The sequence below is a fragment of the Polypterus senegalus genome, chromosome 1, assembly GCF_016835505.1.
Source record: "Polypterus senegalus isolate Bchr_013 chromosome 1, ASM1683550v1, whole genome shotgun sequence".
NCBI classification, from domain to species: Eukaryota; Metazoa; Chordata; class Cladistia; order Polypteriformes; family Polypteridae; genus Polypterus; species Polypterus senegalus.
The window spans coordinates 323,835,390-324,412,105 of NC_053154.1; the positions used below are offsets into that span (position 1 = coordinate 323,835,390).

Genomic DNA, 576,716 nt, shown 5'->3' on the forward strand with positions numbered 1-576,716 from the left:
CTACAATGTTATTTAAGTTTTACATTCTTAGCCTCAAAAAGCCACAGAAAATACCAAAACAGCATTAACTTCTGATCTAAGCCCCCTTGAAAGGCCTCGCCTACATGCTACAAAGCCCCAAACTCGAAATGTTGGCTTTCAGTCCTCCCTAGACCCAAAAATGGGACTAAGGGTTTTAAAGTTCAAAACATGTCTTAATGTCCACAATAACAAAAGGAGAGAGTGAATATCCATAGAAAACCTTTGGCCAAGTAAAACAAAAAGTTCTTAAAAAATTGTAAATATTTACTGTAAAGAATTCAGAAAGAAGCATAAAAATATAAAAAGCAATCCCGAAGCAAACATATGTAAACATAGATTCCAATAGTAATGCCTTAAGACGGGGGTTCTGTGCAAAGCCCTATCATGAAATGTCACTGATTTTGAAGTTTGATTGACATTTTTGCCAGGAGGGACAAAGGGGACTGAATTGGTTGTAACACCTGCTGCTTACACTCAGCCCATCTCTAATGCTGGAGGTCCTGCCTATATATAGCGTAGCAATTTTAACTGTGTGGTGGATCTATTTTTGAACTACAGTGCATGTGTTGGGAGGACAAAGCTCATCAACTGTGTTTCATTTCTTAGCTGGACCAGTACCCATTGTTTCACGGGGGTCTGCAGTCTCCCAGTCCCTTCGATCGTTGATCATGTGTCATTTCCTCCTGTCACTTAATGCTTCACGCGATACCTTAAACCCTGGATCATCAACAGAGTGTCTAAGCTTCCTAAGGAACACATTTACAAGATTTATAAAGGTAAATTGCTCAGTTTATATTTAATTTCACGCACAGTTAAAAACTTATTTTTTTTAGTTCAGTACGGTATGTGGTTCAGTTTGTGATATTATTTTTATGAGTGGTGTAAATATAAACATTTTCTAGGGATGTGGGGTATAGAAAAGGTTGAGAACCATTGACTTAAGACAAAGCATTAGTCAAAAACAGTAAATCCAAACAAGAATCACAGGAATAGGAAGTCAAAAGAGAAATCACCAAAAACTGAACTGAGAGCCTGCCTCCTTGATCTCTATATACAGGAGACAGGGCAGGTGAATATAATAAGGCTAACTAATACACACAAACATAATACATCATTACACAATAATTAATAAACACGCTTTATCAAATAAATAAAACACAGGGCAAAATCAAAAAAAAGAATTAATAACACAATATCAAAAATTATATTTAAACAGCAAAAAGACTAAATAAGCATCAAGTAAACATGAGCAGGTCAACAATGCTGGCTGTGCCATAAAACATGGTAATTTTTAATCTTTCTGTGGAGTGATTATGCTGTGGATAAGGTTTTTCAAGTCAAGTGAAGAATGTTGATTGGATTAAGTCTTGGGGTGTGTTATGCAATATTCAAAAATAATATCATACAGGGAAGAGCACCAGTTAGGTTCATTATGCTAAGCCCTCTCAACTTGCTTCTGGTGTTCTATGATCACAAATTGATTAGACAAGTTTTAATTTTGTCTGTAAAGAGATGTCTGGGGCAAGAGTAGCACTAGGCTATCCCTCAAGGGAGCACTGTGGCCAAACAAAAAAAAAAGTGTTGGAAGAGGAAAAACCCTGAAAAACCATACAGAACCTCTGTACAAGTTAACAGCTATTAAATCTATTGCCACTGTTTCCCATGCAGGCCATACATTTAGGAAAATGTAAATAATAATTTTATTAACTTATAAAAAACACAAATTATTGTAAGATGGACGCTATATAGCGCCCGACCTGACACAGATTGACATGGAGGCACGGGTAAAATAAAATAAACTATTTATTTTTCTTCAGTTAGAGGGCACGTCCTCCCCGTAATCCCTCCAGTCACAACACAGTCCCAAGCACAAGCAAACACCACAAGTCCACACACTCTTCTTCAGCACCACCACTCCTCCTCAGCAAGCTTTGTCCTCCTTTCACCCAACTCTGGCCGCTGAGTGGTGGTCGCTGGCACCCTTTCATTGGGTACCCGGGCAAGGAGAAACCAGTGACCAAAAGGGGCTAGCAGCTCCTGCTGCAGCACCTGCGGAACCCCACAGAACTGCACGGAACTCCAACTCCCATGAAATCCTGGGTGAGTCCGAGGCACCGTTGCAACACAGGGAGGCTGCCATCTAGAGCCCAGTGGGAGATACTGGGCTTCACCACCCTTGTCCTCCTGGCAGATATGTTGAAGGGGCGCCCCGGCTATCTGTCAATATATATATATATACACACATATACATACATTTATATACATACATACACTAACACACACAAAATATATTTCCATCCATCCATTTTCTAACCCGCTGAATCCGAATACAGAGTCACGGGGGTCTGCTGGAGCCAATCCCAGCCAACACAGGGTACAAGGCAGGAACCAATCCTGGGCAGTGTGCCAACCCACCGCAGGACCAAAATATATATAGTAAATAATAAAAAATACATTTTAAAAACACTTACTTGACAAGAAATTTTGGTAATTATCTTATTTAATTTATTGCAGGATTGATATTCTGTTTAGAGCTGCTATACTTTTTATTAACCTAATTGACCCCACAGCAAAAACATCAAACTGGATTAGAATAATCAATGAGACTTCTCACAGCGTAGTGTTATGAGCAATGTATTGAATTTCAATACAGAATGCATGGTTTAATTAAACCAGATGGTGCTCTGTCTGTGCTTAATAAACACTTAAATGTTACTGTCGGCCGCTTTTATTAGACTGATAGACCTGCAGCATCAGCTGTTATAAGCAGGACTGCAATTATTCAATATTAAAATGAGAAAAAATTAGGTTTGCATCGACGGCTTTAAATTTTGTTTCTTGGAAAATGCACAATACTTAAAAAATGTTTACATTTTTTTTTAAATGAAATAAATAACTATAACAGAATATATGTATTTGGAAACTAATGTGTACTGCTATCTTTTGAGTATTTTTACGTTTATCTCTTTTAATAGGAAGCTATGTGTCTAAGGCATTAGAGAGTCTGCATTTTAGTGGTCAAAAGTTACTGTAGTTTACACCTTTAAATCAGCCCCTAACTCAGTTGGAGTTTTGATAAGTGTAGCTTCTTTGTATCAAATGCTAGTATATATTTGTGCACATAACTTTCCTTTAACCATACAAGAAAAGTTATGACAAGAACAGGCCATTGAAGCCTAAACAATCTCTTTAATTCAAATCAATACTCACTTATTTTTGCTAAAGAATGTATCTATTCTGTACCTCTGTGTGTGTGTGTATATATATATATATATATATATATATATATATATATATATATATATATATATTTACTGTATATATATCTGTGAAGGGTCAACGTGACGTCTTGCATCTCCTCTCCAGTCTTTCCCTATATATATAGATTCGAAGAATATATATACTGTCACACATATGCATCTAGGAGAGAACCTTAGGGCTCATTTAATAATCACTACACTCTGAACCTGAGAGCGGAACTGTTGCCCAATTACTTTTTTCTTCCTTCCTCTGCGGAAAGGATGACTGACAACTCTTTCATCTTGGATGTCACTCTCGGTTTCTGCCCTCCTGAACCTGACCCTTCTGGTTTGCAAACGCCCTAACTGGCTTCAATACCATTTTGAAGTCAGTTTGATGAACTTTCCCATCTGTGCAAGATGACTGTTGCTTATTTACCAAATTATTGGTTGCTTTTTTACCAACATAATATATAGAAATCACCACGGTGCTCCAACTCTTTTTGAAGTGTTCTTGTGTTTTATTACAACGCAACACACACACACACACACGTATACACGTATCTATATACACAAGCACATACATATATAAATAAACACATTTCTTGTTTCTCCCCTCATTAGTACTTTGACTGGGTTAAAAAGTAATCATTACCTCAATTTTTTCATGTTGGATAACTAAATGCTCCCTTTCTGATATTGCTGAAAAGTTAAATATTGACACTGTAACAGTGATGGGGTGTATTTAAAACACACCCAGTGTCATTCCTCTATTATAGATGTGTTCTATTCAATCTCAAATGTGGTCTCTACGATGTTACTCATTGCCAACCTGAAGCAGACACGTATTTAAATCTTCTCTTAAGTAAATGGTCACCCCTTCATGTTTCTGGTCTTGTCTATCAGACTAGCTATCACCACTTCATTATACAACCATGAACTTGAAAAGCTAGGTTGGATGGTATAACCTGGAGATGTCAATTTCTGGAAGAAAGTTTTAATGATTTCAAACATTAACCAGGGTTGACACAGCAATGGCAATGGTTAATAACCCAGGGGTACAGGTTTTTAACCCTCATAATAAAGACATTTATATACATGCTTAAAGCAAATATGCTAGTTGTTTTTCACCTGATGAACCCCTCTAAGAATCAGGTCTTAATAATACATTGGATTTTGACCCATTGTTATTTCTTTACTGTTACTACCGTTATTTCACTATCTGATATAAAGTAATTTTCAAAAATGCTCTAGGCTCTTATCTTCGTCCCTCCATATTTTTTTTTTACTTTTTGCTCACTTCTCTATGTGAGTTATCCATTCAAACACTGGGTCAGAGTTTTGCTCTCTCTTATTTGTTTTACATCAATACTACTGTATGGTTTAATAGGTTTAATTTTCTCTCTTCTTTTTTTACTTGACAATTAAAGTTTTTCTTACACAAATGGTCTCCAGGCTGAGCATGATTTTGCCTGTTTACTTTGTGCACTTTTCTACAGTCTTTTCTTCTTTATATCAGTGAAATTTCTGCATTAAGGACAAAAGAAGAGTGCCCCCCAATCTTCTTGCATATGACACTATTGTGCAAAAATTAAATAAGTAGTAAATTCACCTCAATAATTTCATTTATTGTTAAAATGTTTACAGTATAGCAAACTCAAGTTAGTGATCATAATCAAATGTTTTTCAAATTTCCCATGATATGCTCAATGCAATTTCTTATCTAGAAATATACTTCATTTTGGAGCACGTAAAATTGTCTTTGTTCCCAGTGACATTTGCCTGTTTCTAGACAACCTGGGCAGACTCTTGGAAATTCAGCTGTTCTAGGCGTACCTTTGTACAGGTGTGCTCTTATGTTTCAATCATTTGTCTTTCCTCAGCTGGGGTTCAAATTCCTGTTTTTAATTTTTTTTTATTGTTTTGTTTATGCTAATATGTTATATTAATATTTCTACTTTTGCTAATTGTTTGCATTCTTCTGTGTTTTTATTAGTTTTCTGTATAATTTTATTTATATGTATCAATGCTTGTGTTTTTAATGTGGTTCTCCATGGAGATGGGCCACCTGCCCATCACTGTCAAAGGACTGATCTTGGAGCACACACTCCATTGAAGTTCATTGAATAACTGACTCTTGGATGAAGCAAATAAAAAATGTAAAATGCTCGAACTTACATATAATTTGACCTGGATGTTGGGCCTTGTGTACATTGTCTAACTTGTTATTTTATCTGTAATGGTTGGCGTTAAAACTTGATATTTGGATGCCATCCTGGGGTGACATAGTACGTTTCATATTATTTTTTCCTTTGGGAGTTTTGGTGCATTTTCATTTGCATAGTAGCAATATGTTTGTGCTTGTAATTGCTGAACACAACTTTACTGCACTGGCATGACTCAACAGGGCTATGCACTTGCACTGGAACTTCTCCAAGGTCCAAGATAAAAAAAGCTCCTTGACCTCATTTAATCGAGTTGGAGTTGGGAGTGGAGGACAAATAAAGCTTGCCTGGGTGGAGTGGACGATAAGCAAAAGAGAAAGCGAGAAGGGAAAGAGTTTGGATTTGTGTTGGTGTTTATTAAATTAAGCCTTTTGTAAGGTAATTTATAATAATAACCCTTACATTTGCACTTGGGACTTATGTCTGTGTGGTTGTGTCTGGGGTTTGGGTGCTGAAATCATATCATTTCAAGTCTTCCACCCATGTTAGACATACACCTATATGCTTACAGGGCAAACAGGTCTAGAGAGGAGGCCATAGCCACAACTCTCCATACTGTCCTGACCTACCTAGAGCAGCAGGGGAGTTACACCAGGCTGCTATTTGTAGACTTTAGCTCTGCATTTAATACCATCCTCCCTAATGGACTGGTGACCAAACTGACATATCTAGGACTACCTCACTATATCTGCCTCTGATCGCTCCCAGAGGGTAAGAGTATTCCCCCATATCTCCTCAGCACTCAGCTTCAGAACTGGTTCTCCACAGGGCTGTTTGCTCAGCTCCACTTTTCTTCACCTTCTACACCCATGACTGCACCCCCACACACTACATCATCAAATTTGTGGATGACACCACTGTGGTGGGTCTCATCTCTGGGGGAAATGAGTCTGATAATCGGGATGAAGTGGAATGGTTATCTGGGTTGTACAGAGACAACAATTTGGCTCTCAACACCACTAAAACTAAGGAGCTGATAATTGACTTTAGGAGAAAGAAAATTAATATTAAGCCCCTTTTCATTGGAGCGGATTGTTAGGAAAGGGTCTCTAACTTCAGTTCCTGGTTATGTGCATAGATTAGGACCTAAATTGGAGTGCTAACACCACAGAGATGGTAAAGGAGGCTCAGCAAAGACTTTACTTCCTGAGGATCCTCAGGAAGAACCTTTTCATCCCAAAACTGCTCATGTCCTTCTAATGTTGCACCATGGAGAGCATATTGACTTATTGCATATGTGTGTGGTTTACCAACTTCAGAGCATCACATAGGAAAGTGCTCCAAAGGGTTGTCACCACTGCCCAGAAGATCATCGTATGCCCTCTCACATCCTTGGAAGATCTTTACAGTTCTCACAGCCTGAAAAAGGTCTTGGGTGTAATTAAAGATCCATCTCAACCTGGTCACTCTCTTTTTGAACTGTTGCCCTCGGGCAGACACTTCAAGACAATAAGAACATGGACAAATAGGAAAAAAAAAAAGTTTTTACCCAAAGGTCATGACTGCACTAAATTGTGCTTTGAAATGTGTTCTGTGGCGCTGGGTGGCTTTATGAATAAGTAAATAATGGATGCACTCACGCTGGGGAGTGGAGCAGGTGCAAGTGATTGTCTACGAATACAGCACATCTCTAGGTTGGTGCGAGGCAGTCAGCTGACCAGGCATTGCCTTGCCGGCATGTGCAGGCAGTCTGATTGTCGCATGGAATAGCAAATAAGCGATTGCACCTGCAACTCTCTGCAGTTTATTAAAGGGTAGCACAGCAGTGGAGAAGGGACGAAAAACCAGAGAGAAAAAAAGAAAACGGAAACCAAGCAGAGACAGCAGCATTGGGGTTGGTAGAGAGAACGAGCCAGCCAGCTAGTACAGGGAGAGGCAGCGCAGTCGTTGGCCACACAACGGACCGAAGGATTGGTGCCCTAGGGACAGATCATCCCCACTGATTGTTCAGAGGAGTGGATGTGATCGGAGTGCCGTCCTCACCATGAATCTGTACACTGGAGCGAGTGAGAAGGAAGATGAGAGGACAACCGACCCCGAGCAGTCTGGCTGATGCCAGTCAATGGGGAGAAGGAAGAGTGTATCGGTTGGGGGGTGGGGGGAGCGTGTTTGGGTTGGACAGGACCATGACCAGTCTCCGCCAGCTGAACGAGCAATGGATAAGCTGGGGAGATTAAGAGGAAGTTGTGCTAGGCTCGTCCAGAAGTGAAAGCAACATTGACCTAATGACTGTTTTTTTTATTCTTGTTTTAAATCTTGTTTTTAATCTGACAGATTTTCACTCTTTCATTGGATTATTTATTGACATTTGAAAGAACTGCACTTTTGCTCACTGATTTGGACTAATTTTAATAAAAGCACTAGCACACTTTTGCACCTACCCATTGCTTTGTGTGTATTTATTCTCATCTGCCAAGATCATCCTGGTCATGACTATTGACACTGTCGGAGGGACCTCATACTGTGAAACTTTAAAGGGAACAAATTAGGCAATAAATACCAGCAGAATGTGAAAAATGTCTCAATGTGTAGTATGATGTTTGTTTTGCTTTTCCACTGTCAGAATCCTTTTTATAAATCTTCATATTTATATGTTTTTTTATTTTAATATTTTCTTGCTCTTTCGCACTGATAGGATGGCATCCAATTTTGTTGTAATTATGCAATGACAACAAAGATATTCTTCATTATTCACATTACACATTTCTTTGTGCCTCAGTTTTCTGTATGTGTGAATGTATTTCACATGTGCATGCACTGAAGTGGTGGCACGGTGGCACAGTGGTAGCGCTGCTGCCTCGCAGTTAGGAGACCCGGGTTCGCTTCCCGGGTCCTCCCTGCGTGGAGTTTGCATGTTCTCCCCGTGTCTGCGTGGGTTTCCTCCGGGCGCTCTGGTTTCCTCCCACAATCCAAAGACATGCAAGTTAGGTGGATTGGCGATTCTAAATTGGCCCTGGTGTGTGGGTGTGTTTGTGTGTGTCCTGCGGTGGGTTGGCACCCTGCTCAGGATTGGTTCCTGCCTTGTGCCCTGTGTTGGCTGGGATTGGCTCCAGCAGACCCCCGTGACCCTGTATTCGGTTTCAACGGGTTAGAAAATGGATGGTTGGATGGATGCACTGAAGTTAATGCCAGAGCGGAATAATTCATTTTGCTAAATCAGCTGCTACATGCAATGAGAACAACTTATAATTATCATCAATAGTCCTTAGAAATTACACCCAAACAATAAATTCTGTAAGAAGCAATAGTTTTTCCAAGATAACACACCACTACTGCAAGTCCACATCCGTTGCCTTGGGTAGTCCATGGAGTTAGCTGACACCTCCGATACATTTAATACTAAAATCAGAAGGCTTTACGCATGCTGAGTGCTTGACGTTTCTCATCATATAATGAAGTGTCTGGAATAGGTTGTGCTGAATTTATGCTACACTTAGTACGTTAATATTTATTTGGTACTGGTACAACTGGGGAGGATTAAAGGTGTTTTGTAGTTAAGAGGACTGAAATAAAATAAAACAATTAGAACCTCAGCAGGAGAATGATAAGTTGCTCTCTAGTTGGAAGCCAATTCTTAGAAGAACAGATATGTGATATCAACAAGGAGACTGGTTGTGGGAATACTCTTTAATGTACAGGCTGTTGGAAGCAAGCTCATTAAAGATGGAATGGTGTGAGAGCAAATCTGTAAACAAAAATGTTGTTTCTACAAAGTGTGTGAGAGGTTCTGCATGCTGAAATTATAAAGATAAATTTTAGATACCTTCAATAGAATTGAAGATGAGAAGAAACAGAGATACTGGCAAATAAAAATATGTGCTCTTTAGATGTCAAGCTGCATGTGGGTAGAGCTGCAGACTATACAGGAAGTAGTTTAGGGGTGTCTTTCAAATTAAACCTTTTCCAATAATAACTACCAATAACTACCACAAGGAGCTTTAAAAAATAAAAAGAATACAGTTCAATGAAAAACAATATAAAGCAAACTGCCAACCTGAGGCGGATTTAATCTTTCTGGGTTTGTAGGTCGAAGGTGAACTCCCTTTTTGATCCTGTCCATCATTTCATCAATTGCCTGCTTTCTGAATTGATCTTGACTGCCTCCTGTTACTATGAATGAAGAAAGAAAAAATAAATTAATGAACAAGTGATTAACGTAACAAGCAAACATTTACGATAAAAATGCTGTCAAGTATGCAGAGAAACTGTTATGAAATTGCTACTAGTGTGCCTGAAGCTTACAATTTTGTTCGTGGTCCCAAACCTCCTCAAATTTCCCTGACATACGCCAAGAAGTTTGTAGGTCCTTATCACTGCACTAATAGCCATCTTTTGTTTTGCAAACAAAAACAAAAGATTCAATCAGATGAAGGCATCACCATGATGCAATCCTCACAGCTGAAGCCTGTGCTGAAGAGTTTATCTGGCGATGCAGCTGTAAGGAATTATATAGGTAATGAGATAATGTGATTTGAAATACATACATTTCATGTGTGTTCCATGTCTACAGCGAACTATGTGAATATAAGATGACAGAGGAAATGTCATCAGCCTAGAAATGCTAAGAACACAGCTAAAAGGAAATATGTTTCCATATGTTATAGTAATAAAGACAGAAAATGTTTTCCTATGTTACATTATAATGTTGATGTGAAGTGTTTGATGTGTGAAGACTGAAGCCAAAACATCCAATAAACACTTTCATGAAAGGTGTAACAAAACAAGTATGCTTTTATTCAAGAATAAAACTGAAGATAAAGGAATTGCTCAATAGACACGTTGCTGAAGCCCAACTATCAGTTGGTACAAAGTAAAAGCCTGAATGGGGGCTACGGGGTGTAGCAAGTTGCATTCTACTAATCCACACATTTGCAAAACAAAAGCGGCCTATTAGTGCAGTGATAAGGAGCTACAAGCTTCTTGGCAGTATGTCAGGGAAATTTAAGGAGGTCAGGGATAAAGAAAAAAATCGTAAGCTTCAGGGATTCTAGTGCTATTCAGCCTAACAAAGCTGGCCCATCCTATCCACTTAATTCTTACAAAATAACATCAAGTTGAGTTTTGAAGGTCCCTAAAGTCCCACTGTCTACCACACTACATGGTCACTTATTCCACGTGGTTCTCTGTGTAAAGAAAAACCTCCTAATGTTTATGCAAACTTTACCCTTAACAAGTTTACAACTGTGTTCCTGTGTTCTTGATAAACTCATTTTAAACTCACAGTCTCTATCCACTGGAATAACACCTCTCATAATTTTAAACACTTTAATCATGTGTCCTCTTAATCTTCTTTTGCTTCTTAATCTAATTGTAAATATTAAAGATATATGTTTTGTGACAGTAGGGGGTGCTGTTGCTCCTCCAAACCCGCAGACAACGCGTAAAAATAAAAGAAATAAATGTAATTATTTTCTTAAGGTGCACAAAGCACCTCCACCTCCACAATACACAAAAATACTCAACAATAATCACTAAATCACAACAATAATCCTCCTCTCCACCCAGCAGCTCTGTCACACTCCCTCCCAACTCTGGCTCAGTCTGCTGGGTTTGCCACAGTCCTTTACATAGTTTGTGACCCGGAAGTGCTTCTGTCCTTCAGTCCATGATTCAATAGTACTTCCAGGTCAGATGAAAACTTCTTCTTTTCTGCAGCCCGGAAGTACTTAATTTCTTCCGTCCCCATGACTAGGGAGTACTTCCGGGCTATAATAGAAACATGCGTGCCTCCCTGCAGCATTCCCTGGCAGCCCCACGGTATCCAGCAGGGCTGTGAAGTCGAACTTCATTGTCCATGATGCCCTGTGGAAATTTGGGGCACCTCCATGTTGCAGGAAGGACTTTAGCGGCCTGAGGGTACTGGCCGGGATAAACTGCCAGCCATCCCATACAATTTATATTTATTAGGTATACACATCATTATAAAGAACAGGATGCTGTTACATTTTATGTTTCAGACAAATGTTTACAGTGAGGGACTGAGCATAGTTAAATGAGGTCTATACTGTAATTTAGTTTTTTTCAGAACACACCTTTACTTGGCACATGGCTTTTTTCAGTTTAATGAAATATGGGACTTTTACTTTTGATTGAAAACTAGAAATAACAAAATAAATAAAAAATAATGAATATAAATTGTTCATTCTTTATATCCTGGCTTTCTATGCTGCCAAACATTGGAACAGATGATCTACTTTTGTCACCCTGCCTTTACAAACTGCTTTACCAGCAGCTACTAATCTTTTTCCAGTAGAACTTTGTACCATGCATTTTGGTAGCATATCCACTTTTGAGCTGGGTGTCTATGTGCATGTTAATGGTTAAAAGTAATGGTAATTTTGACTTCAAAGTGGTCATATCTTTTTGATGCCAGCAGTACACAAAGTCTTATATGTGCAGACTCTGCAGTGAAATGAAAATCTGTTTTTATCTGAGAAAACTGCTGGAGTACAGTAGATATAGCAGCCAGCATGCACCCTCATTCAGAGTTTAATAGGTTTTTAAAGTATCTTACCTGTGATTTTGGAAGAAGCACACTATTTATTTTTCATACTTTCACATGTATTTTTTTTTATGTGAACAAATACTGTACAGTACCATGAAGTACATCAAGGCAGGAACCGCAGGCATATATTTACTTATATTAATGTAAAAATTATGACACAAATCATGCCATGAGGTAAAGTTTAAATCAGGTTTATGGCCTTGTGTAACACAGTTTGGGCTGTTCAGCTTGCTTTCATTTTTTTTTCACTCTTATTTTAGAAAGGCAGTGCTGCCTGCTTCCTTCCACTACAAAAGACACAACAAGCTGAATGTGTATTCTTTGCTAACTGAAGGTTATCCTTATACTGGAAATACTGTGTATTTCAAAGATACATTTAATTTGTACAATGAAACCTAATACCTTGTTCTTTAGACCCAGTCCCAACAAAACTGGTGAAAAGCTCAATGGCTGTTCTGGCAGCACTCATTCTTAGCATTATCAATACTTCATTACTCATTGGCACAGTTCCTGATGCACTAAAAGCATCAGTTATCAGCTGAAAATATCACCTGCAGACCCACATACTCTTTACAATTATGGGCTATGAGGAACAGCTGGTGTCCTTACACGGCCAGGAAGCTCTCAAGGTGGAAGGACAGGGGGAGACAGTTTACACACGGCTTTGTCTCCCCCAGCACACTAGATAGCACCAAACCCAGGCTTGGATCCCTGCATGGGTGCCCACAAGGTATGCTGGGGGTTGAAGTTCCAGGGAGTAGAAGTGTTGGGTTCCTGTAGGGCTACCATAGGGAGCTGCAAGATTTGTGAGTCACTTCTTTGGAAGGCTCCAACCTCACCCGGAAGTGCTTCAGAGCTGCAGCTTCATATCACCGGAAGCACTTCTGGGGATTGGATAAAAGGAGCTGTTTGCCTGATGAACAAAACTTGCGAGGAGGAGTGGAGGAGGCAGTGACCAGTGGTAAACAGAGGAAGAAGACAAGGAGTTGCAAAGTGCTTTAATACTATGTGCATTGTAACTGTGTTTGTTGTGGGGGGAAACACTTGCCAGTAAGAGTTTCCCACTAGTAAAATTCTCTTCTTTGCTATATTTGTGTCTGAGTCTGTTTGTGTTGGGTGTTTGGGGAGCTGAAGTGCCCACTGCCGTCCACAGGGCCTATTTCAAACTTACCCTTTCTTTCCAATATACTGGAAAAAGTAGTTGCCATTCGGTATCAGTCTCACCTTATAAATTACAATTTACTTAATATCATCCATTTGAGCTTCTGCACCAGTCACAGTACAGAAATGATACTAACCTGTGTCGTAAACACTCTAATATGCTCTGCTGAAGGAAGTTCATCAGTAATTATGTTGTTAGTCTTAATGAAAAAAAAAATCATGAAAAAAATGGCAACTTTCTAATTGGATTTATTGTCCTTCAAAGGAATGGGGATATATTCTCAGGATTTAGGGTAGCTTAAGCATTAAGGTTCTACATAAATTAAGGTTTAATTGATTATTTAAGTAATGAGAATATAAGAAATCTCTCTAAGATTTCTAAAGACCCCTAGTCTGATAAAAGAAAGGAGACTATTCAATCCATTAAGCTCATTTTGTTTTTCTAACTGATAAGCTATTCCAGTATCTCACCCAGATACTTCTTAAAGGTTGTTAATGGTTAGGCTTCAACTACATGCCTTTAGTTGTTTTTTTCACAATTTCCACAACTTCTTGAGTAAAGAAGTATGTCGTGGCTTCAGTTCTAAATACACTTCCCCTTAATGTCCACTGGTGTCCTTGAGCATTCAATTCACTGTTAAGCTGAAACAATTCTGCTAGATCTACTGTATTTTATCAATGCCTTTGAAAATTTTGAAGATCTGGATTTGGTCTCCATGCAGTCTCCTCTGCTTAAACATGAACAGGTTTAACTCTCAGAGTGTGTTGGAGTAGGACATGTTCTTAAGTCCTGAGATGCATTTGGTTGCTCTCCTCTACACAGTTTAAAGTGCTGCTAAGTCTTTCTTGTAGTGTGGTCAGCAGAATTGCGCACAATACTCCAGATGTGGTCTCACTACTGCATTATATAGTCTGAGTATAACGTCCCTTTATTTATATTCAACCATTTCTATGATATAACCTAACATTTTATTTGTCTTTTTAATAGGTTCTGCTCATTTCTTAGTTGAAGAAGATGATTTTATAAAGCCCTGATTCATTTTAAGAGGTTGATTCTCATAGGTCAATGTCTCTCAGCTTGTATTTATAACTGACATTCCTTTTGCCCATGTTTAGCACTTTTCACTTTTCTACATTAAACTGCATTCTCCAGGTGTTCTCCTAATTCTGAAGCTTGTCCAGGTCTTCTTGAAATGTTCTAGTTGCCTCCTCAGTGTCTGCCATTCCTCCCATTTTAGTGCCATTTGAGAATTTCACAAGTTTACAAACTGTACCAAAACATATTTCATTAATATAAATCAGACAAAGTAATTTGAAGGACTCCATTGGGTTTTGCCCTGGGACCGTTATTTTTTTAATTTGAGTTAAATGTGCTGAAGAACAGATAATCTGAAACTTTTATTGAAATAATAGTCTTACACTTATGCAGTAGTGTAAAGAAAATCTGCAAAAAAATAATAAAGGAAGGTCTGTTAGCCTTGGGATGAGCCAAAGAATTGCTGCTTCATAATGCAAAAAGAGGCTAGAATCCAATTAAACATTTATAAAGAATTATTTACTTATTTTATCAACATGAAACACACAACAGATGAGTTTTTTTTGAGAACTGGTTTTGTAATCCATAATGCTTTATGTGTGAATGAGTTAGTTATATATATTATGAGGGACGGCCGGCAGCTCATCCCGGCCGACACATCCAGGCCGTTAGATGTCATCTTCCCTACAGCATAGAGGTGGCCCAAATTCCCGCAGGGCCCCATGGGAGATCGAGTTCAGCTTCACAGCCCTGCTGAGTGCCGTGGGCGCCATCGTGGGACACTGCAGGAAGACGCGAGGAGTTTTATTTTCCCTATAGCCCGGAAGTACTCCCAAGTCACGGGGACGGAAGAACAGAAATACTTCCTGGCTGAAGAAAATAATAAGTCTTTATCTTACCCGGAAGTGCTATGGAATCACATGGACAAAAGGACAGGAGCACTTCCGGGTCAAAGACTATTTAAAGGACTATGGGAAACCCAGCAAGCTGAGCTGGAGTTGGGTGGTAGTGTGATGGAGCTGCTGGGAGTGGAGGATTGATTTATTGTATTATTATTATTGATTATTGTGTATTGTGGTGATGGTGCTCTTGTGCACTTTATCAAAGAAAAATATTAAAAATTCTTCTTAGTGCTTTTTATCTGGAGGAGCAACAGCGCCCTCTAGTGTCGCAATATATATATTGTGGGATATGGCCGGCCTTTCATCCTGGCCAATACCCCCAGGCCAGCAGGTGGAGCCTTGCATGCAACATAGAGGTGCCCTGAGTTCCAGCAGGGCATCATGGACAGTGGAGTTTTTCATCACAGCACTGCTGGATACCATGGGGACATCCAGGGGACGCTGCAGGAAGGCACAGAGACCTTGGTTTCACCTATAACCCGGAAGTACATCTTAGTCAAGGCGACAGAGAGAATGACGTACTTCCGGGATAAAGAAGGAGAGTTTTGATCTGACCCGGAATTTCTGGGAAGTCATATGGACTGAGGGAGCAGAAGTACTTCCGGGTCAAGGACTATAAGAGACTATAGGAAATCCCCAGACGTGGAGCTGAGCTGGGTGGAAGGGTGGCAACGTGTCTGGGAGTGGAGGATTGTATTGTTGGATGTGTCTTGTGGAGAATTTAATGAGTATCGTGGAAAGGAGGGTACTTGTGCACTGCATTATAGTTCAAATAAATAATTATTGGACTTTTACCTGGTGTCTGACATATTGTCTGAGGGTTCAAGAGGACGATAGCGCCCTCTATCTGTCACTATATATATATATATATATATATATATATATATATATACTAGGGGGCTTTGACCCCTGCTTGCTTCGCTCGCTAACACCCCAGCCTGCGCTACGTACCAGTAACTTCACATCTCTGCCACTCGCATATGTGGATTTCACTTTCACCAAACTACAAATCTTTTAATTCTCGCAGATAGGACTATTCATTGGGAAGAAACACTACTTTTCCCTAATGGCAATACAAACTGCATAATCTACAAGTCTCCAATTTAAAGTTTAAAAGCCAAACAATATCTACATACTTTTGTCATATCACCTAAGTCCATATATTTGATCTCTTTTTTCGCTGTTTGTTAGCGCTAATGCAATCTTTACTATCAGTTTTTCGAGACTTTCAAATTTTAGTACTTTTATAATCTCTAACCTGCTCTGCATGTTTATCGCATCAACGTTTTTGAACCTCTTTACGATGTTCTAGTTTGTCTTCTACTCTTTGTCTTTTATTTCCGACATGGTTGTAAATGTTTGAGAGGAGGGTGGGACTTGTTAAAATCTCTTGGCAAAAAGTCTTGTCTCGCGGGACCTGAAATTATTGTCCCAGGATTTCCTTTTATAATAGATAAAAGGAATATATCTATTTTTATATACATACACATGCACACACATATATATATATTTACTGTATATATATATATATATATATATATATACACATACATATTTATATACATTTTTAAATATATATACTAAATATAAAGAGTTCCCCTACTTCCAAAAAAGTTTAAATAAAAATAGTAGCAAAATGTCCTTCACTGTTTCAATTCAGTGATTGCTCAATATGCTGTAACTTATTACTCAAATAAAATCTATTTTAATGGTATGGAGCTAACTGGTTGCACATCAAACAAATGCGTTTTTAACAGTGTTAATAAAGAATGCCTATATTCTCACTAGAGCATTATTTTTCAGTGTCTTCATAATTGGACATTTATTGAAAGGGTAAGTGTGAGGGTCTCATGGAAACCACTCCCCTCGCATTTACAAACCTGATTCTTTAAGAAATGCTTTATCCCCTTCTGTCTTGGAAAGATTGCTGCAAGGTTGTGTCCTCTTGCGAATAATGGACATGAGAGAGCTATTAAGAGTAAAGGAGAAGTCATTGTATAGAAAGCTTGATTGTACACATTTGCCATTCTAAAAGATTTTGATTTTAATCAGTTTTTACCTTGACTTATGCTTCATAACATATTAAGTATGTTTTAATTTAAATGCACACACAAAAACAGATTGGTTCTAAAGGTGAATGAGGAAGAGTATTACAAATTAAGTAAAATATGAGTTTTGTGAATGATTAAACATTGTTCAGTAAAGAATATGAGTTGCTACTCAATTAAATTCTTTAGCCACAAGGTCTAAGGACACTCACCTGAGTGGGTTGGATAAAGCTGAAAATGCGGGGGGTGGGGGAGGTGGCGGTGGGGGAGGTGGCGGGGTGGGGGAGCAGGGGGTGGCATTGGATTGACTGCCTGACGGAGCTCCTTCTTCAGTTCTTCCACTAAAACATACACACAAGGAGAAGATAAAAGCAGTTGGAAAAAAATCATCACAAGGAAACAAGCTTTATTTTTATGCATGACCTATAATTTCTTCTAGATACCACTCACAAAGTGTCCTTTGTGAACACAGACAGCACCATTTTGTTCCCAAGTAGAAGGAAACCCACTCTTCATGGTGGTTGAGAGAATACTAGGGTGACTTGGTAGCTGTGTTTGATACATTCTAAAACACAAAGTGCACTCAGATGCTATGGTATGTCTCAGGCTATTGAAGGGGTGACAGAAGACCTGCTGCATGTACAGTAGCTTGGCCTTTGGTGCACACATGGGCCTAGATTTTTAGGTGTATTTGGGGGGTGGGGGTGAAAATTTGAATGCCCCTGGGGTAAAACAACGTAGCTTTGCCTATGAGCATTGGGAGTTTAAAACTGACAAAATAAAATGAATAAATGTCTACTTTCTGTCAGCAAAGTTCAATATGATAGTGGGAGGCAAAATGTGATAATTTTCTGGAAGCTAAATGAGTTAATTTTGAACAAAACAGATGTGAAAAAGAGAAAATGCAAGAAAAATCAAATAAATGTTTCATTGTGCAGCTTCTCTATCATTTTTATTAAGTTAATAGCTTGTATTTTGTGGTTTGACAGTGATTAAACTCACGGTGGTGCTGTGAAATTACCATATAGAAGAGCATAGCTCTGAGTTTGATTGTTAGTGATTCAAAAATCAGCAGACAAGTGAGAACTCAATTAATGCATCATGTTGTCATAATGTATGGCAAAATGGCTCCAAAACTTCTCACTCAAACTTGCTGCCTCGCCTACATCTTTCTTATCAAACCCAGGTAGTTTATTTTAGGAGAGTATATGAGTGTAAAATAAGCACTCATTCTATAAGTGCTTTCTTCACTGCAGTCAGCTATAGTTCTGACCTTCCAAGATGCCTTCACTGACTTTATAAAGATTTTATCTAAGGTCTCTCTTCCACAAGCAAGGCACATGTTTTAATTTCACTGTTTTCTGCACAAGTTGTTCGAGTCAGATGGTTCTCCTCTATCTTGTATGAAATCATTTTTAAAAACATATTGTGTATCAGAACATCATGGTCAAAGGAAATGGAATGTCAATTAATCAACATTTACTTTAAATAGTGCATTTCACAATGCACATTACCAGAAGGTGCATTTAAAATTCAATAATAGTACAGTCCAAAATAACAAGATAAAGTACTGTATAGTGTAAGATAATTCATCCTTCCACACATTTGTTGAGCCCTTTAGATTCAATGTAATGTTTTGGGAACTTGAGCCTCTTCAAACAACTTAGGATGGCTACAAGGAGTTAACCCTGAAATTAAACTTTGAAAATACTCACAAAAAAAAAAAAAACAAAACCAAAATGATATACATGTAAAGAATATAACTTGACGGTACAACCCAACTTTAATCAGTTGTTATGGAAAAAACAATTACATAATATAAATGGAAGAGAGAAAAGTTGGATTTTCAAAAGTGATTTGGACATGAATACTTATGGAGGTTTATGTACAGACCTACTGAGAAAGAACAAAGAGAAGGAGCTGCTAAACTAAAGAGTTGCATAGCCATACAATTTCCAAAATTTTGGCACTGTGGGCCACCACAATGGCTTTGAAATGAAGCAATCATTATGTGACTTAAGTGTAAACGTGCAGTTTTAATTCAAGGGGTTTAACAAAAACATTTTATGAGCCATTTACAAAAGATTGTTTTTTTATACATGGTCCCCCCATTTTTAAGGGCTCAAAACTATTTGGAAAAACTAACATAATCATAAATATAATAATCATTTTCAATACTTGATTAATGACTGCCTGAAGTTCTGGATATCAGACGGCATCCACCCTGCAAATTTTCCTCCAACTTGCAGGGAAAACTTGGGGGTTGGTGGCAGGATTGGTACTCCAGTCACCGTAAAAAAAAAACTTCATGCAGCTCTTCACAGAACTCTTTCTGCTCTCCGTGGGAGTAGCTCTGCTGTAGCCACCAAGAGAAAGGCTACTAGCATTATGATGGGCCCTCAGGAGCCACATCCCCAGAAGAGTCAAAACTGCCAGAGAGTCAATGGGGCCAGGCCTGTTGGGGATCAAAACTGTGAGGGCAAATATCGAGGCGTTTGTTAGAGGAATCTGTGGGCAAGTGACACACCATCTATGGTCTAGTGACCCACTTCCTGCTTACAGAGGAATCAAAGCATTATGAACATCCAAATCTGTTCCTCGGAGAGCCGCAGTCAGGGTGGCTGATGGAACAGCCCAAGTCTTTAGATTCCTGGTGCTTCCTGTCTAGCTATATGGTTCCAAGACATGGATGCTATCCAGTGACCTGAGATGAAGACTTGACTCTTTCAGTACTGTGTTTCTTCTGAGAATCGTTGCTTGACTTTGTGTCAAATGAGCTGTCCTGAATGAGGCATATTACCTGCATTGTGAGGGAGCGTCAGTTACAGCACTGTAGTCCTGTGGCGCAATTCCCTGAGGGTGATCCAGCTCACAGAATCCTCTTTGTTGAGGACCTGAGTGGCTGGACCAGGACAAGGGGATACCCACATAACACCTGGCTGCAGCAGATTGATGGTCATTTTGGGGTTTTGGGGTGGTGGTACTAGACCACGTATCAACATGGGGGTTGCCAATTAGGATCCCGAGCTGTTTCATCATGTGGTGGGAACAGAAACGTGCTGTACCAGTGCATTTATGATCAACCTGACCTGACATGATCTGAACTGACTCATCAAAACTCTGCTGTAACAGTTGGTGTCATGGGGTAATACATGTCAAAAACTCTGTTAATTATATATCGTAACAGAATTTCAAACTTAGACAATAAACAGGAGTGAACATAAAACTACTACTGACCAAAGGGTCTTTAGGATGTTTATTAAGACTGTAAGTGTGTACATCTATTCTAATAAAAGGCAAAGCCCTCCCTCCCTCCCTCACTCACCCACTCATCACTAATTCTCCAACTTCCCGTGTAGGTAGAAGGTTGAAATTTGGCAGGCTCATTCCTTACAGCTTACTTACAAAAGTTGGGCAGGTTTCATTTAGAAATTCTACGTGTAATGGTCATAACTGGAACCTATTTTTCTCCATTTACTGTAATGGACGTTAGCTCGATGGCCATTGGGGGTGAAGCTGTGTGTGACATCATCACGCCTCCCACGTAATCACGTGAACTGACTGTGACAGCAGTACGTAGAAAAGAAGGAAGAGCTCCCAAAGAGCGCTGAAGAAAAACGCCGAATACTTTATTAGCGAGATACAAGTTTAATGAGAAAACACGAGGTATAAATGAGATTTTGAATCACTTTGTAACGGAGTTAAAATTGCTGTAGCGAGAAACTCTGAAGTGCCGGGTCTTAGCTAACATTAAATAAAGCCGTGGACATCGCGAGATCGCACGAGATAGCACAGGCACAGCTCAGAAGCTTCGATACATGTACTCCGAGCGGCTCACGTGAACTGACTATGAACGCAGTACGCAGAGAAAGCAAGACCTCTAAAGAGCACGGAGACTTTTGATCACGTGAACGTGTCTGCAAAAAGTGGCATGTCCTGCACTGCAAAAATACTACTAAGGTCGGGCAGCGTGCCGGCCTTTGAGATGCTGACTGCGCTTCTGCCTTAAGTGAAAGTAAACACTTTTAATTTTTTTCCTCCTTCCCATGAGCTATAGCCCAGACAACTGTAAACACGGGATCCCATTTCTAGACCACGGCAAACTAATATTAAGGCGCTTCGCACTTTATTTTACACGTATACGATTATGAGGTCGTCAGGTCGGATTATGAAGACACGCACAGGAGTGGAGGACCGACAGCGCCATCCCAGCCAGTTAATGGCAGGGCCATCTCTCCAGTCTACATGAGACCCACCGTGACGCTCATATCGTCAGTGAAGACCTCTCTCTACACTATATAAAAGAGAAAGGCAGGTTTCCTTTCTTTACACCTTTTTTCCTTTTATCCCAAGCCAAAGCCTTTCTCTCTTAACACTGCAGAGGACACAAAAATGATTTTCTTTAAATTGCTGGTAATGCCGGTATGGCACATTACCAGAGGCAGAAATTTGGACGTTCACATAGAAAATGTAATTTCTATACCACAGCCATTGTGTAGAGCCTTTCAAAAGGGATCTACTGCCGAGAGATGATCCATATACATTTTAGCTGCTGTTAGTACTACTTACCTGTTGTGTTACACAGTCTTTAAAATGTAGTTTAGCCAAAACCACTCAAGTAGTTCTCAATGTATTTTTACTTCTTCAAACGTTAATGTTTTACTGTTTAATAAGTTATAGACTACATTCTATTTTTTTCCCCTTGCACTCAGTGACCAAAGCTATACGCACACATATAGACACATACATATATATACACATATATATACCAGTCTGTATGTACGTATGTATATGTATATTATATATATATATATACACACACACCCCTATCTACATTATATACACACACACACACACACCTATCTACATTATATACACACACACACACACACACATAATTTGAAAACAACTTTGTGACGCTGCCGCCAAATACACAAAACAATTACTTTGACAATCATTTGTTATGTTATTTTCAAAATGTTTCCTTTTCTTTTTCTTTACTTCTTTAACACACTACTTCTCCGCTGCGAAGCGCGGGTATTTTGCTAGTTTCTAATAAACTGTGTTTGGTTACTTTGGTGTTTTACTACTATACTCCAACTATAAGAAAGCACAGGAAATTTTACAAACAAGTGAAGACAACTGACCTTTATGATTTTCTTTTGTTCTGCTAAAAGCTAAATTGTTATAACTGTTAATCTTTTAATTTTTTAAAAGTCATCTGTGAGTATGCTTTGTTTGTAGTTTGTCAAAGATTATCACAGACTTTTGTGTAAATAATTGATTCTTAGATCTTGTCTTGAATCCAGTTCTTCTACACTATTCACTATTAAACCTAAGAATTACACCAAACCTGACCTATATCAAACAAGCACATATATGTAATTTAATACGACGTCTCTTTACACTATCCCAGCGAGTCAGCATGAACTTTAAGCAAATTAACTTTTTACATTAGGCTTTTAAGAATTTAATTTCTAGTTGCTTTTAAATTTCTAAAGTGAAGAGGACAAAGTAAATACATTATACTGTATAATGATAAATGTAACAGTAATTACAACATTTTACTAATTAAATGAATGAACAGATTTACCTGTGTGTGACAGATTTCTGGCCTGCTCTTCTGACTTTTGACATCTCACCTCAAACTGTTTCTTATTTTCCTCTAATATATCCAGTTGTCGTTTCAAAAAGGTAATCTCTTTCTTCAAGTCAGAGCTTCTTAGTTGTTCCTCATATTCTTTTACCTATTGGAAGATCAAAGCTTAAGCAACTAATATGAGAGAAATGAAGATGTAACTGTAGGCTATTAAAAAGGAATTTGACATTGACACACTCAAAAGCAAAAAGAAAATATTGAAACCTGTCTGCTTCAAATAAAAGTAATATTAAGAAGCTGTAGTGTATAGGATTTTCTGCCATTCTTCTCTGCAGATCCTCTCAAGATCTGTCAGGCTGGATGAAAACCATCAGAGGACAACGCTTTTCTGGTCTCTCTGGAGATGTTCGATTGGGTCTAAGTCTGCACCACACAAAAAATTTACAGAGCTGACCCCAAGCCACTCATGTGTTGTCTTTGCTTTGTGCTTAAGGTCATTGTTCTGTTGGAAGGTGAACCTTCAGCCCAGTCTGAGGTCCAAAATGCTATGGATTTACCATTGCCCTCAACCCTGATTAGTCTCCAAGAGCTCGCTTCTGAAAAACATCCAAACAGCATGATACTGCCACTGCCATGCTTCACCTTTGGAATGGTACTGCGTAGGTGTTGAGTGACACCTGGTTTCCTCCAGAAATGATGTTCAGAATTGAGGACAAACATTTCAATCTTGGTTTCATCAGACCAGAGAATCTTGTTTCTAGTGTGTCTGAGAGTCCTTTAGGTGCCTTTATGCAAAATCCAAGCAGGCTTGCATATGTCATCTGACCACTCTGCCATAAAGCCCCGATTAGTGTGCCGTTACAGTGATGGGTTGTCCTTCTGAAAGTCTCTCCCACCGCCACACAGGCTCTCTAGTGCTCAGTCAGAGTGCCCATTGGATTCACCTCTCTTACCAAGGCCCTTCTCTCCTATTTGATAAGCTTGGCAGGGCAGCCAGCTCTAGGAAAAGTAAATGTTGTTCCAGACTTCTTCCATTTAAAAAATCAGGGAGGCCACTGTGCTTTTAGGAGCCTTCAATGCTGCAGACATTTTTTGTAGCCTTCCCCAGATCTGTGCCTCAATACAATACGGTCTCTATGATGTGCACTCAGTTAGTCTGACCTAATGGCCTGTTTTTTGCTCTGATACCTATCTATATGAGGTTCCACAGCTGACAATGTGTATGTGTCCTTCCTAATTATGTCCAGATAAACTGACCACAAGGAGGGCTCGTAATGAGACGAAGAAACGCCTCAATGATGATTGTCTTGATAACCTTTAAGTTGAGCTAAATTTAATATGGCATAGCAAAGGTTCTGAATACTTGGGTCAATGTGCTATTTCAGTTTTTTTCATTTTTAATAAATTTACAAAAAAAATCCTAAAATCCTGTTTTTTCTTTGTTATTCTGGGGTATTGAGTGTTGTTTGAAGAGGGAAACACTGAATTTAAACTACTTTAGCATAAGGCTGCAACATAACAAAATCTGAAAAAGGTGAAACGGTCTGAATACTTTCTGACACTTTCTGTACATCACACATGCAAAATGCAAGTCTTCCTTTCCAAGAATATGTGCAAGAATAAGTGTGACTGATGTATGAGGCAGTGCCTTTTGAAACAGGATTTAAAGACTTTAAAATTGATCTCAGTGTAAGAGATTTCTATGCTGAACACCTGTTACATTAGCATAACAAATTTGCAACAAAACCTACACTAAAATGCCTCTTAAGTTATTTTTCCTACTTCAAACTTTGGAAATTGTTGTTATCAGCAGTCACTGTCCCATGCCATTTTTTCAATATCCTGCTGTAATATTTGGTGTCACTGTTTAGTTAACCAAGCAGCTACTCTTAGCTATGGAATAAGAAATAACGCTCGTCTTCCCTGCTGACAAGACAGCTGGTGTGATTACTTTACCAAATCCAAATTTTATAGAGATCTATTAAAACTTTGTTTTCATAATGAATCTTCAGGCATACTGTATGCTGTGTATAGTAGCAAGATAGGTTATTCATCATCATCACTAAAAACTCGTAAAGAGTCTTTGTATCAGCTAGTAAAATAAGCCCAGAATTCCCAGAGTTATAGCTGAGGCAAAGATGACCATTATTGAAGCCATGATCCTGTAGAAATAAATTTACTCGAAAGTTCATTGCATCAGAATGGCCAACACCCATCCTGAGACAAGCCCTTTAGTCCCAGCTAGAGAATCAGGTCTATCCACAGTAGGCAACAGAAATACATTTTACAAGACTTACTTTAAGAAAGTTCACATCTACACTACTAGCTGTGAGACCTTGTCCCTAGAATGTCAGCTGTGGAGCCACATGATTTATCCATATAGAAGTAAAGGGAGGATAACCCAGATTTATAGATGTGGCTTCCAAGCAAAAGCTTTGGTTTGCAGTATCCCAAGATTTCTGGCTAAAATTACTCTTAAGGGGCCACTGAGACAGAGAGAGAAAAGAAGTTACAACTTAAATGGATCTTAAGAGGAAAATTTTCTTTACCAGCTAAATGTACAGGGTTCACTGTTATAAAATACCCCTGGTATGCTCAATTTAGTGATGCACAATTATATCAAAAAGTATGAAAACGTTTGTGTTCTTCAGCATATTTGCACATATGGATATTTGATTTTACTTTTAACAGTGTCAATAAGTAAAGGTCATCTAATTTAGCAGCATTAGTGAGAGACTACAAGTATAAAGCTCTGGACCAGGTTAGTAATGTGTAGTATATGCTGAGGTACTTAAATGAGTTTGTCAGGTGATAGATGGAGGAACAATGGGCAACTGACAAGAGCAATTCAAGGAAAGGAGAGCTGATTTAGACCAATTAATTTTATAACCTGATGCAATTTTATAAGAATTAAATAATTTAAGAATATATTTAAGAGCTGTGGACCATTAACAAAGAAAGAGCAGAATAAGCCCTTCCATATATATAAATGTTTTTGAGGACTTCATAATACTGATAGGGAATAATCAGATCCAATCAGCTCAGAGAAATTATTAAAAAATTATCAAATACATTGCACTGCAATTGTTATGTTTCATCCAGGGTTCCTCCGGTGTCTAGGTTTCAGATTCTTGTTTTATGCCCTTTTTGTTCATTTTTGAGTCTTTGGTTTATGTTAATGTTACTTTTGTTTATTATTTGCTGTATTCCTAATGTTTAAGTTATGTTACATCTGTTTATTATTTGCTGTATTCCCAATGTCTGTGTTATTTTCCTTGTGTTTTGTGGGTGGTTCCCCATGGCCAGCACCACCAGCATATCACTACAAGGGATTGTCATCAGGCCTTTATAGATATGGGGGCAACCCACAATCCCTTGTGATTCACACAAATGTGCTTGGGAGTTGGTAAGCATTTACTATGATTCTGTCTGTACTTTGGGCTTTTGTGATTGATTGGATTTTTCAACTTGTTTGTTCTGTTCTTGGCTTCTCTTTGGGTTTCGTTTTGGGTCTGTGTTTGCTTTTGATTGCCTCTGTCTTTTCAGGCAATTCCTTTTTGCATTTTGTGCTCCAGTGTGCGTCTTGTTATTACAGAGCATTTTTGTGGAGTATAAAGCGTTTTATTTATAAAGATTCTGTGTTTGTCCTTGCTGCTATTCAGGTTTGATGGTTTTCCTCTCTAGTGGGCATTTTTGAGACCTTGTGCTTGTGGTTTCTCAAGATTCATCACAGTACATTGAACAATCAGACGGCTCCTTATCCTGTTTTAATAAAGTGTAATCATAGCTGTGCTAACAGAGCATCTAATTTTACATATTGCTTTACAGGGCCATTATCATTAAGTGTACAGAGTATAGTGAAATTATTATGTGTATGTGCTAATCAATACTCTCTGGTACCATGATAAGTAAATAGAGCTACCTCACCTTAAAATTTGTTTTCCTTACTTGGAAAAAAAAACTCAGAACACACATCAGAGCTGTTATTTTAATATCTGTGAGGTGTGTGTTTCGTACAGTCTTTCTCCAAAACTGAATAGAACATTAGAATATTATAAAAATTGGACATTCAGCCCAACAAAGTTCACCAATAATATCCACTTAAGTTCTCCAAAATAACATCAAGTTGAGTTTTGAAGGTCCCTAAAATCCTATTCTTTACCACACTACTTGGTAATTTATTCCATATGTCTTTCGTTCTCTTTGTGAAGAAAAACTTTGCAATATTTCTAATTCTTTAAATCTTTATGCATAGCTCATACCTTTTAGTCCTGCAACCAGCGTCAATGCTCTTCTGTGTACTTTTGTCTTGTTGTTGTGTTATGTGTTTTTTTGTAGCCCATAAACCAAAACTGCTTGAAGTAGTCCAGATGAGGCCTCACCTGTATGTCGTTTGACTTCAATATTTAGGCATAGTATTTTGTGAAGGAAACGGTAAGTTTTAACACTAGGAAAAGAGGGCTTGATAAAAGAGGACAGAAGACTAAATTTACTCATATAGAGTACAAGGGCTCTTTTGTCATTTCACATGAACCAAGACGCTGGTAAAAGAGATTATGAAACTTCATTCTCTTTTATATCTAACCAGCAGTGGCATTTCTGCACTAAGGGCCTAACTTACTATTACAATGTTTATAGCAACCCCCAAGATTGTCTTAAGCATTTATTCCAGTTGTCCATCATATACGCGATGTAATTTCTTATCTAAAAATATCTTGATTTTTCTTAGAAGGTCCAATTGTCTTCATTCTGGGCACTGCTGGCCTGTTTCCGATTCATGATACTAGCTCCATTAGCCCTACAGTGTTCTAGGTTTACTCTTGAACGTGTGTATGCACATTTCTAATTAGCAATGGGGAGCTTCTTCTTTTCATCATTCAAATGACGGACAGCTTTTTTTTTTTTTTTAATTGGTTTGTGTGCTCCTTTGGTTAGTTTTGAGTTTTTCCTACTCATGTCTATGCGGTGCAAGCCAGCGAAGAGGTAAAAAAGTACAGTACCACTTGTCCCCTTAAAGGTAGCCACAGTCATTTGAAAAATAAAAAGAAAGTGGATCAGTATTAGGAATACATCAAACCCAAGACATTACATTGACTAGAATATGGCTGAGTGGTGCAGCAAAAACATTTGCTTCCACTTGTGGAAGGGTTCCAATTGCGGGCTCTTGTTAATCATAACTATTTTGAGTTGGTCTCAGCCACCATGGCAATATCCCTAGTGGCTTTCTTTAAATGTTTGGGTTCCAGCCTGATCTTCTGTAAAAATAAAAAGTACTGATACTGCTGGAAAAAAGCAACCAACTTTGATGCAGAATAACACTGCCTCCTATCCTTTGACAACAGCCTCATTGATGAAATCCTGATAACTGGCTTTCTTTAACTGGTGAAGTATAGCCAGTAGCCAGATAAGTTTCTTTTTCAAATCCACTTGCATCTCCCAATCCAAAGAATGATGGAAGAGGGATTCTTGGCAGTTGTTCTTGTACTAAGAACCTTATTTCTTCCCTTAAGAACTTGCCAAGTTCAGGTGATGATTCTTGCTGTCTGTTGATGCTCTGTTGGCTCACCCACTTGGCAATTTCCATAAGGATCCTATCATGACTTCATCTATATTGGCCTTCTCTTAACACTTTGGGACATCCTGTCAAATTGTTACAAAGTGTCACGCCACAAGATGGATCTTCCTCTTCCCCTAGGTCTTGAGGTTAAATGGGGTTGGCAAGATGTAAGCCATGGTATGCAGTAGGAAGCTCAACTATCCCTGATCAGTACTCAGGGATGGATCTATTATGAATTTAATGAAGCTTAAGCTTCAGGGCCCCTAATCTCAAATGGGCTCCAGAAGCGACTTCAGTCCACACTGCTTAAAAATGTTGTGTGTCATCTGTATGTGAAGGGTTGTTAAAAAAAAATATAGTGTAATTAAATACAAAATAATAGATAAAATAAAAATTAAAAGGTTATTAAAATATCACGGATAGATGTAAACAAAGAAAAAGTTCAAACTAACAATGTTTCATTCTAAATAGATTTAACAAAATAATGATAGAAATTAAAATTTTTATTAAAATTATTTATCATAGGCTAGGTATTATTGAAAAAATGAAAGCATATTTTGTTGCTTTCAGCTACTGTAAAAGACGACATTTTGGTAACTTTTTATTTAGATGAATAATCTTATAAAATCTTAAAATATACTAAACATATAATACTACTGCAATAAATAATAACAATTTTACATATGTATAGTTAAAAATAAAAGATAATGAAAATATCTTCTTTGGTAGATACAAACAGTACATGATGTGTCATAACAAAAAAAGGGATCCATGGAAAAGGCAATCACAATGCTAACGTCACTCATGGAAGAAGTGTATACACCATTGTGTCAATTTTTTGTGACCTGAATGATACATGAACTTGCACTTCTTGCTAGTCATTAGTAAAAAAGATTTGGATATTGTTAGCTAACTAAGTTAATGTTAACGTTAGACAAGTTTGTACACATAAAGAAACATTCTTGTGTGGTCCCACCAGAATTTTCATGCCAAAAATTTTGCTGCATCTTTTCAAGTTTACCAATCCTATACTCGAGGTGCTGGATTAGCTGGCACCTCTCACATATGTAGGCCTCCAGAGAGCAAGCTTCTAAAAGGTCCAGCAAACTAAAAGACATTGCATTGCCCTCCTTATTAAATTTGCTGGATGAAATGTTTAACCCTTGTTAAATGAAGAACTGAAATATACCTATAAAACAACTTCAAGCCTGCTTTATCCTTGCTGACCTCCTCTGAGCACCTGAATCAACTGTAAGTAATACCACAACAGGCCTTGGACTTTATCCTGCTGCTATTTAAGTATTTTCAAAGCTTGCTGTGCGACTGTAACTTCAATTACCTCTAAGCCTTTGATACCTTTTTTTATTATTATTGTTACGATTCCTGTTCTCTTCCCTTTGAGGTTTTGTCTCTTAACACCAAGCTGCCACTTTACTCTCTATAATATTTTGCTCTCTTTTACTTTCTAGCACAAACATATCCACCTACTGTGTACTTGATTAAATGTACTTTTTCCTGTAAATATGTGTTTTGTCCTCACTTCTTTATTTTGTATATTTTTCCTTCTTTCCATGGATACTATAGATTTACACTTCCAGTTTCACATTAAGCAATGAGGATATTGATTAATTACTTAACTTTTTGCACTGTAGGAAGTTCACTGCCTATGCCTGTGCAGCCACCATCTGCTACACATGCTGTAACGTAAATACAAGCCTCCTCAGGGCCTACTTTTCTCCTTCACATACGCAACGTTGCTCCTATGCAGCTTAAAAAAATGGCAAAACATTTCTAAAGAGAAAATAATCTGTAGAAAGTACCACACATCCTCTTTGAGGCAAGCAATTTTTAGGAGCAAATGTTACAAATATGTTACACACAGGAAAAAAAAAAACAAGCATTAACTTTCCTCAATCACAAGATTGCGATGAGATCAGCACAAAGAGCACACTCTGTATGTCACAAAAGCGAAGTTCTGATCTGTAACCAGCTCAGAAGTAATAACAGTAGAATAATCCAGTACAGTTACACAAAAGGTCACAATACCAGAATTGCTGGAATTCACTAATTTGATATTTCCAAAATTATTCGTGGACATCTAACAAAACCTCAGGTTAAGGATATAAAAGAAATGCTATCATGATCTAAAAAATCAACACCCTGATCACTATAGCTTGGTCCACACTAACATCCATCCATCCTCCAACCCACTGAATCCGAACACAGGGTCACGGCGGTCTGCTGGAGCCAATCCCAGCCAACACAGGGCACAAGGCAGGAACCAATCCTGGGCAGGGTGCCAACCCACCGCAGGACACACACAAACACACCAAGCACACACCAGGGTCAATTTAGAATTGCCAATCTACCTAACCTGCATGTCTTTGGACTGTGGGAGGAAACCGGAGTGTCCGGAGGAAACCCACGCAGATACGGGGAGAACATGCAAACTCCACGCAGGGAGGACCCAGGAAGCGAACCCAGGTTTCCTAACTGTGAGGCAGCAGCGCTACCACTGCGCCACCGTGCCGCCCCCACACTAACATGAATAAATCTAAAAACACTGTTTTAATTTCAAAAGTTTTCCATCCACACTAGTATTTTCAGATCATTTTCTAAAGGTGCATCATCCTCTCTGAAGTAGCAAGAACGTGTAATTCTCTCTTATTGAGCATGTATGGTTTATTAGCCAAGATGCCAACAGAACATGGAAAAAATATGGACCTCTTTGTGTGAACAAAAGATGAAGTACAATTTCTTTTTAAGTTTACAAAAATGTACTGTATAAGGATGCCAAAGATTTACAAAATACAGAGTGGGATTCCTGCAAAAAAATAATATAGCAAAGTGTTGAAGTATTTCAAGGCCCAGTAACCATGAACGGCTACAGATGTGCTCACAAAGGATAACACTTAAGTCAGTGCCTGACCACAAGCCAATGACATGTCTCCTTTTTAGAAAAACTTAATTTTCCCCAGATGTAGATGGCTATGCAAGACTCAGTGCTTTCAATTTTACATACTTTGGTGAACATTTTCAAAATAATTTGTTTTCAGTTGTCTAAAGTGCTGCTTCAATATAGACAAAAGTCCCAAAAGATTATAAAAGGATGCGTTTCCAAATACATCCATTTTAGTGTGGACTAGGTCTTAATCTAAAAAAAAAGCTTATGAATGTGAATGGGAAATTAATCATTTGAATATATTCAAAACATACAGCATGGACAGGAAATAAGATATAAAAATGCAACAGGTGAATCAAGGTGTCAAAACATAACACTTTCAAATTTATTTAAGCTTCTTAGTAACCCCGAGTGTGACTCTGGCTTGTAATTCTGTGTAAATTTGATTAAGCTCAAGTCAGAATTGGGGTGATGTTTAACAATCCACTTTACAGTGTTCCGCATGAATACCTCTTGGGACATTATTTTGTGGTCATCTAGCAGATAAAATAACATGATGCTACAAAAAATCATGAATATTTCTTTTGCCACTCTAAGTTAACTCATCAATATTCATTGGTGGAGCAGAGCTTTCAACCTAAACACAATGGATTGTTAACAAAAAGCATTAAATCCATTTTTAGAACAAGCTGAAACTGAACCATTAGTTGAATCAAGTGATAGTGGTGACAATGTGAACTGGTCATTATATGTTGACACAGATAGTGAAACTGAGGCATACGGCACTGTGCATACAAACCGCCGTGATATTCCGGGTGAATGAATGCTCACTGAGGTTTGAGTAGTTGCATGGCAAAAAAGGCAAAATGACTGCAATCAAGTAGAAAGACAAGAAGAATGTTAGTCCCCTAAGCACTGTTCATAATGTAGCAACTTTAATATCCATGTCAGGGGAAATATGGAAGTCACTAAGATAAATTCAAATGAATGACATCTGTCTTTGGTATACTTAATAATGTTTGCATATTTGCCAGTGATTATGCCATTTACAAAGTTGGGATAGTTACTCAAAGAAAGTAATCCATTACAAATTACTAATTACTTCTCTCATACTGTAATGGAATCTTTACTCATTACTTTCTAGAAAAAAAACAATTACATTATGGTTATTTATTTTATATACTAATTTATTTATTTTTACTTTACTCTCTAAACCCATGCAACTACATACTTTTTGGAACATCTACATATTCTGATAATATTTTAATAAGGAAGAAATAACCAGTAACAGAGAATGTAAATTCAGTAGTTAAACAAGTACATTACATGCCTTACACTAGCACTGCTGTGCCATTATTTCACAAAAAGAATTCTTAATAAAAAATACATCTAATAATGAAAAATAAAAAGGATTTAAACACTCAAATTCAAAATGGCAAAATACAGGGTAAGTCAAAATTATATTAACACTAATGGTACTGCTATGCATATACTTATATACAATTTTTGTGAACAATTTATGTGAGACCATAGTGCCCCCAAGACACTGAAGGCTGATGCATCTTATTTATTTTCATTTACCAACATTGCACTACACCTTCCAGTCTATTAGAGGTAAACTTTCTCATCCACAAAATCTGTGGGAGCTAAACTGCCCACACTAGGTACCTTGTAATAGCTTAGATACTCAGCCACTCAAGATGTACAAAATACCAAAGTTTAAAGCAAAGTGATATTTATTAACAAAAATGAATCTGCATAATAACAGCAAAAAAGAACACTACCAAAATCTGGATATTATGTTTTAATTAATAACACCCTTATTTTAAAGTCACAAAGCCAGGAATATCAAAACAACTATATCTATGAAGGCTGAAGAACAGCATAAATAATGGAGACATTTTTGCAAATGAGAGAGAGTAAGCATCATTAGGTAGCCTGTCAGAAGTCAGACTGGTGTATGGACAGTGTGCTGATGTCCAGCTGGATGAGCCCCTTTATACTGTAATTAGAACTCAGCAATGAGCGATCTGTTTTTATATTTTCCCATTATGCATGGTTCTGGACCACGTAATGTTATTCACAGAAAATAAATAAATAAATAAATAAATAAATAAATAAATAAATAAACACTCCGATGATGGACAGCTCTATCTAAAAGCTTTGATCATGAAATTACATGCTAAATACCTCATCTTATTAAAAGTGTTTGTTTATGCTATATCCAATTTTCCAATTTACTCATTTACCAGCCATTCTCAACAAAGATTATAATGTGTAATAAACGCAGACAAAAAGAAAAAAAATGTATAAACTTAGACAAATGATGAATCAAAATATAATCCAGAGACCCACATCTGTTACTTTATGCAACACACATGTCTGAGTAAAAGTTTACCTTGAAAAAGCTTGCCTAAATAACTTGCACTGAAAACGGTTTACTGAATTTTTTGAACAAAATGTCTGCACTCACTAAATGGTGATTTGTCTCACAGCCGTAATGGCTAAAATACACCTTACTTAGTTAAAAGACTTTACATTTTGGACTAGCATTAGAGCTTTGGTAGTTATGTATCAGTGTTAATGTATGTGTATTTCATGATTGTTGTTTTTGATAATTTTGAATTATTATTTTCATGAGTTTATTTTATTTCTGATAGTTTCAATTGTAATTCTGTAACTGTGTACTGTCCTGTTAAAAGTGCTTATGTTCCTTGTGCTTTCTGTGTGGAGCCCCAGGAGGCATGGCCACCTTAATTCACTACCCCTGAGTCTGTCCTCTGACTATAGAAGTCTGCTGTAAAATTCAGGTATTGGAGATCATTTGTTTCTTATGGAGTAGTGCAAGTATTTATTTTCCTGTCTGTATTTACTGTTGTTTTGATTATTTTTTCATCTGCTCTTAGATGATCTTTTTTGCTTTCATTTTGGGACTTGTTTGCTGAGACTGGTTATGATTCAAATGTCCTTCTATAGCTAAAAAGAGAATGAGGCCTCCTATAATGACCATAAATACAGGGGCTTTAACCTAACCAGCCTCCCCATGGAGACTCACCCCATATCAAGCTAGCCTGAAAACTGCTAACTTCAAGCTTCTGGCCTAGAAAACCCCAAACAAGGCAGCTGACAAAATAACAGCAAACATCCCCCAAAAAATATCAAAAGCCCCAGAAGAGAAGGATGACTGAAAACCTTGGCTTGTGCATTGAAGGGTGACAAAGAATCTTTATAAATGAAAAGGTTTAATATAAAAATAGAACAAATAGAAAAATGCAGCAAAAATATTCAAAAAAGCAAACATAGACAATGCAGTTTCAATGACCTTTTGTTTGCTGCATTCACTGCCTGCACATTAACACCACTCACTTGCGGTTAGGGGTAACTTCACCTGCATTCACGTTCACCAAGTCCTTCAAACCAGGATCATTCACCAGTGGCCTCATGCTAAGGCTAGTAGCCTCAAGCAGTGGAAAGGGTCCAATAAGTGTTGTTCTTTAAGTGCTTGATCATCCCTCTCTTTCTTACACACACACACCTTCCTTTTATGGCTAGCTTCTCAGGATAGCTCTACCCATGTTCACAATTAATGAACACCTTTGCTGCATCTTTCTCCCAGGACCTTGGGGCACCCCTACTGAATCTTCAAGCCAAAAATACCACTGCCTTTACCACAATTAACCTTTGCAATTAACCTCTTCACATGTATTGGAAGACTACTGTGGCTAATCAGAACAAGTAACAGAATAAGACTTTATTCCTGATAACTATAATATTAAGACATTTACATTTTATTACTAGGTTTCTTTTCATTATTTACCTTCTGTGCATGCTCAATTCTTTCTCTTTCTAAGGTTTGAGTTACAGAAGCAATGTCTTCCAAAGCTTTCATAAGTTGGTCACCTGGTGATACAGATTGCATCAATAACTGGCTTTGCCTCTTGAGTACTTTCTGCTCCACAAGCATCTAAAATAAAATATACACAGCAATCAAAAATCTCACAGTGGGTATTTAGTATCAGAAATATTATTAAAATGTATTATTGTTAATTAAGATAAAGTAATGATATAAGGAACTTAAAAATGTGCAAATAAAGCAGCAAGATATTTTTCAGTCATTGAATATTTCATAATTGCAATTATTGTACTTTTTATGTGGACAGAAACCTTGGTTGACGTAGCTTTATCATCAGAAATCACTTAACATTTTCCAGGATCTTTAATACATCTGCCGAGAAGCTGCAGACTGCCCAGTTGGCCACAGGAATTTTGGTCAGTGAATGAGGATAATAATGGTTTCACAACTTCTCTCCTTAGGAAGCTTGCAGGCAATTCAGCATCAACACAGACATAATTAGCTTCATGTCGGCAAGAAGAACAAGCCCAATTTGCAAGCTGCTTTCAAATCTCAGTATTGGGCTGCATGTGGGATCCTGTGACGATGAATCCTATGAAATTCCCATTTACTCATAATAGTACAAGTAGAGATTGGAGGCAGATATTTTAAAGCTTTCTCTGGCAAAGTGTTGGACTACTTACACTGGACTCTTCAGTGATACGAAAAGTAATGGCATCACTAAGTGCACTTAGAGGAGAATAAACTGGGAATTCTCAAGTTTGATGGGTAAACAGTAAGCCATTTTAAAGTAGATTTTGGCCAACCTTTCTCACATTTCCCATTTATAAAATTCAATAAAAATACACATGTTAAAGGTGGGGTACAGTAACAGCACATAGTAAGCAATAATGTCAAGTAACCTGATATTCTAAAATGTACAGCTTTGGACGCCTGTAGGAAGCAGAGAGTGAGATTATTTATAACAGACGATGCAACCAAGAGAGATCTTTACAAAGAACTAGACATTACTTTCATGTAACTGAAGAGTGAGCCTATGTTGGCTTTTCAGTTAGTCCGGTGGTAGCATGTAGCTATTTAACCAAACTGTACTGTGTTAAGGTTGCCTTACTATTCAACACAACTGACTACATGCATCCAGGCAGGTAGAAGAAAATCCAAAAGTAGAATGTCCCAGTTGTTATGATGCATAAGGTTTCTTGGAGGAAATTACCACAAGATGAAAACAAACAGGAAAAAAAGATTGAGTAACCAAAATCAAATGACTGAGCAAAAATCTAAATTCGAAGTTCTAAAGGAACTTTATAAACATGACTCTAAGTCCTGCTTGAAAAGAAACTATCACTAACATTCTTTGAGAGATTCTACATATATCCACCTAGGGATAACGAGTGTTGTGGCCACTACCATATTATATTATCAATCCTAGAGATGTCAGAAGTGTGACAGTGTTGATCACATGACATGACTCTGAGTGTCATATAAACAATAAAAGTGAGACGTAACTCAAAATAAACTTGTTCGAAACATGTTACATTAATAAAAAAATTCACGATATATTTACTATCCTTGATGTAAAAAAACAAACTAAATAAAAATTATACATATAAAATGTTAATAATCCTATAGCAGTAACTTTCTGAGGTGCTGCTGTAGAGTTTTTCAATCAAGACTAACAACATCAGCGGTTTGATTAAAAAAATGAAACACAGAACAAGATATGGTGTTAGTGTTAAGGAAGAGGGCGTTCACAATAGGAGATAGCTCTGTACCGTGATGAGGCTGGAATAGTGTATGGAAAAATTCAAAGGGCTGACCATCCACAAAGTGTACAGTTAGTTGAGCGCAGACTGTACTTTTGAAGGTTTTGGGCAAATAAGGAAGATCTCAGATTGGGCGAACATTATCCAAAATAGAAGAATTATTGTTTTGCTTTTTCAGAATAGGAATTCTATTTCCATGACAAATTGTAGTAGGAACAGAACAAGCAAAAAAGGGCAGGTTAGTCATGGGCGTTATAAATACAATATGCAGTGTTTGACTTTATTAGACAAGTGCGCTTTGGATTCACAAAAATGGTGGCTGGTATGGAACAATTCCAATTCAATTCATACTCTATAGAGACAACATCTAGGCACAGGATACTAGATTCATGAAGATATAGTCTAATAACATTATAACAAAGATATGGCCTTTTGACACAAAATACGGCCAACATCATTACTGAGGAAAATAAAATTCTAGCTAGGTGGGGTTCACAGTTATTCATAAGCTACAAAGCCACAGGTCTAATGACAGGCCAACTGGCTTAACACCTACATGGCAATTAATAATATCACAATTACATGCTGGACCAGTATGAAATGAAGATTATGTCTAACTGACTTCAGTTATATCTTTTAGACATTCTAGAAACACCTTTCGGTACTACATATTGTGCCTGGGCACCACTGTCTGCCAATCTTATCTAGAACAAATTAAACAACAAAAACGTCCATTTATTAAAATATAAGTTTTTATTTGAACACACAATCAACAAGAGGAAGGTTAATTATGAGAAATCAGTGTGGGACACCACATTGTTAACATAACCTAATTCTGAAAAAAATCCCCTCACTATAATCCTTTATTCCTGTGTTTGAACCAATTTTGTACCATTCTACATATTGAGTCCTTAATTCATATTTCATTTAGTTTGATCAATAACCTTTCATGTGATACCTTATCAAAAGTCCTCTGAAAATCAAGATAAATAATATCTTATGCATCTATTTTATAATAACCTTTTGTTGCTTACTCTTTTAATTCCATCATATTAGTGAAACACAAAATGCAGTCTTTCAAACCCATATTGAGTATTTGCTAATATATCTGTTCTTGACGTGCACTGCTCGATTTTTTCCTTTATATAATTTACTTATAATACACATTAAGCTTACTGGACCATAGTTAGATAGATAACCTCGCTGTGCCTTTTTTTTACAAAATATGTTTATTGTTAACATCGACTGGGGGTGACTGTAAAGGACATCACTGACCTAAGATAAAAGGGATCTCTTACAGTATATAGTTGGATGCTGACTTCTGTCAGTTGCTACTGTGACAAGTCTTAGACTAGCTGTGACAATATTTGGAATAAGAGGGATCAGATTAGAAGGATTAAAAAGAAAAAAAAAATTATCAGGCTATCTACTTCTTAAAAAACATGGCTAAATACATTTTCACATTCTATAAACCAGAGAAGCCATACCTCATGAGCAAAGGACTCTGCTTTATTCCGAAGATCAGATTCTAGTTCCAGTTTACTGTGTATTTCATCATATTCTTCTACAGCAAGCAATGACACTGCAGATAATAAAGATTTTGATTAGCAATATCCATGACAGCTCACTAAAATCAATAATTTTCAAAACTTGTAAAGTGTTTCCTTTTTAATTAGAAAAAAGAAGGGCAAAGCAGAATCAATTATATATAAGGCATTGTATTGGAGAACTGAAACAAACATACTGGACCTCATCAATTTCTTCGAACAGGTAATAGATACACTGGATGGGAAAGAACCATATTATTTACAAAGACTTCCAAAAGGTACTCAACCTACTGTCTTATAAAAAAAAATACTAGATGGACTATTCTCTTCCCTCCCAGATGACGGCAGCCCACTACTAATTTTCGGGGACCTGAATATCCACCTGGACAGCCCTCCTGCTGCTGACTTTTACACTCTTCTTTTCCTCCTTCAACATCACACAGATCCATACCCCATCGACTCAAAAGGCTGGCAATCTGCTTGATCTCATTCTCTCACGCAAATGTGCTTCCACAAATGCAACGTCTGACCACTGTTTCATTCAGTTCTCTCTGTTGCTCCCTCTTCTAACTCTTTTCCTTCCCCCACTGTATCCTTCCACTCATACCTCCACTCCATAATTCCCAGCCATTTCTCTTCCATAGTCTCCTCTGCTCTTCCTCCTCCTGACCACTTCTCCTCTCTTGACACCAACACTGTCACATACACCCTATGCTTAACTCTAGCATCTTGTCTTGACAATGTTTGTCCCTTTACTCCTAGGCCTGCATGCTAAAGATCTTCCTGTACCTGGTTTTCAGAAGAACTCCACAATCAACGGACCAACCTCAGGATAGCCAAAATGAAATAGAGAAAGTCAAAGGCTCAGACATACCTGGCTAAGTATCAGTCCCTTCTTGCATCCTTTTCTTCTGTCACCATCAACACTAAGGTAAAGTTCTATCAGACAACAATTAACCACACCACTGACACACGTATCTGTTCTCCACATTCACTTCCCTTCTAAACCCTCTTTCACCTCCTCCTGCAACATCCCTGTCTGCTGATAACTTTGCCACCTTTTTTCAGGAAAAGGAGGCTACCATCAACAGTCAGTTCTCATCCTCACTGCCAGCCATTATGCCTCCTTCCAAACACCACCCAATATTCTCCACATTCTCTCCACTCTCTGCCACTGATGTTTCTGTCCTCTCCAATTACCCCACTACCCGTCCACTTGACCCTATCACCATACATCTCCTGCAGGCCATCTCCTCCTCACTCATTCCTGCAATTACAAAACATCATTAACACCTCATTCGGCTCAGGCACATTTCCTGTCATCTTCAAACATGCTCTAAAAACCCCACTTCTCAAAAAACCAACACTCAATCTGTCCCAAGTGAACAATTACAAGCCTCTCTCTCTACGGTTCTTTTCTTTCCAAAACACTTGAACATGCCGTTTCCATCCAGGTCTCTTCTTTCCTTGTACAGAATGGATTGCTTGATACCAACCAATCAAGCTTCAAGAGGAACCACTCGACTGAGACAGCTCTACTAATGGTGGTCGACCAGCTATGACTTGCTAGAGCTTCCAAAATGTCATTGGTCCTGATCATTCTACAGGGTGGTCCTGATCTAATTATGCAAATCCAGATTGACTGGATGACTTTGATTTATGTGGGGACGATTCTTCATGTCTGTCATCAGCTCGCACACTTCTCAATGGTCCAGGATTTTTCAGGTGATTTTCTATGTAATAAACTTAATAAGTTATAGAGTAAAGAAAATTGGATAATTAGATCTGGACCACCCTATATATCTCTTTGACACAGTCAACCACGACATCCTTCTTGGGACACTATCTTACACTGGCATCACTAGAAATGCTCTCAGATGGTTTGTGTCCTACATCTTGGGCAGGTCCTGGCAAGGAGAGTTGTCAAAGGAACACCAGACATGCACAGGTTTACCCTATTGATAGGTGCTGGTTCCTCTACTTTTCTCTCTGTACACCACCTAGTTAGGTTCTAATATCCAATTCCATGGCTTTTCTTATCAGTGCTATGCCAACGATACACTGGTGTACCTGTTGTTCCCTCTGGAGGATAATACGGTATCAGCTAGAGTCTCTCAACCTGGGTGAAGGACCACCATCTACAGTTTAACTTGCCAAAAAGCAAGCTTCTTGTGCTCATGGCCAGCCAGTCTGTTCAGCTCCCCATCTCTGTACACCTTGGGTCAAAGTTGCTAACACCTGCTAAGTCTGTACGTAACTTGGGTTGGTGACTGATGAGCAGCTATCTTTTTCTGACTACGTTTCTACTGTTTCTCGTTCATGCAGGTCCATGTTGTACATCATCCGCAATATCAGACCCTATCTGATGGAGTATGCTGCACAAATTCTGGTTCAGGATTTGATCTAGTCATATCTGGACTTCTGAAACTTGCTTCTGACAGGAGTACCCAAATGTGCTATCAAGCTGATTGCAGATAATCCAGAATGAAGCGACCTGTCTTGTAGTTAACCAGCCGAGACAGGCACATGTCACTCCTCTCTTCAGGTCACGACATTGGCTCCCTGTAGCAGCACACATTAAGTTTAAATCCCGGATGCTTGCATATAGAGTAGTCAATGGGTTAGCACCTGCGTAAATGGAGACACTGGTGAGGTGTTATGCTCCTTCTAACCTACTCAGGTCTGCTAGTGAATGGCATCTGGTGATGCCACCTCTGTGTGGTATCAAGTCTCAATCCAGACTCTTTTCCCTGTTGGTGGAATGGGCTACCCACCTCCATGTGTATTGCTGACTCCCTCAATGTATTTAAAAAGCAAATGAAGACCCATCTGTTCTATGAATATTTGTCTAATTGAGTGAAGAGAAGAAAAAAAAAAACTAAAGCAAAACCTATGTTCTGTGATCTTTTATATTGTTGGTTCATTTGATATTTAAGTTTATTTGCTTTATCGATTATAATCTATGATTATAAATTATTAGTTATTACATATTTTCACTTCACCTGTCCTACACTAGCTGAACAAACAAGCCCTGGCCTAATGTTACTCGATTAGGTTTACTTCTTTTGTAAGGTAAAAGTTAAAAGTGTCTGCTAAGCAAATAAATGTAAATGTACTGTAAATACTAATTATGCAGGTAATGTGTTCTGGTCATGTCAGGTTGGGGAGCATGCATGGGTACAGCACATCACTACAACCACCACACAATAAAACAGCTCTGAATCCCATTTGGCAACCCCCCAGGCAGACACGTGGTCCAGTCCCACTATCCAGAAATTACCATCTACCTGTCACAGCCAGGTGTAATGTAGGAGTCTCTTGACCTGGTCCAGCTGCTCGGGTTCTCAACAATAAGGATCCTGCAAGCCGGATCACCTTTAGGGAATCTCACTACATGGCCGTAGTGCTGTAACTGATGCTCCCTCACAATGCAGGTAATGTGCCTCATTCGGGACTCCAAAGCGACATAATACAAAAGGAGTCCAGTCTTCATCTCAGGTCACTGGATTGTGTCCATGTCTCACAACCATATGGCAAAACAGGATTCACCAGGACTCTAAGGACTTGGACCTTTGTCCTTTTGTAGTGATATCAGGAGCATCATACGCCCCCTTTCAGCAATCTCAATATCCCCTATACTCTCCCAATCCGTCTACTGACTTCATAGGAAGAGTCACCAGAAACATGAATGTCATTGCCGAGGTAAGTAAACCTCAGACACGGTTGAAGTTCTCTCTGCAGACAGACAAACTGCTGATGGCTGTGTCCAAATGGTCATTAAAGGCTGGATCTTGGTTTTTACCAGGACACTCATAAGCCCAGATATTCAGATTCCTCACTTAGTCTCTCGAGAGCCCTGAGGAGAGCCCCAACTGACTCAGCGAAGATCACAGCATTGTTGGCAAAGTCAAGATCAGTGAATCTTTCAGATGCCCAACAATTGCTGGACCCCCCAACCCTGCCCAATACCTAGTCCATGCAAGCACTGAACAGAGTAGGAGCAGAACACACCCCTGATGAAACCCAGAATCAACTGGGAAACAATGGTTCTGCCTCCACAGGCCGGCCTTGGCATCCAGCAACTTCAGGAGGATTCTGCAAAGTCTCAGAATGTCCCAGAGGGGCAGCTTGATCAATTGAGTTGAATGCCTTACAAAAATTGATAAAAGCTTCAAGAAACTCTGCTGATATTCATGTTTGCGCTCGATGAGAACCCTCAATGCCAGGATGTGGTTGATGGCAGATTTCTTAGGTGTAAAAGCAGACTGCTCTGGTTGCTGGTAGGTGAGCAACTGATCACAGATCCTACTGAGGATGACCCTAGTAAGGACCTTAACCAGCACCAAGAGCAGTGTTATCTCCTTGTAGTTGCCATAATCTAGCTGAACTTTTTTCTAAAATAATCGGGGGCGACTTTAAAGCAGAATCTGAGATAGCAGCGGCTTACTGCGTACGCGGATCAAACACCGTCAGACCCGACCAAGATCTTTTATAGTTCGTTTTGAACGATTATCATTTAAGCTAGAGGTGATGGCACTCCTCAGAAACAAGGAAGATATTATATATGAAAATAACCACATTCGTATCTTCCCTGACTTCTCTCCAGCAACAGCTATTAAACGCATAGCCTTCTATAATATTAAACAGCGGCTACGGCAAGCCAGTGTCAAATACAGCCTCCTGTATCCGGCAAAACTGAAAGTGGAATGGCAAGGTCATTTCTATGTCTTCGCTAGCAAGGAAGAAGCAGAAAATGAATTAAGAAAGCTGATCCCGGGACTATTCTGATACGTAATAGTGAGTTATGGTGGTAAATGATAAATGATAAAGCTAGGATTAATAATCTACTGTCTGATCTATTCGTTTTAAAATACGGGTTTTTTATCAGCATATATTCGTATTATTACTTACTATTACTAGGGCGCTATCTGTTTATGTTTTATTGTGCTTAATTACTTTTTTCTCCTTTTCTAATTATTTCATGTGTACCATAAACAAGACTGTTCAATATCATACCCTTGGTTTACTGTTATTGCTATTACTGCATTAAGACTTGTTATGCTTATTTTGGACACATCTTTAACACCATCACCCAGGTTTATTATCTGGGTGTACCATCCTAATGCACTAAAATTGCTGAAGACTATATATATATATTTTAAGTACAAAATTTTTTTTTTTTTTTTTTTTTTCTCTTTTAAAGACTATATTGGTAACAGATATCTCTATCTTTTAACCATAAAGTGCCACTGCGCTTGTTGTGCTTTGGACGTGCTCTGTCTCTGGGTATGTCAGAGGACTGGGACTGCGTGAAGTGGGTTTTAGCCTCACTTGGGGAGGCAAAAAGGGAGGGTGGGGGGTTAAGCTGCATGGCAACAACTCTTGGGGAAATAGGAAATTAAGACCTAAACTATCTCACTTCCAGTTAAGACTATAAAATGACATCAAAAACTCAGAATCAGTGTCTCCATGATGGGACAGTTAACTTCGTAAGCTGGAATGTTAAAGGCCTGAATCACGAATTAAAGAGAAAGAAAGTACTTTCTCACCTAACAGGTCTAAATGCTAAAATAGTATTTTTACAGGAAACCCACTTACTAAGCAAGGATCAGTTCCGGCTGCAAAAAGACTGGACTGGCCAAATGTTCCATTCTAGTTTTACAAAGAAAACTAGAGGGTGGGAATTCTCATACATAGAACAGTACCATTTGTAGCATCAGATGTAGTATTGGATCCTGAAGGGAGATATGTAATGGTCATGGGAGACTTATCTAACTGTAAAATGATTTTGATAAATGTTTATGCACCTAATGTTGATGATAAGGAATTTATACAAAATTTATTTGCATCCATTCCCAATCTGAACACTCATAAAGTTATAATGGCTGGGGACTTTAATTGTGTTTAAATCCACTTTTAGATAGGACTTCCTCCACAGGGGGAACGGCAACTAACACCGCAAAGATAATTACAAAGTTTATAACTGATCACAACTTATCAGATCCCTGGAGGTTTTTAAACCCAAATTCAAGAACATATTCTTTCTACTCACCAGTACATCATTGCTACTCAAGGATTGATTACTTCTTTATAGATAATAACTTCTTGCCTAAGATTAAATCTTGTAAATACGATGCTATTGTTATTTCAGACCATGCACCTATGATCTTGGAGCTGAAATTACTAAGCCCCATACACTCACCCCAGATGGCCTCAACCGCTTCTATTAGCTGGCGAGAATTGTACTGAATTTATATCCAAACAAATCAAATTCTTTCTAGAGACAAATACATCCCCGAGATCTCTGCAGGAATACTCTGGGAAACTCTTAAGGCCTTCTTAAGAGGACAGATTATCTCATATCTTTCCCACAGAAATAAATCCGAAGAAGAAAGTAGCAGAGATAAAAGCGAAATTACTAAAATAGATGAAGAACATGCCAGACTACCAAGCGAGACTCTACATAGAGGAGGCAGGCTCTACATTCAGAATTAAACCTCTTGACAACTAAAGAAACTGAACAACTAATTTACAAATCCAGACATCATTATATGAACATGGAGAGAAGCTAATAAGCTTTTAGCTCAACAAATTCACAAGCAAGAAGTGCGCAACGCAATCTCGGTAATCACTAACACGAACGGAGATAAAATCATCGAACACAAAAATATAATGCACACTTTCAGAGACTACTATAAATCCCTATATACTACTGAGTTTAAAGAAGACAATATACAATCTAATGCATTTCTGGATACATTACAGATACCACAAATTGACGCTTTTAGTGTGGAGGAACTTGATAAACCTCTGTCATTATCAGAATTACTAGATGCTATAAAGTCACTCCAAGGTGGAAAAGCAGCAGGCCCTGATGGCTACCCTGCAGAGTTTTACAAGAAATTCTCCGCTCAGCTAGCTCCCTCCTATTAGCAACATTTACAGAAGCCAGAGATAACCAATCTCTTCCACAAACCTTTAAGCCAAGCACTAATCACTGTCTTTCCAAAACAAAATAAGGACTTATTACAATGTGCATCATACAGACCAATTTCACTTCTGAATAACGACGTTAAAATACTCTCTAAAATCATAGCTAGAAGGATGGAGAAAGTGCTCCCTCGTAATATCACAAGACCAAACTGGATTTATTAGGGGCCACACTTATCTTCAAATCTTCACGCCTGTTTAATGTAATATACTCACCAACTAAATCAAACACCCCAGAAATATTATTATCATTGGATGCAGAAAAAGCATTCGACATGATTGAATGGAAATACCTTTTACTATTGGAGAAGTTTGGGTTTGGCCCAACATTTGTGCATGGATTAAATTACTGTATACTAACCCAGAAGCTTCAGTTTGCATCAATAACATTTGCTCAGACTACTTTAAACTAGAGCGTGGCACAAGACAAGGATGCCCTTGTCACCGCTGTTGTTTGCATTGCCATTGAACCACTGGCAATACATTGTCGAAATACTGATCAGATAAAGGGGATTAGCAGAGAAGGACTGGAACAGAAAATCTCATTATATGCAGATGACATGGTACTGTATATATCGGACCCAGAAAATTCTGTGCCTGCAGTCTTAGCAGCACTCACAGAATTTCAAAAGATCTCTGGTCTCAGAATTAATCTGAATAAAAGTGTACTCTTTCCAGTGAATTCTCAAGCATATAATATTAGATTAGACACCCTACCTTTTATCATTGCAGAACAGTTTAAATACCTAGGGGTAAACATCACAAGTAAACATAAAGCTCTTTATCAACAAAATTTAGCGTCTGCATGGAAAAAATTAAACAAGACTTGCATAGATGGTCAACCCTTCATCTCACACTAGCTGGAAGAATTAACACTGTTAAGATGAATATTCTTCCTAAGCTCCTTTTTATTTCAAAACATCCCAATATACATTAATAAATCATTCTTTAAGCAATTAGATTCAACAATAACCTCATTTATTTGGAATTCAAAACATCCACGCATCAAAAGAGCGACCCTACAAAGACAAAAGTCAGAAGGCGGCATGGCTCTACCTAGCTTTCAGTTTTACTACTGGGCGGCAAATATACAGGCGATAAGAACCTGGACACAAATAGAAGAACATACACAGGCTTGGACCGCAATAGAAGTAAAATCCTGCAGTACTTCTTTGTATTCCTTGCTCTGTGCTCCAATAAACACACGTTATCGGCAATACACTAATAACCCAATTGTGCTCCACTCACTTAGAATCTGGAACCAATGTAGAAAGCATTTTAAGACAGAGAAGCTTCTATCTGTGGCACCTCTGCAAGAGAACCACCTCTTTCAACCTTCACAAACATATGCAGTTTTAATATCTGGAAAAATTTGGAATTAACTTGCTTAGAGATCTTTATATAGACAACGTCTTTGCATCCTATGAACAATTACATTCCAAATTTAACATTCCAGCTACGCATTTCTTTCACTATCTTCAAATCAGGAACTTTGTTAAACAGAACCTTCCAGATTTTCTTCATCTTGCACCCTCATCCACGCTGGAAAAAATATTGCTCAATTTCAAGGAGTTAGACTCCATCTCTACAATATATAAAATCATTTTACAATCCCTTCCTTTCAAAGATCCAAGAGGACACTGGGAAAAAGATCTCTCAATTAATATATCAGAAAAGGAGTGGAAAGTAGCAGTGCAGAGAGCTCAAAATTATATATCGAGCACATCTGTCTCGACTAAAACTCTCCAAAACGTTTCCAGGGCATGATCCAACCTGTGAACGTTGCAACCAAGCCCCAGCCTCACTGGGTCACATGTTCTGGGCCTGCACCAAATTAACATTATTCTGGACAAAAATTTTTAATTACCTTTCAGACAGCCTTGGACTCACAATCCCTCCTAACCCATTAACAGCTGTGTTTGGGGTTCTTCCAGAGGGGCTTAAAGTGGAGAAGGACAAACAAATTGTGATTGCATTCACTACACTCTTGGCACACAGACTTATTCTGATAAACTGGAAGAACCCAAACTCTCCTCTTTTAAGTCAGTGGGAAACCGATGTGTTATATTATTTGAAATTGGAAAAAATCAAATACTCAGTTAGAGGATCCGTACAGACTTTTTTCAAAACATGGCAGGATCTAATCAGTAATATTTTAAAATAAGTTTATAAAGCACAGATAATTTATTAATTTAGGTTTATAAGCCTTAAATTTTACGCCGTTTTGCTTGCTCTCTCTCTCAGGGGTGGGGATTGATCTGTTCTTAACTCAATTCTTCTTTTTGTAAAAACTTGATTGCTTTGTATGGATTGTAATAAAATTAATAAAAAAAAAAAAAAAGAAAATGTGAGATCATGGTTTGAATTCTTAGGGAATTGTTTTAGGGCTTTTTTATTCACCAATGATTGAATCTCCTTATGCCATTTCATGGTGTTGGGGGACAAAGCATTTCCCATCAGCATTGGGTACAAGGCAGAGAACCAGCTACTGACTCATCTGTGCCAGTCCCAAGCCTGGATAAATTGATGAGGGTTGACATCAGGAAGCACATCCAGTCATAAATGTCTGCACCAATTCACCCCAAATGACTACCAAAATAAAGCACAGCACAAAAAGGGTGATGTTGCAGCTTGCAGAACTGGGGTTGCCTTGAAAAAGTAAAGATACTCAAACAGCTTTGCAGCCTATGGAACCAGAGGTTGCTTCGGAAAAAAAAATCTACTGGAACAGTGAACAAAAGCACCTGAGGTGAAATTCATCAGAAAATATGGTTTGCAACATGTTGATAGTATGACTGTAAAATCTGAAATATTGCTAGAAGTTCTAACTTGAAGGATGTGAGGAGAGGTCGTTGGTGCAGTGCAGTTTTTAAATAAATAATCGCATCATGGAAAATGCAGGCTCTAATCGGGTGCAGGTTTTTGCGACCGCACTTCACTCTGGGTTGGATAGGGGTGCTCAGATGATTGTGCATACACATGCAAATGCGAGTGGATCAGTCAGGTGTCTCTTTCACATATCAGAGTGTGCAAAGCACTAAGATCTGTGCCCAATTAAGCAGGATCAAAAGGAGCCTACACGGTAGAGGTGGGTAAAAAAGATGAAAGAAAAAAACAGTGAGATGAAGGTTAAAGAGAATAGAGAGAAGGGCAGGAATAGGATGGGGCCAGTGCGAGACAGAGGGAAAGCAAGTGGATGGGAAAGTGAGTCCCGGGAATTTAGCATGTGGCCAACTCTCAAGAGTGGGCTCCTGCTGAGCAGCCTTTGAGGAGTAGTGACCAAACCACTCCAGGACGACTCCTCTGCCAGGCCAGCAAATGGCAGCAGGACTTGAAGGAAGAAATGCTTGGTGTGACGCCCTGTACATGCCTGCTGGTTGACGTTTCCTCGTTCTGCAGAATCCAAACAGGGTAAAGTTGGGCAGAGGTCGGATTTTAGAAGGCAGCACTGAGGCCCAGGGTTTTTTAAGAAAACATTTGCTCTTGTGTTTTAACCTCTTTTTACGCAAATATTTATTTGGACTTTTAACCACTGGACACTCACTGATTTTATGGATTGTTTATTCACCAGATACGTGTGGGTCTTTGGGCCAAAAAACAACCCGAAGACTCCCCAGCAGTTTTACTATGTTCGTGAACTTGAAGAGATGTCAGCTAACTCTTACAAATTACCCTGGGCAGAGGACATGGACCTACCTGTGCTTGCTGCCCCACTGGCTTTTGTAAGAACACACTGGCGATACCATATCTTAGCTGTATCGCTAATCTTTGTCTCCAGAAAATACCCCTAGATAGACAATATTTTATTGAAAACTTCAAGCCTAGCAGAATACCCGCGCTTCGCAGCGGAGAAGTAGTGTGTTAAAGAAGGTACGAAAAAGAAAAGGAAAAATTTTAAAAATAACGTAACATGATTGTTAATGTAATTGTTTTGTCATTGATATGAGTGTTCTCATATCTATCTATATATATATATATATATATATATATATATATCTATCTACAGTATCTATATATATATATATATATGTTGTTCTCATATCTATCTATATATATATATATCTCTATCTATCTATATATATATATACTCGCGCTTGGCAGCGGAGAAGTAGTTTGTTAAAGAAGGAAAGAGAAAGAAAAGGAAACATTTTGAAAATAACGTAACATGATTGTCAATGTAATTGTTTTGTCACTGTTATGAGTGTCGCTGTGATATATATATATATATATAGCAAAATACCCAAGGCTTTCAGAGCAGATGTCATGTGTTTAAGAAGTTATGAAAAGAAAAGGAAACATTTTAAAAATAATGTAACATGATTGTCAAAGTAATTGTTTTGTGTATTTAGCGGCAGCGTCACGAAGTTGTTTTCGGTAGCTGCATCAGAAAATGTACCACGACGTCTGACACGCCTCCTTTTTACTGTTTTCTCAAAGCTTGGATTGCTGCTGTCATATATATATAGACACACACACACACACATACATACATATATATATATACACATATATATATACACATACATATCTTCATATCTATATATACACATATATATATACATACCTATCTACATCATATATACACACATACATACATACACACACACAAATTATATATATGTGTGTATGTATGTATGTATGTATGTATGTATGTGTGTGTGTGTGTATATATATATATATATATATATATATATATAATGTAGATAGGGGTGTGTGTGTGTGTTATACACATACATACATATATATACACATATATGAGGTGATGACCTCATAATCGTATACGTGCAAAAAGAAAGTGTGAATCGCCTTAATATTATTTTTCCGTGGTGTAGAAAAGGGGTCCCGTGTTTGCACTTGTCTGGGCTATAGCGCAGGGGAGGATGAAAAAATTAAAAGTGCTCACTTTGACTTAAGGCAGAAGCGCAGTCAGCGCTCAAAGGTCGGCACAGCTATGCGCGCCAGCTGGCTGCTCGACTTTGCTGGGCAGGAGACCACAGTTTTGCAGACACGCTCATGATATCAAAAGTCTCAGCGCTCTTTGGAGGTCATTCATATATTATATATATAGCAAAATCCCGCGCTGCAGCGAGAAGTAGTGTGTTAAAGAAGTAATGAAAAGAAAAGGAAACATTTTAATAATAACGTAACATGATTGACATTGTCATGAGTGTTGCTGTCATATATATGCCTGCCTAAATAAGTCACCCTCGCTTTGCTCTTACTTTATTTACCGATCATTTAATCATGGCTAGTGGCGGAAAAATTATAAAATGGAAGGAGGATGGCTTTACCAAAACAATTATTGATGGCGAATCGATTATTCATAAAGCTTGAATTGGTGATGTTTTTCTGTGTTAACCTCATATTTTTCAGACTTCTTCTCAAACTAAGGTGGTGCGAGGGTAAAATGAATCAGGATGCGCTTGATCAATGTAATCCGTGTACCAGGAAATCATGCATTGACAAAAGCTCCCTTGCTTGTAATGCAAAGTGTGATTAAATGCATTATTTTTAACGCTATATGGAGCACATGCATCGAAGCTTCTCAGCTGTGCTTGTGCTAAGAAAAGGAAAGATTTTAAAAATAACGTAACACGATTGTCAATGTGACCTTTTGTAAGTAGTGCCTGGAGGATTCAGTGTGGAGAAACTCGAGATAGCGTGTATTAACTTGTGGATTTTTCTGTGAGTATTTGGTGGCAGTCTGACGGTTGCTTCAAAGACGGCATTAGCCGCTGAGCTCAGCTCAGAGCGAAATGAGATGAATGGGAGGGAGATGATGACGGACTCCCCACCCGCCTTTAACTGTCAATCCCCACAAACACAGTCTCTGGAATTTGCATAAGCACACCCCTTCACCTACAATTTTAACTTAGTTACAAAGTGATCAAACTCTTGTTTATATCCCAGCCTCTCATTAAACTTGTATCCCGCATTACCTGTGGGCATGTGAAACGCCAGCGTAGCCTGTCTATGAACTTAATTTTAAAGTTTAGGTTTACACCTTGCTTTCTTTCCGAGGTAGCAGCACTCATGAATATGGTAGTATATGTCACTCGCTCGCTTCTTATTGTTTTTCGCTGCCTTCTCAATTATATAATGCATGTTTTCTTAAGCGCTTTTGGAGGTCTTCCTGGTTTTCTACGCACTGCGCTGACAATCAGTTCACGGATTACGGGGGAGGCGGATGATGTCACACGAAACTCCCCCACGTCATTCCAGCTCAACTCCATTACAGTTAATGGAGAAAAATACCTTCCAGTTATGACCATTAGGCGTAGAATTTCAAAATGAAACCTGCCCAACTTTTGTAAGTAAGCTGTAAGGAATGAGCCTGCCAAATTTCAGCCTTCTACCTACACGGGAAGTTGGAGAATTAGTGATGAGTCAGTGAGTGAGTGAGTGAGGGCTTTGCCTTTTATTAGTATAGATTATGTCTAATCGGGGCGTTTGAATGGATTGTACTAGTTGCACTTTGTTTTTTTGGATTGATTTTAATAAAAGCACTGACAGGTTTTGTACCAAACCTTGTTGAATGTGTGTGTTTTCATTTGCCCAGTTCATCTCCGTACATGTCTATCTACATTTACAGGTTGAAAAGGCTCCTGGAAGTGACAAGGAATTGTGGAGCCAACCCAGACCATCACCAGGAAAACCAGTATCTGTTATGTACAAGAGACTCATTGGACAGACAGTGGTACTAGAAATTTTGGGATGGATGGGTATGTGTGCAAATTTTTCTGGCAAGGAAATGGTGAAGTGATGGCAGGTGTAGGTATACTTGTGTCAAATTATGGATACACAAGGTGTTTGGAGTAAATAGAGTATGTGATCGGATTATTATAGTTTGACTTACAATGGCAGATCATTTAGCAAACTATCTTCACCTATGCTCTCTAAGTTGGACTTACTGGACAGGAGAAAAATCATTTTGAGATAAGCTAACTGTAATTGCTGGAGAAATGTCGAATGAAGAGTTGATATTCAAAGGCGGAGATCTAAATGGAGATGTTGTCACATCAAGTGATAGTTATGACGTTGTGCATGGTGGGTTCAGCCATGGATCCAGAAATTAAAAAGGTTTTCAACTGGTGTTGTGTAACACAATGTGAAAAAAGGAAAAGAACAAGTTGTTTACCTTTAAATCTACAGAAGCAAGAACAATCATCATTCATTCGAAGTGAGACACAAAAATAACTGGACTGGGCTTGGGGCTTAACTGGAAAACTGTCTGGAGGTCGGCCGGATGTGAATCATAGAACTATACACCCTCCTACATGCCCTTTCAAACCTCTGACCAACTAGGTATACCCTGTAACTAGCCCAAGTCAGTATTTGCACAACAATCGCTACACAAGTTGCCACGATAATGTTGGGTAAAAAATCGAATAGCGAAACAACTTTAGATTTCTTGGGAATTTTCTCTTTTTCCAAGTGATTTTTACTTGTTCCCGAAAATCAAAAGTGACCTAAAGGGAACACATTTTTCTTCAATGGATGAAGTGAAGACAAAAACGGCAAGCCTGTTGAAAAGCCTCAAGCAAGAAGACTTCCAGCACCGTGATAAGTATGGAGCGACGTAGAGATCGGGAGGGAGAGTATATAGAAGGTGACAATGTTTAGAATGCTGCAATTCATCAATAAATATATATTTTTTTACCAATCCAGTTATTTTTGTGTCTTACTTTGTATTCTGGTGAGATGGAAAGACTGCAATATGGTGGGAATGTAAGTAGTAACTTGAGAAATAAGACAAACAAGGTTGAAGAAATGCTGGATTGATGAGGTGAGGTGATGGATACTGGCTAGCTTCAAACGAACTGTAAAACTGAACTAATGAATGGGGTAGTTGTAAAGCACCTTCAGCATGGGAATGGCACTATATAAATAAAATGCATAATAATTATTACTATTATCACTATTACTACTACTACTTTGGTCATAATATTGTGCAACATTAGTGCAAATGCCTGTCTTTAATAATAGACCTTAAACAATTAATAAAAACCATCATTTAAAAACTGCATTTTGTGTTTACTTGTGTTATATTTGACTAATGGTTAAATGTGTTTGATGATCAGAAACATTTTGTGTGACAAACATGCAAAAGAATAAGAAATTAGGAAGGGGGCAAATAGTTTTTCACACCACTGTACATCAGCAAATCTTGGTGTCTCAATAATGCTGTTTGAATCCTCTATAGCTTCAGATATATAAATGCAAATTGTTTTTAGTATTTTAGTAATAGAATTTTGCATCTGCTATTCTGACTGAAGTTTATGCCTTCCCCCTAAAGTTACTATTAATGATGCAATGAAGCTTTTAGCAAATTATGTCTCAGCACAGCAAAATATAAGCCAAGATTTTATAGTCATTACCATTTCTCCTTGGTAACTGAACTCTTCAAATATAAGCTGGTAAGATGTTCTACTAGACAAGCAAAAAATTACAAACCACTGAGGACTACTTATGATGCTTGCAATGCTACTTCATGTGCTCTCTTGAGTAAGTCAAATAACATGGTATTTTAAGTCTATTCTTGCTGACAGCAAAACCAGGAATAAATACAGTGTACAAATGAAGTAGTGAGGCTACAGAATCAATTCAGGATGGTCTGGATTCAGCACTAAGAGTGTTCACAGAAGCCTGCATTGGATTAAACGAATATATGAACACATTCAAATCCTACAATATTTTCTGCAAAGAAAAACTGTATTCCCATCAAAAGTTGGGAATACAGTTGCCTTTCTTTAAGGCAATTATAAAAAAAAAACTATGGTTTGCCAAAGAATGAAACTTAGTCTTGTGAAAATAAAATATTTCATGATACAAAAAGCCAAATATCAGGAAGTCATAGAAGTTAAGAATGACAGATGTTTGGGATAAGATATTTCACTTTAGACCTTCTATGTTGTGAGTCCAAAACATGCTGAACCTTGAATTTCCATTCGTTATCCACTTGAACAGAAACTGGAGGATAAACAGGTCAGTAAAAAAAAAGACTAGAATGGACCCATGTCAACTGTAAAACATTAAACACTGGGAGAATGTTAAAATGAGGACGAAGGGCAAGTTTGTAAGAGACAGGACCCATCCATTTGTTACTGGAATATAGTCCTATAAGTCTTAGTACAAGGTTACGGGATGAACCGTACGTTGTACATTCTAAGCAGGGAGCCAGTTTTTCTGCCTGAGCCTAAACTCAAGGTTCTTATGACCTTTAGGGTCTATGAACAGTTTAGCCCGGGTTTCTGACCTCTGTAGGTTCTACTTGACCACTGCCCATGGTTTATGTAATTTAGCTAGATACTTATCCAGGTTAGGAGTTACAATTTAAATTCAATAAAGAAGGTTTGAAACCATTAAGATATTTAAAAGGAGACGCCCCAATAGAAGAGTGGTATAATACATTACATGTGCATTCTGAAAGTGGTAATAAAGATATTCAACTGTCATAATAATTGTTAATAATACAATGTAGGATCTTTTCCAGATACATATTTACTCTTTACTGTTTAAGGTTAACTCCTCCTTGAACCGTCACCTTATCGTGGTGGAGGGGTTTGCGTGTCCCAATGATCCTAGGAGCTATGTTGTCCGGGGCTTTATGCCCCTGGTAGGGCCACCCAAGGCAAACTGGTCCTGGGTGAGGGATGAGACAAAGAGCGTTCAATAAACCTCCAATGAAAATAAAACTGTGGACAACGCTTTCCCTTGCCCGACGCTGGTCACCGGGGCCCCCCTCTGGAGCCAGGCCTGGAGGTGGGGCTCGATGGCGAGCGCCTGGTGGCCGGGCCTGCACCCATGGGGCTCGGCCGGGCACAGCCCGAAGAGGTAACGTGGGTCCTCCTCCCCATGGGCTCACCACCTATGGGAGGGGCCATGGAGGTTGGGTGCAATGTGAGTTGGGTGGTGGCGAGGCGGGACCTTGGCGGTCTGATCCTCGGCTACAGAAACTGGCTCTTGGGACGGGAATGTCACCTCTGAAGGGAAGGAGCCTGAGCTAGTGCGCGAGGTCGAGAGGTTCCGCTAGATATAGTCGGACTCACCTCGACGCACAGCTTGGACTCTGGAACCAATCTCCTTGAGAGGGGCTGGACTCTCTACCACTCTGGAGTTGCCCCCGGTGAGAGGCCCGAGCAGGTGTGGGCATACTTATTGCCCCCCGACTCGGAGCCTGTGCATTGGGGTTTACCCCGGTAGACGAGAGGGTGGCCTCTCTCCGCCTTCGGGTGGGGGGAAGGGTCCTGACTGTTGTTTGTGCGTATGCGCGAACAGCAGTTTGGAGTATCCACCCTTTTGGAGTCTCTGAGGGGTTGCTAGAGGGCATACCTTCTGGGATTCCCTCGTTTTGCTGGGAGACTTCAATGCTCACGGGCAATGACAGTGAGACCTGGAAGGGCGTGATTGGGAGGAATGGCCCCGATCTGAACCCGAGCGTGTTTTGTTATTGGACTTCTGTGCTCGCCACGGATTGTCCATAACGAACACCATGTTCAAGCATAAGGGTGTTCATATGTGCACTTGGCACCAGGACACCCTAGGCCTCAGGTCGATGATCGACTTTGTGGTCGTGTCGCCGGACTTGCGCCATATGTCTTGGACACTCGGGTGAAGAGAGGGGCGGAGCTGTCAACTGATCACCACCTGGTGGTGAGTTGGCTTCGATGGTGGGGGAAGATGCCGGTCAGACCTGGTAGGCCCAAACGTGTTGTGAGGGTCTGCTGGGAACGGCTGGCAGAGTCCCCTGTCAGAAGTAGCTTCAACTCCCACCTCCGCAGAACTTCAACCACGCCCCGAGGGAGGTGGGGACATTGAGTCCAATGGGCCATGTTCCGTGCCTCTATTGTTGAGGCGGCTGACCGGAGCTGTGGCCGCAAGGTGGTCGGTGCCTGTCGTGGCGGCAATCCCCAACCCGTTGGTGGACACCGGCGTGAGGGATGCCGTCAAGCTGAAGAAGGAGTCCTATAGGACTTTTTGTCCTGTGGGTCTCTGGAGGCAGCTGATAGGTACCGCAGGCCAAGCGAACGCTGCTTCGTTGTTGCTGAGGCAAAACTCGGGCATGGGAGGAGTTTGGAGAGGCCATGGAGAACGACTTTCGGACGGCTTCGAGGAGATTCTGGTCCACCGTCCGGCCTCAGGAGGGGAAGCAGTGCAGTGTCAACACCGTATATAGTGGGGATGGTGCGCTGCTGACCTCACTGACGCTAGGGTCGGTGGGAGGAGTACTTCAAGACCTCCTCAATCCCACTAACATGCCTTCCACGAGGAAGCAGAGCCTGGGGACTCTGAGGTGGGCTCTCCCATCTCTGGGACTGAAGTCACCGAGGTGGTCAAAAACTCCTTGGTGGCAGGGCCCCGGGTGGATGAGATACCGAGTTCCTTAAGGCTCTGGATGTTGTAGGACTGTCTTGGTTGACACGCCTCTGCAACATCGCATGGACATCGGGACAGTGCCTCTGGATTGGCAGACCGGGGTGGTGGTCCCCTCTTTAAAAGGGGACCGGAGGGTGTGTTCCAACTATAGAGGGATCACACTCCTCAGCCTCCCTGGAAAAGTCTATTCGGGGTTCTGGAGAGGAGGGTCCGCCGGATAGTCAACCTCGGATTCAGGAGGAACAGTGTGGTTTTCGCCCTGGTCGCTGAACAGTGGACCAGCTCTTCACCCTTAGCAGAGTCCTGGAGGGTGCATGGGAGTTTGCCCGACCGGTCTACATGTGTTTTGTGGACTTGGAAAAGGCATTCGACCGTGTCCCTCGGGAATCCTGTGGGGGTGCTCGGGAGTATGGGGTACCGGACCCCTGATAAGAGCTGTTCGGTCTCTGTACAACCGTGTCAGAGCTTGGTCCGCATTGCCGCAGTAAGTCGAGCCCGCTTCCAGTGAGAGTTGGACTCCGCCAGGGCTGCCCTTTGTCACCGATTCTGTTCATAACTTTTATGGACAGAATTTCTAGGCGCAGCCAGGGTGTTGAAGGGGTCCGGTTTGGTGGACTCAGGATTGGGTCACTGCTTTTTGCAGATGATGTTGTCCTGTTTGCTTCATCAGGCCGTGATCTTCAGCTCTCTGGATCGGTTCGCAGCTGAGTGTGAAGCGGCTGGGATGAGAATCAGCACCTCCAAATCCGAGAGCATGGTCCTCAGCCGGAAAAGGGTGGAGTGCCCTCTCAGGGTTGGGGGAGAGATCCTGCCCCAAGTGGAGGAGTTCAAGTATCTCGGGGTCTTGTTCACGAGTGAGGGAAGAATGGAGCGTGAGATCGACAGGCGGATCGGTGCGGCATCCGCAGTGATGCGGGCTCTGCATCGGTCTGTCGTGGTGAAAAAGGAGCTGAGCCGTAAGGCAAAGCTCTCAATTTACCAGTCGATCTACCTTCCTACCCTCACCTATGGTCATGAGCTATGGGTAGTGACCGAAAGAATGAGATCGCGAATACAAGCGGCTGAAATGAGTTTCCTCCGCAGGGTGTCTGGGCTTTCCCTTAAAGATAGGGTGAGAAGCTCAGTCATCCGGGAGGGGCTCAGAGTAGAGCCGCTGCTCCTCCACATCGAGAGGAGTCAGATGAGGTGGCTCGGGCATCTGATCAGGATGCCTCCTGGACGCCTCCCTGGTGAGGTGTTCCGGGCACGTCCAACCGGGAGGAGGCCCCGGGGAAGACCCAGGACACGCTGGAGGGACTATGTCTCCCGGCTGGCCTGGGAACGCCTTTGGGATTCTCCCGAAGAGCTGGAAGAAGTGGCCGGGAGAGGGAAGTCTGGGCCTCTGCTTGCTGCTGCCCCCGCGACCCGACCTCGGATAAGCGGAAGAGAATGGATGGATGGATGGATGTTTAAGGTTAAATTCACATAACAATCCACTTTGTCACAAAATAATCACTAGATTGTAAAATAAACTAAAGACTGACCCACACAATCAAATTAAGGGACCCATGAAGACAAAAGACTGTGGTGGGTTGGCACCCTGCCCAGGATTGGTTCCTGCCGTGTGCCCTGTGTTGGCTGGGATTGGCTCCAGCTGACCCCCGTGACCCTGTGTTCGGATTCAACGGGTTGGAAAATGGATGGATGGATGGATGAAGACAAAAGATGTGAGAAATGAAAATACCAGCTATTTTCTTTGCAGTGGGGAGTTTCTTCAAAGGAACATGGTACATTTAGAAAAATGATCAACAACCACAAGGAGGATGATAAACTGATGAGAGAAAGAAAGATCAGTGGTAAAGTCAATGCAAATGGATTTGCATGATCTGGATGCAACAGCAGTTGGTTGAAATAAACCAACAGGCAATACCTAGATAGGTTTCACTATTTCTCATAAAAAAACATTCATGTCACAGAACTGGTTTGGGCATAGTTAGGGACTCATTTGATTCAAACATGCAAGATAGAATGGCTCCAACTTGTTATTTAGCAACCCAGTCAATTGTTGGATTGTGTTTAGCTAGCAAAGGGTAACCAAGAATTAGCAAATGTTACTGGTTATAAAAAAAAATGTAAGCCATTCCGTACGTAAAACACCTATTTTCATATTTACAATACTTGTGGCAATTCTAACTGTCTAGTCCCAACATGTGCATCACCTAAAGTTAAGATTCTATATTTAATAATTGAGGGTATTGTTTTGATCTATAATTCATTGAATAAGGCTGAATTAAGTAAGTTTCTGCTGCTACTGAATGCAATAAAATATGAATTTTTTGCCAAAAATGGTTATTGGAATGAGAACTGAAATATTATGCAGGGTTTGTAGGCAGCCGTGAAGATTAACGATAGTATAGATTACACTCATAGCCTGCTTATTCTTTCATAAACAATGCATATTTTTATTTCTGATTATTTTTTTCATTATCATTGTGTAACAGTGGTTGCAGTTTTCTTTTTATTATGTTTTTCATGCCTTTATTTTCATTCTTATGCAACATAATTCCATGAAAAAGCATGTTTTAGGCTCTGCTGTTAGAAAGTCAGAAAAAGTTGTTTGTTTTGCAGAAACTTATACAAAAGCGGTGGGAAAACTGATTGGTTTATTGTATCAAAACAATATTATCCAAAATTTACAAAAAGCATTAGCTCACCCTGTCATGTTAAGACACTATAACTGCTGGACCCCAGACAGGCTGGATGACCACAGCTGTTGATCTGCTGAAGCCTGAGTTGCTACCCACCATACCTTTGTACTCTTCTATAACATCTGGGAAAGACAACAGCTGAAGCACTAAGAATCTAAACCTGACTACTGCACTCATCTCTGTTAACTTATTATTATCTTGGGTCTCTCAACAGAGCCTGTTTGTAGATTTGTATTGTGAAAGATTCCTTAACTACAAGAGAAGTATAAAATTATTATTTGTATAATGACTGCACTGTGCTGTTATGGTTATTTTGTCACCATTCTAGCTCTGAGGGAACGCTGTAAGTGGATAACCTTACTACAATCCGAATATAGCATCAACCGATATCCAACCAAGGAGCTAGCACTCCCTTCTACACAGAGTTTGACTACACATGCCCATTCTACCAACTCTTAAGAAGAACTGTCTTCCGGAAGCTTCAGGGAATTAACAACTACAAGCCCAGAGTTCCCACAATAAAACCAAAGCTTTCTTGGGTGTGTGAAAGACACCTCACAAAACAATACCTCCAAGCACACATTAGCAGCAGTTGTAGTTGATTTGATGACTGCCAAGTTGTGGTTGAAGGTGGCCTTCCAGTTCAGATGTAACCTGTCATGGAGGAACAGGTCTCACCTGGTTCAAAAGAAGTCTCAATGCCCCATAAACCTATACCTTTCTACTCTGCACTAAGATTTGAGCCACATGTTAAGCCTTCTAATCTCTTCATTCTTACCTGGACTGGTGCATGGCACAGGCAGAACTTTTGAGAAGACTAATACCCTAATACCCTTCTTCAGGGAACTACTAATAGGTTACAACTTAAGAGATGTTCTGCAACAATTAAAGTAAATTGAGCCTTGCAAGTTGAAGCAACTTCGAATGATTACTTAAAAATGCTCTGTCTGTCTTAAAGCAGAGTTGAAACAGACTGTGTTACTACACCCTCTGAAGTACTACTTGGACAATATTCCACTGATAATGGGAAGAAAATGTCAATTAACAAATGAAATGAGACAGAGCATTATTGTCCTTAGAAGTGTAGGTCATTTGTTTAGGGAAACTGCAAAAAAAATTAAAGTATCAATGAGTACACAATTGTCATACATTATTTGAAGTCAATTGGAAACTGAAAGAAACCTAGATAGGAAGAGATCTGGCAGACACAGAGTCACAACCCATTCAGAAGACAAGTTTCTGAGGGTCTCCAGCTTGCGTGATATGCGCCTCACAGCAGAACAGCTTCAAGCACAGCTTAACAGTGTTCAGCAAAAGCAAGTATAAGTTTCTACTACGAAGAGGGGACTTTGCCCAGTCTGCAGTAGTCCACAGCTGGTATTTCAAGACCCTATTTTGTCCTGTAAAGTATGGTTTTGTTACCACCACTCAGCCTGTCAAACCTGCAGCACAAAGTAGAAACTGACACTTGCTTAACTACTGTTAAGCTTTGCTCGAAGCTGTGTTGTGCTATGAGGCGCCCATCATGCAAGCTGGTGACCCTTAGAAACTTGTTTGTGTGTGTGTATATATACACTTTTGTCTGCATCAAGCAAACTGGTAAAATTGGTAGGTGACACCCACATTAAATGGATAAAAAGTATTATCAATTCTAAAAGCAAACAAAATCATCCATTTACAAAACAGTTCTTAAAGGATATAGTTGATTACATATAAAACATATAAAAACCTTTACCCTCTATGTTTTTCAGAATCTACTAAATAGCAAGAATATTCCTAATGACGGGAAGAGAGCAAATAATACATAATCCATTACATAAAAATGTGAATGGGCCAGCCCTGATAACTGTAGGCTTGTTAGTTTAATGTGCAGCACAGGAAAAGTAATGTAAGTATTAACAAATGGAAAAAGAACCAGACATTTGGTACAGGTATGTTAGTGAGTAACAAATGTATTTAGATGGGAAGATCAGATTTCACAAATATTTTACAGTTTTATTAGAAAGTAAAAAAAGGAGTTGATTTTAGAGGAGCCTAAGACACCTTGACCGTCAAAATGCTTTAACAGAGAGCAGTGTGCAGTCTGGGGTAGAATTTGCTGAAACATGAGTGACACTAGGGTCAGAAGATAACCGTTTGGTCTGCTTATGCCAAGCTAGTAAGTCTCTTTGCCTGAGGAAATTGTCCATATGAGGGTATTCCATATACAGTATGTGAAGTGCTTTAAATTATATTACACAGAAGTCTGATTTTGTTTATGGAAACTGTCCACATGCAAGTAAAGCTGTAAATGTCGGATGTGACAAAGCAGATATACCCAACATTCATAAACACATAATATAGTTAGCTGCGTCACTGTAGTTTAAGTAAAGCAAAAGAACAAACAGAGGAATTCCCATGATTACACAGACCCTCAGTCCCCTTTTGAATAGGTGGGAGCCGAATTGCACACCATTGGGTAGAGGTTAGACAGAACAGGTGGAGCACGCTGTGAAGAATTCCCAAATATAGTGGACATATGCTCCATCAAAGAAAGCAGTGACAAAAGGATATTGTGAGATTGGGTAGATTACTGAGAGCCAGGTCTAAGTGGTGTCTGAAAAGCTACACAGTGGCACAGACATAAGAAATGGATAAGATTCAAATATAAGTTCTATGAACAATGGATTTTATGGGAGTATCTTTACTAGTGCATTTCTGCAGTAATTCATTAATGTTGGGGTGTAGGTCTATGTTTTCAAAGGAAAAGAAGAGAGTATATTCTAATTACTTTCCTAGCCTCCGTGAAAGTCTATTTAAAGGCATTTAGAATTTGTTGGACGTCAAACCCAGTGGGAAAAATGTGGATTCAACCATGGTCATGGAGCAATGGAGAACATTTTCTCCTTGCTTAGCTATTTTAGAGACAGTGAAAGTATATCAATGTTGGGTGCAAATATTTAGTAGCTTTGAGGAGCTTCTATTGCCGAGTGGCTGCATTAAAACATAGGATTCTAGGGTCCCTGCTGTGTGCCATTCATTTCATGACTGTATCTGACCAGCAAAAGTTGAAGTTACATACAGCACAGCCCCATTATGGTTTACATCTTGTGCTATCAGCAATTGATTTTTCACTTTGGCAGAATATTAGCTACAGCACAAACTCTTGTGGTTTGCATCAGTACAAGACACAATTAAGATCAGCACCTCCAAATATGAGGTCATAGTTCTCTCTTGAAAATAAAGTATAGGTGAAGAGGGGGATGCTCTCCCAAATGGAGATACTCAAACACTTTGGACAATTACAGACAATAAAGACAATGTTAACAATAACAAAAATATAAATGCAGTAATTTTGGAGTTGCACTAGACATCTTTGGTGACGAGTCAGTTATGTTCTTGGAAAAAGCATTTAATTCATTGGTGAAACTACATCCTTATGCTCACAGATAACCTTTTTGGTAACATAAATGCAATAACACGTATAAGGAGCCAAAATGAGGTGCTTATACAGGATTCTCAGTGGAGTCTCTAGGATAGGGTGACAAGTTCTGCATCTTGATGCCACTGTTATCTTCACCAAGAAACATTTAAATTTCTTTTCAAAAGTGTAGCAAGAAAAATATGTTAAACCATATTCCTTACACATTTGGTGCAGCTCTACAATTTAACTACCAACTCAGTTATTTAAATGGAATAGTAAATTTGAGATAAGACAAGCACAAGTGAGATGATGGCAAAAAAAAAACAGAACTGGAAACCCAAAGAAATGGCAAAAAAAATACATAAAATATTTCTGTGCTTTATTTATATTTCTTTTGAAAGAAAAAATGTTTTCAAGGTGAGTGGTATCATTTATTTGAATTGACAAAACAAAAATGCATTTATTTTAAAAATAGGCATGAAAAATTAAAATAAAATATGAATCATTCCAACCTATATTCATAAAAATGATGACCTTGGAGCATTTTTGTAAAGATATATTCGGCCCCCATTCCACCAGCTCTCTGGAACAAGGACAGAGAGTAGATACAGTACTTAAAAATTAAACTCAAACAGAAAAGATAAAAAGAAAAATCTAAAATCTATAACAGAAAGAACTTACTATGATGTGGGATGGCAAATTTTGTAATCAACCTTTATTCCACATGCCAACTTGAACATTATGTGAGTATAATGAATATAGTTCATTGAAAACATTAATGTAGCAGGAAAAAATTTAAATTTGCAGAGACATAAATGTAAAATTAACTAAAATACTTGATAGTGAGGAACAATAAGTTAAGCTTACCATATAATCCATACATTCTTCCATTTTCTTAATGCAAAATAAAGGGTGCAGGGAACTGCATCCTATCGGTGGTAGCATCAGAAAAAAAGGCAGGAATAGACCATGAGAGAGGTGTCAGTTAATTTCATTTCACATTTAATGGGAATTGTTATGATTTGGTTTTGTTTTACTTTTGTTTTCACTTCCTGTTTGATTTGATTGTTTTGGTTTACGTTAGGGATTTTTTGTGAAACAGGAAATTCATTCTATTATTAACTTTTATTTTGGTTTCAATTATTTCCTGTCTTCCCGTGACACTATCTTTGTTTTCTGTGGGCGTCACCATTTTTAGGCCAGTTGTGTTGCTACCAACAATGTAAGACATCATCATTGCAACTGTATAAAGGTCAGTGGCTTGCACCTGCTGATTGGCCATGATCGTGGATACTAAACGATTCAAATTACAAGTGTTAGTCATAGCTCTTCAGTTTACATACAATAGTTTCTTGCTGTTGATTACAAGTTTTCATAAGCATTTTGTGTTTGATATTAATTTTTTTTTCTGGTTAGGCTTTGGGAAGACAAAATCATTTAAGTTTCTGGGTACTGTGCTGTGACAAAACCTTAAGTGGGACAATAATCACATGCATTATTAAGAAAGCCCATCATAGAATGTTCTTTCTGTGCCAGATGATGAAATTCAATCTCCCTCAAGCAATATCGGTCCAATTATATACAGTACACCCCCGAAATTCGCGGGGGTTACGTTCCTAGAGCACCCGCGTATTGTGAAAAACCGCGAATTATGGATGTGGTTAAAAGAAAATAATAGTTTAAACCCTAAATATGCCCCCAAAACACTTTAATTTCATTTCAACCTCAGTTTAATACATTACCTAAAAAAAGAATGTAAAGGTAAACCCGTATACTGTACAGTACTGTACTGCTATGTCTCCCACAGTGCTAAAATGTAAAATACTGATGTTACCACGATATGTACTGTAATTCATGAAAGCGCGTTTTCAATGCCAGGAGCCTTATTAGGTGTATGGAGTTTCTACAGCTTCGTGGGGCTTTAACCCTTAAACTGCCACATACTTGAGGGTTAATACTGCACTTTTTAAGTAAACGTCACAATTCACAAAGAAAAACTGAAATTTTAATGGAACACTTTTTTTCATGCAAAGAGCATCACAATTACTGCAACACTGATCACTTTACATACTTTTAATTAATTGTAAAAGCTATTTAAAAAACTACTGGAACAATATGTACAAGGTGCAACTGACGGCACTGATGAAATTCAGTAAATCACCGAGCCAACTGTGCTTGAACTGGCTGCACGCAAGCACACAGAGGTAAACACTGACAATTGCAGGCTAGTCTAGTGCAGCGGCTCAATCCCAGAGACAGTGAGGCTGCAGTGCTGCAGGGGCTAGTAGTGGTCATGAGCTGGCTGCTCAACGGCACTGACTGACCAGCTCTGGTGTGCTGGTAAATTGCACTGGGAAACGACTATAGCCGGTTGCGGCGGTTTAAGGATTAAGAAGAACAAAACAGAACACACGAGAACACTCAGCTGGAGATGCGTCACAGGGCAGCAGTCAATAAGCAGCAAGGAGAAATGAATAATGCTGTAGCAGTCCAGTGCCGCTAAGATTCACACCGTTGAGAAGACGGTGATTTATTTATTTTTATGGTTGAGATTCCAGGGATGCACCCAGCCTTGACCTGACCCGCACACACTAATAAACAGAGACAAAAACAAAGCAAACTTGTAATCAAACAGCAAATAAAGAATGTAATGAAAACAACCGATACCATTTCTGTTCCCCTTATGGTGATTATACATTAAATACAACAAAGCACCAACAAAACACACACAGTAAAGTCCATGAAAAATGGCAACGGATGAAATGTAATGATGAAGATAGATAGTCCAAAGATCCACATGTTGAATGGGAACGTAAAGATAGTCCTACCGGTAGTTCCTGAAATGGTGAAGACGGGTGGACAGGTTTAGGAGCATTCCTTTCTTCACAGGATGGCAATTGATCCACTTACAGTCCTCATCTACACAGGCAGACAGCAGACAATCCAGATGCCAGCCGCGAAACGATCCAGGACAAAACGAATAAGTACAGGTAACCCAACAGAAGGCAGTTAGAGAGACAGGAACTTGAAACACAAATTACAAAAACTTTTTTTTCTTTTTGTCACTGGCCCCCTTTTTAAAAGCTGCGCTGACATCCTTTGACCCCAACAGCCCCTGCACCCTCAGCAGAAGAACCAATTAAAACTACTGCAGGGACTGCTGGGAGTTGCAGTTTCAAATTCTAGTAGAGTACAATGCTCTCGGATTGGCTACTTTCACCATCCCAAGCTATGTTTTCCTCTATGGTTGCTTCTTGTTCTCTCTACAGTGCAGTATTGCCGCAAAAAAAGCCATGAAAAACTGTGTAGGATATTTGTGGTTTCGGCTATTAGTTAGGTTCTAAGGAAAAATCTGTGAACGACTGAGGCTGTGAACCCTGAACTGCGTCTTCGCGGGGGTCTACTGTACAGCCATCATAGAGTTCATTCTGATATCATCTGTAACTGTCTGGGTTGGTGCTGCCTTCATTCAGGCTAATGCCAATCGTCAATGCATCATCAAAGCCTGTGAAAAGATCATAGGCTTTAATTTACCTGAAATCCTGTATCAGTCCAGGGTAAGGAAGAGGACCTCTAAGAATATTGCTGATCTGACTCACATAGAAAAACATCTTCGTGTAGTGGAAGCTAAAGCAACACGTCACCTAAACCGTTTTTTTTTAATGTGCAGTTATTCTTACTAATTATGTCTGAGCTTCTAATCAGCATCTATGTATACCTGCACACTAGACTGCCTGGGCATTTTAATCCTACTATCTTTTTATTTATTGTATTTCTCTTGTATGCTGAATCATATTTTATCATTTTATATTTATTTTTTGTATTCTGTGTTATCCTTGTACTTTGCACCAATATTATCAAGACAAATTCCTAGTACACATTAGTGTATCTGGCCAATAAAGTGAATTCTGATTGGCTTTGGCTAGCATTTTTGATGAGTTCTTACCTACCTGATGTTCTGATCAGGCTTTTTGAAGGTCGATACTGATCAAAAATATTCATGTTACTGGATTGGATTGGATTGGATCAGCCAATTCTGATATTTTTTTCTTTTTCTTAAACAAAACGTTTACACTAAGCTCCTGCATAACCAAACATCAAGAAGCCTTATATTAAAGTGTTCACTTCTGTATTTTCATAATAAAACTATGGAACACACTCTGTGGAGCATAGGTATTACCTATTCAATTTTTATTAACAAAATGAAATTCTGCATGGTTATTGTTCAGTGACCATAAAAATACTAAAATAAATACAATTCCCTTAAGAGACATATTTTAACTAATAAAATATAGAGATATTTATCCATAATACATATCATTAAAGAAAGTGAAACACTTCTCATAATCACAGGCTGTCATATTGTTTAATTTCTATACATAAATATATATATTCTATATATATAATATACTAGGCTGACCGACTTTTAAGTTGACCACTTCTTAAGGCAATTCAATATGTAGAACAATTTGATATTTTATACAAACTCATTAATTTGATTATATTGCATTTGAGCGGTATTACTTTAATACTCGTAGTTTCTGTTATTTTTGTAATGAAATTTAAACTTTTTTTCTATATTGAGGTCGCCCTTTTGAACCCCCTTGATATTTACTACGCGGTGAGGTATTTGTACTCCATCAACATTAATTATTTCCAGAGACATAATTTTGTCTATTTTTCCAGCGCATCGCGCACAAAAGCAAGGAGAACAATGGGAGCACCAGAACTCTGCTCACATCATGTTGCTTCGTACCGCAAGCTACAAGTAGTAAGTCTGTGATAAGCGGAATACCGCTACGCTTTCCACTCATCCACAATCCCGACCGCTTTTACTGTACAGTCAACCCTCGTTTATCGCGGTTAATCCGCTCCAGACTCTGCCGCGATAAATGAATTTCCGCGAAGTAGAAACCATATGTTTGTATGGTTATTTTTATATATTTTAAGCCCTTATAAACTCTCCCACACTGTTAACATTATTAGAGCCCTCTAGACATGAAATAACACCCTTTAGTCAAACGTTTAAACTGTGCTTCATTACAAGACAGAGATGGCAGTTCTTTCTCACAATTAAAAGAATGCAAACATATCTTATCTTCAAAGGAGCACAATCAAAAAATCAATACGTACTTTTAAGTATACAGAAGCACCGCGATAAAGCGGCATTTTGTAGAGGAGCGTCCTATCTTCTAGGCAAACAGCTACTGTGTAAACAGCCCCCTCTGCTCACACCCCCTCCGTCAGGCAGAGAGTGAGAGAGACAGAGAGAAGCAAACAAAACAAGCGCGACGCGGGAAGCATATCTTTTAGCATTGAGGAGTTTTAGTTAATATGTAATACATGCTCTGATTGGGTAGCTTCTAAGCCATCCGCCAATAGCGTCTCTGGTATGAAATCAACTGGGCTAACAAACTGAGGAAGCATGTAGCATAAATTAAGACACATTGTCCGCAGAAAGCGGCGAACCAGCGAAAAATCAGTGATATATATTTAGATGTGCTTACATTTAAAATCCGCGATAGAGTGAAGCCGCGAAAGTCGAAGCGCGATATAGCGAGGGATTACTGTATATAGTAAGAAAGAAGAAGAAGATATCGCACAGTCTGGAGTAGAAAATCCTGGAAAAACGAAACTACAAATCCCATCGTGCATTGCAAAATGGACAGGCGTGTGTGAAACTCCGCGCCTGTGTAGCACTCACGGGACGGAAGGACAATCCCGACCGCTTTTATATAGAAGGATATAATATATATATATATACTGCTCAAAAGAATTAAAGGAACACTTTTTAATCAGAGTATAGCATAAAGTCAATGAAACTTATGGGATATTAATCTGGTCAGTTAAGTAGCAGAGGGGGTTGTTAATCAGTTTCAGCTGCTGTGGTGTTAATGAAATTAACAACAGATGCACTAGAGGGGCAACAATGAGATGACCCCCAAAACAGGAATGGTTTAACAGGTGGAGGCCACTGACATTTTTCCCTCCTCACCTTTTCTGACTGTTTCTTCACTAGTTTTGCATTTGGCTACAGTCAGTGTCACTACTGGTAGCACGAGGTGATACCTGGACCCTACAGAGGTTGCACAGGTAGTCCAACTTCTCCAGGATGGCACATCAATACGTGTCATTGCCAGAAGGTTTGCTGTGTCTCCCTGCACAGTCTCAAGGGCATGAAGGAGATTCTAGGAGACAAGAGAGTTACTCTAGGAGAGCTGGAGAGGGCCATAGAAGGTCCATAACCCATCAGCAGGACCAGTATCTGCTCCTTTGGGCAAGGAGGAACAGGATGAGCACTGCCAGAGCCCTACAAAATGACCTCCAGCAGGCCACTGGAGTGAATGTCTCTGACCAAACAACCAGAAACAGACTTCATGAGGGCTGCCTGAGGGCCCAAATGTCTACTGCGCCCTGTGCTCACTGCACAGCACTGGGGAGCTCAATTGGCATTTGCCATAGAATACCAGAATTGGCAGGTCCACCACTGGCATCCTGTGCTTTTCACAGATGAGAGCAGGTTCACCCTGAGTGTATGTGAAAGACGTGAAAGGGTCAGGAGAAGCCGTGGAGAATATTATGCTGCCTGTAACATCGTTTAGCATGACTGGTTTGGTGGTGGGTCAGTGATGATCTTGGAGGCATATCCATGGAGCGACTCACAGACCTCTACAGGCTAGACAACGGCATCTTGACTGCCATTAGGTATCATGATGAAATCCTTGGACATATTGTCAGACCCTACACTGGTGCAGTAGGTCCTGCTTTCCTCCTAATGCACGACAATGCCCGGCATCATGTGGCAAGAGTATGCAGGCAGTACCTGGAGGATGAAGGAATTGAAACAATTGAATGGCCTTCACGATCCCCTGACTTAAACCCAATAGAACATCTGTGGGACATTATGTTTCGGTCCATTAGGCGCCGCCAGGTTGCTCCTCAGACTGTACAACAGCTCAGGGATGCCCTCATACAGATCTGGGAGGAAATGCCACAAGATACCATCCGTCGTCTCATTAGGAGCATGCCCCGACATTGTCAAGCATACATACAAGCTCGTGGGGGCCACACAAGATACTGAAAAGTATTTTGAGTAGCAGAAATTAAGTTTTTGAAAAAATGGACTAGCCTGCCACATCTTCATTTCACTCTGATTTTAGGGTGTCTACACAATTGAGCCCTCTGTAGGCAGAAAACTTTTATTTCCATTAAAAGACTTGCCATCCTTTTGTTCCTAAGACATTGCCCTGTCGTTATTTGTATAGATATCCAACTTCATATTGAGATCTGATGTATCTAATGTGTTTCTTTAAAGTGTTCCTTTAATTTTTGTGAGCAGTGTATATATATATATATATATATATATATATATATATATATATATATATATATATATAGTCAATCTGGACGTAAGACAGACTGGTACTGTATATGTATTCAAACCTGACTGTATGTATAGTACTGTATAATAAGTCCCTTAAATCATATTGTGTTCATTCTTAGCACATTGTGGAGATTTCTACAATTTTATTTCGCTATTACTGCTGCTCGCATGGGTGACAAACGTTTAACAGTTTCACAAATCCTTTTTTTGTCTGTTACGTCATCAGTGTGAGCCTCTCCCAGTGTTCATAGTGTTAACTGTGAGAGGAGGAATTGTACCAGCAGAGTTTGAGCACTCACATGTTTTGTATTTTAACATTTCAGCCAGTTAATAATAAACTGCGGTACACTGTGAATCTTAATGCAGAAGCTTCAGAGGTTAGCTGGATATGAAAGCCACAGCGCAGCAATACAGAGTGTGCAATGAACACCAGTTACAATGAAATAACTTAAAGTCACATGGGATTGAATACACTTTCTTTTCTCCCTCAAACTGCTTGATCATCTTAACTTTTTTGTTGAGATCAATTGCCTTTTTTCCTGTAATCATAAGACAAATGTAACTGAATGTAGTCAAAACAGCTGCAGGTAATAAACTGAGGTCGAGATGAATGAGTCATGGCATGCAGAGCTGGCATGGCAAAAACTGTCATTTGCCTGTGAGACACGGTGGTGGTTGTATGTCGAATGGTCGTAAGATGTATAGGTTGTAAGTTGATGACTACCTATATACACTCATACATTGATTCTAATAATTGACATGGGCAGTTAAGCACTGCTTAAATGTAAGTATACATGCACTTATAGGTTTTAATCATTAATCGAAATAGAGCTTTTTTTAATGTTAAAATGCTGTATACATTTACTACATATATACAGTTTTCCTCCTAGGATGCCAGCTATACATTCCTAATTTTTGAGCTGTAATTATATATATGGATTACAGTGTTAATTATGTAGTACTTGTTTCTTCCCAAAACCTAGACACACAGTGTTTATTTTACTTAAAGGACAAAATCAAAAGGTCCAAATTTATTACTGTAGTTTTTCTTGCCATTTCTCTAATTGCACAGGATGACTCCTCTGGCTCCTTTTTCTCAATTTATTATTCCACTTTCTTTAACATAAAAGTTTCAGTCTTCTCTTACTCTGGTTAAGCCTGCCTTGCTGCTCTCTGTTTACACAAAGTTCAAAAGATATAAGTAGTAACTATTTTAATACCTCGTGCGAAGAAGTACTACAACTAAATTACCGTTAAGCTTTGAATGGCAGATTCTAAAAAAATTGCTTCATGACATCAGACAATTTATCAATCCCAGTCTGAAGTGAAAAATGGCCAATTTAGATCACTAGATTTATCTCCCAGTCCTTTATTCACTTGTGCAAGTGACTTGCCACATTTTCTTTCTTTGGCACAATAGAAGAAAAATATTTGAATACTAAGAAAAAATGCTCTTAGAAGAACATGAGAACCACAAAGAATAAAGAGGTCAGGATTAAAATGCAGTCACCAGGAATTATCAGCCAGTAACCCAAACCACTGTGCCAGTACATGACCATTTGCTATTTAATATACGATAATTATAGAAATGTCACAGTGTATATGTATATTACTCTTTAGATTACATCTTTCAGCATGTAAGGTCAGAATGCAAGACCCAGGGAGTCCTGGACTTTACTTGCTGGGAAGGAAGGTTACATGACATGTTATCCCAAACTCCCTGTGTCAGAATCCTCATGCAGGATACAGTCATAAAAAAACAACTGGAGAGAGTATTAAGTATATAACTAAAGAAAAATGGAAACACACTCAATATTGCATAGGCGAGGGACACATAGGATAAAATGATAAAGACCTTTAGAAAGCTTCCATCAGCATCTCTGTAGCTCCTAACTCTATGGCACTCTAGAAAGGGAAAGGGAAAACAGCTTTCACCACAGCAAGAGCTGTCCAAGCAGCTCATCTTCACACACTGCAGGCAGCTACTTTGAAATTGGCAAAAATTCAAAGTAAACAGTGGGTCCCACATTTGAATATCTGACAATCCTTAAGAACCTCCAAAATTACCAGATCCACTTCTTTGAAACTGACCTGGAAAGCACGTAGCTCAGATATAATCTCTGGGTCCCTGTGAGTGAAGCAGTTTGCCTATAATCCTCTTTTATCACAAGTTAAGTTTACAGATTTGAATAAGGAGTATTTCACAAAATTTGGAAAATGCATGGTGTAACAGTCATGGGCAGTTGGGGATTTAGTTAACTATTGTGATAGTTTGTGCATTTTTAATTTTTTAACTTCTTAAAAAAGGCACTTATAGCATTTATATTTACTGAATATTTTTTTTAATGATGACTCATGTATTTCTGTAATTATCATTTTAATATAATGCTTACTCTGTATAAACTCAAGAAAAAGAGAAGATTTTATGATGACTAAACCTTTAGTTTTTGTGGCTTAGGCAATTGTTTATTTAGATTTGTTGCTATTTCTCCGAGTACCTCTCTAGCTTTGTAACATTGAAATCAAGGTTAAAACACCACTTCTTCATTCAGAACCGTTCTTGTAGCATCTCTTATCATGCTTTATTCTGCATAGTATTTCTGTTTCCACACAATACATTCTTTTATATTCTTAATCTTAGCTCTTCTCCAAACTTGTCCTCCTACAATCTGTCAATAATCATCTACTACAGTAGAAAATTTAGCCTACTAATAAATGTGACAACATATTTTTAATTTTGTTTGCCCTGAATTACACTTTATGATGGTGTATGTTGGTAATGGTGCAACACAAATATTAATCAAATGTTTTAAATACTTGAACTGAAATAAAGTTAATGTGACAATGCCTGATTTCATCATCGTCATTTCAACAAATTCACAATGCCATAAAGACGCACAAACAAACCGAAGCTAAGGAAATAGCCAGAAACCAATAGTATATGTGCAGCAATATTGAAAAGAAGCATTAATAGTGCAAGGTAAGAAATTCATTTTTAGGTGCATTTACATATAATGTAAAAAAAACTAACTGCAGTTTCTGTCTATCTGCACCTCTGTCTGTCTACATGAAACATCTTGTCACATAATTGACCAATTTTATTGAAATCTGGCACACTTCAAGGAACTCCAGTTTTTTTTAGATGTCTTGGAATACATTGTGCTGTCCAAATTTAAAAAAATCTCTGAATTTGTCTATCTTTAAACAGAGAAGCATTCTATGGGACTTTGACAACAGATTAGTTTACTATTCCAAATCGTAACCTTAGATCTTCAAATGAGTGTCTCCTTATAATTCCAAAAGTTAAACTTAAAAGAAGTGGTGAGGCGGCCTTCTGCTGTTATGCACCCAAAATCTGGAATAGCCTGCCAATAGGAATTCGCCAGGCAAATACAGTAGAGCACTTTAAAACACTGCTGAAAACACATTACTTTAACATGGCCTTTTTATAACTTCACTTTAACTAAATTCTGATACTCTGTATGTTCAATTCTTCATAATAACTATTCACAGTGGCTCCAAAATCCATACTGACCCCTACTCTCTCTTCTGTTTCTTTTTCCGGTTTCTTTGTGGTGGTGGCGCAGGCCGCTACTCAAAGCATCATGATGCACCAACATTGATGGACTGAAAGCCAGAAGTCTACGTGACCATCATCATCAGGTCCTTCCATGAAAACCCTAAATACAAAGAAGACTGTTTGACTTATGTTAGGTAGATTGCCCAGAGGGGACTGGGCAGTCTCTTGGTCTGGAACCCCTACAGATTTTATTTTTTTCTCCAGCCTTTGGAGTTTTTTGTTTTTTCTGTCCACCCTGGCCATCGGACCTTACTTATTCTATGTTAATTAATGTTGACTTATGTTTATCTTTTATTGTGTCTTCTATTTTTCTATTCATTTTGTAAAGCACTTTGAGCTACATTTTTTTGTATGAATATGTGCTATATAAATAAATGTTGATTGATTGATTGATTAATACAAATTTCCCTTGAGAGAGGTCATCACTTCAACTTGTATTCTTTTACTCATTTGTTGGCCACTCCTCGCAGCAAAACAAATCCCCAGTACAAGTTAGTCAAATGCCAGTGCAGGGGCAAGCACATGCAAGCCACTTGTATACCAGCTCACTTCTCCTGCTACTTGAGGGAAGGCTAACCACAGACGCAAAAAAGTCACTTAGCTAGAAGTGAATATAAGCCAAAAGGAATTAGGTAAAGTGCTGCTCAGTAAGCACAGACCATACAAATATCTGCTTAGTATTCATTGTATGTAAACAATAAAAACAACCTAACAGCTGGCAAACATTTACTCGAGCCGGTTAAAATGTAAAGATGTCAGTTTTGGTAAGTTCAAGTCCTTTGAGTATCTCGCCGTTGTTATCCATGGAGATTCTCAAGTTCTAGTACTATCCATGTATAGACCTCCAAAATTTAACGCGTCTTTTTTTGAGGAATTCTCTGACTTAATGTCAATTTTAATTACTAACTATGACACACTCCTAATAGTTGGCGACTTTAATTTTCATATAGATACTCAGTGTGACCTAAAAGTAAAAGAATTTATGAACCTCCTGGGCTCTTTTGAATTGAGACAGCTCGTTAATCAGCCTACACATAAAGCAGGTCATACGTTAGACTTAGTGATTACTACAGGACTTAAAGTTGATATAAAGCAGGTCATTGATACTGGTCTATCAGACCATTTTCTTCTACTTTTTAATATAGAAATAATGATAAAAAACACCAATGAGAAGCATATTGTTAAAAAACGCTTCTTTGACTCATCAGCAGCTTTAAAACTTACAAACATTTTAAGCAATCAGTCCGTTTATAGTGCCAACTATAATAGCAAGGATAATGTAAATAGTAAGGTGGAAAGATTTAATACTAAAGTGAGGGCTGCTCTTGACATAGTTGCACCTGAAAAGACAGTTAAAAAATCTTCTAGCATTGTTATACCATGGAAGACCCAAAAGTGTCGGATTTAAAGAGAACATGCTGTGGAGCTGAGCGTAAATGGAGGAAGACTAAACTGACTATCCACTATGAGATATTAAAAGTCAAAATAACAGAATACAATAACACTGTCCATCTTGAGAGGCGCTGCTATTTCTCTAAGATTATAAATAACAATGCTAGTAATCCCAGAGTCTTATTCTCTACGATTGATCATCTGCTAAACCAGGTAACTCAAAGGAACGCCTCCTAAGTACTTCCAGTAAAACCTGTGAGGCTATTGCTATATTTTTCAACCAAAAAATTAATGATATTAGAAATAACATAGTATATCTCCCCAACACTAAGGATACTCCTAAACCCCAGCATCCTGTTATAAACAAATTAAACTCTTCACTAGGATAGATTCACCTGATTTACAAAAAATAATCTCTCAATTAAAACCCTCCACATGCGTCCTTGACCCAATACCAACAAATTATTTCAAAGAAGTATCGGGCGTGCTAATTGATAATGTTCTTGACATAGTAAATTCGTCATTAGATATGGGGGTCTTCCCAGACTGTCTTAAGACTGCTGTAGTTAAACCCCTTCTTAAGAAACATAATCTTGACCCTCGGCTCTTGAAAATTTTAGACCCATTTCTAACCTGCCTTTCTTAAGTAAAGTTCTGGAGAAGGCAGTCATTATGCAGTTAAATGACCACCTCAATAAACATGCTATTATTGATAAATTTCATTCGGGTTTTAGAACAAATCATAGCACAGAAACTGCACTTGTTAACAATGCATGAAAAGAGCTGTATCCAGACAAAAATCTCCGCTAAACTCTACGTTTGCCAGATGTATGAGGTAGAGGGCTTGGAAAGGTAGCATGCAAAAGGAAATTTTGTGAAACAACCAGATACCTTACGTATGTGGATGTATACAGGAATCAGTGGAAGTTTCAAGGAATCCTCACAGCTAGCAATGAGGTGTGATGGCTGTGAGGTGTAAGAGCCTTTCATATGTTAATGACTATCAAGTAGAGGTGTTGTCTTTGTTATCATAGCCGGGTGGGGGGATTAGCAGCAGGCTGCATACTGCTCTTCCCGAAGAGGCTATCCAGGGTCCTGATGCGCTTGAGCGCAAGTTCAGCGAGCAAAGACTGCAGGAAGAGTCGAGCCATGCGCTTAAAAGAGTCAAGAGGGTGCATAACGTGGGCATTGCAGTAAGTTGAGCTTTATGCTAGCCGACAATATAGTAGAAAATTATACGTCGCCAAGTTAGCCTAAGTTAGCGCTTGGCTACACATCTACTTTTGTTCCTTGTGTCTAGCTTATTTAACAGTTTGTCACGTCCAAATTATACGATGTTGTTTGAAAATTCTTTGTTTCTTATGCATGTATGCGTGTATCTACTAAAGCGTTTTTTATTCAATGTTACAGGAAGCTGTAAGGCGCCTCCATAATTCGGAAAACAGCCTGCATTAATATGATCCACAAACTGGGTAAGCAGTGTTTTTTTTTATATGTTATGTATGGGGTTTTATGTAATCATTTTAAATGTAATTAATGACACTGCTCTCTTTCCACATAGAATAAGTTCACCTCATAACCAGGCAGTAATGACATATCTGCTGGAGGAATTGAAGATGACTTTTGCAGATGCAGACCCTGAGTGTATAAAGGGTAATTTATACACTTAATATTTGTATATAAAGGGGAATTGTTATTATAATTATGTTCATGTCCCCTTTATTGTTGTCCCTCTAATAATTTGAATTGGTTTTGTCACTTATATGAATTATTTTTTTATTCAGCATGCTGTAGGACTTACTATGAGACATTGCGGAGGAAATACTCTTTGTCTCAGCCAGGAAAGACCCCGCTAAGAGACTCCATTAAGATAGGGGCTAAAAACCGACACAGGAAAAGACGAGTAAGTGTACACATTTATATATATATATATATATATATATATATATATATATATATATATATATATATATATACATACATACATACAGTACAAGCCAAAAGTTTGGACACACCTCCTCATTCAATGTGTTTTCTTTATTTTCATGACCATTTACACTGGTTTATTTCAGGCGACTACCTGTTGAAGCTCATCGAGAGAATGCCAAGAGTGTGCAAAGCAGTAATCAGAGCAAAGTGTGGCTATTTTGAAGAAACTAGAATCTAAAACATGTTTTCAGTTATTTCACCTTTATTTGTTAAGTACATAACTCCACATGTGTTCATTCATAGTTTTGATGCCTTCAGTGAGAATCTACCAATGTAAATGGCAGCCAACAATGTGGGAGGTTTTGGGATGGGGGACCCAATGCCGCCTCACACGGTGACCGAGCTGCAGGCTATGGACGTATATATGTATGTAAGTAGGATTCAGTTTGCGTTGGGAACCCGCGTACCAGATTTCTTGAAGATGGGCCCATAAGTAACAAAGACCGTTGAAAAGTTCAATATGGCGGCCGACAGTGGCATCATACGACCGAAATAAGTACCAAATTTCAGCCTTCTACCTACACGTGAAGTTGGAGAATTAGTGACATTGGAAACTTCAATATGGCGGCCGACAGTGACATCATACCACTGAAATAAGTACATACATCGGTTTTGGTTAGCGCAGGAAAGCCACCTACCAAATTTCGTGAAGATGGGGCCATGAATAAGAAAGTTCAACATGGCAAACTTTGTCAACCGTTATGACCGTTACGCGTAGAATTTTTAAATGAAACCTGCTTAACTTTTGTAAGTAAGCTGTAAGGAATGAGCCTGCCAAATTTCAGCCTTCTACCTACACGGGAAGTTGGAGAATTAGTGACGTTAGAAAGTTCAATATGGCGGCTGACAGTGGCGTCATACCACTGAAATAAGTACGTACATTGGTTTCGATTAGCGCAGGGAATCCGCCTACCAAATTTCGTGAAGATGGGGCAATGAATAAGAAAGTTCAACATGGCGGACGTTGTTGACCGTTATGACCGTTATGCGTAGAATTTTGAAATGAAACCTTTTTAACTTTTGTAAAAAAGCTGTAAGGAATCAGCCTGCCAAATTTCAGCCTTCTACCTACACGGGAAGTTGAAGAATTAGTGACGTTGGAAAGTTCAATATGGCGGCCGACAGTGGCGTCATACCACCGAAATAAGTACGTACATTGGTTTTGGTTAGTGCAGGGAAGCCACCTACAAAATTTCGTGAAGATGGGGTCAGCCTTCTACCTACACGAGAAGTTGGAAAATTAGTAACGTTGGAAAGTTCAATATGGCGGCCGACAGTGGCGTCATACCGTCGAAATAAGTACGTACATCGGTTTCGGTTAGCACAGGGAAGCCGGCTACAAAATTTCGTGACGATGGGGCCATAAATAAGAAAGTTCAACATGGTGGATGTTGTCGACCGTTATGACCGTTACGTGTAGAATTTCGAAATAAAACCTGCTTAACTTTTGTAAGTAAGCTGTAAGGAATGAGCCTGCCAAATTTCAGCCTTCTACCTACACGGCAAGTTGGAGAATTAGTAATGAGTCAGTGAGTGAGTGAGTCAGTGAGGGCTTTGCCTTTTATTAGTATAGATATGAAGATGTATATATATATATATATATATATATATATATATATATATATAGAGAGATATATATATATATATATATAGATATGTGTATGTGTAGATATGTGTATATGTAGATATGTTTATATTTATTGTCACACACATGCGCATGGGAGGCAGCTAAAGGGCTCTTTTTCTCACTTCCCTGCAGACCATTCCTGGGAGACTCCACCTGGCTCTCTTGACATCACTTCCGGGACCGAACCAATGGAAACAGACCTTACCAGCTCCGGCCCCCCTGATGTCACGTCTGGGCCTGATCCAATGAGCGATGAACACATGCCCGATCCTTATGGCCTCACTTCCTGTCTTCCCCTTTAAAAGCCTGCCCTTTTTCCCTTTTCCCTCAGTCTTGTCTTGGACTCGTTGTATGCACTTCAGTGCTGTATCTTTATAAAAAGAACGACTTTGCAGCCAGGTTACAAGATTATACGGGTGGCTGCCCCAAACCTTTTCTTGAGTATGTCTCAGCTTTGTGACAGTACAGTAATCCCTCGCTATATCGCTTCGACTTTCGCGGCTTCACTCTATCGCGGATTTTAAATGTAAGCACATCTAAATATATATCACGGATTTTTCGCTGGTTCGCTGCTTTCTGCAGACAATGGGTCTTTTAATTTAGGTTACATGCTTCCTCAGTTTGATTGCCCAGTTGATTTCATACAAGGGACGCTATTGGCGGATGGCTTAGAAACTACCCAATCAGATCATGTATTACATATTAACTAAAACTCCTCAATGCTAAACGATATGCTTCCCGCGTGGCGCATGTTTTGTTTGCTTCTCGCTGTCTCTTTCTGCCTGACGGAGGGGGTGTGAGCAGAGGGGGCTGTTTACACAGTGGCTGTTTGCACAGAGGACACTGACGCTCCTCTACAAAATGCCGCTTTATCGCGGTGCTTCTGTATACTTAAAAGTACGTATTGATTTCTTGAGTGTTTGCTTTTCTTAGCAAGCGCTCTCTCTGACATTATCTGCTCTTCACGGTGCTCCTTTGAAGATAAGATATGTTTGCATTCTTTTAATTGTGAGAAAGAACTGCTATCTCTGTCTTGTAATGAAGCACAGTTTAAACGTTTGACTAAAGTGTGTTATTTCATGTCTAGAGGGCTCTAATAATGTTAACAATGTGGGAGAGTTTATAAGGGCTTAAAATATATAAAAATAACCATACAAACATGGTTTCTACTTCGCGAAAATTCATTTATCGCAGCAGAGTCTGGAACGGATTAACCGCGATAAACGAGGGTTGACTGTATATATGTATATGTATATATGTTTATATGTGTGTGTGTGTGTGTGTGTATATATAATATGACAGCAACACTCATAACAGTGACAAAACAATTACATTGACAATCATGTTACGTTATTTTTAAAATGTTTACTTTTCTTTTTCATAACTTCTTTAACACACTACTTCTCCACTGCGAAGCGCGGGTATTTTGCTAGTATTTAATAAAAAAATGATAACTGACTCAAGTAACTAACAATATATAAAACTACCCAATGTTCAGATCAATTGACATAGTCGCTGAATGCACCTGAATGTTACGCCAGGCATACATTTTTAACTTGTTTCCTTTTTTAAAGTAGCCTAACTCTCAGTTCTATTACTGGGCTGCAAATATTCATACAATAAAATATTGCCAATTGGTAAAAGTCTAGTAAACTACACCTTTTTGGTTAGGTGTGAAAAGCAAATCTTATTCTCATTCTTCTTTGCATGTTTTTCTCTGTGTTACAGTCAACATTAATTATTGTCAATTTACTGGTAAGCCATTGGTTCACCATTTATTAAAGGTTGAGGACATTTTACGGAAGAAGCTCTCATCTACTGTATTGCCTCTCCAAACTATAAGTAACAGTTTCAGCCTTCTTTAACTGATGCCGTATTCAATCCATGTAAGTCACTAGGGTCTGCAATATTTAGAAATCTTTACATTGATAACATAATTTAATCTTTTGAGCTACTGTAATTCAAATTAAACCTTCCAGTGACATACTTTTTCTTCTATTTACAGATTACAAAATTGAGGCATAAATTCAAATATGCTCTACTGTAGTTCAATAAGCAGTAAGTATGCCATAATATATTTTGTCTAAAATGTACCAAAGACATGGTCCAAGTTAGGTCACGTGTTTTAAGAATGTCCTCTACTAAAACCGTTTTGGTAAAAAATGATGGCCCTGGAGTGAAACACTCCAAATGGAGCAATACTAGATGGGTAAAGGGGTGCCATGAAATATCACCAGTAATATTCATACCATGATATTTCTCCCAACTCGAAACAATATCCCAATCCACTTTCTCAGAATTGTTTTTATAAGGACCTGTCCAAAACTTTTATAGAAATTGGAAAGAACCTGATTATTTTATGGTAAACATGCCAGGCCTGTGCTGAGCAGAACCTTTTGATTTTATTTCCTTTTTTATCTCATACTATTTATCTTATATAAAGAACCATTTTAGAACCATTTTTTACTGTGTCTCACTAATTATATAACACTCTAGGTTGGTTAGAGGTTGATGTCAGGTTTCATTGGTTGTCTTCACAATATACAGATGTATTTTCTGTGTTTGTTTTATTTTGGGTTGTGTTTTGTTATTATATTTTGCTTCTTAAATAAAGAAAATGTCTACACAACAGCTTATCTACATGATACAGCAGTTTATTCCAGGTTTCCATAGCCCCTGCTTGCTTTCTAGCTTAAATATACCACCTTATAATTTTTATTGTTGTCCTTCAGTTCATTATTCATTATGTAACAGAAGAACTTTGCTACATCAGCTTTACTGATCCCTTTGAGAATTCTGTAGATCTGGATTAGGTCCTCACTTAAAATCTTTGTTTAAGGCTAAAAGATTTTACTTCCCTTTCCATGTCAAAGTAGGGCATGTCTTTTAATGCAGGGATGCACTTGCTCTTTCGTCTCTGTGCTATCAATGAATTTGAAAGCAGTTTTGTAAGTTACGTCAAATGCCAAATGGCTTCTAGCTTCAAAATTAGCTTTCAGTGGGAAAATGTAGCAAATATACTTTGAAACTCTAACTAATTTATGTCATATGCTGTGGTCTTATCTACTACTTTGAACAGCTGCCAGTTCAAAAAAGTCGATTAGATTAGCAGAATCTTACTCTCATGAACTCATACTGGTTGTTATTTAGTATATTATTTCTTACAAGGGTTCTTCTGATTTATTTGTGTATTATAGTTTCTTCAGTCTTAGACAGGATAGAAGTAAGGTTTATTGTTCTGTAATTGCTGGGATCCATTTTGTGACACTGGCAACTTTCCAGGTTTCAGGTGTTTCTCCAGTCTGTATTTTGACAGAATGTAATTATTACAGTTTTATAGTTTCTTTAATCTTTGGTAGGAAAAATGTGAGGCTTATTGGTCTATAATTACTGGGATCCATTTTGTCACACATCTTGTTGATTGGTGTCACACAAGCAACTTTCCAGTTGTCAGGTACTTCTCCAGTCTGAAGACAGCTGGAATATAGCTATTAAAGGTTTATTAATATCATCTTTCATTTCTTTCAACAGCACTTGTAAAATTACATCAAACCTGGCATGAAACACACCTGACTCTACCAGTTTAAATTCTGTAAATACTGAGCTTGTTTTGACTTCTTCTTGAGGGAGGCCATTTGTTTCTACTTGTATTCAGTACTTATATTAGTTTATTTACTATTTCCTGTTCATTTTGTTGCTTTTTTATTTTGCATTTTTGTGACTTCTTAAGTTCCCTTTTGCATTTTTATTTTACTAAAGTTCAATAGTACAGAAAATAATTTGTAACTGCATCAACAGCAATTCTTTTTATCAGTTGTTCTTCTAACCATTTAAATGCTACTGTGATCACTAGATGCAGTTTTCAGTACTCTTCTAGGCCTAAATGTTTCAGCTCTTTCTTAATTTTCATGTACAGTCTTTTTCTGTCTTTTCTGTCTTTGTTAGTTGTGGTAATTACAACTCAAAGACACATGATATTCTATATGGTGTTCCACAAGGCTCTATCCTGGGTCCGCTGCTCTTTTCAATCTACATGCTTCCGTTAGGTCAGATTTTCTCAGGTTACAACGTGAGCTACCACAGCTTTGCTGATGACACACAGCTGTACTTATCAATAGCACCTGATGACCCCGATTCTCTCGATTCACTAACACAATGTCTTACTTGTATTTCTGAATGGATGAATAGTAATTTTCTCAAGCCAAATAAAGAGAAAACTGAAATTTTACTGATTGGCAATAATGGATACAATGAAGTTATCAGAAATACACTTGATACATTAGAATTAAAAGTCAAGACGGAGGTAAAAAGCTTAGGGGTAACTGTTGACTGTAATCTAAATTTTAAATCGCATATTAATCAGATCACTAGGACAGCATTTTTTCACTTAAGAAACATAGCTAAACAAGACCTCTTATATCATTGAAAGATGCTGAGAAATTAGTTCACGCGTTTGTTTTCAGTCGGCTAGATTACTGTAACGCACTCCTCTCAGGACTACCCAAAAAAGACATAAATCATTTGCAACTAGTGCAGAATGGAGCTGCTAGAATCCTAACTAGAAAAAGAAAATCTGAGCACATCTCTCCAGTTTTCATGTCACTACACTGGTTACCTGTGTCATTCAGGATTGACTTTAAAATTCTGCTTATCTATACTAATAAAAGGCCAAGCCCTCACTCACTGACTGACTGACTGGTCACTAATTCTCCAACTTGCCGTGTAGGTAGAAGGCTGAAATTTGGCAGGTTCATTCATTACAACTTCCTTACAATAGTTGGGCAGGTTTCATTTCAAAATTCTACGCATAATGTTCATAACTAGAAGCTATTTTTCTCCATTTACTGTAATGGAGTTGAGCTCAAAAGCCGTGGGGGGCGGAGTTTCGTGTGACATCATCACGCCTCCCAGCTAATCACGCAGTACGTAGAAAACCAGGAAGAGCTCCAAAAACCGCTGAAGAAAACATACATTATATAATTAAGAAGGCAGCGAAACAATTAGAAGCGAGCGAGTGACATATAAAACCATATTCAGCGGCTCACGTGAACTGACACAGTGCGCAGACAAAAAGCAACAGTTCCAAAGAGTGCTGAACAAAAACCGAATTACACTGCTACGCTCAAATAGACAAACCACACGCCGTGGCTCAATAGTAGAGGCTTCGCCTCTAGCGCCGGCGTCCGAGGATCGATTCCCGAGAGGGGATGCACTGAGTATGTACGCGCGATTCCCGATTCATTTTAGCCTTGCATCCCCTTGGTTTGAGACGTATGAAAAAATATGCGGTTAACGCAGAAAGACAGATCACCAATTGAAGCTTTATGAATAATGGATACTTTATTCGCAATCAATGATTGTTTTGGTAATGCCATACTCAGTGTATTCATTAGATGAAAGGTAAAAAAGTAAGAGCGAGGGGAGGGTAACTTATTGAGGCACGCAGGCAAAACCACAAAAGCACACGGGCTCGATGTACTGTAGTGCGCGTCAACGCGATCACATTTGAAAAAATATATCTTTTCAAGTTCTATTTAGTCCATATGTGTCAAACTCAAGGCCCGCAGGCCACGCCCAGCGTGTAATTATATCCGGCCCGTGAGATCATTTTATATATTATTGTTATTAATGGCCCGGGGATATGAAGCGCTGGTAACACAATAAACTACAGATTCCATAATGCAGCGCTTCAGCTGCCTTGCCGAACACTTACCGCGTTAATCAAGTCTAGATTATGATGCTGCAAGTTATTGCGAAGCTAGCTCACACAATGCTGAAGAGAAAAGTTGATTCTGAACATAGAGCCTTTAAAAACCGATGGGAGGCTGAGTATATGTTTACTGACATTGCCGGTAAACCCGTGTGTCTCATTTGTGGAGCTAATGTGGCTGTAATTACAGAATTTAATCTAAGACGGCACTATGAGACAAAACATCAAGATAACCTGAAAGACCTGAATGCAATGCACAAGATACAGAAAGCAGAAGAGTTAAAGAAGAATCTGACACTTCAGCAGACGTTTTTACCCGTGCAAAATCACAAAGTGATTTCAAGTGAAGCTACTTTTATGGGAGACACAAATGCACCAGTGCAACTTGCCCCACTTTCCCTGTTGCCAAGTAATGTTGAACCAAGTCGGCATTACGGTGTTCCCAAATACACACTTTGCTGATAAACTGAGCGCACTGAGTTCGCACGGCGCTTTGGTGACTTTGAAGAACAAAAAAAGAATTTTGAGTTGTTTCGCAACCCATTTGTGGTCGATGTGGAAACTGCACCTGTGCAGATTCAGATGGAGGTGATTGAGCTGCAGTGTAATGGCACACTGAAGGCAAAGTACGATACTGCACGGCCCACACAGTTTATTCACTCCATTCCCGCAAAAATGCTCCAGCTCCGTCTACCTGCGGCTCGAACCTTGAGCATGTTTGGTAGCACATATCTGTGTGAGAAGCTCTTCTCAGTCATGAAGACTAACAAAACATCACACAGGAGTCGCCTCACTGATGAGCACCTGCAGTCCATCCTGAGAATCTCCACAACACAGAACCTCACAGCAAACAGAAACGAACCTGTGGCCAAAAAAAGACGCCTGGAGCCCAGCTCTGATAAAAATGACATATGAGCAAAGACAACTGAATGATTTGATTTGTTATTGCTGAAAAGAACAAATTTTATTTATATTTCCAGGTTTTGTTATGCACCATGTTCATATTTGAATTTGTATAATTTTGACAGGATATATTTTTACGGAGAGCAAAATCTTTTGGGATATTTAAAATTTAAGTTTATTGTTTATATAAAATTACATAAGAGTAAAGAAATTTGAATGTTTGTTCTTTTAACGTTTACTTTATTTCTAATTTGTATAATTTAGATAGGATATATTTTTATGGAGAGCAAAATATTATAAGTTATTTAAGGTTTGAGTTGATTTATTCCGGAATAATATTCTGTCGACTAAATAAAAATTCCTTCTATTTAAAATTTAAATAGAACTTGAACAGATACGATAGTTCATAATATCCAGGCAGACTTGCTCGTAAGAGCGGTGTGTGTGTGTGTGTATATGTATATATGTAGATATGTATGTATATATATGTTTATATATATATATATATGTGTGTGTGTATATATATATGTATGTATTTGTGTGTATGTATATGTATGTGTGTATATGTAGATATATATATACAGTATATATATGTATATATATGTGGATGTATGTGTATATATGTATATTATCAGGGATGCCGGGGGCCATTACCCGGCCGGGAAGCCATGAGGGACCGGATGTGGGTCTGTGCCCACCCTGGATCACGTGGGTGTCGCCTTCCTGGTTGCTTTGGGGGCCATGGGTACAGGGCATGGAAGCACAGCCCTGTAGGGGCCCATGGTCACCGCCAGGAAGCGCCCCAATGCCTTGGGGACCTGTTACCCCAGCACTTCCGCCACACCAGGAAGTGCTGGGGGGGAAGAATTAGGACGGCGCCCGGAGAGCTGCCGTCACTTCCGCCACGCTGGGGCATGGCCAGAAGAGGAATGCCGGGAACACCTGGGGCTCATCCGGGGACTGTATAAAAGGGGCCGTCTCCCTTCATTCGAGGCTGGAGTCGGGAGGCGGAAGGACAAAGCTCAGGAGAGCTGTGGAGGCGGCCCGAAGAAAAGGCATTGTGGCCAGTACTGTGTGTGATTGGGGTAATTGTGCACGTGACTGGGGTCTTTGTGACCAGTATTTGTAAATATAACTGTAAATAAACGTGTGGTGGTGTTTTACCAACATGTCCGCCTGTCTGTGTCCGGGCCGGGTTCACAATATATATATATATATATATATATATATATATATATATATATATATATATATATATATATATATATATATATATATATGTGTGTGTGTATATATATATGTGTATATGTATGGATATATATATATATATATATATATATATATATATATATATATGTGTTTATATGTGTGTGTGTGTATATATATATATATATATATATATATATATATATACAAAAACAATTACATTGACAATCATGTTACGTTATTTTCAAAATGTTTACTTTTCTTTTTCATTGCTTCTTTAACACACTACTTCTCTGCTGCGAAGCGCGGGTATTTTGCTAGTGGTTTATAAAGCCTTAAATAATCTTACCCCATCTTATATATCGGAATGTCTGACACCTTATATTCAAAATCGTAACCTCAGATCCTCAAATGAGTATCTCCTTAGAATTCCAAGAACAAAACAAAAGTGGTGAGATGGCCTTCTGCTGCTATGCACCTAAAATCTGGAATATCCCGTCAAAAGGAATTCACCAGGCTAATACAGTAGAGCACTCTAAAACACTGCTGAAAACACATTACTTTAACATGGCCTTCTCGTAACTTCACTGTAATTAAAATCCTGATACTCTGTATATTCAACTCATAATAATAACTATTCATGGTGGCTCTAAAATGTGTACTAACCCCTACTCTCTCTTCTGTTTACTTTTCCGGTGTCCTTTTGGTGGTGGTTTGTGCCACCACCATCTACTCAAAGCCCTGTGATGTTCCAACAATGATGGATGGATTAAAAGCCAGAAGTCTGTATGACCATCAACATCAAGTGACTCTGTGAGAACCCTAACTACAAAGAGGACTGTTTCATTTAGTTAGGTAGAATGCCCAGAGAGGACTGTGCAGTCCCATGGCCTGGAATCCCTACAGATTTTTTTTTTTTTTCTCCAGCAGTCTGGAGTTTTTGTTTTTTTTTGTTTTTTCTGTCCAGCCTGGCCATCGGACCTTACTCCTTTTCTATGTTAACTAATGTCTTATTTTAATTTATTTTGTCTTTTATTTTTCTTTTCTTCATTATGTAAAGCACTTTGAGCTACTTTTTGTATGAAAATGTGCTATATAAATACTAGTTGTTGTTTTAGGCCTTTTCTTTTGTTTTATGATTTTGTTCTTGAAATATTTGTTATGAACATTGAGTAGAAATTTCTCATGTAACATCATTTACTATTTATGCTGGCAGAGGTTTTATTTTTCACTGTTGTATCATCTATAGTAGGTCCTTTCTTATTCAAAAGATGCTTTCTTTCTCAAAATTATAAGTCTTTGTTATGTTGCGTATTTTAAAAGATAATTTCAAATATAAACATTTTTTCACGGATGCTTAAAGAATCAACCCATTCTGTTTCTCTTACTTTATCTTTATTATTTAAAAAAAAGATGAGATCCAGTCAGTTCCTGTACCATGTTGTGCTTAATGCAGAAAAAGTGAGGAAACTGACATTTGCTAAGAGTATCATTTCTATTTTTACAAGAGTTAAATGATCGGAATTCGAAATCCTAGATGGTCACCGAATCTTCTTTAGTGTCGGTATGTGTTATCTGATTAAATAAAAATGTTAAAATGTTTTGCCTTTAGATATCAGTACAGTCATATGAAAAATTTTGGGAACCCCTCTTAAGTCTTTGGATATTTGTTTATCACTGGCTGAGCTTTTAAAGTAGCAACTTCCTTTTAATATATGACATGCCTTATGGAAACAGGAGTTTTCCAGAAGTGACATTAACTTTATTGGATTAACAAAAAATATGCAATATGCATCATAACAAAATTAGACAGGTGCATAAATGTGGGCACCCCAACAGAGATATCACATCAATACTTAGTTGAGCCTCCTTTTTCAAAAAGAACAGCTTCTAGACGCTGTCCTCCTATAGCCTTTGATGAGTGTCTGGATTCTGGATGGAGGTATTTTTGACCATTCTTCAATACAAAATCTCTCCAGTTCAGTTAAATTTGATGGCTGCCAAGCATGGACAGCCTTCTTCAAATCATCCCATAGATTGTCGATGATATTTAAGTCAGGGGACTGTGACAGCCATTCCAGAACATTGTACTTCTCCCTCTGTATTAATGCTTTTGTAGATTTCGAACTGTGTTTTGGATCATTGTCTTATCCAACCCCTGCGTAACTTCAACTTTTTGACTGATGCTTGAACATTATCCTGAAGAATTTGTTGATATTGAGTTAAATTGATCCAACCCTCGACTTTAACAAGGGCCCCAGTCCCTGAACTAGCCAAACAGCCCCACAGCATGATGGAACCTCCACCAAATTTGACAGTAGGTAGGAGGTGTTTTTCTTGGAATGCGATGTTCTTCCTTTGCCATGCAAAGCGCTTTTTGTTATGACCAGATAACTAATTTTTGTCTCATCAGTCCTAAGCACTTTGTTTCAACTTGAATCGGGTTTGTCTAATTGAGCATTTGCATACAACAACCGACTCTGTTTGTGATGTGAGTGCAGAAAGGGCTTCTTTCTCATCACCCTGCCATACAGATGTTCTTTGTGCAAATTATGCTGAATTGTAGAACGATATACAGATATACCATCTGCAGAAAGATGTTCTTGTAGGTCTTTAGAGGTGATCTGTGGGTTGTCTGTAACCATTATCACAATCCTGTGCATATGCTGCTCCTGTATTTGTCTTGACCTGCCAGACCTGCTGGGTTTAACAGCAACTGTGCCTGTGGCCTTCCATTTCCTGATTCCATTCCTTACAGTTGAAACTGACAGTTTAAACATCTGAGATAGCTTTTTGTAGCCTTCCCCTAAACCATGATACTGAACAATCTTTGTTTTCAGATCTTTTGAGAGTAGCTTTGAGGATCCCATGCTGTCTGTCACTCTTCAGAGTAGAGTCAAAGGGAAGGAAGCACAACTTGCAATTGACCACCTTAAATACCTTTTACCACTCATGACTGGACACACCGGTCTATGAAGTTCAAGGCTTAATGGGCTAATCCAACCAATTTTGTGTTGCAAGTAATCAGTATTGAGCAGTTACATGCATTCAAATCAGCAAAATTACAAGGGGACCCACATTTTTGCACAGCCAGTTTTTCACATTTGATTTAATTTCATACAACTAAATGCTGCTTCACTAAAAATCTTTGTTCGGAAAACACCCCAGTACTCAGATGTTCCTAGGAAATGAAAGATATACCACTGTTATCTTTTTTGTTGAAAGTAGAGTACATTATTATGCAGGCTGAGAGGGGTTCCCAAACCTTTTCATATGACTGTACATGATGGCATGAAGAAAACTAAATGAATGTTTCTGATAAGTTCACTTCTTTTCAGAATGAATGGCATTTTGACATCTAGTAGCACTCATCCTCCTTTTCAGTCTTGTCTGTCTAACTCAACTTTTTTGAATATACAGCCACTGGTATATTTATATCATTATTATTTAGTAATAAGAGAGAAATTTCAAACTGAGTCTCAGACAAATAATTTTGCCCTTACCCCTTGTATTTTGTTAAAAAAGAATTGTAGGCTATCTTCTGTGTTTTGGCCAAATTTCCATTAAATTGGATTGTCCCATTCTTTTTATAATTGACACCTAATTCTTACTCCCAAAATATTCGACTCTTTTTCTTGTTTTTAAAGGAAATGTTTGGATAAAATGCATCCCAGTTGTCAGAAATGTACCTTTGTTTTGTTGTAGTGTTCATGTTTTGTGAATCTTGTTCCTTTCACACACTGCCGTACTTATTGATTGTTCACATTTTGCCTTATATATACTACCAGACTGCTTCAGTTATTTGTTGAGTCATCTACCTTTCTGGTAGCATTGTTGTTCAGCCCAATGATTTGCTTTGTTATTGTGAGTTTTTATTGGTCTTATGACTATTTTCTATTGCTCTTTGGCTCGTTGTTTTTTTGCCCTCTTGGAATTTGTAGACTTATGTTTGTTGTTGTGTGTTTTTTTTTTTTATTTTCCTTTTTATTTGGCTTAACTGTTTTTGTAATTCACTCTTTCTTTTTTAATTTTTGTATTATGTTTTTAATGTTGACCTTTTGGCTTCTTGGTTTGCCATTTTGTCATCTCAGATGAATTAGTCAGTCAATACATCATCTCCTGTCTTGACAAGACAAAGAACCCCTAAACTGTTCGAGTTATTGCCAAGTTTTCTGTCAAGCTTCTTGCTCAGCACTTACTAACTGTCATGCATAAATTAGCACACCTTAACAAAATAATCTTTTATTCAAGAACATCACTCAGCCACCATATGTTGCCTTCTTTATTCATATAATGTAGCCCCTATTTTATTCTCACTGTCTTCCTATTTTTAGACACTGAGTAAGGCATTTCACAACATTAACTGGGCTTTTCCCTGGCAGATACTGGGACAAAGTGTAAATTGATACTGAGTTTATAAATATTATTAAAATTGTTTATTCATTTCCATCAGCAATAATCATTGCCAACTCAGATATACTATATCTTAATCCCTTCAAACCCTTACAGGAGTTAGACAAGATCTCTTTTATCTCTTTTACATTTCAGTTTCTACCATGAGGTTTTGGCCATTTTTTCTCTTCAAAGCAATAACCCTTATAAAGAGACACGGCTATCCACAAGAAATTTCTTTACAAGCAGGCAACCTCCTGTTTTTCTTAAGTAATGGCCCTGCTGTCTCATTTACACTCTTAAAAATAATGGTTCTTTAATGGTACTGTGGTTCTTTGAAGAATCATTGCTTGACAAAGAACCGTTTAATTCTGGATGGTTTTCTTATCAAATGAAATTGGTTCTCTGGGCTATAAAAAGGGTCCTAATGTGTGGACAAAACAGAAATTTTTAAAGTATAGTAGGCTACCTGGCAACATACTAACAGGTCAAGAAAATCTGAACTTAGCCTGTGTTATTGTATAAAGCAAAAATCCTTTTAAAATCATGAACCATTGATATTTCAAAAATCAATTGTCATTTAATAATGGTTGTTTATGGAACTTGATACAGAGCCAAATAAATAAAGATTCTTTATGGAACTTATATGTGGATGGATCTTTTGAGAAGCAAAAATTGTTTCTTTATGGCATCAGTCTGAAGAACCACTTTGGCACCATGAGTTTTATGAGGGTATGTAAATTGTTTAGCACCTATGAAGCAGTTTCAAGGTACACAATTAAGCAGTCCAAATGTTCTTCCTTAATCAGATATTTCTGCATTGACATTTCCAATCTGGTTTAGAATATAGTTGCTTCCAGTTCTCACTGTGCTTTTAGAAATATCAAAGATTAGCTCTCTGCTAGGCTACACATCTCTCTATCTTAATGCTCATGTTTGGCTATCACTGAAAGTATTTTCATTCACTATCTTTGTTAGTTTAGTGCTCCCTCTTTTCCATCCTATCAAATATTGGTCTGAAGTAAGATCCCTCATCTATCAATTTCTTTGGAATGGCAAGAGATCTCATATTGGGCATGCTGCCTTAATCTGAGACTGGTCTCTAGTTCTCCAAAATTTACTCTTATACACTTAAGACTATCTGGAGCTGATGCCACATAAGGTTAATCCTTCTTGTAGGTTTTCCATTGAACTTTAAGACTAAAGCCTCTTCTTGTACCTCCGGCCCTTTAATCTTTACAACTTGAAGACGCTATGGACATAGCATTTATGAAAAGAAGCATTTATGTTTCACCAGACTGGCATTTATACAACTGTTTTTCGTAATAATCTGTAAACATTACATCTCCTTTCCACCAGCGTCACTTTTATGCACTAATACCTTGGGTGATGTCTTTGATGATTCTGTACTTCAGACATTCCATTTCATTCATTAAGATCCAGGTTTCTCAATCCTCTTCTCTTTTCTTTTATCTTTAACTGAGATTAATTCTCTGGATATGTAGAGTTCTGCTTATCCTTCCTGCCTTCTGCTTCAACCTCTTTGTGTTTCTTTTAAATTTTTACTTTGCAAACTGGAGTTTGTTTTTGGGATTTATATTATTCTTTGTAATGTTTCTGATGGTAGTTTATTTTATTGAATGGGCACAGCATTATGTTTACTGATTGTTATGATAACCATCGTGAGACACCTGCCACATGGCAACATGAATGCAATGGTCAGGCCATTTGATTTCTGAGTCATCCAAGATTTACATATTAGCAAGGGGTTTGCTTCAAGTAGATTTTGTAGTTAATAAACTCCTGGCTCTGATTCTCTGACTATATCTTCGGTTCTGATATTTTGGCATTAAAGAAACATAGGACAGATTCATGTTTTCTTATTAGGCTTGGATTTTTGACATATCTTTCATCTTCTGGTCATGGTATCTACACTCAGACATTACAGCAATTAGTATATTTTCTCAGTTCTTTGTGTCACATAAATACCAGATGCCGATTTACTGCATTGCACAAAGTCTCTTACAACCCCTTGCTTTGTATTCAATGTGGCAAGATAACCTTCAAATCTCAATCTATAAACTTCCACCATGGTGAGTGCTGAGCTGACACCTCTCTGGTAGATGAGCTTAACAATTTTCACACACACTTCGATGTGAATTCTACTAACGTGAGCCCACAGGCCAATACATCTGCAGTAGGAGAACCACAGAGTCAGGAAATGGTGCTCACTCTGTCAGAACACAACCTAAGAAGAACTTTTAGGAAAGTGAACACCAAGAAGGTAGCAGATCCAGGCAGCATACTAAGATGTGTTTTAAGATCTGTGCTGATCAGCTTGCACCAGTATTCATGGCAATATTTGATCTCTCCTTAACCCAGTCTGTCATACTTTCTTTTAAAGATCCACCATTTACCCTGCACCTAAGAAATCACGTATGATCTGGACTATCATCCTGTTGCACCTATAAACAGTGAAGTATTTCAAGAGACTAGACAAAAATGACACATACTCCTCTTTGCTAAAATAACTAGAATTACAGATCACATATTGCTCAAGTAGATCCACCGAGGATTTCAATACCTTGAACCTTCATACGGTACTGGTATACGTGGATTATGAGAATTATGTGTGAATTCTATTTACTGTACATACTATAGTTCTGCATTTAACACAATAATCCCCTCTAAACACATCACCAAGCTCAGGTACCTGTATCTGAGCACTTCACTCTGCAACTGAATTTTTAACTTCCTGACAGTCAGGTGCCAACTGGTTCAAGTGGGTGGCCACACTTCATCATCCCTCCCTGTCTACACAGGCACTCCACAGGGTTGTGTTCTGGACCCTCTGCTGTACTTCCTCTGCACACAACTCTAACATCATTGTCAAATTTGACAATGACAGAACTGTGGTAGTCATGATCTGTAACAAGAAAGAGCAGGCTTACTAGGATGAAGTGTAGAGTCTGTCACACTGGTGTCAGGACAACAGTCTACTCCAGAATGTGAGCAACACAGTGGAGATGATTGGGGACTTTGGTAGAAAACAATAGAGGCTCTACCACCTCCTCAATATTAATAACACCCAGATAGAGAGGGTGGACAGTTTCAGATACCTTAGTGTCCACATCACAGAGGACCTTGACTTGGTCTATGCACATTGACACCTTGGTGAAGAAGGAACAACAGCAATATCTTTACCACCTTAGCAACCTCAGGGATTTCAGACTGCCACCTCACTTACTAAAGAATGTGTTTAAATCCACCATGAAAATGATCCTGACAGGAAGTATTATTGTTTGGTTTGGGAACAGCAGACAGTCAGCTGAATGTATAACTGGGTTTGTAGTCTCTAATTTCCAGGAGATCTACATCAACCAATGTTGGTCCAGGGCAAAGAAAATTTCAATGACACCAGCAATCACAAGTAGTACATTAAGATAGTTAGTGTCAAAAGAGGTGTGAATTTAATTGATGACTTTAAGCCCCGCCCCCAAATAATGATGGATGATATTAAGCCCCGCCCCAAATATGAAAATATGAAAATATGGAAAATATGAAAATATGAAAAATGAAAATATGATTTATGAAAATATAATTTATGTAAACATGAAAATATAAAAATATGAACTATACCCCGCCCCTGGGGGGTTGGACCACCGTCATACTTGATCATCTCTAAACCCCGCCTTTTAGGGTGGTTCTTTCGTAAACCGGACACTTATCACTCCCCATTAACAATACTCACGCCCCCGAGTTACGCCTTTATCTCTCTATCCGCCTATAGGGTTAGGGAGAGGCATATCGCTCCACCCCTTCCCAACCCCGACTGTGGGAGGAAATGAAAGAGTTCTTGTATAAAATTCTACTCACTTAGTGAAAACGCTACGACACACAAAAGCAGACAGAATGGACGGTCTTGTGAACGCTCCTAAGAAACTGAAAGCCAACAGGGCCTTACGGGAGTTACGGGAACCACGCTTCAGCTCTGTCTGGTACGATTCTAACTGTGCTTTGTGCCGGGTAGAGGTAAAAAGAAATGCAGAGGGCCAGCTCACGGTTGCCGTTTCCAAGAAGGAGCCTATCCTACCCGAATATAACGATGCCGGTCACGAAGAGGAAGATAAAGAAAATGTGATAAAGGATCGAGTGAGTGAAATTAATTTTTCTATAAAAGACTGGAGTTTTTTTAAAGCTCTTATGCCAAATATTGATGAAGCTATTTATCAAGGAAAACTATCCGACCAGATGAAAAGAATTAAAAGAAAATTGGAGGAGGAGTTTAGCATGTTGAATAATTCATGCTCGGAGGAGGAGGAAGAAAACTGGGAGTCAACCGCCCCCTAAGTGAGTGGAGATAAATACAGAGGTCTTTTCCATAGTCTACATTAACCTAAAACCTTATCGAGATGTCTTCAACTAACTACCCTTCCGAAGCTGGTGCTAGCTGGGCCGGTCGTCTCCCTGTTCTCTCGGCCTCTGAGGTGGCAGAAGTCCTCAACATTTTGATGCGCCGAAGAACCAAGCTCCAGGGGTATGGAACATACGTCCGCCGCTGACTACCCGTTTTGGCCGGCTAACCTTCAAACCAACACCGCCTACTCTACTCCCGACGAAGTGAACGACCCTAACCTACAGACCGGCTACTCTGCGGCAGACCAGATGCTGACAGACAACGATGTGTTTTGGGCGGGTAACAACCAGCACCCTGCCGGCTACGTACCTGATCAGGTCTGTTGGTCTACGGAACAGACAGCGGCAGTCAACGACCTGTTTTGGCCCGACGACATCGTACCTAACTCCGGGTACTCTGCTCCTAACAACTCACCTTCAGACCCACCGTCTTGGCCGGATCTTCTGATGCCCTCGAATGACCAGATCTATTGGCCCGAACCTCAGTTACCCGCTCCTGATGATATGTACTGGCTGGACAGTCTCCTGGAGAACCGTACAGGACCTGACTTTTTGTCCCTGCTGAGGATACTCTGGGAGCCTGACGGGCGCTGAGGAGATAGCCATGCAGACCATGCATCAAGAAGAGACTGTGGACGACTTGGTAGAGGCTCTGGCCTCTTGGAAGCCATCGTCCCAGGATTCTGATTATGAGGGCATGGACATTGAACAAACTGACGGGCTCTGGGTGAAACACTTGAAAGACTCTGAAACTGATCAAGAGTTTGATTGCGGCTCTGCTGGACATAATAGTCGATCGGGACCTAAAAGCACCTGTCAAGGTTGTTTCATAGATCACCCCAGCCAGACGCAGCATACGTGTCTGTTTGAACCGGACTCTGTTTATCGGGCTGGCCGCTTTCAAGAGGTTCTGACAGTTTTCCGCAAACCGTGGCTCAGGAGCCTGGTCATAAAGACTCTGGGCTGCTTTAACATCTTTCCGCCTTTTCACAAGGTTCATTCATTTGTTCAAAATGCTGTAGATGAACTGGAAAATGAACATTCTATTAGCGAGGCTATTGTACAGGCCTTTCACAACATGGACGATCCATCTTACTCTAAAATACGTGAAATAGCCGATGCTTTCTCTAAAAGGCATTTTTCTGTACCAGACATGACCGATGCACCTTTGGGGTTTTACGGGAGTATGATATAGAAAAATCAGACGAAGTGTCTGAACTCAATGTGCCTGTACTATGAAATGTTTTAAATGTTTTAATACTGCTGTTTTGAAAATTACCAATAAATCCTCCTTTGATTTTTAAACCATTGACATTTTTCTTTCACCGTCGGCGATGGAGGGTTACTTGAAAAAAGTTTATTATAGCCCGCAAATCCTGGTAGCTTTGGGGAAAAGACTCTTTGAAAAGAGCTCTTGAGGTTTGGGTCAGAAAAGTAATGACCAACAGGTGTCGGATTGGTTATCCGGTCAATATGCTTATACAATTCACAAACCCGCTAGAAGGCATTTTAGGAGAAATAAGGTTTATGTATCCGATATAGACTCACAATGGCAGATGGATTTAGCGGACATGACAAATGTGACCGAGCATAATCGGGGTTATAAATATTTGTTAACATGTATCGACGTACTTTCTAAGTACGTGGGTACGACCCCTGAAGAACAAAACGGGTAAGGAAGTGACGAGAGCCTTCCAAGACATTCTGAGCGCCGGGCGTACTCCAAAGAAACTCCAGACCGATAAGGGGAAAGAGTTTTTCAACCGTGATTTTCAAAAGCTGTTAAAGAAGATCGGGATAAAACATTTCACCACTGGAAACGAATTAAAGGCCTCCGTGGTGGAGAGATTTAACCGGACATTAAAATCTAAAATGTGGAAATATTTCAGCGCTTATAACACGAGAACCTACATCGATAAATTGCCTGATTTAGTATACTCTTACAACAAAAGTTATCATCGAAGCATAAAAATGGCTCCTTCCGATGTAAACACGTTAAATTCTTGGAAAGTTTTCAAAATTTATACGCGTCCAACCCCCAGGCCCGCCATTGTTTAAGTTTAAAGTAGGAGACACGGTTAGGGTGTCTAAAACAAGACATCCTTTTGAGAAAGGTTATGAACAGACATTTTCAGATGAAATCTTTACCGTATCTGAACTTGTACCTAGGGCCCCGGCGGTGTACAAACTGAAAGACTACGACGGTGAAGAGATTGTAGGTTCCTTTTACGACCCCGAATTACAGAAAATTAAAGTTGGGTCCACAGACGTTTACAGGATCGAAAAAATACTGGCCAGGAAAGTTAAGAATAAAAAACGACTCATTTTAGTCAAATGGCTCGGCTGGCCAGAAAAATTTAACAGCTGGATACCGGAGAGCCAGGCCCAAGATGTTCAATAAAATCCACAGGGCTCCTAATCGACTCTTCATTCTCTAGCGGTATACGATGGAGCGCAAAAGTTTTTTTGTGACACTTCCGAGCAACGCTTCCTCAGACATTTTCCCTAGCAACACCATTTCCAATTTCACGACGAAGCTTGCTAAACCCATAGAATTAGAAGGTTCTTGGGAAGTCGGTCTAGCAGAAGTTCAGTACCCACATACGTGGAATACCATAGACAAGCCAGATAATGAATTCTACGTTTCGGCCCCCGGTGTAAAAAAACATTACTACATTCCATGCGGCTATTACGAAGGTATTCACGACCTACTGTCTTTTATGAATTCGACAACCTTAAGCCTGCCCACTTTGACCGATGTTGCAGCTGGATTTGCCCCTTCTGAGAACCCTGCGAAATTCAGTTATAATGCTGTGGAACGAAGAGTCTACGTGGTACCGGGTGAAAAGGATGAAACTATACACTTAAAAGGACAGCTGGGTCGAATATTAGGAGCGCATCCTGATCAGACTCGGGGTTTAACTTATAAGGCTCCTTTCCCCGCCGACATCAGGGCCGGCTTTTACACTTTGTACGTGTACGGAGATATGGTATCTCATCAGAGAGTCGGAGACAGCTACGTACCCCTTTTGAGGTGTGTTCATATAGAGGATCAGGCGAATAAAATTACAACCATCACATATGACAAACCGCATTATGCCGGTCAGCAAGAATCATTTTGACACTGTGACTATTGAAATAAAGACGGACCAGAACAAAAACGTGCCATTTCAGTTTGGTAAGGTGATAGTGAAGTTGCATTTCAGACCCGTCAGGCATTGTATGCACGACTGATACAATGAGGTCTTACCAGGACCGACACCTTACATCCAATATTATCAGACCCAAGCGGGTAACGGCTTACCGGGATTCTCTGGATCCCCTGTAATGTATGGTGGGGGGATTGGAGGTATATTTCGAGGACTGTTTAGAAGAGCTTTACCTCTCCTGAAAAAAGGCTTTGACATCGCAAAACCACATATCAAATCCAGGCTAAAAATATTGTAAAAGATGTGATCACCGGGCTATATCCAGTGCTGCAGGTGGAGTCCTAGAAAACAGGAGGGAGCGGGCTTGATGGTCATGAGAAAGACAAAACGCAAGAGACCACCGGGGTCGCGTCAGCCCCCGACAGCTAAAAAGGCCAGGCGCACTATTTTTGCAGCATTCTCTAAACGTCGTCAGAAGAGGAACAAGAGTAAAGCCCGCAAAAAGAAGAGAGACATTTTTTAAGAAAAGATGGCTTTCGTACACAGAATGTCGAAGAGTGTGTCAAATCTGAACTGGATCTGTTTACGGTGCCTTTCACTCAGACGAGTGTAGATAAAAGTATATACGTTGAAGTCCCACCACTCTCAGCCCTCTCTGAAGTAGCCCGCTAGAATTTCTCATAGCGGAAATGGGGAAGATTACCTGGATTTGAATAACACTCTTCTACACCTAAGGGGAAAGATAGTGAATGCTGACGGACTAACATACCTGCCGGGCAAAGGTCGGATTTGTCAACTACCCTATAGCCAGTTTGTTTTCCCAAGTTGATGTCACCCTCGGGACCGTCTAATATCCCAGAGTTCAAATTGTTATCCTTACCGAGCTGTCTTAGAAGGCCTGCTAAATTACAGCCAAGAGACTCTTCATTCTCAGTTTGCTACAGGACTTTTTTACAAAGATACACTTAACAAATTGGAAGAGACAGACCCGACGGAGAAAACATCGGTTTTAAAACCGCGCCTATACAGCCGGTAGCAGGACTGTTGAACTTCTGGGGCACATACATACAGATCTCTTTTCCAGGAAAAACTACTATTGAACGGTCTAGACGTGAAGATTAAAATGGTTCGAACAAAGATGAATTCTGCTTAATGTCCGGTGATGCGAGCGTTACAGAGTAATCATAACATCGGCCTCCCTGTTTGTAAAAAAAGTAAAAGTTTCACCGGCCGTGAAATTAGGACACGCTCATGCCCTTACCTCAGCCAATGCTAAATACCCTGTGGAAAGGGTGAATATGAAAGTATTCAGTATGCCTGCGGGGATCCGAGTATGCAATCAAGAAAACCTGTTTCTGGGCCAACTACCAAAGTATGTGGTGATTGGCATGGTAGATAATGAGGCCTTTTCGGGTCTTATACACGGAACCCGTTCAATTTCAAACACAATGATGTAGAGTTCCTGGCTCTGTACATGGACGGTGAACAGATTCCTGCCAAACCCTTTCAACCAGACTTTGTAAGCGGCAATAGTGCCAGAGAATATTATAACCTGGTATTGGCCACTGGTAAGCATTTGAAGGATCAAGCTCTGGCTATCAGCCGTTCAGAGTTCTCGCAAGGATATACTCTTTTCGCTTTTGATCTAACCCCCGATCAAGAATGCGCGATCATTTTCATTAGTTAAAACTGGAAACATGAGATTTGAATTACGCTTCGCGTCCCTCTCCCTCGGACCGTCAATCTAATAGTATATGCGGTCTTTGACAACATCATTGAAATCAACCAGAGACGTAATGTTCTGTATGACTACTAATAAACACCATGAATACAAAACAATTAACAGAACTACTGTCCCAAGACCCCTACACGAAAGATATTTCCGCGTGTGTTGGCGTGTGATCAACTACCGGAAAAATAACGGCTTGCCGCCATGTTTGTAGTGAATACTCACCGTCAAACCCAACCCGGAGAACACTGGCTGGGGATTTACCTCACAGAAGACGGAAAGGGGAGTTTTTTGATTCCTATGGAAATCCCCTGACTTTATCTACTTCCAAAGACATTTACCATTTCTTAAGCAAAAACTGTAAACAAATCATTTACAATAACCGACAGCTTCAAAGTTGGTTCTCGGACAAATGTGGTCATCACTGCCTCTTCTATCTGCATCAGAGAGGAAAAGGTCTCCGTACACCTCTGTAATAAAAAGTATTCTGAGGACGTGAACAGTAATGACTCTATGGTCTCTAAATTTGTTCGTTCCTGGCTTCCTTCACGGGACTCTGTTTTATCAGTACCCTTGCATGCAAAGATCCGAGACCTATAAATATTTCAATAGACGGTTAAAGGATGACGACACTCTGTAATGATATAAAATTGTATTTAATAAACAAATAATTTTACAAATTAATAAGCAATCCATTCCAGTCTTTTTTTTCTCGGTTTCAGTCGGTAGGGGCTAACTTCTGTTTGATGAGCAGGGAGGGGGGCGGCGGCGGGTGGTTTAAAACTTTCAAGGAGTTCTCTCGTTTCATCATTAGGTACGACAGAAAATGGAATGTTCAAACCGGCCATGGCGTTTACAAATTCCTTCCACCACCGCAGTCTCCTATGTTCAGGTATTGTATGAGAAGCGGTCAGATTACGGACCAAATCCACCATGTTGGATCCGACCAAAGGTTTACCTTCTAACAACAGCTCTCCACGATTATTCCAGAAGGCGTAATGGGGATTAACGGACATTTTATGTAAAACAAATTCAATATTTTTCTTTGATTTTACAGGCGCGCTTCTCAAAACCTCTTGCCAAACCTTGTCCTCAGACACCTTGACTGTTCCGGGGCCCCCCTCGCCACTTTCTTCTTTTGGTAATACGAGCGTCAGACTGCCAGCTTCTTTATCGGCCTTTTTAACTAGAGTCAGATATCTCTGCAAGATGGAAGTGTAAAGCTTCACCTTCTCGTCAGCCCCTATATCACAGCGTTGCAGGATGTTTCTCATTTCTTTGTCCAGTTCAGTTTCCGTGGCACTCAAGAGTTCGTTCGGGGTAGCACTCTTTTGCTGAAAAAGAGACATTTGTTGCTGCGGGACCAAATACATTTTTTGAGCGTATTCCATGTTTATGCTCTAGAAGCTAGTAAACTGGATATGAATGGCACGGCGACGCTTAAAAGAGCTCCCAAAAAGCCTCCTTTCTGGTTCAGAATAGCTTTCTTCTTTTTTAAGGTTAGTTTTTTGTCACTTATTTTTCGGACAGATGTTTTATGCTTCTTGAGTCGCTTAAACTGTTTGGGGGAAAGAGGTATATTACCTTTTAAAGTATTACAGGCTATCTCGGACAAAGCATTAATTAAATCGTCAGAAGAGGCGTTGATAAGATTTTTACGGCGACAAGAACAACGGAGTAAGACCTTGAGAGGCTTTAAGTTTCTGCTTATTCTGGCCGACATGCTGACGGAATATGTAACTTTGACTCAGAACACCTTCTTTTATCTTTTCACGGTGTACACGACAGGCCAGTCGGGCGGGAACAGACCTGTTCTTAATCGCAGTTCGTCGGGGGTCTGCGCCTTTAAATCCACTAAGAGATAGCCGTACGGTAGTTTTGTAGCATCTTCGAAAGCCTCCAAAAAGAACTTAACACGCCTCGGATACATTTGACGGGCCAAGGTAGTAATCTGCAATTTGTCCCTGGGGTTTTTAAAAAGAGTAATATAATTGGCGTTAAGATTAATCGTTCGGCTTTTCTTTCCTTGAAAAAATAAATTTTGAACCAAGTAAATGATAGACAGATTCCGATGATGAGTATATTTTGTGAAAGCTTTTTCTATTTCCTGGCTTTCGCTAGCCGCTTCCATCAGATCATCTATAATGACCAAATTTATTTTCTCAGGAGGGAGAAGTTCGTCGTCGCATAAAGACTTTGGGAGCCCCTCAATAAATTTTAATTGCTGAAATTTAGCCGACAGCTCGTCGTACATTTTCTGCCAACAACTATAAAACCAAACGATATTTTGAAAAGGGTGAGACACGACGTGATTCGAATGTTCCAATAATTTTTTCACATAATAGGATTTACCGGAACAAGAGGGTCCAGAGATAATTTTAGCGAAGGGGTGTTGAAGGCGGCGTCAAATTCTCTTTTAGTAGCCATAAGGTCTTGTGTTGTAATCTTTTAGGAGAACCCTCTTGTTATACACCACTCTGAATTTCTTCCTGAGTGGTCTGTTTTCTAAAGTGAAAAGTTTTTTATTTCGACGGATCTGCTTACCGTGAACCAGTAACTCTTGAGTAGGGGCTTCATGAGACGTCACAAAATTCTGAACTAGATTGGTTAGTGACTCGAGGTTTATAATTTTACCGGTTTCGTGATTGATGGTGATACCTTTTACCTTCATACATGTTTTGCCTTGTGCCGTTTTATACCCGTCGTCTTTGGACCGCCTGAAGCAAATTCAGTAATATAATCACCAGGATTTAACTCACTGGTGAGCTCTCCTAAATAGTCACCCAGAGGAGGATTGTACTGACCAGGCTGAGAAGTAAAAATGACCGAGTCGGTGTCGTGGTACAACACCCTTTCTCCCAGACTGTCCAGTAAATCGCACAACTCTAACCGTGCATAGGCCGTGGTGAAAGCAGCAATGACAACATTAACGCTACCAGGTAGGGTATACTTTTCATCGGTGTACTTCCATTGTATTTGAGCAATCTCGTCGCCGATAAATTCAAAATAAGAAACATTATACTGTTTGGAGAAAATGTATTGCAAGAATTCCTCACCGTCCTTGACTAAGCTAGTAGTGAGATGGAGAGGTTTTTGCCCAAATTTACCCCAAAGAGAATTTAAAAACAACTTTGAAATCTGCCTCTTGGCTGGATTTACTGGCGATGTTATCGCGTCCAATCGTACACCTTCCTTCTGATAATAATCTAAAATATAACGATCGGAAGCTTCATCCGTACACCAGGCAGGATAACCCGAGGCCTCCTGCTTGCCTTTTAGATGAAGCTTGATATAATCTGAGAATAACTCAGAAGTACGTTCGGGGTAATGCCAAATCTCGTATACTTTTGAAACTTTATACCCTTTGTCAATGGCCTTTGCTATTTCCACACTGCACCAAGTACCGGTTAAAGCTCTCTCATCCTCTGTGTGACGACAGTCCACAATCTGAGCTTCTGTCTCCGCGCAGGTGCGACAGAGGGTGAACATTAATTTCCCACAAAACCTGAGAGGCAGGACTGGAAAATTGAGACCACGTGGAGGATGGACGGTGGCTTTAATTAATCCAAAATACTGCCCGAGATCCCCAAACTGCTGAAAAATGATAGTGGGGTGACCGACCGGGTACATTTTTGTTTTATTCACAAACGGGTACAAGCTAGTGAAATCATAATAGTGAATCTGTTCGGCCCCACCGCCTTGTGGTACAATTTTATGGCGTTGGTACGTCCACAACAAAGAGTCCCTGGGTTGTATACGTTGAGGGAAATCACAGTGTTTTAAGAAACTTTGTAGCCTGAGGTCTTGTTTTTTCATACTCTCCCAAGAATGCTCCCAGAGTACGCGCACATCTAGATTAAATTTTGTCCTAAGTATTTCCAATTTTCTCATAAACTTTTGATACATAGCCGCACAAGTCATACCGGTTAAAGGATGGGTACTGTTTAAATCATAACATTCGGGACAGCCGTGATAAAAACAACCAGCAAATACAAAGGCGGTCGGAACACCTTTAACTATGGAATAGCCGTCAAGATGAAAGGATCCCTTCTTTACTTCCCCAAGGTTTAGAGCGTGTTGAATGTTCAATTTTTCTGTTTCACAGAGATACAATAACCATTGAATAGAGGCGTTCGAATAGTTTTTCTGACTACTACTGTAATGGTCAGAAGGAATTATACCTACAGACTTTGGAGGCATGCAGTTTTGCCTGTACATGGCCATACATAGAGATGCCAGGGTCATGCATTGAAACGGGTCAATGTTGCCAATTTTGATGACCTCGTCTCTGAATTTAATGCACGCTGTTCTAAGAATTTCGCGTCATTTTACAATAAAAGCCATCTCCTCTTTAAAATTAAAAACACCATGCTTGACCCGTCGTACAGGTAAAAATTCTTCCTTTTCTTTGGTCATCATGCTCTGAATACCGTAGCATTCAGGTTCGGGTAGGGGCGATATAATTCTGGTTTTCAGCCGTATTGAAGAAATGGGGAAATAGCCTTTTGTGGCTTCAAACCCCATGGCTTTAGGCATGGCACTCAATTTCATTGTTAAAAAATTCAAAGAATCTATAAAACGTAATTTATAACCATCATCTGTGAAACACATCAGCTTATTTCCTTGAGTAGTAACACTAGGGTTCACACCATTTTCAAGCAGATACTTCATTAAAAAGTACCCATCGTAACCTTTTGAATTGTGAGCTATGAAGGTATAGCCATGATACTTGGGGCGACGGTATCTGGCAAAGAACTGTTGTACACAATCTTCACCCGCCCAGAACCAGGATTTACCCTGTAAGGACTTACAGTATATGTAATTAGGAATGTGCACCCCCGTTTCTTGCCGACTTTCAAAATCATAAAACACGTATTTCTCACAACGATCCTCAGACTTCAAGGTTTCTATAAAGCACTGATGGTTTTCCGCATCATTTTCAATTTTTTTTTACAAACACGGCATTCTTTGGGCCGACATTTATGGGGTTTTGAGGCGGCATTCACTGTGTAAGTTTTGTAACACAGGGGACACATTTTTGCAGTGTCACAGGCCGCTTCCATATCGTTGGTCTTGTCGTTAAATTTAGGAATCGTATGCTGAATAAAACAAAATTGGGACCGACAGTAACGGTTGCAATCACCACACTTGACAAGTTCTTCAGGGATCGGACGGCAGTCGGGGGAGAAACACACGTTGCAATGGCCTTCACAACGATGGCTAAGGACGGAGTGGTAGCTTGTGTAACAGTAATCGCACAAGTATTTAACCCCCAGGAACCCCTTTAAATTCAAAATACCATAGTAATGGTTGTCGTGTAAAAACATAAAATAGGTTTTGGGGTTTCTACCTCGGGAGCTTTCAAATTTTAAAAATTTATCATTTCTTAGACACCTGTACCAGACAACAATTTTAATACCCAGCAAGTTTTCAAATTTATGCAAATCCGAAAGGACACTTTTTCATGCTCAGATAATCCAGCCCTGCTCTGAAGTTTATACGCTTCACGCATGCATAACTGGGGGCTTTGCCTGTACCGGTCTTCCATTAGGCTAAGCAGACAAAAGGCAAAACAGAGCTGATTCCCGTAATTATAAGAAATAATTAAATGCTTCATTTTCTTTCTAACTATTTCATGGTTGAGTAGAGATGATACCTTGCGGGCGCCATGAGCGCCCCCACTAGGTGACCGAACAATCTGAGTGACTAGCATCGTTATATTCGGGTAGGATAGGCTCCTTCTTGGAAACGGCGATCGTGAGCTGGCCCTCTGCATTTCTTTTTACCTCTACCCGGCACAAAGCACAGTTAGAATCGTACCAGACAGAGCTGAAGCGTGGTTCCCGTAACTCCCGTAAGGCCCTGTTGGCTTTCAGTTTCTTAGGAGCGTTCACAAGACCGTCCATTCTGTCTGCTTTTGTGTGTCGTAGCGTTTTCACTAAGTGAGTAGAATTTTATACAAGAACTCTTTCATTTCCTCCCACAGTCGGGGTTGGGAAGGGGTGGAGCGATATGCCTCTCCCTAACCCTATAGGCCGATAGAGAGATAAAGGCGTAACTCGGGGGCGTGAGTATTGTTAATGGGGAGTGATAAGTGTCCGGTTTACGAAAGAACCACCCTAAAAGGCGTGGTTTAGAGATGATCAAGTATGACGGTGGTCCAACCCCCCAGGGGCGGGGTATAGTTCATATTTTTATAGTTTCATATTTACATAGTTCATATTTTCATATGTGCATAAATCATATTTCCATATTTCATATTTTCATAAATCATATTTGGGGGCGGGGCTTAATGTCATCCATCATATTCACACCTCTTTTGACACTATCTTAATGTACTACTACTATCACAAAACAGCCTCTTTCTGTGTTGCTTTCAGGTAAATGCTATTGGTGCCTAAAGTCCAGTTCAGAGCGAATGAGGAGGAGCTTTTGTCCACATCTGCATCTTAAATAAGGAAAGTCTCTAGAATTACATGATGCCCTATTGCTACAAATTTACAAATTAGGTTATTTTAGTTAGGTTATGTATTTACTTATAATGTATCATTTATCACATATCTCTCTATTATAAAAAGAAAATCTGTCCTGAAAGGCAAAAGCAACGCTACAATATGTGATCTTCTCAGAAGACATTTAAAAGACACGCGAGATGAAAGAGACTTGCCACGGTGCGTCTCATGGGAACATAGAACGAAATTCTTGCAAGACACGCCCTACTTACAAGCAATATCAACAAATAAGACCACAGGAAGAAAAAACAAATCAATAGTGTAAAGGCAGTCATGCAGCACACACAGCTCCAGGGCTCTCAGTGCATATAAAGTGCATAAGGTCAATACGGTAGAAATGAATAGGGTAGAAATTAAATGAATAGGGTAGAAATGAAACGTCAACGACTAAACGAAGAAGAAAGAAAAGCGTGGAGAAAAGATACCCAAAAGTGGTGGAGAAAAAAAAAATGCTAAAAAGAAAAACGATAATCTAGGTGCAAATTTAGAAAATAAGGAAAGTGATAATTAGCCCGGAACAAGTGGTGTAAAGGGAAGCAGCACACACAGATACAGGTGTCTCAGTGCACATCATTCAATGCACAAAACGTAGATTTACACAATAATGGAACATACACTATGAGAATCTGTGGACCCGCAACAGTTAAAGCAACGACAAGTTTAATTTCAAAGAAAACACAATTCGGTCAGGTGTATATTTATTATGACGCAGAAGCAATCACAACGCGAGCCGCAGAGACACAAAGTAGGAAAAAGGACAGCGGCTGTAAAGGCTTTAAAAAGATTGAAGGGCAGCGTGACGGCAGCACCCAAACCACCCCCACCCCCACCCCCAAGGTATCCAGGACTTAAAAAAAAATCCAAATCATATTATATGATATCATCTAATGTGAAATTCTACTTCGTACTTCTAGAATTTTAATTTTTATACTGTATTGAGGATTTATCCTGTTCTATGTATTGTACTGTATTGTATTGACCCCCTTCTTTTTGACACCCACTGCACGCCCAACCTACCTGGAAAGAAGTCTCTCTTTGAACTGCCTTTCCCAAGATTTCTTCGACTTTTTCCCCACAAGGGTTTTTTTTTTGGGAGTTTTTTTCTGGTGGTCTTAGAGGGTCAAGGCTGGGGGGCTGTCAGGAGGCAGGGCCTGTTAAAGCCCATTGTGGCACTTCTTGTGTGATTTTGGGCTATACAACAAATAAATTGTATTGTATTGTATATCCGGTAAACCAAACACGGGGGTTGGCAAGTGAAGCGAGCAGGGGGCGAAGCCCCCTAGTTTATAATTATTTTAATGATTTTTGATACTACAAAGTCATGTATTATTGTTATTGTTCATTTATATTCTCCTTAAAGACACAGTTATTGGAGTTGAGCAACTAAGCATTTCACTATATATTGTACTGTATATTTAATTTGTATGTGACAAAGAAAAATGTATTTGATTTCTATCAGTTTATCTTGGAAAATCATCTTTTAGAGTATCACTCTGTTCTCTTGGAACTCCAGTTATCAGTATATTCTGGTTAATTTTGTCCATCTCTTATATTATACCCTACAAATCAAAGGCACTACCAACTGACCCCCTTTGCGATTTATGCTCCTTAAATGATTTTACAAATTTTCTACACATGTTCCTCTGTCACTTCCAGTTGAATTTTTACCTCAAACTCTATTGTATCAATCCTTGCTGTCCAAATTACTCTTACACCCCACATTTTACTTTTTCTGGACCTTTCCAGGCTATCTCTTAATCCAATACAGGAAGAGTTGCTTTATTTATTACTGATGCCAAAGTGACCTTGGGCTCTCTCTGGAAAGCCCCTCATTCTTTCTCTATTGATTCTTTGAGATCTTCTTTCTATAACCTGATTCTTCTTGAGCTGCCAGCATTGAGAATCAATGGAGAATCCTCCCCAATATCAGGAATTAGCTCTTGGTTACCATTTTTTTGGCTGAATGGATATCTGGTGGCCAGTGATATCAGAAGCTCACTGTATCAGTGGCATTTTTTTCAGTGAGGCTGTGGTCAGCTGCCCTCCGTGTTTCATCACACATTTTATTTATACTCTTATCGTCTTCAAGGATGATGGAAACAACAGGGTGGCTGTTTGTGTGCAGAATTCTCACCACAAAAAGTACCATACTATTACTGCCCTTGACCCTAAGGCTGCTGACCACAGATTTTAAAGTTTTTTGAAATGTGTGGAAATTGAACACAACTAACAACTGCAGTGATATTCCTATGTCATTAAATATCTGTTCCTGATTACACCCTGTGGAAATTTCTTGCATGAATGTCAATTTGCACATGCTTCAGAGTGGCGATTTCAGCAGCTTTTGCACGCTAACGAAGCTTAATTGATGATGTCTGGAATTGTACAGAGCTGGGTGCTGACAGGTTAATAGTCCTATTAGGCATTAATGTTTACAGACAAGTAAATGTGTTGAGTGGCTGTTTTCACCTTCCTTACAAAATACTATGCATAAATGTCCAATTTAAGAAATGAATGAGAACCATAAGATGCAAGTTAATTCAGCTTTTTGGTTTCATTATGCACGCCCTTATCACAGGCTCAGTTAAGCCTGAGGACATGAGGAACCCCTTATTGATCATTTCAACATTAAGCCTTTTAAACCAGGTGTGAAATACTCATTATCAAATCACACCAACTCAACATAAAAACGGCTGTTCCTTAATCCACAGGAAGTATTTGAACTGGCTATTTGAAAACACAAGATGACATCTAAATAATGTACCATAACCAGGATTAATTAATACAATTCTCATAGCAAGAACAAAGGCGTGAAATGTGCAATGAGGGGGCATCTTGTAATGTTCACCTTTCACCTTATTCTTTAATTGCTTGTATCAAGGGCCTGTTATTTGAACATTAATGGGACAAGACATAATTAGCATCAAAGAAAATAGGTGACATTACATAAAACACAAACAACAAAGTACAGAAATAAACAAAGAAAACAGCATCTGGAATATGCTTAATGTATATATATATATATATATATATATATATACAGTATATAAATCTGTACATAAACTGTAATTGTTATTGTGTAAGAAGATTATAAAAAAGTTCTCAGAATGTGATACTATTCAATACTACTCAAATAAACACTGCGGCTAAATGGCTAAGGCATTAGAATGCAAAGTATCTCTGGGCCCACAGTAATTGGAAACAACAGTACTATACTCTGAATCTGACATTTCAAATGCAATGGCTAAATAAATCAAAAGAAATGAGAAAATCTGATAAAACTGTACCCATACTGATTCTTCCCAAAATCGAAAGGTCTACTGTTAGGATAACTGATGACTCTAATGTGGCTTAATGTGAGCAAGTACAGGTATGTACTATTGTGTACACTGCAAAGACCAGTATGCTGTCAAGTGTTGCTTAATGTCTTGCACCTTTGTAGCTCACGCCAACCACAATGATGTATTTAAGAAAGCAGGTCCCACTAGCACCTCCGAGACCTGAAACATACAAGGCTCTTGAATTTTTTTTGAATTGGTGTCTTAATATCTCTAAGCATTTAAATATGCTTTATATTATTTCTGATTTGTGCAAAGCAATAAAACTAGGCATTTTTGTTGCAATGAAAATATTTAAATATATGCAATTTAAACTAGAATGAATAACTAATGCTTTAAGGCTGACAGTAAAAAAATTGCAGACCCCAAAACCTTCTGCTGGAATGTACAGTGCATATGAAACTGTATTAAGCAACTGTAATACTTCAAGTAGGCATTAACACTTCACATGGCCTTGTGCGGAGATCATAATTTCAGTTGTATGGATGATAAAATCAATCTATAAAGAACACTGTGAAGTGTGCTTCTTTTATGTTATCATAGTTTGATAGAAAATTTGTAAAAGTTTATTAATTTTAATTAATTTATTAATTTGTTCATTACTCTGTTTTTAGAAATGTGACTGACCTATGACTTCAATAGAAGAGAAAGTGGGCTGTATCCTCTAGTTGGCTGAGCTAAATTCGGTCATCATGGTCCAAAGATAGAAAATTTAGAACCCCTTACAAGAAAGATGCACCGCACAACTAAACCATGTTCTTTAAATGAACGTGAACTATGATAACTAATGTGATTAGGATATTACTGAAAATCAAATGCAAAATGTATTTGTAGAAGTTCAGAATCACATCATAATTTGTATACTTGATGATGGTGGATATGTTGAAAATTAACAATTTCAAAAACACATCTATGTAAAAATATAATAAACTATTTTACTTGCCCTTTTAACAGATTCATTTTATCATTCACATATCATGCACATGCAGTTATGATTATTTAATACAGCACAAGGACTTTATAATGATCATTTATATAGATTGTCACACACGCGTGTCAGTGGAACACACACCTGGCTTATCACAGGTATGCAATACATCGCTGGGGTGAGAGGGGAGACGCTGTAACTAACAGCCTCATCTTTTTTCTCTTCTGTTGCAACAGCAAGAAGATACCTCTTGTGGGAACACAGCCCCGTCCCTTCCTGCCATAGGACTATAGAGATCCGATGCCTTCTGATGTCAGCCTCTTATTTGGTCCCGGAATTAGTAAAAGGACAGAGCTGGCTATGACTGACCTGCTCTCAAGAGCAAACCTTTCCACAAAGCCAGAAAGGCTGCTTTATTTTGTTTCTTTTTTGTGCCCATAAGCACTGATTTTGAGCTATATTATTTGAGAATTAAAAGTGGCAACCCAATTGGCATCCCAACACTTTTGGGATTCTCCCTAAAATTATTCCCCTGTCCAAAAGAGACAGACTGGCCATAACATACTGTATATGTGGAAAGAACCTGTAAATAACATGTATGGTTTCACGGTTCATGTATACATGTAACTAGTGTGCTTAAATTTTTGCTGTATGTATACTTGCATGCTCGGGTAATTCCTTGTTGAATTAAATAACATATTTAAGCAGAAAATACTTGAGTAAACACTCTATCTTCATTGGGAATTAGATTTACTTACCTTTTCTTCTTTGGGAGTTAGTTTATTTAACTTTTGCAATTGAGATTATTCTAAACCAAGCTTGCACATTTGTAAAAACTGTCAATGTATTGTGTATGCAGATTGTCCAAAATGGAGTTTCTGGTGTGTGCTTATTACTATCTACATATTCAATGCCTTCATTCCAGAAGCTGAATACTTTCAAATATATCATGCTGGGAATATATATATGAGATTCAATTTTGTGAAATATAAAGTGTCATCTGTGAGTTGTACATACATATAAGAATAATTAATTAAATCTCTTCACAGTGTTGAACATTTCAAATAAGCTATGTAAATGAAAATATTATTTTGCAAATGTTAATATAATCAATACAACAAAATGGTTTCTTTAATTTTCTTTATGAAAGGTGCTACACAAAATAATAAAGCAGCTTGCTTCACTTCACTTTTACAAAAGACATACATTTGAAGGTCATTAGTACCTGTTTCTGCTAAACAAAAGAAATCTAAAGAGGATTAATACGAAGAAAGGATAAAAGTCAAAACAGTTTTAAGCATTTGTTTTGCAGTGATCTTTTATAAAAGCAGCATGCAAAACAAGCAGCAAGAGTGTTGCCGTCAATTTTCACGCCTCAAAACTAAACTAGCATCAAGCAGCCATAACTTTGAATTGTCTCTGTGTGCATTTGTGTTTTATCTCGATTTATTTTGTGTTTGAGCTGATACAATTGCAAGAAGAAAGGAGACAAACCAAAGCCAAATGCAATAGTGAAAGGTCCGAAATGGAAGTTGCCCAGGAACTGAATGTGAAGCATTTGTGTGAGATTTTCGCGACAACTAACAGTGCTTTAGTGATTGCAGAAAAGTGTGACTTTAACTTTCAATGGGCATGGGTCAGATTTGCAGGATGATTTGAATGCCTATAAAGAACTGTATGATAGAAAAATCCAGAAGGCTAAGCAGTCAAGCATACTGTTGTATTTCAAGCCTTCTACGTTAGCCACAGGAGACAATGAGCCTTGACTTTTGACATTGAGGCAGGCAGGCAGACATAGAAGAAGATATAGACATTAGTGCCCTGCCTGCCCAGATGGCTTCAGATGATGATGAGATGTTAATGGATTCTACACTCTAGTCTCCTATACTTCCCACAACCTAAACTCTGACTGAGCCTATCACACCATGGTCCTTACCACCTATCCACCTTCCATGGTACTAGCTTTCTGCACAATTCTTGTAAGTGAAACGACATTGTATAAGCACTATTTGTAATTTATACATGATATGAATTATGTATTAATAAATGTCATTCCCACTTCTAATATTTGTTAGTGTTATTTTAGGTTTTATGTGATATTTAGTATGGTTTGGTAGGTTATTTTTGGGTCTGGAAACACTATCCCATTTAAAATAATGGTAATTGCTTCTTTACTTTATTCCATTTCAGTTTGTGAAAAGTTTGACAGGTATGCTCTACTTTTGATTAGCATGGGGAAACCTATATATGCAATGGTTGAATGTCATTGCAAATCTTCATTGACCTATATAGAGATAGCAATGTCTGATGGTGTATGTACATTACCTGAATCCAATTGTCAAGCTACTATTCAGTTGTATATGCTCTGTAGTTGCGTCTTTTCCGGGTAACCATAAATCTGTCAGCTACTAAGTTGGCAAGATTGGATTCAGCATGAGTAAAATGAGTAACAAAGAAATCTCTCTGTCCAAAAGACTTAAAAAGGAACAAATCACAAAAATTCAGAAAAAGGTTAATACACATGCAGAATAAAGGCCAAAAGGTTTCTTCTCTATTTCACTACAGTCTTAAATTTCTCATGTAAATTTCAGTTACTTTCTATTCTTAAAGTTGTGTTATTTCTCTATGGCAAACTTACAAAGGCTTAACTTTAGTACATTCAATGCATTCTGTATGTACGGTAAGTTCAGTTACAAACTCTTTGCCCTCCATGCCTCCCAAACTGCATGGCAGATGATAAACTGCAACAAGTCTGTAGTTAGAGGGACAAAAAATGATTAGAATATTACATTTACTATTTAGCTTGTGGGGGTTATAACAGAACCTCCAATTGACTATGCACTAATATATAAAGTAGACAAACACTTTAACATAACTAAGGGAATACCCCTATCAACTTAATATAACAAGCTCAAATTAATATATTTGGCAAAATAAATGGATAAATAAATACTTAATCTCAGTCACACACTATCCTGTTTGCAAAAATATATTACCACTGAGTTAAATGCCATCTCAAAACTCACACCTCAAATAAACTGACAAAAATATAATAACAGTAGCCTCAAGTGATCCAACCGTCAAAAATAACATCACCTATGGTGTTAGTATTTGCTTTAAAAATATATTTAGGTTCACAGTTCAGTTTGGCTGAATGAAGATTTCACTATTCTGTTTACACCGTTCACATCTGGCACACAAGCTTGTACTCTGTATCTTTCAGGCCTTCATAGTAAAGTGTTAAAAAATGATTATATTGGAAATAGCAAGTTGACACTTTCAAAAGAGAAGAGATGATTACTAAATTGTTTCTGAAAGATTAATTAAAAATTGTTTTACTAAAAAATACCCAGTGGAAATTTCTTTAAGCAACACAATATTTAGGTTTTCTGTGAATTATTCCTTGGAAAATAATTATACATACAATAATTTTTGTATAGCACATTTTGTAGCAATTTACAAAACAACAAGCTCATAAAAACTAGAAATAATTAAGTCATTTTACAAAATAATTTAAAATCGAGGTGAATTGCTTGTAAATATTGAGACATTTTGAGTTTGCAATCATTTTGACATTTTAAGAAAGAGAAATAAAAACAATCAATAAAATGTACATACAATGTCTATAGAAATCAATGGAAAATAACAATGGGAACAGCACAACTGGGGAGTTTCTTAGAATCTTAAAACCATCAGGACAAGAGGCAGCAGATATTATTTGCAAGAGAAAAAATGTGTGGCTCTTCAGTGCCATTTTGAGACATGTGAATGAAAATTGACAAATCTAAAGAATGTTATAATATACCTGTAATTTAATTTTTTTCTGTTCTCCTGTATTCTTCTGGGGAGCTTTCTGTTGCATGTATTAGAGTTGAATGTTCCTATTTGAAAGTTTTTTAAGTACTTGATTTTTTTTGTGTGTGTGTTTACTTTTTGATGCCATCTTGTGGGTACCACCATCTGGAGGAGCAGTTGCTACTGTGTTTCTAAAAAAATGACCTGGAAGTGGTGTCAGCAGCAGGTCTGTACTGTAGAATTCCCATTAAATTAGGAATATTTCAGGTTCTTTAAAGGAAGAAATTATGATACCCATTTTGACCAAGATTTTATTTACAAAGTGCTTGGGGAGTCAGAGGTTCAACATTGGGATACACCATTCAATGTAACTCAAAATGCCTGTCTAAAAAACAATATATATAGACAAGCGATTTGAGTAGCTAAACAGGTGGTTATTTGTACATTGAATAGAATTATATTACTGTCCTGAAGTTGTGAGATAGACTATTTGAGCAAACACTGACACAGTAAAGGATTGATGCATCCTAATACATAGTTTCCTTACACCAATGGTTAAATCATATTACTGCTTCACAGGAGACAGTAAACAGGGTGTTTCCTTATCTGTTTTTACATCAAACAGTTAAATCACATTGTTTTATTACTACATTACTTCTGCAGTACAAAAGTCACTTCCTTATCATTTGAGGTTACGGAGAAAAGAATAAAGAATAGCTTAGCCTGTGTTTCCTAGAAAAATTACTTTTATGTAATAAATTATGATTTGATTATATGGCCGTGTTCATCTGATTTCTATAGTTACATATATTTACTTCTGTTTTAGTTGATGTCTTTTTTTCTGGCCCCTTATGAAAATAGTCACTGCCCATACTACTTGTGGTAGTACAAAGACACAGGACTATGTAGTAGAACCAACAAAGTTCAATGAGCATTAACTAAGGCTTCTGCAGTTTAGCCTTAGGCTAGTGAAAAGATCATGTCAGAAGATCTGAAATGCCTCAAGGGAACTATACTGGGTAACCGGGAAAGCAGGGATTGAGCTAGGCTGGGATTTGTGGCCACCTAGACTGGGTGCGTAAATTGAATGATAATTCTGAATTGGACAAAGCCAGTTGAGGGTGAAGATTTGCATTTCTGTAGTATTATGCTATGAAGACTTCATTATTAAAGCTGTATCGACAAATGCATTTTTTAAAAGAACATCAAAAAATGATGACAATTTCTGATAAATATATTATTTTCCTTTGTCTGGTTGTCTGGAGATTGCAATGCTGCTTGCTGAGTTTTTTAAGGAGTCTTTCAAAATTATTTTGATAATATGTTTCTTTCAATTCACATCCATCTGGCAGGAAAATTCCAAAAACCTACTAATCCAGCACAAAGCTCCGCCATTCTAAAAGTGCAGTACAAGTAGAGGCAAACAATGATCAGTAGAACCAGTTGTATGAATCTTGCTGACTTTTAAATACATCATTCATTTTGCATAAGCATATTGTCATAAGACACAACCGCGGTGAACTAAATGGAAGCCTAAACTCCAATTATTCTCTTTTTGACAACAGTAATTCATTTAGAATGTCAATGGGTTTGTTATTTGTGACACACATTTTCCTGTGCGCTACCTTGTACATCAGCAGGAATATTCTCTAATTTATTGTTAATAATGGGCTTTGTTGATAGATTGACACATCTATGGAATGTCAGGCTCAAAGAACAAGAAGTTTAACGTGTCAAACTGATTTACAAAAAAAGTAAAATAAATAAATAAATAAAAACAATGAAAAGGTGGAATGAATTTCTTACCAAGTAGTAAATCCTATTGAAAATAACACTGAAACTGCAATTCCACTTTGCACCGTTAGGTAATTCTCTAGCATTACCTTATTTTGCATGATCAGCCATTATTATAACTGTCAGACGTTCATTTACTAGAATTTGTTTTATGTAGCTCATTAAAGCTTGTAGCAGATTAATGTTCAAACTTTCCAAAGATTTTTTAAATCTTCAGGACCCCTCCACCATTCTGGATGTTACATTTTTTTTTAAGCACAGACCTGATTACTTTAGTTATCACATCTAGCTAAACAGAGAGAGGAGAGCAAAAAAAAAAAAACTTGCAACATGTCCTGTGCAGATTTCTGGTAGTCTAATGTGTAAATGCTTGTCTAAGGCTGTGCTGAACATCAGTCCATGCTGTAGGCTATGCTAAGTTGCTTTCCTTACAGATTTAGCAGATAAGGACAAAACACAAGCTGTGAGCCTTTATACACTGAAAATGGATAAGGCCAAGAAAAACTATACAAATGCAAACCTTCTGCTTGAAGAAAGGTCATAAGCTTACTGTGGCTGCAAATAATGCCCAAAAGAAAGGTTATTTCTGAACAGGTTTGTAAAAAGGTACAAACAGACAAAGAAAAGAAATACAGCCTGCCCTTGAGGCAGACAGCATAAGCAGATTGGAAGCACTGGATTCAAGTGATGTCTGATTTGATGAAACTTATAGTAAACAAAAAGCACCCTTTATTCCTTCAAGTCCCTTAAATACATTGTAGACCTCTAGGTGGGCACCGCCACCTCAACCTGACAATAGACAAGCATTGGACAGAAGTTTAAGGCACATACGGGTTTAATTTATTCCTTTTTCCCATGTGGTAAATGTCTTCACCCGTTTCCCACCAGTACAACACAGTCACAAGCACAGTACATAACACTCCTTCTGGCAAGCTTAGTATCCCTCCTTCCAACTCTAGTTCTTGGAGTAGTGGCTGTTGGCTCCTTTAATACGACACATGGAAGTGCTCCAGTTGCTTGTTGGCATACTGTATTTCCGGCAGCTCTTCCGCCACACCCGGAAGAAAGGAGCCACCTGCTGCAGCACCCCCTGGAGGCACCCTCGGATCCCAACAGGGCTGTATGCAACTCCATCTCCCATGGAACCTTGTGGGAGTCCAAGGTACTACTGCAACCCAGGGGGGCTTCCACCTAGCGTTCCAGGGGAGGTTATGCCAGGTCCGCCACAACATATAATAAAAGACACTGTCAATTTATTCTCAGGCACTGTGTTTTGGTGACTAGAAACTGTGCTGCCCATCATAAAGCTAAACTATACTTCTGGTAGAAAATCTATTATGACCATAACTATGATAGGACTACAAACCCATTTCTAAAGGTCTGGGGCATCCATGGTACAGCAGTCAGAGATCTTTGAGATAACAGGGAATCTTCAGGCCAAAATCATGATGAGAGCATGGCATTAATTAATCATCAAAGTATCAAAGAACCCTAGGGACCCTCTATGTTAAAGTTAGTTTTGATGACTACACCATAAGAAAATGTATAATGAAAGAAGGCAGAAGCACTTGCTCAATTGAAACACCTACAGCAGATGATCCTTAAGGCCTTGGTTTATAAAAAAAAAGTTATGTTACAGGGAGGCCCTGGTTTGTTTTTATTTTCCCTTTTTTTGTATTGTGAAGTATTCTTCATATTTTCATGCTAACATTATTATGTTTATTTATTGTTTACTGTTAATGTACAATAATTTTAAATTATTTGCTATATCTTGTGTTTTGTGGGTAGAACCTTAAGGAGCGATGCCACCTTGACATCACTGCTGCTGGTTCCTCCATCTGACTTTATACTTAGGTTGGACAGAGGACCTTAGCAATGTTTACTTTTTCATTTTCTGCTTTTTTGATTATTGGTTCTGTTCTTTGATTACTGATTTTGTATTGTGACTTATTTTCTTTGGATTGTTTTTTCAGACAAATCCTTTGTGTCCTTTTTACCTGACTTTTCTAACTGTATGCTTCCTTTTGCTCTTTTTCTAAAAAATTATCAATTTTGAAAGATTCTTGTCAGGATTTATTTCATCTAGCGAGAGGTTACATGATTTGTAGGGCATTTTGGTATTCCTTGAACCCTCTAAAATTATATTTTTGTTAGGATCCTTTTTAGGCCTGTGCATGCTAAAGCCTGCCTGTGGTGGTGGGGGGCTAGCAGCCTGCGGCAAGCCCATATCTGGGCTGAGAAGATAAGGTCTTGGCATACTTTTAAGCACTTTTAGCAAGCCTCACACCCTTTTTCGTCCTGTATGTGACATCTACATAAAACACAGGTGATTCAAAAAAGGTACATCCAGTTGGTGAACTGAAGGATGATTTGTTTCTCACATATGTACATTGAATATCAGATGACAGCAGCTACTTACTTATTGTTTACCCCTTATTTACTATTACAATGTAGGCAAAAAGTCATAATATGCCAATTTAGAAATAAAATGACCAATGTTTTACAGTAAATATGTAAAATCTTAGCAACTATTCCAACAAGAAAATCTCTATGAAAATGTTATTACATAAAATAAGAACAGGTATCTGTTTTTGGACTGGCGAGTAACTGTTTTAGCTACAACTATCTAATTTCACATGCAACCCAAAAAAAAAGTAAAAACTCACCTCTGTTGTAAGTATTCAGTACTTTTTTTTGTTTCAGTATTTCTGCAGTCAAAACAATGTTTTCTTGTTTCTCTTTCATTAGCTATTACAAAAAAAAGAGAACAGTTAGGGGAAACTGTACTGTACTGTATAATTTTAATATACAGTAAGTGATTCAAAATACACTTTACCTGTTCTGTGACATCTTCTAGCCTGTCTTTTAAAGCCTGTAATTCAATGGCAACGTTTTTCTTTTCTTCCTCTGCAGACAGCAGTTTCATGTGTAGCTCTGCAGAATTATATTAAAACTAAGTAAGCATTTCCAATACAACAGTGTCATAAAAAAATAAAGATAGAAGGTAAAATAGAAAATTACAAAAATGATAGGCTTTTCTAGACAAATACAAATCATTATTAAAATCACAATTTAGTTCTAATCTGAATTGATAACACAATTCTCTTTGCAGTCACATACTGTAAAAGGTATACTGTACAGTATTTTGTTTCAATAAAGTATGTAGTCTGGTTTAGTTGACTGTGAAGCAGCAGTGTATAAATGAATGAAATAATTCTTTCTATCAATGTGCAAAGAAAAATCCTTTGAGCATTATTGTTTAAGTCATTCAAACACCGGAATATCACATATGTTTTCATGTATATAATTTTTAAGCTCCAAACTAGAAGGAAAAATAACTAGAATAAAAAACAAGAGGAAGAGCTTCTCCCACAATTCCAGTAACTATTATGTTTTTGTGTGCTTGTTATATAAGACTGTGACAGGCAACTGGTGTCCATGCCCAGCCGGGACGCCCCTGCACACTGTATTCAGGGGACAGTGCAATACCTCCCCCTGGACGCTAGATGGCCGTCCCCCTGGGCTGGTGTAGTGCCTCGGTTTCCCACAGGGCTCCCTGGGAATTGGAGTTGGGGGCAGCCCTATTGGGTCTCACAGGTACCGCCAGGGGGTGCTGTGTTTGGGACTCCTGAGCCCGTGTGGGCAACAGACTCATCACACCTGGAAGTGCCGCCAGATCTTGGTGATCAAACACCTGGAGCACTTCCAGGTGACCTATAAAAGGGAGCCAGCAACCACCACTCATCGGCCAGAGTCGGGTGGAGGAGGACAAGGTTGCGAGGTAGGAGTGGTGGTGCCAAGGAGGAGAAGAGTGCTTGTGCTGTACTGGTGTTTGAGACTGTGTTGTGGCTGGGGGGGGTATGGGGAAGACGTGCCCTCCGGCTGAAGAGTAATAAAAAGTCCTTCTATTTTACATGTGCCTGCTGTGTCCAATCTGTGTCGGGTCAGGCGCTATATAGTGCCTTTCACAAGACGTATTTAGTATTTTTTTCCCCATATTTGGATAAAAGGAAACCCTATTTTTGGTTTTAAGAATCAATGATTATTTTTTAGGTTTATTCCTTTTTACAACATATAGTTTAGGTTTTATTCAGACCATTTCAGTCACAAGTTTGTTTATGTTACAATTGTTGCCATTTTGTTTACCAGTCATTAAGATGCAGCCGCAATTACTAGGGGTGGAGTCTCAGAAGTTGCGACCCTGATACTTACTGCACAACGGGATACAACGTCACCTTTCGCTGACTTAGCTGTGGATATATTCAAACCTTTGCACACATTCCTTGCTTAAATCTATTTTCATGTCAAGTACCTTTTGTCTGTGACTTTTGTTTGTATTTTTGACATAATAATAAAAATACTATAATTTATGTAATTTTTTTGATTTATGTTTTGGCTTGGTCATCAGGTTGTTCAGTCTTAAAAAGTGATCTGCTTAATAAAAACTTGGATGTGTTTGAGCTATTCCAAGTTGAGCCTTTCCAACAACATGCAGATAACTGCAGGGGGAGGCAAAAATAATGAACAAACTGATGACGGACTAACCCAAAATATAGATGCTACAAGCAGTCCTCGGCTTGGTGCTAGTTACAGTCACGCCAAAGAACTATTGATTCCATATTCTGTTAAATATGCAGATGATGTTAATAGCTCTAGAGGTTTCCTAAAACAATGTAGGATAACATTTAAAAGACGGCTTACAATATTCCCTAATTACTGGACACATATTGTATTTATTATGTCCATACTTGATAAAAAGCATTTAGAATGGGCATCCACTAATCCAACATGAATCTACGTGTTGTTTTTCACTAGTAGCACTAGTGAAAAAAAAGAAAAAAAAAAATTAGGGCAATATTTATTTTTACTTTTATGATAGTAAATAGGTGTGTGCACCATAAAGACTGTGTTATGTACACAGAGGTTTGGCACTTATGTTACTAGGGTGCGCACGCTTTGGGCACTGTGGGGGAAATGGCTGTCAAAGTCCAGTAATAGTGTTTGCATGCTGTCATGTGAATGGCGCCATATATGAAAGGTCAAGAATGGAATGCAACTGCTTGTGGTTAACAAAAGCAGCTTCATTCTTGCCAAGTGCCCTTATTCAAAAACGAGTGCAGTCAATTACCTTAATTATGTTAAGAAAACCAGGCAAATTGCCCTTTTATGTTGACCTGTACACAAATACCAGACGGAAACTGAATGCAGCACCGTATCAGTCAGTTTATGGCTTACAGTGCAGTAAGCATGACGACACTGAAGCTTGGTTGAGGTATTTCTGGCCTGTCGGTCAGTTTCCTCTGGTAGATGCCTGTTGCCAGAAAGCCAGCTCTTGTTAAAGTTAATGTTTATTAACACTGGAACAGAAGTAATTCACTTTGTATTAATATTTCATTGAGTGAGTCATTCCAACCTTAGAATATTGGTGACCTACCTGGGGGACACTGGAACAAACAAACTTCAATTAGTATGATCAACCTGTGATCAACAAACTGGACCTGCTCTATTTGAATGTCAATGCCTTTAAACGAAAACCTGCACTACAACTGAGCAGATCTGAACTCTTAATGCCACCTACAAGCCTGTGATCGACAGCAGCAGCTCTCTTAATCAAGCCATAAGTTTTAATGTGTGGATATTTTTTTAATACAACATTTACTGTATATTCTTCTTGAACCTCTATAACTGAGCATTTTACTACTAATTTGCACTATGTGCATACTTGTATGTGACAAATGAAATTTGAATTGAATTAATTAAATCAGTAACTAGTTGCACTTAAAATTTCTATGAAGCAAATTTACATTTTTGGGTGGCAAGAAGGCACCACGGCAGCACTGCTACCTCACAGTTGGGAGGGCCAGGGTGTGTGCCCTCGGTCCTTCCTGTGTCTGTGAGGGTTTCCTCTGGGTGCTCCGGTTTCCTCCCACTGTCCAAAGACTTGCAAGTAATGTGAATTGGTGACAATAAATTGGCCCTAGTGTGTGTTTGGTGTGTGTTGCCCATGCAATGGACTGACAACTCCACAGGTGTAAATGGGGCCACGACAGCTGGTGAACTGCTGTTTCCTTTGTCATTTACATCTCATTGTAAATGGGCAGCTGGTCAACAAAATAAAAAGCAACTTAAAACAACACATAAAGCTGTGTAAGACTAAAAAAACAATTAAGGGGCAAGACTCTTAATAAACAAACAATTTAAATAAAATTAAGCACAAAAAGGCAGTTTGCGCAGTAATTACAGTGTAATTAAGGTTAGGAACAAAAACCTTTAGACTCTGCGTCCTCCCGGACTTAAACATGACCATTCCTGCTTTAAGTCACGCATGGAAGCACCTGGAAATACTACTTCTGTTTTAAAGTATCTCCTATGTTGCACCATACTTTGAGTAAATGATGTACCACTGGGAAAATGGCGATAATTAGTGTTGACAGGAACAGAGAACAAACCATTAGCATGGCCATTTTGCATTCTAAATGAACTGGATAACAAGTGTACACATTTTTGAATATTTTTTTTTTATATACTGTATGTAAATACTATGAGAAATATTGAACTTTGCAAGGATATTCATTTTAGCAATATTAGTTTTCCCAGCTAAGGTACAATGAGGAGATGAGCAGCTAATGACTGCTTTGATACTTTCTATCAAATTGAAAAAACCTTTAAGTTTTTCTGACTGTAAGTGCAGGTGAAAACCAATGCTATGTAAGATAACATGCAAGACTGTTCACTTGGAATATTATGCTTTTATTCAAGTTAATCCTGAACCCAGAAATATTCAAAAATTCCACCAGTTGTTTCAATACATGTGGTAGAGATGAGCATGGGTGAGAAATGTACAGCACCATGTCATTAATTTTGCATTTTCTCTTATATATGTTTGTTTTTCTTTCTAGATTGAAGGTTTAGTATGTTAGTTGAATTGTTGAATCTTATCCTTAAGTGTGCCCTGTGCTGCACTGCTTCTCCAGTTTTGGTTCCGGACTCATGCTGATTCTGTTGGGATGGGTTCTGTCCACTGTACCCTATAATACTGGTTCTTGCTATTAGCATTAAAACATAACATACAGCATGGATGCCCATCTTCTATTCTGGAGAGCTACTGTGGCTGCAAGTTTTCATTCTAACCATTTTCTTAATTATTGAACAGTTTTTTGATGTTGCTAGACTTCTTTTGTCTTATCTGTAATTGACTTGATACTTAAGACTCAGACCCTCTCTCTTGTTTCTTTTTTCCTTATTTAGCGGCCAAACAATAATGGAATACAAAAAGAATCAACATCCACAATATCTGAAAATAAACACAGGTGAAGTTTTTAATAATGATGACCTCTTCAGGTTCACAAAAAACATTTTGGAAATGTCTGTTGTTGCAGAATGAGAACACCAACATACCAAGGAATTAAATAACAAGTTTAACTAACAACAAATACCTGCTTTTTTTTTTTTTGCATTTTATTGATTTTATTAAAATAAAATAACATTCCATACAAGCAAGTCAAGTTTAACAATAAATATCTGCTTTTAATTGAGAATCTGATTGGAGTTTGAGGTTCTGACTTAGCTGGTCATCTGTTGGCTCACTTCACACCTCATTTTTGTTTGGCAGCCATTTAAGAAAAAAACAATTCAGAGGACTGATTCTTAAAAAAGACACATCAATTAAAATGAAGGGAAATTAAGTCAATTAACAAGAAAAATTGGTCATTAATGATGAAAGTGGTAAAAAGAAAAACCTGCAGCCACAGTAGCCTTCCAGGACTGGAGTTGGACACCCCTGCCATATAGGAGGCTTTTATTTTCTCCTAATTCCAACATAATAGTTTCGATCTTTGACTTTTCTTTGTAATGACTCCTTCTTACAAACTAAAAGAAAAACATAGAGCTATTAAGTTTTGATGGTTTAGTATAATTCATAAAGTTGAACTGAACAGTATCTAAAAGGCATGTGAAAAAAAAATCAACATTTCCATTATTTGTATTTGTAGTGCTTTAGATGTTGATATTTCACCTTTCTTTTGTTGCTGACAAGAAACAGAGGTGCATGTTTTACAATCATCATTTTCTTCTCCGTCATCAATGTTGATTTCTGCAAGAACTTCAGGTCCCAGCTTTGCCATACACTTCATGCTTAGCCTTTTCAGAGACCTGTTCTGTCTGTTCAGCTGAAAAACACACATATATTATCAGGATGGAATACTGAGAAAAAATTAACTTGAAGATTTTTACAGAATCTTCGGCTTTTGAAGTATTCTAAACTAAATTTCCCATTTTGTCCTTATAAAACTAATAATGATGTTGACTTTAACTAGATGTCTACTAGAAATGATATTCCATTCTTCAGAAGGAATTACAACAGCTGCCTAAAGTAGAAAGAATAATTTTAAATGAAACTTCAAATTAAAATCCGTTTAAAAGAGCAAAAGAAAAGGGATTGACACAAATAAGCACCTGAACTTTATCATAAATAACGCCAATAAACAACTAAGAGGGCAAGACAGTGAAACTGATGTTTTTTAAGCTTGAAAGCAATGCACAGTAATGTGGCAATATGGCATTAGGGGACACAATCACAAACAACTGGATAGGTGAAGGAAAAATATGTGGGGAATTTGGTGATGTCTGTATTTGGAAGTCACATTACAGTAGACAGTTTCAAAGTAAGCAGTAAAATTGTTTGAGAAATAGTAGGGAAAGACCAAGGTAGGCAAATAGCTGATAAAGTAAAAGATTAATACTATTGGTGTAAAACTATTGTAGACCGTTTCACCTAATCAAACTGCAAATTAGCAAAAACCGGACCAATACAAGAAGGGAGCAAGCCTTTAACAGGAAATTGGAGTAACTAGTCCATGCACCTTTTTGATAGTGATACCCATTAAGTGGCACACGAAGACAGTCCAGTTTACAGAGGGATTAACTGATGGACCACTACTGGAAGTAAGTGCATGGTGGGAGGTACACACTATCTGGGGGGTATCAACCCCAGAGTTTGAGATGTCCAACCATTTTTGGGACATTTTCACAACCTCCAGTATACCCTGTTAGGAGCCCACGGTACCTTTCGGTTAATGGTCAGCATCTTATTATTTATGTGATTACCCTTGTGTCCTTTCCAAGACTGCAAAAGGCAAGATCTGTTTGTACTGATGTAAAGCCATCTATATTTTGAAAGGCTACTGTCCATTTCCCTTAAAAAATTGTGACTATTGGGAAATTCAAGCCATCTCATGTGATCAACAAGCTCTTAAATATTTTAGATCATTTTCCCAGAAGTGCCAAGTCCTTTCAATTGAAAAGAGTTATCTGCTGCATCAGTGTGCAGTGTACATTTCATAAAATGACTCAGCACTGCATCAGCATTTCTCAGGTCTTGGAGGCTGACTAGTAAACAGTCTAATGCTACTATGTTTTCTCACCTTTCTAATCCTAAAATTAGCTCTGCCCAAAAACAAAGAATCACTTTTAAATGTGTCTTTGATGCTCTTTGAATTTAGCTTGGAACATTCTCTGACTTGCTTGTGATGTTGTCCCTTCACTGCACTTAGGCTTAATGAACAAATGTGCTCTTTGCCACTGGGATGAGTTGAAGCAGAGGGACACAAGTTCGAGTGAGATAACAGAGAGTAGTATTAATAAAAATATGCTGGTGTTGTGTTATCAGCATTATCCAGTATAGTTTGCCAGATCACAACATAGGCAAAGTCCACCTCCTTTTTTAGTTTCAGCTGACCTCCCTGAAACACCTGCTGGCAAAATGGAAAGTTGCCACCCGCATGAATGGGGTAGTTAAAACAGGAAATACGTATTTATTCAGGAAACTGTACTGAGAATTAATGATGAAAGTAAAAGTAACTATTATCAAACAGAAATGTTAAACCATTGACATAGTTAAAAGTGAACAGCTGGAAGTCAGTTGCCAAAGTCAAACACAAAACCCATAATGAAGTAGAAAGGTGAGCCACCATTAGTCAAAAATCAGAAGACATGCTGTCACTAGAATTAGATTTAAAACAGTAAACTGAGCCAAGACCTGAACTGCTATGAGATAAAATCCATGTTACCTTCAATACCTGAGCTTTGGACAAAATATATATGGTTTATAAGGTTTTGAGACTCAAGAAATTAGATTTTGATATTTATTTTTGTGAATAATACACCTTGACAAAGTTTAACATTTAATAATGTCTTATTGTGATGTAATTTTGTTTTCCACAAGGGTGCCACTATTTTTAGACACTCGTTTCTGCCATCTGCATGGTGATCCTTCACAGAATTCCCAAGGATGAGGTAGTTTATAACATCATTTTAGCAGCTGTAGGAAGGTCACTATGAATGTTTCAGGGTATCGAAGCGAGACAGATAAATGCTAGTTTCAATACGTTAAAAGATTATTTCTTTAGTCCTTTCTAGTTTTCGAATCTCTGCACTTGTTTTTGACTGCATAATAAATTTGATGAAAGATCTCTTTATCTCCCTTATTTTTGACAGTAAACTTGTTCTTTCATCAACAAATCTCCTGTTCATTTTTGCTTTTCATTTACTATCTCTTGCGAGCTGGTGCAAAAGTTTGGATCGTCACAATGAATTTCCCCCTGGATTTTCATGATGTTCATAGATTACAGGGGTAAGTAGGGGAGCAGCATGTTAATATGACAGAAATTGATTCTAACCTGTATGATATGTTTGAGATTATCATTTTACTAGCGAGTGAAATACAGAAGGTTAAGAAAGGGTGTAAAAAGTTTAATGGAATCCAAGATTACATTGAAAACAATCAGACACAACAGACAGAAAAAAGAAAATTGTGTTTTAAGTGTGGAGAATAACAGCATTGGATGTTTAGTTGCCCTTCAAGGGAAAATAGCCTTGTGACTCCTGCTAACATGAAAGCTCGTGGGATAGGTCTTACTAGGCAAAATCTGTGCAAGAAATTTGTATTAAACACCATATTAAAAGGTGGCAATTGATTTTGGAGCAGCACAAAATTCCGCTAGTTCTACCTTAATTAATAAACTGGAATTACCCAAACTTTCTTTATAATACAAGCCTGTAGTCCTTTCTATAAATTCTAACCCAACAGGCTCTTGTTTTCTGTTGTATGTCACTTCTGTAACAGTATAAATGGAGGTTTTGCATCAGTAGAAAACTACTTATTTTGTTATTCAATCTTCCATTTCTCAGATTATTTTTGGTTTGCACTGCCTTCAAAAACATATTCCTACTATTGACAGGACATTAAAAAGTTACAGTACAGTAGATAATTTTTCTTAAAAAAACGCTGTCTAAACAAGCTGTTACCAAGCTTAGTTTGCAATATAACATATACAAACCCACTTCTACCACCCTCAAAACATAAGGACTTCCTATATGTGTTCAGTAAGAAGCTAACTCTTAAGTTACCTCCACATTGTAAATATGACTGTGCCATTGAACTGTTTGTTGATGCACCCTTACCCAAAGTGAAGATCTGCACTTTATCCAAACCCAAACAAAAAGCCATGGAAAGTTAAATTCAGGAGCATTTAGGTAATAGGTTTATTGCACCATCTAACAGTCCTATAGGCTTTTCTTTGTTGAATAGAAAGACGGGGACGTTATATTGATTACTGTGAATTAAAAGACTTACTGTGGAAAGCAATTATTTTCTTTATCTCATCTTGTCTTTATTTAATCAAGTAACTAGGTCAATGGTCTTTATGAAATTAAATTTACACAGCAACTATAATCTTTTTCGCATGCATGATTGAGACAACTGGAAAACAGCCTTTAGTACTGCTAATAGACATTATGTATATTGTGTAATGACCTTTGGTTTAGTCAGTGCAGCTGCAGTTTTTCAATCTTTTGTCAATGACATCTTATGAGATATTTTGGAGCTTTATGATTTGGTTTATATTGACAAAATTCTTATCTTCTCTAAAAATCTGGACATTTTTATACAGCACATTATATTAAAGAATTTTTTAAGAAGTCTTAAAGACCATAATTTATTTGTGAAGTTAGAAAAATGTGAGTTTTACAGAGATAAAGTAATATTTTTGTATATGAGATAACACACAAGGAATTGACCATGTACCAGTCTAAAGTAGAGGTCATCCTTAATGGGAATGTACTAGAAAATATAAAACGTGCAGATTTATTTGGGTTTGCCAATAATTACCAATGATTTAATATAAAGTTTAGTTTTGTGATTTTACTAATCACTGCTTTGAAAGAGTCATTTATTAAAAATGTGTATGGACAATTGAGTATCAGGCAGCATTTGAAAAATTAAAACACCTGTTCAGTCCAACAAACAACAACAACAATTTAACTATCTCAATGGACTTTTGGACTTTAACAGGCCCTGTTTTTGACAACCCCCAGCCTTGACTAGACAGGAAAAAACAACCAAGAAAAAGTAAAAATATTTGGAAAGGAAATTAAAAGAAAGACCCCCTTCCAGGTAGGTTGGACATTTAATGGGTGTCAAAAATGGGATAAATACAAGACATAAAACAGTCTATCATTGCCACCTCCAAAATATAATATAACAGTACAAACTACAAGTCAAAATGAAAGAATGGGTTATACCACTCACTAAATGCAGGACTATCAAATATAAGGATACAGATTTGTTCAAATACACCAAAAACAAAGGTGAATACATTTAAAAAACTAATAAACAACAATATCTTGTGAAATCAACTATTTATAGAACCAATTCTAGACTGTAGAAAAGGAGTCAGACAAGCCAGACTCAATCAGGATCCTAGAGACCTCAGCCAACTAGCTGCCTTCCCGCTCTGAGCCATTCTACAGCTGAGCCAGTACTGGGCTGGCCAATCTGATGAAAAGACCCTTCTACCCAATGATTCCAGTGCTCTTTTATCCGAGATGACTTTTCCATAGGCAGGCAAACAACTTGGCAGTAGAAGATTGGTATCAAATGCCACATGAGAATACCGAAAAGAAAAACAGAATGGAGGAGGGTTAGTGACAGTTTATTAGTATCATATAAGTTATATTTCTATACTAGTGACTAACAACACAAATGCAGTATTCACAGCATAACAGCAGCTCTAATCAGGGTATACTATAATGAAGTAGTGATTCTTCAGCCCGGATTTAAAAGCTGAGACTGAGACTTATAGTAGCAGGCAGACCACTCCACAGCTTTAGTGCCCTGTAGCTAAAAACTCAAACTCCCACTGTTATTAATCTTTAGAATCACAAGCAGGCTGGCATTATGAGATCTTAATGTGCACTCTGGTTTGTAACCAATGATAAGTTCATATAAGCAATCAGGGCTTTGGCAATTTACTATAAGGCTTTATATGCTACTGAAATCTGCCCTAACCTTAACAGGAAGTATGCGTAAGGACTTAAGAACTGGAGTTATGCGTTCATATTTTCTTGTGTCATAATTATTGCAGCAGCATTTTGAATTAACTAAAAGCTGTATAAAGAACAATTTGAACACCCAGTTAACACCGCATTGTAGTTTTCAATCCTACTAGAAATAAATGCATGAACTAATTTCTCAGTATTTTGCATATTTAGAAAATGCCTTAATTTTCCAACATTTTTAAGATAAAAAAACATGTTGTGGACAGTTTTTTAATGTGCACTTTAACTAACATGCTAGTTTCAAAGATAATACCTAGATTATGAGCCGATTCAATAAAACTAATGGTAATTCTAACAGAGCTAAATAACAGTAATTAACACTTATGTTTTGTGTTCAAAGACAAATAGTTCTCTTCACTTCTGTAACTCACTAACACATCTAATTAAGGACAATACTGAAGAAACATCATCAGGTGTAAAAGAAAGGTATAACTGTGTGTCATCTGTGTTGTTATGTTTTCTTATGATAGTTCCCAGAAGTAGCATGTACAGTAAAAGTAGTACAGGTCTGTTCAATGCTGCCTCAGACACCCTAAGACACCCTGATACATACCAGAATTTATGGTGTCTAGTATTGGGGGCAGAAGCAATTCTTTTCCAAAGATTTTGTGATACAAGTTTAATCCACCCAAGCATCTGTTGTCACACACGTGCGAGTAGGAGGCAGCTAATGGGCCTGAGTAATTGTAATAGCATCACCGACCAGGGGGTGGTAGAGTGCTGACTGTCTTTCTCAGTTACTTGCAGACCATTCTCGGGAAATCCTGCCAGGTTCCGGCAACACCAATGACATCACTTCCGAGTCTGGCCCCAGAGATGATGCCACTTCTGGCCCCACAGACTGCACTTCCAGTTCCGGCCCTAAAGATGACGTCACTTCTTGAGCGGGCCTTTAAAGCCGCCATCTTTCTTGCCTTAAGTCAGTCCTGTTTTGGACTCAGTCATGTGAACATCTCTGTTCAACAATTTCAACTTTTGCAGCCAGGATATATTATATGGGTGGCTGCCTCAAACCTTTATCATGTCTCATGGTATTCTTTATCACACTGTTTATCACAAAAACTTTCATCCATGGAAAAGAATTATGATGTATAATAAAAATGGTAATGGTGATGCTTTTTCACAAATGTTTGTTCTTACTGAATTTACATTTGATTCTGAATCTATTATACTACTAGATAAATTCTTGAGAATAACTATCAATAGGTCTGGGGGTAAGAAAATATTTGAACCTTTGAAACATCGTAATAGAATCCTTGAATGGGGTCATGCTTCTCCCATGATTTTGTCTGCCTGGAATTACACAAACTCTAAACACAATTAAGAGATATTTTCACTGGAGAAACATGACTCTAGACACTTGAATATATGTATGCAAAGCGTGAGAAATCTGTAATAGGGATAAATCTGCTCATGGGTTCCCATTGGGGTTACTTCAGTATATTCTGCTCCCTCTCAGCACAATTGATTTTATCACTGATCTTGCTCCACCATATTTGACTTTGTCGATCACTTTTTCAAATTTGCTAGTTCACCAGTGTTTCTCATATCCATATCAGAGATACAGTACTTGAGCTTCACAAACCATGGTCTGTCCAACTGTCTTTCGGTCGGGGGTCTTCTCAGACTGTCTTAAGACTGCTGTAGTTAAACCCTTGCTCAAGAAAAATAATCTTGACCCCTCTGCTTTTGAAAATTTTAGACCCATCTCTAACCTGCCCTTCTTAAGTAAAATTCTAGAGAAGGCAGTCATTATGCAGTTAAATGACCACCTCAATAAACATGCTATTCTTGATAAATTTCAGTCAGGTTTCAGAACAAATCACAGCACAGAAACTGCACTCGTTAAAGTAGTAAATGACTTGCGGGTAAATGCAGACAGAGGCCATTTATCTGTTCTCATCCTCTTAGATCTGAGTGCTGCATTTGACACCATTGATCACAATATTCTTAGAAATCGCCTTAGTCAATGGGTGGGCCTCTCTAGCTGTGTCTTAAATTGGTTTGAATCCTACCTGGCAGGGAGAAAATTCTTTGTTAGTTGTGGTAATCACATCTCAAAGACACATGGTATCCGATATGGTGTTCCACAAGGCTCTATCCTGGGTCCGCTGCTCTTCTCAATTTACATGCTTCCTACAACGTGAGCTACCACGGTTATGCTGATGACACACAACTGTACTTATCAATAGCACCTGATGACTCCGACTCTTTCGATACACTAACACAATGTCTTACTGGTATTTCTGAATGGATGAATAGTAATTTTCTCAAACTAAATAAAGAGAAAACTGAAATTTTAGTAATTGGCAATAGTGGATTCAATGAGGTTATCACAAATAAACTTGATGCATTAGGATTAAAAGTTAAGACGGAAGTAAAAAATTTAGGGGTAACTGTTGACTGTAATCTGAATTTTAAATCGCATATTCATCAGACCACTAGGACAGCATTTTTTCACTTAAGAAACATAGCAAAAGTTAGCCCTCTTATATCATTGAAAGATGCTGAGAAATTAGTTCACGCTTTTGTTTTCAGTAGACTAGATTACTGTAACGCACTCCTCTCAGGGCCACCCAAAAAAGACATAAATCACTTGCAACGAGTGCAGAATGCAGCTGCTAGAATCCTAACTAGGAAAAGAAAATCCGAACACATTTCTCCAGTTCTGATGTCACTACACTGGTTGCTTGTGTCATTCAGGATTGACTTTAAAATACTGCTTATGGTTTACAAAGCCTTAAATAATCTCGCTCCATCTTATATATCGGAATGCCTGACACCTTATATTCCAAATCGTAACCTTAGATCTTCAAATGAGTATCTCCTTAGAATTCCAAAAGCTAAACTTAAAAGAAGTGGTGAGGCGGCCTTCTGCTGTTATGCACCTAAAATCTGGAACAGCCTGCCAATAGGAGTTTGCCAGACTAATACAGTAGAGCACTTTAAAAAACTGCTGAAAACACATTACTTTAACATGGCCTTTTTATAACTTCACTTTAACTTAATACTGATACTCTGTATGTTCAATTCATCAAAATAACTATTCATAGTGGCTCCAAAATCCGTACTGACCCCTACTTTCTCTTCTGTTTCTTTTTCCGGTTTCTTTGTGGTGGCGGCCTGCGCCACCTCGACCTATTTAAAGCTTCATGATGCTCAAACATTGATGGACTGAAAGCCAGAAGTCTGTATGACCATCAACATCAAGTGACTCCGTGAGAACCCTAACTACAAAGAGGACTCTTTCATTTATGTTAGATAGAAAGCCCAGTGGGGACTGGGCGGTCTCATGGCCTGGAATCCCTACAGATTTTATTTTTTTCTCGAGCCGTCTGGAGTTTTTTTTTTTGTTGTTTTTTCTGTCCACCCTGGCCATCGGACCTTACTTATTCTATGTTAATTAATGTTGACTTGTTTTTATTTTTTATTGTGTCTTCTATTTTTCTATTCTTCATTTTGTAAAGCACTTTGAGCTACATTTTGTTTTGTATGAAAATTTGCTATATAAATAAATGTTGTTGTTGTTTGGCTCTTGCAATTCACTCTGTATAATATTTACAAGGTCAGGCCATATCTGACAGAATATGGAGAACAACATCTTGTTCAGGTATTGGTCTTGTGACATCTGGACTACTGGCAGCAGCACCTGCATGTGCTACCAAATCCAGTGCAGATGACTTAAAATCCAGCAGCACATTGTGTGTTCAATCAGCCAGGAAAGCTGCATGACAAGCATGCATGACACTGGTTCCCTATAGCAGGACATATTTAGTTCAAATCCTTTATGCATGCCTACAGAGTAGGCAATGGGTCAACACCTATGCATATGGAGACACTTGTGAGGTCCTAGGAACCTTCTTGCAGTGTCTGCTGATTCCACATTTGCTTGGCATCAGATCAAAATTGATAATAACTAAAGAAAGTTTATCCAGTTCTTGAGTTGTGTTTGGTTTAAAGCACAATTTTGTAACCATTTACTGTAACACTTGTTTCAGAGCAGTCTCCAGAATGACGTTTACACAATTATGTTGACCTCTTTTGTATGTCGCTTTGGATAATAATGTCTGCTAATCAAATAAATGTAAGCGTAAGTGAACAGACATGCTAGAGTCTTCTATTTAGATCCCAGCCAATGCTCTGATTTCCCAGTCACTCAGCTGTTTTTCACCCGACAGTTCAGTTTTCCCTCTATCTGGCAATATGAATGAGATGAGTGGGGTATATGATGGGGTTGGGTCAGCTTGTACCTTGAAAGCAATTCTGCAAAGGACTTTTCTTTGCTATCATAAACTGGACTATGCATGTGTGGCAATGTATAAATGGATAGTTAAAAAAATATATATACTTCCCAGAAACTTATCAAATTCATCTGTAAATTACTTGTTTATTGTTTACCCTTACTCCAAGAAAATTTAAGACATAGGGATCAGTCATATGATCAGTAAACTGCACACCACTGTGGACAATGACATAAAAAACACAGCCACCACATAAAAACACTAAATTATCAAGCAGAGTTCATACAACAAAATATATTCTTACCTTTTCAAAATAAATTACTTACAAAAAGATGTGATTTCTGCAAATTTAATGGAGGTTTAAGCTACAATAATACTTTTAAAGGCATGTCTTTCTTTTTATTGCTGCATTTCATATTTTGCCCAGCACAGTTCAAACAGAAGCCTGAAGTAATCATGTTTTGACAGCCATATGGTTTAGAATGTATTATAATTAATGAAACAGCTAAGTAAATATCTCTAAAAAAGTAAATCACTAATGCATGTAAATTAAAAAAAAAAATCTTGATGTGATTTCTACATTATAGGAAGACACATCTAGCAGAAAATAAAGAGAAAAGAAAAACAGGGCATATATTATTAATGAAATCTAGCCTTCCAAATTGCTGCAATCCATTTTCTGATGAGGCTTCCAGAATGCATTTCATACGCAATCAACAATACATAATACAGAGATAAAAACACTCTTTGATAATAATGCACTATTGATGAGACAAAATATAGGAAATTACATACTCTGTGAAATCAGCAGCCCACAAGCGATCAACAGTAAGCATCAGAGGTCACCATTAAAAAGTCAAGGCCTTCATCTTCTTTTATGAAACATCAACACAAATGTCATGTTTTGGGTAGCTGTTTGATTTGACTGGTAGCAAAAAGGGACTCTTATTAGTGTGTGTGAGTTAGAGTGTGTGTGTGTGTGTGTGTGTGCATCTGTTTTTAATTTCCAGTGCTGGAAATGTGGAAAAAAATTTGATTATGATTACTTTTCTATGCTGGCAGGAAAATTGCCATTGAGAAACCAATGAAGTACTTTAATATTAAACAAAGGTTGTCAACAAATTCATTTTAATACAGTCTTATTTATTTCATTTTACAGGTTATTTTTGATTCATTTGAACTGAAATTGTTTCACATCAAATAGTTTAGATTTTACACTTGCAATGGGCAATTTTCTTATGCTAATTTAGGGTTTGAGTTGTCTTTTTCTAAAAGGATATACATTTATTTGGAAGACTGTACAGAAAACTCATCCTATTTATACAAACAACAAAACAAACAATTCATACGGAGCATGGTGGCACAGTGACTAGCACTGCTGCTTCTGTCATCCAACATCCAGGTTTTAAACGCCATGACCTTTTCTCTGTGGAGTTTGCATCTTTTTTCTGTGTCTCTGTTTTGACAGATGGCCAGGACCATTACCCGGTTGGGACACCAGCTGGGTGGAAGAACTGAGGGAGAGACCGTATTTGGGACATTAGCTACTCCGAGATGCTAGACTGCAGTCCTCCAGGGTTGCTACAGCACCACGGATCCCTGCAGAGTTCTGTGGGTGCCACCAGGGGATGCTGTAGGTGCAGCTGGGTCCTTGGAGGAACCTCTTCTGCCGCACCCAGAAGTGCAGCCGGAAGAAGGTCAAGAAACACCTGGAGCACTTCCTGGTGTGCTATGAAAGGAGCCGGCTCACCACCAATTAGAGAGCCAGAGTCAGGTGGTAGAGGACAAAGCTTGTGAGGAGGAGTGGAGGCAAAGAAGAGAGAGAGAGAAGAAGAACAAGAAGAAAGGAGTGTGTTTAATTGCATTTGTTGCTTTGTACTGTGTTGTGAAGTGAGAAGCAAGAGAAAGATGCTTCCCCACTGAAGAATAAATGTGTGCTGTTTTGAACTTGTGTCTCAGCGTGTCTGTGTCGGGGTTTGGGTACCAGTATGCCCCCTGTAGGACCACACTGTGCAGACCTTTTCTACACATACCCCAGTTTTCCTTATACATTTCAAGCATTTCTATGCTACACTGACTGGTTATTCTTCACTGGCCCCATGCAAGTGTGATGGTGGAAGTATATATGTGCGGACCATGCCATGGACTGGCATCCAGACAATATTTGGTTCCTGCCCTGTGTTTAGTGTTCCAGAATCAAACATGTTCCACCCTAACCCTTAAGTGGATCTGGTGGAGTTTGAAAATGTTATATTATTTATGTCAGGCATTGCCTAATAAATTATCAAATAAAAAAATTTTACCTTTCTGAAATTTTATGTTTAGTGTAATCTTAAATATCCAGGGACATCAACCACACCATCATTAATTCACTGTATGACTTACTCTGCCACAGTAACTATCCCATTGCTTCTTATTTAAAATTTTATTTACTAATAAATTAACAACAAAACAAAGTTCTGAAACAAAGATACATGATTTCATGTAGCTGTTCTAATTATTTAGTTTTTGAATAAGGTAAGAGACACTACCTTGACTACAGTACTGAGATTGGTCTCATTCTCCCACTCCACTCACTTCCTTCTTAAATGCATCTGCTTATCAACAGTGAACACCACAGCAGGATTCATTATTTAGGCGACTAAAATGTGATAGATTCACTTTGTCTCTTTTAAGAATTATGAACTTTTAGATTTAGGAATACACTTTATTTTTGATTACAATAAAATATTCGGCCAAAAGTAACAAAAAATGACACATTTTGCATTTGGCTGAATTAATAAAAAGTGGAATGTATGGCGGAATGTATGACACCACTCCCGCTGCTGTCCTAAGATAGTTGTGGATGACACTTTCAAATAGCACCTCTAATTCTACAGGGAAAAAGTTATATTTCCCAAAATATAGCATTGTGGAGCATGACTACTGCCTTTAGAGGATTGGACCGGTTTATTCACATCAATGAAGTTGAGCAGTAGTGAAAAACTGCAACAAACAGCAACTTTTTCAAAAGCAAAAGGGCAAAAGAAATTAAAAGGTGTAGGAATCATATGGGACAATCTATCTGTCTATCTATTATATAGTGCCTTCATTCTATCTATCTACAGTTCAGTCTTTTTAACATATCATCTTTGATAATAGAAGTATTTTTTATTAACTCTGAGTTTTACAATTCACTTTTATTGAATAGCATAAATCAAAAGTAAAATTTATTTAATTTAGATCTTTTTCAATTTCACTTAAGTGAAACTGATACAGATGAGGCTTTATGAGGCAATGGCACAAAAAGAAATGGGTAAATATTAAGTAAAGAAAGTATACAGTTCTGAGTATTTGGCTTCAGCTAAGAAAGAAGTTTCATTTTGGTGCATCACTACTTAGGTTAAGTCCAAACAAATTTTGCACTGCTTAAGAGTCAAGAGCATTAGATTCTGTATGTGTTAGAGTGAGGCATATTCATTCATCCAAGCAGGCACCTGTTGCTGGCTTAGATTGTTTTTTGTTTGATAGTTTTTAATTTTATTTCTTTATATTATTTCAAAGAAACTCACACATCATAAGTGTAGAAGTATTGTTGTCATACTTCTAAAAAATGAAATTAGTTAACCTGGCAGTCATATTGAATTGACGTAGTCATACTAAATCAGCATTTAGAAGGTTACATCTAGTGCTTTTATTTAATTAAATGATCATTTTATATAACCACTCTCTGTATGAACTACATTCCTCTCAACTTTACAGGTGTAGTATGTTTGTTTGCAAATTTCTACAATATGCCATTTAGTCAGGGTAATTGTAGAAATATCCCCCAAGGAAGACAGGAACAGTTCAATCAATACGTCTTTATTCAGTCACAGATGAGTATGTGGATTCCACGTTGCAAGGCAGAAGAGCAAAGTTCCTCTATGTCATTCAACTTTTAATCATTTTCATCCATCTATTATCCAACCCGCTACATCTCAATTACAGTGCCACGGGGGTCTGCTGGAGCCAATCCCAGCCAACACAGGGCGCAAGGCAGGAAACAAACTCTGGGCAGGGCGCCAGCCCACCACAGGGCGCACACACACACACTAGGGACAATTTAGAATCGCCAATGCACCTAACCTGCATGTCTTTGGACTGTGGGAGGAAACCAGAGTACCCGGAGGAAACCCACGCAGACACAGGGAGAAGATGCAAACTCCACACAGGGAGGACCTGCTACCCACTGCACCACCATGCCGCACCCCCCTTCCTCTTACTTATCAACGAGCACAATATGTTTATCTAAGCATGTCATCTTACATTGTGTGATTCGGCTAACCGTTTCTGTTTTGTGTACTCATACATTACAAAAGGGGTCCTAAAGAAGGAAAAGTCATCTTTTCTGTGTCTAACGGATGCATTCTATATAAAGCTGTCGTCCTTGGTCAGGTTACTGCAACCTGTCTTATGACAGACGCCTGTATGAGTAACCTGCCATTATAAAAAAACAGCTTTTAACCCTTAGTAGCTTGCAAGCAGTTAAATTTTCTTTCACATCATACAATAAGATGTTGCCTGGAACTGTACTGGCAGACTTTTGTTTTACAGTTCATTTTTTCAGACGCTAGTTTACTAATTCTTCATACAAGTTATTTTGTCATCAGCATTATTATTATCACAAGTACTATTAATACATTTTGATTTTCTTTTTGTACTAATATAATATTACACATCTAGGAACCATGAGACACTTTTTTGTGATCACAAGTTCAAAAGACAGAGCACTTCTTTGTTTCCAGCATGATTATTTATTGAGTAAGCTAATTTGGATCACTTTTGATTGATTGGTGCCTTGTCCAGGGATTGTTCCTGCCTTATGCCCAATGCTTGCTGGGATAGGCTCCAGAACCCCATGGCTCTGATCAGGATGAAGTGGGCTTAGAAAATGGTTTGTTAATGGAATTGTATGATATAGTGGATATTAATTTAGATTACCCCCACAGCCACTCATTAAAATAAATAACCACTAACAATCAACATTTTTGTATGTTGTTGGTAAAAAGGCATTTGATTTACATTATATTTTTTATAAATGTTTTGTCAATTTTTATAAAAGTTGCTTCATCTCAAAACTTCAAAACTCTTCTAAAATGTTGTGTAATTTCCAGATTTGTTACAATCGGTCATTTTTTCATACTATTTTAGATTTTTTGTTCTGAAGAAATGCTTTGTTTACAATGAAATCAAAGCAACCTAAAAGAATACCATGCAGATAGTCGAATACTGAAAGGTAAGCGAAAATCAAGTTAGAGTGGGGAAAGAGATCAAGAGAAATAGCAGAAATAGCAGACAAGATGATCACACCATTTTCAATACTACATAGAAAACATCACGAAGCTCTAAGCAATCCACTGTATAAAAAATCTTGAATCTAAAAATGTTATTTATTTAATGTCATCATATGCTGCCTTTACAAAAAGAGTGAATAGTGGTGTCTAAATAAATTGCTGTATGTTAACAGGCAGCATTTTCTGCCCTACTGAAGATCATTTGGATTTGTCTTTTGTATATTTTCTGCAAACAGAACACACCTAGTTCTCCCCTTCCCCCATTTTCATACTTCTTTCCTACATCCACAAAAAGTACATTCATTTAAAATTTAGAAATGGAAAAGGCAAAGGCCAAATGGGTTTAAGATTGTAACTTTAAAAGCCTGCAGCTGATTCACTATACACGCAATGTGGGAATCATAAAAACACTATGAAATACTGAGAGTCGGGGATGCTCTGTAAGAGCTGGAGAGCACACAGTGTTTAATTTACCCAAGGAGCATTTTCACTATCAGCAGTCAAAATGGATTGCTTTGTTCTGTGGGCTCCTCTTGGCACATAACAACATAATGAGGAGCAAGGTGTCTCGCTGCATGAGGGAAAAGAAAGCCATTAACTAGCACTTCTTCACAGCAACAGTGACCTGTGGCTCTGGGGGCCCGCAGGCAAAGCAGAAGAATGGAGCAGCAATGGCACAAGGCTTAAAGACTCATAGAAAGACACATGCTGAGAATAATGAGAGGCAAGAGAAAGAGAATGGATAGGAGAAAAGACCAAAGTGACATCACTAAACCACGCTGGAGACATGGTAAAACATAATGACCGCAGTACTAGGCGATGACTTTTTTCGTTAACATTTTCTATGCTTTTCATCTGTAAAGGGTTAGGATTACAAAATCATGTTACCTAGCTTCATAAGACATTTATTCAGAGAAAGGTTATTACAAATAACCTACTAAACATTGTAAGTAAATAGATAAAACACAAAAATCCACACTAAGTTTGAAGCTGGTATGTTGGTAGAGGAGAAAGCTAAATTAAGGATGACAAAGAATGGATTGCAGTAAACAGATCTAACAATGACACTTGACTGTTACTAAAAAACAGTCCATGTTTAGTATCAGAAAGTAACAATTATCAGCTGTAGTAAAAACATACAAAATGGTTTGATTTATATTTACTTTTCTTCTTTTCTATATACATTTAAAATAGTATGCTTGATTGTACCCCACTGGCTACTGGTTAAGAACAGCTGTCTGATGAAAAAATTAAGGCTGCAAAAAATTGATCTTAGGACAAGTTAACATTGTACCAGACAACAATAATATTCTTGACTATGGCAGCATAGCTTTGGTGCAATTTTTTTCTATACATTATGTTAAAGATAGCAATAGAAAAAGTGTGTTTTTTTCTGATTGTTCATCCTTTACTTTATACTGTGATCTACTGAGTAAAATTGAGCATAATCCTTCAAATGTGTAAGACAGTGATAACAATAAAAACACTGCCATACAGCATATCATTATAACTCTAGCACTGCCATCATGTGTTGGGTGTTCAGTAGCTACTGAAACTAGAGAACTGAACATTTCAAACAAGTGAGTCTGAAACAAAAATGCCCCTTCCTAAAAAAAAGTAAAAGAGGAGCTCACATCAAGGTAGTAAAATTAAGCATCACTGAAGCATTTGAAAACACTGATGGGAATCTGATCTTCCATTAAAAATTGATGTTATTATTTGAGTTGATGCTAATAATGCTACTATTTAAAAGGTAAATGAAATTGTGATTTCTGCAACAATAGTAGGCTTATATGAGCATTAGCTTTAAAGACAGTAATTTACTAGCAGATTATGTAGTGTCACACACGTGCGAGTAGGGGAATGTTGTGTGGACCAAGTAAAGGCAATTCCACGCCCGGCCAGGGGAAGGCAGGGTGCACTAAACCTTCTCCTGTTATCTCTTCAGACCAGCCGTGGGAAACCCATCTGAACCAAGAACGTCACTTCCTGTTCCGGCACCCAGAAAAAAAAAAAAAAAATCACTTCCGGTCACCCCACATCACTTCCAGTGACCCGACATCACTTCCTGTCTGATCACTTAAAACCGCCATCTTTTCCATCCTTCATCAGTTCTGTTTTGGACTCTCTACAGTCAACTTCATTGTTGCTTGAAAAACCAAACCTTTGCAGCTAGGAATATTATACGGGTGGCTGCCCCAAACCTTTTTACGCATGTCAAGTCTCTTTCTTTTTACAACAGTCATATGAAAAAGTTTGGGAACCCCTCTTAATTCTTTAGATTTTTGTTTATCATTGGCTGAGCTTTCAAAGTAGCAACTTCCTTTTAATAGATAACATATCTTATGGAAACAGTAGGATTTCAGAAGTGACATTAAGTTTATTGGATCAACAGAAAATATGCAATATGCATCATAACAAAATTATACAGGTGCATACATGTGGGCACCCAACAGAGATAATCAATACTTAGTTGAGCCTCCTTTTCAAATCTAACAGCCTCTGGACACCTCCTATAGCCTGTGATGAGTGTCTGGATTCTGGATGGAGGCATTTTTGATCATTCTTCCATACAAAATCTCTCCAGTTCAGTTCAATGGACAGCCTGCTTCAAATCATCCCATACATTTTCGATGATATTCAAGTCAGGGGACAGTGACGGCCATTCCAGAACATTGTACTTCTCCCTCTACATGAATACCTTTGTAGTTTTCGAACTGTGTTTTGGGTCATTGTCTTGTTCAAATATCCAACCCCTGCGTAACTTCAGCTTTGTGACTGATACTTGAACATTATCCTGAAGAATTTATTGATATTGAGTTGAATTCATCTGGCCCTCGACTTTAACAAGGGCCCCAGTCCCTGAACAAGCCACACAGACCCACAGCATGATGGAACCTCCACCAAATTTGACAGTAGGTAGCAGGTGTTTTTCTTGGAATGCAGTGTTCTTCCTCCGCCATGCAAAGTGCTTTTTGTTATGACCAAATAACTCAATTTTTGTCTCATCAGTCCAAAGCCCTTTGTTCCAAAATGAATCTGGCTTATCTAAATGAGCATTTGCATACAACAAGCGACTCTGTTGGTGCTATGAGTGCAGAAAGGGCTTCTTTCTCTTCACCCTGCCATACAGATGTTCTTTGTGCAAATTGCGCTGAATTGTAGAACGATGTACAGATACACCATCTGCAGTGAGATGTTCTTGCAGGTCTTTGGAGAAGATTTGTGGTTAGTCTGTAAGCATTCTCACAATCTGCACTCCTGCACGCTCCTGTATTTTTCTTGGCCTGCCAGACCTGCTGGCTTTAACAGCAACTGTGCCTGTGGCCTTCCATTTCCTGATTACATTCCTTACAGTTGAAACTGACAGTTTAAACCTCTGAGATAGATTTTTGTAGCCTTCCCCTAAACCACGAGACTGAACAATCTTTGTTTTCAGATCTTTTGAGAGTTGCTTTGAGGATCCCATGCTGTCTGTCGCTCTTCACAGGAGAGTCAAAGGGAAGCACAACTTTTATACCTTTTACCACTCATGACTGGACACACCGGTCTATGAAGTTCAAGGCTTAATGGGCTAATCCAACCAATTTTGTGTTGCAAGTAATCAGTATTGAGCAGTTACATGCATTCAAATCAGCAAAATTACAAGGGGACCCACATTTTTGCACAGCCAGTTTTTCACATTTGATTTCATTTCAAACAACTGAATACTGCTTCACTAAAAATCTTTGTTCGGAAAACACCCCAGTACTCTGATGTTCCTAGGAAATGTTAGACCAGGGGGTCCTTAATCACAGACCTGGAGTGCCGCAGTGGCTGCAAGTTTTTGTTCTAACCCAGGTGCTTAATTAGAAAGCAATTCTTGCCAATAATTTCATTTCATGGCTTGTTAGTGCTTTAACTCTGCTATGTCATTTTCATATCCTAGATTTTCTTCCTCTTTCTAAGGATATCATCCAAATGATTTGAAGGCTGAAATGGATGAGTAATTCTCAGTCCTTCGCTTTTTTCTCTTCACTTTCACGCACTAAATACACACAGGTGTACTGTAAATGGTAGCAAGCTAAATGGAGAAATGCTGGTCTCTTTTGTCATTTGCATGTTATTGTTAATTAGGGGCAATTAAAAACCAAGAATACAGCTGCTTAAGACTAAAAACAACAATAAGGGTTCGAAATCTTAACAAGCAAGACAACTAAAGCAAAGCAGAAGTGTTACTAGAGCAATAATTGCTTCTTATTAAGCAACTGGGTTGGAGCAAAAACCTGCAGCCACTGCGGCCCTCCAGGACCGTGATTGAGGGCCCCTGTGTTAGACATACCACTGTTATCTTTTTTTTTGAAAGTACAGTAAATTATTATGCAGGCTGAGATGGGTTCCCAAGCTTTTTCATACGACTGTATTTAATATTATCATCATTTTAAGATCTGCCTTGCAAAAGTGTCGCTAAGTTAGCCAGGAACGCATCTTTGTTTTTTTGTAGTTTGTTGTTTTTCATTTTCTTTCCTTTTTTCAGCTGTGTTTAACATAAGCACAGAATAAATGCCTTTTCACATACACAAAAAAAACACTTTATACAGAGCGTGATAACCTTACAGAACCTTCGTTGTAGGTGTACCCGAGCAAGCCATGTTCTTCCAATCAGACTACTTGGCCCACCCATGTATACTTTTTAATGAGGAATAAGTATGCATTTGCATAAAATATACATACTTCACAAAGAACACAATATGTGATTTTTTGATGGATACGTGATTTCCTAGTGAGTATAACTCTAGAGCCCATCATTTTCAAAAAACTACATTAAAGATATTAGAATATATCTGCAATTGCCTCCTGCCAGTTTATCTGGAAACTCCCTGCAGTGGTGAGAGAATTCAGGTATCAAGATGTAAAGAGGATCAAGAATTCAGGTATCAAGATGTAAAGAGGATCAAGAATTCAGGTATCAAGAGCAGGAGTTGTACTGGCATTAGCTGTGAAGAATGTTTAGGGCAAAGCTGGCCTGAATCACATGTGCTAAGGTTTATCACTATGGATGACTTGGACAAGAACAAGAGAAAAGGGCAAGGACAACCCCAACTTACTTGTACTTAACAAATACAGAAAGAGCTCCACATAGGGAGCACTAGGCAAGGTGTTATATACACGTGTGCTGTCTGGCTTTGTGATGCTCTATTCATGGGTTAAGTGTATCATTTAATATAGTCGGCAGAATTTGATTAATTTAATATCAGATTGATATAGTCCTATGTTATGCCTGCAGCGCTTGTCATGTTCAAAGCCAGCCATACAGTTATTGCCTGGTTACATTTTTCTTTTGGTGGCCAGGGCTTAATGCTTTTCTTTGGTTAACTGCATTGGATGATGATTGAGAAAGAGGATTGTTCTGTTGATGTGAGCTCAACTGCTGCTTACAGTGGCACAGACCTCTTCCGGCTAGCACTGACTGATTAGTGCATCAGTATTTTCACCTTTCATTTAATTTCAATTGTGTTACAACTGTTTTTGTTTTTTTTTTATAGTTTAACAGGATTGATTTTAATTAAATTGGAAATTCATTAACTAGCGCTCAACCACAGAAATGCATATCTTAAGATTTGCCTTGGGTGACTGGTATATAAATATACAAAAATAATTGCTGGTTATACACCTCTCTGCAGTGTTCAGAAACAAGATTGCATTCAATCAAACTAAAGGAACATTCCTTTAGCTCAAGTTGCTTACGTTCTTTTTCACTGCAAGAAGCGAGAATTATCTACAGTATCAATGATTGATCCCTATTGTATAGAAGATTGTTCAGCAGAAATCTTAATTTAAAAATAATAAATACAATTAATTACAATCTGAATCAGCTTTCATCCATGCTCCTGTGTCTTTTCTGAAATCCTGAGTTTAAACAACTGGCATCTATTCAACTTATTTCTGCATAAACATAATCTTTCACCACAAAAAGAATGTATTAACAGTATTTTATTATATTATGATTGCTGGTAATTTTTTTGATATTAGCTGAGGTCTCACAACCCTGAATTGGACTAACCAGGTTCAATAGTGGATGGTTGCTAATGGTATAACAACTTTAACTTTTTGTCACGAGTGCTACTGTCAACTACACTACTTTACAATATATTCCATTTATTCAGTAGTCCTCTATTTGAAGAGAAACATCCTGACATTTATGCAACATTTACCCTTAACAAGTTTCCATCTATTTCCCCAGGTTCTGACTGAAGAAGTCATTTTAAAATAACAGTCTAGATCCATTGTACTAATTTCCACTGTATTTTGAAACACTTTGATCATGTCATCTCTCAATCTCTATTTGCTTAAACTGAAAATGTTCAGCGTCTTCATTCTTTCCTCTTAACTGTGGAAATGGATTTGCTCTTCTCTGGGCATTTTTGCATTTCTAATACATCTTTTATGTAGCCTGGAAAGTAAAACTGCCTGTTGTACTCCAGGTTAAGTCTTACCAGTGTCTTACATAGCTTAAGCATAACCTCCTCTGAATTGTAGTTTACACATTGTGCTACATAACCTAACATCCTATTAACTTTCTTGATCAGTTCTGTACACTGCATAGATGTAGAGAATTTTTAATCCACTACAACTTCTAGGTCCTTCTCATGAGATGTACTTTTAAGCTTCAAACTGTTCAATGTACTGTATATTCAAATCTAAAATGTTTAATTCCTATGTGTAATATCTTACAATTATTTACATCAAATATCATTTGGCACACATTTACGTAAGCTTTTATTCTGTCCTAGTCCTTCTGTAATTATTTGGTTGATTGTATATTATCTGCCATTCTACCAAGTTTGCTGTCATCTGCTAACTTAACCAACCTACTTGGATCTGCCCAGTCAACCTTTCCATATTACAGGATAATATTTACTATATTCTAGTCTAGAGGAATTTCCCCTTTGTGAAGGAATGTTTGAAAAATACCCAACAAAGACGTATATATGCACTCACTAACCTCCTTAAGCATACTAGAGTAAACATCACCCAGTCAAAAGTGATATTTTTGATTTCTGGCTGTTTAATTCAAGCAGCACTTCCCTCTCTGCCAAATTATTAAGTACCTCCTTGGCCAACCCTGTTACTAGAGGATATTCACTTCTTCACATCTGAAAACTTATGAAAATGCAAGTTGTTACAGCATTTGGTATTTCATCTGTTTTTGTCATCTTTTGTCGTTTCTGTAATATCTCTCTCTAACTGCATTTTACATTTTTTTTTAACAGTTGCTCTCAAAAAGTATGCCTACAGTTATTACTGGAGTCATTTGTCTTGTACGCTGTATAAAGTTTTTTTCCCCCTTGCAGCTTCATTTTAATCTCATTATTTACCCACTGCAAGGATTTTCTTTAATTTCTTACTGCCTCTGAATTTCAGAATGATTTTGTCCTGCAACCAGGTGTAATAAAATTTAGGTTGTTTCACTGTTCTTTGACTATCTCCACTTATTAAAGCTTATCCCAGTTTGTAGTTTTATAATTTTTCCACATCTGCTCAAAATTTTCCCTTTTAAAGTTAAAATTAATGGTTCATTCAACTCAAGCTCCTAAATTCTGTACTAAGTACTAAATTTACACAGGCTTGTTGGTATTTTACATGTAAAAACTGCTGCACATATACCTTGTAAGGTTAGCCTAGTTAACGTTTAGCTAATGAAAATTCTCCATGACAATAATATCCCGCTCTAAACTCTTTGAAACTACTGTCTGAATACACATAATACATTCCAAATATGATGTCTCTGTCACTAATGATTTCTAATTGAACCCAAACACCTTCAATGAGATATGGATCACATTACCCAATTGAAGGCATGCATTTAAATGATGTTTTCCTTAATGACTAACTCCTTCCTTTATTGTTTTGCTTATATTGTGTAAACATTTGTTATTCTCATCCCAATCTCAATTTTTAGCCACGTTTCAGTCATTGCTATGATATGACAATTATGCTAAAGTATATTTCACTCCAAGTAACTTATTTCATTTTTGATACCCCTAACATTAAAACAAGTAATTTTAATGTACTATTAATGTTATTTTTGGCTCTTTAAGTATGGGCTGGAAATTTCAAAATTACATTTTTATTTATAGGCCTGCCTTAAACTATCTGCTCCTGCCCCAGCCACTTTGAACAATCCTCAACTCACTTAGTCATGCACCTTTCCAATTTGTCCCTCTGATTTAAATGCAACCCATCACAGCAGGACAGGTCCTATTCAATAAACCTTCTAATTTTCTCAGTCTTGCATGACACAGAAAGAACGTCAAGGAAAACCACTGTGTCTGTATCTGATGCTTAGCTTGGCACCTAACATTTTAAGTTTGAACTGCAGAACTAACAGCTTGCCCTCATATATGTTATTTGTTCCAACATGGTCAATGACTACTGGAACCCATCTCCGCTTTAGCCAGGACCCTATCCATCGTTCCAGTGTGGTCTCCAACCTGTGCAACTGGAAGGCCACACCTCATGTGAGACAGTTACGTTTTCCACTATCACTACCTCTCTGTTATTAGATACACACTTTATGGTAATCTATTGGGGACACCATAACTGCCTACCACCTCAGAGTTATCATAGTCACAGTCCAGCTCTGCAAAGTCCTGAAAAAGGTTTGGACTTTTAGCTCTGAGGTTGAGGTGCATCCTTTGTTTTCCATATATGTTTAACTGTGCACACTATCTCCTTAAACAACACCTGGGGAAGATCCACTGATTATCTACAATAATGCAGGCAAACCACCTCACCCTCAGAACCTGACCTTGAGCTTCTAAACCAGCTGGCATCTCCTTCAGACCTAGCTCTCAATGATGTACAACCTGTCCAAGCCACCCATCCAAAATAGCCCAACATCAAACAGGACTTCCATTGTACTACCCTCATTATTACAATTTGCGTTAGTTAACTACTATTTACATTAAATTATTTTAATAAAGAAATTATAATTTAGTTTAGAGAAACTACTGCAGGCATGTAATACTTTTTTCCCTTAAAATTTTATAATCTCAATCCTGGACTGCCTGCTATGTGCCTTTGTAGTTCCTAAACTTTAGATTTCTCTTATTTGTTTCTCTAGTTGACTATTTTCTTTTGCAACCTAAATTACAAGTCAAATGAAATCCAAATTCTTTGTGCTTAAATTAAATGTTTCCTCCCAATTAATGTACACTTTTACCCTCATTCTCCTACAAGTATTAACACTCCTTGGTATGTAAGTCATGAACTGCTTTACCTAGTAATTGTCACAAGGTAAGCAAATCTATTTAATACCATTCATCATTATAATACTGTATATTGCATTCCTAGTGAACTGAATGGTGTAGTGGCTAAAGGTTTTGGAGTTTTGGAGTGTAAATCAAATGTCTGAAGATTAGATTACTATATTGAACACGTCGACTGAATGTAAAGTAAACAAAAAAAAAAACATACATATATTATATATTATATATATATATATATATATATATATATATATATATATAGTGTCACACACATGAAAATAGGAGGACATTGTATGGACCAAGCAAAGGTAATTCCACACCAGGTGAGGGGGTGGCGGGCTGTACTAAACCTTCGCCTGTTATCTCTGCAGACCAGCCATGGGAAAACCTTCAGAGCAGATGACGTCCCTTCCAGTTCCGGCGTCCAAAAGAATGTCACTTCCGGTTCCGGCACCAAGAAGAATATCACTTCCGTCACACAATCTGACATCAGAAGAACATCACTTCTGGTTCCCTTATGTTACTTCCTGTCTGATCCCTTAAAGCAGCCATCTTTGCAAACCCTCAGCAGTTCTGTTTTGGACTCCATACTGAGAACATCTCTGTACTATTTAAAAGCTTTTTGCAGCCAGGAATAATATACGGGTAGCTGCCCCAAACCTTTTTAACCTATTCCTTTTACAGTGTTGTAGTCGGCAGGAAGATGACCTCCTGGAGAAAACGGAAGTCAGAGCAAAACATAGACTTGACACACTATACACAATGCAAGAAAAGTCAGAAGTACCGTTCCCGAATCGCCAAGTTGGTGTCGGTTGGGATGTGTAGGGGAAATCTTGAGTATGCTTTGACCCATCACCCTGATAAAGGTCCGGGGAAGAGTAGAACCAGGACCCACAGGATAGAGCCTGGTGCATCTGGGAACACATTGGGGACTTGTTATGGTCTCCCGAGTATGGGGACTGCCCCTAAATATCCCACAAAAGGCAAGCCTTTCGATAAAGGTGGAAGAAACCCAGGCTGGCAGGTGAAAAACCTAATGGCCTGGACATTTAAACCTGCTAAAGCAGCGAAAAAACAGGCAATGGCTTTATGGGCTTAGGTGATTAGTTGGCTCCAACCACATAAACAATCGAGCTATCAAATAGCGGAGCAAGTCGCTTGTGTTTTGTTCCTCTGTGCCCTGCCTGGAAAAATCAGCCAGCCGGCCTGGGGCTATACTGATACTGTCTCGCTTGCCGAGGCAATAAGACATCTCAGCTTGGGAGTATCAAAACAGGACTCGTGTGAACCTGGGTGTACTTGCATCCCTAACATAGAGTCTCATAGCTACAAAGCGAACCGTACTTGAGTGGAACCTGGGGCACGTTGGCTGGCTCTGCGAAGTGACAAATGGGTCTGCAGAGTGATATGGGGGGAGGCGCAGTGTGCGCTTGCTAACCTTCTGGCCTTTTCGCATACGGGGGAAGTGCTAGTTAATGGAATTAAGGTTATATCCTTATTTGATTCTGGCAGTAACATTTCTATTGTTGCTCGCCATCTGGTGTTACTGCGACAGTGGCTAAAGATTAAAACCCAAATTACCTGTGTTCACGGGGATGTCCGGTATTATAGATCCGCCAACTGTTATATATGTCAGGACGGCATAGTAAAAAAGTTGATGGTGGCGATGAAGAATAATCCACCCTTCCCCGTGATATTAGACAGAGATTGGGTAGACATTAATAGCGGTAACACGGATGCTTCTTCCCCAAGATCACTAGGTCTAGTCACAGACGTGGAATCAACGCCCTCAACTTCCTCCACGCCATGTATACAGCCGGCTGGGGAGCGGAGTTCGGCCACTGGTGATGACGGGGAAACACCTGGGATCATCAAGCGCGAATGAGTCGACTCAGGCTAATACAGTGGAGCACTTTAAAACACTGCTGAAAACACATTACTTTAACATGGCTTTCTCATAGCTACATCTTAGTTAAATCATGATGCTATGTATATTCAATTAATTATCATTATTATTCATGGTGCCTCCAAAATCCCTACTAGCCCCTACTTTCTCTTCTGTTCTTTTTCCGGTTTTCTGTGATGGCGATCTGCCCCACCACCACCTAATCAAACCACTGTGATGTCCTTACATTGATGGATTAAAGGCCAGAAGTCCACATGACCATCATCATCAAATTCTTCCATGAGAACCCTGAATACAATCAGGACTGATTGAGGTCATTTATGTTAGGTAGAATGCTTAGAGGGGGCTGGGCGGTCTTTGTTTTATCTGTCCTCCCTGGCCATCGGAACTTACTTTTATTCTATGTTAATTAGTGTTCCCTAATTTTAATTATTTATTCTGTCTTTTTTCTCTTTCTTCATCATGTAAAGCACTTTGAGCTACATTGTTTGTATGAAAATGTGCTATATAAATAAATGTTGCTGTTGACTCAGGATGAAAACCCACCCTTGAAGTCGAATCCGATCCCCTCATACGCCTGCAGTTTCAATTCAGGCAGACCCTGGCTTCATTTAAAAAACAGCAGTGGAACGATTACTTAAGTTTGCAAAGAATGTAGTCATTCTGATAGATGGCCAACGCACATTACATCTGATGCCACAAGGTCCTCACTTTGTGTTAAATAATGACCTGTTGTACCAGGTGGCAGAACATGAGGGAGAGATTAGGTCAGTGTTGTTAGTGCCATGGACTTACCGGCGACAAGTCTGTGAACTAGCACATACCCATCTCCTGGGAGCCCATTTGAGACCTGAAAAAACACTTGAGCGGATTAAGCTCCGATTTTTTTGGCCCGGGATTAATTAGGAGGTCCGCTGCTTTTGTAAATCCTGTCCAGAGTGTCAATTGAGGCAGATTCCTAGGAGGGACCGTGCTCCTCTAGTTCCATTACCCTTAACAGATGTCCCTTTTGAGCATATTGGAGTCGACCTGGTAGGACTCCCAGAACCCTCAGCCAGAGGTCATAAATATATCATGGTCCTGGTAGATTATGCTATCTGGTTTCCAGAAGCTGTTCCGCTGCGCTCAGCCACTTCACACGGGAATTAGTAGCGGTCTTTGCGTGAGGGGGCATCCTTAAAGAAATCCTGATGGATCAAAGGATGCCTTTCTCCTCGCAGACATTCAGGGAAACTCCCTAGCTACTTCAAATAAAACATTTAAAAACCTCGGTATAGCATCCTGAAACCAACGGTATTGTAGAGAGGTTCAATCAAACTCTCAAACAAATGTTATGTAAGGTAGTCAACGAGGACAGAAGGAACTGGGATCAGCTCATCCCTCTCATTGTTTTTGCATATTGGGAAGTCCCACAAGCCTCCACGGGGTTCTCACCTTTTGCATTACTATATGAACGACAACCCCGGGGTATATTAGACATTTTAAAAGAAGGCTGGGAGGAAGAGGCCCTCCCGTCAACAAATATATTGGAATATATCTCGCAATTACGTGATAGATTTGAGAAGATTAGACCTATATTGAAAACATCTGATATCTGATGGCGCGAGTGGACGACCTCCTCGAATGGCTAGGTAATGCAAAATTCTTGACTACATTAGATATGACTAAGGGGTACTGGCAGGTTCATTTAACGGTCTCTGCTAAGGGCACTGGCAGTGTCATGTTCTCCCATTTGGATTGCACAGGGCACCTGCGACATTCCAATGTCTGGTGGACAAAGTGCTCCGTCCTCATAATTCATATAGTGCTGCCTACCTGGATGATGTTGTCATCTATTCCAGCACCTGGGGGGAACACTTACAGCAGGTTCGACCTGTATTGCAGTCACTAGCAAAAGCTGGTCTTCATATTAATCCGAAGAAATGCAACTTTGGGTTAGTCAAAGCCAAATATCTAGGCTATCTAGTTGGCCGGGGTATGGTGAAACCACAGTATTCTAAAATAGAAGCCATTTTAAAATTGACCCGTCCGATAAACAAGAGGCAGGTTCAGGCCTTTCTCGGCTCAGTGGGTTACTATTGCCAGTTTGTACCCCGGTTTTTTGAGAGAGCTACTCCCTTGAAAAACCTCACAAAGAAGAGGAGAGCTAATCACGTGAAGTGACCTGAAAATGGCCCTTACGTCAGCTCCTATATTGAAAGCGCCTGACTTTTCTATGCCTTTCATCCTCCAAGCGGACGCTTTGGACACAGGTCTTGGAGCCGTGCTGAGCCAAAGTGTCGATGGAGTTGAACACCCCATTATGTACCTCAGCCGGAAACTGCTGGATCATGAAGCCAGGTATGTGGCAGTAGAGTGGAAAGCTTTGACTATTAAATGGCCGATTACTCAGGTGAGATAATACCTCTTGGGCTGTGAGTTCACTCTTGTGACAGACCATGCGCTATTACAATGGATGGCCTTGCATAAGGAGTCCAATCCACGCGTCATGAGGTGGTTTTTAGATCTACAGCTGTATAAGTATTTGGTTGTTAATCGCCGTGGTGCACCGCAAACCAATGCCGATGCCCTTTCTCGATGCCGCGACTTCTCGTACAGGTTTTACCCAACCAGATGGGTTTATGGGCATGTCACACACATGCAAATAGGAGGACGTTGTATGTACCAACCATAGGTAACTCCATGCCAGGCCAGGGGGTGGCGGGGTGCACTAAAGCTTCACCTGTTATCTTCTCTGCAGACCAGCTGTGGGAAAACCTGTCTGATTCAAAGCAGAAGACTTCCCTTCCAGTTCCGACACCCAGAAGAATGTCACTTCCAGCACAGAATCTGACATCAGAAGAACATCACTTCCGGTTCCCTTACGTCACTTCCTGTCTAATCCCTTAAAGCTGCCATCTAAGCAAACCCTCTGGCTGCCCTAAACCTTTTTAAGTATGTTGAGTCTATTAATTTTACAATTGTTAAACAGCTCTAATAATTTGTCTTTGCAAGACACCTTAAAATTATTACAAACAAATTACATCATTTCACAATATAGACAGCTTAGATGTCATAATATATATATATATATATATATATATATATATATATATACATATACAGGAGATTATGAATTATTGTTCAAAAGTAAGGAAAAATATCTTAGTATCATTGTAAACTTTCACTTGAATAAAAACAGACCTACCTTTGAAGCCAGCGCTTCTGCACTTTTACGGCAAGTTGTTTCAATATCCAGATGGCCCTGTATGGCATTAACTTCTTCTATAACCTTGTGTGAAACTATGGAAGGAAAAAAAGATTAAAATAAATATCTAAAGTTTAATATGTTTGTCACATCAACGCACATTATAATAATGGCCCAGTGATGAATTATTATATGTGTGAGTTGCCATTTAGATGGTTTGGTTGCATTTCCCTACTTGATCAAAAGTGTCCCACAGATATACTGTATTATTATGTATATGCAAATATCCCAAAACCCGAAAACCTCCAAAATCTGAAATACTTCTGGTCCCATGCATTTATGATGTCATTTTGCAGTCTTAACTGAAAGTTAGACAGCCTTGACCTTAATTTTCAATTTTCCCAGGGGTTATTGCCATGCAGTCTGTTGTTACGTTGGTAATTATAATTATAAGGATTAAAAGGATAGATTAGAGATTGCTTGCTCTCTTTCTCTTTCTCCCTAGTCCCCCCATCCCTCCATTTTGCCTCCCCACGTGAGGCTGGAACCCACTTCACAAAGTCCCAGTTCTCTGACATACCTAGAGACAGAGCACGTCCAAAACAAAACAAGCCCCCCAGCAGTGGCATATGAGGATTAAAATTGAGATATTTATTGTTGATACAGTCTAATAATAATAATAATACATTGTATTTATATAGCACCTTTCCCTAAATACTATAAGCATAAAAAAACAATCTTCAATAGTCTTGAAATGTTAAGATAGTAAAACCAGGTAATGGTGTTAAAAAGTGGTCCTGGATAAGCATAATAAACCCTAATACAATAACAACAACAATAAACCAAGGGTATGATGTTTAACAGTCTCCTTTAGAATAGTAAAGATAGAAAAAAAAAGTTACTAATTTTATTTCTTCCACACATACATACATAAACATGTATAACTGTAATTAAAACATAAACAGATAGTGACCAAGAAGGGAAAAGGATGTATAATTATGGTACCAGTGTCATTGCAAGCGGATCAGACAGCCGGTGATATCTTCTTTGCGATGCCATGATAGGGTGCGACTCACAATTGTATTTCAGGAAAGTGGCGGGATAAGCTTTCTTAACTTTTTATCTGCTCCCTCCGTAGTGGTAAAGATGTAATGTTTGCCTTGACTATCCACTTTCAGTTTGGCAGGATATAAGAGGCTGTATCTGATATCGGCTTTTTGTAAGCGCTGTTTAATATTATAAAAAGAGGCACATTTAGCAGTTGTTGAGGGTGAGAAATCAGGGAAAATACGAATGAGGTTACTATTAAATATAATCTCTTGTTTCTGTCTGAGAAGTGACATTACATTTAATTTAGATTGTAACTTCTCGAAGTGCACAACAAAAGTCCTAGGTTTAGATGTGTTCGATCCCCGTATGCGATAAACTGCTGCTATCTCGTGTTTGATTTAAAGTCCTCTCCAAAATTTTGAAGAATAGTTCAGCTACGAATTTCACTGGGTTTGGACTTTCACGATCCTCAGGTATACCTTCATTTCTAATATTATTCCTGACAGCAAGTCTGTCTCAGAGTTTTTAGCATTCAGAATTTGCAGCTGTTGGTTTTCCATCAGCGGTGTATGCAAAATTTTCGGCTGTTTCAATTTGAGTCGTGAATGTCTGCCTAATGTCTTCAAGTTGATCAGCAAGTGCTCTCAGTTTAGAGCATTATCCTGAATGTGCTCCTCAATTTTTTTTCCTGCATACCTTTAAAGGCCGCCTCAAAGCGATTATATACGCGTTTCTCCGAGTCTTTCTTATTTTGTGCAGCTCTTGCAGCTCCCACCGCAGCTTCTCGCTTGCCTTCTTGCTTGTCTTGAGCATACCATTTATACCATGTATTTCTTTCTTTAAATCTTTCTTAATTTCTTGCTTGGGCTCAGTGATCATTACCTTCAGTTCAGATAGTTCATTTCTGCTTTGTGCACCGTAGATGAAGGGGCAAGCTCTATTACAGCTGCTGTTCCCAGTTTGCAAGGAGTAGATGAAAGCACGGACTGCAAGGCCTTTTCCAGTTTCAAGCGATCTTCTGGAATTGGCGAGCTATTGTGATCTGCATCACTTGCACATTCGCTCTCAGTTCTAGGTCAGTTTCTGAAAGGCTAAGCTTGGATGTAGCTTTAGGTTTCTTTTCCGTTTCTTTCTGAGCCCCTATCTTACCAGTCATGTTTATATATGCTTGCATATGCTATAATAGAATCCTCGGGTTAGGTAAATACAGGATACCTTGGGATAATAAGAAATAATAGAAAAAATAACATTGTTGCTAACAGAGCTCCGCTTCAGACGTCCATCTCCTGCAACGGACAAGACCAATCCCATGCATTTCTGTTTAGGAATACTCAACCTGCAGTATAGGGATTAAAAAAAAAATAACCAGCTCCAAAATCTCCCTATAAATTCCGCTTGAACATGTTGACGCCAGTCATATTTCTCGAACAGCTTATACTATAAATGTGTATTTTTGTTTCAAATTAAAATAATCAAGGTGAACTTGCACACTCAATAACACCAGTAACACAATTCTACCCAGCAAGATTGGTAGAGTATCTTTTCACTATTTAGTTAAGAATTTGTATGCAACTTACATTTTTTGCTCTATGAAGAACAATAGAGCAAATAATGACTGAGAGACAAGAAGGTATACCCTTCTTAAATTGAAATCTGCTAAGGTGACCCCAACGATAACACACACACACACAACCTCTTATAAATGGAGAGGTCACTCTAATGCCTTATGTACCAAAACAGGTTAATCTTGTTAAAAGGGTTAAGAAAACAAGTTACTGCAGTGTTTCTAATGAGTGTTCTTGGACCAGCATGTTTCGCTACTTAATCTATGTGCTACTTCATATTTCCTGTTTGGTTGCAGATTTCTAGCTAAACTACAGAAAGAATCTAAAAATCCCAGGGTGGCAAACATCCTTGTCATGTATGTTTTCTGAAAATCTTCACCATTTACACAAAGATAAAATAGTTGCCTTTAAAATAGCTGTCAACAGAAAAGATAAAAGGTCTAGTCTTTCCAACACTTTTAAAAACTCTATTCAGCCAAGATCTCAATTAAATAAAATATAGGCGGATTACTGGTTTTCAAATGACCGTCACACACTGGAATCAAATTCACTGAAAATGCTTCAAAGATTTTCTGCAGTTGTGCCCTTGAAATGAAAGCCTATATTGTTTTTTTTAACCAGTCTTTACGTAAATTAACAGTTCAAGTTACACTTTTTTCACTTTCTTTTATTATGTTCCATATTGCTGCACCTAGTTTATTTTTGAATGTCTACAATAGACAACTGATATAGTTCTCAGTTTTATCTGTGGATAGAAGTACTAGAAGAAGAAAAGCAGCAGCAGCAGCTTTAAATTTGCAGATACATTTTTTAACTCTTAAATCCGCAGTGTTCTGTACTATATTCAAAATCTTGGCCTTTGGTCCAACACTCTGTTGAGGTGAAGTTCAATACACAAAATAAATATCTTTAAGGTCATTTCAAAACAGAAAGTGTATAGTTATTATATTAAAAGGGCCACGCTAAACCATAATGAATAATTTAAATAAATACTGGTTCACATTCTTTTTGGTAGATTTTCTAGAAATGATTAATGCACTGGGAAGAAAGATGTTAGTGCTGTTTCTTTACAACTCCAGCATTGTGTGTTCAAACACTGGTCCAGGCACTGTCTGTAAGGATTGCACACATTTAACCTATGTTTGTACAAGTTTTCTTTCAGATCCTATGTTCATTTACCATGACTGGTGACTCAAAACTGACTATATATTTGAGTACAGGTGTGTGAATACACTAACATCTTATTCTATGCAAGATCATTACTTGTTGTGCACCTGCTTATTTGATCTTGTAGTATAATTAGCGGGTGCAGAAAATAGGTGAAAAAAAAACAGTGATAAAACATAAACACCAAATATGACACATAAAAACAATCATAACTTACTATGCACAACGATCATTTGAAGTAATTTGATACCCAATGGGATTGGCTCCAGCAGACCCCCGTGACCCTGTGTTCGGATTCAGCGGGTTGGAAAATGGATAGATGGATGGATGGATGTAATTAAATTTACTTTTATACATCGTGGTTATTTCCAGCACTTTGGGTCAGAGTACTATGTGACTTGTAAAACAGTAGAATTATCAGAAAGCACATAAAAATTGAAAAAAATTCTAATATATATAACAACATATTCAAAACTTAAACATATGCCTAGATAGTAGCAGAGAACAGAAAAACTAAACTTGAGTGTAATTAACATTTGAGTGTAGGTATGTGAGTGATTGTGCATTGTGATACATTCAAATTCCTTCTCATTTATGGTAATTTCCTACTGTGTGCCCCACTTTGACCCCATACTCAATAAGTCAGCATAGAAAATAGGTGAACATACAGTATGATCTATTAAAAAAGAAAAGCATATAAGATATACATCAAAACCTGCTTTGTGTAACCGAGTCCTTTAACACTAGAATTACCAGAGCCTACGAAAAAACTTGTAGATCCGTCCCACCTTAAATCGCTTCTCACCTCTCCGTCAGTGTCTTTTGTCCTGTAAATGTGTGGATAAACAGCAAGCAGCCTGCTATCACATCTCCCCACCCCGCACAGTTTTCTCAGCTCAAGTCTGTTTACCTGCGTGTCAGTTGCTTAGAGTTGTATAGAGTGAGAAGTCAAGCAAAATGACACCTTTTATAAATACTATATTGTTATTTGGAACATTTGCATTTCATGTGTGTTCCGTGTCTACAATGATCTATGTAAACACATTGTTAAAACAGAAACGTTTTTTATGTTTTAGTAATAATTGACAAAATGTAGACATGAAGTGTATAATGTGTGAAGCCTGAATTCCAAATATCAAAGAAACACTTTCACAAAAGGTACAAATATAACAGAACAAGCGCGCTTCTATTCAAGAATATAACTGCAGAAAAAGAACCTGCGTTAGGGTGCGACATTGACACGCATTTGCTACAATCACTTCCGTGGCGCAATGGTATCAACTGTTAACTGGTAATCAAAACTTCACGTGTTCGATCCCGGACGAGTCGGTTTTGAAAAGTGAGTTGCACGTATTCTTACTATTTTAGAATAAAAACATAAATTTGATTCCAGTCTGTAACAGCCGGCTGGTGTAATTTATGATACTTGTAAAGGTTAGCTTTGTTTTTTTTTTTATTCACTTTTATTCTCTCAGTTCACGATCCCAACACACACATTTGACACTGCTGTTTTCACATAGACGTGCTAGAACAGAGGTCAAATCAGATCATAACAACGGTTCTATATCAGAGCAAGAATGCACTTTTGCCATCGCTGTACTTTGTATATGTACATGGGAGGCTCTGCACTCTACTTGTAACTTTACGCTGTAGGAAGTAAGTAAATCAATAAAGGTAAATAACATTCAATCTGGCTCTTACATACAAAGGACAGTGTATGTAAGGACGGTGCATGTGCCCAAAACATTAACATTTATGTGTTACTTACATAAAAGCCAGATCGAATGTTATTTACCTTGAGTTATTTACTTACTTCCTACAGCGTAAACTCACAAGTAGAGTGCAGAGGGCATGGTCAAAAAATATGTGTAATGCCACGAAAAGTGCAAGAACTCTAAGCAACTGACATGCAGGTTGTTGGGGATGTCATAGCAGGCTGCTTACTGTTTGCTGCTTATCTACACTTTACAGGACAAAAGACGCTGACAGAGAGGTGAGAAGTGATTTAAGGGGAGACAGATCTACAAGTTTTTTCGTAGGCTCTGGTAATTCTAGTGTTAAAGGACTCAGTTACACAAAGCAGGTTTTGATGTATATCTTATATGCTTTTCTTTATTAATAGATCATACTGTATGTTCACCTATTTTCTATGCTGACTTATTGAGTATGGGGTCAAAGGGGGTCAAGTATATCCTGTTCAGTTTATTTTTATACAAACAGTAGTTTCTACGCAAAACAGACCAGAAATTATTCATAAACACATATAATTTATGTACTGTATAATGAAATTAAAGGATAAACTACACCTCAGTGAAATTAGCATTTGGAGAAATGGGACTCAAGAACAAACTAGCCAGACATGGAGATAAATTAGGAACCTGGACAAATTTTAAGAAGAATCTGGATGAGGACAGTATAGCTATTAGCTAAATAAATGGGACAGATGGACTGAATTGTCTCCTCTCATTAGTCAAATTTTTTTATGTATTCTTATGAAATGTCATTAAGGGCTGTAAATGTTAAAAGCAAAATGTAAAAATCATTTGGGTAGAAGCTAGTGTAGTCACTTAAAAACTGGAGGTAGAAGACGGTGTTGAAACTTCTTAGCTGTAGTTATTATCCTTGCTTTTAAATTTACCATACATTACTAAACAGATAATCTGAAAAGACTGTCAAAAAGATTTTGAATAGTCTTCAAATGAAAGGGATGAATGAAATAGTTCCAGACCCTACAAATTAAGAAACAATCCTAATTCCTAAATTTGTGAAATTAGACTTAATAAAATATAAAAAGGGTTTACCAAAGGGTGAAGCAGTGTCAAACATGACCCCTAAACGTAAGTGTATTCACCAAAACATTAAAATGTAAAGTATTTGAGCTTGAAGTAGAGTTAGGCAATATATAAAATATTTTATTTGATTCAATATTGAAAAGGGCAATATGCAGAAGACAATATTGCAAAGGCCAGCACATTTATTTAATTTTCCATAACCTCTACTGAAAGTAAAGCAAAATCCATGTGTGATGCTCTATAAAAGTGACTACAGCAAGTTTGCCCATGCTGCATAGTGGTGGTGATGAGCATGAAAACAAAATGGAGAAACAGGGAGGAAAATTTTAGAAAAGGCAGTGTAAGCTCTGTTATTTGGAAATAATTTGGCTTAACCTGGGAAGACGAGGTTGGCAACACTTCAATATATAATGGCAAAATACCTGTACTGCAAATATAAATTATGCGAAATTGTAGCTTAAAGCTAGAACAATCGTTTGCTTCCACTGGATATACTGCACAATGCCTCGACAACTGGTCTCCTAGGAGTTTCAGCACCTACAGCAAAAGTGCTTAATAGAATAAACCAATTCTGTCTCTTCATTTGGATTTGGTCTAGATATTTGCACCTTAATGAGGTTACTTTATTTAAGCCCAGAAGCCTCTGTGGAAATAAACAAACTAAACTCGGATTATTTCAGCATAGAACATGGAATCCAACCAGGCTGCCTACTATCACAGATGCTTTTTGTAACTGCTATTGAATTGCTGTCCTTTTGTCTTCATAAAAAATCAGAACTAAAGGGAATCTTACTGCAAACAGCAGCCTATAAAACAGAAAAAAAGTAAAAACGTATAACTGTTTATAAAAATTTATCGCAAAAAACGTAAACTCAGAAATAAAAAAAAAAACTAAAGCATATGAATGTGGATGTTGTGGTCAATGACAAAGAAGCAGAGGGCAAAATCAGATCAAAGTATTAGGAATAATGAGTTTAAATTTTGCCCACAAATTAATTTTATTTGGCAATTTAGTAACTGGCTTTTTTAAACAATGCTAGCAAATAGACTATTTTAAAGTTTTCTGTCTCTGCTTTATCCTTTGGTTTGAAACCAAAATGAAGCCAAAATGTGCAACTTACTTTTGATTTTGAAATATTATCAGTCTTTAATGTCACTGGTTTTCATCTGGTGAGCATGAACACAAGAGAGTTGTACTAGGTTCAGATCACTTAAGGAGAATTCAGACACAGACATGGGTCCAGTTCTAGTTAGCCCATTAGGTGACATAGTTGGCTGTCCCGGTTGCCATCTTCTGGTGGGGCTTTGATTTAGCCAGCTAATTTTGTTTTGTCTTGGACAGTACATGTCATGCTCTATATGCTCTTCATGCCTTTAGGAATGTGTGCCCTCTGCGGTCAAGGGACAGAAAAGCTACTTGATATGGAGGAATGGAAAAAATGTCTAAGTAACCTAATAGTGGCCTTGACATGTCCCATCCCTCCAACCATCCCCACCAAATAAATACATTTAAAGTAAAGTGGTGACATGAGGATGAGGACTTATCAAAGTTTTTTAAAATGAAAAGGCAAGCGTCATCTGGCGCTCAATTATCTCAAAATGAACAGGAAGATGAGGAGAGGTACACTAAACACAGAGGTACGAACATTCTGTCATTGTGTAAATTGTGTTAACACTGTGTGTGACAGTGTCACTATCACTATTAGGACAAATGGAGGCCAAATAAGCTCTCTATGCCAGATGAAGGATGTGAAAAGTTAGGATGCAGGCTGTTAAATAACCGCTTGTACTTAGCTGCCTGTATTTTATTTCCTTCATATGTATAATGGTCCTATCTAGATATCATAGACATCACCAAGTTCTGTAGTGGTTAGAACGGTTTTAAGGAAAAGGCAGGACATTCAGCCTGCAGTTACTGTGATGTCATAATTATTATCTAATTGCTAATTGATCCTACTATCTAAGTGCACTCCTTGGCCATATTATGTCTACAGGAAATACACCCCAGGGCTTGATTGTGTTTACATGCCTGATCATTTAATAGCTACAATCAGTGACATGGGCCAGTAATATTAAAAAAGGGTATCAGCGGCAACTACTTAGGTGTATACTGCATCCATTTATGTTATTTTAGAATCACTTCTACAACATCTTAAAGTCACCCTCAACAAACATATTTTTCCTCTGGTGTCTGGGACAATGTCAAGTCAGTCCTTAAATTTTACTGAATGTCAGTCATGAAACTTCTGCAATATAATCAATTATCTGATATAATGTATAACATATATAATGTAGTTCCAAAGACAATTGTGTTTTTAAAATTTATCCTTAAATACATAGATTTTAACTATGCAATTACTTCAAAGCACGTTTGATATTATTGTTATTATTATTATATACCAGTAACGGCGTATTGCTCGATAATGTGCAGTGAATACACTCGACGTGAGCATTCCTAGTTTTCATCCTCTTTCTCTGTTTAGCATTCATTTGCTCAGAGGTTGATGCGCTTACTGCTTTCTGAGCAGCTCTTCTTTTCTCCATCCTAGAGGCCCACTGCTTCTCTTCTTTCGTCGGCATCTTTTTGCGTTAAACTGATTAAGTTAGTTTTTGTGTTGCAATAACTTAGTACGTTTTCTTTAATTTTTCACTTAAACTGGCACTTAAGCATTCAATCTGCCTCAAGAATGATTAGCGAAGGTGGTAAGGAATGAGAACGGCACCCATACGCATGCGCTGCACGGCCGCCCTGCTGTGAACTGCTGAGAATTGATTCTACAATAAAATAAAATAAAAAGAGTAATAAAAATCATCACCCGAAAGCGGATAGTAGATATCATGTAATATATGTGTACCAAATTTCAAGTCAATAGGTAAAACGGTTTGTGAGCTGCAGGTGATTTAAAATCCTGGACAAACAAATGAACAGCCACGGTAGCGTATTATATAGGAAGATTACTTATAATTACTTATTACTTATAATTAACTTGCATGCACTTTGTAAGCAGAGTTATCAGGACTACACCACAGAGAAGAGAACATCCCTACCTCCACAGAAGCTAAGAAGAAGGAAAACAGGCATCTGAAGATAGCCCTTAAGACCTGTGGATATCCCAAGTGGGCCTTTAACAAGACAGGATCCTGTTCCAGAAAAAGGACAACAGAACAGTCGGGGTTCCAGGGCCAACAGAAGAACCTGGTTATTCCATACATGGCTGGTGTGTCCTAAAAAGGATTTTTGGAAAACATCACGTTCACTTCAAACCCACTAACACACTGAGACAGAGACTCATCCACCCTAAAGACCGGATACCAAAACAGAAGAAGAGCAATGTAGTATATGCCGTTCAATGCAGCAAAGAGTGCCCTGAACTGTACACTGGAGAGACCAAACAGCCGCTACATAGGAGGATGGCCCAGCACAGAAGGAGTAACACCTCAGGGCCAGAATCAGCTGTGTACCTCCATTTGAAGGACAAAGGACACTCATTTGAGGACATTAACTTCCAGATATTGGATAGAGAAGACAAGTGGTTTGAGAGGGGGTTGAGGGAAGTTTTGCACGTGCAAATCAGCAACCCCTCACTCAACAGAGGTGGAGGCCTTAGGCATAACTTGTCCTCAATTTATCGTGCTGCCCTTTCATTCATCCCCAGGAAAATCAGGCCCAATTCACATCTCCACCAGGTGGACCACACTTAACGACCCACTCTATGGGGGTAGGATGGGCTGTTAAAAAGACGTGACTGTTACATCGACCCACACCTTCCCCTTCCTTTGTTTTACACAATGAGCCTATTCAGGGCAGGTGTGAAGTGAAACTAACCTGGAGGATAAATTTGTGGTCTCTAACAACATTCCTCAGACTGAAGAAGCTGCTTGGATGAGCAGTGAAATGTATCTACTTAACAAGAACAAAGTCCAGTTGCCATGACTCAACTACCAGATAATTTCACCTGGATGACGGAGAATATTCACAGACATGCACTTGTTTAGTTTAGTTTATCACTACTTTGGTCAATTTTATTAAACGAAGGCATCTGTGTTTTTTTTAAATCCATTTTTTGTTCATTTATTGTGTCCTTTTTTTTTGTGGAGTGCTACCAATGATTCTTCTCTAGGGCTGCATATGGGCTTTAAATGGCACTATGTAGGTCACATGGGAAGAATTATATTTCCCCAAGAGCAGCTGGAGACTGCTGCTCTTTTTTCACTTTGTCTATAACATTATGTTGATCTCCTTTTTCTTCTTCTTTCTTTCTCTTCCATCAATTTGTTGCCAACGATGAGGTCCTTTTTGTCACCTTACTTGTATATTGGCACAATGATGGCTTTACCCCAATTTTTTGGACACTTTTTCTTTTTTGCTAGAAAGTATGTACATCAAGTATATAGTGCTCTGTTCACTGGTTTGTATCATTTCAGCCATGACATTATCTAGTCCTGGTGCCTGTCCCTTTCTCAGTGCCATAATTGCCGTTTTCACCATCTTCAAGAAAATTCTCCATTGTTTGGCTCTCATTTCTTGTTATCATCTTGGTAAGAACTGCTACATCTACCAGGTTTTGCACATTGCACAGTTCACAGAAATACTCTTTCCAAACAGCTTCTGTTTCCTATTCCTATATAATAATTATTTCTTGTATAAACTGTAAAAATATATGGTACATTCAGTATACTGTACTTAGACTTAGACTTGGAGCCTCCTGCATCGCTCAGTGCATAGGGCAGCAAGCTTTCTCCAACGATTGCTACTGGCTGAGGTAGTTGCAGTTTCTTTCCAATTAGTTTCAACTGCTTTGAAGTCTTTGAATCAAGCAGCTCTCCAGGTCTTGAAGTGGTGGCCCTGTGTTCATTTTCTGTTTCTTGGTTTCTAGTTCACTGCTCTCTTGGGAATTCAGTGATAGGGTAGTATGAGGAAATGGCCTGTCAGGCACATTCGACAACCAGAGACTGTGTCGTCCAGTTTCAACAGACAGAATACTTTGTCATTGATGATGCAGTCAAGGTAGGAGAAGCTTAGTACTTGCCATATGCACTTTGGTGGACTACTGGAAGACTGACATTGCTTGACCCATCCTTCAGTGTACATACTCATCTCCACCGCTGTTCCTCGCAATGGTGCTACTAAGATAGGTGTATTTGGTCACTTTGTCGACTTTGTTTGCCTTTCCTCCAGTTGTGACATATATCTTGGTGGTTCAATAAATTTTCATAACCTTTGTCTTCTTATTGTTTAGTCATACATGGATCAAGCCGGGTGGTTGCATGTTTTTTAGCTAGTCAGGTCTTAGCCAATAGTGCCACATTGCCCATGAAATCCAGACCATTAAGATGGCCTTGATCAGCCCACAGGATGCATTCTTGGGCACCACTTGTTGCCCTTCACATGGCAAAATCCAAACTGAAAGTAAACAGGAAGGGCAACAGGATACATCCTTGTCATACTCCAGTTTTGATGCTGAATTTGTCCAAGAACCCTTCTTCAGTTTTGATGTTAATTCAATATTCAGGGATGCCATAGTTGCCAATGATTTTCCATAAGGATCCGTGATGAATGCTGTGGGAGTCCTTAATGAAGTTGATGAAGCGAAGTCCACAACATTCTGTTCAATGATTTTTTTGCAGCATGACAATTTGTTCACTGCACAACCAGCCTCATCAAAGCCAGCCGGCTGTTTTCTGTGTCATGTGGTCCTTGCAGCAGAATGATGCAGAATACCTTTTCACGAGTGGAGAAAACCTTAATCCCTTAACAACTGTTGCAGTCAGTGACATCGCCTTTTTCTGTATTTTGACAAATACTCCTTTTTGCCACACTGATGGAAGTTTCTCTTCTAGCCATCAGTTGTTACATAGCTTTACTAAGGCATCTTCCAGACTATTACCTCCATATTTCAGAGAGCTCCACTGACATTTGGTCTTTACTGAGCTCTGGACATGGAAAGAAATGTCACATGTTGCAGTGGATGCAAGTTGGTTAAGTACCTCCTTGATGTGGTCTATTCATCAGGCATCCTTAGCTTCTCTTGCAGATAGTATCTTGCTATTTTTGTCTTTGATGGGTCTGCTGTTTCTTTCTGCTCCTACACGCTCACAGACAATATGGTGTAATGTTTGATGTCATTCTTGACAGCTGCTGGAGATTCAGCACCTTTCTTTTCCAGCCATTGTCTCTGGTGTGCCCAACAGCTGTGCTTGACTCTGTTGTCAAACAGGCAATGAAGCTCCTTGGCCACTTCCTTTTCCTCATGGGTCCTTGGCTGGTCATGTTGTGACTTAGCTGCTCTCCTCTCATCGATGAGCGTCCATGATTGGTGTTGTGTTGCCCCCTTTGGCATCGATTCACCATCTCACTGTGCTCACTATGACCGTTTCTGAGTTGATCCCATTGGGTGTCGATGATTGTGTGGTCTCATATAGTTTAGAAAAGTTTTGCAGGCCAAGCTGAAAACGCTTTATCATTGCCTAGTCTCTTACTTCTTTACACTGAGAGGACTTGCAGTCTCGTTCTTCTTATCGCATCTGAGGAGTCAAAGTTTAAATGCTGGCTCTAAAGAGGTGCTGCTTGGATCCAATATCTGCACCTCTTTGCACTCTCACAGAGCTGATAGTTGATCTCTATTGTCTAATAATACACATATAGTAGATTTCAGTCTGGATGCAGCCATCGGGATGATTGCCAGGCTTTCAAGTGTATCTCTTTATGTGGGTAAAAGATGTTGCCAATGCAGCCATTGTTGGTACCATGCAGAAGCAATAGGTGTTCTTCATTATCATTTGTTCAAGCTGGTGATACATTTGGTCCAATCACATGGTTAAGTTTGTCTCCATTGCAACTAATTTGAGCATTCATGTCACAGACTAACAGTGTCATGTCATGACAAGGGATGTCTGTTAGGGCATCTTGAAGTTGGTCAGAGAATGTGTCTTTATATGCTTTATCAGTATCTTCCATCAGCACATACACATGGATGATGGACATCTTGGTATGTTTCCAATGTAAACGGACTGTGATGACACGATCACTGATGGGATTCCAGCTGAGCAGTGCACCAGCTGCCTCTTGCAGCGGGTCAGACTCACGCTTCACATGTACTGCCAATATTTTCGGCATAAAGAATCATAGTTCTCTCGATGATCTTTCCACTGCTCATTCAGCAATGTTTGTTTAGATCCAATATCTCCATCCAATCATTTTTTCATTTCCTGCAATAGTTGTGCCAGTTTTCCACATTGATGTAATGTCCATACATTCTACATTCCAATTTGGGTAGTTGTTTTGGAACTTGAGATGTTTGACACAATCAAGCTATGCACACCCATATAGATTTCTTCCAGCGTTGTCAACAACTGGCCAATGTTACCATGCAATCTTAGGTTTGAATTTCGGTTTTGTAAATTTTGCAATTTGGTTTTTACAGGCTGGGTTGCTGACTTAGCACTAATCCTCTACTTTTCACTGCCGGGATTGTGAATGGCAGAGTGCTAGACTTCACTTAATGATACAGTATTCACTCCTGTTTAAACTATTGTCTCTAGTTTGTGAGGGATATGCAAGTAAGAATTACATTATACTACAGTATATACAACTAACAATAAACTTGATGACTAAGTGGAAGGTTGGGTTTTGCAATATATCCTTTTGTTTTTCTTGTAAGACTTTTAAAATCTTCCTTTTTAGGTTTTATGTTAAGGACGTTGATTTATCCAGTAACAGTTTGTGAATTCCATCTTCTATATTCTTCATTGCACACTTTCTAATAATATACTTGGCATACAGTGGAAATGCTAGACAATACAATCTAATCCTTTCCAATTTTGAACCATTCTGTTTTTCCATAATAAGGGTCAAGGGTAGTGTGTATACACATATATATTTCTCACCATCAGCTTGGTTCTTCAACATGTAGATTAAATTAGTATATTCTATGCCACAATCTTACTACTAAAAAAAAGAAAGAATATTAAGGTTAATGTTTTCATTCAAATTTTCTTTTCCACACATTTTTGCCATGTATAACTTTTCTTTCAATGCTCATCTTAGGCAATCATAAGATAAATGTTTTTCATAGATGCCATTGTTATAAAAAAAAAAAAAGTACTTTTTTACATTAAAATGTTTTTTATTAGAATTCCCCCTAGGTCTTACAACAGCAACTCAAATAAATTTAAGTGTGACAAGGCCACGGAAAACAATGAATTTCTTCCACATCAGATATTCTGGGTGTAATTTGTTTTGGCATTTTTAGATCTTTATCCAACAATTTATGCATTTATTTGGGGGTTTTAACCCCAGAAATCCATTTTTTTAATTTATTTTTTCCTAGAGGCTTCCAGAAAAAAATTTATTGCGTAATATCATTTTGTTTAATTACACCTACAGCCATACTTCACATTTTAGTATTATGGTTTCCTTGGGAATGTTTCTCAGAAGGCATCCGGGGCACGAAGAGTGCGAGATCACCTGAGTTACCATATCAAGGTTGGCACATATATCCCTTACTGTAAGAATGCGAGATTAGATAAACAAAGTACAAGGTGGTGTTGCTTTTCTTTGAGTTTATAAAATAATTCTACTAGTTTATGACTTTAAATCTTATGTAATGTTTTGGCATACATGGAAGACAGTATTGATTCCTGGATCCCGGAAACTCCTGGTTGTCTTTCATAAAATATTCCCTGTATCCCTTCAAGATCAGGAGGACATCTCTGTTTTGTATTTTATGGTGCACTATCAATTCTTATTCTACTTCAGGTGCTGGATATATGGTCACTCAATTTTTTTCTTTAATCATCCAAGGGAGAAATTAATGCTACACACAGTGACAGCAAAGCTCTGACTCCCACCATTCTTGACAGTGGTTATCAAGTAAGACTCTTTTAAGCAAAGGTTGTGTTTGTTTTACATACCAACAAGACTTCCATTATGATGAAACACCATCACTTTTAACTAATCTTTCCAAACCACATTGTTTATAGGTTTGTATTAACTGTAATTATTGTTTGTCAAACTAAACAGACTAGGATATTCTGTAATGATGGCCATTTTATTCCTGATGGCAGGCACTTCAAGTTTGGCTTTAACATTTACATTTACTTGCTTAGCAGACACTTTTATCCAAAGTGACTTACAATAGAGGTTAACATAATCAAGTAACATCACTGTTTGGGGTCAAGTGTAATAGGACAAGGGTACAACAATGATCATCCCAAGTGAAGAGTTCAGAACAAAATATAAGTGAGTTGCAAGTCCCAGATTTACAAAATCTAACAGCTGTTATCAATCATTTTTTGATTTCTCGATTATTGCAATTCGCTGTATTCTGGGATTAACAAATCTCTGACACAAAGGTTACAGCTGGTCCAAAATGCTGCTGCTCGCTTTCTGGTTGGGGCAAGGAAGTATGACTCTGTTTCTCCTATTTTAGCTTCTTTACACTGGCTGCCTGTCAGTTTTCAAATTGATTTTAAAATCTTGCTGATAGTTTTTAAATCTTTACATGGGCTTGCTCCTGCCTATTTATCTGAACTGTGTGTTTTACACCAGCCATCCAGAGTGCTTAGATCTTCTAGTCAGTTGTCTCTTGTTGTCCCTTGTACCAAATGTAAAACCAAGGGGGACAGGGCCTTTGCAGTTGCTGCCCCTTGCCTGTGGAACTCTTTAGCTCATTATATAAAGGAGTCGTCTACAATTGAACTGTTCAAAACAAGATTAAAAACTCACTTCTTTTCACTTGCATTCAATGACCTTCAGTAATACTGATGGTTTCCTCTTTGTGATCATATAACATTATTTCTATTTATTAGCTATCTTATTTTATGTTCATATATTTTATTACTATTTATGTTTTATTGTTTTTGTTTTTTCTTTTATTCTATTATTGTAAAGCACTTTGGCCGAAGCATTACTATGTTGTTTTAAATGTGCTATATAAATTAATTGACATTGACATTTGGACAGAAATTCACCAAAAAAGGAAAGTCTTGAAAAGCTTCTTGGGAACCCTGTTTATTTGGAGATGGCAAGTTGTTCCAAGTTGTTAGGTAATTTCTAGGTGCAGGAAACAATTATTGGAAGGTATTCAAAGAAATAGATTTGTACTGCTTTTGACTTTTATCTGTATGTAGCTGGCTTTTCCAATTGTGGAGTGAGAGATATAATGTTGTATGACAATGACTTTCTTATCCTTCTTTGATTAAAAAGCAGATACATTTGTTTTTCCAGTGAACTTCCTAACAGCAAATTTCTTTTGATACACTACGGTATGAGCATGAGACATACAAAAAAAAACAAATACTTTACTTTACTAAAAAATATCTTACTTCATATCCACACATCATTTCCTAATGACCAACTTTTTAATGTTTGAGTGCTACTTATTCTAATGGGCGGCACAGTGGCGCAGTTGTAGTGCTGCTGCCTCGCAGTTAGGAGACTCGGGTTCGCTTCCCAGGTCCTCCCTGCATGGAGTTTGCATGTTCTCCCTGTGTCTCTGTGGGTTTCCTAGTGTCCTAATTAATAATAAATTAATAATAAAAAAGTAAAATATTTTTCAAATGAGTTCACTTCATATATTATTAGGAAGAAGTGAATGACGACATTAAAACAGAAAATATTTCTTTCTCCATCATATAGCAAACTTTACCTTATCAGACTTCACATATTTATTGAAACGTTTTAGTTCCTACAGTGCATTAAAAAAAACACATTAGGTAAACAGTTTTTTTTTTAGCAATGTCAGACCTATTTAATCCAGTTCAGGACTTGGGGGTCCTGGCAGCACTTGGTTCAAGGCAGGAAACAGCCCTTGATGTGGTATCTGACCATCACAGGACCCACTCATGCACATTTGCAGAATACACTGGCAGCAGGACCTTCTGCATGAACTTAGTCACAAATAGTCATCCATCTTTCTTAATGCCATTTATAAAAATGATGGGAATATGGCAGTTTTTCATCAAGATCACTATCAGAAAGTGAAAATAAATGTAATAAACACTTAAAAATCCACTTATTGAGCTAAAGTGGTAAAAATAACACAGTTACTAGGCTACCAAACAGTGGGCAAAAACACATGGTTAGATGAAGCATCTGCCTTGTCTTCGCTGAGTCCTGGTGATTCTGATGTGTTGTTGAGTACAAATTTAATAGCATAGGTTGAGTTGGGTGTAGATAATCCCAGTCCAGGTGGGCCACAGTGGCTGAATCCCTTATATAATAAAATGTGTCAGCCTGTTCTAGCTTTTTATTTGCCCTTTCAGAAAATTTTCCTAATTTGTCTTTTCCTTATCTCTGAAATTCAGAATGGAGGTTACTGCCATCAATTATTTTAATGTACAGCTGTCTCTTAATTTTCTTTCTCTTTTAACTTTAATTCAATGCTTGTAAAGAATTGTTTCTTTTCATTTAATTGTAAGTCAATTAGCCACAAGTGTCAAATAACAAGGAAGAATCAACTAAATCGGTTCCATTTTCACTTCTATGTTTGTTCATTATTAAATTGAAGCTTTTAATGCAATATTTGAAAAAAAAAATGTAAAGAAGAAAATCCTCAGAGACTTATGGATTCTTTCATTTTACAATCAATTTTACAGATTCTCCTAGTCTAAATATTGGCTGGATGAACAGAAAAACAAAACAGATTAACATACTCAAGGAGTAAAATATACAATTTAATTGCATGCATTGCAAATTTAGTTAATTGCCTGAACAAAACAAATTGTTTTCTAATTACTGTTACAGAACCTCACAATTAAACCAGTTTCTTTTACAGTTAATTAACAATAGAAGGATAACCATTCCAAACTGACACATTCTCCTTACCTTGAAACATTTCTGTCTTGATGGCAGTGTAATCTTTCAAGACAAAGTCTACACCAACATGACACAGATTATCAAGTAATGTTTATAAAGACCAAGAACACAAAGTAAATAAAATAGAATTAATAAAAAGGGTGTTTTCGGCTACCAGACCTCAAGCAAGTCATGCAATTATGAGGTATTCTTGAGCAACTCCTTGGGCAGATTTTTTTCCCCTTTACCATCAAAAGAACAAATGATTAAATCCTTCATAGAAGAATGATGCTATATGGTTTTTATGATACCAAATTTTTAAACTTCAAGGGAAAACCAAAAAAAGTATTGAAATTCAACACCCAATACACTATACAGGGTGGTCCAGATCTAATTATGCAGATCCAGATCGTCTGGATGAATTTGATTTATGCAGGGATGATTCCAGTTTGGTGCAAAGACGATTCTTCATGTCGTCAATTCGCACACTTGTCGATGGTCTGGGATTTTTCAGTGATTTTCAATGTAATAAACTTAAGTTATAGCGTAATGAAAATTGCATAATTCCAACAACAACAACAACATTTATTTATATAGCACATTTTCATACAAAAAGTAGCTCAAAGTGCTTTACATAATGAAGAATAGAAAAATAAAAGACACAATAAGAAAATAAAATAAGTCAACATTAATTAATATAGAATAAGAGTAAGGTCTAATGGCCAGGGTGGACAGAAACCAGACCATTAGACTGCCCAGTCCCCTCTAGGCATTCTACCTAACATAAATGAAACAGTCCACTTTGGATTTAGGGTTCTCACAGAAAGACTTGATGATGATGGTCACGTAGACTTCTGGCTTTTGGTCCATCCATCATTGTTGGAACATCATGATGCTTTGAGTAGGTGGTGGTGGCGCAGGCCACCATTAGATCTGGACCACCCTATATAATGTAACTCGATAAAAAATGTATTAAAATGAATTGTAATTCTGTATGCATTAAAATCTTTACATTGAAAGAAACTAGTAATAGAAACTTTAATCATTAAATGCAAGTACTTCAAGTGGTGCAATCTTTTGTAAAAGGTAGGAGTAAAGTACTGTAAACAATAAAAAGTCTTCTTCTTCTTCTTTCGGCTGCTCCCATTAGGTGTCGACACAGAGGATCATCTTGTTCCATATCTTCCTGTCCTCTGCATCTTGCTTTGTCACACCCATTACCTGCATGTCCCCTCTCACCACATCCATAAACCTCCTCTTAGGCCTTCCTCTTTTCCTCTTCCCTGGCAGCTCTATCCTTAGCACCCTTCTCCCAATATACCCAGCATCTCTCCTCTGCACATGTCCAAACCAACACAATCTCGCCTCTCTGACTTTGTCTCCCAACCATCCAACCTGAGCTGACCCAATGCACATCTTAACATCTTTAAATCTGCCACCTCCAGCTCCGTCTTCTGCTTTCTGGTCAGTGCTATCATCTCCTGCCCATATAACATAGCTGGTCTCACTGCCGTCCTGTAGACCTTCCCTTTCACTCTTGCTAATACCCGTCTGTCACAAATTACTCCTGACACTCTTCTCCACCCATTTCATCCTGCCTGCTTTCTCTTTATCACCTCTCTTCCACAATCCCCGTTACTCTGTACTGTTGATCCCAAGTATTTAAACTCATCCACCTTCACCATCTCTACTCCCTGTATCCTCACCATTCTACTGACCTCCCTCTCATTTACACACATGTATTCTGTCTTGTTACTACTGACCTTCATTCCTCTCCTCCCTAGAGCATATCTCCACCTCTCCAGGGTCTCCTCAACCTGCTCCCTACTATCGCTACAGATCACAATGTCATCAGCAAACATCATAGTCCACGGGGACTCCTGTCTAATCTCGTCTATCAACCTGTCCATCACCATTGCAAATAAGAAAGGACTCAGAGCCAATCCCTAATGTAATCCCACCTCCATGCTAAATGCATGTCACTCCTACTGCAAACCTCACCACCATCACACTTACCAAGAAATTAAAATCTGGTCAATGGTTTATTTTACACTGTATTATACTGTAAACTAAACAGTATAAATAAACATATTAAAAGAAAATGTTAAATAAACATTCAAGTAAAAAGAACATTAATGTGGTCTTTTGTAAACAATTGTTCATAAAAGTAATGCACAAAGTGAGAAATGCATTTGTGCCCACTTATTATGTGGCCAACAGAGTACGTTCAAACACCAGGAGCTAGGTCTCCATGTCATCATACAGGCATAGCAGGAACAGTATTTGTGCCAGGCACTGGGATGTGAGCCCCTCTCAAAGCTTCAGCTCCCTCTCAATGTGCCTCTGCACGGTCTGTCTGGTATGCTGCCATCTGCAATTGCATATGGGTGACTTGCTCAGTGAGCTGTTGCACTGTCTCTGTGAGACACCAGGTCACTCATCTCAGTAAAGGCTACTGACACTCTGGAGTAAGTTGGGGCACCAATGTGGTAAAAATCGATTTGATTATGAGCATGAACAACAGGAAATAAAGTGTTCTCAGGAGACAAAAGAAACATCGGCTACAATAGTCCAGGGTAACTGGAAATTGACTTTACACAGAAGCTCCATCACGGCGTAAGCCTGGTCTCAAAAGACACCTTTTTCCAGTTGGTTTTCCAGTTACACAAGGCCAAGCCTGGAAAGGGGTGGGGCTTACGCTGAAAGTCACAGGAGGTACTATGTGTCCTCACTGGGTGGGATCTCCAAACTGTGGGTAAAAGGGAACAAGCTGTAAGCGTGAGTGCCCCCTGTCATCCCGGAGTGATGTTGCTTACCTCTGTCAAGCCTTTAATGAGATCCCTGGCGCGCATGTGTAACAACACACATATATATATATATATATATATATGAACAAAGAAACATCTGTTTGACAAGCAAATCAAAAAAGATATTGGTCTCGCAAAAAAATGGAATGATTGGTTTAATCATAATTCACACATTGATTATGAACCTAATAAAAAAAATCTTATACGTTCCATGAATGTTAAATGTCTAAATTGTTGTGTAATGAAAACGATGAACCACGTGGAATGTGTTGCAAAATTGGATAATTCAAATTATAACCTTCTGAACCCTTGCTAGGGCCTATTAAAAGTTTAGTATTTGGCTTACACCCAGACTCAGCTCTAAGTGCTATAACAAAATATAATAGTGTGTTTCAAATGACATCATTTGGTGCAAAACGAACAATCAAAGGTAAATTTATGCCAAATTTCAAAGTACAAGGATGGGTATACCATTGCCTTAGTGAAATTTTCAAAACAAAGCTGTCATTTAAGTTTCCCACTAATACTAGTATGAAACTTGCCATATTGGACTAAACAGACAAAGTGAAAATGATAAGCAGCTAGAGCCTCATTTACGCACTAATCCAAAACTTCAGAGAAGAAAAAAATGTAAATTTATGCAGGATACAGCCTCAGTCGGGTTTAACAAAAAAAGAAAAAAAAAACATGAACAAGATAAACTTTACACTGTATGTGTTAAGGGATAGTCAATGCAGGTTTATACACCACAGAACCAGTTTCACCAGATGGCATGCTTAAAGCTGCTTAATCCAGTACAGTTTTATGGTGGGCCGTAGGCTATCCTATTGACATCAGGCCCAAGGAATGGTGCCAGCTCATCAAGGGAACTCTCGCTCACACATCCTGTGCAGAAGTGATCCCCTGCTATATCGAGGTTCAGTTATCGCGCCCCTGCTATATCGCAGATTTTTCTGTGGAACATATCTAATTTTATACGTACATTGTACACTAGGGTAGACAAAGAGCTTCGCGTTTCAGTACTTAGATGATTTCTTACAAGAGTTCTTTGCGTATCTTGTACCTTGCTTGTGGTCTAATTGTTGTGAGCAAACTTTTTGTGAACTTTTCATTTTGTTGTAAGCCCTATGATGGCTCCCAAGAGTCCTGCATCTTCTAAGCCTTCTGGTAGTAGTGAGCCTAAGCCCCAGAGGAAGACCTTGACCATTCAGGAGAAGGTAAAACTCCTGGATATGCTTTGGGAAGGAAAGCGTTACGCAGATGTCGCTCAGCATTGCAAGTTTACATGTGTTTAAAGTGTGTGGGGGGGTATTTTAAGGCTTAAACTATAAAAACATGTTTATTTATATGGTCTTTTTATATCGCAGATTTTCACCTATTGCTAATAGGTCTGGAACAAAACTTCTACGATAGGCGGGGGATCACTGTATTGTTTACATGTATACAAATGAACATTTAAAATATGTGTGGTTACATAAATTTAAACTGTCATTAGCTTCATGTAAGATCATGAATGTTTCACAATAAATATATATTTTCACAATAAATTATTAAAATGTAATAATCACTTAAAACATGTTGAATGATAGTCCCTTCTCAAATACTGACAAATGGCCAATTTCAAATGGTCCACTTTAATTAACAATAGGTGAAAAAAATCCTGTGGTATTTCCCATGCCCTTACTTTTCAGTTTTATTTTAACAATATGAGATTTATTTTCTTTAGCTCACAGAGCTATGTTACAACTCAGGCCATATCCACACTTTTGCCAGTCAATATGTGAGCAAACATCATGTCAACAAAAGCTTGCAAAACAATAGTCAAATGTCACAAGCAATTTCAGGTAAGATTAATTCCCCACTTTCTTGTTGGTTACATATGTCCTAGCAAGTATGGTCTCAGGGTACTTGTTTTTTAACATGGCTTAAAGGGTAATTATTGTCACTTGTACAGAGTACAGTGAAATTCTTCTTACCATGTGCTAATCAGCATGCAGCATGTTCGACAAACTACAAACAAAATGACAAGCTGCATGTTTCATATGAATTTTTTTTTCCTAAACCCTAGACTGGCATTAGCGCCATCAGTAGAAATTAAAAAATACTAACTTTTGTTCTGCAAGTACCTCTAAAAGGTTTTGTTTCAGCATTCTAACAGATGGCACACTACAAATGTTAGCACTGATATAACATTCCATACATTTAAATAGCATGAAAAAAGTAGAAAAATTACAAACAATATTCCAATGCAGTCAGTCCTTCCTATACAGAGTTCCTCATTCATTGATTCAACCAACCACAGATCGTAAACATTAAAAATATGTATTGTAAGCTGGAGGGGTGATTGCACCCCAAGAGGCCACAGACACCCCTGGGAAAACCCCTGAAACACAGTCTACCTTCACATTGCTCCTTACCTTCACACTTGCGCTATAACGCGTGATAAACCCCTTGTGCGGTACTCCGCTTACTTAAAAGGCTTGTGCAGAGCCTGTCAGTTTTGGAATTGAATTGATTTGTTTTGCTTTCTCACTCTGTTTGTTTGCGGTGTTTGAATAAAATTCTTCTTGTCTCTACAACCTCCTGTGTCTCTGTGCAAGTATATGACCCAAGCGTGACAAGTCGTACCAGGAATGGTTGCACAGATGGATGCCGCCGAAGAGTTATTTTGAATGGCAAAGAATGTTCCACTTCCTTACGATCTGGAGGATGACACACTTTCTATTCCTGAGCTAAATAACCGTCGACGATATATTCCTGATTTGAATGTTCCAATTCATAACCGTCGACAGTACATCCCTTTACCACCACTACCTGAAAATGCAAAGAATGTGCTGACGAAGATACGCCCATCTGATGACCCAGAGATGTTCCTTTTAGCCTTCGAGCAAGTTGCAACCTTGCTGGGATGGGACAAACGACACTGGGCCATTAAAATCACACCGTTTTTGTCTGGGGATGCTCTTCTTCTAGAGCCCCAATTAGATATTGAACTCGATCTCTCCAGCGAGACGTAGGACACCCCCGACAATTTTCCAGAGTGACAGGCTGGTCCTTCTACATCTTCTCAGATTGCAAACCGAGCATTAATGAACAATCAGATTTTGTGCGTTTGCAGCATACTGATAGCTCATTAGAATATCCATTTAAACAAGCCCGCTCTGCCAATGACTCTTATAACCCAGAGCGTGATTCCGGGGGCTTGAAAACCCTGCACTTTATAGAAAAGGAAGGTTGCCTTTTCAGAGTGATCTCAGATCATTTAATGGGGGGATTTATTGAACAACTGGTTGTACCTGAAATACATAGGGGAAACTCTTTTGCATCTGGCCCACTCTCACATCTTGGGAGGGCACTTGGGTGCTGACAAGACCAGAGAGCGGTTATCAAAACGATTTTATTGGCTGAATATGGGAAATGATGTTGAACGATTCTGTACTTCTTATCCTGACTGCCAGATCGTTTCCGCTTATAAGCCTCCTTGCACTCCCCTTTGTCCTATGCCCATTTTAGAAGGGGATTAGATATTGTAGGCCCTTCACCTAAGGCTAAGAATGGGAACCAATATTTGCTGGTGTTGGTTGACTATGCAACACGATATCCAGAGGTGATTGCCCTGAAAAAGGCCAACTCCTCTGCTGTAGCCAAAGCTCTGTGATATTTTTACTCGTGTTGGCATCTCTAGAGAAATCTTAACTGATCAAGGCACACCTTTTACTTCTCGCGTGATGAAACAATTGTGCGACAGCTTTGCTATTAAGAAACTGAGTACCACCATTTACCATCCACAAACGAATAGTTTGACTGAGCGATTTAACAAAACTTTGAAACAGATGATCAGGCGAGTCGCTCATAATGATCCCACAACCTGGGACTCTGTTATGTTATGTTGTTATGTACGCAGTGCAAGAATCACCACAGGCGTCCACTGGCTTGAGTCCGTTCGAGCTGTTATTCGGCAGATGGCCACGAGGCATCCTGGATGTGGTACGAGAGGAATGGAAAGGAAAAGAAATAACAGCCCAAGGACCAAGTTTTGCAGATCGGGTAATTTCATTGCAAGACAGAATTTCTATGCTCTCCTCTATTGCTGTGGAGCATCAACAACAAGAACAGGAAACTCAGAAGCGTCTTTACGATAGATGCAGTAAGCTCCGTGAATTCAAACCTGGTGATCGTGTTTTGGTACTGGTTCCGTCCGACCCACACAAATTCTTAGCTAAATGGCAGGGCCCCGCCATTATTGAAGAGCATACGAGCAGGGCTGTGGAGTCGGTAGATAAATGCTCCGACTCCGACGTTTCTAAATCTTCTGACTCCGACTCCTCTGTATGTATATACTATGCTAATGTATTTTCTACATCCATTGAAGGAAAGGAAGGCAACATACATGTCATTTCACCACAGAACTACTGGCCAGTGTCACTCACCGGCCAGCTGATCAGCAGAACGAGCCTCTGTTGGAGACAGGTAGGGAGATCTGTGTTCTCGGCTCCTTCGGCCCCCTTCACTAGCGCATAGCGAAGGGGAGCCGATGGAGCTGAGAACACACCAGATGATTTTTCAGGCGTTTGACGCGTGATGACTCGTTGAACGACCGAAAAATCGGCAGTGCATCTGTAAATGTATGGGGGGCTTTAGGCTAGGTTCACAGTTCCCTGTAACAGTGGAACATGACACAATGGAAAGCGGTGCCGCACCTTACCTGTGCATTACATCCCATATAGTGACACATACAGTCAATGAAAAGCATGCTTCATGGTTACTTGACATGTTCATTTTGTGGTAACATTATGCACTGCATGCATTGGGCTTTATTCTTACAGCAGAGAAGTAGTTCATTATGACTGTTTGTGAATTGGGACATTTCAACTTACTTTTTTAATTCCCATTTAAATTTAGTAGGAGTCGGAGTCGGTTAACTTTTTGCCGACTCCGACTCCAGGTACCCAAAATTGTCTCCGACTCCGACTCCACAGCCCTGCGTACGAGTCCCGTAAATTACAAGGTTAAAATACCAGGCCAGCGCAAACCATTCCAGATTTTACACATTAATCTCTTGAAGGAGTGGCACGACCGACAAGAGGTTAACACTTCCTTGGCTGCTGTTTCTCAGACTGATGTTGCCATTGGCAACGATCTTACTGACTCACAAAAGACAGAACTGTTATCTTTGATCGAACGGAACACTGGTGTCTTTTCAGACTTACCGGGCAAGACTATCATTACACAACATAAAATCACTACTGAACCTAATGTTCACGTACAGATGCGGCCATTCCAGATTCCAGAAGCACGACGAAATATTGTGCGCAAAGAGGAAAAGAAGATGCTGACACTAGGTGTAATTCATGAAAGTAAAAGTGACTGGTGCAGCCCAGTCATCAGTCCCAAAGCAAGACGGTTCGGTTCGCTTCTGCATCGATTTCAGATGCTTGAATAAGGTCTCTAAATTCGATGCTTATCCAATGCCCCGTGTCATCGAACTGTTGGAAAAACTGGGTCAAGCGAGCTATATCTCCACGCTAGATCTCACGAAAGGTTATTGTTAGGTACTTTTAGAGGTTAGCAGTTGTGAAAAAACAGCATTTGCGACTCCTGACGAACTTTATGAGTTTACAAGACTCCTGTTTGGTCTTCATGGGGCACCTCTAACTTTTCAGTGTATGATGGATCAAATCCTGTGTCCTCATCTATATATATAATTCACTAAGGCAAGACACCCATGGAAAGCACGCCGGAAGGGGCGTGGATTCACTAAGCCGCCGACAAGTAAGACACCTATGGCGCACGCAGGAAGGAGCCACGCCCACCAACTCCAAGACCTTTGGATACAATGACAACTCGCAGAGCCACGCCCACCAACTCGGACGCGACGACACAGAAGGAACGGCGTCATTTATATTCGTCTGTCGTAGAGGCCTCATGTACCTCCGAGCCACCTTGACTGTTCATAGAGGCATGTTTCTCGCGGAGGTGAGTCACCATATACAGCGTGTAAAACGGTTTGCGAGGGGGTATCCCATGGGATCCTTAAAACAATCCTTTACAACTGAGGTTAAAACACAATGAAGTAAGTAGTCTTTAAAAACGAGTTTTCGGTTACGACGCACGCGACGCGCACCATAGCAAACTGTTTTACACGCTACATACAGCAATTCGCATTCGCGACAAACATGCGTCTTCTTCACTCACGGACAATTATATGTTGCTCTCTCCAGAGTTCCATCTTTTCATTCACTTTCTGTTGTATCCTCAAACCCTTCCTTTTTAGACAACTGTGTCTTTCCAGAAGTGTTCAACCATCAATAAATAATTATGCGGCGTTTGTTATGCCACGGGTTCACTATTGTGTTGTATTTTGTTCTCTGCAGAGTTCCATCTTTCATTCACTTACTGTTGTATTCTCACACCAACCCGTTTTAGACAACCGTGTCTTTCCAGAAGTGTTTAGCTTTCAATAAATAATTATGCATGAGATTGAGCGTGTGTCTAGATAGATAGATAGATAGATACTTTACTAATCCCAAGGGGAAATTCACATAATCCAGCGGCAGTATACTGATACAAAGAAACAATATTAAATTAAATAGTAATAAAAATGAAAAAAATGGCGTGGGTAAGCCGTTGAACCCCATTCGGGCTGCAAACCGTGGAATTCCCACTAAGTGCGACTCATATGCTCCCACTGGTTTCATCCCCACCCTTTGTAGACACCCCCTCCCACCTCGCTACTACCGTGGTCGGATGTCTTGGTGGATTATATATAGGAAAGCAGCCAAAACTGCACAGAGCAATGAAACGTCTATGTCAGTCACAGGTGCATCTGGACTGTGTAAAGACGACAACGACTCAAGTGACGAGTTGGAGGTGGGCACATGAGCGGGCAGTGCATACTGAACGGGATATCAGCAGACTAGCATGACGGAGCGAGCTGAATGGACATCCTTCTCCTCTCTCCTCATCCCGTTCCACACTCCTCGCCATGCACCCCCATCCCTCCGTCTGGCAAGGTGCGATTGCGGTCCGCCAGTTTTCAGTCACGGACGATTGTGTGTTGGTTCGTTCCGTGCATTGTTACAATGTTGCTTTTCTTGCTGATTTATTACATTACCGATTTTTCAAATGTTAATTTTCTCCCTGTGCTTAAAAATCACCGGCCTGATTATGCGGCGTATGGTACGCCGCGGGCTGACTAGTTCTGAATATTACGGGGCATACCTTGACGATGTTGTGATTTTCAGCAATGATTGGCAAACACATTTAGAGCAACTTCAAGCTGTTCTTGAAAGCTTGAGACAGGCTGGCCTTACTGCTAACCCTAAGAAATGTAAACTGGGCATGTCCGAGACTCATTACTTAGGTTATTCTATGGGCAAGGGTTTGCTTAGGCCACAATTAAGGAAAGTGGAAGAAATGCTTGCTTACCTGAGGCCAAAAACAGGTGCGCGCTTTTCTGGGGCTTGCAGGTTACTATAGAAGGTTCATCCCAAACTTTGCACACAGAGCTGCTCCTCTTACAGAACTTACTAGAGGCAGGAAAAACCAACCTATCTTATGGACAGAAATTTGTGAATGTTCCTTTAGCGATTTGATAACTGCTTTATCTTCCTATCCGTTTCTTAGGAACACGGATTTCATCCTACAAACAGACGCAAGCGCATTTGGTGTAGGCGCAGTCCTGTCACAGATTTCTGATGGAGAAGAACATCCAGTCACATATTTGAGTAGGAAATTACTTCCTAGGGAATATAATTATTCTAAAGTTGAGAAAAAATGCTTGCCGATTAGGTGGGCTGTGGAAGCGCTTCGTTATTACTTGTGGGGTCAAAATTTCACTTTGGTAACTGATCATGCTCCACTTCAATGGTTATACCGACAGAAAGGTACAAACTCTCGCCTTATGAGATGGTTTCTGGGCTTACAACCTTACAGTTTTATAGTAAAACATCGCACAGTACTTCACTTACTTAAAAAACTTGTGCAGCGCCTGTCAGTTTTGAAATTGATTTGTTTCTCTCTCTCTCTCTCTGACTGTCCCTGCTCCTGGTGTGTACTCCTTTGAAGAAGAAGATACGTAGGCTTACCTTTAATTGATAGACAGAACTGTCATCTCTGTTAAGGAGCAATTTTTCAAAATCTTTTGAACAGACAAATGTTTGTTTGCGGTGTTTGAATAAAATTCTTCTTGTCTCTACGACCTCTTGTGTCTCTGTGCAAATCTGTGACCCAAGCGTGATAATATATTCAGAAAGTTCCAAAAAGAAAAAGTTGAATGTGCCCTGTGCTGAGCACTATGCTAAATCCACATGAATGAAGCGATGTGCAGGCATACCCTACTGTAGTCTCCCACCTACACCTGGGATAACGACATGCCTACAACCAGTGCGTAGTTAAGGGTTAAGGGGGCAGTTGCTTCACAGCATTTAGAAAGCACTTTGCTCACATCTCTGGCTGCAACAACCCATCGAGATTGAACACCAGCAATTTTCACATTTGGATCTGGGCCTTGTATCAGTTCACAGAATGACGGGGAAACAGTGTGGCATGTGGATCACATATGAGTTGCATAGTAAAGTGGAGTCGGACAGCATGCATGTAGTTACAATAGGAACAAAGCACAGTTGGAGGTGTGTGGCATCTCTGAAGATCTGAGCAGTTGGCATAAACTAAAGTAGCCACACGGTCCTTTTTAGGGCCATTCATCAGCAATCAGCATAAACAGGCTCATTCTTTTCCTCTGTCTCTTGCAACCTATGAATCAGTAGTATTACTGAGCGTCCTCCAAAGTGTCAATGTCTGCAACAGTGTGTGTGTGTGAGAAAGAGAGAAAGAAAGACAGAATACATTTATACTTTCTTAATTTATAATTATATTTTCTATATGTATTTGTCTTTTAAATATTATGTGTTTTATTCTATGTATTTCTCTTTCAGGTCATTAAACAAAAGCAATCTGTAAGTGTTGAAAGAAAGAAAATGTTATATTGCTGTTAACATGTACTATGCAGTCAGGCATACTCATGGTTGTGTGCATCATGAACATGTACAGACTTTTTATTGCCTTTATTCCCTAAACGATACTGTACTATATACAACTATTTACATATCATTTACATTGTATTAGGGATTAAAGGTAATGTGGAGAATGATTTAAAGTACACAGGAGGATGTGTTTGGGATATATTTAAAAATGATGCCATTTTATTTTATTTTATATAAGGGACTTAATCATCTACAGATTTTGGTATCTAAGGGGCTCAGGCTCCTGGAATCAAATCCATGTAAATACGGAGGGCCGACTGTATTTATCTTTAATATGTCGATACAAGTAAAAATGTAGAAAATATTACTGTCTTCATCCACCTGTTTTCAGAGCCATGCTTTACCTACAAAAGGTCACTGGGAGATGTAACAACCAAATTCATTAAACCTGTAGAAGAGAATCAATTAGCTGCTCTGGCAAGGAGACAGTTAAATCATTACTAATAGATCCATGTAGAATTCAGGTACATATTAAGATTACACAAAAGAGAGAAAATATTAAAAATACTTAAACATTTGTGGAATTGAGCGTTTAAGCAAGAACTTACTACATATTTTGGTAGTCTTACTGAATTCGTGATTGTTTGGCATTTGAGTGATTAAAATATATTTTAAAAAGTTAATATACACTGTTATTTCAAGGTCAGATTCAGGGAAATGCTACTAAAATTGTGTGTATTTATTCTGCCTAAAAATGTATTGCAAAGCAACTGGCATTTGATAATATTACAGCTGTTTTACATTTATTTCTACAACTGGAGTTCTGAAAAGTAAAAGAGTTTTAGCAATGCACTAGCAGCATTAACTTTTATGCAATATTTTACTAGTAAATGCCATAATAGATAGATAGATAGATAGATAGATAGATAGATAGATAGATAGATAGATAGATAGATAGATAGATAGACAGACAGACAGACAGACAGACAGACAGACAGAGTGAGTGAGTGGCTTAAACACACACCAGAATGACTATAAAGCAAGAAAATTAAAAAGAAAGAAAGGTTCTGACTTGACAGACCCAGTCCCAGGGAAGCATTATGTAGACAAATTGCTTTTGAAACAGAATAAAGGAGCCCCCAGTCTTGTTTCTTGACACATTTCTGCTGAATAATTTGTTGGCTAAAAGTACTCCATGTCAATGTGTCAGATAGAGAATGCGCAGCATTGTTCATAATGGGACTCAACTTTGTTTAAATTTATTTCCTTTGTTATGACCTTAAGGCGGTCCAGAGTGCATCCTATAACTGAGCCTACTTTTTTAATTATCTTGTTGATTTGGTGGGCCTGAAACCTGCACACCACCGCACAAAAAAATCACACTGGCCACCACAGAGGTGTAAAAGAAGCGAAGGACATCACTTTCCACATTTAAGGAAAAACAGCCTGCTCTTTCCTTTCTTGTATAGTTCCTTTGTGTTCCAAGACCAGTCCCACATCTCATTAATGTTGACCCCAAGTAAATTGTAGAAGTGGACCACCTCTACATCCATTCCTTAATTTTTTCATATTTCCACATTGTGACCACTGACAGGTAGGGCTGTAGATTGAATGTCACTATTCAAATATAATTCAGCATAAAAATGTCTTCATTATAGGCAGAAACTGATATCTGAATGTAAAGGAATAGGTGTATACTTTGGCAAATTTGACTTTTAGAATCACATTATGTAAGACACACTAAACAGCGCTGCTGCAGTTCAAAGATCTGTTTTACAAATCACTTTATACAGTCAACCTTTTCATAATTTTGAATGATTAACTCACAACATCTTTAGTAAATATGAAAGATTTCTGCATTTTCTACACACTCCATCATAATGCATTTTAGGACAGATTTTCTTCTATCTCAATGCTCTGTTTTAAGATCTACAGTTGTACAAAGTACAGCTTCTTAAATACTTCTCTAGGACCCCAAAACTGTTGTTCTGCTCCTGATTCTCTTCCAGTTCAGGCCTGAACCTGATATTCCTTACTTACTGTTGCTGCATGCTAGAACTGGTAATCATCCATAACTACAACTAAAAGCTGATTTCCTTTATCATTAATAACAACTGAAAATAACTGCCATTTTTCTGATCTTCCTTTTAATACTAGGATTTAAAAATTTCAATTTTAAAGAGCCCCTCAGTGTCAGGAATGTTCATTTAACTACTTCAGCTAACACATTGTTTCACAAGCAGACTGAGTTGGAGGCTGACTTGACAGCCATTGCTTAACAGAATTAAGGGTAATTAAATATATACATATTTATGTCCCCTGTATTACATTCTTGCTACAACTGTAGAAGGGAAAAAAGGAAAGAAATTCAGTTTAGTTTAGACCCAGTATGTTATTCTCTGACTGATTGCTCCACCTCATACTTTACAGAACTGGATCCCCGTCCTAAAAAGTATCAAGCTGTGTCTGCCATAACTGATCTGCATTTCTTGTACTTTGCTTTAAAATTTTGGTCTGTATTGTTTGTTAATATTATAGTTCCAGATGAGCACATCATTTTTACACATGTTGCAGTGAATAAAGCCTTTCACTAAATTAACAATTATAATGTGAAGGAAATAGTTAAGGATCATTATAATGCAACATTAAAAATATTCTGTCATTTAATTTGTGAAAGCTGTATAGTCTCACAGTTCCTTACCATACAAATACAGTATATATAAAGAGAGATGGGGCAGTCACACTACATCTTCTGACTTCCAGAAGCCAAAAAGAACAAACCTGACAAAATCAACAGTAACATGTTTGAATAGTCGTGATTTTTTTTTTAAATTCTAATGTGAATTGCATTCCCCTCTCATCTTTCTCTTTAGCAATGTCACTTGTTTTGTACAATGTGAATCTTTTATTGTTGAGGACTGTATTTTCAAGTGTGACATTTGCTCTGAGTTTTCATGTATGTCTTTAAAAGCAACAGTGCACGATTTTAAAGCACTTAATATTGTACATCATGTATGATGATATTAATAGCAATGATATAAATATAAAAAAGCACATGAAGCAGCAAGAATTTTAACCTAGGGTTTAACATATTCAAATATTTACGTATTTTTAATATAAGTACTTAAACCTTAATTTTTGGCTAACTCAACAGCCCTGCTAGCTGGTTTTGTCACCTGCCCACAGTTTCACTCTAAGCCAGTGTCAATGATGGAGTCTGGAAATCTGTGATTTTACAATGAAATGTAAGTCATTCATAATGAAATCCATTAAAATGTAATTCATACATGAAACACAGAAATTTGCACATTTCTATACCTGGAGTTCAGGATCAAATAAGGATTTAAATATTGTCAACTGGCAATTCAACAATTAATGGATAGATATTTCCAGATTGCTTTGTTTCCTGTCTGTGTCAACCATCTGTGACTTTAGGTATACTCATGTAACTAGTGATTCATAAAGTTTGTAATTTTATCTACCTGTAAACATGACACAGATCTCTAAGCCTGCACACACTGTGAGAGCATTATACAATAAAAATAAACAAAACTAATTTGAATTGAAATGGTGGGGACTCAAAACCTTCTGTTTTATAATTCAATTGTTGGATATTAAAGGTCACATTTTAACAGCTAATCAAAACAACTGCCATGAAAATCAACTAAAGAGCGAGCCATTCTCATTTACGGACGAATGGTCCTATGTTATGATAGAAGACTGATTAAGCAACCCATCTTTAGGCCCAAATCTAATTCAAATTAAGTTTTTGCTTAAAAGCAACTGCTGGATATTAAATAATTAATTTCTGACAAAATAATTCTTCCACAGTGAAACACAACAGTGTGACTCAAAATAAAACGCTGAGGATTTCCTAGCTGTATTTGATCCATTGGCCTTTTATGATAAATGTTTTTCTTAAATAACTGTATGAACAAATGCCTAACTAACCAAGTAAACTTCTGCAAGGAATAAAACCATTCTAAATCAGAGAGTTCACTCTCAATGACAAGGCAGGCAGTGAGGCATAGCGGCTATGGCTTTGGACTTGAAACCTTGAGGCTGTGGGTTCAAATCCTGATCCTGAAATTGTATTTCAGATGTTAGAAGTTGCCTTGGATAAAGGTGTCAGCCAAATAATAACTTGAGAGTAGGTACTAATAACAGATTTTCCTACTAATAACATATTTTCCTATTTTTCATTTGATTTTAAGAACATTTTCACAAATGTGTATATGGGGACAAAATACCCTGTGAATCATTATAAAAGGAAAATGATAGCATCAGTAAAAAGTGAGAAAATAGCTAAGAGACAAATAGGAAGGTGTAAGAACAGAGGTGACAGTATATGGGAAATTGTGTCTAACGTATGAGGCAGAGGGACACTTAAGTAACAAAGTAAATACCAGAATCAGTAAATATTTTGTAATAGCTCTGCCTGGGCAACATCTAGTACCTTTATACCATGACCTGTACTATCGTTGCTCTGTGATAAAAATCTCTATATATAATTCACTAAGGAAAGACGACCATGGAAAGCACGCCGGAAGGGGCGTGGATTCACTAAGCCGCCGACAAGTGAGACACCTATGGCACACGCAGGAAGGAGCCACGCCCACCAACTCCAAGACCATTGGATACAACGACAACTTGCAGAGCCACGCCCACCAACTCAGACGCGACGACACAGAAAAAATGGCGTCATTTATATTCGTCTGTCGTAGAGGCAACATGCAGCTCTGACCCACGCTGACTGTTCATAGAGGCATGTTTCTCACGGAGGTGAATCACCATATGCAGCGTGTAAAACGGTTTGCGAGGGGTATCCCATGGGATCCTTAAAACATTCCTTTACAACTGAGGTTAGAACACAATGAAGGAAGCAGTCTTTAAAAACCAATAAGCCCTGTGCCTCTGTTTCATTGCCGTCTCACCTGCTTCACCAATGCAGGCCCCGCAACAGGCGATCCGGCGGTGTCATTCCCATGACCCGCCGGGCAGCCAACCGGGTAACCAAAGACTTTGGGTTCAGGGGGGAGTATGGTTACAAAGCTGAAACTTAAAGGAATTGACGGAAGGGCACCACCAGGTGTGGAGCCTTTTGCTTCATTTGACTCAACACAGGAAACCTCACCCGGCCCAGACACGGACAGGATTGACAGATTGATAGCTCTTTCTTGATTCTGTGGGTGGTGGTGCATGGCAGTTCTTAGTTGGTGGAGCGATTTGGTTGGTTATTTCCGAAAACGAACGAGACTCCCGCCTGCTAAATAGTTACACGACCCAACAGCGGTCGGCGTTCAAATTCTTAGAGGGAGAAGTGGCTTTCAGCCACGTGAGATTGAGCATTAACAGGTCTGTGATGCACTTTATGTCCGGTACTGCACGCGCGCTACACTGAATGGATCAACATGCGCGGGGAGGCCGTTGAACCCCATTCGTGATGGAGACCGTGGCTTCCAATTGTTCCCCACGAACGAGAAATTCCCAGTACTACTCTCTTTTCTGTTTCTTTTTCCGGTTTCTTTGTGGTGGTGGCCTGCGCCACCTCCACCTACTCAAAGCTTCATGATGCTCCAACAATGATGGACGGATTAAAAGGAAGAAGTCTACGTGACCATCATCATCATCAAGCCCTTCCGTGAGAACCCTAAATCCAAAGAGGACTGTTTCATTTATGTTAGGTAGAATGCCCAGAGGGGACTGGGCGGTATCATGGTCTGGAATCCCTACAGATTTTATTTTTTCTCCAGCCGTCTGGAGTTTTTTTGTTTTTCTGTCCCCCCTGGCCATTGAACCTTACTCTTATTCGATGTTAATGTTGATTTATTTTTTATAATTATGTCTTTCATTTTTCTATTCTTTAATATGTAAAGCACTTTGAGCTACTGTTTTGTATGAAAATGTGCTATATAAATAAATGTTGTTGTTGTTGTTATACGCTCGCACTGATTATGTCCCTGCCCTTTGTAAAGCCCCCCGTGGTCGGGTGACTTGGTGGATTATATATAAAAAAAAAAAGCAGCCGGAACCGCAAAGAACAATGAAAAATCAACATGTAAACCGACTGAGGCGGTGTTTGGAAAATTAACAGTCAACGTGACTCACAGGTGCGTGTGGACTGTACACAGACGAAAGCAACTCAGGTAGGGAGTTGGGGGCGGGCACATAAGCGGGCAGTGCGTACTGAACGAGCGCCGTTCAACCCCGTCCTTCGCTCTCGAAGGAGATAGCGCGACGGCGCTCCTCCGGTTTTCAGTCACGGACAATTGTATGTTGGTTCGTAGCGTGCATTGTTGCAATGTTACTTTTCTTGGTGGTTTATTAAATTACGGATTTTTCAAATGTTTATTTTTTCCTCTGTGCTTAAAAATCATTTAAAAAGTGGCCTGATTATGTGGCGTATGCTACGCCATGGGTTGGCTAGTCAGATTTAATGGCCTTATTACATTTTTCTATTAAAAGGTCTGTCCTTATACTTTCTACCTCACAACTTGAAAAAAGAAAAGAAAAATGCTCACATATAAAGATGAAAAAATGCTTACATTGGTTATTCTGCAAAAAAATATTGTACTTAATATTTGGCAGGTAATTTATGTATTTTTTTATAAATGTAAACAAGCTATAGAGTATACCTTGTTTAGATAATGTTTATATTATTTTCATGAATGAGTATTATGAGGATATGCTAGTAATTGTTTTTATATAGAAGTCTGAACTTTTGTTTATAAAACAATTAGGAAAAAAAAAAATCTTATTTTAGTGAATGATTAGAATGCAGAAGTGTAATGTTAAATGACCATACCCTGACACATTTTCTATATGTAATCATGAACTGCAGCAGAGCAACTTAATACCACTTAACTAATTACCAGTTGCAGTCAACAAGAAAACATGAATCAACACAGTTATTACAAGTGGCGCCTATGAGTGGCATCTAATTATAACTCGAAGAGCATTATCTTTGCATTATCGAAGTAACCCCAGCACCCTACTGGGGACTAAAAGCTACTGATGGCACGGATGGCCAGGCCTCCTTGTTGCAACAGCTTTGTGATGCCCAACAATATTGCTGGCAGCACCCCTTCACACTAAATGACATGTTAAGGGTAATTACTGGTAGGCAGGGTAAATAAACAGGATTGGAAGTGAAAATTGTACAAGTACATACCAAGCCGTCTGACACATTGGAAGTGGCAGTCTTAATTGTGAGTTTCTTTGACTGCTCAAGATCATTTCAACCAGGTTTCTCAGAGGACAGTGATTATAACTGTGGAGACGGCCAGCATAATGGTATCAGCGGCACTGACAGAGCAGTGAATTAAATTGTATCTGCTGTTGTGCTGAAGCCTTGATGAGAGGTACAGATGCCTTAGTGGTGTTATCATTATAACACAATGGTCATGTTGTCATCAACCTTGCCATCCCCAATTGAAAAGACATGATTGTGAGTTGAAGCTTTTTTCTGTCGTTTGCACTGAATAGAAGCAATTTTCCAAGAGCTATGAAATCACGTAATAGGTCTTAAAATGCAGCTGCTTGGCATACAAACGGAGGCCTATTAAAGTGGAATCTCACACAATATGTGTTTATGCCAGAAGAACAAATGGGAGCTGAGCAGAGGCCAAGTTTATTCAGAGACACAAAGCCTGTGTACCACTTCATCAAAATAACTGTCTTTTTATATTGTACTTTAACTAAAGCAAGTCATTGTTTCCCCCCCTCCAGAAAAGAAACCTTAATACTTCTTTACTGTCTTTCAACATGGATATAAGGATTATTCATGCAACAATGGCTATATTTAATCAAATTAAAATGTATATAAAAAATTGTTTTATCAATACACAAATTAAATTTTATAGTACATAGAGTTGTGATAGCTGAACAAGTAAAAACAAATATACCACAAACATTACAGTAAGTTAAGTTCACATGTAGTAAAGACATCCATAAATATACCTTTGTCTCAAAGTATTTCAACAATGAAACCTCCACAATGTTGCCGCTTAACACTTGGAATCAATGCTTAAATAAGAAAAGCAATATTTTAAGGAAAGTGAAACCATTGCTAACTGCATTAGGCTTCAAATGTCACACACAGAATGATAATATTTTTAGGACAAGGTTTCTGTGTATCCAGTAACATTGTGATAATAAGTGGTTTTCATTCACATACAGCCCAAAGTCTTATCAACAATGAGGGGTTTCTGAATGAACTTATCTTCTTTTTTTACTGACCTGCAACCCCTATTCAATTTTTTATGACTACCAGTTGCCCAAGACACAGTATGACAAAAAGGACTTCTGTGCATCTTCACTGTCATGAATCTCTAACTATAAATGGGAAGGTACTGCTAGAAAAACTAAGGAAGGGGAGCAAATTCTTTCTTTGACCCAAAACAGCTTCTTTCAATTTTGTTTTATACACCTAATTGCAGAACATGCCATAAGAAAAGAAATGGTGGCACAATGTGGATTAATTCAGCCTCACTGAATGAGAATTGCTAATTAATCACCCATGTTAGTAGATCACTGTAACAAACACAGGCTAATTTACCAATCATGAACTGTAGGTTTCTTTTTAAAATACCACAAGCCACTGGGAGATATGGAGAAATGACATAATTATTCACTTGTAGATCTCTAGGCTGACAGAATGGCCTTGATAATGTTGTGTGTGTGTGTATGCCTTTGTTTATAAACAACCAATAATAATATATCAGTTACAAAATATAGTAAAGTGACAATATGTCTGCAATATTTACATTTTTTTCTAGAAGTATTTTAATAATTTCAGACTAATTTATGCATCTGTGTATTATCGCTGGGTGAACAAGGCTCATTAGATTAATTACGGGTTTGTGTAATTTTGTGCAACCTAAGCTTGGCACACTGATTCAGAAAGATTACACACACCATATCCACTTAAGTACTGTATATGAGTGATCCTCACTCCTCAAGAATGGGACTAACAAAATTTGGCTTAAGCAGACCAAGCACTGGAGACTGATACACTTTAGTTAATGTCACTAACCAAAAGTGCACGGCACATTACATGCTGGTCACTAGTTAGGCTGTCTGTCCTCAGCTGCTAACTGATGGGAAAGAGGTGGAAATCTATCCACAAAAGACACTTTGTATTTACTTTTTTACTTCGATCACTCAAGATGGGCAGACACCATATAGAAATTTAAAACAAAGCAATATTTATTAATGAAATTGAAAAACAGCAATAAAAATTAATAATAGCAACATCTGGGTATAAAGAACTAAATGTACCTTTGCTTCAAAGTCAAGAAGCTTAACACATATTTTCTGTAAGAATAAGAAAGCTGAAGAATAGCATCAAAGGAAGCATCTCTGTGAAGAAGAGGGAAAAGAAGAGAGAGGGAAGGAGGCTCGTCTTCAGCCAGTGGTTCTTGATTCAGAAGTTAAGCTGATGCACTGACATTGTCTCTCAGTGCCAGCTGGATGGAGTCTCCACCTCACCCTCATCTTTATGCCAATATCTCATGTGGGGGTCATGACACAGATAATTGGCAGCTTGTCTCTGAAATTGTGATCACAAAACAAATGTGCAAAATACTTTATCTTGTCAAGAGAGTTTATCTATATAGTTTCAGATCTCCATGGTATAGATTGTTTTACCTGACATATGAGTTATAGACCAAGCAGTCATACTAACCTAAGATTAAATGTGTGTTATACACTGAGATGAAGTAAAAGGAGCATAAGTACAGACTTTGACAAATTATATAGGACTAGACATTAAGCCCGTTAAAATAATGGGTGCTAGAACAGTAGTGCATAAACATTTGTATGAACCGTCTATATTAAATGGCAAGGGTCCTTGTATGTGGCTGTAATATGTGTCACTGTATTGTGTGCCTTTAATTTTCTGTCTCTGTAATACTGGTTTGTATTTCCATAAAATGCCTGTAATTTTGTCTGACAGTAATACAGTTGAAACTCGGTTCACGACCATAATTCGTTCCAAAACTCTGGTTGTAACCCGATTTGGTCGTGAACCGAAGTAATTTCCTCCATAGGATTGTATGTAAATACAATTAATCTGTTCCAGACCGTATGAACTGTATGTAAATGTATATTTTTTTAGGTTTTTAAGCACAACTATAATTAACTATACCATAGAAAGCACAGCGTAATAGTAAACTAAATGTAAAAACATTGAATAACACTAAGAAAACCTTGAACAACAGAGAAAACTAACACTGCAAGAGTTCGCGTTGTAGCCTTATGACCTGCTCGCTAAAAACTCTTTTTTTAATGAGTTTTAAGCACAGGGGAAAAAATGAACATTTGAATAATCTGTAATTTAATAAACAACCAAGAAAAGTAACATTGTAACAATGCACGCGTGTGTGTGTGTCTGCCTGTCTCTCGCCTGTGTGTGTGTGTCTGTCTATCTGTCTCTCACCTGTGTGTGTGTGTGTGTGTGTGTGTGTCTGTCTGTCTCCCTCTCTGCACAGGGAATGCACAGGAAGAGACTGAACACGTGCTGTGTGGCCCCGTGCATGCGCACTTCTCCAGAAGACACACACACACGGACAACGCACGCGCCTTTGTGTGTGTGTGTGTGTGTGTGTCTGCCTGTCTCTCGCCTGTGTGTGTGTGTCTGTCTATCTGTCTCTCTGCACAGGGAATGCACAGGAATGAGACTGAACACGTGCTGTGTGGCCCCGCGCATGCGCACTTCACCAGAAGACACACACACACGGACACCTGGACGCACACAAGGGTTTTATTAAAGAGGATTATGAACTAAAACATGAAATGGAATTAACAGAATCTGTGAGGAAACTTTTAGATTTGTAGGTAAAAAAAAGAGTTCAGAGTTCAATTGCAGTTGACTACAACTCATCTGAGCAAAACTTGCAGCAAAACACAGTCCACCATGTTTTCTAAGCAAAAATGGCTGCATTCACAAAAGGTCCCTCCAGGAGAGGCAATCTGTAACATAAACAGTGATATCTCTTTATTCAGGGCAAATGGGCACTGTCTAACCCCATTGCTCAGCAGACGGCACTGTTTGAAAAACAATTTCTATTATATGTTCAATGCATTTTTTTATTTAGAAAAATACTTCTTTTTAGAATATGTAAAATTTTATTTGTGCTTGGCGCCACTGGCTTGTTTCTGCGTTGTTATGATAAGCCCTTGAACCCTGCATCATTCTTGCTATAGTTTGCTCAAATGTGTGTATGTGTAGCCTGAAATCTTCAGTTCAGCCATGGGGTTTGAAGCAGGGAATCCTTTATAGTTTCTACCGGGTTGATTTTTTGGTAACACAATTTAAAACGTGCATGAACTTGAACATCACTCACCAACTATGTTCCCTCTAAGCTGCATGGCCACACACCTCTTTTTTTTTTTTAAGAGGGCCACATGACATTTCTGAACTTCTGTGCAGCTATTATCATGCTGATCACACTCTTTTTGCACAGGTGTTATCGCAGCCTCCTCATCATCAATCTCAACATATCCTGGTGCTTTGCAGCAAGCAGTCACTATCTCACAGGGTACTTCATCCACTGATGTAGTGGTGAACAAATTAGTTGTAAATGGTAAGTATCAGCTCCTCTGTTATTAACAATTGCTCATCAGTTAAAAAAAAAAATTAGTGGGATCATTGGTCATCATTATTATTATGAATAGCAACAATCACTTACACACAATATGAATCACAACTTTGTCCCTCAAATATAAACTGAACATTTATGAATACTCATTTCTATTTGTGGTTTCGTTATTATTTCATGTTGATGCTGACATATCTTTATATCCTGTCCTTTGTTGGTTGCACTGTATGACAATATGTTGATAGATCTTTATTTTATGTGATTTTTATGGCATTACTCAGATTTTATTTTAAGTCTAATACAATGTAAAACACCACTTTTCTCCCTCTATCCCTCCTGCATAGTTCACAGAGAGAAATTTCCTTTCGTCAGCTGCTCCCTGTGTCGTTGCTGACACTGGATTCTTCCATGGCTGCTCCCATGCAGCTTCATTTACCTTTCTTCTAGTCACTAGAAGTTGCTTCTAGTACATCCCTTATCTGCACATTTAATGCCATGATCAGAGGCAGCAGCATATGCACTGTCTGTCACCAATTCAGTAGGCAGATGGAAGCCAAGATCCTTCTCAAAACTTGCAGTGAAGCAGGACTCGTAAATTTTGCCCTTTAAGTGCTTGATCATCTCTTTCTCTTTCTCGTTTATTTTGCACGGCATGTCAGGATGGCTCACTCCATTTCGACAGCATATACTTTCCAAATTCACATGGGCTCACAAGAATATAAATGGTAAGTACACCACTAATCATAAAGCTATTAAATAAAATTATTTTATTTAAACTGACTTTTATGTTGTAATTTTACAAACCTCAATCCTTCTATTTGGTGTAGTGAGAGGTCTGCATCCTAATATTATGCATTATTTGTACAACAAAAAAATTTCACATCATACCCAAGGACATGGTGTGTATAAAGAATAAAACCAGCCAGAACCCAACTAGTTTGACCTCCAATACACATAGCTTCTGCACCCAATTTCTCGGCAATCAATTTTACATTTCCCATGCTCAAAGAATATAATTTTATATTCTCTCTATTTCTTCTTGCATTTAAAAAAACTTACCTCATCAACATTCTTGAGCTTTTCTGTACCAACTTGCGACAGAAAAATAGTAGTCAACTATCAATATTGTACAATCTATTTTCTTCAGTTGTCTGTTTGCTGTAAAGTTTTCCTTTTTTAGTCATTCTTGTGTGTACTTGTAAAAGTGTACGAGACAACACACGAGAAAGAAAAAATGACGCAACGAGGAATAAAAAGTAGAGGGGACATGAAGATCTCTTTTTCGGGCAGAAGTTTAAACCAATTTGATATATATTTTTTTTTTTTTACAGATAAAACAGTGGCTCTTAATCTGAAGATTTTATAAGAGTAATGTCTTGAAAATGGGCAAGGTGATGTTTTGCAAAAATCTATTCTGTCATGGAGAATCTTTAAAATAGTCCACTAAGACGATCTTAACAACCCATCTGTAAAACTAGTCGGCACCAAAATCCTCCAGCACAAAAAAAAACAGTCTACTTTATACATATAGGTATACTGAATCTACACTTCTAAAAAAAAATTAAGGGAACACTTAACTGATACATTGGAAAATCTTTCCTGAGTAATACTGTGTAATTCAACAGTCAATGGAAACCAAAATCACCAAACTATTGTAGGCTGCATTCAACATCATACTGAAAATAAAAGTCAAAAATTGAACATGGGCTGATCCAACTTGCATCAATTTTACCACGGCAACTCATAATGTGGCTCAGTAGAGTGTATGGCCCCCACATGTCTGTATGCACGTCCGACAACGTCTGGGCATGCTCCTGATGAGACAGCAGATATTGTCCTGGGGGATCTCCTCTCACACCTGGATCAGGGCATCAGTGAGCTCCTGGACAGTCCGTGGCACTACCCTTCAAGGTATGCCTCTCCAGACCATCACTGACCAACTGCCAAAACAGTTATGGTGGGTGATGTTGCAGGCTGCATAACATTCACCTTAGCGTTTACATACTCTTTCAAATTCATCACATGTTCTCAGTGTGAACCTGCTCTCATCTGTGATGAGAACGGGGCGCCAATGGCAGAGCTAATTTACTGCATGGTTGCCGGTTATGAGCATAGGTCCCACTAGAGGATGCTGGACTCTCATGCCATCCTCATGGAGTTTGATGCTTGATTCCAACAATTTGATCAAGAACATAATCACCAGTAGTCAGCTGGAGGTCATTTTGTAGGGCTCTGGCAGTGTTCCTCCTGTTAACTCCTAACACCAAGGTCCTGCTTCTTGTGAAATAAACCCTGCCTTTCACTCCAAAGGTTCAGCAGCACAACAGCTGTCTGACAGTAAAGGCTGTTTTCAACCTTGAAAGATTAGTGAAAGCTGCTTATACCACTTGTGATAAAAGTCTACCTTCTTTTTTCGGTCGCAGAGTTGGTAATCAGGAAAAAGTTTGGGCTCCTAAATTTTTTAAAATATATTACATTTTTTCTCTAATATAATGTTTGTTTTTTTTATTTTAAACCATCATCTCTCAAAAACTGGATGTAATAGGGCAATCCTGTTGCCCGATTTAGATTCACACGTCAAATCTATAAAGAACACATAACATTTTTAACAGGAGCAAAAAAAAAATTTTTACAGACAAGTGTAATTAAACATAATTATTTTGAAGTGTCAATGAGCAACACCAAGAGCTGCAGGTGTTAAAATTACACACTAATAATGGAGAAGAATCCTCAAGCTGTAATCGCGTTATATTTTGGTATCATTATTGCCACAAATGCATACTGAACATAATGTACGGTAGCCAAAGGAAACTCTCCTATCTGAACTAAAACTCCTCTTATTCCTGTGTACAGTGAAGGGTGTCTAGCTGCGTACTGTCAGCTCCAATAGGAGGAGATTATTCAACTAGTGGAGAATGTCTGTGCTATTTGTTTTGCCATGTGTATAGAATGGTAAGCGGGTAGGGTGTCGATTTTATGGATTTTTATTGAAATGAAAAGGACTAGTGAAGTTTAGATAAATCATGAAACAAGATAAATAAGGATAAGTAATACTCCCCTAACTTTAATCTTTACCCCAGAAAGAACATTTAAGTTTACTCACATGTCTACTGCTGACATTACATTAGGCATTCATGTGGTATATAGATAATTTCTGTAGCATTCATGTGCATTAGGAGTCTAACTTGTATTTTTAAAACAATCTGTATATCTGCATATAAATACAGATATAAATACTACATGCTCTTTATTGTCTGTAATTTTCATTTTTTGCTACACTAATATCTGGGCCAGCTTTGCCATTTAAGTGAAGTCAGAGGGGCAGAGTTTCAAAGTAAAAGCAATATCTGAAACTGGCAAATAAACAGACAAAGTTAAAATTGGCAGAAATTCGGAATCACCCAGAAATCCAAAACTTAAAGTTTGTGTTCTTTTATCTATTATAAACTATGTTTTCTCTGTTGCAGATGGTACTGGCATTTGGCATACAATTCTTAAGGAAGAAGCCAACTAAGGACCTGTAAGATGCCTTTCTCAAGCTACACACTCTAATATCCTTACCCTCTTGTGCAGTTGTATATTTGGGATCTCTGCTTCGTTTAGATGCAGCTCGCTCTGTTCCCTTAAGGCAGTAGGTGACATTTTACATGAAACCCTTCACTTACTTGACAATTTGTTGCATGGAATAACATCTGCTTTGCAAAACAACAAAATAATGATGACAGCTCTTTGATTTTGGTCATTTCTGAATCCAGGATTAAACTTTACGAAAGCCAGTAACTAACAAACTAAGAAACGACAGTTGACTTGCTTTATGCAACAGAATACAGTAACAGGTTTCAGCCACAATAGAACAATTACAAATGTTTCTCTAATGACCAATTTACATTTAAACACAATTAATTGCTATCACTTTAGTTTAGATACTGCAAAATGCATCTATTACTCATCTACTATTATGTAACAAAGGATTAACACTTCATAACACTTACAAAACATCAGTAACCTTATCAGTGGAGAGCAAACTAGTCCAAACAATGGATTTAAAAGAAATTGTTTCTGTGTTTGCATTTTTTTTAAATAATTTTTAAAGAACTTTAACAAAAAATATTAATATCATTATTTACTTTTTAGAAGTGGTATTGTAATTATAAAATGAAACTACCATTAAGCAATTAACCTATTTATTATGCACCACTTTTATATTATTATACCGTATGTGTTTACACATTTTGTAAATAAAACATACTCAATTCTAAAATGCTAGGTCAAATTTACAGTAATTTACTTAATATCTGTAGTAAACTCAGGCTTTTGTTGGCATCATTTACCAATTCATTAAAGTACATATATGTTGTATTTATAGTTTCAATAAAATGTGTACATGAATGTGAGTTTATAAATCAGTTCATAATCATTTAAACAGCCATATTACAAAAAAAAAAAAACAATGAGAAAACAGAAGGGTGGATGTTACATTGTTAATTCTCTATCAAAGAGTAAAATAGCAATAAACCTACATTTATGAATAAGTTATATCATGGGGCTATCATTTAGAGCTTCACCTAGAACAGGGATGTCAAACTCAAGGCCTGCAGGCCAGATCCAGTCCTTGGACCTCTTTAATGCATCTATGTGATCAATATTCAAAAAATGCTACAGTACATACGGCCGAAGAAGATTGTAAATTATGCATTTCATATAAAGATTCTATATGTAATTGACATTTACATATTCTATATGTAATTGACGTTCTATATGTAATTGACATTTACACTTTTCCAAATTTACCAAAGCTCTGCAGCTCTTAATTTGCTTCATAGGATGATTCAAGGCAGAACAGTTCACACAAAAACAGAAATAAATTGGTATTAAAGAAAAAAAAAAGTCCTGTTTAAGGCTTTTACATCTTGTTTTACTCTTTAAGTTTGGTCATACAGTCGTGCTTGTGGCACGTTAGGCAAGTTAATCACATTAGACATGTCAAACACCGTCAGACAACTGTATGCCATCTTCTGTTCTATTTGCAATCATATTGAACAGTCCATGCTAGCAGTAATTAACACTACAATATTACCAAGAAAGTTCTATCTTATGTTAACTCACAGGGGGTAAAAGGCTATAACATATTCTAGGCAGCTATGAGAAACTGATGTACTATAGAAACTAAGCACACACTTATATGAATTTAACATTAACTTTCTAAGATTGGCTCTTACACTTGCCATTCCAAGTTCTCTCTAGTGGGCTATAATTAGAATGATAATGGGATGCTTATAATGACCCAACAAAAAAACTGAAGCAAAAGTGAAATGGCCATAAATAAAATTTACTGTTCTAAGAAGATACAAAAGATGTGACTGTTTTATGAAAGAAATGCTAGCTCCCACACACACATACATTTATGATTTTAATTAAACTTATTATTATTATTTATGTTTTAAAGCTGGTACTTTGCTTACAAAGCGGAATCACCATCAATCAATTAACTTATATATTATATTATTATATTTACATATTATTTGCATTTATACATTTAGCAAATAAAATATACACAGTTTCTTAAACGCTAAAGCCAATTTATATTCATTTACCTAATATCTGCAGTAAACTGCTAGTTTTCTTTGGCATCATTTTTTTAAAAATGGGGAAAGGGAATTGGACAGAGGTCATTTACAGCTTTGCTTGGGGTAGCAAAAATACTAGACCTGAAGTTGCTGTCATTTTTTCCACTCAATGCTGATTTAGGCGCAATGTCCAAGAAATAAAAAGCTGATAAAGAGAGAAGGCAGTTTCAAGAGAGATGCGAGCCAAAGTATAAGATTGTAATGGACAGAGAGGTACCTGTAAGTCTTGTTTGTAAAGATATGTGGCGGGACTTGTTTGTTGATATATTCCAGCTCTCGTCGGACATAAAATGTTTTATTTTTTCTCTCAATAAAATTGACACCCCTGACATAAAAACATTCTAAATCAAGCACTGAATGTACTAGTACAAGTTGAACTATGGTAGACATTAAATGTAAGTATTTTTTTCTGTTTTTCTAAAATATTCCTTTAAATTTATCTTCCTGTTGTTATCAAAGGCTTGACTTAATACTCTTCACAGAGAAAAGCAGCCAAATAATAAATTCACATGAAGCAGTGAAATTTTAATGAGAAAGCACCAGTGTGTTTGGTTGAGCATTAATTAGTATCCCTCACTCACACTGGTAGTTATTCAACACAAGTAATTATTAAGCAAATAATTGATCCGCATGAAACTGACCCAGGTAGTGCAAGTACAGTCCTCAGATTTAAAAAGCAATATTTGTAATAATAATTTGGAAATAATTTATTCACTAAAGTAGGCTGTTTTAAATTCAACACCATGACTCCATGCTGAGGATTTGGGTAATATTACAAAAGTCTCAGAAGAGGTCCAAAACACTTGCAGTCAAAGTGAATTTGTGAAGATTGTCAATGACAGCCTGATGCTATTAAGATGACAGTATATTGCTTATACAATTTAGAATCACATAAACTAAGATTTATTCTGCCAACTCAGGGTACAAGGCATGAAGAAACCAGCAGATCACCAGTTTAAACCAGGGCACATTCACTCACCCACCCATACTCAGTGTCATATGATATATGTGAGAAATAATTCAACATTCTTAAGTGATTTACATTAAGGTTTTGCATTACACAAAAAAAAAAAACACACAATATCAGCAGGTCACAATAATCAGAATCAAAATTCACTTTATTGGCCAGGTACACTAATGTGTAGTATAAATTTGTTTTGATAGCAATGGTGCAACATACAAGGGAAACACAGAATAAAAAAGATAAATATAAAAAGATGAAATATAAAATGATCAAACATGATGCACAATGGATCGAGGAGAGGGAGATCCCTATTATCCTCACTGCAGGATCTCGTTCTCATAGACTTTTCTGTTCCCAAACCACACAGTGATGCAGTTTGTCGGGGTACTCTACACAGTTCCTTTGTAAAAGGTGATAAGAATTTGCTTAAGTGTCTGCAGAAAAAAAAGGCGTTTTTTCTTCTTAACAGCAGAGGTGGCGTTGATTGTTCAGGAGAGTTCTAAAGAGATATGTACACCAATAAACTTATTTCTACTGACTCACTCCACTGTAGAGCCACTAAAGAGCAGTGACGAATAGTCAAGTCTTTTGTCTTATCGACATTTATTTTTACTGCATCACCTCTCCAGATGTCCAACCTCTTCTCTGTGAGATGTGTTATTATCGTTGCTGATGAGCTTCACTATAGTTGTATCATCCATGAACTTGACAATGACACTGGACTCAGATGTAGTGGTGCAGTCATGGCTAAGCAGCATGAACAATAATGGTCTCATTACGCAGCCTTGGACAGCACCTGTGCTCAGCCCGATGGTGTTTGATACAATACATACTGACTATGTCCTTTCTATCAAAAACTCCAGAAATCCATTACACAGTGGAGTGTCCAGGCCCAGCATAGAGAGTTTCCTCACCAACAACTCGAGGATGATCGTACTGAATGCCAAGCTGAAATCAACAGACAGCATTCTGACATACTGTATGTATCCCAAGTGTTCAGGTTAGACAGTATAGTGTGCAAGATGTAGGGAATGGCATCATCAGTGGAGTGGTTCAGACAGTAAGCAAACCGGATTGGGTCCAGTGAGGTGGGCAGGATGGAGTTCACGTGTTTATTGAGCAGCTGCTTAAAGCTCTTCTTCATGATAGGAATCAGTGCTATTGGACGGTATTTATTAGGTCATGTCACCGTTGACTTCTTCAGTGCTGTAATAGCTCATGGAGAACACATGTAAGAGATGTTAAAGATTTCTGTAAGGGCATCAGCCAGGTTGTCAGCACAGTCTCAAAGTACACACCCTGGAATATTGTCAGGCCCTACACCTTACTGTGGATTGATTCTACTTACATCAGCAGCGTCAACATGGAGCACCTGTTCCTTGGGATGGACATGGACTTATATGCCCTTATGTTGTTTTGAATCTTGTATCATGCGTAGAAATTATTTAGAATGTCAGGCAAGCAAGGATCAGTGCTATTGGCCTGTAGTGAGATTTTAAAATACGTTAAGGGCCAGATGCCATGCCACACGCACCTAGGATCTTTAAAGTCACAAAAATTGTTGTTAATCTTTTGTGGATACTGACACTTGGCTTTACTGATGAACTTGGGAAGTTTAGCCCATGGTAATCTGAGAGACACTTCTCCTGACCTGAAGGCACATCTCTTGATCTCAGCAGGGCCCAGACCTCAACTGTCAGCAATGGCTTCTGGTTGGTATGTATAATGATGATTTTTACAATAGTGACATCTTCAATGCAGTTTCCTAGGTGCCCAGGTGTAGAGTCAGTACGCGCCTCTATATAAATATTCTGGTCATAGGTGGCTCCCTCCTTGAACATATTCCAGTCTGTACAGTCAATGCAGTCCTACAATGCTGAGTTGGCTCCTTTAGGCCAGATTCTGACGAATTTTTGTAATGGACTAGATCAGGCATGTCAAACACGTGGCCGGCAACAGAAATCTGTGCGGCCCGCATGACAGATCAGAGTTAGCACTGAACTTGTACAAAATCATTACTATAATTTGTGATTGAATCATTCTGCATCTTCGGCGTTACTTATCGACTTTTCTTACTTCTGCATTCTGACAAAAACGCATTTTCCCATGGCATTACGGTACCGGAAATGTCATCTTCTAGTATAGCCACGAGCCTTGACCAAAGTTAATGAACCACAACGTCACAACTGAAGTGCTAGGCTGCAGCTGCGGGCAGCAGGGGCGGCCTTAGGCATGTGCAAACTGTGCACCTGCACAGGGTCGCCACGCCAATATACTGTATATTGAATATAAAACAGAAAGAGAAAATAACGACATCGTAGCTGATGGCAATGTGGCCGAAAAACATTGTGTTTCTTGTTAATTAGTACACTGTATTTACTAATGTCGCTAGAGTCGGAGCAGTAATCTATATGTAGTATTATAACGTTCTGCGGTAATGAGAATATCATGGGCCGCCACTTGGTTTTCAAGTTACAGACACACGCGTATAGAAGCGTGTCATGAGCACGAGGCAGCTATGCAGTGTCCGCAATGGACGTGGCCATCCGCTGTGCATAAGATACCATACTGACATTGGTGGGCAAAGGGGCCACCATTCTTTCTCTGCCCAGGGCCGCCACGAGCCTAGAGCCGCCCCTGCTAGGCTACACTACTGGCTGGGCTGCTGAGACTGGCCACTGGGCAGAACTGACCATTACGAGTAGTAATAGCCCGCATACTTTCACATTTTTTTGCTCTAGTTTTATGTAATTTTGTGCTAGTATTGTAACGAACAGTTAGTGCAGACTACAGTTGAAGATCTGAAGTGGAAGCGAGAAGTTGTTGAGTTGTTTATTAATATATTTTTGTGATTTTGAGTTTGTAAAATTAGTGTAGGTCAGGTGGCTTTTTGCATATCGGCTTATTTTACAATATAAACTTTGAAGTAAACTTGGATTTTTGGAAATTTGAAAATTAGATTTTTTCCACCTTGAATTACTGAGCAATGAATTCAGTGAGCATTTTCAAGATTTAAGTACACACGAACAGGACTTTACGCTGTTCTTTTACAATGTTGAGAATGCGCCTGAGAATATCCAAATGGAATTGATTGAATTGCAGTTAGCTTCTATTCTGAAGGCAAAATACAACGAAGTTGGTGTGCCAGGCTTGTATGCTTACCTGCCACCCTCGTATGTGCAGATCCGTAAGTTGGCTTCGAGAGTACTGTCTATGTTCGGAAGCTCTTACTCTTGTGAGAAATTGTTTTTGTTAATAAAAGCTACCAAAACCCCACATCGCTCAAGACTTACTGTCGAGCACCTTTCATCCCTCATAAAAGTTGCAGCTGCTCAAGATTTGAAGCCTGATATTGACGAACTGGTTACTAACAAGAGATGCCAAGTGTCGGGACAAAAGAAATAGATCTCACACCGTAAGACTCCTATATAAGCAATGAATATAATATAATAATATAAGGACCTAGCTAAGAGACTAAGTCTTTAATTGTACACCGTTGTACGGAGAGTGTATGGAAATAAATTGCTTTTCTTTAAACTTTAAGTGTTACATTTTTTAAAGTTTTCAGTATTGGAAAGAAAGCTACAGTAACTTTGTATAATAGTATTTGTTACAGTGCAGCCTGCTGACGCACATATGGCAGTCTAAGCGGCCCACCAATGGTAGTGCGTTTGACATTAGCTTAGATCGTTTCAGCAGTGACCCGTATGCTGGGAGCAGCATAGCACAGAGGTGGTCTGAGAATCCCAAATGGGGGCAAGGAACAGCCTTGTGAGAATCTTTAATGTTTGTATAAAATAGGTCCAGCATATTATCTCCCTTTGTGGCGAAGTTCATATTCTGGTAATGCTTTGGTGCTGAACTTTTTAAGTTGGCATGAAATCACCAGCAATAATAAAAACACTGCTAGGATGGGCTGTTTGCTGCTCTCTGATGACAGCACCTCGTTAGCATTAGTATTAGTGAGAAGCTCAGACCTGATTAGTCAAAATAACTGCATTTGGTAAAAAAACTGTTTAGGTGATGTGTTGTTTTATCTTTCACTATATGAAGGCTTTTGTATAGGTGATGTCCTGGGTGAGTCGGATAAGCAATACTCTTTGTGGCACACTCCCTTACTCAGGACTCATAGAACACTTGAATGTGTGGTAAATTAGAGCCTATGATCTTTTTCACAGGTTCTGATGGAGTGCTGCAGACTGGCTTTAGCCTGAAAGGAGGCAGCACAAAATCAGATAGTTATAGATGAGGTCAAATTGACTCAATGATGGCTGTGTAGAATTTGACCAATATTGTCTGAGGAAAATTGACTGTCCTCAGCTGATGCAAAAAAGAACATTCTCTGATGGGCTTTCTTAATAATACAATGTGATCTTATTGTCCCACTTACGGTTTTGTGACAGCACAGTGCCCAGAAACTTAAATGACTCTGTTGTCCCAATGGCTGAGCCATTTATTGCAAGTAATAGGTGAGCTGTTACCTTAACTCTACAGTATATCATCCCCTGAGTTTTTTGAATGTTAAGGTTCAAACTATTAGGCTGCAAAATATTGTCAGATGTTCTAGCTGGCAGTGATATTTGGATTAGCAACATACTCAATTCATGTCCAATTTTCTTTCCAGATTAGACAAAGCTACTGTATTAACCTATTATTCTTGAAAGTAACAAGTACAGCAATACTATCAAATAACTTACCCCTCTCAAACTCTTTGAGTTGCTTGACAGCCTCATCTCTCTCATGTTGTATTTTTGCACACTGTGAACATACAAGAAAAAATATTTTACAGAACGGTTGATAAAAATAATTTATTTAAGCTAGGGATATGTAATATGGATAAGTAAGAAATCTGTTTTCATAATAATAACATATAGGAAAATAATGCTTGATGCTAATGTACACCAAAGAAATCATTTTTCAATTAAAGTTTAATGCAAAAAAAATGCAAAAAGAATCACAAGATTTCACCAAATCTTAATAATAAATATAATAAATAATTCTGAATACAAAAATGTAATATTTGTATGCTTTCATCCTTAGCAGTGTACCTGACACTCCCAGTAAATTGCTATGTGGTAAAACTTTGCTGTAAAGTGGCATTGTATTCTGTATATGAGTCACAATTTACTTGTGCTTAGTATGTTGGGAGCACAGAGAAAACATTCAAAATTGGGGTACAAAGAACTGTGAATATTTCAGTCTTCGTTCTGCTCTAGTGCCAGATATTGCCCAGAAGGAAAACAAGGTGTTCCAAGGACCCAAGACAGTCCATACAATTCTGAAATTAGTGGCAAGAAATGTCCCTTTTCAGTCACATTATTTCAAGAAATTATAATAGAGGACCAGAAGAAAGCATGGAAGTTAATCTATGGTTATGTCACAGGACTGCACTATGGCTGACAGATCTCTCCGGTACTGTAATTTGAAAACAAAAGTTTAGTCTTTCAATTCTGCTAAAAGGGGACAGACAGTGGACATTCAAATTATCGACTGGGTAGGTAAAATTTGGCCTAAGCAGTTTATATAAAGCAATATCTGTCTAGAAGACAGCTGTCAGATTTACTTTGTGTAAAACTAATTTTCTTCATTTTAAATTAAACTGAGCTCTTTATATACAGTATAAAGTCTGTTCATACCTTAATTAAAACCATTAGCCAACCTTTTTCTTAGTTCCTTAGTCACTTCATTTAAATTCAGTTTTAAGAATTTTGCTCCATGAAGATAATTTTCACATCCATTCATTATTCAGCTCACAAAAACAAGTTCTATATTGCTGGAATGTGCAATTTGGCACCTTGACTTCCAACACACTAACCCTCAAAAAACACTGAGGCCCCTGCTGTGTACCTTGTTCAACTGTGAGAGTGTGGCCAGACAACAATTTGATAGCACAGCATCACAGGCCTGGTCAACAACAGTAATGAGACCACTTACAGAGATTTGCCTTCTGAAACAGGGTGTCAGTAATGTCAGTAAATGTAAATTATTACACATAGGAAGTAAAATATAGGTTTGAATACGCAATGGGCGGTCAGAAAATCAAGAGTACACCTTATGAGAAAGATTTAGGAGTCATAGTGGACTCTAAGCTATCGACTTCCAAAGAGTGTTCAGCAGCCATTAAGAAGGCTAACACAATGTCAGCGCCCTGATGTGCGAGTAAAAGTCACAGGAGGTTCTGCTCAAGCTTTATAACACACTGGTGAGGCCTCATGTGGAATACCGGGTGCAGTTTTGGTCTCCAGGCTACAAAATGGACACAGCAGCACAAGAAAAGGTGCAGAGAAGAGCAACTAGGCTGATTTCAGGACTACTGGGGATGAGTTATGAGGAAAGATTAAAAGAGCTGAGCCTTTACAGTTTAAGAAAAATGAGATTAAGAGGAGACCTGACTGAAGTGTTTAAAATTATAAAGGGAATTAGTCCAGTGGATAGAGACTGTTATTTTAAAATTAGTTCATCAAGAATATAATTGGAAACTTGTTAAGGGTAAATTTCGCACAAACCTTAGGAAGTTTTTCTTTACACAAAGAATGATATACACTTGGAATAAGTTACCAAGTAGTGTGGTAGACGGTAAGACTTTACAGACGTTCAAAACTCGACTTGATGTTTATGTGGAAGAAATAAGTGGATAGGACTGGTGAGCTTTGTTGGGCTGAATGGCCTCTTCTTGTCCAGATTGTTCTAATGTCAGCAAAACCAAAGAGGTTACAATAAACCTCAGAATGGAGTAGGCAGACAGCACTCCTATTCAACACTGAAGAGGGCAGGCAGCTTTAAATTCCTTGAAGTCACCAACAATGATGGGTACACCATATAAAACAAAACCTGATCTATATAATGTAAATTGATTTGTGTCTTCTGGTAGCTACAATTAAAGAGTTTTTGCTTTCAAATTAATACTGCAACCATATCGGAACATATTTAAGCAATATGAATAAAGATACACAAAAAATCATTGTAGAAAGAGAATGTCAGGCTCGAGATAATGAATTGTCTGAACAACAAAAGGCACAATTAGAAAGAGAAGCTGTAGCAACAAATACAGGAAGAACAAATCTAACCAACGAAGAACCTACGGTCAGTATACAATGAAAGTGAAACAGCTGCACACAAATTACAATGTCCAAAGTATGATCATGTCTTGATATCCAGAATTTACTTCCACACTCAGATACAGATTTACCTTTCAGATTAAGACATAGACAGTTTTCTGTGCTGTGCTACATTTTTATGATTATTGACAAGTCTGAAGGACAACCCTTAGATAAGAGTTTTTTCTTTTTATATTCTCCTATGTTTGGATGTAGGCAGCTATGTGTAGCTTTCTCATTAATCAAAAGGGCATCTGATTTGAAAGTATGATTACAGACAGTCCTCAGGAAGGAAGATAAGTGCCAAACTGGGAGAAGGTGTTCATTTGATATTTTTTTTAATTGTGATCTATTTGATATCTGACAGTAGAAAATTTCAAAAATTTGAGATAGGCTGTTAATTAAAAATAAAAGAAGCTAGCAGCAGAATTCAATAATGTACCAGAATTGCTTTCTAAAGAGGGATCCTTGGGCACCATGCAGAATGGGATCCACATCCTCTGTTCTCTGTAGTCCATTTGAATTAACTGATTTTTCTGCACCAAGTGCTGGAGCAGCAGTCCACAATTTATCGTGAACCCTGCCAGCTAAGTATTTATATTGGTATATGACCATCAGATAGTATAGTAAAACCTTATGGTACACATTGTCTTGTATTTACCCTATTTTTTTGACATCCATTGAACATCCAACCTACTGGAAAGTGGGTCTTGCTTTGAATCGTCCTTCCTAAAACTGCAAGGTTTTTTGAGTTTTTTCTTGCCTGCTGGGAAGCTGTCAATAAAATGGGACATTTAAAAGCCATTTGAGGCATTCTCTGTGCGATTTTGGGCTAAATAAAAGTAAATTGTTGCTGTTGATGTACAACATCTGCTCAGGTCAAAACAAACTAAAGAAGTTGGTAAAGTCGTCAAAGTATAGTACTGGTACACATCTCCCATCTGAGAAAACCAAGCAGTATTTTTAAAACAACTCAGACACCCTGCTGACTTGAGTTTTCTCCATCTTTCATTTTCTCAAAAGTTACACCCGTTAGCACTCAACACCAGATTCTGATTTTTTCCCCCCTCAGGTCATAAGCCTACTCAACAAGTTGTGCAGATTGACTACTGCAGGAGCATACCTGATGTGTTTTACATAATATACTGTCCAGTATTTCATTTATTGTTTGTAATTTCTATTACACTGTTGTCACTATTCTGTAAAAGGTTAAACAAATAGTATTATACCATGGACATCTAACTTCAACTTAAACAAAAATGAGACCATATAATGCTTGAAAAAATAAGTTTAAGAAAAATTACAAATTTTCCAAAAGCTACATCCAGGGATGTATTGACTCAATTATCTATTTATTAATTTTTCTTATTCACTGTTTTTCTGTTAATTGTTTATCTGCTAATTGGTTCCTTTAACTTATTTGTTTTAGTATTTATGTAATTATTTTGTTTGTTTATTGATTTACTTTTGACAGTTTTTGATTTCATTGTACTCCACATTGGTTTACACTTATGGTGCTTTTTTAAAATTGTGCTTTATAAATAAATTTTGATTTGATTTGACTCTGTCAATATAATAAATTATATACGTAGTTCATGAATCTACCATCAGGAAAAGACTGAATGAGTACAGCTTTCATACGAGTATACCTTCTCTCCAAAAAGAACACTGTTGCATGGATTCTGTTTTCTAAGTTGCATACTGTCCTCTGAGCTGAAGGGAACAAATTGAATTATTTGTGTTATATGCAACACAATATATGTTGAAAACTAAATATAGATTATGACCAAAAGAACCCAATATCAACCCTCAAGCACAATGGAGGATGCATTTGCAGCCAAAGGAAATGCATGTTTTGGAATTAATAAATCCACCACAAAAGTCCCATCACATCAACAACAACATTTATTTATATAGTACATTTTCATACAAAAAGTAGCTCAAAGTGCATTACATAATGAAGAATAGAAAAACAAAAGACACAGTAAGAAAATAAAATAAGTCAACATTAATTAACATAGAATAAGCGTAAGGTCCAATGGCCAGGGTAGACAGAAAAAACAAAAAAAACTCCAGACGGCTGGAGAAAAAAATAAAATCTGTAGGGATTCCAGACCATTAGACTGCCCAGTCCCCTCTGATAAGAAAATGACAGCTCATTTATCTACAGTCTGTCTATAACTGGATCACACAAAATAACAATAACAACACAAGTAAATCTAGGACAATAATCTGAATAGTTGACTAAAAAATGGCAAAGCCCAGATCTCAGCCCCAATCAGACACTGTGGCAGGACCATGAGACAGACGTACGGTAAAAAAATGACTGGAGCAGTGTTGTACAGATGAGTCTGCCAAAATACAATGGCAGAGACTGATAAGCTCATATAGAAAATGATTACTTCAAGTGACTGCTTGGTACCTTCAGGTTACTGTTACTGTACAAGTTACTGTATGAAGGGGTGTGCTAATTATTCGCACATGAAGCAAGTTACTTTATTTCATGATGATCAAAAAAATAATTATTAAATAAAAAGGGTTTTGTGGTGTTTGACTCCTGGCATTAGTCTCATACAATTTTAGTAATAAATTAAACATATTCTGATATGTAAAATAATATTTTTAAGCTTAAAAGATATTAGATTTCTTGTACAATGTATTAAAGTGTTTTCGCTTAATTAACTATGTTAAAGTTGGAATTAGAAACTTTTGTACACTTCAAACTACTCTATCTTATCTGAAGAGAAAAGGGACTGAAATGATTAAACGATGCCAAAGGAGAAGAAGTTTGAGTGAAAACAGCAATGCTGGCCAATGGCCATGTACAGAAAACAAACTGTGTAAGATAACCTATTTCACTGACCATTAAAAAAAATCTCCAGTTGCAGTAACACTAAAGCTCCTAGGACATATGCTTCCATTGTGAGGTCCTCCTGCACCAGTCCTCTAGAAACCCATCCTAAACAGCAATAGCATTTTGCTTTTCTTATCTGAGAGGCAAACCACCTAGCTCAGCTATAAATCAAGATAAATCTGGTAAAAACTGAGCCTTTAACTTCCTCTCTCGCATTTATTTGCACATTCAGAGAATAAAAGAGAATCTGGAAACCCTGCAGGCAAAATTAACCCAATCAGAATGTGTCAGTAATTATCAGTATAATAACATACATCATTGTTCATTTGGTAACTTTTTAATCATAATACAATGTTCATTCATATCTGTGTTAAAAATCACTCAATACTAATTGGCAAAGTCAATTTACTAAATAAATAAATAAAATAAACTATTGATGTAATCACAACAGTAGTTACAATTCAAATCATCTTTGATTATTTGGAAGCTGTATTGTGCATCTGTTGCAAAACAAAACTAGGCCGAGTGCAAACAGAACATAACAAGCAATTTGCATAACAGGAACTGAGGAGAGGCTCTGAGTGGAAACAATGGGCAAGGGCAAGAGCTGAAACCAGAAATGAAAAACAGGCTTTATTTCCTAAAGTACTAAATATGTTTAGCACAAGTACTTTCAACAGCTTGCAGTCCATCACACAGCTGTACATGAAATTAAAAATAACATCTGTTTATAGTTAGAGATAATTTTCATCTGCTTGCCACAAAAGGCTCACGTACTGCTTGAGACTGCATTAAATGAGAGTATTGAATACAAATCCCTAACAGTCAACAAGTTATTAATACACAGACTGAGTTTTTATTAATAAGCAATAAAAAAAGAACAAAAGTTCCGGGAGAAAAAACTGAGTTGGGACTTTAACCATTTCTGTATTGTTCAGCTTGAGTATAACATTATAATAGCTGATGATTTCTTTGTTATTAAGATTAAAAAATTATTATAACATTAAAACAACTTAGACAACAACAAGCCATCCAGCCCAACAAAGCTCACCAATCCTATCCACTTAATTCCTCCAATATAACATCGAGTCGAGTTTTGAAGGTCCCTAAAAGTCCTACTGTCTACCACACTACTTGGTCATGTGTCCAAGGTTCTCTGTATGAAGAAAAACCTAATGTCCGCACGAAATTTACCCAGCTATGCCCCCTGGTTACTGTTGAATTCATTTTAAAGTAACGGCCTCAATCTACTGGACTAATTCCCTTCATAATTTTAAACACTTCAGTCAGGACTCCTCTTGGTCTCATTTTGCTTAAATTGAAAAGGCTCAGCTGTTTTAATCTTTCCTCATAATTCATACCCTGCAGTCCTGGAATCAGCACAGCCGCTCTTCTCTGGACTTTCTCTAGAACTGCATCAAAACTGAACATGGGACTTCAGATGAGGTCTCACCAGTGTGTTATTAAGCTTAAGCATAATCTTCTTGGACTTACATTCCACACATCAGGGCATTACATAACCTTACATTTTGTTAGCCTTTTTAATGGCTTCTGAACACTGTCTGGATATCAGGGCTTGAAATTCATTTTTGAAATTGGGGGTAAATCCCTGTTAAATTTAACACAAGGGGTAGTTAAGACTTTGTAGGGGGAATGAGGGTCAAAAACCCACAATTTAAAAATAATATTTTAGACATTTTTGAATGTCATAACTTACTTTTTCAAATATTTACAGCATTTTATGAAATTTTGAGTAGATAAAGTTATCATGCAATCTTTCAAATAATTTGTTATGTCTGCTATTTTAACTTTAAATAACTTGTTTTATTTTATATGCAGAGATTTCCACTCATATTTAGTCAAAAAGCCAGACTTTCCATGGAAAAATCGCATCAGTATAGTAAAACAAAACAATCCACAGAATGCAAAAAAATGCTAAGACAAACATGTATTTTTTAGATTTTTTTCATCTATAGCATACTGTTTTTCCTGTTGGAGTATAATTAACTGTACTTTTAAGACAGATGAGCAGGTGGTAAATGTAAATGTAGTCAATTTAAGAAATTTGAGATATTCAGTTGAAAGATAGTTAAAATATTCATTGCTTAGATAGCACAGTAGTGCACAACGATCAGCACTGCCATTTTACAGATCCAGCATACTATGTTAAAATCCAGTACCTTATTGTCTGCATGGAGTTTGCATGTTCTCCATGTGCTTCTATGCTGTTCTTCTGGGTACTTCAGTTAACCTCCAACATTTTCAAAGCCGTGCAGGTTTGGTTAAATGGTTCCAGTGCAAGTGTGATTATGTGTGTGAGTGGACCCTGTGATGAACTGGTACCCTGTCCATGGCTTTTTTCCTGCATTGTGCCCACTGCTGCCAGGGCAGGCTCTTGCTCCTTGTTCCTCTGAATTGGAGTGTGACAATAATAATTATTATTAGTTTGTCAGTGATCATAAGATTACCATGAACTGCTGACAAAACAAAATGATGTTTCTAAAAATACTATAAACTCACTTCAAAGTGGAAAGCAGCTGGCACTGGTGGCAATCTAATGAAATTTTATAAAAAAAAATCAAATAAGTTAGCTCCACTATTATTAGTAATGTTTATAGACGCTAAAGACAACAAAAAATTCTACCTCAGACTTTTCGTCAAGTATTAATTTCTGTCTTTCCTAAGAAAAATAAAGACTTACTTCAATGTGCATCATATAGACCAATATCACTCCTGAATAATGACGTTAAGATACTCTCCAAAGTCCGAGCTAGAAGGACTGAGAAATGCTGCCTTAGGTAATAACACAAGAACAAACTGGATTTATTAAAGGCAGACACTTAGCTTATAATCTTCAATGTTTATTTAATACAATATATTCACCCCTTAAATATAACACCCCAGAGATCTTACTGTCTTTGGATGCAGAAAAAGCATTTGATATGTTTGAATGGGATTACCTATTCACCACACTGCACAAATTTGAGTTTGGCCCAAAAATATGTTCATGGATCAAATTACCTCTATACTAGTCTCGAAGCCTCATTTCATATTAACAACATTATTTCAGACTACTTCAAACTAGAACGCTATACTCTGCAAGGTTGTCCCCAATCACCATTGCTTTTCATAATTGCCATTGAGCCATTGACTGTTTACTTCTGAAATACATCAGAGATAAAGGGAAATTTCAGTGAAGGACTTGAACAGAAAATATCACTATATGCAGATGATATGGTACTATATATAATGTATCTGACCAAAAAATTGGTAGTAGTCCTAAAAACGCTAGCAGATTTTCAAAAGATATATTGACTCAAAATTCATTTGAATAAAAGTGTGCTTTTTCCAGTGAACTCTCTAGCAGACAATACTAGACTAGACACCTTCCCATTTATTTTAGCAGATCACTTTACATACCTAAGGGTAAATATCACAAGTAAATACAAAGCTTTTTTTCAACAAAATTTTGCTGTCTGCGTGAAAGAAATTAAACATAATTGTGACTTGATGGTCCATCCTTCATCTCAGATTAGCAGGGAGAATCAACCCTGTTAAGATGAACACCCTTCCCAAGCTTCTTTTTCTCTTTCAAACCATCCCCATATACATTAAGAAATATTATTTAAGAAATTAGATTCAATCATAACCTCATTTATTTGGAATTTGAAACATCCACGGATCCAAAGAGAGACTCTACAATGACCTAAAGCAGAAGGGCGCACACCACTACCTAACTTTCAATTTTATTACTGGGTGGCAAATATACAGGCCATAAAGACCTGGACATCCACAAAAACTGGTGAACATAAACAAGCCTGGTCTATAATAGATTTAAAATCTTGCAGTACTTCTTTATATTCCCTGCTCTGTGGTCCACAAAATGCAAACTACCATCACTACACTAATACACCAATTGCCCTTCATTCACTCAGAATATGGAACCAATGTAGGAAGAACTTGAAGCTCTTATCTGCTGCACCTCTACATGACAACCACTTTTTTCAGCTTCTCAAACATACACAGTATGTATAGAAAACGTCTGGGAATAAAACATTTAGAGAACTGTACATAGATAATGTTTTTGCATCCTATGAGCAATTAAACTTCAAATTTAACTTCTCATCAACAGAATTTTTCTGCTGCTTTCAAGCTAAAAACTTTGCTAAACAGAACCTGCCCAGAAGAAATACTGATCAGTCTTGAAGACTTAGATAGCATCTCTATAATTTCTAAAAACATTTTAAAGTCCCTTGCTTTCAAAGATCCCAGTGTACAATAGGGAAAGGATCTTTCACTTAATATTTCATACAAGGAATTGAAGGCAGCCATGCACAGAATACGCTCTATTTCCATATGTGCAGAGCATTGAATTTTCAACTTAAAATCTTCAAGCACATTTACAGTGGTGTGAAAAACTATTTGCCCCCTTCCTGATTTCTTATTCTTTAGCATGTTTGTCACACAAAATGTTTCTGATCATCAAACACATTTAACCATTAGTCAAATATAACACAAGTAAACACAAAATGCAGTTTTTAAATGATGGTTTTTATTATTTAGGAGAAAAAATCCAAACCTACATGGCTCTGTGTGAAAAAGTAATTGCCCCCTTGTTAAAAAATAACCTAACTGTGGTGTATCACACCTGAGTTCAATTTCCATAGCCACCCCTAGGCCTGATTACTGCCACACCTGTTTCAATCAAGAAATCACTTAAATAGGAGCTGCCTGACACAGAGAAGTAGACCAAAAGCACCTCAAAAGCTAGACATCATGCCAAGATCCAAAGAAATTCAGGAACAAATGAGAACAGAAGTAATTGAGATCTATCAGTCTGGTAAAGGTTATAAAGCCATTTCTAAAGCTTTGGGACTCCAGCGAACCACAGTGAGAGCCATTATCCACAAATGGCAAAAACATGGAACAGTGGTGAACCTTCCCAGGAGTGGCCGACCGACCAAAATTACCCCAAGAGCGCAGAAACGACTCATCCGAGAGGTCACAAAAGACCCCAGGACAACGTCTAAAGAACTGCAGGCCTCACTTGCCTCAATTAAGGTCAGTGTTCACGACTCCACCATAAGAAAGAGACTGGGCAAAAACGGCCTGCATGGCAGATTTCCAAGACGCAAACCACTGCTAAGCAAAAAGAACATTAGGGCTCGTCTCAATTTTGCTAAGAAACATCTCAATGATTGCCAAGACTTTTGGGAAAATATCTTGTGGACTGATGAGACAAAAGTTGAACTTTTTGGAAGGCAAATGTCCCGTTACATCTGGCGTAAAAGGAACACAGCATTTCAGAAAAAGAACATCATCCCAACAGTAAAATATGGTGGTGGTAGTGTGATGGTCTGGGGTTGTTTTGCTGCTTCAGGACCTGGAAGGCTTGCTGTGATAGATGGAACCATGAATTCTACTGTCTACCAAAAATCCTGAAAGAGAATGTCTGGCCATCTGTTCGTCAACTCAAGCTGAAGCGATCTTGGGTGCTGCAACAGGACAATGACGCAAAACACACCAGCAAATCCACCTCTGAATGGCTGAAGAAAAACAAAATGAAGACTTTGGAGTGGCCTAGTCAAAGTCCTGACCTGAATCCAATTGAGATGCTATGGCATGACCTTAAAAGGCGGTTCATGCTAGAAAACCCTCAAATAAAGCTGAATTACAACAATTCTGCAAAGATGAGTGGGCCAAAATTCCTCCAGAGCGCTGTAAAAGACTCATTGCAAGTTATCGCAAACGCTTGATTGCAGTTATTGCTGCTAAGGGTGGCCCAACCAGTTATTAGGTTCAGGGGGCAATTACTTTTTCACACAGGGGCATGTAGGTTTGGATTTTTTTTCTCCCTAAATAATAAAAACCATCATTTAAAAACTGCATTTTGTGTTTACTTGTGTTATATTTGACTAATGGTTAAATGTGTTTGATGATCAGAAACATTTTGTGTGACAAACATGCAAAAGAATAAGAAATCAGGAAGGGGGCAAATAGTTTTTCACACCAATGTATCTTGATTAAAACCATCTAAAATGTTTTCAGGGAAAGATTCAACATGTGAACATTGCAATCCAGCTCCAGTCCCACTGGGCCAAATGTTTTGGTTGTGCACCAAATTAAGATCATTTTGGTCAGAAATCTTTGAATGCTTATCAGACGGCCTTGGCATCACAATCCCTCCCAACCCATGGGCTTAAAGTGGAGAAGGAAAAACAAATCGTAATTGCCTTTACCTCACTAATAGTATATAGACTTACAGTATCTTGCTCAACTGGAAGAATCCCACCCCAGCATTTTTACGTCAGTGGGTAACTAACATCCTATACTATTTGAAATTGGAAAAAATCTAATTCTCACTCAGAGGATGTGTTCAAAACATTTTTTAAAATATGACAGGATCTAATCAACATTTTAGAATAAGCTTCTATATTGGGGCAAAGGATACTCTTCCTTCCTTGTTGTTTTTAAACACTGGCTTTGTTAGCTGGCTCTCGTCCCTTTCTGTTAGGTGGGGGCCGAATTTTGGTTTCGTTAAGTTTGATTTGATTGTATGGATTGTAATTTGCTTTTAGTTAAAATCAAATAAATAAATAAACCTCAACTAACCTACTGATATGCCTCCACAACACTTTGGTGCCCCTCCAGTTTAAATGCAACTCATAATGTTGAACAGGTCCCATTTGTTCCAAAAAGAGTCCCATTGCCCCATAAACATATATCCTTTCATTCTACACAAAGATTTGGGCCACAGATTAAGCCCTCTAATCTCCTCAATCTTACCTGGACTGGTACGTGACACAGGTTGAACTTCACAAAAAACTACCTTGTCAATTCTGCTCCTCTGGCTGGCACCTAAATCTTTCAAGTCTGGATTGCAGAACCGCATGTCATTTTTCCAACATGGACAATGTACAACTGGATCCACCCCTGCTCTGGCCAAGACCCTGTCAGCTTTTCATGGGACGTCACCAATCTGTGCACCCAGAAGGCAACACACTGTGCAAAACTGTCTTTCTCTGGAGCAAACCTGCACTTGATTCTCCCTCTATCCCAACCTATGTTTTTCTAGGGATTGGTTTTGAGGCAGTGCATTGAGGCTCTTCATGCATGCCTACCTCAGCGTGTCCAGGGAGACCATCCAGAAGAAGAAGGTTCAAGAAGAAATTAAAACCAACCATGTTTCATGTGTGTAGAATCATAACTCATCAGAGTAAATATTGTGTAAATAAATAATTCATAAATACAGTGTTCCCAAGAATAAGTTAATATCCAATAAATAACAATAAGAATAAAATCAGAGCCTTTGAGATTATTCCCCAGTACATCTCTCTTTCTCTCTCTCTCTCTGTCATCTCGCCTTGCTAAAACACTGACGGCTGCAGTCCATAAAATGACTCCTGTCCCAGCCACCTTCTATCGGCATCAGCCAGGACATTCAAAGCATGTCTACCTTATCCTGCCACCTTTGTCAGAGTTCAAAGCACTGAAACCAACTGTTTTAAAGCATTTGATCTTTCCTGTTTTTAAGTTCAACAGGAGCAGTCCAATCCATTCCTGGAGCACCACTACCTATGCTCATCAACAGGGCTTGACCAACCACTCATTACCTTCCACCTGTACTGGCTCATAGTCGAACCTACTCTTTTCTTTTCCTGATTTCTTTCCTCTCAATTCCCTTGATCCTGATCTTTTATCCACAGTGAGTACAGGTGAGCCAAATGTCCTGTGGACCCTACAGGAGGAAAAGCTGCACTAATAATAATACATTTTATTTATACAGCGCTTTTGCATACTTGAGTGCAATCAGCAAATTCTCATCAAGTTCTATGGTTTCCTCCTGTACACCTAAACACATGAGGTCTGCACTGCCTCACTCGTTTTATTAAAAACTAAAAAGCTTTCGCTGCCACAGATCCCTAAGGGTACTTTGCCACAGAGAACAGGCTGATGTCTCATTCAAGTGTGGTTAGAACATGCAGAAAAGTCTGGAGACCAGATGTCCCAGGTGCTGAAGCATCTCCAGTGTCTGTTGGAGGTTTTCAAAATGCCAGGTGTGATAAAACATTTTTGAACTTTAGGATAACACTGTCATGGTATAATAAACCAGTCAATTTCTAACTGGGAGCTTCACCACCTTTCCTCTAGAGCTCTTGCAAAACAAAAACTTTTCTCGATATTTCTCTTGGTAGTGCCAAAGAAATTCTTTCTCATAGATTAATATAATCAAAGAATAAAATCAATGTATAATAAAAAAGAAAAGGAAGCACTAAAAACACAGTGATAATAGCATATGAAATAATATTCTTTAAACAATACACAGACCACTATTATTCTTCACTACTGCCTACATTTGGCTATTGGTATGGTTCTGAATTTTTTTCCACGACGATCAAGAACTCCAAAAATGGCATTAAATTTACATTGATCATCAAAATAAAAGTTAGTGTTTAAAATATTATCCAAAGAAACACAGCTTTGGCCATGAGTTTACATCCGCAAAATCAGCTATAATTAATCACTGAGCACAGTGCAAGCAGGAGCTACAAAATGTCAGTGAAATGGAACAATATTTACTAGTAAACAATCTGCACAGAAAAATTTACATGAGTCCTAACATGTTTGATGCCTGCAGAGTAATTTAAGAAAAATTGTCAAAAATTCCTGTCAATTCATGTCCACTTTTCCGATACATTTATAGAAACAACAACAAAAAAAAAAATCAGATCATAAAGAAATGGCAGATGTGTTGTAACAGGAATATTCCATTAACTAAAAATGTGTTAATGGAGACAGTGGTAAGTGCAGGGGCATAACCAATTAACAGGAACCATTTCTTAAAAGCAATGGGAGGTTGTTCTTTATCAATCCCATTAATAAAATCAGTCCATTTTTATAAAATGCCTGGTATACTGCTTGACTACTTAGTATAAACTTATTAATGAGTTTCTCAATGTCAATAGCATCATTAGCACATGACTCGCAATGTTGGTGTTTTATGACGAGCCAAAACAGAGTTCCTCTGAAACATGTGGTGGTTTACAAAAACTCTGATATCTATCCTATATTTTGTTGCACACCTTCCAGGCTCTGATGATGTAAGCAATACCACCCTGGGATGAGAGGGAATGCTGACACTATCTTCTTGTTTCTTCCACACAATCTATAAAAAACACCCAAGAGAGACACCTGATCCCACCTCCTTACTGAGAAGCTCCATCACTTCCAGTCCTCAGAGTATAAGAGTAGCTTGTTCCCGGTAGGTGGCATCAGATGCTAACCTTATATATATATAAATAATATATAAATTATTATATTATATATATTGTGACAGGGGCTTGGCGTCCTTACCCAGCCGGAATGCCCCTGCACACTATATTCAGGGGGAGCAGCCATAGACATTGCGATACCTCCCCCGAACGCTAGTTGGCCACCTCCCTAGGGTGGAACACTGCCTCGGGTTCCCGCAGGGCATCCTGGGAATTGGAGTTTGGCGCAGCCCTGTTGGGTCCTGCAGGTACCGCCAGGGGGCGCTGTATTTGGGACTCCTGAGCCCATGTGGGCAACCAATTCGTCACACCCGGAAGTGCAGCCGGAAATCAGGGATCAAGCACCTGGAGCACTTCTGGGTGAACTATAGATTCACGAGTACCGATTTTGGTAGTGATCACTTCGATGAATGAAACCTGTTATCTTTACAACGATTGACAACGAAGATGAGATGGTCAGGGATAGACTAGACAAACACGGAATGTTACTTGAACACAACACATCCTCCAAATACGAACCTGATTGAAACAAATAATGATAATCAAATCCTTGATGACAGCAACACTCATAACAGTCACAAAACAATTACATTGAAAATCATGTTACGTTATTTTTAAAATGTTTCCTTTTCTTTTTCATAACTTCTTTAACACACTTCTTCGCTGCAAAGCGCAGGTATTTTGCTACTATATATATATATATATATGGAATGTAAAGCCTTTTTTGTCTGATTAGTATCTAATACCTGCACTTGTCATTTAGCTTTATAAACCTGGACAGTATGAGAGGATGGGGATCCATGTGATTTAGACCTGGAGATAAAGTATTTTAGATATCTTGTTGGCAGAAACCCAGCCTTCATTTTGAAAAAAATAAATATGGAGGGTCGGAAAAGCATCCAGCAATAAAAATGATGCCGAAACCTAATATAAAACATTGACCCCATATAGTAGTGGGAAAAGATGAAGAGGATCCACATTTAAATAGAGCTTAATTTTTTACTATCTATAGGCTATTTGAGAAATCTGCTTAATTTTAATGCAATTTGTTAAGGGTTTTATAATTCTGTCGGGAACAGGTAGCAGTTATAAAAGTTTCTAGGATTACTTAAGCCCTCTTCAGATAGGTTATGCTGTATTTGACTAACTATTGTGAGGAAGAGAAAAACAACTAGGTTTCTTTCCTTTACCACTGTGGGAAGCAGCCCGGACATCATTTTTAGTCCAACACACGTTTATTTATAATACTAATAAAGTGCACAACCCAGTGCCGCAGCACCAATCACCCCAATAGTCCAGGCCTCTGTCCACAATGCCTTTCCTCTCTTTAGGCCGCCTCCTTCTCTCTCTCTATCCAGACCTCGTCCTCTTCCACCCGACTCCGGCCCCTTTTATAATCACCCGGACGTGCTCCAGGTGCTTCCCAGCAATGTGCCACCGACACGCCCCTGTGTGGCAGAAGTGCCGGCTGTATCCCCGGAAGCACTCCGGGTGTCCCTGCTCCTCTTCCCCCCAGCACTTCCTGGTGTGGCCGAAGTGCTGAGGTCCAGGGCTCCAAACGCATGGGGGTGCCTCCTGGTGGTGACCACGGGCCCCTACAGGGTAGAGCTTCAAAGCTCTGTACCCATGGCCCCCAAAGGAACCAGGGCGGTCGCCCCCAGATGGTCTGGGGAAGGCGCAAGCCCTCCTGAGCGTCCCGACCGGGTCGCCACCCCAGCCACCTCTGACACCACTTAAACTGTCACTTTGATTGATTAAGATGATACCCAACTGTTTTAGCTCTTGGTTTTATCTCATTCACTAAGTTAAGAACCCTTGTGGTTTACTTATTTTTTCCCAGAACAGCTAATGTTTACTTATCCATTTGTTTTTCCATTAAATGAATCAAATAATTGAAATAACACATACATAGAGTTTTGGAATATCAGCTTTTTCTTTGAGGAATGTAAGGGACTTAGAGAAACAAAAAAACATTCACACAGCATTGTATATACATATATATACGCACATCTCTTAAAGCTTAAAGGGAGCAAGCCTGTTGTAAAACATAGACACACTCACAGTCAGACAACAAATTAGTCAGCTGAATTGAAGGAAATCACCATTGACTCAACCTGCTCTTTCCATACTCTGTGGTAAGTGAGGACCAAAGTTTATGTCCCAGGAGCCCAGTGGTGACGTGCTATAAGGGGAAGTGAGTTACACATACTTATACTAGTTTATAAGCATATGTTTAAGAGAGATACTTGTCTAGCTTCTAACTATTGCTCAATTCATGAAGGCAAAACAAATAAGTCAAGAAGAACTGAGTAACTTTTAACTTATAGTGGAAGGCGTTGCAGTAACATACAGTATTTCACTGCAATAGCCATGACACAATTGCAATTGTGCCATAGTATGTATGCATAGATTTAAGCCGTCTTTCTCGTTAAAAGATGTGACGCCATGCTCTATATGAATACATCCTCAACTCCATTCTTTGAAAATGCTATGAATTATGATATAGTAGCAAAAGCTTTTCAAGGCTAAACATTCACAGAAAGAGCTCACTGCTCTCATTCTCTATCAGTCGATCAAGAGAGCTGAATTATGTTTAACCAAACTCTCCTTAGTTCTATGGTAAGTTAATTTATTGTGTGGAAATCAAAATGGCTTTAGGCTGAATGAATAAAAGCCTTCCCACAATATTAGTGCACCACCACCTCTACTGTAACACATCATGGTAGTAATAAGCACCATTTGTCCCAAACTTAACCGAAAGCCCAATAAATCTGGGGCCTCTCCAGTTTGCAATAAAATTTATGCCACATGTTAAAACGTCTGATCTTCAATATCTTACTTGGACCAGAGTATGACACAAACAGAATTTCTGAAGAGTTTATCTTTCCAGTTATGTACCTAGGCTTAAAACCTAGCTTTTCAAATGTGTCATGCAGAACTAGCTGGCTATTCATAAAGATAATCCAATAGGAATTGGCACTCCAGCCACCATAAAAAACCTCACACTGTTCCACTCCATCTGAACTAGTGTGGTGCTGAGGTGTCAACCATTGTGGCTGCACTAGGGTCCTAATCTGGATCCTGAGCTGGTTTGTCGTGTGGTGGGTGCGGCAATGCGCTGTGTGTGCTCCTAACCAACCAACTCTATTATTAGTACCTAACAGAGTATCAATCCAGCTCAGCACATAATCAAAATGGTTTCATACCTTGATATCTGGGGCTGATGTGCCTGGGCACTGTGCACGTCTTATCTTGTACTTCCAATCTCCTCTAATGGCATTTCTGAAGTACAAACTGACTAATGAAAGGATGTGTTTTTAGAATTCTGTAATACAATAACGGCTAGCTGCCTTCTTCTTAAATTTAGCAAATTTGAGGTGCTAAATCACTGCAAATCTCTCAAAGATGTAGGCTTCATGGAAAGTCTGGTGTTGGCCTTATTTTTGAAATCCATTTGGATGAAACTGTGGTAACCCTCTTTTCAAGATTCTAAATTAAATGTAGACTTTCAATTCATTTGAATATACTGCTCTTTCCTGAGTACAGACTGACCGCACTTGTACATAATTACAGCCATAATCTATTACTAGTAAATTACTTAACCATGCAATATTTACAAATGAGCACAAAGCAAAACACAAGTAATCTCAATGATTTAAAACATCATGACAATAAAATGCACTTAAAACTCTTACTGGCATACACCAAGTTAACAGTGGAAGAGAGAAAAACAAAATTGTAGCCCAAAGTAATCATGAAGATATTGTTTAAATGTGATATGCAAAGTCACACTGCTGATAACCTAGGCCAACAAAGGACACCAAAACTAAAGCCAATCATTTACAACTATTACTGCTCTCTTCCCATATTTAAAATTACAGAAGTATTTTTATGGCTTACTGAGGAGAGAAGGACAGCTGGCTAGTAAACAGGTAAGTGATTTTAGTATACATTTATACACATTTTTACCGTTCTGAACAGTTTCTAATAACTGCCCAGTAAATGTTTGTTAAATGTTAATACATTTCTATATTTCTGACTTACAGATTATGGTTTAAAGGTTGCTCTGACTGTTACATACTGTACTTCTTCTTTTACAGTATGTGTGTTCAATGCAATCTGTCCCTCTTATCACTTTGAGCTTCCTCTAAAGCAGTGGTTCCAAACCTTTTTTTGGCCATGCCCCATCTAGGCCTCCCTAAAATCATGATGTCCCCCACTGTAACATATACCTTATTTTTATTATTACCTATTCAAAAAGTGAACTCCTACTCACATGGAGGAAGCCCATAATGTCATTCATTTGGTCTAAACCAGCTTCCAAAGAACATGGAAACAAAAGAGGTAAAGGACAATTGAAGTACTGACAAAGAAATCACTAAGAAATTGTGAAAAAAAATAATATAATATGAAGTAATATGAAAATACAGCAAATACAGTTTTGAAAACATATAATAGGAGACGTGATATTCATAAATATACAATAACTTTAATGACAGATTTTTCTGTAATATTTTGATCATTTTATATTTTTGTCATATTGCAAAATTTTATAATCATTGTTACAATTCATATTATTTTAATGGTAAAAATGATTTCTAAGTAGAAAAACCCATGCCGGTTGTAAAATCATAAATTAAAGAGTTCTTCACCATCCCTTCTATGTTTATATAAATATATAAATGTCTCTGTAAAAAATAAAAATAAAAATAATTTATTTATTTCTGTCATTTTTAACAGTGAATTTCTGTTTTTTCATTTTATAAATTGTTTAATGTACCTAAATTCTCGAATTGCCCCACGTTGGGAATCACTATAAAGTAATACTAATGTTTGTTACCCGTTTCTGTTTGTAGCGAATTATATTTGTCAGCTGAATTGATGTCACCCCTTCACTGCCTGAGGAAAGCTGTTTTACCCATGGGTACTTTCACATGTATCAAATGGTCTGAAAAATGTCTAATTACTCACTTCAGGCTGGGAATTCATTAATACATATTACCATTCTTTCTTGTGGATTAACTTTATAGTATGACTCTGGCCTTCCATAGCCCACTATTGCACTCATTACCTCAAACTCTCTGGCTTTTACCTGAATTTTAGGAGAAAATGGCAAAGCAAAAATAAAAATAAACATGTATATAGACAATATACCTTGCACCCTTAAACAATGCCTAGTTCCAGTAAACAAAAGACCCATTACTCTGAGATACTGACCATAGCATTCTACTACACAGACTTGCACTCTTAATTGGACTGCCAGACGCTATTCTTAGCTGGATTACTTCACACTTACCAAAATATTTTCTAATAGCTGAGGCACTCTGCATTACCTGGGCTCATTTAATAATTATAAAACAATGGCTTAAGGGAAGAAAAAAATATTTATGTGTTTTTGAAGTGTTGCCCCTTTTGTCATTGCAGCCTGAAATTCAAGTATTTCATCCATCATGTACATTACCTGTCTGATAACTATCCGAGTGCTCTCATGAGTGGTTTGTTTTGTGTGTGTGTGTGTGATGGGATTCCACAATTGCTGTATTGCCTTGCTGGGTTGGACCCATGAATGCTACTTCTTTGTATTACCTAGCTTTGCGGGGTTAGATGTTTAAACCACATTAACAATGTAGGTGGCTTGTTGAAAAACTGAACTCATGGATGATGGAAAGCACCAATAGTAAAAAGGCCGGAGGGGACGGAAGTTCACAGACATTGCTACAAGGAGAGAGCAGCATTGACAGAATTCAATAATGTTATAAAGATGATTCAAAGCTGATTCCCGATGAGCACAAATAATGACACTGTATTGGCATCAAAGCCTAAAATAAGTGCTTCATCATAAAATGGAGTTGAATAAATGTCTACAATCAGCAGACAGTAAGATTTACTCTTGCCATCCTCAGTCATTTTCTTTCTACCATATTGTAAACACATTTTCTTGTAGCTAATAATATGCAGGTGTATGATAGCGTGGGCTTTCTCAAAAATGTAAGGTTTTGCTTTGATTAGAAACATAGTGTCTGTAGTTCATTTGAGAGTTTTTGGTGCGTGTATGGAGTGCAGTAAAATTCCCACCTGCACGGTTATCCTTCACGAAGCAGGTCACCGCTGACCTTGTCTAATAGCCCAAAATTTGGTCCATTGGGTATGTATAATAAAACATCACAAAAATAACAGATAGAGGTGAGTGAAAAGTGTGAGTTTATTTTTATACAGAGTTTCACAAAATTGATGCTAACATGACAGAATATCTTGCATCCTTGAACAATGCCTACAGTATATAAAAGATCCATTACTCTGAGATGCTGACCATAGCATTCTACTACACAGACTTGCACTCTTAAATGGACTGCCAGACACTACTTTTAGCTGGGTTACTTCACACTTATCAAAATATTTGGACTGCTTGCAATCTCACAACCAGAAAACTCACTAAAATGGGTGTTTTGCAGTTTGAAAAGTTTTTTGGGGGTTAAAAAAAAAAAAGAACTTGCTCCTTAATGGTTAGTTAACACCATATACCCCCTTTGGACCTGTATACTTCTCAGAAAAGGGTCTAGATGAAAATGAACAGGGAAAAACTGTCTTTTGAAAATTCAACATGGCTAAACACATTAGAACACTCTAGATGAGAACAGGCCATTCAGCCCAACAAAGCTCACCAGTCCTATCCACTTATTTCTTCACAAAAAAACATCAAGTCGAGTTTTGAAAGTCCCTAAAGTCTTACTGTCTGCCACACTACTTGGTAATCCCATAAAGAGACAAAATAACGTACTCTTAAACAAAGCTTTAATGCAGTGAGACAATAAAATTGTCCATTATAGTACCTCTCCCTGATACACCGTATTTTAACATAAACCAACTGCAACACATATACAAAATTTTGTGAAAATCAGTTTAACCATTTTTGGCTGATTGGTGAACACACAGAGACTACAATTTTTTTACATAGACAAGTATAGAAGCCTCAGGATCGTAATGGTTAATATCAGGTAATATTCTAGCTTTGGTTATTATAGTTATTATTCCAGATTTGGTGTTTTGGAAAAATATTTCATTTTGTATCAGTTCTAGCTACAGTGAACATTTGAATGTGTTTGCATCTTTACAATTCACTATCCACATAAAAGCAAACATAACTATTTTAAATTTAAGAAAGTATTTAAATCCAGAAATAGGACAACATAATTCTGATCTAGAAACGAGTTCAAGATAAAGAAAAAATTTGCCTCTGGCAAACAGGATATTGTTACTTAAAAGTAACAGAAATTCATATTATCTGGTGACAAAATCCTTTAGCCCACAGTTGGGATGTACCAATGATCGATGATATCGTCCATTGCTGACTGACTGGTTACATCATCGGTGAAAAAAACAAAAATCGTTGATTTTGAAAAAATTTCCTCAAAGTACCAAACTCTAGTTGTCACTTAATTTTTTAGAAATTTTGCACACCTCATATTCGCAGCAGGAGGTGTTTTAGATACCTGTGCTATGCTAACTTAGCAGAAGTGCACCGTAGCTGAGGGAAATCAACCTGATCAGTACATCAACACACAAACTCTGAATGGGAAGAGTGCAGGTACATGTGTAGCACCGCGCCACTGTGGTGCTTGCAGACTCAGAGTGTCCATGGTTTCTCACAATTGACATTGTTCCTTTAATTAGCTCACTATCCTTAAAATGTGAGTTGGATTTTTTTTGTCACTTTGGCAGGTTTACCCCTTTTAAACAGTCCTCTGAAGCTGCTTATTGGTGATATGGAATGTCAGCTCATACTGTGGGTGGCTGATCCCCATGCTAATGCAACTTCTCAGCAATGTTACAATATTTTTTATTTATCGTCCATTTTACTAACAGGGCAGCTGGAACCTATCCTTGTGGTGTTATATTTTATATAGCTTAAGCAGCAAGATTTGGTAGCTGGACAAGAAAAGTGGTGACATGGTGGTCTTTTTGTAGGCAGTGCTTGAAGTGGGCTGGTAGCAACGGACCTTGAAGCTTCTAAGGGACTCCCCCTAAAACCACAATCAAATGTTAGCACAGCATTAATAGAATCAAGAGAACCCCACCTCTTGATATAATGTGCTCTGTGCTCTGACCTCCAAGTGGCTAGATGGGGGGCTAAGTTAAAGTAATTACTAACTTATAGTTTTCTGTTGGCAGACATTTATTCAAATCCATTTTAAGATGAAGCAGATCAATTTTTACAGTTACATGCTAATACGGCTTTGTGATTTGTAGCAATTTTAAATTAAATGGAAAGGAATCACCGTTGAGTCATCGTAATAACAATACCGAACTACTGCCATGTACAGTATGCTGCATGGCAGCAATCAGTAAGACAACAAAACTATTGCATCCCGATCTAAAGTGCCCATGGATCATTCCCTCATCAACCCACTGTCGTACCCGAATGGGGGTGGTACCCAGCCAGAACGCCCGAGAAGACAGGAGGAGGGTTCGTGCCTCCTCCAGACCTCGAGGGGGCGACCGTCCTGGGGGACGCGGGTAAAGAGCTGGGAAGCTCGACCCTGTAGGAACCCGGGGTTACCGCCAGGGGGACCCCAATACCTGGAAGACCCTGGACCTCAGCCACTTCCGCCACACCAGGAAGTGCTGGGGGGAAGAGGAACAGGGACACCTGGAGTGCTTCCGGGGAGACAGCCGGCACTTCCTCCACACTGGGGTGTGTCGGTGGGAGATGGCCGGGAACACACCTGGAGCACATCCGGGGTCTTATTTAAAGTGGCCGCCTCCCTTCAGAGGGGGACAAGAGTCGGGTGGAAGAGTGACAAGGTCTTTGGAGGAGGCAAAAGGTGGCCTGAAGAAGAGATAGAAAAGGCATTGGATTGGCCTGGACTGAGGGGTATTGGGGGGTCTGTGAGTACTGAACTGTGATAAATAATGAAGAATAAACATGTGCTGGGTGACATGAGTGTGTCTGCCTGTCTGTGTCCGGGGAAATGTTCACACCACGTAAATGCTTTCTGTGGTACATGGGTAGAATAGCTAATTATTTGTATTCTATAAGCATCTCTCTTCACTCCCCAGAGGTGATAGTATCATATATCATCTAAGTTTTGAAATGATGATGAGACAATGGGATCTTTAAGCACATCGTACAACCCTAGGCTATAGCTATGTCAACTACCTACAAGTGTGAAAAAGATGCTTCTAACATGAATGTAAAACAATTAAAACTCACAATAATTTCTTTCGCAAGCTTCTATTTTCATTTTGCGAGGATAATATGTCAAATGCAAATATTTTAAACATGCAGACATGTCCACCTAATAACAATGTAGCTTAGGAAAGCATACTGTAAATCAGGAACATATGCAATAGAACTGTTTCCAGAGAGCATAGTATTCAATTCCAAGTCACTTAGAACATTCACAATATCATTTTGAATTTAATAGGCCATTTAGCTAGTATACAGTGTCTAAAGTTTAATTTAATTTAACTTCAAGTGTGTAGTGCATGTTTGGAATTTTCAATGAATTTGAGCAGTGGGGATTTAGTTAGTTTTCTATTTTCTATGGGCCAATGAAAAGAGTAATCATGATTACAAGCACAATAGACAAGAACATCCTGTCATCAAAAAATAGTACTCAACTCAAGAAATCTTAGTCCAAGTCAAAATGAAGTCATTACTCATTTAAACACAAATTTCTTTTTGCTTTCCTTATCTTGTGCTAGGTTTGCATCAGTGCTAGGCTATTTCTGGACTTAATTTTGAAGGTTCCAAAATTCAATGCATGCCTTTGCATGTTACCATCATTTTTTTCTTAGTACTCCTATAACAGCACGGGTAATAACATATTTAACAAATATTTTTTTTCCAAATTAGTAAATTAACCGGTATCTCTAGTTGCAAAGCTTTGGATAATGTAGCCATTTAAACTTTACCTCACATAACATCATTCATTATATCTGATTTGTATTATAACCTAGTATAAGAGCAAGGCAAAAATAAGAGTCAATTAGCTTTTTATAGATATTTCATCACTATCAAATAAACCTAACAAATGGAGTTTTTTTAACTGCTGAAAAATATCCAATCTTGGTAATGGGCACAGATTACCTATTATAATTGTTAATATGCACAGTTTTATCACATAGCATTGTAAGTCCTTGATACTGTTAGTCTTTTAAGCGTATAGTCTGTCATATATGAACAATGACATGGTGAATTGTCACCTAAGAATAATGAATTATTTAAAAGACATGGATAAATTAAAGTTAAAAAAATAAGTTAATCAAGGACATGCTAAACAGAACTGAACCTTTTCAGTTTAGCAAAAGAAGATTAAGAGGTGACATGACTGAAGTGTTTAAAATTATGAAGGGAATTAGTACAGTCTGTTATTTTAAAATGAGCTCATCAGGAACACAGGGACACAGTTGGAAACTTGTTAAGGGTAAATTTCACACAAACATTAGGAAGTTTTTCTTTACACAGAGAACCACAGACACTTGGAATAAAGGACCAAGTAGTGTGGTTGACAGCCGGACTTTAGGGACTTTAAAAAAATAGACTTGATGATTTTTTAGAAGAATTAAGTGGGTGACTGGGAAGCTTCATTGGGATAAATGGCCTGCTCACATCTAAATTGGTCTAATGCTGAAATTAAACGTTTTCATGTGTATAAAACCTGTTTTTGCAAAGGGAAGTTGCCCTTTCTTGAAGTTTTATGAAATGTGATAACTGCACTGCATTATTTCTTACTAACAGATTTGAAGGCAAGGCTGAGAGTGTGAAAGCAAACTTGACCAACTTGCTAAATTAACATTATTTTAAATTTACATTCTTTTGAAGTGAAAAAGTCTAATAATTCTTTCAACATTGCTTTAATGTAATAATCTTAACTAGCCAACCCACGGCATACCATACGCCACATAATCAGGCCGATTTTTTAATGATTTTTAAGCACAGGGAGAAAATTAACATTTGAAAAATTGGTAATGTAGTAAATCAGCAAGAAAAGCAACATTGTAACAATGCACGAAACGAACCAACACACAATCGTCTGTGACTGAAAACTGGCGGACCGCCATCGCTCATGTGCTCACCTCCAACTCGTCGCTTGAGACATTGTCGTTTTTGCACAGTCCAGATGCACCTGTAACTCACATAGACTTTCCGTGTTCCTGCAGAAGCATCTAAGAAGACGCACGTTTGTCGCGGATGCGAATTGCTGTATGTAGCGTGTAAAACAGTTTGCTATGGTGCACGTGGTCGTGCGTCGTAACCGAAAACTCGGTTTTTAAAGACTGCTTACTTTATTGTGTTTTAACCTCAGTTGTAAAGGATTGTTTTAAGGATCTCATGAGATACCCCTCACAAACCGTTTTACACACCGCATATGGCGCTTCACCTCCGGCGTGGCTCCTTCCTGCGTGAGCCATAGGTGTCTTACTTGTTAGTGGCTTAGTGAATCCACGCCCCCTTCTGCCGTGCTTTCCATGGTTGTCTTGCCTTCGTGAATTATATATATAGATATTTTTAAAGTCTCTTAATTGTGAGTGGGACATGTGGCCATAGTAACACACACAGCACACTTAAATAAAAGCAAAAGTCTTATAAATCATGAAAGTTAAGTCTAAGTTTAACATCTGTAGCAGAGCGACGGGCACTAAGCAAACTCCTGTCAATCATGAAGAATCCACTGCATCCACTTAACAGTGTCATCTCCAGGTAGAGGAGTAGCTTCAGTGGCAGACTTTTGTCACCATCCTACACCACTGACAGACTGAGGAGATCGTTCCTTCCCCACACTATGCGACTCTTCAATTCCACCTGGGGGAGTAAATACTAACATTCAAAGTTATTATCTGTTTTTACATGCATTTTTATTACTCTATTACTCTTTAATTTATTTATTTTTTTTTGTATCAGTATACTGCTGCTGGATTATGTGAATTTCCCTTTGGGATTTATAAAGTATCTATCTATCAGTCTATCTGAAAGTACACTTCTGCTTTCATTCTGCTTACTTCTGCTTACATGCATTACAAAGTGTCTATTTACCCATATAATAGCAGGATAGCATGTGGGAGAACAGTCTTGTAGCACAATGTGGTGATTTAATACAATCAATAATTGCCCAAAACTGCATTCCATAATATATGATTTTTAATTGTAATTTACACAAAGCCTTATACTAGTATGTACCAGAATATTAGTATATACCAGAATTAGAATTAACTCATGCAGTGAAGTAAACTAAAATGTTTGTAAAATCACTCAATACACATTAAACTGCACTGCAAAACATTTTCAAAAGAGAGTGTCCACAATGACAGCAAGTTTAATGTCTCCACGTAGTTGACAGTTGAGTCCCACGCAAAGATCTGGAGGCTTTTCTAATAGTAAGGATATTCAAGAGCCAGCTGGCAGGAAAAAATCTTTTCTGCCCTGCGGCAATATGAGGTATTGTGTATAAGTTGATGAATATTTTGCATGCCTTAATTTGTAGAATTAGCATTTTACTTAATGTTTAAAGAGCATGAAAAAAATAACAGACCAGTTTTTCTTTAACCCCGACACTCAAGATTGTTTGTTTGAAGGTTGCTGATAAGAAAAAAAAATACTTGAGGTGGGGGGATATGCACAAGCTATTTCATTGGTGAAGGACCCCGTAAGGTATGTTTGCCAAAAGCTGCACATGGACAATAAAGACAGAAGCTCTGCATAGGCATGCTCTCTCTGCCATGTTACATCCTGACAAAAATCAGTCCAGATTATGACCTGAAGAAAGCAGTCTCCCTGGGTCTGTGCAGATGATGAGCTCACAAGGAAGAATCAAAAGCAACTGTAAGTTATTGTGTCACCTGAAATTACACATCTAGAATTATCAGGTTGTATGGTTTTGGTTTACAAATCCACATTCTATGTGCTTGTTTGGCACTAGTTACAACAAAATGTACAGGTCAAATCCCATTATAGCGAATACAGAAGTAACAACATTTTTAGAATAACAAATACTTTTTGTGGGCCTGGACAAAGGTTGATACAACATTATGTTTGATTTCATTTTAATGAAATGTAAATTTCAGTATAATCAATGTTTTTTCAACCAAAAATGGCCACCGAATATAATAATGCAATGCAAAAAAATACTTAATGCCACACCTATGCTTGTTGCTGAGTCAGGAGAACCCTATAACCGGCTAGCTCTTTCTTCTTAGCCCAAAAGAAAGTGACAATCTGTTGCGAAATTTCCAGTCTTGGGCAGTCTCGGCCAGAATGTAGACACATCAGTTAGTGCTCCATCGCGTACCCACATGGATAGTTGTGTAATGTACAGATACGGTACTGTTCTGTATTCATACTTGTATTTCTACAAAAAAAAATACATCTAATGTCTCATTTTCATTCTATATTCTTACCTGTGATTCATATAGGTATTTTGAAGCATCCTCTGCACATGTCCAAACCAATGCAATCTTGCCTCTCTGACTTTGCTTCCCAACTGTCCAACCTGAGCTGACCCTCAAGTGTACTCATTTCTAATCCTGTCCATCCTCGTCACACCAAATGCAAATCTTAACATCTTTAACTCTGCCACCTCCAGCTCTATCTCCTGCTTTCTGGTCAGTACCACCGTCTCCAGCCCATATAACATAGCTGGTCTCACTACCATCCTGTAGATCTTCCCTTTCATTCTTGCTGACACCTGTCTGTCACAAATCACTCCGGACACTCTTCTTCCGCCCTGCCTGCGCTCACTTTTTAACTTCTCTGCCACTCTCCCCCGTTACTCTGCACTGTTGATCCCAGGTATTTAAACTCATCCACCTTCACCAACTCTACTCCCTGCATCCTCACCATTCCACTGACCTTCCTCTCATTCACACACATGTATTCTGTCTTGTTCCTATTGACCTTTATTCCTCTCCTCTCCACAGCATATCTCTGCCTCTCCAGGGTCTCCTCAATCTGCCCCCTACTCTCGCTACAGATCACAGTGTCATCAGCAAACATCATAGTCCATGGGGACTACTGTCTAATCTCGTCTGTCAGCCTGTCCATCACCATTGCAAATAAGAAAGCGCTCAGAGCCGATCTCTGATGTAAACCCACCTCCACGTTGAATGCATCCGTCACTCCCACCACAGACCTCACCACTGTCACACTTCCCTCGTATGTATCCTGTACCACTCTTACATACTTCTCTGCCACTCCTGACTTCCTCATACAATACCACAACTCCTCTCAAGGCACCCTGTCATAAGCTTGCTACATTTCCACAAAGACACAATGCAACTCCGTCTGGTCTTCTCTATATCAAACAACAATAATCTTTGAAAAATTAATGACATTAAATAATCTTTTTAAAATATACAAACCAGAAAAAACAAATCAAGACATCACATATTATGATTATCATGGGGCTTAACCTGATTAGCTAGTTGCCTACTAAATGTTTTTCTTTGCTCTCCTCAATTCTGAATATATGTACTTTTGGTTGAGTACCAATATTTCCATATCAGCTGACACAACCTCTAACCATGTCTTTTTTGACATCCCTCATGTCCTCACCCCTTTCATCTCCATCTTTAAATCCAATCATTTCCTGCCTTTCGATTTACATGCCAATTTAATGTTAATCTGTTTCTCCTCTGCACGGCACGTATTGCCCGGCTCCACACTAAGTCTTTCTCTTAACTCAGCTTTCATCTTACTATTATTCCATGACATTCCACATATCCATTTAATTATTCCCATCACAATTCTTTTTAATTTATTTCCTCTTCTGCTTTCACAAGTCATTGGCCATCTTCACATACTGTAGCATATTATTTCTCACACAACTTTGAAAAATTGTACCCTTCAATGCTAGAAAGACTCCTTTATACATAGCAGTAGACAGTGTGACAGATAAGGGCGCCGTCGTCCCCTTGAACCCTCACAATAGACGCCAGACACCAGATAAAAGTCCAATAATTTGTTTTATTCCAATAATAAAGTGCACAAAGCACCCTTCACTCCACAATACTCATATAAATCACTACAATATTAAATCAATAATCAATCCTCCACACTCCCAGACGCGTTGCCACCCTTCCTCCCGACTCAGCTCGTCCGTCTGGAGTTTCCCAGCATCCTTTACAGTCCATGACCCGGAAGTGCTTCTGAGCCCTCAGTCCACATGATTATCCAGCACTTCCGGGTCAGGTGAAAACTCCTTTTCTTCATCCCAGAAGTACATCATTTCCCCTGTCGCTGTGATTAAGACACACTTCCAGGTTATAGGGTAAATAACAGTCCATGGACCTCCCTGCAGTGACCCCTGGTGGCCCCAACGTTATCCAGCAGGACTGTACAGGAAAACTCCATAGTCCACGATGCCCTGCTGGAATTCGGGGCATCTCCATGTCGCAGGGAGGGATCCCTCTGGCGGTCTGGGGGTATTGGCCAGGATGAATGGCCGGCCATAGTCCACAACAGATTCTAAATTTCTTCTCACCCTTGCTACCACTGCTGCATTTGCACCTTCTTCTGCACTCAACACGTCACCAACGCAGCAAAACTCACCTACATTGTCCAAGACAACTCCATTACTGACATCTAAATTTAAACCAGCTAGATAACCATTCTGAACCCCTGTTACGGAGTGGACAATCATAATTTTGGGACCATGGGCAATATATTAAAAGCAGGCTGAAATCTGCTTTCTTTTAGAAGTTCATGTTCAGATGGACTATGATGACCTACAATTGAACTCTCTAGACACAGAGCAGTGCCGTGAAATCCTGTGAAGAGCAAAGCTGTGAGTGCCACTGTAAGAATGTTTTCTGTTTTTGCTTTAATTCTATGTGTTTCCTCCTGGGGCTCCAGTATCCTCCCACAGTCCAATAACATGCAGTCCAATAACATGCAGGTTAGGAGAACTATAGTTGGTATTTTGCACCTGATATGTGTGTGCATTCACCTACAATGGACTTGCACCCTGTCCAGGTGTTGCTCCTGCCTTGTGCATGATGATTGATAGGAAATGTTCCAGCTGCCCATGGCCCGGGATAAGATGGTTAAGAAAATCAATGGAAGGATGAATGTTATCTATAGAATGACCAGACTACCGATAATATAAATTTTAGATGAGAATAAGGGGAACTGGAGCTACAATTGATCAGTCCCTTTGACAAGATAAAGTATTTTGTACATATTTTCATTATCAAAGCTTTTAGACAGAGATGTCCATCTCCATGGAAGCAAGCCAATTATCTGTGTGTAACATCACAAGGTCTGCAACCCAGTATGGCCATTTGGCATAAAAACATTGATTGTCTGAGAAACAAACGAGAGAGTGAGAGAGAGAGAGAGAGAGACTCCACTCCACCAGAGAAACTCCATCCACCTGGACAAAGATGCCATTCAAGCATCATTTTGACTGCTGAATCTAAAATCTGCCTAATGACACTCCTCCCTTAATATGGATACTATCTTTATCTTTACATTTAAGTTTTCTTACTTTTAAACAACATTTTATTTTTGATTAGGACTTTATTGGCAGACTTTGAATGAAACAAATACCTAAATGAATTGTTATTCACTGTTTTCTATTATTTATTTCAATTAGTTCATTTCCTATCATTTTATTCTTAATAAATACTGCTTTACTTTACGATTTTTATACTTTGTCTGCATATATTTAATGACTGAAATGATAAAAATATATATACTGTACTTGGTGTGGGGAGATTGCCTCTTTGTTTCGCACAGGGCTGGCAGGCTGAGGTGGGAATCCCCAATAGAGGACACCACAGTGTGAGTACAGTAATCCCTCCTCGATCGCGGGGGTTGCGTTCCAGAACCCCCCCCGCGATAGGTGAAAATCCGCGAAGTAGAAACCATATATTTGTATGGTTATTTTTATATATTTTAAGCCCTTATAAACTCTCCCACACTGTTAACATTATTAGAGCCCTCTAGACATGAAATAACACTCTTTAGTCAAAAGTTTAAACTGTGTTTCATGACAAGACAGAGATGACAGTTCTTTCTCACAATTAAAAAAACACAAACATATCTTCCTCTTCAAAGGAATGCGTGTCAGAAGCAGAGAATGTCAGAAAGAGAGAGCGCGAGAGAAAAGCAAACAACCAAAAAATCAATACGTGCTGTTGGGCTTTTAAATATGCGCACCGCAATAAAGCGGCCGCAAAGAAGAGGGCAATGTGAAGGTAGTCTTTCAGCATTTTATACAGGAGTGTCCGTATCCTCTAGGCAAACAGCCTCTGTGCAAACAGCCCCTCTGCTCACACCCTCTCCGTCAGGCACAGAGAATGTCAGAGAGAGTGAGAGAGACAGAGACAAGCAAACAATCAAGCACCGAGCGAGAAGCATACCGCATACCATTGAGAAGTTTTATTTAATACGTAATACATGTTCTGATTGGGAAACTTCTAAGCCATCCGCCAATAGCGTCCATTGTATGAAAACAGCACGTACCATAAATTAAAAGACCCATTGTCCGCAGAAATCCACAACCAGCAAAAAATCCATGATATATATATTTAGATATGCTTACATTTAAAATCCGTGATGGAGTTAAGCTGCGAAAATCGAAGCACGATATAGTGAGGGATCACTGTAATACATTATTAGTTGATAAGTGGCATTGCCCATAGGCACATCAGCCTGGATATCTCTAGGTTATTCTTAGGAATGAGGTGTGTCAGCCTTTAGGTCTAGGTTACAATATATCCCAGGACACCTCTTTACTGTTCTTGTTAAAGCTAGTTAAACCCTATATTGAGTACTAGCAAAATACCCACGCTTCGCAGCGGCAAAGTACTGCCTTAAAATTTTTATTAAAAAGAAAATTAAACCTTTTTAAACTGAAGGAAAATATGCCAATAATTATTTGTTAAGGATCTCTTTGTATACCACATTGTGAGTTCGGCCCTCCGGTTGTAATATGACCAAGCTGTGCGCTGACCTTACTCTTGAGCATGCAACGTACAGTTGGCCATGTGAACAGTAATCTTGTTTCAAATCTCACAGCTTGGACTGCTGCTGTCATAATCAGTTTGAGTTTCATGGTTTGTTTCAATTACGACAGTATTTGTAGGACTTGTGTTGAAGAGACATTCGGCATCTGTCAAGCGTTGTAAGCATACAACCGGTTTCATTGATAACTTCACATCCAGCTTTTGAGAGTTTAAACATTCATAAACATCAAAGTGTCCACTACTGAAATCGTCACCTGTGAATCTAAGATGTTTAAGAGGCATTGGTGGTTGTCGAAAGGTGTAAAATATTTGGCCATTTCGGTACACTTGAAAGCGACAACCGAACAATTCAGCGGCAGCCATCAACTCACATGCAGAACCATAGGTGAAGGGCTTAAGCATTTCACTCTTCTAGTGCTCCTATGTAGTATAATTATTTCTTGTACCGTCATCAGTCCACACCTTAAACCTGTCCCAGTCATTCAATACATAAGACACAATGTTCCTCCGGATATCAAGAGTGAGCCTGATATGCCGTTCAATATGTAACACAGAGAATGGAAAAGGTAGGTGCCATCTCTGGGCATGGAAACCACTTGGTAAGTGACAATTCTTTGATCGATGGTGATCACCTCGATAGACATGTTAATGGGGGTATGGTTGGAATGATAAAGGAAATGGGTACCTGAACAATGTAAAGTAAGTCTAAAATACCTACACAATAACTATAATTAAAATAAACAAACAATAAAACAGCGGAGAGCCGTGGATTAAATAAAAAGGCTGTAGTTATCAGCAGGGAGAAGTGAATCCCGTGGCGAAGCAAGGAAGGCAATGTAGAGACTGGAGTGACGGACGGCCTTATATAGGCAGGCAGCCAACAACGTGGGAGGCATTGGGATGGGGGACCCAATGCCGCCTCACACGGTGACCGAGCTGCAGGCTATGGACGTATATATGTATGTAAGTGGGATTCAGTTAGCGTTAGGAACCCGCGTACCAAATTTCTTGAAGATGGGCCCATAAGTAACAAAGACCATTGAAAAGTTCAATATGGCAACCGACAGTGGCATCATACCACCGAAATAAGTACGTACATTGGTTTTGGTTAGCGCAGGGAAGCCACCTACCAAATTTCGTGAAGATGGGGCCATAAATAAGAAAGTTCAACATGGCGAACGCTGTGAACTGTTATGACCGTTACGTGTAGAATTTCGAAATGAAACCTGCCCAACTTTTGCAAGTAAGCTGTAAGGAATGAGCCTGCAAAATTTCAGCCTTCTACCCACACGGGAACTTGGAGAATTAGTGATGAGTCAGTGAGTGAGTCAGTCAGTCAGTCAGTGAGGGCTTTGCCTTTTATTAGTATAGATATATACATATATATATATACACACGCACACACAAACATATATATACATATACACACAAATATACAGTATATATACATATACACACACACACATATATATACAAATATATGCATATACATATGTACATATATACACATTGTGACAGATTAGGGCTTTCTCGCACCCTTGTACCCTCGGACCACTCGTCAGACACCAGATAAAAGTCCAAAAAATTATTTATTATAATAATAAAGTGCACAAAGCACGCTCCTCTCCACAATTCTCCAATAAACCAATAACAATAATCAATAAACCAATTCTCCACTCCCAGACGCTTAGCCACCCTGCTTCCCAATTCAGCTCGTCCGTCTGGGATTTCCCACAGTCCTTTATACTGCTTAACCTGGAAGTGTTTCACCCTCTCTGTCCATGTGACCTGGAACACTTCCAGGTCAGATAAAAATTCCTTTTTTCTTCACCCAGGAAGCACATCGTTCTCTTTGTCCATGTAACTATGACGTACTTCCTGGGCGTAAGGTAAATAGTCTCTGGGCCTCCCTGCAGCGACTCCTGGCAGCCCCCATGGTATCCAGCAGGGCTGTGAATAAAGACTCCAATGTCCATAATGCCCTGCTGGTCTTCGGGGCACCTCCATACTACAGGGAGGGCTCCACCTGGCGGCGTGGGGGTATTGGCCGGGATGAACAGCTGGCTATGCATCACAACATACAGTATATATACATATCCTCATATATATATATATATAGAGGCTTTGTAATTAATTAATCTTGATTCATCGCATGTAATCGCACACGTAAATTTGCCCCAAAGCGCAAATGTTTTTTTTAATTTAAAAGGGTTGGAAATGAACATGGACATGAATATTGTAAACTCGAGCTCTTTTAATTTCTGAAAAAAAAAATGCATTTAAACTGCATTTCAATTCAAATCAGAATCATCTTCCGTGGCTAAAATTGGGCAGACTTAAAAATAAAGTGGTATTCTAAGTACTTTAAGTACATGTTCAGAATGGTATTGTCTTTAAATAATAATAAGAAAAATTGCAACATAAAGTGCAGTTTTTCATCTTAAAAAAATAAGGCAAAAACATAAAAGTTAATTTGACCAGCTTCACCTTTAAACTCTGAGTAACCTTAGCCAAAATTATTTTGTACATTAGGCTAAAACAGTGTGATCATTGGACATTTTGTAATTAGATGTAATTAAAATTACTAACGGTCACGGAAGTCCAATGATCCCCAGTAAGAGCCACAAAGTCCATTTCTGTAATGCATCTAATTTTGCTTGCTTTTCAGTGTCATAAAGCTGTTGAATTTTACTTGAAATAGTCTTTCGGCACGGCAGTTGAAAAGTTGGATCACCCGACGCTAACTGTAGCACATTTTCTAACCCCCTATCTTCCACCACTGTTAGTGGTCTATAGTCCAAAGCAATCCATTTTGCAAGAGAATTTGTAAGTTTGACTGATGTTGACTTACTAATTTTGGTCCTGAAGCCAGTCATTTCATCAGTTTTGGGCTACCGACACCTTTTGTTGGTACTCAAACTCGTACTGCTAGTGCTAACAGCATACACAGTTTCTGTGTTTGCTGTAACATGTGCATTTAGATGGTACCGTAAGGTTGAAGTGCCTCGGTGTTATGCAAACTCCTTTTTGCACAGTTTGCACAAAACCACGCTTTTATCAAGGCTTCCGTCGAAATGAAAGTTTCCTCCAATCAGTCCTAGCAACGCGCTTTCTTCCAACTCTTACATTTTTGTAGCTCTGATGTGTGCATCAATGTAATCGGTGTACCGATCATGCATTGAAAGAAGTTCCCCTTCTTTGCTTGGAATGCAAAGTGTGATTAAATGCGTTATTTTTTAACGCGTTATGGAGCACATGCATCGAAGCTTCTCAGCTGTGCTTGTGCTAAGAAAAGGAAACATTTTGAAAATAACATAACATGATTGTCAATGTAACCTTTTTTAAGTAGTGCCTGGAGGATTCAGAGTATGGAGAAACTCTAGAGACTGCATGTGTATTAACTTGTGGATTTTTCTGTGGGTATTTGGTGGCAGCGTGACAAAGTTGCTTCCGCAAGACCACGTTAGCTGCGGAGCTCAGCTCAGAGGTGAATGGGATGGGAGATGATGATGTGACTCCCCCACCTGCGTCAACTGTCAATCCCCCCACAAACAGTCTCTCGGAATTTGCATAAGCACAGCCCTTCACCAGCAATTTTAACTTAGTTACAAAGTGATCAAAACTCTCATTTATTCCCTGCGTCCTCGCATTAAACTTGTATCCCGCATTAGTCGTGGGCATGACAAACGCCAGCGGCAGCCTGTCTATGAACTTAATTTAAACTTTAGGTTTACACCGTGCTTTGTTTCCGAAGTAGCTGCAGTCATGAATATGCTTGTATGCGTCACTGTGCATGACAAACGGCAGTGGGAGCGTGTCTATAAACTTAATTTAAACTTACGGTTTACACCGTGCTTTGTTTCCGCAGTAGCTGCACTTATGAATATGCTTGTATGTGTCACTCGCTCGCTTCTTATTGTTTCGCTGCCTTCTCAATTGTATAATGCATGTTTTCTTCAGTGCTTTTTGGAGCTCGTCCTTGTTTTCTACGTACTGCGCTCACAGTCAGTTCACGTGATTACGTGGGAGGTGTGATGATGTCACATGAAACTCCGCCCCCCACGGCCATCAAGCTTAACTCCATTACAGTTTATGGAGAAAAATAGGTTCCAGTTATGACCATTACGCGTAGAATTTCGAAATGAAACCTGCCCAACTTTTGTAAGTAAGCTATAAGGAATGATTATAAAATTTCAGCCTTCTACCTACACAGGAAGTTGGAGAATTAGTGATGAGTGAGTCAGTCAGTCAGTGAGTGAGTCAGTGAGTGAGTGAGTCAATGAGGGCTTTGCCTTTCATTAGTATAGATTAAGGAGTGAAAGACTATGCAGGTATCAAGTGGATAAGCTCTGTGGGTGTGTCTTTCTGTGTGTGCCTTAAGCTCAGAGCGTGAGATTAGGCCAACTTTTAGCAAACTCAGTTAGTTCCATTAACTTCACAATAATACAGCTCCTCACACAGTTTCTACAAATAAAGGGGACATTCACAACCTGTGGACTACCATTCATAGTAGTAAATTTTTTATGCACTCACTTCAGGCACCTTCTGCATTTTGATTGACTATTCTCCCTCCACCAAACATGTCACACTGCTATGCACAATCCTCTTCCATTCCTTTTGACCCTTCACCTCTGGTCATCTTGGTTTTTCCTAGATTTATCTTGAGGTCTATTGGTTCTAAATGAGCTCTCAGTATCTTTTACTTAAATCCCATCTCACTTTTCCTGATCAATATGAGATCATCTGCAAATGAAAGATCCCATGGCAAATGCTTTATGCACTTCTCTGGTCACCACCTCCATCACTATAACAAAAAGCAACAGACTCAAAACTGACCCTTGGTGCAGACCCCCCTTCACCTCAAAGCTCTTGATGCCCATCCGCCTCATACCATAGACATTAGCTATTCATCCACATCTAACTTTCTTTATGCTCACCTCAACACTTCTCTTGGCACTCTGTTATATCTTTTCCCCAGATCTACAACCGTATAATGAAGCTTCTTTCATTTTTGCCTGAGGCTTTTTCTGTATTTGCTTGACATCAAAGATTGCATCTGTTTTTTACTTCCCAAGAACATAAAGTACATTTCACTAGCTTTCCCTTGATCCCCAATTCTTTTCTCTAGAACCCTATCACCCTCCTTCATTACTTGCTCCAAAAGATTGATCCCTCAATATGACCCAGACTCCAATGAATCACCCTTCCCTTTGTATACTTGAATGAGCACACTTCTTTTCTAGCCTTCCTGAGTCCTCCCTTCACTCAAAGTCATGCTGTGTAGGTCTTTAAATCATTCAAATATATAATATTTTAATGCCTTCAATGGTTCCAACACCTCTCTTGTGGGTAACACTCCTGAACCTATCTTTGTCTCTTTTCCATGCATTTGCACACTCCTCTTTTGAAACTTACAGTTCGGGCCTTCTGTTTTTTCACAGTGAACATCATTATCTCATTCATTTTCCTCATTTACTAATTCCTCTGTGCACTTCTTCCAGGTATCCTTAATATTATCACTATCAATCATAATTTTCTCTTCAGATATTGAGTTTTTACTTTAAATTTTGTTCATCCGTTATATCTCTGACCATAACACAGAATCTATAAAGATAAACCATATGTTACTATATTTCTGTAAAAGGAATTTTAAATAGAAAACCTTGATGTTTTGTATTCAGTTTATTTTGCTCTACGTTGACTGACATCTTAAGGGTGTTTGATTCAATCATCAAATATAAAAGAAACAACTTAAAATTGTTACTTTTGTTTGCTTCACATACTTTCCAATATGTTGACGAACTTACGTTCATCATCCTAGAATTAAAAGATAATATTTATTGTTCTCTAATATCCAAACCAATGAATGGTACAAGCTGTAACACTTTCAACATTAGTAGACACAAGAAAACAAAATATCACTTTTGAAGCTAAAAATACAGTACTGAGCCAAACATTATCTATATATATAATTCACTAAGGCAAGGCACCCATGGAAAGCACGCCAGAAGGGGCGTGGATTCACTAAGCCGCCGACAAGTAAGACACCTATGGCGCATGCAGGAAGGAGCCACGCCCACCAACTCCAAGACCATTGGATAAGACAACTCGCAGAGCCACGCCCACCAACTCGGACGCAACGACACAGAAAAAACGGCATCATTTATATTCGTCTGTCGTAGAGGCCACATGCACCTCCGAGCCTGGTTGACTTTTCATAGAGGCATGTTTCTCGCGGAGGTGAATCGCCACATGCAGAGTGTAAAACAGTTTGCGAGGGGTATCCTATGGGATCCTTAAAACAATCCTTTACAACTGAGGTTAAAACACAATGAAGTGAGCAGTCTTTAAAAACCGAGTTTTCGGTTACGACGCACGACCACATGCACCATAGCAAACTGTTTTACACGTATTACGTCCCTACCCTTTGTACACATCCCCCTCTCACCTCACTACTACCGTGGTCGGGTGTCTTGGTGGATTATATATAGAAAAGCAGCCAAAACTGCACAGAGCAATGAAAATTCTACGTGAGTCACAGGTGCATCTGGACTATGCAAAGACGACGACGACTCAAGTGACGAGTTGGATGTGGGCACATGAGCAGGCAGTGCATACTAAATGAGAAATCAGCAGACTAGCATGACGGAGGGAGCGGAATGGACGTCCTTCTCCTCTCCTCCCGTTCCACCCTCCATGCCCGAGCACCATCCACCCCCATCCCTCCGTCTGGGAGGAGAAGGAGCAATGGTGGTCCGTCTGTTTTCAGTCACGGACGATTGTGTGTTGGTTCGTTCCGTGCATTGTTACAATGTTGCTTTTCTTGCTGATTTATTACATTACCGATTTTTCAAATTTTACTTTTCTCCCTGTGCTTAAAAATCATTAAAAAACCGGCCTGATTATGCGGCGTATGGTACGCTGCGGGTTGGCAAGTGTTTATATATTTCTACAACATTAGTATTCACACGCAAAAAAAGTCAAATCAGGGATAGATGTTAATAATAGGAGGTGACTTCATATACTGTGTGAATTGAATTGCTATGGGCTCACACCAAGAAGCATCTCAGTTTGAAGATTTGCACTGTGCTGAACTGTAGGTGGTGAGCTGCAAACCTACGTTCTCTGGCTCAGAAGCAATCATTTTGCAATGTGAGCTAAATGGAGAGATCCATCGGTCAGCCGCACAGAGCCCGTCTCTGACATGTGCGATGGTGACATCAGCTGATGTTTGTCTGTATAAGCCTCCACCTTTTTTCCATGCAGCATCACCACTATAATCTTCCAATCCACTGTGCAAATCCCACACTTTTCACCAACTGAATTGCTGCAGGTTCACACCACAATGCATCTCAGTTCGAAGATTTGCACTTTGGAGAATTGTCAGTGGTGAGCTTTCTCTGGCTCAAAAGCAAGCACTTTGCAGCTCAGTCGTACAGAACTGTCTCTGAACACTGTGAGTGGTGCACTTCCCTGGTTGACATTAGCTAATTTCTCTCTTTGTCAGCCCCTACCTTTTTGGCATAGTGTCCCCACTAAACTGTGTAATGTGAAATACTGTATGTAAAATACTGTACATATTGTTGTAAACAGCTCCTTTGGACTATAGATCTTTCTGCATTTTGTTATAAAAGTTAAGATGAAAAGATTGTCACAATGCAAATCCCCAAAATAAGTTTCAGAAAATCCTTCTTATTGATCAACAGCACTTATCTTTTATTTATAATTAATGTCCCTTTTCCAAGCATGTTGCACCCTACACTTATCTACAGTACATTAAACTGTATTTTCCAAAGATATGCCCAGTTTTGAACATTGTCAGTAAATCTCCATAATTTTTAAAGCTCTTTTTCTCAAAAATCCCATTACTTCTCCCAGACCTGATCTCCCATATCTTTTAGAAAACTGATATCCCATTAAACATTTCTATTTTCTTCACCTTATTACAACTTACTGCTGCCACATCTTGAACACTCCCCATCTGACTGACCAAAGAATGGTGGTGTGTCCGTCTAACAGCACAAATCAATCACAACATAATAAAATGATTATGTTCAATTTGTATTACACAAGCTTTCAGACATACAAATTCACAGTCAGGCTCTATAAGAAGATAAAAGTCAACAGAAGTGAACACAACAGCGGAGGTAAACTTGGTGCTCCAGCTGTTGTCTTCTCCAGATGTTATGGGAGAGTACAGATGTTTGGAGTGTGGAAGGTTAAGACAGCAGCAACACAAAAGATCTCAGGTTAAGCAGAATACCAGCACCAGCACATCTGGACTCTAGCAGTGGGGGGCTCTCAAAATTTCACAAGTTGTAACCTCTTTGTAACTTTACGATAATATTCTTTTGGTACAATAAACCAATCAGTTTCCAATTAGTCGATCTGACATCCCATTTCTGCCACTTTATGGAAACTCATCAATATTCATAAGTAGGGTGGAGACTTCAACCCAAAAAACAACTAAAACCAGTTTTAGAACAAAGTGAAACTGAGCCATTGCTAGAATTACAATCATCATGACGATATGAATTGGCCATCAGTAGATTGGCATTCAGTAGATTTTAACTTCCCAAGTTTCAGTGATGTTCATATTTTTGGTCGGCTTCATGCTACTACTCACAATCCTACACCTCCTCATTGCACATTTACAGGTAATTGTGGTATAAAGATGTCTGTTGATGATGATTACCTGGACTATTTACAATTTGTTGATAGTCTCGTGGAGAGCAAAGTTGTTGAAACGAATTGCTATGTTAAGCAGTGTCAGAAATGTCACAGCAATCCATTTGCTTGTTGTGGGCGCTGGCAGCCTCTGACTGTAGAGGACATATGAGTTTTTTTTTTCAGTCTCCTGATATTGCAGGGCATAGCACGTAAACCAGTGCAGAGATGGCACTGGCCCATAAATCTGTTGTTGCAAACATCCATTTTCAGTGAATTTATAAGTGTCATTTTTCACTTCATATAAAATACCTGCATTTCTCTAATAACATAGACTATGACGAAGCTATTCACCAAGCACCAAAACTGCACAAACTATGGGATGTGTATCAGGTGATCTTAAAAATGTGCAGAAATTGCATGTTTCCGATCATAACATAATTATTGACAAATGCCTCATGGGTTATAGTGGAAGGCTGTCATAAATACAGTCCATTGTATCTAAACAGGCACAACTCAGTATGACGATCTACATGTTGTGCAAAGTAAGCTCTGGGTACATCTGGTACTTGATACTTTATACCAGTGCAAAAACCAAATGAGATGGCAAGTACAGTCAACAGAACTGTGTCGATCTGGCACTGACATTCTATCGTCATGAACAGACAACAGAAAAAATATTCCGAAAAATCTTTCGACATCTGCTCAAACAGTGCCGATTTCAAAACCGACTGTTTTAAAACATATCACATGGAGCACGTATACTAAATTTGCAGCAGTACAGCAGCGGATACTAGTCATACCTTCCTTACTGTGACTACATTGACTTTTTAATATTTACATGTTTTTGTTACATATAATAACATTTATGCTGTTGAAAAAAAAAAACACTTTTGGCTCTTTTTCCTGGAGTTAAACATTAATGCTAAGGAGTTTAATTGTATCTAACTTGTTATGTGTATGGATGTAACACCTAGACAAATGTCCAAAAACTACGTTGTCTAGCAATAAAGTTCAAGTTCAAGTGAACACACTATAAAATGGAATGGGTTTGACTTTCTTGATTATACATGCTGCATATTCTTTGATAAAATGAAATTTTAATGATGTCTTACAAATATTTACTGGAAAATACATAAACTATGGTATTACAGGTTTTGCTAAAATAATTAAGCAAAATTCAAACAGTTGTTTTCAAAATGCTCACCTTCTAAAAGGGAAAGTTTAATTTACTCAAATTTTTTATAATTTTTTTACACTGAAAAAATGTCCAGCTAGAATACTATGAAAAAGAATCATAATCAACAAAAGAAAAAATAAATATGTATACAAATAAAACTAATGGACAAGTATGTGTTACTTTGATACAGTATATAGGTTATGTAAATGCTTATGCATGTATGTATTGTACACTTTCATTCATTGTCTATAAAATATAAAGATTCTTACACAGCACATAAAAAGTAAAAAGAGGAAAAAACCTAATGATTCCAAACATTGATGAAGACTCAAAACATTTAAACTAAATGTGTTTTAACTACGATTAAATACCTGCAACTTGTCAAAGAAGAGGCAGTATGGCTGTTTTAGTATAAAATTCTACTTTACTTGACCTAGCTGTTCAATGAAGGATGTGTGAGAGGCTAATTAAGGTCACAGTTCACTTGGGTGGGCTTGTTGTCCTTTAAAAGAGGTGGAAGAGACGACAGAGAGAAACTGAGGAAAAATGAGTTGATAAATGCACAGGCAAGTGACCACTGAGGAAAATAGAATCTAGGGTTAGGGATAACAAATGTCATCCTTTTGTAGAGTCTAGTAACAGCACATATAGTATAGTGTAATACATACACATGGAAACTAAACATATACTGTGGCATACGGCGGCGCTACTCTAGACTTTAAAATACATGGTTGTCAGCTGAATGACAATAATAATAACATGAGAATAAACTTCCAACTTCATTTATAAACCAGAGCAAGTTACTTAATCTGCTTGTGCAACTACGGTAAAAAATATACGCAATCGATTGTTATTTGTCCTGCTCTTCCAAATACTTCCAAACTAAAGAACTTAGAGAAGAGCTGCTTCTGCAAAAAGATTATATGAAAGTGAAATTCCATCCATTTTCCAACCCGCTGAATCCGAACACAGGGTCACGGGGGTCTGCTGGAGCCAATCCCAGCCAACACAGGGCACAAGGCAGGAACCAATCCCAGGAAGGGTGCCAACCCACCGCAGAAGTGAAATTCCATTATTCAAAATAATAAAAAGATAGGTATTATTAGAAAATCAATGCTCTTGAAAGTTCAGAACTGTTTTATTCCGGCATGGACAATCTCCTTTAACTATACACTGTATTTATATTCATATCTACAAACAGAAACACTAAATATGCCAGTGTAGAATAAACTGAAAATTAACGTCAAATACATACCTTTAACAGTTTCAGTTCAATTTCAAATGATGCCATGATTTTCAGTTCTGAATGCTTCAAGTTAAACTTTAGCTACAATAAGCAACATAAGGCAAACAGACATAATAGCTTTACTGAAATGTTAGGCCCTTTTAGTCAGGTGATTAAAGAAAAATTCTGCAAAGAATTTGCAGTCCTTAAGCGCTTAGGAGCTGCAGATTCATTATATGCAGTTCTAAATGCTAAATCAAAAGGATTTTATAAGTAGTTTTTGCTGCCACCACTAAGAGCATAACACTCAAGGCTAAAGTTCTACTTAAATAAAAAAACATCTGATAAAAACTAAAGATTACAATAAATGGAACTTTAAAGTGGTTTACTATGTAATTAGACACAACAAATAGCCCTGCTGTTGCATAGCAGTCAAGTATTCAAATCAGATACTTCAGTGGGTTTACTGGTATTTCTAAACCAAGTACATATTCAGTCTTGTGCATTATACACCCTGTCTGAACAAGCAGCAAGAAGATACTAGTCTGTGATGTGGAAATATAAGTAGACTGTCATTGCTACAAAGTTGATATAGGTGTCTATTTTATGCAACCATAACGGAAATAAACAGCAAATATGCCGGTGTCGTGCTAGTAAGAACTACAGCAAATTTGCTCCCAGATTTAATTCACTGTAACACTTGAAAAATGTAATAATTGGAAAGATATTTTTTTATTTCATGATCATTTTAATAAACAGATCTTTTATATAAAAATTAATTAAATTAATTCTAGAAGCTTTAATATTGTTTTGCTTTTTGGAGGCTCTACAAGATAAGTGCGGTATTATTAAAGTCAAAATTGTTTTTTCACAATTGTGGTAAACATTCATTTATCCCAAACACTTATATTGTTAAATGAAGCATTATTTATAAATGACAAGTAAACAACAACTTGTATAATAGAAGCCATGATTCAAACTGGGAGCAGTGCAGTAGAACATGACAAAGTAAAGAATGTGTCTGGGGCTATTTAGTGCGACACTGCCTTTTAGCTAAAATAGTTTGAAAATACATATCCAAGTTATGAAAATATAAAAGAGAGAAATGGATTGTCAACATATTCCTCAATTCCCTTAATGAAGCTCTGATATTAGATTTGAACACCACAATGGAAAGTTAAAATATGTATGTTCACGTTCCACACTATCACTTGATGCTTTGAGGCATCACACCTAAGCAGTATGTTTTTTACAGTAAACTTACTTTAACGAAAGCTGACCATTTAGTTCTTCCGACTTCCGATTATTTTTCTCCAAAGTAATTATGGAAAATGGAAAAATGTCTCTATGATGTTATAATTTGATAGCTGGAAAATCAACCTCAACAGGAACTACACGGCAACGAAGTGGGACATATTGTGCACTCCCTGGACATGTCCATTTTTTCCAGTCTTGGAAGCTGTAACTCCCACTTGACTACAGCAAAGTCACTTGAACTCAACAGGCATTCTTTTACATTGTATACATCTACACCACCAACTGACAGTTGTCCAGACCCTCGTTGCAGCTTAAGTTTTTACATTTTCATCCTTGCTCTCTCCTATTTTGCCTTCTTTCTCTCATCTTCATTCTGCTGCATCTTTTAATAGGTGTATTCTAGCTCAAACAAATTAGATTCAGCAACGAGGCTAAACACTTCCTGATATTCACAGTGAGACATTATAATTTAATATTAAATGAGAGTCTATTTGTTTAAATCCTTAGAAAAATGTAAATTTCACTGTAAAATCAACTATAGCTCGAGTGTTTAAATTTCCTTTAAACTACAGTTACAACTACAGAAATCATCAAGTAACCAGTGATCACACCCCAGAAATAAAAGTTGGCCATAAAGAGAGAAAGCGAATAAAGTGAAGAAAACAGATGGACGTCTTTAAAAATAAGAGTCTTAGAATAATAAAAAATATTTTTGTAATAAGAATATCAACACAAGCTTTTCTGACATGGGCAGCATGGTGGCGTGGCGGTACTGCTGCTGTCTCGCAGTAAGGAGACTAGGGTCTGCGTCCCTCCCTGCGTGGAGATTGCATGTCCTCACTGTGTCTACGAGGGTTTCCTCCAGGTGCTCTGGTTTACTCCCACACATCAAAGACATTGACGATCCTAAATTGGCTCTAGTGTGTGGCTGGAGGGTTTGTGTGGGTATGTGTATGCCCTGCAATAGACTGGCAGCCTGTCCAGGGTCCTGCCTTGTGCCCACTGCTAGCCGGGATAGGCTCCAGCAGACCCCCGTAACCCTGTTCAGGACTAAGCGGGTTAGAAAATTACATTTCATGGCATTTCATGAAACTAATTAATATTAGGGAATATCCTTTGCTTCAAAGAGAACTCTTCTTGTAAATGTATAATTAATGCTTCACGTGGTAAAGAAAGGTATACTACCACTGTAAAAGAAATGTCTCACTACGACAATGCAAAACTTACCCTTAAAGTTAATTTAGAAACAAAAATAACTATTATTCATTTTGTTCTACCAATCAAATTAATGGATTTCTGAAGTATAATTTTTGTGCGGGAATGTTTTATTCAGTGTTACTTTGCTTGTATGTTATTACCAAGACATATATTTTATAAGATTTGGAAAGTATTACAATTAAAGTAGTGGTTATTGATTAAATAAACAAATTCATTCTCACAGCAATATTGCAACTGTAATCAATTAAAGCAACACCATATCATTAAAGAAGGAGCGTGTTTAATTTGTTTACATTTAGGCCTCTAACTACAACTGTTTCTGTTACACTGATACCATGCTGTTTAATGACATTACTACAATTAACACTACCTTCCTGTCAGATGAACAATAGATTTTACACAATCTCTGAAGCACCCAGCAGCAAGCATTCCATTACTTTTCAAACATGGCCTTTCAGCTTCAACAGAGTAAATAAAAGGCAATGTACATATTTTAAAGGAATACTCTCCAAAATGATTTTTTATATATGTTCCTTACCCCATGTAGTTTGTAGTTATGGCCGAGAAAAAAATTTAATGTCATATTTTCATATTGAGTGGAAAAAAGAAATGTTCTGGTGAAATAGGTGTCTGTGGTGACCTACACCAAACAGTAGCAAACAATATCAAAGGGTCCATAATAAAAAGTCTCTTATTACTTGTGTCACTTAGGCCACATGTCAAGTCATCCAGTTGTATGTTCAAAGCACATGTATTTTTATTAAGAAATTGTAAAATAAACCACTTCTGGAAAACTCTGTCAAGAACAAGGATGGAACACGCTCAAATGTGAACAAGAATTTCAATTGTAGACCTAACTGTCATTGTCACTTTAATAATCATAATCATAATTGTTGCACCTGAGGATTCATTATCGGCAGTCTGTAAAAATGAACAAGTGAATTGACTTTCTTCTTGTTGGAGCACTTTGAAATGCACAAGTTGAAGGCAAATTCTCTTCCAGAAAAGGTTTTACCTCACTTTTTAAATCTTTGAATCTTGTTGTATTTGTATCTCACTGCATTTTGCAGTGTTGATATAATGTGAAGTGTGATGTTAGCCAATTAATAAGTTGTTACTGTCCAGGACTTGTAACCAATGAATGGTGGATTGGCAAGTGTTCAATTCAAATGCTTGGTCACAAGGGCTTTTTCTGGAAGTGATTTATTAAATATTTTAATAAAAACAAATGTGTGAGGGACATTGGGAGCACATGACTAGATAACTGGAAGGTAGATTATGTGATATGAGCAATGTGAGATTTTTTCATGAACAATTTTTCATATTGTTCGATGTTGTAAATCATTGGTCCCCATAGATGTCTACTCCATCTGAAATTGTATTATTTTAGTTCTGCATGAAAACATGAGATTAAAAAAAAATTTTGGCCATCACTACAAACCACACAGAGCAAGTAATAAAAAATATAGCATTATTGGGTGGAGCAGCAAAGCAGTTGATCCTAACAATGTTTTCCCTCACATTGCCAAAACATTTCTAGCTTAACTAGCTGCTGTATACTGATTTTTCTGCGATCAGTTTTTTATTAATAGAATTAAAAAGAGTAACTCAGACAATTTGTTTCAAAATATCTAAAAACAAAAAGGAACCTCCTATCCCCCAGGATACACTCTCTACTCCGAGACACCTAAGACAATAAGAACTAGCTTAAGCACTCTATGGAAAAGAGCAAGTAGCAAAAAGAAAGACCAACACAGAATTGACAAACTATGTCAGGGTGTCACGTACAATCCCCCAATATGCCCTTGGCTAAGCACATGGCATGAAGCTAATTTTAGAAGAAGAGTTGTTGATCTAGGACAGTGTTCTTAAACTCTGGTCCTGGAGGTTTTCATCCTAACCCTTTTCTTCATTAGTGACCTGTTTTTACTGATAATTATCTTCTTTTGAATTAATTTTAATTGACTTGTTCTTGAAGAATCAAACCCCTCAATTGTTTCTTTTTCCTTAATTAGCTGCAAAACAATAATGAGATACAAAATGAGCAAAAACATTATTTGAAAATAAAGAAAGGTGAAGGTCTCAGGAATGCTGATCTGCTCAGGTCCACAAAACATTTTAATAGTGCTCTATGAAAAGAGAAAATCAATCATTTTGGAAATGTATGCCATTGCACAATGAGAGCAGCAACAAGCCATGGAATTAAAGAGTGGTTTTAATTAACAAGAATCTGCTCCTAATTAAGCAACTGGTTGTAGTGAAATTGGATGGAGTTTGAGGCCCTAACTTAGTTGGTCTTCTGTTGCCTCACTCACTTCACAATACATTTCTGTTTGGGTGTCATTTCAGGAAAGAAATGAAGAAATTCAGAGGAACGATGAAGAAATTCATGGGAGCAAATTTAAAAAAGCAAATCAATTAAAATGCAATAAAAAGCAAAAACTGGTCACTGATTAAGAAAAGGGTTAGAATGAAAACCTGCACCCACTGCGGCCCTCCAGGACCAGAGTTTGACACCACTGATCTAGGATATGGAGAAATCAAGGAGGACAATATTACAGAGTAAAGGTTACCAGAATGAAAGAGTAGCAAGCCCAGGACATTTCCAACTTGAAGCTAATGGCGATATAACCTGGCAATGGACAAAAGAAAACAGGAGAAGGATGGAGTAGAATCAAATTGGACTTTACAGACTGGACTTCACAGTCATTAAACAGACTGAGAACATTGGAGAAATTAGCAAGGGCATTGGAAAGAAAACTTCAAATTTCCCCAGCATACAGAAGGACGTTTTGAGGGATATCTATAATCCATATGAAAGTATTTTGGTCTGAATTGTGAGTTGTGGAGTATAACTGCAAGACTTTATAATGATAGTATTAAGAGATATTTCTCCAAGAAATGTACAAAAAGAGGGGGAGGACATATTGACCTTTATTAAAAGAAATGAATGGGACAGGAGTAGAGTGCCTGAATCATGTCAATTAAGATAGGACCAAGTCCCACTCTAGCTGGGACGATGCAAAAAAAGAATCCATACTGCTAAATGCCTCCTCTGCATTTGGTGGAAAAAAAGCAGTGCAGGAATGTGTGGGTGCATTAGGAAAGATACAATAATCAGCATATACTGTATTATCAGCTGCATGATTGGACTTGAAAATAATCCAGTTTCAAAATCACTGTCTGCAGTCGTTGAGCAAGCACATTCAACAGCAGCTTGACAACAGAATTCATTAACTATAACTGGCTGAAGAAGTCAGTGGGGTCTTTAACTTGTTTTTGTGCATTAGCATAATCAAAGCCAAGTGGCAAGACTCTTGACCAGTGAATGAGGGGGCAGATGGGTCTTTTAATTTAAAAGTGGGACCCCATGTGATAAGCCTTTCAGTTTGTGGAATACTTTCATTTTCTTGAAGTATTTATTTACTAATATTTTTGCAAAAAATGTGGAGGTATGTATTTTGCATTTTGTGAGCATTCAACTGGATGGTGTGACATGTGGATTATGTGTTAAGGGGAAATGGGAGATTCTCTTCATGGACATTTTGGATACTGTTTACTGTTGTCCAGTGCTGGTTAGAAACATTGTTTTCTCCATTATGCACAAAAATATGAGATTATCTTTTTTGTTACCTCACCACTACAAATTACACAGGGTAACATAAAAATATCTATAATTTTTATATTCCTTTAATGTCCATCCATAAGAAAGCAAGGTAGTGAGTTGATCCAACATTAACTAAAACAAATAATTCAAACTTTGAGGACAAATTAGCATTATAGTTTGAATTCTGGAAAATGTCATATTGAAACTCATTTGTGATGCAAGAGGAACAAAACAGAATAGTAACATTTGAAGCATAGTATACTTATGAACTTAGAGACTGGCATCTGTAACTTCACCATTGGCAACTTTATGGGAGACTGGCCAAAAGAACCTGTTCTTAAAAAAATGCACATAGAGTTTCCCAGAAGACACATGGAAGACTTAGACGTCAGCGGGAAGACAGTTCTGTGTTCTTTAGGCAGATTTACAGCCATGTCATACTCTTTCCATTTCATCATGATAGAATACAACTTGGGATATTTTATTGTCTTCATCCCCTGACTTGTGATTTTCACTCCCCTTTCCATGGAGTTGCTTGGATTGTTCTTTTGTCTCCATTGTGTGGCTACCATACTGACTCCCATCCATATTCAGGTGCATTTATACTACAATCAAATGAAACCCAAGTCAGTTTATTTCCACTGAACTAACTATGGGACCTTTCTAAACAACTGGCTGCGTCAGTGATTATTTAGGGGTGTCATACTAAAGGGGGGAATGCTTATTCAACCAATTTTTTGTGTTTTATATTTGTAATGATGTAGACTATTTTGCAGATATCATTAATGAGTCTTTTTCTGTTGATCAACATCAAAAAAGGCAAATTGAATCTGTTGTGATTCAATGTTGTATAACAATAAAATGGGAAAACTCCCAAGGCATTGAATACTTTTTACAGGCACTGTAATTAGACCAATTCTAGTGTGAATATCAAGTTAAGAAGGCAGTGGATAAAGACATATCTGTAAACCCCGATTAATCTGACAAAATAGATTAGGGTGTGATTTACTGTTTATAGATTTGCATTTAATACAATAATTCCCTCTAACTTGATCTTGTGGGCTTGTGTAGTTCCATATACAATTAAATGCTAGATATTTCTGATAGAGAACAGAAAATTATACCTAGTTTTAAACAGTACAAAATCAGCCACACACTTACTCTTTGCACTAGTGGATAGTCAATTACAGTAAAATCAATATCATTAAATTAGTAATTAGATTGCTCAACAACAAAAAAGATGAGGAGGCAGATATGAGAAAGTAGAACAGAAATAAAAATTGGTGTGGGATGATGAAAAAATAACTCATAGTAGATTTTACACACCACAGTAAGCACTAGCAAGGCTGGAAACTATTATGATTTTTGGCGTTTCCCTAATACTGTATTTCTAGCACTGGTTTCCTGCTGTGTCACTTAAACATATGGTGTGATTTATTTTTAATTATTGCGATACATTTAAAAAAAAAAAATCTGCCATAGTAAAGCCTGTGCCACTCATTTTGGGCAAAAACTTATCACCTCTACATGATGAAGGCTGGTACAGCAGAACGAAAATTAAACAAAAATATTTTTCAACTCATCCAGAACTTTTAAATATCACATTTGTGAAATAGGCACCATTATAATTTTGACTTTATTATATATTATACTGCTTCAGCATATTCAGCTCCAATTGGTACAGTGTATAGCTGCATTATCCATCCATTATCCAACCTGCTATATCCTAACTACAGGGTCACGGGGGTCTGCTGGAGCCAATCCCAGCCAACACAGGGCACAAGGCAGGAAACAAACCCCGGGCAGAGCGCCAGCCTCCCGCAGGGCACATACACACACACACTAGGGACAATTTAGGATCGCCAATGCACCTAACCTGCATATATTTGGATTGTGGGAGGAAACTGGAGCAACCCGAGGAAACCCACACAGACATGGGGAGAGCATGCAAACTCCTAACCGCGAGGCAGCAGCACTACCCACTGCGCCACCATGCCGCCCATAGCTGCAATATCCCTTTTTTATTTCACTTCTTAATTTTTTATTTTTTGCCAAGAGAAAAAGCACAAATAAAAACTAACATATGCCAGTTAATGTTGGCGAAAGCACAATGCACAATCATAGCAACATGAGACCAGGCTCATATCCTGGTAAACCACTATTTGTATGGAATTTTCAAACTCTCTTCAAATCTGTATGGGTGGTTTCCCCCTAAAGTTTTCCTCCAACATCCCAAAGACATGCATCCTAAATGAAGTGGAGAAAATAAGTTAACAAGTGGCGAGTGCCTTTCTCCTAACTCCTATAAGATATGGTCCAGCTCCCTGCGACTCTGTTCTTGAGTTGTAATATACAAAGAAGGATGGACAGTTACATATAGAGACTTAAACTGGAAGGTGGAACTAATATCAATAAATATTAATCATTATATATTCAAGATTCAAACAATTTCATCTGAACAGAAAACAAATGCTGATTGCAATGTAGCTTTTTAATGGATTAATAATATAACATAAGCAACACATAGAAAATTTGACACCAAGTCTAACCCGGTAGCACAAAAAAAGTCTACAAGCACAATGCAAATCACAGACTTTAAGCAAAACTAGGAGTGAAAAACACAAGATTTTGGGGAGCAACAGGAAGTGTCAGAACAAGACACCAAAAGAGAACGTTATGAGCAAGCACTTGTAAGTAGACCAAAGTTTACATAAAGACAAGTTCATTAAAAAATATGTTTGTGAGTGTGTAGTAAGTCCAATAGGATAGCAATAAGAGATTAGAAAAGCTGATTCTCGGGGACAGCCAGAATTTAAACATGCAGATGCAACAGCCACGACAGGCTCTGCAACAGTCCATTTCCTCTTTTGTTGCTGCATTTTTTATTTGTTCATGAAGTTTGCCAAAGTAAGAAAAAAAATATCCTGTATAAAAAAACAGTTGTTCACAGATCCTTAGGTCAACTAGTTTGCTCCATGATTTAAGAAAAAAATATACATACAATATACAGACTGGCATGCCAAAACAAAATGCAAAAAATAGAAGTGCTCAGACTTATATTCAATACTATCTAATATGGAAAAACACCTTCTTAGAGTGCACCTCTCTGTTTCAGAAAATAATAATACTTATGTATCATAAAAATCCTAGCTTTAAAAAGTCCCAATTTAACAGGGCACAACGAGCAATAACATCTTAGGATTTGCTGATTTTTTTCACCCAACAACATAACTGTAACTCTAAAACAGACAAAAAAAGGAGTTTGTGTCTCTTTGAAAATAATATCATATGAAAAACATAGCAAACTTACCTCATCTTTTGTTTTTCTGTGTTCATTTAAAAGATTTTCATATTCATCAACAGCTAAATAAAAAAGAAACAAATAAATCAGACACAGCCCAGTGTAGTATTCACTTGTTGCTCATTTACGATTAAACCATACTATTAGCTCACTCCATGTTTAAATTAAGCAATTTATGGAAAATGGAAACGCATCATGTCTCCAAAGCTATGCTGACTAAGCAATTGGAAACAGTATGTATTCATTACAAGATATTAAAATAATGACTGGTCCTTTAATCATATGAAAAATGTTGTTAAATTGTGAAGATATAAAAGAGAACATGACACTATTTCACATATGATAAAAAGCATAAAGTTACATTGCATCTGAAATTTAAAATTCAAATAGGAATATTTCATTTGTCTTAGGTAATACTTTTAGAATTCAAAACCAAACAATAAAACACCAGAAATAGTAAATTAAACTTCACTATGATTCAGTGTGTCATCGATTTATAGTTGACATTTACTAAATGATAACAAAATGTATATATTGTCTTTATAGTTCTGATAAACTAATATTAGGCCTGGTAGGCTAAAGCCAGCCTATGGAGTTTGGATAAAGGAGATCTGGTGAAGACCCTGCTTGTGAATTTTTTGGAAGCCTACACTATTGTGCTACTCAAGTCTTTATATATAATACACTACAGTGATCCCTCGCTATATCACGCTTCGACTTTCGCGGCTTCACTCTATCGCGATTTTTTTCTCATACACGCTTACGTCACTACGCATGCGCTTTCTGAGAACTTTTATCTAAGCCCTACAATGGCTCCTAAACGTGCTGCTTTTTCTAAGCCTTCTGACAATAAAACTAAACGCCGGAGGAAGATGCTTACTATCCAGGAGAAGGTGAAACTCTTAGATATGATTAAAGATGGCAATACCCTACAAAAGACTCCTCATGCATATGAAAAGACAGCGCCAGCAACTGCCTATCAAGATGTTCTTCAGCCGCACACCCAGACACCCACTGCCTACTCCTAGTACTCCTTCAGCGGAAGAAGACAACAACGCACCTGCTGAAGATACTGCACCACCTCTGAAGACTCTCCTACTGAGGTTGTGCCTTCATAGGTTAGTGGTTGTGTGTAATTAAATGTACAGTACAATAATCTACTATATAAAAGCGTTCGGAATTGTTCTTCCATCCCGTGAGTGCAAAGCGTAGCGGTATTCCGCTTATTACAGACTTACTACTGGCGGCAGAGTGCAGTGGCGCGATGTGAGCAGAGTTCTGGTGCTCCCATCGTTCCCTTGCTTTTGTGCGCGATGCACTGGAATAATAGACAATATTATGTCTCTGGAAATAATTAATGTTGATGGAGTACAAATGCCTCACCGCATAGTAAATATCAGGGGAGATGGTGCTTGCTTATTCTCATCTATAGCTTATTTAGTGCAGGAAACTCCGTCTTTAGCGGTACAGATTCGGGCTGACATTGTACGACTTTGGACAGGCACTTGAGGGGATAAAAAACTTTCGGGAGATGTTATGAATGGGCACTTTGATGTTCTCATTCCCTACACTTACATGCCTGATGTACACATGGAGCGCACAAAAATTGAGGATAAAAGTCGGTCGCCTTAAAAGGCGAGTGTGCCTAGTAATATGATATTTGTAACGTCTAATATGTCTTATTTTCTCTTATTTTGTCTAATATATTGGGTAATACGAGTGTAATGGTGACTAAAGGGTGTTATTTTCATGTCTATAGGGCTCTAATAATGTTACAAAACGTATTTAGAAGGTCGTAAACAGGTTTTCTATACTCTAACTGCGAAAATATTCGATTTATAAACAAAGAATCCTACTTCGTGAAAATTCATTTATCACGGTAGAGTCTGGAACGGATTAACCGTGATAAACGAGGGTTCACTGTACTGTGGCTGTTCCTTTGTCTGTCCAGGATTTTAAATCACCTGTAGCTCACAAACCGTTTGACCTATTGACCTGAAATTTGCTACACATATACTACGTGATGTGTACTATTCACTTTCGGGGTGATGATTGACCTCCAAGGTTATTCCTCTTTTTATTTTTATTTTATTGTAGAAACAACTCTCGGCAGCAGCAAGCAGGGAGGCCATGTGGTGCATGCGTACGGGCACCGTTCTCATCCCTACCACCTTCGCCGTCACTTCCCCTACCTCTTCATATCTTAAATCATTCTTGAGGCATATTGAAGACTTAAGTGTCAGCTTAAGTGAAAAAAATTATGGAAAACGTACTAAGTAACCACAACACAAACACTGACTTAATCAGTTTTAACGCAAAAAGATGACGACGAAAGAAGACAAGAAGCGGGTGTGAGTGGAGAAAAGAAGAGCTGCTCAGGAAGAAGCAAACGCATCAGCCTCTGAGCAAACTAATGCTAATTGTACAGAGAAAGAAGAGAAAAACTAGGAATGCCCAAGTCAAGCGTATTCATTGCTCGTTATTGTGCAGTGTGCCGTTACTGGTTATCAAATAATTCCTTGTTAAATTTCCTAGGTCACATATTTCACAATAGTTAAAAACATTAGGACAGTTTAGTAAGGAGTCACACTGTGCTGGTGTGGTGCTGAAGTGTCACCCACTGCACTCGGGTCCCAATCCAGGTGGTTCGACGTGTAGTGGGTATGGCAATGCGCTATCAGCACATAATCCCAATCCTGCTAATGTCCAAAATCATATTTTAGATTGGTATATTATAAAAGTTTACCAAACAGATGTAAAATAATCAATACTAATAAGGTCACAGATTCATTGTTACTTTGCTACTTGAAGTTAATGTAATTCAAAGCAAGACAAACTGACAAGATGTTAATCTTAATTTTGCTTGTTTTAGTCCTTTCTTGGATGGACACAGACTGTTATATTAAACAAACCAGCTTATACAGCAAAGAATAAGTAAGCAGAGATTTTTCTTCAATATTCAGACTACTTTATTTCATGGTATTGACTAAAGCTACTTAAATTAAATCTTTCTATCTAAATAACAATTGTCGTGGAAAATGTATTGCCATAATTTGTTAGCAAATATACTATCTGAAAGCAACATTTTGCTAAAAAAAATAAAATATTTTTATATGAGATTAATTTAAAGTAAATGGTTTATAAAACATACTTCCAATAATTATTACACAGCAAAACAAAAAAAAAAGGCTAAACCATATTTTTTCATATATAGAATTTCAGCCCATTGTACTCACAGAAATATTTTATATTTAAACAAGACTATACTTTATACATATATATAGGCTTCCATACTGTATATACAGGTAGTCCGCAGGTTACGGACAGCTGACCTACGACATACAAACGGGGCCGCAGCGGTGTTGCATGCACCTCAGTAACTGCCGCTCCATCATCTTCGGCCTGGGGACGCTGCAAGTGGTGGCTGGACGGAGGCTGGAGGGAGCGATTTTGCTGCCCATGCAGTGCAGTGTCCCTCAGGCGGCTCCCAGCGGCAAGCGGTTTCACTGCCCGCCCACCACACACACCTGCCCTGTTCATTCTTGGTGGGCGGCTGGTAATGCTGCAAGCGGCGGCTGGATGGAGGCTGGAGGGGGGCGATTGCATTGCTCGCACAGTGTAGTGTCCCTCGGGCGGATCCCAGCGGCAAGCGGTTTCACTGCCCGCCCACCACACACGGCTACTCCGTTCGTTCTTGGTGGGCAGCTGGTAATGCTGAACATGGTGACCCGGTTGTGGCTGAACGGAGGCCTTTGAGGGTGAACGGGGCGAAGGGGGGTATCATTGTAGTGTGAGAATGAGTGTGTGGCTGTGTGTGAATGTGTCTTTCAACAGTAGATCCAAAAGCGCAGAAATATACTGAAACTATTTTAGAGAGTAGGTTAGGGGGAAGTAGGTTGGGAGGTGTGGGGGTGGAGTTGTGGAAAGCTCAACAAAAGGATTTTATTAGTAATACACTTTGATTTTTCACTGTCCCTGTCATACTTCTGACTCTTTTCAAACAGTGCACTTACTGATGGTTGAAGTAGATTTGGTTCACTAACATTTTACAGTAATGCTTTTTACCACATTGTTGTAATACTGCATTCACGTGCTCTCAGATTATTCAGAGTTCTGAGTTTCACCTTCCTACTTCAATGCATTCATGTAGACTATTTGGAGAAATGTGAAGATACTGTTGACTTGCTACATGGTCTGCAAAAAAACGCAATTTTAGATAAACAGTATTTTTGTTGAAATAGAGAGCAACATAAACATATTAAACACGTATCACTTCACTCCATATGGAATTTAACCAAAAAAGCTGACTGGGTTATATATTTTGTATTAAACAATTGACTATGGTGAAAGGTCAGCATTACGCAATAACATTGCTCGAACAATTCAGGTAGTTGTCTGACTTATATTTCCGAGTTCGTAGGGCATTCACATGGAATTTCCAATTCAGCAACTTGTGTATATATGTGTGTGTGTGTATATATATATATATATATATATATATATATATATATATATATATATATATATATATATATATATATTGTGACGGCTGGCCCCGGCACAGACAGACGGACATCATATTGTCACCACACACCATTTATTTACAGTATTATTTACAAAGTTTGTGCTCACGTGCACCCCAGTGCCTTCTGACCGATCTCCCCAAGTCCAGGCCCACAGTCTTTTGTGCCTTCCTGGCCGCCTCCCGTCCTCTCTCTCCAGTTCCGTCTGCTTCCTCCCGACTTCCACCAATGACTGGAGGGAGGCGGCCCCTTAAATAAGGCTCCCGGATGAGCCCCAGGTGTTCCGTCTTTGGCCACGCCAGCGTGGCGGAAGTGTCGGCTGTCTTCCTGACAGCTCTCCGGGTGCCACATAAAGTCTTCCCCCCGGCACTTCCTGGTGTGGCGGAAGTGTCGGGCTCCCGGGATAATTAGGCACTGGGGCGCCGCCTGGCGGTGGCCACGGGTCCCTGCAGGGCTGGGCTTCCATGCCCTGTACCCGAGGCCCCCTGAACCAGGACGGACGCCCCACTCTGTCTGGAGGAGGCACTCGCCCTCCTCCTCGTCCTCAAGGTGTCCCGGCCGGGCTCCAGCCCCAGCCGCGACCGTCGGGATAAACCGGCATCGGGCGCCGCCTGGCGGTGACCACGGGCCCCTACAGGGCTGGGCTTCCATGCCCTGTACCCGTGGTCCCCAACAGAACCAGGACGGACGCCCCCTCGCGGTGTGGAGGAGGCACAAGCCCTCCTTTCGTCCTCCAAGGCGTCCCGGCCGGGCTTCAGCTCCGGCCGGCGACTGCATGGGATCAACCGGCATCGGGGCGCCGCCTGGCGGCAACCACGGACCCCTACAGGGTAGGGCTTCCATGCCCTCGACCCGTGGCTCCCAATAGAACCAGGACGGGCGCCTCAGCGGTCTGGAGGAGGCACAAGCCCTCCTCATGTCCTCCTGGCGTCCGCGGGCTCCAGCCCGGCCGGGGCCACAGTGCCCCACCGCTAGCGAGGACACGTGGGTCGAACGGCACAACCGAAGGGCAGCACGTCCCGGTGAGGGTCCTACTATGCCCCCAGGGTCCAACACGGCACCCTGGGACATCCGTCTTCGGCACCCCGCCGCGCAAGCGCGCCCTGTGGTCTCGCCGCCTCGCCCCGCTGTTCCCCGCAGTTGGGACACTCTTGGCCTCTCGGCGTGGAGCCCTCCCGCGGAGCGGCCCGTTTCAGGAGGGCAGGTCCCTGACGACGTCGTCCTCAGCGCTCGTCGGGGCTTCGGGCCTGTGGAAAAAGGAAAAAGAGGGCCAGAAGCACTGCCAGGACACTCACCCGAGTGTCCTGCCGGTCTCCGTACCCGCAGTGCTCCCGCCCCCTCCGACAGCCCCTGACTTGCCTGCTGAAGTCCTCCGTCGCAGGTTCCATGCCCGTCCGCCTGTTGTCCGCGGCACAGCTCTCGCAGGCGGCTCACCCAGCCGCCCAGGGGATCTCCTCTGCCCGCACAGAGGACGGCCCTTCTCCGGACGCGCGCACCCAGCGCCGCGCCCTCTCCTATCGGAGGAACCGGCATTCACCCTTCGGTTCCTCCTTCTTCTCTTGACGCGCTGGCGGTCTGGGTCTGAGCACAGCAAAGCTCAAATCCAGCCCGTCTGCGTCCAGGCAAGCGACAGGAGACAGCTGCAGGCTTGGGCGCAGGGCGCTAGGACCCAGGGCACTCAGCAGCCCCGATCCTACCAGCCCCTGCATATTCAAGCTCCTCGCCGCGCTAGCTGTCTGCACCGCCGCATCTGCTGTCGGGAGGTTGCTTACTTGGAGCTGATCGTCCCGTAAACGGTCACAGCCATGTTCGGCAAACCTCCCGCTTGCTTTACGGGGGCGGTAATACTCACCACCCCGCGTGTTCTGCCGGCCTCGGTTCCAGCGCCGCCGATCCTCCGTCTCACGCGGCGTCTCTCCCGACGCGACCGCCTTTCCGTCAGCTGCTCACACTGGCGGCGAACACGTAGCAGCTCCTCTAAGGACGGCTTGGCGGGCCGAAGGGACTCCTCCGACACACGCCGAGCGCTGGTGGAGAGAGAGACAGACGTCGGTGAGCTTACCTGTCGATCGGCTCCACGCGACGCCTGCCTCCTCTGGGCCACTCCCTCTGGCCCAATCGGGTCTCGTTTTGGCACGAGATTGGCGTTCCTAGGTCCCGCCTCCATCCAATCCTCGGCGGGCACACTAGACACACCAGCCAACCCCGTGCCTGTCAGCGGGCGGGACATCCGCCCCGCGGGCATTTTGGCTCTTTCCTCCCTAGTGCGGCGACATGCTGGCTCTTCAGGTTGCAGCGTCTCCCTTTCAGCAGCTCTCCGGCTGCTGCGGCGCTAACGAGGCACCGCGGTTCGACAGGCCCCTGCCACCGACAAGGATCCGGGCGGCCCCTGCCTGTTAAAGAAAAAACAGACGCGGGCCCTTCCCCTGCGAGCAGGAAACTTACCTCCCGGGTCCTGTCTGTCCGGGGAAACGTCCCGGCATGGCCTCGATAAGCGGCCTGCCGTTCGGCGCCTTCTGCCACGGCGTGCTTGCGGAGCCCGCTGCACTCCAGCAATGCCCATGGTCCTTCCTCCGCACCTGGGAAGCTCGGCCACAATGCGGTCCGGCGGCGGTCTCCGGGGTAAAAGCGCTCAGCTGGGCTGTGCCGGGCCGCTCCTGCGGCCAGTGTGTGGGGTCCGCTGCTGCGCCGGGCCGTTCACAGACATTTTTGATACAGGTCCCCGCCTTGCACCAGGCGGAGCATCCTGCCGACTACGCCACTGTGAGGCTGGCCCCGGCACAGACAGACGGACATCATATTGTCACCACACACCATTTATTTACAGTATTATTTACAAAGTTTGTGCTCACGTGCACCCCCAGTGCCTTCTCGCACCGATCTCCCCAAGTCCAGGCCCACAGTCTTTTGTGCCTTCCTGGCCGCCTCCCGTCCTCTCTCTCCAGTTCCGTCTGCTTCCTCCCGACTTCCACCAATGACTGGAGGGAGGCGGCCCCTTAAATAAGGCTCCCGGATGAGCCCCAGGTGTTCCGTCTTTGGCCACGCCCAAGCGTGGCGGAAGTGTCGGCTGTCTTCCTGACAGCTCTCCGGGTGCCACATAAAGTCTTCCCCCCGGCACTTCCTGGTGTGGCGGAAGTGTCGGGCTCCCGGGATAATTAGGCACTGGGGCGCCGCCTGGCGGTGGCCACGGGTCCCTGCAGGGCTGGGCTTCCATGCCCTGTACCCGAGGCCCCTGAACCAGGACGGGCGCCCCCACTCTGTCTGGAGGAGGCACTCGCCCTCCTCACGTCCTCAAGGTGTCCCGCCGGGCTCCAGCCCCAGCCGCGACCGTGCGAGGATAAACCGGCATCGAGCGCCGCCTGGCGGTGACCACGGGCCCCTACAGGGCTGGGCTTCCATGCCCTGTACCCGTGGTCCCCAACAGAACCAGGATGGACGCCCCCTCGCGGTGTGGAGGAGGCACAAGCCCTCCTTTCGTCCTCCAAGGCGTCCCGGCCGGGCTTCAGCTCCGGCCGGCGACTGCATGGGATCAACCGGCATCGGGGCGCCGCCTGGCGGCAACCACGGGCCCCTACAGGGTAGGGCTTCCATGCCCTCGACCCGTGGCTCCCAATAGAACCAGGACGGACGCCTCAGGGTCTGGAGGAGGCACAAGCCCTCCTCATGTCCTCCTGGGCGTCCAGCGGGCTCCAGCCCGGGGGCCACAATATATATATATATGTCACAGGCGGCTGGGGTAGAGCCCAGCCGGGACGCCCGAGGGGACCAGAGGAGGGCTGGTGCCTCCTTCCGACCATGAGGGGGCGACCAACCTGGTTTTGTTGGTGGCTTTGGGTAGGGGGCTCGGAAGCCCAACCCTGTAGTGGCCTGTGGCCACCGCCAGGCGGCGCCCCAGTACCTGAAGAACCCCGGAGCCCAGCACTGAGGGAAGAAGAATGGGGACACCCGGAGGGCTTCTGGGTGCGCAGCCAGCACTTCTGCCACACTAGGGCGAGTCCGCGGAGGAATGCCGGGAAGCACCTTGAGCCCATCCGGGGTGTGATAAAAGGGGCCAACAGTCGAGAGCGGAAGTCGGGTGGAAGAGGACAGAGCTGGAGAGAAGACTGGAGGCGGCCAGAAGAAGGGCAAGAAAGACTGTGAGAGGCCCGGACTTTGGGGGAATTGGTGCTGGAGGCACTGGGACGTGCACTGAACTGTTTGTATATATTGTATATAGTTGGGTGAATAAATGAGTGTGCTAGGTGATAAACCGTTTTCCGTCTGTCCGTGTCCAGGTCCCGTTCCACAATATATATATATATATATATATATCGGCAATCTCATGTTCCCTTCTTCCATCTCTCATGAACATGATCCCAAGATAACCTGAACTTCTCCATTATGGGCAGTTTTACTCCCTTACCTAGACAGAGCAATTCACTCTTCCAAGTGAGCCTGCTGTATAGACTCTGTCTCTTTACATCACATAAACATTTGTATCACAGCCTAGCTCTAACATATACTCTGGTGCTAGAATGTGGACCCCAAACATTTCATAATTTATTTGTTTGTTTGTTTTTTTACATTTCAAATTTAAAGACACTCATGATGTAAATTATACATTTTTTCACAGTGTCTTAACTTTCTTACCTTTAGTATGGGTGAAATAATGTTATTTCATATTTTAATGACACTCTTCATTACTTTAATTATTTGAACTCTGAATAAAAATAATATTCATGATGAGTTATCTCGAGTTTGAAACTGGGACACATTTTTCTCTATTTTTTGCTGTCTCAATATACTTTTTGACACGTCTACGGTACCTACTCCACTAGATGCCATCTGCAACAAGCAAACACAGGCTATGTACTGTATAAAACTGTCTGTGTGCATTTTTGGCTGCACTATTGTACTGAAGGGGGAAGAAACACTGTGGTGCCACAAATAGCAGACAGAGCAATTCATGATTAAAGGGCATAGGAAGGAGAATATAATATCTTTTTTTCTTCCATAATGAATCTTTGGATATCTGGCATATGGAGACTGGAGAAAACTAAAAACTGAATGCTGATGTATCCCTTTCTTGCTTTCCCAGACACTTTACAGAACTCGCAAACTCTTTCTTCTTTATGAGCTATTCTATTATTGATGTGACTCAAAGTATTGACCATTTTTCCTGTTTTCAACTTTAATTGTCAGTTCAGTTTCATCTTTTTGTCAGCTTACCCAAAATTATACTGACATATTTCATGATACATTGTAGAATTCTTGGCTAAAGAAGCAAATTAATACCAAGTGATAATGCTCCTTTTGGTTTACACTAGCGATGCAAGTTAAAACCATTTGGGCATTTAGCTGATTTTGAGATTAAAAAATGTTTAGGAACTTAAATTAAAAACAGTTACCATCTAAATCTTACACCTTACACCTAGTCACAATGCACTTTACATAGAAAAAAGAAACAGGATTTCAACATACATGTAGTCTCCTTGACAATATGCAGGTTAATTCTATAATTCCAATTTGCACAAGAGAATCAAATCAAGTGTTATAAAAAATTAGTCATTGGCTGTTATACGTGAACAAAGAGTTTTGGAACCCTTCCATTCTACTCGTCCTTATTTTGCATGTTCTACAGATGAGCACAACGTAATTATAAATATAGTAAGTGTTCTCGCACAGGCAGTTGCACCTTCAAACAGGCATGTAAACAACAGTGAGGATAAGATCAAGATAGATAGAAATATAGAACTTTTTTTGTCCCAAGGGGACAATCTGGCTTTTTCTTTAAATAAATAATAGACAAAACAGATAAATAAATATTATATACATATATATATATATATATGGTGTGTGTACACAATATATTGTGCATATGTAAATATATAATCTTTTTTAAGTTTGAATCACAATCTTATTATTAAGATTACATGTACATACACATAATATGGTCTCAACACACAGGAGAATGACGAAAAAGAAAGAAACTATGAACAGAAAGAAAACTTCTGACTTGGTAGTCACAGTCAGGCATTATATGCCTTGAGAAAACAAAGTAGAGAGAAAGCGTACTTTAGCGTGACCGAGATACTGAAGTATGTAGGAAGGCACACTAAAAAAATGAAGTGTCAGAACTTTCTCAGATCAGGACAAAATACGGAGAGTACAATAAGCAATAACCTCATACTGTATGTAACAATAGTCAGTGTCAGTAAAGACTTGCTGGTACAGCCATTATAAGAAATGATAGGGTCATTTGCAGCTGGGCAGCATTTCCTACTTACAGGAATGCAGAGTGTTATTCAATATTTTAATTTTCGTAAAAGAAAACTATGCTAGCTTTTAAACATTGTGCTTACAACTGAAGGGCTTCAATTGTTAACATTTTGACTTTCTTTGTTCCTATTGGAAAGAGTCTTTCCAAATGCAAGCATCTAAGAGCCCATGTGTACTTTTTGTGTTGTTTTAGAACTTTTTTCTTTTTTAAAATTCTAAAGACTTAAAGTAAGTACACTCACTGTTGTTTTAAATGCATGTTTTTAATGTTTTATTGTTGCACAGGAGTGTCCCTCAATTTCCAAATTTGTAGCAAATTAATCATTTTAAGTGTAACATTTGTAAGTGTATTCCTTCCTTACATGGGACAATTACTTCTTGGAAATTACTGTAAGGGAGGTGAGCGTACATGCTAATTAATGTTGTAATTGACTTTCATAAATAGATCTTATCTAGTTAAATAAAGTTACTAGTCCACCATTCAAATTCCTCTTTTTACTTAATTCCATTATTCACATGTTGAGTGGAAATGGCTAAAAAAGATCAGCCATAACATACTTTACCTCTTTCTTAACATGAAACAAACACGAGAGAAAATGCACTGCAAGGGGGCAAGAATGGGAAAAAGAGAAAGGCATTCCAATGCAAACAGGAGAACACATGCTGCACATCTGAAATCCCACCTCCTAACATCCAGGCACCAGCCAACAACAGAAGAATAAAAGTTAAAATATATTGCTCAGCCTTTCTGTTATGCAGACAAACATTTAAGAGTCACAGTGTATGGAACTATATCTACGTGAATATTTTCTGAATATTTGTATACATAATCACACTGGATAATTAGAATACAGTATGCCCAGAAATGAGAATGTATAATATGATTAAGCATTTTTTTTAATTAAGCACTTGTTTCACTATGTAATTCTGCACCTTTTTATATATAAACGTCTATGCGTGGAAATCTGTGTGACTGTCCGGCATAGAAGTGAGGGGTGGAGTCAAGATAAGGGCTCCACCTTCAAGGAAACAGAAAACTTGCTTAGCCGCTAATAACACAAGCGGGGCCAGCATGTCAGCAAAACAAAACCTCAGAAGAAAGACAAAGTTACTTAGCCACTGACATCGGCAAAACGATATCCCTTTTACTTTTCCTCTCGTCGCTAAAGCACAAGCGATGCAAGCTTGTCTCTACATTTCAAATTTTTTTCCGATGATTTCAATAGTTTCTAGGACCCCAGGCTTTTTACAGCACGGGCTTACACAGCTAGTATAAGATATTATTTTAAGCATATTGTAATCTCACCAATATTGTTTAAGCACTGTTAAGCACTGAATGGCATTGAACTGTCAGATAAGTAAAATACGGGAATGCGCTGATAAATACTGAGTCTGATACTCCACCAATGAACTGATACCCTGAAAACCAATGCCAAATACAAGGTGGAGGATTAGTAATACAAAGGGCATGGTTTAAAATCCAGACAGCAAAGCCAGCTTAATGCCAAGAGAAGCTAATCATTAGCATAATGAATAAGGGGCATGGATGGACAGAAATTAATGAGAAGTGGGCATGACTAAAGAGTGATTGCACAAAAGTGGCAAGATTCCATTATGTGCTCTCCATTAATAAAGCAGGCATGTCAAGGTATCTTATCTATTTTTTTTTTTTTAAATTGAATTAATTTTATTGCAATCATTCCATACAAATCAATCAATTTTTACAAAAAGTAGGATTGAAAACAAGTCGACCCCCACCACTGGGAGAGAGAGCATGGCCAACAGAGTAAAACTTAAGGCTTGTAAACATACCTAAATTGATGAGTTTGATAAGCCAATAGAGATGAATGGAGAAGAAAAAGAAATACAGAAATAATTGCTTCCTCTGTGCTTTAAGAGCTTATTCTAAAATATTACTGATTAGATCCTGCCATGTATTGAAAAAATCTGTACAGATCCTCTAAATGAGTATTTGATTTTTTTAATTTCAAATAGTATAAAACATCGGTTTCCCACTGACTTAAAAGAGGAGAGTTAGGATTCTTCCAGTTTAGCAAAATAAGCCTGCGTGGCAGAAGTGTAGTGAATGCAATCACAGTTTGTTTGTCCTTCTCCACTTTAAACCCATCTGGAAGAACCCCAAACACAGCTGTTAATGGGTTAGGAGGGATTGTGACACCAAGGCTGTCTGAAAGGTAATTAAAAAGTATGGTCCAGAATGATGTTAATTTGGTGCAGGCCCAAAAGATGTGACCCAGTGAGGCTGGGACTTGATTGCAGCATTCGCAGGTTGGATCTTGCCCTGGAAACATTTTGGAGAGTTTTAGGCGAGACAGATGTGCTCGATATATAATTTTGAGTTGAATAATTGTATGCTTTGCATATGGAGCTCAGTGAATTCTCTGCATTGCTATTTTCCACTCCTTTTCTGATATATTAATTGAGAGATCTTTTTTCCCCAGTGTCCTCTTGGATCTTTGAAAGGGAGGGACTGTAAAATAACTTTGTATATTGCAGAGATGGTGTATGAGTCCTTGAAATTGAGCAATATTTTTTCCAGCATGGATGAAGGTGCAAGATGAGGAAAATCGGAAGGTTCTGTTTAACAAAGTTCCTAATTTGAAGATAGTGAAAGAAATGTGTAGCTGGAATGTTAAATTTGGAATGTAATTGTTCATAGGATGCAAAGAATTGTCTATATAAAGATCTCTAAGCAAGTTAATCCCAAATTTTTTCCAGATATTAAAAACTGCATATGTTTGTGAAGGTTGAAAGAGGTGGTTCTCTTGCAGAGGTGCCACAGATAAAAGCTTCTCCATCTTAAAATGCTTTCTACATTGGTTCCATATTCTGAGTGAGTGAAGCACAACTGGGTTATTAGTATATTGCCTTTTGCATTTATTGGAGCACAGAGCAGGGAATATAAAGAAGTACTGCAGGATTTTACTTCTATTGTGGACCAAGCCTGTGTATGTTCATCTATTTGTGTCCAGGTTTTTATAGCTTGTATGTTTGCTGCCCAGTAATAAAACTGGAAGTTAGGTAGAGCCATGCCACCTTCTGCCTTTTTTTCTTTGTAGGGTCTCTCTTTGGATACGTGGATGTTTTGAGTTCCAAATAAATGAGGTTATTGTTGAATCTAATTGCTTAAAAATGATTTATTGATGTATATTGGAATGTTTTGAAATAAAAAAGGAGCTTAGGAAGAATATTCATCTTAACAGTGTTAATTCTTCCAGCTAGAGTGAGATGAAGGGTTGACCATCTATGCAAGTCTTGCTTAATTTTTTCCATGCAGATGGCGAAATTTTGTTGATAAAGAGCTTTATGTTTACTTGTGATGTTTACCCCTAGGTATTTAAACTGTTCTGCAATGATAAAAGGTAGGGTGTCTAATCTAATATTATATGCTTGAGAATTCACTGGAAAGAGTACACTTTTATTCAGATTAATTCTGAGACCAGAGATCTTTTGAAATTCTGTGAGTGCTGTTAAGACTGCAGGCACAGAATTTTGTGGGTCTGATATATACAGTACCATATCATCTGCATATAAGAAATTTTCTGTTCCAGTCCTTCTCTGATAATCCCCTTTATCTGATCAGCATTTCGACAGTGTATTGCCAGTGGTTCAATGGCGATTGCAAACAGTAGCGGTGACAAGGGGCATCCTTGTCTGGTACCACGTTCTAGTTTAAAGTAGTCTGAACAAATGTTGTTGATACAAACTGAAGCTTCTGGATTGGTATACAGTAGTTTGATCCATGCACAAATGTTCGGCCAAACCCAAATTTCTCCAATGTAGTAAAAGGGTATTTCCATTCAATCATGTCAAATGCTTTTTCTGCATCCAATGATAATATTATTTCTGGGGTGTTTGACTTAGTTGGTGAGTATATTACATTAAACAGGCGTCGAAGATTTGAAGATAAGTGTCGACCCTTGATAAATCCAGTTTGATCTTGTGATATTACCGAAGGGAGCACTTTCTCCATCCTTCTAGCTATGATTTTTGAGAGTATTTTAACGTCATTATTCAAAAGTGAAATTGGTCTGTATGATGCACATTGTAATAAGTCCTTATTTTGTTTAGGAAAAGGTGATTAATGCTTGGCGAAAAGTTTGAGGAAGAGTTTGATTGTCTCTGGCTTCTGTAAATGTTGCTAATAGGAGGGGAGCTAGCTGAGCGGAGAATTTCTTATAAAATTCTGCAGGGTAGCCATCAGGGCCTGCTGCTTTCCTGCCTTGAAGTGACTTTATAGCATCTAGTAATTCTGATAACACCAGAGGTTTATCGAGTTCCTCCGCACTAAAAGTATCTATTTGTGGTATCTGTAATGTATCCAGAAATTCATTAGATTGTGTATTGTCTTCTTTAAACTCAGTAGAATATAAGGATTTATAGTAGTCTCTAAATGTGTGCATTATATTTTTGTGGTCGATGATTTTGTCTCTGTTCGTGTTGGTGATTACTGGATTGCGTTGCAGACTTCTTGCTTGTGAATTTGTTGAGCTAAAAGCTTATTAGCTTTCTCTCCGTATTCATAGTGTGACAGTAGAGGGCAGTATCGCTCCCTTGAACCCTCAGGTATCACGCCAAACACCAGGTAAAAGTGCTACAATAAATCTTTTTATTATAATAATGTGCACTAAGCACCCTCCACTCCACACTACTCATTAAACAATCACAAATACTCAATAAACCAATCCTCCAGCTCCCAGACGCGTTGCCCTCCTACCACCCAGCTCAGCTCGCCGTCTGGGAGCTCCCTTAGTCCTTTTATATTCCCCGACCCGGAAGAGTTCCCAATCCAACAGTCCACAAGTCCTTATTCCTTCCGGGTCAGGGTAAACAATGCTTTCCCTCACTCCGGAAGCCCGTCGCTCTTCCTGGGATGAACTTCCGGGTCATAGTGCGCAAGCAAGTCCACTGGCCTCCCGACAGCGACTCCCAGTGGCCCCCAAGGTATCCAGCAGGGCTGTGCATAAAAACTACATAGTCCATGAGGCCCTGCTAGAATTCGAGGCCCGTACATGCTCTCGGGAGAGCTCCTCCTGGTGGCCTGGGGGTGAGGGCCGGAATATGAAACCGGCCATCCATTACAATTCCCCCTTAGCGTCAGTCGGGCTTTGTTCGTGTGTTCCAGGTCCCCAAGAGAACCTAGGGGGAATGGTGTAACGGTTGTTCCTCCCTTCTGTTGTTCTCCGAGGACAAGCTCGCCAAACGTGTCCCGACTGACGACAGTTGTAAAACCGCCGTCATCCTCCCGGTTGTCTTCCTTCCCGAGACCAAAAACATCTCAGGAATTCTGTTAACACCTCCTGTCCGTCAAGGGAGGTGTTACGGCTGCCTCGCAGCTCTCGACCCGTTTTCCCATCTTGTCAGGAGACCCGCGCTTTACTTTGGGGATCTCCTGTTTACTCTGGGGCTTGGACACAGCTGGGGACTCTCTACCAGAAAGAGAGAGCCCCTTTGCGGTCTGTACGCCTATTGATTTATGTTTTTTGGGAGGCGGTGTCATCAGCGCCGCATCGCTCCGGGTAACAGCACTGTTGAGCTGTACCGGTACGATCGGTGCTTCCCCCGCCCCGTATGTCATCACGCCCCACTCTCTTGTTGGGCACACTGTGCTTTGACACTCGCTACTTATTAACCGCGGTGCCGGTTCGCACTGTGTCCCTTTATACTGTACAATACGGGCCGGACTCGCCTGTATTCCCGCATCGATCATCACTGGAGCCTCCCGACCAAAACACTGTAGATAATCCCATATCCTTTTCAGCGGTGCTTCGGCCGTCGCTCCCAACTCTTCCACTTCTTTTTTAACGTTTGTTAATGTCTGTAATAAAGCACATACAGGCTCGAGCAATTTCTCGAAATCCTGCAGTTCAAAAATTTATTTAATTCAGCTGGAGGTAATTTTGCTTCTGCCTTCTCCTTACCTGCCGGCCGGGAGCCAATAAGCACGTCCTCTCCGGGCATGTGTTCTGCTGGGTCTTGCAAAGGCTCTTGGGATTTGGAGTTTCTTAGTTTAGAGGGCCGGGGTGGCGCCACTGGCCGACTGCGATCTGCCTTTTCTATTTTATTGGCGGACCATTCAGTCACGTCCCGTCCCTCATTACTTTCATTTAGAGCTGGCGCTGCTTCGCCTGCCTCCCCCTTCCCCTTCAGGGAGTTTGATTCCATCGAGGAAGCGACGACCTCACCTATGCACGATAGTGGACCTTCTCCTTCCCACAATCCATCTGGGGAGATCACGTGCCCATATTCGGCGAATAGGACCGTCTCTTCCTGGTCAGTTGACGCCATGTTTTGTCTATGGCTTACCCGTCCTGCCCCAGGATAGTCCAGGTGACTATCGTCAACCAATAGGCTTAGCCCCTGAAGAGTCCTAGAATGGCTCGATTTTTTTCTTATCGCGGCCATCTTGCCTGGGTGTGAGGTAGGCGTCCGACTCGTCGTTTGTTTTCCGAAGCCAGGCCTCTGCAAAATAAGACAAAAAAATCCCTGACGCTTCGGGCATTTTTTCGGCACGTACCTCCGAAGTTAGAAGACTTGTTCCCAGTTCATCTAGGGAGTCTGGCGTGTCCAATATCCGACAATGCTCCTGTCATTGTGCCACACGGTTTTGCTCGGCCCTGATCAGCGTCCTGTCCTCCTCACTCCCAGTCAGGTAAGTCCAGGACATCTCAGCTTCAGTTAGGCCTTGTACCCAGCTGGTATTGTCCTTCTTTTTTCCTGACTTCTTCCCCATCACGTAATGATGTAAGGCAAGGCTTTCTAATGCAGTATCGCCTGTAGAGGGTGGCGTTTCTACCTCTCGTGCTCTTGGACGGGACCTTCTTAGGGTTTTCTGCCCACACAAATTTTACAAAACAGGTCCTCTGCCAAATCGACGGCCAGAGAATCCTGCCGACTACACCAGTGTGACAGATGGGGGCACTATCGCTCCCTTGAACCCTCAGGTACCACGCCAAACACCAGGTAAGTGCACTAAGCACCCTCCACTCCACACTACTCATTAAACAATTAGAAATACTCAATAAACCAATCCTCCAGCTCCCAGACGCGTTGCCCTCCTACCACCCAGCTCAGCTCGCCATCTGGGAGCTCCCTTAGTCCTTTTATATTTCCCGACCCGGAAGAGTTCCCAATCCAACAGTCCACAAGTCCTTATTCCTTCCGGGTCAGGGTAAACAATGCTTTTCCTCACTCCAGAAGCCCGTCGCTCTTCCTGTGACGAACTTCCGGGTCATAGTGCGCAAGCAAGTCCACTGGCCTCCCGACAGCGACTCCCAGTGGCCCCCAAGGTATCCAGCAGGGCTGTGCATAAAAACTACATAGTCCATGAGGCCCTGCTGGAATTTGGGGCCCGTACATGCTCTCGGGAGAGCTCCTCCTGGCGGCCTGGGGGTGAGGGCCGGAATATGAAACCGGCCATCCATTACAATAGTAATGATGTCTGGATTTATAAATTAGTTGTTCAGTTTCTTTAGTTGCCAAAAGGTTTAGTTCTGAATGCAGAGCCTGCCTTTTCCTATGTAGAGCCTCGCTTGGAAGGCTGGCATGTTCTTCATCTATTCTAGTAATTTCGCTTTTTAGCTCTGCTACTTTCTTGGTTTCTAATTTATTTCTGTGGGAAAGATATGAGATAATCTGTCCTCTTAAGAAGGTCTTAAGAGTTTCCCAGAGTATTCCTGCAGAAATCTCTGAGGATGTATTTGTCTCTAGGAAGAAACTAATTTGTTTGGATATAAATTCTGTACAATTCTCGTCTGCTAATAGAAGTGGGTTGAGACACCAACTGCGAGGTGAGTGTGTGGGGCTTAGTAACTTTAGCTCCAAGATCAGAGGTGCATGGTCAGAAATAACAATAGCATCGTATTTGCAAGATTTAATTGTAGGCAAGAAATTATTATCTATAAAGAAATAATCAATTCTTGAGTAGCAATGGTGTACTGGTGAGTAGAAAGAATATGTACTTGAGTTTGGGTTTAAAAACCTCCAGGGGTCTGATAAGTTGTGATCAGTTATAAACTTTGTAATTATCTTTGCAGTGTTAGATGTCGTCCCCCCTGTGATAGAAGTCCTATCTAAGAATGAATTTAAAACACAATTAAAGTTCCCAGCCATTATAACTTTATGAGTGTTCAGATTGGGAATGGATGCAAATAAATTTTGTATAAATTCCTTATCATCAACATTAGGTGCATAAGCATTTATCAAAATCATTTTACAGTTAGATAAGTCTCCCATGACCATTACATATCTCCCTTCAGGATCCAATACTACATCTGATGCTACAAATGAGACTGTTCTATGTATGAGAATTCCCACACCTCTAGTTTACTTTGTAAAGCTAGAATGGAACATTTGGCCTGGCCAGTCCAGTCCTTTTGCAGCCGGAACTGATCCTTGCTTAGTAAGTGGGTCTCCTGTAAAAATACTATTTTAGCGTTTAAACCTGTTAGGTGAGAAACTACTTTCTTTCTCTTTAATTCATGATTCAGACCTTTAACATTCCAGCTCACAAAGTTAACTATCCCATTATGGAGACACTGATTCTGAATTTTTGATGTCATTTTATAGTCTTAACTGGAAGTGAGACAGCTTTAACCTTAATTTCCTATTTCCCCAAGAGTTATTGCCATGCAGCCTATTGTTACGTTGGTAGTTATAATTATAAAGATTAAAAGGATAAATTAAGTATAGATATGGCCTGCTCTCTTTCTCTACCCCCCCCTCTCATTTTGACTCCCCACGTGAGGCTGAACCTCACTTCACACAGTCCCGGTCCTCTTACATACCCAGAGACAAAGCACGTCCAAAGCAAAACAAGCCCCCACGCAGCGGCGTTTTAGGATTAAAAAATAGAGATATCTATTACCAATATATTCTAAATACTATATGCCTAAATATAATCATTAACAAACTATGAACTTAAAATATATATAATCTTCAGAAATCTTCATGTATTAAGATAATAAACCCGGATAATAAACCCGGGGAATGGTGTAAGAAAGTGGTCCAGAATAAGCATAGTAAGTCTTGATGCAATAATAGAAATAACAATAAACCAAGGGTATAAAAAAAAAAAAAAAATTAAGCACAAACATCTATAACTGTAATTAAAACATAAACAGATAGCGTCCAAGTAATAAAGAGGATATTTAATGATAAAAACCTGTATCTTAACAAATAGATCAGACAGTAGGTTATTTATCCTTGCCATGTCATGACAGGCTTTTCTGCTTCTTCCTTGCTGGCGAAGACATAGAATTGACCGTGCAATTCCACTTTCAGTTTGGCAGGATACAAGAGGCTGTATTTGATATTGGCTTGCCGTAACCGCTGTTTAATGTTGTGGTTATTTTCATATATAATCTCTTGCTTTTGTCTGAGGAGTGCCATCACCTCTAGCTTAAATAATAATTTCTTGAAGCGAATAATAAAAGATCTAGGTCTAACGGTATTTGATCCGTATACGCGATAAGCCGCTGCTATCTCAGAATCTGCTTTAAAGTCCTCGACAATTATTTTAGAAAATAGTTCAGCTGCGAATTTCACTGGGCTTGGACTTTTTCAATTCTCAGGTAGACCTTCGATTCTAATATTATTCCTTCTGCATCCATCTTCCAAAGCAGCAGTTCTGTCTCTGAGTTTTTTGCATTCGGAGTTGGCAGTTGTTGCTTTATCTTCAACACTGGCAGCTAGATTTTTGGCTGATTCAATCCGAGTTGTGAATGTTTCCTTGACATCCTCCAGTTGATCAGCAAGTGTGCTCAGTTTAGATGAGGTTTCCTGAATGTGCTCTTCAATTTTAACCACCATATCTTTAAAGACTGCCTCAAAGCGAATACATATGCGTTCCTCCAAGTCTTTATTATCCTGCTGCCGCATCTGTTGCAGCTTCTCATTTAGCTTCCCATTTGCATTTTCCCTTGCCTTCTCATTTGCCTCCTTGCTTTTCTTTATATCTTTCTTTATCTCTTGCTTGAGCTTGCTTGAGTTCAGTGATCATCACCTTCAGTTCAGACAGATCATTTCTGCTTTCGTGCACCGTAGGTGAAGTGGTGGGTTCTATTGCAGCCGGTGTTCCTGGCTCGTGTGAAGTAGTTGAGAGCTGAAGTTGAGGGGGAGTATCTTATCTATTTTAAGCTACTGCATGTATAAAAATGTCCTCAGGCTCAGGGACAGCAGCTCTCTCTGTGGACAGAACACGGCTTTTTATTATCTTTAAAAAAATATCTAAACTTTAATCAGAAGGCTTTTGGGCTCTGTGTGCTTTCCGGGCTTTGGATATTATTGGTTTGGGATTTTATTCTATGACAAATGCAGTCTACATGACCTTCTAGTGATCAGCAGAATACACAAAAAATAGACTGAAAATTAAATCTGTCCGTTCTGAATTACTGTAATTTGACACTGATTGCACATATTTTCATATAAAAGTTTACATGTTGCTGATTTTTTGTATACTGTATATACTCACATATAAGTCAGGTCTTGAAACCCGAAAAATCGATCATAAAATCAGACCCCAACTTATACGCCTTGCCTCCTCTAATCTCATATCAGTTTCTCAGACGCATCGAATTTTGTTGCAGCAGCTTAGTTACCAATTTCTTTTGCTATTTAAACAACATTGAATTTAAAACTACCTTCATATTTTCTTCTGATCGATCGCTCCATCGTAATACAGGATACTCTTACGATGAAGGTGTATGAGTGTGTGACATACAGAAAACACAAATGAGTGCAAACATTGCTGCGGAATATTTCAGGTATTACCGTGTGGTCGTGTACATAGAAAAAAAAGTCAGTATGCCCCGTGGTTACTCTCTCAGGTGGGCGTTAGCATATCATTATCCCTTGGACCAATAACGTGAGTTTTCTGCATTCGACTTATACAACCGACATTATAAAATACCAGAAATTATACGATAAAATCAAGTCTCGACTTATCTGCGAGTATACAGTATATGGTAAAACATTTTCCAGGTTTCATAGCTTTGACATCCTTAGTTTACAGTATGACACCTGACATGGGGCAATATAACATAAATCCAGAGAATATTGTTTCAGATGTCTTGTTCTAAATCCAAGACATTTCTAGCAAATGTAGATGTGCATTTTTGCTTTTCTTTCAATCTCCCATGTTGCCAAGCTGAGCTGCTCAAGCTGCCTTTAATGATTTGCTAATCATTTGCAGTTGATTTGGTGCTACTGTGGCAATCTGTAATAAGCAGAGGACAAAATGAATAATGTAGTGTTTTAGTATTATTTGTAAAACTACTTTATTGGTAGCATTAAAATGGGAACTGAATTCCAAAGTCTTAAAATACAAGAGATGGAGTTTCTCACCAAACGGTATAATGATTGGTTTTCAAGTCAAAATAAAAGTGAATAACTGCTATTATTAAAATATTGAGCTAAAGATTATACATTATTGATAAAGAATACAGAAACTGGACTGGGCACAACATTGAGTTGGAGGGTATATTGTTGTTGTCTAGCAGTGTTTTAACACCAGGCTGAACCAAGGCCATTGTGCCCTAAATAATGCTTATATGTTATCCCCTTGTTCAAAGATATCAGTGAGAATAAGCTAGTCTAGTGTGAGTATGTACCAAAACTGTGAATAGATGAGTAGACAGAATACTACTTAAAATCACAGCACACTACAATACATAGTTCACATTTAAATCATAAGGAAATTAAACTCAAACAATGAGCCAGTTAATGTAAATCAGACCTGGCCATCAATGTATCTAAAGCAATTTTGAGCAAGTGTATTAAAAAAAGGATAATGAGCAGAGATAAATCAGGATTGCTGTAATGAGCTCTACAATTAACTGTTGGACAAAGCACAACACTATTATATTTGAAGAGGAAGGAAATAATGCAATGAAAATATGAAAATAAGTAAAGTGACTAGGTAATATGCAGACATAATTAAAAAAAAAAAAACTACAAATAAATGAGCGATCGCACCAGCAGGTGAGAGGAACATACAGTAAAAGGTGACAATGTCCCCTGGTAAGGACAAGACTCATGTCTGACCCAAACAAAGTTGCTTACAAAAAAAAAATAAATCAATAACAAAGGCAACTGGGCTTTCCAATAATAAAGATTTGCCAATACATAATGTAGTAAATTCACATCTGACACGTAGGAAAGTACAAAATGTGAGGGGAAGGGCCCTTTGCTGGTATACCTAATTGCAGAGACAGGATACTCACACCAGTTCACATGCAGACGTGACTAACAAGACCACTGCAGTCAGGGACTGAGCACAGATTAGCCAAACAGTGACATCTTTTAAAAAAAATACCATATTTAAGAACACTTACCTGGCTTAATACGCACTTTTTCAAATAAGAAGCATGTGCTTGAAGCATATAGTGTTTTTAGTACTTTCTAATACTCTTAACATTGTAACTCATTTGCATGGGACCTTCTTTCCTCAAATCACTAAAAGTGCTATGCATAATTGTATTTAATATAGAAAAAGTTTCCAAATGACACTACAGATGTCTAGATTGCAGATTTAATGCAATAACTCCCCTGTTAAGTTGCTGCTCTTTAAAATAATTGACAACATACATTTTGCACGCTGATAATACGCACAAATTGTCTTTTAATGTCAATTTATTATTTTTTGCACTGCAGTAAAACACTTTTAATCTCCAGGTTTGCTGTGGGACATCAGCACTTCAGACATGCTAAAAGACAGTAATTAATACCAACCTATTCAGTTTAATGAGGACTGTTTGCATTACGGCTGCTAACCACTTGTGTACCAACTTTGTTTAAAAGGGTCAGCAGATGCATTAATGTAATGCATAATTTTAAATATGGCATCTACAAGATGAGACTATCAATGCAGGGTGCACAGTAGGAGGTGCGGCCTTAATGAAAGACCTTGAACAAACTAGGCTATTTTAGAAATAGCACAGATTTTTCTCGATGGCTTTACGCTTAATAAATGAGTTTCTTTTTTTATTAGTCTAAAATTAGATTTGAAAAGACATTCGCCACAAAACACATTCCCCTGCTTGTCATAAATGTGATTCATAGTCAGTCATTTGTTACTGAACGCCGGCTCATTCAAAACTAATTCAATACATTAGAAAAATTACTTACAATTTAAAGCAGCAGCCACGGTAAAAATAAAAAATGAAAAAAAAAAAAAAGTATTAAACATTATATATTTTTTCTGGTGGACTGATATCAAGGGTCAAGGATGGTTCCCTTATACCAGATGTGGCCAGGATAGATTTTGGCTTCCTGTGATACAGTGATGGTAAAGTGGTTTAGGAAAACTGAAGGAAGAATCTATATTCAAAAAACATATGGCAGATGGTGTTAATAAAAAAAAAATGATTCAGCTATCTAGTACTGCTGTGCTACCAGACATTCAGCACAACTTTAGACACAGGACAGCCTATTTAAATCACATATTTGAGTATTTAAAAAAGTGAATAAAGTACCAGATATGAATACAAGCTATATTATTGATGTTGACTTTAACAAACCCTTTTTAAGTGGAACCCCATGATAAACCATCAAATGACAAAAAGCAGGAATTCTGGGTGCAATGTACAGATTGTTATGGCAGAGTTTATGTTACATTTTTTCTCTTGTCAATTCCATCCTTCTTTGGCACCAGAAGTATGGAGTTGAAATCAATTATTGGGTTAATGGAAATGGAGTTGGAGTCTGAAAAACTGTACCGACTCCAACTTCAACTAAATGTAAATTTTAATATAATGTGTTAAAATTTCCAATTTTTTGATAAAAAATACAACCTCTTTTTCAACTTTGCAAGTTTGGTCTTTTGGTTAATGTTACTCAATGTTTATAACTTCTATAATACAGTGGTGTGAAAAACTATTTGCCCTCTTCCTGATTTCTTATTCTTTTGCATGTTTGTCACACAAAATGTTTCTGATCATCAAACACATTTAACCATTAGTCAAATATAACACAAGTAAACACAAAATGCAGTTTTTAAATGACGGTTTTTATTATTTAGGGAGAAAAAAAATCCAAACCTACATGGCCCTGTGTGAAAAAGTAATTGCCCCCTTGTTAAAAATCACCTAACTGTGGTGTATCACACCTGAGTTCAATTTCCTGATTACTGCCACACCTGTTTCAATCAAGAAATCACTTCAATAGGAGCTGCCTGACACAGAGAAGTAGACCAAAAGCACCTCAAAAGCTAGACATCATGCCAAGATCCAAAGAAATTCAGGAACAAATGAGAACAGAAGTAATTGAGATCTATCAGTCTGGTAAAGGTTATAAAGCCATTTCTAAAGCTTTGGGACTCCAGCGAACCACAGTGAGAGCCATTATCCACAAATGGCAAAAACATGGAACAGTGGTGAACCTTCCCAGGAGTGGCCGGCCGACCAAAATTATCCCAAGAGCGCAGAGACGACTCATCCAAGAGGTCACAAAAGACCCCAGGACAACGTCTAAAGAACTGCAGGCCTCACTTGCCTCAATTAAGGTCAGTGTTCACGACTCCACCATAAGAAAGAGACTGGGCAAAAACGGCCTGCATGGCAGATTTCCAAGACGCAAACCACTGTTAAGCAAAAAGAACATTAGGGCTCGTCTCAATTTTGCTAAGAAACATCTCAATGATTGCCAAGACTTTTGGGAAAATACCTTGTGGACTGATGAGACAAAAGTTGAACTTTTGGAAGGCAAATGTCCCGTTACATCTGGCGTAAAAGGAACACAGCATTTCAGAAAAAGAACATCATACCAACAGTAAAATATGGTGGTGGTAGTGTGATGGTCTGGGGTTGTTTTGCTGCTTAGGACCTGGAAGGCTTGCTGTGATAGATGGAACCATGAATTCTACTGTCTACCAAAAAATCCTGAAGGAGAATGTCCGGCCATCTGTTCGTCAACTCAAGCTGAAACGATCTTGGGTGCTACAACAGGACAATGACCCAAAACACACCAGCAAATCCACCTCTGAATGGCTGAAGAAAAACAAAATGAAGACTTTGGAGTGGCCTAGTCAAAGTCCTGACCTGAATCCAATTGAGATGCTATGGCATGACCTTAAAAAGGCGGTTCATGTTAGAAAACCCTCAAATAAAGCTGAATTACAACAATTCTGCAAAGATGAGTGGGCCAAAATTCCTCCAGGGCGCTGTAAAAGACTCATTGCAAGTTATCGCAAACACTTGATTGCAGTTATTGCTGCTTTTTCACACAGGGCCATGTAGGTTTGGATTTTATTTTCTCCCTAAATAATAAAAACCATCATTTAAAAACTGCATTTTGTGTTTACTTGTGTTATATTTGACTAATGGTTAAATGTGTTTGATGATCAGAAACATTTTGTGTGACAAACATGCAAAAGAATAAGAAATCAGGAAGGGGGCAAATAGTTTTTCACATCACTGTAAATAATATAATAAGGCCACAATAGCATCGCTACAGTTTTAAACTAAAAACATTAACAGGTCATGGTGCTAAAAAGCCTGATGATTCACTATGGCAGTGATAAAATGCCGTAAATCTTGTATGTTATGTGCGTTCAATCAACATAGTAGATATAGAAGTCTAATTACAAATAGAGGAATCGTAATCAAAGTCGGTGGTACCATAAATTGAGGAGTCGGAGGCGAAGGATGTATGTACCAACTTCACAGTGCTGGGATTTTCTGAGGATGCAGATTCTTTATCCATTATCTTTTTTTTGTTTTAAACTAGGGGGCTTTGCCCCTGCTTGTTTTGCTCGCCAACCCCCCGGCCTGCGCTACGTGCCAGCCACTTTGACCAGGTAACAATCAGTAGGTCATGCTGCATGATATCATGGGTTAAATATATAAAGGTTGACAAGGACAACTTCTGTTTATCCAAGTATGACAGATACAAAGCAAAGCATGTATTTTAAAGCAGTTTGGTTAACAGTTTTTCCTATTTTCTTTTTTACAACATGTTTACAGCAATGAATTTTGACTTATGGTATTCAATTTCTGGTTTCTACTTAGTTTTGTTTCTGACTATGCCTTTCTCCCGGTTTCTTTTAGAAATATTATTGATCTGAATGTGCCTCTTTGCACATCATAAAACAGACAGATGCAAGAAATGGCAGTACCTCAGAAAAGTATTCACTGACCACCAGTTTTTCATATTTTGTTGACTCAAATTTTGAATTTGAAACAGATTAGATGAGGATTCTGCCTGTGATTCACCTAATTAAGGGGAATGAAAAAAAAACACTTCAACAAAGAAATGAATGTCATTAAGCTTAAAACGTATGCACCACATCTCTAAATACAGGCATAAATTTGGCAGCATATATCTCAATAAGAGAAGTGACACAATTTGCAGTTGGAATCTATCTTTGTGGTGAATTAGAGGATTAGCTACTTTAAATTAATCTGTGAAGGTAAACCCATTCTCTCTCTTTCGCTTGTTGCCACAGTAAGGCAGAGACAATCAAAGAAAACTACAATTTGAAAGGAAGAAAGTATTCAAAGCAAGTCAGAGATCTGATTCTAAAGAGGAAAAGGCATAGAAAACATAGAAAAGCACTTTCAAGGGCATTAAACATCCCTTAGTACTCGGTGAAGACCACTGAATAGAAGTAAAAAAAAAAATACAATAAATAAAATATAAAACTAACTCCACAGTGCCTAGATTTAGTCAAACCTACAAACTAAAAAGCCAGTTACAAAAGTCAATGGCTGTAATTAACGATAACTGTAATGGACAAACAAAATAAAGATTACAGGGGATGACATTAAATAACAGGACTAGGAGTCAGATGATCAACTTTGATGGTACAATGGCTTGTAAATGTCTTGCTGCAGTCTATAAACTGTAGTCTGGCATGTTCATTATCCAGGTGTGCCAAAATGGTTTTAACTGCACAGGACAGGGCATCCTTTGTCAAGTGATGGTAAAGACATGCAAAGTAGAGGTGGTCCAGCACACTACAATATTACATTTAACGAGCCCCAGCAACAGTCTCTCAATTAATCATAATGAGAGTGAGTGAATGCCACTGGTCTATAATCAAAAAGGACAGTCCGCTTTTGTTCCTACAGCACAGGGACAATTATTGTCTTTTTAAAGTAGGTGTTTAATAATGCTCGTTACCCACAGAAGAATAAATCAAGCAGTACTGCAGGAAATCACATGGATTTTGTTATTGAGATCAGCAGTGATGCACCAAAACTGTCATGTTTTAGCCAGGGTGTGTTCCCTGACTTTGTGCCTTTGTTTATTTTAATGGACTAACTAGGGGGCTCTGCCCCCAGCTCTCTTTGTTTGTCAACCCCCAAGCGGGCGCTACACGCTACCAACTTTGCGGCTCTGCCACTCACGTATGGGGAAGTGGATGTACAATTTAAACAGATTGTTTGTTACATATGCATAATACAACTAACTATTTTACATTACTGGAATAATTACCCATACTAAAAATAGTAAAACGTAATAAATTGAAAGAAAATTGTTTCATGATGTGTTAGTGGTATTCGTTATGTTATACGTTTTCGTTCTGTTTGGCTTTGAAATTAACACGCAAATACTTTTTAAACTTACACTTTTACAGTAAAAATACAATATAAAATTTCATCAATATCGTTTTGAATTTTGATTCCATTTTTGGACTTACATCGTGACAACACAACGTATAACTGCCTATGAGTGAATATCATTTCTTTCTCTCTAATAAATAAACCGACTTTTTCGAAAGCTTGTCTCTGTGATTTGTTAATTGTTATAGCAAAAGCTATTCTAACGGGAAACTAAATGTTTTAATAAGAATGGCATATCAAGATCTCCTTTGGTGTCTAATGTTATCCGCAGAAGATGTACTACATTACCTTTCCTGTCGCTTGTTAAACTTTTACATGTTACAATTGTTCGACCAATTTTGAATACAACTAATTTTGTCCTATTGCATAGCCCATCATTCATACATAAATTACACAATAACAATACGATACATCCTTCTTTCAACAGTAATTCGGCCAGTGGAAGACCAGATGGTGTTAACGGTTGAAGATATTCTTTGTGATATTGTAAGATGATGTTTTCAACTTTCACACCATCACCACCAACTGTTTCAGTATAGTCTATTGATATGCATTTAACCAATTTGCCGAGTTACCGATCGACAGTTTTCACGTCAATTCATTTGACTTCATCATTTCTCTGTGCTACGACTGCCCATGTACTAATTTCTTCTGTTGATAGCCCTTCGGGATAAAATTCTTCAACAAGATTTGGACATAATAAGTCTTCTTTTATTGGGAATTTAAAGTGAGGAAAATGTTAAAAATTTATAAGAGCTGAGAGTGCAGGCATTGTGTCTGACAAAAGCATTCACACGAATGAGGGATGAGAGGTACATGGGCGTGGGTCGTTAACCGGAAATGGTTAAGAGGAGGGCGGGATCCCGTCTACCAACTTGAAAAAATCTCTTGCCAATAGTCTCGTCTTGTCTCAAGTTTTTCTTTTATAATAGAGAGATGTGTTTTTGTTAATATTACCTTGTAGAATTATTATTTAAGTTTCTATGTATTTTGTGTACTCCTATGTTCCTTGTACTTTGTGGGTGAAACCCCAAGAGGCAGGGCCACTCTAAGATTATTGATGAAGGATTGTCCTTAGCCTTTAAATTCTGAGACCAGGAGCAGATCCTTCAGTGCATCATTGATTCATAGGGTGCATTTTCTAAGTAGGTATTGATTTTCAGCCTTTTGGATTTTGCTTCTGTTTTGTGGATTCTCACTAATGAACTGTAATTTAGGGTCTGTCTGCTTGGGGGTATATTTTTGGCAGACCTTTTTGTCAATTTTGTCCTTTATTACATGTATATAAATAAACACCTTTATTTGTAAAGATTGTGTTTTGGTCTTGTTCCTAGCTAAAGGTTTTTAGTTCCTCTGTCAGTAAGGGCCCTTTTGTGTATTTTTGATATATTTTAAGACTACTATATAAATATTCTGATCTTTAAAAGTCAGACCCTTTTACAGGCCTGTGTAGGCCAAAGCCAGACTGTGGAATCTGAGGTAGGGGGTCTGGTGTTAGGCCTTCTTTGTGGATAGTTTTGCAGGCCTTCACCTCCACAGTATTCTCTTTAAGCCAGCATGTCTGTGACGTCATAACACCTGATTTCCAGAACACACTCCTTGACAATGGACTATCGCAATGTTGCTACAAAAGGAGAGTTAAAACATAACAATTTTTGATACTTCTTAAAACAAATGTTACAAATTAAATGTTATTATAAAAAGATTCTCTGATATTACAAACCCCAAACAGATATAAAAAGCCATAGAAGGAGTCAATACACAGTACGGGTACCCACTTTTATAAGAACTGGACTTAATGGTCTAGGCATACAATACAAGAAGGTGCAAAACTTTAAGGTGGCTGGAAGTAAATCAGAAATTTACAGAATCAAAGAAATTTTCTTCTCATATAGAAGATTGGAAAAGTATGTAGTCACGGAAAATCTTAAGATATTTTTTTTTTGCTAGAGAAATGAGGACCCCAGCTATGAAATACAATTCTTATTAAACACATTATTAAGACTTTTACGTCCTGCAATGTCATATACAGCAATATATGGAAGTGTTTTAGGAACACAGTGGAGAAAAAGAACCCTTGAAAGTTTGACTTTCACCTCATAGATAATTTCAAATCCAAAGAGGATATGTTGTTACACAAGACATGGTGTTCACGGTTCATCACAGCACATATGTGGTGAAGGCAGCTGATCAAGCTGATTAACCTTGGCGGCATGAAGCACTGGTGGGCACAGCAAATGAGAAGAAGGTACACTATCACTCACAAGTTCTAAATGCTAAAACTGAAGATATACAGTATTGTAATTCATGGCAGCACAGATGGCTTCAGACACTTTGTCCTGTGGTTGGAAGCACACGCCATTAGTAATGATCCAAAAGTTGCTGGAAACTACTTTATCTCAAGAGTTTCAAGCTTGAGAGGTGACTACTCACAGACAGAGACATGGAAAACGGACATGTGGAACATAGGCTTCTGTTTTTGTGAGGAAATCACACTAAAAGTGTCACAGGAGAATGGAATTGCATTTATAGGCTCAATACTGAAAAACAACACATTGAACAGTTATGGGTATAAAAGATGCTTGCACGTACACGTTCCAAGCATGAAGTATAAACCGGCACTTACAGGGTGTGCAGTTTGTTATCACCAAGTAACCTGAAAGTCTTTGGAGAATGCGTGTGAAAAACAGGGGTACTCAGCACTTGAGCTGGGCTGCTGGGTACTCACCAGAACTCCACATTGGCATTTCCTCGTTCTGTCCTTATGAGTAAAGGGCAATTAATGTAAGCACGCCAGTGCATACCTGCACTTCCCCCAGTACCAACCCGTAATTAGAAACTAACAGTATATTCTTTCAATAAGTCTTCACACCTCTAAGGAGGACACTTTCAATTGTTACCAGCTATATGTGTGAATATCAGTGCTCTCAATGGGGATACTCACCTAAGTGCTTTGTCAAAGTGCTCAAAACCCCAAAAGTGACACACCCCATCCTGCTCCTCATCAACATCAACAATCAATATGCTCGAAACCCCAAGAGGGAACAGTTTATGTTATGCCTAGACACCCAAAAAAGTGATAACAACCCTAATACAATCAAAACTTAGAAATGCCTCTGGACACAGAATCGACTTCAAAACCACGATTAGCATTGCCAGATACTACAGTAGCCAAAGGAGGACACAGAAAATTGGAAAGGAGAACAAGGGAGGACACACTATAAGTTTCACTCAGGGGTTCTCCTAAGCAGTACTTGAAGAGTAAACAAATATGTTCCTGCATGGGGAGGGGAGGTGGTGGCCCATGGCTTTTCAATTGCTCTAAAACAAAGAACAGGAGATGGAGTTCAGACTGTGAGGTGCCAGTACTGAAGCCCCTTAATAGTGCCAGTACACCAAACTCAAACTCTAATGGATACTATAGGCATGCAAAAGCCAGACAATTTGAATCTTTTTAGCCCTGGCTGCCATATGGAGGACATGCGGACAAAACCAGACATCTTGCAACCCTACCCAGGATGCAAAGTTCACGAGGTGAGACTGCTACCTACTGTACTGCCCTCATGCTAGCAAAATCTGTTAACTTCTAGGGTCCTGCTCAGCATTGCCAAGTCCATGGTTTTCTTGCCCAGTTGGCCTGTTTTTGATCAGTGGTAAAAATGGACTTCGTGGGTTGCATTTTTTGAGCTATGCATTTAAAAACAATGTGGTATTTTAGGCATTTTTACAATATTTTTCATCTATCTGGCACCGCTTCCACTGCTATTTGTACTTGTACCAGTATATGTTCTTCATCTTTGTAAAATGAATGTGATGGTATACACCCGTTCTAACACTGTGAATTATCTCTGAGGGGTCACCTATAACACCCACTTCCCCTCCAGGGATTCGATGGTTTGATGGTATGTTAATAACCCTCTCATTCTGACTCCGCCCCCCGCCTTCCCGTGTCTCATTCTGTGAGTTGGGTCCAGCCGCAGACCTCTGTGGGCAGCCAATTGGATTGCAAGATTTTGACACTTGGTTTACTTGACTTGAGTCAGATAACCCTCCCCCCAACCCTATTCTTAATCTCAGAGCCACGACCTCCTCAATGGAGCGGAACTCTGGAGGTCTGCAGGTAGAGTCTATCTAGGGTAGGGGGGTCGTCAATTTGGCTATTTTTAGGCTCTCCTTGGAGTATATTTTTTTAAGGATCTGGCAAACCTGTTGGAGTCTACCCGAGGTGCATTTCCCCTTGGGATTAATAAAGTATCTATCTACTTGTGTCCGAAATATGCGTCGATTCCTCATGTTGCACTGTTAAATCGGTAAACTGAACAGTTGTTACCATATAAGGCGCGGCTTATGATTGTGCCATTAATGGCGCTGTAATAAATCAATCCTTATTAACACCGATGGGAGTAAAAAAACTATGGCTCGTGCAAAGTATTAAAATTGTAGATTTTAAACATTCAACTACTTTTTGACAAACGCGACTCTAAGTGTACACCACCAAACAACAGACGGGGGTAAAAACGTTTACTTTCTAAGTGCTTTACTTCGCAATTTCTCCTTAAACAAACTTTGTTATACAGCTTTGCGTTTCAGCATTGCCTCAGAAGGGCACTCAAACCTAAATCTTATTGTATCAAATAACTTCTCGCCACTTTCGGATTGCACGGTAACGCTGAGACGTGTACAACGGACGAAGCGTCCACTCTCGAGCGTGACATCTGACTGGCAGAGAAACGGACCGCTATCGACTGTTGGCGTCCCGAGTCGAGCACCGCACGTAAGGACCGGCAGACAGGAGCCATCCACCTCTCAGCTTGCACGAAGGAGCCACCCTTACCTTGATTTGTAAGTCTTGTTAGCGTCTCCATCTTCCTTTTTGCTTTATCCATGACTGCAGGCTAGAACAATGTCCACAACTTTTGCTTGAACTTTTACATTGATTTTTTTTTTCTCGCCTACCGCAGGATAACCGGAAGTAGTCGACTACCTGAGCGCGCGCCTGTGACGCTGAAAGGCGCGGTCCGCCAAAGAAACACCTGGAAAGTAAACAGCAGGCCACGAAACGGGGCAGGGGTACGTATGAATGCAATCAAAGTTCACTTTTCGAAATCTCCACAGCAGGGGTCTCCAACCTTTTTGTCCCTTGAGAGCTACTTTTACAGAATGAAAATGGCCGAGAGCTACTCGTGTTCTCTAACGTTTATTCTCATAGCTTATTTCAACCCAAACAAACTGAATAAGCTTGTCTTGCCTGAACATTTACAAAATGTTGGTGTCCACAACTCACATTTTGCATTAAAACACCACAAGAAATATTTAGTTCACCTGCAAGTTCATTTTGTATGCCTGTACGCATGTTCTAATGTATCTCATACTATTGAATTAAAACATGAATGCTGTCAAAACAATTGCAATACCAAACCCACAGATATAACTTCTTCATTTATCATTTTGTCACACGTCACTGTGTCACTTGTCCAGTTGCATGTGTGATGTGTTGTTTAGTTAGTCAGATGACTCAACAAGAGAGGTGTGTGGTGGAGTGGAGCCACTGAGGTTCACTCCTATGTAGTCATTTTAATGTTCGTCTGTCCGTCGCGTTCTGAACTTTGATTTCATGACATTCACATCAGACTCACAGAGGTATGGAGACCCAAACAAAGCAGACATTTTCAGAGCTGCTTGCTGAAGATTCTTCTAGTTATCTGGCTCTACTAAGCTCCAGAAACGCTGAGAATGCTGTTGAGACTTTAACTGTGCATTATTTAGAAGGTTTACTAATATATAATATAGTGCTGGGGGGTATACTGGTTCATACCGAAAACCGTTTATTTTTGTTATGATATGGATTTTTCTTATACCGCAAAACTGATTTAAAAAGCCTAAACAGTGTTCGGATGTGGAACCAAACAGCTATTTACTACAAATGCTTAGGAGCTAAAGTTGTCGCCGGAGGCAGCAACAGAAGCAATTTGCTGTACCACCTTAACCGCAAACATGTTTTGGAGTACCATGAATGTATGGAACTAAGATTGGGACCCTCCACGTCCTCCGGTAAAACTGAAAAAGCTACAAGACACACGAGTCAGACGTCACTTGTAGACCCGTTTGCTAGAGGTAGTGCCTACGACAAAAAAACCAAGCGGTGTATCGAACGCCATTACAATCCATATAACTTACGTGTCCGTGGACAGAGATTTTAACATTAACAGACAGTGTAGTTGGTTTACAAATCATATTTACTATTTATTCCTTTTCTAAGACATGTTCAGTGCAATACAACTTTTGACAAGCACATCTGGATATTTTACTAAGTCTAAATGCTTCTTTGGATGGTTGAAAATATGTTGTCAAAATTATAGTTTAAGTTGTTTGCAAAATTTGTTCAATAAAAAGTTTCTATATTTTGATTGCAACTGTCATACATTGTGATTCCTTCTCTTCATTAGTGCCACCCTCTTGACAACTATCACTTTATGGGGTCATGCAAACCTGTATTGATACATGTGTGCACATTAAAATGATTTTTTTGTACAATGTACAATTCTCATTACAGTGGAATTCTTCTTAGCCAGTCTTCTACAGAAATTGCAGTGGAAAATGTGGTTAACATCCACTCATGCATGGGGTAAAAAATACCGTCAAATACTGTGAAACCGGTATAATTCTGAAAAATACAGTGATATAGAATTTTGGTCATACCGCCCAGCACTAATATAATACATACAATCCAGTGTCTGTCTGTCCGCTTTTCACGAGAGAACTACTTAACAGATTTAGATCAGGTTGTTTTCTATAATTTCCTTGAACATTCTGGTTTATTTTGCGACTTCTCTCATTTCGCTATGTATCAGAGTTTGCTTGTGGTACCGATTTATTTGTGCGAATCCAAGAGAGATGCAGCGGGCCGAGGGGAGGGGCCTTCCTCATTCACGCACTAGCTTAGGGGGGCGCGTTCCTTAACTCCACTTAGCTAGCGAACGAGAGAACAATTGAATTCAACTTTTTTGATATTTAAAATAAACTGTTACTTAGATCTTGACAAGTTTGAGTCCAGATAGGCTCTTAAGTGTCTGCCACATTGAAAAGAGATTGCAATTCAGATTGTGGCTCGTGATTTTGTGTTAAAAGGATCGTGATATGATTTTTTGGAAAGATCTCCCACCCCTAATTTGACTAATCAAGTTTTCAAATTTATGTAGGATTCATGAACCCTTTGGCGAACTACTTGGAAAGGGGTTATGAGCAACCGGTAGCTCACAAGCAACGTGTTGGAGACCCCTGTTCTACAGGAGTTGCATTGCTTTGGAAACAATAGTTCCATCGTTCATTCAGTTTTCGTTTCCTCCATTATACAGTCAGGGTAAGGCAGTAGCTCTACTGCTTCATAGGAAAGAATGTATTAGATACAGTAGATAGAACTTTATTTGTTTCCAGGGGGAAATTTTGGGTTTTTACAGAAGCTTATTACATACATAAATAAATAAATAACTTACTGTGACGTGTCTTGCCACTGCATGAGCTGTAGGGAGTGGAAGCAGTGCAAGCAGTGCAGTGGGTGGAGTCTTGGGGCACCTCCCTAGAGAGAGAGAGCTGAGTGACAGGGATCAGGGTTAATTAACAGTGCGTGGAGAAAAGGGGAGGGGCTGGTCAGAAGTGGTAGTTGTTGGATGAGCGAGAGGAAGACAGAGTCATGTTGAGAAGGGAGTGAACAGTTATATAGTGGTGTGAAAAACTATTTGCCCCCTTCCTGATTTCTTATTCTTTTGCATGTTTGTCACACAAAATGTTTCTGATCATCAAACACATTTAACCATTAGTCAAATATAACACAAGTAAACACAAAATGCAGTTTTTAAATGGTTTTTATTATTTAGGGAGAAAAAAAATCCAAACCTACATGGCCCTGTGTGAAAAAGTAATTACCCCCTGAACCTAATAACTAGTTGGGCCACCCTTAGCAGCAATAACTGCAATCAAGCGTTTGCGATAACTTGCAATGAGTCTTTTACAGCGCTCTAGAGTAATTTTGCCCCACTCATCTTTGCAGAATTGTTGTAATTCAGCTTTATTTGAGGGTTTTCTAGCATGAACCGCCTTTTTAAGGTCATGCCATAGCATCTCAATTGGATTCAGGTCAGGACTTTGACTAGGCCACTCCAAAGTCTTCATTTTGTTTTTCTTCAGCCATTCAGAGGTGGATTTGCTGGTGTGTTTTGGGTCTTTGTCCTGTTGCAGCACCCAAGATCGCTTCAGCTTGAGTTGACGAACAGATGGCCGGACATTCTCCTTCAGGATTTTTTGTTTAGACAGTAGAATTCATGGTTCCATCTATCACAGCAAGGCTTCCAGGTCCTGAAGCAGTAAAACAACCCCAGACCATCACACTACCACCACCATATTTTACTGTTGGTATGATGTTCTTTTTCTGAAATGCTGTGTTCCTTTTACGCCAGATGTAACGGGACATTTGCCTTCCAAAAAGTTCAACTTTTGTCTCATCAGTCCACAATGTATTTTCCCAAAAGTCTTGGCAATCGTTGAGATGTTTCTTAGCAAAATTGAGACGAGCCCTAATGTTCTTTTTGCTTAACAATGGTTTGCGTCTTGGAAATCTGCCATGCAGGCCGTTTTTGCCCAGTCTCTTTCTTATGGTGGAGTCGTGAACACTGACCTTAATTGAGGCAAGTGAGGCCTGCAGTTCTTTAGACGTTGTCCTGGGGTCTTTTGTGACCTCTCGGATGAGTCGTCTCTGCGCTCTTGGTGTAATTTTGGTCGGCCGCCACTCCTGGGAAGGTTCACCACTGTTCCATGTTTTTGCCATTTGTGGATAATGGCTCTCACTGTGGTTCGCTGGAATCCCAAAGCTTTAGAAATGGCTTTATAACCTTTACCAGACTGATAGATCTCAGTTACTTCTGTTCTCATTTGTTCCTGAATTTCTTTGGATCTTGGCATGATGTCTAGCTTTTGAGGTGCTTTTGGTCTACTTCTCTGTGTCAGGCAGCTCCTATTTAAGTGATTTCTTGATTGAAACAGGTGTGGCAGTAATCAGGAAATTGAACTCAGGTGTGATACACCACAGTTAGGTTATTTTTAACAAGGGGCAATTACTTTTCACACAGGGCCATGTAGGTTTGGATTTTCTTTCTCCCTAAATAATAAAAACCATCATTTAAAAACTGCATTTTGTGTTTACTTGTGTTATATTTGACTAATGGTTAAATGTGTTTGATGATCAGAAACATTTTGTGTGACAAACATGCAAAAGAATAAGAAATCAGGAAGGGGGCAAATAGTTTTTCACACCACTGTATTTTAGAGGTGTCCCCTGTGACCCAGACAAAGGGCGGCAGTAGGGCACCGTTTATATCACAGCATATACAATTAAAAGCCAATCAGCATTTGGAAGACAAGCGGCTCCCGAGTGTTTTTATTTTCGAGGAGACATCACAATACACTCACCAGCCACTTTATTAGGTATATCAATTGAACTGCTTGTTAACACAAATATCTAATCAGCCAATCACATGGCAGCAACTCAATGCATTTTGGCCTGTAGACATTGTAAAGATGACCTGCTGAAGTTCAAACTGAGCATCCGAATGGGGAAGAAAGGGGACTGAAGTGACTTTGAATGTGTCATGGTTGTTGGTGCCAGACAGGCTGATCTGAGTATTTCAGAAACTGCTGATCTACTAGGATTTTACACACAACCATCTCTAGCATTCACAGAGAATGTTCCGAAAAAGGGAAAACATCCAGTGAGTGGCAGTTCTCTGGATGAAAATGCCTTGTTGATGCCAAAGGTCAGAAGAGAATGGCCAGACTGGCTCAAGCTGATAGAAAGGCAACAGTAACGAAAATATGCGCTAATTACAACTGAGGTGTGCAGGAGAGCATCTCTGAACACACAACACGTTGAACTTTGAAGCAGGTGGGCTACAGCAGCAGGACACCACAGCTGGCGCCACTCCTGTCCGCTAAGAACTGGCAAATGAGACTACAATATGTACGGGCTCACCAAAGCTGGGCAATAGAAGATTGGGAAAATGCTGCCTGGTCACGATTTCTGCTGTAACATTCAGATGGTAGGATCAGAATTTGTCATCAACAACATGAAAGCAGAGATCTATCCTGCCATCTATCAACGGTTCAGGCTGGTGGCGATGGTAGAGGGTATTTGAGCTCTTTTAATACCAATTGAGCATCATTTAAATCAGTGCCGTAGCTAGGGGCAGTCCTCCCTGGGCGGCACATTTTTCTGGACAGTATGATTGGCCAAAAGGCTCAGTACAATTCGTGTGTAAGCAGCAGGGTTCAGAAAAATATCACTCATGAATGAAAAAAGTAAAATTCTCTGATTTTTATCCACAAATGCTTCAAAAGTAATTTTCAGACTGTTCTTCTGTGACGGCATCAGACACAGCAGTTGAAATTTATGAGGCAATATCAAAAATAAACATAAACATTACACCGATGATAATTTCTAGGAAGATAAACAACTAATTTACAATTTATAATTTCTTTTCATTATCAATCCGAATGCGTTCTTGCTCTTTGCAGAAAACATCCCCACCTATCACTTGTACACTACACCGGTTCTGGTTTTTGCAGCGTAATTATATTAAACTAATAATTAGAACACAGCTTATCGGTATATCTATACTATATTCTTGTCTAGTTGATGCTTATAAATAATTATACGTGAAAAATGATTGCTGTTTCTCTATACAGTATATAAATAAATCTATACAAAATGTATCTTAATTTTTCTCTATATGTCATTTTAGTAGGTTAACATATTCAGATATGTTGGAGGGCAGCAAATTGAAGCAACGCCCCGCCCCAAGTGGCGCGAACTTGAGTTACGTCGCAGGTTTAAATGCCACAGCCTACCCGAGTATTGTTGCTGACCATGTCCATCCCTTTATGACCGAAGTGTACCTATCCAATGATGGCGACTTCCAGCATATTAACGCGCCATGTCACAAAGTTCAAATCATTTCAAATAACAGAGGTATAACATTGATAGATAAGGCTCTATATACTAAATAGATACATGAACAAACAAACTTTATTTGTCCCCAGGAGAAAATCTTTTTTTTTTTTTTTTTTTTACACACAAGCTTTTTTAGTGAGTATAACTATTGTGGACCCGGACCGGACACAGACAGGCGGACATGTTGTTTATCACCACCACACGTTTATTATTTACAATATTTACAATAGTTTTATGTGCACCACAAACCCCAACACAGTCCTGGCCACTCAATGCCTTCTCTTCGGGCCGCCTCCACACTCTCTGCTCCTGCCTTGTCCTACTTCCACCCGACTCCAGCCTCGAATGAAGGGAGACGGCCCCTTTTATAGGGTCCCGGATGAGCTCCAGGTGTTTCCCGGCATTCCTCCCTGGCCACGCCCCAGTGTGGCGGAAATGCCGGCTGTTCTCCCGGAAGCTCTCCAGGCGTCCCTCTTCTTCTTCCCCCCCAGCACTTCCTGGTGTGGCAGAAGTGCTGAGGTCCAGGGTGCCCAAGGCATTGGGGCGCCCCCTGGTGGTGACCACGGATCCCTACAGGGTTGGGCTTCCAAGCCCTCTACCCGTGGCCCCCAAAGCAACCAGGATGGCGGCCCCCACGTGATCCCAGTTGGGCGCACGCCCACTTCCGGTCCCTGAAGGTGTCCCGGCCGGGTCGTCGCCCCTGGGATCCTCGACACTATCTTACATTGAAACTTATGTCTTTGTTAACTGAAAAAATATATCTCAGAACTTTTACTATCTGTCACTAATAACACCAGTGGAATAAGGACATTTATAATATTGTTCAAATACTAAGTGTTTTTATTGCATGTCTGAACTCTAATTTCCAGATCTTCTTGTGTTCATCACTCAGCTAAACCAACCTGTATAAATTTTTATCCCTGTGCAAAAAGGTATGGAGAGCTGAATTAACATTTTAGAGCTACCACCAAATGTATTTCAAGATATCTCAAATAGATCTGAAGACATCTTGACATGACACACTGTTCATTTTGAGGTGTCTCTAATGTATTTCAAGGTATCTCAAATGTAATTTGAACTTCTGACTTGACAGCCAGGTGTCATGCAAACATTTTTATTAAATTCCTGAAACCTGTAAGTGTACAAATTGTATGCAGGTGGGCAGGTACCACTGCTATACAGTGGGTTATTGCTGCTGCCTCACAATCACAACGTTTTGGGGTTGATTCCTGGTCTCCCTTTGAAGTTTGCACATTTTTCACTTATCCATATGCAATTTCTTTCCATCTGACAATGACACACATGTTGGGTTAAATGAAAACTATGAGCTGTAGTGAGTATGAATATGTGTGTGAGGTGACCTGAGATTTGATGGATGGACTGACACCCTGTACAGCAATGTTCCTGCCTGGCACTTAGTTTTGCTGGAATAGGCACTGGTACCCTGTGACTGTGGATAAGTGGGATAGACGGACAGATGACTGTAGATGTGAATTATGTGTGTGGAGAGAGAAACATTTACTTTATCGTGTTACTGATTCCACTAAACTCAGTAGTATCTGAGTATCTTATAAAGCAGTATAGTCCATAACTGTGGATGGAGTGCTTGGCCATCACAGGACACATTCATGCCAACATGGTATCTACAATGACAAGGCTTGACTTTTCTCTTTCATCACTACTGTAGTGATATTTGAGTGTTGACGAAGTGTGGAAAATTAAAAAATATGGACCTTATATTTTGTCTTAACTGGCAATTTTTTCTTTTCAGGTCTGCTAGAGCTATAAAAAACAGGAAAATGCTGTTTCCTTTTTTACCTGCCTTAATAAAAAAAATACCCATTGTTTAAAAGAACTGAAAAAAAGGATATATGAATTGAGCTTTTCTCATTCTGTTAACGTACATGCCTTATAAGAAGTGGTGTATGAACATCCATTCCTTTCTGTTAGGGAATTGAATCACGTCTTTTAAAGGCGTTATAAAATAAAACATCTTGTTTTGTAAATTATTACTGTGGCTTACTTTTTCTCCCACGTGGATGGTGCATAATTTGTGTGAATCATGAGCTCCGGTATCTCGAATTTTGAGAACAATGCACTCTGGAATGCCAAAATCTAAATGTAAATATTAATTTTAATTTTTTATGTTTAAATAAAGTCTATTACACAGATTTTGTTTAAACGTTATGCAAGAACCCTAGTTACTGTTACGCCTGTGAAAATACATCATCAGGTCAGTGTAGCAAAAAGAAGGCTGGTTCTGGTGCAGCGGGTGTGGAGGCTGACATGGAATTTGAGAGATAAAAGGAAAGGGAGTGCGACGTTGGGGACAAAGAGGCATCCGAAGAGGTGGAAGGGAAGGAACACTCCAATATGAGTGGACAGTAGAACAAGTTAAGGTTACAAGATGTCCAAATGTGAAATACTAATTTGTGCATGCGTGTAAACGGATCAAATATCATTTGTCACATACAGATTATATATACAGTACAATATGTAGTGAAATACTTAGTTTAAACTCCAACACTGTGTATTTAAGAATATAAAAGGAAAAAATACAATAATGCAGGGAGATTCACTCTAAAGAGACCCCCTAATATTCTGTAATAACTCTCGCCAGAACGAAGCAATCTGAACAAAACAACATGCAATGTGCTCCTCAGTATATGAAGCTTTGAACGTTTGAACGTTCTGCGTCGGAACGATGAGATAGGCGCCGGACAACTGTCGCGACATTTAACCTCCGTTTGCAACTTCTGGGTGCATACCGCCTGTTCCCCTTCACTCAGTCACTCGACTTCTCAGCAGGATGGTGATGTATAGTATTGAGCAGCGCGTCTTCACGGTGCGAACCTATTGGGTCACCAATTCGTTTAATTCGATGTCAGAATCAACTGAATGATCATGAGTTAAGGGAAGGTTACTTCCAGCAAGATGGAGCAAAGTGTCACACATTGGCAAGGAGCGTGGCAGACGTTGAGTCCTTTGGCAAGAGTAATTTCAAAGGGGCTTTGGCCCCCATGGTCACCAGATCTGACACCACCAGACTTCTTCCTTTGGGGTCTGCTCAAAGGAAAAGTCTACTGGAACGAGCCTCTCACTGTGGAAGATCTGAAGGAAAACGTCCAATGTGAAATTGCTGCTATTACCCCCCTGAGACGCTTGCCGATACGTTCAGCAACATGGAGCGCCGCATCGAAGTGTGTCTGGCAGAGAACGGAAACCACTTCCAGCATCGCATGTAATGCAATCGATTACACAAACGTTAAGGTATAGAGCATATTTTTTTGGTTCAGATCGCTTAATCCTAACGAGAGTTACAAAAGAAAATTCAGGGCCTCTTTTGAGTGAATCTCCCTGTACATATATACTCAGCAAAAAAAGAAACGTTCCTTTTTCAGGACTGTGTATTTCAACAATAATGTTTTAAAAATCCAAATGACTTTACAGATCTTCATTGTAAAGGGTTTAAACAATGTTTTACATGCATGTTCAATTAACCATAATCAATTAACTAACATGCACCTGTGGAATGGTTGTTAAGACCTTAACAGCTTACAGAAAGTAGGCATTTAAGGTCACAGTTCTAAAAACGCAGGACACTAAAGAGACTTGTCTACCGACTGTGAAAGATGCCCAGGGTCCCTGCTCATCTGCGTGAACGTGCATTAGGCATGCTGCAGGGAGGCATGAGGACTGCTGATGTGGCTAGGGCAATAAATTGCCATGTCCGCACTGTGAGACGCCTAAGACAGCGCTACAGGGAGACAGGAAGGACAGCTGATCATCCTCGCAGTGGAAGACCACGTGTAACAACACCTGCACAGGATCGGTACATCCGAATATCACACCTGCGTGACAGGTACAGGATGGCCACAACAACTGCCCGAGTCACACCAGGAACACACAATCCCACCATCAGTGCTCAGACTGTCCGCAATAGGCTGAGAGAGGCTGGACTGAGGGCTTGTAGGCCTGTTGTAAGGCAGGTCCTTACCAGACATCACCAGCAACAACGCCGCCTATGGGCACAAACCCACCTTCGCTGGACCAGACAGGAGTGGCAAAAAGTGCTCTTCACTGATGAGTCACGGTTTTGTCTCACCAGGGGTGATGTACGGATTCGTGTTTATCGTCGAAGGAATTGAGCACGTCTGGGACCTGTTGGATCGCAGGGTGAGGGCTAGGGCCATTCCCCCCAGAAATGTCCAAGGAACTTGCAGGTGCCTTGGTGGAAGAGTGGGGTAACATCTCACAGCAAGAACTGACAAATCTGGTCCAGTCCATGAGGAGGAGATGCACTGCAGTACTTCAAGCAGCTGGTGGCCACACCACATACTGACTGGTACTTTTGATTTTGAGCCTCCCTTCATTCAGGGACACATTGTGAAACATTTTTAGTTTATGTCTTATGGTGTTGACTCTTTTAGTGTTCATACAAATATTTACACATTAAGTTTACTGAAAGTAAAAACAGTTGAAAGTCAGAGGACGTTTCTTTTTTTGCTGAGTATATATATAATGAATGCAATATTATCCATTACTTGTATAATAACATTCTAAAATATGTGATAAATAAATAACTTAAAGTAAAACAGTTAACAATAGGGCATGATGTAGTTCTGGACACTTTCCTCATTCAAGATGCAGAAGGACTGTGGACAGGAAGTCCTCCATAGTATCCCTTATAATTTTCTTTGGCCTGTATTGACATCACTTGGTGTAGATATCCTGGAAGTTGGAGAGTGCCCACCTAGTGATTCATTCAGCTGACACCACCACTCTCTGCAGAGATGTGTGGTTTCCAAGCCAGGCAGCAAGGCTTACTGTCAGGATTTGTTTGATGGTGGATGCGTAGAAGTTGTTTAGTAATTGGGAGGGCAAGCTGAAATCCCTGAGGTGTCGGAGGTGGTAAAGCCATGCTTTTTTCACCAGGGTGTCAATGTGCTTGGACCAGGTCAGGTCCTGTGTGATCTGGCAGCCTAGGTAAATGAAATTTGTCATCCTGTCTACCTAATGCTGGAGGATGTGAATTTCCCCTTGGGATTAATAAAGTATATCTATCTAAATGCTGTTAATACTGAGAGGCTGGCAGCGCCTCTTCTGTTTCCTCCCAAAGTCCCCATTCAGCTCCTTTGCCTTGCTGACATTCAGGAGTAAACTGTTGTCCTGACACCAGTGCTGACAGATTCTCCACCTCGTCCGGATAAGCCCGCTCATTGTTGTTTGTTATCAGGCCTACCAGGGCTGTGTCATCAGCAGACGTGACAATGATGTTAGAGTCAAGTGCAGCCATGCAGTCTTATGTGTAGGGGGAGTACAGCGGAGGACATGGCATGCAGCCCTATGGCGAGAGTGAGGGACAGTGAAGTGTGGCCAACCCAAGTGAACCACTGGAGTCTGTGCCACAACGTTAAAATTACCCAGCTGCACAATAAAGTGCTCAGATGCAGGTCCCTCAGTTTTGGTGATGAGCTTAAAGGTGTTTATTGTGTTAAATGTACAACTATAGTCTATAAAAAGCATTGTTGTCCAGGTGAGCAGTGCACTATAAAGGATCAAGTTGAGGGCATCCTCTGTGGATCCACTAGAAGGATATGCCAACTGTAATGCATTCAAGTCTCTTTTCATTTTTGAGTAGCTCTCGAAACACTTCACTGCTATAGGTGTTAATCATTCAGGTAGGTTGGACTGGTAAGTAGAAGGACAATGGTGAATCTTTTAAAGCTTGTTGGTAGGTCAGACTTGGTTATGAAGAGATTAAATATTACCTTGAACACTGGTGCAAGCTGATTAGCAACACTTAAAAAACACATCCTGATTTGTCATCCGGACCTTCTGCCTTCCAGGTGTTTACTTTCTTGAAAGCACACGAGACACCATGTTCTGACAAAGTGAGCACTATTTCCTTATTGGGCAGTGCACCTGACTCAAACGCGTTATATAGTATGTATCTGGCAAGACGTCATTCAATGTTAACAGTGTTGTGCTCTGGGTGTCCAATTTGCCATTGTCACTACACTCCAGTTTTGCTTCCAGGCAGTCGCTATGAACCAGAGGTGGGTAGAGTAGCCAAAAATTGTACTCAAGTAAGAGTAGCGTTACTTCAAAATAATATTACTCAAGTAGAAGTAAAAAGTAGTCATCCCAAAAAATTACTCAAGTAAGAGTAAAAAAGTATTTGGTGAAAAGACTACTCAAGTACTGAGTAACTGTTTGAACATAATAAATTATTTATTTTATAGAAATGTTGTAATAAGACAGACAAAAATATAAAATGTGCAAATTCTGCTATTTCCAAATAATAAAATAAAAAAAATGAGTAAAAATAAATAACATCTTTACAAAATTAAGATGCACAAATAACATAAAGTTCCAAATCTCAGTTTTTCACAACAAAGCTTTTGAAGCCGATACCTACAATAGGTAACATGTATGTTTGAACAGTGCAGACTACTTACAGTGACGAGATATCCTGTACACTGACAGTATAATACTGCATATTCACTTTGTGGTGTAGCGGGTCCGCGGCTTCAAAAAAAAAGAAAAAAGGGCCAGTTTCAAATCCATAACACCGTGTCACTCTCCGTAGGCGCAACTGCACAACCGCAAGGAGTTACTGACGTAGTTGGAGCAAGTCGCACTTGCACGTACGGGTGCGGTCGTTCTCAATTGCTTCATTGGCTTCCTGCTGCGTGTGATTAAGGCCCGCGGAGATGGGAATGTATATATACGGGTCAGCACAAAAAAAGAAGGGGGAAACCAAAGAAAAGAGGTTAAAAGACATGAAAAGCAGGCTTGGGAACGACGATCTGGCCACTTGGATGGAGGATACAGTGCGAGCTAGGGCCCCATGAAAGAGCGTTAGCTGTAGCTCTCTAGGGGCTAGTTCGCCCCACTGAACATTCGGGTGGAGTGTGGCGGGCGAGCAAGGCAGGTGACATCCCTAGGCTTCCAAGGTGCGACAACGTGAGTGCAAAGGAAGAAGGGAGGAGAGCCAACCTCAGACAGTCTGGCCGTAATGCCTGGAGGCAGCCAAGATGGAGTCTCCGCCAGCTACGTGAGCAATGGGTGAGCCAGGAGAATGAGAAGAAGGTGGGCTGAGATCAGGAGGAGTTAGTCTGCATTTTAACCTTAGAGTATTAACACATTTTTTTTTTTATCCTTTTCACAATGATTTTTATGGATTTATAGATGTACTGTTTTTTAGAACACTGCACCATTGACACTTGTCGATTTTACATTTGTTTTGACTGTTTTTTAATAAAAACACTTTTTCCACCATCATCTGGCCTCATCAGTGAATTATCCTCATATGTCAGCTCATTTCGGTCGTAACTATCGCCGGTGTGGGTTCAGCAGACTCCCATGTGGGAAGAGGGAGTCCGTAGGGGACCGGCGTCATCACACACTTGCCCTCCAAATAGCACAGCTGATAGAAAATAACATTAGAACAAGGCAGCTTGTGCACGTCCAAGAAGTCTCATTTTACCTCGACTGTCTGTGTCTGTACTTGTTTGGTTAAAAGGTGCTTGTTGTTCACTCAGTGAAGAGATGGTTACGCTTCAGCAGGAGTTGGCTCTCAAGGTTCCTGCAGTGACGCTGTGACCGTTTAGCAGTGAACAGGAGCCCCGCCTGACTAAAAAGTCTCTCACAGGCTGCAGACGCAGGAAGTTTGTGTGTGGCCATGTGACTGCATGGCTACGTCTGATTGGTGAAACGGAGTCATGTGATTATTGTTGCCACGTCTGATTGGTGAAACGGAGTCATGTGATTATTGTTGCTACGTCTGTTTGGTGAAACGGAGTCATGTGATTATTGTTGCTACGTCTGTTTGGTGAAACGGAGTCATGTGATTATTGTTGCTCCATCTGATTGGTGAAACAGTTATGCAGTAGATCCACTGGCGACTTCTCTCTGGCAAAAATATAGTGTAATGTGCAAGTTGAAAAAAGTAACGATTCGAGTGTTGCCCTATTTAGCAGAGTAAGAGCAGCGTTTCTTCTTCACAAATGTACTCAAGTAAAAGTAAAAAGTATGGTGCAGTAAAACTACTCTTAGAAGTACAATTTTTTTTAAAGAAGTTACTCAAGTAAATGTAACGGAGTAAATGTAACTTGTTACTACCAACCTCTGCTATGAACGAACCTTGGATGGGGCACAACAGTACTTATTCATTCAGGACAAAAAAAGATTCACCACTGACCATGGCAGAACATCTTAGAACCTCATAGGTAAACCACATGAGCTTAGGAAGAGCATGCAGACTCCACACAGAAAACACTCCACCTGAGAGTTCAAACCAGGTAAGGAGTCAACACTACCATTGTGCCTTCCTACTCTCTTAAATTGGAACTACTGGTTCTTTAATGGCACTTTACTGGGTTGTGTGGTTCCTCAAAGAACCTTTGCTTGACAAAGAACCATTTCATTCTGGGAAGAATTTCTGGGAAATTGCATCTTTGGCCATTCAAAAGGTTCCTAATATGTGGACAAAACAGAAATATTTCATGTCTGATAGGCTACCTAGAAGGAAACCAACAGATCAAGAAACCTGAACTTAGCCTGTGGGATTGTATGCAGAAAAAGTCCTTTTAGAATGATCTGTTATCTATTCATTGTTATTTTTGAGTCTATGTATCCAAATAAATAAAGGATCTTTCCTGAACCTTCATTTGGATGGTTCTTTGAAGGATCCAAAAATGGTTACCCATTAACAACACTCTGAAGGATAATTTTTACATTTCCTTATTCAGCTGACGCCTTTATCCAAGGCGACTTACAACACGTATGATAAAATTGTCACGTTTCTTTTTGGTTTTCCAATTGGAACCCAGGCAGGTTAAGTGACTTGCTTAGGGTCACAAAGTGTCAGTAGTGGGATTTGAACCCACAACCTCAAGGGTTTGAAGTCCAAAGCCTTAACCACAACACCACACTGCCTAAGTCCGACTCTTTAATTTTAACAGTGTCAGATAAAATAAGTGTTGTACTTAGATTTTCATGTTTATTACATTGCAGAAGACAAAGAATGGAGAGGCTGAAAAACTTAATAAAAAAAAAAAAGCCCCCTATGATGCCAGTGTTTGCAAAAATGAAAGGATTTAAGCAACCATAAATGCCTCGTGTGACAGACATGATGTCAGGGTGCAATTTGAACTCACAAAAGCTGCACAACACTGTTGATCAGACGTTGCTTAGAATTTTGTGTTTTTACTTCAGTAAAAGTGAGGAATTCGGAGGGTTCTAATCGATTAATTTTGATTTCTTCTGTTGAAGTTTGCTTGTAGTTCTTCCCACAGTTCAATGACATGCTCCCAGACAGATTAGTGACTATACTGTCCATGTGGTTCAAACCAGTAGAGATGAGCCTTAGGAATTGAACTGTTCATTGGCATGTCCCACTGATCGGGTATTCCATTGTTGTGATCATGCTTTTTTTTTTTTTTTTTTGCAGGTTCCAGAAGCAAGGCTTGTAAGGTAGGAACTGATCGTAGATGTTTGTCCATCTATGGGTACAAACACGCACACCTACAAGTGCTAGAGAGAAAAAAAAGAACCGAATATGTTTGTCTACATCAAGGTTTACTAAACATTTAAATAAGAAAATTGACACCATACTGGGACACAAGAAAAGGATTATTACCATATTGATGATAGCAGAGGCATACACAGAGAAATAATTAATCGATGCCATTTACAGTGGTGTGAAAAACTATTTGCCCCCTTCCTGATTTCTTATTCTTTTGCATGTTTGTCACACAAAATGTTTCTGATCATCAAACACATTTAACCATTAGTCAAATATAACACAAGTAAACACAAAATGCAGTTTTTAAATGATGGTTTTATTATTTAGGAGAAAAAAATCCAAACCTACATGGCCCTGTGTGAAAAAGTAATTGCCCCCTTGTTAAAAAATAACCTAACTGTGGTGTATCACACCTGAGTTCAATTTCCTGATTACTGCCACACCTGTTTCAATCAAGAAATCACTTAAATAGGAGCTGCCTGACACAGAGAAGTAGACCAAAAGCACCTCAAAAGCTAGACATCATGCCAAGATCCAAAGAAATTCAGGAACAAATGAGAACAGAAGTAACTGAGATCTATCAGTCTGGTAAAGGTTATAAAGCCATTTCTAAAGCTTTGGGATTCCAGCGAACCACAGTGAGAGCCGTTATCCACAAATGGCAAAAACATGGAACAGTGGTGAACCTTCCCAGGAGTGGCCGGCCGACCAAAATTACACCAAGAGCGCAGAGACGACTCATCCGAGAGGTCACAAAAGACCCCAGGACAACGTCTAAAGAACTGCAGGCCTCACTTGCCTCAATTAAGGTCAGTGTTCACGACTCCACCATAAGAAAGAGACTGGGCAAAAACGGCCTGCATGGCAGATTTCCAAGACGCAAACCACTGCTAAGCAAAAAGAACATTAGGGCTCGTCTCAATTTTGCTAAGAAACATCTCAATGATTGCCAAGACTTTTGGGAAAATACCTTGTGGACTGATGAGACAAAAGTTGAACTTTTGGAAGGCAAATGTCCCGTTACATCTGGCGTAAAAGGAACACAGCATTCAGAAAAGAACATCATACCAACAGTAAAATATGGTGGTGGTAGTGTGATGGTCTGGGGTTGTTTTGCTGCTTCAGGACCTGGAAGGCTTGCTGTGATAGATGGAACCATGAATTCTACTGTCTGCCCAAAAATCCTGAAGGAGAATGTCCGGCCATCTGTTCGTCAACTCAAGCTGAAGCGATCTTGGGTGCTGCAACAGGACAATGACCCAAAACACACCAGCAAATCCACCTCTGAATGGCTGAAGAAAAACAAAATGAAGACTTTGGAGTGGCCTAGTCAAAGTCCTGACCTGAATACAATTGAGATTCTATGGCATGACCTTAAAAAGGCGGTTCATGCTAGAAAACCCTCAAATAAAGCTGAATTACAACAATTTTGCAAAGATGAGTGGGCCAAAATTCCTCCAGAGCGCTGTAAAAGACTCATTGCAGGTTATCGCAAACGCTTGATTGCAGTTATTGCTGCTAAGGGTGGCCCAACCAGTTATTAGGTTCAGGGGGCAATTACTTTTTCACACAGGGCCATGTAGGTTTGGATTTTTTTCTCCCTAAATAATAAAAACCATCATTTAAAAACTGCATTTTGTGTTTACTTGTGTTATATTTGACTAATGGTTAAATGTGTTTGATAATGAGAAACATTTTGTGTGACAAACATGCAAAAGAATAAGAAATCAGGAAGGGGCAAATAGTTTTTCACACCACTGTATCTACCTTGTCTTAAATAATAATTTTTGAGAAATATTTTTCAAATGAGCTACACCATTAAAACCCACATTCTGAATGAGCTTGCAAACTGTTCAGTATATTCTGGTTTTCATTTAAAAGTTAACTAAATTAGGTACAATTTAACTCTTGAGTTGTGTATCTAATTTTTTCCTAAAAATGTAGGCAAAATGTTTGTTTTATTTTTTATTTCATATAGTGGAATAGATCTTAATGAAGAATTTGGCGAGCAGTTGAAATTGTTTAAAATGTTTTAACGCTGAATGACCGAATGTCAAAGTCTACTCTACACCCTTTAGATATTTTCTAGTGTTCTTAGAGTTCTCAATGGTCCAACAAACATGCCCTTCATGCTGTGATGGTGCGGGACAACTCCATGATATCAAAGCATAGAACAAAGAAACAATTGCAAATTAAAGCAATAAGTCAAGAAATCATTAGGCAGACAAAATTTTATTGAAATCATCAAAGTAGCAGTCTTTTGATTCAGAATGCCAGTCACTCTGTGCAAGTCACCAACAACTCTGCCTCCAACAAAAGAACCCCAGACCATCAAATTTTTTCCCCCAGGTTTGACAATTGGTGTGACCCACTGAGGAATCTTCCTTTCACCAACTCGACAGCATACAGACACCCTACATGATGAACTGAAGGCTTCAAATTTTGATTCATCGATCCAGAAGGCTTTCTTCCAGGCTTTTCTTCTGCAGTAGTCCACAGCCAGTATTTCAGGGCCCTATTTTGTCCTTTAAGGAATAGCTTTCTTACTACCACTCACCCTGTCAAACCTGCAGCACAAAGTCTCCACTCCACAGTTGAAACGGACACTTGCTTTTTTTTTCCGGCCTGCACTGTTAAGCTGTGCTTGAAGCTGTTGTGAGGTGCCTGTGATCTCAGAAACTTGTCTGCAGCTTGAGTTGTGACTTTGGCTCTGCAGATCTCTTCCTATCTGAGTTTTCTCCAGTTTCCAGTTGCCTTTGGATTGTGTAGGGCACCACCATACGCACTGACAGTTTGACTTTTTTGAAATTCCTCTAAATGAGAGGCCTACACTTCTGAGGGTGACAATGCTTGCCTCATTTCATTTGTTAATTGCCATTTTCTTGCCATTATCACTGGAATGTATAATTTTCTGCAGTGTAATATTGTCCAAGTCGTACTTCAGAGGGTGTAGTAACACAGTCTGTTCCAACTCTGCTTTAAGACAGGCTGAGGGTTTAGAAGTAATCAACACAAGTTGGGACACCTGTACAAATTGTTTGCTTCAACTTGCAAGGCTTCGTTTACTTTAATTGTTGCAGCCTATTAACCTATCCGTTGTTCCCTGATGAAGGCCCATTTGTAATATTCAGAAATTTCCTTTTTTTGTTTCCAGTTTTTGCCAACCTAAACTTTAAATTTAAACCTCTGGCAGTTTACTGCTTACCTCTTCATCATTTTAGGTCATTCACTGTATTTAAACTTATTACATTTGAAGAAAACTGAGGTATTCTAAAATTTCTGACCAGTAGTATATACTCCCACCATACTGACTTATCTCACATTAGTCGTTTTCATTCCGGCACTTCAAACTAGCACCATAGCCCCTCCACCTTACAAGCTTGTCTGTGTCTTTCCCTCCTCACTCTATCCCTTTGCTGTCAGTCATCTCAGTTTGAGTGTTTCACAGGATGGTGTCATGGAGAATATCCAAGTTTTTGTACATAGTGAGCTGTCTGTGATGCATCAACAGCATTGTTTATAGGATACGTCTCAGATCACATGCTACTGCAATAAATAGTATGCAAATCCAGGGCGGTATACCTCTTGCCAAAGAATTCCCATTTCGATTAATTTGGTTTATATTACTGCATAATCATATGGTGACCCATCACTAACAGGAAACTATGTCTATTCTGTTTTCACAGGTCCCCATTATCATGCTATTTTTAATATACAGACATATTACCCATCAGCAAGATTTATGTCACCATATTTTGTACCACACTGCAGTATTTTTATCATAGTAAGTATTGGAGGGCTTTACTGGATAAGCTGGACTTCATATCTATAGAAACAGATTGTGTATGAAACAAAACAAAAATCTGCCTTAAGGGGTTAATATAAAGTACATAAAAATAGTTCCTCTCTATCAAATCAGTAACTTCCCTGTTGGCCTACTTCCTAACCAGAGTTCACTGTATTCATATCTTTTCTTGTGATCAGATGTCACTTTTGGTTATTGTGTGACAGTTAAAGCAGATGACCCCTGGACACACTCATTTCATCCATGGTCTTCAGCTTCCAGTGCTACTCTCTCTGCTTTACATACCCCAATAGTATTTCACTGGGCCTCGGTATTGGCATAGTTCATGTACATGGTGGAACAAAGTATATCAGCACAGGTACATGCAGAACTCTTTGACAGATCACTTGTGAACTCCACACAGAAACATCTGATGACTCCAACCCAATGCTGGCCATTTAGATAAACAAAAATAGCATAAAAATCTCATCAGTGCACAGGCTGCCTTACACAATCAGTCACAATTTATTTAAAAGAAAAGTTAACCAAATCAATACTTTCAAAAATAAGAGATTAACATTTCTTTTACTCTTATGTTTTCCATATAAAGATCTTTAAGATTTTCTTTAATTTCTCCATTTTTTTTTTTTTACATTTTTTTCCAGCTCATTAAACAACCTGTCACTGTACATTAACATTTCTATGAAAGTGCCATAGTTTGTTTGCTGTCACAGTTGTACTTAATATTTTTTTTACTTCATATGTGAACAAAATATGTAGTTTGGCCAGGGTGTCCAAACGTTTGCATGAAGCTGCGAGTTTGTGATTTTTGAAGGAAGCATACTGTGACCAAGTGCTTGTTTTACTTCCACACAGCATTCCTGTTCATATTCTGGTGTTCTTTACAACAAATGGCTGACAAAATGGGAGTGCGACTCAATGCACATCTTGGAATCGGTGTGACAGCTCCTAAAGAATCAGTTCACTTGTAGCGACAGCTCCATCAATTTTAGCAGCTGCACGTGCCTCCTTTATAAAACTCACTGGGAGTTGTTTCAAGAGGTAAATCTAACACTCCCTTTAGGCAAAAACATGTTCCTTTGCCACCCTTATAGCAAATGTAACCTCAGAACTCAAACTCTCTTTCAATAATTTACCTTATAATGCAAAACAAACAATAGGATTTAGATCTCCAACTTAATACAAGTCAGAAAATATAATTCAAATAAAAAGGTTGTGACCTTTTTGTGGTTATGCTTGTATTGTAAATCAATTTAAAACGTGTAATGTTTCTCTTTTTCATTGAACAAAAGATATTCTTTGTATTATTTAATTATTTTTGTAATATTATTTATCGGTGTGACTTCATTAGGAATGGACAACCAATTACAGTCAAGAACTAACAGAATCCCTAATAAAAAAATAAAAAAAATCTAGGGGATACACTAAAGTCCACATAAAATTGGACCACAAAGACCAGAAGCCTAACATCACATTTCTTTTTACCCAAGGGGTGGCACGTGGGGTGAGGCAACACTTGGGTAAGAGCAGTACTTTTTTTTTTTTAAACATTACAGAACAATGATACAAAAAGACTGTGTGGAAGAAATATGAGACTTGGGGGCCTTTTACAGGTAATAGTTATTGTGCATAAAATGTTTTGGTATGCATTGCACATTAAAATATAGCATCCATCGTTGAAGTAGTATAAAAGGGTTAACAAACGTTAGAATCTTGTTCAAGTATATCAGGAAACCAGCTAAAGGTCAAGTAAACAACAAGAACAAGAAGGTCCTCGGTGATGGTTCAAGAAGTTGGCTCACTATCATGTACTCAGATGTCACACACAAAGGAACTCAAGAGAGTATTGGAAAGTATTGTAAGGACCAAGAATATAGTGAAACAAGACTTTTATTTTGGGGTATGTGGGCTGTGTGATGGTCTTTGCTAAAACACCTCATGTCTTTAAGCCAATCGGAGTGAATGCACGTCAGTGAACCAATCAGCATAAGCATTAATTTAGCACTGCTATGTAAATTCAGTTATCTATAAATACATCTCTGTGTCTTTACTTTGGGACCATTCCATCACAAGGCTGCTGTGATTCCTCTTCATGATGAGAAAGAAAAAAGGCAGTGGACAAGCTTCCTCCTGCCTGGTTCTTTGGGTTAATTGTTTATAGACAGCGATACTGTAGATATATTAAAAATTTCTTCCACAAGTGTTAAGTGTAAACCTTAAAAATTACATCCATGCCATGTTTGTAATTGTAAGAAATTTTTAGTTTTGAATTATACAGACCACAGTTCACTGCCTTAAAGGACCACAATCACATGCACATTTGAAAGCTATAAAGCAGCACGGAATAAAGGTGTCGAATTGTGCATATATTCTCTTTTTTTTTAGTAAAAATTTGCTAACTTCTGGAATGTTATTAAGGTGTTGATCATGTTTACAATGTCTGTTAAATGTCTTTAATATTTGCACCATGTGTTTAAAAAAAAATGGCCATTGCCTTTTAGCTTACAATTTTGGACTACCATGGCATTTAAGGAAACTGACAAAATGAGCAAAGCAGCCAAGCTTCACTTCAAATTCAATTGCAGAAAAAAAAAAATCAATAAAAATATTCTTTTAGGCCAGGCCAAGCAGAAGCAGTAAATGATTTACATATTTTAATTGTTTTTAATGCCTATTTTGTTATTTTATAAGTAAGTAAGAGCTCTGTGGTATCAGCAAGAGTGAAAGGGAAGGTCTACAGGACGGTAGTGAGACCAGCTATGTTATATGGGTTACAGACGGTGGCACTGACCAGAAAGCAGGAGACAGAGCTTGAGGTGGCAGAGTTAAAGATGCTAAGATTTGCACTGGGTAGAAATGAGGACATTAGAGGGTCAGTTCGAGTTGGACAGTTGGGGGACAAAGTCAGAAAAGCGAGATTGCGTTGGTTTGGACATGTGCAGAGGAGAGATGCTGGATATATTGGGAGAAAGATACTAAGGATAGAGCTGCCAGGGAAGAGGAAAAGAGGAAGGCCTATTAGAAGGTTTATGGATGTAGTGAGAGGACATATGCAGGTGATGGGTGTAACAGAACAAGATGATATGGAACAAGATGATCCTCTGTGGCAACCCCTAATTGGAGCAGCTGAAAGAAGAAGTAAGAGCTCTGTGGTAACTATCAAGTTTCAGAATAAGTGTAATAAACTGAAATGACGTCATTACAAAATACACATAAAGTACAGAACTATAGTGTAGTGAAATGAGGAATGTCCCTTTTCAATAAGTAAAATGACTGTCAAGTGAAATAAGAAAACTGCAGATATTTCAATACAACTATAACAGCTCTGCCTTTTCTTTTGTGTTGAAATGTATTGCCAGTCAACTTATAATTACCAGCAAATTCTCTGCATACCAAGGAGGCTGCAGAAGACATCAGATAACTGTGAAGAGCATTTTTAATAAGGATGACTGCTGGACTAGCCCCCAACAGTATATACTATACATGATGAGGCTCGTTGTTTCCAACAAGCTAAAATGCTACTTGTGTCGAGTTGCAGAGGTGGCTTAGGCCCGTGGTGGAAAAGCCCCATCTGCAGGGCCACAGCAACTGTAATGTTAGGCTGAAAATGAAGACAAATCATTAAAGCAGACTAATGGCTGTGGCCAAGTTTCGTGTTTAGCAGAATTACCACCTCAGCTCATTTTGCATGAAGACAAACCAGACACGATTCTTCATTATTTATTTTTTTTTTTTTTGAAGTTTATTAGCCAAGCTTTATTTATATTTAAATATTTTAGACAAGAACTATTCAGTTTCAAGTTAAAAGCGAATCATTCATTACTGCCAACATGAAGGTATGTTATGACATGTTCTAGTGGGAAATTTGTTTGCATCTGCAGCTGCTCATCAGACGCTTCTCTCTGAAAAGTCCCATTACAACGTAGTATCCATTAACTTAAGTTGCGAATCGGGACCCATACTGTGAAAGTGGTTAACATGAACACCTGCAGCCACTGTGCAGCCACAGAGTTCACTCATCTCTCTCACTTAGGGATTGGAATGGCAGAGATTAAACCAATCAACGGCAGACATATTTGCATTGCTACTTAAATAAAAGACAGCTGTTTAGCTAGCATCAACCCAAAGATAACTGCAGTAGGCACATACGTAGTGATCAATTGGATAAATGATATAAGCCAACTGTGACCTTTTATTTTTGTGGTTTAGAGACACACACAGTTGAATAGTTAACTATTTTCATAAAAACACAAGTGTCTTATATGTGAGAATGCCATTGATGTGCCTAATTCTTACATATCCTCATAGTTGCTAATGCTCAACTGAATGTGCTCTGTTTCCTTATAACCTTACACTTTTCAAAAGAAAAAAAAAAAATCCATTAATGCTTTCTTATACTGCATTTTTTTCCTTCTCGTTTCTCATTAAATGATTGTCTACCTGCAGAAGTAACACACCCAAGTGCAGAGATAGCCAGAGCTAATTAATTAGCTCTAAGTATTCCAACAAGTATTTTATAATTTAAATAGTCTTATGCAAAAATAGATGTTGTTAAACAGTCAACTAAAGAAGAAAAGAATATTTTTCAAAAATCAAATTATTGCCATTTTCTCTTTCAGCAAATACCCATTTGTCTCCTCTTTCAAAGCCGAGTGGCTGAATCCCTTGGATAAAATTCAGCAATAGTGCTTTGTGGGATACGCTTGAGCATCTCTCTGGGGAAAATTCGAAGTAACTGCCAACCAATGTCTAAGGTTTCATAAACTGTTCTGTTGTCGTAGGCACCTGTGAATGGGGAAGAGAAAAAGAATTCATCTACAGAACATTCAAAAACTGGAAAAAAATGCACAGAGAAAACAAGCCACCCCAGGTATCACTTTTGTCTTTATATAAAAAAAAAAAAAAACCTTAATTCTTTTTTTTTACATTTGTACCTATTCCTAAACTTACAGCGGCGGCTTGACACAGCCCACCATAAGATCCTCTAAGACTATCAAAGCAATTCAACCCAATCACCACCACTTTAATACCCATTGAAGCTTTGTAGTATAAAAGCAGGTGGGCTACAGCAGCAGGAGACCACACCAGATGCCACTCCTGTCAGCTAAGAATTGGCAACTGAGGTGACAATTCGCACCGACTCACCAAAATTTTAATACCAAATGAGCATCGTTTAAATGCCACAGCCCACCTGAGTATTGCTGCTGACCAAGTCCATCCCTTTATGACAGAAATGTACCTATCTAATGATGGCTACTCCATAATGCGCCATGTCACAAAGCACAGATTTTCTCAAACTGGTTTCTTGAACATAACAATGAGTTTGATGTACGCAAATGGCCTACACACTCACCAGATCTCAATCCAGTAGAGCACCTTTGGGATGTGGAGGAACAGGAGATTCACATCATGGATATGCAGCAACTGTGTGATGCAATCATGTCAATATTAACCAAAATCCCTGAGAAATGTTTCCAGCACCTTACTGAATCTATGCCTTGAAGAATATGGACAGTTCTGAATGCGAAAGGGGGTCCAACCCGGTAATAATAAGGTGTACCCAATAAAGTGGCCAGTGAGTGTATAACACTTTTTTGGAGTATTCCTTTAATGTTTTAAAATAATCCAGTGGGAGAAGTCAACGAAGAAAGACAATCACGTAGGGCTCAGTGAATGTTTGCTCATAACAAAGCCATCCTCTTTCAGTGCTTTTGAGACTACTATGGATCTTGCAAAGCTCTTAAAGCCAGAGTGGCTGACACCTTTGAGCAGGAGATGTGCAGATATCTGACCTGATAATGCAAGCCCTCAATATTACGTGTAAATGCCAGGCCAGTACTGGCCTCAAGAGATCCACGTCTACTGTAAGAGGTGGATTTCAACCTGAAAGCTCCCAGGTGCCAAGGCTTTCACACTGTGTCTGTCAGCTGAAGTGTGAAGATGCTTGTCAAAACATTTCAATATCTTTTTTTGAAACTGAAGATTTTTTTCTCCCTCCCCTAATTATGATCTTTGGTTATTGTAGCAAGTACATTCAGCACCACAGCCTTTCCTTTGCCTCATATGATCAGTTAATACTAGCCACAGTACCAGGATCATCTAAAAACGTTTTTTTGCTATCTCTTGCCTTACATGTGCCTTCAGTGTCTTCCCTCTGTATTTGCGTATGTGGATGTCTCTTAACCTGTGCTCACTCTCTCTAGTGTGCACCTGTAAACCCTGCTTCTCAGACTCTGTCATCATTTTCGAGATGTGTCTCTCCCCTCCTGCCCAGCTTTACACTTGCCATCTCTGAAGGCGACTCTCTCAGCAGGCCTCATACGCCATGACTCCTCCTCGTGCCTCTCACATTTGAACTTAATCATTCCTTGCATCACCAAAACCAAACTGACCAATTAGATTGCTTAGAAGAATTGGAAACACAGACCTTGGTGTTTAATTATACAGTACATAGATGGTATCTAATTATTTAGTACTGCCATGGACCCTTATTAATAAATGAATATTAATTTATTAAATTAGAATATCATTGAAAAGTTCATTTATTTCAGTAATTCAATTTCGTATTATATAGATTCATTATATATTTCATGCATTTATTTCTTTTCATTTTGCTGATTATTGCCTACAGATAATGAAAACTCAAAATTCAGTATCTCAGAAAATTCGAATATTGTGAAAAAGTTCAACATTGTAGACTTGTGGTGCCACACTCCACTCGGCTAATTAACCCAAAACATACGTCAGGTCTGCTCGAGTTTCAGAAGACATTTACTCAGCCCACTCCCTCTCAGTGGAGAGTTTGCCCAAATACAGAAATAGGGGAAGGAGCTTGTCGGATGGGGCTATGGTGCTCAGTCAGGTCTTGGGTGGTGGGTGGCAGGGTGTAGGACTTTGCGGCATGACTATATGTAGATACATTTTTTTGCCTTTTTATATTTTTGAACTCTGTGCTACAGTGTCTTACCTTATCTTTCATCCATGTTAAGGGAGATCTTAAACTATCAATTAATATCATACAGTGGATATATTAAAATTGTACACACCCCTGCCAAAAATCACAGATTTTGTGTAATAAAAAATGAAACCAAGATAAATTCTGTCAGAATTTATTCCACTTTTACTGCAGAACTGCAACCTATATAAAGAAGGTGAAAACAAATCAGAAACTGTTTAGTGAAAAATAAAAATTTTGGTTGCATTAGTGTGCACTGCCCCTTATTAGGCTTAACTTCCATTCTGTGTGTGTCTCTGTCTTTCTATATTCGTTACTATATTACTGTACATTTTGCTTAGTTTGCGATCAATTATTTCCATTTATGGCATAATTTAAATAAATCTATTTTTCACACCTCACATTTGATATCAAGAATGTTGCTTTGTACAAGACAAGGCAAAGAAATATAAAACCTGACTATAGTGCCATTGCTATTCTTAATCTCTAACACCTGTTTTCACATTTAGCTTCACCTCTCACATGTCCTATCCTGATGAGCACTTAGTCTGTCAGTGTTGTATATTTTTTAATACGTATTACAAACTCATAATTTGCTCTGTGAAGTACCAGGTTACTTATAAAGAGCTGCATAAAATAAACATTGACTTGCCTAATTGAAACAGTGGTCTGAACATTAATCAGCCATGCTCAGTAATCCGCCATGACCGAGGATCTGCTTGCATCCAAATTAAATAAACCCGATATCCACATAGCATATGGCAAACATTCATTAGAGAGAAACAGCTATAAAAGCGCAGAGAGTGCCCCACAGGTATAGACGTAACATTTAAACAGAAGAAAATGCTTTAATCCACAAATGTATAACTCACTGGGCTATCTTCAAGTTGAGTGACCTTTTACTTAATGCACGCTTGAATACTGAAAGCACTGGCAAAACCACTAATGAATGGTGTCAGATATCAAAATGGCATCTGTGTCATAAGTGGACACTGTCCCCGATTTCAAGTCAGCAGAGTCCCTTGATGGGTTATTGACCCTTAACCATTTTCTTAAATCCAGTACAAGTCTGTTATTTTCAACAAAGAGCCTTACCCTGGGCAATAAAGTTTCTTTCAAACTTCTGTAAAAACTCTAAGTAAAGGAGATCATCTGGTGTCAGGGCCTCCTCTCCCACCACTGCCTTCATAGCTTGGACATCTTTACCGATGGCATAACATGCATACTGTTTAAAAAAAAAAAAAAGTTTACAAGTTAAAATTAGAAGATCTTAAAAGCATCATGTAATCTCAGTGATCATGCTAACCAGAACTATCCTTAAGAAAAACATTTACATTTATTTATTTGGCCAACACCTTTATCCAAAGCAACTTACAACATTTATGATACAATTGGTTCCATTTCTTTTCTTTTTCCAGGTGGCGCACAGGTGGGTGAAGTGACTTGCTCAAGGTCAGACAGTGCCAGTGGTGGGATCTGAACCCACAACCTCAGGGTTTGAGGGTCAAAGCCTTAACCACTGCGCCACACTGCTTCAAAACAGAGCACAGACTAAAAGAAATGAGGCAAACATAAACCTAATCGAAATGAAACGCTATCAAACGTTCACAGATATTAACAAAACTGAATGCCTGCTGCCCCATTTCAACCATCGCCTGTTAGTATACAGTAAGGTCTCTGTATTCACTGTGGTTACGAGTCAATACCACTCGCTAAAACTGAAATCCACAAATATTATAAATATGCAAATGTAAATATTTTTTACATATCCCACTAGTGTACTGTATTTAAAACAGATGAACAAGATCTTAAATCTATATATATATATATATATATATATATATATATATATATATATATATATATATATATATATATATAAAAGCCAAATACCACTGACTCACTCATCACGAAATCTCCTGAACCATGAGTACTTGAAATTTGGAATGTAGGTTACCCTTGGCCCATAGGTGCTCGCTAAGAAATGGTTTTAAAAATTTTGTGGTCCAAGCGCGTTCTGTCTGTATGGCTGCCCACTTTTCATGAGAGAATTACTTAACGGATTTAGATCTGGTTGTTTTCTATAATTTGCTTGAACTTTCTGGTTGATTTGACGAATTCTCTCATCGTGCTAAGTACCTTAGTTCGCTTGCAGTACCGATGTATTTATGCAAATCCAAGAAAGTGGCGGTGGGCCGAGAGCAGGGGGGCAGGGCCTTCCTCATTCAATCGCCAGCCTCTGTTCGAGTTAGTCTACGTCTCACCACATGTTGGAGCGCACCTTGCCTCAGCTTAGCTAGCGATATCCGTTTGTTCAACAGTTATTATCATCTACAGATTGTTCAGGAGTAACACTGGATGTTTTTCAGAGAGAGATCAGAGCTCCATGTGTTTTAGAGGGTAGCTGCTGATTTCACGGTCATGTGCTTTTCTCCCCATGCGAGGAACGCTCTCCCGTCAGAGCTGAACACAATCAGATACAGTGCCAACGTCTATTGATTTTTAAAGTTTGTCCTGTTTCATTACTATGAGGGTGCAGCCACGGGGTACAGCTAGTGTTATATAAAAGAGATTTAGATCTGTAATAACATATATATTTAAAATAATTTTTAATAGATTTATATACATAGAACAATAAAAATAGAACTTAATGCTCGTAAAATTTACACAAACACAATTTAAATGAATTTAGAAAAAACATGATGTAGGGAGAAAGGTTAGTTCGTTATTTTTCCCCAGGAGTAAATTTGGCTTTTTGCAGAAGCTCATTAAATAAATAGATAGGTAAATAAATACACATACAATAACATTTATTTATATATCACATTTTCATACAAATAATGTAGCTCAAAGTGCTCTACATGATGAAGAGAAAAAAAAGACAAAGAATAGTAAAAATAAGACAACACTAATTAACATAGAATAAGAGTTAGGTCTGATGGCCAGGGAGGACAGAAAAAAACAAAAAAAAAACTCCAGATGGCTGGAGAGAAAAAATAAAATGTGCAGGGGTTCCAGGCCATGAGACCGCCCAGTCCCCTCTGGGCATTCTACCTCACATAAATGAAACAGTCCTCTTTGTATTTAGGGTTCTCATGGAAGGACTGTATACTGTACACACACCAAAATGACCAAAAATAAAGTATATTAAAAAGAAAGAATACATCCGATTGTCACAGTGCGGCATTATACAGATGTATTGCTGGTGGTATAAAGTAGCCCCCTTAGCGTTTCTTGACACACTTCTGCTGAATGATTCGTTGACTCTCTCTTTGCTACTGGACCCAGGGGCTCCAGAGTGTACCCCATAACTGAGCCTGCTCTTTTAATCAGTTAGTTGATTTGTGGGCCTCTCATGAGGTGATGTTACCAGTTCAGCACACCACTATTTAGAATACTGCACTGGCCTTCAGACAGTTGTAGATGTAAAGGGCGCCACTACCTGCATTAAAGGGACACTGTCTCCTAAGGGAAAGAAGTCTGTTCTGAGCTTTCTTATTCATTTCTTCCTGTAGAAGTTTCTATTCCTGTAGATGAAGAAGGATCAGTTGAGGCTGAACTATTTTTACATTGCAGAAATATCATGATAGGTAGTTGACTTTTTAATTTTCTTTTATTTATTACGTAGTAGCACTACATGAATTCCAATTCCCAACAGCGCTGACATCACTATGCCACTGGGCAACTTCGGTGTTCACTCTGGGGCTGCTGGGAGAAAGAAGATGAGGTGTTGGACTTTAAAAGGGAGCCATAGGATTGTGCTTTTTTTTGTTTCTCTGTTATTGTGTCGTTTTTACAGCTGCAGCAAAACCATTCATTTGCAATACAATTAACTGTTGATTTGCATCCCGTGCTTTCGTTTGATTTGGAAGTCGTCGCTAAGGGCTGACTAAGTGATGTCAGCCGTCTTCTGCAAATACTCGTATCCCTGTATACAGAGACCCGACCATAGAATATGGAGATTCGTACACTTCAGTTTTGAGGGTCTGGGGAGCACCAAATTACTGCCAGGATCTAATCTAACATTTTGAAAACCGGACTTTTGCTTTGGACCTCTACATTATCCATGCATCTCCTTTGGTCCAGTTTATGTACTCACCTCCTTGTATTTAAATCTTTTTGTGCATTTTATTAAAGTGCTTGATTATGTTTGGGGAAAAAAAATCTATTTCACCATGTAGCAATTTCAGACTACTACTACGGCAAAATGATTACATTGTACAAAGAAAAATAAAAACTAAATGGTTGAAAAGTAGTCTGTTTGGAGAAATGTACACAACACATTCATTTTTCTTCCATCTATATGACTATTTTAGTCATTCTCTTTAAACATCATAACAAATTCCTTTTTCTTAGTAATCTAAAAGAAAGCACAGGTATCTCCTTTTCTTCACTGAACTATAGAGTGACAAATGTACAGTGGAACCTCGGATCATGAACATCTCGGACCACGTACAAATCGGGTTACGACAAAAAGTTTGCCAAACTTTTGCATCTGTTCACGACCACACACTCGGGTGATGAACAAGCCAGTTTCCCTTCCGGGGTTTGCACGCGCCGATGATTTCCACACGTGTTCAGTCTCTCCCTGTGCATTCACTGTGCAGCGAGTGAGAGAGCGTGAGACAGAGAGAGCGTGAGAAGGCAGATAAAGAAGGCACCAGGCTTGTTTTTAAAGAGACTGCTTTGAGCATTGTTGTAATCTCGTATTTAATGAAGACTTTTTTCTATTGGATTTTAACCTCCACTTCACTTCTGTTTTCAATGGGATCATTTATTTATTGAAGGATTCTGAAAGCACTGCACTGCACTTTATTTAATTTGGACTTTGTTTTTGATTATTGTTTTGTTTATTTTAATAATAGCACTTGCCACTTTTTGCACCATCCGATTGCTCCATTGTATTGCCTCACTGTCGTGCTCATCGGTAACATTACCAACGGGGACGGGTTTAAGGGCTTCTGGAAGCGAGATGGGAGCATGCAGTGAATCCACATTGTCACAGACTTTACCTCAAAACTGTAATCTCCTCTCCACCCAATTCCTCCTCACTTCCTTCATGCCAGAACTCGACTCATGCAAGGTTAGTTTTGTATAAATTACGGATTTTTCAAATGTAAATTTTTTTTTCCCTGTGCTTAAAATTAATTAAAAAGTTTAAATTGGGTTGGAATGAAAACCTGTAACCATTGTGTCTCTCCAGGAGCGACATTTCCCACCCCTGTTCTATGCAATCAGTTATTTTGTTCTTTATATTTAGAATTACTTTAAAAAACTTTGCAGAAATCAGTTTTCACTCTATCTGTTGACCACTATCAAAAAGAAAACAAATTAAATTCACAATAAAATGTGACAACTTTCAAAGGGGTGAATACTTCTTATAGGCACTATAGGCACTACACTTAAACATAATGTAATTTTCTCAGACCTACTTCAGGCACTCTCTAATCGCCAGTCCATCCCTGCACATAAATGATGTGCTGGTCCATCACTAAGCTCAACCATGCACATACCCTATATGAGGCCAGTTTAGAAAATACCCAATTAACCTAACATACATAACATTGGTGATATGACAGAAAACAGATATACAGTAGCTGGAAAAACAGCCTATGCAACATAAATAGGATGTGAGCCCTGACCATAAGACCCATGAGGAAGTGTTGGTAACCACTGCACCACCATACCTATCACCCAAGGCCTGCACTTCCTATACAGTATAGATTAATAGGTGACTTACCAGTTGGTTAGAGACATCAGCATGATCTTTGCGAGTCATCCCTTCTCCAATAGCAGACTTCATCAGTCGAGAAAGTGATGGAAGTACATTGATAGGGGGATAAATCTGTGAAAAAATTTAACATTAAGTTATTTTATTAAGAGGAAGAGGTCCCAGGATGTTTTGGGGTTTCTGTGATCTAGCCATTACATATTTAAATGTCTTTAGTGCACACCTAAATATTTAAACACCTACGCAAGCCCATGCACATTTAATTACACAGTACATACCAAAAACAGCAAATATTCAGGTCAACGACTCATATTAAAGTGCGTCAATAGTCAAAAAAACATGGTGTGTAAAGAGCATGAAATATTAAATTTTCAAGTACATCTCTGATCAGACTTTTCTATACTTTATATAAAAAAAAAATTAGTGATACAAGAAAGTTGTTCAGTGGCAGTATGACACAGTGGCTAAGGAACTGGAACAGGCTGCTGGTTCAAACTCTTCTTCTGATGCAAGGAGTCTTGGTGTCATTTTTGATTCCTCCCTTACTTATTCCGCCCACATAAACCGCATTAAGAAACTTTTACTTTCATCTCTGTAACATATCCCGTGTTCACTCACTCCTCTCCTTTTTTAATGCTGAGAAACTTGTCCATACTTTTATCACATCCCGCATCGATTATTGTAAATCACAACTCCAGTTGATTCGAAACTCTGCTGCAAGCAACAGCGAGCACATCACACCCAACCTGCTTCGCCTTCACTGGCTCCTTGCGTCTTACAGGATTGACTAAATTCTATTAATAACCTACAAAGCTTTAAATGGCCTCACACCAGACTGACTACATCAGTGACCTTCTAAATCACTATGCTTCTGTTCGCCTACTAAGGTCCTCTGATTCTGGTAATCTTGTTGTGCCTCACACTAACCTGCACTCTATGGGTGGCAGGGCCTTTAGCTCCATAGCACCCAGACTTTGGAATGACATCCCGAAATTAGATCACCTGACTCCATTCATTCTTTTAAAAAACAACTTAAAACTCATCTATTCAGGAAGGCTTTTAACTTAACATTCTGCCCTTTTTTTTCAGTTTACCTCGCTGTGCAGGTGCTCAGGATAATTTGTGTTGTCTGTTTTATCACAAATGAGGTTATTTGTTAGGTTTGCTTTTAGTACCAAATTTAGTATTTTACTCTGGTTTATTGTCCTTTATTCTATTTAATGCTTTGTTATCTGTGTCATTGTTCTATTCAGGAATACATTTGTATCCAATGTTTAAAAAAAAAAAAAACACAGCAGGGTTTATCTAAGACTCTGTAAAGCGCCTTGAGCATGGGAAAGGCACTATATGAATAAAATGTATTATTATTACTTCTATGTTTTTACACAGTCAGTTCCATAAGTATTTTGGCAGTGGCACAATTTCATAATTTTGGCTCTGTATGTCACTACACTGGATTTGAAATAAATCGATTGTTTTGTGACTGAAGTGTAGAGGTTCAGCTTTACTTCAAGGGGTTTACCAAAAGTATTCATATGAGCCATTCAGGAATGCCAGCTGGTTGTCTGCATACCCTCCTCCTTTTCAGGAGCTCAACAGTATTTGGATCAATTGACTGACAAGCTGTCCCATAGTCAAGTGGGAGCAGGTCCCAAATTATATCATTGACCATTAAGCAGGTAAAAGGTCTGGAATGGATTCCAAGTGTGGAATTTGCATTTGGAAGCTGTCGCTGTGAACTCACAATATTAGGTCCATAGAGCTGTCCATGCAAGTAAAACCAGGACATCATTAGGCTGAGAAAACAAAACAATCCCTTTAGAGAGATAGCAGAAACACCAGGGGCCTCATTTATAAACGGTGCGTACGCACAAAAATGTTGCGTACAAACGTTTCCACGTTCAAATCAAGTTCTTCGCTTGGTTTTACAAACTGGCGCCACCCAGCGTCAAAGCAGTGCTACACTTCCAGTGCGGTTACCCTTTCTTTAATAGATCCACATCCCTGATGCGACTTTATAAATACACTGAAACTAACCTCATATTGTTTATTAGTTTAATGCATCGGATTGAGAATTATCGGTATACAGCATCAAGCACACGCTGCCTCAGCCATGCTGTCTATTTGAACTTCTCTCACACGGCAAACGCTTCACAGCCTTTCCTGTACAGACCTCGCGGTTCAGAAACAGTTTCATCCCAAGAACTCTAAATCCACTTAATCAGTCCATCAAGTGCTCCTTGTAGAACTGTTTGTACTTAGAAGTACAATTACCTCACTGTAAACTTGGATAGATTTTAAGATGAAGTTTATGATGTTCTACTTTAATGACAAAATAAAGTTGAAATTTCGAGATTACAGTTGACACTTCGAACTTTTTTACCCACTGTGTGCCTATTTTTTTTTTCTTCTCTGTACCCTATTAAGCTTTCATATGACACTCAGATGGTGGGCTACGAATTGCCTTTTTTACGGCGACTTTGATATCTGACAACTTCTTTTTTTATTTCGGGCACTGTGCGACTTTGTGAACTTGAGCTTTCAAGTTTCTCCAACACTCTATGCCACTCGATCAACTTCCTTTTGTTATTTATACCACTTGTTTATTCCCCTGTGTGTTTGCCATTGCCTTTTCACAGAACGCTGAGCTTAAGGGGTATTTATATTGATTTTCATATTCAAAAGAGGTGTAATTCTTGGAGGAGTTTAGGAGTGGCAGCAGGCACGTGAATGTGCGTTACTTTTCACGCTGACTGGGATTTATGTAGCGGAAGAACGTGGAAGTTGGCGAACGCACAGATGCATCTGGATTGTTTTGTGCGTACGAACATTTCCGCTTTTGTCTGTATGCCATGTTATAGTGTGAACTCTATGCACGGTGTTATGCATGAGGCCCCAGGAGTGATCAAATCAACCATTTGGTAGTTTCTTAAAAAGAAGGAACACACTGATGAACTCAGCAACTCCTGAAGGTCTGGACAACCAGTGACGACAACTGTGCTGGATGATTGCAGAATTCTTTCCTTGGAGAAGAACCCCCACAACATTTAGCCAAACTAGGCCCACTTCTGGGAGGTAGGCCTATCAAAGTCTACAACCAAGAGAAGACATCATGAAAGTAAAGACAGGGGGTTTACCTAAAGGTGAAAACCATTTGTACAATTTCAAGCACAGGAAGGACAGATTCGACTTTTTTAGAAAGTCAAAACATTTTTTAGAAGCCTGTCCAGTTTTCTTGGACAAAGGAAACTAAAATCAATATGTACCAGAATTTTGCAAAGAGTATGCAGAAGAGAACATGCTCATGATCTGATAAATACTGCATCATCTGTGAAACATGGTGGAGGCAGTGTTATGGCATGGGCAAGTGTGACTGCCAATGGAAGTGGGTCACTAGTGTTTATTGATGATATGACTGCTGGCAGAAGTACCAGAACAGATTCTGAAGTGTACAGGGCACTATACTATCTGCACAGATATAGACAAAGACTGCAAAACTGAGGATGACGCTTCACAGTACGGATGGACAATGAGCCAAAACATACTCAATTGGATTCAGGTCTGGGGAATGTGTGGGCCACATAAGACCGGGCACTGTACTTATGCGCCAGCATAAGGACTGACAAAGGATCTGAGGATTTCATCCTGGGATCTAACAGCAGACAGGGTACCATTGCCTAGCACATGGAGGTTTGCGTGACCCTCCAAGGATATGCCGTCCCAGGCCATCGCTTGCCTACTGCCAAACCAGTCATGCTGGATGATGTTGCAGGCTGCATAATGTTTATGATGGTGTCTCCAGACTCTTTATACATATGCTCAGTGTGAATCTGCTTTCATTTGTGAATTGAATGGGTCACAATGGTGGAGCTACCAAGTGTGGTATTCTCTGGCTAATGCCAGTTGAGCTGCAGGGTGATGGGCTGTCCCACTAGGGGACGTCAGGTCCTTGTGCCATCTTCATGGAGTCTGTCTCTGACAGTTTGGTCAGAAACATGCACAAAAGTAGCCAACTGGAGGTCTGGCACTGGCACTGCCCCTCCTGTTCGTCCTCAAACAAAGGAACAGATACCAGTCCTGCTGCTGGGTTGATGCCCTTCTATGGCTCTGTTCAGCTCTCCTTGTGCAACAGCCCATTTCCTGGAGACACAGTAAACCTTGCAACGGCATGTATGGATGTGCCATCCTGGAGGAGCTGGACTACCTGTGGAACCTGAATTGGCTGCATTGCTTCAAGCTACCAGTAGTGACAAGGACACTAGCAAAGCACAAAACTAGAGAAAAATCAGTCAGGACGGATAAGAGGAGAGCAACTGTCTGTGGCCACCATTCCCTTTTTGAGGGGTTGTGTTGCTGTTGCCTCTCCAGTACCCCTGTTGCCACTTTCATTTGCACCAAAGCAGGTGACGTTGATTCGCTTATGCTTCCTAAATGGACAGATTGATATCTCTGAAACTTCATTGAATTGGTGTTGCGCTGTGATATTTCATATATATATTTTTTTTTTTAACAGAGTACATATCATTCAAGTGAAGGCCATGGTGGCAACATGCAGAACTCTTAGGTCACCCTATCCCTAGTAACTTACCTAGTTCCGTCTGGTTTTCTCTGCCCCAAGCTATCCTCCAACACATTTTTTTCAGTTATATAAAAATAATGTGGAATGTCCAACTTCTACAGTAATATCAGGCACATGCACAGACGTTGAAAGGGACAGATGCTGAATTTATGTTAACAAGGCAAGCAAAGAGTGGGAGAAAATTTCTTAACGAAATAGAGCAGATAGGAGGGCTCTTCTTCAGAAGCAAGTGCTCAGACTCTCTCTCTCTATATTTTATTATATATATATATATATATATATATATATATATATATATATATATATATATATATATACACACATACATACACACACACACACAGTGGGTACGGAAAGTATTCAGGTATTCCGACCCCCTTCAATTTTTCACTCTGTTATATTGCAGCCATTTGCTAAAATCGTTTAAATTAATTTTTTTCCTCATTAATGTACACACAGCACCCCATATTGACAGACAAAAAAAATAATTTTTGAAATTGTTGCAGATTTATTAAAAAAGAAAAATTCTCCTTGTGCAACAGGTGCAAAGGTTTTTGTCCAGGATATCCCTGTACTTGGCTGCATTCATCTTTCCCTCGATTGCAACCTGTCATCTTGTCCCTGCAGCTGAAAAACACCCCCACAGCATAATGCTGCCACTGCCATGCTTCACTGTGGGGACTGTATTGGACAAGTGATGAGCAGTGCCTGGTTCTCTCCACACATACCACTTAGAATTAAGGCCAAAATGTTCTATCTTGGTATCCTGGACAAAAACCTTCTCCAGAGTGCTAAGGACCTCAGACTGGGCCGAAGGTTTACCTTCCAACAAGACAATGACCCTAAGCACACAGCTAAAATAATGAAGGAGTGGCTTCACAACAACTCTGTGACAGTTCTTGAATGGCCCAGCCAGAGCCCTGACTTAAACCCAATTGAGCATCTCTGGAGAGACCTAAAAATGGCTGTCCACCAACGTTTACTATCCAACCTGACAGAATTGGAAAGGATCTGCAAGGAGGAATGGCAGAGGATCCCCAAATTCAGGTGTGAAAAACTTGTTGCATCTTTCCCAAGAAGACTCATGGCTGTATTAGCTCAAAAGGGTGCTTCTACTAAATACTGAGCAAAGGGTCTGAATACTTAGGACCATGTGATATTTCAGTTTTTCTTTTTTAATAAATCTGCAACAATTTAAAAATTCTTTTTTTTGTCTGTCAATATGGGGTGCTGTGTGTATATTAATGAGGAAAAAAATTAATTTAAATGATTTTAGCAAATGGCTGCAATATAACAAAGAGTGAAAAATTGAAGGGGGTCTGAATACTTTCCGTACCCACTGTGTGTGTGTGTGTGTGTATATATATATATATATATATATATATATATATATATATATATATATATATATATATATATATATATATATATATATATAATGCATCCGGAAAATATGTACAGCGCATCACTTTTTCTACATTTTGTTATGTTACAGCCTTATTCCAAGATTGAAAAAAAAAACCTCAAGTAAACTTTTTTCACATTGTCATTATGGGGTGTTATGTGTAGAATTCTGAGGAAAAAAATGAATTTTATCCATTTTGGAATAAGGCTGTAACATAACAAAATGTGGAAAAAGTGATGCTCTGTGAATACTTTCTGGATGCACTGTATATCATCATTACTGATCAACACTGGAAAGACATCTTCAAAGAGCTAAAACCAGAATAGCCCAAGTATAGTATAGTCAACAAAATAGTTTCTTCATAATTTGCCGTCAGGGACAATGTCTGATATTTCTCCAAAATACATCTGAAAAGATTAGGAACATATGCCAAAAACATCTTGCAGCTTTAATTAGGGATTCAGAATACACAGGGATCTACTGCATATGAGATGAAGACACGTTGGTTTCACACCCTGATGTCTAGTGGAAGGAACATGCAGTTATAGGCACACACAGTATGTATGGAATGACAACCTTAGAAGTTATGTGCTGTTCATAAACTCCAAAGGAATATTATATGGACACAGTAAAATAATAAAGCACAAGATACCTCTGGTTTTGTTATTTCAAGGAGAAACAACATCAACCAGAATTCTAAATAAGTTCAAAAAGATTAAGGAAAGTTAGTTCACAATGCTGTTGAGAAGAAACATAACTGTGCACCTGATGGCAACCATGATAAGAAGCAGGGAAGAGGTAAAATGTGCAGGCAGGCAAATGTCAAAAAGGCAACCCCAATCATCAAATGTCCTCCTGATTTTTGCATTAACTTTGTTGCTCAGAATGTACTGTAGAGAAAGGTGGGATTTCTTTTATGTCCTGATTGGAACAAATGTATTTCAAAATGCTATTAACCAAAATGTGACAGCTAATGCAAAAAACATTACATCAGCACAATACAGGGTTCATAATGGTAAAACATTACCTGTAAAAATGATGGGATTAAAACAGTAGGATACAATTATTGATAAAATGAACCTTCTTGCATTCCAGAAAGATTTTTCATGGAGGTTTTTCAAAATGTTTTATTTTTTTTTTCCTATCTATTATAAATAATGAAGAATTCAACAAAGAATTAGAAAGCCTTCACTGACACATCAGATGTGGACAAAACAAAAGGCCTGTGATATTGGCAGACATTTCAAGCCATGCACAGAACACAGATGGTGTACCTTGAACCAAAGACAGCCCAGGTAAGTGTTTCTTTTGTATTAATTTCATTTTCCATTATGTTCACATGCATGTATATAGTTTATACTTCTTGCCTCTGTAACTATTTTCCAATGCATAATGATCTTTGTGGATAACTGAGCATTCTGATGTATTTCTACAAAGCTCGCTTATTTGATTAAATTAATTGTCCCTTTCTATTAGCCTTTTCTTCACTTGTGTAATTTAGTAGAAGTGCTATACAAATTCAATTCAACACCAAACCATAACAAATGCTATCTGTGTTTTATTTTTTACCTGTCGGTTATGTAGCTGCCTGTCAACGTAAACTTGTCCTTCAGTGATGTATCCAGTCAGGTCAGGAATTGGATGGGTGATGTCTACAAAAATACATATGATATATATTAACTCCCTTTTACAATAATAAAATTATATACACATATTAATATGTTTGTTTTTTATTTTTTTGACCTATGTGAAATACCCGTTTTATCAACTCAAAAAGCAATACTCAATAACGAGAACTTCTCAAAGGGGTTTCTGTGAAGTTACTGAAAAATGCTACAACATGTACTATTCTGTTTTCTTGATTTGACGCCAATATAACAGACATTGTGAAATGCAGATAATACAGAAGCTCATTTATTAGAATTAATGCTAAAGATGATAAAGATGACAGTTGATAGGGTATTAATGATGTTATATAGTTATTTATTATCAAATGTATACTTTACAAACTGTGATGCTTTTGTGTTAATTTTTCTTCTTTTGTATTAAAAAAATATTAAATATTAAGCCCATAAATGAATCTTCATTAAACTGCCCAGAAACGCATCCAAATTTGATAAATGTCTTGTTTTATAAATACTTTTAGCCCATCATGAAGTAAATGATGTCCATCCCCTTTTCCCATTCCCAAAGTGAGCTCTGAAGATTCAAAGTCAAAACACTGGCCACTGTGCCACCAGACCACACTGTTTCAACAAATCTGTTGCAAACAGCTGAATGAAAATTAAAATGACACTATATTAATAGGCTTCGGTTACTGGATTGCACACAGCACACTTTTTGTCTGCTTGGCAGTGTGACTGAGTCCTGCAAAAAGACCAGCATCCACCATGTTTGCTTCTTGCCTTATACCCAGTGGTGCTGCGATAATCACTGGCTCCCTGTGACCTTAAACTTACCCCTCAGCACATGCAGAATTAAATGTCTACTGTCATAGACGTGTGTCTAGGGATCTGTTAGGGTATGCAGTACCACGATGGGAAGTGGTGGGCACTCACACCAACGGTTCCTCACTTTCCACTTGCAGCCCCGAAGGCTCTATAAAAGAGGTGGTCTGTGTTTTGGACCTCAACTTGGTCTGAAGGAGCTCCTTCGAGAAACCTGACACTCCGTAACAGGTACCGTTTTTGTTGAACTAATCCTTTAATAGTGCCATCAAGCACAGTTTTTGTTTGTTATTTTGTATCAACTAACAGCCGTTGCCCCAGCATTTCAAATCGGATCATGCAATTCTGTCCTCTTGGTAACATTACTTATTACTTTTGTTTAATTCTTTTCACTTGATTACAAGCTATTCACATACGTATCCTCTTTGACAGCCAAAGCATGTGCTTCAATGATATTAGAGACAACAGCAGAGAGCAAGCTTGTGAAATAAGCTAGTTATTTTTTTTGGAGTGTCAGATTACCTGTTACTTTAAAAAGTAGTCTACGTAATAATAAAAATAATTCTTTACATTTATATAGTGCTCTTCTAACTACTCAAAGCACTTTAGTGAGTGGGGAGTCACTTCTATCACAGCTAATGTGTAGCATCCACCTGGATGATGCAACCGCAGCCATTTTTGTGCCAGGTGTTAAAGAGATGAGAGAAATGGGTCATGATTAGGGAGCTAGAATGACTAGGCCATAGTGGGCAATTTAGCCTGGACATCAAGATACACCCTTCTTTATGAAGAATGCCCAGGGATCTTTTATGACCACAGAGAGTCAGGACCTCGGTTTTACGTCTCATCCAGAGGATGGCACCATTTTACAAAACACAGTGTCCCCATCACTGTACTGGGGCATCGGAATCCACATTCAGACCACAGGGTAAGTGTCCCGTGCTGGCCTCACAAACACCTCTTCCAGCAGCAACCAAAGCTTTTTTCCTAGATGGTCTCCCATCTAAATACTGGCCAGGCCTAAACATGCTTAGCTTCAGGTAGATGACTGCTTCTGAAGTGCAGGTGGTATGGCTGCTGTAATACAAGTTATTTTTAATGTCTTACCCCAACACTGATGGGTAGTAATGGCAAAAGTATAAAATGTTTCATATACAAGCACGGTAACTCGGGGCCCCTTCTTCAGGCAAGATGTAATGATTACATCTTACCTGAAGAAGGGGTCCGAGTTGCCTTGAAAGCTTGCATATTGTAATCTTTTCAGTTAGCCAATAAAAGGTGCCATTTTGCTTGACTTCTCACTACATGCATAATGGCTAACACGGTACAACACCCTACTACTATACAAGTACGGTATAACTTGTCATGCAACTGCTACAGAACATTAATGTTTCAAGCATTATTCAAAGTTTAGCATATACCACAAATATTAATAAAGCACACCTGAAAACAGGCACCACATAACAGAATTGTATGTTTTTATTGGTATGTTGGTACTCAAATGATATTTTTGTCATAACAATAAATCTAAACACTGAAAATGAACTTGGCAAAACATCATCATTACTGTAAAGTCAGTAAGTGGCTGCATGTGATATATTAAAAAAGTAAAACGCAGTCTTGTAAAACTAAACACTTGACCATAAGCAAAGCTTTTGACAGCTGAGATTCTCCTGAGCACACATTAGAAGATTAAACAGGGCCCACCATTTCACTTTCTAACATTACACTTCAAGCACAAAGCACAGAAACAAAAACAGAGTGAGCCATCAATCTGGCTGTCTTCCAAATCCACTTATCTAGAGTGGAGCTGTGGGGAAACTGGAGACTATCCCAGCAAGGCTAGGACACAAAGCAGGAACAATCCCTGGGCAGGATGCCACTCCATCACAGGGTGATCACACACAGGCAGGCACACATATAAGGGGCCAATTTACAGCGCACTCCACTAATATTGGCACCCTTGGTAAATAAAAGCAAAATGAGCCATGTAAAAAAAGATCTCATTATTTATTCCCACAATCTTTTACTTAAAATATTAACAAAATTCTAACCTTTAACTAGTTAGTTAAAATAGCTGTAAGGTAAAAGAACTTCAAATTAAAACACACATATTTTCTCCATTACATATGTGCCACAATTATTGGTAGCATTAGAAAGTCATACAAGTAAAATGTATCTGAAGTTGTTGAAGCAGGCTGACACGGCAGGGGCGCTCTAAACCCCAGTGAAGGCACTCGACTTCTGAACAGACAGCAGAATTAAGCTTTATGGTATGGGTGGGCATACAGACTCACTTAAAATGGAACAATGAGCCCCCAGCAACAGGCACCTTTTACTGTTATTACAATTCTTATTATTTAAGCCATTATTCTTCCTCATCTGACTTGTAGCATTCTATTGCTTTATTCCTGCCTCTAATTGATTCCACCAATAAATTTTAGTTAAGGGGGTGTCAAACCCACTCTATTTGATAAGAACTATTCTTGCTTGCTACTGTAATTTTCAGCCAAAGAGTTCACATTTTCTCTCCAATCGAGGTGGCCCATATTTCTCCAGCTCTCCTGCATGGCTAACCTTTGGCTTAATAAACTATTGGTGGTTTCTAGCTCATACATAATAACAAAAAATATGTAGGCATAAGTCTTTTTAATCGTAACTCTTACATCTTAATGCTTAGTAAAATACAGTGTCTACTTTTTGCATGTGCTTATACTTTTCTAACACATAGAGATTACCAGTTTTAAGAATACAATTTTTCTATAAAGTATATTCCAATTCATATTTTACATTCTGAAGCTCATCAGAGTGAGTAGAAACACTTAAGTGGCCAGCCACAACTTGCTGTTTGAATGGAGTGTAAATATGAGGGGACACACAGGCCAAATTACCTTAGTCATACCTTAGTCATGGGAAGGATTCAAGAACACAGTGACGAATTTAGACAAAAGGTTGTTGAGCTGCACAAATCAGAAAAATGCTGTTAGAAAAAGACTAAATCAAGACAATAATTAATATGTTTAAAGCCACTGGAAATGCCACAAGTTGGCCTGGAACAGGACATGTGCCTACACTGAACCTGTTCACAGTGAGACGGATGGTTCGAGTTTCCACAGAATCCCTAAGGATTACAGCTGGAGAAATGAAAATATTAGTTGGACCTTCAGGCCAGAAGGTCTGTCTCATACATAACCTCAAGTTTTTATGGGAGGGTTGCCAGAAAAAAAAAAAACATCAAACAACATATTCATCTACTGTTTGTCACATGTTGCTGGAACTTTCAATGGGAATGAGCTCTATAGTCAGATTAGACATACATAGATTTTTTTAGGCCCTTTCCAGACCTCCTTCTCACTGTGAAATATGGAGGTGGATCGTTGATAATGTGGGGTGGTTTTCTGCCAGAGACGCTGGAAAACTTGTTACAATGAATGGTATCATGAGCTCCATTAAATATCAGCAGATATTAAATCAAAAACACACTGCCTCTGCCTGGTACACTTTATAATGAGCTGTGGCTGGATTTTCCAGCAGGACAATGACTCAAGGAACACACTCAAAATCAAAACAAATATTGTTCAGTGACCACAAAAAAAAAAAAAAGAAAAGGTTTTGCCATGGCTATCTCAGTATCCTGACCTAAACCCTATTAAAAAAACCTGTGGGATGAGATAAAGTGGAGACTCCACAAGCATAGATTCTAAAGGATCTACTGGGATTCTATATGTAGGAACCAGCAGCCAGAGTGCTGTCTTCCACACAGTGGTAGTGTTTTTAAATGGAGATGCTACTCACCAACCAGCAGAACATACAATAACTGACCAGCCACCAGTCAAATTACCAAATACCAATCATACATGACTAAATGTTTATAATTATAGAAATCACAGAGGGTGCTCTAGATCAGGACATTTTGAAGCTAAATAATATTCAATTGAACTTCAACACTGACGGTGTGGTCCAACACTGCAGTGCCTTCAGTGTTGTTCATCTGGAGGCAAAAGGCAAATTGTTATGCGAGATAAACACACCAGGCAAAATCTACACTACACACTAAGAGTGACAAACTGCTTACCATCATTTGGCATTGTCAGTATGGGAATCTGAGTAATAGAGCCACCTCTTCCTTCTACTCGTCCAGCTCTCTCATAAATAGTGGCTAAATCAGTATACATGTAACCGGGAAAACCTCGCCGACCAGGCACTTCTTCTCGAGCTGCGGAAACCTGTAAAGAACAATATTTACATTAATAATGCCATCAATTTCTGTTTTTTATTAATAGTAATGATTTTATTCACTTTTCCTCTTCGTATATTGGTTCATATTCATTATGATCATTCCATGCTACATGACACATAACATTTATACATAAATAATCATTTATATACATAAAGTATACACAACTCGTCAAAGGTTTTAGAACACCTCTGATTTTCCAGTTTTTATTATACACAAAGTATACACAACTGGCCAAACGTTTAAGAACAACTCAGATTCTCCAATTTTCTTCATCTTTAATCAAATGAAATGCAATAGATTACTTAAAATGGTGAAAAGGTAAGCAATAAATTGCCAGACGTTTCAATTTAAAAGTTAAGGTTAGCAAAAACTGAAATTTTAGAATATTACAAAAAGGCCTTCTTCAGAGAACAAATAAATTACAACCTACAGATGTTCTGTGGTAATTAAATTAAGCCTTGCATGTGGAAGCAAACAATTTGCACAGGTGTTCCAACTTCTGTTGATTACTTAAAAACCCCTCTGAATGTCTTAAAACAGAGTTGGAACAGATTGTGTTACTACTCCCTCTGAATTACTAATGGACAATAGTAAACTGTAGAAAGGGGTAAATTCCAGTGATAATGGCAAGAAAACTGCAATTAACAAATGAAATGAGACAGAGCATTATTAATCTTAGAAGTGTAGGTCTTTCATCTAGAAGAATTTCAAAAAAGATCAAAGCGTCACTGAGTGGAAACTGGAAGGATCTCTAATAGGAAGAAATCTGGCAGACCCAAACTCACAACCCAATCAGAAGAGAAGTTTCTGACGGTCACCAGCTTGTGCGACAGGCACCTCACAAAACAAGAGCTTCAAGCACAGCTTAGCAGTGCTCAAAAGAAAGCAGGTCTCAGTTTCAACTGTGAAGTAGAGACTTTATGCTGCAGGTTTGACAGGGCGAGTGTCAGTAAGAAAGCCATTCCTTAAAAGATAAAACAGGCCCTTGAAATACTGGCTGTGGACTACTGCAGACTGGAAGTCTTATGAATTGACTAGCAAAATACCCGCGCTTCGCAGCGGAGAAGTAGTGTGTTAAAGAAGCAATGAAAAGAAAAGAAAACATTTTGAAAATAACGTAACCTGATTGTCAATGTAATTGTTTTGTCACTGTTGTGAGTGATGAGTGTTGTTGTCATATATATTTACACACACACACACATAAACATATATATATATACATATCTATACATATACACATATATACATATACAAACATATCTACATATATACACACACAGCTATTTCGTATCAGTGCAATACGCTGTTTGTTAAAACGGTTGACTCCCGCTCTTACGTGCAATAACAAATCAAATCATTCAGTTGTCTTTGCTCATATGTCATTTTAGAGCTGGACGCCTGGCATCTTTTTTTGGCCACAAGTTCGTTTCTGTTTGGTGTGAGGTTCTGTGTTGTGGAGATTCTCAGGATGGATTGCAGGTGCTCATCAGTGAGGTGACTCCTGTGTGCTGTGTTGTTAGTCTTTATCACTGAGAAGAGCTTCTCACACAGATATGTGCTACCAAACATGCACAAGGTTCGAGCCGCATGTAGACGGACTTTTTTTGTTCTTCAAAGTCACCAAAGCGCCGTGCAAACTCAGTGCGCAATAACTGTAGTAAGCGGTAAGTGTTCGGCAAGGCAGCTGAAGCGCTGTATTATGGGATCTGTAGTTTATTGTGTTACCAGCGCTTCATATACCCGGGCTTTAATAACAATAATACAGTATATAAAATGATCTCGGGGCGGATATAATTACACGCCAGGCCAGATGTGGCCCGCGCCCTTGAGTTTGACACATATGGACTAAATAGAACTTGAAAAGATATATTTTTCAAATGTGATCGCGCAATTCAGATAGAGTTGACGCGCACTACAGCCTGCATGCCTCAATAAGTCATCCTCTCCTCGCTCTTACTTTTTTACCGTTCATCTAATGAATACACTGAGTATGGCTTTACCAAAACAATCATTGATGGCGAATAAAGTATCCATTATTCGAGTATGTAGATCGGTATATATATATATACATATATATATACCCGTATCGCAGCGAGAAGTAGTGTGTTAAAAAGGTAGAAAAGAAAAGGGAACATTTAAAAATAACGTAACATGACTGTCAATATACAGTATTTGTTTTGTGAGTGTTACTGAGTGTTGCTGTCATCAAGGATTTGATTATCATTATTTCTTTCAATCAGGTTCGTATTTGTAGGATGTGTTGTGTTCAAGTTACATTCCGTGTTTGTCAATCGTTGTAAAGATGACAGGTTTCATTCATCGATTCGTTTCTTACTGCATCAATAAACAGCTTGTCTTCTTCTTTATCTGAGACCTGACACACTGCATGCACGGGTTTTTTACACTGTCTTCCTTTAGCGGGACATTGACTTTTCCACCGTGTGCTTTGTTTCCACAGTAGCTGCATTTATGAATATGCTTATCAGACGCTTCATATTTTTGCTGCCTTTTCAATTGTGTAATTCGTTTTTGTTCAGCTCTTTGGAACTGTTGCTTTTATCTGTGCACTGCGTCAGTTCACGTGAGCCACTCTGTGTACTTGCATCGAAGGTTCCCAGCTGTGCTGGTGCCATCTCGTGCTATGTCCATGGCTGTATTTAATGTTACCTTAGTCCTGGCACTTAAAATTTTCTCTCGCAGTTTCGCTGAGTTTGTGTCAAACACCACCCTGACCATCTCATCTTCCTCTCCATAAGCACAGTCCTTCACCCGTGAATATTTACCCGTGGCAGTTTGCTATTGGATTGCCGCTGACGGACGGCCTTATATGGGCAGGCACTAAATTACAAACGCCAGCGGCAGCCTGTCCATGAACTTAATTTAAAGTGTAGGTTTACATCGTGCTTTGTTTCCGAAGTAGCAGAACTCATGAATATGGTTGTATATGTCACTCGCTCGCTTCTTATTGTTTCGCTGCCTTCTCAATTATATAATGCATGTTTTCTTCAGCGCTTTTTGAGGTCTTCCTGGTTTTCTATGTACTGCGTGATTACGTGGGAGGCGTGATGATGTCACACGAAACTCCCCCACGGCGTTGAAGCTCATCTCCATTACAGTAAATGGAGAAAAACTGCTTCCAGTTATGACCATTACGCATAGAATTTCGATATAAAACCTGCCCAACTTTTGTAAGGAAGCTGTAAGGAATGAACCTGCCAAATTTCAGCCTTCCACCCACACGGGAAGTTGGAGAATTAGTGATGAGTCAGTGAGTGAGTGAGTGAGTCAGTGAGTGAGGGCTTTGCCTTTTATTAGTATAGATGAATCAAAATTTGAAATCTTCATTTCATATGCAGGGTGGTTGTACGCCGTTGAGTTGGTGAAAGGGTGGTTCCTCTGTGTGCGACATCAACTGTCAAACATGGAGGAGGAAATGCGATGGTCTGGGAGTTGGTGACTTACACAGAATGACTGACATTCTGAATCACAAGGGTTACCACAGTTTGGCTATTATATCAGCAAAAGGTGGCTATTCTGAGGAATCAAAAATTTGAGTATAACTTTATACACTTAATCATTCCTTGACTTGTTTTATTTGCCATTGTTTATTTGTTCTATGCCTTGATTTCATGAAACATCAAGACATCAAATTGCATGCATTTCCATAAAAACTGAAAAAACTGAGGTGTTCTAAAACTTTTATCTGGTAGTGTATAAGCATAAATGATCATTTATATAAATATATATGAACTGTACTTCTGGGTAAGTGCTCAGAGGTTTTCAGCTCTTGCGTAAACAGAGCCCGCCCTAAACTTAAGGCAAAATCTTGTTGGGCTGATCCTCAAACTGGTCAGGCCAAGTTGTAGGATATGTTAAATTTCATAACTGGTGATCAAGGGAGCATGTCAAGACTGAGTATATAAATAAACTCTGTGACTGAAAATTGTTGGAAAAGACATGTGATGTTACATGGCCTTTACAGACTATTTTATTGAGATCAAAGTCTGCATGACAGAGAGCTTTCTTCAGCTTAATGAAAACAAAAGTTAGCCAACTGCTTTTTGTGAACTCCTGAAAGCACCTCACTTCATACTGCATTACTCTTCTTTACACATAATATATCTTGCATAGAGGTTATAGTTCCTGTTGTGTGGTGGGAATACAAAACAAGAAAGTGGCCCAGGGCCTATACTGTACAAGAACTCATTGGTTCCTGAAAATAAAGTTTTACAAAGTGGGAAACATGTACTATTTATGCCTCAATTACCTCACAGTTAGGTTACTGCAGTGCATTTTACTTAGGTTCTAATCAGTCCGTGTTAGTGCAGAATGTGGCTGCTAGGATGTTTACTGGTAGAAAGAAGCTGCATTGGCATCTTGAGACACAGGCTCTACATTTTCTGGCTCATTGTTTCCTTAATGAGTTTCTTTAATCCAGTATCAGCTTCAAGATCTTTAAAGTTCTCCAGTCAGTCGATTTTGACTATTCTCCATTCTTGTCTCGACATCATAGGGAATATATACCTCTTCTGTTCATTAGGACCTTTAAGATCCACCTTAAGTCTTTTTGTTTTCTAAGGTTTCCTTGTGTTTTATTATGCACAATACTTGAGTTTAATTTTCGTTATTGAAAGCTACTGTAAAAATAAATTTATAACTGATACTGACAGGGACTGTCCAACACAGGAACCAAACCCACATGGCATTTCAGTCCACTACTGGGCGTATTAAGTCACAAAAAAACACCAACTTACACAAGTTAAATTTAGAGTTGCTCAATAACTAATATGCAGATCTTTGACATGCGGGAAGAATAAGCAGAGAAAGCCATGCAAATTGGAAAAGAACATTCAGAATTTGCAGAGAAACCACACTTCTCCATGCTGATGTCTCTGAAGTGGTGAGATAGCAGCAACCAGTAACTCCACCACCATCAATTTACTTACAATTCTAGATAATTCACAACGTATCTAAAATTAAATCAATTCACTCTTTTCTATTAAATGTCGTTAGATTATTTTTGCAAGAAAACAAAATTTTAGCAATGACTATTTTTCAGTTTGAGATAGAACATAGTTTTATTTACAGCAAGCTATGCTTTACTTAGTGGCATTTATATATTCTACATTAGAAGGCTCATATATAGTGCCTATCAAAATTATAAGAATACTTTTTTTTTTTTTTTAAAACGTTTGCATTTTGTGGAATAACATTCTGAAACTGACATACTGAATAGTACCATGGGTAACCAATGATTTGCTTATGGCAGCAGACTCTGGAAAAACCAGCATATTCATTCTATTAATATAATTTGCAGCATTTGACACAGTCAGATATGACATTCTACTGTCCAGAATGGAGAACATGCTGGGAATCTCTGGCACTGCCCTCCAGTGGTTCAAGTCCTATTTGACTGATAGGCAAGAGTTTGTTAGATCCAGCTCAGCCCCATTCACACAATGAGTTCCTCGGGGCTCTGTCCTCGGCCCTCTTCTCTTCTGTATTTATATGCTTCCCCTTGGCCATATTATTCGTAGCGTTGGACTGGGTTATTTTTATGCAGACGATATTCAACTCTATTTCAATGTTAAAAGTGGAACTTCATCAGAGCTTTCTCAGCTCACAAATTGCCTCAGTGAAATTAAAACCTGGATGGAGCAGAACTCTTTAAAATTACATTGCAACAAAACTGAACTCCTGCAAATTGGGGCTAAAGTAATAAAATGAGCTCCTTCCCAGTCAATCTTGGTGGTGATCTCATCAGACCTGCCTCCACTGCAAAGAATCTTGGTGTCATTTTTGATTCCTCCCTCTCTTATTCCGCTCACATAAATCACATTAAGAACTTTCTTACTTTCACTTCCGTAACATATCATGTGTCCCTTCTTCCTCTCCTTTTCTGATGCTGAGAAACTTGTCCATGCTTTTATCACATCCTGCATCGATTATTGTAATTCCCTACTGGCAGGTGCCCCTTCTAATCTTATATTACAGCTCCAGCTTATTCAAAACTTGGCTGCAAGAGTCCTTATTTGAACCAGCAGCAGCAAGCACATCACACCCATCCTGCTCCGCCTTCACTGGCAATAGCATGCTGCACATCTGAAACATCACCTTACAATACCTAAGCACCAACCATCTACAGTACATAAGCATAAAAAATGGAATAAATTGCAGAGCCTTTGTGTCATGCCAAAAAACATTCAGGAGGCACAGTGTATCCATGTGATCTACCAATTTTCTTCTTCCTCACCTGGCTACTCCCGTTAGGGGTCGCCAAAGTGCATCATCTTTTTCCATATCATCCTGTCCTCTGCATCTTGCTCCGTTACACCAACCACCTTCATGTCCTCTTACACCACATCCATAAACCTCCTCTTAGGCTTTCTTCTTTTATTCATACCTGGCAGTTCCATCCTTAGCATTCTTTTCCCAAAATACTCAGCATCTCTCCTCTGCACATGTCCAAACCAACGCAATCTCGCCTCTCTGACTTTGTCTCCAAACCGTCCACTCTGAGCTGACCCTCTAATGTTCTAATTTCTAATCCTGTCCATCCTTGTCACACCCAGTCCAAATCTTAACATCTTTAACTCCACACTGCCACTTCCAGCTATGTCGCCTGTTTTTTGGTCAGTGCCACCATCTCCAACCCATAAAACACAGCTGGTCTCATTACAGTCTTGCAGACTTTCCCTTTCACTCTTGCTGGTATCCATCTGTCACAAATCACTCCTGACACTCTTCTCCAACCATTCCACCCTGCCTGCACTCTCTTTTTCACCTCTCTTCCACAATCCCTGTTACTCTGTACTGTTGATCCCAAGTATTTACAGTAAACTCATCCATCTTCGCCAGCTCTGCTCCCTGCATCCTCACCATTCCACTGACCTCCCTCTCATTTACACACATATGTATTCTGTCTTGTTCCTACTGGCCTTCACTTCTCTCCCATCTAGAGCGTATCTCCAACAATCTAGGTTCTGCTCAACCTGCCAACTACTCTCGCTATAGACCATGTGACCTACCAATGCACATCAGAATACACCAAAAATAAGAATAAAGTTAAATCTGTCAATTGTGAGTTGCTATAATTCATACTTCATTGTGGCAAGTTCACATTTCTGTGATAACATTTAAATGTTGCTGATTCTTTATGCAAAACACTGACCAGATTTCACGGATTTTAACATTCCTAATAAATTCAGATTGAAAAACAAATGCTAATATTTTTCATAAAATCTGTTAAAAAACAAAAATACACACAGTAAGTGCAAATACTTAACAACTGTTGTTATGTTCTGTTATACATTGCTTAATTTCATGTTGCATAAGACAGTGAAGATCAGTCCGGGAGCCCCTATGTTTGCAGGTATTCATCTCAAACAATAAGCTTTTCATTGGCATCCGACCTTAATAAAGCAAGCTGTTTCTTTCTAGTTTAATGTTTTTACTTCCATGTAAATGTAACTTTAGTGATGGGGACAAAAATTCACTATCGAGTTAAGTTGAGATTTTGATTCTACTATGTTGAAAATGCTGAGAAAAGGTGATTTAATGATGTCTGTACATATGCCTGTGACACTGGCCTCCGACTGAACATCAAGAAAATAGATTACATGGAATGCAGCGTGCAGACTGGCGGCACCATAAAGATCAATGGCCAGTAACTCAAGCTGGTCACCGAATTTCAATACCTTGATTTGCTCATCTGCAACAACAACCAAAGTAGCCTGGTTGAAGGGGCGGCATATTACCAGGATCCTCTGTGGTCACAAGGTTCCAAATTACCTGAAGGTGAACATCTACAAAGCAGTCATCCGCTCAGAGGCCATATATAGGGGTCTAATGTTGTTCAGCCTCCACCAAGCATGAGCAGGTGCTACACATAATGGAGATGCACATGGTGGGATCTCAGCCTAACTATATTTGACCATGTCACGAATGAAGACATTCAGAAGATCATGACTGTGGTGCTGATTGACAAGAAGATGTGCAGTGCATGTTTCCAACAGTACGACTATGTCATCAGCAGCAATTAGAACTCAGTGCCCAAGATGGCTTTACAGTTCAGCCCGCACAGCAAATGGCAACGTGGACGACTAAAAAAGTGCTTCCTCGACATGATGGCCAAATCAAGTAAGATATGCGACAACAGTGTTGCCCTGAAGATGTCCTTGATCCAGACAAGTGGCAAAAGTCCTGCTCAATAGCGGACTCTGCATGAGAGTGGGATAAAAGCTAGGAAAAAAGAAGAAGAATCTATATGTATGCCTTTACTCTGAATAAGGGCAGTGCGGCTTCACAATGGTAGCGCTGCTGCCCCGCAGTAAGGAGACTGGGGTTTGCATCCTGGATTTTGCCTATGAATAGTTTCGGTGTATTCCCTGCGACTGTGTGGGTTTCTTCCTCGAAAGCCATGCAGGTTAGGTTAACTGGTGATCCCAAATTGGCCCTAGTATTTGATTGGGGTGGGTGTGTGTGTGTGTTTGACAGTGTTTGTTCCTGCCTTGTGCCCTGTACTAGCTGGGATAGGCTCCAGCAGACTCCCATGATCCTGTTCAGGACAAAGCAGGATGGAAAATGACTGCCTGAATATTCTGAATAAATTCAATATTTAAATAAAAAAAAGTGTTAAAATTCTGTGAAAAAGATGCAGTAAAATGCACGAGTAATAAGAGTACCTATATGTTATGTGAAATGACCGAGGACAGGTTGATAATTATGGTAATTTAAACAAGAATTGTTACCATATTAGGCACACATTTACGACTAAACAACTGTCTCTTTCACCTTTTTGTTTATCAAATCTCATATACCAGGTTGCTGGGAAATGAAACAACATTCACAAATCCACTCAAACCAGTAATTGGGGATGTTTATGTTGAATGAAGCCTCACCTGGAATCACTGCACAAAGCTGGAACAAACACAGGATGGCGTGTTAGTCCATCCCAGGGCCCAACCATACCTACATAAAATATGCCGCTACCCCACCAACACACACACACACAATGTCACTAAATCATACAATATAAACCTTAGTTTGGCTCAAATTAGTTTATAATTCCAGATTTCATAAAAAATTTAATCAGACAAAGACAGCAGCAGTTATTTGCAAGCATTTACTTTTTTTATCACCAGTTAAACAGTGAAAGACCATGACATTGATGGCAAGTGCAGCTGAACTTGTGAATAACTGTTTAACAAATAAAATGGGGAAAAAGCACACACACACAGAATACTGAAAACAAAATGAGGAACCTTGGGAAGTTTATACATCATTACCATGCAACAATAGCTTATTATTAATATTTGGGTACATGTTAAATAAAAACATCCAGGGTGTACACAAGCCCTTTATTATTCTAGAGCTGAAGTCAAGGATTTACTCATGCACAATATTACAGAAGTAAAAGTCAAGGTCTACTACGCTTTCATAGATGTATGACTATTTAAACACATCTATTTGTGCAGCCAGTGTGCTATCTACTCAGATTTAATTTCCTTGTGATCTTATTGTGATTCTATTAAAGAATCCCTCATCCAACAACAGACAGTTTACTCTGAAGAAGACAGCAAGGTCTATCCAATGAAGAAGAGGTCTTTAATGTGAATTACTCTAAATATCTGCAATCTGGCTTAGTGCTCCTTACAAAAATAGCCTCTACAAATGAACAAAGCAAAAAAAAAAAAAAACCCCACAGTAAATAGAAAATAACAAAATATAATATACTGCTGTTTATCACCTCCTTTAAAACTCATGTCTTAGGATAATTTAGCTAATTAAAGAAAACTATGGATACCTGTATTTAAGTATTGCAACATAAATTCAAGCAAAAATGAATTGCTCAACATAGCATTCCTATGTGTTTCCTGGCAGTATCATAAAATAAATTTATCATGTACATAGATTAGATAAGACAGACAGACTGATTTGCATATTTGTAGTTGGAGTTCCAAAAAGGAAGAAAATAAGTTATGTATCTTAAAACAGTTTTATATTCCTAAGTGTTCAACAACTTACTATCAGAGGAAAATGAGTAGACATTCAGGAATCAAAGGCAATATATAGCGAGTGAGTTGTAATGGATTAATAAGGTGGGGTTCAGAAGGCTTTGGTCAAAATGTCTATTTATTATTTGGAAGTTCTTCTTTATATATTGGTTGTTTTCTTGTTTTATATATATATATATATATTATATATATATATATATATACCTGTTAAAAAATTACGTGTTAAAAAATATTGTCACATCCACATGCCTATTTTTCTTTTTTTACATTAAGAAACAATAATACAAAAAATGTAAGTCTGAACATAAAGAATTATATACACACCAAGTATCATATCTTCTTATATAATATGATACTGTGGCTGTACGTTTGTCTGGGCGGGATTTTAAATTGCCTGTAGCAAGCAAACCGTTTCACTTATTGACTTGAAATTTGGTACACATATACAACGTGATGTCTACTATCCGCTTTCGGGGTGATGATTTTTATTACTCTTTTTATTCTTATTTTATTTTATTGTAGAATCAACTCTCGGCATTGTATAGCAGGGCGGCCATGCAGCACATGCGTATGGGCGCTGTTCTCATTTCCTATCACCTTCGCTAATAATTCTTGAGGCAGATTGAAGACTTAAGTGCCAGCTTAAGTGACAAGTTAAAGAAAACGTACTAAGTAATTGCAACACAAAAACTAACTTAATCAGTTTAAACGCATAAAGATCCACACAAAAAAAGAGAAGCAGCGGACCGCTAGAGTGGAGAAAAGAAGAGCTGCTCAGGAAGTAGTAAGTGCATCAACCTCTGAGCAAACGAGTGCTAAATGAACAGAGGATGAAAACTATGAATGCTCAAGTCAAGTGTATTCACTGCACGTTATCATGCAGTACACCATTACAGGTTTATATGTAATGTTTAAAAATTATTTAAAAGTTTCAGATTACATGTTTCACAACGCTTTCCCACATGTCAGTACATGGTACTGGTGTTCATTTCCTTGATTTATACATACCTACATAGGTGCAGTGGAGTGGGAAGAAGGGGGTTTATGGTAGGTAGTATGTAGCAAAGATAAAAATTACACATTCCATGTCATGTTTTTGTGAGAAGATCGACTAAATGTGATATCACGTACATGCAAAATATGTTTTCTTTGAGTGGCACTAAAACCAAAAAAAGTCTGTAGTACCTCTGTATTTAATTTGCCAGTCTGCCAGGTAGTTACAGTACTTACTGCCCTAATATAATGATACAATTTTGTGAAAAACTAATTTAATGATTATTCCTACCCATTATTCCAGTTTGCAGTATCTTTACTAATTTATGTAAAGAACACAACATAACCTCCCAAGTAATGCATGGTGTCAGTTTTTAAGCAAGACAGGAGCTACAGAAAAAATTTTTTAGTGTGCCAGGAGCAAAGGTTTTTTCTCCCACTAGTTGTATATGGTGGCACACTTTTTATAACCAAAAAAAAAAAAAAAATCACCAAGGAACCCCACAATTCTGCCAACCACAAAAGCTTTAAATCTACACACTTGCTAAACTGTCCCAAGGGGCAAGACTATCAGAGACACCAGTAAAAAAAAACCAAAAGCATCACTTAGTGATGTCCGCTCATACCATGCTATCCTATATGGCACACCTAGGCAGCTCTCATTGCACATCGGCTGAAAAACACTTTTTTAGAGTATAATTATAAAGTTGTTGATGGTGATGAACAATTGAGGATGGCACAGGCAGAGTTTTAACAAAAGTTTTAATGTACACCCATTTAAGAGATGCTTATTTCAATTAAGTCAGTCTTTAGTAGTGCATTCAAACTCTGCAGTCATTTCGATCGTTTAATTTTACTTTAACATGTCTGTGTCTCACATGCCATACCAATTTGAGAATCAATACATTGGCCTCATTTTCTTATTGCCTTCTTTTAAATTTACCTTTTACGAAGGCATTTCAATTCTGGTTGTACTTGCACAAGTATTATTTTGTTGAATGGTCAGGTTTCAGGTCATTGTTAAAGTTTTAACTATGCCTTTAAATGTTAAAAATCCCTTTGTGTTAATTCTACATTAATTTGGTTTTTCAGTGTATATTTAATTCATGATTTTTGTATTTATCCCATACAATTATGTGATTACTTTTTTATAATCGATTCCCAGCAAGAATATATACACACACATATAATAACACATATACATACAATATATACAGTGGGTATGGAAAGTATTCAGACCCCCTTCAATTTTTCACTCTTTGTTATATTGCAGCCATTTGCTTAAATCATTTAAATTAATTTCTTCCCTCATTAATGTACACACAGCACCCCATATTGACAGACAAAAAAAAAGAATTTTTGAAATTGTTGCAAATTAATAAAAAAGAAAAACTAAAATATCACATGGTCCTAAGTATTCAGACCCTTGGCTCAGTATTTAGTAGAAGCACCCTTTTGAGCTAATACAGCCATAAGTCTTCTTGGGAAAGATGCAACAAGTTTTTCAAACCTGGATTTGGAGATCCTCTGCCATTCCTCCTTGCAGATCCTCTCCAGTTCTGTCAGGTTGGATGGTAAACGTTGGTGGGCAGCCATTTTTAGGTCTCTCCAGAGATGCTCAATTGGGTTTAAGACAGGGCTCTGGCTGGGCCATTCAAGAACAGTCACAGAGTTGTTGTGAAGCCACTCCTTCGTTATTTTAGCTGTGTGCTTCGGGTCATTGTCTTGTTGGAAGGTAAACCTTTGGCCCAGTCTGAGGTCCTTAGCACTCTGGAGAAGGTTTTTGTTCAGGATATCCCTGTACTTGGCCGCATTCATCTTTCCCTCGATTGCAACCAGTCGTCCTGTCCCTGCAGCTGAAAAATACCCCTACAGCATGATGCTGCCACCGCCATGCTTCACTGTGGGGACTGTATTGGACAAGTGATGAGCAGTGCCTGGTTCTCTCCACACACTGAGGAGATGCAAGACACATGACAGCCCGCATGGAGTTTGCTAAAAGACACCTGAAGGACTCTGAGATGGTGAGAAATAAGATTCTCTGGTCTGATGAGACCAAGATAGAACTTTTTGGCCTTAATTCTAAGCGGTATGTGTGGAGACAACCAGGCATACAAAACTGTTTTATGATGTACAAAAAGAAACATATCTAACATGTTTGGTTTTAAAGCCACATGATGAAAATATCATTATAGGCTTATATCTTAGGCATTTTTGGTATTGCATGACTCCACTCCCCTTGTCCATGCCTTTCTCCCGCTCAGGGCCTGATTAAGGTGGGTGCTATTGATGCTGCAGCATTAGGCCCATTCCTGAAATAGGCCCAGATCAAAACAGACGAGAATTTTCCGAAAACTGAACAGTTTTCCTTTGTTATATTAACCTCAAAATAATTCTAAGAATGAAATTTGGAGTCCAACTTTCGGACGCCTAGACACAGCATTACTTATTATACAGTTACTATTGTTCTTTGCGCTGTGACGTAACTATAATGTCGTGTTTATTGTTAACCGACGATTTCACGTTAATGTTATCAATTTTACGTTAAACAGTTTACTTAGTAATTTAGCTGCATTTTTTTTGCAATATCTTGGGGATTCTTGCCACTTTATTATTGTTCAGTAAGTGCCATGTACAGTAAAAATCGCTATTTAAATGGCTATTTAAATGGTTATCTGTAAAGGTAAAACTAAAAGCTGGCCCGTGGGCCCGGCATGGATGTTTAGAATTTTTTTTAATTCTTGACAGGATTCTGGTCTATTATGAAATTTAAATCGTGGAGAAATTTTACCCTCAAGAACCTGAACCGAGTCACTTTGACCCAATGTCTCTGCAAATTCATTTTTTCTTACTTTGTTTTGTAAGAGAATTGTGAAAGTTTGTGTATTTCATTGTTAGGTTTTCTGCATTAAGTGCACTTTTCAGACAATTGCTATTGAATGTTGATGTTACATAGTTTGATGTCAATCTCGAGTTGTTACGATACTACGTCATTATTATTCATGTTCAATAAAGGCTGACTAGTTGCGTCGCAAGCAATTAAGGCTCCTTGGTCGGTCTGAGTTCGCATGTACGGTGAGCGTTGAATGCACCTGCACCAATGCCGAGAAAAAACAGGCCTTTTTTGCACTGCAGCATCAGGCCCAATTTCGTCTTAATCCCAGCCCCGCTTCTATATATTTGTTTAAGTGATCCATCCATCCATCCATTATCCAACCAGCTAGAGCCTGCTGGAGCCAATCCCAGCCAACACAAGGCAGGACACAAATCCTGGGCAAGGTGCCAACCCACCGCAAGGTGAGCACACACAAACAACACACGGGACAATTTAGAATAGCCAATGCATCTAACCTGCATGTCTTTGGACTGTGGGAGGAAACCCACGCAGACACGGGGAGAACATGCAAACTCCATGCAGAGAGAACCCAGGAAGCGAACCCAGGTCTACTAACTGCAAGGCAGCAGCGCTACCCACTGCACCAGGCCAGGAAGGGTGAAATGCATGATACATCCAGGCAGGAATTAATACCTTTATAGATGAGTAACTAGTTCAGCATATTTGTTGAGTCCTGTAGGACTATTAGAACAAACATCACTAAAAAAGTTTTATTTAAGAGTAGTTTTTTTTTTTTTCTTTTCCTCATACTAATTTTGCCATTGTGTTACTCCAGACATGCTATGCTGCAATACTTCTGTATTCTGTATCACTTCCACAATTACCGTTTTGGTAATTTTTGCTTTGCACCCTCCCCCACCATAACCTGTTGTCTATGGTTGAGGAGCGAAAGCTTTAGATTCATCAAACATTTCAATCTCAGGTTTTTGACGGATCTCAATGTTTTAGTGTCCACTGATACAGAACACATTGATATCTCGAATATAGTGTGTCTGTGTGTCAATTTCTTGAGGACGCTCTAGAGCTAAAACGGCTGGATGGAAAAATAACCAACTTAAAACTTAAGCCTGTTTGTTATAAGTGAGATGGAGGGTAGACCATCTATTTATGCAAGTCTTGCTTTATTTTTATCCATGAAGACAGCACAATTTTGTTGATAAAGAGCTTTATGTTTACTTGTGATGTTGACCCCCAGGTATTTAAACTGATCTGAGGTGATAAAAGGGAAGGTGTCCGATCTAATATTATGCGCTTGAGAATTCACTGGAAAGAGCACAATTTTATTCAAATTAATTCTGAGACCAAAAAACTTTTGAAATTCTGTTAGGGCTATTAGGACTGCAGGCACAGCGTTTTGTGGATCGGTGGTAAATAATTACTGAAATGTTATAGAATAATTTAGGTAACTTGGTTCTTGCTGCTCATAGCCTACTGACGCTCACGTCTGAATTTTTAATTGTTAGTTTGTACCATCATTTAAAAAAATGGACAGATTTTTCTACCTACCGTACTGCTCTGGTTTGTGATTAATGAGTGTTATCAACAACAGGTTTTGAACACTTGCCCAGTGATGTTTTTATAGTCAATAAAAAGTAAAATACTCTGTCTGTGAACATTAATTGTCCTGTACAAATTATATACAGTAAATGTATTTAATGAGCCTCTGTAAAAAGCCAAAATTTTCCCATGGGGACAAATAAAGTTTGTTCGTTCGTACTTTATCGCTCTCTGTATTTATCTCTCGATCTACCTATAAACAATGTAAGCTTAGTGCCTGGCAGAAAAATTACATTTTTATAGATAGTCTGATACAAAACGATATTCATCTTACTTTAAGTACAATTCAATGCTGCAACAGACAAAGAACAGAGTCCACAGAAAGCTGTTTATGAATGCAGACTCCCTGTCATTCCTAATGTGCTCTACTACGTTATCACTTAGTTACAAAAATTTGTTTGGTGGGTCATATTCAGGCAGTCCTTCATGGCTTACTACTGATGATGCACTGCTAACCCCTTATTTAATGCAGTGGTAATACTTGTCATCTTGAGGGCTGCAGTGGCATCAGGTTTTCGCTTCAGCTAATCTGATGATCGAAAGAAAGAATGCCCTGTAAACAAACCTTTTGCATAGCTGAACTTCCTCTTGTTTTTCAGTTTTGTAAAAACGTAAAGCAAATATTTGCAAAGATTTATCTTGTTGACATCACTATTCTGTTTTTTTTCTTTTCTTTTTAGATCAGACCCCTTCTTTTTACCAAGCAGCAAATTCTTTTTCTGAGCAAGTCTTGCTATGAATGATAAATTATTAAATAACTCTTGTCCTTTGTACCATTTCTGCTCATCACAAGTGAAAAGATTTAGAATTTAATTACAGTGAAACAGAATCTTTTATTTACAACCGACCTTCCTTTATGCAAAGGCGTGATCTGACTGAAACCGAGTAGAGCAAGATGCACCCCTGTGGCAATGAAAACACAGTTACCAAACTGTGCATGCAGAGTGGAAGCAAAAAGGGTTTTTTTTCCCCCATTTACATGCAAGAATAGAAAAATCAAAGAATCAAAGAGAGTTCAAAGCTTCCATCACAGGCTCAGAACTGCACCTGAATATAAGGCTAGATGTAGAAAATGTACCCTCTCCAGAACAGATATCTTAGACACCCTTGAAATAGCAGTTTCAAGCACAAAGACACATCCTGTAGCAAGACGAAAGAACAGATTTAAGAAATAAGACAGCCTCATCAAATGTATCTATTTACCTCTCTTAAGGCCTCAGCATAAGAACTCATATCAGTCAAAATAACCAGTACGTGCTTTTCACACTGGTAAGCCAGATACTCTGCTGTGGTCAGAGCAAGACGTGGAGTAATAATGCGTTCAATGCTGGGAAGGACAAAAACACACATGCACTGATAAGTAACTGAAAAAACAAACATTTTGAACATTTTAGTTTCATTTTATTAAAGACATGCACAAAGCAATAAAAGGATTAAGTGGTAATGAATGACAGAGCTGCAAACCAAGTTTCTGGAACAGCAAAAAAAAAAAAAACCCTCAAAGCATCTAAAATACTCTAGAAAAAGAAAGTTTTACTTACGTGGGGTCATTTGCAAGGTTTAGAAACAGACAGACATTATCCATGGACCCATTCTCCTCAAAGTCAGATTTAAAAAAACGAGCAGTTTCCATGTTGACCTATGATAGAAAATAGGACTGTCAATATAAACTTTAAAGAAAATAAGCTTTTAAGCAATCTTCATTAGAATATTAGAAGAACATTGACAAGAACGGGCCATTCATGCCAATCCTATCTACCTAATCTATTAAAAATACAATCAAGTCAAGTGTTGATAAAAGTTCAGATGTCCACTACATTACTTGGTAATTTGCTCTGTGTGTATGGGTTTGGGGTGAAATGGGTTGTGTAGGGATGGAACTTTAATATTTGTTCGAAATTTACCTTTAAAATGAGTTCAACAAAGACATGAGTGACAGTTAGAAACTGAAATGAACAGCCTGGATCCACTGTACTAATTCCCTTCACAATTTTAACAACTTTAATCATGTCACCTCTTATTTTCCATTTGTTTCAACTATACAGGTCCAGCTCTTTTAATCTTTCCTCAATAACTCATACCCCGCAGGTTTGAACGTAGCCACATGACCGTCATCATCAAATTCTTCCATGAGAACCCTGACTACCATGAGAACCGATTGAGGTCATTTATGTTGGGTAGAATGCCCAGAGGGGGCTGGGTGGTCTCGTGGCCTGGAACCCCTGCAGATTTTATTTTTTTTCTCCAGCTGTCTGTGGAGTTTTTTTGTTTGTTTTTTCTGTCCTCCCAGGCTTTTACTCTATGTTAATTAGTGTTCCCTTATTCTAATTGTTATTAATTTTGTCTTTTTTCTCTTTCATCATCATAATGTAAAGCACTTTGAGCTGCATAATTTGTATGAAATTGTGCTACATAAATAAATGTTGTTGTTGTTGTAGCCTAGTCACTCTTCTCTACACTTTTTCTAAAGCTGCTATGACGTTTTTGTAGCCTGGACACCAAATCCCCACATAGTATTCCAGGTAAGGCCTCACTAGTGCAGTATAACGCTTAAGCATAACCTCCTTTGACTTGTACTCTACAAATCGTGATATGTAATCTAATATCCTATTAGCCTTCTGAACGTCTCCTGTATATCGTCTGGATGTTGATAGTGACAAATCCACTATGAATCCTTGGTCCTTCTCATAAGGGGTATTTACACATTTCAGATCTCCCATTGTGTACTGAAATCTGACATTTTTACTTCCTTTGTGTAACACAAAACAGCCAAGCCTATATTTTGACCAAGTCCCTCTGTAAGGATTTGGCTCATTCTAAGATTATCTGCCATTCCACCTACTTTGGTATCATCAGCAAATTTAACCAGCTTGTTTGTTCATACTCCAAATCAGATCGCTTATGTATATTAAATATAGTAGTGGCCCCATGACTGGCTCCAGAAGGAGACCACTGTTGACATCAATCAATAATGATCATCGCAACATAACCCTCTGCTTTCCTGTGTTTGAGCCAATTTTGCACTCATCTACAAATTATGCACTGAAATCCCACTTCTTTGTAGTTTATGTACTGAAAGTAATGTTGAATTTACTATAAAAGCTGGTGACACCAAAAAAGTAGGATTACCTAATTCAACTACTTATTTCTGGTATACCTTTGCAGGTATACAGTATTGCTAAAAATTAGGAGCACTGCAACACTACAAACTGGCAGGAGCAAAACCAATTCAACTTAGGATTTAAACAGAATACCTATAATACTCTACTTCATCTATTTTTACATTACATTTGTAAAAAATGAAAACCTTATATGTGTGCCACTTCTATGGAAAATCACTATGTGAAAAGAAACTGACCTGTTTCCTGCATGAAACATTGTAATTTTTCTGCAAATTGTAATGATATACTGATAATATAGCATTTGTAAACCTTTCAATCCAATTAATGGCTGGATGTGTTATGGGGGGGGGATATGCAGTCTGAAGTGCTAGCACCAGGTGTTTGGCAAAAATTACCCCTGCACCAGATACCATTTCACTGTAGGACTGAAATCAGTTGCTTAATGGGGTGTCTTCTAATAAATTGGAATGTTTAAAATAGAGAATATTTACAAGTGAAGAAACCATTTCAAGTTTACCCATTTTTGTTCAAGGTGAATATGAAAGCCTAACCGTTTCACTTATCACAAAACATTAGAACACTCTAGATGAGAACAGGCCATTCAGCCCAACAAAGCTCACCAGTCCTATCCACTTATTTCTTCCCAAAAAAACATCAGGTCGAGTTTTGAAAGTTCCTAAAGTCTTACTGTCTGCCACACTACTTGGTAGCTTATTCCATATGTCTATCATTCTTTGTGTAAAGAAAAACCTCCTAATGTTTGTGTGAAATTTACCCTTAAGGTTCCAACTGTGTCCCCGTGTTCTTGATGAACTCATTTTAAAGTTACCGTCTCGATCCTCTGGACTAATTCCCTTCATAATTTTAAACACTTCAGTCAGGTCTCCTCTTCGTCTTCTTTTACTTAAACTGTAAAGGCTCAGCCCTTTTAATCTTTCCTTCTAAATCATCCCCTGTAGCCCTGGACTCCGCCTTGTCGCTCTTCTCTGGACACTTTCTAGTGATGCCGTGTCCTTTTTGTAACCTGGAGATCAAACTGCACCCAGTACTCCAGATGAGGCCTCACCAGTGTGTTAACACCATCCAACCTCTGCCCCTTAGGGACAAGCTGACAGAGATGGGAGTAGATTCACACCTGGTGGCATTGATCGTGGACTTTCTTAAAGACAGACCTCAGTATGTGCGTCTCGGGAACTGCAGGTCTGACATTGTGGTCAGCAACACAGGAGCGCTGCAGGAGACTGTACTTTCTCTGGTCCTGTTCAGCCTATATACATCAAACTTCCAATACGATTTGGAGTCCTGCCACGTGCAAAAGTTCGCTGACGACACTGCTATTGTGGGCTGCATCAGGAGTGGGCAGGAGGAGGAGTATAGGAAGCTAATCAAAGACTTTGCTAAATGGTTTCGACTCAAACCGCTGACACCTGAACACCAGAAAGACCAAGGAACTGGTGGTGGATTTTAGGAGGCCCAGGCACTTCATGGACCCCGTGATCATCAGAGGAGACTGTGTGCAGAGGGTGCAGACCTATAAATACCTGGGAGTGCAGCTGGATGATAAATTGGACTGGACTGCCAATACTGATGTTCTGTGTAAGAAAGGTCAGAGCCGACTATACTTCCTTAGAAGGTTGGAGTCCTTCAACATCTGCAATAAGTTGTGGCAAGCGCCCTCTTCTATGCGGTGGTGTGCTGGGGAGGCAGCATAAAGAAGGACACCTCACACCTGGATAAACTTGTTAGAAAGGCAGGCTCTATTGTAGGAATGAAGCTGGACAGTTTAACATATATGGCAGATAGGGCTGTTCGATATAACGATATATATCGGATGACAATATGAAAACGTCTATCGCTGCACATTACGCTATCGTTTGTTTCGTGGTGTCGCAAAATAAACTGTTTACGGCAATATTTTTTTCATTGTTTTGATGGCCACCACTTGGATGCAGACACACTAGCATGGCTGATGAAGACGAGGCAACACCAGGTAGCTCCACACAGAAGAACCTTGTTCCTAAACGAGGGGCTACCTCTGTAGTATGGAGATGGTTTGGATTTGAAAAGTCTGACACGGACCAGAATACGGTACTGTGCAAATTATGCTGCAAACCGATCGCTACCACAGACTCCAACACGACAAACCTCTTCTACCACCTCCGCAAAAAGCACGTGAGCGAGCATGCAGAGAGTTTACAACTGAGAGGCAGGCCACGTAGGATATTACAGTTGTAAAGGTACTATTTAAAACGAGCATGCTAAAAGCTTGGAAGATTAATTGCTACCAAAACAATTTGCTTAAGGCATAATTTTCCCTGCAGCGTTTGCTGTCAGCGTTAATCTTGTTAAAATTACGTTTACGCCACAACTGCATGCGCGCAAATCTCCGTTAACGAGTTACCGCGGATCGCCCCGTGCTTGGGGCTGGACGGCATCAACACGTTAGCGCCATCCAGTCCCACGCATGGGGCGATCCGCAGTAACTCATTAACGGAGATTTGCCACACTACGATGTGCAAATTAACATTTTACTAGAATGTAGCCTAAAAAATATTATATTTAATATTATATATTTAATATATTTTTGTCGTAAGCCTTATTGCTGCTACAGTTTGAAGTACAATGTTTACATATGGTTTTGACAGTTAATGTTAGACTTGTATTTATTTTGTTTAAAGGGTTTATTGGCCTTATATAGTTTAGTTGTTAGTGCTTTGATCCTTTTATATTTAATATATGTTGTGAGAGTTATTGCTGCTACAGTTCACATTTTGTTTATGTCAGGCATTTTATATAGCAGTATTTTATATTGGGCCTTTAGTAATTTGTTTTTGAAAAGTGTTTTATATTTGATACATTAACATTTTATGTTTATATTCTAAGTCAAACATTTGCTCAAATGTTCTAAATAAAAGAACAGAAATAATTACAAGTTGAGTACTTCTCATTTTTGATTTTTTTAATTTAAATGAAAAAAAAAAAAGGAGTGGTGATTATATAAACTATTCACTGAATACAAAGAAAATGTACTATATCGTGATATCGGGATATGAAATGAATTATTGGGATATAAGATTTTGGTCATATCGCACAGCCCTAGTGGCAGAGTGATGGGCACTGAGCAGACTCCTGTCAATCATGGAGAATTCACTGCATCCACTGAACAGGATCATCTCCAGACAGAGGAGCAGCTTCAGTGACAGACTGCTGTCACCATCCTGCTCCACTGACAGACTGAGGAGATCGTTCCTCCTCCACACTGGGCGACTCTTCAATTCCACCGGGTGGGGGTAAATGCTAACAATAATCAAAGTTATTGTCTGTTTTTACATGCATTTTTATTATTCTTTAATTTAATATTGTTTTTTGCATCAGTATGCTACTGCTGGATTATGTGAATTTCCCCTTGGGATTAATAAAATATCTATCTATCTATCTATCTGTTAAGGTTGAGCAGAACCTCCTGTGACTTGTACTCCACACATCAGGACGCTATATAACCCAACATTCTGTTTGACTTCTTAATGGCTTCTGAACACTGTCTGGATGTCGACAACTTAAGAGTCCACTACGACTCCTAAATCCTTCTCATAAGGTGTACTCTCGATTTTACGACTGCCATTGTATTGAAAGCTAACATTTTTACTTCCTATGTGTAATACTTTACATTTACGGACATTAAATTCTATCTGCCACACATCTGCCCAAGCCTGTATGCTATCCAAGTCCTTCTCTAATGATATAACAGATTTAGACTTATCTGCTAATCCACCTTGGTAACATCTGCAAACTTAACCAGCTTGTTACTTATATTCCTATCTAAATCATTTATATTTATTAAAAATAGCAGCAGCCCTAGCACTGGCCCCTGCTGGTCACTACTCTTAACATCAGCCAGTCCTAATGACGTTCTTCACACCATAACCCTCTGCTTCATTTTATGAGCCAATTCTGCACCCATCTAAAACATCACCCTGGACTCCCACTTCTTTTAGTTTGATGCCCAACCTCTCATGTGGCACCTTATCAAATGCTTTCTGAAAGTCAAGATAAATAATATCATAACATTACAACAATCTAGAAGAAAACAGGCCATTTGACCCAACAAAGCTTGCGTGTCCTGTCCACTTAACTCTTCTAAAATAACATTAATTCAAGTTTTTAAAGGTCCCTAGAGCCCTAACGGTCTACCACACGACTTGGTCACTTATTCCATGCAACTGTGATTCTCCAAGTGAAAAAAACTCAATGTTGGCGTGAAATTTACCCTTAACAAATTTCCAACTGTGTCCTTGTGTTTTTGATGAATTCATTTTAAAGTTGCTGTCTCGAACCACTGGACACGAACTGTACTGTTTTCAATTAGTCCGATAAAAGCAGTTCTAAAGTTAAACCATTACACACTTTGTGATTCTGTTTGGCTTCAATAATCAAGCAATTGTATAATGATACAAAGATACACTGTGTTATAAAAAAAAAAAAAAAGTGTAAACACTTTAAAGTAGTATTTATCACTGTAAGAAACACTCCCCGGCGACCCTGAATTGGATTAGCAATTTTGAAACTGGTAGACACAATGTCAAATAATGACTGTTTATCAGAGTCAAGGCACGCTCTCCAATGGACGTACCCAAAACCTGCACAGAACAACAGAACTGAACCTAGAAATCGCTGCGTATAGAAAGTATAGAATAGCACAAATGACACTGAAGAAACTCTGCAAGTCTACAAAACAGTTTTGAGTATATAGTAATAGAATACTTGTAAGAGTTATCAGGAGGAAGCCTTTTTTCAACCATTTGACAAATATCATCCTCAGCTTTATCAAAGTATGCAAAAGTAAATCTTGAAAAGTCTGACGCTTATTAGAATAAAATTCTTTGGAATCTTGAAAAAAAAAAAATTAAGCAGGCAAGCCAAAATCTTTGAACACAACTGTATACCTTTAGGAGTAGGATGCACTTGACAACTGTCTATCCTAGAGGTGCACTGAACCTCCGTTTTTTACTCTTGTAGCAGCTCATGAAACTATTTTATGTCCGTAAATACCCTTGTAAAAGTGGTGTGGATTACGTGTAAAAGCACATGCTTTCAAAAAACACCTCGGTTAGATGTTTTTGAAATACGAATAAGAATGTTTTTATTTTTTATTGCAGACGATCTTTTCTAAATCAATGAATAGAATTTCTTTGAAAATTCAGATTTTTTTTTTTTGCTAACCATTTGCATGGTTATGAATACCCTGCTCAATACAATGCAAAATTGCTATTAGAAATTTTATTTTCTACAAGGCCTTATCAACAGCAAAATGAAAGAAAATATACTGCTCACTCTTCTACTTTCCAGGCTAGTTTGTGTTACACCAAACAGCAGAAACTAGTCAAACTGTGTTTTTATTTATAAATGTGGATTCTGCAATGAATTTAGCCATTGGAGTAATCACAGATAAACTGCATTCAAATGGCATCATACCTAATGTTTCACAGCAATGAGGATGAATAGACAAACATGTCAGTTTACACTTCTTTGTTTTTTTAAAATAAACGTAAAGATTCAGAAATATCCCTTTGGCATCTGAGTATTTGTGTAAAAAATGAAAAACAAAATCAAATATAAACATTTTATATGGCGTCTAAAAAATAACTGATATGATTAAACTTAAAGGAATAGTTAATACTTCTTGAAAGAATGGTAGATGTTTAATATAAAAACAACTATACAACCTCTCGTTACATAACAGAAATAAAGAAAAAAATAAATACAGAGAAGCTACATAATGTCATCATTTAAAATTCCTATTCTGATCTCCAAACATGCTATATACAGAGGAAAGGCAAACAAAAATATGAACAGTTAATGAACATAGCCATTTACAAAGTATTACTAACATCCCAGACAGTGGAATGTGTGTGTTTGTGATAACTTTTTACCCACCTACCATTCGCATTTCAACGCAGAGACCCCCATATTCACAAATTTTACTTACACCCATTGCCGCAAACACAATGGCAAAGTTGTCTGCGCTGTAGTCGGTGACATCTTTAGATTTCTTGACCAAGCCAGCCTGACGGCATATTTGGGCAGCAATCTGCAAGGAAATGGGGGAGGGAAAAAAAAAAGCTTATTTCTTTAGTTAAACTAAACATATTTAATATGAACAACAACATAATACATTGGAGACAGAATATAAAATTTTTTATTCTACTTTCAATCAATCAAATTAAAACAGACAAAAATAATCTTTCCAAGTAGTGTCTATCTCCTATCATAATCTTGCTGTCTACTGTTTAAAAGCAGGGGTGTCCAACTCCGATCTACGAGGGCCACAGTGGCTGCTGGTCTTCTTTCCTACAACTTTCTTCATCAGGGACCAATTTCTGCTGTTAATTGACTTTTATTCCCTTAGTTTTTTTAATTGCCATGTTTTTAAAGACTCCATCCTCTGAATTGATATTATTTTCCTTAAATGGCAGCCAAACAAAAGATGAGATGCGAAGTGAGGCAACAGATGACTAGCTAATTCCAGCATTTTTCTCTCCAACCAGTTTCTTAATTAGAAGACAATTTTTGTTGTTAAACTCATAATTTACCTCCATGTCTTTCTGGTGCTGTCATTCTGCCATAGCTGACATTTCCAAAACATTTTACTTTCTCTTTTTAAGAGTAGTTTTATGGACCTGGGCAGAGGCGAGTTGGTCATGTGGTGGCTCGTTTTGTGCCTCATTATTGTTTGGCTGCTAATTAAGGAAGAACAACCAACTAAGGGGTCTGAGTTAATTAAAATGAAGGCAAAAGAAGTTAATTAGCAGCAAAAACTGGTCACTAATTAAGAAGATGGTTAGAATGAAAACCTACAGCCACTATGGCCCCACAGGACTGGAGTTGGACACCCCTGGTTTAGAGCAAAGCCCTGTGAAATATGCTCAGTTAAGAGGGACTTAGGGCTGTGTCTGTGTGCATTTAAAAAAGGGAATGATCACTATAAAGGGGAATTATTAGCATTAATTTAAACTAAACAGTCAATGAACTGCTATTAAAACATATTTGTGCTTTTCTTCACGTTGAACACAACTAATACAAGCTGTTAACTCCAAGTTGAGGTATTCTACATATGCTAGTGGTGCTGTACACCTAAAAAAATTTCCCCTTGGGGGAAAAAATGTATGCATGTTTGTATCCAACTGTCTAAAATAATACCAAGAAGATAACTCTAACTGACAAATCATATACACAAAAATCAGGAGTTGTCTCCCCTAGACTTTCTCGTATATTCAGATATGTGGATGGATATTTGAGGAGTAAACCGCAAGACAATGATCATACTTTTATATTTATATACATTAAAGAACCATCAACAACAAGTTAAATCAAATTAATAATATATTGAACAATTATTATATAAGTAATTAATTGGACTAAAACTGAATAAACAAAAAGTACCACTTCCGGTTAAGGGAAATAGCTCAAAAGTTGATAGAAATCTACATTTTGTACCTAATACTTGTATGCACATACTCAAGTTATCAAGTTTACATATATACACACACACACAGACATGGTTCCAAAAATGGTATTTTCGGACACAGGGAGGTCTAAAATGTCAAGATTCATAAAAATCTCGAAATAGAATTTTTGGAGGATTATAGTACTTTCCCTATACTTTGTATATGAGAAAGTAAAAAGAAATCGAAGTTTATAAAAAGTACAAATAAATTGCCCACTGATGATTTTGGCCATGAAAATAAAGCAAATGGGTAAAAAATAGGGGCGATATAGAAACCAAATAAAGAAAGATCTGTAAGTAAATAAATATACATACTGCGTGTGTATATATATGTGTGTGTGTGTGTGTCAAGAGACAAAGCTCAGGTTCACAATTAAATTATGTATAAAGTCAGGAAACCGTCAAAATAATAAAAATAGTCAATTTATAACAATTTCTTATTTGAGCAAAACAATTATGCAGCCAATACTACCACTGGCATGATGTATTACCCTTGTTTTCAACCTTTGTCAACATTTTTATATGAAGTACACAACTGTAAGTCATAGTCGGGCTGCAGCACATTTTCATTAAGAGAGAACAATATATAAAAAGGGAGAGAACCCCATCTTAGAGCGATCAGTCCGGGGAAGTGAGAGAATCCCTCTGGTGTTTAGAACAGTATAGGATGGAGGTACAGTATGTCTAATAGTGCTTCTGGTTATATAAATGTAATGAATGAAAGAATTTCAGTGACGATGTGTAGAAAAAGGTGGTGGAGACCACTGAGGACAAATGTGTTACTTTATGTTCTTTAATTAAGTTGGAAATTGGGGGGCTTTGTGATTTTTCTTATAAATCAAACTTCTGAAAATCCAAATTATGAAATGTGGCTGGGGATGAAGTATATGTACCTGTATGAAAAGGTAAAAAAACAATTTCCATTTTTACACAATAAATATTTTTTACAGCCATTAGTAGGTAGGGACCCATATCTCCAGATTCTGTAAAATCCTAATATAAAGAAAATGTACATAAAGATTAATTTAGTGAAAAGAAAAAAAAACACAACACTACTGTAGTACTTAAAAGTGCTCTGACCCTCACCCCATGGGAACCCAACAGGTCAACTACCACATACAGTAAAAGTGTAGTTTGATGATTCAGTTTCTCTGCACACTTAAGTACATTTTTATGTTATTTATTAAAATTAAAACTATCAATCATTATTTCTTTAGACAGCTTTGAATGTTCAGAACATGTTCTTTATATATTTAAATGGAATGTACTGTAAATGCTTATTCTACAATGTATTATTAAGGCTTTTCAATAATAAAAAAGTTGAATGACAATGATAAACAATACTGAACAAAATATTGAACAAAGAACTAACAATATTCATGTAAAAAGGCACACTAAAGGAAAAAAATGAATTACTAATCTCAATACATTCCTATCGTAAAAGCTTGTGTTTACCAAAGGTCTTGCTACAGGATGGAAAACAAATGCGTAATTTCACTTATAAGGAATTCAGATGAAAACTAAAACGCATTGCGAATGAAGTAAACAATGCTTATAAGACACAAAGATATAAAAGACAGCCTTGACTGGGTTTGATACAAGGTTCATCAACGTACACTTATGAAAAAGAAAAAATGCTTTTAGTTTTAATGAAAGAGGCAGGCGCAAAACAACAAATTTCAACGTAAAGATCTTCCTTTAGTAAGCTTCATGGAAAGTGACAGGAGATCCCTTCTATCACACTGCACTTATCTCCATAAAGAGAGGCATTAACTAAGAGCAACATATTTTAAATCTACACAAAATAATAAACTATAAAACAAGTCTGCGTGCACACCCCCTGACAGTCCTGAAAAACACAAATGCCCAAAGTAATCATTTAGGAAAATATACAGCCTAACACACACCTACTAGAGGAGGGCTGTAAATTAGATACTACAAGGTTTTCAACGTGAAGACTGAACACTGTGGAATTCAGTAGATAGATCTAAAATGAATAAAGCAAATGGACAAACTACACAAACCTGGAAAACAAAAAAGAATCTGGCATTTAAAAACCCATTAGTCACTAGCTGTGATGTTGCCAAGCACAGAAGATGTACTTTAACTGCAAGCAATGACCTTAGCTTTCACAATTTCTAATGAAGCGCAGTGAATGGCTTAAGCAAATATGGGAAAGGAGGCATTAAAGCTCTGACCTGCTGATAATGGACTTTAAGTCGACGCTGTTCACTTCAGTTTTTAAAGCAAATGCAGCTAGCTTCCTCTGCCTTAATATTACTAAAGATTGTTAAATGTTATTAAGGTTATAGGCTTTTGTGCTACGGCATAACTAGTCATCCCATTTGTCAGCTTCACTGTTAAGCATTTGCTACATTTAAGGCCTCGGCGTGTGGTAAAAACCCAATGAAGTTTTATGACCAATGAAAAGCTGGGAAGAACAACTAGGTCGAAATGAATTTACAAGTTTTCACAAAGATGTGTACCTGCATAAAATAAAAACAAGCTGTTAAAGTCTAAAGAAGAATTCAACACTTACTTACTTACTTAGCAAAGAATATCTTGGCCTTCGTTGTAAATCACTTGGGAGGAAAGCTTCAGCCAATTCAAAAATGTTACATATAAATAAAATTTCTCCTAGATAACGGTTTGAGTTCAATTGAAAGCACAGTACAACCTTAAAACGTAATGAATGTGTGTTTCCAATAATATCCCTCACAATGCAAGTAATGAGCCTCATTCAAGGACCCCATGAGCAACAGTCCCTACAAACACAAAGTCAAGCCAGCAGTACCCAAGAATTCTCCAAAGAGAGATAATACTCTGTTGGTGAAGAGAGATTCATTGATCTTGACTTTGCTGACGATGCTGTGATCTTCGCAGAGTGAATGGAGGTTCTAATCGGGGGCTTTCGAGTGACTGAGTGAGGAGTTTGAGTGTCTGGGCTTGCTAGTGTCCTGATAAAAACCAAGAGCCAGGCCTTTAATGACCTCTTAGGCACAGCTATCAGCAGTGTGCCTGTCTGCAGAGAGAGTGTCGACCAAAAGTAGCGAAACTATATAATATTTACAGTGAGTATTGCAAGTCCCTAAATGAAATAAAAACAGTAAATGTATATTGACACAAAACAATTGGTAGTCTTCTCGAAATCAGAAAAAATTGGGACAGTATGGAAAAATGCAAAAAAAAAAAAGATTCTCAATTTCCTGTGAATTTTATTTAATTGCAGACAGTATCAACCAACGCATGTGAAAAAGATTGCATATTTCTCTGTCTACAGTGTCTGGAGGAATTTCAGGCTGTAGAAGGCAAGGCCGCAAGCCTAAGCTGAAGACCCATTATCTCCATTCCCTCAGACTGCATGGCATCAAGAACCGTCACCCATAAATAGCGGATATAACCACATGGGCCAGGGATTACTTTGGCAAGCCTTTGTCAAGCACTACATTATGGAGTTGCATTCATAAATGCCACTTAAAGAAGCCTTATGTTAACCATGTCCAGAAGCTGTGTCAAATTCTCTGGCCTCAGAAGCATCTGGGATGGACCATCACACAGTGGAAATGTATATTGTGCTCAGACGACTCCGTATTTTAGATCTTTTTTGGAAGAAATGACACAGTGTGCTCTGGACCAAAGATCAAAAGGACCATCCAGACTGTTATCAGCAACAAGTCCAAAAGCCAGGGTCTGCCTTGGTATGGGGTTGTGCGAGTGCCTTGGCAAAGGTCATTTACAGTGGGTATGGAAAGTATTCAGACCCCCTTCAATTTTTCACTCTTTGTTATATTGCAGCCATTTGCTAAAATCATTTAAATTAAATTTTTTCCTCAGTAATGTACACACAGCACCCCATATTGACAGACAAAAAAAATAATTTTTGAAATTGTTGCAGATTTATTAAAAAAGAAAAACTGAAATATCACATGGTCCTAAGTATTCATACCCTTTGCTGTGACACTCATATATTTAACTCAGGTGCTTTCCATTTCTTCTGATTAACCTTGAGATCACCTTCATTTGAGTCCAGCTGTGTTTGATTATACTGATTGGACTTGATTAGGAAAGCCACACACCTGTCTATATAAGACCTTACAGCTCACAATGCATGTCAGAGCAAATGAGAATCATGAGGGCAAAGGAACTGCCTGAAGAGCTAAGAGACAGAATTGTGGCAAGGCACAGATCTGGCCAAGGTTACAAAAAAATTTCTGCTGCACTTAAGGTTCCCAAGAGCACAGTGGCCTCCATAATCCTTAAATGGAAGACGTTTGGGACGACCAGAACCCTTCCTAGAGCTGGCCGTCCGGCCAAGCTGAGCTACCAGGGGAGAAGAGCCTTGGTGAGAGAGGTAAAGAACCCCCCCAAAGATCACTTTGGCTGAGATCCAGAGATGCAGTCAGGAGATGATTGACTTTCTACAACTTTCTCCCATCACTGCAGCCCTCCACCAGTCAGGGCTTTATGGCAGAGTGGCCTGTCGGAAGCCTCTCCTCAGTGCAAAACACATGACAGCCCGCATGGAGTTTGCTAAAAGACACCTGAAGATTCTCTGGTCTGATGAGACCAAGATAGAACATTTTGGCCTTAATTCTAAGTGGTATGTGTGGAGACAACCAGGCACTGCTCATCACTTGTCCAATACAGTCCCCACAGTGAAGCATGGCGGTGGCAGCATCATGCTGTTGGGGTGTTTTTCAGCTGCAGGGACAGGACGACTGGTTGCAATAGAGGGAAAGATGAATGCGGCCAAGTACAGGGATATCCTGGACAAAAACCTTCTCCAGAGTGCTAAGGACCTCAGACTGGGCCGAAGGTTTACCTTCCAACAAGACAATGATCCTAAGCACACAGCTAAAATAACAAAGGAGTGGCTTCACAACAACTCTGTGACTGTTCTTGAATGGCCCAGCGAGAGCCCCGACTTAAACACAATTGAGCATTTCTGGAGAGACCCAAAAATGGATGTCCACCAACGTTTACCATCCAACCTGACAGAACTGGAGAGGATCTGCAAGGAGGAATGGCAGAGGATCCCCAAATCCAGGTGTGAAAAACTTGTTGCATCTTTCCCAAGAAGACTCATGGCTGTATTAGCTCAAAAGGGTGCTTCTACTAAATACTGAGCAAAGGGTCTGAATACTTAGGACCATGTGATATTTTAGTTTTTCTTTTTTAATAAATTTGCAACAATTTCAAAAATTCTTTTTTTTTTGTCTGTCAATATGGGGTGCTGTGTGTACAATAATGAGGAAAAAAATTAATTTAAATGATTTAAGCAAATGGCTGCAATATAACAAAGAGTGAAAAATTGAAGGGGGTCCGAATACTTTCCGTACCCGCTGTATTTTTCTGTGTTGGCAGCATTAATGAACAAAAGTACAATGAGATTTTAGAGCAACATAGAGCTGCCTTCAAGATGATCTCTTTTCCACGGACGTCCATACATTTTTCAACAAGACAATGCAAATCCACATTCTGCACACATGACAAAGGCATGGCTGTGGAAGAAGAGGGAAAGGGCTCTGGACTGGTCTGCTTGCAGTCCTTACCTGTACACAACAGAAGAATGTGTGGAGAATTTTGAAGCGAAAAAAAAATTTGCACACTTTAAGATGTGTTTGAAGAAAGAATGGGATAAAATAACACATGAAACGCTTCAGCATTTGGTATCCTCAGTGCCAGAACATCTTTTAAGTGTTGTGAGAAGGAATGGCGCCACGCCTGAAACGTAGGAATGGATGTATATTAACAAATGAAATGCAGTTGACCAGACAAAACATCAAATATCTTGGGTTTATAAAATCTGCAATGCAATAGAAGTCAAAGTAAATTTAAGAATCATGGTGCCATCTCTCGCCTTTACGCCTGGTGCAACTGTATTGTTCTTATATGTGAGTGAGTGGACAGTTCTTGTGGGGAGGGCTTCTGTTTTCTTTCTCTGATGTAGAACCCTCATCCTCATCTGAGATCACCTCTGTTACAGCACGTCTTTATTTGTCATTATTATTATAACATGAAAAAAGTTTCTGTTTTAATTACATGTTCAACATTTCTTGCCTCGCATATCCTGTTGTCCTACATTGTAGACACGGAATACACATAAAATTCATGTGTTCCTAATGATGCTGTATTATTTACCCTCTACAATTCCAGGCATCTGACAACTAAACAAACAGACTTGAGCTGGGAGAACTTCAGCTGCATCGGTAGGGGATGGGATAGCAGGCTGCTTGCTGCTTGTGCTGATCGACACATTTACAACATGCTGAGACACTGATGCGGAGGTGAAGGGAATTTAAGGTGGCCTGGCATTACAACTATTTTCATAGGCTTCAGGGATTCTAGTTTTAAATTACATTGCAGCCACGGAAAGCGTACCCAAAACATGCTTCAGCTGGACAGGCCAATCCATTCTCCAGACTTATTATAGTAAGTTGCTTTTTCTTTAATTGTATCTCGGTATTCCATTCCCTGAAATAAAGCATGCATTAAATCAACGCTTCACTCTTCTTACTTTGCAGTGGCAGGTAGCCATGAGGGCAGTGATGTTTAGACTGGGCACAGGTGAAGTCCAGTAGGCCTTTCCCAAACCCATGTATAACCAGCAGTGTCCTGGAAGTTGCAAAATTTAAATATTCACAGAAGCGCACGCTCGCACTTCGACTGTTAAAAAAGCCAAGTGCCTTTATTGTTCCGAGTATAAACTGTTTTGTACTAGTCTTAGAACTTTTTCCTTGAAATTGGTAATGCCAGCCAGGCACATTACCACACACCCTCCATTCAGTAGTCTTGATACTCCGAAACTGTACCTTGTAGCACTTTAATAATCACTGTAATATACGTAAACTGTCTGTTTAGTGCTTCTGACTTCAATCATTTCTTCCAGTTTAAGATCAGAAAAGAAAAAAATGTATCCAGAACTACATGAATCACAGCCCTGGAAAATAGTTCCACATTAGAAACACAAACGTTGGCATTTCTCCCCTGCAGATACTATATGTCTGCACTTTACAGTGATAGCAAGGGTAAGTCCCACTGTTTGAGGAAGATATTATTTACTTTACCAGCTGTAAGAATTAAACTTTCTTCTCTTTTTCTATCATTTTAACCCTGTTACAGCTCATTATTGGTATATTCTAACTCAGAGATAAGGGCAGTTTTGTCACTTTCATAGTCAAATAAACTAATGTTAGAAATTCTCTTATTTTTTTTGTTTCATCTCAGAACTTAGTTCAATGAAAATTTAACTTGCATGACAGCAAGCAAATTTAAATAGCCTAATAAGTGCCTTCAGAAAGTATTCAGACTCCATTTTTTTTCACATTTTGTAATGTCGCAGCCTAATGCTAAAATCGTTTAAATTCATGTTTTCCATCAACAAACAAACCTCTGTACTCCAGGGTGACAAAGCAAAAACAGTATTTAAGAATTTTGGCAAATTTATTAAAAAACTGAAAGAAATAAAAAAATGACAAAGGCACAACTGCCCCTTTGCTATTACACTAAGTTTGGCTCAGGTGTATCCTTTTCTATTGATTATCACCGAGACGTTTCTAAATCTTGTTTGGGGTCCACCTGTAGTCTGTTCAATTGACTGGATACAATTAGGAAAGGCACACACCTATCTATTGAAGGTCCCCCACAGATAATCTGGATCTGGGCGGGTAATTCAAAAGTTGCTGGTTCAAATCCCGGCAGTGACAGTCGAAATGCTACTCCATTGGACAATTGCTCCTGGGTCACTGTACAAATAGCTGACCCTGCGCTCTGACCCCCCAAAAAAACTGGTCTCTGGAGAGTAACCTGGGTTATGCGAAAAATGATAAATTCTTAATACAAGAAATTGTATTTGCCGATTAATGGTTAAAATAAAAAAATAAATCAGAGCAAAACATCAAGCCATGTTTAAGGACTTGCCTGCAGAGCTTATAGACAGGATTGTCGGATGGGCTACAAAAAATTACTGCAGCTGTGATGGTTCTGAATAAGCACGGTATGATGGTCTTCATAATTCTTAAATAGAACTCTTTCTAGACCCAGCTGCCTGGTCAAAGTGTGCAACTGGGGGAGACGGGCCATGGTAAGTGAGCTAAGAACGCAAAGAACACAAGATCCACAGAACCTGTGTAGAGAGATAAGAAACTTCAAGAAGATCAACCACCACCGCAACACTCCACTAATCTGGACTCTATGGTAGAGTGGCCAGACAACAAATGAAAGCCTGCTTGGAATTTGCAAAAAACTACTTAAAAGACTCTCATACTACGAGAAACAAGATTCTCTGGTCTGCTGAAACCAAAATTGAACTGATTGACCTCAATTCTAAATATCTACTATAAACCAGGCATTGCTCGTCATCTGTGTCGTACCATTCCAGTGGTGATGCATGATGGTGGCAGCATCATCCTCTAGGGTTGGTTTTCAATGGAAGGGATTAGGAGACTAGTGAGGGTTGGGGGAAAGCAGAATGGAGCAAAGTAGAGAGAGATCCTTCATGAAAATTTGATCCACCATTGTCTGGACCTCAGACTGGGCTGATGGTTCACAGAACAGTGATGTTAAGCACAAAGAGAACACAGGAGTGGCTTGGGATCCGCTCCTGGGATGTCTTTGAATTGCTTACCCAGAGCACAGACTTAAACTCAAACATACATCTCTGGTGAGACCTGACAGTCTTCCTCCAACCTGACAGAGCTTGAAAGGATCTGCAGAAAAGAAAATCCCGAAATCCAGCTATGTGAAGCTTGTTGCGTCAGATCCAAGAACACTCCAGGCTGGCTTAGCTGCCAAAGGATCTTCAACAGAGTACTATGTAAAGTGTCTGAAATACTTGTGTCATCATGGTATTTAACTTTATTTTTTGTTTTCATTTGGTCATACTGGGATATTGAGTGTTACTTGATGAAAGAAAATGTAACTGATTTTAGCCTACGGCTGTAACATAAATAAAAGTGTAGAAAGTGAAGGGCTCTAAATACTTTCTGAAGGTGGCACTGTAGCTCTTGTTCTCTGATCAGTATCAAAGTGCAATTGCAACTGCACAATTCCTGATCTGGCTACCAGTAATCACCTGTGTGCGAGTACAAGGTTGTTGCATACAGAGAATGCCGTAAGCAAGGACAACTTGAAAATGTTGGGTTTTCATAACAATGTGAAACATGCACATTTTTGAAAAAGTGATATGGTGCAATCTCCAGATGTCAGTCAAAACACAGGAATATTTTGGGTTTGGAATTGAACATATTCAGTAAGTTCTAAAGCTTTGTTTCACATTTTTTTATTCTCCCATTGACCATCGCATTTTTTTAAAATTTTATGAATACAGATTTACTTAGCACAAGTTTTCAAGGTAAATGAATCTATATCAGGATTGTGGAAAAAATATAACAGATGGCAAAACAGTCTAGAGGAATAAATCCAAAGATCATTCAGATTATCCAGTAATCGTGTTCCTGAACTATTCAGTGTTCGCATGAACGAGGTCTTGAAGTATTTAAACTATTTTTCTTAAGAACTTAATGCTCATGAATAAAACTCAAAACTGAGAGTCATGTCTACAGTACTTATAAGAAACCATGATGAGATTCTCTTTTCCTTTTTGCCACTCAAAAGCCTCCATATGCAACTTTTTCACCGATACCTCTTCGCTTGGTAGCACAACTTGATGATCTCACCAGTGAGGACTTTCTAAGGCCAATTTTTTTTAAACCTTCAATGTCAGCGCATATTCTGCGACTCTGTTTTTGCCACAATAATGATACTGCATATCATTATTTGCTGCACTGTCCAGTATGACTTTCATTCCTTGCATTTTTTTATTCATTTTTTTGATCCAAGTGCAAAATTTAAAAAATAACACTATATTAAATATTAGCAAACTAGAAGGTTTGCAGTTTCTTAATAAAGAAAACAAGTAATAAAAACAATGTCTTATTTCTGATAACCTCATTGTGGGGTAGGCCAGCTGCTGAAAAAATGGGAATTTTTTGGCCTCTAGCGATGCTGTTCATTCCATCAATAGCGGATATGCCAGTCTGAATCATCTCCTCTGGGTAGATACGACACTGTGGGTTGATTGGTTGGCCTAAAGGATAGAAAAAAGAAAAAAAAACTGAATAACTAAATATATAAATAACAGACATACGCAAAATTACAGATCAAACACGTTATGTTTTGTGCATGTTTTAATCTTACACTCCATGGCAAATGCCAAAAATAAGGCGAAGTGTTCAAGTCAGTGGGATATACAAACTCAAGCAAATATACACACAATATAAAATTCAGGTGTAGTCAGAGACTTGGTTGACGGCTTTGAAAGTTGGAGCTTTTTAAAATTTTCTAGTCACTTCGAAGAGTTTGCCATCATAATTTTGTTTATTTACTTATTTGTGTAACAGTGAGCTATATTTAAAAATAACAGCAATAATATAATGTTAATTAACAAGAAGTAACAGTGCACAAAAACAAGTTTTTAATATCATTTTATAATTTCTTGTGGCCGACATTTCATTCATAAATTACAGATTCCAAGTCCAGTGATGGAAAGATTTGTGTGTGATTATTAGTTATTGCTGGACATGGAGTGTACGTGACTAATTGTAGTTTTCAAAGAAACACACAATGGAGATATAAAATCTGTGATGAAGTCTCAACCTAAAACTGTTGGCTCTATCCAGATATGACAGTTAGTAGATCACTGTGGTGATCTGACAATAAACTGCAGCATCAGAGAAATACTAAAGCATTATAATTTTTACATAACACATCCACAAGGTTTTTTCTTAGTGTAACAGAAATATGGAGTACATGTTTAGTCACTGTAGTATAAAGTGTCACTAAGGCATCTTGTATACATTTCTATAGATTTATTTTTACTGTTATGGGCATGAACATCATGTCAATTATTGCCTTTGATTTCAAGAAGCAAGAGAAGTGAGCTGCTGTGACTGAGGTTTCCGTGCAGACACAATGAAAAGTGCAGGATAGGGCTGAGCCAAAAGACAGACATTTAACACATAACAAGACCTGCCCCTGCATTCTGGTACAGAAAAAAAAAAAAACACTGATGGATAAACAAACAATATCATTACTACTGTATTGAATAAATAAAGAATAAGATTGAACTTCAAAACCTGAGGTTGCTGGTTCAAATTCTGCTACGAACACTGTGTAACCATGAGAAAGTCACTTGACCTGCCTGTCCTCCAATTGGAAAACCAAAAAGAAATGTAACCAATTGTATTATAAATGTTATAATTTACCTTGGATAAAGGCATCAGCCAAATAAGTAAATGTAAATAAATAAATGCACATCTAACACCATTCCTTCCTTATATGGTACTACTCGCTCAGGCTATCCCACTTGCATCTGGCCCTGCCCCCATCAACATGTCCTGCACCGAGGTCTACTCATTTCAGTTTACACAACTGCAGATGTTTTATAGTTTTGCCAATAGGAGTGGCTCTTGGACAAAGAAAGAAAAAAAATAAACTTAACAGTTGAAGTAGCCGCGTTCAAGGTAAAATTTAGAAAGTGAACTAAGTTGTAGATGCACAGAATGTTTCTCAGTTTTAAGATACAGGAGTCTCCAAATTCACTACTGCTTTTCAATGGGAGATTTTGAAATTTCAAAAATATGTAATATATGCAACACTTGTACTGTCCGAAAAGCGCTGTACCTGCTTTGATACTGGAAAGGTATTTGAGATATCTCAACAAAAATTGAACTGTCCTGACAAATTTGAAAGCTAAATTTCAACAAAAGTTTAACTGGATGATTGGTTGTTTTATGCAGACTTGTAGGTAGGCAGACAGACATTGCTTTTGCCGTAGGTGCTTTTTCTTTTAAAGTGTCAAGAGTTTCTTGAAGGTGCTACCAAAAATTTAGGAAACGTGTACAAGGGTATGAGACAATGACAGAATGAGGAATCAAAAAACTGGAAATGTTATTGGGGGGGAAAAAAATAACAGTCATGGGACACCTACAGACTAATGCAGGGTCCACTAGTTAAATGACAAGTCAAGCAAAGGAGAAAAAATGTCCAATATAGTTTTTTGGAAGAATATTGGATATAGAGATCTGGAGTTACTGCAAGCTTCAAGAAAACAGTATTAGATCAGTCATGTTCTAACCCGCTTAGTCCTGAACAGGGTCACAAGGAGCCTATCCTAGCTAGCATAGGGCACAAGGCAGGAACAAACCCTGGACAGGGTGCCAGTCCATCGCAATCGATTTGTCTAGTGGTTTTTTATCTCCTGTTTGTGCTGGCTAAAAGCAGCCATAGATTTTGTTCTACTAGATTAAGGCTGGAACAAACTAACATGTAATTTAACTTCCTAGTGGATGGACCTATGGATTTCTTGAGGAACAGAGATTTCCACAGAGAAAGAAGCCATTACACCAACTAATAAAAAATTAAAAAAAAAAAAAAACTACACCTAAAAGTTAGTGCTTTTGGGCTTTTTGTTGGAGTTTTACTTTATTACAAGTATTCTCTAACCTTAATTTAGAAGCAGGAACACCAAACTAAAGTAAAACTCTACATTTGCTTTTAGTATTAATGCTCCCGTTTCTGTGTACTGTACTTGACAATAATATCCAGTCTTTCAGAATTTGTTTACAAGCTTATATCATATCTGACTGGCAGGCTTTGTTGGGCTGAATGACCTGTTGTTGCATAGATTGTTCTATTGTTCTAATGTACATAATACTGGTAAGAAAGTACATGCTGCCCTGGTGATCATGGCACTGGACATTTACAGTAAAGATACCAGTTCAGTTCTCAGTCCTGGCTCATTTTATGACCCAGATTGAGACATTTAATCTGCCAGTATACATTCTATAACAATATGGAGACTACCATACCCTTTTTTTTTTTTCTTTTTTTAAATGTTAAAATTCATTCACAAATATCTTCATTAAAGAGCTCTCAATACAGTCCTTCAAATACTTCTCATAACCTGCAGGGATATTAGTTGATTAAAAAGAGATCCAGTTTAAATGTACACCTTTCCCCTAACCCTTCACTATCCATCTCTGCCAGTCTAACCAGTGATGCATCATCTCATTTAGAGCTACAGAAACTAATTGCAGTTATTTCTTTAAAGGGGAATGCTACTGGTTAGGGGCCCCAATAATTTTGTCCATGCCATGTTAATTTGTTTTTATTATTATTATTATTATTATATTTAAGCCCGAATTCAAAAGTAAAGTGTCTGCTCTATGGAATAATGAATAAAGAAACGTGGATGCCAAGTACTTTTGTCAGTTTCAACTTGTTTCACCAAAAAAATAATCTTAATGTTTTTAAATACTGGAAAGGTGATAAGAGATTTGGCTGCATTCATCAACACATGACGTCCTCAATATCCACCTCGCTCTCTTGTGGGCTACCTTTGGAGCTGCATCGTGATTCACAAACCCTTTTGATGTTGAAGAATTAATGTGTTAGGATGTCAGAATTAAAAAAAAAAAAAAAAAACGCTGGGATGTTAACAAATGAAATATAATATGCAAATAATTTAAAAATTACTTAATGACATTACATATCTCTAAAACATTTTCATTTTGCTTCAACTTTCCATTGCAATGTTTCACTAGGACGATGCAGCAGATAAAAAACAGCAGATCTGCATTTTAAAGCAAAACTATAAAAGCAGATTTTTTTGACTTTAGGGGTCACTAGTAATTCATGCAGCTGAAATAAATGTAGTATTAGCAGATATACTCGATAAGTTAACCCAGGAGCATGTAAATGAAGGTTAAAACATACTTCTGGCATTACGAAGGCCAACAGATGCGCAAAAAGACATGTTGGAATTCTTGTCATAGTATGAAAAAGCAGAGCTTCTACAGCAAGAATGATTATCAAAAGGATAATAAAACTAAGCGGAAAAGAAACAGTGTCAGTATTAAGTACCTAACATTTTTATGAAAGCTTCTAATAGCAGGAAAGACATTGTTACTGACTGTAACTGACTCCTACAATGAAGGTGTTAATGGACAACATTAAGGTGCATAACTGGTAATTAATGACCTTGAAGGGTGCTTGGAGCAGAGCTGGATTATACTTTGTGAGCGGCAATGCCAACATCATCCGGCACATATACAGCAGGTCTTAAGAGCCAGCTGGTTGTTAAATGCAACAAAATTGACATTTTAGCAAAGAGCTTGGTGCAAAAACATGTCCTGATTTATTTCATACCTTTTAAGTATCAAAGGTGCAGTATCAGTTTTATAAGTAATGTGGTATATAAGAACTACAGAACAAGAGCTTGACAACTGATCACTAAATTACAGCACATTTTATTATGCAAGGGTGGGATGGACAGAGACACATGGACAAACAAAAATTTTGTAATGCTACACATAAGCCATCTATCCACCCGTTCCAATCAAAATTTGCTCCACCTCCCCAGGGGAATGGAGCATGTAAATACTAGAAAGTATGCTGAGTACTTCAGAGCCTGTTTGGGGACAACAAGTGCAGACATTCCAGCCATAGCAACAGGGCAAAAGGCAAAAATTCCACCTAATTAAAGAGTTCCGCCCCAGCCCACACGCAGCCAACACGGCATTTCTCGATTCCTATTCATCCTCTTCCAAACCCTTCCCCACGCTGCCTGTGGCTTCCAATACACCTTGCTATTGTCATTATACTGTGACAGTCGCTTCCTAAGCTTTTGTTCTAAAATGAATGACAGTATCTTCTCTGTCAACAGGTTTTTGTACAACATCATCTGTATTCCGGGATCCGGCAACTGCCTGTTCCTATCAGTGGGTTATTTCTTGACAAAAACGGAAAACAAAGGCAATGCACTGTTTTCCGTTCCTATTCTTACACCGCCATATGCTACAGTGGGCGTTGGCTATCTAGTTACATGTAATATTACATTTAACATACATAGCTGTCACTATTGCGACAGACTGCTGTCACCATCCTGCTCCACTGACAGACTGAGGAGATCGTTCCTCCCCCACACTATGCGACTCTTCAATTCCACGGTTGTGGTGGGGGGGACCGTTGGTCTGTAAACGTTAACATTATTCAAAGTTATTGTATGTTTTTACCTGCATTTTTATTACTCTTTAGTTTATCGTTTTTGTATCAGTATGCTGCTGCTGGATTATGTGATTTTCCCCTTAGGATTACTAAAAGTATCTAACTATCTATCGTACTAACACTACATTTAGTTAATTTATTTTTATATCTTATTCTATGTTTTTTATAACTTCTCCCTCTTCCACCTTCGCTGATCACATAAACATTCTAATTCATAAAATGGACCACTTTGTTGCATGATTATATACTGAGAAAATTGCTGCAAACAAGAACAACAATAAGACCACCACCAACCAGCCCAACTCCCATAACTATTAAGTGGGTCAATCTACCAGTCATTAAAAAATGGAAGTCAGATTAACCCAAAACAGTAATGCATGCTGATAAAATACCTTAAATATATTAGTTACATGTATCTGTATTTTCACAGATCAGCCAGTTTTCTCCTCACAGTACTGACAACGCTGCTGGCGATTTCATTAAAGGCAGCAAAAACATAAAAAAAAAAAAATGTGATTTTCTAGTACTTAATGAAGTGTCACATGTCTACATCTGGTGAGTAATGTTTACATTTTTTGAAGATGAATTATAAATGAGTTACATTAGCATACCAAAATGGACATATATTTTAGTGGTTCTGAAAATGTGGTACATTGTCCACCCGCAGTACACAAATGTGTATCAAGTGGTCTATGAGGCGTCAGCCACCATTTCACAGCAAATGACTTTTAAATCACCCAGATATGTAATTCAATTATATGCTTACCTTAGTATTTATTTAGAACAATGAAGCTGTTGCTCAACACCCACACAACAATGTGAGCTTTACTTTAACTATCATGACACAAGTCACCTGACTTCTTCAGGATGACAGTTAGTGTTTCATTTGCTGTGCTTTGGCACATGGAAAAGGTGAACAAATAGCCAGCAGGGTTAATGAAGTTGAGCGATTTGTTGAAGACCAATAGGAACTCAGTGTGCACACTGCTTTCACTACTTGTTACACAGGAATCACTGCACTAACACCAGTCACCAACCCACTTTATTGTACCCTTTTAGTAGGCTGTACAATACTATACTACAGCTCATGCACTATCGGTCAAACATTTTAAAACACATCCGTTTTCCCTGTTTTTCTTCTTTTTTTAAGAGAGAGTTGAAAAGCAATGAATGATCTAAAATTGTTAAAAGGAAAGCAGTAAACTGCTAGAGGTTTAAATTAAAAATTTAGGTTAGCAAAAACTGAAAAAAAATGATATTTACAAATGGGCCTTTGTCAGGGAACAACTAACAGGTTACAATGTACAGGTGTTGTACAACAATTAAAGTCAATGAAGCCTTGCAAGGTGAAGCAAACAATTTGCACAGGTGTCTCAGCTTCTGTTGATTACTTAAAAACCCTGTCCGTCTTAAAACGGAGTTGGAACAGACAGTGTTATTACACCCTCTGAAGAACTCCTTGGAAAATATCACACTGTAGTAAGTCGTAAATTCCAGTGATAATGACAAGAAAGTGGCAAATAAATGAAATGAGATTATTACCTTTAGAAGTGTAGACCATTTATTTAGTTTTTTTTTTCTTTTTTGCAATTTAAGTGTTAGTGAGTACAGTGGTGTCCTACACAATCCAAAGGCAATCGGAAACTCAAAGAAACTCCGATAGGAAGAGATCAGGTAGAGCCAAAGTCAATAAGAAGTTTCTAACGGTCACCAGCATATGTGATCATAGGCACCTCATAGCAGAATAGCTTCAAGCACAGCTTAACAGTGCAGGTCAAAAAAATAAGTATCAGTTTCTACTGTGAAGAGGAGCCTTTGTACAGTCTGCAGTAGTCAGCAGCCGGTATTTCAAGGCCCTATTTTGTCCTGTAAGGTATGGCTTTCTTACTGACACTCGCCCTGTCAAACATTCAGCAAAAATTCTCAACTAGATTACATAATAATCTCATCATACAAAAAACATCCTTGACAGAAGCAAATTTAACAAAAATGTAAAAGATTGCACACCCTCATTGTCAGGGCAGGATTAAGCCCATGGTAAAATCTAGGCATGGTCACTGAAAGCCAGAAAACACAATAAGGAACTCCTAGACCAATACAATATAACAACAAATAAAACACCTTTCTTTTTAAATGTAATAAACTGCATATATGCAATTGTGCCAAAGATGCCAGAAGATATACATTGGGGGAAAAAACTCAGATTCCTACAAGGACACTAGCAGCAGATCATCAATAAAACATTAGGATAAAAAAAAAAAAAGACCTACATAGAATTGGCAGGTCATTTTATCCAACATGGTCCCAAAGCACTGATGATTGCATGCTTGGGCACTAACTCTAATAGGACAGATAATAAAAGGAAACAAATAGAAGGAATGGATCAGAGGGCTTAACACAACCTTCCCATTTAGACTAAATATGAGGAATATGTAGGTGGATAAACACCTAACTGAACAACGAGATGGCAAAACGCACTTTGAGCACCCAGGAAAACAAAAACACAACGCCACAATTAAGAGATGTGAATGGAGCTCATGGGAATTCTTTCCTCCAGGTAGTGATCTAGCCCAGTGGAGTTTGCTTTATCATGAAAATGTTCAGCCAAACTTGAAGAAATGCATTGAAGTCAACAAGGAAGGCCAAACTGAACTAACGGTGTGAATTATATTGGTCCAATGATCTTTCAAGTATCTCTGAAGGCTAGGAAAGGCTCTGTTATCAAGACTGGACCAATTATCGTGGCCAAAAATGTCGCCCGAGTTGTTTGGCAGCAGTGTTGACCACTGTTCCACCAAGACGTACACAGAACAGTAACCGCAAACAAAACACAACAAAAAGTCACAAACTATTAAGTAAATATATAGAAATTTAATTTGAATGAAATGGAATTTGCACATGGTGTAGTCTTTCAGCGCATACAGTTGTGCTTGAAAGTATGTGAACCCTTTAGAATTTTCTATATTTCTGCATAAATATGATCTAAAACAGGGGTGGCCAACCAGTCAGAGACCAAGAGCTACATTTTTTACTGTGTTACCGCAAAGAGCCACATCATACACATGCGCACACATGAACATCACCCATCCCTTCCTCTGACACACACACACCCCTCTGCTCAGCCAGATTTATTGTAAATGTCACATAACAACATGATAATGACAGAAATTGACTCCTACAGTACTAAAATCACAGGCCAGTCATTTTCAATAATGAACATTGTGTGCACTGTCTCACACACACAAACTCTCAGTTCAACCAAGTCCACAAACAAAAATATAATAATTTACAATAGCGCTTTTCTTTTACTATGCATGTTGCTTAGTGGGACTTCTGGCATTCCTTGCCTTCAACAATCTCTTCAAATCTGGCTTGTATTCCGTTGTTGCCACTCAAAGCAATTCTTTCACATGGGTGTCAGTCAGAACAGATCGATGCTTTGATTTCACGTGTTTCAGGGTAGAAAACACAGACTCGCAGACGTATGTTGACCCAAACATTGACAGTATCTTAAGTGCAGCCATTTGACATTGGGGCATTTTTCCATTGGCACACTTTTCCAGAACTCAATGGTCCCTTCCCTTAAAGCAGGTTTCAGTTGGTCCTTCTCACAAAGATCGATCATCTCCAACTCATTTGTGACTAGCGGGGCTTTCAAACAGTCAGTCTCCGCATTAAATGGGTCGACGAGTAACGTAATCTGTGGCCTTTTCAGTTGTAGATCACGGAACCTGGTCACAAAGCTTTCGTTTCTCTTTCCTTATTCAGGGCGGCTCTGGTGACTTGCCCGCTGGCTTTTAGCAGAGTGGGAAAATGCTTTAAATCTCCCTTTTGAATATGCGCTTTGAACAGCTTCAGTTTGTTGACAAACGCAAACACACTTTGCACCAGGTCAGACAGCATTTTTAACTTACCCTGCAGGGTCAGGTTCAGTCTGTCCAAGTGACACAGCATGTCGACCAAAAAGGCCAGATCCATAATCCACTTGAGGTCAGAGAGATCGGGATAGTCCTTGTCCTTCTCTTCCATTAACAGTTTCACAGCATTCAAAAGCTCAAAGAAGCGAGAGAGTACTTGGCCTTTTGACAGCCACCTCACAGTGCAGTGCAGTGCAGCGGCAGGTCACCTGGAAGCCCTTGGTCCAGCTCAGCGATGAGATTCTTGCAATGCCTGTGGTTAAGCGCATGTTTGACGATTTCCATCACAGGCTTCATGACGTTGTCTAAATTCAATGATTTAGACACGAGTTGCTCCCTGTGGATGATGCAGTGGAAATTCAAAAACTCTGGAAATGTTTGGTCAGTGTTGCACAGCCCCACAAGCCCGTTCACAGATCCGATCATAGCTGGCGCTCCATCCGTGGCTATTGCAGTTATATTCGGTATGGGCAGATTTGCTTTCGCAAATACAGCCATCATTGTTTCTTTTACATCTATGCCAAGGGTTCTGTCTTTTAATGGCACAATATCAAGGAGTTCTTCTTTGATCACACAATCGTTTGACACAGACCATGTAAATATTGCCAACTGAGGCTCGTCTTGTATGTCACAACTTTCATCCAATGCGACACTAAAATACTCACATGCTTGAAGGTCAGTGTGCAACTGTGATTCAATAGCCGTGTTAATGTCCGATTCTGTGATCAACAGTGTGGCGGGACAGTTGGACGTCTGATACCATGCATTTTAGTTTGTCGTTTTCAGGAGACAAGATTTCAACAACGTCACTGATGCATTTTTTAACGAACTCCCCTTCATTGTATGGCTTTTTAGCCCATGCAATGTTCCAAGCCAGTTGATACGATGCAAGCGTTACGGTCTCTGAGCGCTTCGTAAATTTTCGCAAAAACTGTATCTGCTTTTCTGCCTGAGTTTTCAAAGTGACCAACTCGTGCTTGCGAAGTTCAGTCCCTTTTGGAAATTCCTGGTCGATGTTAGCATGGAGTGAGCTGAAGTGGCGCTGAAGATTTGAGGCTTTGAAATGCGCTAATGACGCCTGACATATAATGCAGAATGGCTTGCCATTACGTTGAACAAAAAATAAAAACTCTCCCACTCTGTTAAAAACGTCCTGTGTTCATCTGCAGATTTTCGTTTTGCTGTGCATTTTTTCCCTGCCATTTTCAGAGCGAACTTGACACAAATTGTTTACTTAAATGATCTTGTCCCTACTAGGAAACTTTGCGGTATTTTCATCTCACGCACATGCACATTTGACAAAAATACTGTATTGAACTCAAGCGAAGCGAACACGAACATTACAAAAAAAAAAAAAAAACACACAAACTTCGATATGAACGTAAGAGCCGCATGAAACCAGGCAAAGAGCCACATGCAGCTCGGGAGCTGCAGGTTGGCCACTCCTGATCTAAAACATCATCAGATTTTCACAAGTCCTAAAAGTAGATAAAGAGAAACCAGTTAAACAAATGAGACAAAAATATTATACTTGGTCATTTATTTATTGAGGAAAATGATTGAATATTACATATTTGTGAGTGGTAAAAGTATGTGAACCTTTGCTTTCAGTATCTGGTGTTACCCCCCCTCACATTAACTGCTCGCTTCAGGTCCTTCCACAACATTTCGATTGGATTAAGGTCAGGACTTTGACTTGGCCATTCCAAAACATAAACTTTATTCTTCTTTAACCATTCTTTGGTAGAACGACTTGTGTGCTTAGGGTCGTTGTCTTGCTGCATGACCCACCTTCTCTTGAGATTCAGTTCATGGACAGATGTCCTGACATTTTCCTTTAGAATTCTCTGATATAATTCAGAATTCATTGTTCCATCAATGAGGGCAAGCCGTCCTGGCACAAATGCAACAAAACAGACCCAAACCATGATACTACCACCACCATGTTTCACAGATGCGATAAGGATCTTATGCTGGAATGCAGTGTTTTCCCTTCTCCAAACATAACGCTTTTCATTTAAACCAAAATGTTCTACTTTGGTCTCATCCGTCCACAAAATATTCTTCCAATAGCCTTCCGGTTTGTCCACGTGATCTTTAGCAAACTGCAGACGAGCAGCAATGTGTTTTTTTGGAGAGCACTGGCTTTCTCCTTGCAACCCTGCAATGCACACCATTGTTGTTCAGTGTTCTCCTGATGGTGGACTCATGAATGTGAACATTAGCCAATGTGAGAGAGGCCTTCAGTTGCTTAGAAGTCATCCTGGGGTCCTTTGTGACCTCGCTGACTATTACACACCTTGCTCTTAGGAGTGATCTTTGTTGGTCGACCACTCCTGGGGAGGGTAACAATGGTCTTGAATTTCCTGCATTTGTACACAATCTGTCTGACTGTGGATTGGGGGAGTCCAAACTCTTTAGAGATGGTTTTGTAACTTTTTCCAGTCTGATGAGCATCAACAACTCTTTTTCTGAGGTCCTCAGAAATCTCCTTTGTTTGTGCCATGATACACTTCAACAAACATATGTTGTGAAGAGCAGACTTTAATAGATCCCTGTTCTTTAAATAACACAAGGTACCCACTCGCACCTGATTGTCATCCCATTGATTGAAAACACCGACTCGAATTTCACCTTCAAACTAACTGCCAATCCTAGAGGTTCACATACCCTTGCCACTCACAAATATGTAATATTCGATCATTTTCCTCAATAAATAAATGACCAAGTTAATATTTTTGTCTCATTTGTTTAACTGGTTTCTCTTTATCTACTTTTAGGACTTGAGTGAAAATCTGATGATGTTTTAGGTCATATTTATGCAGAAATATAGAAAATTCTAAAGTGTTCACAAACTTTCAAGCACAACTGTATAGCTGTCAAAGCAGACTGCGAATGCAAAACTCAATGCCAATATCTTGCTTCTTTTTCCTGGTTAAAACTCATATGGAGCTCTAGGGCTTTATCCCCTTGTGGTGCGTGGCAGCCAGTATTATTAGACTTCGAGGTTTTATGGGTGAATCAGGAGTCGACCTCTGTGTCCAGAGCACACACCCCTTTAGTTACTAAAAACAGTACCACTCAGTATACAAAACACAGACAACCCAGAACAATTGCCACTTGAGTTACATAAATATCACCACTCTGTGTCCAGAGAGCCTTCCCCTTAACACTCATAAACAGCAACCTAGAAATCGTTTCTCAACTTGTAGGCCACAATCAACCCTGATTACACCTGATTCACTGTGAATAGAGAAATATAAAGAGTTGTTCTGCCTTTTGTTTTGCTGAGTGCCCCATGTAACAAACTGCTTAAACAATTTTTTTTTTTTTTTTAATTTTTATTAATTTTATTACAATCCATACAAAGCAATCAAGTTTTTACAAAAAGAAAAATAAGTTAAGAACAGATCGATCCCCACCCCTGAGAGAGAGAGAGAGCAAGCCAAACGTGTAAAATTTAAGGCTTGTAAGCATACCTAAATTAATAAATTCTCTGTGCTTTATGAACTTATTTTAAAATATTACTGATTAGATCCTGCCATGTTTTGAAAAAGTCTGTACGGATCCTCTAACTGAGTATTTGATTTTTCCAATTTCAAATAATATAACACATCAGTTTCCCACTGACTTAAAAGAGGAGAGTTTGGGTTCTTCCAGTTTATCAGAATAAGTCTGCGTGCCAACAGTGTAGTGAATGCAATCACAATTTGTTTGTCTTTCTCCACTTTAAACCCATCTGGAAGAACACCAAACACCGCTGTTAATGGGTTAGGAGGGGTTGTGAGTCCAAGGCTGTCTGAAAGGTAATTAAAAATTTTTGTCCAGAATAATGTTCATTTGGTGCAGGCCCAGAACATGTGACCTAGTGAGGCTGGGACTTGGTTGCAATGTTTGCAGGTTGGATCATGCCCTGGAAACATTTTGAGAGTTTTAGTCGAGACAGATGTGCTGATATATAATTTTGAGTTGTATAATTGTATGCTTTGTGCATATGGAGCTCGAGTGAATTCTCTGCATTGCTACTTTCCACTTCTTTTCTGATATATTAATTGAGAGATCTTTTCCCAGTGTCCTCTTGGATCTTTGAAAGGAGGGATTGTAAAATGATTTTATATATTGTAGAGATGGAGTCTAAGTCCTTGAGATTGAGCAATATTTTTCCAGCATGGATGAGGGTGCAAGATGAGGAAAATCTGGAAGGTTCTGTTTAACAAAGTTCCTGATTTGAAGATAGTGAAAGAAATGTGTAGCTGGAATGTTAAATTTGGAATGTAATTGTTCATAGGATGCAAAGACGTTGTCTATATAAAGATCTCTAAGCAAGTTAATTCCAAATTTTTCCAGATATTAAAAACTGCATATGTTTGTGAAGGTTGAAAGAGGTGGTTCTCTTGCAGAGGTGCCACAGATAGAAGCTTCTCCGTCTTAAAATGCTTTCTACATTGGTTCCAGATTCTAAGTGAGTGGAGCACAATTGGGTTATTAGTGTATTGCCGATAACGTGTGTTTATTGGAGCACAAGCAAGGAATACAAAGAAGTACTGCAGGATTTTACTTCTATTGCGGTCCAAGCCTGTGTGTGTTCTTCTATTTGTGTCCAGGTTCTTATCGCCTGTATATTTGCTGCCCAGTAATAAAACTGGAAGTTAGGTAGAGCCATGCCGCCTTCTGCCTTTTGTCTTTGTAGGGTCGCTCTTTTGATGCGTGGATGTTTTGAATTCCAAATAAATGAGGTTATTGTTGAATCTAATTGCTTAAAGAATGATTTATTAATGTATATTGGTATGTTTTGAAATAAAAAGGAGCTTAGGAAGAATATTCATCTTAACAGTGTTAATTCTTCCAGCTAGTGTGAGATGAAGGGTTGACCATCTATGCAAGTCTTGTTTAATTTTTTCCATGCAGACGCTAAATTTTGTTGATAAGAGCTTTATGTTTACTTGTGATGTTTACCCTAGGTATTTAAACTGTTCTGCAATGATAAAAGGTAGGGTGTCTAATCTAATATTATATGCTTGAGAATTCACTGGAAAGAGTACACTTTTATTCAGATTAATTCTGAGACCAGAGATCTTTTGAAATTCTGTGAGTGCTGCTAAGACTGCAGGCACAGAATTTTCTGGGTCCGATATATACAGTACCATGTCATCTGCATATAATGAGATTTTCTGTTCCAGTCCTTCTCTGCTAATCCCCTTTATCTGATCAGTATTTCGACAATGTATTGCCAGTGGTTCAATGGCAATTGCAAACAGCAGGTGACAAGGGCATCCTTGTCTAGTGCCACGTTCTAGTTTAAAGTAGTCTGAGCAAATGTTATTGATGCAAACTGAAGCTTCTGGGTTAGTATACAGTAATTTAATCCATGCACAAATGTTGGGCCAAACCCAAACTTCTCCAATGTAGTAAAAGGTATTTCCATTCAATCATGTCAATGCTTTTCTGCATCCAATGATAATAATATTTCTGGGGTGTTTGATTTAGTTGGTGAGTATATTACATTAAACAGGCGTCGAAGATTTGAAGATAAGTGCGGCCCCTAATAAATCCAGTTTGGTCTTGTGATATTACGAGGGAGCACTTTCTCCATCCTTCTAGCTATGATTTTAGAGAGTATTTTAACGTCGTTATTCAGAAGTGAAATTGGTCTGTATGATGCACATTGTAATAAGTCCTTATTTTGTTTTGGAAAGACAGTGATTAGTGCTTGGCGAAAGGTTTGTGGAAGAGATTGGTTATCTCTGGCTTCTGTAAATGTTGCTAATAGGAGGGAGCTAGCTGAGCGGAGAATTTCTTGTAAAATTCTGCAGGGTAGCCATCAGGGCCTGCTGCTTTCCACCTTGGAGTGACTTTATAGCATCTAGTAATTCTGATAATGCCAGAGGTTTATCAAGTTCCTCCACACTAAAGCGTCTATTTGTGGTATCTGTAATGTATCCAGAAATGCATTAGATTGTGTATTGTCTTCTTTAAACTCAGTAGTATATAGGGATTTATAGTAGTCTCTGAAAGTGTGCATTATATTTTTGTGTTCGATTTTATCTCCGTCGTGTTAGTGATTACGAGATTGCGCTTGCACTTCTTGCTTGTGAATTTGTTGAGCTAAAAGCTTATTAGCTTTCTCCATGTTCATAATAATGATGTCTGGATTTGTAAATTAGTTGTTCAGTTTCTTTAGTTGTCAAGAGGTTTAATTCTGAATGTAGAGCCTGCCTCCTCCTATGTAGAGTCTCGCTTGGTAGTCTGGCATGTTCTTCATCTATTTTAGTAATTTCGCTTTTATCTCTGCTACTTTCTTGGCTTCGGATTTATTTCTGTGGGAAAGATATGAGATAATCTGTCCTCTTAAGAAGGCCTTAAGAGTTTCCCAGAGTATTCCTGCAGAGATCTTGGGGATGTATTTGTCTCTAGAAAGAATTGATTTGTTTGGATATAAATTCAGTACAATTCTCTCAGCTAATAGAAGCGGTTGAGGCCATCTGCTGTGAGTGTATGGGGCTTAGTAATTTAGCTCCAAGATCATAGGTGCATGGTCCGAAATAACAATAGCATCGTATTTACAAGATTTAATCTTAGGCAAGAAGTTATTGTCTATAAAGAAGTAATCAATCCTTGAGTAGCAATGATGTACTGGTGAGTAGAAAGAATATGTTCTTGAATTTGGGTTTAAAAACCTCCAGGGATCTGATAAGTTGTGATCAGTTATAAACTTTGTAATTATCTTTGCAGTGTTAGATGCCGTTCCCCCTGTGGAGGAAGTCCTATCTAAAAGTGGATTTAGAACACAATTAAAGTCCCCAGCCATTATAACTTTATGAGTGTTCAGATTGGGAATGGATGCAAATACATTTTGTATAAATTCCTTATCATCAACATTAGGTGCATAAACATTTATCAAGATCATTTTACAGTTAGATAAGTCTCCCATGACCATTACATATCTCCCTTCAGGATCCAATACTACATCTGATGCTACAAATGGTACTGTTCTATGTATGAGAATTCCCACACCTCTAGTTTTCTTCGTAAAACTAGAATGGAACATTTGGCCAGTCCAGTCTTTTTGCAGCCGGAACTGATCCTTGCTTAGTAAGTGGGTTTCCTGTAAAAATACTATTTTAGCATTTAGACCTGTTAGGTGAGAGAGTACTTTCTTTCTCTTTAATTCGTGATTCGGGCCTTTAACATTCCAGCTTACAAAGTTAACTGTCCCATCATGGAGACACTGATTCTGAGTTTATGTCATTTTATAGTCTTAATATAATTATAAAGATTGAGAGGATAGATTAAGTATAGATCAGGCCTGTGGTCTTTCTCTCCCCCCCTTAACCCTCCACCCTCCCTTTTTGCCTCCCCAAGTGAGGCTAAAACCCACTTCACACAGTCCCTGTCCTCTGACATACCCAGAGACAGAGCACGTCCAAAGCAAAACAAGCCCCAATGCAGCGGTGCTTTAGAGTTAAAAGATAGCGATATCTCCAAAAAAAAGGAGTTTTGCACTTAAAATATATATATAGTCTTCAGTAATTTTAGTGCATTAAGATGATACACCCAGATGATAAACCCGGGGAATGGTGTTTGCTTAAATAATTTAAAAGCAAACAGTATATATACAGTGCCCCCATAATGTTTGGGGCAAAGACATATTTTTCCTTGCTTTACCTCGCCTCTGATGCACAGTTAAAAACTAAGAATAACAATTCAGACGTTATGGAAGTGCACAAGGCAGACTTTCATTTAGATGGATTTGCATACATTTCAGTCACACAACACTTTTTCTATATGGGTCCCCTCATTTCAGGGCACCATAATGTTTGGGACAATTGGCATCACAGGTGTTTGCAATTACTCAGGTGCGTTTCATGGATTCATTAGGGCAGGCATAAGATACCTTGGCTTGCTTCTACCAATAGAAGCATTTAGTTGTCATTGTTCAATATAAGGACAAGAGTTGTGGTAATAAAAGTCAAAGAAGGCATTATGAGGTTTAAAAAGCAAGAATAAAACCAATCGAGATGTCAGTAAAATCTTAGGATGACCTAAATCAACTGTCTGGAATATCATTATGAAGAAAGAATGGACCGATGAGATCTGTAATCACACAGAGGTGGCTAGGCCAAGCAAGACCATCACAGCTGATGAAAGAATATTTGCTATGGTAAATAAAAAGCCCCAAATGCCTGCCTGAGAGATCAGAAATAGTCTTCAGGAATCTGATGTGTGTGTGTATCAGAAACCACTAGATAACCACAAAAACAGGAAGGCCAGATTACAGTTTGAGAAAAAGGATTTAAGAGCCTGTAGAATTCTATGAAAAGGTCTTGCAGACAGATGAGACAAAGATGAACCTCAGAGTGATGGCAAGAGCATGAAGATGAAAAGGAACTGCCTATGATCCAAAGCAGACTACTCATCAATTAAACATGGTGGTGGAGGTGTTATAGCTTGAGCATTTATGGCTACCACAGGTCCTGAATGGCAGACTACTGTTGATTGGTGATGGAACTGCTAACGGCAGCCACAAAATGATTTCTGAAGTGTAGAGAAACATTTGATCTGCTCAAGTTCCAGTAAATGCCTCAAACTCAATGGACAGCATTTCATCCTGCAACAAGGTAATGACCCAAACATAACACTGGAGTTTTTCCAAAGCTAAAAAATGGAAAATTCTTGAATGCCTAAGCTAGTCACCAAAATTTAAATCCATCTGAGCAGGCCTTCCATATTCTGAAGAGAGCTTAAGGGGACAACCCCTCGTAAGCAGAAGATGAAAATAGCAACATTTGAGGCTTGGCAGAGGAACAAGATCCTGAGCACCAGGATCCTAAAGAGTCCTAAATATGACAATGGCTTTAATAGACTTCCCACTGATGTGTCCCAAACATTATGGTGGACTGACATGGTGGGCCATGTAGAAAAAGTGTTGTCGTTTCTACATGCTGCGGCCAAAATATGCAAATCCCCTTAAATAAAAGTCTACGATGTGCACTTTTAATCAAGTCTGAATTGTTTTATTTGTAATTTTAAACTGTGGAGCAGAGCACAGGTAAAGAGGGCACTGTATACACACACATTATATAAAGCTCTTGTTCAAAAGAGTTCTTGACTGTTCTATTACCTTACTACATTTCCCAGTTAACAAAAATTACCTGACTTTATTTTATCATGTCAGGGTGCTGGTGCCTTCAGCACATGATGTCATCTGCTAACCCCAGACATTATATGGAGTATATTGGATAAACTGCCTGCCTTATTGTGCAGAAAGAAGCCACAGCCCCCAAAAGCAGAGATTAGGAGGTTTTAACGTTGGAAGCATGCTCTTTTAAAATGGTGCCTTTTACATTCATGCCTTACCTCTTCTTATAATGCTCTTCATTTTCCTCGCATTTCTGCCAAATGGACAGCCTACCATACCAAAAATGATACACTGTAAATAGTCCAAGAGACTTACCAACACCAAGATGGACTGGAATTTGCACCAGATAATTGAAATAAACTTTTTTTTTTTTTTTTAATTTTAGTTTGCTTGAAAATGAATTCTGGGAAGACTGGGACATTTTTGAAAAATTTCTTGATTTATGATATAGGGTTTTCTTTGTGAAATTATGCTGCAGTCTTTTCTCTGGCCACGGACTTAACCTTACACAACCTGGTATTTTATTTACTACAAACAACATTCAGCTTTAGATTTTATTTTTTTTAGTAGATAAAATTGTTTATATTGGTATAGGAATACTTTATTAAATTTTCTACTCACTTTTCTTACTAGCTCAGCTGTCATACAAATAATGTACAACATATAATCTAAGAACTCAGCTGCTAAGAAAATAAGCTAAACAGAGAGAGAGAGAGCGCGCGAGAGCTGCCTATTCACCCGCAGATTCTATTGCATTGTCTCTGGATTGTCTTTGCAATAACTGTAAAGTGAAAACGTGCAAAAATGCCTTGACCCTCCTACAATAGGGTACTACACTTACTACAGATTGCCTTTTTACACATACAAATTCCACAATGTTTCCAATAAATCTTCCATGCATATTTCTGAAATTTCAATATCTATTCCTTGGAGATTATGACCTCTGTGATAAGGTTTTAATTTCTGTATTTATAAAAGAGTAAAATGTATGATTCAACCCAAATGAAGCAATGCAATTAAAATACAAAATTCAACTCTGACCTCCCACTGGCCTTCTTGAATAGTAAAGACAGATTCAAAACTCCTATACTGTCACAAACCTACCTGTATGTTAGGATTCCATGAAATTACAAAACATACACTACTGGTGAAAAAGTTCTAAAACACCTCAGTTTTTCTTCAAACTTAATCAACTGAAATGCAATGTATGACGTAAAACGGTGAAAAACGTATGTAGTAAACTGCCAGAGCTTTAAAATTTTAATTTCAGAAAAACAATTCTGAATATTACAATTGGGCTTTCTTCAGGGAACAACTAATAAGTTACACCCTACAGACATCTGGTACCAAATGAAGTAATTTAAACCTTACACGTTGAAGCAAACCATTTGCACAGGTATCCCAACTTCTATTGATTACTTAAAAACCCTCTGTCTGTCCTGAAGCAGAAGTGGAACAGTCTGTGTACTACTTGGACAATATTACACTACAGAAAGTTGCAAATTCAGGTGATAATGGCAAGAAAACTGCAATTAATTGAAATGAGACAGAGCATTATTACCCTTAGAAGTGTGGGCCTTTCATTCCAAAAAATAATCAGTGATAGGAAGAGATCTGCAGACTCAAAATCACAAGCCAATCAGAAGATAAGTTTCTGAGGGTCACCAGTTTATGTGATCAGCACTTCACAGCACAACAGCTTCAAGCACAGCTTAACAGTGCAGGTCGAAAAAAGCAGGTCTCAGTTTCAACTGTGAAGAGGAAACTTTGTGTTGCAGGTTTGACAGGGCGACTAGCAGCAAGAAAGCCATTCCATAAAGGACAAAATAGGGCCTTGAAATACCAGCTGTGAACTACTGCAGACTGGAAAAAAAGTCTTATGGACCGATGAATCAAAATTTGAAATTTTCGGTTCGTATGCAGGGTGTTTGTACGCCGTTGAGTTGGTGAAAGGGTGGTTTTTCAAACATGGTGGAAGAAGTGTGATTTTCTGGGGTTTCTTTGGTGGAGGCAGAGTTGGTGACTTGCACAGAGTGGCTGGCATTCTGAATAAAAAGGGTTCCCACAGTTTGGCTGTTAAATCAGCAAAAGGTGGCTACTTTGATGAATCAAAAATTTGAATAAAATGTTGTACACTTAATGATTCCTTGTCTTTTTTTGCCATTGTTTATTTGTTCTATGCCTTGATTTCATGAAACCTTAGGACATTAAACCGTGCATTTCCATAAAACCTGCAAAAACAGAGGGGTTCTGAAACTTTTGACCAGTAGTGTATAGAAACTACAATGTGATGTTGTGGAGCAGTGCTCGCTGCTGTTGCCTTAAAGCTTTAGAGTCCTTGATTTAAGTCCCAACTCAAGCAATGTATGATTTCCCTCTATCTGCAGGGGTTTTTTTCTAAGTGTTAAACTTGCCCTCCCAAATACTTAATACATACATAGTTAATTAATCAATGACTCTAATTTAGACTACTGTGAGAGAGTATGGGAGCGTGTACAACGTCCAGGACAGATATAGGGGATGTCTCAACCCGCAGTTTTTCTATCATCGAAAATTCAGAAATAAGACAAGCTAAATTCAGTCAATCACAGTGAAATCTAGTAAGCTAGTGAGGCACATGTCTTTTGAAATTAGTAAACTCCCACTTTCATTAACATGCTTATCTTTTTTTTCGTAATGGGCATTTAAAACTACATTTTAAAAAACGGGAAAAGGTAATGGTGCCTGTATGACATAAAATGTAACAATAGAAAACTTTTTCTAAATTTTCATTCAGTTTACCACAATTATCCAAGTATTTCAAAATTTTTCCAAAATGTTTTGAGAGAATGTGGTACTGGGCCTGCTGTCACTAGGTATTCATTCCCTGTACAACTGGAGCAAAAGCTTGAGTTACATGGCTAGCAGTAAGTGAGCCTCAATTCTGCTGACTTTGGGACTGGCCACTGCTGCCTTCTGTCGATTCTCGTCATAATTTTTATGTAAAGAATTTCAAGAGATGGCCAAAGGGTGGAGGGTTTCAAATTCGGTGACTTCAGGAGCAGATCTTTGCTTTTGCAGAGAATTTGTTCCTGTTGGCCTTGACCTTAGACGTGCAATGGGGCAGACTGCAGCCAAGTCCAAAGATGCTGCAGTGAAGTTTGTTTCCTTAGAGTCCAAGGTCATCGTTCTCTGCTGGAAAAGGGTGGAGGCACCCTCTCCAAGTTGGGGATGAGGCCTCAATTGGAGGAGTTTAAGTATCTCGGGGTCTTGTCTATAAGGGAAGAAGGCCGCGGGATATCAACAGGTAGATCGCAGCAGAGTCCGCATTCAAGAGGATGTTGTATTTGTCAGTCGCTGTGAAGAGAAAGCTGAGCCAAACAGGTCAATCTATGTTATTACATTCGCCCATAGTCATTAGTGGGTAGAGATTAAAAAAAAAAAAAAAAAAGGAGATCAGGGATACACGCAGCAGAAATTAGTTTCCTTCACAGCATATCTGAACTCAATCTTAGAGACAGGACGATGAGAATAGACATTCGGGAACAGCCTAAAGGAGAGTCGCTGCTCCTCACATTGAAAGGAGCCAGTTTAACTGGTTTGGGCACTTGTCCAACTAGGAGAAGATTGGCATCCCCCTGAAGTAGATGGAGGTGGTGGCAGGGCAAAGGGACGTCTGGGTATCGTTGCTTAGAGTGTTGCCCCCGTGACTTGGACCCAGATAAGTAGCAGAAAATGGATGGACATTTTAACTCAAAACTGAACTTTAGAAAGGCCAGGACCTTGCACCTTGAGCAAAGACAATTTACCTGCTTTATGAAACAGAATAAGATGCTTTCCCAGCACTAACACAACTACAAAGGTTTGTTTAAAAACCAATACACATAATAAAGTATGAATTAAGAGTTTCCTATTTGGAGAATAGAGGAATGGCTGCTGAAAATGGGGTTTTGCAGTCATATGTAAATAATCTACATTGTTACCTTGTTTGTCTGGTTCTTTAATTGAAAATCATGCAAAAATTGCTGAACTAATTTTCATTACATTTTGAATGTGTATTACCATTGGTCCAATTTAAAATATAGGCTACATGGGAGTATTGGTGAGATGAGCCATGATGGAGGAAGGACAGACCAAAAATCAGTGCCAATCTGGGGACTAACCACCATCAGGCAGCATGACAGTGCTGGGGCTGATGGGAGGACACAGTTACCAGAATGTAACAAAGTTCTGTACCAGCCAAAGCGGGATCTCATTTAACTTCAGATGCAGCACTATCCTCTCAGTAAATTAAGATAACAATTGTATTATCTCAATGAATTACAGCTTTTGTCTAATAAGCTTAGCATCTATGCTGCAAAACCGTTTATGAAAGGAAACTTGCTTGTTTCGCTCAACACTACCTGTTATTTTCTGATGTTATACATAAACAAAGGAGCAAGATTCAGCCTGCTGCATTTTGGTCAAAAATGCAGATAGGAATTTCACTGAACTTTGTACACATAACACAACACTATCATATACCTACATATCATTTTAAGTATGACAAAGATAAGCTGGGATGAAATAAAATTAAACAAGTTTTCAGTGCATACCAAGTCACCATTATGTCATGGTAGAAAGAGAATGACTGAAGACGGCATTAATAACTTTTAATGTTTCTTGATGGTAGAGATGAATTCTAATTCATTTGTGATAAGATATCATTTTAGGTTTGGATGACAATACAGTGTTGCGATATGTAGAAATTTTAAAACAAGATTAAGTAAATTGAATTTGAATCATCCTTATAATTTTATTGAATACCACTACATGTACTCACTCCTGTTACAGCAGCACTCTCCCTCTTCCTTTTTTGGTACAACCTACTATTTTTATAATTAACCATTTTAATTATTATTAATGATAATGTTAAGATATAGTTTCTTGCTTGTGACTGTTAATCATAAATTAATTTTTTAAATTGAACATTTGTTGTGGTCATCGCAGATGCTCAGGTAACTTTGAGATCAAAGCTGATTGTTGCAATTTATCGAGAAACAGCTCATCCAAAGATGAAAAGAATATAGAGCAGGGATAAAAGTAAGGTGGAAAGAACTTGGAACTGACCTGTCTCCATAAATTTGGAATGTTCAGTTGCTTTTAAATAAGTTGGATAAACGTTTTTTTACATGTTATGGCAAGTCACTGACTGTTCCTTGTACAGTGGCATTTATTTATTACAGAAAAACAGCTTAAATGTATTTTGGATGCTTTTTAAAGCTGGACAGTTTTCATCTGATATGATCAGATATAGTGGTGAAAGCAGGAGAGGGTCTAGAGACTTATAACCGAGATGCAGGAACATTGCAATTAAAGCTGATCAAGTGTGATGCAGTCATTGAAAAATTACCTGAATTTCTCCACGTTACAGCCTAGGAGCAGTTTCATCATCCTGCTGATGTTTATTTTTAAACTTGGGAACAGAACAATCAGTAATTCTGAACAAACTTCTAACAGAACGATCTTTTTTTGGACAAAACAAGTTGGACCTGTTTTATTCAACTGTTAACACATTCAAATAAACATCTGGACAGGTCGAACCATCTTACTGCTACCTGCAGTTCTCCAGTGTCCAAGCCTTAAGTTCTTATGTCTGTTTATGGGGTTGTTGTTTGTTTTATTATTTATAAATTTCTGTCTCTTTCTCAAGCTTCTGTAAAGTTCTTATATGTATGTATGTATATATATATATATATATATATATATATATATATTTGCAGCTGGAGATCCACAAAGGGAGAAAATGAATCACGTATCATTAAGTAGTTTTTATCCCTGAGCTTTCAACCCCTGCCAGGGGTCTTCATCAGAGGATAATGCTTAGACTTACAAGAATCAAAGGCAATATATAGCCCCAGACACAGACAGGCAGACATGGTATTATGCACCACCACACGTTTATTTATAGTATTTACAGTTACTAAGTGCCACACAACCCCAAGACTTCCCCAAAGTTCAGGCCTCTCACACACTATGCCTTTCTCTTCAGGCCACCTCCACTCTCTCTTGTCCTACTTCGTCCTCTCCTCACCCGACTCCAGCCATCATATGAAGGGAGGCAGCCCCTTTAATACACACTCGGATGTGCTCCAGGTGCTTCCCAGCAATCTCCCACCGACACGCCCCAGTGCGGCAGAAGTGCCGGCTGCGTACCCGGAAGCACTCCGAGTGTCCCCAGTCTTCTTCCCCCCGGCCCTTCCGGGTTTTGCGGAAGTGCCGAGGTCCAGGGCTACAAAGGCACGGGGGCGCCACCTGGCGGTGACCACGGGCCCCTACAGGGTTGAGCTTTTAATCTCTGTACCCGTGGCCCCCAAAGGAACCAGGACGATCGCCCCCACATGGTCTGGGGAAGGCGTAAGCCCTCCTCCGGTCTTCCTAGGCTTCCCAGCCGGGTCGCCAGCCCAGCCATCTCTGACACTGGTTCAAATTAAACAAAGTTTTAGCGATTTCACGTCCCAAGTATTTGGCTTTTGCCCTGCTACCAACACACACACACACATACATTTATAGATATTTTGTTGTTACTTACCCATTATATCCAGATAATCTTCGGCAAGTACAATAGGCCCTCTATCAATGGGCTTCCCAGAACCATTAAAAATACGACCTAGAAAGTAAAGGAATAAATAATTTAAATATTAGTGTTTTTTATATATATATATATATATATATATATATATAAAGAAACAATAAAGAACTTTGTAAATTGCAAGTGAAAAATTATTCACTGCAGATTTATTCTAATTTGGCAGACAGACTCTTTATTCTAAAAATGTACAAAATATAAGCCAGTAAACTGTGCTAATAATTATATTTTAAAATGAACAAGTTAGCAAGCATCATTCCCCACTCAACCTTGTCAAACACCTCTTCTAAAGGGCGCAAGTTATACTTGAGCTAATGTAATGGACAGACATTCAGATACCGGTGGCGGGGGAGGGGGGGGTGTAGAAGAAATAGCAACAAGAGATTTTCCAACGTTATTCAAGTATGACTCATAATTTGCATCAAGTAATTCAGATCTCACTCAGAAATTGTGAGGCGAGTTACCCATTATCAACCAACTGTTCAGATGCCCGTTGATGACAAATCTGATCACAAAACGCTTCAAAGCTCCTTAACATGTTCTCCCCTCCATATCCTTTTCTTACCTACTCTGGCTTAAGTGAGCCTTTGTCTTGTGGCTCAAGAAAATAAAATACAGAATTATATGTCATCAAAACAAAGATGCTACTAGTGCTGATATTCAGACTTAAGATATTAATATTTTGTTGAGTTACCTTTTCTCCCCATCAAACAGCATTACCCATTTTAGCAAAGATGTCTAACAGTTTTGCTCAATGATCAGGAGTGGTTTTTTCCCCCATTCCATTTAACAGATTTATTCAGGCTCAGTCAACTTTCTAAGACAATACCAGCAAACATCACATTCCGAATGAGGCAACAGATTCTCAGGATTCTAGTTGAGCTACCCAGACATTCACCTTTTTACTCTTGAACTACACATAAATTTGGCCTTGTGCTTCTTGATTATTGTGCTGCTAAAACCAATGTCACATTACATGAGTTTTTGTTCCATGCCAATAATCCAGTGCACTCAACTTCTATTTTTCTCACAGTCAATAGCTTGCTGCCTGATGGACATGCTGTTTGAAAAGTAAACAGCTGCTGGGAATTCAGCAGCAGTCCCTGTGACGATGCAGGTTCCGCTTCATGCTCCCATCTGGCTTCCGGGAGCTCTTGAACCTGACACCATCGGTAATGTAACCAGATGAGCTGGACAGTGAGGATACAACGAAACAAAGGGATGGTGCAAAAAAGGAGCAAAGTGCTTTTATTAAAACAATAAAACCAGTGTCCAAAACGGTGCAGTGGTACAAACGTGATTAAATAAATAATCCAGAAAAAGATAAAAATCCAAAACGTTTAAAACCAGGCTAAAACACGAGCATAAAAACCTTTAGCAGTCATTGGGGTCACACCAGCCAAGCACAGCTCCTTCCCAGTCTCTCCAGCTCACCAAAGGCGGGAGAGACATCAGCTGCCGGGGTCCTCACACTACCGACCACTGCCAGACTGTTTGAGGTCGGTTGTCCTCCCGTCTTCCTTCTTGCACTCGTAGTCGTCCCTCAGATCCCTAGGGCGGACTCCTCCACAAATCGTGCCCACTCTCCCATTCAGTGAGCACGATCCATCCCTTGAGCGCTGATCCTTCCCTCAGTCCGAGACCCCTAACCATGCTGACCTCTCTTTTACTGCTGGCTGCTGGTTCGTCCACTTTCATTCGCCCCTATACTGCTCTCTCGCTCTCCAAGCCTTTTTTCCTTTCATTTACGTCTCCCCTCCGCACTTGTACTTCTCCTATTTATAATGGGGACGTGGCACAGGTGTGGCGATTAGCAGCTCCCAGTATCAATTACGAATACAGATGATTCCTCACCTGTGCACTTAAGTGAAAAAACACTTGTATCATGCAGCATCAAAGAACCGCTCCTGCCACACTACCATGCCCCCTCTTTAAATTGCGAGTACAGTGACTTATTTATTTAATGCTGGCCTTTTCTACTAAGTCGTAGACCCGCTATATCACAAGCCCTGCTCTTTAACTCTTTATTTCCATTTTGTTATGATATGTAAAATACGAGACCAGACAGATGAGATTCTCTTCTGTTTGTGAGGTTTAAAACATCTGTGTTCCTTACTCCGTTGCTACACTGCATTGCATTTTGGGATGAGCATTCTTTGCTTAATTCGACTGTCAGCCCTCCTGCATATGCAGCCCACCCTTTTGACTAACAAGAAAATCAATATTTCTGCACCTGTTGACCTCTTGGGATTTCCAAGCATAAGTCTCTAGAGTTTACTCAAAATGGTGTTTTTATAAAAAAGAAAAAAAAAAGACAAAAATATAGACAGAAATGCATTGTTGATGAAAGAGATAAAAGGAGAATAGCCAGACCGGTTCAAGGTGACAGAATATACACATTATTTTTATATAGCCCAAAATCACACATGGAGTGCCGCAATGGGCTTTAAAAGGCCCTGCATCTTGACAGACCCCAAGCCTTGATTCTCCAAGAAGACAAGGAAAAACTCCCAAAAAAACCCAGCAGGGAAAAAATGGAAGAAACCTTGGGAAAGGCAGTTTAAAGAGAGAACCCTTTCCAGGTAGGTTGGACGTGCAGTGGGTGTCAAAAAGAAGGGGGTCAATACAATACAATACACAGAACAGAATAGAAGAAATCCTCAATACAATATACAAATAAAAATTTTAGAAGTATGTGGCAGAATTTAACAGTAGATGATATCACATAATATGATTTGGATTTGTTTAGAGTCCTGGAGACCTCATCCATCAAGCTGCCTCCCCCATTTGGCCATTCCACAGCTGAAACAGTGCTGGGCCAGCCAATCTGATGAAAGGACCCATCTTTCCCACGATTCCTGCGATCCTCCATCAGGGATGACTTTACCTTAGGCAGGCAAAACAACTTGGCAGGTTGGCTACTCTAACTCACATAACCACTCTCTACAACTGTTGTGAGCAGAAAAGAATGCACAACATGTTGGAAACTAATGTGGATGGACTACAACAGAGGTTCTAATCTTTCCAGCAAAGAGCAGAAAGCGGAGGCTGCAGAGATGACAGGCTCATAAAAACTGGACAGCTAAAGTCTGGTACAATGTAGTCTGGTCCAGTGAAGCTTGATTTCTGTTAAGACACAAAGCTGTCAGGTTCAGAATTTGGCAGCAATGCCATTAATTGATGCAACCAACCTACCTTGCATCAACAGTCCAGGTTGTCGGTGGTGGTGGTAGTGTAATGGTGTGGGGAAAGTTTTCTTGGCACACTTTGGGCTCATTAACATCAATCAATCGTGGATTTTAATGCTAGGTCCTATTTTAGTATTGTTACTGATAATGTGTATCCTGTCATAGCCACAATTTACCCATCTTCTAATGGCTTTTTCCAGCATGACAATGCACCATGTCAAAAAAAACTGTCAAAAAGTCATCTCAACCTGCTTTAAAGAACATGACAATGAGTCCAGTGTTATTCAGTGGTCTTCCCAATACCTGGATCTGAAGTCAAACAAACACCTTTGTAACGTGGTGGGATGTGTGATTCACAGCATGAATGTGCAGCCGACAAATCTACTGAAGTTGCACAAAGCAATCCAGTCAGCATGGACCAGACTCTCAAACGAATGCTCCCTGCATCTTATGCCACAAAGATTTGAGGATGTTTAGTCAGCATGGATATCAGAGGGTAGTATTCCTAATAATTTGCTCAATGAGGTCATAGCACTTTGAATATTTAACAAAAAAAGCTAAAAATTTTAGAGACATCTGACCAAAAGATCTTTCCCAAGATGTAGCTGGTTCACTTTGGAGTTTTCCAAAAACAAAAGACAAGCCTTAAAGTTGTATCTTTTTTGAGTAACTGTTTCCTTCTTGCTGTATTTATATATATGCCAAATTATAGTGCAGCAGAATGTGTTCTCTTTACTCCACTTAATTGTGTTACTGCCAACTTCTCTATGATTTCCCTCACAGGTCATCACCGATGCTGAGCAGACACTTTCTGCACAATGAGAGGCTAAATCCTTTTCTTGATTATTGAGCCAACCATTTCCATAGAATGTTCTTTAGTCTTGCGTTTACAAACCTTTTTTTGATTCACTGTGTAACTGGAAAAAGCAAAACAGATGGAAGCTGTACCTAAAAAATGTGGCACTGGCAAATGGCAGTGGTATGGGAATTATATCCTTATTACGGTCATTTAAGCGTCCCGAGTGAAAGCAGCTAAATATTTTGCAAACATCAGATTTGTTTTATGAGATGGCATATCTTTCTTCTGTGCATAACTTTTTCTTAATTTGGCATAGGAGTTTGAAACTTGTTTAAAAGTGTTTGATATATTTGGGATGTATTTATTTCAATAGCAATCGTTTTAATGGAGAAATACTGTTTTTTTTTTTGTTTTTTTTCCAAAAAACATTTAATAGTTTTTAAAGCATGAAAGGGGTCTTTGACAATTTCTCTGTGTACAATTTTCCACTTCCTGGATTTCATTAGATAGGATTACGCTCATCAGTTCAGTCTCACTCAGAAGTTAAGAAGTTTCATACTGTGTTAAAAATATTTAAATTATGCTGTTGTGATTTATGGCTTTACCCTTGTTGGGTTCAAGGGTGGCTTAATGAAGCCAATTCTGACAGTTAAGGTGTGTTTAAGCAGTTTATTTTCAATTTGCTAGTGTACAGTATTACATGAAAACGAGATTATAAAACGGATTGCAGGAGGGAATCATATTCAGTGCAGTTTAAGTAAATGAAGGATATCTTTCATAGTAACTTCTCCTAAGTCTTAGAAAATAACAACTTGGCACTGTAAAGTGCAACTGATAATTACAAATATTTTCAATTTTGGCAGCCAAAAGCCAAGCCTGACAAACCACTTTGGAAAGTTAGTGCCCAGCCCTGTCAACTTACCCAACATGTCCTCAGAAACTGGTGTGCGAAGAATGTCACCTGTAAACTCACAAGCTGTTTTTTTTGCATCAATTCCAGATGTCCCTTCGAAAACCTGGAGAAGAATTAAATAATCATATAAAAAGCATCAATGGTTGGTTGGATGGGACTGTTGGAACAGTACAATTATATAAAAACACACATATACTCACACATACAGTGGGTACGGAAAGTATTCAGACCCCCTTCAATTTTTCACTTTTTGGTATATTGCAGCCATTTGCTAAAATCATTTAAATAATTTTTTTTCCTCATTAATGTACACACAGCACCCATATTGACAAACAAAAAAATAATTTTTGAAATTGTTGCAGATTTATTAAAAAAGAAAAACTGAAATATCACATGGTCCTAAGTATTCAGACCCTTTGCTCAGTATTTAGTAGAAGCACCCTTTTGAGCTAATACAGCCATGAGTCTTCTTGGGAAAGATGCAACTCATCACTTGTCCAATACAGTCCCCACAGTGAAGCATGGCGGTGGCAGCATCATGCTATGGGAGTGTTTTTCAGCTGCAGGGACAGGACAACAGGTTGCAATTGAAGGAAACATTAATGCGGCCAAGTACTGGGATATCCTGGACAAAAACCTTCTCCAGAGTGCTAAGGACCTCAGACTGGGCCGAAGGTTTACCTTCCAACAAGACAATGATCCTAAGCACACAGCTAAAATAACGAAGGAGTTGCTTCACAACAACTCTGTGACTGTTCTTGAATGGCCCAGCCAGAGCCCTGACTTAAACCCAATCGAGCATCTCTGGAGAGACCTAAAAATGGCTGTCCACCAACGTTTACCATCCAACCTGACAGAACTGGAGAGGATCTGCAAGGAGGAATGGCAGAGGATCCCCAAATCCAGGTGTGAAAAACTTGTTGCATCTTTTCCAAGCAGACTCATGGCTGTATTAGCTCAAAAGGGTGCTTCTACTAAATACTGAGCAAAGGGTCTGAATACTTAGGACCATGTGATATTTCAGTTTTTCTTTTTTAATAAATCTGCAACAATTTAAAAAATTATTTTTTGTCTGTCAATATGGGGTGCTATGTGTACATTAATGAGGAAAAAAATTAATTGAAATGATTTTAGCAAATGGCTGCAATATAACAAAGAGTGAAGAATTGAAGGGGGTCTGAATACTTTCCATACCCACTGTAAATATTCATACATATCTATTTCTATCGCTATATATACATACACACACACACGGTTAGTCCCCAGGTTATGGACTTCCGACCTACGACTTACGAATGGGCCACACCTGCGACGCATGTGCATTAGTAACTGCCGTTCCGTCATCTTCGGCCTGGGGACACAGCAAGCAGTGGCTGGATGGAGGCTGGAGGGGAGAGATTTTGCTGCCCGCGCAGTGTAGTGTCCCTCAGGTGGCTGCCGGCAGACAGCGGTTTCACTGCCCGCCCACCACACATGGCTGCCCCATTCGTTCTTGGTGGGAGGCTGGTAATGCTGCAAGCAGTGACCCGGTTGTGGCTGAACGGGGCGGCGGGGGGTAGCATTGTAGTGTGCATCGGATGGCTGCCTACTGAATGGGGGTGATTCACTACCCGCCTGTGGCTGCACTGTGTTCGATTTTGGTGGGCAGACGCAGCAGGCAGCATACTGTAGTGGAGGAGACTGTGAGGTGGGCTGGTGATGAATTGTCCATCGATGCCCCCATTCATTCTCAATAGCAAGCCTACTTGTATTGTTACGTACATAGCAGGAAGTTATCTCTTGTCAGCACATCATACGTGTTGACGACTGGTGCCTTCCTGCTGTGATTGTGTGTACAGTGCTGTGCAGAAGAGCTCATCTTAATCTTTTGTCTTCACCCTTCAACAATGTCTCTGAAACACAAATCTGATGCTGGTGATACAGTAAAGAAGAGAAAAACCATCACCATTGAAAATAAAGTAGAAGTAATAAAAAGGTCAGAGAGGGGTGAAACTCCATCATTCATCGGCAGAGCACTTGGTTACAGTCAGTCAACAATAGCATTTATTAAATTTATGTACCTGTTCCGACTTACATACAAATTCAACTTAAGTACAAACCCACAGTCCCTATCTCGTACATAGGGGACTACCTATATATCATTTACAGTGAATGATGATGAACCCAGGGATCATTACTGACTTGCAATTAATTCTCCTGTGACAAATTCTATAATATATATAATATATATCTCCATCCCTGTGTCAATCAACTTTGTCCAATACAATGGCATGGGAACCCAGAATTTGTCACAGGAGAATTAATTGAAAGTCAGTAATGATCCCTGGGTTCATCATCATCATTCATTGTAAATGAGAGGATTAGCAGAATTGCACGCGGTCTATCAGACAAAACAAAACACAAGCAAAACACACATGGACAGCACCATACGCCAAATGTGTACTCCAATGCAAGCTGTTGATACAACGCACTAGTAAAAGATGGATAACAAGGAACCAGGACTGTATGCAGAATAAGAAGTCAGTTCTAACCTTCAATACAACATGGTCTTGTCTGGTAAGCAAGTACAGTACAGAGCAACCTTGCAGATGGACAAAAGCAGAAACTCCAAAAATGATAACTTTACCATAAAGCATCTCTGTCTTGCCATATCAGTTAGGCCTTTCAATTTACTTTTACTCAGAAGCATATATTTATAAAGACATAAAATAATACATTACACCATACACTAATTTTCTACTGAATTCATCCTACTTCTCAAAGAAAGGGAAATCAGGCAATTTACATGTAGCCAGTGACAAAGATCTCTCCAACTTACTGGAGAAGTGTCGGTTCCCTATCGACTGATACATATATAATTGCCACATGCCTGAAAATCGGTGTTTCTGCACTCTTCTCTCAAAATTCAAAAAACTGACTCTGCTGTACTTCTAAGACTTATTTCTATGCACTGCTTACATAGCAGGGGTAACTCTCATATTCTGGGAAATATGCATGCTGTACATTGATAAACATATATACTGTACTGTATACACAAACAGACACATATAAATTAAAAGCAGGATATCTGCCATTATTAGTATTAGTCCAAATAAAAGGACAAGAGTGGGGATGAGAAAAAGGCCAACTGATTCCAACTTTAATAATCCTGATGTGCTTTGGCACTACATTCCACCTTACATTTGTAAAGGGTAAATGAACTCAAGTCACAAGAGCAGGTCATGACTCGCCTCAGCATATCGAATGTTCAGCTAATATTTAAGACTAGCTGTGCTACCCATTTAAAATGGGTTGTAATCTAAATAATCAATGTTAAGAAGTTAACTTTTTCAACACACAATCTGTTAAAATGTATTTTGTAATGCATGTAATTAATAAAATGTATTGCATTTGACATTCCAGCAGATGGTGCATGACAAGATTGTTACTACAAAAGTTTCGCTGCACCATTTATTGTAATTGACAAATGCAATGCATGTCCCTGTTATATGCCATTTGGTATGGGGCTCATGAAAGGAGTGTTAATGTTTGTGATGCACCATCAATTGAAAAATGACAAATTCTATGCATTTTATCAGTAAAAATGTTTTTGATATGCCATCTTTTAGAATGACAGAGACATAGCAACCAGACTGACACACAAATACAGAGACACGTATCCTTTTATTTAGGTGGATAGCCATCCTTTATATACACTTAAATGAAAGGTTACAAATCCTGACCAGGTAAGACACCACATAAAGCACTGCTCATCTACTACCACAACACTCTATGTTAATCTCCCATAGTAATTTGTATTTCTTTAATAATGATATTAAGCTTTCAGTTTGAAATAAACACATTTCACAACTAATAATTGGATGGAATTTTGTTGAAGTGCTGAAATGAATCCAAGTAATTTACACTAGTAGTCATTGCTTAGACATTTAATTAATGATAAATGGAATTTCTGTGTTTAGATCTGTTGGAAAAAATCCAACTATAAAATCATAAGCATAAACTAGACACCTTATGCTTTTGTGAATAAAGCAAAATGAAGGCTTAAAAACAATAATGAGATTTTTTTTGTGTGCATAAATATAAATTTCCAAGGTTCTAAGAATGTACACCCATTTATAATAATGGAGAAGAAAATATATCTTGCATTTAAAATTGAAAGCTACGAAAATTCAATGTAGGTTAAGCAAATTCTGCTCCACAGAACTATTAATTAATATAGATCTTAAGACAAAGTCACAAAAAAAAATGCCTTTTATGATCTATAAAGTAAATAAAAGATTAATAGTTTTGAGTGGGGAAAAAAAATCAACTTAGAAACAGCAAAACATTTTCAATGCTTTTACACAAACAATTTAGAGGTTTAAACAGTGTTTTGTAAAATCCTATGACTACAGTAGGAGAGCACTAAGGATTATCTGTGTGAAGAATTTAGTGGGGTCCAGTCATTGACACCGTAGCACAACAGATGAGAGTGCGAGGATGGGACACAATCAAGGGTGGGTGCAAGATCTTGGATACTGTGGATAAGTTCCATTACCAGAGCCATGCAAAAGATTCAAACTCATACTAATGATATGATATGTGCATGTCATCGCCAAAATCTCCTACAATTGTTTCAAATGTTTGCCCTCTCAATTAGGCTAAATAAGTGGTTAGTGTTGCATCCTCACGATTAAGGTGATCTGTATTCAGTACTATAAGAGTGAATGTGCTGTTCCATCCAGGATTACCAGCTTTGCACTTCATGCTACAGGGATAAGCTCCTTGTTGTCTTGTTATGATATATGACTCAGGCGCCACCGCGAGTGGAAGCCTTTCCAGCAGTTTCATGTATAACTTTATCTTTCTACCTTTTTCACTGATCACTCCTACCACTTTCTTTTATGTGGACTTGTTCCCTGGACACTTTATCAGTATGCTGCTGCTGGAGTATGTGAATTTCCCCTTGGGATTAATAAAGTATCTATCTATCTATCTATAAACTAAGCGGGTTCTGAACATAGATGCAAGGACCTGCTAATAGTCTGGATTTTTGCACACTTAAGCCAATGTGGTAAATTCTCAAGAAATATATTAACATTTTAGCTGGGGAAATGCAATGTTACATTTCAAAATGTACCGTGTCATCTCCAGGTTTCACCTGTACATGACTTTAGTACTAAATTACTGGTATAATGGGACTTGTATGACCCTAAGCTAAGGAACTCACTTAAAATTCCCATATTTAAGTTCTTAAAAGAGATAAGTGAACACCAAGTTAACAGAAAATACTTTTTAAAATCAGATGTGGCATTTAAAAAGGCCTTACCTGGACAACGGCTTTGTTTCCACTGACTTCCAGCACCTGCCCACTCCGTTTGGTACCATCAGGAAGCGTGAGGCGCACTATCTCGGCATATTTTGGAAACTTTGAAGGGTGGTAGGGAGTAGCAAGAGTGAAAAAGAGGGGGAAGAAAGCAAAATTTAGAAACTTGACTTGAAGCACATGGAACGTTAGCCGAAAGTATCTTAAAGTATCTCATTAAATAATGCTGCACCAAGTAAAGGCACAGATATTTGATAAAGCTGTCAAACTAAACAAGTATTTTCTTGTTCTGTTGATCTGTGACTGACAAACACTATTTGTGTCCTCCTTCACAAGTCTCTATTCAAAAGGACTCGAGACATGAATTTGTTTAACAAATACACCCAAATGCTGCCAGTCAGTAAGATAGAGCTAATCTTCTAAAACCCCACAGTTAAAATTTGACATAAACAGACACACAATCCATAAAGTTCAGTTCAATCCAATGTGGCTTATTGAGAACATAAGTCAACATAAGTCAAGACTTACCTTAACATGGTCCAAAATTACAAGAGGCCCATTCACCCCTGATACAGTAGAATAGGCTGTGGAATAAAGGAAAAAAATATATAAATATATATAATTTAGTTCATTTTCTATATATTTCACATATCAAGTATAGTGTAGAGACAGCCTTAGAACTTTTTTTCAGAAGACAAGCATTCTTCATTTTTATTTTTTCACATGCTGTAACATGAGCAAAACAGATATTCAAGTACAAAGTGAGGAAATGTTCCCCAAAATCATCAAAACAGCAATTTTAAAAGAAATCCTAACTTTCTTTTTTACTTCAAATTGTTTGATGTAATGCATAGCTTTCTCACTTATGCAATTCAGCCTGAATAGGAAAATAGGCCGCGAGTAATTAGTAAAAGAAACAAAGAAGCAAGCTGATGGATACAGCAAATGATTCTACAAATAGACACTGCATTAAATGGTAGCTTACAACGCAGCAAAAAATCAGATGCATATTCGTGCAAGAAACAAACTGAATTATAATTATCAGTGACAGATCAAGAAAGGTATATTTATTTATATGGCATATAAAAGGTTTCCAAGAAAAAAAGCAGAGAAAAAAACAGCCAAAAGCTTGCACACCCTAAGAATGGGTCACAGTTCAATGCATCCTTCTGCATATCCATACTGAAATGGATTCTGTTAATTGCCAGTGGGGATTATTTTTAAATCTTATCATACGGACGAGTACCTCATAACACAATGCTAAATGCACAGCTTCTTCAACTTTTCCAAGTCATTTTTTACTCAAAAAATCTCACTCCTTGGCTCTCCACACACTTCCCAGCACTAAAACGTATCATCACATCATAGTTTTCAAAAATCATTTCCCCCTCATTACCAATTTGTCTGTATATTATTAACCAGTAAAGCCACTCTAATGTTATAACTGATAGTGGTTCATCTTCTACACACTTATGCCATGACATTTTGCCCTTTTTCTATTTGGAGCTATCTTTATAAGTCATGCTGCTTTGGAAAGATCAATTCGTACATGGCCAATGTTACAGCAATTCTGTTTCTTTAAGAATCTTTCCTCCAATACTTGTACAATGCACGGTGTTTTTTCTTCTTTCAAATTCATTTTCCTTAATGTTCCACCTCACTATGTTCAAGTTTAGAAGCTAACAGAAGTGCAGAATCCTTGATTTCATTTTATTTATCAAAAAAAAAAAAACAAAAACAAAACTACTCCAAACTACTACAATAATCCATCAATAAGTGGAAGCGGCTAACTGTTTACAAAAAATAGTCAATTTCACACCATTCTTATTTTTGTTACACTATCTATGATACACATAAATAATACAAAATTAATAAAAATAATAAACACAAAGTATAAAACTAAGTCTGGCTCCTCCTGCAGTATATCTTTGCAGATCAGCCATCCTCTATCAGATTAAATAAAGCTTTAGTGGCAATAAGTTTAGTAATTCCCTTACTGCCACAAATAGACTTGTTATATTACACTTAATTTATTTAGGCCATATTATTATTACAAGTTAACTGTGAATTCATGCGTCTCCTTTATAACCTGCTTAGCCAGTTCACGGTTGTTGGGAACGACACCCCTTTCAAAAGTCCACTCCAGGAAACGCAAATTGGGCCTGCATAACGTGAAGAGCACATTTTTGAAATAGAGAAGGAAATACTGGAGAACACTGACTAACATCCATACAAACCTGTTCAAGAATATTTCAATTTAATATTAGTTTTGTTTATACTGTACTAGGTGTCCCCCTAAAACTAACCAAGCAGAGGCAAGGTGCGCTCAAAAATGTGGCCAGAGGTAGACCGATTCAAAATGGAGGCTGGCGTGTCAGTGAGGAGGGCCACCACCTGACATCACACATCCCCCTGTGTGTGTGTATGTATATATCTATACTAATAAAAGGCAAAGCCCTCCCTCACTCCCTCACTCCCTCACTACTAATTCTCCAACTTCCCGTATTGCTAGAAGGCTGAAATTTGGCAGTCTCATTCCTTACAGCTTCCTTACAAAAGTTGGGCAGGTTTCATTTCGAAATTCTACACATAATGGTCAGAACTGGAAGCTATTTTTCTGCATAAACTGTAATGGAGTTGAGCTAGAAAGCCGTGGGGGGCAGAGTTTCGTGTGACATCATCACGCCTCCCACGTAATCACGTGAACTGACTGTCAACGGACTACGTAGAAAACCAGGAAGAGCTCAAAAACGTGCTGAAGAAAACATGCATTATATAATTGAGAAGGCAGCGAAACAATAAGAAGCGAGCGAGTGATATATACTACCATATCCATGAGTGCTGCTACTTCGTAAAGAAAGCAAGGTGTAAACGTAAACTTTAAATTAAGTTAATAGACAGGCTGCCGCTGGTGTTTCTCATGCTCACGGGTAATGCGGGATACAAGTTTAATGAGAGGACGCAGGATATAAACGAGAGTTTTGATCACTTTGTAACCAAGTTAAAATTGCAGGTGAAGGGGTGTGCTTATGCAAATTCCGAGAGACTGTGTTTGTGGGGGATTGACAGTTAAGGCGGGTGGGGGAGTCACGTCATCATATCCCCTCCCATTTACCTCATTTCGCTCTGAGCTGAGCTCCGCGGCTAAAGCCGTCTTCCGAAGCAACTTCATCACACTGCCACCAAATACTCACAGAAAAATCCACAAGTTAATACACACGCTGTCTATAGAGTTTCTCCACACTCAATGTATTCCTTGCGTCCCCTTTATACCCTCTGATCTCCCATTTCAATTCAGATGCCTCCAATTTCCAGTAAGGCTCAGCTGCGAGATGACAAGTAATAAGTCTCAAGAACAGACCCTATAAAACGATGCCATTGATTTCAGGCAAGATTTCTTTTCTCCTGGACAACTATACTTGCATTCTCAAAAGTGAGCTCGCACAGCTTCGTCATATTACAACCGGAGTGCAGCCAGAAACTTTTAAGTTCCGAGTCTTAGATAACATTAAATTAAGTAGACATCGCAACATCACACAAGATAGCAGCTCACGAGAACTTACTGAACGCAGTAAGAGTGATCACTTCCATACATCAAACCTGTTCAAAAAACGCATTACACAATTGACAAGGTGATGGCTTTATATGGCATTTGTTTATAAAGCAGCAAAGAGGCTGTGTGAAGGCAACTACACAAAAAAAGCAGAGCGCCACACTCTGAATGTATTGCTGGCATCACCGTTATACCCTCTGATCTCCCATTTCAATTGAAATGCCTCAAATTTCCAGTAAGGCTCTGCTTCGCGATGACAATAAGTCTCTGGGACACACCCTACAAAAGGTTACCATTGATTTGAGGCAACATTGCTTTCCTCCTGGACAAAACTATAACTATATTCTCAAAAGTTATATATATATATATATATATATATATATATATATATATATATATATATATATATACTAATAAAAGGCAAAGCCCTCACTCACTCACTGACTCACTCACTAATTCTCAAACTTCCCGTGTGGGTGGAAGGCTGAAATTTGGCAGGTTCATTCCTTACAGCTTCCTTACAAAAGTTGGGCAGGTTTTATATCGAAATTCTACGCGTAATGGTCATAACTGGAAGCAGTTTTTCTCCATTTACTGTAATGGAGATGAGCTTCAACGCCGTGGGGGCAGAGTTTCGTGTAACATCATCACACCTCCCACGTAATCACGCAGTACATAGAAAACCAGGAAGAGCTCAAAAAAGTGCTTAAGAAAACATGCATTATATAATTGAGAAGGCAGCGAAACAATAAGAAGCGAGCGAGTGACATATACAACCATATTCATGAGTTCTGCTACTTGAAACAAAGCACGATGTAAACCTACACTTTAAATTAAGTTCATAGACAGGCTGCCGCTGGCGTTTGTAATTTAGTGCCTGCCCATATAAGGCCGTCCGTCAGCGGCAATCCAATAGCAAACTGCCACGGGTAAATATTCACGGGTGAAGGACTGTGCTTATGGAGAGGAAGATGAGATGGTCAGGGTGGTGTTTGACACAAACTCAGCGAAACTGCGAGAGAAAGTATATATATATATATATATGTGTGTATATGTGTATATGTGTATATATATGTATGTGTGTGTGTGTATATATATATATATATATACATATATATATATATATACATATATATATATATATATACATATATATATATATACACATATATATATATATACACACATATATATATACACACACATATATATATACACACATATACATATATATACACACATATATATATACATATACACATATATATATATATATATACATATACATATATATATATACATATACATATACATATTATATACATATACATATATATTATATATATATATATATATATACATATACAGTGGTATTATTTAGGGAGAAAAAAAATCCAAACCTACATGGCCCTGTGTGAAAAGTAATTGCCCCCTTGTTAAAAATAACCTAACTGTGGTGTATCACACCTGAGTTCAATTTCCGTAGCCACCCCCAGGCCTGATTACTGCCACACCTGGTTCAATCAAGAAATCACTTAAATAGGAGCTGCCTGACACAGAGAAGTAGACCAAAAGCACCTCAAAATCTAGACATCATGCCAAGATCCAAAGAAATTCAGGAACAAATGAGAACAGAAGTAATTGAGATCTATCAGTCTGGTAAAGGTTATAAAGCCATTTCTAAAGCTTTGTGACTCCAGTGAACCACAGTGAGAGCCATTATCCACAAATGGCAAAAACATGGAACAGTGGTGAACCTTCCCAGGAGTGGCCGGCCGACCAAAATTACCCTAAGAGCGAGACGACTCATCCGAGAGGTCACAAAGACCCCAGGACAACGTCTAAAGACCTGCAGGCCTCACTTGCATCAATTAAGGTCAGTGTTCACGACTCCACCATAAGAAAGAGACTGGGCAAAACGGCCTGCATGGCAGATTTCCAAGACGCAAACCATTGTTAAGCAAAAAGAACATTAGGGCTCGTCTCAATTTTGCTAAGAAACATCTCAATGATTGCCAAGACTTTTGGGAAAATACCTTGTGGACTGATGAGACAAACGTTGAACTATTTGGAAGGCAAATGTCCTGTTACATCTGGTGTAAAAGGAACACAGCATTTCAGAAAAAGAACATCATACCAACAGTAAAATATGGTGGTGGTAGTGTGATGGTCTGGGGTTGTTTTGCTGCTTCAGGACCTGGAAGGCTTGCTGTGATAGATGGAACCATGAATTCTACTGTCTGCCAAAAAATCCTGAAGGAGAATGTCCGCCATCTGTTCGTCAACTCAAGCTGAAGCGATCTTGGGTGCTGCAACAGGACAATGACCCAAAACACACCAGCAAATCCACCTCTGAATGGCTGAAGAAAAACAAAATGAAGACTTTGGAGTGGCCTAGTCAAAGTCCTGACCTGAATCCAATTGAGATGCTAGGACATGACCTCAAAAAGGCGGTTCATGCTAGAAAACCCTCAAATAAAGCTGAATTACAACAATTCTGCAAAGATGAGTGGGCCAAAATTCCTCCAGAGCGCTGTAAAAGACTCATTGCAAGTTATCGCAAACGCTTGATTGCAGTTATTGCTGCTAAGGGTGGCCCAACCAGTTATTGGGTTCAGGGGGCAATTACTTTTTCACACAGGGTCATGTAGGTTTGGATTTTTTTTCCCCCTAAATAATAAAAACCATCATTTAAAAACTGTATTTTGTGTTTACTTGTGTTATATTTGACTAATGGTTAAATGTGTTTGATGATCAGAAACATTTTGTGTGACAAACATGCAAAAGAATAAGAAATCAGGAAGGGGGCAAATAGTTTTTCACACCACCGTATACACACACACACACATACACATACACATATACACATATATTCACACACACACACACACATATATACACATATATTCACACACACACACACACATATATACACTTTTTTTTATAAATAAAGAGTTACAGTTGGTTCCTGTTTTATGTCAGCAGCATTCATTTTCTGATGTTAGGTCAAAAGGACATTCAAAACTGGCCCCTGTGAGTGAGACTGGCCATACACAAGGTGTGTATCCACTTCAGGAAAGGTTCATTGCCTTGTACCCAGGGATAGGCTGCACAATCCTGTTAGCACATGGTAATAATAAAATGTAATAAAATATAAAATTCTATTCTCATGCAAGCGGAGTGAGGTTTCACCAAATCTTACCATGCACATATCTGTATTTGTAACTAAACAGATTTTACAGGTGACTATTTAATATTAAGACAAGTATAAATTCATGATTGCATACATAGGCATGCTAATTTTAAAACGCACACACACTAAATGAGGAACGCAACAGAACATCACTATGAAAGAAGAAAATATCGGGGAGGTGTGGGGGCAGTGGTCGAGGGTGACAGTGAAGGTCTTAAACCTTGGCCTTTTACTTTCTCTGAGAAAACATTAGAGATTCTGACATTGGAGACAATTTGACCATGTCTGCCAATTGTTTCTGGTCAGCTTTCTTGCACATCTGTGGTATCTAGAAGCAAGAGGGGGCCATTGTTTCACCAAGGCCTCAATCGCGCTTTTGCTTTTTGTGCAAACCGTCAATCTTTTGGCGGATATCAAAGCCGTGAGGAAATCAGAACAGACTGGCTTTACTGCAAAGCACTAAAGCTTAGCAGGGTGCATCCACTATGCCACTAATTAGGCAGTAGCCAACAAAATAACCTGTCACTGTGCAATTGCCATTTCCCACACACACCTGCATTTCATACCCTAATAAGCATACAAGCAGGGCAAGAAAGACTGCCTGCTCAAGTGTGAAAAACGGACCAGATAGAACAGCGCTGCACAAACTTCTATTCTTGGAGCACATCAGCTGGATTCGTAGCAACAAGAAAACACATCTCTAAACTTCTATACACTCCAAATTGGTTAGATTTTACAAAATTGAAAATTTTGTTTGCTTCCAGCAAGTTCTATTTCCTATCAGTTAATTTAGCTACCTTGTCCATTTTAAAATGCTGGTAAAATAAGATTTCTGTTATTTGAACAGCTTTTCATCATCCAAGAGAGAGACAAGAAAGGTTTCCCTATGTGCTCATTTACTTGGGCAAATGTACACCATTTGCATCTACTACTGTGGCCGACTTTTTTTGGAACCCTGTCTCACAAAAAACGCATTGTGAAATGTGATCACTGGGTTTGGTGTATGTATATATATACATATGTATATTATATACATGCACACATACGTATACTATATACATACACACACATACGTATATTACACACATGCACACACACACACACACATAAAGTTCTACAAGAGGGGCACTTTTACATTTTATTCTGTACCATCAAAACTCCTGAAACCTTAGCAAGCATGTCAAGGCCAAAACTGGTAAATTACTATGTGTTTCTTCTCACACAGCATGATCAGTTTTTAAAAAACGCTGACCTGGAAAATAAAGTTAATAAAATCTACATAACTACCAAGTGGGGCACTACAGTTCAATTGAGTATTTTAACATTGTGAAGGGTATAGTTAAATGTATACTTCATTACAAAATCAACAGTCCAGACAAGATTATTTATCCTGAAAGTAAGAGCTCAAGGAGACAAACAGAGCCAGTGAGCTTTTAATAAAAAATGAAAACCAGTAAATGTGTTTCACTTTTGATCCCAAACTGCATCAAGTGATCAGGCATGAAAAAGCAGTGTGAAACTCAAATTCCCATTTTTTTTTTTTTGAAGGCTATGGATATGGACTCTCTTTGTGTAGCTATAAACAGAAAAAAAAATGCAGAAATAAAACTAAATCGAATAAAGGTTACAAATAGTTCAGTAACAGATAAAAAGCTACATGCTAGAAAAAAAATAAACAAAAATGACATAGTAAAACTGTAAAAGGTAATATTGTGTCACTTTAAACTCCAAATAGTGCATGCAAGTCCTATTTAGTGCTCTTTCAGAGTTTATTAATAAAACGTCTCTTTTAAGGTGGAGGAGAAAAAAAGAAAAACCCTTGGGTTTTAAGAGACCCTGAACTGCAAAACTCCCTCTTACCTCACACTATATAAAGTAGCAACATTTTCAATTTTCATTAAAAAACTTTCTCCACCCTTGTCCCACTTGAGCTCAAGTACAGAATCTCCCTGTTTGGCATGCAGCTCCAGAGCAGGTCATCTGGCCGCCTGTTCAGCTGCCAGTGTCTTTTGTGTACAAAGATGTTAATTGGTCCTAATCCCCTACTAGAAGCTGTTTTGGTAGCCTGACCTAGCACCCAGAAGGACACCTTGGTGTGAAATACTAAAGGGCCTATTCATGGGAGTGTGAAAAGAAGCACTGAGCATTCCAACACATTTTAATTTCTGGGCTGAAAAGGGGAACACCATCATTCTAACACTGAACAAATCTTACAAAGCTGGAGTAACAGTGAAGTATGTCACATATTCACGATGCACAATAAAGAAGGGTCTACTAAAAAAAATCTACAGCTTGGAATACTAATTACAATGCCATTGATTAGCAACCCCCATCCAACGTCCAAAAAAAAAAAACTACAACATAATGCATAATACAAAGTTATATTTACATTATATATATATATATAGATATATAATAAACATATACAATTAAAAAAAAGAGACAAAGATACGATACACACTACATTACTGAAAGTGAGAAAGGCTCAAATACGCCCTTTTTTTCTAATATACAAATAAACACGGAATTAATGTCATAAGCATGTGTGCACATAATAAAACTAAAACACATCTAAATGCATCTAGAGCTCCAATTTCCTTGAACTGAAATTAAAAATTAGTGAAATTTTTAACTTGGCTCATACATATAAAAATATGCTGACCAATAAATAACCATATTTAAAAATTGCAATATTTACATTAGCAAGCACATGTAACTATATCTGAGCAAAACAACATCTTTAATATTTGGTTAGGGATTTACTGATGGCAACATACAGAATTTGTAACGCCACCATACTGCTTGGCAAAACAGTCAAAGAAAAAGCAATAAACTGCCAGGAGTTTAAATTTAAAGTTGAGGTTAGCAAAAACTGAAAAGAAAGTAAATGTCAGAGCATTGCCAATGGGCCTTTGTCAGGTAACAACTAATAAATTACAAATTAAGCCTTGCAAGTTTAAGCAAACAATTCACACAGGTGTCCCAACTTCTCTTGATTACTTAAAAGGCCTATATCTGTCTTAAACCTTCAATAATAAAAGTTATAGAACATAGTTACGTTGTATTTATTCCATACTATGAATGAGCATCTATGTATTTGGTTATTTAAAATGGAACCTTAATATCTCATACATACACACATACAGTAGTATACATGCACTATATACACATTAGGGTGGTCCCCAAACCTATACAAAGAGTTGATGTTTGTAGAATTATTTCTCCATAAGGATTATTTTTGGTCCACTTGAAAAGCAGCTTGCTTACCTGTGAAATTTTGAACCGATTGTTAAATATTTAGAGGTTGCTCAATTCTGAACAATTTATTTATATTGTTACTACATGCGGGGTTCTTAACTGGCTAAGTGTTTACTGAGAATAAAATAAAAACAATGAAACAGACAACATTTTAGTACTAAGGTGAAGTTCCCAGAACATGCAAGTATTAAGTACAGTGTCAAGAACATTATTGTAGTAAGAAAGAATTGGTATTTTAGCCCCAGAAACAAAGGCCAAACAAAGGAGAAGATGGTGCAAAGCCTTCAGTGGCCACCGTTACCAGAACATTCCTCAACATCTTAAGCTAACAAATGAATCTGAACAGCTGAAGTTGGAGGATTTTGTAACAGAACATCAGCCTTCTTTGATGTCCTTTTGAAAAAAGGCAAATAAAGGTCTCAGCTGCTTATCAAGAAACCACCAGTACAGTGGACAGATGATCTGATTTTCAATGACTTTTGTGAGCTGTCTGCACACATGGTGAAAGTAAGCAACGCAAGTTAAGGAGGGATAAGACTCATTGAAAACTACAACATACTGACAAAAGGACGAGGAACAGAAACAGTTTATCCTTCAACGGGTCGTAAACCATCGCAACAATTTTCCAGTCCATGTCATAGTGTGAAACAGTTGTTCGGCAAAAGCTTATGGTGAACATGAATCTGGTACTTTATTTTTGGATTTCCTCAAACACATATAAAAGAACATGTGTGCATTTAATAAATACTAGCCACACTAGAAGTGGAATAATTTAAGAATATTTGCTATCTCTTGCTCTACATGTTTCTTCAGCTTTCCTCTGTTTCTGCGTGTATCTGAACCTCATGTCACCAGTGTTCCCTCTCTCAAGTGTGTTCCCATAAAGCCTGCTACTCAGAATATGTTATTTTCAAAGCACATTTCTCGTCTCCTGTTGAGTTTTCTTCTTCCTGTCTTTGCAGGCGATTCAGTCAGAGCCTCTTGTGCCTTGTCTCCTTCACGTGTGTCTCACACTCATGCTTCCTCTTTCAATCATCTCGCCAAAGCCAAAGTGACCAATCAAATTGCTCTGAGGAACTGGACACACAGAGACCTTAGTGTTTTACTATATAGTAGACCCGGCATATATTCTGTTTAACATATATTTTCCGTATGCAATGAACACACACACACACTTATCTCACAGTACAGGAAAATCCTGGGAAATGTTTTTTTAAATTAAAACACGCATAGCATAATGTCAGTAGGTTGTCCCTTTCATTTACATTTGCCTTATTTCAAGTATGTTGGTATCACCAGGTAATCAATGTTCATTATCGGAAGTGGCAGGCAATGTGGCGCAGTGGTTAAGGCCTGGACATCACACTCTGAGCTTATGGGTTCAGATCTTACCACTGACACTGTATGACCCTGAGCAAGTCACTCCATCCACCTGTTCTCCAAATGGAAAAAGAAATGTAACCAATTATATCTCAAATGTTGTAAGTCGCTTTGGATAAAAGCGTCAGACAAATAAGTAAATGTATAATCCCTAGGGAGCACTTAATTATGGCATTACATAAATAGTTCAGTGTATGCCTGTTACATTATGAAATTCCACACAGTTATCCTGCCATGTTATATTTGTCGATAAAGAAAAAAGTTTATAATAAAAAGAATATATGCTGGTAACTTTCTCACTCTTGTGATGGTTTCAATTTGTGAATTTTAAATCTTGCATAGAAAGAAACCTTTCTTTGGACACAAGAAGAAAATTTCAGTGCTTTAATATGATACCTTGCTAGTTAAGGAGTAAAAGTAATCAACATAATACTCATACTAATGTGGCACACTAAACTGCAAATAAGACATTTTTCATTTGAAAGAAATTTTGCCTTTCATCACGGATTTTGGGCTAATGACTACACAAAATTCAAATTATAACACAAAGCAAAAATTGGGAGTGGTCTCCCCTAGACTTTCTCGTATACTCAAAATATGGGAATGGATATTTGAGGAGTAGAACACAAGACAATGATTATATTTTATATTATGTACATTAAAGATCCGTCAACATCAAATCAAATGAATAATATATTGAACAATTATTCTAAAAGTAAAGTTGAATAAATCGCATTTAGCAGAGGCATGGAAAAAAGTACCAGTTCAGGTTATCAGAAATAGCTCAAAAGCTGATAGAAATCTACGTTTTGTACATAATATTTGTATGCAAAATTTGGTTGACCTAACTGAAAGCGTACTCAAGTTATCGTGTTTACACACATACACACACACATAGACATAATTCCAAAAATCGTATTTTTCGACTGAGGGAGGTCTAAAACGTCAAGATTCATCAATGGACGATTACAATACTTTCCCTATACTCTGTATATGAGAAAGTAAAAAGTAACACATTTTAAAGCATTCCGTATGTTTAAAAAAGCGCAGGGCATTTATGGCTTTTTCTAAAACATCAACAAGACCTGCCTGAAAGTGGAGAATCCAGGCCTTTCAAATACGTTTTTAATGATAAAATTAAATCTTTAAATGAAAGCATAGACATTTTAGACTTTTAACACCATCTGCTTAGCTGAGTCATACATTTAACAGGATACTTAACTCCTGTAGATCTCATTATAAAAGGTCAAAAGTCCACAATGCAAATGGAAGAATACTTTTTGATGGGCCGTGGATGTAAAACTACATCCTTACATACAGTACACAATCACACACACACACCCCAGAGTTGTCTTGGCACTATTGCAGTTGACATTGGTGTGTAGCATGTAATACTTAAAAGAAACAGATAAATGAGGTCATTTTCTCAAACCTCAGACTCTGATGTAGCAGTTGGGCACTGAGACTTGCACTTCCTTTTTCTATCCTGGTTAATTCCAGTTTGCCATCTTCTCTTGACAGCAGTAGAAACCTTTGTATAAAATATTTAGTTTCTTGGCGATCCGTCACAATGTGCGACTTGCCACAACAATACATTGAGGCATTCCTGAAGAAAGTAGATTTAAACTGTAGGAATGCCAGGATCTTGCATCCCACTGAAAGACAACCGATTTGCATTACTGAACAGAATAACAGGTTTTAGCTCAGCTAACACAATCAACAAGGTTTCCCTAATGTTAGCATTTAAACATGATTCATTAAGGATGAGCTACTGTAAGAGAATTTACCATTAGAACACTGAAGGAATGGCTGCTGAAAATGGGGCTTTACACAAATACATGCTTAATCAATAATATATTTCTTATTTGAAGCAGTAATAAACATTGACAACATTAGTAATGTCTTGGCCATATTTTTAAATAAATTTAATGATACTTTATTTAAAAGAATGTATCAAACATGAAAATTTCTGGATGAATCAAAACATTGAAATGCCAGTACAGTAATCCCTCCTCGATCGCGGGGGTTGCGTTCCAGACCCCCCCGCGATAGGTGAAAATCCGAGAAGTAGAAACCATGTTTCTATGGTTATTTTTATATATTTTAAGCCCTTATAAACTCTCCCACACTGTTTATAAATATTCCCTGCAGTGTTATACAGCATAATCTCTTTGTATTCTCTTAGATATTAGGTAAGATTCATTGAAATTATGTATATAAACACACTGTTTATATATAGTAAAACCTAAATATTATTTTAAAGATATTGAGTGTCTCCGATATCTCATGTTACAGCCATTATGATAGACATGCCACCAGCAATAAATACGTACAATGCAACAAAAATAGTACACAGTAAATGTGTGTACAGTGACACTAAACGTACGTACATGTACTAAGTACTGTAAGTAGAAAATTAATTATGGTTACTCACCAACAATGACACGATGACTTGTCCGATAACAATGAGTTTTATTTTACTGCACAACAAAAAGAGAGCGTTACAGCCCTTAAAGGAGCCACTTCAGGCGATTGTGTAGCACTGCCGTTGTTCTTCTTCAATCCAAATCCCTAAAGCAGATTCCATCCAGATTACTGCCTTATTACATCCACTTACAACTTGTTTTGCACCCTGGTTAAAAGGACACTGCGGCCGTAGATCTTATATTCCTTTCCTACTTTTTAAATAAAAGGAATCATAGCCTTCAACAAATCCAAAACGTTTACCTTTTCGGCAATCGTTAACATCTTCCGTTTGCGCTTGGGCACGGCCCCTGAAGCAGTAGCAGATCGTTTTGGAGCCATAATGAAGGGCTTGACTATGCACAAAGATAAACACAAAAGAGCACAACTCTTTACACAGCGAAACACGTTGATGCTGAATGAGCGAGACGAGACTTCCTGGTAAACACTGCATTCAGCAAGCAGGAACTTAACTGCGTGCTCTGATTGGTTAGCTTCTCAGTCATCCGCCAATAGCGTCCCTTGTATGAAATCAACTGGGCAAACCAACTGAGGAAGCATGTATAAGGAAGTAAAAAGACACATTGTCCGCAGAACCTGCGAAGCAGCGAAAAATCCGCGTTATATATTTAGTTATGCTTTCATATAAAATCCGCGATAGAGCGAAACCGTGAAAGGCAAAGCGCGATATAGCGAGGGATTACTGTATATATAAAAAATATGCATCCTTTAGAAAAGTATTCTCAATTTTAGCATTGTTTATCTGAATTCAAAACAGCCGCTCATTAATTCTCTTAATGATGATATGATATGAATTTTATTTTTAAGAATTTAATTCTAAAATAAGTAGGCAGGGCTGCTATACAATTTGCAGGTGTTAATCAATAAAAAGAACCATTATCGATGGAGCCCTCTTGTTTGTTTTGTTCAGTCTGGTGGAAACAGAGTGCAGAGGTTCATGTATATGAACTTTATCTATCAATAGTCTTGCTACCTTCTTTTTGTTCACATTGTGTTTTTTGTCATATTCTTTTCCTTAAATAAAATAATAAAAAACGGCATATTTTAGTAGCTTAATGTAATAAATTTGACGACTGGTGGGGATGCATCATCTGCACACAGCTGATGTACTTCAACATCCAGGAATAAACTGTAACAAAGTCAGCTCTGTGCAGTATTATTTCTCACCATTAGTGATGGTTACTATATTTTAATCCCCATCACAATTAGTGGCCTTCATTCGCAAGGAAAAAAAAAATTGTTTAATGTACTCATTTGTATCTGCGGAATATCTTTAACCCAAGATCCATCTGTATAAACTATGATATTTTATTTGCTCAAATATCAACAGTTAGACTGAATTATCCTAAATGCTCACATGGTGGTTTCCCATTGGGACTTTAAATTGACTGGCTGTGCATGCTTTGTGAATTTAGGCAGAAATGGGAAATTAAAAGAAAAGTATCTGGCAACTCACTATCTAATAATTAGTACACCACACACAGGAAAACAATGAGTGTATACAGTTTCACATATATTTAATAAATCCCTTGACTTCACCTTTGATCCACTTTTCTAATAAAGATTGTGGTTGCAATATGCCAAGCTAAACTGACCATGTCAATTTCAACAATAGTCTACCACACAATCTCACGTCCAGACAGAGATATTAGTCCTATATAGTGGTACGTGATACACTGGTAGAAATGAATCACCGGTAGAAATTTGTCAACTCAGGGAATTCTTTTGTATATTATTTTGAGCTCAGTGTGACTGTGAAGAGGGAAAAAGAATAGCATGCTTTCTTTGTGAAAATGGAAGGACCAATGGAACATGGTTCTTGGCCATTAAAGAGGTGAATTTAAGGAAAAAAAATAAGATTGAAGTACAACTATACTGAAATTCAGACACACGTACTGAAATACATACACACACCTGCACGTGCCACTAAAATATGAATTGCAGTCTCACTCTCCTCCAGACAACTATACAGTAATCTTAAAGAAAAATATCACTTACAATAATCATATTTTTCTGTACTTGTGATAAAAAAAGATCATACACTAATATGGGGGGTGGGGGAGGGGGGACTTAATCAGTGCTCCAGTTATTTCAGTTAGCTGAAAAAAAAAATAAATAAATCAAACTCACCAGAAATTGAATTCCTGTTATTTCACACACTTGAAATACAGAAACAATCTGACAAGAGGAAAGGAGAACACACGAGGTGGCACACATGCCGTTTTCTTTAAATGCTTCTCATTCTGTCCACAATATGCCACCTCGTGTGTGTTCCTCTCCCCATGTCTAAAAGGTGCCGACTTTGTACTTCATTTGCTGCTCTCACACACTTCGCACACTTTGATGCCGACTGTGTACTCTGCATTCTAGGTTGTGTGAAAACGTTACATGAGGCGACGCATGGTGGATTTTCTTCTTAATATCTGTCTGGCAGCAGATTTATTTCTTATTCTAAAACAGCATGTATTATTTGGTAAATTTGATCTGTACTTGATTTTGTTTTTAAATAATTGCAATTTGCAGGACTGTTCAAGTTTAATAAAACTAAATCTTGTTTGATCTTAAGTTAAAAAAAAGACTCCAGTAATCATTTTAACATAAATTCATAAAGTCAGAATGACTTCATTTTGTACACTTTTAGATGTATACCATAAAATATAACCCTACCATCCAAAATTTTTTAAATATCAAGAAAGATCATTTTGCTCATATCTCTCACCCTTATGAATCCTCTACTGCTGTCCTGTAAAGTCTCCTTCCCAATGGGCTGTTTGGTATAAACCTGGAGGGTAGTGTCCAGGGGGGGGTATCCTAACTACACGCCCAAAATGCCCCCAACTAACTTCTCTAGATTCAAACAAACAGGAATTCAACTCTGTGATTTGCCTGTATCCATCTATCAGGAGGGGCAAGCCCAGCATTGGTGTGCAGGGACTTCATTTAAGCAACCTGTATTCAGAATCTCATTCGTCTGATCAGATCACCGGCCTCCCTATATTTATCAGCTCTAGATAGTAGACTGGCCAGTAGATTGATAGCTTTAGCCAAGAACCTAACACCTTTTTTTACCACCTGAGTTTAGTAGACTCTCTTTAAATCCTACTCCAACTTTTCAACAAAACCCTTACCTGCAGAGAACAAGCCACTCTTTTCCAGAAGAGGACCATCTATGGTTTATTGGGTCCCCTGCTCACCAGGTGCTCAACAGAAAATACCGTCTGTATGTTGATTAATGCATGCCCAGTAGTCCTGTTATGGGCATGCGTTTCTCAGACTTGTTTCTCATTGATTTTGTATTTTGCGATTGTTCTTTGTCTGGGTCCAACCTCAATATCAGTGTGCCATTGGCAAGTCTAACAGAAGCACAAATCTAAGGATCATTGAGACACACAAGCTCTTCCAAGACACCAACATTAAAATTCTTTCACTGTTACTTGGAGGGTCATGGAAATTTGATATTCCTCCCTATGTGTGTTTGTGGACTTGGAAAACTCTTTTGATTTTATAATGGATCTTGCTAGTGGAAGGGCAGATAATGTAGAATATGCTAAGTTATTACAGAAGGACTTGGACAGAATACAGGCATGGGCACATTTGTGGATGATGAAATTTAATGTAAGTAAATGTAAAGAATTACAAGGAGGAGGTAGAATTTCACATTTGAATACACAATGGGGGCCTGAAACTAGAAAGGGCACTTTATGAGAAGGACTAGGAATCACAGTATACTCATCAAAGTCTACATCTAGACATTCAACAGAAGTGATCAAGAAGGCTAACAGATGTTGGATTATATACTGCTACTTGTAGCATACACGTCAAGAGAGGTTATGCTTAAGTTACATAACTCAGCAGCGAGGCCTCACCCGAAGAACTGCATGCAGCTTTGATCTTGATATTGCCAAAAAAAAAGACATACCAGCGCTAAGAAAAGTCCAGAGATGAACACCCAGGCTGATGGAACTAAGAGGTATGAGCAGAGACTGAAAGGTATGTAGGAGAGCTGAACCTTTTCAATTTAAGCAAATGGCAATTAAGAGGTTACATGACTAAAATGTTTAAATTATGAAGGAAATTAGTACAGTTCCTTACAGCTGTTACCATAAAATAATTCATCAACTTCATGTTTAGGAACTTGTTAAAAGCAAATTTTGCATAAATATTAGACAGTTTTTCTTCATGCAAAGAACAACAGACATATGGAATAAATGAAAAATTGGGATTTTAAAAGGCCCTTCAACCTGATATTAATTTTGGACAATCTCAGTGAACAGGATGGACACGCTTGCTGGGCATATTGGCTTGTCCTTGTCACAGTTGTTCTAATGCTATTTGGTCTTACTTTAAGGGCAGCAGCAATAAATACATACTTTGTTTTTTATAACAAAAAAAGCTACAAGATACATTCTTGCATCTACTATACATACCTACACTCACACATTTTATGCCAAGCTGTAGTTTCAAGTGAACATAATGTACCTATCTTTGAGATGTAGACAGGAAAGAATTTCTACAAACATGCAGAAAAATGTGCATTTCTACACAGACGGTGATGAGCCCAAGACTCAATGCCATTTACTAGATGGGGAGTTTGTAGCACAACCACTGCTGAATACTATCTTTCCAGTCAGCACAAGCCAGCATCATATTTGTCCCCTCATATGAACACGGAACATAGGAAATTTGGAAAACAAGAGGAGATGATTGAGTCCAGCAAGCTCGTTTGTTTAGTAAATAGCTAAACCAGGGGTCTCCAACCTTTTTTCTGCCCTGAGAGCTATTTTTACAAAATGAAAATGGCCAACAGCTACAAACAAACAAATTTGCTTGTTTTGCCTAAACATTTACAAAATGTTGGTGTCCATAACTCTCAGTTTGCATTAAAACATCACAAAAAATATTTAGTTGACCTGCAAGTGCATTTTGTATGTCTGTATGCATGTTCTAGTGTATCTCATACTACTGAATTAAAACATGAATGCTGTCAAAACAAAACAATGCAATTCCAGATCTACAAAATTTGACTTATTCATTTATCATTTTGTCACTTTATTCACAGGTCCAGTTGCATGTGTGATGTTTTTTTAGTTAGGCAGATGACTGGCACTGTATGGAGTCAACAAGAGAGGCACATGTCTGGTGGAGTGGAGCCACTGAGGTTCACTTTTATGGAGTCATTTCAATGTTCGTCTGTCAGTCTTGTTCTGAACTTTGATTTCATGACATTCACATCAGACTCACAGAGGTATGGACACCCAAACAAAGCAAACATATTCAGAGTTGCTTGGTGAAGATTCTTTTAGTTATCTCGCGCTACTAAGCTCCAGAAATGCTGAGAATGCTATTGAGCCTTTAACCGCACATTGTTTTGAAAATTTACTAATATACAATATATAAAATCCAACATCCATCTGCCTGTCTGTCCACTTTTCACGAGAGAACTACTTAATGGATTTAAATCAGGTTTTTTTTCTAGAATTAGCTTAAACATTCTGGTTGATTTTGCGACTTCTCTCATTTCGCTATGTATCATAGTTCACTTGTGGTAACGATTTATTTGTGCTAATCCGCGGGGATGGGCCTTCCTCACTCACTCGCCAGCTTTGGGGCATGGTCCTTAACTCCGCTTAGCAAGTGAACGAGAGAACAATTGAATTCAACTTTGTGCGATATTTAAAATAAACTCATCAAGACCTTAGTAACACTTTAAGTCCAGATATTCTCTTAAGTGTATACCACATTGAAAAGATAGACAGCAATTCAGATTGTGGATCGTAACATGATTTTTTGGAATTTTTCAAAATTATATAGGATTCATTAACCCTTTGGTGAGATACTTGGAATGGGGTGATGGAGTGACGTGTTGGAGACCCCTGATCTAAGCTGTCCCAGCATCTCATCAAGATACTTCTTTATAAGAGCGTAAACTACAGAAGTCTGGTGCAAAAATAGCAGAATATTGGGAATAGCAATGGAAGAAGAGGAGACCATTAAGACCATGAAACTCATTTCTGTGTCATAACTCATGGGTTATTAAGAAGTTTTCAGAATGAATTGGGCGACTTAATCACATTTGGTGCCGGCATTGAAAAGTCCACTCTGATTTCCGGGCATGTTTAAACAGAAGGTGAATAATGAACTGACAATATTTTTCCTAAACCCATTTTTTCCAAAGCAGGTTTGCAAGGAAGTAGAGCAGCATATTCCAGCAGAAAAAGGAAGAATGCTTTTGTGTGTTAGCAAGTTGCGATGACTCACTGCACAAGCTATATTGCTGGTCAGAAGGCAGCTTCATGTGAAAATTCAAAAAATAAAATTAGAGGTTTATTGTTCCAGAAAATTCTCTCTTTTCTCCTCTGGTATGTTTATTTCTTCACTATTGCTTTAGGTAATAAATTTTAAGTATTTTGAGAAATAACATAACTGGTAAGCTTGAAATGGCGTAACATTTGAACAAGTTGTCGAAAGACCGCTGCCGTCATACACCTTGCCTGAAAAAGTGAAACACCCTAAATGGAAGAAGTGCTGGGATGCTTTGTATGTGAGGAATTCATTAAACATATAAGGAAGTTTACATAGAAGAGGGGACAATTCAGTCCGTCAAGCTTATTTGTTTAGCTAGTACCTAAGTTGCCCCAATATCACTTTCTAAAAGATGTCAAGAAACCCACTTGAATAAACAGCTCCCATAACCCTTCATGTGAAGTTCCCAGTGAAGAAAATGATGGAAGGGTACTTGGCTACATACTTTTAAGCACATCAAATCAGGCACAATAGCAAACACAGAAAAAAGAAAATGGACGATCTGAAATGGATTTAGAGAGCCATAAGGAGGGGGGGGGTAAGGGGGGCGATGAAAAGCTTCAAGAGGCTTCCATTGTTAAAAATCAATACCACAACACATTTCACGGTGTCAATGACATTAGCATTAGCTCCCCCCTTAGAAACGAATGCAGAACTGTTGATAGTCATAATCGAGGATAAGCCAATCAAAAGGTAGGTGTGAAATGCTTATTGCTTTGTTTCATAACAGTCAGGTGTTCAAACACTAAAAGTGCAAACAAGTACAGTGCTCCTTCAATAAATAAATAATCCAATAAAACAGGTAATGTGGTGGAGACTAAAACCAATAAACAGATAAACCATTAAAACTAAGGTTAAAATTTTCTTGCAGTTTCAAGTCATCGATCCATTAACACATAGTGCTTCCTTTTAAAAAACAGACGTCTTCTCTGCTTACCCTGAGGGCGTCTCCACAGAAAGATGAGATGTCCACCAGCAGATGCAGTCAACCATTACATCAGGCTTAGGTCCTCGACTCAAACCTTGCTCTTTCATCTCCCACTGCCAATCCTCAGCCTTACATGGGAGCCCTCTCTGAGCACTTGGGATGCTCAGCAGGAGTGACGCCAATGCCATTCTGAGCGTCGGCCACATGCTCCTCTATGGTTGCTCACAAACCTGATCGCCCATCTGCCTCCACTCATCATCTGCACTGGCTCCACACAGATTCTGCCATGACTTCCACTTTGGTTTCTTTTCAATCTCCTGTTCTCTCTTTCCTTCTTTGCCGATTGCTCTCCCTTGAAACACCTTCTGGAGATGCAGGTGTGCTGGTGCCGATTAAAGACCTCGGTGGACTGAATCACAGGCATCTATACTGGAATGCGCAATCTACTAATCGGCACATCAACCTCTCGAGCCGCTCCAGCACACTATCACGCACGCATGCACCCCCATCCAAGCCAGAGTGCACTTACATTTGTTTGTTTAAAAATCACACCAATGATCTCTCTTGTCATAGCAACCCTGAACTAATCACTCTATACAAAACTATTTACATTGAAAAGTGCCTAACAAAAAGTGTTTCCCCAACTGTATATTATACGGCCAAAAGTTTGTGGACACCCACCATCACACCTATATGAGCTTCTTAGACACCCCATTCCAAAACCATGGGCATTAACATGGAGTTGGACTCACTCTGCAGCTAAAACTGCTTTCCACACTTCCACAAGATTTTAGAAGCATGTATGTTGGCCTAAAGTTTAGGTGCCGATGTTGGACAGGAAGACCTGCCTCAAAATGGACGTTCCAATTCATCCCAAAGGTGTTCAATAGGATTAAGGTCAGGGCTGTGTGCAGGACACTCTAGTTCCTCCTTTTCTTTATGGACTGAGCTTTATGTACAGTGGCACAGTCATGCTGGAACAGAAAAGCGCCTTGGCTAACTGTTGTTACAAAGATGGAAGTGCACAATTATCTAAAATGTCTTTGTATGCTGTAGCATTAACATTATGCTTTATTGTAACCAGGGGGTCATCCCTAAGCAATGCCATTACCCCTCCTAAGCCAAACTTGTTCCTAAACAATGCCATTATCCCTCCTAGGCCAAACTTTACAGCGAGTACTGTGCAATCCAGAAGATAGCGTTCTCCTGGTATCTGTAATACCCAGACTGGTCCATCACACTGCGAAGACGGTGAAGTCTCATTCATTGCACCAGAGAACACATTTCCACTGCTCTAGAGCCCAATGGTGGCATACTTTTATATCACTCTGACAGATGCTTGGCAGTGTGCAAAGAGATCTTAGGCGTGGGTGCAGCTGCTGAGCCATGGAAACCCATTTCATAAACCTAAAGATACACAGTTCTTGTGCTGGTGTTGATTCCACAGGCAGTTTGAAACTTTGTCGTCAGTGATGCAACAGATGATGGGAGATTTCTCTATGTTGTGTGTTCCAACACTGTGAGTTTGCATGGTTTGTAGCAAGACTATTGCTGCTCCTTGATGGTTCCACTTCACAACAATAGCACTTGCAGTTGACTGGGGCAGATTCATTTAAATTTCATGTACTGACTGGTAGCATCCTAAGACAGCGCCACATTTAAAGTCACTGAGCTCTTCAGTACAACCATTTGTCAGATGAGTGTCAGGAGTAATTTGTAACAGACAGGTATCAGCAAGAGTGAATGGGAAGGTCTACAGCAAGAGTTCCCAAAGTGGTCGATACTGAACTTTCTAGGGGTCGATAGTTTCAATAAAAAAAATTTGGGGGTCGACCACAGCAAATACAGACCCCCTGACTACTGCTATTTGTTTGTTACTTCAAAATATCTATGATTCCAATAAGTAAAATAATAAAGAAAAACACATTACATACCAAACTTGCGAATGAAAAGGTAAAATGTGTCATTAAAAGAGTCACACATAAGAATGCATGAAAATACATGTAGCACAAACATGTCTGTGCATTGTGTTATTGAACGCATCAAAGCAAGTGCGGACATGAAAACCTGCTGCATGTCCGCGCACTTGCTCGCGGTGGGACGAGACGACGGATGCTCGATATTAGCAGAATCTATCAGTCTTGTACGGTCATGCTTTCATAAAACACTATGAAATTGGTTTGTTTGATGTGACATGTACTTATTTGTGATTTGAACTTTGAATATAATTATTTATTGAGGAACAGTACTACGAAAAAGAAAATCAGAGGACACAGTTTATTTATTCGAGTTTGAACAAAAATCTTCTGTTTCAAGTAAGTACATATTTTGTTTTTTTTTTTAATCACAGGGGCTGTCGAAATTGTTTGTTAATAAAAGTTTTTATTTCTTCAGATAATATGACTGAACCAAAAAAGAAATGCAGACAGTACAGCTTGTACTATTTTCACTTATTTTGAATTTATATTTATATTTTATAAATGTCAAAAATGTAAAAAAAAACTCATTTTTTTGCTTTAATTTTCGTTAGTGCAGGTTTTGATATTAAATGTTGCACAAGATAATGCCGTATTCCGTAGTCCTTTTATCTTTTTCAATCATTAATTACAAGTGATTAAGATGAAAAGTTTGATATCTAGTGAAATATTTAATATCGAGTACTGCACAAATTTATTAATTTGAGTAAGTAAAGTAAATGACTAGGGGTCGACGTTTTTAAAAGTTTTTGGTAAAAAAAAAAAAAAAGTTTGGGAACTCTTGGTCTACAGGACGGTAGTGAGAGCAGCTATGTTATATGGGCTGGAGACGGTGGTACTGACCAGAAAGCAGGAGACAGAGCTGGAGGTGGCAGAGTTAAAGATGCTAAGATTTCCATTGGGTGTGACGAGGATGGACAGGATTAGAAATGAAGACATTAAAGGGTCAGCTCAAGTGGGACAGTTGGGAGACAAAGTCAGAGATTGCATTGGTTTGGACATATGCAGAGGAGAGATTCTGGGTATATTGGGAGAAGGATGCTAAGGATAGAGCTGCCAGGGAAGAGGAAAAGAGGAAGGCCTAAGAGAAGGTTAATAGAGACAGACAGACAGATGTACTTTATTAATCACAAGGGGAAACTCACATAATTCACATGCAGGTGATGGGTGTAACAGAGCAAGATGTAGAGGACAGGAAGATATGGAACAAGATGATCTGCTGTGGTGACCGCTAACGGGTGCAGCCAAAAGAAGAACAAGAAGATATGGCTGTGTGTTTGATGTTATGCACCTGTTAACAGTGAAACACAAGAACCCAATAATTTGGAAGGGCATCCACATACTTGTAAACATTTAGTGTATTATTTTGGAGAGTTAAACATTGTGATTCACTCAGTCTTTTAATTTTGCAGGCAAACACGCTACCAAACACGAATTCACCCTTTGGAAGTTTCACATTTTATTTTTATGCAACACTAGCCTTCCCTGGCGACTCTGCAACGTAGTAGTGAAATAGGACAGTGAGGAGGGCCCCACCCAGCTCCCTATTCCTGACGTTACGCATCCCCCTCCACTTGGCCGCCTCTGTCTCGGATTAGCACAAATATATCGCTCCTGCAAGTGAACTATGATTCTAAGCAATGAGAGAATTCGCAAAATCAACCAGACTGTTCAAGCAAATCATACAAAAAAACCCAAAGTAAATCTTTTAAGTAATTCTCTCATGAAAAGCGGACAGACAGACGTTGGATTTTATATACACTGTATAGAGATGGAATCACGGTGGATTCACTTTGTTTTTCATCACAATGATCAACAGAAAAAGACTCTTCAATGTCAAAGTGAAAACAGATCTCTGCAAAGTGTTTTTTAATTAATTACAAATATAAAACACCACATAATTGATCTACGTTTTTAAATGTATCTTTTAGTGACACATCGCACATCCATATTACCATGTGAGTTACATACTTTTGACATTAAAGATTCTTATTCTACTGATCAGTGCCACAAAAACAAAATTCACTTCAGTGTGTGTGATTCAATGTTCTATCATAATGAAATGTGAAAACTTCCACGTGACAATCCAGCCTTGCCTTTTATGTTCCCATAGCTCTAATCAATTACCTTATTTAAGGTGTAATGTTTAAAGTGTTCACCATACCACATCACTTTATGGGTACAGGACAAATAATGGGAAGCCACACCTGGTGCTGGACTTCCATGCTGTCTGCAGACTTTCATGTAGGGCACTTTCTTACTGATCCTCTAAATAAGAAACCACATGTGTATGTATCCTCCATGAAATCCAGAAAGATTCTTTTGTTTTCATATAGTTTAGTGCACAGAAGTCTATTTTCTTTCCTTTTAACTTCAATACAATTTACTCTAATATTAGGATTCCTAAGGTCTTGTTTTGTTCCCCCTTACCCAGCAACCAATTAAAGGTGAGGTACAAATTAAAGGATAGTCCTCCACTAACCAACTCTCAATGAATGTTTACCAGGATGCAGCTGTTTTAATAAAGTACAATAATTGAAAAGAAATTATAGTGAGAAAAAATATTGAGGACTCAGGGGAAAAGTAGTTACTCTGTTCTTTGGAACAATTACAGGAAAAAAAAAAAACACGAGTTGAAATATGTGGCGACACAAAAGCTGTCTAACTGAAAGGCAGGCTCCATTAATAGCAAGAAAAGGCTTCTAACTAAGAAAATGGTTAATAAGAAATCCAGCAGCAACACCAGCAACTCCAGGCTCAGGGCTGCCTATCCCAATATAGAAAAGCTAAAGGGTGAAGTTACTAACCTCATGATGTTCGCTAAGCTTTAACATTGGCAAAAAGCTTTTTATGGTTCTTAGAAATTCAAATGAAACAAGTGCAGTGTTAAAACACAGGCTTTGTGACTTTAATCTATACAAAATATACAATAAAATCCTAACCTGCTGGTTATTGGATGTATCAGGGAGAGGAGTTGTAATAAGGGCAAGGGCAAAGCAAAAAGTAGTGCAAAAACAAGTTTCAAATTCCCATCAGGCAGTAGGAGCTCACTGGAGCTGATGGGAGGGCACCATTACAGCGAGCATTATGTTTTGTGCTAGCCAAAGAAGGATCTCATCCGAGACTACTTTTTTTTTTTTTTTCCCCTCAACTAACCTGGATAACAATTTCATTGCCTCACTAATTTACAGCTTTTGTTGAAGATGGTTTCATTATGAGGGCGGCACGGTGGCGCAGTGGTAGCGCTGCTGCCTCACAGATAGGAGACCTGGGTTCGCCCTGCGTGGAGTTTGCATGTTCTCCCTGTGTCTGCGTGGGTTTCCTCCGGGTACTCTGGTTTCCTCCCACAATCCAAAGACATGCAGGTTAGGTGCACTGGTGATTCTAAATTGTCCCAAGTGTGTGCTTGGTGTGTAAGTGTGTGCGCGTGAGTGTGTGTGTGCACCCTGCAGTGGGCTGGCACCCTGCCCGGGGTTTGTTTCCTGCCTTGCACCCTATGTTGGCTGGGATTGGCACCAGCAGACCAACCCCGAGACCCTGTAGTTAGGATATAGCTAGTTGAATAATAAATTGATAGATGGATGGTTTCAGTATGTCTCATCTCGGGTCGTATTTAGCCATGCTGAACTTTCAAAAGACAGATTATCTATTTACAGTATGTTTATTCAGACCAGAGGTTATCAAACTTTTTTGGTTTGTGACCCCATTTTAAAATTGGAGCCCAGCTATTTGAAACATTGACATTCACTTCCTATTCAGCACATTGTTTAACGGTGAGTTACACGATTTTGCGTTTGTTGTGAATATTTATTTTCAGGATTTGGAAAGCCTACACAGTCACGAAATCTCTCCATTCGTCTTACTTATTTAAACAAGCTGGGCAAAGTGAAGAAATTTACAAGCAAAAAGATAAGATGGCTCTTATATCTGTGTGACATATTTCAAGCACCCTAGTTTTTAAAGTTTTAAAGTATATTACATTTGAAGGTAATAATGAAGTAATCTTAATTAAATTTATTTGTTTATGTTTAATGTTTTTCTATTTTTAAATATTTTCTCGTGACCCCATTAGCATATCAGGCGAACCCAAGGTTTTATTGTGTGATGTTATCTTTTACATAACCAACAAAGCAAGCTTCAGGCTGATGGACAAGGACAATGGTGGCCTCGTCCAAGTTGGACACACAGAGACAGGAATTTTGTTGCACTGTGTAAACATGACAAAAACCATGGAATGAACGAATGACAGTTTCTTTTTATGAAATCAAAATCTTACATTTGCAAAAAACGCGAATGCTATTGTAAACTTGCATACAGTTATTAAGTGCAATAGAGAAAAGCCGCAATGAAAAAGAATATTTTTAAGTGCATGCCAAGTTGCTGTTTGGAATATGGTAGAAAGAGAATGATTGAGGATAGTGTTAGCAACTTTTACTATTTCTTGATGGAAGACATTTATTCAAATCCTTTTAATGTTGAAGCACTTATAACTCTAAGGTTTGATGGTAATACAGCATTGTGATTTGCAGCAATTTTAAAACAATATTGAATGGATCGACTTTGAATCATTATGACCTTAATGAACACCACCACTGGTGCTATCGCCTGTAGTAAAACGGACACTTTCATCAAAGTCTCAATCCCCCCAGCCCTCTTACTATAGATGCTTTCTGCAGCACATGCATTCAATCAATCAACAAGCCATCCAGTGTATTCTTGTAGGATTAAACAAAAACTAGAAAATACAAAGTAGTAGTATTAACAGTTTAAATCCAGAAAGGAGTTACTACCATTATGGAATTTAGACGTACAGTCATGTGAAAAAGAAAGTGCAGCTACTTTCAATTGAAAGGTTTTATGCAACAGGACATAATAAAAAAAAAATCATCTGGGACCTCATGTATAAATGGTGCATATACATAAAAATGTTGCGTACACACGTTTCCACCCTCATGTCGAAGATATATAAAAACTAAAATTGGCACAACACCACCCACATTTTCACGGCAGCTTCAGACCATGCATATGCACGTTTCTGCTTTGTTTTGTAAACTGGCCGTACCCAGCAGCAAACCACTACTACTGTTTTTTTGCAGTTTCCCTTTCTATTTAAGATTTGTATCAATGTAGTAGGCTTAATCAAATACACTGAAATTAATTGCATATCCTTTACCAATTTAAGGCACTTGATTGTAATCAATCTGTAACAATATGATGGTGCACGGAATGGCCAAACTATTTCAACTAACATGGCTGCTCTAATGTTGTGAGATGACATCACAAATGGAAGAATCTACAGATCATACTGATTTCTTGTCCCTTGATGACAACCGACTTCTAAGCTGAATTTAGATTTCCAACAGTTATCCTCTTGGCGCTGGTGTGCTGAACTGGTGCCAGCTTTACAAAGGCAGACTTTGAGAAATTGTGCTCTACCTGCTCCTTTGCAAGTTCGGTCCACCCTCGGGTTTTTAGCCACAGCAACAACAACATTTATTTATATAGCACATTTTCATACAAACAGTAGCTCAAAGGGCTTTACATATTAAAGAATAGAAAAATGAAAGACACAATTATAAAACAAAATAAATCAACATTAATTAACAACGAATATGAGTACGGTTCAATGGCCGGGGGGACAGAAAAAACAAAAAAAACTCCAGACGGCTGGAGAAAAAATAAAATTTGTAGGGATTCCAGACCATGAGACCGCCCAGTCCCCTCTGGGGACACAGGAGCTTTTCAACATGAACTTGCCGGCCGATCGGCTATTTCTCAGTCATCACGGAGTGGTGCCATCCTAGCTGTATGAGATGGTAATATCTGCTTGTCATCCAGATAAGATTTCCTTACACTGTGGTTGAATAGGCAAACATCAAAGTGGAATTTGCAATGACTCCCGGATTTCCAAATGCAATCTGAGCGTTTGGCTGCACGCATATTGCTATAATGTTGCCTTCAGAGAACGAATTTCCTTATGTAAAGAGAAAGCATTTCCACTCTATTAATATGAAAATTACCTGTAATGTGAAAATACCTCTAATTAATGTTGCGGTAAGATAGCATGGCTCAACTCATGATTCATTCATTCTAAAAAATAGCGTAGGGAACAAACGTGAAAATGGTGTTTTGTTAGACTTTTCGGTAAGATAAGAAATTTAATAATATTCCTTTGGTCAAAATTTTAAGTTAAGTTATCTCTATGATGTTACCATATATAGTACAATTCCTCTTAACTGGACACCTTGGGACTGGACCCATGGCTGGTTGCCGTTTTGGCCAGTTAATCCGATGCATACCTATTTTCATGTAGAAAAATATTTCTAAGGTATGTACCGCGCCTCTTCGACGTTCCAGAAGAAACCATATCCACAAGGCTTCTTCCACGATTTCGCACACAGGTTTTTTTTCTTGTACAATGACTAGACAGTGTGGTGTAGCGGTCCACAGCTCAAGTCAAAAAGGCCACTTTTTAAATAAATAATCGCCACACTCGCGGCTTAGTGAGGGGGCGTGGTATTTGTGGCCGATCGTTCCTGGGGAATTCGTGATGCTGAAGAAAGCGGTCGCTCCAGCTGAGCGATCACGGAGCTGGAGTGATCGGTATTGAAGACGACTGGCCGTCGAAAGGCAGCGGCAGTCGTGGATGCTTTGGGCTAGTTTAGCCCCAGTGTGAGCGCCCTGGCCACTAGGGAAAGAAACCAAGTCTCGGTCCAGATGGAGCCCAGCGTAGCCAGGGATCGGAGGGCTACCAGAAAAGTGTGGAAGGCAGCTTCACCTGCAGATAGGGCGACTCCCCAGTTGTGAAACCCGATGGGAGAAGCAGGGGAGCCGCCAGGTAGAAAGAAAGCGGCACCGTGCTTTGGATTTAAAGAGACTGTTTCCAGCCATTGTTTTAACCTCGTTTGCGTTGTTTTTAAAGGACTTGTTTATTTACTAATGGATTTTAACCACTAATTCACTCATTTTAATGGAATATTTATTTAAAGAAGACTTTTGATACACTGCGCTCTATTCAATTTGAACACTGTTTTGTTGTTTGTTGGTTTTAAAATACTTCTCACCTTCCAGGAAAGAAGGAAGTGCATACATATAATATAAAGAACAACTCAGGATTAAAGAAAAAAAGGTTTTTAATTTTAACAGGCCGGTTACTGCGAGGCCAGTTAACAGGGACTGTACTGTAACAGGATTACTTAAGTAACAGCGGCTACCCGCTGAAGACATGGCTTCTCACCCCACTTGCCAAACCACTGACTGAACAAGAACGATGTTATAATAACCTCTATTCTCAGATTCAGGTTGTGGTAAAATGCCAGTTACAAGTGTCTCACCAATAATTGCAGCAGCTCGCTGCTCGAGCAATGTGAGCCAGTCACTCAGTCAGTGGCGCCGACACTCAGACAGGTGGGCTGCGACACGCATTTGAAATTTTTTTATTTTGGGCACTGTGCAACTTGCTGAACTTGAATGTCCGAGTGCCTCCGCCACACTGTGCCACATCAGTTTCCTTTTGTTGCTTATGCCACTGCTTAATCCAGCAAATAGTATGTTTTCCGTTGCCTCTACCTCACAAAGTAGGACTTTTATTTCGCATTCACTGAAATTTGCCATATTTACATGTGCTTTTGCCATTGTCTTAACAAAACACTGAACAGAAAGGGCTATTTATATTGATTTCTATATTCTAATAGGCAAAATTCTGGGAGTAGTTAGGCTCTTGCATGTGTGTTAAAAATTCACATTGACTGGGATTTATAAAGGGAAAGTGCATGGAACTTTGCTTATGTACAGTTTTATGCATCTGAATCTTTTTGTGCATAAGCACATTTCTAGTTTTGTTTGTACACGTTTTAGTGTGAATTCTACACAAGGCATTATACATAAAGGTCCCTGGTCCTCAGAGATCTTAAAATTAGATACATACTGTACAACCTCAGATGAACAATACAATATGACATATTACACTGTCTCGTTATTTATTTAGCAATAACTAAGCCAAAATGCAAAAGTGGTGTGTTAAATATTAGGTGCACCTTTACTGCTTCCATAGGAATTAAGAAGGTAAGTAGCAGCCAGGCGCAGCAAAATCAAATGCACACAATTCATTGGTTATCAGCAAGTGTGACCATCTCAGTTAAAGCAGAAGTTTTGGCAGTTTGCTGGTCTAGAGCATTCAGGTGTGTGAGCACAATGCCAAGGGGGAAAGACATCAGCAATGATCTCAGAGAAGCATCTGTTGCAGCCCAGCAGTCTGGGAAGGGTTATAAGGCCATTTCCTAACAATTTGAACTCCATCACTCTACACTGAGAAAGATTATTCACAAGTGGAAAATATTCAAGACAGTTGCCTGTCTTCCTAGGAGTTGACATCCCAGCAAATTCACCCCAAGGTCAAACTATGACAGACTCTAGAGACCTCAGTTCATGACAGTACAATTACAAGATGACAGAACAAGTATGACTGGTTTGGAATGGATGCCAGGAGAAGGCCTCCTCTCTCTAAAAACAACATGGCAGGATGGCTTAGGTTTGCAAAGCTGCATCTGAACAAGCCAGATTTCTGGGAGAATATCAATTGGACAGAAGAGACCAAAGTGGAGTTGTCTGGCCATAATGCACAGCACCACATTTGGTGAAAACCAAACCCAGAATTTCCTTTTTTTTTTTAACATTTAATTAATTTTATTACAATCAAATAACATTCTATACAAGCAAGTCAAGTTTAAAAAACTAGGTTTGAAACAAATCAAACCCAGCATTTCAGCTCAGACACCTCATACCAACTGTCAAGCACGGCTGGGGAGGGCTGATGTTTGGGCTTGTTTTGCAGCCACAGGACCTGGGCACCTTGGAATTATTGAGTCGACCATGAACTTCTCTGTTTACCAAAGTGTTCTAGAGTCAAATGTGAAGCCATCTGTCTGACAGCTAAATCTTGGCCGAAATTGGGTCATGTAACAGGTGTGATAGACAGCCGGCAGCTCAACCCGGCCGGGACGCCCTGAGGATGGAAGGATGGGGGGAGGCAGCTACCTTTGGACACTGCCTCTGCCAAAACGCTGGATGGAAGCTACCCTGGAGTGTAGTGGTGCCCCGGATTTCCGCAGGGCATACTGGGAGTTGGAGTTTGGTTTCTCAGCCCTGTTGGGTACCGTGGGTGCCGCCAGAAGGAGCTGTGAAAGGACCGGAGAAGCCATGCCTCATCCATAGCCCAGAAGAACTCACAAATCACAAGGACAGAAGCTCCGAAGTACTTACAGGCTGAGGAAAAAGCCAGTTCTCCATCTGACCCAGAAGTGCTAGCAAGTCACATGGGAGGAAGGACAGAAGCACTTCCAGGTTGGACCATATATAAAGGACTGCTGAAGACCCAGCAAGTGAGCCAGAGTCGGGTGGAAGTGGACAAAGCTTGCTGGGAGGTGTGGAGGAGAGAATTGAGAGTATTGTATTGTTGAGTTTATTGCCTATAATATTGTGGTGCTGGAAGGGAGCGGTTTAAGAAGAAAATTATTAAAAGGCTTCTTATTGCTTTTACCTTGTGTTCTGAGCGTCTGTCTGTTGGGGTTAAAGGGGCACAGCAATCCCTAGCGTCTTACAGAGGACAATGATCGCAAGCACACCAGCAAATCTACAACAGAATGGCTAAAAAGAAAACAAAGTTGTTACAACAGTCCGGTCAAACTCCAGACCTCAACCTAATTTGAATGCTGTGCCAGAACCTTAAAAGAGCGGTGTATAAATGAATGCCTGCAAACCTCAATGAACTGAAGCAACGTTATGAAGAAGAGTGGGTCAAAATTCATCCACAACAATGTCAGAGACTGATAAAGTCAAACAGAAAATGATTACTTCAGGTTACTGCTGCTAAAGGTGCTTCTACAAGCTATTGAATCATGGAATGTATTTATTTTTTCCCCACATATGACTTTTCCATTTTGACTTTATTTTTGTTAAATAATTACACAGTGGAATCTGTTGTGTGCTGTTTTACACCCGAGGTTAGATTTAAACAATCTCTGAGCATGGTAAGAACCAGGTTATTTTTTTTTTATTATTATTATTATGTACCGCAAAACCATACAACTGTAAAGAGAGTGTACCTTCTTTTCCACATGACTGCACACTAGAATAACAAATTCTCAACACACGAGAATAGAAAACTTGATAGGAAGTAGTGTAGGCGACAGGTGGGACAGCCAGATAAGACAGAAGGTTCAACATTTGAAAAGCACATAAATATTTCCTCTCTCACCTAAACCCATTATACAAAGGACAGTCAAGCAACAGGGCACTATAAACCTATTGTGTAGTGGGCGGACGTCGAGTTTTGTCGAAATTCAGGGGTAGAGAACAGTACTCAACTATAAACTGTGACAAAACTCCCAGTTACATTTTAGTGCAACTTTGTTTGTTCGAAGGAAAGTTAGCTTATTTGTGATTTGACCTCAATTCCCATGTACAAGCATGAGTTGCGAAAAGCAAACCTCTGAAATGGCATGGACATCTAGCAAGAGACCAAAGCAAAAAACGCAAAACAAAATACTCTCTGGATGACGTTTTGCATATTAATCGCCGAGTCAAACACTAACTAGTTGGACTCTGCTTTTGATGCAAGTGATCTGGAGATGACCATCGAAAACGCCTACAGCAACGTTTGCCTGGGAGGACCACCAGTTAGAAGTACAAACCACTTTGGGTCGCACTGCCAGAGACACCAAACAGGTCCTGACAGCAGCCACAGCATGCAGCAACGGACGTTTTAAGTTGACTCATGTGTGAATCCATTGTTTTGTGTGCTTTTCAGAAAACACACAAAACAGAGTATTTTGGAAATGTTCTTTTTTTATATTTCCACAGAGTGGGCACTTGCAATTGAAAATTATTTACTCAGGGTAGCCGTGAATTACTGAAGCAGACTAATAAAACAAGTTTCTGCTTACAGTCCAGCATCTAAGCTAGTGTATAAGGGAGTCATATGCAGTAAATTACAGTCGTAATATGTAATTTATTGAAAGTGGCTTTTGCAGTTGGCAAACATTCATTTATTTCACTTGCATTCTACAAAAACAAAATTTCCTGTCCTACAGGATACATACTAAGATACATTTTCAATAAAACACTAGTTTAATAAAGTCCATCAGGAATATACCAGTCTATCAAGCACTGAGCTACATATTTTTTGCTTGTGCACACTGCTATTCTTTGATTACAGACTTGTTGCAAAGAAAAAACAAAACAAAACAAAAATCACACAGTAAAGTTCTTGAAATTGCCACCGAGGCAGATTAAAGATCTCACTGAGGGGTCAGAGAGATCAGAACCTGTGACCCTATGGACTTATGCTCAGCTCACTGACTAGACCACACTGCTTGCCCTAATGAGCCCTTTCATGATCACAGATTAACCTATCTTGCATGTCTCAGAGGAAAAACCAGCCCACAAAGACACAGGGAATGTGCAAACAGCTAAATATCCATGAAGGTAAGGCATGAGTTCAGAGACAAACCTAGGACTTTCTATGTGACAACAATTCTAACCACTGCGCAACTTTGATTAATTGCTACCTATAAAATGTCTCCAAACGAGTTATATGTGTGCCTCGATGGACTAATGCCTGTGAAGAGTTGGTTACTACTTTGCCCCTCATGCTTACAGGATAGTCGCCATCTCCCCATGACCCTGAACCAGATGGGATGGCTAGAACAAGGACAGGTGATGTGATCATTTGTGTACACTTGGGCTTCTTTCATTGCCAACTGAAATCACTCAACAATATAGAAATCTGTTGGAAAATGTTACTTGCAACTTCTCTAGGCTTTTGGCATAACAGCTGCTGTTCAAGTTCAATAAATCCCCTGCATCATGTGAGCTGGTGGTGCATGACTGTCTGATGATTAATTAGCAGCTTAAAAAAATATGTATATTTAGTACATGTCGAGTCTAAAACAAAGCCAATGACATTCACTCTGACATAATAACTGCTCTAATCCTGACATCTGCCTTGACAGTGTGAAAGATGCTCTACTGTATATTCCTAGCATTCATCAGACACTAGAAAAGAAATAATAGTTAGTACTGTCTAGCAGCACGCAGCTTATACAATTCAAATTCATTATTTGTAGGAACTAAAAAGAACATGAAACCTCGTCTCACATGTATACATATGCCACATACATTCACAGGCCACTTTATTAGGTACACCTTGCTAGTACCAAGTTGGACCCCCTTTTACCTTCAGAAATGCCGTCATTCTTCATGGCATAGCTTCAACAAGGTGCTGGAAACATTCCTCAGGGATTCTTGACCATATTAACATGATACCATCATGCAGTTGTTGCAGAATTCTCAGCTTCACATCCACGATGCGAATCTCCCATATCAACACATCACGAAGGTGCTGTATTGGATTGAGATCTGGTGACGGTGGAGGCCATTTGAGTACAATGAACTCATTGCCATGTTCAAGACACCAGTTTGTGATGACTGCCGCTTGTGACGTAGCATACTGCCCTACTGAAGTAGCTACCACAAGATGGGTATACGGTGGTTATAAAAGGATGGACATGGTCAACAAGAATACTCAGGCAGGCTGTGGCATTTAAACAATGTTTAGTTGGTATTAAGGGGCCCAAAGCATGCCAAGAAAATATCCCCCCCACACCATTACACCACTAACCGGAACCACTGCTACAAAGCAGAATGGATCACTGCTTTCATGTACTTGAAACCAAATTCTGACCCAACTATCTGAACCTGGCAGCAGAAATCGAGACTCATCAGACCAGGCAACATTTTCCCCATCTTCTGTTGTCCGAATTTGGTGAGCCCGTGCTTGTTCTTAGCGGACAGGAGTGACACCCGCTGGGGTCTCCTGCTGCTGTAGCCCACCTGCTTTAAGGTTTGATGTGTTGTGTGTTGAGAGATGCTCTTCTGCATACTTCGGTTATGTGAGTTACTGTTGCCTTTCTATCAGCTCAAACCAGTCTGGCCATTCCCCTCTGACATCAACAAGGCATTTTCACCCAGAGAACTGCCGCTCACTGGATTTTTTTCCCTTTTTCTGACCATTCTCTGTAAACCTTTGAGATGGTTGTGCGTGAAAATCCCAGTAGATCAGCAATTTCTGAAATCATCCAACCAGCACATTGGGCACCAACAACCATGCCACGTTCAAAGTCACTTCAATCACCTTTCATCCCCATTCTGATGACCGGTTTGAACTTCAGCAGGTCTTCCTGACAATGTCTACAGGCCGAAATACATTGAGTTGCTGCCGTGCGGTTGGTTGCAAGCAGTTGAACAGGTGTACCTAATAAAGCGGCCGAGGAGTGTATGTGTAAGCATGTCTTGTGGTGCACAGATCTCACTCCAGGTCTGAATCTTATTTTGTCCAAAGTACTGTCAGGATATATTTTCACCCCCATGTGACCTTGGCCTAAGTGAGTTTACAAAATGAAGTGATGGATCAGTGGATGCATAACACACAGTGCTCATAAAAAAAAAAAAAGCATTCACCCCCATGGAAGTTTACACATTTTACTTTTATATAACTATGAATCAGTGTCTATTTAATTTGGCTTTACTGATGCTGATCAACGGTAGAAGACTCTTTAATGTCAAAGTGAAAAAAAAAATTGGTCCCTGCAAAAAGACTGAAATTGACTACAAATTTAAAACACAAAACAATTCAGAGTGTATAGTAAAATATTCAGTCCTTTAATATGATGCGCCAAATCATTACTTGTGCAGCCAATTAGTTTTAAAAATAACATAAGTCATTCAATGGAGGTCACCTGTCTGTAGTCAAGGGGATTCAATTGATTTCAGTAAAACTGTCTCAGTATCTGGAGTGACCAACTTGTGGTGAGTCAATGTGGTGGTCAAACCCACACGATGAAGAAGAGGAATCAGGGCGTTTCCAAGCCGGGGATGGAGACAAGAAAATATCCAAGTCACTGAATATCCTATTAAATCAATCATGGAGAAACGGAAAGAAAATGACATAGCTGTTAATCTGACTGAGCAGGCCATCAACAAAGACAACCAATGAGGGAGGCCACCAAGAGACCCCTGAAAACTTAACAACAACAACATTTATTTATATAGCACAGTTTCTTACAAAAATGTAGCTTAAAATGTTTTACAAAATGACAATATAAAAAGTTACAAGAAGAGAAAACTATTAAGATTAACTAATCCATCTCTTTATTATAATAAAAAAATCTTGGGACGAGACAAGACTAATCCTGCGACAAAGACTTGACTTTTTGGGGAGACTTTTTTGTAAGGACTTCCTGTGAGATGGAGACTTTTACCACGAGATTCTTTCAAGTCACGCCTACTTACACCTATTTTCAATCAAGACCACGGTCATCAGGTGCATTCCAGCACTTAACCTCTACAGACATCAATCCATTAAAGGGCTTACTTATAAACACACACACACTTACGAAGATCTAGTTTAGAATCACCCATGCATCTAAATATGGCAGTGAGAAACGAAGTCAAACGAATTAACATGAAAATCGGTTACGCGGCAAATTGATTAAATCTGTATCAATAGACTACGCTGAAACAGTTGGTGGTGTTTGTGCGGAAGATGAAAACATCAGTTTACAATATCCCATAGAATATCTTCAAGCGTTAACACCGTCCGGTCTTCCACCAGCTGAAATACATTAGAAAGAAGGATGTATCGTAATGTTACTGAATAATTTATGTATGAGTGATGGACTATGCAATTGAACAAGATTAATTGTATTCAAAATTGGCTTTACAATTCTAACATGTAAAATTTTAACAGGTGACAAGGTAATGTAGTACACAGTCCGCGGAAAACAGACACAAAAGGAGATCTTGATATCCAATTCGTATTAAAACTACAGTGTTCCGTAAGAAAAGCTTTTGCTATGGCAATTAACAAATCACACAAACATTGAAAAAGCCAGTTTATTTATTAGGGAGAAAGAAACGATATTCACTCACAGGTAGTTATACGTTGTGTTGTCACGATGTAAACCCAAACTCTGAATCAAAATTCAATATGATCTTGAAGAAAAGTTAATTCCAAATATTGTTTTAATTGAGGTTTTAGAGTAAAAGTGAAAATAATGTATTTTTAAGTTCCCATGAAAATAAAAAAACTTTTTAAATTGTATATACAGTTAACAAAACCCAGGGGTTGGTGAGCGAAGCGAGCAGGGGGCAGGGCCCCCTAGTATTAAAGAAATAAATAACAACAAAACAAGGTAAGGTCAGATGGCCAGGAGGACAGAAAAAAAAAAAACTCCCGTTAGGCTGGAGAGAAAAAAAAAAACAAAACAAAAAAAAAAAAATCTAAATCAAATCTGCAGGGGTTCCAAGGACAAAACTTTGCCCAGTCCCCATTGGGGATTGTACCTAACATCAGTGTTCCTAAATCAAACCTCTGAAGAAGTTACAAGCTACAGCGGATGTGACTGGAGAGAATGTGCAGACAACAAATGTTGCCCAGGTGCTTCACCAGTACCAGCTTTATGAGAGAGTGGCAAAGATTATATTATATTATATATATTATATATTATATATATTATATATTATATATTATATATATTATATATATATATAAAAAAGGATATCTCATCTAGAGTTTACCAAAAGACACTTGGATGAGACTGAAGTCAGTAGCAAAAATGTTCTATGGTCCATTGAGACCAAAATTAAGCCATTGGGCCATAATGCAAAACACCATGTTACACTGCACATTATCAAAACACACTATGCCCACTGTAAGACATGGCATGAGAAGCAGGCCCTGGAAGGCTTGCGAGGGTAAAATGAATGCAGCAGAATATGGGGAAATCCAAGTCTGCAAGAAACCTACGCCTTGGGAGAAGATGATTTCTTTTCTAGCAAGACAACACCACCAAGCATAAATACAAAGCAACACAGGAATGGATTAAAAAGAACAATGTCCTGAAGTGGCCAAATTTGAGTTCAGATCTCAATGCATTTGAAATCTGTTGCTGGACTTGGAAAAAGACCGTTTACTCACAATCCCCATGAAACCTGATACAGCTTCAGGAGTTTAGCAAAGAAACAATGGTGAAAATTGGAAACAGGGTTGACTTTAAGACGGGTTACAGAGGCTGCTCTAAAGACCAATTAGTGAAGGCAATACTTATGTTCCCCATACATTTAAGGTACATTAAAAAATTACTGCATTTGTGGATTTGTCAGAACTGCAGGATAATATGAAAGGTCGTGTCACTTTCCAACCTGCTTAATGCAGACCAAGGTTCCAGCGAGCATAGAGTGCAAGGCTGAAACAAACCCTGGACAGGGGGCGCATGGCCATTACAGAGTGAACCCACATACCAAACACACACTAGGACGAAATTAGTGTCACCAATTCATCTAACCTACACCTCTTTGGACAGTGGGGAAAAAACCAGAGCACCCAGAGGAAACCCACACAGACCTGGAGAGAACTCCTGACAGGGAGAACCTGGGAGGAGAACATTGCTCTCTTTACTCCTGCCACTGTGCCACCCCAAATATGAAATGTTGTAACACAAATTTGAAACACTATCTAGCCGAGTAATGGGTGTAGAATTCGTCCGCAGATCAGAAACCTAAATATACTGTACATCCTTTCTGCACGCATAGCAGAAAATGGGAACTGGAAAAAAAAAAAAAAAGTCATTGACAAATGGCAAAACTGCACAAGGGTAAGAGCAAAGCCGATACTTTCAAGAGAGACGTTTTAAAATTAGTAACAGCTAATTTTAACATTTAAAAAATTCCTGACTCCATCTCAACCAAACCATCCCACAGCATCCCCTGACACAGGAGCAAGTTAACATCCTCTAGAATACAGTTTGAGTCAAAAGAACCAGAGCTTTCCACCACCTTCACTCCATTGTTACGCGCTGCTGTGCCCACACGGACAGGTTAAGTATAAAGGAAGTATGAAAAATATCTAGTACACACTCCTAAAGGCAGAAAATTACAAGCCAAAACTGTGCAACTGTGCAGTTTATCAAATCAGAGTTAATGCTGAAGCAGCTCAAGAACAAACCGACAATTTCATCAAAATCCTAACTCTAAAGTTTAAAATGATTTCACAGACTCCCAAGTTTGTGTCCAGTAAGATAATATAAAACACACCTAATCAAATTTAGCCTGTCCTAGTAACATCAGGCGTAAAGGTGGAACCAACCCTGGACAGGGTTCCAGTCCACCGCAGAGAAAAAGAAACACGCATGCACTCAGCAGTGCGAGATCAACTTGAAATATCCACAATAAACACATCTTTAGGAAATAAGAGAAAAACCAAGCAGACATGAGAAGAATGTGCACAGATTCATGAGGCAGAAGTGCTAACCAAAGTGCCACCCAAGCTTAAAATATATTTTTTGTAAAATTGTTACTAAACCACTGAATTTTAAGTCCTTGAGAGGACAGAAAGATATGGAAGAAGATGATCCACTGTGGCAACCCCTAATGGGACTAGCCAAAAGAAGAAGATGAGGCGACACAAAAATACATAGATTGTTCAAAATCCAAAAAATACATGTCAAGTGAATAAAGCCTACATGAGGAAGGTGTCTTAAAATTTCAGAGTGTGTCACCACTGTAGTATCTGCACTGCGGCAACGTCAAAAAACTAAAACTTTGCAGGAGGTCAAGCTGAGAAACATTCTATTTTTTAAGATAAGCCCTCTGGCTGCCTTGAAAAAGAAACTAGCAGAAAGGCTTCGGATGATAAAGAACAAACAACAAGTTTACAAGGCCAGTGCTGGAGACATCACGTGGCTACATGTTTTAGTTCTCCTTTTAAGTGGACTCCAGGCCTAATTATGTAAGCTGTTATTTCTCAGTTTCTGTGTTTTGGGGTCAGTGAAGAAATTATAAAACTAAAAAGTTTGCTAAATGTTTATTACAATGAACTAGGCATGTATGTATGTTACATGGGGATAGTTTAGAGATTTTTGTAAACTAAGATTTTCCTTATCATGATTTTTTACTTAACTGCCAACTTAAGTTGAAAATTAATGAAAATGTACTAAGTAATTGTAACACAAACTTGAAAAGATGTCAACGGAAGAAGAGACAAAGCAGGCCACTAAGGTGGAGAAAAGAAGAGCTGCTCAGGAAGCAGCAAGCACATCAACCTCTGAGCAAACGAATGCTAAACGTACAGAAAACTAGAAGTCAACTGTATTCACTGCATGTTATCGTGCGGTGCGCTGTTACTGGTTTAATAATAAGCACATTAGTGGATCTGTCTCTGAAGTTCCTGCAGCCTTTCAGCATTTAGCACACCTGGCTGACTGTACTGCTCATTGTTATTTGTCATTATAAGGAAGAAAACTAAACAAAAAAGGCAAATTAACAGGAAAACAAAAAAACGGGATTGGTCTCCTCTAGACTTTCTCGTGTACTCAGATATGGGGATGGATATTTGAGGAGTAAACTGTTAAGATAATGGTTATATTTTTATATTATGCACATTAAAGAACAACAATCAAATCAAATTAATAGTATATCGAACAATTATTATAAAAATAAAGTTGAATAAAGTGGACTCTGCAGTTGCATGAATATGAGGTAAATTATCACTTCCAGTTAATGAAAATAGATTTCTATCAACTTTTACTTGTATGCAAAATTTGGTTGACCCAAGTTAAAGTGTATTCAAGTTATTGTATTTACATACACACACGTCGAGATTCATTAAACTCTCAAAATTGAATTTCTGGAGGATTCTAATACTTTCCCTATACTTTGTATACAACAAAGTCAGGGAGGTCTAAAATGTCAAGATTCATCAAAAATTTCAACATCGAATCTTTGGATGATTACAATACTTTTCCTATACTTTGTATACGAGAAAGTAAAAAGAATTGCACATTATAAACGCTGTGACAAAAATACAAGTATTCGTAAATCCACCTAAATAAAAGGATGTCTGTGTGTCCATCCAGTTGCTTTGCCTCTGTCATTCCAAAAAATGGTGCATCACAAGCACTTATAGTAATTATATGCATTACATTCCTCATTCCAACAGGTGGTGCAACAAAAACAACATTGCTTTTACGAATCCTATACAAAATGACATACAATAGAGACATATGTATTGCATAGTGCACTGCAAATGTTAATGCTGAGGCATTATACGAGTAAGCACAGCTGGTGTCTCAAATGTAAAAATCACACAGATGTGCTTTTTGTAGTACAGAGAACAGAAAAAAGACCAGCTAATTAATTAGGATTAATGAGAAGTATTGTGATACTGGTTGAAACAAAAACCTGCAGCCATGTGGAATCTCCAGGACTGAGTCCGAGAACCACTCGACAAAAGTCAATATCAGATTATTACACAAATTAATATGAGGAAAAAGTATCTGAACCCTTTGAATTCTGTGAATTTCCACTTAAAAAGATGTTAAAATGTGATCAAATCTTCAACTAAGTAAGAAAAGAAGGTAAAGACTGTCGGAATAAGTCTGTTCAACATGTATGTACTAAATCCAGAGAATCTAAAGTTAATAATACGTGTTTAATAGACCCTGTGTTAGATAAGTCAACAACAGCCACAATCTCATCACCAAAAACTGTCTGTCACATTTTAATCAAGATCAGGACTTTTTGGACCCATGGAGAATTCTCATGTCTTCATTCAATGCAATATTCCTTTCTTTCATACATCATAGCTCTTCAATAGTTAACGACAGTCTCTTCTTGTTTGTAAAATCTTGTAAATATGACGCAATCATCATGAAGCATTCTGTAATTTTGAAATGTAAATCCCTACACTCTTCTGATACAACTCATTACTTTTGACTACCCTTTAATTTTAGAAGAAGACTTCATTATGAGCACTATGTCGCAAACAAAACAAAGTCACACAACAAGCTAACCAACCTGCATTTCCTCTAGTTAGGAGGACTCTGAGCATCCAGAAGTCTTGTAATAAAGACAAAGCCCTGTCTCCCAACCGACCACCTCCAGTCCAGGGTATATGTAAATGAAGTAAATCTCAACCAGCAACAGACAAGACATGACGGTGCTTCAACTCGAAGTATAAAAACAAAGAGAGACAAGGCTCAAAAGCCAGCCAGATTAAAAAAAAAAAAAAACATTACAACGGGTTAACTAATGGTGCCCCAATGCTCTGAATGCCTTATTATGCTTTACTTCAGGCCACTGATTCACAATTATATTTTCAAAGAGATCAATGGATCCATCTGCAGTTTATTGGCTGCTACTCGAAATCGATGCTTGCGGGTCCTGTATTTATGTACTATATTATGCTGATTTTACTCTGTACCCAATGTTGTGTATTTGTTTCTTTTCTCTACTTTTTCTCTGTTTATTATTATTACTTTAGCTGATTAAATTGGCCCATATGAAAAGAAACATCACAGTACAGCTACACACTGTTAACTAATGAAATGGGACCAACAGAAGCACTTATACTGGATTAATTTTGAAAAGAATATCAACATACAGTGTGACATACACCGCAATCATGAGAATTTTTAATTATATAGTGATACTAGGGGGCTGTGCCCCCTGTTTGCTACGCTCGCCCCTCCTTCAACCCCCCCAGCCCCGGGACACTTCACATCTCTGCTGCTCACATTGTGAAGAGGGGGCTAAACACACACTAAGGAGATGTGGTCGGATCAGCTGCTGCTGCCGAGCTGCGTGTTCTGCTTGTCACACTTGGTGTCGATCATTTAAACGCCTGTGCAGCAGCTGTCCTTTTGTCTCATGGGACGTTAAAGCGTCTCTGTGAAAATCACGTATCGTCTCCTTCCAAGATTGTTTTTTTATAATAGAAAGATACATTTTTGGCCATATCACTCACCCTTACTATGATTCATCGTTTAGTTGGAGAAAAACGAAAAAAAAAAAAAAAAAATCAGTTGGATCTACTTAATCAATGCCTGTGTGGATTTTCAAGACCTTGATAAGGTCCCCACACAGTCTCCTCTGCTCGAGACTAAACAGGTTTAATTCTCAGAGTCTATTACAGTAAAGCATGTCCATAAAAAAAGCACTTGGTTAATCTCCTCTGCACAATTTCAAATGCTGTTATGTCTGTCTTATAGCATGGTGCCCAGGACTACACACAGTACTCCACATGTGGTCTCACTGGTATATTATACTGTATAGTCTCAGCATAACATCCTTTGATTTACATTCAACAAGTTTGTTTTTTTTTTGTAACACAACCTGTCATTCTTTTGCCCTTTCAACTGCTTCTACACATTGCTTATTGGCTTACATGGACATTCTCATCATCCAAGTCGCTTTCAGAGGTTACTTCCTATATGACAGTGTCGTCCATCTTGTATTTAGAATTGAAGCTCCTCTTGCCAGCGTGTAGCACTTTGCACTTTTCTAAGTTAAATTGCACTCTTCGAAGTGTTTGCCCAGTTCTGAAAAGTGTCAAAGTCCTTTTGAACTGTTTGTGCCTTTGGGGTGAACATCCTGCAAAGATCACTCACAGCATTACATGCTGCACATTCCATATAAATGAAATCCCCTTCAATGTTTCTTAAAAGGCGTCAAGCAATGTATATCACCTATACTTTAAAAGGGTTTAGCAAAGGAATAATAAAGTTAGAGCCACGCCACAGAATGACTACTAGCAGCAGACTTAATAACTGTTTGCACAAAAACAGAGTACAACTATGATCATTAAATGTTACAGCAGGGACAAACAACTTGTTTACACACCAAAACCAATTCCTGAAATCACCCTGAAAAGACTCCGTGTTGTGAACCCTCTCCCCTTGCTTATTTTTCTAGGATCCTCTAATATTTCCTATGACCTCGTGAACGTCTACAAATATACATAGAGAGGCACTGTTGGCTGAAGAACAACACAGAGTTAGCCTTGAAAGTAATTACCTAAAGCCAGTGACAGTCTAACTAACGTAATCCTTTAACCAACTAAACACCACAGAAAACAAAAATATGACAAAAACAGAAAATGGCATCCAACTGAGCTCAACTTAATTTTTTTGTTTACCGTGAACATGGGTGTTGTGTGTGTGCGCAAGAGTGGTCCCATGGAATTGGCCTTCTGTCCAAGGTCGGCTCCTGCTCACTTCTAATGACCCTAAATTGGATTAAGTAGGGCTATGTTTAGTTCTGCTCACAAGCCATGAGAGGCATACACATCAATAAATACAGTGTACTTAAAATACAATGTGCCAAATGTCCCTATACTCTATATACATATACTAACAGTTAAAAGCTGTAGAACTCAGGGTTTTTTTTTTTTTTTTTTTTTTTTTAAAGTTTTTTTCCTTCAAATTTAATCAGTTGAAATGCAATGAATGACCTAAAAAGGTGAAAAAGTAAGCGGTAAACTACCGGTGGTTTAAATTTAAAGGCAGGTTGGCCAAAAGTTAAAAAAACAGGAAATATCAGAATATACAACAGGCCTTCTTCATTGAACAACTAATAGGTTACAACATGCAGACAGTCTGCAATGATTAAAGTAAAGTAAGCCTTACAAGTGGAGGCAAACAATTTCCACAGTTATCCCAACTTCTATTGATTACTTAAAAACACTTCTGTCTGTCTTAAAGCAGAGTTGGAACAGACTGTATTACTACACCCTCTGAAGTACAACTTGGAAAATATCACGCTGTAGAAACTTGGAAAATTCCAGTGATAACGGGCAAGAAAATGGCAATTAACAAACGAAATGAGACAGTGCAGAGAAGTGTAGGCCTTTCATTTAGAGAAAACTACAAAAAAAAAAATAAATCCAAGTGTCAGCAAGTACCGCGGGGTCCTGCACAATTCAAAGGCAACTAGAAACTGGAAGGAACTCTGATAGGAAGAGATCTGGCAGAGCCAAAATCACAAGCCAATCAGTGCACAAGTTTCTGAGGGTCACCAGATTCAAAAGCACAGCTTAACAGTGCAGGTGGAAAAAAGCAAGTCTCAGTTTCAACTGTGAAGAGGAGACTTTGTGCTGCAGGTTTGACAGGGTGAGTGGCAGTAAGAAAGCAATTCCTTAAAGGACAAAATAAGGCCTTGAAATACCAGTTGTGGTCTACTACAGATTGGAAGAAAGCCTTATGGACCAATGAATCAAAATTTGAAATGTTCAGTTCATCACACAGCTTATTTGCACTCCATTGAATTGGTGAATGGATGGTTCCTCAGTGTGCAATGCCAACTGTCAAACATGGAGGAGGAAGTGTGATGGTCCGGGGTTCCTTTGCTGGAGGCAGAGTTGGTGAACTGCAGAGAATGACTGGCATTCTGAATCAAAACGTTACCACAGTTTGGCTGTTATATCTGCAAAAGGTGGCTACTTTCATAAATCAAAAATCTGAATACAATTTTGTACACTCAATGATTCCTCGACTTTTTTCATTTGATCTATGCCTTGATTTCATGAAACATTAAGACATTAAACTGCATGCATTTCCAAAAAAACTCAGGTGTTCTAAAACTTTAAACTGGTAGTGTGTGTGTGTATATATATATATATATATATATATATATACACACACACACACACACACACACATATACACACACACTACCAGTTTAAAGTAATAATATATATTATATATATAGCATACACACACAATTATATACTTAAATTGGCTACAGAATGCTCATAAATATTAATAACATAAATGAATGGCAAAACAGTGACAGTTGAAAATGGAAAAAAATATACAATTTCCAGTTAAAAAGTGCATCATTCAAGAAATAACCAAGTACAAAATGATTCATGAACCCGCGGAGGTTTCTTTCTTTCGCATACCAGTACAATCATCTTTGCCAGTGATGATAAAAATGTCTACATGCCTGAATAGCCATGAAACTGTTACTGAAGTTCATGTGAAAGAATCGCATGTCCTGTGCATAATTTCCACATGATGAATATTTCAGGGTCTTAAGGAGAAAAATATTTGACAACACGAAAATACTTAACATTAAAAGGGTCAAAAAGATAAATGTGTTGCCTGCTGTGACGGCTCAGGGAAATTAATAGAATGTACTCAATTTGTTTCTGGAAATTTATATTCCTTTATTCAGTAAGCTGTCAACTAGACTGCTTCATTCCTTAATGTTCTGGCCACCGCAAAGTGCTAATGTGAAATGTTACACTGCGTGACTCTAAAAAGTACTTAGAATGACACATTTGTGGATTTTTTTTTTTTTTTACTTTAATGTAAAAGCCAGAATGACTGAGTGTATTAAAAAAGCAGTTTCATTTTGTGCCTAAAAATCTAAATGCCTCTGTTGATGAACTTGTACTGTGTAGAGAGGACAACACATTATTGCAATATCTTTCAAAATTCAAAATCTATAATGCATACAAGTCTCTATTACTCAGAAAACAGTAACATTGTGCTGAAAATAAAGCATATTGTGATCAATTGTAATGTTTTTTTTAGTGTTTGTTATCCAAGGACTATGTATTCATAGTTTACTTCTGGCCAGAATAATGCGAAATGAATTATTTCACAGTATCTGCACCATTGTAATACCAGTCCTGGTTAAATTAAAAAAGGGAAGACAAATTTGTGCGAATCTTTAACGAAGAGAAAAAGTGTTGTGTTATATACATGCAGTCTGAAGGACTTGAACTTTATAGTTTACCTGTCAAAGTTCACTTGGAAGGGGAAAAAGTACAGTTAATGTCTGCTTAAAATTAACTTACAGTGCCTGTAAAACGTATTCCACTCTTGAAGTTTTCAAATTTTATTGTTATAAAACTGAGTTCCAGTGGAAATTTGACTTTTTTGGCAATGATCAACAGAAAAACCCCCTTTAAATGTCAAAGTGAAAACATATTTCTGCAAAGTGGTCTAAAATAATTATGAGATCAACTATGGTATGTTTCATATTTATAAAAATTCTCTCCATGAATAAGGCACCCAAAAAACATTACATGTGCAGCCCACTGGCTTTAGAAGTCGCAAAATTACTTCAAGGGAGGGCACCTGTCTGGTGTTTCTGTTGTGCATATTCTAATATAGGAAGGACAACCTGTGGCGAGTCAGTATGGTGGACTGACCTACACAATGAAGACAAAAAGAACAGACCAGCAACTCTTTCAAAAGCACAAGTCAGGGAATTGGAGACAAGAAAATATCCAGTGCCTTGTATATCTAGTTACATCAATCATAAAAAAATGGAAAGAGTATGGCAGAGATGTAAATCTGCTATAGCAGACCATCCACCAAATCTGAAGTGGGATCATGCAAGAAGAAGGTCAGCGAGGGAGAAAACCAAGAGACCTATAGGAACTCTGAAGGACTTAACAAGCTACAGTGGTTCAGATTACAGAGACTGCAGACAACAACCGTGCCCAAGTACTTCAGCAGTCACGGCTTTATGAAAGAGTAGGTAAGAGAAAATGCACAGGACAATCTCGGCTAACTCTATCATAAGGAACACAGGAGACTATGAAGTCAGCTGGAAGAAGGGCCTTTAGTCTGATGAGACCAAAACTGAGCTTCTTAGCGTTTAGAGGAAAGACCACATTTGAAAACTGCTCATTATCAAAAAAACACACCAACCCAACTGTGAAGCACGGTGGTGGCAGCAGCATCATGCTATGAGGATGTCTCTCTGCAGAAGACACTGGAAGGCTTCCAAGTGTAAAATGAATGAAGCAAAATCCTGGAGTTAAACCACATGTAGTCTGCAAGAAACCTGCACCTTGGGAGATTTTCTTTCCAGCAAGAAAGCCAAAAGCTACACAGGAATGGCTGAAAAACAACAATGTTAATGTCCTGAAGGGGCAGAGTCAGAGTTCAGATCTCAGTCCAATGAAGGATTTTTGGCTGTTCACTTATGATCTCCTTACAGGCTGACACAGCTAAAAAAGAATGGAAAAAAAACTGCAGGGTCCAGATTGACAAAGGTCATAGAGAGAGACCTATGCTAAAACTCAAGGCCATAATGGCTGACATCAACTTCACACTGACTTAAGAAGGTGAATACTTATGCAATCAATTATTGTGTCTTTTGTATTTGTATAATTTAGGCCCATTTGCAGAGATCTCTTTTCACTTTGACATTCAAGAGTAATTTTCTGTTACCATAAAAGCCAAATTAAAGCCACTGTGATTCAATGTGAAAACTTCCAAGGGGGTAAATACTTTATCTAGGCCATTATAAAGAAGAGTTTGAACAGCCACAGCTAACCGAATTCCATGCAATTTCACTTTGTCCGCTTCCCTCCACACTCTCAGAATAAGTAGACACATAGTAGAAATGGAAGACAGGTAGTGTATGTTATATTGCATTGATTTATTAATCCATGGTCCTGTCGGTGACACTGATGCATTGCACCTGTTCATCCATTAATCTATCGTCTAAACTCACTTCAGATAAGTGTATAATCACAGGAGGAGAAAACTTAACCTGGCGGCAGTGCAGGAACAAGTTATGGATGGTGCAGCAGTCACACCACATGCGCTTCAGAACAGGCCATTCACCTGACGTTAAGCATATTTGGGCCGAGCCAGTACTTGGATGGGAGACCATCTTGGAACTGCTGCTGGAAATGGTGCTGGCGAGGCCAGCAGAGGGTGCTGCTTACCCTGTGGTTTGAATGTGGATCCCAATGCAGTGACAGGGATACTGTGCTGTTAAATGGTGCTGTCCATCAGATGAGAAGTAAAACTGAGGTCCTGAGGTCATTAAAGATACTTGGGCAGAATTCATAATGAGTGGTGCATATCCCAATGTCCAGGCTAAATTGTATACCAAGGGTAGTCATTCTGGCCCCCTTATCATTCCCTGTCTCTAATTGTCTCTCTCTCTCTCTCTCTAAACCCTTCCCCCCACCACCAAATAGCTAATGTGTGGTGAGCATACTGGTGCAAAAATGGCTACCTTTGCATCATCCAGGTGGATGCTACACATTAGTGTTGGTTGAAGTGGCTCCCCACTCACAATGTAAATTGCTTTGAGTAGTGAGAAAAGCGCTACATACATGTAAAGAATTATCATTACTACTAGGGGTCTGCTCCCTGCTCGCTTCACTCGCCAACCCCCGGTCCGGCCCTACGCACTAACCACTTTGCGGTTCTGCCACTCACATATGGGGATGCGGGTGTACAAGTTAAACTTATTTTTATTTTCCTGGAAATTGTTACATATACATAATAGAACTAAACTATTTTACATTACAGCGAGTAATTAACCATATTAAAAAATAGTAAAACGTAATAATTAAAAAGAAAATTATTTTTCATGTTACGTTCGAGTTTTACGTTGCGTTATATGATTTCGTCCGGTTTGACTTTTAAATTAACACACAAATATTTTTTAAACTTAGTTTTACTGTAAAACTTCAGTAAAAACTATTTTTTGAATTAAATTTTTGTTAATATTGCATTGAATTTTGATTCTGTGTTTGGACTTTCATCGTGACAGCGCAACGAATAACTGCCCATGAGAGAATTTTGTTTCTTTCCCTCTAATAAATAAACCAACTTTTTCGAATGTTTGTCTCTGTGATTTGTTAACTGTCATAGCAAAAGCTATTCTAACGTGAAATGGTTAACGTTTTAATACAAATGGCATATCAAGATCTCCTTTGGTGTCTAATGTTATCCCTGAAGATGTCCTACATTACCTTTCTTTGATACATTCTTCTCTCAACAGTAATTCAGGCTGTGGAAAACCTGTAGAATATCTACAAGTGTTAACGCTTGTAGATATTCTACAGGATATTGTAAGCTTATGTTTTCATCTTCCACACGATCACCAACAACTGTTTCAGCATAATCTATAGACACGTATTTAACCAATTTGCTGTGTAACTGATCGACAATTCTGGCATGAATTCGTTTGACTTCATCGTTTCTCGGTGCTAGGATTGCCCATGTACTCATTTCTTCTGTTGATAACCCTTCAGGGTGAAATTCATCAATAAGATTTGGACATAATAAGTCTTCTTTAATTGGGAACTTAGAGTGAGGAAAACGTTAAACTTTATAAGAGCTGAGAGAGCAGGAAATGTGTCTGTCAAAAGCATTCACACAACTGAGAGGTGAGTGGGCCGTGTGCGTGTTTCAATAAGGTTGAGAGAAGGGTGTGACTTGAAACAAACTCATGTCAAAAGTCTAATCTCGCAAGACTTGAAAAAAATCTCTCAAAAAAGTCTCGTTGCAGGATTTCTTTTATATAATAGAGAGATTATTATTATCCGTTGTTGCATACGGCTGGGGGTGGAGCCCAGCCGGGACGCCCAGGAGGACCGGAGGAGGACTTGTGCCTCCTCCAGACCACGAGGAGGCGACCGCCCTGGTTGTGTTGTGGGTCATGGGTAGGGGGCTTGGAAGCCCAACCCTGTAGGGGCCCGTGGCCACCGCCAGGCGGCGCCCCGGTGCCTGAAGAACCCTGGACCTCAGCACTTACACCACACCAGGAAGTGCTGGGGGGAAGAAGACTGGGGACACCCGGAGAGCTTTGGGATACGCGGCCGGCTCTTCCGCCACACGGGGGTGTGTCCGCGGGGGATTGCCAGGAAGCAGCTGAAGCCCATCCGGGTTGGGATAAAAGGGGGCGCCTCCCTCCATTCATTAGCAAGAGTCGGGTGGAAGAGGACAGAGCTCATAGAGAGGAGTGGAGGCGGCCAGAAGGAAGGCATCTAGAGACTGTAAGGCCTGGACTTTGGGGGATCGGTGTTGGAGGCACTGGGTTTGTGCACTAAACGAATTGTAAATATTGTAAATAAAATGAGTGTGTTGGGTGCAAAACCGTTTTCCGTCTGTCTGTGTCCGGGTCCAGTTCCACACCGTCTAACACAAGGCATGCTTACACCTATATAGCACCTCTGTCAAAATCTAAGAACACAACCAACTGATTGAAATCTGAAAAGCTGTATTTCCAAACTGCTCACTGTCTTAAAATGTACTAACAAGGTTCAACTGAAAGCAGAGCTCTAAAAAGAAAAAGAAATAACACACCTCCTTGAGCTGAACCTGATGCATGTTTGAAAGAGACTTATGTAGGAAATATTACCTGAACATGAAAAATGGACATAAACCAACAGGACTCCAGATAAAACTATCTTTTAAAGTGTGCCTCTCTTGCCTGAGCTAAATGAAAACACACAGCAACTTGGGCAAACGATATGCCAACTTGGCCACACAAATCATTAGACAGAGACATAAAGAATTTGAGACTAGAAAGACTAGCTGAATACATCACAAGGAGAGGAAAGGAAATGCTGATCTATCTTCACATTCAAGTGCCACAAGTGCATCTTTTGTTTCCAAAAACATCTGTACATACATTTTTTGTTGATGCAATTTTACACAGTGACTGGCCAGAGCAATTTACACAGCAAACGAATGAAAAAGAAAAAAAAAAAAAAATCTACAAAAGGTTCCTTTAATTAACTACAAACAGTGCTTATCAGCAGGCCTAACATACAAATACTGACAAATATTGTTTCAATTTTCTTTTCAAGGGTGAAAACACAGGCAAGATTCTGTAGGCAGCTGATGATTTTCTCATCCATCATTTAATTGGTAAATTACTGTTATCACTGCAAAAAACAAGGATGACAATATTAATAAAACAAAACTAAATTTCAGCAAATCAAAAATTTAGAAGCTAAGCGCCAAATGAAAAACTCCTAGGAGCGGCTCCATCTAATGACAGGCCGACAAGGAGATGGGAATCAAACATCTCACTTCTCTGCATTGAGGAGATGGAGGTAAGACAACAGGTGCAACAGCAGACTTGGCAGATGTTTAATACAGTCACAGTGCTTTTGTTCCAAAGCAAAAAATAATTATTTAGATGTGCGTTTCCTTTGTTAATTGATTTTTTTTTTATTTCACATTGAGCTCCAGGTGAGATTTTGAATCCTATTTTCTCCACAGTCTGGAATTTGCCAATTGGAGCATCTGCCTGCTACTAAAACTCGTTTAGTCTGGTTAAATTTCTAACATATTAAAAACCCACACACACACACGGCTAGAAAAGGGAAGCAAAGCCGATTCCAGCTCAGCTTATCTGCAATTTGTCAAACCATGTGACTGAAAAATGCAACTTCCATGCAGAGTGTAGAACATATTTAAATAATTACACTCTGTCTGGTCTTAACTTCTCAGGATACGGAATGGCCAGATTTAACAGCATTACTGGTTATGTGGAGAGCCTAATCACTTCATAAATGTGAACAACTAAAAAAAACTTAAAGCTTCTCAAGGCCCGACACAAAAAATGAACCAAACCTTTGTAGGTCTCACTGAGAGCCAATACCTTGATAACATTAAGAAACTGGCAGGTACAACTTTCCACACGTCATCCCTAACCCCCATGTAGGGTGCTTCATTACAGAATCAGTACTCTTATAATCAATTAAGTGAGAAAAAGCTGATTCAAAGTTAAACAACTAGCTCTAGCTGCTCTGAGAATCCCTTTGCACATCTACTTACTAAGAGGAAGCGAGACTAGACGGGAGTGATTAGCAGAGGATAATAAAGCACAATATTATACATATTGGATTCCACTTTGAAAATGAAAGGCTAGATCTGTCAGGGATAATAAAACAAGGGATTAAAAACACTTTCCATTTGGACAGGCTATCTAAATAAGCACACACTATTCAACTTGGGCTTTCAATCGCTTTCTAATCTCATTTTAAAAACAAATATAATCAAGCAACTGGATGAGATGAGGGGATTGAAGTTTTTAAAATTTTGAAAGGAATAAGTACAGTGGATACCAGCTGTTAACTTCAATATAACTTGTCACTTGTTAAGCGTCAATTTTATAAAAATCTTGGGAATCTATTTCTTCACACAGAGAAACCTAGACACAATGAATAAATTACCTAGCAGTGGGTTAAAAACTAGGACTTTCACAATCTGCAAGTCTCAAATTAATGTCACTTTGGAGAAATCAGTTAGAAAGGATTGGCACACTTTATTGGACTGAGTGGCCTGTTTTGTCAAAAAATTTCTAATGTCCTAATTCATGAATAAGGCCCTAAGATACTTGAACCACTACTTGAAGCAGGAGTCTGTCAGGGAAACAAAACAAGGGTTTTTTTATGCTCTTTCCATTTAGACATTCTATCTAAATAAGCAAACAACAATATTCAGCTTGCACTTTCATACATTTTCTTTACCCACATTTGCAGTTACAGGAGCCAAGAGCCATGAAACAGATAAAAAAAAACAGCACAACGGTCCATTAATGAGCACATTCACTCTCTGCAGGCAATTTAAAGTTGCACATTTTCTTGTAGTAACCACATGATAGAAGAGTATTATTAAACGAGTAATACTTGCATATAAAAGTAAGTTGTGACAGTGCTTGGTGTGAAAATAAATTTAGACAGACCAACTTTAGTACCGGTGACTCCCCACATTTTTCCTTCATTCGATAGGTTTGGACAGATAAAGTACTATTTTCCACAATTGTTTTTTCTAACAAGTCAAGTCAAGCTGGGAAGCATGCACTGGTACTGTGTGTTGCTGCACCCACTACACGATTAAACAACTCAGGATCCTGGCTGGCAACCCCCCAGGCAGACATGCGGTCCAGTCCCACCTTCCGGAAATTACCCTCTATCTGCCGCGGCCAGGTGTTATGTGGGCGACCCCTTGGCCTGGTCCAGCCACTTGGGTCCCCAACAATGAGGATCTTGCAAGCTGGATCACACTCATGGAAACGCGCCACATGGTCGTACTGCCGTGACTGACGCTCCCTCACAATGCAGGTAATGTGCATTCGGGACTCCATGAGCAACATAAAGTCAAACCAATGGTAGACCAGGATTTTCTGGCGAGACACAGAACCAAAGGAGTCCAGTCTTCATCTCAGGTCACTGGATAGCGTCCATGTCTCGCAACCAAATAGCAAGACAGGAATCACCATGAGTCTAAAGACTTGGACCTTCGTCCTTTTGTGCCACACGCAACCTTTCCATTGACCTCATGACCCCCCCATGCTCTCCCAATCCGTCTACCGACTTCATAGGAAGAGTCACCAGAGACATGAATGTCACTGCTGAGGTAAGTAAACCTCTTGACAAGGTCGATACTCTCTCCACAGACAGACACACTGCTGATAGCCGTGCCCAACAGGTCATTAAAAGCCGGGCTCTTCGTTTTTATCAAGACACTCACAACCCCAGACACTCAGACTCCTGAGAGCCCCAGTCAGAGCCTCCATTGACTTCACGAAGATCACAGCATCATCAGCAAAGTAATTTATAATTTTCTAACAAATCATAAAAATAGATATGGTAGTTAAACAGTATAAAATGTAAATTTAAAAACTGAAATCCTAACAATGAAAAACTACGGGAGGATAAAAAGGAGACAAAAAAAGAAGCTGAAGTTCCACATCAACTATTCATTTTCCAGATCGACTCTAATTTAGATATTTAGGCAAACCCGGATTGCTCAAGCAGCTCTCCTCAATGTTTCCAAAGTCAAATGTCTTTATGAATGTGACACATTCTCAGCATGCTTGCACTAATATTTCCCAAGCTCAATGAAGCAATAATGGAAACTAAAGTGGACACCGTCCACCACATTGTGACAAATCGGAAACAGAAAAAACTAAAACAATCTACTTGGGGAAGTGAAAGAACATCCAAGTTTACGCACCCCTCCCTTCTCATTAGCGCTTATAACTGTAACTCTGAAGGACACACAGTGAGTGCTGAAGAAAAAGCCGAGGAAGCTTACAAAGCTAAAATAGAAAACAAACTCACTTAAAGTAACAGGACAGATGTCTGGAATGGACTGGGCATAATTGCTCAATTCCAGCAATCCAGGGCTCAGGTAGTAGAAAGTGAACAAAACGAACATCCTGAACCTATTTTTTAGGTAGATGTCCCTCCCAATACCACCTTCTTCCAATGATCACTGTCACCACAATATCCCTATTACACGAACAACTCCTACAACTTCAACTGGAATGGACAGTGATGAGTCCACCACTGACCATCAGTAGGGGCTGTCCATAACTACACACAGGAAAAGCTGCGGGATGAGATGGAGTTAGTCCTGAAATTCTTAAGGCCTGTGCCGGCCAACTTTGTGGTATCATCTGTCACCTGTTCAGTCTGTCCCTAAGGTTCAAAAAAGTGCAGCTGCTACAGAAAACACCCTACATTGTTCCTGCTCCAAATAAGACATTCACCACTTCACCTAATGACTACAGACCAGTGCCGCTTCTGCCTCACACCATGAAGACCGTTGAGAGGTTGGCCCTGGACTATACAAGTCCTCTTGTGGTAGATGATTTGGACCCACTGCAGTTTGCCAGTAGGACAAAGATTGGAATGGAGGATGCAAGTATCTGCTCCACAAGGCTTATCCTCACATGGACAAAGCTGGCAGCACTGTGAAGATTTTTTTATTTATTTTTTTATTTTGTTAGTGCCTTCAACACAAAGCTGTCATCCCAGTTAAGGGGTCAGCTCAGAGATATGCAGGTGGGTGAGCCTGTGGTGTCCTGATAATGGACTGTTTGTTCAGCAGACCACAGTTTGTGAGACTGAATGACTGTGAGAGCAACACAAGGAAGTCCCGTCTCCTTTTCACTTCACTTTGTACACCTGAGACCATAAATATAACAGCAGGTCATGCCACTTGTAGAAATTCTGAGACAATTCTGCACCTATGGGGTATATAAGGGGACTGAGACCGAGAAGAGGAGTCAGGTGGAGAACTTTGTTTCTTGGCCTACAGAGAATTGTCTGCAATTTAACATTAACAAAACCAAACATCTGGTTAATGAGTTTTACCGCACCAAACAGCCGCTATCTCTGGTCACTACAAGGGCTGGATGGAGAGGTTGTGCACTCCTACAAGTACTCTTGTCCACATTAATGACTGGTTGAACTAGTCTCGTAACACAGAGGAACTAGAGAAGAAAGGGCAAAGAAGACCTTTTTTCTTAAGAGACTGTATTCCTTAAATGTGGGAACTGACATCCATCACATCTCCTGCAGCTGTCATGGCCAGTGCGATCTTATACACTGAGGTGTACTGGGCTGATAACATCACATTAAGAGAGGCCCGCTGAATTAACAAACTAATTAAAACAACAGACTCAGTTACGACGCACTCTAGACTCCCTGGAGGTATAGGCTAAGAAGAGAATGAAGACATAACTGAGTGCCATTATGAACAGTGCTGCACATCCACAACAGAAGTGTATCAAGAAACACTATTGGGGCTCCTTCATACCAACAGCAATACACCTGCATCATGTTTCACTGTAACTGCAAAGTCAGAAGTTTTTTCTCTTTTTAATTTTCGTTCTTTTTATTTATTCTGGTGTGTGTGTATATTTATTAATTTAATAAGCTTAACTCTTTTAGGGCGGATGTCAGTGTTTGTTGATACGTTGCTCTGGGGGTGGACTAAAGTTGATATTCGGGGCAAGGATGAAAAAAAAACTGTAAACATCGATACAACTCACCACTACTTTATAGGCAGACCCTCTTTGCTAGGATGACTGTCAGACTTGTTGACTTGACATCGAATCCCTGCATGTGCGTAGAGAAAACAACATCTAGAATGGCATCAACATCCAGAGAGAGAGAGTGAAGTGAATGCGCAAAGCAAAATACTCCATGTGTATTATTTATTTGTTTATTTATTCTTTCAGTATTATTGCTGAATCGGACTCTGACTTATCGAACTCCGATTTTCATGCAAATAATCTGGAAATCGAAAACAAAAGACAGGGACCTGCATCAGCTGACCATAGTGCTGCACACCCTTGTGTAGATGACTCGCCAATGGCAACGTTTGTCCTCGGAGGACTACACAGACGTAGATCCATGGGAGGCAAACTGGCAACTGGACTTCAAACAACACAACATGCTAGTGAACACTATGAATTACCAGCCAGTTGACTGCTTCAAGCCGTTTTTTTCCGGAAAGTACCTTGAAGCTTATGAGGGATGAAACAAACAATAAGTATGTGAATTTACAAACTGTTAGGGGCTCATGGAACACAAAACTGAGTGACAATTGTCATAATTAAGTATTTTATGTTGATTTATGCGTGAAACAAAGTTATTTAGAAAAATATTTAGCCCTGGGACAAAAGTGAAAAAAATTAGCCTCAAAAGAGTCAAGTTAAAAGCCAAATTTCCTCCTGGGGAAAATAAAGTTCTACTTATCTATCTATCTGGGTTACACAGGATGTCTCTACTAGGCACCTGGAAGCGAAATGAAGTTGGCACTGAGACCATCTTAGCCAGTTGAGGCAGAAAGAAAAGAGAAAAAAAAAGGAACTTAGTCAGCTCTGGTGACTAATCTGTCTCTTGTTACATTTGATATAATACAGTATGGCTCTCTGTAGCAGCACACGTCTAATGCTGCCTTTCCTTAGTGAATCCAAGTGATGGCAACAACTTAACCAGGTTTTTATTTTTTTTTTGCTTAAGTGGCACACCCCAAATCGGTCATACACACTCCAGACTCTTTGAGAGAGTTGACAACAATAGTTATGGCCACTGAATATCATATGCAAACAACTGACAATGACATGTTTTTTTGCTAAGCAACAATTCTACAAGGAACCACAGAGCCAAGTAAGGTGCCATTTTAGAACCATTATTTTAAAGAGTGTACCACAATTCATGATTAAAGCCTTCAGATACTTTAACTCTTCCACTTGGAGCAGCTGCTCATCCCTTCCCTACAGAGCTCAAGCCACTCGTTTCAAGGAGTGGCCCATAATCTTAGAACTGGGAGTGATAATTCTCATCCCAGGTGTATCACACTTGTCTGATAATCTTTGCAGGGCACCCTTGACAGAAGGGTAAATCCAAGACGATAACATTAACTACAGAGATACAACCCTTGGGTTCTCAAAATGGATACACTCAAAAACTCGGCTGCACGTGAATATAATGTTCCTGAAAATCATGAACCGAAGATGAAGGAACAACCTCACAATAAACAGCCTTGACTTAATACCAAGGATGTAAACAAAGCTCTGGGTCTGCTAATACAGACAACAGCAGCCCCTGGACCCCATTTTCTCATCTTCAAGAAGATACCATGGGATATACAAGGCCACAAATTGCATGTACACAGGAATGGAATACAGGACAAACTGTTCTAAATCTTCTTCTTCTCCTTTTGGCTGCTCCCGTTAGGGGTTGCAACTACCGGATCATCTTGTTCCATATCTTCCTGTCCTTGTCATCTTGCTCTGTCACACCCATCACCTGCATTGCTTCCCTCACCACAACCTTAAACCTTCTCTTAGGCCTTCCTCATTTCCTCTTGCCTGGCAGCTCTATTCCCAATATACTCGGCATCTCTCCTCTGCAAATGTCCAAACCAACATAATCTCGCCTCTCTGACTTTGTCTCCCAACAAACTGTCCTAAATAGCCAAAGCAAATTCAGTAATAGGTAGATGGCTGAACTGAGCTCTACAGTAATCAATACATTGTGTGTTTCTGCTGATAATAATTCATGACTGCCTCATGGGCCTGAATTGGCCAGCGTGACCTCTCTGATATTTACAGCTGTAGCTGTGCTGTTTGGGACTCATCCAGCAGATGCCACAACACTGCATCATGACAAACAAGTGCTGAGAGATGGACAACGCCATACTGGAAGTCATAAAATAAGGTATAAGAACTATGTGAAGGCCCTTCTGAAGTGGTGTGGATTCCAGCGCCCCTGGAATCAACAGCTTATGACAGAGATGAAGTAGTATTCTGACACTTACTGTGGAATCACGCACCTAGAAGTGGACTTACTCAGAAAAAGATCAAAGACAAGGGGCAAAAGAAGACGCCATAACGAAGCAGGAAGCACACCTTCCTGGTGTACCGTATATCTGCCCCACATGCAACAAATCCTGCAGGTCATGCATTATACAACTGACAGGAACTAAACTGAGAAGTGGAGTGATGTCCCTATTGTTAATGATGGAATGCAGTAAGCATTCACATATATTAATTATTAATTACTAGCCAACCCGCGGTGTACCATACGCCGCATAATCAGGCCGGTTTTTAATGATTTTAAAGCACAGGGAGAAAATTAACATTTCAAAAATCGGTAATGTAATAAATCAGCAAGAAAAGCAACATTATAACAATGCACGGAACTAACCAACACAGTAAAACAGTTTGCCATGGTGCACGCGGTCGTGCGTCGTAACCAAAACTCGGTTTTTAAAGACTGCTTACTTCATTGTGTTTTAACCTCAGTTGTAAAGGATTGCTTGGAGGATCCCATGGGATACCCCTCGCAAACCGTTTAACACGCTGCATATGGCAATTCACCTCCGCGAGAAACATGCCTCTATGAACAGTCAAGGTGGCTCGGAGGTGCCAGGAGTTGGTGGGCGTGGCTCCTTCTGCGTGCGCCATAGGTGTCTTACTTGTCGGCGGCTCAGTGAGTCCACACCCCTTCTGGCGTGCTTTCCATGATTGTCTTGCCTTAGTGAATTAATTATATATATATATATGATATTAATTGCTGTTTTCATGTTGGGTGCAGATCAAAAATCTTTTGCTATCATAAATATTAGAGCTACAGTAGGTCTTCTAAGAATGCCTTTTTTCTTTTAATAATGCTAAGACTGACTGAGGCTACAGAGAAGGAATACATGATTAACTATTTTTTGACAACAAAATATTGAAATATTACAAATACCTATATTTAAAACCATTTTAACTTACTGCTATAAAAAAATCTTTATGGTTTTAAGGCTTAAAAAAAAAACAAAAAAAAAAAACCCACACGCTACTTATAGGATATGCAGTTGCAAATGCCAACATGAACAGAGCTCCTAAAATGTGTATTCTCTCCAACCTGAAAACAGATGTGACCAAAAGCTCCAAAGAAAAAAAAAAACATTTGTCAGCTGTACTGTGTGATCAAAGTGCATCACTTCATTTTGTAATTTATAACTCCATGCTTGGTACTACAATCTTTACATCCAGTCTTCAGTGGTGTACTAGGTCTTTGCACTAATTGAAGAAAGCCAAATAGAAATAAAATGGACAGTTTTTAAGAACAGACTAAAAAAACGTGGTTCCCTATCCTCATTGGTTTTCTCTGCAACTGTCCCAAAAGCTCATGTTCTTGAGGTGGTCTTTCACTGCCAGCCATTTTAAACATTTTAAATAAAATTTGGACACTTTTTATTACTTATTATTTTATCAAAGTCAGCATACAACATCTGACAGACAATTCGTTCCATTTCTTTTGGTTTTCCCAATTGCAGCACAGGCTGATGAAGTGACTTGCTCAGGGTCATACAGTGTCAGCAGCGGGAGTTCAATCCACAGCCTCTGTGTTTGAAGTCCAAATCCTTAACCATTACAATTTACTTTTGTATCGCCCAAAATCACATAAGAAGTGCCACAATGGGCTTAAACAGGCCCTGCCTCTTGACAGCCCCTTAGCCTTGACACTCTCTAAGAAGACAAGGAAAAACTCCCAAAAAAACCCTAGTAGGGAAAAAAAAAAAATGGAAGAAACCTTGGGAAAGGCAGTTCAAAGAGAGACCCTTTTTCAGGTAGGATGGGTGTGCAGTGGGTATCAAAAAGAAAGGGGTCAATACAACACAATACACAGAACAGAACACAAGTAATCCTCAATACAATATAATTGTAAAATAAAAATATTACAAGTCCAGAGCAGAATTTAACAGTAGATGATATCACATAATATAATCACACTGACCGTCTTTTCTCATTAATATCCTTTTTATCATTCTGCCTTTACCAAAGCTAATGTATCTGTACAAGATACAAGAGCAGCCTTTCTGTAAAGATAAGAATGGACTTAACCAATCCGGGCAATGCTGATCATGTGGGCTCTTCTCCTTTTACATGTTAAAACCTACAATGAGCAAATAATTTGCAACTAACTAAAAGTAGTTTAACTCGCTGTGCAAACGTTTCCTGTTAATTACTTGTGTCACTTGATCCCCTCGGGCGTGGAAAATAGGTAGTTTTTTTTAACAGTGCCAATTCTTCGAGCGTGACCTTAGGAGAAGAACACACGATGGGGAGTCAAGCGACCACCGCGTCACGTGACCCTGTCATATGAGTCTCAGTCACATTCATTTCCCTGACCTGCAGCTACTACCCGGGGTTATTTACTGCATACAAATACATATAAAGAAATAAAACTAGCAACTTCCATCACCAACCAAAGCAGCGTTTCCAAACGCTTTGTGTTAGTTCCAACCTAACTTCTCCAAACGTATCCTCGTCTCACTTTAAACCGTGGGGTGTTTACGTTCCTAGAAGTTCGAACCGAGTAATGAGTTCTCTAAAGCTGCTCTCTGCTACTCATTCATTCTCAAAAGTCAACGTTACGGCGCGTCACCTGCAACAGCTGAGAAACCAAAGATGCCGCGTGGAATACTAAATAATTCAGAAACAGCGGACAGAGTTAGACAGGAGAATAGCCAAGCTGGCAAGTACACAGGTTAGAACTTAGCATACTTAGCCTCGGCTGCGAAAGGTAGTTTCTGCTGACTGCCTGTGCGTGTTGCCTTGCCGCGGCGTCTGGCCCGTTCAGAGTGTCAATGCTTCTGTTGTCCACCATCGTCGCCATCGCTGCGCTGTTAAATCAACTGCCCCAATACAACACGAGCCCAGAGCCAGCTATCAAAAGTCCAGCAGGGAAGACAGCAACAACCACAAGTAAGAAACTCAATACCGGAAGCGAGCACGCGCAGGAAGCCGCAACGGGACTGTCTTACGTACGTACAACGTGCGCGTCCCCGCCCATCACTCGGGAGGGTCAAGTGTTTTATTACTTCTGTGTGCTTGCAACTTTGTCTATGGGGTCCTTTCCGTTTGAGGCAAGTATTTGAGGAAAAATATTTTTTTAGGTAAACTGGATAAGCTGCTTCCATTAAAAGAGTGTTGCTGCTGAAGTTAGGAGTTTAAATTTTGTCCAAAGATTTGGCATCCTGGGCACCAACTCCATAGCGACTTAGACAAGCGACTTAAAACCAGACGGATTTAACTTCCGAGGAATTAAAAATATATTTAAGGAACTCGGCGGTTTGATTCATGATGCCGTTGTGTGGGGAAAAAATTAACTCAAGCACAGTAATTTGATAAAAAAAAAAATGTTTATTCAGTAGTTTCCATTTTAGGTTATTTAGGATAGCCCCACTATTTTAATTCACTTTAGCAAGTATATGCTGAAGAAAATAAGCGCAACATATACATCGATAGACAGAGACAAATAAAGACAGTTTAACGCAAAAGAACATCATTTGATACCTCTGTACGGTCTTAAAAAAGCTAGTTCTTTAGTGTTTTATTGGGTTGTGTGGCACTTCGAAAAGCCATTGATTGACAAAGAACAGTTTTATTATTCTGAGGATTCTTTGTGTGTAAAATTGGTTCTTTGTTTTTTTTTTTTTGAAATGGTTCTTAATACGTGGTCAACAGAGGAATCTTAATGTCTAGTAGACTGCCAAGCAAGGGCTGTCTTAACGCATGGGCACGCTGGGCAGTTGTCCGGGAAGGGTGGGGGGCCCATGCTAATCTATGTATGTTGTGACTTGCTGAGTGGTTGTGTAGGTAGGGGCCCCAGTGCACTGCTTTGCCCGGGGACCTATAATGCTGACCACCCTGTGCCTAGCAGATTACAAACAGACCAAGAAAACCCGAACTGAGCCATTGTTGTTATACTCCGTGAGAGCCCTTTTAAGATCAGGAACCCACTGGCATTTTACAACATCTATTGCCTGTTCATGGTTTTTTTTATAGGACCTGTTACGGACCAAAATAAATAAATAAAGGGTCTTTCTTTAACCTTCATGTCAATGGTTCTTTTTGGGAACCAAAAAGGCACCGCTTTGAAGAATCACTTTAGTACTTTTATTTGTGGTGAGAAGTTAAGCAAAATGATGAATAACTTGAAAGACTGAATCTTTCTAGTTAGCCAATAAAAGGTGTCTTAGCCTTTATAGTTAGCCAATAAAAGGTGTCATTTTGCTTAAAATCTCACCATATCCATAATGGTTAACATGGTACAACACCCTAGCACTTTTATTTCTAAGACTATACATGGCTTTAAAGGATTTCTGATAATAAATGCTTGACACATCTAGAAAGTATAAGATGGGCCTTAAATCCCTGGATTCAGTTTTAATTGTCAACAGCCAATGTGTAACTTATACTTACTCAACCATTCACATTCCTAGCGTCTGATCCAGTTTGTAATTTATGCTCTCTTAAAGTGCCACCAATTAATGGACTTCAATTTCCATCTCTCATTTTTTTTTTCATTTTGAATGTCTTTATTCCTTCTTCTCACCAGCTTTTTTTAACTTCTTTATTTTTCATAATACTCTTTTTCACCATCTAATAAGAAATTGATTGCTGTTAGTTCCATAGCTGCTAAGGTCCTCCTGGCACCTCGCTGGAAAAAGCAAGACCATAGTATTGTACATTCCTGGATGAACCTATTTTAAAATTTTCTGCCGCCCATATCAATTTCTGATTTCCATCCATTATATCAGCGTTTCTCAACCTTTACGTATTTGCGACCCGAGTTTTCATAACCGTTTTAATCACACCCCCCTAACATTTTTTTGAAAGGAGCCCACTAATACCAATTTGTTCTTTTTTAATTAATGATAAATCATAGATATATCATTTTATTTTTTTCTCCAGCCGTCTGGAGTTTTTTTCTGTCCACCCTGGCCATCGGACCTTACTCTTATTCTATGTTAATTGAAGTTGACTTGTTTTATTTTTCTTACTGTGTCTTTTATTTTTCTATTTTTCATTATGTAAAGCACTTTGAGCTACTTTTTGTATGAAAATGTGCTATATAAATAAATGTTGTTGTTGTTATTTTATTATACCTACTTAACTTTTATCGACATTTATCTAACTCTGTATTTATTTTTCTAGCATCTGAATGTAGTTTAAGTTAATTTGTTTTAGTTTCAATAGATGTATGTTTCATATTTTCGATTCTTGTTTTCTTTTTTTCACATATTCGCACCCCCTTTTTTGTTACTTCGCACCCCCCAAAAGGGAGGCCCACCCTACAGGTTGAGAACCACTGCACTATATCATCTTTAGAAAAGCAGTTGCACTTTAATTAAAGATCACTTTAATTAAAGATCACTTATATTGCTGTAATCGGGATGTGTAAGGCATGCTGCTAGCACTTTTTTTTTTTCAACCATCTCCGAATAGGGTGGGGTGGTTCTTTTTGATATTTCTCTTTTCTTATTTGGTTATCCCAATTTCTCTTTTGTCTTTAAAAATAATTCTCACTTAAAGCTACAAACTGCAGTAATAACACAGTTACAATACAGAAAATATAACGCAATGGCACAGTAGTTCTGCCACTGTAGTCACTTAAGTACTGTGACTGCATTACCTGTCCCTGCAGACTACATTGAGGCATTATATACTGTATGTATACATCCGTAAAGGTATAGGCATAATGCTACAAAACATCTAGAAAGTATGCACCAACATGAAAGTGTTCACATTTTATCATTACACAACATTAAATCACAGTGGATTTAATTTGGCATTTTTGATGTAGATCAACGGAAAAAGATTATTTGATGTCAAAGTGAAAACGGATCTCTGCAAAGTGCTCTAAATTAATTACTAATATAAACAATAAACAAAATAATCACATAAGTTTTGAACCCTTTTAATATGACAGGACTAAGTCAATTCTAAGAAGGCTCATGAAAATCTAGAGATTGTAATATAGAATGGCCATCTTTACCACTGCCATGCCAAGGCATACTTTCAACTTTTAATGTTATGAAAATGGTCCCAGGGCCTACATGAATAGCTGTCACTCAAATCCAAGACATATAATCAGCTTTAAAGTGATTCCTGCCTTCCTGTTTTTGACTTTATGTAAACCATAAAATTTGTCCCCAATCTTAAATGTGTAATTTGTTTTCAACATAACAGAAGAGTCAAAGCTTATCAGGTCCCACGGGAATACCTGTAGCCCCTCTCTGTCCTTTGTCACTAGACAGACCACATTAGCACATGTAAAGGTCACACATCTCGCTGTTAAGCAGGGGTGGGCAGTGTCGGTCCTGGAGGGCTTAAGTGGCTGCGGGTTTTTGTTCCAACCCAGTTTTTTTAATGAGAGGTCAGTTATTGCTGATGAAGCACATATTGCTGAAGTGACATTTTGTTTCTTCATTTTAGCGGTCTCACTTGTTGAAGTTCCCCACCTTTAATTGCTTATTTCAGTTTTTAACAGCTGCATTCACTTTTTTTAATGGCTCCTTATTAGCAGTAAGATGCAAATGACAAAGGAGCCAGCAGTTCTCCGTCTAACTTGTTTCCATTTACACCTCTGTGTGTTCATCATTAATTGTTTGGTTTAATAAAACACATGAGAGAAAAATGTGACAGACTGAAAATGATCCGTTTTAGGCTTTAAATCATTTGGGTGATATCCTTGGAAAGGAAAAACTCCACAATAAGACAACATGACATTTCAGACGAACAAGCCGAAAACTTAAATAAGGTCTGAGATTGGAGAGGATTGGTTTCTAATTAAGCAATTGGACTCAAACGAAAACTGCAGCCCACCAGGACCGATGTTGCCCACCAAGCATGGGAAATGTCTAGCAAAAATGACTGTTTTGATATTTAAAATTTTGACCTTTCTCTAAATCCTACTTTTCTTTCTTAAATGGAAAAGGTTTTCTTTGCAAGTCTGTATTTACAGCTAGTTTTATTTGATTAGTTGATGCAACTGAGGTCAGAAGTTCAAGTAAAATTCAGCTAAAAAGTGTAAAAAGTTACAGTTCCAGGTTACACGTATTATCCAGAAAATGCTTTTAAGAATTTATTTTTAGAATGAAAGATACTTTTTTTCCCCAAACATGTACATAAGTTGGATCCAAACTCAAATTTACATGGTAAAGAGATAACCTCACAAAACTCCATAAAATGCTGTCTCCCCAGCATATCCAGAGACAGCAGAACCTCAGGGGGCTCAATGGTTGCTGAAGAATATGTTATGCACAGCATTCATTGAGCGTTAGGTGACATTTGCTTTGCTTTAACCTGTAATAGTATCAATGGTAGATATTCAAGCAGTGGCGTAACTAGAGTTTTAATAAAACATAATACCTATCATACAAAAAATGAAAACAATGAAAATTTTGACTACATGTTTAATTATTAATTATGATTGAGATATTTCAATAATACCCCGTCGTTCTTTTTTAATACTTCTTCACTTACCTTTTTCTTTTTTTGTAAAAGCAGCACCACTCCTTTTCGTTCACTTCATCTTGAGATTGAGAAAATAATAAAATATTAATAGAGAGGCTGAAAGTTTCGTCCCTTTTGGTCAGAGCAGATCGGCGAACTGGCCAAGATTCGCATTTGTATAACTAGGGGGCTTTGCCCCTGCTCACTTCGCTCGCCAACCTCCCCGGCCTGTGCTATGCGCCAGCCACTTCGCATCTCTGCTGCTCACGTATGTGGATTTCACTTTCACCAAATAACAAATCTTCTAATTCTCACAGATACGCCTCTTCATTGGGAAGAAACACTACTTTTCCGTGATGGCAACATAAATTCGGCGATCTACAAGTCTCTGACTTAAAGTTTAAATCCAAACAATATATTCGATCTCTTTTCACTTTTCCGTTATTTCACTGAGTAATAGTTTACATTTGTTTGTGCTAATGCGATCTTTACTGTCATTTTTTTTGAGACTTTCGAATTTTAGTACTTTCATTATCTCTAACGTGTTCTGCATGCATATCGTGCCAATGTTTTTGAATTCTTTACGACGTTCTACTGTTTGTCTTTTATTTCCAGCCCCGGGCTGGTTAAACCCCTTGACACAAAGCCTCATCTCACAGGACGTGAAAGTGTCTCTCTGAGAAAGTCACGTCTCATTCCAGGCTAAAAAGTCTCGTATTGTCCCAGGATTTTTTTTATTATAATAGAGAGATCTAACTTTGCAACATCTGTATTTGTAACAGTTTTTAAACTTTAAAAATTGAGTCTTTTTGACATAGACAATACACATTTGCTTGCAAAAGTTTAGTTTTTATCCATCAGCAATAAAAGAACTAAATTTACACCCTTTACCCTTCACGTCATTACAATAATTCTATTTTATGTGCAATATCATTAATGAACTATTGTGTAATAACTGCATAAGTACCTTATTAATTATTTATTTTTTAAAGTGGGTGAAAGTGGAATGTATGATGGATGTATAGTTTTTCTTTTAAGAGCGGACAATAAATTTTGTGTTATGTTTTAAATGCAGTGACAATAAAGGCATTCATTCAAAGCCCCATCACACAGATTTGTCAAAAAAGTCTAATAACTGTAGTATTAAATTTTTTTAAAGCATTCAGCTTGGGGCGAACTGCCCCCAGATACCTCCAAAAGCTACTCCATTGTCTTCAAGTTAACTCTGATTTCTCTGTATTGTTGTGTATCGCTAGTAATGAGCAAAAATATTTGCACAAAATTGAATTTGCTATGAAACTCTGTGTTACCTTCACAAATAAAATTAGCAAAGCCAAATAAGTTTGTCTTCCAGTGAAACTTGTGGCATTGACTGAAGAAGAAAGGTGCTTAGTCCCGACTGAAAGCATTTACAGGCATTCCTTTTATATGCATCTGCATATCATTTAGTATTTCAGTAAATCTGGTGAAAATATGGTCAATGTGATTTCTTCCTATCAAGTGCCCAGATGCATTGTGGTAGTACAATCCCTACTTTGCCAATTATAATGACAATCTTGGAGGTTGCAATCCCAAAGCTGGATTGGAGACGGGAAAGAAACTTGATGCTCAACAGCGTTTGAAGAATGCATATCCTCAACATCTTCTGCAGGCATCAAAATAATAGGAAAGAATGGCTGCTAGGTAATGGAAGAGTGAAGGCCGGCTTCATGTCTATCAAACTTTTTCTGTGGAGAAAACAAAGTAATGTGCAAGATGGTGCGTTTTAGTGCGTCTTTGTGTGCAAAATATGCTGCATGTTACGTTTTTTTGATAACACAAAACACTCCTCCACTGTGATGTGAACAAGAGGCTTAAACAGAATTGATGTACTTGTGTGGTCCTGAGAATAACTTAAGACAAAGTGGCAATTAATACTCCTATTATGATCAGCAGTTTCTATTTTTTTTTTTGGGTTCCCCTAAACTGTATTAAGTAAACTAGATAGATAGATAGATAACTATACATCTTTTTAGGAATTTGGAACCCAAGGATTGTGAAAATAACATTTTTTTTTCTACAAGGCCAAGGCCCAGATTATATGCATTGCACATCTGTAGCGTAGAACCCAGGCAAGGAAAGTTTTGCTAAACTGCGTGCCAATCGAAGCTTCCTTTGTTTTGCTCATCACTGTAAACAAATCCAAATCATATTATGTGATGTCATCTATTGTTAAATTCTGCTACGTACTTGTAAAAGTTTTATTTTTATACTGTATTGAGGATTTGGTCTGTTCTGTGTATTGTATTGTATTGAACCCCTTCTTTTTGACACCCACTGCACGCCCAACCTACCTGAATAGGGGTCTCTCTTTGAACTTTCTTTCCCAAGGTTTCTTCCATTTTTTTCCTACTGGGGTTTTTTTGGGAGTTTTTCCTTGTCTTCTTAAAGAGTGAAGGCTGGGGGTCTATCAAGAGGCAAAGCCCATTGCGGCACTTCTTGTGTGATTTTGGGCTATACAAAAATAAATTGTATTGTATCTGTCACGTGTCTTCTCCATTCACACGCACCGCTTTCACTTACTTTGGTCATTTCTATTTGCAGCAAGTTGACTCATTAAACAATGGCTGATCTGCATTTAAGCTAGTTAAGCATTTACATTTTCTCACAACACAAACTTTAAAAGAAGTGTGCTAAAAACCAGACTGCAACTATGATAAAGCATGCATGACAGATCAATATGAGCAAATTTACCTCAAACATTATTATTAACACAATGAAAGAAATATTTGTCTGGCAGTTACCATATGAAGTCCTTAACTCCAAACGGCCCTATCATTTTCATTATGTTCTTCAACCCAGAGAATGGAGCACAAAAACTAATAATAATCTATGAGATTTTCTTTATGCTTAGTGAAAGTACATTTCCTCCTTGCATAGTTTTTAATAGCAGCTCATTTTCTAAAGAATATAGTTAAGCTGGCAAAGCAATGCTGCTGCCTTTTAAAATTCACTAACCAGCCACTTTATTAGGTATACCTAATACTGCATTGGACCCCCTTTGCCTTCAGAACTGCTGTAATTCTTCATAGCATAGTGCTGGAAACATTCCTGTGGGATTTTGGTTCATATTGACAACATAACATCACACAGTTGCTGCAGATTTCTCGGCTGCACATCCATGATGCGAGTCTCCTGTTCCACCACATCCCAAAAGGTGCTCTATTAGATTGTGATCTGATGACTGACTGTGGAAGCCATTTGAGTCCAGTGAACTCATTTTCATGTTCAGAAAACCAGTTTGAGATGATCTGAGCTTTGTCACATGGCATGTTATCCTGGTGGAAGTAGTCATCAGAAGATGGGTACACTGTGGTCATAAAGGGATGGTCAGCAACAATACTCAGGTAGGCTGTGGTATATGAACAATGCTCAGTTGGTACTGAGGGGCCCAAAGGTTGCCAGGAAAATAACCCCACTACACACACCATCACACAACCACTACCAGTCTGAACCGTTGATACAAGGCAGGATGGGTTCATGTTTTTCATGTTGTTGACACCAATTTCTGACCCTACCATCCGGATGTCACAGCAGAAATTGAGACTCATCAGACCAGGCGACATTTTTCCAATCTTCTATTGTCCAGTTTTGGTGAGCACATGTGAATTGTAGCCTCAGTTGCCTGTTCTTAGTGAACAGGATTGTCCCCCGGTGTGGTCTCTTACTGCTGTAGCCCACTTGGCTTCAAGGTTTGACGTGCTGTGTGTTCAGAGATTCTCTTCTGCCTACCTCCACTGTAACGAGTGTTTATTTGAGTTCCTGTTGCCTTTCTATCAGCTCAATCCTTTCTGCCTATTCTCCTCTGAACCTCTGGCATTAACAAGGCATTTTCACCCAGAGAACTGCCACCCACTGAATACTTTCCCCTTTTCGGACCATTCTCTGTAAACCCTAGTGATGGTTGCATGTGAAAATCCTAGTAGATCAGCAGAATCTCAAATACTTCTACTGGCCCGTTTGGCACCAACGACCAGGCCACGTTCAAAGTCACTTCAGTCTCCTTTCTTCTCCATTCTGTTGCTCAGTTTGAATTTCAGCTGGTCATCTTGACAATTTCTAGAGGCTGAAATACATTGAGTTGCTGCCATGTGATTGGTTGGTTAAATATTTGCATTAACAAGCAGTTGAACAGGTGGACCTATCAAAGTGGCCAGTAACTGTATAACTGTGCCCAAGAACTAAAATGTTCTTACTCAGCTCAAAAATATAGTAATATAAGCACAAGAAAAGGGGAAGAGTGTCGTTCATTGAACAGTAAATAAAAATGAAAGTACGGCACTAAAGTTTAGGTTTTACCAATCAATCTTTATTTTAAATAAGATGCATGTAGTGAAAGGTTAATTCAGTGTACTGTACATGTGCAAAAGGTAAATGTTATTTCCATGCTGAAAAAATGGAACTGAATGTTGATCTAGCTGAAATACTGTGCAGTTAATCTTCTTTCTGTATAGCCATACAGCCGAAGTATTGTGTCTCTCACCTTCTTTTGTATTTTTTTTTCAGCGTGGGAATAACTGTTGCCAATTTTTATATTGAGCATTCACACAAGGTATTCCTGAGCTAAATGACAGTTTACAGTCCATTCTTTTCAGTTTGGTATTGTCTAACACTTGTCATTAAGGGTAGGCACAACGCACTGCAACAAGTTCTCAGGAAAAATCCAGGTATTAGTTTTAGAAATTACTAAATACAGAATCAGTACACATAGAGACATAGCACAAGTCCTGAACTGAAAAAAAAAACATAGTTGAGTTCATTATGTATCCTGGATTCTAAAATACATGGATATGTATCTATTTTTAGCTTATATCTGCCTGATCTGATTCTTTAAAAGTGCTTGCAATACCACAACAGTCCTATATGTGCATATCCAGAAATCATGTGATGAGTTTCATACCCTGATAAGATCAAACAGTAAACAACCTTAGGGCCACTGTTGTCACTTATGGGTACTCAACAACAACTCCTACATCAGAATGTTATTTGTTGATTTCATCTCCGCGTTTAACACCATCATCCCCTCCAATCTGGTAAATGAACTCAGCAAGCTTGGCATCAGCATTTCTCTTTGTAATTGGACTTTGGACTTTCTGACCCACAGACCCCACACTGTCAGGCTAAACGATCAGACATCCTCTACCCTGGTCCTGAATACCAGCATTCCTCATGGTTGTGTGCTCAGCCTGCTCCTCTACTCCCTCTTCACCAATGACTGTTCCCCTTCCCAGATGACATCATGTATTAGGACAGATCAATGACAATGAAAAGTCAACCTACAGAGAGGAGGTTCAGCACCTGGCAACATGATGTGCTGAAAATAACCTCACCCTCAACACCAAGAAGACCATGGAACTCATTGTGGATTTCCGGAAAACTAAAGACAGCAGACACATTCCCATCCATATAAATGGGGCTGAGGTAGAGTGTATTTCCAGATTAAAATTCCTATGTGTTCACATCTCTTTGAACAATAAACACGTCCAGTCTGGTTAAAAAGGCACAGGAGCAACTTTCTGCCGAGACTAAAGAAAGCCTTCCTGTCTCCTCAGTTTCTGTTGAACTTCTACTGCTGCACTGTTGAGACCATATTGACAAACTGCATTATGAAGTGGTATGGCAACTGCTCTTTAGCTGACATTTAGGCCCCGCAGTGGGCGGTGAAAACTGCCCAGCACATCATTGGCATCCCGCTGCCGACTATTACTGACCTGCAGCATGCACTGTGTCTGCGACAAGCATACGGGTGCCGGTCATAAAATTAGAATATCATGACAAAGTTGACTTATTTCAGTAATTCTATTCAAAAAGTGAAAGTTGTATATTAGATTCATTCATTACACACAGACTGATTATGTTTATTTCTTTTAATTTTGATAATTATAACTGACAACTAATGAAAGTCCCAAATTCAGTATCTCGGAAAATTAAAATATTGTGAAAAGGTTCTATACTGAAGACACCTGATGCCACACTCTAATCAGCTAATTAACTCAAAACACCTGCAAAAGCCTTTAAATGGTCTCTCAGTCTAGTTCTGTAGGCTACACAATCATGGGGAAGACTGCTGACTTGACAGTTGTCCTAAAGACGACCATTGACACCAAGGAGGGCAAGAAACAAAAGGTCATTGCTAAAGAGGCTGGCTGTTCACAGAGCTCTGTGTCCAAGCACATTAATAGAGAGGCGAAGGGAAGGACAAGATGTGGTAGAAAAAAGTGTTCAAGCAATAGGGATAACCGCTTGTACCCTGGAGAGGATTGTGAAACAAAACCCATTCAAAACTGTGTGGGAGATTCACAAAGAGTGGACTGCATCTGGAGTCCATGCTTCAAGAACCACCACGCACAGACGTATGCAAGACATTGGTTTCAGCTGCCACATTCCTTGCGTCAAGCCACTCTTGAACAAAGGACAGCGTCAGAAGCGTCTCGCCTGGGCTAAAGACAAAATTGCTGCTGAGTGGTCCAAAGTTATGTTCTCTGATGAAAGTAAATTTTGCATTTCCTTTGGAAATCAAGGTCCCAGAGTCTGGAGGAAGAGAGGAGAGGCACAGAATCCACGTTGCTTGAGGTCCAGTGTAAAGTTTCCACAGTCAGTGATGGTTTGGGGTGCCATGTCATCTGCTGGTGTTGGTCCATTGTGTTTTCTGAGGTCCAAGGTCAACGCAGCCGTCTACCAGGAAGTTTTAGAGCACTTCATGCTTCCTGCTGCTGACGAACTTTGTGGAGATGCAGATTTCATTTCCCAACAGGACCTGGCACCTGCACAAAGTGCCAGAACTACCAGTACCTGGTTTAAAGACCATGGTGTCTCTGTTCTTGATTGGCCAGCAAACTCGCCTGACCTTAACCCCATAGAAAATCTATGGAGTATCATGAAGAGGAAGATGTAATACGCCAGACCCAACCATTCAGAAGAGCTGAAGGCCACTATCAGAGCAACATGGGATCTCATAACACCTGAGCAGTGCCACAGACTGATCGACTCCATGCCACGCCGCATTGCTGCAGTAATCCAGGCCAAAGGAGCCCCAACTAAATATTGAGTGCTGTACATGCTCATACTTTTCATGCTCATACCTTTCAGTTGGCCAACATTTCTAAAAATCCTTTTTTTGCATTGGTCTTAATTGATATTCTAATTTTCCGAGATACTGAATTTAGGACTTGCATTAGTTGTCAGTTATAATCATCAAAAATAAAAAAAATAAACATTTGAAATACATCAGTCTGTGTGTATTGAATGAATCTAATATACAAGTTTCACTTTTTGAATGGAATTACTAAAATAAATCAACTTTGTCATGATATTCTAATTTTATGACCGGCACCTGTACAACATCATCAACAACAACAACATTTATTTATATAGCACATTTTCATACAAACAGTAGCTCAAAGTGCCTTTACATAATAAAGAATAGAAAAATAAAAGACACAATAAGAAAACAAAATAAATCAACATTAAATAACATCGAATAAGAGTAAGGTACAATGGCCGGGGGGACAGAAAAAACAAAAAAACTCCAGACGGCTGGAGAAAACATAAAATCTTTAGGGATTCCAGACCATGAGACCACCCAGTCCCCTCTGCGCATTCTACCTAACATAAATGAAACAGTCCTCTTTGGATTTAGGGTTCTCACGAAAGGGCTTGATGAAGATGGTCACGTAGAGTTCTGCCTTTTAATCCATCCATCATTGTTGGAGCATCATGAAGCTTTGAGTAGGTGGAGGTGGCGCAGGCCACCACCACAAAGAAACTGGAAAAAGAAACAGAAAAGAGAGTAGGGGTCAGTACGGATTTTAGAGCCACCATAAATAATTATTATGATGAATTGAACATATAGAGTATCAGGAATAAGTTAAATTAAGTTAAATTGAAGTTATAGAAAGGCCACGTTAAAGTAATATGTTTTCAGCAGTGTTTTAAATTGCTCTACTGTATCAGCCTGGCGAATTCCTATTGGCAGGCTATTCCAGATTTTAGGTGCATAGCAGCAGAAGGCCGCCTCACCACTTCTTTTAAGTTCAAATTCAAGGGTGGATCCCTCACACCCCAACCATGGAATGCTGACCTTCCTTCCATTAGGGAGGTGCTATAGCAGCCTTCGGTCCTGCATCAACTAGTTCAGGAACAGTTTCCAGTCACCATCACCATTCTGAACTGTGAACTCTGACCACTCCATAGCTGACCTTTCTAACTATCAATAACTTGAGTATAGTGTACTTTATGTATCATTTCTCTGGTTTACATATACCTATTCTGTACATAAAAATATTTCATATATCTATATTTATTCATAACTTGTATCTGGTCTTACTGATCATTATTCATATGCACAGTATATGCACTTCCTTGTATATGCTACTTCCTGTAAATTCAAATGTCATTTAGATGTATATTCTCATTAGTATGCTGCCTTATCTCACCTTACTGTCAATTGCACTTAAATGTACTGTTTGCACCCACTGTCTGTTGTACCTTACTCTACTATTTGCACTTTCTGGTTAGATGTTATACTACATTTCATTGCACCTGTACAATAACAATAAAGTTGAATCAAATCTAATCTAAAGTCTAGTTACAGCTTGTTTGCTTTGAAGGATCAGCCTTGTACCTGCTCAGAACTGTAAGTTTGTGCCCTCATTTTGCGCATCTCATAACCAGTGGTTTAGATAAGATGTTTCAAGTAAAGGATTTTATCCTTTCATGACATGTGTAGCGTGCTGTAAATATGATTATTAAGCTCAACTGTGAATTGTGATTTCATTATATGTACAGTGTCACACAAGTGTACATAAGACATAGTTGAAGGGCTCTAGTGAATGCAATTTTAGAGGATGGCACTGTGTCTTAGTGCCTTTCTCTTTTCCTTCCTCTGCAGACCGAATAATTGACGGGGCTATAACACCCATGATGTCACTTCTGGGTTCCACCCACGTGGACCCACCTCTTCCTGTCAGAAGAACACAAAAGCAGAAGCTCTGCCTTCTTGGGATGGTTCTGTTTAGAATTTGTATTAGTAAAGGTGACTCTGCAATAATCGCATGTATTTTGTTTATTATTCCAAAACCAATTATACAGGAAGGCTAGGCTGGTACCCCATCTCTTTATCGTTGTTATCTGTTTCTCTTACACCAAATGAGTATCTAATTTGGGTATATTTTAGGACATTTGAACAGTTGTGATGAAAACTGAGAATTTAACTCAACAAGCTCGTCCATCTTTGTCGAGTTTTAAAGATCTCTAAAGTCCTACTGCCTACCACAGTATCTTGTAATTCATTCCACATGTCTGTGGATTAAAGACCAAACAATCAAAGTTAAGTATTCATTTGGGTAAAGTATTACAGTGTCAGGACCATTGCTTCAGATTATTTTCATGACTCTTGTTTAACGTTTTGGTTTTGCCATTTGGTTTGTTTAATTCTTGTATTTTTTGATTCCAGTCTGTTATTCTGCATTTTCATTCCCCTTTGTTTCATGGTGAAATACCATTTCTTTTAAGCAAAAATTACTTCCTGTGATCTCCTTGCCCTTTAGAGCAGTCACAAGAGATAGCTGAAACTAATAAAATGACCAATGACTGCACATTCTGGCAGGGATGTAAAATCTGGCTGATATTCACTTCTCAATCCACTAGAATCAGTCAACCATTAAAGCAGATGACAGTTTTTCAGCTCAAGAACCTTTTCCTGCACCACCATGACAATGTATTCCTAACCCTTTTCACACTACAGACCCTTCTTGTGATTGAGTTCTTTTTTTTTTTTAAAGTGATGGCTTAGTGTTTGAGGACCACTCTAACCTTTACGCGTCGACTGTAACTCAGCCATTTGTCTTATGCTCATCCATTCCCTGACCTCGGTGACATTCCCTAGGGCTACCAGGTGAGAAAGATTTAAACCCACATAGATAAATTCCTGTAGAGCCCTTTACAAATTATGTTGAAGAGCAGCCAGGTGATTGACTCCTTTCTTAAGTGGCATCTTGCTTTTTTTTTTTTTTACCTACATTGGCAGCCAGAATTTCACAATGATGGAAATCTCACAGTTGCTGCCCAGGGGACTGACAAATGCTGCAGCTGCCTAGTGGGCCTGAGCTCCGGTGAGACGCGCTTTAAGCCAAATGTTAGCAAATCTTACGTATTCTAAACCTATTAGGCAGTGGAAATATCAAGCATTAATATTATAAATTGTGCTTATTGGATTTTGTTGTTTTTCATGTGTGTTTAGTGTGCAATTACAATTTTTTACCTAATAATTCTCATATAGTTTTTCAATGTCAAAGCAAGTAACAGAACATGAATGTCACCTCTCCTTGTAATATGCTTCAGAGCATACAAAGCACAATGCAAATATGTGTGCTTGTATTATTTGTTTTAGAATACTGGTTGAATAGTTGATGCACCAGGAAGCATGAAATAAATGTACTTAAATAACATTAAATAATACTAATAAAACAAGGGAATCAGACACCTCCTTATTTCATATAGTGCCTTTCATAGCACGGACCACTTCTTTATCATGGGGTTAGTGAAACTTACAAAGTTGGTTTTGAGTTGGCCTATTCTCACACCCTAACCTTAACACAGACAGAAAGACACACACGCACACAGAGATCCATGGTTACCGGACCTCCCATATTTATGATTGCAGTCATGTATTTCTTGCCAAATTTCAGTGTCCCGATTTATTTCTTAACAATTGCCATTAACCCATTGTTTTAAAGAGAACTAATTTGTCACTTGATTTTAATTTGATGGTCTGTATTAACCCATGGTGGGCAATTGTCTTTTCACATAACCTTAGGGGTCAGCCATTGTATAGTGCCCTAGGAGTAATTTCTAGGTTAAGGGTCTTGCTCAGGATTGCTATGGAGTAAGGTCCCTCCTGACAGTAATAGGACTTGAATCGGCAACCTTCCAGATACCAGCACAGATCCTTAGCCTCAGAGCCACCACTGCCCTATAACTTCATCAACAGAGCAGTATGCAAGTTGTTATAGAATGAATACTTGGCACATGGTCCTTCCGTGAGAACCCTAAATCCAAAGAGGACTGTTTCGTTTATGTTAGGTAGAATGCCCAGAGGGGACTGGAATCCCTACAGATTTTATTTTTTTCTCCAGCCGTCTGGAGTTTTTTTTTTGTTTTTTCTGTCCACCCTGGCCATTGGACCTTACTCTTATTCTATGTTAATTAATGTTGACTTATTTTCTTTTCTTACTGTGCCTTTTATTTTTCTATTCTTCATTATGTAACGCACTTTGAGCTACTTTTTGTATGAAAATGTGCTATATAAATAAATGTTGTTGTTATTGATACATTTTTCAATGCATTAAAAATCACCAATCATATCAATCCTATTCAAACAGGCAATATCAGATCAATGAGATATTCTGTATTTATGAAGCAAAGCTGACAAACTGAGAAGTGCACAAATTAAATGTCGAGACACTTAGCTTTGAGACATGCTTAATCCGTCAATATGACTACACGCTAGTGCTCGTTTAACAAAGAACCTAAGGGATAATTTAAATTTAATGATGAAAAACAATGATGACTTTGGTTCTGAACACAACAAACTTGATATGCCAGGTAGATGTTCATGAAGGACGCAGAGATATTGCTCTGCAGATCAATACCACAAAAACATAAAGATGCCTAAAAGAATATGTGTGCAAGGTAGTCCAGACCTTGAAGCAGACACAATTTATACAAACGTAGAGTTGGTCACATTCACCATAATAAGTAAACCGCCATCTAAGTTGCCATATAGGGCTTTCTAATTTAACTGAGTTCTTGTATGTGCAAGCATCATGAAAGGGGTCGTAAATAGCATTGTGAGATAGCAATACACACCCAGCAAGTGCATAATGCGTTGTTTAAAGTACACAGGTTGTAAAGTACCTTATTATAAGTGTGGCGTTGAAGGCTGTATGTGTTTGGTTTTATTCTTTTGTGCATATGAGCAGTGTAAATTTGTTTGTATACAGCATTGTAAATCCTGTATAGAAAAAAAAGTGATACTCCCAGTTTCCCCTCCCCAATAACCCCTTGTTTTCCCAGAGCAGCCATCCCTTATTGTCTCAGGAGGAATCAGGTTGACCTAAACACCAATTATGAGTGAAGGGTCCATGGTGCTCCACATAGGGACTCGCCAGCTTCAGCATGTCCCCGTATACGGCCTAGATGTCTAAAGTTGATACACTTTGGTCACTGAGAATAACCTAGGAGTTGATTGCATCTGTTATGATCAACAGTTTTTGTTAATTTTCTATGGGTTCCCCTAAACCGTATTAAGTAAAGTACCAGCAAATCATGCTTGCGAAACTTTTGCAAGAATAAAAGCATTAATGAAATGATGATGAGGGAGAGAAGAATATCACAGTTACATTAAGAAAGGAGATTATTTTAATAAGTAGTGACTTGTGAGAGGACTCAATATTGGAATAGTCTAATGATTAGTATGGTGTGTTGTTATAGTCACTTACAATAGCATGAATATTTACAATACAAAGTGTAACATGAACAGGTTAATAGAACATATTGGATAAGAAGGGAAATGCAAGGCACATGTAAGTCAGTATGTGTGAAGTGTGGCCATCAGGTAATGTAGTTTACCGATGTCTATAATAATTGTCAGAAAACGCAATTTGTTGCATAAACATTATTGTCAGCGAAAATATTTCTCTGTGTGCAACCCACAAGTGTACGTTTAACCTGGGCTTTATTGTAACTCTGGAAAATGTAGTGTACAACTGGCCGTGGGTAAGAACAGGGCCTGGCACATAAACTACGATATTACTTAACGTTTGTCGTTGCTAAATGAACTGAGAATTGCCTATGCTATAATATAAAAGGAATAACTTTTTTGAGATGTCAGTGTTATGGAATCCCTGTAGTTTTTCCTTTGTAATGTTTCTTGTCTGGCAGTTTGCCGCTGCTCTTCAGAAAGGTTGTGTGTGTAATTCGTTTTTCGTTCACTGTCCAGGTGCAAGACTTGCTGCCGCCAATCTTCGGATAATGTTGCTCTGTGGTTTGTCATATGTTGTCTTTTTGTTCTAAGGCATCTTGCCTACAGTATGCAGGTTGGTCTGGCATGACGTAGATGTTTCTGTTTCTAAGCATTGGTGTGAGTATGTAAACCAGCGAGACGATTTCTGTAGGTCGCAGCTAGGCTGTATGCTCCTTTTCATTTTATCGGGGTGCTTACTTTGAAGTGAAGGGAAAAGGAGGTGTAAAATGGTAGTATCATAATGCAATTTCGGTCAGCAACAAAGCAAGCACCGAATAAACAGTCATATCACAGTCGATAACTGGTCACATTGAACAACTAAAGACTTGAAGATAAGCTTAAGACCAAAACTCTGCCATTCCTTGTCATTCCTTGCTATTTTTGTGGAAGGATATAGTAGTTGTGGCAACCATTGTTAATATCGAGCACAGACAGACACAAGCAAAATAATGTAAGGATATATCTTTTTGAACCCAAGGATTGTGAAAATATCATATTTCTTCCTTCAAGGTGTTTTAAGACTGTAAAAAATTTTATAGCATCATGCCGCTGTAAAAATGTGGCTCCAGGTTGCCATGGGAATGGTCGAGGAGGTCACGCCATCTGCCACTGTTAACATGACGGGTTTATAGGTCACAGCTGGCAGGCATATTCTCATCAGAGTTTTGCTGGTAATCCCTGTGTTAGTGTGTGATTCTTTAAATGGTGCTTTACTTCGTGGCTTTAGAACTCTGCTCTAGCTTTTGGTACCTTTTGTTTTGGTTGGTATAAACATGATGACAGATTGGCTTGACTTTTGGTTCTGATTTTGGATTTCCTGATCCTTATTATTAAAACATTTACTGTCTTACTTGGAGTCAGTACAAAACCTTGGATAATGCCACGTATGTACTAATGATGTACTACCACTTCCCCACTGCTCCCTGTTAGAAGTGTCTCTCTTTACCCAAGATTAATCTAGCAGTGAAAGGAACTCTATCCCAAGCCCATGGCAGTAGAATAGAGCAAATATAGTAATACAAGGGTTGAGAGGATCTACCAGTAAAAACAGGATAAATCCAGCTGTGCAAAGCCTGTGGTGACTCAAGAAGACTTGAAGTTGAAGTCAAAGGGGCTTCTGCAAAATACTGAAGTAAGAGTCTGAATGCTGACATGAATGAGATATTTCTGTTTTTCATTTTTAATTATTTTTCATACCTTTCTGAAAACATTTTTTCACTGTCTCAATATGGTTTGTTCAGTGAAGATTGATTGACAAAACTTGTAAATTTATCAATTTAAAACTCAAACTACAACACAATAAATTGTACAGAAAGTGAACGGGTGTTTATACTACTACTCCTGCTAATTCCTGACACACAGGCAGAGACACTCACAGGCTAAACATGGTGAAATTGTTTTCAGGAATATTTAAACTTTGTTGAAAACTTAAAAGTTGAAATTATGACCTTATCTTTCAAAAGAATATATAGGGGAAATAATAAGAATAGCAGGACTAAAAAGCTTGAGGGAGAAGAGCTGGTGCTTCAAATGTCATTTGAATGTTGTGATTCATAGGGACTCAGACTTAAGACTGAGCAAATGAATCAGTCCATAGTTATTGAAAAATAATCAAGCAGCTATTGAAGAAAAAAGAGTGCAAACAGCCAAAAACCTGTGTGAGAGTTAGATAAATGTTGTGCAGTGAGACTTGCGTACCACAAGATAGGTGAGTGCAAGGATTGAATGCTTAAACCAGGGATCCTCACTCATGGTCCTGGAAGGCAGCAGTTGCTGCAGGTCTTCTTTCCAACCATTTGTCTAATTAGAAGCTATGGCCTCTTAGTACTTTCATTAGTCTACATGGTAGATTGTTCTTTTCTGAGAACATTATCCATATCTTTGTGAACCAGAACAGATTTGCCCTTCTTGGCCTGTCTGCTTTCTCTTTCAATTATTTTACATTTATAACACAGAAACTTAATGATGCATACACACAGTGTTAAATAAATCCAATTTAGCTGGAGAGATGGTGGTTTCTTTGTCATGTGCATCTCACTATCAGCTAGTGGCCTATTAAGAAAGTAGAAAACAGTTAAAACCTGAATTCAGATATTTAATACTGTATCCACTGCGGCCCTCCAGGACTGTCAGTGAAGACCCCCAGCTTAGACTGTCATACTATGAATTTAGAAATGCAAGTTTATACTCAACTAATATCTTGAAATTGTTTTTCTGTTTTATTTTACCCAGTGTGGGCTGAGCAGTCTCATGGCCTTGTTTTTTTTTTCTCCAGTCCACCTGGAGTTTTTTTTTTTTGTGTCCTCACCGTAATCAGACCTTACTTTTTTCTTTGTTACTTAGCATTGTCTAACCTTATTTTTGTTTTTTATAAACTTTTCTTTCTTCATCTTGTAAAGCACTTTGAGCTACACCAGTTGTATAAAAATGTGCTAAAGAAATAAATGTTGTTGTTCTTCTTTTTAGATTTTGGCCAACTAATAAGATGAAGCATAGTTTTTAAAGAGCTGAAGTATGGACTTTTATAAGCGGTTGACAGAATTTTGAAGGTGACTCTGCATCAGATAAGAAACTGGCGTTTGCTTTGAATGAGACTCTGGCAACGGCCTGCATCAAAACCTCTTGGAAATGAGTTGCTGTAATCAGGTGAGGCTTAATAAAAATGTATGACCAAGTATTTCCACATTAGTGACAGAGTGTTAGAATTGAAAAGTTTCATGCATGATCAATTATGATTTTCAATGTAACAGAAAAGACTACAGATTAGATTATATAGATTATACTTTATTTGTCCCCAAGAGGAAATAAAAACTTTACAGAAGCTCCAAAAACAAAATAAATATGATAAAAATGAACAACAGCTCCTCCCATCTCACATAAAAATGTCTTGCTTGGATTACAGAGAGCAGCTACTGTCAATTCAGGCTTGAGGGTGGAAATAACGTGGTCAGACCTGCTTGGATTGCACCATTCGTTTATATTTAAAGACATTAATATTTAGATAGAGCAGTGTCAACTAAAGGAACAGGCCTAATAGACACTTGATTCCTTGTATGAAGTCACCAGCATTAAGAATGACCCATCATTAAGATATTGGTGCAGAATGAGTCATTTCTCTTGCTGAGTTAGTCAAGATGATGTTACTTACTTTCCCTGGAAGTGACTGGACATATTCAGTCCACAATTCTTGTCTGGATCGCACATTTTAGATTTAATTATACTGTGCTCCCTTTTTCAACATTGCACATCCACAAAAATCTCCACTTCTCCTCCTCCTTTTTTCACTCAGTCTGATGCATGCATCCAGCATTAAAATAGCATTGTAAGGCGGTTCTCTGCAGTACCCAAATATCAGCATACCCGAACTTTCCGTAACTCGCTTTGAGTTACAACAGTTCAGACAACTTATATGAAAGCAACTGAACCTTTCTCGTTACTGTGTATGAAGTCACCCTTTTTATTTTCCGATGAGCAGTTCTTCCAATAGGGCGTAATGGAGCAATTTAGGCAAAAGTGATGGTAGTACTGATAGATAGATAGATAGATAGATAGATAGATAGATAGATAGATAGATAGATAGATAGATAGATAGATAGATAATGAAAAGCAAGGGGAAATTCACATTTCACATTTACCAAGTAAATACGGGAGCGTTTAATAGATCCACCTTTACATTTTTTAGATTTTTTTTTTATATTCTCTGACGTTATAGACATAAGCAGACATCTGATCTTTTAGATAGATAGATAGATAGATAGATAGATAGATAGATAGATACTTTATTAATCCCTTTTACGCTCACTGTATGGCATTTCTCAGGTTTGCAGCTTGTTAGAGAGGCATCTGAAGTGGTCTGGTGTACAGGTCTGTGTTGACAGCAGCATCTCTTCAGTTTAGTTTAAAAATTCATTCAAAAATGTATGGTAACAAGCCAGAGACCAAATTGTAACATTATTAATTAGTAACATTATTCAATTACATTTAGGCCATTAATAATTCTAAATTCTAATTAATAATTCTAAATAAATTTTAAAAACAGAAAAGGGCTTCTATAAAGCCTGCCGCATGGCATTTCACTTGGAAGTGGAACTATGACTTCATGTTGAAGTTAGGTGACTGTGAAGTTTCGAGAAGGATCAACAATTTTGTGAAAAAGAATCAAACTTATTCAGTAGAGCTATGAATGCCACTCGTGCCAAGTCTGTTCTGTTAGTTCTGTAATGGAGATCATCCAAACACTAATGTCATTCAGCAGGGTTAGGAGCTGATCCCTGCCTTGTGGCCAATGCTGGCAGGAAAGGCTCCATCCCACTATATTCTTGAACTGTAAAAAATGAAAAAATAAAGCAATTTGTTTGACAATAAAGGTAGATAACAAATGTCACAAATAACATGCTGTGCTGTGACGGGGTGCACCACTGAGTAAGGCTGGCTGCTCCCTGTGACACTCCAGGGGTATTGTCTACCCCAAGGCTGAAGAGCATTGTTTCAGATATCAAAACAGTGCCATCTACATGACATGTAACAGTATTTTGCGTGGATTTAGAAGACAGCCCAGAGCATTATATAAAGCAGATACCATGACAAATGCAGAGGTCAAAAGCCAGAAAATTAGTAAAAGGAAGCAGAATTAAACTGTCTGTGAATACAGCATTGGGAGGTCAAAAAATGCACATTGTGGTAAATCCAGAATCTAAACCACAAACAGACAGTAAACATTGCACATTTTACTAACTACTAAAATAAATTCAATAGCTTTTTACAGATGCTGATGACAGAAGGATTGAACTCCTCCATGAGTGCTTTTGTTTGATTTCACCAGTCCTCCACTTATATTACTGTCAAACAATAAAAGCAGCATAAGAAAATGGATGAAAACAAGCAGCAAAAGAAGGTAAGGCCATATAGTAGCTGATAGCCATACGTGACAATTCAGAAGTTGGCATCCTTAATACAGAGTATTGTAAGTTACAGTTAGTTAAAACATTAGAGCGTCAGAAAGTTTTTTGAAAAGAATGGGCCATCCAGCCCAACAAAGCTCAACAACTGTTTTTCACATAATTTCTTCAAAATAACATCAAGTCAAGTTTTTGAATATCGAATATATGGACAATACAGTAGGTGATATGTCAGAAGTATGTAAATATTGTAAGGCTTTGAAGTTTAAGTCAAGAGAATTTCAAAAATGGAGTTTACCTCACATGCATTTATTGGTTACTTTGCAAAAAAAATGATTAACTGCTGATTAACTGCTTTGTCTGTGCAGAAATTCCATTTCTATCCTGAATTATGGTACAAAGTCATTAAACACATGTCTCACTGACCTCATTAAAAAGATTTAACATGTTGGGACTCGAAAGATTCCAAATATTGTTTTTACTGAAGTTCTGAAATAAAAGTGAAACTAATGAAATAGCAACAAATCAAAGAAAAAAAAATCATAAAAGTGTGTATCCGGAAAAACAAAAATGTGGGTTGGCAAGTGAAGTGAGCAGGGGGCGAAGCCCCCTAGTACTGTAAATAACAAATCAGGCACAGGTGTTAAAGTAGAAGCATCCCCAAAACTTCATATCGGGTCAACGTCGCCTTCCTTTTTTTGTTAATTTTTGGGAAATCTATGGGAAACACACAAACGCACAAATAATGGTCATCAAATAAAAACCTACACCACTTTCTGACAAAAAAAGGTGATACGTAATTGAGCATTTTGGGGCTAAATAAAATAAAAGAATGGTAATGGCATCCTTTGTTCAGATTTGGTACATTTTGGTGTATCTTATCTCCTGCAGTGACCTCATTGTCCTCCAAAATGTTATTCACATCTGCGTCGGTGACTCTACAGAACTGGACTGCGCTTTGCACATTGTTCTGTGTTTGAGCAGTGTGGACATGTTTGTCTACAGCAGTTTGAAACTGAGATAGCCCCAGTCCCTACTCCCCAATATCCCATTGCTCCCTCAGAGGGACTGTCCATTATTCTTTTCGGAAGAATCTGGTCCTTTTAGTGCAATGGCATTTTATTTTGACATTTATTAATTCATATCAGATGCCATGGCTGACTTTTAGAGTAAGATGGATGAAGTGAGCTTTTGTGGGTGGATTTTTCAAGATGCACATGATCTGTGAAAATTGGTGGTTTTATTTATACTCTCTGAGGCTAAGCCTTTCATAGAAACCCACCTTATATGCTGCAATATGGATTGAGAAATTAGAGAAAAAATACCCCTTAGCTGGATTTTAATGGTAAATCGACTTATTGGAACAAATAAATGTCAAGGCCCAAGGAAGTTACACATTAACATCATCAAGACAAGAATCTCAAGTCATAGGGAAAATCTGGCACACGTACTGTGCTCCTTACCAGACTCTTCCAGCTGGGTCCAGATATTCTGATTTAGAAAATAACAACCCAGAAGTTGAATGGTAATGCTAATATCTTTAACATGGCAGACAGATGTAAACCAAGGTGTGGCAGCTGCTCTTTTTATAACCAAATTAAATTGTTGTTTACAAAAATTAGTCCAGTTCATGGTATAGTTAAAATATACACCTTCTTAAGTCTCTATCTTTGAAACATTCAGGAGCATTCAGGTTAAACAAAATTGTGTTGTGAGCTTGGGGTTTCTAAGCACAAGACTTTCAAAAATATACTAAAATGCCCACAATAGGAGGGAAAACAATCAAACCCTGGCTCGTGAAGAGAGAGCAAGTGTTGAATCTTTGTAAGTAAAAAGATATATTATCACAAAAAAAATCCCTTGTTATCTATAAATCTCTGAAGAGCACAAAAGTCAAAAGGAATTATCTGGAACAGACAATCCTTAAGTAAACAATGTCCCAGTACAAGAATCCAAAGAAGAGTTGAAAAAACAGTGCAAAAGGTAAAAATTCAGAAAATTACAAAGGACAGTATAACCTCAGAAGACACTCACTAATGTCACTGCATTCAATGAACCACAAGGGACTGTGGGATTCCTCAGCCTTTATAGGGCTGGTAGCCCCATCTCTTTGGGAAGACACATGAAATATAGCAGTAGATATATAGATATGCAGAAGCTAAATGACCACCAATATTAACATTGGCTAAAGAATAAACCGAATGGAAATTAGAACCCCAGCCTCAGGTGAGGCCCTGGCTGAAACACATTGGGCCTGACTTTTGCTTTGACTGTTTTCTTCCATTCTCTCTCTCATTCTTTCTGTTTGGATATTTACAATTGAAATATCTTTGTCTTGTACAGCATAAACTTAAATACATTAAATAAAATTGCTTGAAATGTCTTGTGTAGCCACACAGACCCTAGTAAAGACAATTTCAGAAGGGACTTCACCATCCTGAGAAACCATGAAGGTGGAGAGTGGTGATGAATCCCTTAAAGAGCAGCACTTATGAGACCCACTCCTCTGCTTAAATCCACTGGCCTGGATGCATGGCTTCTGGAGATCTTGGGATTGATCCTGGATGGCTTGACTTACAAAATTGGAGAAAGTGGATGCAAATAGCCTTTTCTCTGCCCCTAAGTGAGTGACATGAGTTGGAGCAGGAATTGTGAATATTTAGGCAGAAGAGATAGCAATAAAAGGTTCTGTGGATCTACATGGAAGGACTCATAGATAATGGAGTAAGAACAGCAATGGAGGATGGCCGAGGGATGATTTTGCCTCCAGAAAATATTGCATGAGGGAGCAAGGGAAAGACATTGCTTTTCACAATGTATTAGGCTACCAGCACCAGTGATGTTAAAATGTCTGCCAAGTAACCCCACGAAAAAAATTACACACAATGAATATCTGTGAAAACATTTTTATACAGTACATCCAGCAGATGAAAATATTGAAAGGTATCCTAGCATTAACATCAAATAGTCAACGCCAAAAGCAAATGAATATTCATAAATTTGAAATTTTTATTCAGTTGTCGAAGTGGCAAATTATATTATACATAAATAATCAGCATGATTCATTTTGGCTATTCCAAAATATTAACATGTGCAAGATCACACTTCCTTTAAACTGAGTCACAAAAAGCCAGTCAATGGGTCATTTAAAATGTCTCCCATCTTCAAGCCCCAAGGTTGAACAGAAAAACTGGGACTGCACATGCGTACACCTGAGCAAAGTATGGCAAGAACACTGGAAGTAGGCTAGCAGCACCTGGCACAAAGAAAAATTCACTTAGCACAACAAATACATACTTTTTTCTAAATAAGAAATTGCTTTGAGCATACAATGAAAATTGAAAAAAATAACTATGACAAGTAAACTGAGCTTGCTGTAAATATTTTATCAATAAGTTAAATTATCGAGGCATGTTTACTTTCATTTTTGGAGAACAGCACCATCTGCTGGGAGATAATAGAGCACTCTTACTTGCCCTTAGTGCAGAGATGCCTCTGTTTCCTAATGCTAAGTAGTTTTATAGGTACATGTGCATTATATGTAAGCTAAATCTATAAATAAATGCATAAATATGGCAAAAGAGCAAATACTGTATGTTAAAGGGTCTTAGCAAAGGCCGATTATTATTTCTACTGCTTTCTACAGCAGAATCTTGATAAGACCTTCATACTGGCTTCCATATTTCAGGTTAGTGTTGGGGTGTGTTTGGGGCTCACCATGTTGCTATGTTTTCTTAATACTATTACATGAAGAAGAGTCATGGACAGTCCTGACACTTGACCTAAAAGTGCACCTGCAATGTTAATATTTTGCAAGTTAGTATGTTCTTTTATACCAGGGAAACTCTTAACAACTAAATGAATGAAAATAATCATAAATGAAATGATAGAATTGTGTTATGAACATTCTAAAAATATTTGTACTAATAATATAAACATTCAACAAGAATTGATAACAGTTGAATGTAATGTATTATTAACTTTAAATTTTGGTGTACAGTGAAATGCTACTGATCAAATGATGACATGGATTTAGCGGTAAAGTGTGCAGAAAGTCATAAAAATGATTTATGTACAGAAATCAAAGAGTTATGTTACATGTACAGCGCCCTCAAAAAGTTCTCATACCCCACCATTTTATTTCTCATTTTATTATGTTCCTTGTGCCAAAATTATTTCAATTCATTTTTCCCTTGTCAAGGAACACTTAATGCCCCATAATTACAACGTGAAAACAGGATTTTAGGAATGTTTCAAAGTGTAATAATAAAACACTGAAAAATCACATTGACACAAGTATTCAGACCTGTGCTCTGACATTTGAAATTTGGTTTGGGTGCATCCCATTCTATTGATCATCACTGAGATGTTCCTACACTTTGTTTTGAATCCACATGGCTAGGAAGGCACACATCTGTCAAGAGAAGGTTGCACAGTTATTATTATTAATTATTTAGTTAGCAGACACCTTTATCCACGGTGGCTTAGAAGGAGCAAAAATGAAATCATGGGATCAAAAGAATTGCCTGGAGAGCTTATATCAACACACAGATCTGTGGAAGCCTACCAAAAAATTTCAGCCACATTGAAGGATCCCAAGAGCACAGTTACCCTTATAATTCTTAAATAGAAGACGTTTGGAATAAACACAACTCTTCCTAGAGCTTTCTGCCTAATAAAGCTGAGTGATCATGGGAGAAGCACCTTGGTTAGAGAGGCGACCAAAAACCTGATGATCATTCTGGCTGAGCTCTGTAGAACCTGTGTGGAGATGGGGAAAACTCGCAGAAGGACAACCACCACTGCAAAACTTCAATACTGTAATTGTGACGATATGGCAGAGAGGCCAGACAACACATTAAAGCCCACTTGGATTTTGCAAAAAGGCACCTAAAAGGCTCTCAGACTATGAAAAACAGGTCTGATGAAACCAAAATTGAACTGTTTGGCCTCAGTTCTAATCATCACTCAGTTAATTGAGATACCTTTTTTTTGAAGTTAACTGCATTTCCATATTTCCTTTTTCTGGGGTTTGTGCTTTCATTCTTCAAAGTTAAACTCATTTTTTGGGATTAGTAAGTGTGAGTGTGCCCTTTGATGGAATGGTATCCTATCTAGATAGATTCTGGCATCTTAGATTTTATCATGGAAGATGCAGCTTCTGAAAATGAATGGATAGTGGGAAAGTATATGTTTGTGTTCCAGTTTTTAATTGTATACATTAATCCATCCATCCATTATCCAACTCGCTATATCCTAACTACAGGGTCACGGGGTCTGCTGGAGCCATTCCCAGCCAACACAGGGTGCAAGGCAGGAAACAAACCCTGGGCAGGGCGCCAGCCCACCACAGGCCATGCACACGCACATACTGTACACACACACACACACACACACCAAACACAATTTAGAATCGCCAATGCACCTAGCCTGCATGTCTTTGGACAAATTACATTATGGAATGCATGATACCAAATTTCAAGGGTGACCATAAGGCCTCATTTATATTACATAAATCATGTCAAGCCACAGCATTATATCCTAGTTATATAAAAAGAAAAGTGACTGTGTTACACAAATATTGTATTTAATTTTAGGCAAAAAGGCAAACCTTTAAAATCCAGGCTCATGTTCTTCCACACCATAATCTGACATATCCAAAATAAAGTCGAAAAACGCAGGGCCAGTCTATAAATAGATTTTAAAAGGCAAAGTAGTTGACTTTATTTTACTACAGCTTGAGAGAGCACTCATGCAGAGTTCATAACCTTCCTCTGTGGCCAAAGTCACTGAAGGTTCAATTTATTAAAGGATCCGCTGCTTTAAATATGGTGAGTGACTATCAAAATATGTACCTGCTCCTTATGCTAAAGCTATACAGTCATCATATTTGAGAAAGTGAAAAAGATCTATCTATCTATCTATCTATCTATCTATCTATCTATCTATCTATCTATCTATCTATCTATCTATCTATCTATCTATCTATCTATCTATCTATCTACATTTACATTCATTTTAAGATAAATGCTTGTTATCTGTTTTGTGATTATTACTAGTTTGATTAAGTAGCATGTCGTTGTAATCTTCAGCTTCTTGAAAATAAAATACAAATATCAACAACCTTACAAACTAGATGGCATGCTGGCCCACAAAGACATCAGAAGAAAAAGGGGACTGTAGACTGGCATCTAGAGCTGTACACTTGTGTCTGCAATCCATCTGTAAAATATCTATTATATAGTGCCTTTCATATCTATCTGTCTGTCTATCCATCCATCCCTGAGAACTGGACTTTTACAAGTGAATGTATTTTTGCTGTTGTCATAGCACATTCCTAGACCTGGTGATTTTCCACCTCAATGTAAAATAAGACGTTTGCAGAAGGAGTGCTGAGCAGACATTATCAGAGATCTTGCCCAATTCATGGCCGGCCCCCTTCCTAGTCTTCTCTTTGAGAACATACAGAAGATTAAGCCACGGCCTGTTCTGTTTCTTCCATGGTTTTAGTCCCTTGTTTGGCTGTCTTCATATTGTACTTCTTATTGCTTCCTCTGCATGATTAGCTGATTCACAGAATGAAAAGGCTTTGAACTTGTAAGAGGAGACGGAAATTGAGAAGGATGATTTGAAGTCAGATATGCATGTTTCCTGGTTGTTTCATACAGTAAAGCCTTCCCTTTTCTTATGCTCACATATTTTTCGCAGAGGTGCAATTTCTAATCCACCTGCTTATAGTAATTGTATGAGGGATTTCCTGGTCCCCCTTAATTAGGGGGCTCAAAATCTCACGTGGCAGAGGCACATCCTCTGCTGAGATGGCATGTGATTAAGAGCTCACAGGTTCAAGGATGATTTGACAGTCTTGCTTAGAGTCAATAAAAAGGTGGAATTGCTCTTTGTGCCTCGGCAGGTCAAGAACAAGAATAAAGAATGATCTCAGTCTGCTTGACCCTGCTGCACTTGAGCAGACACCTGGTCAAAACCAGCTGTAATTTAAAGTGCAAAGAGGCGGCATGAGCAGAAGAGGCGCTGCCTTGGGGTGGCAATTAAATGTTTGTTTTCAGCCTCCAAAAATGAAGACGATGAGAAAAAAGAAAAAAAAAAAAACAGACTCACAACAGCCTTCTTTAAATGTGAAATGGGCTATACAGCAGGGGCCTTTTTTTAAACATTGTTATTGAACTATCAAACACATAGGAAAATGTATGCCTGGGAGGATTTTCTGCCAAGCGTAACACAACACTTAAAAATATAATTATATCAAACATCAATACTACACTTAAATATTTTACATTGTGTGAGGAATGAATAAAGTCACTTCAATGAAGACATTAAGGCTTTAGGGAAATTTCGAATGCGTGTTTGACGTGATTAAATCGTCCTGTGTACACATGGGCTTACAGAAAAAAGAAAAGAATTCCCAGCCACTAAACATTTAGACAAAGTGGGAGTGAGAGACTGTAGTGATTTTGACAAATTCTCTGACTTTGCTTGAACTTTTATACAAGTGCCACGTGAAGAGTTTGGTTCGTATTAGTGTTGTTATTTTTTGCATGTGCTTTGTGGTGAAGGTATCCATGAATGGCTTTCTGTTAACTGACTGAGAAAATCATGCTGTGCTTTAACCAAATACTGCTTGAGTAAACTGGACTGTTTTCGTTATGAATATTTTTCATAAAAGGTGTATGTTATAAATGAATCTAGTGACAGGCGGCATAGTCCATTAGTAAAAGACCAGGCTCCCAGTTCAATCCTCACTCCACACTCGCTTCACGGCTGACCAGCTACTCCTCACATTTCTAAATTTAGGAGATAATTGTTACATGAAGTTTGAGAAGTACAATAACGCTGTAGCAGTCTGAGGTCATGCTTTCTACGAATAAACGATATGGAAAGAGGCATTGATTGAATTCTATTTATATGGTTTATGTACAGTACAGTAAAGTGTGTCCTATTAGCCAAGGTATTGGAGAGTAATGCACAGTGTTGCTTGCTTAATCCTCATCTTTGGCTCTCTGTGTGATGTTGAGTGTGTTGCATCAGCTATCAGAGGTCCACGTTTATAAATATTAAAATATCTGTACACACATGAGCCTTGGGTGTCCATTTACTATGTTAATACCCGAAGGCGAAGCAGTAGTATCATTGCCGGTGCAGTTTTCCACATCCCAGCTGACATCCCATGTAAACCTCAAGCCGGTCAACTACACTTTCAGGACTTGCATCATCATTTGTAACTGCTTTGGGTAAAAATAACGGTAATGTAAATGGGATCAAATGATAACCATCTTAAACGTTAATGCTGAAACCTCAAAGATTATATGATTTGTTAAACCAAATGAAGAGCGCATCATGTAAGATGAAAAATTCAGGCCTAAACGATGTTTTCTTTTAAAAACACTTGGCCCCACCATTTCTAACAAGTTGAAAAGTAACACATATTTATCCAAATGAACAAAGCAGAACAAGGCCTGATCCTTCACTGTGAATAGTCTCAGATAAATTCTGTGCTGATGAGGACACACAAAGGAAGAAAAGCAGACATCAGCGTTTCAGTCATATAGATATAGATATATATATAGATATATAATAATAATAATAATGATAATAATAATAATATGTTCACACTCGCACCACAGAATCACAGTTTTCAAGAGGTTCAACACAAACAGTATCAAGAGTTTCATTGGATTTTACACTTGAAATTTTACATTCATTCATTTTCTCCTCCCAATATACGATAATTCGATTAATTACAGACGTAAATAATTTACAATAAAATAACAGTTTTTTGTTACATATTTTGCTTTATACTACAGTAGGTTTCATATAGCACACGCACTCATTTGTTTGTATGACCAAGATGGATGGCACATTAGGACGGCTCATATATTATAAAAGAAGGCAATTAGAAAAGCAGGAAGGGCGAAGGGGAGAATGTTTGTTTTTTTGTTTGTTTTTTTTCTTAACATCCCATATTCTCCTCCAAATTACCGTTTGCTATTGAAAACAGACAGTGGCCAATTCTGGGTGTCTCTTGGAGCTGCATTGAAATAAACAGAACATTACAGACATGCTGCTTTTTACCCAGCTGGTATGCTGTAGGATCTGACGTGGGATTTACTAACGTTGCAAAGATCACCATATCTACATTATACACGTAACACAATTCTAAAGGATCAACTTGAGACAAACAGAAAATACAGCAGTGTTTGTAACAAAATATTATTTCAATCAGGTTTTATAAAAAAACAAAAACGGGCCTGGCTGGTGCTTAATACAACACCTAAAAGCGTGGTGGCAAGCTGGCGTCTTTGCTGTTTTGTAGGTTAAACTGCTTGCCACACAGCAAGCCAGCCAAATGCTTATAAATAATAGATGGCTGGCTTGAGTTTGTAATGCAATGCATTACCCCAGTTATCCCCAGTTATCCGTGTCATTTTGGTTGAGAAATTAAGTTCATAAGCAGGTACCAAAAAAGGGAAGATAATTATTGAGAATTTCTTCTATATGTCTCAACCAAACAGCAGTGTTCATTCACGCTTTGGGAATCTGGATTATTACAGCTTATAAATATTTTCTTGTGCTCTGCATAACAAAGATACTTCTTTTTTTTTTTTAACGTTTTATCGAATGTGGTTATTGGCACTGATGCTCTCCAAACAGCTTAATGCATTTTATATATAAAACATGATGATGTGTTACTTCTTTCACATTTCTGTCATTGAATTTACTGTATCAATAAATAATTCTCCTCCTGTTGTGGAAAGCGTTCTGATGCCAATTAAAATATTGGACTATTACATGTCGGAACTTTCAGTGTGAAAACATTTATTGGCTCCTCATAGGTGAATCAACAACAGAAAAACAAGATGCAAAGACAGAAGATAAGGAGGTCAGTCAGTCCAGGACTTTTTTGTCCATAACGTCCTTACTGTTGGTCCTAGAATAAGGTTCAAAGGCCGACGAGCTCAGATATCTAGCAGACAGTTCTTGCAAGTTTCCCGCCAACGATCCAGCCATGGTTAAGGGGTTTGATGAAAGCCGACTGGCAACTGAACCTAAAAGAGAGGGCATTGGGAAGCTAAACAGGCTGTGGCCTGGTGGTGAGGTGGGCAGGCCAGAAGGTGCTCCAGATGTGGTTACTGCAGGTAATGATGGTGAACTCCCAGCTGTTCCCGAGCCTGTTGTCCCAGTGCCATTGCTGGCAATGTTCATGGATGGGCCTCTCAAGGCTGATCCTAGGGTGGTGTTGGCACAATGAGGCAGAAGTCCAGGCAAGCCTGGTGGTGGCAGTAAGCGGCCCTGCTCCAGAAGCCTCAAAACACTGCAGGTGGCTGCAGTTTCCGAGACCACCGAGCGAAGCTCAGAGTCCTTGCCTTGGTCTTTCTTTTGTTTAGTGCGCCTGTTCTGGAACCAGACTTTTACCTGCAAGTGTTCGACAAATAAGCAGAAAAAGTAAGGGTTAGGATTTTTCAAGGTCTCTCTTGTTTCTGTTCACTCACTCCTTGTGTAAAATTCATTAACATTTTAAAGTATATAAACAGGAAAACATAACTGTAACATTAGGAAAGCACTACATTTTTAAAAATAATGGTTTTAACAGAACTTTACTGGACTGTATGGTTCCTTGTAGAGCCATTGCTTGACAAAGAACCATTTCATTCTGGGTGGTGTTCTTTGCATATCAAAATTGATTCTTTGGGATTTGAAATGTGTCCAAATATGCAGACAAAATAGAAATCTTTAAGGTTTAGGAGGCGGACAGAAACGTTAACTTAGCCAGTAAGAGTCCTTTTAACATAAGGGACCCATTGGTATTTCACAAGTCTGTTGTCATCTATTCATGCTTATTTATAGGACCTGTTACGGATCTAAATAAACGGGTCTGTCTGGAGCCTTCATTTGGATGGTTCCAAAAATGATCCCCTATGGCATTGCCTCAAAGAACCACTTTGGCACCTTATTTTTTTAAAAGCATAGGTGTTAGGTTTTTTTTTACTTTTTGTGTTTGCTCATGCATGTCTTTCCACCATACATGCTTTGACAAAATGTTTTAACAAAATGCTTAATACTTACTGCAGTTTTTACTATTTCCATGTATTCCTTATCAAAGTCACAGTTAAACGTTCTGATCTCGTCATAATACAAATTGAAAAAAATCAAATAGTGCTTGATAGGCAAGGAATGCAAGGCAATACATCTACACAAGCAGTTTTAGGAAAGAAAAGCAGTTAAATTTGTTTTGCTACAGGAGGAATAGGGCAGTCAAGCAGTGCTGGTAGTCCTCATGACCTTCTATCTGTAAAAACAACTAAGGTTCATTTGTATGTGTATGTCAGAGCTAACAACAAAGGTGTGAGATTTACTGGTTTGAGTTCATTTCAATTAAAGCGTAATTAATTTTTTTGCCAACAGTCCTGCCATTAGTAATTATTTCTAAAAGTATACAACAGGGCTAGATAAATGTGGAATTACAGTAAAGCACTTATTGACATAATCAGAGTAATCTACCGTTAAAGAGAGGCCGAGCGATTTGTGGGGAGGTGGGGGCTGCTTTCTGCTGTAGGCGGGGTGCGCCATGAGAATAACTCTTTTTAAAGATTCCCCTCACAACGACATGGTACCACCTGAAAGCCCACTCTAAATTGCGAAATATCGACAAAAATGCTTTAATAAAAGAAAAAAAAGTTTCGCTTACAAAAAACTGCACTTTTCATCCGTCACATCTCCCTAGCAACCGAGTCAGTGTCGTGACGCTTTCGCAGTTTGCTCGAGAGAAGTCGCGTCAGCTGAGCGCCGCGCTTAGTGCCTTTGCCTTGTAGCCAAGTGAGCAAAGCTACACGAATAAGTTAATAAAAAAAATCGAAAAAAAGTCACCGACCCCGCACGTCCCCGCAATAAAATTTAACGTCCCGATAAGGGATTATTGAATAAGCACGAGAGCGGTACCGTGCGGTCACGTGGTTGACATTTCACCCGGATCATAGGAAATTATGAACGGCGCATTCCCTGAAGCTTGAAAACGATGGCAGCTATTGCATAGCGGCAGGTAATAATACAAAGTAATTTAGAGACCTGCAGAAATCCACAAAAATAATAAAAAAGCCATACATCTTACTCTTAGTTTCTTACTGGATATTCGATCAAACGAAAAACTAGGTAAAGCATGCTTTTTTTTAAAATAGTACATTTTGTTTTACTACAAAAAGAAAGAAAAAATAAAAAAGTGCACCCAGGCAGAGTTGATTGTCTTCGTGACCTTCTATGACTGAACACCGCCTGAAATGATGAAGACTATCTATCTATCTATCTATCTATCTATCTATCTATCTATCTATCTATCTATCTATCTATCATATAGCGCCTTATCTATCTATCTTTATTATTATTATTATTATTATTATTATTATTATTATTATTATTATTATTATGTTGCTATTGTGGCCCCCGCGGGTGACAGAAATGCCCAAGAAAACCCCCCAGTCCTACTATGATGGACACTGCGTTTTTTCCATCTTTTTGTGTTTCCCATCTATGTTTTCCAAAGCCATGTTTGGGGGAATTAAAACAAGTTGACGGTGGGCTTGTAGTATCTTTAGCAAGTTTTTCGGTGACAAAATCTCGACGCTATAATTAAATACGTGCCATTTGTTATTATTATATTTTACCCATTGATCGGATTTAAAGCTTTTCCTGAGTCAAAAACAACTCAGATTAAAATAATTCACGCATCAGTTACTGCTGAGCAAATAAGGATTTTTTTTGTCGCAATATTTTTCCATTCAGCAAGCTTTTTGTTAATTTCGTTTTAGTGAGAGTCACCTCGCAGTTGCGCGTGTTACGCAGTTACAGAAATTCGAAACAGATCTGAATCTGAATATACTTTACTAGATAACTAGAAAAATGATATGTAATATGTAAGTAAAGATTAAAGATGCTGTTTCAAATCTCATTCAGATTAACAAACTTAGTTTTTTGCCTTTTTCTCTTTAAATTATATGTGTAATAATAATACACGTACATTTATTAGTATCTTAACTTACATTTTTTAAATATTTTTCACAGTAAATACAAACTGTCGTCATTAGGTCTTTTCCGGACGTGTATCACAATTTGATATCTGGGAGTATTATTTTTTAAAGACTAAAATATTGTATATTTTAGGTAGAACGGCAAATTCACAGTTGACTGTTATAAGTGATATTCTTATGATAATCTCACGCATTTTATATCCCCGTTTTCCTACTTGTGAGCTACTTTAAATACGTTCATATTTGGTATTTACAAATCAAAGTAAGATATTTAAAATATCCGTGAAAACAGGGCTTAGATGCAAACTTTATTTTTTGTTTGCTGATTGAAAGGCAAAACCTGATCGATCGATTTGAAAGGCAGACAAAATTCATAAAATATCTCACAACAGGCACACTTTTTAAAGTTATAAACTCATTTGTTTTCAGAATAGCAGTCTTGTGAAATGCCTTCGTTTGAATTTAAAGGTGCAAAGTCCTCTTCGCCATCAAAGTGTGTGCAGCGTGTTTGTTATTCTTTAGGAGTAAAAATGAAGACCCTTACCTGAGTCTCAGACAGATTAAGTTGCCTTGCCAGCTCTGTTCGTTCTCGTCCCACCACGTACTGACATCTCTGAAACTCCATTTCTAATCTGTAGAGCTGCTCGGCTGTAAACGATGTTCGGGTGCGCTTCGGCCGGTCCAGATCCAAACCCTTTGGCAGAATGATCTCTCTGATGGACCCTTTGGCATCTGAAGTGGAAGGACATGTTTTTGTTTTCGTTTTTTTTCTTATGAATAGTGCTCTGGAATCTCCGTGCTTGAAAATATCATTTACAGTATCGAATCATAAGATGTATTTTGGTGTACATAAAAAGCTACTGAATACATCACACTGCTTATTATATTTATTAATAAGCTCATCCATTTTTTTTATATTTGTGCTCACAGGCGCTTACTTTTTTATAATACAAGAAACACCTATAAATTATATGAATACCCATTTTAAAACAAACACAATTATTTACGATTTGTTATATTTATCTGCATAATGATTGGAGTTAGAAATACATTTAAAACAATGTATAGACTATCAATGCAAAACAAAGATTTTGGTACTTGCTCCTTTTTAAGCTTTTATGGCTGACAGAACTTTTACATAACATCACATTCTCATTCACAAATTGCATTTCAAAATATGTAATATGGCCTGATGGTAATAGCATGCATAAAAAGGTAAACCGGATTTATTAATACAAAACACACAGACAGCTCAACTAAAATGTATTGGAAACTGACAGTAACAGATCTCTTCAGACATTACTGTTTTTGAATAATTTAAATGCCATTCCTATTGACTTACTAATTATAGTTATAATACTTTAGAATTGACCATTTTTTTCACACACTGCGTAATCATTTCTTAATACGCAAGGAATACCAAATAGATTGTTAAATAATTCTGTTTTCAGACAAGTAATTTATTAAATAGAAGCACATTGCTTCACTTAAAAAATAAAACCCAGTGTTAGATATTCTGCTTTAAACGAAACACATTCAGATTACAATTAAACAAAACAGATCCTTTAATAGATACCTCTTTTTCTGCATCATGAATTTGCTTGTTAGAAATATAATACAAGGAAAATTTAAAGGAAAAAATGGCTTTGGGTATAAAGTGAAGCAGTTAAATCTATTTTACTACAAGAAGAAGAGTGCAGTCAGGCACAGTGGTAGTCTTCATGACCTTCAGTCAGTAAAGTCAGTTAAGGTTCATTTTGTTAAAGGGTCCGCTGCACCACAAATAAGGAGCGACTACACAATTCTCTATCTATCTATCTATCTATCTATCTATCTATCTATCTATCTATCTATCTATCTATCTATCTATCTATCTATCTATCTATCTGAATTGTAAAATTAAAATTCTTTATTTTCACATTGAAAGATCATGTTCTTGTATATATTGGAGAGCATATTATTTTTAAGTAATGACACATTATAAATTATAATGCTACAACTAGAATTAGTTAAAAAGATGATCTTTTCTTACATTTATCTCAAGAAATCTGCTATGTGAAAGTAACTATTTAAAATATTATGAATTTCCATTTAGAATCGCATTATTTAAATGTTCATGGTCTGTCTCAATTATCAGTGTCCTTTTACATTATAGGAATGTTTGTTATGTAAAGTATACATAAACATTAAATGCCTTCATAAATGTTTTGCAGTTGATATGTTATTCTATACATTTCTCTACATATGCTGGAAAAAGTTGGGGTATGAGAATGGAAACACATATATTTTAAAATATGACAATATATTGACAAGACTAAGCCTCAGAAGAACACACCATATAAAGCTCATGGAGTTGGAAGTGAACAAATGACTATTTAATATGGTTTATATCTTTAAATACATGTGTGGTATTTAAACAATTAATGTATTGCTGTCTAAAACTAATTTTGCTACCATTGGTAGCCATTCTTACTTGTTTAGCCTTGAAATAAATTTTATAGTAGAAACATTCCTTTCTAGTAGAATGTAAAAACATCACAATACGCCACTCACCACATATTGACTTAAATAAAGTTAAATATAGGTAAAGTATCATGCATTAGGTAATGTTTAACTGTATTAAAAGCAATATTAAAATATTTTTTAGGTTTATTTCATTTTAAAAATATTGGATGATTATGAAATGTGTATATTTTGATCAATACCAAATTCTACGTTTTCACAATCCCTAATGTTGGCATGTAGATTTATGAATTTCAGTATAAAGATGGTTTGGAAATAAAACATTAAATGTAAGTGTTTGGCATGAAGAATCGCTGCTTACAGTGCAAACGTCTGTGCTCTGTTTCTTTTGAACACAGTGTAGTTCATGTGCATAGTATTGAAAAAATGCTAACATATACAAATTGCTTTGTTTCAATGTCTGGGCACTAAAAGGAAATGTATTTAAGTGTAACGCATGTAAGCATATCTGAATTTTAGAGCTGCTACTTGTCATGCGGTCTATAAGGACACAGATATATATGACCTGATTTCCTCTGAAAATTCCACGTTTAACCAAAAAAGATATAGCATGGCTGATCTGCCCCTGTAAACCCTCACTGCGTCCTTAGTTGCTTTGATTTCTTTTTTTTTTTTGAAAAGACCGATTAATGGTGGCCTGAGCAGCACACCGTATTCTTTATGGGCTTTCAAAACAGGACATAACAACAAAAGAAGACAACTGAAGACAAGGAAGAGTTTGAGAGCCCAGAAAAAAAGGAGCCCTTCTCTCACCTCTGACCAGTATCCTCCTGCAGTAGTCCGGATCTGAGGAGTTGCCTTTGTTTTTTTCACAGTTTTCTGCTGAGCCTGAAGCTGAAAAAGTATCCTGCTGCTCCTTCAGAAATGTTTTCGAAAGGTTTCCTTGGGATTCCTTGCTATCTTTCCCTTCCTTGAGCCCATTCTTCAGCACAACGTTGGTCTCGGCGTCTTGATTATATCGGATATCCATGCTGCTTGGTGTCTCTCGAACACGTAGTGCAAAAAAAAGCCCCCAGAAACTCACACACACATATACTGTATGTGCAAAATTACTTCTGGATGGAGTTGGCAATATTGCACACTGTTCTGTCCAGCTGTTGAATTTTAAAGCTCCTTTTCAACACAAGAACGGCTTCCTAATGCAACGAGAGATATTTGGTTCATCCGTTTCGCTGTCCTATGATGGTTGTCCAGATTCACTTTGCCCAATGATCAGGGGCTTCCTCTTAGAAGAACTCCACAGTGATTTAATGCCTCAGCCTCATCGCAGGCACATCTAGATGTTAGATGATCTCCAAATAATCAGAGTCAGACGGACGCACGCTTGCTGTTTCAATTGATTACGGTAATTTTGCAGCCTCCACATTTGCGTTTCCTCATGAATACACTAAATTGTTTGGATAATATAGTGGGTCTTAATAGACGGTTTCTGTGCTCCGTCCCCAGTCAAGCAGAATTCAGAAGGCGAATAAAGTGAAATGATTGGTCTCGGTGGCCCGCCTGCAACACACACGACCGTTGAATGAGACTTCTCGAAAACTTCTGAGGTGTTTCATCCTGAAATCCCTGGCGCGCACTCCTTCATGTTCAACTTCTAGAGGCTAGTAGAGGCTGCCTTTCATTAGACTTCTTGTTCGACTTCTTCTCTTTTTGTGTTTCTAATTATTATTGTTATTCTTCCTATTATTGGTTGGTGCCTTTTCTTCCCCCTTCTGTGAATTAAGCGATGTCAGCAATCCTTCTGCAGCATGCTCTTCCCTGTTGCATACAGGAGGCTGCAGAAGGAAGTGCCCTTTATTTTTTCGTTTCAAAGCCCCTCCAGCTGATTCCACTGAAGCCTTCTCTTTTATTCACGAGGCAGCTCCGCCGCCATCATCCATGTTCCACTTGCCTGAGACAGCTCGGCCGTTCTTAGTGTCCCTGGCAGTACTCTGAGCCACCTTCAGGATCTTCTAATTAAAAGCAAGTCCTTCTTTTCATATATATTCACCAGGAACAGACAGTGCGGAAAATCACAACTAAAAAAAAAAAAAAGTGTCCCCCTAGCCGTTGCATTGTGGCCGTAACAATATCTGCGGGAGCAGCGATGGCTAGTAATCCAATAAAGCTATTGATTAGGCTACAATGATTCAATTCAGGCAAGCGGCCTTGTGCGAATAGCCTGCTCCAGACCTCCTCATCACCTCGCAGGGCAGAAGCCCTCTTCACGCTGCTCTTCTTATTCAATCCTTTATGGGAAATGTAGAGCAAAAGGAGTGAAAGATGGCAATTATCTAATTAGACTATTAACAAACAATCCTCCGAGTGTGGCTGCCAGGCACTGGTGCTCGGGCGAGGTGAAAGGCCACATGTTGCACTAACCCTATTCATAAAGCATGTGGGGCCGTCTGTTGAAAGTGAAGGAGAAAAGGATGTGAAGGTGGGGGGTGGGTGTGTGTGGTGGGGTTAGTGGACCTTCCCAAATTGTTAATTTGGATGAAGCAATTAGAAGCTTAAAGTCTCACTCCCAGACAAGCCAAAGGGAAAAAAAAGTTCAAATCCGAAAAAGTTTCTTAGTGTCACATGTGCCACTTCTTGCTTTTGGATTACAGCAGGGACTTTGGCTCTTTGTGGCCAGGAAATTACACCCCTGGGTTTAACTTTTAGAGATAATGAGAAAAAAAAAGAAAAAAATAACAAGAAAGAAGGACGTGGCTGAAGCCCCGAAGCTGTTATTTGGACGCACCTCCCGCATCTTCCTGCCACACAACAACAAATTTGTCCCATCTTAATGCTTTTACCTGAATTCCTTTTTTGTTCACAAAAGATTTTCTGGCAAACAAATAAAAGTGTCAATCACTCCCAGGGGTTTAGGAAGGGAAGCAATGCTTGTCCCCTAACAGGCTCTTTAAGTAGCCTCAGCTCGAGGTGACTCCCTGGGTCCCTTGCATTCAAATTTTCTTTCACCTGCTGCAGGGATACAATTAAACCTATGGGGGTATGTGGGGGCAGGGTATGGGGGGGGGGGTTCATTAATGAATCAACTCTACATAGTGACCTCGCCCACACTGCTGGCGCTGAAAGGGTGAACACCATTAAAAGGGGCACCCAGTGGTTCGCTCCTTTTAGTGGGGAGTCCTGTGGGACCCCACATCTTGTTGGGCGACAAGGATCTCTCTCATTGGCAGCACAGATGGAGGGGCTAGGATGAAGGCTACACAGCTGATGGGGTTGTGTTAGGCACCCACGTCTGGAGTGTCAGCATCTGTCTTGCTTTAATTACCTGAATCTCTTCCTTGTGTAGCGTTTATTGTAAGGAGTTCATGTGTAATGTAATCAATTTGTGAAACACATAGAATATTAGCTACATTATCCATCAAAGACAGGTAATAGAGTACATTTTAAAACACTGGGTATTGGATATCTACCTTCACATGTACCCTCAGAATTCCTCCAACACCTTCCTTTGGTATCCTCATGTGTCTATACCTCTCTTGGCTAGCAGTTCCTCTCTCAGTCATGTTTCATGTAAAGCCTGATTCCCAGACTCTGTCATTTCAAAGCACCTTGCTCACCCCCTGTCCACTTTTTGACAACCACCAATGGTAGATGGGACCCCATTACTTTCTGTGAAAGCATCATTTGTATTCTTACAAACACTTCCCGTCTTGGAAGGAGACTGTTGGTGTTCCTCCTATGACTTTCCTCGGCATTCCCTTGTGTCTCAACCTCTCTTACTCAGCACCTCCTATCTCCATTGCATTTGACTGAGCTAACAAAGCAAAACCGACCAATCAGATTGCTCGGAAGGATTGGAAACACGCACACACACAGCAGCATCTTATTACATAGTAGATAGATCAATGAACACTAACTGGCTAAATAACTAAATGATCTGCACCCTGGCTTGGTACCTTCTTAGATTTGTAAAGCACCATATGGTGTTGCTCCCACATTGCTCTCTATATGAGCGTGTGTCATTGTTTCTGCAATAGACTTGTATTCCATTTCTGCTCCCCAACACCCTAATTGTCTTCTTGTATTGCTTCATACATTGTTCTCGATTGCTTTTAGAAATGTGTTGCTGTAAAAATTAACTGACAGATGACTGGCACAGTGGCTAGATTTGCCACTTTACAACTTTTAGAACTTGTCTTGTACTCCTGGGCCAGTCATTATGAAATATGTGTACCTTGATCTTCAGTAGACACAAGATTTCTCCTGGTATGCTGCTTTCTCTCTGTATCCCAAAGGCGGCAGAAATTGCACTCATCTGCCACTTTATTTGGTACAGCTTGCTAGTATCGGGTTGGACCCCCTCTTACCTTCAAATCTGCCGTAATTCTTCATAGCATAGATTCAACAAGGTGCTGGAAACATACCTCAGGAATTTTTGCTCCATATTGACCTGATAACATCACACAGTTGCTGCAGATTTGTCAGCTGAACATCTGTGATGTGAATCTCCCGTTCCACCACATCCTGAAGGTGGTCTATTGGATTGAGATCTGGAGACTGCGGAGGCCATTTGAGTATGGTGAACTCATTGTCATGGTTCAAGAAAGCAGTTTGAGATGATTTGTGCTTTGTGACATGGCACATTATCCTGCTGGAAGTCGCCATCAGAAGATGGGTACACTGCACTTATAAAGGGATGGACATGGTCAGTAACAATACCCAGATAGGATGTGACATTTAAACAATGCTCAGTTGGTACTGAGGGCCCCATAGCATGCCAAGAAAATATCCCCCACACCATTACATCACCACCAGCTAAAACTCTTGATGCAAAGCAGGGTGGATCCCTGCTTTCACGTTGTTGACGACAAATTCTGATCCTACCATCTGAATGTCATAGCAGATATTGAGATTCATGAGACCAGGCAACGTTTTTTCCAATCTTCTGTTGTCCAATTTTGGTGAGCCCATGTGAATTGTAGCCTAAGTTGCCTGTTCTTAGCTGACAGGAGTGGCACCTGCTGTGGTCTCCTGCTTCTGTAGCCCACCTGCTTCAAGGTTCGACGTGTTGTGTGTTCAGAGATGCTCTTCTGCACGTCTTGGTTGTGACAAGTGCTTATTTGAGTTCCTGTTGCCTTTCTAACAGCTTGAACCAGTCTGGCCATTCTCCTCTGACCTCTGGCAACAACAAGGCATTTTCACCCAGAGAACTGCCACTCACTCTGGACTTTCCCTTTTTCGGACCATTCTCTGTAAACCCTAGAGATGGCTGTGTGTGAAAATCCTAGTAGATCAGCAGTTTCTGATATACTCAGACCGGTCCGCCTGGCACCAACAACATGCCACATTTAAAGTCACTTTAATCCCCTTTCTTTTAAATTCTGATGCTTGGTTTGAATGTCTACAGGCCCAAATGCATTGAGTTGCTGCTGTGTGATTGGCTGATTAGATATTTGTGTTAACAAGCAGTTGTATCGGTGTACCTAATAATGTGGCCAATGAGTGTTGGTTAATAGAAAAGCTATATTAATATTGGGTAGGGCCTCCTGTTACTTCACAGAACAACCTCTCTTCTTTGTGGCATGGATTCCATTAAGATGTTGAAAGCATTCCTTTGAGATTCTGGTTCATGTTGATATGATTGTATCATGCAGTTTCCACAGATTTGTCACCTGCACATTTATGCTGAGAATCTCCTGTTCTACCACATCCCAAAAGCGTTCTGTTGGATTATGACCCAGCAACTGGTTTGGCCACTGAAGACCACTGAACTCATTATCATGTTCATGAAACCAGTTTGAGACAACTTGCAAAAAAACGCAGATTGGCTGTGGCGTTTCATTGATTGGTAATAAAATGCCCAAACTGGGCCAAAAAAACATTCCTGACACCATCACATGACCCTCACCCTCCTGGACTATGGGCACAAGGCAGGTGGGGTGTATGGTGTCACACACGTACAATTGGGAGACATCTGAATGGCCTTAAGAATAGTACTACCATGCCAGACCAGGGGGAGGTGAGCTGCACTAAGTCTCTTTCTCAGTCTACTGCAGACCATCCACTAGAAAACTCGTCTTGTCCCAGCAAAAGTGATGACATCACTTCTGGCACCTGTCCTAGTGATGACATCACTTTCCGGTCCTGGTGCCATGGATGGCATAACTTCCAGGACAAAAGACGTCACTTCCAGTGCCAGTGATGGCTTCACTTCCAGTCCACAGGATGACACTTCCGGTTCCAGTCCCAATTACATCACTTCTGGTCCTGGGCTTTAAAGCCACCATTTTTCCTGTTATATTCAGGTCTGTTGTGGACTCGAAACTGTGATCATCTCAATCAATTTAAAACCCATTTGCAGCCAAGGCACAATATACAGGTGGCTGCCCCAAACCTTTTTATGTCTGTGGTCTGCTTTTGTGACAATGGGTTCATGGTATTAATGCCAAACTCTGACCCTACCATCTGTGTGCTTTAGCAGCAATCAAGACACATCAGACCAGAGTATGTTTCTCCAATCTTCAGCTCTCCAGTTTTAGTGAGCCCGTGCCCAATGCAGCCTTGGCTTTCATTAGCTTTCATTTCACTTCGCTGACAGAAGTGAAACTGGAAGTGGTCTTCTGTTGTTGTAGCCCATTCATCCCCAGGTTTGATGTTTTATACATTCTGAAATGATTTTCTGCTCTCTGCAGTTTTAAACAGTCTTCTTCTTCTTCTTCTTTCGGCTGCTGCTGTTAGGGGTCGCCACAGCAGATCATCTTCTTCCATATCTTTCTGTCCTCTGTATCTTGTTCTGTTACACCCATCACCTGCATGTCCTCTCTCACCACATCCATAAACCTTTGCTTAGGCCTTCCTCTTTTCCTCTTCCCTGGCAGCTCTATCCTTAGCATCCTTGTCCCAATATACCCAGCATCTTTCCTCTGCACATGTCCAAACCAACACAATCTCGCCTCTCTGACTTTGTCTCCCAACCGTCCAACTTGAGCTGACCCTCTAATGTCCTAATTTCTAATCCTGTTCATCCTCGTCACACCCAATGCAAATCTTAGCATCTTTAACTCTGCCACCTCCAGCTATGTCTCTTGCTTTCTGGTCACTGCCACCATCTCCAACCCATATAACATAGCTGGTCTCACTATTGTCCTGTAGACCTTCCCTTTCACTCTTGCTGATATCCGTCTGTCACAAATTACTCCTGACACTCTTCTCCACCCATTCCACCCTGCCCGCACTCTCTTCTTCACCTCTCTTCCACAATCCTCATTCCTCTGTACTGTTGATCCCAAGTATTTAAACGTATCTACCTTCACCAACTCTACTCCATGCATCCTCACCATCCCACTGCCCTCCCTCTCACTTACATACATGTATTATGTCTTGTTCCTACTGACCTTCATTCCTCTCCTCTCTAGAGTATATCTCCACCTCTCCAGGGTCTCCTCAACCTGCTCGCTACTATCGCTACAGATCACAATGTCATCAGTAAACATCGTAGTCCACGGGGACTCCTGTCTATTCTCGTCTGTCAACCTGTCCATCACCACTGCAAATAAGAAAGGGCTCAAAGCCGATCCCTGATGTAATCCCACCTCCAAGTTGAATGCATCCGTCGCTCCTACCGCAGACCTCACCACTGTCACACTTCCTTCATACATATCCTGTACCATTCTTATGTACTTCTCTGCCACTCCCGACTTCCTCATACAATACCACAGCTCCTCTTGAGGCACCCTGTCATATGCTTTCTCCAGGTGCACAAAGACGCAATGCAACTCCTTCTGGCCTTCTCTAAACTTCTCCATCAACATCCTCAGAGCAAACATTGCATCTGTGGTGCTCTTTCTTGGCATGAAACCATACCTCTGCTCATTATTCATCACCTCACTTCTTAGCTTATCTTCCACTACTCTTTCCCATAAGTTCATGCTGTGGCTCATCAATTTTATTCCCCTGTAGTTAATGCAGTCCTGCACACCCCCCTTATTCTTAAATATCGGCACCAGTACACTTCTTCTCCACTCCTCAGGCATCCTCTCACTTTCCAAGATTCGATCAAACAATCTGGTTAAAAACACTTCCATGCTTCCATAGGTATGTCACCTCTATCAACGGCCTTTCCATTTTTCATCCTCTTCATAGCTGTCCTTACTTCCTCCTTACTAATCCGTTGCACTTCCTGATTCACTATCTCCACATCATCCAACTTCTTCTCTCCCTCATTCTCTTCATTCATCAGCCTCTCAAAGTACTCTTTCCTTTTGCTCAACACACTCTCCTCGCTTGTGAGTACATTTCCATCTTTATCCTTTATCACCCTAACTTGCTGCACATCTTTTCCAGCTCGGTCCCTCTGTCTAGCCAATTGGTACAGGTCTTTTTCTCCCTCCTTAGTGTCCATCCTCTCATACAACTCATCATACACCTTTTCTTTAGGCTTCGCCACCTCTCTCTTCACCTTGCGCCTTATCTCCTTGTACTCTTGTCTGCTTTCTGCATCTCTCTGACTATCCCACTTCTTCTTTGCCATCCTCTTCCTCTGTATACTCTCCTGTATTTCCTCATTCCACCACCAGGTTTCCTTTTCCTCCTTCCTCTTTCCAGATGTCACGCCAAGCACCCTTCTTTCTGTCACCCTTACTACATCTGCTGTAGTTGCCCAGCTGTCTGGTAACTCTTCACTGCCACCCAGTGCCTGTCTCACCTCCTCCCTAAACTCAACCTTGCAGTCTTCCTTTTTCAACTTCCACCATTTGATCCTTGGCTCTGCCCTTACTCTCTTCCTCTTCTTGATCTCCAACATGATCCTACAGACCACCATCCTATGCTGCTTAACTACACTTTCCCCTGACACCACGTTGCAGTCTTCACTCTCTTTCAGATTGACTCTTCTGCATAGGATGTAATCTACCTGTGTGCATCTTCCTTCACTCTTTTACATCACCCTATGTTCCTCCCTCTTCTTAAAATACGTATTCACCACAGCCATGTCCATTGTGACAGTGAGGCTCTTGTCCACCTCTTCAACCCTCAGGTACCACTCCAGACACCGGATAAAAGTCCAAGACTTTTTATTAATTAACAATAACATGCACAAAGCACCCTCCACACTACTCATGAATTAAATAAACAACAATGATACTCTCTCCTCCTCGCCCAGACACTTCGCCCCTCTACCTCCCGGCTCAGCTTCATCTCAGGGCTTCCCCACAATCCTTTTATACACCCTGACCCGGAGGTGTTCCTGCCCAATCAGTCCACAGTTCCTTATTCCTTCCGGGTCAGGGTAAACAGTCCTTTTCTTCAACCCGGGAGCAGGTCGTTCCTTCCTGTTACGTGACCGTGATGTACTCCCGGGTTATAGGGCACATAGGAGCCCACGAGCCCCCCTACAGCGACTCCTGGTGGCCCCCAAGGTATAACTCGGGGCACGATCCTGCTGTCGGGAGAGCTCCTCCTGGCGGCCTGGGGGTGAGGGCCGGAGCGCGAAGCCGGCAGTGCTGCACACCATCCTTTTGGCAAAATACACTATCCTCTGACCTTCTTCATTCCTCTCCTTGACACCATACCTACCCATCACCTCCTCGTCTCCTCTGTTCCCTTCACCAACATGTCGATTGAAATCCGCTCCAATCACCACTTTCTGTCCCTTGGGTACACTGTTCATCACTTCATACAACTCACTCCAAAAATATTCTTTCTCACCCTTTGCACACCCAATTTGTGGGGCATATGCACTAACAACATTCATCATCACACCTCCAATTTCCAGCTTCATAATCATTACTCTGTCTGACAATCTTTTCACCTCCAAAACACTTTTGACATACTGTTCCTTCAGAATAACTCCTACTCCATTTCTCCTCCCATCCATACCATGATAGAACAATTTGAATCCACCTCCGATCCACCTGGCCTTATTCCCCTTCCATTTAGACTGTTATACACACAATATATCAACCTTCCTTCTCTCCATCATATCAGCTAAATCTCTTCCCTTACGAGTCATACTGCCAACATTCAAAGTTCCAACCCTCAGTTCCACTGTCTTTACTTTCCTCCTCTCCTCCTGCCGACGGACACGTCTCCCCCCCCTCTTCTTCTCCTTCTTTGGCCAACAGTAGCCCAATTTCTGCCAGCACCCTCTTGACTAACAGTACTGGTGACAGTCGTTGTTAACCCGGGCTCGACTGATCCGGTATGGAAATTTGTATTGTTGTCCGCGTGTTGATTTGGCAAAATTTTACACCGGATGCCCTTCCTGATGTAACCCTCCCCATTTATCCGGGCTTGGGACCGGCACAAAGAAACACCTGGTTTGTGCATCCCCTGTGGCAGGGTTGCAGTTGTAAACAGTGGTTACCTGAATTACTTTAGCCTTTCTGTCAATTCAACCAGTATGGCCATTCCTCTGACCTGTCTCATCAATAAGGTGTTTCCATTCACAGAACTGTTACTCACACCATTCTGAGCAAGCTCAACGGATTGAAAATCCTAGGAAATCGGCAGTTAAAGAGTTACTTAAACCTGCCCATCCGGGATCAACAATTTTGCCCCAGTCAAAGTCATTGGCATCACATTTTTTCCCCATTCTGGTGTTTGATGTGAACATTAACTGAAGTGACTGACCCCTGTCTGTAAGATCTTTGTATTGCATTGCTGCCACATAATTGGCTGTTTAGGCAATTCCATTGATAAACAAGTGTACAGGTGTAGCTGATAATTTCCTTAGTGAGTCAGTACAGCTCTGAAGTGTTATGTGACTGTGCAGGAGTGTGCATTTGATTGGCAATCTGCCTTCATTTTCTCACTGCCTTTTGTTTGATGCAGCCACAGAAGGTTTAGTTTAGGAAATGGAAGTGTGAGTAGATGATTGACAGTATACCTTACTATATTCTTTGAGTTGTCGAGCCATGGTAATCTGGAACAAATTACCAAGACATTTAGCCTTGACAAGCTTTAAGAAGTATCTGGATGAGATATTGAGACAGCTTAGGTCAGGTCAGGATGGGTTGGAGAGCATGTACTGGTGCAGCACATTGCTGCACCCACTACACTGTAGTCCCACCCTCCAGAAATGACTGTCTATCTGCCACAGCCAGGTTTTACGTGAGCGTCCCCTTGGCCAGGTCCAACCTCTCTTGTCCTCAGCAATAAGGATCCTGTGATTAAGATCAACTTCGGTGAATCGCGCCACATGGCCATAGTGCCATAACTGACACAAAGTCAAACCATCGGTACACAGGGATTCTCAGAAGAGACATAATAACGAAGGAGGCCAGTCTTTGTCTCAGGTCACAGGATAGCATCCATGTCTCACAACCATATAGCAAGATAGGAAGCACCAGAACTCTAAAGTCTTGGACCTTTGTCTTTTTGCAGAGATATCGGGAGTGCCACACACCCCTTTTCAGCAATCTCATGATCCCCCATGCTCTCCCTATCCATCTACTGACCTGATGGAACGTGTCACTAGGGCAATGAATGTCACTGCCGATGTAAATAAACCTCTTAACAGCTTAGCTACTAGACAAATAAACAAGACTGATGGACTGAAGGATCTCCTATTGTTTGTTAAGTTTCTTATGCTTCTTTGGTAAAAGAGCGTGGAATACTAGTGAATGACTTTTCATGTGATGCACCTTTCAATATCAATATCCCAAAGTACTTCAGCCAAAGTTGATGAAGTGATCACTTAGTGTAACACAGTGAGCCAGAGGTGGGAACTGGACTGACATGCTTTAAGGTTTAGAGCCTAGTCCTTTAGTTGTAACACCACACTGTGTGCAATTACATTACTATGACAAAAGAGTTGGTGATAGACTCTGAGATGAGTCTCCATTATAGGAAAGTTGGTGCAGGGTTATAAATACCTGGAGGTCCATCTAAACAGTAGACTGGATTAGGCTGACAGTAATGACCTACTCCACAAAAAGACCTAAAGTAGGCTCTTCAGTATGAGAAGACTCAGATCCTTTTATGTCTGTGACAAGCTGATGGTGATGTTCTACCTGTCCATAGTGGCCTGTGTATTGACCTATGTTGTGTACTGCTGGGGGAGTAACACCAGATGCCTGTGTAAACTGTAGATAGATAGATAGATAATGCACTATATGATTGATAGATAGATAGATAGATAGATAGATAGATAGATAGATAGATAGATAGATAGATAGATAGATAGATCTTTACTTGTTCCACAATTTAGCTTTTGACAGAAGCTCAGAAAATAAAATAAATAAATGGTGTGGGCTCTTACCTTTCACAATGTTAGAGTTGTCTGTTTGATTTTGCCGGAGCACATTACCTTGTTATCCATTCAACCTTTTATTGGACAGAACACCATGTCAATTACAGAGCACACAGTCACAATCAAGATGGAGTGTAGTATTACCTTATAATACCTTCTTAAACTCAAGAAGATGTGTTACACCCATGGAGATAGCAGTGCATGAGGCCATGTGGCTTGAGAAGGCAGCAAGGAGAGAAAGCTTCTTTGGCTGCACGTCAATATAAGGCCTACAACATCTCTCTGGAATCCTGTTGCTAGACCCCATGGGTGATGACTCCACTCATTATTGCCAGTCCAACTCCACATAGCTCTTAACATTTGTCAAATTGATACAAATGGATTACATGTATTTCACGTCATGATCTGTCTTGTTCAGTCTGGAAAGAATTACCTCACTTCCAAAAGCAAGAGAAGGTAAGTTGTGTTCTTTATCATTCTAAATAATTCATCAAATGTTCTCTTGAATTAGTGTGTGCAAAATGCAGCTGGAAAGTTGCAATTCCACTCATGCTGCTACGCCATTATTTCACACATGGCCTACTTCTAACATGTTAGTTTATTTCAGTGAGTTTCAGCATATCTTGATAAACTTGTTTGAAACTCCATGGTGCAGTCTAACATGAGGTGTAAGATGCAGAAGAAAAAGAATAAATTCTTATCAGAGCATGTCTTTCAGAGCTCTATCCTTTCTTTTCAACTCTGGATGTTTTTGTCACGTGAATATCTCATCTTTTCACATCACCTTTCCAGCAGCAGTACAAGCAGGTCAGTCCAAACTTCTCTGTCCCCAGCTGCAGAATCCAGCTTTTCCTGGGGAATTCTAAAGGTATTCCTAAACCATCTGAAAGATACTGTATAATCCCTCCAGCATAATGTCCTGGGTTTTCCACACAGTCGTTGCCAAGTGGGATGTGCCCAGAGTAGCTCTAGGTGGGGGAGCCTCAAGGGAAGGGGGGATCCTTATGACATGTATGATATGCCTAAACCATCCCAGCTGTCTTCTCTTGATCCTGAAATCTATCTATCTATCTATCTATCTATCTATCTATCTATCTATCTATCTATCTATCTATCTATCTATCTATCTATCTATCTATCTATCTATCTATCTATCTTCTTATTAAAAATCAAAAACCAAAATAATTTATATATGTATTCAGATATATTGCTGTTGCACTCCAAATTGTGCTCAGGTGCACCCTGTTTGCTTTAATTCTCCTTGAAATGCGTCAAGAACTTGATTGGAGTTCAGCTGTGACAAACTGAATTGATTCGACATCATTTAGAAAGACACATCTGTGTATAGAAGGTCTACAGTTCACACTGCATGTCAGGGCAAAAATCAAGCCATGCAGTCCAAGGACCTCTTGGAATTTGTGGTGAGTCATAGATTAGGAAAATGGGATAAAACCATTTTAAAGCTTTTAGTGTTTCCAGGTGCACAGAAACATCAAATAATTGTGAAGCTGAAGAAATTTGGAACCACTGGGACTTCTAGAGTTGGCTGTCCAGCCAAACTGAGTAACTGGGCAAGAAGGTCCTTGGTCAAGGATGTGACCAAGAACTCAATGGTTAATCTAACAGAGCCTCATAAGTCATTTGCTAAGATGGGACAACCTGTTAGAAGGATGATCATCTCAGCAGCACTCCATCAAATCAGGTGTTAATGGAAGAATTGCTAAATCCCACTTGGAGTTTGCCAAATTGCATTTAAAGAACTCTGAGGACATGAGGAAAATTATTCTCTGGTATGATGAGACAAGTGTTGAACTCTTTAGACAGACCTCCAAACACTATGTCTGCTCATCCCTTGCCTAATACCATCCCTACAGTGAAGCATGGTGGTGGCAACATCATACTGTGGAGATGCCTCTTAGCAGCTGGGACATGGAGACTGTTCAGAATTGAGGGAAGGATGAATGGAACCAAATACAGAGAGGCCCTTGAAGAAAATGTGCTCCAGATTACCGATGACCTCAGACTGGAGAGACAGTTTACCTTTCATCTTAACAAAGACCTGAACCATACAGCCAAGACCATGTCGGAGTGGCTTCAGGACAAGTCTTGGAGTGAATGTCCTTGAATGGCCCAGCTGAAGCTCTGGCTTAATTCCTGAAGAACATCTGTGGAGAGACCTGAAGATGGCAGTTTATATATGCTTTCCATCCAATCAGAAAAGAATGTGCTGCATGTCATCCAGTAACAGAAACCTACAAATAAAGTGTCAGTTTAGTTTGAATGCATTTATTTAATAGTGTGATTGGATGGTGCAGTAGATAGTGTTCATACATTGAATCTTTAGGGACTCACATTGAGGAAGAAAAAAGGGGATGGATGTTAGTTACTTCAGGCCACATGAAAGACTAAACACATTTTTTAATTAAGAATTAGTTGACTATATTTTAATTTAAAATAAGCTTCGTGACCCTGTGTTTGGACTCAGTGGGTTGGAAAATGGATGGATGGATGGATGGAGTTTGTTGAAGTAATCATTACCTTAAATATATATATCTACTAGCTGTCCCCTGTGGCTCAGACTGCGTAGTAGTGAAACAGGACAAACTTTAAAAATCAAGAAACAAGCAGGTGTCGCTAGCTAAGCTGAGGCAAGGTATGCTCCAAAATGTGGCCAGTGGTTTACCAATTTGAACAGAGGAGGTCCCTGCCCGGCTCTCCACCCTTGACATTGCACTTCCCCCTCACCATGTGTAACCTCTGTCTCAGTTTAACACGAATAAATCTCTCCTGCAAGTAAACTATGATACTTAGTGCAATGAGAGAAGTCACAAAATCAACCGGAATGTTCAAGCAAATTATAGAATAAAAACTAATCTACTGTACATCCGTTAAGTAGTTCTCTTGTGAAAAGCGGACAGACAGACATACAGATGTTGGATTTTATATATATAGAGATTAATAATCAACCCAAAGAACCAGGCAGGAGAAAGCTTGTCCATTTTGTCTTTTATTTCTCGTCATAAACGGGATTACACTCCATCACAACAGCCTGTTATGGAATGGTCCCAAAGTAAAGCGATTGAGCTGTATTTATAGATAACTGAACTTACATAACAGTGCTGAATTTTTACTTATTATGAGCGGTTCACTAGCTTGTAACATTTTGTTACTAAGGTTCGACACACAGCTTCCCATATTGAAAATCCCTGGCTTTCCATTGGATGGCGCTCAGCTGCAGCATTCACCATATTTTTTGAATACACCTTGTACATACCCCAAAATAAAACTCTCATTACTACTACATTCTTGGTCCTTACAATACTTTCCAATATTTCTTGAATTCCTGTGTGTGTGTGACATCTGTCAAGTTTTACTGAGCACATGACAGTTTGGCAACTTCTTGAAACACCATCTAGAACATTCTTTTCTTTGTTGTTTACTTGACCTTTATTTGGTTTCCTGATATGGTTGAACTGGTCTCTGACATTTGTTAACCCTTTAATATGCTAAGAGAGATGCTATTTTTTAATGTGAAAAGAGTTCCAAAACACTTTATGCACAATCACTATATTATCCCTAAATGACTATGTGACCCCCTAAGTCTCATTTTTCTTCCACAAGTTTATGATGTACATCCTAAGAAATTACAAAGGCTTCAAATATGGAGCACTAAAAGCTGCATAATAAAATTAATATCATTGAATCCTGCTTTCTCCTAGCATCTTGATCTGCAAAGGAGTAGTAATGAATGCTGCAATATATATTTTTTTCTCCTTCAAGGAATGAATTTTATAAATTTTCTAGAAAGAAAAGCAATACACCGTTTGTAACACATTACATGTTATAATAATAACTGTATAAAATATTCAGTTACTTTTTTGTAAGTGATGACTAGCCTAAGTTAATCACGGTTTCCAACACTGGTCTCATGTGAAAATTAGTTTTCTGTGTCTGGTTATATCGTTAATAAAAAAATAGGGTACCTGGGATGATGAGTATTAATAAACTGAATGCTGAGACATCTCCACAAATTATTGTGAGATGCAAGGAGACCAGAGGCCTCATTTATAAAGCTTGAGTGCGCACGACGAGAGTCTCCAAATGTGTGTACGTTTCTTCCCACATAGATGTCAGGATTTAACTTGACGGGGAAACATGCGTATGTATACAGCAGCTCTGAGCTATCCATATGCAACATTTTGGAGGAACTGGGAAATGACGACATCCTTGATAAAGTAGGGAAATGCAGCAGCTAAATGACGACTCGTATGCACAATAAATCATATGACTGAGCTGTTATCGTAATGTGTGTTGGCATGGCAAACACAAGTGATGAATATGAAGCACAGGCTTTATTTCAGTTTCTGTATCAGAAGGCCAATGGTACATATTTGAACTGAAGAATTTTTTAGTTTTTTCGTTGTTATATCAGCTACCTGTTGTCATTTCTCATTGAATTGACTGACAGGTCAGGAATATCTCTGGCAAGCTTCATTCCATCATTCCCACTGGGCTGGCAGCCATTAACTGATTAATGAGGCATTATATACAGTTTTTTATGGTGTGGGTGTACAGAGATAAAACATAAAATGTTTTTGCCAACATAAAAAGACAATTTACAGTTGTGTCTGGTTCTCCTAATGTAATTGGAGCAATTTACTGCAGTCATATAAGGGCACCTAGCAAGAATGAAGCTTCTTTTGTTAACTGTAAGCAATGACATTCCATTAGTGCACAAGTCATCTGTGATTCCAAACATTGTGGCTCAGTAGCCTGGGTCGGAATGTGATTAATTTATTTTGAGGCAAAGTAACTTTGGCGGATGTGACGGTGCTGTATGTGGCAGCTGGCATGTTGGTGAAGTAACTAGCTAAACCCTCAGTGTTTCATAAGGCCTGTACTATTCACTCTAACAGCAATCACCTCATTGCATGTGCCAGGTGATAGCTCTACCCACTTAGATGCTGGTGTCTTTTCCACGCAAAGTTTTATAAATGAGGCCCTAGAAGATGTCACATCAGGCAAAGGCCTAAACTGAATTTAAAGAGATGGCAAGTGAACAAAGCACATGGACAAATCAAAACTGACGTCAGGAGCAGAAGGAAGACAAACCAGTGCAAAACTTAAGGCAAGGCCTACTTGGAGTTAAACTAAGTACACTAGAAGATTTTGTTTGAAGGAATTTAGTAGATAGTAGATAGAACTTTATTTGTCCCCAGGGAGAAAGCTTTTTACAGAAGCTCGTAAAGATTCTTTTTGTTGCCCTTTCTTAGACAAGCCAGAGGTTGATCATAATCCCTGCCCTTTGGGTCATTTTGAAAATTTTTTGGAACTTTGACATTATTTTATCAGTTTTGAAGCCGAAACCACATTTGGCCCAGTGTAGGCACTTGGGTTGCCTGGGAGTGAACCTTATATAGACAGTCTAGTGAATCTGGCCTGATTTTTGAGTGTTTTGGGAGCCTCACACCATTTTGCCATTCTTATATGTGGTGAATCATAACATGAGTGAGCAGCAGGGCATTGTTGCTTTTCTTTTTCTATACCTATACTTTTATTCCAATAGTTTTTACAAGCATACTGTAGGTCTAATTTATGTTAAAATTCAATATATGCCCCGTCCTTCCTCTCTCTGTCAAGTTATTGGCTGTAGAAAAGATGTAGCGCTTGACCTGCACTTCTGTCTTATCTTGCAGTTTGTCTCTAAATGTTTAAGTTTCAAAAATGGGCCCTTTCAAACAGTTCATATTCTTTCTGGTTTTTCTAAATTTAACATGATTTTTTCTGTGTAAACAGAGCATATAAGTGTAGTAAAAGAATTAAATATAATTCTGTGTAATAATTGAAGGAATAAATGACAGAGACATTTTATTAGTTATTATATATTTTTTCTGCTAGGCCAGTGTTTTGTTATCCTGTGGCACCCACTGCTACAGTTCAGTTATTACTCTGTATACTATATCTCTTTTAATTAATGAAGTCTCCAGCATGTCACAAGTAACTGCACGCGAGGGTTATCAGTCCTTCCATATACAAATATTACTGTACATTCACATGAGCCTAACTTCCCCATCTTTGTGATGTAAGTGGAAACTGTAGAAATGAGAGGAAAACCCCATCACATGCAAACAAAATCTGTGCAAACTCTATTCCATTGTCCTGGACCATAAGGTGGCAGTGGCAGTACTTCCCCCCCCACACTGTAGTCCCATTTTATTTTATTTATTACCTTTTCTCCTCTTAGTATTGTGACTTTGGTATGAGAAGCTCGTGTCTCAATGATCCTTAAGGCTAATGCTTGGGAGCCTTGTGCTACTTTTCAGAACTTAGGGAAGAATGAATGCAGCCAAATACAGAGAGGTCCTTGAAGAAATCCGGCTCCGGAGTGCACACCATCTCAGACTGGAGTGACGGTTCATTTTTCAGCACGATGACTCAAAGAAGACGCCCAAAATAACACTTGAGTGGCCTCAGGATGAGTCTTTGACTGTCCTTGAGCGGACCATCCAAAGCCCAGACTTAAACCCAATAGGATGTCTGTTGAGACACTTGAAGATAAGAGTTTTTAGTATTTGTTCTTTAATAAGTTTGCAAACCTTTGTGAAAATGTGCTTGCGCTTTTTTTATTATGAGGTATTGAGTGTAGATTGATGAGCAATCTATTCTTTTAGTATTACCGTATATATTCACGGATAAGTTCTCCCGCAGATAATATGGGGCTTGCCTTTACAGCATAATTTCTGGTATTTTATAATGTCGGTCATATAAGTTGAATGCGGAAAACTCATGCTATTGGTACAAGGGATTACAGCCCACCTGAGAGAGTAACCACGGGGCACACTATGGGTGTAGCAAAGCGATGTATCAGCGTGTGCTCCTAACCTCTCTCTCTCTATTGTGCCTATGTGACCACACGGTAATACCCAAACAATTTCAAAGCAACGTTTGCACTGATTTATGTTTTTTCGATCTTACACCCTTGTGCACCTTTATCGTAAGAGCATCCCTTATCTATGACGAAGCTGCTTTTAAGTTAAACATTGTTGAAGTAGCGAAAGAAATTGGTAATTGCGCTGCTGCAACAAAATTCGATGCGTCTGAGAAACTGATGTGAGATTGGAAGAGGCAAGAAGATGTAAAAAAACAAGTGTTGCATTTTTGAATGTATACGTCGAGGTCTGATTTTATGATTGATTTTGCAGGTTTCAAAACCCAACTTATATCCATCCATTTTCCAACCCACTGAATCCGAACACAGGGTCACGGGGGTCTGCTGGAGCCAATCCCAGCCAACACAGGGCACAAGGCAGTAACCAATCCCAGGCAGGGTGCCAACCCACCGCAGGACACACACAAACACTCCCACACACTAAGAACACACTAAGGCCAATTTAGAATCACCAATCCACCTAACCTGCATGTCTTTGGACTGCGGGAGGAAACCCACGCAGACACGGAGAGAACATGCAAACTCCACGCAGGGAGGACCCAGGAAGCGAACCCGGGTCTCCTAACTGCGAGGCAGCAGCGCTACCACTGCGCCACCGTGCCGCCCCCCAACTTTTATGTAAGTATATATGATAAATGTACAGCATAAAAAGCTTGCAGAAAGTGAAGGGGTCTGAATACTGTTTAAATCGACCATAAATCACAAGCACAGTCCCCAAATTTTCAGTATAAACTGCAGCTTCTCAAATTTTACAACTGGGGCCATAACCCCAAGTGACATCATCAGATGGCCTCCTTGGCCTCTGTTTTAAGAAAGCTGGGCAGATAATTAAGACTAAAAATCCATGATTGCCATATTACAGAATAAATATAATAACCAAACATAATATTATTAAACACCATAGTGTGACATAAATAAAAAGAAAAGACAACACCAGTAACAAAATATTAAAAAAGACATCAAAAATATGACATAAAGGAAAACTTAGTTGAGCCAATGAACAACTCTGGCTAAACCATAACAGCCCTTTGGTAAAGATGCCTTCTCTCTGAATTCCATCACATCATATTGGACACTCCCTCTTGTAAAATGTCACCATATTGTGGCATCTTCCCCCTCATCGATGGGTTTTCCAAATGGGCCTGACAATCAGCCCTGTTTTTTTAGTGTCACCAATATCATTTCCTTAGGCCTTTACAGCCAGATGTAGACAAAGAGGTCTGCCTGAAATTTTTGTTTGTGCCCCTTAGTATGCCAAGGTCAGAATATCTTTGTAGTTCATGAAGCACAATTGTCATCCTGCCTTGCCTTCCACATACTTTGTGTCATACACTCATTACATTTTTTTCAATCATTTATTTAATCAATCATTAAATCTTTATTTTACATATCTAATGTGTCATCAGGAAAGACATCTGGCCATAGAAATCATGCCAAAACCAATAAAAAGTTAACTTCACATAGAAGTGGGAAAAGGTGAAGAAGAAGAATGTATTTCACAGTTGGCACACTCACAAGACAATTCACAAAACAAACAGCCATATATCTTTGCCCACCCAGTGTTATTCAACACAGATATACAGATAATGTGTTTGTCAATTAAAACACAAGGTAGAGGAAACAAAATATCAAAAGAAATAAAGAAAACAAAGTAAAACCTAGCCATCCCACTGTGCCTTACTATAAAGGAGTTGGCCATCACTGTCTACAGAGGTGCCTCCCAAACTTTTCTAAATCCCAAATTGCCTCTGGCACATTACACAACTTCTAGCCAGAGCGAATGTCAGGCTTGATGGCTGCAGTTGCTGATCTCGTTATGTGAGGGTGTCAGATTGCACGATATGTGATCATTGATTATGACAAACTAGCTGTGTGTGGTCTTTGGGACCAGAAATAACCTGAAGACCCCCTAGCAGTTTTACTGTATTCATAAACTTAGAGAGGCGTCAGCTAACTGTTAAGAATTACCAGCGCAGAATATGTGGACCAACCTGTGTTTGCTGCCCCATTATCTAAGAAGACCCTGCCGATACCATATCTTAGCCGTATCGCTGGCATACGAGTCCTGCTAATCTTTGTCTCGAAAACTACCTACAGATAGGCAATGTTTTTAGTGAAAACTTCAAACCTTGCACTCCATTGCTGAGGTGTTTCATTTGCACGTTGTTGAGTCGTGGTGTTTGCCTCGTTTCGATGTTGTGTCTCTACATCTGTGTTATTAGCATAAAGTCGTCGTTGTGTGGTGATGTTTGCTGCACGCACGTCTTTTGTAATGAGAAGTGAGGTGCATGGAAGTGCTGAAAAAATTTAAAAGAGCATGCAAGTGCCATCTAGTGGCTGTGGTTGAGCGTGACCGCTCCATACACCCACACACACAAAGATTTTTCATTTATACGTTGTCACACACGTGCGATTGGGAGGCAGCTAAAGGGCCTGAATGATAGTAATTCCACGCCCAACCAGGGGCTGGCGAGGTGCACTGACTTTCTTTCACAATCCCTTGCAGACCATCCACAGGAAATCCTGCATGGTTTTGGCGCCTCTAATGACATCACTTCCGGTTCTGGCACGTGATGAAGTCACTTCCAGTTCCAGCACCTCTGATGACCCCACTTCCTGTCTCTGCAAATAAAGCTGCCATCTTTGACAACCTGTTTTGGACTCAGACCTGTAAACAACTCATAAGAATTCTCGTTTTGCAGATCGTTTTTGGAATTATATATGGGTGGCTGCCCCAAACTTTTCTTGATGTCTTTGGCTCATTCCTGTGACAATGTTTGATTACAGAACTGTATAAGGACTTTCCAGCACAGCTTCACATTTCCAAAGCATCGCCAACGGACCCCCTTTCCTAGCAGCTTATGACGTACTGCCTGCCATGTCAGTGCTTTCCAGGATGGCAAGTTCAGTTGCAATATTAGCCCTTTCCTGTAATTTTTTTCCATTCTGTTGTGGCACATAAAACATGAGACATCAGACACATCAGACTGACAAACCTCTCATCTGTTTGCAACACAGCCACATTACTTATTCCTCATGGCTGCATTATATGCTTTGTCTGGCTGAGTACTCATTGGTTCTCACACACACAGAGCCCACCCTTAAAACTCTATTTGATTTTGCTGGGGTGAGTCACTGCGGTAGTGAGAGCATACGACTGGTGGTCACAGGAGAGCGCTCTGACTGACTCTAAGGTTACATAAATGAAGTCTTCCACTGAAAATCACACATTTACATGTATTTGCTTAGCAGGTGCTTTTATCCAAAGCAACTTACAAAGAGGCCAAGATAATCGAGTAAAAATCGGTCTCGGGGAGTATTTGGGAACAAGTGTGTCAAGACGAGGTGACAAAACTGATCACCACAAGTGAAGAGCTCAGAACAAAATGCCAGCGAATTACAATTCCTAGGTTACAAAAAAGTGGTCAGTTAGTCAGACATTCACCAAACAAGAGCCCTCAAATGCTTCTGAGACACAGTGGTGGAGTGAGAACTTTAAATAAAGGTGGCCAGCTTGTTCTATCAACTAGAATCCACACATGAAAAGAGTCTGGATGCCACACAGTGGTGGTTAGCAGACCTGAGTGGGCAAGAAGATGCATTAAGCCTCACAAGTGTCTCCATATACGTATAGAGATGTTGACTCATTGACTACACTGTGGATGAGTATCAAGAATTTGAACTTAATGCATGCCAATTCAGGGAGCCAATGTACTGATCTGACAAAAGGAGTGACATCTGCCCACCTCGGCTAACTGAGCATGAGACGTGCCTCTGCATTTTGAATCTCCTGCAGCTGCTTTATAACACGCCAGTCCTCCTGCCAGCACAGTGTCCAGATGTGACAAAAACAAAGCCTGGACCAGATGTTGTGCTGCAAACTCTGACAGGTACGGTCTGAACCTGGTGATCTGCAAGACTGAGGGACCATTGTAGAATAATTAGTGAAGGACAGCTGGTCGTTGATCACCACCCCAAGGTTGTGAATAGGCTTGGTGGGTGTTAGTGATAATGTCCTGAGCCAAACAGAGATGGGTTGCTAAATAGATAGATGAGCTATCTTTACAATGAGGTCTCTCTTCGCCAGGTTGAGCTGGACATGGTGTTCCTTCTTACATGCAGAAATTCTAGCTGATACTGTGTGGTCCACCTGAGGGAATGACAGGTGCAGCAGTGTGTCATCGGCATATGAGAAACCATGGGTCATGATGATAGGGCCTAGTGAAAAAGTGTATGTGTGTGTATATGGAGAGGAGAGGGCCCAGAACTGATCCTTAGGACACCCCTTTCTTGCCTGGTGCACCTACCTCAAACTCCATGGGCTTACTCTGTCTATGTTGAAAAATTAACCTCCACGGCCCCCCATAGCAAATACAAGGTGCACCACTCTCTGTCAGCCCAAACGTATCCAAACTGGCTGGCACAGAGGATTTCTGACTGTCAGAGGGTTTCTCGATCTTTAAGAGATTTCTTTTGTGACTGCCCCTCTCCCTACTGTATGGCATTATGGTGGCATCATTAGCCCTAGAAATGTGTTTCCAGCTGAGAAGCCCAGTGATGTCCAATAGATAAATAATAATTGAATAAAATGTAGGAAATCCAGAAGTGCTTTTATGCTTTGCATCTTCTTTCTTTGACGGAAGACTCAAAGCTGAAAGCAATGCTTAATATTCTGAGTGGGTAACGGCCGTGGAAGACACAGGACACACAGTCAAAGCTAAACAGTAAGTTCTGTATTTCTTCTTTGGAAAAAAAAAAACAGTGCAAGCTTTCAAATTTCAAATACCATGGTAACCTTTTTTCTATTTTTTAAATGAATCAAGGTTCTCAAGGGATTGCGATGAATCTCTGAACACGCTATTCCCAAATCAGCACCCTTCTTGTTTGTCACTTTGCATTTTACATCTCAGTAGATTTTACATTTCATTTTTGCTTTTTCCACTTTTCCATTTTTTACTTTTTTATATTTGGCTTGTCTTGGTGGCCTGCTACTTTGCTTTGTTTTAGGCCAGATTATGATGTCTATATTTGCCTCTTTTGTTCATCTGGTTTCTAAGCTCTCTATATTTCATGTAGAGGATGAAGAATTGTCTGTGAGTATTTCATGTTTCAGATTAATCGTTCACATTGCAACAATCTGGACGAGAACAGGGCATTCAGTACAGCAAAGCATGCCAGTCCTATCCACTTAATTCTTTTAAAATAACATCAAGTTCAGTTTTGAGGGTCCCTAAAATGTTACTGTCCACCACACTACTCGGTCACTTATTCCAAGTGTCTGTGGTTCTCTGTGTAAAGAAAAACTTCCTAATGTTTGTGTGAAATTTACCCTTAACAAGTTTCCAACTGTGTTCCCGTGTTCTTGATGAACTCATTTTAAAGTCACAGTCTCGATCCACTGGACTAATTGCCTTCATAACTGTAAACACTTCAATCAGGTATCCTCTTAATCTTCTTTTTCTTAAACTGTAAAGGCTCAGCTCTTTTAATCTTTCCTCATAACTCAACCCCTGTTGCCCTGGAATCAGCCTAGTCGCTCTTCTCTGGACATTTTCTAGTACTGCTGCGTCCTTTTTGTAGCCTGGAAACCAAAACTGCACCCAGTACTCCAGATGAGGCCTCACCAGTGTGTTATAAAGCTTGAGCAGAACCTCCTGTGACTTGTACTGCACACATGAAGGCGCTATATAACCTGACATTCTGATAGTTTTCTTAATGGCTTCTGAACACTGTCTGGAAGTTGAGAGCATAGAGTACACTACAACTCCTAAGTCCTTCTCATAAGGTGAACTCTCAATTTTCAGACCTCCCATTGTGTATTCAGACCTCACATTTCTACTTACTATGTGTAATACTTTACATTTACCAACATTATATTTCATCTGCCACAAATCTGCCCAAGCCTGTATGCTATCCAAGTCCCTCTGTGATGATTCAAGAGATTCTAAACCCTTCTCATAAGGTGCGCTTTGGATTTTCAGACCTCCAATTGAAAGTACACATTGTGAGAATACACCACCTGGTGTGGCCCTGTAGTAGCCAAAATATCATCAGGGCAAAGTACATGGCAAAGGATGGAGTCCAATCAAAGGTTCTGGTAAATATCTAAAACAATTATACCCTACCAGAACAAAAAAAAAACAAGTTTAGAAGATAATTACAAAAGACAGGAAGATTGACAGTGTTTGTGGATGACACTTTACATCATTCCTTAATTTGTAAAACACTAGCTGTCCCCCACGGCTCCACCCACATAGCTGTGAAACAGGACAAAATTTAAAAACCAATAAAAAAAATGTAATTCTGGCCAAACAGAGGGTAGGTACGCTCCAACGTCACACGTTAGCACTGTATCAGATCGTGTTCAGCTCTGATGGGAGAGCATCCTCCGTGTGGGGAGAAAAGCATGTGGCTGTGATATCTTTGCCAATCACCAGGGCTCCACCCACTTCCCAACTCCTGAGGTCCGGCTTCCCCCTCCCCTTGGGCCGCAGCCTCTCTGTCGGATTTGCACGAATAAATCGGTACCACAAGAGAACTATGATACTTAGCTCGATGAGGGACGTTGCAAAATCAACCGGAATGTTCAAGCAAATTATAGAAAAAAACCCGATCTAAATTCGTTAAGTAGTTGCCTTGTGAAAAGCGGACAGACATAGATACAGACAGACTTTGGATTTTAGATAGGTAGATAGATAGATAGATAGATAGATATTGTGACGCGCCCGTCAAGGGTTGTTTGTCCGCAGCTAGGGGACATGCGTATATTTGCGGACCTCACGCATACGCAATATTTCAGAGAAACTGGGAAAGGGCGACATCCCTGATCAAGTTCGGAAATCCAGCCAAACCTTTAAAATGACGACTCTCGTGTATAACAATTCATATTGCTGATTTATTAATATAATGTTCATTGATGTGATTTTAAAGCTCAAAAGTCATGAATATGATGCACAGACTGTATGTTTTAGATCACTTTTAAGAGAAGCAATATTGTGTATTTGCACTGAAGAACCTTTTTTTGTTTGTTCTTTCGTCAGCTTAGACTACTGGGTGTCAGTTTTCAGGGAAGTGGCTGACAGATCATGAATATCTCAGCAAAGCTTCACTTCGTCATGCCCGCTGTGCTGAAAGCCATTAACAGACTGACAAGGTGTTATATCCAGTTTTTGTATGGTGTGGGTGCACATACATACATATAAGATAACAAGTTGTCTACCAACATTAAAAGGCAGTTTGCACTAGTGTCCGGATTTTCTAGTGTTAGCGGAGCATTTTAATGCACTCATATTGCAATAAGGGCACCTAGTGAGAATGAAGCTGCTTTTGTTAATGGTAAACAGTGATGCTTCATTAATGCACAAATCATCTGTGATGCCAAGATAAGATAGACAGTCGTCAGGACTGCACTGACATAACACCAAATTAAAAGGCATCTCTGATTACAGATGCCATTTGTACTTCGACATCAGAGAGTGTAGATGTGTTTTATTTTCTCCTCCTGTTACACACACACTCTACTGGTGGCTAGCAATACGCTTCATAACCTAGAGAATGGACCTTTTTATTTTCCTTTATTTTAGGCATGGTGTAGCTGGAGCCCACATCATTTACAGCAGCAGTAACTTGTTGCCATTTAACATATTTGTGCTTGTTGCTGACATCCACACTTAGGGCAACAAATAAAGGTTCTTTGGTGCCTTGAATGTAGAGACAAGAACTTCTGTCTTGCACTTCTGGATGTGTCGGGTGTCTGCACTACCAGTCATTGAAGGTTTGCAGGATTGTGATTGCATATGTATGAGGCTGATTAGCAGGGTCCATATATGGTTTTTCTATGAGGAAACTGGGCAGGGTTTGAAGTGCGTTCACAAACGTTTATTTACAAGGTGATTATGATTTTATAAAGGGAAAATTGCATAGAAATGTGCGTATGCCAGGCTTTATAAACCTGATCTTTTTGTTTGTGTATATCCCTTTTTTGCCATACGCGTATTTCACACTTGAAATCACACAAAGTTTTATAACTGATGCCCTAGGAATTTCTCTTGATGTTACATCCATCCATATAATAAGCTACTTGGAATTAAACAACACAAAATATAATACATGACACCACCATAACAATATAAACAGTAGTAATGAGAAAAAATGCAAAAAACAAATATATAAAACAACATAGTAATAATAATGATATTAATAAATTGATGACAGAGGGGAGCCACTTCAGCCACCACCAATGTGTAGCATCCATCTGGATGAAGTGATGGCAGCCATTACTGTGCTGTAATGTTCACCATACTTGAGCTGCTAGGAGGCAAAGGGGTATGAGAGATAGCCAGTTAGAGACAAGGGGATGATTAGGGGACCAGAATAGACTAATCCTTGATTGCCACTTTAGCCAGGGCATCGGGATACACCTCACACTTTCCAAAAGATCCCCATGAATCATTAATGACCAAAGAGAGTCAGGAGCCCAGTTTTATTTCTTATGCAAAGTATAGCGCCATATTTGCAACACAGTGTCCCTCTAGAGTGTAGAACTGCACTCCTGCCCAGTAATTTTAAGTAAATCCTTATAAAGTAAACACAAAAAAAACATAATTTAGATAGAAGCAGGAATTTAGAACTCAGGAAAAGACAGAGCTGAATCAGAGACTGTGCTTAGGTCGAGTGACGGCAGTAAGACAGAAACTCTTTCATTGTCTAGTAGTGACCTGTAACGTCTCATCTGTGGTCTTAATTGAAAGAGATGGTTACCCCAAGTAAGTGTAGTCCTTGATTTTATTTCAGGCACATTTCCTTGACCCATGATGGATACTCCTCAATGGAATCCAGTATCAGGCATACAATCTTTTCCCCTGTCTGAATAACACGCTGAAGTTTATGTTTGGGGTGAGCAGATACATTGCCATATCAGACTGTTATGTGAGGATGCTTTCAATGATGGCTCCATTAAACTGGACCAGCTCTGACTGAGACAGGTTAAACCTTTTAGGGTGACAGAGAAAAGAAAACACACACACACACACTGCTGAGCGTTTTTGAGTACAGTTATGTTTTCATCTCAGTTCAGACTTTGTGTGATAGTCATGCCCGGAACTGTAAATAATCCCATCCTTTTCACAGTGACACCATTTATAACTGGGGGAGTAGCAGGTGATGATTGTCTCCTAAAATCCACAATCGTTTCTACTGGTTATAAGTTATTCAGGTTAAGTCGTATAATGGGCTAAGGTGAGTTTTTGTCACTGACGGCTGAAATGGTATTGTCCCACTCGTGACTTACACTGCCCTCTGTCGATTTCTCTGCACTCAGAACTGAGGATTTGTACTTGTCATGTCTGATTGGATTCAGACACAACACGATTGTTACTTTTTGCTTTGTGCCCCCACCCCCCACTATAACCTATTGTCTATAGGGGAGGAGTGAAAGCTTTAGGTTTGTCAAAAATTTCGATCTCTGGTTTTCGTAGAATCTCAATGTTTTAGGGGCCCCTGATCTCTCGATGATGGGTGTGCGTCTGTCTGTGTCTCAGTTTCTTGAGGATGGTCTAGAGCTGAAATGTCTGGATGCAAAAATACCAAACTCAAAACGTAAGCCTGTTATGAGATGACTGTGTGCCGATTAATTTTTGAGCCAAATCGTGCAAGAGAAAGAGGCACTCTAGAGGAACCCTCAAAAACCGTAATTATGCATTTAATTATGAATTCTTCTCGTCAATTGCTATCGTGATGACCTATTTTGTGATCGAAAAGATCAACATCAGAGTGGTAAATAGTTACTGAAATGTTATAGAATAATTTGGGTAACTTGGATCCTAGGCCGCAAAGCCTACTGTTCGATTTTTCTGTATTTCCTGTGATTTCAGTAGATGTTTAATCTCACATTAATAAACTGAGTGGCTTTTTGAATAATGAAATCACTGATAAGGTGTATAATCATCATTTTTTGTGCTGTTTCCTCAATTGAACTGTTCATGTTAAGTTGGGTTTACTGTAATATACATGGAAAATTTCCTGAACATCCACTCAGCTGTTTTGGAGTAATGTATGGTCTTTTGTGGTGTTGGTCTTCCCATTATGACTCTGCAATGAATTTCTTGACACTTCATTAAGCGTCTATTTTAAATTGCATGAAAAATAATATAAATACGCAATTTTGTCCAAGTAAACTAGCCATTTTTGAGTGATTTGTGACTTTTGTGTTGGTCTCCCATCACACCACACCCACAAAGACATTGTTTCAAATCTCAACAATATGCCAACTTCATAACCATTACCATAATTTTGGCATGATAATGCAGTTTTGGATTTGTGCCCCATTACAACCCAGTTTCTCGGTAGAACTTTTGAAAGGGTTACACCACATATGCATACATAACTTCATGATTTTGGGCTCTGCCTATTTGGAGCGATGTATTTTTACCCCATCACAACGTCCCTTCCTGATGAACTTTTTGAAACGCCATATAGCCTGAATTTAAAGCTGGCTCACCTTTATTATTCAGTACTTGCAGCGTTCTATTTAGATCAACTCAGCCATTTTGGAACAATGCACAATATTTGGGTTGCCCCCCGATTACAACCCCTGTCCAAATTTTTGAAACAGCATTTAACCAATGCATTAAGTTGCAAATGTCTGTGAAAACCATTTTTGCATAATTGGCCACCAAACATATTGACAAGATGCGATCCGAGGGTTGAAATGAGGCCATTAGTGCATAAAACGAACAAATAAAATCAAACAAAGCTAAAAAAAATGTAAAAAGAGACACAGGGGGTATTACAATTTTATTAGTACAGATATACAATTTATATGAAAAAAGCACAATTACCTTCATAGTTTTAAACTGATCGTATGGTACGACCTCACAGTCACTTAGTGATCCCCCCAGGTGGCACTTTGATAAGACGGCACATTCATGTCTTTTTTTTTGTGTACTGCTATTTCAGAATGTTAAAAAAAGTAAAGTATGAAAATTAAGAATCAGTTATCCTGGAGCAAGCCAGAAAAAAGTAGCCTTGGAAAATCAATATGAGCTAAGTTTTACTCTACAGCTTACTGCTGTTAACCTCTTGTAGACAATTGTCGTGAAATCACATCAAACTGCTTCCGGCCTGAATGCAGCGCCGAGATGGCATATGTATCCCGCCAATGCCAGTGAATGCATATTCAATACTTACCAAGGATTTTATTGGAAGCACCAGTCAGGCCATCTAGCAGTCATAGTGGAAACTACATCTGCCTGATAGAAGCGAAGTATTAGCATAGCCGTGCACATGGATTTTGTCTGCTAATTTCGAGAAAAAGTCCAAATTTGAGGTAAGTTGTACTGATAAAAACACGTACCAGCTTATTGTTTGCTTGTGTGTTATATTCAAATTAACAATCTCCACTTAATTTAGCATCCACGTGACAGCAAAAACACAAATAATTTCTTTTTTGAAATAATTGTAAATAAATTTAGGCAACAAGGGGATAAAAGTGTCTCGATTGCATTTTGTGATTCATTTCACATGTGACCATGTACTGTTATCTGTCCTGAATCTGTAAAATATATAAAAATTAATAAAGAGACAGATTCGATGTATTAAACAAATATGGATACCAGCTACATAAGAACTTTGAATTCTTTACCATGCAGACGTTTACGAAATGCCTAAGATGTTCTGGATCCACTGTTTCCGTCTGTATATTTCTCAGAAAAGTACTTGTTTACATTTCTCATTTCTTTAAAAAAGTTGAATTTACTTTACATAAACTAATTAAGAAAAACGTTTGAACGATACACCACAACGATTCAGTATAATCTTAACTTACAATTATGGTGCTACTCTTATATACAGTATATACAGCTTTATTAGAGTTTGTTGAAGAAATCGTTACCTTAAATATATATATCTACTAGCTGTCCCCCGTGGCTCCGCCCACGTAGTAGTGAAACAGGACAAACTTTAAAAACCAATAAATGCTGGCACTGTATCTGATCATGTTCAGGTGTGATGGGAGAGCCTCCCCTTTGTGGGAGAAAAGCATGTGGCTGTGATATTTCTGGCAATCTGCAGCTACTGTCTAAAACACATGGAGTTCTGATCTCTCTCTCAAAAATATCAAACTTTACTCCTTAACAATCTCTAGATGATAATGTCTGTTGAACAAACAAGTATCGCTAGCTAAGTGAAGGCAAGGTGCGCTCAAACAGAGGCTGGCGTGTGAGTAAGGGGGGCCCCAACCCCTCCCCTCGGTCCGCAGCCGCTTTCTCAGATTTGCACAAATAAATCAGTACTGGAAACTGTGATACTTAGCACAATGAGAGAAGTCCCAAAATCAACCCAGAATGTTCAAGCAAATTATAGAAAAAAACCCAATCTAAATCCGTTAAGTAGTTCTGAACAGAAATGCATACAGACAGACAAACGGAAATTTAAAAATATTTAATGCTCAAAAAAATTAAAGGAACACTTTGAAAACACTTCTCAACGGGAAAAATATAATGTTGGATATCTACAGTATACTGATATAGACTGGGTAATGTATTAGGAACAAAAGGATGCCATATTGTTTGATGGAAATGAAAATGATCAACCTACAGAGGGCTGAATTCAAAGACATCCCGAAAATCAAAGGGAAAAAATGACGCATCAGGCTAGTCCATTTTGCTGAAATTTCATTGGAGCAACTCCAAATCGTACTCAGTAGTTTGTATGGTCCCCACATGCTTGCATGCATGCCTGACAATGTCCTAATGAGACGACAGATGGTGTCCTGGGGGATCTCCTCCCAGATATGGATCAGGGCATCACTGAGCTCCCGGACAGTCTGAGGTGCAACCTGGCGACGTCGGATAATCTGAAACATAATGTCACTTCCAGAGGTGTTCTATTGGATTGGAGCTCTCGTAGAGTAACTGCCTGTCTCCTGGACTCTCCTCCATGCCCTTGAGACTGTGCTGGGAGACACAGCAAACCTTCTGGCAATGCCACTTATTGATGTGTCTGCCATCCTGGAGGAGTTGATCTACCTGTGCCACCTCTGTAGGGTCCAAGTATCACCCTCCTCATGCTACCAGTAGTGACACTGACCGTAGCCAAATGCAAAACGAGTGAAAAAACAGATGAGGAGGGAAAATGTCAGTGGCCTCCACCTGTTAAACCATTCCTGTTTTGGGGGTCATCTCATTGTTGCCCCTCTAGTGCACCTGATGTTTATTTCATTAACACCAAAGCAGCTGAAACTGATGGACAAGCCCTTCTGCTACTTAACTGACAAGATCAATAGCCCACAAGTTTCATTGGCTTGATGCGATACTCAGATTAAAAAGTGTTCCTTTAATTTTTTTGTGCAGTATATATACTGTACATTTATATATATTTATATATTTATATAAATATACTTGGGGGCTGCTCGCTTCACTCACCAAAAGCCTGTGCTATGCACCAGCCACTTAGCCCCTCTGAAACAGTGATACAATGAGAAACAAATAGTTTTTTTTTAACCTCCTCTTTGTTTGATCACCTGCTGTCTTGCTGCTGCTGCCATGCCGCATGATCTGCATCTCATATTTAAAAACTGTACACCAGCTGTGCTACTCTTTGTCTTTTATTTCCGGCCCCGGGCGTAGTTAAATCTCTTGGCACAAAGTCTCGTCTTGCAGGACATGAGATCTTGATATTTTAGTGTATAATTTAAAAATGGAATAAGAATCTGAAACTCTAACAACATCACATTCAAGTTAAATACATTCTGAAAAGAATGATACCAAACATATATATGTAGGTTTTAAAATAAGCCCAATTTAAAGCGTGACATAAAATTGTTGCAAAAAGCATTGCACTTTTAGGCTTAGGATAGATAGATAGATAGATATGAAAGGCACTATATGATAGATAGATAGATAGATAGATAGATAGATAGATAGATAGATAGATAGATAGATAGATAGATTTTTTAAAATATGCAGTCCCATAAACTTTAACTATACAAGACTCTTAAAATATTCTGAATAGCCTATAATTACTAAACTCAATAAAAGTGATATTTATCACTAATTATTTACCCTTGATCTCTGTTTCTTTATCTTTGCTGCTGTATGCAAATAAGCCAATATCACCATCCAATCAATGCTTGGCTTTTTTCAGCTAGTGAGAACTTTTTTTAGTGTGCCAGGAACACAAGCAAATGTGAACAGCTTAATCATCAAGTCGTTGATGGGTTGTTTTATTATATGTAAACCTTTCCATGTTTAAAGACTCTATTTCTCTTTTCTATATCTGTCTTATGTAAGTGTGGATTGTTTATTTTTTGTATAGTATTTATGCATTATCTTATCTAAATGTTATTTTGTTTTTCTTCGCATGTAATCTCTCTTTGACATCTTGCAAAGCACTTTGAGCTACGTACATCGTTTGCATGAAAATGTGCTACAGAGATAAATGGTGGTGGTGGTGCACTACAGAGGACGGGATTTGCGGAGTTTTCACACAAGTTTTAATGTAATGCAATTATGCTGATTAAGCCATTTTGTAAAATTCTCTTACTTTCTGGAATCTGTTTAAGGTGTCAGTCACAATGTACTGTATGTGAAAAGTGTCTCCATTTCACACCACGCGTGTTTTGTTAAAACAACAGGTGCTTTTAAGCTTGCAGGAGACGCATGCAGGAAGAGTGATACAGCCGAATTTCATTTTGTATTCAGTTTCATATTATACATTTGTATTGTTTTAATGAACCATTTTGTTCTTTATTGTTCAAAAGCTAATCTTAATAGATAATATGTTTTTTGTCCGATGTTCACAGACTGTACTGTATCGTGGAGCCTGCATTGAGATATGTACTGCATGTAAATGTTGTTGAACAATATTTAATGTAAAGTTCATAATGCAGATAATTGATTTATAATGGGCTACATAACTTCATAAATATATAGTTTAAGTTTAAAATATCTAACTTTAAAATGTGATGTGTATAGTAAATTTACATGTTACAGTTCGTTTGTTATTGTTAAGTGACTTTAACATCAAAAAGTAATGTGTCTCGCAAGAACACACCTAGGACTTATTGAGAGAATAATGAGAAAGTTCTGCCCCATGGACCGCAGGTGGGCGGATGTCTCTCACGAGGCTCTACCATGTTGCATTAAAGGTTAAAACTATAGACGTCTGAAGCTAAAGCAGACAATCAAAGTGATTTAAGGACCTCTTTTCATGACAAGCGGCCAATGAGGTATTTTATTTGTAAAACGCCCTTTTCAAACAACTGACCTGTGTCTGTGTTGTTGTGAAGAGAGCTACTGTACATTGCATATGAATTAAGTGCATCGTTTCGTCCCATCTAAGGATATGGTACCTGGCGCTGGTGTTGGCGTTAGGGATTGGGGTGTGAATAATGGACGGCAGAAGTGTTCCTTGCCACAGTCGGCATTTTGCAATGCGCTGACACTGGGGCGAACCCAGACCCAACAAACAAGGCCTGAGCCATCAGTCTGACATTCCACAAATTGCAGAAATTTGTACATTTTAAAGATTTTTGTCAAAGTTAAGGGCCTGATAGCATGTTGTTTTCTACAAGAAGGTCAGAGTCGCCTCTATTTCTTGAGGAGGTTGAGATCATTTGGTGTGTGCAAGCCTCTCTTTCATGTTTTCTACCAGTCTGTAGTGGCCAGTGCCATCTTATATGTGGTATTGTGCTGGGCAAATGACAATAGTGCAGGTGATGCCAACAGACTATCATAAACTGATTATAAAGGCTCACCCAATATTAGGATTCAGGTTGGACTGTCTGGAGGATGTAGTACAGGTAGAACAGACAGTCACTCAGGAAGCGGCTTACTATTATGGTCAGTGACTCTCACCCTCTGGACATGCAACACATTCTGTAACAAACTGAGAGACAACTATGCTGCCCCAAACGTTGCCATGTGAGGTATTTCTATCCTCAGCCATCAAGCTCTATACTGAGTCACTCCTTGGCCAAGGTGGTCTTGCTGAATTATACTGAGCTGGTATTGCAGACATCCTAACAGACAAAGATGCCATGTGCAATATACTGGGCCTGTGACTGACATCCATCCATCTTGAGCAGGGTCATAAAAATAAAAGAGCCAGACTGGTTCATTAACACAATGCCATAGGAGAGCCATGTTTGGTTTCCAAAAGAAACATAAAGGTTCCAGAAAGATGTTATTTATTTAGATTAGATAATAGATTCAGTAAAAAAAAATGAATATAGATAACATTTTTTACTGCGGTGGGCTGGCACCCTGCCCGGGGTTTGTTTCCTGCCTTGTGACCTGTGTTGGCTGGGATTGGCTCCAGCAGACCCCCGTGACCCTGTAGTTAGGATATAGCAGGTTGGATAATGGATGGATGGATATTTTTTTAAAACTCAATTGTTTCCTGATTTTAAAAGGATGCTCATTGCACAAAATCACATAGGCTCAGTTTAGATTGCCTTGATCTGTTTTGTATCTTGCTAAGTAGTCTACTAGACATGAACAGTTTCTTAAATGTCTTAAATGAGGACACCCTATGCCTTTACGATCCAAGTGAATCTTTGCAAGATAATGCTGTCTTATTTATTATGGTTTTTCCTTGTGCTCATTACAAATGGAAAGCAGTAACACTGGGCTGTGTTTTGTAGACACATAAAAAATAAATAACTGTCAAAGTAATCATAGCCAAGGAAAATAATATGCCAAAAATTAACAAAGTAAATAAACACACAGTTACAGACTTACAAAGGGGTGATTTGGATGCCTGCATCACTTGGAAACTAACCTGTAAGGTCGCACCAGAATGCATTCACGGGCACAATTAAGTGCTATTCACACTTCAATGAATTTCAAGCCACCGTTAAGACCAGGGCACACACTCTTAAAGTAAAGGTGCCATGCTGGTTCACCAGAGTGATGCCATAAGGGATCCATTCTTGGTTCTCAAAAGACCCATCCACATGAAGGTCTCAAAAAGAACCTTTATTTATTTAGATGTGTAACAGACACCACACAGTAAATAACAGTGACTAAATAGTAACAGATTTGTGAAATAGCAACGGCTCATGATTTTAATAACAATAACACAGGTTAAGTCCGAGTTTTCTTTTTCTGTTTGTGCCCTGCTAGGTAACCTACCATGCATTCAAGATTTCTGTTTTTTTTTTTCACATATTACGAAGTTTTTCAAAGCACAAAGAACCAGATTCATATGCAAGAAATCCTTCCCAGAATGAAATGGCGCTTGGTCAAGCTATGGAGCTACAAGGGCAAACAACCCAGTTAAGAAGTGCATTTGAAGACCCAGTGTATTTAAGAGTGCGCATGTCTATGGGAGAATAAAACCAGACTAGCTTACTTATAAAAAGGCAGAAGTGGTCGTGGCATATGATTAAACTCGGGACCCGTGAAGCGGCCGGGTTAAACACTGCGCCACCCTGTCACTACCCAACATTAAAGCACCTCGCAGGCCTCCGGCAGTTCACTTTTACAAATGAATTCGTCCAGTCGTGGACTTGGACGAATGTAATCTTATAGTATTTATCCGGAGTCCTGTCACATTTTTGTTTGCTTATTTCACGCTAATATCATTGTTACTCAGAGATGCATATCTTGTCTGTAAAGTTTGTCACAAAGCCGCAATTTTTGGTTACCCCGAAAAAACATCTTAATAACGTGTCTTATAAAACATCAAAAAAGTCAAAGAAACAAGACTTCCCAGAGTAGCTTAGTATCCAGCACACAAACAGCAGATTGAGAGCAGAGCACAGGCGTCCAGCGCCGTAATGATGACTGGTCCTTTAATGGAAAATACCTGCTGTCGCCGTAAATTATCGTGCTGTTCTTTTCGACAGGCAATCAGCCACAGGCTGCCTGAATAAGCGCCTTTGATTGGGAGCTGCGCCGCTATATTGTAAACTGTTTTCATTCTGGCACAAAAGCATCTAGTGCATAATTGACAACAATCTTTTGATTATGAAGAACGATAAACTGAAGGAGAAATTCGTGTACACTTTGCATATTTCAGCGGATGAATTTTGGACCTGCTTCTGCCCAGAAGCAAAGCCTCCTGGTGGCTGTTATTAGCCGTGTCGCGCGGCAGTCTACCTGTACTCCCGTGGCTGGATTTATTTGTTCTTGCTAACAATAAGGGTTATAATTCCCACAACATCTCCTGAATTAGTGCTTAGTCTTCTATGAGTAAATTAGAGCCCATCACCTAGACAGATGGCGGTGTCCTTATTTACTGTTTATATATCGGGGGAGTGAACAAACCGCGCGCCTTTGTTACGAAAAGTTAACTTCTGATTGGAAGTGTCTTGGAGCGCTCCTCTTTACTTTCTACGGTTACTTCTAAAGTTAATAGATACACCTTTCACTTGGAGATTTTTTTTAAATATAAAACTGTACAGTAGATGATAATGTACTTTCAGTTATCATTCTAATTGTTATGCCATCAGATGATTGAATCGCCGCTTTTTAGGTTGACGCTGTCTAGGTAGGCGAATGTTACTAGTAGCAGCACACAAATAACGCCGCTTTGTTAAAAAATGTAAAGAATAGTCTGATCAGATTTTTTAAATGTTTGAACGAGACGTACGGAGGGAAATGAACATTACCACTGCCAATGCCTATCAAATTTACATAATAGTACAACAACTATAATAATAATAATAATGTATTTATATAGGGTCTTTCCCATATTTTTTACTACTTCGTGTTTGTGTGCCAACACAGACTTTACAATGAACTTCGGATTTTTATATCATAGCGCCTGTGTTTGAAGAATGGAGAATGACGAGGATCTGGGGACTTGCAGTCACTCTGGGGCAAACGCGAAAAGATATACAACACTAATGGCAGCTCCGTGGATGATAAACGCCTCGTATGAGTAGAGAGATGGTCAGATGATTTTTATTTTTAAAATCCCTTTAGTTAACAAAAGATCAATAACAGCTGTGATACGTCAAATTAATTCTAAGAAGAAAAACTGACGATAATTGCAGGGAAAAACAATGAAAACTGTCATCAAACAACCACAAAAGAAAAAAAAAAGTATTCCTGAAGGGACCCCCATAATGAATTCCACATTAACAGCAGAGCACAACACTGCAGCACCCCGTGTGCGTTTAAAAGTGTTGATGTCGTCAGTGAGTTATTAATATGAACATGCTGTTTTTTAACCAAGACCTTGAACATCAGTAGTTAAAACATTCTTATCTTCGTTGCGTTTTGTTTTTAAAGTAGCCAATTTAGCCTGCCCCAGCAAAAAAATCTGCTGTTGAACTCATTGGCCTGTTCTTGACTTTTAAAGATATCGTTAGTCCTAAAATAAACGTAGTCTGCTTAAACGCAATGTTAAACTTTTGAAAAAGAGACTCTACAAAGTACAATAAAGGTATTAACTATACAGAGTGTGAACAAACACGAAAGACGGCTTCCTTCCGAGGAACAGAAACAACATGAGCTGATGTCAATAGACCCCAAGAGATTTGTAGAGATTGCTCCATGTAAGACCCTTCTTGTGTAGATTAACAGACTTTTTTTTTTTATCTATTGGCGGTATAGCGCCATCCAAGCAGGTGTACCTGTGAACATGTAGATTGAAAAAGTCCCTGCACCGAGTGACTTGCAAGTCCTTTATGGAGGGTTGAAAGTGTGACAGCGTAACACACAATCTGTTTCTCAGACAGTTAAATAATACTCGTTAGGATAGACAGATAGATAGATAGATAGATAGATAGATAGATAGACAGACAGATAGATAGATATATAGATAGATAGATAGATAGATAGATAGATAGATAGATAGATAGATAGATAGATGTGTAAGGCACTATATACTAGGTAGATAAAAAACACTTTGTTTGTCCCAAGAGAGAAATGTGGCTTTTACAGAAGCGCAAACAATAAATAAATAACAACAACGACCCCATCAAATATATACAAGAGATTAATAAAAAGAAAGAACACTTGTGGCTCGAAATAAAATGAGTAGTCCCACTAAGGCTTCGTTAAAGTTTATTGACTTACAGTAGCGTGATTTAAATATTTTTAAACCGTCCATTTTTTGATCCATGGCACTCATTCATGTTTAGGGTTGCCAGATGATCCAGCCTACCCTGGCAGCGTGAACACCAAACTAGGGACTAACCGAGCGTAGTTTATATATATAGCATTATATATAACGAGCATTATATATGTTCAGCCAATTCAAAACAATTAAGTAAATATTTAATTATGTTACAGGATAATTGTGAGTGATTCATTATTACATGAGGTTTGTTAGCATTTGTATAAAAAATATATTTAATATTGCATTGAGTTTTAAAGAATTTATTGTTATTTCTAAAAAACAGTAATTAAGTTTAGAATTAAATGATCTGATGCACTTCGAAAGTAGAATGGGGGCTGAATGTATAAACGTCCTTAAAATGTAACGTAACGGTTTTACCCGTTTCGGTTTTAACAGAATTAAAGTCCCACCCTATGATTTTGCGTTTATAGATCCGGAAAAAAAATGGTTCTGTCTTTGTGTTGAAAGAAAGAAAGAAAGAAAGAAAGAAAGAAAGAAAGAAAAAGTTTACATCAAGTCTTTTGTATGTTGTGGAAGTTGCTAAAGGTTGCGTAATCAACTGTTTAATATGGGGTTGTGATGGAAAAAAGGCAGGTAAAATATTTAAAAGATGCGACAACACGACCACTTAATTTATATTTTAGAAGACACGATGGAAAGTGTCCGCCAGAATTGTAAAGTAAAATGTTAAAAACTGCTGAGTTAAAGGAGACACAAAGTGCGGACTCACTCGGTCCCTTAATGGCTCTTTACTGGGTTGTGCGGTTCCTCGTAGACTCACTACTACTTGACAAAGGGCCATTTTTATTCTGGGGAAGGGTTCTTTGCACGTGAATATGGTTCTTTGGGCTTTAAAAAGTTCACATATTATGTGGACAAAACAGAAATATTTAAAGTCTAGTTGGCTACGTAGCAAGACACGAGCAGATCAAGAATACCTGAACTCATAACTTAGTACGAGTCCTTCTAAAATCAGGAACCTATTGGTATTTCACAAATCCGCTATAATCTGTTCACGATTATTTATGAAGCTTATCGCGGATGTAAATAAATAAAAGTTCTTTGCTGAAAGTTCCTGCAGATGGGTCTTTTTGTTCCCTCTATTACATCGCTCTGAAGTACTACTTTGGCACCTTTTATTTTTTAAGAGTTTAAGTTGCCTTTGTGTATATTGCGTCGATTTTGAAAACAAAGACGAGGAAATGGTTTAAAATTCTACAAAGAGAATTATTAGTTAATGTTTAAATGTATTTTACTAATGCGCCTTATAAAATAATATAAAGACCATGTATCACCTTTAAATGGCTCGCACATCCGTTTCTGTGCGCAGTTTCTTTGTTGATCTTTCCGATTCCCAAATGAAACGAGACACTCGATTCTCGTGAGCCCGGCGGGTCCTTCGCACGGATTTTCACTTTTATTTCAGTTGCAGTGGTACAATTTTATACTGTGCACAGTAACATAAAATAACTCAAATTGGTATTTCATTAGACTGCTGAAGTGTATGAACTAAACAGACTTTTCGATTTTCCGCGAAGGTTTAGGTGATGCCTCTGCTGTGACTGCCAGCCGTTTTAACGGACACGCTCATTTATTTTCTGGCAAAATTGTATTTTTGCACCCCAGAAGTTAACGTTTGTTTGGGTAAATTTCTGCTATCAACTAACGACCCTCCTGGGTCATTTGAGCATTTACAGAGTGCTGCTCCTCCTTTTTAAAAATGCACGTTGCACGGAGTTTGCGTCTTTTGTTGAATTACTGAATGTTTTATATTTATAAATTAATGTCTATAGGGTACCGATCTTCAAATAAAGTGCATAATAGAAAAATAAAGAGAAATGAATTACTGGCTTGCAGTTGCTCAGTGTTTTATAACGAAAGGGAGTGTTTTCAAATTACTGTTACTCCAGCAGGTTTATGAAACATCTGAAAATCCACTTGGGCCAAATTTAATAGACTGTCAGAGCAGCAGCGCCTTTACAGCAAAAAGTCATAGCAGGTAGCTTGGCGCCGCCTAGTGGTTAAAACCGTTCAACTGGCAAAAATTAGGCGGGTTAACTCGTGATGCCCTGTCTATAATGAAATGGCGCTTTATTAAATTGTTCTCTAGCAAACATCTAAAGCCATTGCCAGTACCGCTGAATTAAAACAAGTTTAGATCAGAGTATCCGGCTTAAATCAATAATCACAATAATCACAAATAGGAGCAAAAGGCAGTCAACGTACATGGATTCGGTCTTCTCTTCTTGTCTTTTGATTCCTTGATTTAAACGCTCGTGTAATTTAGTTCCGTTTCCCACTGTTGACTGTATAAGCTGAAAGGTTTTTCAGTGAAGTAAATCGAATAATACAATTATAAAAGTGCGCCACTACATTTCCGTCGGTGAGCAGCGCCCTCTATAGGTACATCATGGTGTGTGGGCTCCTAAATCACGATATGGTTTGACTCTCCGAGCTCGAGGCGTCCAGCACCGCGTCCTCTCACCATTAAACTGTGTGCTTAGACTGCCAAGTCTGTTGTATTAATAAGAAAACGAGTATATTTTATAACTGATTTTTAGTTAATACCAGGGTGGCACCTTGGCGCAGTGGGTAGCGCTGCTGCCTCGCAGTAAGGAGATCCGGGTTCCCTTCCCGGGGCCCCCCTGCGTGGAACTTGCATGTTCTCCCCGTGTCTGCGTGGGTTTCCTCCGGGTACTCCGCTTTCCTGCCACAGTACAAAGACATGTGTGTGTGCGCCCTGCGGTGGGCTGGTGCCCTGCCCAGGGTTTATTTCCTGCCTTGCACCCCGTGTTGGCTGAGATTGGCTCCAGCAGACCCCCGTGACCCTGTAGTTAGTATATGGCGGGTTGGATAATGGATTTATTAATACCGATAAATATATAATATATTTACAGTGTCTGTAAAAAGTTTTCACTCTCTTGGAAGTTTCCACATTTAACACTGCATAACAGCGGCTGGAAATTGGCTGTTTTGACAGTGATCAACAGAAAGAGAGATAGATAGATAGATAGATAGATAGATAGATAGATAGATAGATGTGAAAGGCACTATATAATTGATAGATAGATATATAGATAAATAGATATGAAAGGCACTATATAACCCATAGATAGATAGATAGATAGATAGATAGATAGATAGATAGATAGATAGATAGATAGTGAAAGGCACCATATAATAGATAGATAGATAGATAGATAGATAGATAGATAGATAGATATGAAAGGCACTATATAATCCTTATAACCCATAGATAGATAGATAGATAGATAAATAGATAGATGTGGAAGGCGCTATACAACCCATATAACCCATAGATAGATAGATAGATAGATAGATATGAAAGGCTATCCCTTATGGTATGTTTTTATTGCTTCCTCATATAATTCCAGCATATTAGTTAAACATGATCTACCTGTTATGGTGGCCAGCCGGTGCCCTTACCCTGCCAGGATGCCTTGGTGATGAAATGACTGGGGGAGAGAGCGTGTGCAGGGCATTATCTCTCCCTGTATTACTAGATGGCAGGCTCTCCTGGGTTGCTACAGCACTTTGGCTTCCCACGGTGCACACTGGGACTTGGAGTTTGTGGACTCAGACCTGTTGGGTTCAGAGGGTGCCACCAGGGGGTGCTTCAGGGACCAAGTCAGACTCCCACCTCACTCAGAAAGGCTTCTGGGCCATGATTACAGGTAACCAAAAGTATTACGGGGTGCAGCATAAGAAAAAGCCAGCTGCCTTCCTTCCAGGAGTTAGAGTTAGGAGGAAGGAGGCAAAGCTTGCTGGGATGAGTGAAAGCATAGAGGAAGAACGAGAGAAGAAGAAAAAGGGGCATTGCTGTGTGTTATTCACTGTACTGTGCTTTGGTGATGGGAAAAGCTTTGGGAAGAGTTTCCCACTGCAAAATAAAAGCCTCTGTGCATTGCTTAAGTTGTGCCTGTGTTGTCTGTGTCAGGTTTGGGGAGCTGCAGCACCCCCTGTAGGCCACACCATCTAAACCCATGTTGACAGTGTGGCGTATGGCCAGGGCTCCTGCCCAGCTGGGACTCCTCCTCACTGGAAGGACCTGGGGAGGGAGCATATCCAGAGCATTACCTCCCCCGGAGCGCTAGGTGGCAAGCCCCCTGAATTGCAGCAGTGCCACAGACTCCCGCAGGGTTCCATGGGAGTTTGAGTTTGATACAGCTCTGTTGGGATCCGTGGACGTTACCAGGAGGTGCTGCAGTTGCTGCTGAGCCCTTATGGGCAGCTCTTTCGCCACACCCAGAAGCAGACCAACAAGCTCCTGGAGCACTTCTGGGTGCCTTACAAAAAGAAGCCATCAACCACTACTCTGGGAGCCAGAGTCGGGTGGGAGAAGACGAAGCTTGCCAGGAGGATTGGAGAAAAGAAGAAGAGTTTTGTGCTGTGTTTTGAACTGTGATGTACTTGTGAAAAGAAAAGAAAAGAAAAGAAAAGAAAAGAAAAAGAAAAATTGTGTGTGCTTGTACTTGTGCCTCTGTGTCTGTCTGTGTCGGATTTGGGTGGCAGCAGCGCCCTCTGCAGGCCACAACTGTTAACTGAAAACTTCTGTACTTGTCCCTGTGTTGCACAGTCTTTTCCTTAATAATTAGTTCAAATCACGTGTGATGTATGTAAAGTTTACTGGATCAGACCGATTATACAATGCTTTTGTAGCCCCTTTTGTATTCAATGGGATAATATTTGCTACCAAGGTCTTTAGTACTTCCTCCAGCATGTAGAGATTTTCAAAATATGTGTGCCAAGGCTTTATATCTGTAATCACATGCACTGGTCTGGACACACCAATGAACTTTATCAGAAATGTTTTCTTTGTTTGCCGTTTGTAGCATTTGTGTTCATTTCCAACTTTATTGTGGGTGTCTTATTGAACATTTTCTAATACTTGTACTGTATTAAACATTTATTAAACATTTATACAGTGTGCACTTTTCAGGTGTAATAGTGAAAAATATATTGGACATTTACAACATCGATCATTCAGCATTCAACTGTTGATGTTTTATCTCATGACGATGCAAAGAAGGAGTCAACAAAGAAGCCTTTTTAAAACGGTGTGGCTCAATACCGGATAATAAAGTCTTTCATGAAGTGATTACAGAAGTGGCAAAAACCTGCCCAGGTGTGAGATTTGAATTCAGGACACTCAATCCAGAGGCAAACAGCAACAGCAAGGCTAAATTCCATCTACACTTTTAAAAAACACAGGCACTAAAATGGAGATTTTCTGGGTTGTGTGCTTCCTCGTTGCTTGACAAAGAATCATTTCATTTCGAGAAGGTCTTTTTTATATATGAAACTCGTTCTTTGGGCTTTGAAAGGTTTCCTGATACATGAAGGAAGCAGAAATCTTTAATGTAGGTGACCTAGCAGGATACAACAGATCAAGAAACCCTGAACTTAGCCAGCGTGATTGTATGCAGTGAGAGTCCTTTCAAAGTCAGAAACCCAAATCTGGTATCATGTATTCATGGTGTAAATGTCTGAACAGATGGATTGGCATCCCGACCGAGATGGAGAGTGAAATCTTATCTGGATGGGAGGCCATAGCTGATGGGGTATATAAGTGGAGGTGCAACCTAACTGGGATAACTTGAGGTTCTTATTCCAGTCAGGATAATCATATAATGGATGGACGGGGGGAGACTCAGGGACAGTTTAAGGACAAAAGGTGGCAGTGTTACTCTGGCATAGCCTCTTCCTGGGCTCCAACAGGGATTCACGGGACCTGTAGTTCAGAAGGACAACCCCGTCAGACTACATTTACATTTCCTTATTTGGCTGACACCTTTATCCAGTGCGACTTGCAACATTTGAGATACAATTGGTTCCATTTCTTTGGTTCTTTGGCACAGGTAGGTCAGGTGACTTGCTCAGGGTCGCACAGTATCAGTACTTGAATTTGAATCCGCAACCTTAGTGTTTGACGTCCAAAGCCTTAACCACTACACCACACCACACCACATTAATTGGGTGCCACCAGAGGGCGCTGCTGGGAGAAGGTCATCTGCTGGGGAGCTTCTCCATGACCCGGAAGTGCAGCCGTCATGCTGTGTTGGGAATCAGCGGGCAACACTCAAAAGGAGGAGCAGAAGGAGAGAAAAGAGAGACACTTGCGTTGATTATAATTGTGCTTGGTCAGTTCTGCACATTTAGTGACTTATTTATAAGAATATAAAATAATTAAATAATTATACATAATACTTTATTTGAACCTGGGTCTGTGTGCAGTACAATTGTGTCTGAGGTCTGAGGCTCAGTGGTGCCCCCGTGTGGTCACAATGGTTATTTATGGAACCTTTTACCTTGTCTAAATAAATCATGGTTCTTCTTGTGGATGGTTCTTTTGAGAACCAACAATGGTTTTGCTATGGTATTGCTCTGAAGGACCACTTTGGCATCTCTATTTTTTAGGAGTGTATGTATTGAACCATAACGTAACCTTGAAGCATCAGGTGAAAGGCAGGAATAAACCCCAGATAGGACACCAGGTTATTTCAGAGCCCATACAGTCCTACAGAGTCAATTTAAAGTCACTAATTTACCAAACATACAAGTATTTGGAATGACAGAGGACAACCAGAGCACTGGCAGAAGGTCTACAAGTTCACAGAGAGAACATGCAAAGTCCACCCAGGAAAAAAGCCAAATCAGGATTCCGCCAGTGCAGCACCACGCCACATGCATAAAGCACAAGCTCATTCATTTATTCTGTAATTTGTATGTAGCAGCAGGTCAGACACATGCAGAACTTAACTGTAACTGTTCCATTGCTTTGGTGAAACTCTAAAGCTTCGGATAGATGAGTGTAATATGAGGAACCTGCATGAGGGGAGCAAACAAGATGCCACGAGAGCATATAAAGTGGGGACATAGAAAGAGGGTGCAGTGCTTCTCAGAGGTGTAATGGAAGCAGCCTTAATGGAAATGGCCACTGGCTCAGGCAGGGCTGGTAGGCTTGTTTCAGAATTGCTCACATTTGTGGGACAGCATTTTAACACTGTTATGTTTCAGACAGGATTCCTCCCCTGACTGGGGTTCAAATTCGTGTTTTATGTCTCTTTTGTTCATTCTTGATTCTTTCTTCTATATTGATTACATGCATCACACGTTGCTTTTGATTTTGCTGCATTTCTTATGGTCCATGTGTTTTGTGGGTAGTCCCCCAAGAGGTGAGGTCAACTGCCAATCACCGACAGGAACTGCCCTCCCTCTTTAAAACTGGAGGGTCTCCCACAGTTCCTGCTCATTCATTTCAAATGAGTGGGAGTTGCCGAGTGTTACTTCTGTTTTTGCTATTTTGATTCATTGGCTTTTTGGCCATTTTGATCTGTTTTATTGGACTTTCCCCTTTGGGTTGCCCTTGCTAGCAACGTTTTTTTTGCCTTGTGTATTGTACGGAGTTTCATGTATTTTCAGAACATTTTTGTGGTAGAGAATTTAAATCAACTAGGGGGCTCTGCCCCCCGCTCGCTTCTCTCGCCAACCCCAGGATGGGCGCTACATGCTAGCCACTTTGCGGATCTGCCGCTCACATATGGGAAAGAGGATGTACAATTTAAACAGATTATTATTTTCATGGGAATTGTTACATGTGCATAATAGAACTATTTTACATTATAGTGAGTAATTATCCATAGTAAAAAATAGTAAAACGTAATAAATTGAAAGAAAATTATGTTTCATGTTGTGTTAGAGGTATTCGTTGTGTTATACGTTTTCGTTCTGTTTGGCTTTGAAATTAACATACAAATACTTTTTGAACTTACACTTTTACTGTAAAACTTCAGTAGAAACAATTTTTTTAATTCACTTTTCATCAATATCGCATTGAATTTTAATTCCGTGTTTGGACTTACATCATGACAATGCAACGTAAAACTGCCTGTGAATGAATGTCATTTCTTTCTCTCTAATAAATAAACCGACTTTTTGAAATATTTGCCCCTGTGATTTGTTAATTGTCATAGCAAAAACCATTGCAATGGAAAACTGTACACGTTTTAATAAAAATGGCATATCAAGATCTCCTTTGGTGTCTAATTTTATCCACGGAAGATGTACTACATTGCCTTTCTTGTCACCTGTTAAAATTTTACATGTCATTGCCGTGTAACCGATCAACAATTTTCGCATTAATTCGTTTGACTTCATCATTTCTCTGTGCTAGGATTGCCCATGTACTCATTTCTTCTGTTGAAAACCCTTCAGGATGAAATTCATCAATACGTTTTGGACATAATAAGTCTTCTTTTATTGGGAACTTAAAGTGAGGAAAACATAAAAATTTATAAGAGCTGAGAGTGCAGGAACTGTGTCTGACAAAAGCATTCACACGAATGAGAGGTGAGAGGACCGTGGGCGTGGTTAAATATGGTTGAGAGGAGGGCGGGACTTGAAAACATCTCACGGCCAAAGTCTCGTCTGAAGATTTTCTTTTATAATAGAGAGATATTTTTAAACAATACATGATATAATTTTACAATTTTATACAAATATATACTTATAAGAAGTTATAACAATGAAGTATTAAACATAAGTATAAGAGTTGAATATAACTGAAGGGTTAACTAAATGCTGTTTAAAGCCCAGGTACGTTAGTCTTTTGCCTCATCTCAGAGGAGCTACCAAGATAGCTGCTAAAATGAAAGATGGATGGGAAAACCCATAGGACACCCCTAAACGAAGCGATGTTTAGAATAATGGAAGAATCAACATGCATACAAAGCTACTGGTGGCTGTAGCTGATTGGCTAAATTATTCATATTAAGAGTCAGATGATGGGATGTACAGTCGACCCTTGATATACGACCGGCCTGACATGCGAACAACTTGATTTACGACAAAATTTTTGTTTTGATTTACGACCAACATCTTGCGTTACGACCCGAATGCTGTCACGTGTATTGTGCGATTGTAAACAAACAGCCTAGAGCGTTCGTAAGTGCCAGTCGGAGCCCAGATACATGTGTTTGTGGATGTAATTTCGATCAGTGCAGTGATTTATCTATACATATAATTCACTAAGACCATGGCAAGCAAGACGCATAATTGCTAAGGAAGGAAGAGAAGGCAACGAAGGTAAAGAAAGCGATTGTTAAGGGATGTTAGCTAGTGGGCTGGCACAGCACATGATGATGTCATCAGGCTGAGTCAGCACCAGCTTGCTTTGGAGTGTATTATTACAGCAGTTCACAACACGACCAGCTTTGAACTGAGTGCTCGACTACTGTCATTATTAACTTGAGAAACAGCGATCACAATCGAAACGAAGAAGGAAATTGTGTGGAAATATGAGAGTGGCGTTCGTGTGACCGATCTCGCTAATATGTACAGCATATCGAAATCCACCATCTCGACAATTTTACAAAGAAAAGATTTGCATAAGGAGGCTCCTTCTAAACAATAACCACCTTCCGTTTCATTCTCCTCCTCCTCCCTTTCTTCAGCCCAAAGATGTCAAATTAAATGGTGAGTACTGTGTGAAACTGTTGTTTCTGGTAGGCTACACACTTTTTATATCTTTTTGGTTAGTACATTAGAAAAATTATTGGTGTTTTGGTAAATTATGCACATCATACAACCCTTTTTTTATTATGAAAAGGTTAAGTAAGTGTTGCTGTGGGAGGTTCGGAGCGAATTAGGGGTATTTCCATTATTTCTTATGGGAAAAATAGTCTTGACTTACAACCAACTTGAGTTACAACCAGCCCCCGCAAACGAATTGAGTTCGTAAGTCAAGGGTCTACTGTATTAGATAAGGTAATAGTAATAGAAAAGTATAAAAGGAAATGCATTGTATTGATAATGCTCACTCCATGAACTGAGACATTTCTGCAAATCTATATGCAAATAAAGAACCAATCTGCATTTTCATCTGGTCTCCAAAAATGTCTTATTTGAAAACATAGGAAAGTTTTTTCCATTACAGTGGTAATAAATATTTTATTTTATGGGGATTCTATGTGGGGTTTTTGATGGGATTTCCCCCTCTAGTGGGCATTTTTGGAAATGCTGTTGGACCTGATGTATTTTGGGGCTCTGTGATGGTCAGGGTTGGGTCCATGCTCCCTTGTCACATCTGGGAGCTTCTACAACCTGAAACAGTCGATAGTCATGTACCAAGATGAGCCGAGCAAATGAGACACACACATTCAGCAAGGGGTTGATGCTAAAGGTGTCAGTGCTTTTAATAAATCCAAACAGAGAGTGCATTGTCCCAATAAATAAATAATCAATGAAATCCATGATGTGATGTTAAAAATAAATACATAATCCTTTCAAACAAAGTTAAAATCACAAGCAGGAAGCAGTTCTTTATCTCTTTGGGGGTTAATTATTTTTTTCTTCTTCTTCAGCCCAGTGCTGAATATTGTTTCCAAACAAAGCAGTTTTCTGAAATGCACACAAAGCAATGTTTTCATAAGTAAATCAACATAAAACATTTATTTATAACAGATGTCACTCTTTTTATGTTCTTTGAGCCTCTACAGTATGTGGATTCACATATTTATTAAATACATGTTTGTCTCATTACTCATAAGCTGAAAGACACTTACCAGAATAAGCAGTGTGGAACATGGCCTAGACACAGACAGGCGGACAGCAATGGTTCACCCAACATTATTTACAACAATAAAGTGCACACAACCCCAAAACTTCCCCAAAGTCCAGGCCTCACAACATGCCTCACTCTCTTCAGGCTGCCTCCTTTCCTCTCCTCCCGAGCTCCGTCCTTCTCCGCTCCCGACTCAAGCCAACGAATGGAGGAAGGCGGCCCCTTTTATCCCCACCCGGATGTGCTCCAGGTGCCTCCCGATTAGCTTTCGCCGGCACTCCCCAGTGTGGCAGAAGTACCGGCTGTGCACCCGGAAGCACTCCGGGTGTCCCTGGTCTTCTTCCCCCCAGCACTTCCGGGTGTGGCGGAAGTGCTGAGGGCCAGGGCTCCTCAGGCAGTGGGGTGCCCCCTGGCGGTGACCACAGGCCCCTATAGGTTTGAGCTTCCAAGCTCAGTTCCCGTGGTCCCCAAAGCAACCAGGACAGTCGCCCCCTCGTGGTCTGGAGGAGGCGTAAGCCCTCCTCTGGTCCTTCCGGGCATCCCAGCTGGGTGCCACCCCCAGCCGCTTGCCACAACAGTTTGAGGTTATTGAGTGGCTGGTAATCTGTAGTGTCCACTGGCATGTTAAGTCCAGTAGCCACCTTGCCTCCCACGGACCTTTGTCTGGGTAGACCACCCAGTTGAACGTTACTGTAGGCACATCAGCTACACAAGCGTGTTCAGCACTACGATCAGCTGGGAACCAATTGGCTGATGCAGCTACCTGACTTCTGTATTCAATCTCCAGATCACTTGCATCCAAATTAGTGTCGAGTAAGTTAGAGTCCGAATCAGCAATAATACACAAAAGAAAAAAAAAATACACATGGAGTATTTTGCTGCAAGTGAACACAGTCAGCTGTTTTTCTCTCTCGTCCCAGCCATCTCGGTCGGTACCCACTAGGACCTTAACTGCTACCATTCATCACCATCTGCAGGGCTTCTTGATACCATGGTCTGTTCTGCTCCTCAACTCAGCATGGGCACTCTGCCCCTGTAAAGCCATTCACTTCACTCCACCAGGGAGCATCCCAACCTCTTTGCCTCCTTTCCTCAGTACTGCCTCCGGCCCAATCCTGCTCTTTTTCCCTCATTTTTACTTCCAGTTTCTTTCTTTTTGTTTTCCCATTCTTTTCTACTTAGACCTTTTTTATTCTCTGTGACTACAGGTTTTCTCACGATCAATGAGGGATTGCTGAACTGACTGTGCTTGTGCACTTACAGAGCAGTTAACCGATTCCCCATTAAGTTCTCCGCATTTGCATGGCTCTCCATCGGCTCTCCATCCACACACGTACACTTACACGGTCTGAGCCGCATTATTTGATTCAAAAACCCCTTCGCCTGATCTGACAAGCCACGGACCCCTGACATGCTTCACCACAGACATGAACAGTTTTGGGCTTCACTTCCATGTAGCGCCATGTGCTCTGAGCATGGAGACATGAAGACTTTATCCCAGCTTGTCTTTTGTAAATCTTAACTTTCTTCACTTTGTGTTCTGAAAAAACGTCATGGTAGGTTGGTAGAGACAAAGGAAATGCAACCAAAAAGACAAGTTTTAAGTCAACAAGAACTTGGGGTGCTAAATACCACAGTACAGTAACTTCAGGAGTCAAACCTGCTTCACCCATGTCTTAGTCAGGGATGACCGCAGTCAGTTCCAGTAGGATCACAGCTAGAGCAGGGAGGCCTAGCTATTCTAAATATATACTGCTCAAAAAAATTAAGGAAATGCTAAATCATTCCAGTCAAACACCAAGTCAGTGAAGCTTCAGGGATATGAATCTGTCCAGCACAAGCGATTGTGAATCAACATTTCCTGCTTTGGTGCAAATGAAAGTGACAACAGGGACACTGGAGAGGCAACAGCAAGACACCCCCCAAAAAGGGAATGGTGGCCATAGACAATTACTCTCTCCTTATCCTTTCTGACTAATTCTTCTCTAGTTTTGCGTTTTTCAAGTGTCCTTGTCACCACTGGTATCATGAGGCAGTACCTGCTGCTGATTCAGGTTGCACAGGTAGTCCAGCTCCTCCAGGATGGCACAACCATGCATGCCGTTGCAAGAAGGTTTGCTGTGTTTCCCAGCACAGTCTCAAGAGCATGGAAGAGACACCAGGAGATTGGCCATTACATATGGAGAGCTAGGGGACATACAGGACAGTCATTGTCATCAAAGTCTTCATCATCCAGGAACTTCCTACACACTCTGGCCACATGAGGCCGGGCATTGTCGTGAACTAGGAGGAACCCAGGGCCCCCCGGATCAGTGTAAGGCCTGACAGTGTCTCTGAGGATTTCATTTCGGTACCTAAGACCAGTCAGGGTGCTGTTGCCTAGCACATGGAGGTCTGCGTGACTCTCCAAAGATATGCCCCCCCAAGTCCATCACTGACCCACCGCCAAATCGATCATGCTGGATGATGTTGCAGGCTGTATAACGTTCACCACAGCGTTTCCAGACTTTCTGATGTCTGTTACATGTGCTCATTGTGCTCTCATCTGTGAAGAGAACGGGGAGCCAATGGCGGAGCTGAGAATTGTATATTCTCTGACGAATGGCAATCAAGCTGCATGGTGATGGGCTGTGAGCACAGGTTCCAATTAAGGATGTTGGACTCTTATGCCACCCTCATGGAGTCTGCTTTGGACAGTTTGGTCAGACACATGTGCACCAGTAACCAGCTGGAGGTCATTTTGTAAGGCTCTGGCACTCCTCCTCCTGTTTCTCCTCTCACAAAGGAGCAGATACCAGTCCTGCCACTGAGTTGATGCCCTTCTGTGGATCGGTCCAGCTCTCTTCATGTAATGGCTTGTCAAATTGCTATCTCCTCCATGCTCTTGAGAATGTGCTGGGAGACACAGCAAACCTTCACGTATGGATATGCCACCCTTAAGGAGTTGAACTACCTATGCTCCCTGAATTTGGTCTTGTCAGTTTTGGGAGATGGACGTCTGAGACAGAGCTCCATTAGCAGCTGTGTTATTTTTACATTTTTTTTACTACCATTTACTATAAAGTCAACATGAGGGTCTTATGCAAGTATATACAAGTATCAGCAGCAGAACATAATGTATTTGAAAATACTGTAATGGCCGACCCCTTACCCAGACCGACCACTTCACTACCAAGACTTATTCCTTGGATTACCTGAGGTTTCTTGCTCTAATAACAAGCCATACTCCTTACAAGTTGTCTTATTTTTGCCGACACGACAAAATATCAAAAACAGTAAACATATATGTAAAATTAAATACTGATATATTGGAAAATAAAAGGCAGACTAATATTCAATAATATATATATATATATATATATATATGTGTGTGTGTGTGTGTGTGTGTGTGCGCGCAAACCACCACTTATCCCAAGAACACCAGTGACTAATTACTATATATGAGTACAAATATTTACATTAAACCCTCTCTTGCCCCTAAACAAGAAACAAAAGCACACAACACAAATACAAACATGAATCGGATAAACACAGCAATTGAAAATGTGGTGAAAAATGTGTCCCAAAATAAAGTCCGGCGGTATTGAAACTGGCGGTGGGGATATTGTGCTTCCTCCCGACAACAAAACAAACTTACCATAATCGTCCTGGCAATGGTTGGAATGACTTTGAACCCCAAGGTTTCTTGGCTCTGGCTGTCGTGATGAACGATCGGTAGTTGATAAAGCATGCAGTGGAATAAAGCAATAAATAGCAGTGATGAGTTTGTAGATGGATGAGTAAATTGTCTTCTTTTTCTCTCTCTCCTCGCCTCTCACCTGTCACCTTTCCCTTTTGCCTTCGCTCCTCTTTTTTAAATGTAAAATGTCCCGGATTGTAGCGACCCCGGCTGAATGATGGTCAACTCTCAGACTGATGGTTTATCAATGTTTATTACCGTTTCCGTGACCTTGTTTCATAAACACACCGTAAGAGCTATAAAGGCAAAGTACAAAATAAAAAGCATGTAAATAACTTAACATAAACATTCGTAACTTTTGTTTTACATATAACACAGCAAAATTAATACCTTGTTCACTTTTCAGCGAGGTGCTTGTTTGTTAACCCACTATGTCACCATTTTCCTTTCCTATTCCCGGCAAAACTGCACAATTAATTATGCAAATCAAAGACACCCAATTACTTATCAAAATAAAAGTCACGCAAACGCTGTGATTCAAGCCCTGCTGAAGCAACATGTGTCCTTTACATGGATGTATCTGGTGTGTAAACAGGTGATTTCTGTCTTGGGGCTGTGGTCTCTCTCCATCATCCTTCCCCTCTGCACTTACGGGGACAACATTCACTGACGCACACATAATGAACAGTAAACGTGACGATGAAAACAGAACGCACTCAGCATAAACATAGAATAGACTATTATGTAGCCCCACTACACTACAAAGGCTCAACATCCTTGGCTATAGGCCATTTATCAGCCAAGAATGCCTTACTTTACGCACTGTTCTCTACTATTAGGTGGTACTCTCACCTCCAGCCTTAATAAACCTTGCAGATCAGAGTGTGTGGCAAATTTCTGAGTGCTCCAGGTGCTTTTAATAAAAATTACCTTATTACCTCAATCACTCTAAATATGAAGACAAAGTACAGAAAGTTAAAAGGAGCGCGGCATTTATTACATGAATAATAATATATAATAATATAATATAATAATAGAACAAGGAATAATAGAAAATAAGATTGATAATAAAGTCTGGATATATAATATTTAGGAAAATTGTGAAAAAATAAAGATGTCAAAGATTAATGTCCCAGACGGCTTGTGATCTGGCAATCAAAGTTGTTCATGAAATGCTTTTTTAACAATCAGGTGACAAAAAGGCTGCATGTTGCTGGAGCCTTCTTTGGACATTGCTGTTCTGTCGTTGCTGTTTCCTCTTCTTCTTCTGATGTTGCTCTTCAGATGAGGCATATTTATTATAAACATTATATGCATGGGTGTCGCAACACGTGATTGTTAGATATTCCGATTGGCTGGCTGGCTATGATAAATGAATTCACTCAGACTCTTTAATCTATTTGAATACATCCGTTTTCCCAAGCAATAAAGTTTTTGATGTTTTAATCTCCTGTCTCCTGAAGTTGTAAGCCAGTTTAGTCCTGGTGCCCTTCCCTTCACAGGTGATAAAGTATTCAATACAGCTTGAGACATCACCTGAATTCCTGCTCAGTTCAAACAGATCATTCCTGTGACTGATGCTGGTACAATTCAGGAAAACAGATTGCCTTGATGTTAAACTTCCCATGCAAGTGTCCTGCATTTAAGTTCATCTTGTTTTTGTCTTGAGCAAAATATAATGAAATTATAGACCAAAATTTCCATATTTTGCACACCACAACACAGTGAAGGTCCAAACCCAGTGAAATTCATAGCTGAACTATTCTCTGAAATAATCAGAGAGGACTTTAAATTAGACACAGATATCAGCAGCTTACCGCCATATGCAGATCGAATGCCTCAAAATCTAGAAGTCTTACTGTTATTTCAACAAGTCACAATCTAAAGTAAATTTGATGTCGCTTCTCAGACTGAAACAAGAGATTAGATTTGAAAACAGACACATTTGTATTTTCCCTGATTAAACAGCGCTTATGCACAGCCAAAATCACTTACAGCCTATTGTATACTGCTAAAATGAGACTGGATATTCAAGGCAATGTCTACATTTTTAGTTCTACAGATGAAGTAGAAAAAGAGCTAATAAAATTCATCCGGACACTTTTTGTGTCCTGGCAAGGCAAAGAAGATTTTACCTGCAATTTGGTCCATTCGCAATGAGACTTTTGCCATAATTAAAAGCTACTTTTATGTTTTAATGTTTTTATGCTTTTCTTCCAAAGAGGATTGTTTAACATCATACCCTTGCCTTATTGTCTTTATTAGGATTGTAACTCTATTTTTCAGTCACTCTTCCTTGATAGTGTAACACGCACGAGTCCAAAATGATGCAAGCAGTAAAATTAAAATCCATCACGTTAAGAAACCTCTGATTATGTGGGTCATTACTGCCATCTACTGGTGAAAATGATCAAGTGTTTATTTCGCAACAATCAAACCACCAAGCGAATGCCTGGCCTACATTAATTAAAATGTATTAAATGATTTATCTTTTCTGACTATACTGCCAAATGTGTTTTGTGACTTTCTTAATGCTTAATGGTGATTAACATGAGAGGGAGACCATGACTACCCTATAAGCAAAAGGACCGCACTCTGTTTAAGGGCTGACCATTGAGGTGCTAGTAGTAAAGTGTACCTTTCATAGTAGCTTTCATTGTTTTCCTCATTTTATTCTCTACTCCTATTTGCATTACTTACGTAAATAAAGAGATTTCACTTAATGAATGATAAACTGTTAAATCATAAATGGACAGTTTTCTTCTTTATGTGTACAGCTTATGGATGGCACCATAGATTTCACATTTTCATACACAGTATGTAGATTTAAGAGCTTCTTGAGATGTCAAAGACATACTTCAAGGTAAAGAAAAATACATTAAATTAGATAAGAATAATAATAAATAAATTGCACAAAAAATAACATTTACATAAGTAAGGTACTGTATATCTATTCTATATATTATATATATAATACAACGTCTGCCTGTCTGCATTTCTGTCTGCTTTTCACGAGAGAACTACTTAATGGATTTAGATCGGGATTTTTTCCTAGAATTTGCTTGAACCTTCCGGTTGATTTTGCAACTTCTCTCATTGTGCTAAGTATCATATTTTGCTTGGATGGAGCGTCCGCCTGCAGCTAAAGACACTTCAGTCCACATGTACTTTGTGAGCATGCCTGTGTCGATCAAACACAGGAAGCTCTGCAGTCTACTTGTGACTTTACACTGTTGGAAGATAAGTAAATAAATCAAGGTAAATAACATTAGATTTGGCTATTATATAAGTAACATATAAATGTTTTTATGTAAACTCCATCACAAAATATAATCACAAACTGGACTTTGCACGATACCTTAGCAAGCTCTGTAAGCCATGCTGTTTCATTGAAGGATATGTGTGGGGCAGACTGACTGGCAGGATGACGCCCGACCTCTCGCTGTATCCAAAAGGTGCCATCTTTCGCCTTTACGCCTGGTGCAGCTGCATTGTTCTTACAAGTGAGTGGACGTTTCTTGTGGGGAGGGCTTCTGTTCTCTTTCTCCGGTGTAGAACCCTCGTCCTCATCTGAGTTCACCTCTGTTATAACACATCTTTATTTGAAAACAGCAGTGTCAGATCTGGGCGAGCATGAATGCGACTGAGAGAATAAAACTGAATTAAAAAAAAAAAACATTAACGTTTACAAGCACAATAAATTTACACCAGCTATTACAGACTCAAATCAAATTAATGTTTTTATTGTACAATAGTAACAATAAGAGCAGCTTCTACTCAAAATGGCAGTTCTGATAATGAGTCAGCGGTACTTATTGCTGCACCACTCAGGAAGTCGAATCCATGTCGTACGCTAACCCTATTTCTTTTTCTTCGGTTATATCCTTGAATAAAAGCGCACTTGTTTTGTTACATGTGTACCTTTTCTGAAATTGTTTATTTGATATTTGCACTTCAGTCTTCACACATTATAAACTCCATGTCAAAATTTGTCGTTAGTACTATAACATGAAGAAAGTCTCTGTTTTAGGTATTTGTTCAACATTTCTTGCATTTCTCGCATTTCTTGTCATCCGATCATTGTAGACACGGAACACACATAAAATGCATTTGTTCCAAATAGCGATATATTATTTACCCTATGCAACTCACAGGACCTCTTATGCAGATAAATAAGACTTGAGGTGGGAGAACTTTATGCCGGAGATGAGCTCCAGAGGTGGGGGGATAGCAGGCTGCTTGTGTTGATCCATATATTTATAAAACAAAAGACGCTGATGGAGAGGTGCGAAGGGATTTAAAGTGGGCCGGGATTGCAAGTTTTTTCGTAGGCTTCAGGGATTATAGTGTTAAGTTACAGAAGAAGAAGTTTCAGTTTGTCTGTTGCCACAATTATATGGCATTTGTTTTAGGATTCTGAGCAGTGCTGCTAACGTTTATGATGTGCCCTCTAATGGAATGAAAAAGGCATTGCACTATGCAATAGATGGTGAATCACAAATGTTAATGCCCAACAGAATGTAAATGATCAATGAAAAGAAATGTATGTATATGTATATATATATATATATTTGTATATATGTAAATATTTATATGTGTGCATGACTTCAATAATGTGATATTCATGTCTCTGGTGACTCCTTCCTTCCTATGAAGTCAGTAGACGGATTGGTAGAGCATGGTTGGCCATGAGGTCACTGGAAAGGGGTGTGTGGTGTTCCCAATATCTATGCAAAAGGACGAAGGTCCAAGTCTTTAGGGTCCTGGTGCTTCCTGTCTTGCTATATGGTTGTGAGACATGGACGCTATCCAGTGTCTCTCTGGAAAATCCTTGGGTACCGTTGGTTTGACTTTGTGTTGCTCATGGAGTCCCGAATGAGGCACATTACCTGCATTGTGAGGGAGCATCAGTTACGGCACTACGGCCATGTGGTGCGATTCCCCGAGGGTGATCTGGCTCATAAGATCCTCATTGTTGGGGACCCGAGTAGCTGGACCAGGCCAAGGGGTCGCCCACATAACACCTGGTTGTGGCAGATAGAGGGTCACTTCCAGAAGGTGGGACTGGACTGCGTGTCTGCCTGGGGAGTTGCCAACCGGGATCCCGAGTTGTTTCGTTGTGTAGTGGGATGCGGCAACGTTCTGTACCAGTGCATGCTCCCCAACTTGACTTGACTTGAATAATGTTTTAGTCTATTCACCCTATCATTACATATACAGTGCCTTTCATTATGCTTGGGACAAAGACCCATTTATCCTTGATTTCCCCCTCTGCTCCACAATTTAAAAATACAAATCAAACAATTCACACATTGTGATTAAAGTGCACATTGCAGACTTTCATTTAAGGGGATTTGCATGCATTTTGGTCACACATTTCAGGTCACCATAATGTTTGGGACACAGCAATGGCAGGTTTTTTAAAGCAGTTGTCATTTTTAGTTCTTTGTCGCATATCCCTGCCATGCAATGACTGCTTGAAGTCTGCAGTATATATACATCAGCATGTGCTGAAGGTCTTCTCTGCTGAATGCAGCCATCTTTAGCTCCTGCTATTTAAATTCTCTTCTTTGCAACTGCCTTTTTATTTGTATTTATTCATATATCTATTTATTTATTGATTGATTCATTGAGTGGATGTATTTTCTGTCCTGTGAGACTGTGTTCTTCTTTTTATATTTCTGCTGCTGTATGCATTTGAGTTTCCCCACAGGATTAGTAAAGTTTATCTTATCTTTTACCTCCAGAGGAGTTCAGAGTGTATCCTATAACTGAGCTTGCCTTTTTAATTAGCTTGTTGATTCAGGGGGCATTAGTTGAAGTGATGTTAGCAGCCCAGCACCCCACAATCCCACTGGCCATCACAGAGTTATAGATGATGTGAACGATGTCATTTCCCACATTAAAGGAGCACAGTCTCCTAAGAAAGGTAAAAGAACCTGCTCTGCCCTTTCTTATATAGCTCCTCTGTGTTCTGAAACCAGGCCAAGTTGTCATTAACGCGGACCCCCAAGTACTTTTCAGGACCACATCTGGACTGTTTGATTTGTAATTTTAAGCTGTGGAGCAGAGGGGTAAATCAAGGAAAAAATGTGTCTTCATCCCAAGCATTATGAAAGGCACTGTATATGAAGTGATAGGGTGAACAGACCAATAAAAGGAGGAATGTTTGGGCAGCAGCCAGGCAACCATGTGTAACTGGCACCAATCAATCAATCAATCAACATTTATTTATATAGCACATATTCATACAAAAAAATGTAGCTCAAAGTGCTTTACAAAATGAATAGAAAAATAGAAGACACAATAAAAGATAAACATAAGTCAACATTAATTAACATAGAATAAGAGTAAGGTCCGATGGCCAGGGTGGACAGAAAAACAAAAAAACTCCAAAGGCTGGAGAAAAAAATAAAATCTGTAGGGGTTCCAGACCAAGAGACCGTCCAGTCCCCTCTGGGCAATCTACCTAACATAAATCAAACAGTCCTCTTTGTATTTAGCGTTTTCATGGAAGGACCTGATGATGATGGTCACGTAGACTTCTGGCTTTCAGTCCATCAATGTTGGTGCATCATGATGGTTTGAGTAGGTGGAGGTGGCGCAGGCCGCCACCACAAAGAAACCGGAAAAAGAAACAGAAGAGAGAGTTGGGGTCAGTATGGATTTTGGAGCCACTGTGAATAATTATTATGAAGAATTGAACATACAGAGTATCAGGATTAAGTTAAAGTGAAGTTATGAGAAGGCCATGTTAAAGTAATGTGTTTTCAGCAGTGTTTTAAAGTGCTCTACTGTATCAGCCTGGCGAATTCCTATTGGCAGGCTGTTCCAGATTTTAGGTGCATAGCAGCAGAAGGCCGCCTCACCACTTCTTTTAAGTTTAGCTTTTGGAATTATAAGGAGACACTCATTTGAAGATCTAAGGTTACGATTTGGAATATAAGGTCTCAGGCATTCCGATATATAAGATGGAGCGAGATTATTTAAGGCTTTATAAACCATAAGCAGTATTTTAATGTCAATCCTGAATGACACAGGTAACCAGTGTAGTGACATCAAAACTGGAGAAATGTGTTCGGATTTTCTTTTCCTAGTTAGGATTCTAGCAGCTACATTCTGCACTCGTTGCAAGTGATTTATGTCTTTTTTGGGTGGTCCTGAGAGGAGTGCGTTACAGTAATCTAGTCGATTGAAAACAAAAGCGTGAATTAATTTCTCCGCATCTTTCAATGATATAAGAGGTCTAACTTTAGCTATGTTTCTTAAGTGAAAAAATGCTGTCCTAGTGGTCTGATGAATATGCGATTTAAAATTCAGATTACAGTCAACGGTTACCCCTAAATTTTTTACTTCCGTCTTAACTTTTAATCCTAGTGCATCAAGTTTATTTCTGATAACCTCATTGAATCCATTATTGCCAATTACTAAAATTTCAGTTTTCTCTTTATTTAGTTTGAGAAAATTACTATTCATCCATACCAAAAAAATAACAAACAAGTTAGTGCTCTTAGTGCTCTTAGCAAAAAATAGGGATGGCTCTAATCAACCTTGCCAGAGTAAGACTCTATCAGGGGCTGCTCTGTCCTTATAGTGGGCACGGTTCAGACAGAGACACCACCTTTCAGGGACTGCACGTTTTATGGCATCAGAGGTAGAAGTGGTGGAATCAACTCGGGGTTCTGTGGGCTTGGCTAGGTGTCATCCTTGGGAGTCTTCTCTGAACAGTGGGGAGAAGAAAAGATAAAGTTAGAACGACTGCCCCCTCGTGTCCTGGAGTGGTACTGCTTACCTCATCAGAGTTAGGAAGGTGGTCTCCAATCACGCATATCTGTCAATATATATGCACTGTGACAAAGTGATGCAGTGGTAGCGCTGCTGTCTTGCAGTAAGGAGATCAGGGTTAACCTCCCAGGTCCTCTCTGCATTGCCTTTGCATATTCTCCCTGTTTTTTTGTGTGGGCTTCTTCTGGGTGCTCCGGTTTCCTCCCATAGTTCATAGACAGACAGGTTAGGTGGATTAGCAACACTAAATTGGCCCTAGTGTTTGTGTTTGTGTGTGTGTGTGTATGTGTGTGTTCACCATGTGATGGACTGGCACCAAGTCCAAGGGATTGTTCCTAACTTGCACCCTTATGCTTGCTGGGGTAAGCACCAGGACCACCTCTACATCCACTCCTTGACACGTGACCGGAGACAGAGGCTCTTTGGTGTGGTGAAAGTCAATGAGCAGTTCATTGGTTTTGCTGATTTTGAGTTGCAGACAATTCTCTTTGCACCAAGAAACAAAGTTCTCTCCCTGACTCCTCTCCTCAGTCTCATCCTCCTTTATCAATACACCCCCATAAGTGCAGGACCATCTGAGAATATCTGCAAGTGACATGACCTGGTATTATATGAGGGATGTTCAAAAAGTTTCTGCTGTTTTTTTAACTCAATTTATTAAGAATTTCAGAAACACTACTTGGTCACCTTCCTTTACAATGCAATTTCCCCAGCGTCGTAATGCCATCAACAAAAAATGTTTTTGGTTGAATGTGTAGCCACTGATGTACTGCTGCTTTCTTTCTTCCTTCCTCGTGGATATAGCTGAACGTCTGGGGTGCTCATCATCCGTCACACTAGTTTGGCCATTTTCGAACATTTCAGTCCACTCATAGATGACTCTACGAGAGAGAACTTTATCCACATACTGAGCACACTTGCAGAGATGAATTTGTGCTCCTGGCACACCTTCTGCCCACAAGAAGCATATGACAGAAAGCTGTTTCTCTTTGGTGCAATTTCTAAGTTTTGCAGCCATCTTCACCACAGGGTGACAACTCTTATACTAAACTGCAACGGCAACTGGTTTGCCAGACAGAACTAGTCACATAACCCTCTCAGATATCACCAGTCACTACTCCTCCCGCCTTCACTGTTTCCAACGAAAGTATAAAAGTGCGTAAACCTTTTGAACATCCCTCGTATTTCTTGTCTGAGGTATACAGCAGGGCCGTCTTAACGTATGCGCACCATGGGCACTGGCCAGGGGCCACACAATGTTTCTGAGACATACTGTATGTATATTTCTGTTTTGCTGTCAAAAAGGGGCCCCAGTGTACTACTTTGATGAGATCTACAGATCAAAGAGCAGAGGAGACCCTCTTGTTTCTGGTGGTACCCCAGTGTTGCTCTCACAGTCCTTGAGTCTCACAGTCTGCTCAACAGATGGTCCATTTTCTGAGACACCACAGGCTCATCTAGCAGTGTATCACTGGCCTTCAACAGGGGTGGCTGGATGGTCCCTTAGGAAATCAAAACACCTCATCCTCACTGTACTGCCAGCCTTGTCCAGGTGAGAATAAGCCATGTGGGGCAGATAGATAATTGCATTTTCCCAAAGACGCTCCACTTCTCCTCCTCAGTTCACCTTTAAAGCCTTCAGAAACAACAAATCCTTTACAAGTAATCACAATCTATTTACATTCTTTCATGTTAATAACTGCAGAATTACACTTTCCCTGATCTCTGTGCCCCACTCTTTCTGCCATTAATTCCCACATTTCCATATCAGTCATCCCCAAGACAGTGACGTGCGGTGAGGTTCATGGCTGGTGAGGCACGGACTTTTTCAGAGTTAGATTTACAAATAGTTTAACCCATAAAACCCAAAAGAGTAGCTTATTCACTATTCAGTTGGCAGCATTGACTACTGGTTATTTTTCATAACTCAACACCATTCTTTACACACACACAGGTAAGGCGCATATTTGGCTAAGAAAGAACATTACATTTATAGCGGCGACAGAGAGAGAGTGGAGAAAGCACGTTTTCTCAGCACCCTCCATGTGTTCTAAATTTACCGTTGCAATTCCACAATTCAAACTCATTCAATATAGAGAGATGTACAAAAAAAAAAAGCGGATTTCAATTTTGACCTTAATTGAAATATTTTGTTGTTTTTAAAAGCTTTCAATTTGGAAGTTTTAATCAATTTTAATACAGACTGTTCAACAAAAACAAGAAAAAGAAAAGAATATTTTATTTAAGGTCAAAATTTAGTTTTTAAATATTGGATTGTTTTTCTCTTAGTCTGATCCCATTTTTTATAAAATTAAAACCGTTTATTGTTTTACTGTTATCTGTAAATGAAGTCCATGCGCCTGTCCTTCTCCACGAAAATCTCCGTCACTTTCTTGTAAAAGTTCTCCTTATTTTCCATTATAGCAGTCAGTCGGAGCAAAAAATAAAAAATAAACAGACCACCGCAGTGCACTTGACTCTCTGATCTCGCTAACTTATTGGCGCCTCTGCGTAGAAGAACAGCAGCAACAAGCACCTGTTGAGCCCACATGAGCCCCCTTCAGGGCGGCACGGTACTGTCTGCCTCACTCACCTTGTGCCTTTTCACTGCGGTTTTATGTTCGATCAGCAAGACTAAATATGTCACACGCATTCATTAAAGATATTAGCCAGACCGGAATGTCAGGGTGTATAATAAACATGTCTGCAAACATTATATTGGCGAAATACAGAGAGACAGCAACAGGCACGCACCAATTGCATATGAGGGAGAGCGCAGTCCGAGGGGAGGTGAGGCTCGTCCCTGCCGCGCCTCACATTTCTCCCATGTATCTGACCAGGAAATGCACAAATTCAGCAATTTGGACTATAAAAATGATTAAAAGTATTGGAATCATACAGAAAATACATGTATAGCAGACCAATGAGCTGCACATCCCTGATATGTAGATAATAATAAGTACTGACCTTACCTACTTAGACTTAGACTTAGATCCTCCCATGCTACGTGGCATATTGAGCAGCAAGGGTTCTCCAGTGGTGCCAGTCTTGGGCGAGTGCTTTGGCATCATCCATTGTGGTGTTCAGTGCCTTCAGGTCTTGCATGAAATTGCTTTTCCATGTAATTCGGGGGCATCCTTGTGATCATTTAGCGCCTCATTGCCACCATTGGGATCTGATTATTCAACCATGCAAATGATGTGGCCAGCCAGTCAGAGTCTTCGAAGAAGAAAAAGATGACGAAGAAGAAAAAGAAACCCACAAGAATTAATATTTTAAAGCTGATGCAGATGTGTGTGTTTATAGTGTATTACTGTGAAGATTGATGGTGTTTATATTTCTACATGGAATTCTTCAATATATGTCTTTTGTGGGGCTTTAATATTCAAGCATTTTGTATTCTATGTTAATTTTTGTATTTAATGTATACTAGCAAAGATGGTAAGTTCTTAAAATGTTGCCATGCCACCATCTGTTTTTCTGTGGGTTCCGCCATTTTAGGCTATTTGTATCAGTTGTATCCATGTGTAGGTGCCATGGAGGAAGGACATGCATTCTGGCCTGAATGAAGGATACATTCTTACCCAGACAGGAGGTTATATTGAATGAACTGGGTGAACTGGAATATAGGAAGCAGTTCATTCCCTCAATCCACAGGTGGCAGTGTTCCCTAGGGCTGAACCCAATTGGGACTGGCATGGGAATTGAAGTCCGGAGACACAGCCCTGTCTGTGCCTTTGGTCACTGCCAGAGGGTGTGGCTGGGAGTGGACTGTCCTGGTTTGAAACATGACCCAGAAGTACTCCGGATGACCAGGCCATGACACCAAAAGCAGTTTCTGGGTCGAATTCAAAAGAGAGCCTGCAGCTTCACTTGAGTTAGAATTAGGGAGGTAGAAGGAGATAATTTGTATTTGTGTATTGTGGCAGGTATTTGTATAATGAAAGTATTGAAGACAAATAAATTTTATTTCGAACACGGAATTGTGCTTGGGCAATTATTGTGTCTGTGGTTTGGGGCTTAGTGGCGCCCCCTTGTGGTTAAACAATGGTAATGCTACCCAGAATTCCATCATTAGAGCAACAATACAAAGGTTGACTCAGATATTTTTTGGGTACCCCCTTATTTTGATCTCCCGTGTCGATTATCACCTATCCCTACTGTTTACATTCTGTTCAGATATTTTACTTGCTTTGAGCCACCAGCTGGCATCCATAAAATTCAATGTAGTAAAAAATAAAAAAAACAAAGGTACCCCCGGGGTCAAAACTTTGGGTTTCAAAGAAGTCTATGGTCTCTTCCTGACAAAATGGAACATGTGCCCCAAATTTTGTTGCAGGGTGTGTAATTTTGTAAAGAGCAAGCACACACTTTGAGCTTTATACATCAGAAAAGGACGCCTTTCCTGCTTAAATGTTATTTAATTCAATAAAGAGTTACTTAAGCATACAAGTACTTAACCAGGCAGGTTACATGTACAGTGGCTTCAGAAAGCTTTTCACTTCACCTTTGACATAATTTATTACGTTGTAGATTTAACTTTAAATGGATAAATTTGCCATTATTCTTTATTAATCCACACTCAATAACACGTAAGGACGGTATGAAAACACGCTTTCAGAAATCACAAACTCACAGAAGATTCACAAATTTAATAAAAACCAAAAACTGAAATCATTCATTCACAGATGTATTCAGACTCGTAATTCAGTACTTTGTGGAAGCCCCTTTGGCAGCAGTTCCACCTTCATGTCTTCTTGGTAAGTAAGTTTTGAACACTTGGATTTGGCCAGTTGATCCAATTCCTCCTAGCAGATCCCATCAAGTCTCATTAGAATGGACGGGAAGTGTCTGTAAACTGCCATTTTCAGGACTCCCAACAGATGTTTTATGTTTAAGTCTGGGCTTTGGCTGGACCACTTAAAGACACTCAGAGACTTGCTCTGAAGCCATTCCAGTTATGTCTTGGCTGTATGCTTCAGGTCTTTGTCATGCTGAATGGTGAACATTTGCCCCAGTCTGAGATTTTTCTTCAAGGACCTCTCTCTCTGTATTTGGCCTTATTCATCCTTACCCCAAGGAGAAGACTCTTAACCAGTGAATGAAGGAAAGCAGTAAGTCATTGATTCAAAAACTCGATTTCATGTGAATGCGTGTCTTCTGCATGAATGACTCTCATTTTCTGGAAGTATTTATTAAATTATATTTGATAAAGAAAACATGCATTTTGCCCTTTGTGAGAAGGTGACTGGATGACTTGACATGTGGATTATTTGACACAAGTAATATAAAGTGTGAGATTTTTTCATAGACAATTTGATAATGTTTGCTGTGCTCCAGCATTGGTCTCCATAGACACTTATTATATCAGAATCTTTGGGGTCAGTGATCAATGAAGTATCTATCTATCTATCTATCTATCTATCTATCTATCTATCTATCTATCTATCTATCTATCTATCTATCTATCTATCTATCTATCTATCTATCTATCTATCTATCTATCTATTCATCATCAGAAGACTTTTTACCTAAAAATAAAGGCTATTAGGACTCGATATAGACAGACAGAGTTTTAAGGCTTTATTGCAATAAATCAACAACATGGACTCAACCCAATTCGGCCGAATG

The 576,716-nt window shown here is 38.9% G+C and overlaps 3 protein-coding genes across 3 annotated transcripts; all 3 read right to left on the bottom strand.

Moving 5' to 3' along the window:
• Positions 1–9,508: 9,508 nt before the first annotated feature.
• On the bottom strand, positions 9,509–293,301 carry shtn1 (shootin 1). Its single transcript, XM_039737252.1, has 13 exons — positions 293,149–293,301; positions 259,961–260,013; positions 207,004–207,064; positions 153,954–154,048; positions 124,673–124,826; positions 119,495–119,592; positions 119,325–119,406; positions 38,299–38,393; positions 35,013–35,159; positions 22,731–22,884; positions 17,350–17,478; positions 16,970–17,058; positions 9,509–9,595 (listed from the first exon to the last, which is right to left on the bottom strand). Exons 1-13 carry the CDS (start codon positions 293,198–293,200, stop codon positions 9,593–9,595), a joined length of 1,212 nt encoding a protein of 403 aa, XP_039593186.1. The 5' UTR covers positions 293,201–293,301; the 3' UTR covers positions 9,509–9,592.
• A 23,737-nt stretch (positions 293,302–317,038) lies between these two features.
• Positions 317,039–471,808, bottom strand: atp6v1ba (ATPase, H+ transporting, lysosomal, V1 subunit B, member a). Its single transcript, XM_039737260.1, has 14 exons — positions 471,576–471,808; positions 409,558–409,613; positions 409,033–409,131; positions 403,734–403,827; positions 398,768–398,845; positions 374,043–374,182; positions 362,578–362,679; positions 355,011–355,108; positions 354,673–354,796; positions 337,843–337,993; positions 332,890–332,972; positions 325,346–325,450; positions 320,701–320,830; positions 317,039–317,435 (listed from the first exon to the last, which is right to left on the bottom strand). Exons 1-14 carry the CDS (start codon positions 471,685–471,687, stop codon positions 317,293–317,295), a joined length of 1,515 nt encoding a protein of 504 aa, XP_039593194.1. The 5' UTR covers positions 471,688–471,808; the 3' UTR covers positions 317,039–317,292.
• A 31,099-nt stretch (positions 471,809–502,907) lies between these two features.
• Positions 502,908–510,816, bottom strand: vax1 (ventral anterior homeobox 1). Its single transcript, XM_039742553.1, has 3 exons — positions 510,587–510,816; positions 507,855–508,042; positions 502,908–504,704 (listed from the first exon to the last, which is right to left on the bottom strand). Exons 1-3 carry the CDS (start codon positions 510,801–510,803, stop codon positions 504,177–504,179), a joined length of 933 nt encoding a protein of 310 aa, XP_039598487.1. The 5' UTR covers positions 510,804–510,816; the 3' UTR covers positions 502,908–504,176.
• Between the last annotated feature and the right edge of the window lie 65,900 nt (positions 510,817–576,716).

Bases quoted from the DNA above. Each gene is read 5' to 3' on its own strand.
- atp6v1ba (XM_039737260.1), bottom strand. From the start codon at position 471,687: ATGGCGACGATGGTGGACAACAGAAGCATTGACACTCTGAACGGGCCA. The intron at 355,109-362,577 runs GTAAGTAAAATT...TTTCTATCATAG, and splicing joins TTGTGTTTGCGGCAATGGGT to GTCAACATGGAAACTGCTCG. The intron at 317,436-320,700 runs GTAAGGCTCTTT...CCCCATTCACAG, and splicing joins AAGAAACTTTATTGCCCAGG to GTGCCTACGACAACAGAACA.
- shtn1 (XM_039737252.1), bottom strand. From the start codon at position 293,200: ATGGATAAAGCAAAAAGGAAGATGGAGACGCTAACAAGACTTACAAAT. The intron at 119,593-124,672 runs GTGAAATATCAA...ATAATTCTGCAG, and splicing joins TTGTCAGCAACAAAAGAAAG to AGCTACACATGAAACTGCTG. The intron at 17,479-22,730 runs GTAAATCTGTTC...TGTATGTTTTAG, and splicing joins CAGAAATCTGTCACACACAG to TGGAAGAACTGAAGAAGGAG.
- vax1 (XM_039742553.1), bottom strand. From the start codon at position 510,803: ATGGATATCCGATATAATCAAGACGCCGAGACCAACGTTGTGCTGAAG. The intron at 508,043-510,586 runs GTGAGAGAAGGG...CTTCCACTTCAG, and splicing joins CAGGAGGATACTGGTCAGAG to ATGCCAAAGGGTCCATCAGA. The intron at 504,705-507,854 runs GTAAGGGTCTTC...GAACACTTGCAG, and splicing joins TTAATCTGTCTGAGACTCAG to GTAAAAGTCTGGTTCCAGAA.